The 576,716-nt window shown below is 42.1% G+C and overlaps 2 protein-coding genes across 2 annotated transcripts; both read left to right on the top strand.

Annotated features, from left to right (window-relative positions):
- Positions 1 to 149,569: 149,569 nt before the first annotated feature.
- Positions 149,570 to 150,755, top strand: LOC142456850 (prothymosin alpha). The gene has a single exon (XM_075558163.1). The coding sequence runs from the start codon at positions 149,745 to 149,747 to the stop codon at positions 150,069 to 150,071; it is 327 nt and encodes a 108-aa protein (XP_075414278.1). The 5' UTR covers positions 149,570 to 149,744; the 3' UTR covers positions 150,072 to 150,755.
- Positions 150,756 to 310,382: 159,627 nt separating this feature from the next.
- HECW1 (HECT, C2 and WW domain containing E3 ubiquitin protein ligase 1) lies at positions 310,383 to 556,444 on the top strand. Its single transcript, XM_075557535.1, has 27 exons — positions 310,383 to 310,701; positions 322,847 to 322,954; positions 357,272 to 357,366; positions 382,996 to 383,071; positions 390,027 to 390,196; positions 427,125 to 427,267; positions 432,191 to 432,291; positions 434,125 to 435,444; positions 440,555 to 440,656; positions 444,284 to 444,434; positions 453,508 to 453,653; positions 455,974 to 456,095; positions 458,573 to 458,758; positions 464,365 to 464,499; positions 478,693 to 478,798; positions 479,907 to 480,003; positions 484,332 to 484,415; positions 484,777 to 484,886; positions 488,334 to 488,454; positions 489,154 to 489,267; positions 490,344 to 490,496; positions 540,053 to 540,151; positions 541,132 to 541,261; positions 544,889 to 545,035; positions 546,913 to 547,027; positions 550,204 to 550,402; positions 555,351 to 556,444. Exons 1-27 carry the CDS (start codon positions 310,413 to 310,415, stop codon positions 555,460 to 555,462), a joined length of 4,731 nt encoding a protein of 1,576 aa, XP_075413650.1. The 5' UTR covers positions 310,383 to 310,412; the 3' UTR covers positions 555,463 to 556,444.
- Positions 556,445 to 576,716: the final 20,272 nt, after the last annotated feature.

Genomic DNA, 576,716 nt, shown 5'->3' with positions numbered 1-576,716 from the left:
ACTCTGCTTTTATTATGCTTGCTGAACTGTTCTACTCTGTTATTAGAATCTAAGCTTCTTGTGTGTTTTCTTGTTAATCGTTTTTACCCCCTTAGCACAAACATTGATCCTCATAATAATACTGGTGATAATAACAAGTGATTAGTTAAATGTATAAATGACAGAGATCTGGATGGAAGAACATTCAGTGGGGAAACAGCCTGACATCACACTGTTTTTATAAAGTAGATTTAGGTATAACATTTTCATTATGGTTATAAATGGGACTTGTTTTAATAGAAAAATTATGAGCTGATAACTAATAAAATGCATTTGCTAATTCTGGACTCAGAAAAAGAATGTGAAATTAGCAGGAAGGCATTAAGTAAAGAATATCACAAATAAGCTTCTTAGCAGTCTCTCAGAGAGTCATTTTTCTAAAATGGTTTGTATGTTACCACTCCCATTGAGGACTTCACTCATAACAGGAAAGCCTTTAGTCCTGCCTACAACCTTTCCAATCTTGCATGGCAGTATAGTTAACTTGTAAAGCTAGACAAAATATTCTTGCATAATTTACTAATTCTGTATAACCCCAGGGTAATCTAGAAGGAGGTGGCAAAATCCCTATGTAACCTTCAGTGAGCCTCGACTGATGTTTTCCCTGTATCAATGCCAAGTGTTCATCTATCACTAGTGGGTAGAGTCTCTGAAGATTGATTCCTTCTCAGGGAAAAAAGAGCCTTTGAACAATTTAAAGTATACACAATTGCGTTAATGCTGTATTTATGCATAGGACAGCTTCTTTATGTGATGTTTAACTATTTGGGGGATGAAGGTTTTTGTTTGTTTTTGTTGTTGTTAGTTTGATTGTTCCAATACGATTAGGATCATGTTATGATTGAAGAGTTTGCAAATTGCAATTGAATTGAGTTTGACTTACCCCAGTGTGTCAGAATTGAACTGTCCGCAGGTTTGGATGACTAATTTTTCAGAAGTAGATCTCTGGTCTCTGGTTAGAGTTGGAACTTTAGCAGCCATGTGGGATATATTATGAAATCACCATTTGGAATTAATCTACATTATTTTTACTTCCAAAGAGGCAGTTAAAATCAAGTTAGTTTCCTCAATCTGTTTCCACCTTGGCTCACCCCTTAAGTTTGGCTGAACAGGACTAAAATGGACAAAGACTAGAGCAGGGGTGCTCAATCTGTCGATCATGATCGCAATGTAGTGTGGGTAGATCGCATGGCATTTAAAAAATAGCTGTAAGCCTGTCATCAATCCCTTCACTTAATTGATATACAGCACAGTCAATCAGATGCAATCTCAGGTGTCAAACGCATGTGCAAACAACTGTTCTAAGTGCAGCAAAACTGACAAGCGAAGTTATCACCAATTTTTGACCTTGTTTTTTCCCTCTAAACTTAATGAAGGGTATTAAAATGAGTGGGAGAGCCGGACCAAGTAAGAAGACAAAAACCTATCACTTTCCTATGGAATGGGAGATTTTGACACTACAAGCTGACATTCAGCTGAAGTCCGGAGCGCATGCACAGTTCTGGAACTTACTGGCAGAGGGAAAGTACCCACACATGAGAGAATGTGCTACCTCCTTGACTGCATTATTTGCTCTACTTGTTTATGTGAGTCAGCCTTTTCCCACATAAGATCATTAAGTGCAAGTACCGTTCCACCATGACTGGTGACCATTTGGAAGTGTGCTTGAGGCTGGCTGTCAGCAGCTACTGTTTGAACTATGCATCCCTGGCTCATTCCATTCCGTGCAAGTCATCAGAGTCAACTCAGGTCATGACAAAACATGAGCACAGTTAATTGTGTTGTGTTGTGCAATATGGACTCGTGGTTATGCAAGATTCATAAGCATACATTGTACATATAAAGAATTCTCAATGCATTTATGAATAAGTAAATAAAAATAAATGTATGTTTTGCATTTTTGTAGTTGGTAGTTCATTTTGACTTGATTATTTTATAAGTAGCTCGCATGCTGAAAAAGTGTGAGCCCCCCTGTACTAGAGACTGCCTGCTACCCACCCACTGCTAGTAACCCAGGCATACAAAGCTGTATGCAGGAGTGGATGTGCATGCAGAACGCTGAGAGAAGACTGAGAGCCCACAGGCAAAATGAGGAAAAAGGGGACCAGTAGGAGGCATTGGGAGCTGCAGGATGTCTGGAGGGGTGATTTCAACAGCCTCATCCGAATTCCAGACTTCCTGTCATTGAGTAGATGCCGATTCATAGTGCACAGCTGACCTAGTGGATAGGTGCTTCTGAGGACAGATGGGGAGTGTGGCTATGATCAGAAGATAAGGAAGGAGAACAAGAACTAAGGACAGGACCGAGGACAACTGCCGCTGTGAGTTTCCAAGGCAGTCACTCTTTATGGGAGCAGAAAGGCCCGTCTTGATCCTGGAGTGGCTGGTGGTTTCAAACTGCTGACCTTGAGGATCATAGCCCAATGCACAACCACTGTAGCAATGTACCACCAGACCTACCTTTCAACAGCCTAAGATAGCAGGCATCAGATCCCTAGCCTGATGTTAAACTCAAAAGTCAGCAAACCCAAGATTCTTTTTGCTGACCCACTGCGTGGCTACTTCTTTGACCATGCCTGTGGAAGACCCAGAGCATGATCAAGTTTATGATTGGACCTGAGAAATAGGATCAGACCCCTATTGGTCTGTTTATAACCCGGAGACACAGACAGGCCAAGTACCCTACATCTGATAAAAGCCGATAGACATGGTTTATTCAGCAGCAGCTCAGTCAAGTCCCCACCTGCTGCATCAGGTGCTTTTCTTTCTTTTCCAACTAAACTTGGCTTTGTGGTTGCGTTCTGGTGCTCTGAGTCCCTTCTTCAGTTTGCAAGGCCCAGAGTCCTTGTTCACACGGGAGGGACTGCCACAGAGCCAGATGCTCCTGCCATTACTTACATCATGCTCTCCTGCATTTTACTTATAAAATATTTGCCTCAGAACAGTATTTTAATCAGCTAATCAAGCTGGATTGATTGGATAAAATAGAACTTTAACCAATTACCTAATAGTCAATGACTTACTCAATTACAGACTGTAGAGATACAGTTCATAAAGAATATTTCCTGCTTTCAAGAAGCTTATAATGTCATTTCTACCAATCTAAAGGAAAACAAATCCTCGGTCATCTTCTGGTTTCAGGTCAGGTAGTCTTGTTTTGGATAATTTAACAATATAAGACATAGTAAGTATAAGTTGATTGTAGAATGTGGAAGAAGGTAAGAAGCTCAGTTCCGGGGTGCTGATGTTCAAATGAGGGTGCTGGGAATATTCAAGTGATAATATCCTGGAAACACTTGGAAATTCCAAATTGGAGATCACATGTATATATGCACATGCATGGCTCTTCAAGAACTCAATGCACACCTGTCTAGCTGATTCTTACTCATAGCAACCCTCTAGGGCAGAGTAGAGCTGCTCCTTTGCGTTTCTGAGACTTTAGACCTTTACTGACAAGACAGCCTCAGCTTTTCCCCAGCAGAGTGGCTGGCAGATTTTAACCACTGCCCTTGTGGTTAGCCAGTCAATGCATAGCCTACTATGCCACGAAGACTCCTTAAGCTAGATAGAATTAATCAAACAAGAAAGTGAATGAGATCATTAAGCAGCTGAGTATAACCAACACTTCAAACTCCCAGCCCTTGAGTGCAGTCAAACTCATAGTGACCCCATGAGACAGAGTAGAACTTGCCCTTGGACTTTTCTAGACTCTTTGTCCACACTCCTGGGAATCATAGTCCAGCCAATTTAACACAGAAAACTAACCATCACACGGTCTTTAGATAGCCTCATCGTTCCTCCCCATAGCAGGGGGTGATTTCAAACTGCTGACCTCGTGGATGCCTTTGAATATAGATGTCGAGTGTGGCTATTGTCTGAAGTTAAGGAAGGGGAACAACAACTGGAATGTGACAGAAGTTAGAAACAGAGTAGTTCCTCTTTGAAAAACATGAGTTTGAATTCTGTGGGCCCACTTGTACATCGATTTTTCTTCCTGTGGCTATTTCAGTGAATTCGAATACCACTTAAAATGTGACAGATTAATTATCTTCAGGATATTGGAGTTCACAAGTATAAACTCAATTTCTATTAAGGATATTCATTTGCAGGTTGTTTTCCAAGCCTTTAAAATACATTGAAAAAGAAGTAAATTAATAAAAAGCTCTGGGTCTTAGTCATGAAGAACCTGAAACAAGAACAAATGAAAGACTTTAATTCAAATCTATTTCAATCAAGGAAAATAGACATTGATGATGGCAACATATGTACAAATATGATTGATATAGCTGATGTATGGAATGTTATAAGAGGTGTAAGAGTCCCCAATATAAAGATTTAAAACAAAAAATTTTTAAATATTATAAAGTATACAACCTTGCAAGGATGCTTAGCATGGCCATTCAGCATATGATGGAAAGAGATAAAATGATGATTAATTTTAGTGTCAATTTGGCTAGACTCTGATTTTCAGTAGTTTAGACAAAAACTGGACTATGCAGTGTTTCTAATATAATCAATCAATCCATTCAAAGGGAGGTTTCTTAGGGTGTTGCTTATCCTAGGTTATCAATAGATATTTGGAAAACCTTGTTCTCTTTCTCCCTCCACTTGGTACTCTTTTGGTCACCTGACCTGTGGATCTTAGGATGCAAGCCTGCTACCTACACTATGGAATTTGGACTGGCCAGGCCCCGCAATCTTAGGAGCCAGCAGAAGTCACCAGATTGTCACCTAAACTTCAGATTTTGACTTGCTAACCCTCACAATTGAGTTAGTCATTTGCTTTATGCAAATGTCTCTGCCTCCTTGGTTCTATTTCTTTAGAAAATCCAGACCAAGACAGATAGCATTTTATTTTACTGTCTATAAGCTACTAACGATCTTCATGAACCTACTACTTTCCCTTTAAACCTTTTTGCTGTTAGTTGCCATTGGGTCCTCTCTGGCTCATGGTAACTATGGCAATGAAGAATTTGTGTCAACGTGACTGGGTCAATAGTCTCTGTGGTTTAGCCATTCAGATACAGTAATTCCCTCAGGATGAGACCTCCTCAGGGTGTGGCTTACTTCCCATTTGTGTGGACTCTGTGGCAAATCTTGCTCACTTTTTACTGTGTAAACTTCCTGTATCTGACTTATCTGATTTATTGTTCTCTGGACTTGAGCCATTGGCCTATTTCATTGGCAGCTGATACTGGGAGTCATCAGCCTCCTGCCATCTTACTTGAGGACTTTGAATTCGTTCACCTCTGCAGCCAGAAGCCTGCTGTCTGTCCTAGGGTACATAAGCCCCTGTAGCTACGTGGGTCAGGAAAAGCCTCCAGTCTGACATCTGACCCCCTGATTTGGAACCTGCTTGCCATTACAACTGTGTGGGCCATACTCTTGCTATAAACCTCCTTATATTCATATATAAGCTTCATTGGTTTTGTTTCTCTAAAGGACCCAGTCTTAGATACCAGCTTTCTGTATAACAGGACAAAATATTGCCCAATCCTGAGTGTGCTTGGTCTCATTTTTTCTACTACTATATTGGACCATATATCATAGTGATCCAAGAATTTTCATTGGCTAGTTTTTGGAATCAGATCACTAGGTCTTTCTTCCCAGTCTGTGTTAGTCTGGAAACTTCCCTGAAACCTTTCCATCATGGGCAACCATTCTGGAATTTGAGATACCAGTAACATAGCTTCCAGCACCATAGTAACATACAAGCTACCTTAGACTGACAGGGGGTGGTGGTGGTGGGGGCGACGGTGAATTCCTTTAGCAGCTCATTTTTGAACGATGTAAATCAGTAACACTTTTTTACCTTCTTCTCTAGATCCAAAGAAATCAGGCCACTATCAGGGTTGATATTTTCTGGGGCACAGTAGCATAATGTTGGTTAAGTCAGAAAAATTAAGTCCCAGAGAGTGTGGAAAGTCATATCGCAAAGACTATGGAAATGTAGAGAATCTGGCTCAATGCCACTGCATTTAGATACATCATGGAGTCAAAGTTCACTGTACTGGCTTCTGTTCTATACAATTATGTGCTCATCCCTTGCAGATAATATATTCAATATGCACATCTACATATTTGATGTGACTACTTTTAAAGTCCCATAAGTTTAATTCACTCATCTCAGAATACAAAATGTCATGAGGATTTTACTTGCTGGAATTAGCCTAAGGACATTATAATTTCACAGTTTGTATTTATCACTCTCAAAAGAATAAGCAAAACTGCAAAAACAATTATTTAAAATATTCGGCCTAACAAAGAAATATTTCTGTGAAGGAGGACAGATTGATTCATACCCAATACAAGTACTATACCATGTGTGTTTTTAAATATGCATAGTAATCTTCAGGAAGAGTGTGACTTTTAGGATAAAAAAGACACGGGAGGAACCTTATATTTTTAAGAACACATTATATGCTAAATGCTTCAGCAGATGTGCCACAGATACCATTTCCATCTTATTCTATTTGTGGGGACTTTTAAGCATATTTTCAGTTGGGAGAAATGTCATTTTTTTGTCACCTAGGAACTCATACAAGGAATTGGGGATGACTCGAAGGGCAGAGTGGCATTGACAAAGGTGCTTTTAGCCAAGGCCCATTTGGCGCCAGCAGAGCATCAATGCATTTCAGAAGCACCATGGGCCAAGCTTAGCAGTCATCTCTCAGAGCGAGTCTGTTTCAGGAGGAAGTATAATAACAAGCACCTACTGGCTGAATCACAGTTAGGTCAGAAGAACCACAAGTGGAACCCGCCTTAAAGCGAATACAGAAAGTAAGCAATGGACGATGTAGAAAGGGTGACATGAGCATGTCTAGCGGTTTACCAGGGTTAGCAAACATGCACACTCTAATCTGTTGTAATGAGAGAGATTTTGCCCCCAATCATGTCATCACTTGCTTCATTGAAGTTTAAAATGTTTGCTCAAACAAGTCATTAGCCTGTGCTTGCAGAAGTTCGAAGGTGTTTACTTGAGAGGTTTAGATCAGAGTAGTGGCTGGAGAAGAGCCCAAAGGGGCTTCCGGGGAGCTGGCGTGGCATTCAGTTTCTGGTAATGTATCAAATGGAACAACTCCAATACATGTACTTTTTGGTATGTATACTACGACTCAACTTAACATTTCTAAATGCGTGACAATTAAGATGAAGTATCTATCTAGTTAGCTTGGATTTCCCTAATTACTTCTGATATTGAGCATAGGTTTTGATCTTAATATAGCATGGTACAATTCTGATTTTGCTAATTGAAGAAATAACTCAGAAAAAAATCCGGATGCACACTCATAATATAACACCACATGAAAACAGAACACAATTCTGCTTTAACATGAGAAAAAAATCATCAGAATTGTGGGGAAAAATCATACTAGCGTGAGATTTATTTTTTACAACAATCAGTGTCAATGGCGTCTATCAATGAACTGAAGAAAAGGTAACAAAAGTACTACAACATATACATAATTTAAAAATAAACCATATGTACAATCTTCCTGTGGAAATTTAAGAGCATCATTTAGTTAACTAGTGATCTAATTTAAAAAGTCAGAGTACACTGGGCTTCTACTCAAGTACTCCCTCAATGCATGCATACTTTCTTCTATTAAATTGGCATTCTATGATGTTCACCTTCCTGACACAACTGCTGAAGACAAAGCGGGTGAACAAGTAAATGTGGTGAAGAGAGCTGATGGTGCCCAGCTATCAAAAGACATACCGTCTGGGGTCTTAAAGGCTTGAAGATAAACAAGCGGCCATCTAGCTCAGAAGCAACAAAGCCCACATGGAAGAATACACCAGCCTGTGTGATCATGTGGTTCTGAAGGGATCAGTTATCAGGCATCAAAGAACAAAAAAATCATATAATCGGGTGCACACCTCCATGATATGATCACTGAGGACAAATGGGTGCACAAGCAAATGTGGTGAAGAAAGCTGATGGTGCCTGGCTACAAAAGAGATAGTATCTGGGGTCTTAAAGGCTTGAAGGTAAACAAGCGGCCATCTAGCTCAGAAGCAACAAAGCCCATGTGAAAGAAGCACACCAGCCTGTGCGATCACGAAGTGACGAAGGGATCAGGTATCATCAGAACAAAAAGATCTTACCATAGTGAATGAGGGGGGGGGAGTGCTGAGTGGAGACCCAAAGCCCATTTGTCGGCCACTGGAGATCCCCTTGCAGAGGGGTGTATGGGAGGAGATGGGTCAATCAGGGTGCAATGTATCACCGATGAAGAATACAGCTTTCATCCGGTTCCTAAATGCTTCCCCCCAACTATCATGGTCTGAATTCTACCTTGCAAGTCTGGATGGAGCAGAGGATGTACACTAGTGCAGATAGGAGTTGGAGGCACAGGGAATCCAGGACGGATGATACCTTTAGGACCAGGGGTGTGAGGGGTGAGACTGGGAGGGTAGAGGGTGAGTGGGTTGGAAAGAGGGAACTGATTACAAGGATCTATATGGGACCTCCTCCCTGGGGGATGGACAACAGAAAAGGGGGTGAAGGGAGACGTTGGACAGAGCAAGATATGACAAAACAATAATTTATAAATTATCAAGGGCTCATGAGGGAGGGGGAGCAGGGAGAGTGGGGGAAGGAGGACCTGATGCAGAGGGCTTAAGTGGAGAGCAAATGCTTTGAAAATGATGAGGGCAAAGAATGTACAGATGTGCTCTACACAATTGATGTATGTATGGATTGTGATAAGAGTTGTATGAGGCCCTAATAAAATGTTAAAAAAAATTTTTAATCCACCTAAAATAATAAAATGTCAGAATAATGGGTTATAAATAAATTGTAGCTTAATATTCATACCTAAAGTTAAAACTAAGATATATATATATTAAAATTTCTTTTAGAGTAAAAGTTATATAGAGAACATAAAATATAAGGAATACATAATATTAGCAGAGGAACAAAAGACATATACAAGAAATACTACAAAATTCTGTAAGAAACCAAAAGCGACTTACACAAATGGAACAAGCTATTGTGCTTTGGGGTAGGTGGACTAAGCATAGTGAAAATGTCAATATTACTAAAAATACTTTGCTAATTCAATGCAATTCTATTTCAAATACCCCCACAATTCTTTAAAGAAATGGAAAAATGAATCACCCATGCCACATGGAAAGGAAAGAAACCCAGGATAAATAAAACAAAATTAAAAAATAAAAACAAAATAGGATGTCTTTTACTCACAGATTTTAAAACCTATTATATAGTCATGGTAATCAACATAGTCTGTTACTAGTAGATATGAAGGCCAATGGATTAGAATTGAGAATCCAGAAATACAATCAAGTACCTACAGACACCTAATTTTTTATTAAGGACTAAAAAAAACAGATTTAAAAGTGAAGATATAGCCTTTTTAATAAATGGTTCTGGAAAAAGTGGATCATCATCTGCAAAAGAATGAAACAGGACCCATACTTCACACCACATTAAAAAAAACTAACTCAAAATAGATCAAAGACCTAAGAGTAAACCCCAGAACTATCGAGACCATCAACGGAAATATAGGGCCATAATATAAGGTATAAGCACTCAACCCAACATAACGAAAAATACCCACCTTAAGAAGACAAAATAAAAGACTGGGATCTCCTAAAAATATGACGTGTGTGCACACCAAAAGACTTCATCTAAAGAGCTAAAAGAGGCTCCACAAGCTGGGAAAACCCGCTTAGTAATTATACATCAGATAAAGGGCTAAATTCAAAAATCTATGGAAAATTACAACATCATAATAAAAACCAATCTAATAAAAAATGGGCACAAGACATGAATAGGCATTTTACCAAAGAGGACATTTAGGTGGTCAAAACACACAAGATAAAAAGTTCGTGTTCTTTTTTTTAAAAAACATTTTATTAGGGGCTCATACAACTCTTATCACAATCTATACATACACATACATCATCAATTGTATAAAGCACATCTGTACATTCTTTGCCCTAATCATTTTCTTTTTTTTCTTTTTTTACATTTTATTAGGGGCTCATACAACTCTTATCACAATCCACACATATACATACATCAATTGTATAAAGCACATCCGTACATTCTTTGCCCTAATCACTCTCAAAGCATTTGCTCTCCACTCAAGCCCTCTGCATCAGGTCCTCTTTTTTTCCCCTCCCTCGCCACTCCCCCCTCCCTCATGAGCCCTTGATAATCCACAGATTGTTATTTTGTCATATCTTGCCCTATCCGGAGTCTCCTTTCCCCACCTTCTCTGTCGTCCATCTCCCAGGGAGGAGGTCACATGTGGATCCTTGTAATCACTTCCCCCTTTCCAACCCACTCCCCCTCCACTCTCCCAGCATCGCCCCTCACACCCCTGGTCCTGAAGGTATCGTCCACCCTGGATTCCCTGTGCCTCCAGCTCCCATATGTACCAGTGTACAACCTCTGCCCTATCTAGTCCTGCAAGGTAGAATTTGGATCATGGTCGTTGGGGGGAGGAAGCATTTAAGAACTGGGGAAAAGCTGTGTTCTTCATTGCTACTACATCGCACCCTGACTGACCCATCTCCTCTCCTAAACCCCTCTATGAGGGGATCTCCAGTGGTAGACATTTGGGCCTTGGGTCTCCACTCTGCACTTCCCCCTTCATTCACTCTGGTATATATATTCTTTTTTTTTTTTTGCAGGATGCCTTATACCTGGTCCCTTTGGCATCTCGTGATCGCACCGGCTGGTGTGCTTCTGCCATGTGGGCTTTATTGCTTCTGAGCTAGATGGCCGCTTGTTCACCTTCAAGCCTTTAAGACCCCAGACACTATCTCTTTTGATAGCCGGGCACCATCAGCTTTCTTCGCCACATTTGCTTATGCACCCATTTGTCTTCGGTGATCGTATCATGGAAGTGTGCAGCCAATGATATGATTTTTTGCAATAATAGAAATACAAATGAAAAACAATGAGATACCACCTCACATCGACTCTTGTAGCAACATTTGAAAAACCAAAACAGAAAATAATAAATGCTGGCGAGGATGGAACACTCATACATTGATGGTGCAATTGTAGAACTGAACAACCACTATGGAAATCAGCATGGCACTTCTTGAAGCAAATGCCAATACAATTACCATTTGATCCTAGAATACCTCTACCAGGTATGTACCCTAATAAAATAATGAATACTTGAACAGACGTATGCACACCTGTACTTATTGTAGGAATTTCCACAATAGGAAAAAGATGGAAACAACCAAAAACTCCGATTGTGGAGGGATGCATAAACAAACTCTTGTACATTCTTACATTGGAATATTATCCATCAATAAAACCAATGATGACTCTCTTAAACACAGCGAATCATGGACAAAACTAGAGAACAGTATGCTTACCAATGTTAATTAAGCCTATAATGACAAATACTTAATGACACTATTGTTATGAAGAAAAACAAAGTAAGAGAAGAGTGGCTTTCACACCAAAAGATAAGACTGTAAAGATTAGCAGGAGGCAGGGATGGGAGTGGGAGTGGAGAGGGGAGGAACAGGAGACTAGGGACTGGAGAGGGAGGAGGGATGGAAGGGGAAAAAAAGAGAAACACAGTTCTGGAGGGGGTGGTGGTGGTGGTGGTGGTGGCACAGTAATGGAATACTATTACTGATTCGATTTGATAAAATAGGCAGTGAAATTATACAGAACGAAAATATAAATCATACAGAATGTTTCCCCAGAAATAGGTAACTAAGTAAATAAACTTAAAATTTGGAGAGAGAAGGGAGAAGGCTCACAACCGTAAAAACTTCCCACATTCCTTCCCCTTGGATCCAAACATTAGTCTTAGTGGGTCAAAAGGGAGGGCAGGTCAAACTGAAGTGAACTTGGATTCTTTAGTGACATACTAGTTCATTTCAAATATATCAAAAAGGAGAAAGAATGCAAAACAGAAGATTGAAAGTGAAATAAAATGAAGATGTGAGTAAAACATTGGAGCAAAATTAAGATTACAGAATTAAGTTGACATAGCATTATAATAAAAATATAATTTTGTCAAATTAACTTATTAAAATTAAAGTGAAGCCCATAGATGGAAACTGTGTGGCTTTTGAAAGATTTTAAAATGGTGATCAAAGTATTCTTTTTCCGGCACAAAAAACATACATTTCTCCCTTCTATTGTCATCTTAGTCTGAAAAAAAAAGTTAGTTCTCTTTAACACCATTTTTAGAAAAAAATCTATACTAATTCTGTACAGAACAAATTGACCGTGAATGAACATGTCATATTATGGATAAGGAAAAACGTCGTAGCTTAAAGGAAGCATGTTTCTGGGTTAGTGCTAGGCTGGATTTTCTCAAGCACTGGATTTTCAAAACCAGTGAACTTATATATGTATATATACAGGGCGATTTATCTCAAGGAAATGTCCAAGATCGGTGGGTCAGACGACAGACTGCTGGCTCACAGGCAGCGGAAATTAATGGCTTCTAGGAACTGGCGGATACAACCCTATGAACCGCAGTGGAACGTTGTCAGATACTGACATCCTCAGGGATCGCAGCAGAACAGTTTCAGAAGATGAGCCTCTCAGGCCAGAAGAAACTCCAAATACGACCGAAGAAGAGCTTCCATCTCAAAATAGGGTCTACCAAAATGATGTCATGGAGTAAACGCTTTGGGATGTTCATTTGCTGACGGGCTAGAACTCAAAATGAGAAGAAACAGATGAAAACATGTATTAATAATTGGAACTGGCAATGGATGAAATATGAATTTAGGAAAATCGGAAGTCGTGAAAATGACGTGGACCACCTAAGTGTCGATACCTTAGGTGTTGTGGTGGTTGTTAGGTGCCATCGGACCCACAGTGACGTAAGCATAACAGAAGGAAACACTGCCTGGTCCTGAGCCATCTGCACAGTTGTTCCTATGCCGAGCCCATTGGTGCAGCCTCGCTGTCAGTCTCCAGGGCTTTTGTCTGTTTCTCTCTTTCCGCAAGTACGGTGCTCGTCTCCAGGGACTGGGCTCTCCTGATGGCATGTCCAAAGCATGGAAGAGGAAGTCTTGCCAGCCTTGCCTCTAAAGAGCACTGTGGCCCAACTTTTTCCAAGACAGATCCATTTGTCCTTTTAGCACTCATGACACTATCAATGATCTCTCCAGCACCACATTTCAAATGCATTGATTCTTCTTCTTCTTCTTCTTCGGTCTTTCATTTTCAATGTCCAACTTCCACATGCTTCTGAGACAATGACCACTTCCCTGGCTTGGGTCAGGTACATCTTAGTCCTCTAAGCAACATCCTGGCTTTTAGGTACCCTTAAAGAGATCTTGTGCGACAGATTTATCTAATGCAACGCATCTTTTGATATCTAAACTGGTGCCTCCATGAGCACTGCTTGTGGATTCAAACAAGACAAACTCCTTGACAACTTCAACCTTGTCTCCATTTTCATGATGCTACCTATTGGTCCAGGTGTGAGGATGTTGGTCTTCTTTACATTGAGTGGTAAAGCTTACTGATGGCTGCTATCCTTAATCTTCATCCGCCAGTGCTGTAAGTCCGCCTCACTTTCGGAAAGCAAGGTTGTGTTATCAGCACATCATAGGTTGTTAATAAGTCTTCTTCCAATCCTGATGCCACATTCTTCTTTATATAATCCAGCCTCTCTGGTTATTTTCTCAGCATACAGATTAAATAAATATGGTGAGAGGACACACACACACATTTGTTTTTATTACTATTACTATATAAGCATTTTCAAAGTTGGGGAGTGAAAGATATCTTGTTTTGTTTTTATTTTTATTTATTTATTTATTGTATTTATTTTTATTGATTCTGGGTTTCTTTCACTTCCATATAAAGTTGGTGATTCATTTTCCCACTTCTTTGAAGAATTATGGTGGGATTTGGATCGGAATTGCATTGAATTTGTGAAGTATTTTTGGAGCACAATAGCTTATTCCATTTGTATAAGTATGTTTTGTTTTCTTGTAAGAGTGTTGTGTAGTTTTATATTTGTAAGTCCTTTGTTCCTCTGATAATGTTATGTATCATTTATATCTTATTTTCTCCAGAGTAATTTTACTCAAAAGGTTTTTTTTAAGTATAAAAATCTTGAGGGTGGGGTGGGAGGGGCAATAGAAAAAAAAATCTAAGAGGACATTGAATAAGGAAGACTAAAGAACAACATCCTTCATAGGCCTCACCAGAAGAACTCTATGTGGGAACCCCACTAAGTTAAAATGGGTCTATGTCAAACTCACCTGTAGCCCTTGGACTTAACACCAAAACTACGTGACGTGAGAAGAAGCAAACATCTGCTATACAAAATGAATAGAAGTGATGGTTGACAGACAACCATGTACTTACTATCTCAATATCTGCCTTGCTCTATTAAGATATATATTAACCCAATAGGCCTGGTTCTGCAACTGTCAATGACTTTTAGTGAAAACTTCCCCAATCCCCATTGTTTGGGTAAATAGTGTCCACTTGCTTAAGAATCTGTACAAGTTCGTCATTCATGTATTGTGGCTGATTACCAACCTACACTTGTACAATCTCGCTGTGTTTTCAATTCTTTACATTTGGCCAGATTGTTGACACAATCAATAGAGTGACCTTATGCTCCGGGAGATGGGTGATAATGTTCTGTAACATCAAATGACAGCGATGTCTCTAAAGTGAACCAGAGACAAATATAAACCATAGCTATATGAATGGCATTTGGCCTCACACTTAATTTTAACCCCAATCTAAGAATCTGTTTTGGAAGAAAGCCCAGCCAAGATGCTCCTTCGAAGCAAGGAAGGTAAGACTGTCTCACTTATTTTGGACATGCAATCAGGAGAGACCAGTTCCTAGAGAAGGAGATCATACTTGGGAAAGCAGAAGGGCCACACACAAAAGGAAGGTCCTCAACAAGCTAGATCGTCTCAGTGGCTTCAGCAACAAAAACAAGAACCATTCTGAGGATGGTGCAAGACCTGGCAGTGTTTGGTTGTGCAGAGGGCTACTGTGAGTTGAAACGGACTTGATAGCACTTCAAACACAAACACAAACAAAAGAATCCTCTCAAGTACGCCCTCAATGCAAGAACACTTTGTTCTATTAAACTGGCATTCCATGATGCTCACCTTACCAACACGGTCGCTGAAGGCTAATGGGTGCATAAGCAAATGTGGTGAAGAAAGCTGATGGAGCCCAGCTAACAAAAGATACAGTGTCCAGGGTCTTAAAGACTTGAAGGTAAACAAGTGGCCATCAACTCAGAAGCAACAAAACCCACATGGAAGAAGCACACCAGCCTGCATGATCACAAGATGCCAAAGGGATCAGTTATCAGGCATCAAAGAACAAAAATATCATATTATTGTGAAAGAGGGGGAGTGCATTTTGGGGACTCAAGACCCATCTGTAAGTAACTAGACATCCCCTTACAGGGGAGGAAACGAGCCAGTCAGGGTGCTGTGTAGCAACAATGAAACATACAACTTTCCTCTAGTTCCTAAATGCTTCATCGCCCCTGCCCTCCACTATCATGATCCCAATTCTACCTTAAAAATCTGGCTAGACCAGAGGATGTACATTGGTAGTGATAGGAAATGGAAACACAGGGAATCCAGAACAGATGATCTGTTCAGGACCAGTGATACGGGGAGGGTGGGGTGGAAAAAAGGGAAATGGACAACAGAAAAGTGGGTGAAGGGAGATTTCAGACAGTGTACGATATGACAAAATAATAATAATTTATAAATTATCAAGGGTTCATGAGGGATGTGGGACCAGGGAGGGAGGGGGAAAATGAGGAGCTGATACCAAGGGTTCAAGCAGAAAGCAAATGTTTTCAGAATGGTGATGGCAACTAATGCACAAATGTGCTTGACACAATGGATGGATGGATGGATGGATGGATTGTGACAAGAGTTGTACGAGCCCCCAATAAAATGATTAAAAAATAAAAACCACAACAAAAACAAAAGAATCATCTTGAAATGTGAAAACCTGCTGGTGCATGTGAAAAACTGGGTGTAAGATGAAGAGCCAGACGCGGGATCCATATTCAGCAAAAAGCGAGAGTGCTTTGCCAGAGTGTATACATTTATTGGAAGCAGGTCACGCCCTTGAGGAAACACCTTTTCAGATGATTGGTTGCTTGCAACAGATCTCATTTGATGGGGATTACATTATATATGATCTCATCATAGGAGATGACGTCATCATAATTCCCAAACCACTGAGGAAGGTTCAGCCAAATGCACACACGACTTCAACCATCACAGCTAACTCTATTTTGAATACATATATTTCATTGCATTCCTCCTTCAAAATCCACTAAAAGTAAATGAAACTCATGTACATTTACGAAGAACACGTACGCTCATTAGCATATTGCGACAATGGAGGAAGAAAAGAGTAAGGTAACACTGGAGAGTGGAGGGACACAAAGCAGATACAAGATCATTGCAGAGAGAACTGAAGCTGGTATTTTCCACTGGCGTCAAGCTGGTAGAGCATGTACTTTGTTGTCATCGGTACTGGATTTTCTGACATGTGAAACTGCTCTTAATGGAAAAATGGAAAAATACAGGTTTCCATTTTTGCTACAACAATTTTGCCACACGATTAGTGAATCTCTGTAAAGGAACAAACAAACAAATATTTCATTATGTCTTCTATTATAGCACTGATATATTAAAATGTGTATTTTATTTTTATGTTATAGTTAGGGAGTTATAATGGTTTTCTGTTTTTATATTTTCCATTATTCATGTAGATGGATTATTTCAACATGAATTTCATTCTGAGATGTATCAAAGGGAGCACTATAAAATGTTTATTTTAAAAAGCAGCCCTGGCTCTGATAGGGTGGAGACTGAATGCCTTCCAGGAAACTTTCAAACTGTCTATTCCTTTACAGAGTTCTTAATGTACAAGAGCTCTGCTTATTTTCCTAGATCCATCTGTCTGGTCCTTCCTCGCGTTCATGCTACACACCAGGCAGAGATCACACATGCCATGCACATGTGTGTGACAGTGCCTTCCTACTCAGGTTTGTCACAGGTTGGAGTGAATACACCTAGATGGAAGATAGGTCAAGAAACAATAGCTTCACATGTGGATATTTTTTGTTTAATTAAGTTGTCTACCTTTGGGCATATCTTTGTACACCATGGGCCCCCCAAATGAACTCTCGCATACCAACATTTGTGAAGAGGGTGTAGAACTAGGCAAAGTTGTGTTATGTTGTGCATGATTGTTGTGCAGGGTGGAATCAAGTCAGTCAACAAATGACAAGAACAATACATATTAATATACAATATGCAAATATATGTATATAGATATAAAGCAATAGGACTATAGAGATAACTTATATGGGTAGAAACTTTCTGAAAAGGAACACAAGAAATTATGATTCTTCTGGGAATCATAGAGTTGAGGGTATGTCAGACATTTTTTTCCTCATAATGTTCCTCCCTTTTACATTTTTTAAAACCATATATTGGTACCACTTTTAATATACAAAGTAACTAGCTTAGAAAAGCAAATTATGTCATTCACAATGAGCCCAATGCTCATGAGAATTTTTTAAAGCATCCTTACGTGTTTATCTGATATTAAAAGTGGGTGATATAACCAGAATTTATTTCTTTATATCTCAATGTTCAGATTCCCTTCTTCTGCCTAGGTGTTTTCTATGCATTGAGGTTTGAAAATATAATGTCCTATTTCATTCTTTGAAATGCTCCCAATCTTTTGTATCAGTAAGGAAAGACTGATAATATACTAATATATATGACTTTGAATGGATCGGCCCAGATTTAATGATGGCCATAAGAATTTTTGTCAATGTTTATAATTTTCTCCTAACAAAAATAGTAAGTGCATATTAAGAAAATTAATAAATTTTAGAGAAACAAGAGTGTTGTATACTACAAATAGAAAATGTAATTTTCAAATTGAACTGTTTACCTCTGCAATTATCCTATGGCTCAATTAATGTTTGCTTTCTCTGAAGAGGAAAAGAAAGAAACGTCTGAATGGCTTAATATCATTATTCTGCACTCACATGCAATTAGAATTTAATGCATAATAACCCATTTTAAAATTGCTGCACCCTGTTCATTAAGTCTCTATAGGGTTTCTGAAAGGCAGCGTGAATGATCCATTGCTTTAATTACACTGCCTTAGGCTACTGAGAGGGGCAAGTGAGCCCGTGGCAGGGAGGGGGGGAATGGAGGAGTGAAGGGAGCAGATCTAGTAGTGGGTAAGAAATGTTGAAAGAAAATAAGGCAGAAGCAGCTAAATAAATTCTCCCGGGAAGAGAAATTTTACTATCCTTTTCTTTTCCCAGGGGGACTTGGCTTTTAGAGTAAAATGAATTCCATAGCAACTGACTGACGCCTGGGATTCATTTAGCTTCATTAGATGACATGTCGGCTTTTCTAGAAACACTTCCCATGAACAACTGTCATTTGAATTCTTTGATTTGTCTGCTCTCTGTGAAAAAGTGGGCGTTACTGAGGACTACAGAAGGTTAATAAAGAACCCAGTATTGGAAACCACATGTCAGAGGTTGGATGAGTTCAAACCACCCTCTTTCTGTTTTGTAGTCAAGCCCTTGAATGTTTGGACCATCCAAGGGCTTGACTACTAAACAGAAAGAGGGTGATTTGAACTCCTCCAGAGGTGTCTTGGAAGAAAGGCCTGGTGATTTGCTTCCACAAGGTCTGCCTTGAAAGCTCTGTGGCATAGTTCCACTCTGACACACACGGGATCACCATGAGTCCGAATCAATTCAATAGCAGCTGTTCTGCTTGCTTGTGTCATTGTCATTTTTGATTTTTCAGTTCAAAACCGAGTACCTGGTAAGAAGAGGGGGGCAGAGGAGCATTCTGGGGAAATCAAATTTAGAGCATTTGGGGGCCACTGGAGGAAGTGTCCCAACCCTATTGACTGTCAACTCAGTCGTCTGTGTTGTTTCCTTGGCATGAACTAGACACGAGGTTTGCAGGCTTAGGAGGTGCATAACAGCTGTAAATTGTAACACTATAGAAAGACCAGGAGTTGTGAGAAGGCTTATAAATACTGTTACGGGATTTGGGACTCCCAGGAGAGTCTCCATCTCTGATTGAAGGGATTAAAACCCCATATGTAATGTACAGGCAAAAGGAGAGAACGTTTCCATCAAGATGTCTTGGAGAAATGATGCAAAACCAGCAGTGGAAAGAATCTAAATTTCCCTTAGGCCCAGCTGATGGGCAAGCCTCAACCAGGATTGGGGGCAAATGTGTCAAAATGTGTTCTTCGTAATGACAGTTGGTGAGGCGGACAGTGAGTTTGCAGGATTAAAGCAGGAGCAGAGAGATTAGGAGAAGGTGTGTAGAGTCAGCCTTTCATCCCTCTGAATGAAAGAATACATGACGCCCCGGCGGAGTCGAAAACAACACGAGAGTCCAGAGAGTCATGTAACGTCAGGTCTCCCAAATTTAGGAATGCCTCTGGCTTCACACAGGAGCCCCGGGATAGGACTGTAGTTTCCAGCACAAGGTAATGGAAACTCCTTTTTTTAACTGATGAAATATTCCTATTCCTGGCAGTGGCATGGGGTAACTGCTTGTTTCTTGAAGTGTCCTCTACGGCCATTAATGGAATTTCTAGCAAAAAGGTTAAACACAAAATCAACAATAGGAGCCCTGACCATTTTGCTGTCACTTAAGGTCGAGAAGATGCAAATACTTAATTGTGGTGGGTGGAAGTGGGGCTGGGGTAGGGATGGCTAAAATTTTGATGTGGAAATGTTCTGGTCCGAGGCCATGATGAGTAAAGCACTGTGGGAGACTTCTCATGAAAGGAGTTCTCAGGCAGGAAACACTTGCGAGCTTAGCTGGGGTCAGTGCTGTGGAAAGAAGGCTGGAGAACGTACACGTAGTGGGTGTAGCTCTAGAGAAAGAAGAAAAAGACATTTCCCAAGATGCTGAGAGAATATTGTCTTGATAGCAGGTCAACTTTCTGCAGTTTAATCTCTTCTACGAAAGAAGACACAGGTGGAAATGGACTTAGGGATTTCAGGGACAGCCTGAATGTGTGGGAGTGTAATCCCAAGTTTCTCAGAGCCTTGGAGCATAGTGTTAGCAACCTGGGAGACTGGCATCACACTGGAATTATAGAAATAAGCTAAAGTTTCTAAGCTTCTTCCTTTCCCCCCTTTCCTCTCAAACTTCCTCTTCTCTGCCACTTCCCCAAATATTCCGTGGGAAGAAATTTAAATGGAAATTGAGATAACAGTGAAGTCAGTGGGGTTGAATAAGAAAATTAAGAGTGCACAAATAGATAAAGTTAAAAAATGCAAATCCACGGCTATGGAGTTGATTTCAAATCATAGTATACATTTAGTTGGTGAATATTTACAAGGGCAGAAAAACTCATCTTCTTCCTTTGGTGGGTTTAAACTACTGATCTATAAATGGATGGGGGAATAATAGAAGGTATTCTTTAGACTTCATGTTGAAGAGGCTCTTAATATTAAAGATTTTTGTTTTGTTTTATATTTCACTTGGAAGATGAAGAATCATGTATCTAAATGTGTTCTGTTGAAATTTCAGATTTACAAATATTTTTAAAAATCATGAGAGACTCATGTGTTAGTTTGGATACATTAGAGAAACAAATTTACAGAAACTCATGTATAAAAGAGAGGTTTATATAAAGGGTAAGTGCACACCAAGAAAACATCCCAACCCAGTGCTCCCCAAGGCCACAAGTCCAACACTAGCCCATATATCCGACACTCATCTACAAAGTCCTCCTCTATCTCACAAAACACACACAATGACACCGACTGCAGGAAGAAAGCCAAGTCAGTGAGTGTATAAGCATCTCAGTGATGGCAGGGGTCTCCACACGGCTGCTCCAGCCCCAAGGGCTGCACTGGGGTAGGTCCATGTGGCTTCTCCTTGGGGATGTCTTGCAGGAAGTGAGCCTTGTTAGCTGAAGCAGGGAACTGGCTAAGGCAGCTGCACCCTGGTCCGATCATCAGAAAACAAGAGACCCGAGAACTAGAAAGGTGAGGCTCACAGAATCATTTATCTCTCTGCCCTTCAATTAATCCCACATGTGTTTATCGGCCACATTGGCACAATAAACTTTAACTAACTCATAGAGTAAAACCAGGTCAAGTAGAAGGTTTTGTATGTCTTCCCCTCTTGAATACAAGGAGCCCTAAGGACCCATAACAAGTTGCAAAGAGCTCTGGTGGGAAAGATGCAGTCCAAGAATTCTAAGCCAAGCCAGTTTCTCATCAAGGAAACAAGCATATTCTGAGATTCACAAGGATTCAGAGAGTGGATCACACAGATTATGTTAAAACACCTAAGGAAGGAAAGGAGGTAAAACTAGTAATAACAGAATGATTTTGTTTTAAATAATTGCTGTTTGTTTGGCTATGATTTTAAATTAAACAGCAAAGTAGTTTTGAAGGAGAAGTTACATAGTGGAAAAATCTAATTATAAGGCCCTGTTTTTTTTAAAAAACTAATATAATTCTAACAAAATCTAGGATTTAGAGAAAATTTTAAAAAAGAAGAGACTTGAAATATTATAATTCCGCATCTACTGTGAGGCATTAAGACTTTATTGTTAGAACTGGCAGCCAAGCCCAAAAAAAAATGCTCCTTCATAGACTATAAGTATACAGTATTTTCTAAACCAATAGATATATAATAAAGAGAAAATATTCAAAAGCAGGAATCCTAAGGCATAAAACAATATGGAAGCATAAAACACAAAAGCATTAAGATCATGCAAATGATTCACATGCTAACTTTAAATCATAGTAGGTCTAAAATTCGGTAAGAAATAATTCAGTTTAAGCTTGTTTTCATGAAGCATGTAAAATAGTGTTTTCCCGCTGTGGGCAGTGTCACCCTCTGAAGGAGTATGGAAAGATACAGAGGTGTTGCAAAAGCAGATTCCTACACTTTATCCAAGGTTGTGAGCTATCTTACAAAAGTTTTTCTTTGTTAGGGGGATGCTGAGTAATTTTTTCCTGAGATGAGACGGGCAGGCCAAATAAGTCTGGGAACCTTTGATAAAACAAATGGAAGAAAAACAATAGTTTTAAGTGATAGGCAAAGATATACCAGATCATCCCTAAAAATAGTGATGAAACCACGAAACACCTCATGTCATGGAGGGATCTGGAAAGCATTATGTTGAGTGAAGTTAGTCAATCACAAAAAGACAAGTGCTGTCTGAGTCCATGGCAGTAGGGACAAGCAACAGGACAGACATAAGCCCAGGCTTACAAGTCATCCAGCCTGCTGGACAGGCAGCCAGACAGTCTGATTCTGAACCCAAGTGCTGCCAATGAACCATCCTCTCTAGGTGGGGTTTCTTGAAAGTCACTTTGACAGAGGGCACCGCATGGGGATCAAATGTCAAAGTAGGGGCAGGGAATGTTGACCACTTAGTGGCTGCCATACAAAGTTATTAAGTGCTTCCCCCCAGAAAGGGAGGCATTCCTACCAGAAGGATGAGGGATAGTGATGGGAAAGTCAAGTCAGGAGAGGGGAAAGGGATCAGATAAGTCTGGGAGAAGACAAGTGTGTATGCCTGTGGTTAGAAGAAAAGGGAGGACCAGCTTCCAAGTGGGGAAAAAGCAAGAATAACATTTTAAGGAACTTAAGGGGTGAGTATGCCCAATAATATGCACTTAATTAGCCTCATTGGCATATGTTTCTGTACCTACCCTGGAGACCCAGGCCAAGAGCCCATAGAACATTGGGACATTGAATCCTGGCTCTTCAAGGTGTGCAACACCCTCTAAAACCATACCAGAGGGATCCGATGTGGAAACTACACTAGGTCAACTATACACTACCTCAAGCACACTTGTAACCTGAGGATATAAGGCTGAAAATTCATGGGGTTTGAAGAAGCAGAAAGCAGGTAGAGTTCAGAAACCTCAGTAGACAGACATACACTGATTTAGTACATCAATGCACTACTTGCTCTATTAAAATATATTATACTGGCAGACCTGTGATTGACATTGTGCTAGTTTGGGTTGGCTAGTGTGTTAATCTGGATTGGCTAGAGAAACAAGTTGATAGACACTCATCTATGTGTAAGAGAGAACTTTATATCAAAGAGCAATTGTACATTAAGAAAACATCCCAACTTTGTCCAGGTCAAGTCCATAAATCTGATATTAGCCCCTATATGTCCATTACCAGTGTATACATTTTCCTTCAGACTCACGCAACACATGCAATGATGCAGCATGCAGGAAGAAAGATCATAGGCCAGTGAGTAGAAAGTCTTGTGGATCCAGTGGGGGTGGAAGCTTCTCAATGTTGGTGTGGGTCTCCACGTGGCTCCTCCAGCTCCAAGGCTCTGGCTCTATGAGCAGTGCAGCTCCATGTGGCTCGTCAGTAAGAGTGTCCTGCAGGGAGTGAGTGTGTCCTGCCTCCAGTGAGCTATTTATCTCCACTGCACCTCCAAATGAGATCCTCAAGCTGGGACCTCATTGACAGGCCAGACTCCACCCATTCCTCAAATTGACAGATTAGGTAAACTGCCACAGACCTTGTCAGTGAATGTTACTTTAAATTTTGTCTGACAACTAACTCCCATTGTTTGTGTAAATGGTATCCAGTCACATAAGAATTTATTCTGTACAAGTAATTGTGTACAAAGTAGTGTACACAAGTGTTCAAGAATTCTATACTGAGCTCTGTGGGACAGAGTTCTCAAATCATAGTCCACAGGTGCATCCATGGATCTGTGTGTTCTCTGGCTTTGCATATGAATTCCATTGTACTTCACACATATCTTAACAGTGTAACTATAGCATCGTCGGAACCAGCTAGATTACAACTTTAAAGTATCCTTTGTGGCCTCCCTCTTGGACCCTTTCATTTTCTCTAGCTACATACTAGACAAAAGGTGTCTCGGTATTTCAATCCCTGGCTTTTTTCACTATACTCCCACCCCCTCCATTTATATCTGCAGCTCAGGTCCCTCCCCTCAACCCAGACTCCTGTATCCATATCTCACGTGGACTCTACTCTATCTCTCACCACTTGATCCTGCTCTGCCTGCAGCTTCCCTGTCTCATTTGAAAGAAGCCCTCTCTTGCAAAGTGGTATAATGTAAACTGTAAGTCAGATTACATAATACCACTGCACCGACTAATTATTTTACTCTGAGTAGGAATTGAAATACCACATTCTCCCAGATTTTGCATATTTGCTCCATCATTTCTTCTTTGACCATATCTCCTATTGAGTCACTGCCATTGAGTTGACACCATATCATAGCGACCCTATAGAACAGGGTAGGACTGCCTTTTGGGGGTTGTGAGACTGTAGATCTTTGCAGGAGCTGAACATTTCATCTTCGTCCTGCAGACATGTTGAGGTGTGTTTAAACTGCTGCCCTTGTTCTTAGCAGCCCAGTGGCCCAGTGGGTAGCCTCAACTCATGACCCACTACATCGCCTGGGTCTCTTCATCTCCTAGTAGTCTCTCCTTAACTCACTGCTGTGTAGCCATACAGACTGTGGGTCCTTCCTTCAGCGTCCTTCAGCATGTCAGCCAAGGCTCTCAAAATGCCAGAGGACCCACACTAGGTCAGCAAGTGGCCACAGCAGGACGTTACATGGCACACGCCACAGCACATCCCCTATCTTACTAGGTACTGACCGCAACAGCCCATTAAGAGCAACTGCCAGAATTATGGGGAAGACTGTGTTTTTTCTATTTCCACTTGTTTAGGTAATTGCGTAGACACCCATTACCATAGATTCAATAGCATCACACGGTGGCATTACGTTTAGAGGGAGAGGCAGCTTTACAATAGACACACAGGGATTGCTTAATGGCAGAAGTTTGGTTGCATATAAGCCCTGTTTATCCTAAATGGAAAAGACCTTGGTGTTATGCCTGTCAAACTTATGCCACAGGTATTGTGTACGATGGATGTTATGCTGGATAAAATGCGGAAACCACACAGAACTAAAACTGGGGTTAGACCGTCTCTTTATCAAACCCAACTTGACTTCATTTCACTGAACCAACATCAATGATGATTTTACAATAATGTTAATTTTAAAATCCTACTTTACTTTCATGGCTGCATTAAAGGAAAAATAATAGTCATTTGAACTTAGTTTCATGTTTCATGTGACCATTGGGCCCCAACAGGCTCTCCATTTGTCATCGATAAAGATTTGGGACATATTCCATTGGGAAAGAGATAAAGAATCGGTTTTACCAGGAAAGAAAAACTAAAAGACCAGCTCAATAGAAGAGGGCAGGAGTTGCCATATGCCTATCATTCCACAGAGGGCCAGGTCCAGGATCGTCTCCTGGACGCGTGTGGGACCCATGTAATTTTTGAAGATGCCTCCCCTGTAGATCTTCCTCTTACAGAACCTGAGGGATAATTAGACAGCTTGGTGCCAGCTATCTGGAGGCGGTGTCAGCTCTTGCAGGTGTGGTCTGGAAAAGGTAGCTAGCTGCCTGGCACCTTGGTGCCCACGGGGTGACCTAGGTCCAGTGTATGCTATCAGATGAAGAAATTTCCAGGTCTCATGGGAGACAGGGAGACCTCTGGACTCATTGTCCTGGCATAATGATTGTGCTCACGGTATTACAATATGTCATATTTTGAGTAGCAACATCATAAAACGAAGGAGTTTTGATGGTGCTATGGGTTAGTAATTGCTAATTGGTTGTTCTAACCCACCAGTCCCCCCTTGGGGGAGAGATAATATGTATACTCTCATACACATGTGTATCATTTCAGAAAACTGATTACTATCAGTTTTGATAGAGTAATATCGGTTGGAATCAACTCAGTGACAGTAGGTAATATAAAAATAATTTAAGCCAATAACAAGTGTGTATTAATTTTTTTAATGAGTCCTGTACAATACTTCACCAGCTGCTCCTTTGGAGAAAGATGAGGCTTTCTATTCCCGTAAAGAGTTGCAGGCTAGGAAATCCAGTGATAGGTCCAATCTGTCCTATGTGATCACCATGAATTAGAATGGACTTGATGATTGTGGGGTTTTCCCCCCTACAATACTTAAGGAGCCCCAGTGGCACTCTTGTTTAGACATTTGATTATGTACAGCAGGGTCAGTGATTGAGGCTCTATATTCCCCTAAGGACATACAACCTCAGGGCCCTATGTAGGTTCCTGCATGTTGGAATTGATTTGGTGGCAGTGGTGTTGGGTGGATCCAATACTTGAGGGGCCGTGGAGACTCAGTGGGAGAAATTTTGAAGTCCTAGTTCAATCGCTAACTAATCTACTCCCAATGCAGCCATCACCTGTTTATTAGGAACAGTTGGCATGTTACTATGATGATTCACAGGTTTCAGGGTAACTTCCAGACTAATAGAGACTAGAAAGAAAAGCTTGATGATTTACTTCTGAAAATCGGGGCTTGAATACTCTGTGGATCATGCTGGCTGGGTCTGCAACTGGGCAGCACTTCACTATGTTGTCCCTGGGTTGCTGGGAGCTTAGAGCCAACTCCATCGCAGCTAACAACAGCATGCAGTACTCAGGTTGTGAAAATACTGCTTGATAACATGCAGCCACCAGTTATGTTAAGACACCTGTCCATGTCCTCATCCTGAATAAACCTTCCACTCAAAAGGAGCTGTATTTTAGGGAACTTGCTTGGATGAGCTAACAGCCAGGCCTTGACTCCTTGCTCCATCATGACGGTGTTCTGTCCCTTAGAGAACTCTTCTGAATCATTAAGCTTTTTCAAAGAACAAACGAACACTAATGCAGAGAGTCAGGAATTGTCTGGATCATCAGACGGAGTTGGCCACCTTTAACTCTTAGTTTTAAACATGGCACATCCAATGGTGGATTTAGAAAAGAATGGCTAGTTTTTCCCCTGGCCGTAAGACATTGTGATCAGCTCCGCTAATGGTGAGGCGTTTATGTATTTACAATTCACTGGTCATGTAAGTTAAAGCTTTGAAAACAGAGAGTCTCTAAATGGCACTTTAAAAACAGCCTTTATAAATGATGTTGGTGTAACTGACAGATGAAAATATTAAAGGGCCGTTTGCTCTCTGCGGCTTACCAGTTAAACATAGTGAGTGGCTATTCCAGTTTTCAGTAGGTAGGACTCTTTTAAAATGGGCATGGCCACCATCCTTGGGTTCCAGAAACTGGTGCAACTATTGCATTTCCTGCAGAAACAATTATTATCTCCATGGGGAATTTTCCACTTTTGTGTTCATTATTCTGACCCGGCCACATCCGGGACCAGTTTCTGTAATTAGCGTTCATTTGAAGATAATATAGCACTCCCATGAAGTTTTGCCACCGACGATTCTTCTTCTTTATTTTAACTCGTTTTATTGGGGGCTCGTACAACTCTTACCACAATCCACACATCCATCCATGTGTCAAGCACATTTGTATATATGTTGCCATTATCATTTTCAAAGCATTTTCTTTCTACTTGTGCCCTTGGTATCAGCTCCTCATTCTTCCCCTCCCTCCCCCTCCATTCCTCCCTCTCTCACAAACCCTTGATAATTTATAAATTATTATTTTTCATATCTTGCACTGTCTGATGTCTCCCTTTACCCCCTTATCTATCGTCCACCCCCATGGGAGGGGCTTTTAGATAGGTCATTGCGATCAATTTCCCTTTTGTTCCCCACCTTCCCCTTCCCCTCCTGGTATGGCTACTCTCAATATTGGTCCCAAGGAGTTTGTCCTATATTCCCTGTGTTTCCAGCTCTTATTTGTACCCATGGACATGTTCTCATCTAGCCAGATTTGTAAGGTAGAATTAGGGTCATGATAGAAGTATTAAAGAACCAGAGGAAAACTCTATGTTTAGGACACTGATGATTTTTTTATGGAGACTTTGCATATGAGAAAAGAAGTCTCAATAGAAGAAGACTTCTAAGGATTTCCTTGCACTATTCCTTTATTTGTGTAGGTGCTTCAGAATAACATACATGACTGAAAATACCAATGAGCTAGCAGATACTCTCCTTTTAGCTGAGAATTAGTGCCCATTGATCAAGGTGGAGCATGCTTTATTTGTAAAACCCTTTGGCAGTTTACCAAGTACTTCCTGCTGTAATTTGATCTGTTCCTCCCCAAACAAACTGGGGATAATTTATTGTTATTTCTACTGAAACAACGAAGTTAATCAAGACCTAGAAATGTTTAAACCTAGCCAGGCAATAAGAGACAAACGAGGAGTCAACATCTTCTGACCATGGGACTGGAGTTCTTTTCAACACGTCAGGCTGTGTTATGACACATGTACAGACTGAGGGGTGGGGCACGCACTTCTTTTCTGCAGCCCCTCTGCAGACACGAGCCATGGAGGGTGGGCGGCTTCCACAGAGGAGAGCCGAAAGGATCTCTTCAGCTACACACACTTGCAATAAGCTCACAAACAAGCCAAGTGCCCCTCCTCTGGAAAATGCTTCCAAGTGAAAAATAAGGCCATCATTTTTAAATACCCTGAAGGTGTACGGTGCTTGTGATTCTATTTTTTAAATTATTTCCCCTGCTCCTAATTCTACCCTAAGGTGTATGGTGCTATGATTCTATTTTTTTAAATTATTTATCCCCTGCTCCTAATTTACTATAGGGCTATTCAATGCTTCACTGAAGGAGTTCTGGTAAAAGAAAAGATTAATTTACCAAGCCAAAAGTAAATCACATGCAAATTAATATTAAATTGTATCAACACAGTCTTTTGATAAATGATAGTTTTGTGGCCATACCTGCCTCTGCCAGGAGGGGAAAGATTAAAAAAGCACAAAGATTTATATATCACCACCCCCGACACACACACACACACATACACAGTGACAAACAACAGAAACGTGGGTGAAGGGAGAGAGCAGACAGTGTAAGATATGAAAATCATAATAATTTATGGTAATTTATCAAGGGTTCTTGAGGGTGGGGCAAGGTGGAAGGAATGAGGAGCTGATACCAATGGCTCAAATAGAAAGAAAATATTTTGAAAAGGATGATGGCAACATATTTACAAATATGATTGACACACGGATATATGGATTGTTATAGGTGCTATAGGGACGCCAATAAAATGTTTAAAAAGAAAAGAAAAAGCAAAAGAAACATTCTTTAAATTCAATGGTTCCCCACACAGGTATAAGGCATCATGCAAAAAAAAAGATATAAGTGTGTATGTATGTGTATATGTGTGCATATGTATATATGTATATATATACCATATTAAATGAAGGGGGAAGTGCAGAGTGGAGACCCAAGGCCCAAGTGTCGGCCAGTGGAGATCCCCTCATAGAGGGGTTTAGGAGAGGAGATGGGTTAATTAGGGTGCGAGGTAGTATTGATGAAGAACACAGCTTTCCCCCAGATCCTGGATGCTTCCTCCCCCCAACTACCATGATCCGAATTCTACCTTGCAGGGCTGGATAGGGCAGAGGCTGCACACTGGTACATATGAGGGCTGGAGACACAGGGAATATAGGGTGGATGATACCTTCAAGACCAAGGGTGTGAGGGGCGATGCTGGGAGAGTGGAGGGTGAGTGGGTTGGAAAGGGGGAACTGATTACAAGGATCCACATGTGACCTCTTCCCTGGGAGAGGGACAGCAGAGAAGGGGGGAGGGGAGACTCCAGATAGGGCAAGATATGACAAAATAACAATGTATAAATTACCAAGGGCACATGAGAAATGGGGGAGAGGGGAGGGAGGGGAAAAAAAAAGAGGACCTGATGCAAAGGGCTTAAGTGAAGAGCAAATGCTTTGAGAATGATTGGGGCAGGGAATGTATGGATGTGCTTTATACAATTGATGTATGCATATGTATGGATTGTGATAAGAGTTCTATGAGTCCCTAATAAAATGTAAAAAAAGAAAAGAGGAGAAAAAAATGATTAGGGCAAAGAATGTACAGATGTGCTTTATACAATTGATGTATGTATATGTATGGACTGTGATAAGAGTTGTATGAGCCCCTAATAAATTGTTTAAAAAAACAAACAAAAAAAATCAATAAGGTATTAACAATGAACAATGATACCTTAAGAGTACTATTCCCTGAGCTCAATCAGGAACCAAGATAAAATGTAAAGAGTTAAAATCCTTCAAAACTGGATTCCTCATCATCATCCGTATCCCAATTCAGAGCTTCAGCTGGTGTGAGGTCATCATAGACACTGTCCTCACTGAGATCGCCATCATAACCATCACTGCTGTCATTTTCATACAAAGCGCAGTCTTCACTGCCATCCATAGCATTACTAATACTACATTTCTGGAAGACATGTCACACCATGGCTTCTGGAATGTCTTCTCATGCATCTCGAACCCACTTTGCTATTAACTCGATGTCAGGCTTCATGAGATTTCCTCCTTTTGTTAGTCGGTCTTGACCAGATGACATCCATTCATGCCACATCCTTCACACATGGTCTTTAAAAGGCTTATTCAAAGATACATCCAGAGGTTGCAGTACAGATGTAAGCCCACCTGGAATAACAGCTAAAGTAACTTTATTAGATTTTGCCAGTTGTTTTTTTTTTTTATTTTATGTCAACCGATAGGTGGGATCTGAACACATCCCAAACAAGCAACAATGGCTTTTTCTTTAATGCTGCTCCTGGTCATCGGTTCCAAATTTCTTCCAGTCATTTTTTAGTTCCATTTTCATCCATCCAGCCTTTAACATGTGCACGCACAGTAATTCTTGGTGGGAAATTGATCTTTTTTAGGCAAGGTCTTTCTTTTAAAAATAATGACAGGACGCAGCTTAGTTCCATTAGCCAAACATGATAGAACAACTGTAAAGTGTGTTTTTTTTTTTAATTTCCTGTGGTTTTGAGAAAAATGTTTTATTCTCCAGAGGGGAGAGACGGAGCACAGCCATAGACACATCCTTACCAGTTCAGGTGCTGGCGTAAGTGAATCACTGCAAATTGGAGCCGCCCACATTATAGTCTGGCTCTGATTGGTTACATGTGAGTAAACAAACATTCAAAGCCCTGAGTGTCAGCGGGGATTTGAATGAACAGCGGAGGAACTGCAATCACCCGCGCGATAATGGGATAATGGACGCTCGGCCCTTTACCTGGCATGGGGGTGGGGCAGCAAGATGTTACACCTCGCTGGGGTACCACTGACCCGTGTATAAGCCGGACCCCAGTTTCTCAGCACATTTGTGTGTGTGTGTGTGTGCGCGCGCGCGCGCTGAAAAACTCGGCTTATACACGAGTATATACGGTAGGTTAAGTGAGGCATTTGCCCAGGGTGTAAATTTAAAGGGATGCCAAAAGACTCAGTAATAAAGAAAAACTATATATGTATATATATTTTTAAATAATTTTATTTGGGGCTCATACAACTCTTACACAATCCATACATCCATCCGTTGTGTCAAGCACATTTGTAGATTTGTTGCAATAATCATTTGAAAACCTTTTCTTTTTACTTGAGCCCTTGGAATCAGCTCATTCTCCCCCCCCCACCCCCACCCTGCTCCTTCCTCCTCTCTCCCTCCCTCCCTCCCACATGAACTCTTGATATATTTTTTTATGTCTTACACTGACTGATGTATCCCTTCACCCACTTTTCTGCTGTCCATCCCCCAGGGAGGGGGTTATATGTCGATCATTGTGATCAGTTCCTACTTTCTCCCCTGACCTTTCCCTTACCTTCCTGGTATCACTACTCTCTTTATTGATCCTGAGAGATTTGTCTGTCCTGGATTCTCCGTGTTTCTAGCTCTTCTCTGTACCAGTGTATGTTCTTTAGACTTTTGGGGTTTGCAAGGTAGGATTGGGATCATGATAGTAGGAGCGGGGGGAGGAAGAATTAAAGAACTAGAGGAAAGTTGTATGTTTCATTGGTGATATACTACAACCTGACTGGTCCATCTTCTCTCCATGAAACTTCTGTAAGGGGATGTCCAGTTGCCTTTAGATGGGCTTTGGGTCTCCACTCCGCAACCCCCCTTATTCACAATGATATGATTTTTTTGTTCTAGAGTTATGATGTCTGATACCTGATCCTATCAACACCTTGTGATCACATAGGCTGGTGTGCTTCTTTCTTGTGGGTTTTGTTGCTTCTCAGTTAGATGGCCGCTTGTTTATTTTCAAGCCTTTAAGACCCCAGATGCTATATCTTTTGATAGCCAGGCACCTTCAGCTTTCTTCACCACTTTTGCTTATGTACACATTTATCTTCAGCAATCCTGTCGGGACGGTAAGCATCATGGAATGCCAAGTTAGTAGAACAAAGTGTTCTTGCATTGAAGGAGTACTTGAGTAGAGGCCCAATATCCATCTGCTACCTTAATAATAATCCTATAAATATATGCACATAGATTTCCCCATCCTCATATGTAAATATATTTCCCCAGCCTCATGTATAAATATATTTACATATGCACATGCCTGTTTTTAGAGTTCTATAAGTGCCCTTTGCCTCCTGGTTCTTTCCTCTGTTTCCTTTCCTCTTGTCTCATTATCATGTTTAGTCTTCATTTGGGTTTCAGTAATTCCTCTGGATTACATTACACTTGATCAAACCCTACCAGGAAGACTACACCCTCCTTGTCATCAATTTTAAATCAGTTGTTGTTCCCTTGTCCCTGAATTTGTTAACACCACTTCCTTTTCCCCACCTCCCCCTCTCCTAAGTCCCCCCAGAACCATCCTGTCCTGTTGTTTTCTCCTCCAGATTGTTTATTCTACCTTTCTTATCTAGATAGACCTGCAGAGGTAATAATATGCACAAAAATCAAGACAGAGCAAAAGAAAATAATAAAAGAAAGAACAACAAAAACAACAGCCTAAAGAAAAGCCTATAAATAATTCAAGATCTGCTTCTTGTCAACCTTTAGGAGTGTTTTTCTGTTTTAAAGTCTATTTTTGGTATTTCCTGGGGACTTTATTGCTCTGCTCACCCTACTGTTCTTTTTCATGCCCTTAGTGTTTCTCCTTGGTGTGGTGGGGTCAGATTGGGCACAATTCCTACCCCGTGTCTCCAGTGTTGTCCCCTGGAGTGCTCTGGGTCATTGAAGGACTTCATGTCTCATAGAGGGGCCAGCCCTATGGTCCTCTCTGTCCATTGGCTGCTCTAAGCAGGAATATTGTCCTCAGGGCTTAGTGGGTCAGGATGTGCTCTACTCTCTCTTCCTCCCTCTTCATTTGCTTCTGTGTGGTCTGATCAGACATGTCCCTTTCCCTGAACTGTAGCTTCAGTGCTGTCCTCTGAAGTGAATTCTTCTGCGGGAATGGGGCTGTCCATGTAGTTGAGATGGGGGGAGGGGTGACCCCTCAAACCTCTCTATTGGTTCTCTGCTTCATGCCGATATGTTGCATTCACAACTTAGAGCACTGGGTTGAAGCCTGGTCCCTCTTTTCCTGTGGAAATATAAACACCACCCTCCCCTTGAGTGAGTTAGTGCCCTGTTCTCCTGCTACCCATGTCTTTCCCCCTACTCCCCTCCCCCATTTTTTTAAGTTGGCTACCATATGTGTCCCTGGATTTTATCTGGCCTCTGCCATACTACCCGGATCTCACCCCAGAAATGTATGTATACAGTAGCTTTTCCCCCTATGACCCTTTTGCATTTTTAGTTTACCTCAGCAGACTCATATTGTACTTGTCCTTTTGTGCTTGGTTTGCTTTGTTTAGCATAATTTCCTCCAGTTCTTCCCATGCTGCAATGTGCTTCATCACTGCTTTTTAGGGATGTGTAGAACTCAATTGTATGTATGTACCACAGTTTTTTGATCCATTTGTCTGTTGTTGAAAATTTCAGTTGTTTTCAACTCCTTGGCATTGTGAACTGTGCCACGATAAACATTGAAGCACAGATATCTGGTCATGGTTTGTTTCTTGCCTTTTCTGGGTATATGCCCAGTAGGCGGATTGCTGGGTCCATATGATAGCTTGATTTTCGTCTGTTTTAGATATTGCCAAATTGATTTCCATAGTGGCTGTACATACCTACAGGCTCACCAGCAGTGGATGAAAGTTCCTATCTCACCACAGCCCCTCCAACACTTGTTACTTTCTGATTTTTTAAAGGGGTATCTTTGAGGGTGTTGGGTGGTATCTCATAGTTGTTTTAATTTTCATTTCTCTTAGGACTAAGGATGGGGAACATTTTCTCATATGTTTATTGGCCATTCAGATATCTGCCCTTGTGAAAATTCTGTTCAGGTCCTTTGTCCACCTCCTTAGTGGGCAATTAGTTTTTTTTTTTCTTTTTGGAAGCTAGCAGAGTATTGTAGATTTTAGTAGTAAGGCCGTTGTCTGGTGTGTCATTGCTATAGATGTTTTCCCAGTCTGTGGGCTCTCTTATTATTCTCTTGGTGAATTCTTTCAATGTATACAGGTGCTTTGTCTTCAGTATATCCCACTTGTCAAAATGTGACTCATCTATATTTGTATCCTTCCCTATTCTGATAGCCTATATATTCCCTGCACCAAATCTCTCAGGTTTGTCCTAATTCCCTCATTGATGGTCCTAATAGATTGGGGTTTTACCTCGAGGTCTCTGATCCACCTTGTGTTTATTCTTGTGCATGGAGTGAGATAAGGGTCTTGCATTATTTTTCTTCAGGTAGATACCCATTTTTTTTCCAGCACCACTTGTTGAAGAGGGCATCTACTTCCAATTGATTTGGGGAGGGGTGGACGTTATCAAAGATCAGTTGTCTGAATGCAGATAATTTTATTTCTGGGTTGTCAGTTCTTTTCCATTGGTCTGAGTATCTCTCATTATACCAATACCATGCGGTTTGGACCACTGTGGCTGTATAATAGGTTCTAAAGACAGGTAGAGCAAGCCTTCCCACTTTTTCCTTCCTTTTGAAGAGTTCTCTGGGCTTCTTCCCTATGAAGAAGTTGGTAATCATATGAAGTTGGTAATCAGTTTTTCCAGTTATTTGATGGAAGATGATGATAATTGTATTGGGCTAAAATTAAACCTATTTGCGCCTTGGGCAGAACTGACATCTTTACTATATTGAGTCTTCCAATCCACGAGCATGGACTATTCTCCCATTTGTTGAGGTCACTCTGGGTTTCTTTTAATAATGTTCTGTAGTTTTCCTCATACAAATCTTTTGGGAAAACAATTTTTTAAGTAAAAAAATCCATGATGAATAAGTATACAAAGTATGCAAAGTTAAAAATAAGTGGAAGGTGAATTATGAGAATGATGAGTGCAACAAATGTATAGGGTGCTTTGCTCAATTGATGTATGTACGGATTGTGATAAGAGCTGTGTGAGCCCCAATAAAAAGATTTATTAATTAAAAAAATAAACAAACTTTTAAACCTGAGGAAAAAAATATCAAAAATAATATACTGTGATCAAATGGTATTCATGCCAGGTACAGAAAAATTGTTTGGTAGAGCAAATGCTTTGAAAGTGATTAGGGCAAAGAATGTACAGATGTGCTTTATACAATTGATGTATGTGTATGTATGGATTGTGATAAGAGTTGTATGAGCCCCTAATAAAATGTAAAAAATAAAAAAATAAAAATAAATATAAAATCAAATACTACTGATTGTTCCTTTGGCTGCATGCTTTAATGTGGCTCAGCTGAGCACTCTTATTGATTCTTCACTTTTTGATATTCACATTGAGTCTTTAAGTCACTGCTTTGAAATACCTTTTATCTTGATTTTGGAAACAAATTTGTCCTTTAAAATTTGTATCCCATGTCAATGCCTCAGTTTCCCCATCCTAGTCCTGATCCTGGCTTTCAACATTCATAGCATGTTTAAACTTTGCAGTCTTTTTCAGTGAACTAGATTAAGCCTTGAGCTACTAACCACAAAGTTATTGGTTCAAACTCATCAGACACTTCTTAAGAGAGAGGAGACTATCTGCTTGTGTGAAGATTTATAGTCTTGGAAATCCTAAGGAACAGTTCTACTCTGTCCTGTAAGGTCACTTGAGTCTGAATTGATTCAGTAGTAGTGGATTTGTAAACCTCATGGCAATGTTGCCATCTTTTCTGATATTTACCAAGCCCCCACTGCAAAGGAGACTGTCCTACTACAGAAAGCCAAAGGAGCCAAATGAGTTGCAGGAATATACGCAGCAAATGACATCCATAGGACTCCCTATAATTCAAGGAATGGATCATTCACACAAACTAGATGCATCTCACTGCTTCCAGTATTTCTATGAATTTTTCGATGAAAATGAAAACAAATTTAGAACGAAGCACCCCAACAACTGCTGTATCTCTCTATAGGCAACAAAATAGACTGAAAAATATAGTGCATCAAAAATTCTAATGCTTTTACATGAGAACGATGCAACTCAAAACCATAATGAGATATTATTTCAGCCCAGCCTTAATAGCAAGGTTAACCATGTGGAAATAGAGCTTGCTTCCATGGAGGAAGCAGTCACAATATTTTTATCAACTGATCAGAACATAACCTTGTTTTATGTATGTTTCCGTGGAAAGACACCGTCTTTAGTAAATGTTAGTTCATTTAACATTGATTTCATAGCAGCAGCACAATTACTCAACAAGCTTATTTAACGCACATTTTTTTTTCTCTGTAAGGCACATTACAGCTTCTTGCACTTGGAACACAAGAGAGCGCCTCAGCATTATGTTTGGGGACAGTCTTAAATGGCAGAATCACCAAGCAAAAACACAAAATGGTAAGAGTAGGGCACAAAATAAATTTCAAAGGAGACCCTGTGTGGTGAAACGGGGCATTTCCACCTCAGCGGGGACATTTCCCCTTCTCTGAACTTGTCCGAAGGTGACCTTGAAATTCCTGTGAATATTTGTTTTGGTGCTATATATATATTGTCAATTCCCTTGAAACAACTCAATGCCATCAAGTCTATTCTGACTTGTTAGACGGGGTTGAGTTGACCCTGTGGATTTCCAAAGCTGTAAATCAACATGGAGTAGAAAGTCTCATCTTTCTCTTAGGGAGTGGTCGGTGGTTTCAAACTGCTTACTTGTGGGTTTGCAGCCCAATGTGTAACAGACAACACCATGAGTAGAAATGTTCAAAATCTGTAAATAATGAGGCAAGGGGACAGCTAAGCTGATATATTTGTGATCTTCTTTTTTTTTTACAAAGTTTGAAGTGGATAAAAAACCACATCTGATGCAACAATAAAAATTGTTTCTACTATTAGAAATTGTCTACTATTAATTGTTTCTACTAAATGTTTCACTACTTGAATGTAGATGAATAACATGTCAACCATGTTTCTAAACAAGATATAACCTTACTTCATCTCAGTTGCAATATTAACATGTCTTAAGTGTGTGGCAGGAATTCACCCTGGATTTTTCAGAAGAGCATAAAAATCAAGTCTTTGTTAATACCAATTAAATGGTAGCCTTGGAAACCATGTTGGAGCCAGTATTTTTCTGGTGACCATCTTTTGTTTTTTCTGAAAATTCTAGGGTGCTCACCAAAGTGCATTTACCTTATGGTTTTTAATAAAGTGCTTTCTCACTTTCCTACAAGCTAGACAAAGTTAATTAGCTTGGTTATAAGAAGCTGTTCCCTGTCCTCTTTCCCCTCCAAGCACTAATTAATATTAATGAATAAAGGGATAAAATTACTAAGCACTCCTGTAATTGTACAAGTGCATCATTTCCCTAGGACGATCCTGAAATTCAGAGAAAAAGGACGAAATATAGACTTTCAAGTATAATACAGCCAGGAGACCTTGGTATAGATTTCTTTTAAACCTGCAATAGCAGGGCTCTCCTCATATTTAGAGAGAGATTTAAGAGGATTATAGTACAGGAATTGATTGATTTACTAATGGATACGTCCTCCTTTTCCCTTCCTTCTTAGTGCTTTGGTCCCCACCCCTCCCACCCCTCTTCTCTCTCTGGCAAAGGGAATCAAAGCGATTCAATATTTTGCCCCAGAATTGTTTTAACTCTTTCAGATGCAAAATTCCTACCCTTCCAGAAACCAAAAAGATAAAAAGAGAGCACGACATTTTTCTTTCTTTCTTTTTCTTCAAGCTCCTGACGGAAGATGCCAAAGAATGAGAAAATTGAAAGTTGCTCTGGAAACCAAGAAATGATGTTAAGATTTTTCTAAAGCAAAGCCCACCCTCCTTTGGCTGCTCCTTCAGGAAGCAGGAGGTTGTCTTCTGCAGATGTCTCCAGCCCAGTGTGAGCTGGGAAGGTCTTTTCAGCATATTAATTAGGATGCTCAACCAGAGACAGTGAAAATCCAGTGTCTGAGGAATTACGTCACTCCATTTTATAACCACCTTGGCTTCCTACTTCTGATATTGCAGGATGTCTTAGTTATTAAGTGCCACTACAACAGAGACATCACTAAAGGATGCCTTTAAGAAAGTTTTATTTTGGCATAGTTGAAAGCCTAGAAGTCTGAATTCAGAGCACCAATATGGTAGAAAGCTTTCTCTTTCTGTTGTCTCTAGAAAAGTATCCTTGTCACGTTAGCTTCTGCTTTCGGGTTCTTTGGCTGTTTCTATGTGTCTAGAAGGACAGGGCTTTCTGCTTCTATAAAGATTTACAGTCTTGGAAAACCACAGGGAAGTTATATATACACTGTCCTATTGCGTGAGTCGGAATCCAGTCACTGGCAGTAAGTTCGATGGTTTATCGGCAACATCGTTTGACCAGATCTCTGCTCTCCTTTTATTGGATAATGGATTTTATTTCATCTCAAAAGAAAAACCCTACATTAATTCTGTCTCGTTGACATACAATGATGATCCTTTCCCAATCAGGATTGCTAGTATTTACAATACACATTTCATTACTTAAGTTTCTTCCCATTTTTTCCATTGATAATTGATGTAGTACTATGGTTTTTACTTGTCTTTAATCCATCTTGAGGTTTTGGGCAGGCTTTTTTTGGTTTTGTTTTGTTTTTAAATTCAATTGCACGTCCCCTTTCATTCTATTGCACGTGGAGATACAATTTTTTCCAGCACTATTTATTGAAAAGACTCTCTCTCTGTCTTCTCCTTTCAATGTGTTAAAGTCACTTAACAAAAGTCTTTAAGTACTTGGCTTTATTTTTGAGATCTCCATGCTAATGCATTGGTCTACCTATCTTTTATACCAAGAAGGTATCTAAGACTAAGTTAAATAAGAGTGGTGATCAGGGGCACTGGTTCTAGTCTGGTTCCAGTTCAGAGGGGGGGGTTCTTTTGGTGTCTCCCCATCGAGTGAAATGTTGCCCATTGATTTTACATACATGGCCTCTATAATGCTGAGGAATTTCCCTTCTATTTCTATTCCATTGAGTGTTTTTTTTTTTATCAAGAATAAATGTTGAATTTTATCAAATGCCTTTCCTGCATCAATTGATTTAATTATGTTTCTTTTATTTTGCTTTATTATATGGTGGATATGGTGGATTACATTGATAATTTTTTTCTAATATCAAACCAACTCTACACTCCTGTTATGGATTCCAGTTAATCATGACATAGTTTTAATGTTTTCCTTAATTCTTTTGGCTATAATTTTGTTGAGATTTTTTTATATCTATATTCAGAAGGGACAGTGATCTGTAATTTTGTATTTGGGCGAGGTCTGCCAGGTCTTTGCCAGGCTTACACTTGCTCCATGAAATGAGTTTGGTAGTATGTTCTTCTACTTCATTTTAAATCATTTTATTTGGGGCTCTTAAAACTCTTGTTACAATCCGTACACCAATTCTGGCTGACATATTCATACATATATTCCATCTCTCTTTTCTAGACATTTTCTTTCCATTAAGCCATTGGGATCAGCTCCGCGTTCCTTTTCTCATGGTGCCACTGAGTGAATCAGAAATGAGTTATTAGGAACAAAGCACTTGAAATACCTATCACCACTCCTCTTTCATTGTCCTACCTTCCCTCCCCCCGCCCCCATTTCCTAGGTACTGGCAACCTCTGATCTCAATTCTTTCCTGTAAATTTGCGTGTGCCAAAATTGTCATTTAATATTTATTTTTAATTCAGAATTAAACATATTGACAAAAGAAAAGAGGCAAGAAACAAAGCAGTGGCTATAAGACAACTTGATTTATGAGGAATTTTTCATCAATGGAAAAAGGATGGGTTTTCCAATGATTCAAAGATAACTGGTTTATTCACATGGAGAAAATGAAATCAAACTTCTTTCTCATAACACATACAAAAAGTAATGGGTGAATAGCTTACGTGTAGCACCAAAAACCAAACTCGCTGCCACTGAGTTAATGCTGACTCATAGCTACCCCCACTGAAAATATCAATATCCTGAGAGGCCAGGAAAGGCTCATGAGCTTTCATCTTGCTTCCATCAATTCAGTGCTGACTCATAGAGGCCCCCTGTGGGCATACAAGAATGTAACTGTTTATGGGAGGAGAAAGCCCGGTCTTTCTCCTGCAGAATTGCTGGTGTTCTCAAACTGCCAACCATGGGGATATCAGCCCAAACAGAACCACTACGCTACCAGGGTTTAAGTATAAAAAAGATTTTTATACTTAAAAAGATTTTCAGAAATCTTTCAGAAATACAGGACATTATTTCTGACTTAAAGAACAAAATAATTGCTTCAACAAAGCACCCCGACCATTGTAGCTGTTGTGTGCCCTGAGTCAATTCCAACACCTCGTGCCTACAGGACAGAATAGAATTGTCCAACAGGCTTTCCTAGGACCGAGTCTCTCTCCCCTATAGATGCTGGGATCATCATCAACCCACAGACCTTTCCCATTTGCAGCCAGGTTAACCTTGCACCACCAGGGATCCTTCTCAAACCACGAGCATATCATAAAGTATATAATAAACCTATAGAAACTAAAACAAAATGCAGACATTATAGCAAAAAGCAGATAAACCAGAATCTGAGAGAATACTTGTAGCATATTTTACTGATGAAAGATGAAAATGCATAAAGAATCCTTGTGATTCATTTAGAAAAAAAAAGATAGCTAACCCAACAGGAAATGAGCAAAGCAAAAATAGGCATTTGTAGAAAAGAAGACAAAAAATGTAGAAAGGTAAATTTTAGATATATATTACAATTTATTTGAAGCCCCCTCTCCACCAAACTGTGTAACGAGGAGATCAGGTGGTTTAGGGGCTTACATGTTAGGCTGCTAAAGACAAGGTCAGCAACTCAAAATCAGCAGCCACTTGGTGGAAAAAAGGTTTTCTTTTCCTGTAAAGATTACACTTTTGGAAATTACAGGAACATTTCTGCCCTGTCCTATAGGGACAGCATGAGTCAGAATCGACATGGTGGCACTGGGTTTGGTTCTTTGGCTTTTCATGGTATATAAGAGGGTAAAATCCAAACCATATTCATTGCCATTGAGTTATTCTGACTTATAACGACTCTGTTTGACTGGATATAACTACTCCTATGGGATTCTGAGGGTGTAACTCTTTGTTGGAGCAGGGAAGTCTCATCTTTCTCCTGATAGGATGGATAGGTAGATGGGAAAAAAAATCAGCTCTCAGGGAAATACAAAGCAAAAGAATACATTTTATGAAATAGATAAAACCTCACAAACGTTACTGGGTCAACTACTAGCATGGAAAACAAGCAAATAACTGATATGTTGCTGATGGGAACACTAAATAGTTTCCTGCTGTCCAGAAATTCCACTCTCATAGCTGTGAAAAAATGCTTGACTCCCGAGTATGCACTCCTGAAATCATTTTCAGATATGTTCATAACAGCATTATTTGATACTAAGCTACATTAGAAACAACCCAAATATACACTGACAAGTGTATAAACAAATGCATGATAGCATATTTATATAGAATACCATATAGTAGTAAAAATACAACAACATAGAACAAAATGAATACATCTTAGGAACAATGAATCAAACCAAAACCAAACCCAGAGTGCCATTTAGGCAATTTCAACTCACAGTGACCTTATATTGGATTTTTGTGACTGCAAATCTTTATGAGAGCAGACAGCCTCATCTTTCTCCTATGGAACGGCTGGTGGGTTTGAATTGGCAGCCTTGCAGTAGGCTGCCCAAAGACTAACCCATAGTTCCAACAGGACTAATTTAGAAACAATTGTTCACCTTACTATTGAGTAAATAAAAACAAAATTACAGAGAGTTCTATTATACCACTGTTAAGATAAGTAATGATGAACAACATACTGCTTAGTGAGCTATGCATATGTGGAAACTATAAACATCTCAGGGTAGTGACAACTTCTAGTGAAGGATATAGAAGGTGAACTAAGAGAAGGTTGTGATAGGTAGGTTTATTGTGCCAATTTGGCCAATGAACCCATCTGGGATTAATTGAAAGGCAGAGAGATAAATGGCTTGGTGAACCTTGCCTTTCTTGTCTCTTGCTCTTTGATGATCGGATCAGTGTGCAGCTGCCTTAGTTGGTTCCCTGTCTCAAATTGTGAGCTACACTGCCCGTGGGACACTCAACCCATGGACTGTGTCACTGTCGCGCGCTCAGTCTCGCCAGCAAGAAGGACGCGCCACAACAGGATTCTTCCACGGGCGTTTAATGCGGGTTTGATTTGCAGATGCGGAAAAAGACCCCGAAGCCCCAAACTACTGCTGCTTATATGCACTCTATGGGGATGTGCTGTGCATTGATTGGTGCGTTCGCCAGAACCCTTATTAGCATACTCCAGGGTGGAGTTATGACTACGTCATCTAAGCAGTGTGCATGCTCTAAGTGGTTGTTTGCCACTTAACTGGGCCACCGCCCTGACTGCCCGGCGCCATCTTGTAATGGCGGCGAGAGCTGCGGCTTCCCACATGTCACTGTAGTTTGAAGTTGCTTCAAGACATACTTCACCATGTTACTGGACTAGACATTGCTTGATCTGGGGACTATCAGACCCTGTCATCTGGCTGACTGTTGCTGACCTACCTGCCTTGATGTTTGCTGCCTGTGGCCGGATAGGTTGAATTGCTCTACAGGTCTCAGCTCTCTGCTTCCTTGACTTGCACCTGGCTGCCCTCAGGACTTGAAGGACTGCCAGTGTATTAGGTGTCTCACAGAAGTGAGTTGCACTGAGCCATCTGCACTGCTCTACAGACTAATTAGCTGTTTATTTCTTGTGTTGTATATATCTATCTATATAAATATATATAAAATCATAAGTATCCTGGTTTTGTTTCTCTAGAGAACCCTGTCTAACATAAACGTCTGTGCCATCCCATGTCAGGTTGTGGAGTTGAGTGTTGAGATTCATAGGGTTTTCATTGGCTGGTTTTCAGTAGTAGGTTCCCAGGCTTTCTGTTATGCTTACAGCTTAATGTAACATAGGTTCAAAAGAAAGTCAGTGAGATTTTGTATCAAGAAAATAACTGCTTTAAAAAAATTCATTAACTGATATGTCCAAAATACCTTGGGAAAAGATAAAGGTGCTGGATGATTGGAAATAAAATTCAAATGTGCATTGCATCAGGATGAATAACTTGGTTAATGTACCTCTGATAGGATGAGTGCTCACCAGTGCAAACAAATCAGTAGAAATGACTTCCTTTTTAAAATCTCCTATTATCCGCTCTGGAGACCTTCACAGGACCACGGGAGAAGTCACCTTCATTTGAAAGAGCATTAAATTCTTTGTATAAAAACTATGACAAAGATTGTCCTCTGAATTCTCTTCTTGAAGATATTGATGCTTCAGGGCCATCATTGGCATTTCTTCTAAGAGAACAGCATTTCTTTAAATAAGATTCTTTTTTCCATGAAATTTACTTGTTGACCCAAATCTGTCAAAACCTTCTTTAATATTCTTCTTAAATGTCTATGAAAAATACCGGCATACAAAGTCATTTTCAAGTCATGATTATTATATGGATCAATGACTGTAACAGATTAAGCTTGAAGTTCATATAGACTACTCATCTTTGAAGTTTTTCTTTTTTAAACATGTTTTCTTACTTGTTCTGTAGCAAAAGATTAAAAAAACCATAACCTGACAAAAAATGTAACATAGAATGCAATTAAGATGAATATTAGCATACTTGATAGACATGAACCCCAAAATACCAAACACACTGTAGTCAAGTTGATTCAGACTCAGTGATCCTATAAGACAGAATAGAATTGGTCCATACAGTTTTTAATGAATTAATTTTGCTTTTCACTGGGAGCTCTTACAGTTAGATCAAGCATAATTTTACAGTTTGCTATCACCATCAGTTTCAAAATATTTTCTTTCTTCTTGAACTCCCTGATAACAGCTCCCCTTTATCTCCCCCCCCTACCCCCCAGAAACCCTTATTATTATATTATATTATGTTATGTTATGATATGTTATATTATATATTATTATTATTTTGCTGTTTCTCACACCATCCAATATTCCCCTCAAGTGGTGTTATACAGTCATCATTGCTCGCAGCTCCCCCTTCCTCCTCCCCCACCCGACAGTTATATAATCCCCTGTCAACTTGAGCGAAATGGAATCTACCTTGTCAATTAGGTCACAGCCTGATCCCTCCTTGTGGGTGTGGCTTTATCCTGAGGATTCTGGGAACTCCTGTCTTCTTCCCTGGAGGCAAGACACACACTCTCCCTGCTTTACATTCCTTTTGACAAGCCACGTGGAGCCAGGCTGAGGGCAACCAGTGCCCTGGAGCTGGAGAAGCTGTGTGGAGACCTGCACAAGGGCTATGCTTCCACCACCACTGGATCCACCACTGGCCGGTGATCTTCTTGTATTTGGCATCATTGCATGTGCTGCATGAGTCTAAAGATGAATTTACGGACTAGTACCTGATCTGCACTGGACTGGGATGTTTTCTCAACATACAATTGCTCTTTAATATAAAGCTCTCATAAACATATGATTACCACTGGATTTGTTTCTCTAGTCAACTCGGACTAACAACCCCCCTACACCTTCCTGTTCTCCTTAGGCTTTTTTAGAGGCTGTGACTTTTATGGAAGCAGGGTGTATCATTTGTATATTAAAGAACAGCTGGTGTGTTTGAACTACTGACCTTTCAGTTTGTAGCCCAAATGCTTAGCATGCTGTGACACCAGAACTAACACATTTTACCTCCAAGCCTACTCAGTGTCTGAGTGAAACCATCCGGCACCCAAGTTTTCTGGCTTCTGTTCCTTTTGTCCTTAGTGATTACTCATTGGACTGCTAGCCACAAGGTTAATAGTTCGAAACCACCAGCTGCTCCAAGGAAGAAAAACAAGGTTTTCTACTCCTATAAAGAGTTAACAGTCTCAGAAATCCCTAGCGGGCAGTTCTCCCCTGTTTCATAGGGTCTCTATGAGTTGGGATAGACTTGGCAGTGAGTTGTGTATTTCTGGAGTTATTTTTAATATCATGTGTGTTAGTCCAGGTAGACAAGAGGACCAAATTCATAGACTGTGTATATAAGAAGGAACTTTACATACAAGAGCAGTTGAATATTAAGAAAACATCTCAGCCCAGTCCAGACAAGTCCATAGGTTCAATATTAGCCCATATGTCTGATACCAATCTGTAAAGTCCTCCAGACTCACGAAACACTTGCAGTGCCGCTGAATGCAGGAAGACCACAGACCAGTGGGTGGGAAGTCTTGCGCATCCAGTGGCATTGTGAGCATCTCAGCACTGGCAGGGGTCTCCACGGGGCTCTTCCAGCTCAGGACACTAGTGTAGCTCCATGAATCTTGTCAGCTGCACTGTCTCCCAGGGAGTGAGCCTGTTCCTGTCTCCAGGGAGCTGTTTATCTCCTTAGTGGCTCCAAATGAGACATAAAGCTACCACCTGTTTGAAAGGATAAACTCCACCCCTTCACTCTAAAATCTTCCCAAATTCACCACAGATTATATAACAGCCATATCATGTTGATCTTGTGTACTGATATTGTATTTGCAACTTTCCTTAGAGCCTCTTCCAAAGATTTCAAGGGTAAATAAATAAAATAACAGATAAAATACCACACTCACACTCACACACTCACACACACACACTCTCACACTCACACACTCACTCACACACACACTCACGCACTCACACACACACACACACACTCACACATTTTTAAAATCTGAAACTAAAACTAACTAAAAGTTGGCTGGGTCATTTGCCTAATAAAAGGGGACCCTCTAATAACTCATGGGCAGAGCCTCAGTTAATCCAAGGTGGGCTTCAGGATCCAGAATGCCGGATCAGCAAGTCCACGTAAACGGATGCGAAAGCTCCCTCAGAGCGTTGGTGTGCCTGACACACGCGTGGTTGTCAACTTCTATACCCAGGAACATAGGTATCTTCTTAAAGGATTTTGTCTGGAGGAACGCCATGCTACGGTCAGCAGTCAACCAGCCCACCACAAGGAGTGGTGCCTGGCACACTAGCTAAGGGGCAAAATTACGGACTGGAGCCAGAACAAATCTGAATTCAGATTCTCATTGCAGTGTCAGGTAGTTATTTGGCTTCTATCAAACTATTGGGCCTACTGGAGCTTCACCTTTTTTGTGCAACAAGAATGATGACAATTTACTTTGAATGCTTGCAATCTGCCAGGTTAAAATAAACCCCTCATTCAATCCTGAAAACAAGCTTCAGTTTAAGGAGTACAATGAAGCTTGGAGCTAAAATAATTTGCTCAGAGTAATATGGAGAATAAGAGAGGAGAATGGGACTCAGATCTATGTACCTTCAAGCATTACTGTGAAAATTAATTGGCTCTCATACTTATAGAAAGAAGCCCTGGTAATATAGTGGGTTATATGTTGGGCTGCTCAGTGCAAGGTCAACAGTTCAAAACCACCAACTTCTTTGTGGGAGAAAGATGAGGCTTTCTACTTCAGTAAAGAATTACAGTCTTGGAAACCCACAGGGACAATTTTACTGTGTTCTATATAGTTTTTATGTGTAGGAATGGACACGATGGCAATGAGATGTTATTATTATGATTTTTTAAAGCTTTTTAAAAGAGCATCTGGGTGGATAGCACAAATGGTTAAAACCCTCCACTAACAACGGAAAGTTTGGCTGTTTGAACCCATCCAAGGGTTCTAGAAAGAAAGGCCCGGTGATCTGCTTCTCAAGGTCACAACCTTGAAACCTTACGGAATGCAGTTAGAGTTTACAACACATGAGGTCACCGTGAGTCAGGAGCAACTCACAAAGCTGTCTCTGTTGTTGTGACTGTGTAATGATTACGGAGTGCTTAGACAGAGCTTGACCCGTCGCAAGTTCTCAGTGAAGACGTCTTGCGATCGTTCAACTATGTATCCACTTCCTGCTTGGCCTCATCCACTCCTGAACCTCAGCATAGAATATGGATGCCTCCACATCTGACCTTCAGCCAAGATGTTGGAACCCAGTAGACAGCCATCCTTGCCCATTTAAACAGCTGGTGAATATGTTGAACCCACCATATCTTTGAGAAACTGCAAAAATTGGCTCAAACCCTACCCACAAATTGGTAGACTCAATACTGAAGTCATGTCGGTTAGCCCATGTCTGAAACTGACCCATAGGACATTTAAAAATGTACTGCAGAGGCCTGTAACATTCTGGCACGTAGGAATATGCTCTCTCTTGTTGAACTTGGCATCTGAGAGATGGTGGATGATAGGCCACATGGAAGTGAATCCAGGGGCCCCAGCAGACTGACTAGTTATCCTCTAAAACCACAAAAGAGCCCTGGTTGAGATCAGTTGATGACGCCGAGTGCAGAAGACAGCCCCTGTGAGCCCAGCACAAACTACCATTCCACAGATTGTAGGCAAATAAACAGTTAAAGAGACCAGGCTTAATGAGCAGACTGATGTCACCTCCTGTCTGGAAGGGAACTCACACCTGTGGCTCCATTGTCCGCGAACAATAGAGAGTTTCATAAGAACCTGAAGACGAGCAAGCATGCACACCTTAAAATAATTGGCCATTTAAGCTCAAAAAGGCAGTGTTTACACAAGGTTGAAGTTCTGACTGGCTTCAAAAGAAGGAACATTGGAAACAGGAAACAAGGCAGGAAGTGGATTAAGTGATTTACATTGATAGGGTTGCAGTGAATTAGATGAAACCAACTGTGTGTGAGCTGCTGACCGTAACCCTGAGGATCTGCACTGTAAAGCTTCCCCCAGCCCACAGTAAAAGAAAGAAGGGGAATGTACGTACTAGACAACAAGCTATGGCCTTAAAATAGCCTAGAGTTTCATGTGCTGGCACTAATGGTTGAGTCCTGGGCCAACACACAGTCCACTCTAAATCTTTGAAACAAGCCTACAAAGTATGGATGACTGCTCCGACTTTATTTATTTGAGAATTAACAGGTCAAAGAAACCTCTCTCAGGTTTTCTCTTAAGTTTAATCTCAATGACTACACAGCAAAACCCAAAACCAAACTCACTGCCATCGAGTCAATGCTGACTTATTTCAACCCTAGAGAACAGGGGAGAATTGCCTCTTTGTGTTTCTAAGATTCTCTTTAAAAAAAAAAATTTTTTTTATTGGGGCCTCATACAATTCTTAACACAATCCATCCATCCATTGTGTCAAGCACATTTGTGTATTTGTTGCTACTGTCATTCTCGATTCTAACTCTTTAAGAGAGTAGAAAGCCCCATCATTCTCCCCTGGAGAGCCTGGTGATTTCAAACTGCTCACCTTGTGTCCTCAGCCCAGTGAGTCACCGTTACACCCCCAGAGCTCTTTTCTCTCACACAGAATGTGAGAATAAACATCTCTTCTTATTTTCTAAATCAAATTTAATTGCAACGCTGAAAGACAATTTGGATTTTGAGTTTACCTGGGCTTCGTGACTGACCTAAGATCATGCAAAATTCCCAATATATTCCATAAAGAGCCTATGGTTTAATTCACACTGGGAACCAGAAGATATGATGCTACTGCCCCAAGGCTCCTTGTGATCTTTAGAGAGTTGCTCAGCACCAAAGAGTCTTCCCTGAGCCTGGAAACCCTGGTGCCCCACATGATTTGCCTGCTCGGGATCCTGATCCACTCCTTTCTGAGGCTGGAGCAATCCTCCCCTCTCTAGTTCCAAGTATTCCGAGGTGCAGAGTCTCCTCTAGTCCCTCTGTCCTCTCAGTGATGCTCTCCAAAGTCATCCTCTTGTGACCTGAGTAAAAGCATCGTTGCTATCTAGTTGGTTCTAACTCATGGCAATCCCTAGTGTTTCAACAGAAATGCACTCCATTAGGGTTGTCAGTGTCTGACTTTCTGGAGGTAGATAGCCAGGCCTTTCTTCCGAGGTCCTTCTGAATGGGCTCAAACCTCCAATTTTTTAGATAGGAGCCAAGTGTGTCTAACCATGCACCCTCGATCTAAATCAACCCCCTGTTGTTATTGAGCATATTCCTCTTCAGAGTAGAACTGCCTCATAGGGTTTCTAAGCTGAAGCCTGTCTTTCACGTAGCAGCTTGTGGACTTGAACCACCAATCTTTCAGTTAGCAGTAACCACTGCAACCCTAAGGGTCCTTCCCAACCTGGATACTATTCTTCAACTCTCACATGCATTCAGGAAATCACAGCTCCCAGAAGAAAAACACCATGCGAACAGAAGCCATATGGTCACAGGTTCCACACAGCTTAGTGTAGTCACTGCAAATTTAAAATGGTTTTTGATAGCACTGTGTGCTCAGGAAGTGACAGTTGTTTATTAAAAATTGTTTAATAGCATCGTTGCTTAAAATTTCATGGAAAGAGAGCTTATTGGGGAAAAACCAAAGCACCTTAACCTGATCAAGGCTACACGAAGTTGGCTCCCAGGTGTTGCCTATAACCAAGTTCCTGACTGTGTATCATAGGTGGTGGTCTACCAGTGAGCATCACAGAACCTCAGTATAGTCAGGGGCAAACTTTACGGTATCTTTCAGTTGTGATTTCTGCTTCAAAATTAATGAGCTTTCAGATGAGAGGTTTTGCTCACTCTCTAGCCATGTGATTTGTATGCATATGATAGTTACATATAAAATTGTAAAAGTGCTTATTTCTTATGTGAAAAATTGGGCCACAACACTTGTGCAGAGTGAAAGGGTTATAAAAGCAAGTTAAACAACAAGTACTACTTATCCTGGTTACTCCAGGGTGACTTCTAACCTTCATGTGGTGAGAGAAGTTGATAAGGGAATGTCTAATGAGAGCATATATTATACTCACTCACTCACTCACTGCCATTGAGTCAATGCTGACTCCTAACAACCCTCTGTGGGTTTCTGAGATTATAACTGTTTGGGGAGTAGAAAGCCCAGTGTATCGCCTAAGGAACTGCTGGTGGTTTTGAACTGCTGACCATGAGCCCCACAACCCAATGCTTAACCAGTATACTACCATGGCTCCTATATCTTTTACTGGGGTTTAAAAAAATTGTTTTCTTTTTTTACTTCTGAGTCCCAATAGCAAATGGAAGACAAACATGTACAAGGTCAGACAAGCTGAGAACTTCTTAAAAAATGAGATTGGCAAAGGAGATGAACTCAAGGAAACCCAGGAGACAGAAGAACAAAAGCACACCTGATGGCAGAGAATGCAAAATAAATATTAGCCCCACAGTGTAAATGGTAGCAGGAACAAACCTAGGTAAGAGCCTCCAAGTGCAAGACAAAGGGACCAAAATATGAAAGTGATAAAGTCTTTAAGTTGTGAAGGAAACCAACACCTGTCGATTCTCTTGTGCAGAAGACAAGGGCAATTGAAACAAACAGCAAACACAAAAGACTACCTTGAAGGCCTTTCATCAACTGACAAAAGACCAACTTATACAGATTGAAAGGCTTCAGTGGGCTAAGCAAGTCAATGCATAGAGATTTATAACTAAGAATTTCCTCACCAAAAATACTGAATGACAAAATATCTTATAAAACAATAGAATAAAAAAGTGTTCAAATATGTCAAGAAACTTTTAAAGATGTACTATAGCTAACTGGAAGGAACCCTGGTGGTGTCGTGGTTACAGGCTTGGGAACACATCCTGTCCTGGTCTCTGGGTCAACCTTGACTTGATGGCTGAGTTTGGTTTTGATTTTGGAGTCAACTAGAGAGAGGGAACAGAATTATGAACTTGGGAAGAAAAAGTTATGTTTCTTAAGAAATTAGAGAGAAGAACCACAGGCACAAATAAACTGGTAAGATAGGAGACTACACACTGTCTTACAAGAAGCAGCCATCAAGTGAGACATCAACTAAGGCCGCATGTTTGATTAGAGGATGTAAATAATATAATTCAAATCTGAAGGAGGGAATGATATGAGCTTAAATTGTGAATACCTAGTTTTCAGAAGACTATGCATGACAGTGGAAGCCCAAAATCCATTTGCAGGGTTGAGATTGTTAAAGCTTATTGTGCCAACCTGGCCGATAAACACAGGTGGGGTCAATTGAATGGTGGTGAGATAAATGACTCGGTGAGCCTCACCTTTTGAGTTCTCAGGTCTCTTGCTTTGTGATGGTCGGACCAGGGTGCAGCTGCCTTAGCCAGTTCCCTGCTTCAGCAGGCAAGGCTAATTTCCTGCAAGACATCCCTGAGGAGAAACCGCACGGACCAATCCCGATGCAACCCTGGGTGCTGGAGCAGCCGTGTGGAGACCCCTACCAGAGTTGAGATGCTTAAACACTCACTGATTCAGCTTTCCTTCTGCAGTCAACATCATTGCATGTGTTTTGTGGGATAGAGGAGGACTTTGTGGATCGGTGTCAGACATATGGGTTAATGTTGGACTTGTGGGCTTGGGCAGCACTGGGTTGGGATGTTTTCTTTATGTGCACTTACCCTTTATATAACACTCTCTCTTAGACATATGAGTGTCTGTGGATTTGTTTCTCTAATGTACCCACACATGGATTAAGCTTCTGATGAATTCCCTCTGATCATAGTTGAAGGCTGTGACTAGCCTAGCTCTTTGAGAGCATTGTAAAGTTCACTACGGCAAGTATACTCAGGAGCAATGCAATACCTTATCATTGGAGCTCCCCTTTGACCCATTTTAAAGTTGGTTCATATAAAAAATATGAATCCAAATACATGTGGAGTAAGCCTCTGGTGAGTCCCTCTGGCCAAGGACCAGGGATGCAAAGCCTGGCTCTTGTGCAGAGGGCAATGGAACACAGACAGTTGCAGAACCTGTTAGGTGAAACTCCAACACCTTATTATTTGATCTCCCTTTTGACCCATTTTTAATTTGTTCTAGTTTTTAGTATTCCTGCTTTCATTTTGCTTGTGGTTTTTCTCTGATTTATTTTGTTCTTTTTATTTTTTAAGCTTTGTGTGTATGTGTGTGCATGCATGGTGTGTGTGTGTATGTTTTTCTGTGTATGAAATTCAAGGTAGGTAAATCTAAAAAAACAGTAACTGGATTAATAGCTTTGGGGGGTGAGGGTAAGGAAGGGAGGTTGGAGGGAAATGGGGGAACTGATGAGTACAAGAAAGAAAATGTTCTAGAAGTGACTCTAGTGATGGCAGAGTGTATAACTCTTTTGAACATGACAGAACTATTGAAGTGCATAATATGTGAATTATATGTCAATAAAACTATTTTTTCAAAAGACAGGCCTACACAACTGTGGTCATTCTGAACACAAAACTGAGTGCAAAGATCAAATGTTATCCTTATAATATGAATATATGTGGAGTAAAACCTGTTACTGTATTAGCAATAGCATATATCAGGACTGAAAACCACATTTTATACATGGGGACTTCAAAGAGTTCATAGAAGCATTTCATTAAGCTTCAATTCTATTTTATCCCACAAAGTTTCTAAAACCACCTTGTATTATTTTAATTATATTATGTTGTACTGCATTGTATTTGATACATCATATCAACATGCATCACTATGTTATTAACATATTACTTTATATGATATTACAGTAATAAAATAACATTGTTATACTACGGTATATATCACATCATATCACTATGTAATATTAAAATGTGAAATTATATGATATTACAGTAACAAAATAACAACTTTGTAAGCAGGAAAAATACAGAAAGTTAATAGGGTCTTCATTTTAAATTGTATTATTAGCTGCCTGTCACCCAGCCAGCCCCGGTCCATGGCAGCCCCACATAGAATGGCATAGATCACTGCTCAGTCTTGTGCCACATTCATAATGAGTTGTGGACTGGGCCTTTGCTCCCCAAAGACTTTTCGGTAGCTCATTTTTCAGAAGCAGATCCCTGGCCTTTCTTTGTAATCCATTTTAGTGAAGAAGCTTTGCTGATTCTTGGCATCATGTTCAGCATCATGGCAACACACAAGCGTCCACTAACATTCAGGGGATGCCTGTGCACGAAGTGTATTGGACTGAGTTCTACCACCAAACCACCAGTGTTGGATGGATAAAATGATACCATTTTGCTCTTCATTCAAACAAGATAGTGTGTTAGTCTAAGTAGACTAGAGAAACAAATTCATGAAGACACGCATGTTTGCAAGGGAGAGGTTTATATACAAGAGCAATTGAACATCGAGAAAACATCCCAGCCCAGTCCAGATCAACTCCATAAGTCTGACATTAGCCCGTATGTCCGATACCAATCTATAAAGTCCTCTTCAGACTCAGGAAACACATGCAGTGACGCCGAATACAGAAGATCACAGGCACGTGGGTAGAAAGTCTTTGGATCCAGTGGCATTGGAAATATCTCAGCGCTGGCAGAGGTCGCTGCATGGCTTCTCCAGCACCCAGGGCTGTATCAGGGGGAGTCCATGTGTCTTGTCAGTTGCTATGTCTCCCAGGCTGTGAGCTGTGAGAGAGAGTCTCTCCTGCCTCCAAGAAGGAAATCCCAGATTTCCCAGAATTCTCAGAAGGCCATGCCCACACAGAAGCTTCATTGGCTATGATTTGATTGACAGGCTAGACTCCACCCCTACATTCTTAATCCTCAAATTGACAAATGATTATATAACTACCACAGATAGAAACACAGATTAAATCATGTTTTTGAAACTTGAAGCTAAATGTACTAACCTGAGTAAGTAACTAGTTGTACCAAACAAAATACAGTTTTATCCCTTACTCCTCCGGCGCCATGTAGATGCTCTGTTTGGCCGGCTTACATCCAGGTGCAGTTTCAGCATATGGGCTTCTTCTAGCATGTGGTTCCACCCTGCTTGGATTTTCTCACTTCCATTCAGGCCGAGGGGAGAGCAAGCGTGAAAATGATGGAGATTGTGTGAGTTATTTCATGGGCTGTTACAGGTTACAACTTAATGCAGGGTGGTGGGGGCAGGGGCTAGGGAACATAGCTAAGCTCTGAATAGAAAAAGGTCAATAGAAGAAACTATTGGTAAGCATGGACAGTCTTTGCAACGGTAATGTATATGGCTTACAGATAAGTTGTTTGCTTTTGTTGTTAAATGACAGGAAGTCCAGTCTAACTCATACCAACCTTGTGCACAACACTGTCAAGGCCTGCACCATTCTTACAATGTTATATTTGTTTGTTTTGGTTGTGCTTGTACTTTTACTTGAAAACCCCATAATTCAAATTCATCAATTATTCTTCCATCTTCCATATTTATTATGAAGAATTCACATGCACATGAGGTGATTTAAAGTACCACGTCTCAGGTCGAGTGTACCTGAGGCCTCTAAGTGACCACTCATCTATCGGTTTGTCACACTGTGGTGGTTTGCATGTTACTGTGATGCTGGAAGTTATGTTACTGCTATTTCAAATAGCAGTCACCTAAGGCTGACTAAGCCAAGCCAGGCACAGCAAGTCACCTAAGGTGAACAAGTTTTATCAGCGTCTCCAAATAAGAAGAGATGAAAAAGAAGGAACAGGTTGTCCAGTTCAGAGGAATTAGCCACGGAAAACCTCATGAATGGCAAGGAAACATTATTAGCAAGAGTACCTGAAGAGGAGCCCCCTAGGTAGGAAGGTATTCAAAACAGGACGTGAGAAGAGCTACCTCCTCAAAGTAGACTTCACCTCAATGATGTGATGGATGTGGATCTACAAATCCTACACTAAACTCCCTGCCACCAAATGAGTTCCAAGTCAGCATGATCCTTTCTAAGGTTTCTGAGACTAAATTTTTACAGGAGCAAAGAGCCTCATCTTTCTCCCATGGAGTGGCTTGTGGATTTGAACCACTGACTTTGCTGTTAGCAGCCCAACATCTAACCCATAGTGGCACTAAGGATCCTCATAGATATACGAGGAGGCATCAGAAAGTTTATGGAAAACTTCAATTATCTTTCAAGTTTATTTTCTCCATGAACTTTTGGAAGTCATCTTATAGATCCATATATATATATATATATATATATATATATATATATATATATATATATGATAAAGATAAAGGTAAGGAAAGTAAGCATGATCTATATACTTAATAAAGAAAATGAATAGTCTTTTGACATAATCTGTCATCATATAAAAATGTCTAATAGCATCAATATTCAGACACGTGAGTGAGGTCTTCTAGTAGATTTAAGAATTGATTTCAATTGCATTAGTTATCATAGATGATACCACATAGAGCAAAAGAATTACCCAACTGAACTCAACCCTGGTTGCCAACATGCAAAATCATGAACAAAGAAATGATAATACTTCTAAGTCACAGTTTTAGGGAAGTTTATTATGCAGCATTATATAATTGATAAAACTAATTATAAAGAAAGTGAATTTTAATACTCATTTCTGGAGGAACTTCTTTTTCCAATGATGATGGAGTACCAGGGATCAGCTCTGCTCTCCCATTTTGCACGTGTGCCAAGCCAGACAAGACATGTTAGGAAGAGAGAAAAGGAGGCTTTCAAACAGTGTGCACTAGGCGATCCAAGACCCTGTGGGAAACAAACAAGGTGAACCTCATGGTTGCCCAAGCTTATTGTTGAGTGAGTGTTTCCAGCCTGTTGGAAAGGGAAACCCAAACCAAAGTCTGGCAGAGGGTCCCTGAGTTGAAGAGCTGGATGGACAATCCAGCAAGGCTTTGGTGGCTAGAATTGACAGCGTGAGGAGAGTACTATTCAGAGAGGAGAGTTGGACCAAGGAAGGGCTCAGAGACTCCAGAGGATTGCCCTCATGTCTTCAGTTGAGCACTAATTAGTATATCTAATTTTTGAAAGCAAAAGGGGGTTTGAATCACTATGTTACTATTAATTGAGGAAGACATCAAGTAGGCAGATATTAGGTCAGAAGTATAACTTGTTATAATCCAAGATGAAATGATTTCAATGGAGAAACATGGCTGGTATTTGAATTTTCCCAGACCTAGAACACTTACTTCCTATTGCTTTTGGAAGGCGAGAAAGGTTATAGACAAAGAAAGCAGTGTATGTCTCTTATTAACCAGGGTGCCAAGTGGACCCTTTTCCTTTTGTAAAAGTGAAAATTCAAAAAGAGCCATGCACGTTAGTGTGCCAAACTTAGAAATAAATGCATATTCAGCATGAACTTTTTGAAATACAAGGAAACCTGACCAAACTATAACAATAGTGGTAGGATTTTCTCAATGCAAAAGGCGATTGGAGTTGGGCCCGGAATTATTTACTGTTCAAGGAAACATTGACCAGAGGATCAGCGCTTGGGAAGGTCTCCTGAGTCCAAGGCCAGGACCCGGTGCTGCCATTGGTCCTCTCCCCCTGAGGTGTAAGAGTGCTGGCCGTGGCAGATGACTACACCCAAAGCCAGATGTGTGGAGGTGATTTGGCTCTTGGTGGAGGTTTGCAGAGATCCCTGGGCATTGCTCTGAGTCAACTTCACCTGCGGTAGCAAATAACCTCTCCCACCCCTCACGTGGGCGGCTGTTTTGGTTCCGTCCTTTTATCTGAATGAACTTGGATTCCTTGCTTTAAGTATTGCATCCGTCATGCCATTGTGCATTAATAACGTTTCTATAAAACTGAGAAATTTTATGAAATAAGATATCTGTGTATTTGTATGTCAAGAAACGGATGGAAAAGTAGATAAAAGCATATGAAAAGCTGCTTTTCCACATCCCTAATATGTACTCAACTATAAAAAAAACAACTGTTATTGGTGTAAGATATGAAAATTAAAGTAATTTATAATTTATCAAGGAGTCATGAGGGCGGAAGGGGGAAGGGAGGGAAAAAAGTGGAGCTGATACCAAGGGCTCAAATGGAAAGCAAATGTTTAGAAAATAATGATGGCAACATATGTACAAATATGCTTGATACAATTGATGCATGGACTGTTATAAGAGCTGAGGCCCCCCAAAAATGATCTTAAAACAAACAAACAAACAAACAAATCCAACAACTGTTAAATCTTGGTTCTTGGTAGATGGATCGATTGGTCATAGAACTACCTTTCAGTGTTTCAACAGGATGGCAAATTTTAAAATGGAAAAGTTGAGGAGGAACACTACACTTTATTAGGAAATAACAATTAATCCAAGCTTCGGGCTGGTCAATGGGAGAGAGTTAAAACAAAACGGAGCTGGATTTGATCATTGTAAACTACGCAGTGCGAATATACTCTTGATTCGATCATTGTAAACTATCTGGTGTGAATATACTCTTGATTCGATCATTGTAAACTATGTGGTCGAGTATACTCTTGATTCGACCATTGTAAATGGTTTGGTGTGAGTACACTCTGATGGCACTGGGGGGTAGGCATTACTACAAACTGCAGAACCCGCCATTCAAACCCAGCAGCTATTCCACAGGAAAAAAGTTATCAGATTCGTTAGACTTTCCGTCTTCAGGAAAATCACATAGGGTCGCTATGAGTCAGAATCCACTCAATGCAATGGTTTGATTTGGATTTTGTTAATATAGGGATTCATTATACTATTCTCTATATTTCTGTGAATGTTTGAAAAAATTCATCATAAAACATTAAGAGGGAAAAACAACCTTAGATAATGAATGTAGTAGGATTCCATTATTAAAAAAAAACCATACAAATATATAGAGAAAACATATATGTTTACTGTGTCTATAGGGGCAAGGGAATAGAGACATACAGCATGCTATTGACAGTGGTGTGGCACAAAGGCTTCCTTATGCAACATTGCGTCTCTGAGTTTGTTGGGGGGAAAGATCACTGGCAGGACATTTCTTGAGTTGATCAACATCTCCTGAGGCATCTGGGAACCACTTGATGGCTTGCTGGGCTCAGTACAAGCCCTGAATTGTTAGACTTTTCAGGAGTGGTTGGGCTTGGATCAGGCTACAGATGGTTGGAATTCAAACCTGTTGAGAAGATCCTGCCTTGGAATCCATAAGAGATGGCCCATATAAATGGCTGAAACTGAAGCTACCTGGTTGAAGAGAACTTGGAGCAGAGTGCATCCGTTATGGCAAGAGTTGTACACAGATTAACGAGCTGTTACCCTCAGTGGCAAGAAGTCCAGAGACAGTGGGCATAATCTTGGCTGAGAGGTAGAATCTTTGGCAATCAGAAGCCCAAAAGGTGCCAGTGAGAGAGAGGCTAGACTCACTTGCAGATTGTTGGGGATGTGGGGTTAAAACAGCCCACAGAGCTGAAAGGCAATGGCATGGGGTGAAAGCAGCCCAGAGTTGGTGGCCTGGGATCAGCCTGGAGCTCAGAAGCTAGCTACCTCAAGTGCAGGGCAGCCCATAGAAGAGTTCTGCTGCAAGCACTGACATGGTGCTGAGCTAGACCTTAGGTCAGTCTAGAGTTGTCTCCAGGCTGCTGGTTGCGAGCTGGTGCAGCCAGTAATGGAAGCAGAGATGGCCATGGAAAGTCTCAGAGAGAGAGAAGCTGTGCAGCTCCAGCAAACCACAGCGCACCTGCCAGTACCTAAAGCGGCACTAGGAAAGCAGCACGTGAACTGTGTTGCATCTGCTGACACCTGAGAAACGGTTTCTGCCCAATTCACTGAAGACGCTTTGGGGAAGAAGTCCAAGTTGCATTGAAGGCATTAGAACAGTACAAAGTTCCAAGAAGTGACCAAATACCAATGGAAATGTCTCCAGTTGATGAAGCACTGTAGGCACCCACCTGTCTGGGACAAGATGTTTAGTGGACAGCTACCTGGGCAACACACTGAAAGAGATCCATATGTATATTCAGCCCAAAGAATGGTGACCCAAACAGTGCAGAACTAATTGAGCGATACCATTAATATCACACGCAAGTCAAATTTTGCTGAAGCTACGTAAAACATCATTTCACCAGTACATCAAAGGGAGCTGCCAGAAATGCAGGCTGGCTTCAGGGAAGTCATGGCATAAGGGATGTCATTGCTGACATCCGGTGGATCTTGGCCGAAAGAAGGGAACACCTGAAAAAATGCTTACTTGTGTTTTATTGACTATGCAAAAGCATTTGGTTGTGTAGATAGCGATGGCTAGTATCAACACGAAGGGGAGTTCCAGAACACCTCATGTATTCATGCAAAACCTGTGCATGGACCAAAAGGCAGTCATTTGAGCAGAACAGGGACATAGTGTGTGGTTTAACACCAGGAAAGGTATTTTCAGGGTTGTTTACCTTGTTTATTCAATCTGTATGTTGAGAAAATGATCCAAGAAGCTAGCCTATATAAAGAAGAATGTGGCATCCGGATTGGAGGTAGACATATTAACAACTTGCAATCTGCAGAAGATACAATCTTGTTTACTGAAAACCAGGAGGACGTGAAGCACTTGCTGTTGAAGGTCAAGGGCTGGAGCTTTTAGTGTGGATTATAATGCGATGTTAAGAAAACCAAAATACTCACAGGAGACCATCAGATAACAACTTGAAGAATGGAGAAAGGATTGAAGTTGTTAAGGATTTCATCTTGCTGGGATTCACAATCCGTGCTAATGGAAGCAGCCGGCAAGAAGTAAAACAATGTGTTGCATTGGCAAATTTTGCTGTACAAGAACTCTTTAAAGTGTTGCATGTAAGAACTGTAAGTGGTCTGCTACCATTCGTTGCTGACATTCATGAATCACTTTAGTATATGAACTTGGATTTAAGTATTTTCGACATCAAATTTCTTCATCTTTTAACCTGCCTAGAACCTTTTCCCTATACTGTGAACAGTTTGATTCTTGTAATAAATTTGAAGCTTCTTGTTTGTAATACTCTCCTGTTTCAGTCAGAAAGGGAGACTCAAAGATTTCCTGATAAAACTTTAAGGGGTATTTTTTCTTATACTGTTCAACATGAACAAAGGACTTACTAACCCCATGGATTACTTTCTGTTTTGGGTCCTCTCCACTACGATCATTCTTGATTTCTCGGAGCAACATTCGGATAAGAATGGCCTGAAGTGGTTCAACCATCAGTTTCCTCCACATATCCAATGCTAGCTCTCCTATTTCCATAAGTGGTTCATTCATATCTGCACTACCGTACCCATATTGAAGGTCTGCTTCTGTCAATTTATTCTTTTTAATAAACTGGGTGTTGAGATACCTTCTATACTCTAATTTGCTAGTTTCCAGATTCTTCTTCATAAACCAAGAAAGTCTATATAAGCAGTCCATATAGTCTGCACCTTTGCTATATTCTTCCCAATACCTATGATACATAACAAGTACTTGTTCTTCAGACTCCAAAACCCTCTTATGCAAATGACGTACATGATTTTCCCAAAAAATTTTCGTTTCTGTATAAAGTCTTTCTCCAAGGGGTTCAGGGTAAGCCACATATAGCGCATAGATATCTGAGAAGTGATCATTCCACGTTGCTCTTTTGACATATTCCAACATGACAACAGCTTAGATTGTCGTTAAAAGTTTGTTCCATGTTTCATCAAAATCTACAACTCTTGGCTTCAAAGACATTGTGCAAGTTTAGTGTTGAAATCTTTAAGGAGCACTCTGGCTGTACTTCTTCCAAAACAGATCGGTTTGTCCTTTTAGCAGTCCATGGTACTTTCAATATTCTTCTCCAGCACATTTCAAATGGTCTATTCTTCTTTGGTCTTCCTTATTCAGTGTCCAACTTTCACAAGCATAAGAGGCAACTGCCACCTGCGTGGAAACACCGCATGGCCCCGAGTTCGCTGCCGTCGCCAACTCAAGTTTTAATGTACTTATTTTACCCTTTGACATTTTCTAAGACATTCACTCTTGATGAGACCCAAGCATACATAGATCAATAACCATAGGAAAAATTGGAAACCATGGCCAAAGAATTACTATCTCAGAATCTAATAGGCCAGAATTACTCTCCCCAAATCTAATAGGCCAGCATGTTCTGTTGGAGATTTAGACCACAGCCTTCAGGAACAGATGATGCTTCTGTTTACACGAACTGCTAAAGAACCTGTCAGCTCGGAAATCTTCCCAACACATTCTGTACTGCCGTCTAAACCTGGAGAGAGCAAGAAACAACTCATCCCTCCTGACTGCGATATAGAAGCAAACATGAACACGTTGAAACTAAATCTACGTTAAAAGATTTATATGCTATGGCCAAACATAATTGTCTCTTTAAACATTAGAGACTCTGTTAGTTGATTCTCTTACCTTAATTGGCTAAAAGAGAAGCTTGTTCAATAATTTCAATTAGAGTTGAGAGCCATTTTTGTTTGTGCTTGGGTGGTTTTAGTTCGCTAGTATTGCTATAACACAAATACCCTCAGGTGGGTGGTTTAAGGGACAGGAGTTTATTTTATCCCAGTTGAGGAGGATAAAATTCACATCAAAATGTGACTTCAGGAGGAATTATTCTTCTCAATTTCTGCTTTTCTTAGCTGAAATCCTTGGTGTTCTCAGGCTTCTAGAATCATTGGCCTTTGTAGTTATTGTTGGATGGTGTCTGCCTCCCCTTATGTCTACAGGCATGTCTCTGTATATATCCAGGGCTTTATGTAACTCAGAACTTTTATTTAGATCTTACCTGATTCTGGTATGACCCAACTGTTGGAATACATCACATCTGATTGTATTATGTAAAGCAATTGCACTGATTTTGATCAACTTGCATGCACAGGAGGAGGGATGGGTGGAGGGATGAGAATTCCAATACATTTTTGGGGAGCACAGTCAATTCCTAACAGTGAGTATCCATAATTCAATGCTAGGAAAGTTGGTACTTTGGTGGCATTAGTGCGAGGTAGAAGATGAAAATAAAATGTAATTATTCCTCCAGCCTCTCCTGAATTCAGAAGGACACTCTACATGGCTTAGGAATGGTCAGCCGGGCATGCCACCACTTTATTTGAATAAAAAACCATTGTCTATGGAATGAAGTAGGGAGAGTGGACGCGGTTGGATCCAGGCTCCAGGGTGGTAGGACTGTATACCAGGAAGACACAGGGCTAGCTGACGATCTCACTTGACTGGTTGTCTGGAATCATTTTGGTACAAGAGCTCTTTAGTCATTCTGGCTGATACATCACCATTACTGATTACATTTCACAAGCCTAGTTAACCTTTCCCGTGCTTCCCAGGATTCAGTCTATAAACTCCTCTTCTATTTAAATCAGCAAGATTTTTTGAAAATTTAGAACTCTGACCCTTAAATCATGGAGTCTAAAAAAGTTATATATATATATAAACTTTTAGGAAACAAATGGTTTACTTAATACAACAAATAACTATCCATCAATATTATACTTAATTATGAAATACTAAAAATGGTCCTATCAAAATTAGGACAATGACTAGGCCTGCTTATCACTGTACTTCTTGATGTGCTTGCAAAATGTTAACCAATCCAGTGGAAAACACATAAGAGGCACTTTAACTATGGAAAAGGAAGTGGAAATTTATATTATTTACCAAAATTGGAAATATTAACAAATTTAACTAACAATATATCAAACAGATAAACTAATTCAGTTACCCACTTAAAAATTAAATGTGAAAAATCCAATGAATTTTTCTTGCAAATCAACAGCAGCTCGTTAGACAATACAATGGAGAAAAAAAATACCCAGAAGCCTCAAACCAACAATAGTCCTTGAAACCTCATTAAAACCACATAATCGTTCAGTTTATTCAGTAAAGGGTGCGTGCCGTGAGCATTTGGGGTTGTAAAATATCTATGCAAATGAGATCAAATTGGCAACAGCAACTTGAAAGATTAGGCAGGAATTTAGGAATTCTGTGATTGGAGGAGGAACAACTTGGGAAAGAGGGGTGAGAACGGTTACACAACTCACAGAATGTCATCAAGGTCGCTGAGTGGTTCATACAGAAACTGCTGAATTGCATTCTCAACAACACAACCAAATTATTAAAAAAATAAGAAGAATGTTTCCTAGATCTAATCCCAGGAAATAAGCCTATTCGTTATTCAAATTTCCTATGCAATGGTTTTCAATTCCCCTATTTATAAAACAAAGACAAGCTCCTGGCTCTCAAGTCCATTCAGCTTCCAGGGACCCTGCTAGATAGAGTAGAGTTGTTCCATGGGACACCACACAAGAAACAGAGAGGTAGACTGTCACAACTTCCTCCTGTGCATTCTGCTTGCTGATCTGAGCCAGCAATCACCCAGGCTCTCTCCCTCATCCTGTGAAACCAAAGCCCAACTCACTTCTATTGAATTGATTTGACCACTCATGGTGAACCTACATAAGACTTCTCAACTTTTAAATCTTTAGAGGCGCAGATAGCTTCTCTTTTTGCCCAGGAGCTGCAGGGGATGTCTTTGCAATTAGCAGCCAACTTGCCAATGCCACCAGGATTCCTGCTCCCAAGTCATCACTCCTAAACTCACTGCAGTTGAATGGATTCTGACTCGTAGCAACCCTATGGATGAGTAGAACTGCCCCTTTCGGTTTCTGGACTTTAAATCTTTACTGAATAGACAGCCTCATCTTTCTTCTGCAGAGTGGGTGGTGGGTTTGAACTGCTGACTGAGTAGTTAGCAGCTCAAGGTGTAGTCCACTATGCTACCAGGGCTCCTTCCTCCCTAGTCATTGGTAAGAAAAAAAATTAAAACTACAATACAATATTTCTACACACCTACATGAAGAGCTAATATTAGAAACACTGACGATACCAAGTTTTAGTGAGGAGGCTGAGCACCTGAAATTCTCATACTGTGGGAATGAAAATCTATACAACTATTGTGAATCCTTTTCAGCAATGTCTACTATTAAATGAATGCTGACTTACAGTGACCCTATCTACTACATGATCCAGTGATTTCATTCTCATGTGCATATCTCAATAGAAATATAGAAACACACACCAGAAAACAGACCAGCAAGACTGTTTAAAGAGGGAATATTTGTAATATTTCAAAATCTGGAAAATGCCCAAATGTCCACAAAGAGTAGAGTAGATAAATAAATTGTGGTACATTCATACAATGAAATACTGTACAACAATAAAATAAATGCTAAGGCAATACCATAAATAAATCTCACACACAACATATGTGAATCTAACAAATACTTTCAGTGAAAGTAGGCACACAACAAAATAATGCATAAAGAATGCATATTATGTAAATATATGTATATATGTCTCCATATAGCTATATATGCACACATATTTATATCTTTCTCTATATAGATACCTGTAGGAAGAAGTCTGGCCAGAAGCTCCTTAGAAGCCAGGATAGTGAGATGAGAGTTTTTCTCCCGTGCTTTGAACATGCTATCAGGAGAGAGCAGCCCTGGAAAAGGCCATCATGAATGTGAAGCAGAGGGGCGTTACATAAGAGAAAGACTCTTGACAAGATGGATTGACATGGTGGCTTCAGTCATGGGTTCAAGCCTAACAATGGAGCAGACGGTATGGGACTGGGCAGTGTTTCCTTCTGTTGTACATGGGCTGGAATTGATGGCACCAAAAACAACAATGTGAACATGCATCAGGACTTCCTGGAAGATGGCGACAGAGTAACACATACCAGAGGGACTCCACACAATTCATCCCAGAAGAGTTGCTTAGAGGGAAATTCAACACTGCTGGACTGCAGGAGTAGCATCATAAAGATAAGTAGACACAGACCCACGAGGTTTTGAGGGGCTGGGGGCTTTTGTTTTACCTCAGTGGAGGCCGGCTGGGGCTTGACCTTGGCCCCGCCACTGGCTCTGCCTGAGCCTGGACCATTTGGAGTCCGTAGGGTTGGTCTCAACACAGGTTGGTATCAACACAGCCACAGTTTGCTACCGCCTACCTTTGGGCAGGGACTGGACCTTTGCAGCTCCATGGGCAGGGATTGGGGTTCACCTACATTGTTGCTCTTGTTTCCATCTCTTCTCTCTGTGCCCACCCCCACCCCCTCCATCTTGGAGGGCTGTTCAGGGGCTTTTTCTCAACACAGCCACAACTTGCCACTGCACCCTTGGGGCAGGGACTAAACCCTAGCAGCTCCACTGGCGGGCATCAGCTACTATTTGTTTCCATCTCTACACTATATCTCTTCTCCCCTGCCCCACCCAGCCCCCACAGGCTCAGCAGGTTTGCTTTCTATTTTTTTTCCCTCTTCTTTGTCTCTTTCTTGGTCTCTCACACACTACTGCTAACCTCCAGACCACTCTCCTTAGTCTAGGACATTTACGCCTGTGCCACACCCAGCTAGGTGAGTCCACTGTGTCCTACTGAACTCCATCAGGGGATACTCTGGTCAACTTCTTAAAGGGGAATCTCTGCCTGTGTGTCTGGGGTCCTAAGGTAGCTGGGCCAACACTCCTCAATGTTCCAAGCTGCTGCGGGAACCTCTGCCCAACCTCTGCAACACCAAAGCAGGCAACCCACAAGCTTTTTGAGTCACTCTCCTGAGACGGAAGCCACAGGAGGATAAAGTGGTAGGTTACTTCCATAGCAAAATAAACTGTAGGTAGTTCAAAGAAGCATTCCTACAAGTCTCCCAGAGAGAGCCAGTGCTCTTCAACTCCCTGGAAAATGGAGCCTGAATCATTTAAAACAATGCAACACAAACAGCCATCAGCCCCAACGACCTCAATGAAAAAATGGGAGAAACAAAAGGAAATGGCAGAAGATGTCCTGAACATAATAGCATGCATAGAAGAATCACACATTGAGCTGCCACAGAAAATAATGTTCAGAATGCTACTTGAAGTCATACAGGATATGAGAGAAACAATACAGAAAAAGGATGAAATTATAGAGGAGATAAAAGTCATAAATCAAAATGGAATACAGGAGCTTAGGGAGGAGAAAACAAAAACCAGTAGCAGAAACATGGACCCCGAGAATTGACTGAAGGAAGCACAGAACTGCATCAATGACTTGGAGGACAGCTTAGCACAGACTTAAACAAACGTGAATAAAAATCTAATAAGATCATCAGAGAAGCTGAAGAAAACTTAAGAGCTATGTCTGATGCTATGAAGCAGAACAACATTAGGATTACTGGCTTACCGGAGGAAGACACCACAAAGAAGTCAACAGCAACAATAGTGAGAGAATTCTTGGAGGAAAACTTCCCCAGCTTAATGAATGAAAACCAGGCAACCATTCAGGAGGCTGAAAGAACACCAGCTAGATTGATTCCCAAGAAGAAGTCATAATAGTTAAATTATCCAACTTTGAGGAAAAAGGAGAAAATCATGAGATCAGCTAGGGAAAAAGAAGCAATCACATATAAAAGTTACCAAATAAGAATATGCTCAGACCTATCAGCAGAAACTATGAAGAAGAGGAGTGGAGTGACATATTCAAAAAATTGAAGAAAAACAATGCAAACCCAAGAATACTCTACCCAGCCAAACTATCGATCAAGATAGATAGAGAAGTAAAAGTCTTCCCTGACAAGGAAAAACTCAGAATATGTTAGAAGAAACCCAGCCGTACAAAAGATCCTTGCTGACCCAGTATGGGCAGAAGAACAACACTAACCAAACATAAATAAGAGACAACCACATAGAACAACCTCACCCAGAGGGCAAAAAAGAGAAAACAGACTTCAAGATAGCATTGACTTAAAGATGGAAAGAATTCAAAGTCTGCTGAGGTAAGTTTTAATTTTTAAAAAAATGCAAAAGGGGCATAGGGAAAAAGCTACAGTACACAAACATTCCTGGGGTGAGAACCAGGTAATATGACAGGGACCAGACCAAATACAGGGATACACATGGTAGACAATTAAAAAGGAGGTGGGGAAAGGAAAAAATAATAATAATTAAAAAGAAATGAGTAGCAGGGGCAAAGGCACTAACCCAACCAAGGGGAAGGTATTGTTTATATCTCCACAGGGAAAAAGGGACCAGACTTCAACCCAGTGCTCCAAGATATGAATACAACATGCTGGGGTGCAGTAGGGAATCAGTGGAGATGTCTGGGGGGCCGGCCCCAACCCCAACTGTTAAGTGGACACCTGCCCTTCCCCTCAGAAGAATTTATTTCAAAGGATGGCACTGAATCTGCAGCTCTGGGAGAGGGAAATATCTGATCAGAGCACATGGGAGCAGATGAAAGGGGAGGACGAGAGAGTGGAGCACATCCTGTCCCACCAGGCTGTGAGGATTATGTTCCCAATTAGAGCAGCCAGTCCACATAGAGGACCACTATAAGACATGACGCCCCTCACTGACCATAACCCTATAGGGAACAACACCAGAGACACAGTGTGGGGATTGCACCCGATCTGATCCTGCCACACCAAGGCAAAACATTAAGGGGTGCAACAGAACAGCAAGGGAATGGAGCAGCGAGATCCCCAGGGAATGCTGAAGGTGGACTTTGGGGCCAGGGTGTGGTGCCACAACAAACTGGACTGCAAAACACTCCTAAAGGCCAACAAAAAATCCTTGAACTAACAATAAGCTTCTCTTTCTTGTTTTTTTTGTCATTGGTTTATTATTGTTTTGTAGTATATTGTTGCTTGGTTTTGCTCTGTCTTGTTTTTGTGCATATTATCTCTGCAGGTCTGTCTAAATAAGATAGGCTGGATGAACAATGGGAGGAGTAAACAGTGGGACTGACTGACAGTTCCGGGGGGACATTGGAGACAGGGAGGTGGGGAGAAAGGTAGTGGTGTTAACAAACCCAGGGACAAGGGAACAACAAGTGATTCAAATCGGTGGTAAGGAGGATGTGGGAGGCCTGGTTGGGCATGATCAAGGGTAATGTAACCAAGAGGAATTCCTGAAACCCTGGTGGGGACTGAGCATGATAGTGGGACAGGAGGAAAGTCAAAGGAAATAGAGGAAAGAGCTGGGAGGCAGAGGGCATTTATAGAGGCCTAGAAAAAACATGTACATATGCAAATATATTTATACATGAGGATGGGGAAATAGATCTATGTGCATATGTTTATAGGTTTAGTATTAAGGTAGCAGAAGGACATTGGACCTCCACTCAAGTACTCCCTCAATGCAAGAATACTTTCTTCTATTAAATTGGCATTCCATGATGTTCACCTTCCTGACACAACCACTGAAGACAAAGAGGGTGAACAATTTAATGTGGTGAAGAAAGCTGCCTGGCTATCAAAAGATATAGCATCTGGGGTCTTAAAGGCTTGAAGGTAAACAAGTGGCCATCTGGCTCAGATGCAACAAAGCCTACATGGAAGAAGCACACCAGCCTGTGTGACCACGAGGTGCTGAAGGGATCAGTTATCAGGCATCAAAGAACAAATAAAACATATCATTGTGTGCTCACCTCCCTGATACAACTGCTGAAGACAAATGGGTACATAAGCAAAAGTGGCGAAGAAAGCTGATGATGCCCGGCTATCAAAAGATATAATGGCTGGGGTCTCAAAGGCTTGAAGGTAAACAAGTGGCCCTCTAGCTCAGAAGCAACAAAGCCCACATGGAAGAAGCACACCAGCTTGTGCGATCACATGGTGTTGAAGGGATCAGGTATCAGGCATCATCAGAACAAAAATTTTTGCCATATTGAATGAGGGGGTGAGTGCGGAGTGGAGACCCAAACCCCACTTGTAGGCCACTAACCATCCCCTTACAGAAGGTTCTTGGAGAGGAGACAAGCCAGTCAGGGTGCGATGTAGCAACGATGAAAAATACAACTTTCCTCTAGCTCCTAAATGCCTCCCCCCATCACCCCCAACTATCATCATCCAAATCCTACCTTGCAAGTCTGGCTAGATCAGAGGATGGACACTGGTATAGATGGGAACTGGAAACACAGGGAATCCAGGGCGGATGATCCCCTCAGGACCAGTGCTGTGAGCGACAATACTGGGAGTGCATAGTGAGGCTGGACTGGAAAGAGGGAACCAATTTTAAGGATCTACATGTGACCTCCTCTGTGGGGGACAGACAACAGAAAAGTGGGTGAAGGGAGATGTTGGACAGGGCCAGATCTGACAAAATAATAATTTATAAATTATCAAGGGTTCATGAGGGAGGGGAGAATAGGAAGGGAGAGGAAAACATGAGGACCTGATGCCAGGGTCTTAAGTGGAGAGCAAATGTTTTGAGAATGATAAGGGTAATGAATGTACAAATATGCTTTACATAATTGATGTACGTGTGGACTGCGATAAGAGTTGTATGAGCCCCTAATAAAATGATTTAAAAAGAAAACAACATGCATCAGTCACATTGGAAGAGTTGTTGGGGTGACTGCCAATGCTCTATTTCTTGAGTTAGGTGGTAACTTCACTTTGTAATAACTTATTGAGTTTCACATTTATAATTTCTACACACTATGTGCTATTTTTAATAGAAAACATTAATTAGAAAGAGTAGAGAGTGATTTGTCAGCAGAGTAAGTTATAACATTTAATTAAGTTTCAGATGAAAAGGTTAGACCTAATATCTCCAAATCCTAATGAATTAAATAGCCTTAAGACGGCATATTCACTAGTTACATGCATCATAAAGTGGGTGGTATCTACATTAAGGTCCCTGAGCTCACAGGTGAGGAAACCATATACCTGCATTGGGGGGAGGTAAAAGGGGGGCTGGGTGTCACGGCAGGAAGAGTGAGCAAAGGATAATTTCTGATTCTATAGGGAGATGGAATCAACCCTGGGTTCTCTTTAAGGCAGCATAGCTGTTAAATGGAGAATCTGTAGGAATGATTTATAAAGCAGGACAATGTACTTGGACTTTATCTCTAGCTTACCAAAGTGGGGCTTTCCTACCGTGGAATACCAGCCCCCTGTAATAAGTTAGGGAATATAGTCCTCATCATAGTCTCCTCTGTGTTAGTTTCCCACACCCATGTAGCACATATAGTTTGTGTTGGTAGCCTACAACTAGATTCTGACTCGTAGAGACCCATGTGACAGAGAAGAATGGTCCCATAGAAATATCTTGGGACCCAGCGTTTACTATTTATGAAAGTAAGTCACCAGATCTTTCTCCCTCAGAGCTGCTGGGCTGGTTCAAAGTGCCAACCTTTTAGTTAGCTGTGAAAGGCTTAGTTCTTTGTGGCAGCCGGACTCCATGCACACACGCAAGCTCACATGCATATATGTGCATGTGTTTGTGTGTAAAATAATTCTTGTTCTGTTTTTCTAAAGAACTTTGCTAAACCAGGCAACAATAAATAGTCTACCTTTTAAACAAAGTTAGGAATGGAGAAATAGAAACATAGACTATTACTTGAGGCATATCACTTGGTGTAGCCATTTAACTAAAGCAAATTAGTGTATGTCACTTAGATCCATAGAAACAGAGGAATATGACTTTACTGATAGGAATCTTTCAATGCATTGTGACAATGGTGCTACCTCCTTGCTAGGTTTCCTAGGAGAGAGAATGTATTCTTGAGTCAGCCATAGCAACAGCATGGTCACAAATGTGCTTTGTGGCTAAGAGGAGGCTATGGGATCTGGGAGGTGGTGTGGCAGAGCTAGAAGGGATGTAGCTGTAGATCTTTCCCCCAAACATTTGACCCTATATAGCCCTCCCTTTTCATACATTTAGTAGAAGGGGGAGCTTTCTACTCCTGTAAAGAACTGCAGTTTCAGAAACCCTGAGGGGCAGTTCTACTCAGCCCTTGGAGACACTGAGTCAGAATTTTTCTTCTTTTTAAAAAAAACTTTTTAAATTCTCTAAGTTTTTATAGCCTGATAGTATTTATTTATTTATTTATTATTTTTAATCATTTTATTAGGGGCTCATACAACTCCTTTTACAATCTGTACATACAACATTGTGTCCCGCACATTCGTACATATGTTGCCATCATCATTCTCAAAACACCTGCTTTCCACTTGAGCCTTTGGTGATGCTCCTCATTTTCCCCCTCCCTCCCCACTCCCCCTCTCCCTGAACCCTTAATAATTTATAAATAATTATTTTATGATATCTTACACCATCCAACGTCTTCGTGTGTGTGTGTGAATGTGTTAAGAAAGCATGAGATTCCGTCTATTTTGTTCAACTTTTGCCACAGGTATTAAATTAAATGTGGAGTAATAGTCTGATTGAGGGGGGAGGAAAGAGGATTGAGGGGGTATTTTATAGTGAGTACTATTTTCATCCCGCTCCAGAGGAGTTTAAAATAACCTCTCTCCAGTCCCTAGTTGATCTGCACTGACATTACTGCTGCTCTACTTTATATTTCCTGACAACTAGGCGATTCTAGGTCCAGTGTATGATAAGATGAAAATAAAAATGGTTAATTTGTGTGAAGCAGGCGCTGCTCGAAGTGAGTTCCATGTGTTTATTCTTTAATCTGATTGCATTTATGAAGGGGACATGGTCATGTTCACTTATAAATGAGGTAAACGGAGACCAAGAGGGTGAAACGCATTCCCGTGGATACATGAGTCATTCTTGCTGGGTATAATTAGAAAAGGAAGAACTAGGTTTGAGGGCTAAGTAGGCGATGCATTCTGTGAGAAATTTTTACCTTGGGATCAGTAAACCAGAGGAAAAAGAAAACTTGGTTTTAGTGGAGTATTATGTCATATTTGTGTTTAAAAAGTGTTGCTGTTTATTTGGGGGGCTGCATGTCTAGAATTCCTTGAGACATGCCCCCCTCAAAAGAATCCAAAGTGTCAGAGCAAAACAAATGTTCTTATTTCTAGCCTCTGTACAACAGCAAACCCAAACCCCTGCCATGGAGTTGATTCCCACACTACAATGCAACTCTGAGCCAAGGAGTCTTCAGGGGAGCAAATAGCTCTATGTCTTTCCTGCAGAGTGAGTGGCGGCTTTGAACTGCCACACTGTGGCTAACAGGCCAATGCCCAATCCACGGTGCCACCAGGGATCCTTAGAACCTCTAATATTGATGATCAAGGCCACTGGAGTTGAATAGCAGCAGGCTTCTGTTCAGCTGAAGGGCTTGTGTGGGCAAGTATGGCAGTAGGAGTGAGGGAAACGTGGACTAGCTCTCCATCAGGTTAGGAGAAAAATCTTTTGGTGTATAAGGGAATCTGGGTGGGAACATGAAAAGTTTGTAATATCATTTCCTTTTCCCACAATTTAGCCCAAACATCAGAAATACTCTTGTGGGTAGGACAACTCCCCTCGCTCCCCATCTCCATTGGACTATGAAGAACAGTGACCTCAATATAGGTCAATACAGTGCATTACAAAAACAAGTGGGAGGAGAGATAATGAAGAGTACCAGCCAAAACCTAACTCCACGGCTATCAAGCTGGTTGTGACTCATAGTGATCCTCTAGGCAAAACAGAACTGCTCCTTTGGGGTTCCAAAGCTATAAATCTTTATGGTGTGGAAACCTCATCTTTCACCCACAGAGCAGCTGGTGAGTTTGAACTGCACACCTTGCTGTTAGCCATCCAAAGTTCACCCAACACTATCACCAGGGTGTCTTTGCCTTTGTGGACTAGGTTATGCCAACATGTAACCCACTGCGCCACCAGGGCTCCCTGTGCATAGCAGAATTCTGGGGCAGGTTTTGGACTTCCTCACGGGGTGCAATCAGTGTTTGAGCCAACAACGAAGGCATCAAAACCAGAATGTAGGGAGATCCCAGTTGACATCTGTGTTACAAAGACATGGAACTTTTTGGTGTAGAGCCCATCACTGAAAAGGCATGCCTCACTGGATGTAAAAAAGCAAAACAAATGCACAACTTTATCTTTGTAACTGTACAAGGAAACCCTGGCTGGGATTTTTTTAGTTCCTTTGGATTGGAGTTCTTTAACCCTGAAAACCACAGATGTAGGTCGGCTGGCTATCCATGTTGTGAATGTGTCTATGACAGGGTTGTAGGAAACCCTCGTGTCTTTCAACTGCAGTGCAGACACTACTGAAAATAATGTCCACGACTGGAAGAGAACATTCAACTGGAATGGAGACAGAATGCACAGTCACGTTGGTCTCCTGGGTCAAAGTTAGAGCAACACAACAAGCAAACAGTGGATTCTGATATTTAAGGAGGCCCTCTTTGGTTTGATGCTCCTGAGTGTCTTGAGTCAGCAGGAGCAACTGTCCTTTGCTAGAGGAGAGAAGCTTCCCTTGCCTGGGGGCTTTGCTGGAGGAAGTTTGTTTTCAAGGTTTGCTCTTCTCTCCTCTCATCGTTTCCTATGATCAAATTAGGGTCAAGTTTTAGCACAAGAACTGGTAGTTACAGTTCATGGTGCAGGAGGAAATAGGTGTCAGCTGAATGACGCTCAGGACTTGGCTAAGATGTACAGGAAGATCTGAGGTGATGCCGTTACTACCACTTGAACCAAACCAAATTCACTGCCTTCAAGTTGATTCTAATTCATAATGACCCTTTCAGACAAGGTAGAACTGCCCTGGTGGGTTTCCAAGACTATCAATCTTTTCAGGGGTGAAAGCCTCATCATTGTCTAACGGAGTGCTTGGTGGTGTCAACCTGGTAACCCCATATCATAACTCATAACTCGCTACACCATTCGGGTTCCTAGCTAACACCTAGGATTTAAAAATTCCTTGTTCACTGGAAGGAAATGTGAGGACATGCAAGATGTTTTAATCTATTAATAAATTTCAGTATCTGGATTATAATATATAAAGTGTCATCCATACTCTGGGGGGTTCCTTAGTGATCCTGTGTGCAGTTGTCTGCTATAAAAGTTTTGCAGCTGATGAAGGTGAACAAGTGGCCATCTAGCTCAGAAGCAAAAAAGCCCACATGGAAGAAGCACACCAGCCAGTGCAATCACGAGGTGCCAAAGGGACCAGGTATAAGGCATCATGCAAAAAAAAAAGATATATGTTGAGAGCTCAGATGGCATAGTGGTTCTGAATTGGGCTATGAGTCAAAAAAAGATATATGTATGTGTGTGTGTATATATATATATATATATATATATATATATATATATATATATATATATATATATATATATACCATATTGAATGAAGGGGGAAGGGCAGAGTGGAGACCCAAGGCCCAAGTGTCGGCCAATGGAGATCCCCTCATAGAGGGGTTTAGGAGAGGAGATGGGTCAGTCAGGGTGCGAGGTAGTACCGATGAAGAACACAGCTTTCTCCCAGATCCTGGTTGCTTCCTCCCCACAACTACCATGATCCGAATTCAACCTTGCAGGACTGGATAGGGCAGAGGTTGTACACTGGTGCATATGGGGGCTGGAGGCACAGGGAATCCAGGGTGGATGATACCTTCAGGACCAACGGTGTGAGGGGTGATGCTGGGAGAGTGGAGGGAGAGTGGGTTGGAAAGGGGGAACTGATTACAAGGATCCACATATGACCTCCTCCCTGGGAGATGGACGGCAGAGAAGGTGGGTGGGGGATAGGGAGACTCTGGATAGGGCAAGATATGACAAAATAAAATGTATAAATTACCAAGGGCACATAAGGGAGCGGGGAGTGGGAAAGGAGGGGACAAAAAAAAGAGGACCTGATGCAAAGGGCTTAAGTGGAGAGCAAATGCTTTGAGAATCATTGGGGCAGGGAATGTACGGATGTGCTTTATACAATTGATGTATGTATATGTATGGATTGTGATAAGAGTTGTATGAGCCCCTAATAAAATGTAAAAAAAGAAAAGGGAAAAAAAGAAAATGATTAGGGCAAAGAATGTACAGATGTGCTTTATACAATGGATGTATGTATGTGTATGGATTGTGATAAGAGTTGTATGAGCCCCTAATAAAATGTTAAAAAAAGTTTTGCAGCTGGTTATGTAAAATAAATCATTTGCTTGATGATTAAATCAGTTGATATGTGTCTACTAACTGGACTTTTCTAACATGATTGTAACTAAATGTACAATACATTGCTCAGTCTGACATTGACTACTTGGAATATACTGACATCTCTTTAAAAATTGAAATAATTTACCTGCTTATTAGTTTTTTAAACATTGGTTCAATGCTGTTCTACACATCTCATTTGATTTTAAGACTTTTTGACAAAAATATTTCTAACAAAATTATTCACTGCATTTTTTCCTCAATTTATTAATTTTCTTGTTAAATTATGTGTGCTAATAAGGTTAAATTATCTCTGGTTAAATTATATCTGCTAGAAATGGGGCATTAATCCACCCAAGGGGAGGGTATGGTTTATATCTCCACAGGGAAAGTGGGACCAGACTTCAACCCAGTGTCGCAAGGTGTGAATGCAATATCCCGGCGTGGAGGAGGGAACCGGTGGAGAGGTCTGGGAGGCTGGACCCAGCACCATAAATTAAGTGGATTCCTGCCCCTCCCCCGAAAAGAATTTGTTCCAAAGGACGACATTGACTCTGCAGCTATGGGAGATGGACATATTTGATCAGAGCACACGGGAGCAGATGAAGGGGCAGGAGGAGAGAGTGGAGCACAGCCTGGCCCACCAGGCCGTGATGATGATGTTCCTGAGTAGAGCAGCCAGTCCACAGAGAGAACAACATGGCTGGCCCTACTATGAGACATGATGCCCCTCAGTGACTAAGGGCGATACAGGGGACAGCACCGGAGACACAGTGTGGGAATTGCACCTGACCTGATCCCACCACACCGAGGCAAATCACTGGGGGAGTGCAGCGGAACAGCAAGGGAATGGAGTGGCAAGGTCCTCAGGGAATGCTGAAAGTGGACTTTGGGGCCAGGGCGTGGTGCCCCAACAGACTGGACTGGAAAACGCTCCTAAGGGCCAGCAAAGATCCCTGAACTAACTACAAGCTTTTCTCTTGTGAACTGTTTTGTTCTGTTCTTTGTCAGTGGTTTGTTTTGGTTGTTTTGTTGTCTGGTTGTATACTGTTGCTTTGTGTTCCTCTGTCTAGTTTTCGTGCATGTTAGTGAATCCACAGGTCTGTCTGAATAGGACAGGCTGGATGAACTATCTGGATGAAAAACAAAGGGACCGACAGTTCCGGGGGGACTTGGGGTGGGGGGGTGGGGGGGGTAAGGAAGTGGTGTTAACAAACCCAGGGACAAGGGAAAAACATGGGACCCCAAATGGTAGAGAAGGGGGAGTGGCAGGCCTGGTGGGAAATGATCAAGGGTAAGGTTGCTTAGAGAAGAGGTATACTCTAGCCCAGGTGGCAATGAAGCATGGTAGTAGGGCAGGAGGAAGGTCAAGGGAGATGGAGGAAAGAGCTAGGAGTCAAAGGGCATTCATGGAGGTCTAGACAAAGACATGTACATGCAAATATATATAGGAGGTTGGGGAAATAGATCTTTGTGTCTATATTTATAGGTCAAGTATTAAGGTGGCGGAAGGACCTTGGGCCTCTACTCAAACACTCCCTCTATGCATGAATACCTTCTTTTATTAAATTGGAACTCTATGATGCTCACTCTCCCGACACAACGGCTGGAGCCAAAATGGGTGAACAAGTAAATGTGGTGAAGAAAGCTGATGGTGCCCGGCTATCAAAAGAGATAGTGACTGGGGTCTTAAAGGCTTGAAGATAAACAAGCGGCCATCTAGCTCAGAAGCAACAAAGTCCACATGGAAGAACACACCAGCCTGTGTGATCGAGTGGTCCCAAAGGGATCAGTTACCAGGCATCAAAGAACAAAAAATCATATCATTGACTGCACACCTCCATGATAGGATCGCTGAAGACAAATGGGTGCACAAGCAAATGTGGTGAAGAAAGCTGATGGTGCCCGGCTATCAAAAGAGATAGTGTCTGGGGTCTTAAAGGCTTGAAGGTGAACAAGCGGCCATCTAGCTCAGAAGCAAATAAGCCCACATGGAAGAAGCACACCGGCCAGTGCGATCACGAGGTGCCCAAGGGACCAGATATAAGGCATCATGCAAAAAAAAAAAGATATAAGTGTGTGTATGTATGTGTATATATGTGTATATGTATATATGTATGTGTATATATATATTATATTAAATGAAGGGGGAAGTGCAGAGTGGAGACCCAAGGCCCAAGTGTCGGCCAATGGAGATCCCCTCATAGAGGGGCTTAGGAGAGGAGATGGGTTAATTAGGGTGTGAGGTAATTAGGGTGAGAGAAGAACACAGCTTTCCCCCAGATCCTGGATGCTTCCTCCCCCCAACTACCATGATCTGAATTCTACCTTGCAGGGCTGGATAGGACAGAGGCTGTACACTGGTACATATGAGGGTTGGAGGTACAGGGAATCCAGGGTGGATGATACATTCAGGACCAAGGGTGTGAGGGACGATGCTGGGAGAGTGGAGGGTGAGTGGGTTGGAAAGGGGGAACTGATTACAAGGATCCACATGTGACCTCTTCCCTGGGAGAGGGACAGCAGAGAAGGGGGGAAGGGAGACCCCGGATAGGGCAAGATATGACAAAATAACGAGGTATAAATTACCAAGGGCATATGAGGGAGGGGGGAAAGGGGAGGGAGGGGGAAAAAAAAAAGAGGACCTGATGCAAGGGGCTTAAGTGGAGAGCAAATGCCTTGAGAATGATTGGGGCAGGGAATGTATGGATGTGCTTTATACAATTGATGTATGTATATGTATGGATTGTGGTAAGAGTTGTTTGAGTCCCTAATAAAATGTAAAAGAAGAAAAGAGAAAAAAAATGATTAGGGCAAAGACTGTACAGATGTGCTTTATACAATTGATGTATGTATATGTATGAACTGTGAAAAGAATTGTATCAGCCCCAATAAATTGTTAAAATAAAAAAAATTATATCTGCTAATAAGATTGACATGCCTTTTTAGTGTATTTATTTGCTTTTTCTATTTTTACCTACTTTTCATTTTAAATCTTTATATTGCCCTGTTTAACCTTATAACATATGCTTATATAACTTATATGTGTGATTTAGTTTATTGTATTTTGTTTTTAAATCTAGTTTGAATGACTTTAATAGAAGAATCCAATCCCTCTACATTAATTGGTTTTATGAAATGGATTTGTTTACTTTGGAATAATCTGTCTAGGAGTTCTGGTGATACTGTGGATTAAGTATCGAACTGCTTACCGCCATGCCCACAATTCAAAATCACCAGCCAATCCATGGAAGACAGATGAAACTGTCTACATACGTAAAATTTCAGTCTCAGAAACCCCCAAAAGCAGTTCTATTCTGTCCAATGAATATGAGTTGGAATCCACTCAAAGATAGGGGATTAAAACATCTCTCCTGGAAGAAGCACAGTCTGAGTACTTCTTGGAAGTGAGGAGAGTGAGATTCTATCTCATTCACTTTAGACATGCTGTCAGTTCGGAACAGCTCATGGAAAAGCACGCCATACTTTACGTAGGACAGTGAGAGAGAGGAGTCCCCTCTACAAGATGGAGTGATCCAGTGGGTGCAGGAGTGGTCTCAGCCATAGCAGTAGTTGTAAAGCGGGAGCAGGACTGGGCAATGTTTCTTTCTGTTATACATAGGATCACTATGAGTCAGAAATGATCAATGGATATGTTGCTGTTCAAACCCAGGCTCCTGTGAACTTGGCCTTGTTCTAAAATACGGTCTTTCAAGATTTTAGCAGTTACATTAACTTGTTGCCATTCTAGAGTCAGGTGGATCCTAATTCTATACAAGTGATGTCCTGAAAAACAGAGAGATCGAGGAGAAAATGGCCAGTTACACCACAGCTGCAAGTCAAAGAAGACCGACAGTTACCCAAAGCCAGGCACAACCGGAAAAGGTCATCCCGTAGCGCCTTTGGAGAGAATTTGAGTATGCCAGCACACAGAATTTGTACTCACAGAACTCCAGAACTGAGACAGTACTCTTTTCTTCTTAAGGGTTACCCAATTTATGCTACTCTGTTCCAGGAACCCAAGGTAACTAATACAGTGAGTTAACTTTCATGAACCCCAAATAGCATAAGCCTGCTGGTGTGGAGTAGATTCTGACTCACAGTGCCCCTATAGGACAGAGTGGAACTGTTCCACAGGGTTTCTAAGGCTGTAATTATTTACAAGGGCAAGCTGTCTTTTTGTTAAACATACTTTGCCACTAATTCCCCAAATAGTATGCTTAACCTCGATTCTATCATTGTTGTATTATTTCCCCCACTTTGGCATGATCATCTAAACGGAATGTACTTGCTTCTACCTTTTAGACTGAAAAACTTATTGAAAACTTGTAAATTCTATTCAAATCATTGAAGCCCAGTAAGTTCTACAACTGAAATTTTGTTTGAAATTCTACTACTAAAGTAGTTGAAAATCCTGTCTTAGATTTTATCATTTGTCAAAATATTTATCAATTAGGTTCTTATAATTTTTAAATTATCAAAATGAGAACAAGTAGTGTGATGTATCAACCAATACCTTTCACCCCACTATCAAATTTTTAGCCTTACCAACTTAATTTCTAATCACCCAATTTGAAATGTATGAAATATGAATCTAGGACGATTTGAAGTTGCAAAAATGAAATGGAACACATGAAACTCAATATTCTAGGCATTAGTGAGCTGAAATGGACTGGTAGCCATTCTAAACCAGAGACTTGCTATGCCAGAAATGACAGAGAGAAGAGGAATGGTATTGCATTCACTTTTAAAATGTACATTTCAAGATCTATCTTGAAGTACAATGCTGTCTGTGACAGGATAACATCTATAATGAGATTCAATTAATACAACTATTATTCAACTGAAAGCACCACTGAATGCAGTGATGCAGAAAGTGAAGAATTATACCAATGTCTTTAGCCTGAAATTGAACAAACATGAAATCAAGATGCATTGACAATTATTGAAAATTGGAATGCAAAAGGAGGAAACAGAGGTAAGAACAGTAGTTGAAAATATGGAGTTGGTGATAGAAACAAAGCTAAAGATCACATGATAGAATTTTGCAAGATCAACAGCTTGTTCCTAACAAACACATTTTTTCCAAAACACAAAAGGCAACTGTACACATAGACTTCTCCAGATGGAATACACAGAAATAAAATTGACCACATCTGTTGGAAGACATGATTGAGAAGTTCAATGTCAGCAGCTAAAACCAGGCCCGAGGCTATCTGGTGAATACACCATCAATTGCTCATGTGTAAATTCAAGATAAAGCTGAAGAAAATTAAAATAAGTCCACCAGAGTCAAAATATTACTTTGAGTCTATCCCACCTAAATTTTTGAGAACATCCCAAGCACAGATTTGGTGCAATGAACATTAATGATAAAAGACCCAATGACCTATGGGAAGATATAAAGACCAATTAAAATGTCATTAAAAAGACAAGAAAGCAAGTAAAGATCAAAGTAGATATCAAAAGAGACTTTGAAACTTGATCTCCCCGCCCCTTTTTTCTTTTTATTGGGGAAATGATCTTAACTGTAGAGTCACTAAAGGAAATGGGAAAAAATTGATGAGGTCAAAGAGCTGAATAGAAAATTTCAAAGGGCAGCTTGAGAAGCGAAAGTCAAATATTAAATATGCAAAGACGTAGGTTTAAGAAACCAAAAAGGAATAATGTGCATAGGATATATTAAATTTAAAGCACTTAATAAAAAATTCATGACTTGAGATGCAATCTTGATATTCAAAGGGCACCATATGGAATGATTCAGGAAGCATCAATGATGATGGAAAGAATGCATGGAGTCACTGTGCCAAAAAGACATGGTGGACATTCTACCATCATAAGAGGTAGTATCTGAGCAAGAGCCCATGGTATTGAACGAAGAAGTCTAATCTGTACCGAAAATATTAGCCAAAAAATAAGCTTCCAGGAATTGACAGGATATCATTCAAAATATTTCAACCAGCTGATGAAGCACTGGAAACATCTTTATTCATCTATGTTGAGAAATTTGGAATTTGGCCAACTGACTTGAAGAGACCACTATTCCAAAGAAAGTTGACCCAATAGAAATGTGGCCATTATAGAATATCATCTTTAATATCACACGTAAATAAAATTTTGCTGAAGATCAGCCAACAACCATTGACGCTACATTGATGGGGAGCTGCCACAGATTGAGGCCAGAAAAAGAAGAAAATGTGGAACAAGGGATATTACTGACATAGACAGATCTTGGCTGAAAGCAGAGCATACCAGAAGTATGTTTCCTTGTGTTTACTATGGGAGGCATTTTACTGTGTGAATTAACAATCAATACGCATGGAGTCAGCAGCCCAAAGATCAAAGGACAAATTGCATTAGGTAAATGTGCTGCTTAAGATTTCTTTAAAGTGTTAAGGGAAAGGTTACTACTTTGAGGACTAGGCTGAACCTGACCAAATCTCCTCTTATGCACATGAAAGTTGGATATTGAATAAGGAAGACCAAAGAAGAATGGATATATTTGAATTACCGTGTACTTGGAGAATGTTGAAAGTGCCATGACCTGCCAAAAAAGAAAACGCATCTGTGTTGGAAGAAGTACCTCCAGAAAGAAACAAAGGCCTGTACACACAAAAAAAGAGAAAGAAACACTACAGAACACTATTACAGGCAACCAAAAAATCTTACACAAATGTTCATGGATAGGAAGACTTAATTTTGTGGAAAATGTCAATCGTAGCTAAAGCAATCCATAAAAACAACGCAATTCCGATCCAAATTGCAACTTCATTCTTTAAAGAAATGGATAAACGAATCTCCACTTTCATATGAAGAGGGAAGAAGCCCAGGATAAGCAAATAACTTCTCAAAAAGAACAAAGCGGGAGGTTTTGCACTATCAAACCTCAATACCTACTACACTGTCACAATACTCAAAACAGCCTTGTACTGGTACAATGACAGATATGTAGACCAATGGAACAGGATAAGAACTCAGAAGTAAAAGCTACCTACAGGCATAGGGCTAAAAACATTAAATGGGAATGGGACACCTTATTCAGCAAATGGTGCTGGGACAATTGGATCTCCATCTGCATACGACCAAAACAAGAGTCATACCACACCGCATGCACAGAAATGAATTCAAGATGGATTAGAGATCTAAATGTAACACCCAAAGTTATAAGGATCATCCATGAGAAAATTGGGAGAAACTTAAGAGCTCTGTTGTAGGGCATACATAGACTACTAAATATAACAGGAAGCACATGCAGTGAAAGATAAAAATAGATGGCTGGTGTCTATTAAAAATAAAACATGTATGCAAATTAAGACTTTATTAAATGACCAAGATGAGGGCCCACAGATTGGGAAAATATCTTTAACACTGACAAAAAGGGAAAGGGATGAATTACTCAAATCTATACAATTCTGTACCATCTCAACAAGAAAAAAACAACAATTAAATGGCAGGCAAAGGACATGAACAGACAATTCACAAAGGACACTCAAATGGCTAACAAAAGCATGAAGAAATGCTTATAATTACTAGGAGATGTAAATAATAATTTTAAAAGATGAGCTATCATCTTACATCCACAATGATATCCCAATAAAACAAACAAACAAAAACCAGTGAATAACAAATAATGGAGAGGTATGGAGACACTGGAACTCTATACCCCTGCAGGGCTTGTAAATATGTACAACAATTCTGGAACACTACATGTACATGGCACTACCTATCAACTGGCAAAAGAATACCAAATGCCCTAGCAATAACTCAGCTGGGCATATACCCTAAAAAAGTGAGAGACAGAACATGAACAGACATTTGCTCTCCCATTGCAGCATAGTTCCCAATAGCAAGAATCTGGAAACAGCCCAAATGTCCATCAGTAGAAGAATGGATAAAGGGACTGGTATATGCACACAATGGAATATTATGCATCCCTTAAAAACAGCCATTAAACCCTGAAATACCTCATGACCTGGATGGGTCTGGAAACTCTTATGCTGAGTGAAATTAGCCAATCATTGAGTTAGTTTATTGTGCCAACCTGGCTGATAAACACATGTGGGGTTAATTGAAGGGCAAAGGGATAATTGGCTCAGTGAGCCTCACCTTCTGAGTTCCCAGGTCTCTTGCTTTGCGATGGTCGGAACAGGGTGCAGCTGCCTTAGCCAGTTCCCTGCTTCAGCTGGAAAGGCTCACATCCTGCAGGACATCCCCGAGGAGAAACCACATGGACCTACCCCGATGCAGCCCTGGGTGCTGGAGCAGCTGCATGGAGACCCTGCCAGCGCTAAGATATTTACCCATTCACTGATTCAGTTTTCCTCCTGCAGTCGGTGTCATAGCATGTGCTTTGTGAGAAGGAGGCGGACTTTGTGGTTTGGTGTTGGACATATGGGTTAATATTGGACTTGTGGGGTTGGGCAGTACTGGGTTGAGGTGGTTTACTTGATGTGCACTTAACTTTAATATAAAACGCTTTCTTATACATATGAGTTTCTGTGGATTTGTTTCTCTTAAGTACCCTGACTAACAATCATGAAAGGACAAATATTGTATGAGTCCACGACTATAAGAATAAACACCAAGAAGAAGGGAGGCTTCTACACATAGTCCATGTAATCTTTTAATCCAGTCTCCCAAGCCATGAAGTAGAAAGCCTGCTACCTGCCCATGAATAAGTCTTACTATCATCTCCTTTATAGATACATCTTAAAAACCACTTCAACAGAGAACTCATCTCAGCTGGGGTTCATTTCCCAAAATAAAGGGAGAGGGAGATCATTCAGTGGCTTCAATAGAACATTGTGCTAAAGTCACCCTAAATCGATAGACACTCCTACTACAGTGATAAGTGAACCTTACTGCAACTCAAGTCATGACAAGAGGAGGGGAGCATGTATGTCTCAGAGAAGGTGATTATCATGTTGTTGGTGGGTAAATGAGCTAAAGCAATCTTTCACAGGGAAACAATGCTTAACAATACCTATTGACAATCAAAGGGGACAATATGCCCTAAGTTGCTGCTGTTGTTAGGTACCATCAAGTTGGTTCTGATCCACAGCAACCTTATGCCCGGCAGAATAAAACACTGTCTGGTCCTGCATCATCTTCACAATTGTTCCTATTCTTGAGCCCATTGTTGCAGCCATGGTGTCAACCCATCTCCTTGAGGGTGGTCTTCCCCTTCACTGTGCCTTTACTTTCACCAAACATGATGTCCCTCTCCAGGGACTGATATCTCCTGACATGTCCAAAGTAAATAAGAGAAAGTCTTACCATCCTTGCCTCTAAGGAGCATGCTGGCTCTACTTCTGCCAAGACAGATTTATTGGTCCTTTTAGCGGTCCATGGTATGTTCATTATTCTTCTACACCACAATTCAAATATGTCAATTCTTCTTCAGTCTTCTTTATTCAATGCCCACCTTTCACATGCATGTGAGGCAATGGAAAATACCATGGTTGGGTCAGGTGCACCTTAGTCCTCAAAGTAGCATCCCTGCTTTTCAATTACTTGAAGAGATATTGTACAGCAAATGTACCTGATGTAATTCCTTTTTTTTAATCTCTCGACTGCTGCTTCTATGAGCATTGATTGTGGATCCAGAACCATATATATATTAATGAATTTTGGGTTCCATATTTAATTCTAGCCCCAATCTAAGAACAATTAGTTCTTAGATGACTCTATTTGATACTAGCCCTCCTGAAGAAATCACTGATGATATGGGTGCTATAACAAAGTTTGGTAAAGAAAGCAGATAGTGCTCAGTTATCAGTAAGAATTGTGTCTCAGGTCTTAAAGGCTTGTCTTAAAACAAGAAGCCAAGTTATTAAGCCCACATGGAGGAAGCACACTAGTTTCTAGGATCCAAGGATTTTAAATAATAAAAATCCAAATCCAAGGGAGTGAATGATATCAGGGCTTAAATTCTTAACACCTACTTTCCAGAAGGCTGTGGATGACAGTGGAAGCTGGCAATCCATTTTCAGGGTCCCTACATGGATTAAGTCTGTGGTGAAGCACTTCTGACTATGTAGGACAGTGATGTGATAACTTTGCTACCAGAGAGCATTGTAAAGTCAATTATGACAAATTTAGTTTGCTCAACATGTAATATGTTACTGTTCAATTTTCCTTTTGACCCATTTAAAATTTTTTTAGGTTTTAATATTTTTTGTTTTCTTTTCTATTGAGATTTTTCTCTTTGGCTTTGTCATTATTATTGGTTTGTTTGTGTTATGTATGATTTTCTGTATATGAAATCCAGGATAGGAAAATCTACAGAGATAGTAATTAGATTAATAATTACCCAAGGTATGGCAGAGGAGGTTTGGGGAAAGTGGGGAAATATTCTGAAATTGATTGTGGTGATGATTACATGTGAGATGCAGTCTCACATCCAGATGGGCACTAAAGGACGATTGTGGAATGGAATGGAAGTCATTGAGACAGACAAAAGTTTTGGGGTGCTCACCTCCTGGATGTCTTCAGGAACCAGGCCTGAGCAGAGAGAGAGGGATTGTATCCTCACATAACCTTATACACTCTCAGGGGATGCAAGCCCTGCTAATTACATACTTAACAAAGTGGGCTCTACCCTAACCCTACAGGTCCCTGGATTCATTGGAGGAGTACCTTAACACCAGTGCTGGGGCAGGTGCGACTGTCCCCTGAGCAGTGAGTGCAATAGCTACATGTCTGCTCCTATAAATAAAGCTGCCAGTCAGATAGCAACAGTCATGTGCTTGTAAGAGGTAACTATAAGGCAGCATTATTATGGGAGGATGTAGTGGGGATTAATATTTATTATGAGAATGTGATTGGTACTCATCTCTAAATCACAAGTGTGAAGGCTTCCCTCCACCCAGAATCCTGACCTCCCAGGCTTTTAAAAAATATGAGAATAAAGAATTGGTCCACATACACTCTCTTCCCATTCCTGTTTTCCACAATTGTGTGATTCTTTTTAATATGACTAAATCATTAAAATGTGTGGTAAGTGACGTGATGTACATGCCAATAAACTTATTTAAAATATAAATACAATTTAATTTTAAAAAGATCATAGAACTCTTCCCCAAAGGTTTGGAAGTACACCCTCCCTCATAGATTTGAGGACTTTTCTATTTCTTGTTCTTTCTGGTTTTTTTTTTTTTTTTTTGCTTTGCTTTCTATTTCAGGAAGGTTCCTGAGTGGCATATTTCTGCATTCTTCTATAAATTCAGCATTTTCCATAGCTTTTACATGTGAATAACTTGGTGAGACAGAGAATTTTTGTTTATGAAATACATTTGCACTTCCATGTGAAGTTTTGTTGGGTTTTAGAATATGATGCTGCAGAAGAGAAATCTGAGCTCTGAATCCAAGCAGGCTTAGTTTCTTTGTTCTTACCTATATTTTTGGTCTACGTGTTTTTATAAGTTTGCCTTAACGCCACCTTTGATAGTCACAATTTTAAATTTAGCATATATTTTAGGTATACGGTTTCTATTCATGAATTATTTTGTTTTTCTTTCCTTTTCTTGTTTTTTCTCTACACACACCGCAAGTATTTAGATGTAGAGAACTCAGGACTACTTCATTTAAGGAAAGTTTGCTTCTATAAAGTTTTTCATTGGCGGGAGTTCAAGCATTCCCTCATCCTTACCTCAGAAAAATGTACAATTTTAGGGCTGATGCTTCTTTACCAGAACTTTATGTGTAGTTTTAACTCATTCTCTTATCTTGTGATCATTTCCCTCTAGAACGTATCGTTCTTTCACATTTTCCTTCCTATCAGTCATCTGAGCTCTCAATGTCTTCCCCTTCCTTGCCATCTCCAATACTGATTTTCAACCTGCACTTGAATATGAAATGTTCTTGCATGTTTATTGTCTTTCACTCTCCTCTCTGCAGGTTTACCATTTTTACCTCTTTGTATTTCTTTTGTCAACTTTATAAAGTTAACTACAAAGGCGCTTCTAATTTCAAAAACACTTTCTCTGTGAAAAGCCATTTCATAAATACGCTCCTTTTCTTACTTTCTCAGGGCAATGTCCTCTCTTGCTTTAATTAAGCTTTATTTTAAGAGCACCCATTATTCTTCATGGTTTACTTATTTAGTGAGTCCTCAAAAGACCAGAATCTTATCCAGACTCAGCTGGCATCTGGTGAGAGGAATTCTCACAGCCTTTTAATTGGTGACTTGAGCAGCTTCCCAGTCTTGGCTATAGACCTGAGTCAGACCTGATATTGTTTGATTTGGGTCAAATGAACCCACCCCCATTTCTTTCCCACTGCTGCGCAGGTAGCTGGATCTTCAGGATTGTGGTTAAGTGCAAACTTCCTCTGACAGCTTTGCTGCTTCAATCACATTAGAGGTTCTCTTTGCAGCCCTTCAGGCAGCGCAGCTCATTTCTGGGTACTTAGACTTCAGTGTCCACTGCTTCCATTGCACATCCTGGCTCCCCTTTAGTTCATCGCTCCTTCATCACGGATGACTAAGCTTTCCAGAGAGCAATGCATCTCTGCCCAGCCCTTCTGTTCTCTGTCAACTCTATTCTGTGAGATCTAGAGCTGAATGGATACAGAAAGTAATTTCCTTGCAAGACCTGATAGCTCTGAAGAAAGATGCAGCACAATAGAATAATGAGCCCTGGCAATATAGGTTAGTGCCCCAGAGTGGCTGTTGTGTGTTTTGGCTTGATTCTGACATTTAGTAACCCTTTGTGACTGAGTAGAACTGCCCCCAAATTCTTCTAAGACCACCATCTTTATGGGAGCAGATTGCTAAGTCATTTTTTCTATGAAGCAGTTGGTGGGCTGCAGACTTACCTGCAGAAAATGAGGGGGAGGAGAATGCTCCAAGTTCTATCCTACCTTATTTACTCGACTGCAGTGGGTGGGGACTTAGACAGTTCTTCACCTAAAATTAATGACTCATACATTCACATATGTTTCTTGGTGCTTTATTCACAATAGCAAATACGTGGAAATAACTAAAGCACCTCCCACCAAGGGATGAATGAATTAACAAATTGTTGTACAGACAAATGATGGAATACTATGTAGCCATAAAGAACAATGTGAAACATACTCACAACATGGGCAGACCTGGGGGGCATAATGCTAAGTGAGAAAAGTCAAGCATGAAAGGTCAAATATAGTATGAGCCCCTTTTTATAAGAATATATATAGGTTTATAGAGACTAATGTTCATTAATTGCTACCAGGGAGATCAGGGAAGGGGAGGAGATATTAAGATTGTGTCAAAACTTCCCAGCCATAGAATCAATGCTGACTCACAGCGATGCCCCTGTGTGTTTCTGAGACTGTAACTGTTTACAGAATTGTAAGTCCAGTGTTCCTCCCACTGACAAAGATGTAGAGACTGGTTATTTTGGGGGATGGGAAAAGGTGACGCTGAAGTGAAAACAAGTGTTTGATCATATACAAGTATGAGTGGGTATAGGTATATTGGTATACAGCAGACCGAGATGTATTAATAAAAGAGACCAGGTTGATGTGTCTATAGTCAACCCAATTCTGACGCATAGCAACCCTCCAGGATAGAGTCGAACTGTTTCTTCTGATTTCTGAGACTGTCAATTTTTACAGGGGCAGAGAGCTGCTTCATTCTCCCGAGGAGCTGCTGGTGGATTTGAATCACCAACGGTGTAGTTACCAGCCCATGCCTGACTCACAGTGCCACCAGGGTACCTTATATGTATTTGCAAAAGCCTGACCGCATCCGAGTCCATGCCAGCTCACAGAGGTTCTACATAGCATTTCCAAGGCTGTAAATCTTATGGGAATGGATAGTCTCATCGTGGTCCTGTACCAGCAAGTAGATTTGAACTGCCAGTGTTACAGTTAGCAGTCCGACGCTTACGTGACAACACCATCTGGGCGATAGGGAAGCATGCAAATACAAATGCGTGGATGCCGGCACATCTAGTCACTGAACACACAAATACGATAGTCTTCGGGCACAGCTGGATACCTTTCAAGATTAGTTTTCTGGGTTTGAAGCTTTCAGCCATGGACTCCTGAGACAGCTCAATCAATAGTTCACAAAAATCAGGATATGCATCCTAATAAAGTTAGCAATATGTAAAGTCTTAAAAGCTTGGCAGTGACGCCTGAGACACAACTACCGCCTCTACTTGGCAGGAGGCAACGATGAGAAGGCAACCAGCACCGCAGAGAAAACAGCAGTCTGCGCCAGGCACAACCTGGCCGACCCGGGTCTAACCTGAGAAGAACCCAGTGGTGTCCCGCTCCCATCCCAGCTTGTTCCGACCAGAGTTACCTTAGAATGGGACAACAATGTGGAGAAGCACACAAATTTATTTTTTAAACCAGTGAAATGGGAATATTAGAAATCAGAGGATTCACTGAGAGTTTCCACCAGAAGCATTCTTTAAATCTAGGATGGAGCCTACACTGAGACCACATTTTAGTGAAATAGCAGAGAGGTACACATAATGAATGTCATTACCAGGAAGATCAGTGTTCTACTTAAAAACCATCATAGAGACCAAAAGGTGAAAAATCACTCAAAAACAAATATAATACGGGAAACCAGAGTGCTGAAAATGGAACAAACAACACAATTGAAGAGAATGTTGACCTATTACTAATAAGGTAACTAGCGTCACTTAGCAATTTGTATAAAAGTTATCGAATTGGAATTTAACTTCTTATGAACATTCACCCCAAACTCATATATAAAGAAAAAAAACCGAACCAATGCCGGGGAGACTAATTGCATGGCTTGCCGTGTTGCCATAAACTCACCAAATTATACATGCACAACAGAAAGGTCACCAAAGAGATCGACACATAAGTAACAAAACCCAAATCAAACTCTCTGCCATTGAATCAATTCCTGCCCATAGAGACTCTACAAGACAGAACAGAGCCGTCCCTGTGGGTTTCTGAGGCTGCCCATGTTTACAGGAGCAGAAAGACTTGTCTTTCGCCCTTAGAGCAGCTGATGATTTCGAACTGCTAACCTCATGGTTAGCAACCCACTACACCATTCTGGTAAAAAGCTGAGTTTTATTACTTGCTGGCTCAGAGTGCACTGGTGAGTTACATAGGACAAATCTGATGCACAAGATTTCTTTGAAGTGTTGAAGTAGCAAGGACAACACTTCGAGGACTAGGATGCTCCTGACTCAAGCCACATTATTTTCAATCACCTCAGATGCATGTGAATGTTAGATATTGAATACGAAAGACTAAAGATGCATTTGAAGGCTGACTCACAGCAACGGATAGCACAGAGGCCTGCCCGAGGAACAAACAAACCTGTTTGGGGAGAAGTACAACCAGAATGCTCCTTGATGAGACTTTGTCTCAGACTTTGGACATATTATCAGGGGAAATTAGTCCCGCAGAAGGACATTGTGTGTGGTAACGTGGAAGTTTCGAGAATGATACTGGGTACTTTAGAGAAACAACTCCACAGAAACTCATATGTAAAAGAGAGAGTTTTATATAAAGGTTAAGTGCACACCAAGAAAACAACCCAACCCAGAGCTACCCAAGCCCACAAGTCCAATAATAACCCATAAGTCCAACACCCATCCACAAAGTCCTCCTCCATCTCATAAAGCATGTGCAATGATGCTGACTGCAGGAGGAAAGCGGAATCAGTAAACATGCAAGCATCTCAGTGCCGACGGGCATCTCCACACGGCTGCTCCAGCACCCAGGGCTGCGTCTGGGTAGGTCCATGTGACTTCTCAGGGATGTCTTGCAGGAAGTGAGCTTTGCCAGCTGAAGCAGGGAACTGGCTAAGGCAGCTGCACCCTGGTCAGACCATCAGAGAACAAGAGACCTGGGAACTCGAATGGTGAGGCTCACTGAGTCATTTATCTTTGAGCCCTCCAATTAACCCCACATGTGTTTATCAGCCAGGTGGGCACAATAAGCCTTATCTACCTCACTCAGGGAGATGGATTCAAAAAGGGGCTGCAACAAAGGCTCCCACATAGGAAGGACCGTGAGCCCGGTGAGAGGCGGGGCTACGTTTTGTTTTGCTGTACAGGGCTCGCTCTAAATCCAAGTCAACAGGATGGCACCTAGCACAGCAATGGCACGCACTCAGATTGCGGGGAAGCTGCTGAACCTTTGTGAGCCTCGTCGATTTATCAGTCAAAGGAGCCCAGTAATAAATACATACCGGTGTGAGTACCAAACTCACTGCCATGGAGTTCATTCTCACTCCGATTGGCACTGCATGGGGTTTCGGAGATCGTAAATTTTTATGGGAGAAAACAGCCTCATCTTTGCAAGTAGGCATGTAAATGGCTATTGTCTGGTATATTGTGAACATCCCATAAGTGCTAGTCAATATTTCATTATAATGATCATCACTATCTTAATCATCTTCAGTATTTTAGGCAAGACCGTGTTTGTAAACTTTAATCTGATACCAGGACAAATAGTAAATGTTTCTATGCTTTTAATTTGCATACTTATATTCAGAAATGGATATGTACAGCTCTCTATATTTAATATTCTGTAATCATGTTCATACCGTAAAATATTCGTTGCAAAACACTAGTTAATGACAAAATTACATTGTGTGTACCACACTTTAGTGAACCACGCCTCTGTTATTTCTATTCGTTGCTTCTTTTCAAAATGTTGTAATCTATATTCTTTCCAATGAATCTGAGTCTAATTATATTGAGACTTTTGTTGTGATAAGTCCCTAGAATTGGAAATGCTGATGAGCAGATTGATTGCAAAAATGGCCAAATCCTTCCTCCCTCTCCTTATACATACTCTTTCCAGTGTGACTTTGTAGTTCTTATAATAATTCTCTCTCTCTCTCTTTCTCTCTCTCTCTCTCTGTCTCTCAGTGACATGGAGTCGATTCTGACTCATGGTGACCCAATAGAACAGAATAGAACTGTCCCTGCAGGTTTCTGAGACTCAACCCTTTACTGGACTAGAAAGCCTCATCTTTCTCCCATGGAGCACCTGGTGGTCTTAAACTGCTGACTGTTAGCAGCCCGGTTTGTAACCATTACTCTACCACACGTCGAATCTTTTTTTTTTTTTTTGCAGGGAGGGAGGAAGGGTGCGTGGGTGTGTGTGGGTGTGGGTGTGGGTGTGGGTGGGTCGAATCTTTTTCCTCATCCCTTGAATCTGACTTGATCTTGCTTTGACTGATCAGCTGTGGTGGCAGTGATGGTGCAGTGCCAGTTCTGAGCCTAGTCCTCCACTGGCCCTGTGTGCTGTTTTTTCTCCGGGTTTCCCCTTCCTGCCTGAAGAACCAGCCTGACCACTTGGAACAAAGCCAAGTTATCCCAGATGAGGCTGTGTTAGGTCAGCCAACTCCCAGGAAATCTGCCAGCTGCCCACATGGGTGTGCCCTGATGAAAACAGGCTAACCTGGCCCAAATCAGAATTTATAGCTAATTTATAGACTCATGAGAAATACTACATGGTTAATATTTGAATAAGCCAAGTTTGGAATGACTGGTTCTGCAGTAATAACTAACGAATGCATCTATATTTAAACACACGAGCTGTTTAAAATTCTTGCAACATAATAAATTTAACTGATTTACTTTTTCACCATTAGGAAGACAAGTTCCACTCTCACTGTAAATAAGTAGTAATTTTTAACCTGTATTTTGTTGAGCAAGTTAATTGGTGAAAATAGTCTCTATTAATTTTTATCATTTATCTTAAGGTTGACATTATGTGCAGCAGAACATACATCAACAATTAATACATGTACATACAGTTCAGTAACATTAATTATCTTCTTCACATTGTGCATCATCCTCGCTCTATTTCTGAGTTGTTCATCCACCATTAACATAAATTAATGTCCCATGGACTTTCTTATCTAATCTTTTGAGTTGCCATTGCCAAGTTAAACCTGTGTTGTCTTAGACGGCAAGACCAGTGAAGTGTGTATATGCATGTATGTGTATTTATCTCAAGGAAATGACTCATGTGTTTATAAAAGCTAGCAAGTCCAGGACCATGTGTCAGACATCATGTTGGAGTTGTCTCCTGACTCACATAACTGCAGGGGATGATGGACCCAAGATCTTCAGGGTGCTAGCTTAAGTCCTAAGAACAAGAGATTAGGACAAGTCAGATATAGGCCCTCATAAAAGAAAAATGTCAGAAAGCTTTGCCAGAATGTCCATATGTAAGTATACTGGATTCACACTACACCGCTGAGAAAATTCCCTTTCAACTGGTTGGCTGCTAACAACATCTCTCATAATGGGGGTCATTCCATTGTAAGAGCATGGGGGTGGGGGAGTGCTTCTAGGATTCCAGTTCCTTATGCATGAGTTTACTACCAAAAATATGTGCTTAAGTATGCTTTGCAATAAGAGTACGGCTACACACAATTTCTCCCAGCAATACATTTGCCTTCATTGTGTTATAGTGCTTTCAACTAAAAGTGTGAATCAAATAATATCTTCAAAGGGAATCGACTGGCTACGGCAGAGCGGTCAGCTCAGAAGGTTATGGCGACTGATTTTGGAGATCCCAAAGGTGACATCTTGACAGGTTTTTCTCAAAGAGATGATCACATCATAACTGCCAGACCAGTGAGAACCACAGTCCAGCCAAGTGGGTACACACCTTAATAACTCATAGCGACAGATGTTAAAAGAGCACAATGCTCAACACCGGCACTCTTCACTAGTTAAGCGAAACTAGTTTAACTAGTTCCTTGGTTTTAAGAAGACATCAGGGAATATTTTTGGAATCAAGTTTGGAGATGAGCTCGCCGCAATAGTTTCAGGGATTCATCCAAACTTTCTAATTATAGGAAGTCTGACATCCATGAAAATTTAAAATTGTCCTCTGCACTTTCATTTGGGTCAGAATTCTATAGACATTTTCAACAAAATGCTCAGTAGCTTTATAAAAGTTAAACACATGTTCAATAATAGGCTTTATCAAAAGAGAAAAAGAAACAACATACCTGCGTAGATCTATACATCTGGGAAAATCTCTGGTAATGGCATAATTTCTGAGTCTATATAGAAAAATTCTACAACTTAGCTACTAAATGACAAACAACTCAGTGAAGAACTGAAGACCTGAAGAGACACATCTCCAGAAAGTATGTTCAAATGGCCAACAGACACAGGAAGGAATCCTGTTAGAGAGCTGGAAATCAAATCAACAATGAAAGGCCATTGCGTTCCCACTAGGAAGACCAAGATAACAAGAAAATGTAGAGGAGTCTCGTCTGGCATTTTGTTGGTGGGAATGCAAAATGGTATAGCCATTTGTACAACAATCTGGCAGTTTCTCAGAAAGCTAGAGCTAAGGCTGCCCCATCACCCAACTCTTCCACTCCTCGGTATATGTCCTCGGAGTCTAATTAAAGTGATACAACCGACATACACACACGTATGTTCATGCACTGTTAGGAACAGCAAAAAAGATGGAAACCACCTAAGGCCTATTCACTAACAGATAAGCACAATGTGTTGTAAGCATACCATGAAATACTACTCAAGGATAAGCAGAAATGAGTTCCCTAAATATCTTGGAACAGATGAACCTGAAGGAATTATGATCAGTGAAATAAGGCAATCACCAAATAACAAAGTTCTCACTTTTTTTGGAAATGACAGGAACAAGAAAATAGACAGAAACGGATGTTCTGGAATGGTTACAAGGCACTAGGGGTGGAGGAAAAGAGGAATGGACTATCGAGATCATTGTTTCTCAAAGTGGGTGATGCTGCCCCTGAAATGCCCTGACCACTTCAAGGGCGGGGCTGAAATGCCCTGACCACTTCAAGGGCGGGGCTGAAAAGCAATACCTACACTTTCTGCTGGACCATAAGAGGTTCCTAATTGCCAGGGGTCTCTGAGTAATTTTTTTTCTGTAAAGGAAATAGGTAGTAGGACAAATAAGTTTGGAAACCTATGTTCTAGGTCAGGGGTCAGCAAACTTTTGAGATGGAAGAACCAATCCTGACCCTCACCAATTTAAAAATTATCTGTGAGCCATTAATATATTTTTATTAATATCTATGGAGGAAATCTCCATGATCTGAATAATAATCTTTAAAAAGTTTCCATTTTACTTCAGAGCCCATGCATCATGTACATACTGAAGGAGCAGCCGATGGCTCTTAAGCTCCAATTTACCGAGCCCTGCTGTGCATCATCCACACTTGGTAATTCCGGCAATGGGAAAAGCACTACGGCATGAGGATAACGTGTACAGAGCTTGGAAAAATTAAATGATGTCACCTAACGGTCCACAAAAAAGGACAGATCGGTGATTGTGATGGCACATTTAATTTTGAAACAACAGCAATGCAACCAATTTATGTGTGAGCCATCTATGTGTAGGGGTATATGTACGTGTTAATATGTACGTGAATCTATGTGACTAGATGCACACATTTATATATATAATAAAGCTCATAGGGACTCATTAATGAGTACTTCTTAAATATTACTTCACAGCTTTCAGGAATTGATTTCTGGGTTTGAAGGACTCAGATTACAGTCCTATGGAAAATTTTGGTCAATTGAAGTCATTAAAAGCAATAAAGTTATGTTTTTACACCTTGTTTGATGAAGAGTGTCTGAGTTCTGAAAAGTTTTTGAGCAACAATCTGAGCTAAATTACTGGTATTTACAATTCTGGAGCACAGGAAAAAGAAGGAAATCAAAGACTAAGCAGAAAGGAGCCTACAGGTTATATTTGTCTCCACAAATCATGGGCATATCCACCTGAGAACAGAAGATTGGCTGACCTTTGACTGCCACTACCACCATTCTAATCAGGTTAATTAAAGATGGATACTGTCAAGTGGGAGAAAAATATGGACTAGAATCTCCAATTCCTAGCCCCCTCCCCTACTACCCCCAAAGAACTACCAGATCAAGACAGGTTGAGTTTGGAAATTTCCTTGAGACTATTGCTTTGAAATACTCTCACAGACTTGAATCAAAACTAATCCCCGAGTTCACATTGTTGAAAACAAACAAACAAACAAACAAACAAACCTTTTAGTAACTGGACACCATAATTCACATGTCATTGTTCAGCTTCACATGCATATAAAGTGATTAAAAGTCTCAGGTACACCTTAGTTCTCAAACAGATTTTAAAACAATCTTATGCAGCAATTTTGCCCAATGCAATGCATATTTCCTTTAGTTTTCTGACTGCTACTTATATGCTTGCTTGTGGATCCAAGCAAAATGAAATCCTTGACTACTTCAATCTTCTCTCCACTTATCATAATGTTGTGTATTGTAATCCAAACGGAACGCCGGGGTCTGCGACCTTCAACAGTACGTGCATTGAAGTCTTCTTGATTTTCAGCAAGGAAGGTTATCCTCTACTTATTCCAGGTTGTTCATGAGTCTTCTGCCATCTTGATGTCATTCTTCATGTAACGCAGCTTCTCTCATCAGCTGAGGATTAAGTAGTAGATGCTTTTCAAGGACATTCTTTCTCTGGTAAAAACAAAATGTGAAACTTGGTGCACTTATATTTTCATATATTTTGTTTTAATCCTTGAGGGAAAACTCAAACACACCTCTCGACTGTCACATGAATGATTTTATGAGAGAAGGCAACTGGTCCCAAACCTCTCATGATAGATGCAGCTGAGAGAGATGGATGAACTAAATTGGTCTGCGTTGCTGAAAATTATGTGAGGAGCATCCTGGCAATCAGTGGAGCTCAAGAATGATCCCTTATTCTGATTTGGTGGCATTACGCTAGTTTGGATCTATAGATGCTGGTTTATGGCAGCAGTTTTATTTCCTTTATGTCTCTGGTTGGAAACATTCCTAGAGCTGGTTACTGTTGCTGGGTATTGCTGCAATCTGCAGAGGCCATTCCAGGAGGGTTTTCTTCGGAGAGGAGTTGATGTTAATTCAAGTGTAGAAGCTCCTAGAGAAACCTGTGTCTGGCTTTATGCTTTGATTTGACAAGTGGTCAGCTTTGGGCTTATCTGATAGAGAGAGCTGACTGATGTCTGGCAAGGGGAAGGTGTTCATCAGGAGAGTGGAGGACTGGGGTAAGACCAGGGAAGGCCAGTTGATACCTGTGCCTCCTCTCAGCTGCTTTCCCCAGGTTTGTACTTGCAGAAGGTTGTGTGAGAGAGAGAGAGAGAGTTCAAGTCGGTGAAGGGAGACCCTCCTGGAAGCATGAATCCAGCAGGGTGGAGGGGAGGAGAGCAGAAGACTTGGTTTTTCAGGTCCTGGAGCAGGACAGAAGTAAGGAATTCTGGAGACCAAACCTTTGTTTATTTTAAAGAAGGGCTGTCCTTGCAATAGGGCAAAGAGGATAACTTTTTAGATGTGAACGATCTCTTCTATAGAGGATGCTGGGCAGGTGGGTAGGCAGAAAGATGTAACGTTGTAAAGAATGTAGACTCTGGAAATCATGTGCTCAAAACGATCGCATCTTATGAGAGACATACAAATGCACCTGGATTTATACACGTGGAGCAACCAGCACAGTTACTAACAGCCGGGCCACCACCAGGTCACACCTCTTGGGGTCTCTTTTTACCTGGATGGGCTGGAAAAGGAGGGATTTAGACTCAGCATCGTTCTGGAGGGAGCACGTGGACACTCCAGGCAGTTTAGTATAAAGCCCGGTTTGAAAACCAGACTTGTCTAACAATAGGTTTGCAGAGGCTGTGTGCATCTCTTCCAAATGCGCTTATGGTGTTCATTTTGTGCCTGTGAGGCGCAAAGACCGGACAGCGCTAGTGTCCGGAGTGTTGCTAACTGTAGGGAGGTACCTGGGGAAAGAATGCATGACGCGGGCCCAGAACACCTGTCTTAGGAGGCTTGATGCCTCCTTTCTAAGTACATTGTTTCTACACACACAAAAGAGCTTGTGGGCCCGGCTGGTGCTGGATGTGCCCACTGCCGGTTTTGGGGTGTTGGAAGGACCGTGCCAGCGGCAATGAGAATCAATATATACGCACGTACGGTGTGGGCGGCGGGGAGGGGGGCGCGATGCTGCGCGCGGAGGCTGCGGGGCGGGGCAGTGTTAATGAGAGGAAACCGGCTCGTGGTTGGTTCAGGAGTCTGGTACCCAGAGAGGAGCAAGCAGGGAGGGAGGGGGTGCGGGCGGGAGGATAAAGCAAGGAAGTGCGCCGGGTTAGCGCGCATCAGGCGCGGTGGTGAGAGCCGGAATACCGTGCGTCTCGGACCGTGGGGGGGGGGGGGCCCTCTTCGTGTGCTCACTCACCGCCCCCCTTCCCCTCCCCACCTCCACCAGCAGGCACGGCCGCGGGGCAGGGACGGTGGCTGCAGCTAGCTTCGGGGCCCCAGCAGCCGGAGCGCGGCGCAGGCGGGCGAGTGTCCAGGTACCCCAGGCGGGGCTGCGACGCCCCGAGTGCGCTGCAGGGCACGTGCGCCCCCCGGCTCGGAGCTGCGTGCGGATGGGAGCATGATCTGTGCCCAGGCTGGGGCTGCCAAGGTAAGTGGGCGCCTAGCGGGAACTCTCTCTCTGCTGCCCCCAGCCCCCGCCCTCCTCTGGGCGGTTTCTTTCCTCGCTCCGAGGCCCCGGCGGCGCTCGCCATCCGCGGGCCTGGGATCCACCCTCTTCCCCACCCTCTGGCTTCTCCCGCGAGGTTCAATTGTCAACCTGGGCCAAGCCGCCGCCCCGGGGGGTGGGGTGGGGTGGGGGACGGGTATCCCCAGCTGGCGACCCAGCCGAGGGTCCCGCCGGCGCACCAGGCCCTCCCGAGGGGCAGGCAGAGAAACAAAGAAGCCCCCAAGCGGGTTGGAGGCGCCTCCCCCACCCCCTGCGCCCTCCCAGCGGCGAGGAGGTGTCAGGAGAGGAGGAGTTGCGATCTACGTAATCCCCCTTCCCAGCCCACACCCACCCCTTGGGCAGCCAAGCTCCGGCGGGGGCTTGGCCTCGGGCTGACTGTTGGACCCTTGTGTCCCCTGTCGTTCTGCGGGGAGCGGAGCGAGTGCCCAGGAGTGCGGGAGGGGGTAGAGGTGGAGGGGGGTCCGACCGCGGTCCCCAGGGCGGTGGTGGAGGGAGGCGCTGCGTGCGTTCTCCCGGCCCGCTGCACCGCTCCCCGGGCCCTGCCACCTGAGTTTCAGCGGGAGCAGCCAGTCGTGTCGCCTATCTTGTCGCCTACTGTATTACGACCTGGACACGGAGAGCCGCTTTGGGAGATGGGGTTGGGGGGGACCCTCTGATTCCTGACCGGAGGTGCGCTTCCTCCTACCGCTCGATTCCCGGGCCATGACAATGCAGCCAAACTCGGAGGATCCATCAGCGTGTCCCCCCACGCCCCGCGCAGAAGCTCCCCTGTAATGACTAGCTGTTTTGACGTCCTGGCCACTTGGCTGATTTGCAGAGAGTGGATCTGTCTGTCTTTCTGCACCGTGAAGCGGGGCATCATAACTTCTTGCCTGGAGAATTCCAGCGCGTGGGGGGAAACTGGCAGGGACACAGGCTGCAGAGCAGCCTGGCTTCCCGTGGTGACGGGCACAGCTCGCCCCAGTCTGCAATGGGCAGGCACCAGGGAGCGAGTGGGGATTTTCCTAGTTGCTGAAGGTATTTGACGTTGCAGTAGTTGTGTGCTCACTTCTCTCGGGTTGGGCTCTGCAATGGTGCAATTCCCCTCTTGGGTCCCCCCCTCCCCTTCCTCTCTCTCCGTTGAAACGATCACAGTGCTGTGTTCAGCAGAAAGGGATACAGGAAGAACAGCATAGTTCAGTGCTTAAGGGAGCATCTCATCCCATCCTTTCCTGGGATTTAAACGCCAGTTAGCAGGGCCGATGCCCCAGCGGAACGGCCAGCATTTACAGACTCAGGCCGCGTGGTGGTCCAAGGCGTCTCGAAGCAGGTGGCCGGATTTGCGTTACTGATCAGCAGACTCGATCCGGCTGTGGCTTTTACGGTAATTCATTCTAGATTGGGGATTCATTTTGAAAATGAGTATTTCCCACTAAGAAGGGATTAGAGGCACAGGGTGACTTGGCTGACTGGTGCCTGTCTGGGAGAGAAGCGAGTGTGGTGGAAACCCTGTTGCGGTTCCTTCTGTGGGCTATTGCTCTGGACGGTGGCGTTGACAAAATGTAGCACTGTTTGAATTCCTAGTCCTTCAGGCACATTGGATTTTACCGTTTTTCATTTATTAAATCTGATTCTAGCGAATTCTGGAATCCCCGTTTAGTGCCATTTGCTGCTTTGTGGAGTGGCAGTTCTGTTTTCGTCTGGGGCAGCGATTTCATGCGGGAAAATCGCCCAAGTTTGTTCCGATCGCCACGTTACTGACTTGGTAGCAAGGCGATCTATCTTCAGCTGGAACCGCCTATCGATGCATCAGATGGAGAGAATGCAGCTGCCTTGACTTGTGTCTGTGGCATCATTTGGCTCCATTCCTTTTACGTTTCTGGTTTTTAAAGATGAGTGTTTTACAAGATCACTTTCAGCCTTACTTCCTATGAGACTTGCATTGCATATGACTATTCATAAAGAGACGATTGATAGGCCAGGTATGATCATGGGGGATGCCTGTAAAGTGACTCAGCTGGATTACTGCATTTCTTTGGTTCCTTCTAATGCCAACATTCCGTGGTAGCTGGACAAGGAGGTAGAAAAGTTACTCAGCTTAAGCCAGGCAAAAAATTATTACAAAACATACAGCGCACAGGTTCTATTTATAGAATCGATTGTTTTATTTTTACATTTTGCGATAGTTTTCTATCACAGCATTTCCTCCATAAGTGATATTAGTCAACTCAAACAAGTCATTTTTTAATGTGTGTCAACTCCAGCAAAAAGACTTGGTGGTGCTGGAGGTGGGGTGTTTGGAGACAATGAGTCATATTGAATTAATTGCACAAGATATTTCATCCTGATTTGTGGAGTGAGTTATCTCTGATAACTCTGACTTTGGGAATAATTGAGAATAATAGCATAGTTAATTCTAATGACTGAGTCTTTTTGGTTTGCTTGTTTGTTTTCAATGAAAGACTCTAGGTAGCTGCTCTTCCTATGCAGTTTTTGGCAACAGCATCAGACTTATTTTCCCTGATATAATGTGGTATTGCTTATAAACTATACTAGCATTGTTATTAGTTATAAAAATGAGTGAGTCACGGATTGTTCTAAACAGGGAAACAATATGTAGGAATGTGCTTACAGTAATTCTTACAATTAGGGATAGTTCAAGTAGTTGGCTATCGATTTCCTGAAAAATGCTCACATTTTTTCCCTCCATGCTATAATGATTTTTTTTAAGTCACAATCAAAATAACATCCTGGAATAGCGGTACCTGCCAGGCATAATTAATCACTCTTGCTCCTGTTCGCCCATAGCCATTTTGTTCATACTGCTAAGGTAGCACTTATCATACTGCAGTTACATTAGCTGACAATATGCCACCGCCTCCTTGTTTGACATATGGCACATCTTCTTAAGGACAAGGGCACTGTTAGATTCACCTGCCGTATCTCCAGTACGTGGTACCTTGCCTGGTACATGGTATATTCTCAGGAATATTTACTGAGTGGATGCCAGATCAGAAATCTATACCCTTAGTTGTGTAGGAAAGAGGTAGGTCAGATGGGGAGATCTTAGATCTATAAGTCAGATGGGGAAATCAGAGAGGTTATGTAAGACTTTCCTTGACATGGGAGCCAGGACACTAATCCAGGCCTTTCTCCATGGCACTTCAGAGATGGACTTCACTTCATCCTTGACCAGGAAAAGATGTCGACAACAATCTCAAATCCTGCAAGGTTGCTTCTTCTTACTTGAATGATGTGGATTGGCTATTCTGATAAAACGTGTCTGATTCCTGCTCAGTTTTGTCTTGGTGTGGCCCTAGAAGGAAGCTTGCTCAGCTGCTGAAATGGTTCCTTTAACGTGTACGTCTGCCATGTTTCTTCGTCTCCGTTCCATGATTCCATGCTTGCTACAAGGCTGGGCCTTTCTTAGGGGAAGTAACACTGAGTGCCCCAATATTTATTCAGTGTTCATTTGACCACCATACCCAAACCAAATTCATGGCCATGGAGTGAATTCTAACTCCTAGAGACTCTGCAGGACAGGGCAGAACTGCCCCTGTGAGTTTCCAAGACTGTAACGCCTTTTATTTATTTATAAATGTATGCTTATGGGGGGTTGTTAAGGAAGTTAACAGGCCACAATCACAGTGGTAGTTCTACTCAGCCCTGCCAGCAGTCACAGCTCTCAGCCTCTCAGTCATAGAGTTCCTTGGCCTCTGGCCTGCTCAAGCAAGTGCTGCAAAGTTCCTCTACCTGATAGATGACCAAAGGACACCCCATTTTGTAAGTCAGCTTCCTGCCCAAAGGCACGCCACTTAACTGGTTCTGTGGGCCAGAAAGCCTGCTGTTCTGCCTTAGGGCTCACGCCTCAGAGTCTGGGTTCTGCTCCCTCTGTTTTATGCCATAGTATTAACCCTGCTCCCCTCTCCCTCTGTTGTATGCCATCGTCTTAGCCCTGCTCCTCTCCCCTCCATTCTATGCCATAGTCTGAGCCCTGCTCCTCTGCCATCTTTCCACACAGGGATCTCAGCTACATTTCGGGCTTGGTTCTTTCTTCTTGGTGGTTGTGGGATTCTTTCTTTCTGATTCTGAAAGGACTCACTTTCGCTGCAGTAGAATGGCAAAACTGACCAATGTCCTCATTTAGATTTCTCTGTATCTTCTCTCAGGGGCCCTGGTGGCAGAGTGGCTACACATAGGCTGGTAACCAAAAGATGAGTGATTAAAACCCATCCGCTTCTCCAAGGGAGGAAAAAAAGGGGCTTTTTGCTCCTTTATAAAGTTATAGTCTTGAGAAACTACACTTCTACTCTGCCTTCCGGGCTACCATGAGTTGGAATGGACGTTTTTTTAATTTTAAAAATCTTGTTTCAGTATGAAAACTCTTTTCAGTGGTAGAAAGCCTCATCTCTCTCCAATGGAGTGACTGGTGGTTTTGAACTGCTGACCTTATGGTTAGCAGCCCAATATGTAACCCACTACACCACCAGGGATTTTATGAACTACCATAAACCTCTAGAATGACCCAGAAGTAAGAAAGCCGTCATTCCTGGGCTAGTCTGCTTGTGTAACTAAGAGGCAGGACTTACAGATAAGAGGCCTCTGCTTTTCTCCTGTTCACCCTTTCCTGCCCCATTTTCAAACAAAGGACCAGAGCTCCTTAAGAAAGCCTAATATTCTCATGTCCTTTTTATAATGCGACCCTGTGGAGCTTTGAAATTCCTGGGCTTTTAGGGAAACCTGTGTGGAGCACTCGGTGTGGCTCTTAATTTAGCTCTCATAATAGTTTCTTCTCCTTCACAAGTAGTTGCTGAACCAGGTAATTCCAGAGACCCTGCAAACACCTTGAGTCTGTTTTTTGTTGGTTCATTCCGTTGAGCCATTAGGAGAGCAAAGACGTAATGATAATTTAGTATTGTAGTAAATAGAGTCGAAGTACGTAAATAAGCTCCCACAGCCTTTTGTTGACATTAGTGACTATAAATACCTAGCGGGATTCTTTCTTATTTATAAAACCAGACTTCGTGTGTCAAAGGAAGAGGCTTGAAGAAAAAGTGCGTGACCACCAACTCCAGGGCAAGACGTTTCCACTTTAATAGGCAAGCCTTCAATTCCTATAGGAAGGCGTTCATTCCTCCTCAACCGCTGAGGGTGCTTCCCAGCGGACTAACTCCGGCTGGCGGGCCAAAGTGATTTCTGAGACTCATCCCACAATTCCCCTTCCGATGTCTCCCTGGCTCCTCAGGCTGCTTTTCTTTCTTTGAGTTCCTTAATGCCACGGACATCTCCCCACCCAAACGGAACCAAATCCATTGCTACTGAATGGATTTCACCTAACGATGGGCAGGCAGTAGAACTGCTCCTGCTAAATGTAGGCATCAGAGCTTCACAACCTATTTGCTTCCACCCTCTGTATCTTCCAAGGTGTACAGGTTGACGGAGTCTTCTGGTAGATAGGTATATTTTTTTTCAAGGAGAGCAGGTGACACTGTGGATTAGCCATTGGGCTGCTTACCTCAAGGTTGGCAGTTCAAATTCCGAAAGCAAACCAAACTGTGAAGAGATGAGATTGTCGGCTCCCGTAAAGACTTGAATTAGTGAAGACTTACAGTTTCCGAAGCCGTGAGTGGGAGTCAACTCGATGGAAATGTGTGTGTGTGTGTGTGTGCGCGTGCGTTTATTTGAGTTTATTTTTAACAGGTATTCTCACACATTGAAACCTAAATGTCTTTGTGCCGTAAAGCCTCCTGAACTACGTTAGAAAACAAGGAGTCTATAAAACAGACAAACACAACTGGTATCCAGTGGAGCCGACTGTGCCGCACTCCAGGGCGCCGGTGTGCTCACACGGAACTGCACTTGGTCAGCTTCCCATGGCTAATCATTTGGAAGTAGATCACTGGCCTGTCTTTCCAAACTCTTTGGGTGGACTTGAATTGTTAACCTTTTGGCTAGTAGCGCACCATGCTAACCATTTGCACTACCCAGGAACCCAAAGGCACCGTAGAGGTAATTTACATATTCCCTACCCCAAGGTTGGAGCTGAGGATTTTGTTTAGCGGTTATCATGGTTTGTGACACGGGCACAAAGGAAGCATTCACAAAGACCACTGAGCTCCCAGGCCACTGGAACCTGCCTGGATTCCCAAAGCAGTAAGTGGTGCGCGCTGCTCACGTTATTAGTACAGAGCCCACCTTTGTGATTTATTGGCCCCCATCCTGATGTACTCAGAGGCCTAGAAAATAAATAATAATGTACAGACACCCTCTCCTGGTGTTATTAAGCATCTGTTGCATTGTAATAGGTGAGGCGTGTTCAGTGGATGGAACTTAGCGGGAATGTGCAGGGTGAGGGTGGTGGGGAAGCAAAACCATCTGTGCCCACGATGACGAATGCTATCACGGAGTCTTAATTCGGGGTCCCTTTGATATATTTAGTGGAGCAGATTTTTCCTTTCACACTTTCTAGATATATTTGTATTGCACAGATGTCTGGGGAATATCATATGTGTGAAGAAAAAACCACACACACACGCACGCGCACACACATACACACAACCCAAAATTCACATTGACGGCCAAGGATTGTAATTCAATCACTTTGTCCTTAAATTGACACCCATTTAGCCTGCCCAGGTGTCCCATGTTCTTGTTTTCTGTGTTTAATTCAGAGCAGTTTGATAAAAACAAAACAAAAACCCCTCAGTCCTACCCCTTCCTGAAATTTAGGGATTCTGTTTAAGAGGGAAACAAGAAGGCCGGACAATCTAGCATGAAACGTGTCAGACCATTGCCCTGTGTGGTCAATTCCAGAGCTAATGAAACCTTTGAGCATTTTGTCATCTTCCTTCTTGAAATACACTGACCATCTGAAAAAACGGGAGGGCATAATCAATAGATAAGATGCAACATTGTTGTTTTAAAAATAGAAATCTTTTTAGTTATTTTTATTGTTAAGCATAATTTTTTTTTGGCTGTCAAAACTTAAAGCTGCTTAATTAGCAGTCTGCCCTCAATTTTGAGCTCTAGATGGTTTGGTGGAAATTTTCTTCCTTGTCAGAAGCAAAGGGGGGAAATGGTTTTGAGAGCTGTTTGTTGTATTTCTTCATGATCCCTCTCCTTAGCCTTCTTCTGCCTCTCCACACCCATCAGGAAACACACAACTGGGCCTGCCCATGAAAAGCCTGTGATGTTAAGGAAATAATTAGCGCTCAAATATCTTACATCATGTCACACTTTACAAAAAACCTTCCTTGAACTCCACATTCCCCTACAATTGATTTCCTGTTTACTCTCATAGAATCCTCCTCCTCCCCTAAATGAAGTCCCCACCCATTTGCTCTCAGATCAATCGTTGCCACTGGGACTCTTGATGCTTGTGAGCAAAGCTGGGGTTTTCATGGCTGTGACCTTTTGCTGAGGGACCTGGGCGAGTTTGAATGAGCAGTCTGGCATTTGGTAGCAGCATGCTCAAACTCTGTACGCATAGCCTTTCTTCCCTTGCTCTCCCACAGCCTCTCACTCGGACAAGTTCTGGTGCTCTATTTGATTTCTACAGAACTATGTGTTCCAGATAGATGTAAATCGTGAATCAAAATAAACCAATGCCCCGGGACGTACAGTGTCCTAGTTCATTTGAAGCTACCCCTGCCTGATCGATTCTCTGCCTTTCGAGAACCCCCAGCCAGGCTCTGGTCCCGTCCCTCTTCCTTGCTCTTCTCATCAAGATAGCCAATGGTTCATACCAAGTGCTGTAACAGAAATACCACACTGGCATGTTCATTCCTCAGGGGGAGGAGGCCAGATGTCCAAAATGAGGGGAGTGTCTAGGGGGGAGACTTCCTTTCTGTGTTAGCTCCGGGGGAAGATTCAGATATCTTCACTTTCTATTATTTGCTTCTTGGTAATTTTTATGGCATCTCTTCCCATCCCTGTTTGCTCACTTGCTTGGTTAATCTCTTTTATATCTCAGAAGAGATTGACTCACTACTTACCCTACACTAATACTGTCTCCTTAAAATAACAAGGACAGCCAGCTCATTTCCCATAGAGGTGAGCAGATTTATTAGACACTTTGAGGAGAGATAGAATTTTATCCACAGCATTCCACCTTTTGTCCCCTCCCCCCAATTCATGGCCTATCCACAACCAAAACATATCCATCTCATCACTCAAAAAGTCTTAAATTAGCTCCGAGTCTCAATATCATCTTTTTGAATCATTGAACCCAAACACGGGTGAGACTTCGGGCATATTCCATCCTGGGACAAATTTTTCTTCATTATGGACCTATGAAATCGATAATACAAATGAAATGTTTCCAGAGTAAATGGTAGACTAAGATCAAGGTAGATATTTCTAATACAAATGGGAAAAAGAGGAAGGGATGAAAGATCAACAGACACCAAGCCAGCCCTATACCCAGCAGGACAAATTACATTAGCTCTCAAGGTTTGAAAAAAATCCTCTTTTCTCTGAGACCACCTGGGCAAGGGCCCTGCCTTCCAGATTCTGGGTACTGGTCAAGCTCTCTGGCTTCTGAATGGTGGCCTCAGCCCTGGACAGAAGCCCTGGTTTGCAAGACCACTGGGAAGGCAACTCAGCTTTATGTGACTCCATTCTCCTAAGTCTTTTTGAATATTGACCCCCCTTTGCATGGAGAGCCCTGTTATTCTGCTCTTTGAGTGTGGAAGCCTCACCTATGGGCTTTGGGCGCTGGCTCCACCCTGTGAGTATACCTGAAGGACAATTCACATTCAAGAACAAAGCCTATAAAGATCTTACCCTCTGGAACCCAGGAGGCTGCAGTTCCAAGGTGGTGGCTCCACTCACCGAGATTGGGAGACCCGGGCGCCGTCCTTGGAAATCTAGTTCTCCCTACTTCTCATGCTCCTGCCAACAGTTCTGCCATCTCCACACTTCCTCAGGGATGGTCCATTTCTTTATTTAGAGGACAACAGATGTGTGTTCTGCGTGTAGCATTATAAGAAGCCGGCAGCCTTCTTTTCTATCCTTTCCTCCTATCTCTGTATCCTTCAGTCTAGTCTGATGAGTTTTCTGCTGTGGTAGTTGGTTAGATCCATCCGTTACCGGATTGATGTCTTAACAAAAGATGACATCACCAAGTCCTTGGTGAGAGTGTTAGGGTACATGTGCTTAGTTTGTGCAATAGATATTTCCAACCATTCAAGTTCTGCTGTTATTTTGTTATTCCGGCTATTGAATTCATGCCCAGAGGGATGAATCTAATAGTCACTCCAAATAAGGATAAAGAGACTCGCATCCAATGGAGCATCCTACAGAACCAAGGCTTTCAGGATGCTCCAATGATCCCAGTTTACAAGTGATAGCTATACTAAGCTCTTCTAAAAACACTGATTATGCATTTCATGCAGGTTGGACTGCTAAATGCAAGGTTAGAGTTCAAACCCACCAGCTGCTTCTCAGGGGAAAAAAAGATGAGTCTATCTACTTCTATGAAGATTCACAGCCTTGGGAATCCTCCTTGGAGTTGCTGTGATTCAGAATTGATCCACAGCCAGTGGGGTTGGTTTGGTTTGGGGGTTCAAGCATGTGTGTTCTAATTCTTAAAATACAAGATGGGCTACAAAGAGTCACAAGGCACAGGAACTACATAAAACATATTGTGTACATAAAGGATTGTTATAATCCATTATCTTGATATCTACTTTCTAATGGACAGCTCATTTTCAATCTTAGACAATGATTGAGAAAGCTGAAGGGGTCAAGTTGATTCTTAGCAGTATTCAAATATCAATTGATATTTAAAAACCCATATTTGACCCCTCCGAGACAATCTAAACATACAGTGATAAATGTATAACATTTGACTATACTTAAACATGATTGATTCCACTCAAAATGCTGCAGTCTTGCCCACAACTTATAATTTTGCATAGTCCTTTAAAAATTGTGAATTGGTTGAAGATTTACAGAGCAGGTCATCAGTTTCACATTGGCTGATTCATACACATTGTGTTTCATTTCATCCACTGCAGTCTTCACCATGTCCCATCGCTACTGACTTCCTGCTTGGGCTTCCTGTTTCCATTTGCTCTTCTTTCCTGACCTTTTGGAATTTGGTTCTTGGGGCAGTTGCTGCCCTTTTGATCTCAAATGGTTGATGATTCTAAGGTGTGCAAAGCGCCCTAGTGTTATTTGTTCTTTATAAACTGTGGGGTACCAGACCGTTCAATCGAATGGGTCCAAGGGGTGGTTGTGTAATTGTGGCGTAAAATTAAAGAGACATCAGACAAGATGAAGCATACAAGTGCTCACCTTTGCGGTCATGACTTCATGAGCCAGGTGTGAGCAGAGAAAGGTATAACGTAATCTCGCGAGCTTATATAATGTCGGCCACACAGGCTGCAGTAAGCACATACGTACCAGGAAGGGGTTGTACAATAGGCATACACATAACTGTAGGGTGACAAGCTAGGGGTATACACACAATAGGAAGGGGAAGCATTAGGGACCTACATGTGACAGGAGGGCACAAATGTAACAAGATGGGTGGGCTCTAGAATCAAGATGGCAGCCTAACCTTGGTCCTCTGAGTTGGCTTGACCTTAGGTGTCTTTGGGCTCTCCCCCAGGGGAACAATCTGTCACCCTTATCAGAAGGGAGTGACTGCTACTTAGGGTGGGACAGACAATCGGGTCTGAAGCCTTAGATGGCAGAAAACCTTCAAGCACTTGACCTCCAAGTGTATAGTCAGGGTCCATGTGTTTGTGAATGGCACCTTAGATTTGGCATTATTATGGGGGACCTTTGTGGGGAGCAACTTTGACTTGGGAGCATGTGAGTGGGATGCATCTCTAACCCTCCAACATGAAGGTTTCCTCCACAGGAGCCTTGGCCTCCCAGACTCCTTAAAGTATTGAGACTGTTGAGAGTTTGTCCCCAGACACTCTCTTCTCCGTATTGTTCTCCACAATGACCCAAATCTATTGTTTGACTGAAAATTGCCTAGGGGCAGGGGTGAGTTTATTACATTTTAAAGCATATCTCTTCCCTCTTGAATTTTACTGTAGTGGCAAGGAGAAGCCATGCAGTCTCGTTAAGATCTTTCTTAGAAATTTCTTCAATCAAGTATTCAGGTCTATCACTTAGTAGTTTTACTTTAAAAAAAACATTTTATTGGGGGCTCTTACTGCTCCTGTTAAAATCCATACATCAATTGTATCTGCCACTTTAGTATATATATTCTATCATTCTTTTGTAGACATTTACTTTCCACTGAGCCCTTGGGATCAGCTCCTCTTTTGTTCCCTCCCTCCTCCCCCCTCCCCCAACCCTCGTGGCCCCTTGATAGCTTATAGATTGTTCATTATTTTCAAATCTCACACCGCAGCCATCTCCCTTCCCCTCTGGTTTCTGTTGCTCTTCCCCCTGACTGGGGGTGTATGTGGTTATGTGCCATTCATTGTGATCGGTGACCCCACCCTCTCCACCTCTCCCCACCTTCCCCCTACCCTTTTGGTATCTCTATTCCCATTCCTGTTCCTGGGTTCCATGTGTTGTGATTTTTATCTCTTGCCTATACCTATGTACATGCTCCCGTCTAGTCTAGATTGGGAAGTGGCACTGGGGACATAGAAGTAGTTTTACTTTTTACTGGGTGTTTGGAATAGGGCTTCAAAGCAAGTTCGACTGGTGGGGCCATGCCAACAGAGCAAAACCAGAAGAGACTCAGATTTGTCAAATGTGGGTGCACTACAATGACAACTGAAATTTGGGTTGAAGTTCTAAAGTGGGAGACTTGGAAGAGGCGTCATGAGCCCTTTCAGGAGCCTGATGGTGAACACTGGTTTATGCCAGGATTATGGAGACTGACACACATTCAACCTGGCATGATTAGCCTCCATCTTCAATTCAGGCGTCGCTGCTTAAGATTCTACTGGTCAAGAGATTTGGTTGCTAAGCAGCAAGCAAGGCTCCCTTGCTTTCTGAAAAGGATGTTAACTTTCTAGCAGGGTCTGGCTCTGTAATTTTTCCTATTCTGGCTATTATCCTAATATATTCACATTTTACAAATTTGAGTTCATTCCAGTTTTGCCTCGTCAGTCACGACTGAACTAGGAATAACGGATTTAAAGTCCTGATTTGAATGCAATTCTTCCAAGTTCTTTCCCATTGCATTGAAGCATTACTTTTCCTCCAATGTCCAATCACGTTGGTTTGATAATTTCCTTTAAAAGTCTCACCTGAAACACCTTTGACATCCTCACTTCTAGCAACATTCTGTTCATGATAGAAGCTGTCCTTACAACTCTCAATTCTTTCTGAATTCACATCAGAAGCATCTTTGACTGCCAGAAGTTCACCAACAGCCTTTTCAAGGCAACCTAGGGCCTTGTGATGCAGCATCTCGAAACTCCCCCTGTCTCTTCACATTACCCATCCCAAGACTATTTCCACATGGTGTGTATTTGGCAGAGCAGCAACGCATGGTCCAGTTCCAAAATGAGTCTTGGTTATCTGGTGCTGCTATAACGGAAATACCCCAAGTGGACTGTTAACAAAACAGAGACTTATTTTCTCAGCGGTGAGGAGGGTCATAATGTGAAATCAGGGTGCCAGCTCTAGGGGAAGGCCCTCCATATGTGTGTGTGTGTGTGTGTGTGTGCGTGTGTCAGCTCTGGAGGAAAGAGCTCATCCTTATCTCTTCAGTTTCTATTCTGATTCCTTGGTGAGCTCCCTGTGGCCAGCCATCTATCTCCTCCAATCTCAACTTGCTGTATTGACTTTTTTCATCTCTTTTATATCTCCAAAGAGCCAGATACTGCCTGATTAGCATCACAAAGGCAACTCATTTCCATGCGGGATTATAACCACAGGAATAGAGATTAAGGTTTAAAACACACTCTTGTTTGGTGGGTTTCAGGTATGTGTGGGGAACAATTCAATTCACAACACCTGCACAGAGGTCAATGCATGCTCTCCATCCTACTGATCTCTCAGCTACTGATGCATCTCTTACTCTCGCTTCCAGGATAGCAAATGTCCTGATTTCCCTCCTGCTTCCATGGATGTGTTTTATCACACTCTTTTGATAGTCCTTGGACTTGATCTTGCCTGAATGCTACTGGATTTTGGCTCCCAAATGATAGAATTTGTGGTTCACAGAACTCTTCTGAGTTGTAGTTCTCTCCGCAACTTCAATAATATTTTTGAGCTGATGAGCCCAGATTTATTTCACTAGTCCCGATCCACTCCTCAGAACTCCACACTTGTGTGTACATCGCTCAGCATCTCCCTTTGAATGCTGCCCAATCTTTTTATACTTAATGTGTTTTAAACAGAGCTCCCAATTTCCTCCCCAGACCTGCTCCTTCTCCAGTGTGGTCTATCTTCTCTGAAAGGGGCAACTCTGCCTTCCAGTTGGACAGGCAACATCCTGGAGACTTCCTCACTTCTCTGTCTCAGCCAAATCCAGCCTCCAGCAAAATAATCTTTCCTCCTTTCATCCCTCTACCCAGGATTCCACCCTGGTCTAAGTTACCAACATTGCCACACCGCTGTCCTTGCCTCCCACCTGGTGTTCCAGAATCCTTGACTACCTGTCGTCTATGCAATAGCCCAAATACTCACAAAATTGATTATTTAAACAAATATTAACTAAACATCTTTTTCATTTTTTGGTGTCAGGTGCTGTTTTGCGTGCTGGGACATAGCACAAAGCACTCGCAAGTCCTTGTCCTCCTAGACTGCAGACTGGATTATTTCTTTGCGTGGAGCCGCAAGCCTCCGATGGCTCCAATGCACTGAGAACAAAATCTGAGCTCCTTTACTGACCGACATGGCTCTGTGTGACCGCTGCTCAGCCACCTGGTACTTCATTCTCCCCTACTCACGAGCTGATGGTTTCTGAACAGCCTGGCCTGCTCTAGAATGTGCCAGGCACACTCATCTTGGGTACAGTTCCCATGACCTTCAGTGATCACCCTTCACAAACCTGTGTCCTTACTCCTTCAGTTAATGAAAATACACACCTTCTGGAAGACCCTGTCCCTGCTCACTCACTTACAAAGTGATAACTTCCATCTGTCGGCTTTGATTTTCTTCACACTACTTGTCCTCACGTGAATTATTACATATTTTCTTGCTTATGTGTTTCTTATCCTTGTTCCTTCCTAACTTGTCGAGGTCACTGGAGCAGGGACTTGTTTTCTCACTGAGTTCCTAGAACAGGGCCCGGAACATGATAGACACTGCGCTCGGTTGGCTGAATGGCTGATGTAACAACCAAGTTCTTCACTGGCGTTGTGTTTCAAATTTGTATCTCCGTCCTCCTTACACCAGATAAAATCCTTTAGAATCTGAATATTACGTTTGGATGGTCTTTTAAGGACCCTCTTAGAGGTTCCTCTTTTTCTTTTTTATATCATCTGCCCCCATGGATGGGGACAGGAGTCTTCATCATTGTCTAGGCATTTCATTGACATGACTGTCCGTGCTCATATGAATCCTGGCTTGCCTTCTCTAGCAATTGAAATAGGGGTTGGCTCAAGTTTGTCTTTGCTTGCCCCTCAGTACCCAGACCCTAGCAGCCTGTCACTCAATGGTTGTTAAACGTGGGTCTCTAATTTACAATTATTATGGTTATTATTAAGACAATGAAACCTCTCTTGAACCTCTGGTCTGTGCCTACCTTGGGTCACTCTTGAATGGAGGCACTCTTCCTCTGTTCAAAGCCTTCAGGACCTGTGGGCGCACTGAGGACCCTGCTCTCTAGTGTGGCCACCAGACTGAAACCAGTGTATGACCCCATGAAGCTTTCCAAAAAAATGTGGTAAATACGCAAGGATATGTAAGAAAAAGTATGAATTTTAACATTTTATATATATGTATAATTCACTGATATTAATTAATTTATTCAATCATCAATGTTATCTCTCTCTTTTTGTTCATCACCCTTAACAGAAATTCTACTTCCCTAAGCAGTGACCATCTACTTTCTCCTCCCTCCTGCCCACCCTTGTTAAACTCAGTAACATGGAGCCCATTCTGACTCATAGCAACCCTATAGGATGAATAGAGCTGCCCCTCGAGGTTTCCGAGTCTCTAACTACGGACACAGAAAGTTTCACCTGACCTGCGCTCACACCATCTACAGTAACTAACTGCAGATGGACCAAAGACCCAAGAACTAGAAACTCATAGAAGAGAGCATAGGATAAAGCTTCGGCAGTGGTCTCTGCCTGGTTGCAAACAGAATCCGCTGGAATCATTGTTGAGAGGTTGCCTTGTAAGACAGACTTGGTCATCTTCCTTGGAAACCCTGTGGAGCAATTCTGCTGTGCCCACATGAGGCCACCACAAGTTAGAATCCACTAAATAGCAACTCACAAAGCAACAACAATGAAAACCATGCTTTGGGCTTAGTTTTCTATACTAAATTCTTATACTGGACCTAAAAAGCACAACAAAAAAAATGTATCCCTTAAAAAAATCTGCCCAGAGACTTATTTCACCCCTATTTCTTCGACTGTGCTGTTTTAGGCCGGGTAGACTAGAGAAACAAATCCAGTGATGTGTGTAACAAGAGCTTTGTAATAAGAACTAATTTTTTATCAGGAAAACATCCCAGCCCAGCCCAACTCAGGTCCATAAGTCCAGTACTAGTCCATAAGTCCCTCTTTAGACTCACACAGTCACACGTGATGGTGTAGAATGCAGGAAGAACACAGGCCGGGGTTTGTGCAAAATTGTGTGGATTCAATGGCAGTGACTCTGGCAGCAAGCAGGGTCAGACAGCAGGAAGGTGAAGGCTGGCGGTGGGGGGAAGGTTCCCAGAGCCTCCTTATGTTCTGAGAAGGCCATGCCCACAAGGAGGCACCATCAGGCTGTGACCTAATTGACAGGTTGAATACCCTCCCTACACTGTTATCTCTCTTCAAGTTGGCATAAAATTATGTAACTTCCACATATGCCCTGTGATTTCTAATCATTGTGTTTATTTCTACCTCATGCTGTTTTCTGTTCATAGGTTTCATACCCCTTTACACATTCTACCCATTTTTAAGATTCAGCTTAAATCTCAGGAGCAGAAGCCATCAGACAGTTTCCCGGTATGACCCAATGAGCCAGCCTGTGAGAGTTATCGTAGTGTATCATAAACTCACTGCCGCTGTGTTGATTCTGAATCATAGTGACTCTATATTACTTTAATTATATCCTCCCTATTATTTACATATAACTTAATAGTGCCCTCACTCAGTATAATTTAATGGGAAATTCATTATTAACTTAATTCTGACATTGTTTAACATCCCTTTTGAATACTGAACATATCAAATTAAAAGACAATGTCATGTTGATCTTGTTGTTAGCTGCCACCCAGTCAATTCTGACTCATAAAGATCCTGTGTACAACATAATTAAACACTGCTTGATTCTATAAGATCTTCACACCTGTTATTATGTGTGACCCACTGTGTAGCCACTGTGTCACTGTGTCTCATGGAGGATTTTCCTCTCCCCCACCCCCATCCCAAGCATGATGTCCTTCTTCAGGGCCTGGTCTTTTCTGAACAACATGGCCGTAGTACATTGCTTCTAGGATGGGTTATAAACCAAATTTGCGTATACCAGTGGACATACTGGTGACTCAGAAGTAGAATTCTCCTCTGCCCTGTAGTGACCTGAATTCAATTCCTTTCCCACACCCTCATCTGCAGCCTTTACCCATCTGTCAGTGAAGACTTTGATGTTGCTATGATGCCTAAGGTAGAAGAGGAAGAAAGGCCTGGGCATCTGACTCTGGAAACTGCCTTTGAAACAACACTCTGACCGCCATGGATGGGGACCCAATAGTGTTTCCTTCCACCCTGCACAGGGTCTCCATGCGTAGGAGCTAACTTTGTGGCAGCTGATAGCAATATGCAAACACGAAGTTGGGCAAAGAATTTCACTAGCTTTGTGAATGAAGTCCATAGTTGGAAAGTGTCTTGAATTTCTCATCTCCTTACTGTATAAAAAAGGCAAAATGGAGGAATGAAGAAGATGGGCAACTTTCTTGTAGCACACACTTAAGGGGGGAATCAATTTCTAGAAAGCAAGTTCTGTCTCCTTGCTCCAGAATTCCTCACACTAAAAGAACCAACCTCACTGCCTTGAGTTAATTCGGCCTCTTAGAAGCCCATAGGGAAGAGTAAACTGCTCCTTAGGGGTTACAAGACTGGGGGTCCTTACAGGAGAAGGAAACCCCAGGTTTCTCACATGGAGCAGCAGGTAAGTTTGACAGGCAGACTGTAGGCTGAGTAGCCCAATGCTGAGCCCCCTGGGCCACCAAAGAGCCTGCTCTCCAGCCCATCCCTCCCCCAAATAGCATCTGATCTGCATGAGCCTTGTCTGACCACCTAGGTGATGCTTGCACATGTGTTGTTTTTAGACATCTCCTGGAATAACCTTTTCTCTAGAAGAGATCTAATTTTCAGATTTTTGAAAGGAAGCAGCAAGGTGGAAATGTCAACATTTCAGAGGAATCAGAGACCCAGCAATATGAGGCAACATTTCTGTATTATCCAACAGGTTTTCCCTGTTCAGTGTGGTTGATTCTGTTTGGAGACAAAAGGTAGAGTGTCAGTAAAATTGCGATGGATTGTCACAAGAACCACAACCCTGGGCTCAGACTCCCCAACAATCGTGGCCATGGCACCGCCTGGGAACATTTCTTCTCGTTAGAGACCCTGTTTGTGTTAGTCTAGGTACATTAGAGAAACAAATCCACAGAAACTCGTATATAAGAGAGAGTTTTAGATAAAGGTTAAGTACACATCAAGGAAACATCCCAACCCAGTGCTGCCCAAACCCATAAGTCCAACATTAAACCATATGTCCGATCCCAATCCACAAAGTCCTCCTCCATTTCACAAAACACAGGCAATGACACTGACTGCAGGAGGAAAGCCGAATCAGTGAATGTGTAAGCATCTAAGTGCTGGCAGGGGTCTCCACGCGCGGCTGCTCCAGCACCCAGGGCTACATCCATGTGGCATCTCCTCAGGAATGTCTTGCAGGAAGTGAGACTTGCCAACTGAAGTAGGGAACTGGCTAAGGCAGCTGCACTCTGGTCAGACCTTCAGAAAGCAAGAGACCCGAGAACTAAAAAGGCAAGGCTCACCGAGCCATTTATCCCTCCGCCCTTCAATTAACCCCACATGTGTTTATCAGGCAGGTTGGCACAATAAACTAAGTACCTCACTATTGCTTTCAGTTGAAGCCAAGTGGATGGCAACCAACAGCTACAGCTTCAGTCTTCAGCAAGCGGTACCTTCAGATTTTCCAGGTTACTTTCTGAGAAGCTACATACAGTTGAGCCAATAAACAGAATATCACCCTGGTCAGAGACTTAGAAATCAAGAGTGCTATTCGTAGATTAAGCTTGACTTTGCCCACATGGAATGAACCCGTCATTGGGTGTAGCCCTATAGAGACAAAGCAGATCCCCTTTATCTGAGATCCCACTGCTGTGGGCACTGGTACCTTCAGGGCTTGATGCTCTGCCGGAAGTTTTCTTTGTTTATATGACCCAGGCATTCTTCTGGAGCAGGAAGCACTTTCAATCTAAAGACTCCCCTTGGAATTCTGTGAACAGCTGTGCCTAGGGACGTTTTATAGCACTTTAAACACATCTGAAATCCAAATGTCTTCCCCGCCCACCTGCATAGGACCCTCGGACTACCAGGCTTAGGCAGAGCAAACAGCTGTTTTGCTTCATGGTGGATGAGGCCGTGTGGTCTGCAGTTCGTAGGCCACTCTTTGGAAACTGTCCCAAGCCAACTCCTGAGACTGGTGTGGTGGAGTCCTGGCACTACAGCCCTTTAAACCCATCACCATCCTGTCAGTTTGTCATACCGTGGTGGCTTGCGTGTTGCTGGGACGCCGGCAGCTGTGCCACCAGCATTTCAAATACTTGTAGAGCCACCCAGTGTGAACAGGTTTCAGCAGAGCTTCCCAATTAAGACAAAAGCCCAATTGATCTATTTCTGAAAATTAGCCAGTGAAAACCTCATGGATCACAACAGACTATTGCCTAATGCAGTGTTTCTCAGCTTTCCTAATGATGTGACCCTTTAATACAGTTCCTCATGTTGTGGCGATCCCTCCCCACCATACAATTATTCACATTGCTACCTCATCACTGTAATTTTGCTACTGTTATGAATCGGGTGACCCCTGTGAAAGGGTCATTCAACCCCCAAAGGGGTCGCGACCCACAGGTTGAAAATCGCTGGCCTAATGTAATGCTCAAAACGAGTCCCCTAGGTCAAAGGCATTATACAGTGGCAGCAGCAATGAACTCAAACATAGAGATCATGAGTAGAGCAGAGGACCAGGCACCGTTTAATTGTTTTGTGCATGGGGTTGCCATGATTGGAAGATAACCAAGAGTAACAAGAGGCCCTTCGCATGGGGATGGGGCAGGGAGGCCAGACAACATACATAGTACTCTTCTCCAAAGGTCTGTGTCCCACTCGGATGGAGTTGTCTTGGCTCACACGAGGCCAGGATTTTCCCAAACACCCCCCAACCCCAACCCAAATTTTCATTTGGATGAATTCTATCAACTCTATAGAGAAATGTAAGGGATATAGCAAGAGAGAGAAAATGATAATAAAGCCTAATTGTATCTCTAGGTGCGAGATGACAGGGAGGGGAGAGTGAGAAGAGGTGGCATGGTTACCTGGGCGCTCCCTTTTTCAACCGTTCATTTGTCTCCACCAAGCCCCCACACCTTGACCCACCCACCCCACCCCCCAAAAAACATGGTTGATGCACTATTTTTTTAAAGTCATAAAATCGGAGGCTTATAAAACTCATCACAATCCATATATGCATCCATTGTGTCAAGCACATTTGTACATCTGTTGTCGTCATTCTTCTCAAAACATTTGCTTTCTGCTTGAGCCCTTGCTAGCAGCTCCTCTTTTTCCCCTCCCTCCCTATTTACCCCTCCCTCAAGAACCCTTGATAATTTAGAAATTATTATTTTGTCATATGCTACACTGTCCGACGTTTCCCTTCACCCACTTTTCTGTTGTCCATCCCCCAGGGAGGAGGTTATATGTAGATCCTTATAATCGGTTCCCTCTTTCCACCCTACCCTCCTTCCACCATCCCAGTATCGCCACTGTTAGCGCTGGTCCTGAAGGGATCATCCGTCCTGGATTCCTTGTGTTTCCAGTTCCTATCTGTACCAGTGTACATCCTCTGGTCTAGCCAGACTTGCAAGGTAGAATTGGGATCATGATAGTGAGGGGAGAGGAAACATTTAGGAACTAGAGGAAAGTTGGATGTTTCATCGTTGCTACACTGCACCCTGACTGGCTCCTCTACTCCCCATGACCCTTCTTTCTGTAAGGGGATGTCCAGTTACCTACAGATGGGTCTTGGTTTCCCAATCTGTACTCCCCCTCATTCACAATGATTTGATGTTTTGTTCTTTGATGCCTGATACCTGATCCCTTCGACACCTCATGAGATGCGCTCTTTATCTAGAAGCATTAAACTTTGTGGCCGGGATTTTTTGTAGTTGTTCAAGCACTTGTCTCTGCCATTCCATTTCAGATGTGGCCGAGGGTACCCAGCATTGCTTCATGCATTTAGCACAACTGGGGATGAATCTCAAGTGGCTTTTGAGGGATCCAGGGATTTCGTTTGCCACGTCTATTTTTTAAAGTGCTATTAGCAGCTGGAACTCATGACCTGAGGCATTTTTTCAGGCGATGAGCTCAGTGAGGTTTGAAAATCAGTGGAGCCATTTATAAATTCATTAAGTTCTGGATGGGTAAGGAACTTCAGTGATTGGCCGGCTGAACCCTTTCCTTGTCCAAATGAGGGAACCTTTTCAGAGAGCGGCCAACTCCAAGGTCACAGACCTTGACATTTGTTCAGTCTAGCCACTGGTACCTCTGTGCAGACTCATGCTGTGCAGCGCTCCTTTCTAGCTGATGTTAGGGCAGAGAGGAAACTCACAGGCTTATAGGGTTCAGGCAATTCACAAATGAGCAAGGTGTGCAAGGTGTCAGTGAAAGTCAAGTCAAGTCTGTCAGGAATGCATACTGGTCCCTTTGTAGCTTCGAGCCAGGTCTTGACATTTGTCAATGCAACCCACTGTCGTTCTTCCAATTTCTAAAAAGAAAACCAGAAGGCTCGGTTTATTTTCCAGAGAACTGGTGCGATTTTAAGTTATTGTTTTGCTTATCCCGTTTAATAGTTTAATAAGTTTACTACGCCAAACTTGGCACCATGGGCCAAAGTAGGCATGAGTGAAAACCTCCAGTGGTAACTTCCACTGTAGACTGCAAACAAAAGCCCAACTGGGCTTCTAGAAGTCCATGGGTGGAAGCTAAAGACCATGAGCATGGGTTTCGAGAACTAAGAATTTGAACCCTAACAGCATTGTGTGCACTTAGACTCAAGAACTGGAACCAGGGGGAGGGGTGGAAGCATTGAGTCAGTAATAAGGCATCTTCTCTCTTGCTCAGAATGATTCATGAAGTGTGAAGCGTTTGCTTAGAAGGGTGTCATCCGAGCAGGGGCTGTTTGTTGGCCCTTTGCTCAGAATACGGGGGACATCATTCAGCCTTGCCCAGCCTGGGCAGTGAACCCGTAGTGACTTCCACAATCAACTCCAGGGACCTGGTGTTCCCACCTGGCTTGGCAGCAGCGCAGAGAGTCTGCATCTTCCTCAACGTTTCATATGACATGCCCCACAGTTTTCAGAACAAAATTGATGGAGCTAAAAGGCAGGAGAATGGAGTTTGCTTTCACATGTTCTTGTTTGACTTGCCCCCCCCTCCCCCCCCCCCCACCGCCTGCCTGATCCTCTTTTCACTCTGTGAGACTGTTCTTTCCCTATTATTTTCTTCTTCCAACTCCATAAAGCACCGTGAAAGGTTCCATGAGCCTTCTTGACCTGTCCCTCCACCCACTAGGGAAATGCCTTTCCCCCCTCATTTTTGCTGTAATACCAAAATTATAATATTCTATGTGTTGATACAAAAAATTCCATTATAAATATTTGATGTGTATGATGTGCATATGATTATCTACAGCAAAGGGCTGCAAACTAGGGCTAGCTGGCTCCCCTGATGGGTGCTGGAATGACAAGGGGCGCTGCAGAGGCTGCACTTTATCCTGGATCAGGGACGATGGGACAAATGTTTTTAATGGCCAGAGAGGCATGTCGCTTTTTTTTTTTTCTCAAAAGAGTTCTGAAGGACAAATAAGTTTGAGATCCTGTGACCTAGATGGAAAATCAATAACTTCACATTCTGATATTTCTCTTCAGTCAGGGTGGCTATGATTTTGTGGCAATCCTTCTCGATGGGCCTCTATTGTTTGAGGTGTCCACAGACACGTAGAAGGGTTACTTTTCAGAAAAGGTGTACCACTTGCCACTTGATTCCAAATGATACATGACAGTTCCAATCTCCAACTTGGCAAGACTCCAACTACTTGGATTTAAACGCTTTTACTTTCGCCCTTGCTAACCAAGTCTTCTGTAGGTGAATGTGAAGTTTAGTACAAGAAGAGGAAAATGGCAATCTCCAGGGCACGGCTGGTGGGACCTTGACCTTGTTTCTGATATAGGTGACTATTCAGGGGATGCTCCATCCTGAGGATGGGGGAGTGGAGGCAGTCCGTGGTGGTTTAGTTTTAGGATCCTTGCTTTCTATGCTGGAGACACAGGTTCAATTCTCAGCCAGTGCACCTCATAAATAACCATCACCTGTCTCTCAGGGAGAGTTTGGATGTTGCTAGGGTAGTGAACAGGTATCAGAAGAGTTTGCAGCCCCAAACTGACTAGGAAGAAAGGCCTGGCTATTTATTTATGAAAATTATCTGGTGAAGCCCTGTGCTCCTCATGGGGAGGGTGCAGTGCCAGACAGCGTTTGCTCCTCCTGTGTCTTGAGGGTCGTGGGCTCACTCTAAATGAAGGGAATTGCTGTCTCCGGGGGTCCCGCTGCACACGTGCAGACGCAAGCCTAACCACTGTCATCTTCTCACACTGCTCACGACAGGGTAGCATTTGCATCGCGGCTTCTGCAAATTCTCTGAATTTATATTTTTCTCCCACTACTCCCCCACACACAACATGCACACACACACACATTCTAGTGTGATCTTCACTTATCAGTTTCTAGGAAGTCTTTTATATACAAGGGGGTTCAAAAAGTTTGTTAAAATGGAATTAAAGATAATATAATTTCTCCATGAACGTTTTGAAACCCTTCTTAAGAAGAAGGTAGTAACTCTTTGTCATCTTTGCTTTAATTGTAAGATGCCTTTTAAGCTAATGTATGATTGATCGATCACCTCTCATTACATGATCTTCAGATGTCACCATCCAAAGGCACATTGTTGTTTTCACCAAATAACTTTCCTTTTTTATTTTGCTTGTTATTTCTTTCCTCTGTTTCTTCTTCCAGGTGATTACCGTGTCTGGTAGATTTTCATTAATCCAGTGTGATGAAATCAATTAATCGTTATTCTTTCGGATGCTCAACGTACCCGGCTTCGGCCAGTGAGAGTCTCCGATGTGATCTCTAACACAAGACAGTCCGTGGTCACGTTTCTTTTCCGTTTCCTTCTCTTTCTGTCACTGTTCTTGAGTGCGGGGCCTCGTACCGCGCTGGAGGCCCGAGTAGTGGGCAGTGATGTTGAAAGCAGTTCTTCTGATGATTCTTCCCTCAATTAAACTGGATTTAAATTTTCTCTATGAAATGATGTTAGCTACTTATTTCAAGGTGTGTTTTTAAATAAGAAGTGGGATTACATTTGTAGTTCAGTCCACGTTTTGTGTGCAAACACTTGGGGGCAATGTATTAGGTTAACTGAAGTTTTTTCTCCTTTGACACCAGTGAAATGCACATAATACACTTCCTGGTATTAAACTACTCCTAGAGTCTTCAGATATACCCCACCTTAACGTTGCTTATATTTTGAGCACACACGCACCTATATACATATGAAGGGGCTTCAAAAAGTTCATGCAAAATTCCATTATCTTTTAATTCCATTTTAAAGCAAACCTTTTGAAGCCTCCTTGTGTACATATAATGTAGTATATTCTATATTGAATATTTAATATATAGACATAATTTAACATTGAATCTCTCTGTATAGTACACACACTTATACACATATCTGTATGTAGTATGTATAAAGGAATGAGATGCTATGAATTTCATACTAAGCTTATACCAAAGTGGTAAAATGAATTGGGGAATCATTTGTTTGGAAAATATGATCTGATGTCATGATTATCACTCCCTGGAGTTCAGAAAATCTTTATCTTGAAAATATCCTTGGACGTCGTGCTTCTTCTCAAGTTCAACTGAGAAATGAATTCATTGATCTCATGATATTGATCTATTTGAGAGTTTCTGTTTCTACTTGAGGTAAATGATATTTTCCTAAAATTTTTTCTAATTTCCAAATCAAATGATTATGGCCCATTATTCTTTTATAAATTTATTTACCCTCCCAATTTGTCATCTTACTTCGTGTTTTCCTTAAATTGTTGCATCTCATTCTTCCTCTTTTGTCGCCTCCTTTACTCCTTCCCCTCTCCCTTTAAAACAGGCCAAGTCACTTCTTTGCCTTTTGGCCAAGATCAAGTGTAACATAGGGATTGATTGGAATTTTATTTATTTTGTTTTTGTCATTTTCAATCCATCTACTGCTGATGTTTATTTTATTTAGGATTTAAATTCTAATATCTAATGCCTCCATACAAAATGAAACTTACTGCCATTGAGTCAATGCTGACGCATAGCAATGCCCATGGGTTTCAAGATTATAATGGTTCATAGGAGTAGAAAGTCCAGCCTTTCTCCTTCAGATTGACTCGTGGGTTTGAACTGCTGACCATGCTAATTGTAGCACAATGCATAACCACTACACCACCAAGGATATATATATATATTTAATATATATATATTTAATCATGCATGAATCCATTTTACTCTTATTTTTATTCTATTTTGTTTTAAAGCATATTTGATAATTAATTTCAAGCCAACTAATATTTTCTGTGGAGCCCAAGAATTCTCAGCTCAGGGCCATACACTCTCACGGGGTGATGGAAGACACTAGCAGCACCATCTTTGGAAATACTATTGGCTAAAGACAACCTCTAATAGCTCTACCATTAATCAAGTTACAGTCCTTCATCGACCAATTTTCTAATATTCCTTTCACTTCTATTTTGGGAAACATAAATCTTTAAGTAAGCTTTTAAATGACATAATTACAATATATAGTTTCTTTTTTCTTACTTTCATAAACAGTGTTTTGACCAAGACTATGATTTTTGTGACATACTTTTCCCTTTTGAGAATCATGGAGATGATAGCACAGCCTATGTTTAAATTATTTGTCCTTCTTTGTCCTGCCCGCTTGGCACTATGGGTTAGCCGGTTGGGGCTGTTAGCTGTATGGTTGTCACTTCTAGCCTAAGAGCTCCTCTAACAGAGAAAGAGGAGGCTTTGTGCTCCTGTAAAGATTGAAATTCCTGGTAGACTGCTGAGACACTTCTCCTGTATCAGATAGGGTCCCTGTGAGGCCAAATGACTTGATGGCAGTGGGTAGGTTAGATACATCTAGGATTTTAAAAAGTGAAATTAGAACATTTCACTAGGCTATCCTGGCATCAGGATTTTGTTGCTATTTTTGTTGAAAGTTAGCAAAAACATGATTAACTTTTCTGATTTACAAGCTCAGCACAGAAAGCGGTCACTTACAGATTTCTGTTCTTGCATTTATCTTAGGAATTTTGTTATAGACTGCCAACTGTTGGCCACTATCTCTTCTCTCTCTCTCTCTTATCACATTAGAAGAACCCCAAGTTCATTTGGTGTTGGTCCTCACTTAAAAGCTACATTCCCCATCTCCCTTGCAGGCAGGGACAGTCATATACTTATCTGAGGTTGGGGAGATTTATTTGGAAGATGCTTAGTGAGGCCTCTGGGGAGGCTCATTTAGGGGACCTGACTCACTACATCTGCCCCTTGCTCTTCCTGCACAGTCTGTCTGGAACCTGGTCACCGTGGCCAGAGTGTCAGCAGTCATCACGTAAACTGGGGGAAAGAGCCACACACAAAGAGGATGGAGAAAAAGTTAACCGATGTCTGGATTCCTAGTGGCATAGAGCAACTGCTGTCTGTTGTGGGTTTATCTATCTGTGGACTTCTCTCTCATCACTCAAAAGGAAAATAAGCTTCTCTCTTGATCAACCCACCAAGTAGTGGCTTGCTTGGTTTGGGTTACTCATAAACAAAATGCCTCCCTGGTAAAACATGTGCATCTTTCCAAACAGTATAAGTGTGTTCACAATGGTCATTTTTTTCTTCCATAATGACTTCCTTCAATCATTAGAGAACCTTTCATTTCTTTTCTACCTTTCTAACGAGATATTCTGTGTTAATAAAGGCTTTATTTCTATTATCACCATGACATTTTTCTTGATTTCTTCAGCGTGAATCATATATTTTCTTTTTAAAATTTTTACTGAGGTTCATCAAATTTATTGTGATTGGCAGTTAAAAAAATTAAAATCAATTCTCACCTCTGTGCTCATGATTCCCAAATGTAGGCTAGGATTTTCATGGCTTAAGTCTGATGCTGAGGCCACCATCGAATATGTGCTGCACTGTTAACCAGAAGTTTGGTGATTCCTCAGTAGAAAGATGGGCTCTTTGCTCCCATAAAAATGTGTAGCCTCAGGACCCTGAAGAGAGTTGTTATCAATTAGAATTGACTCAGTGTCAGTGGGTTTCAGTCTGGTCTGCTCTATTTGATCATGAATTTTGATATTTTCAATGTTGGGAAAAAAGACACCATAGTGTCTGAGGTACAGATTTCTATCATCCCTTGATGGTTAAATATTCAGCGACTAGCTGAAAGGTTGTCAGTTTGAACCCACCCAGAGGCATCTCAGAAAACCAGTCCAGCCATCTGCTTCAGAAAGTGACCACCCTGATAGCTCTACGGAGCAGCTCCTATGGAATTGTCATGAGTCACGCGTCCACAATGACTCAAAAGCTAACAAACAACACCCAAACCCAACTTTTTATCACTAAAACTTAATGGATACCAACTGAAATATATCACTTCTCCAGGTGAAGACATTGTAATTCTCCTCGACCTTAAAACGTTTAGCTAAGCAACTAGACCCATGTCCAAGTTAACATACTGGTGTGTCCAATTTTGAATCCTCCGAAGTTATTCGAGATTGTTACTTCCTACCCTTGCTGTTTTCCTTGCTGCTACTTGACCAGTTAGTCGTTTTATGTCACAGCCACCAGAGAAGCACCCAGCTCATTTCCTTCAGGCTCCCTTCCTCTTCCTCTCAACATGCGCATTCATCTTAGCCCGATCGGTTAAGGAGCACGTCAACCATGAGTTGCTTCTTTGCATGAGAACTGATGTTCTTCCTCACTTTCTATGATGTCCGGATGAGACTTTCTTTTAACAGGCAAGAACTCCTAAAGTTATACCCCACATTTATCCATTTTCTTAATGTAAATACAGCTGAACTTTAGCCTACTAATGAGTTCACCGTGAATTGTGATGTTTTCCATCTTGGCACATAGGGGTACAAAATTGTGCTTAAGGAACAGGTTTCAGCTGCTCTTTTCTACTGGACAGCTTTGGCCAAGTTATTTAACTTTTCTGAAACGTCGGTCTCTGGTCTGAAAAATTCACTTGCTATGGGTCAGTTTGCATATCAGATGAGAAAAATGCATGTAAACTCATCCCAGGGCCAGGATCGTACGTTTCTAAAATGGATGTTTCTGATACTAGCTTGATTGCATTTTCAGTGTCTTTGCTTCTCTTAATTATTAAATTTATGCTTTTATAATATTCTTGATGATCTGATTATTTCCTTTGCCTATTCCCCCACCCCACCCATTCTGTCCCCCGTTACGTGTAGAACCTTACTGCAGAACCCATGCTGCTCCTCTGTGAGAAGCCCATGATAGCTTTTACATCTGTCATTTCTGGGAGAAGCCCCATGATAACTTTTATATCGGTTGTTCCCGCCTTTCCTCATCTTTTGTTTTTTGAAAGGAATTTTTAAGTAGTGTGCTTTGCCGACAGTCTCCGATTTGTAGAAAACAGTGGTGATTCAGTAGACGGTGCTCAAATTCCTCTGACTCTTGGGAGAACCCACCAGTGTGGTCACTCTCCATTGCCAGCTCTTTCTGTGGTACTGAGCACGCTGACCACTTGCATGGCCTGCCCAGCTCTATGGGATGATATGGTCCATCACTACATCCTGACAAGACATGTGCACCGTTACTGTTTCAATGTTGACCTTATACTATTGAGGGGTCATGAGAACATCCCTCACTCTGTCTACTTAATAGGGAGTCCCACACCCCAGTAAGTGACTTGGTCTTAGCATAGTAGTCTGCCTGTCCTGAAATTGCCCAGGTGGAAGTGTCCCTTGTCCAGAGTGTCAGGTCAAAGTGCTCTGCTTTCACTGCCCTTAGCTTTGGAGTTGAACTACCTGCGACAAATGGCTGAGTTTTTGGAGCCATTGGTTTCCCTAAAGTGTGCCTTTCTTGTCTTATCTCCAAGATCATTGGCAAACGCATTTTAATATTGTTTGTTTGTGAGAAACTTGGGGTTTGAAAATAAATGTCTCTGTATGCAAAGAACTTCTCTAATGAGGGAGGACAATCTTGGGTGACAGGAGAGCACTGGTCTCCTGGATTTTGTCAACCCCAGAAGGACCTTGGCCAAATTCCCTAAATCAGACCCAAGAGTTCTTTTCTCTAGGTTATGTCCGGCTTTTCACCATATAGATGCTATTTGCCTCAATGTTGGACTCCTCCTGCAAATGTACACATGACATTCTCTGAGTGGAGTCATTCATTCATTCATTCGTTTATTATCCCTGTGTTTCACTTTTTTTAGAATAGAAAAAATTCTAAGAGGTCCGTCACTGGGATTCATCAGTATTGGGGTTCAGTTGAGGAGTGGGATGATTACTTTTGATTTTCGAAGTGTGCGCAGGATACTGTGCATTGGAATCACTTCAAGATGCTAATTCTGGGCTTTCAGAGCAAGGCTTCATAAGCAGTTCCCTGGTTACTGTGGATATTGCCTGAATTTAGCATTTTAAAATATGCTCCTGGGATAATATTGGGGGCACTAAAGTGCTCTTTTAGAGCAGCCTTGTCACCCAAAGAGAGAATTCTTAGAAATTTATGCAGGAGTAGAGTCTCGTAGCCCTTAAAGACAGCACTAGAGAGCAGCCTGGGAACTCACTGTCTTGTGTCTGGATGACAGACGGCGCCAACTCTGTCTCACTCTATCTGGTACACTCTACATAAATAGTCACCTTTTTTTTGGCTCAGGAGCGACCCCAAGTGGGGACCCAATCTCCAGTATCCCTTCACCCTTGCCTGGCTTCTCTGCCCATCATATGTGGCTTCCACATATTTTGCTTCACCCCTGGAATCCTACAGCACAGGTTATGGATGGTCTACCAAGCATAAGGAGTCTGGCTAGTGCAAACAGGCTCCATTGCTAACTGAGGGACTGAAGGTTCCATAGAGGGGTGCCATTGAAGAAAGGCCTGCCAAACTGCTTCAGGAAAATAATCAGCCATTTCACTTGAAAGTCCTCTGCAGCCCCGTTCTACTCTCACACACATGGGCTGCCGGGAGTCAGAGTCCACTGGATGGGAAGTGGCATCGAAGGGAAGTATTGGTCTCTTTAAAACCAGTTCTCAACCCCCACCTTTTGTCATCCTACACCGTATAAGGCGCTTTGTTTTTTCTGTAACCCATAACCCCACCTGTCAGAGGAGTGAGTTAAGACAGAGCAGAGCTTGTCAATCAAGTCTAGGAACTCAAGGTTCACTCAAGGTGCTGAGTGGGTTGATGCAAAGTTACTTATGCTTTGGACATAACACTGTGGCATTTCCCCCACCAGGAAGTGGGACATCACTTCTAGAAATTAGCTCTCACACACCAGTTGGAAGCTGTCAGAATAGATGTAAGAGCCCAGGATCCTGTGGGGGTGGATGGGGCAACCCCACACAGCTGTTGCCTAAAGTAACTGAAGAACGTTTGGGAAAATCTCTATGACTGTCAACTGCTTGCTCCCCTTGTAGGACTTCAGAGCCATCCCAAGTGCATTCTTCTTCCTTATTTGATTATTACTTTTTGATTGGAAAGAGGCATTGATTGGGTTAGGTATTTGGGGACAATTCAGAAGTCTATAGGGAAGAGGTCCTCAACCTTCCTAATGCTGCCACAACCCTTTAATACAGTTCCTCATGTAGTGGTGACCCCCCCCCCCATAAAATTATTTTCGTTGCTACTTCTTAACTGTAATTTTGCTACTGTTATAAATCATCATATAAATATCTAATATGCAGGATGTATTTTCATTGTTATAAATTGAACATAATTAAAGCATAGTGATTAATCACAAAACAATGTGTAATTATGTATTATGAAACATTTATTACTAACTACAAATAAATGAAATTTTGTCTTGAAGCATGGTGTAGCATGGGTAACAGTCTTCACACTGGGTACTCATATGTGGGCGGATCCACATGTGGGTGGACCCAGATAGAGGAGTGGTGTCTTGGTTCCTAAGACCATCAGAAATATGTGCTTTCTGATGGTGTTAGGTGACCCCTATGAAAAGGTCATTTGACCCCCAAAGGGGTCGTGATCCGCAGATTGAGAACTGCCTCGATAGGGGGAACTGCATAGTTTTCTTATCACCCTATAGAGCACATGTTGCAATCTTTCCTGCGTAAATCTTGACCTTGGCAGGAGGGTCACCTCCTCCAAGGTCTACCTTCTTGCCTCATTAGGAGCAGAATGAATTGCCTGATGGGCCATTTTTTTTAACACCCGAGAGGAAGGCTTATGGCATGAGCTAATCCGGGCAAGTGAAGCTCCTGTGTTACACTACAACTTCTCTCTTCGTAGTCTCCCCATCCAATGGCCGCCTGCACCTTCTCCCTTACAAGCCCTGCCATGTGCTATGGGGGGAGCAGGCTGTTGGTCACAAATGCTGTCATGTGGAATGAACATCACCCAGAAACCACAGAAGACTAGCCTGGATTCCACATGAAGCATCGAAGAGAAAGACCGTCTTGTCTCGGCCTCTGCCTTATCTCAGTATGCTTGCTATCATTTTCGCTGACACCTCAGAAAGCTCTGTGATGCTTTCCTTTCTTCCCAGTCCCGACTTGTTTGGTCTGAAACCCCAAGGGGAGAGAGGAGACCCCATGTCAGTGCTGAAACTGAGATAGGCTTTGCCTGGGGGCGCTTGTTACCTGCCTAGCGGTGCCCTGGTTGGGCATGGATGCCTTCACAAACATGCACGCGCTCCCTTGAGGATCTTGCTGTCTTGTATGGGTACGAGGCATGGGAGTGCAATTGACTGAGTGACAGAGGTCTCTTGCGCAGACTGTTCAGTGCCAGTAAGAACTATTTGTTATGCGTCACAGGCTCTGGTCTGACACATGCATGACTTCTCTCCCCTCTCCTGTTCTCTTCTCCGTGCACTTGGTTTGCTCCAGCTCCTACGTGTGGTTGGTTCATGTACTTGGGTCTCCTTTCATAATGGAGGAGAGCACCGGCACGCACAGCAGTGGCAGGCAGGTTGCTGGTACAGAGTAAGTGTTTGTGAATGCTTACAAATAGAAAACAATGATTAGCAAATAAGAAAAACAAGACGTGGATTTAGTAAGTCTTCCCCCTGTTCTCTGGTCCTGATCGCCAAGAGGAAACACGAGGAACTGCACTTTTCTTGGGGTCTGACACAGTGGTGTTGATCCTCGTGGGGTTGAGACTTACGAAGACATTTTCCCATTTCCCTGGGTTCCTTTTATTAGAGGAGGCACAAGGGGCCTGCATAAGTTTGTGGGGGAAATGGGATTCCGCGATAATAGATGTTTTTACCCATGAACTATTTGAGGCCACTCATATTAGAAACAAGTTCTGGCCCTTAGTTTTATGACAGTGTTTTCAGTGTTCAAAAAGCCAATGCGATTACATTTGTGTAGTAAAGTCGATCAATATTTTACTCTTTCCCTGCCTCTGCTCTCATAGTGTCTTCTTTTCCCTAAAGATAAACGAGGGGCTGGTTACATAAATGGAGAGAGAAATAATCTGTATATATGTCCTTTTAATTTACTCTTTGGTTTATATTATGATATTTGAATCTTTCATATATCTGAGTTATATTCTAGTGCATGATTGTAAAATAGACATTGTATTTTTTTTTACAATCAGATTACTAGTTTTCTCAACAAGATTTATTTGGTACTTTGTAAGCAGTTTTTCTTGGACCTCTGGATTTTAAGATACGGTTGACTGCATTATGGGTAAGCTCTATGAGTTCACGCTACTGCCGACTACTATTCAGAGAGTGTATGTCGTGATCACAATGACACTCACTCTGCTCCTCATTACTCTTGTATCTTTCTGGGTAATTTCTGGGGAGGGCGGGTTTTTGTTGTTGTTGTTTTGCTGTAGAAGGTTACATAGCATACTCCTACACTTAATTGAAAAGTCTGTCTGCACTAATTTATTAACACAGGAGATATCTTCAAACTCTCTGATGCCCGCATGTTATCCCTTGGTTGTGGGAAGAAGAATCCCACTAACACTGCGTTAATGTATTACCTGTAGAGCAGAACGGAACAAAGCAACACAGAACAAAGGAGTGGATTGGATCTGATAGTTTTAGTCCTTTATTAAACAGCTCTCGCTGTATCGCATTTGGATTTTACACATCCTTTGTGATCCAGCTCTCCACGGCTGTATTCTGGCGTCACTGTGGGTGAAGCTTTTGGCTGCTAACCCCCAAGGCATCTCTGAAACCCATCAACGGCTCACTCTGTGGGAGACAAATGAGGCGGTCTACTTGAGTCAAATTGTGCAGCCTCAAACCTCAATCGAGCAGCTCTGCTTTATCATAGAAGCTGTCTTTGTGTCAAAGTTGACTTGACGGCAATGGCCTTGATAATTTGTTATGGTAGTAATTTACCAAGCCGCTCCTCTGTGGCACCAAGCAGGCTCAACCCAAGCCACCCCCACTGAGGGCAGCCCTGCAAGCCACTTGTGCCACCAGGAGCCTTATGAACAGATGTAGGGGCGATAGTTCCAAAGGGCACTCTGCAGGAGGCAGAGGCAATTCCGTCCATGCCAGAAGGTCTTGTGTTTTTAAAACTAGAAGTTTCTTGAGAGGAGACATGGAGGATGTAGACTGGGCAAGCCTTCCTTGGTAGGGACACTCTGCTCACTGACAAACAGGAACATGTCCAGAGAATTTCCGTCGTGCGTGTCCTCGGGCAGTCCACTTCCCACTTCCTGGGGCTTCCAATGCCCTTACCATAGAACGCTAAATCCAGAGCACGTGGTAATATTAAATGTACAGGTCGTAGGGATCATCAAACTGGGACACAAGAAGGAGGTCATTTGGAACATTGGGGGCTTTGTTTTAAGACTGTTCAAAGGCTACATGACGTGCTAGAGCTGGAGAAACTTGCTGCTGGCCAGCAGTGTAGACAACACAGGCTTAGAGCTCTTAACTTTTTTGTCAAAGACCATTAAAATCGTCTGCCATTCAAGGAAACCTTTACCGGGCTTTCAAAGCCCAAGCCCAAGAAGGAATCAGGCAGCACCCCACCCAGGCAATCGTGTTAATATTCCTGTTCTGATCTTTCCAATACCAATACCGATTTAAGCAGGCAACAATGTATTTTCTTTAAACAACACTCCAGACTAAGAAATCGCTCATGAGAGCACATCATTGAGCTTTACCGTATTTCCACCTATTGAAATAACTAAGAAACACGAATCTGTTTGGATTTGAGCACATCCCTTTGCCATAGAAGCATGAGGTGGCCTTTCCTGAGCTGCTGCCGAGGGGCTGAACGGAAGGACTTGGGAAACACGATCGAAGCGCTTTGAGAAGTCGAACCTGACAAGTCAGTTCTGCTTGTAATGGCTTCGATAGCCAGAGCATACTGCCACCGACCTGTGGACTTTTTGCTTTTGGATCAAGGGTGAGCAAAGAGTTTTGAATGAAATGAATAGTTTCTGGCTGTTGTTTTTTTTAAAAAAATTTATTGAGGGCTCTTACAATTCTTATTACAATCCAAACATCGAATTTATCAGGAATATTTGTACATTTGTTGCCATCATTCCTTTCTAGACAATTACTTCCTATTGAGTCCTTGGTATCAGCTCCTCTTTCCCCCCTCCCTCTCTGCTCCAACCCTCTTGAAGCCTTTATAGATTGGCCCCTTACTGGAGAAAACTGCAACAGAGGACAATACTGGGGACACACAGCAGGGAGGAAGTGTGGTCTGAACTCCCTGCCATGGGGCAAACCAAGAAGGGAACATAACAGATCAGCAAGGGGAACAAAGTCAAACCACAAAGCCCCTAAGAGTCCCCCCTCCAAATAGACTTCAAGCTAGGAGAGGCAACTCCCAGAATTCCCCAGGACCAGTGGGGAGATAGCCATAAGTGTCAGTGGACAGACCTGAAATTTTGTATTTTATGTGTGTGTGTTTTTTCCCTTTTCTTTTTTTCCCAATCATTTGTTTTCTATTTGTTTGGTAAATACCATTATTGGTATGCCTACTTACATAGGACAGGAATGGGAAGCAAGCTTGAGGAAAAAGCAATAGAATCAATGGTCCCGGTGGGGACTTGGAGGTGAATTTCTGGCTGCTTGAATCAGGCCACACACTTTCTTTTCATAAAGTGGTGATGCTAGATGTTCTGAGTCCAGGGCTCCCCTCCAGAGATGGCTTTTAAGGGAGATGGTTGAGGATATGTATGATTAATTTCACGATCTTGTTTAATTTTCTTCCCTACTAGACTGTACACATTGTATTGGAGGAGGACTTCATATTTGGAAAAGTAGAGGGCTGGCAAGGGCTAGGAAGGCTCTCAGGGAAATGGGTTGGCACACTAGCCACAGTCATGAACTTGAACATGTTAGTGGTTGTGAGAATGATGTAGAACTGGGTGATATTTCATTTTGCTGTTGGCAAGGTGACCAGGGAGCCCTGGTGGCATAGTGGTTATGCATTGGACTGCTCTCTGAAAAGTCAGAAGTTTGTAAAGAAAGATGGGGCTTTCTACTCCTTAAAAAAGTCATAGTCTCAGAAACTCACAGGGCTTTTCTACCCTGTGCTACAGAGTCACTGTGAGTCAGAATGGACTCAATGCAGTGAGTTAGATGGTCACCAGGATTTGGAGTTGACTCAATAGCAATTACCTATCTATTATTTGTCCATCTATCTGCTATCTATCTCACTACGTACCTACCTTAGGTGAACAGTTTTACATATTTAAATTCAGGTCTGAGTTCAAAGCCTTAACCCTGGAATGGGTTAAGCAAGTAAGTAGTGTATAATACAGAGAGGAATACTACACTAGTTACCAAGGTCTCCTCCAAGTATGACTTCAATGCATTTTTTTAAAATTATTTTTTTAATAAAAGGGGAAAGTAGGACAAATGAGTTTGGGAACCTATAGTCTAGATCATGTTGGGGCAGTTCTTTAAAGAAGAAATCCAATAGATAAATATAGAGGAAATTCAAGAAGCAGAAACATCACCAATCAAACAACCCAGTAGTAATTGTTTCAGGCAAGATCTGCTGTTGTTATTGTTAGGCGCTGCTGCTGAGGTTCTGACTCACAGACACCCTTTGTACATACGAATGAAGCGCTGCCTGGTCCTGCGCCATCCTCACAATCGTCAAGTTTGAGCCCCTTGTTGCGGTCACTGCACCAATCCATTTGTAGAGGGATTTCCTCTTTTTCGTGGCCCTGCTACTTTACCAAGTATGATGTCTTACCCCATGGATTGGTCTCTCCTGGCAACATGTTCAAAGGACATGCGGCAAAGTATCGCCATCTTTGTGTCTAAGGAGCATTCTGCTTTACTTCTGCCAAGATAGATTAATTTGTCCCTTTGACAGTCCATGGTACTTTCAATAGTCTTCCCTAACACCGTCATTCAAATGCATCACTTTTTCTTCAGTCTTCCTTATTAAGTAGAAGGTGAGAGTTTTAGGAGACACAATGTATTTGCACAATATGAACATATCCTTAAATTCGCTATAAAGGAAAAGGTAATAAATTGGCAGAAGACATCATCTTAAACAAGTAGAGCAAGTTAGCATTAACAGAAGTAGGACATTGGACACCATTACCTCTCGATGACTGAGAAAGAAAGATCACTGGAGTGTATTCTTGCCAAAATGTTAATTGTGAGAAAATAGAAAACAAGCTCAAAAGGAGTAACGTGATACAAAATATCTAACTCGTACTCTCTGAAAATGTCAGTATCATGAAGGGTAAGGAAAAGCTCAGGGACTTTCAGAGATTGGAGACAAAATTCCAGAAACCAATCTTGCTGCCCTCCAGTCAATGCTGACTCCTAGTGGCACCCAGCGAGTATCTAGGACTGTACCTGCTTATAAGAGTAGAAAGCCCAGTCTTTCTTCCACAGATCTGCTGGTGGTTTTGAACTTCCAACCATGTGGATCATAGCCCAATGAATAGCCACTACACCACCAGGGCTCAGATTGTAGACAAGGGAACATTCAAATAAAATTTGGGATCATGAATGGAATCCTAGTATACAAAAAGACAATAGAAACATTTTCAAAGAAAGTCGATACTCTAATCACATTGTATCAACACCAATTTTTTTTAGGTTTGACAAATGTATCATGCATAGAAAACTGGGAAATGATAAGGAAGATGCATTTGAATTAGGGTGTTGCCAAGGAATATTGTAAATTCCATGGAACACCAGAAGAATAACAAATATATCTTAGAAGTACAATCAGAATACTCCTCAGAAGCTAAGATGGTGTATTAGTCTGGGTACATTTGAGAAAGAAATCCACAGAAACTCATGTGTATAAGAGAGAGTTTAATATAAAGGTTAAGAGCACATCAAGAAAACATCCCAACCCAGTGCTGCCGAAGCCCACAAGTCCAACATGAGCCCATATGTCCGACACCAATTCACCAAGTTCTCCCCCATCTTATAAAACATACACAATGATGTCAACTAGAGGAGGAAAGCCGAGTCAGTGAATGTGTAAGCATCTCAGTGCTGGCAGGTGTCTCCACATGGCTGCTCCAGCACCCAGGGCTACATCAGGGTAGGTCCATGTGGCTTCTCCTCAGGGATGTCTTGCAGGAAGTCAGCCTTGCCAGCTGAAGCAGGGAACTGGCTAAGGCAGCTGCACTTGTCCTATCAGAAAGCAAGAGACCAGAGAACTGGAAAGGTGAGCCTCACTGAGCCATTTATCCCTCCACCCTTCAATTAGCCCCACATGTGTTTATCAGCCAGGTTGGCACAATTGATTTTAACAATCTCAGATGGTGAGACATTGTCTCACGCAAGTTGGGCATGTTATCAGGAGGAACCCATGCCTAGAGAAGAACATCATGCTTGGTAAAGTAGAGGGTGAGAGAAGTAGGTGAAGATTCCCAACCAGATTGCTTGAGCCGGTCATTCCAGCAATGGGTTCAAACACAGGCACAGTTATAGGGGTGGCACTGTGCTTTGTTCTGGTCTAAGCAGGGTCACCATCGATTGGAAATGATTGGACAGCAGTGTAAGATGTTAGCAAGGAAGACAGTTGGTGATTAATAAACAGGAACTGTCTGTATTTTTACAATGTTCTTAAAAGTCTAACATGGTTTAAAAATAAAAAGTTTAAAAAGGAGTATAAATATTTTTTAGGTATAATCTTCAAAACCTTTTCCATATATATAAATAAATAAATAAATAATAAATAAATAAAGAAAATAAAACAGTATATATATATATATATATATATATATATATATATATATATATATACACACTGTTGTATATTTTCTTCTTTAGATTTTACCACTTCACTGTGATGGTCTTAGATATCGTTATAGTATTACTGACTTTAGAGTTTTTACTGTCCATCATCATGCTGCTGCCTACCATGAATTGCTTTTTTAATGCAAGCCAAGCACTGTGCCAAATGTTTTAAGGCCTTATCTGATGATTCTGCCCAATAATTCCATATTCATTGATACTTTACAGATAAGGAAATATTTAGATGTATGAAGTAGCTTGCTTAAATTCATAATAGCAAATTGTGAAGGCAGACTTGAACTCAAAGTTGTCTGACTGCAAGGCAAACATTTAGTAACACTCCATAATGCTGCTTGATAATTTTGACAATGGATTTCAGATAGGGTTGCTGTGTTGGTTTTTTTAATATAGAAGGATACCATTACTGAAGTGACATTTTAAGGATGAAATCACATTGACACACACACACAAAATCAGTGCTAATCTATCAATGCATTATTTCTGGGGAAAAGAGATAAGGAAATACAATACTCATTAAAACCCCTCAAAAGGCAAGACCAGCAAAATGGAAAGGTCCTGTGTGCATAACATTATTAATGACATTTGAATACAGCCATCTCCTTGTTACATCAAAGTGCTTTGGAAATATGTACTTTGGGCATTTTCATGCAATTATGAACAAAATTATAATAATAATAGTCTAGAACAAAAATTCAATCAGGGTTCTGAACTGGCATGGCAGATGGCCCTGACGTTTTGAATATGTATCTCACCCCTCAGCACAGGCAATAATCCAATTTCATGCAAAAGACTCCCGAAAGGCCTCACCAGGCCTCATCGGGGTCTCTGACCCCAGGGCTTTGGCTGGTGACGTTTCCCATTCCAGTCAGTAATCCAGATCACCGAGACTTCAACACCCAGGCCTGTTGTCCTTTTGCTTCTTTGCCTGTGACTGACCTAGTTGAAACACACCATAAATCCTAATTTCAACTGACACTGGAAAGAAAAAAAAAGTACAGTGGAAAAACTGTATTCCATTGCAACTCACATATCACCAAAGAATTGTGATATCTGAGACATTTTATTTCTTGCTCTCTGCAGTGCGTCCTGTTCTTGTTTCATGGATGACCTCTCTCTTACCTGGATGGAGTATTCCCTTTTTCTTTTGGTAGGTTGTTCAATTTCTTCTGCTCCTTGAAATTTCTGCATCTTTCCAATTCTTTTCTTTTTCTTTTTTGTCAGCAAACTAACTAGTCTGCAGGCAATGGGAACTTCTTGCAAGTTTTTGGAATAGCATTTTTTCTTCTTCAAGCATTTTTGGTATATTACAGAAACTGAAAAGAGCAAAGAGCAAAGAACACAAAAGGCCTCCAAATTATCTTCACGATTTTGTGTTTACAGTTTGACATGTCTCTCTACAGCTTATGTCCATATCTAAACAATCAAGCATACAATTTTAGGTGGCTAAGATCACACAGTATGGACTCATGAGGTTTTTTTTCATGCGTCATGATTATTTACCAATGCAAAGTCCCAAAGCCACGAGTATTTTGACAAGCAAGAATACAAGATGCTATCAGGAAAAGAAACAAACAAAAATCCCTCTGGTGAGGGAACAATTCATAAAAGACAAAAATGGTAACAGGCCTCCAGATAAGGGTGTTGGAAGAGTTACAATTAAAATATTGCACCTCTTCCTGCTCAATTTCAAATGAAGCACAAAGCAAGAGGGTAATATAATGCTATATAAAAAATAATGTAATGTAATATAAATATAGTGCCTCTAAGAGGATTAGCAGATTTGTAACTCTTAAAATATCACCAAAGTGTTTGCACTGAATTGAATGTATTCCTGTAGTGCAGCCAAGAGACACTCACATACATCAGTGGTTACCACGAAAACCCAAATACAGTCACACCTGCTCACAGCCTTCCTCTGGCGAGCCGTGCTGCCCTTCTGCCACCAACTTAACCAACCCTGATGTATACTGCTCAGAGGGAGTGTAATGCTTTTAAAAATTTTTTCTTTTAAATTAAAAGTCATGCTTCTTCTAAATTTAAATAGGAAAGAAATGTAAAATTTTCTATCACCGTGTTGGTCTATTTTGGTCTCTCTATTTCCTGTGAGGCGAGCTCTTCAGGGGGTGGTGATCTTGGCTGTCTGGTCACGAACGACAGGAAGGTTTGGTGCACCGCCACGGTGCCGTTTCTGTCATCGGCTGTGAGAAATAGTTTAGCAAGTTAAAACTAACCCAGTCGTATTTGAGAATCGCCAGGGGTCAAACGAGACTGAAATTGCTCCGCTGGGTGTAGAAGGAGAAGGAAACGGAAATTGCCACCAACTCTGAGCCCATCAGAGACCAATTTTCATCAGTGAAAGCCAGCCAGGAGGATGTAATCGCCATTTCACGAGGCACCATGGTGTGTTAAGTCGGAAGTTAATGAGCTTGACAGGCGTTTTTGAGTGGATACTGTGCTAACGTTATCTGAAAGATGGGTCTGAGATGCTTGGACAGAGGCGCAATTTCAATGCTGGTCGTAGGAACTACTTTCTGTAGATACCCTCTGGTCATGCCTGTGATGTTTGTCATTTGCTCCACGGAAGAAGCTGTTTCAGACTCCTTTCTGTAGGTTGGCACTTTACCCCAACGAGTTGTGGAAATTAAACGAGGCTGGAGCAGGAGGTCTCCCCATCAGCAGTTCACCTCTCTTCATCTCTCCACCTGGTTTCTTGTAATCCACACTTTCTGGAGTTCTAAAATTTTCTCTGAAAACAGGCTTTGTTGGTGTGGGAAGAGAATGTGAAAGCCCACTTTTCCTATACACCCCTCGACCCCCTTCTAGTGCTTTCTGGGATTCTATGCTGTGCATTGACGTGTTTCCTATGAACTTGACTTCCTTTGAGCTAATTACTGGGACTTGCCTTTTAATCACGTTTCCCCACACTGTCCATTGTTTAAAATACATGGTTGTCTCTCATCCAATGTCATTAGCTCTCATCATTTTCCTTGTCCTGTGGATTTTACGGCTCTTAATTTTATTTTATCCAGGTTTTATTGTGAACTGAGTGAAGGTTTCCATAGCACATGATCAGTTTTACATTCAGCAATTCGTACATGTTTTGTTTCATGTCACTGATTGCAATCCCCACAATGTAACATCAGCTATGGCACCTCTTTGTGCCTCCTGTTGCTATTCCCCATTCAGTCCCATGTTTATCACCTCTATCCCTGGGCAGATACTGCTCTTTTAACATCTAACTTGTATGGTTTCAAAATTGTTGTATCAGCAGTTTAGGGGCCCAGCAGACATACAGACACATATTTATTCTCTCTCTCTTTATATCCACTAAGTTCCCTAAACACCAACACCCAAACACCTCAATGTTATCAAGTCAATTCTGACATGTAGACATTCTTTAAGATAGAGTAGAACTCTGTCCCTTAAGGTTTCCAAGGTTGCACGTCTTGATAGTAGGAAACAAACAAACAAATAAACAACAATAAAACCTCTTCATTTTCTTCCTGCTGAGCTGCGGGTGGGTTTAAACTGCTGACCTTTGTGGTTAGCAGTCTGACATATAACCCATTATGTTACTGGGACTCCTTATCAAGGTTCTAGGTGGTGGAAATGGTTTGTGTTGATGAGTGCCCTCAAGATTAGTGATCTGAGTCCACCCAGCAATTTTACACGAGGGAGTCCTGGTGGTTGGATACTATAAAGCAGCGGTTCTCAACCTGTGGGTCACTGCCCCTTTGGGGGTCGAATGACCCTTTCACAGAGGTCGCCTGATTCAGCACTTCAGCAAAATTACAGTTATGAAGTAGCAACAAAAATAATTGTATCGTCGGGGGTCACCACAACATGAGGAACTGTATTAAAGGGTCGCAGCATTAGGAAGGTTGAGGACTACAGTGCAAAGAAGCCCCGTGGATCAGTTCTCTGCAAGAGATGGGTTGATACATGAGTTGGAATCAACTTGGCAATGATGCATTTGAGGTTTTCTTTATTTTAAAAATTATATATGTATACTTATTGAATTTTGGGTTTAGAATTTCACATAAACATCCCCACCCTACACCCTACTTGAAACAATAAAAACAGAATATTCCATTGGGATTTTGTCTAGATTTGTATTGTCTGTGCATTGTTTTGAGGGAAAAAAGAGAGCCTTATTTTTAGTATCCAATTGTCCCATCTGGGAACATAGATGGCTCCTCATTTCAATTAAGCGTTAACTCGGTGTTTTGTGTAGTATTTCCCATTTATCTCTGTATGGGCCATGCAACTAATCAAAGGCAGTGTGTGACAGAGGCTTGAAAGAGGATTTTTTTTCCAGTGAAAATATGCATAGCAAAGAAAACATCATTTTGAGAAGCATTCTGCATGTGCAATTCAGTGCATCATTTATAGTCTTCAGGTTGTGTGACCATTTGAAATATCTTTTTCACATCATTTTACCACCATTAATATCAATCTACTGCCCCTAAGCTTCTTAGTCAACCTTTGAGATGCTGCTGTCAATTTGATCCTGTAGAGATAAACCTTTGAGAGAGCACATTGTTCAAAGCAGACCTATTTTTAGTAAGTAAGATGAGCTATTGTTTGGTATCTAACAATTTCCTTAATTAAACACCCACTTGAGAGAATTATTGGAGTCCGTGAGTGGTACAAGTAAGTAACATAAAGGCTGGAATTTGAAATCCAACAAGAAGTGCCTTGAAAGAAAGACCTGGTGATCCATTTCCAAAAATTAGCCTCGGAGAACCCCTGGTGTACACTGGATCACCACGAGCCAGAGTCCGTTCCAGGACCACTAGTTTGATTTCTTGGTTTGGTGGAGTTATTGAGAGAATGTAAAAGAGTCCATGGACACAATGCAGTATCGGTAACATAAATAATAGTACTTATTTGCAATTCTGTGGCTGTCAGATGACTTCTAGACACACACCTCTACATTTTGCTTAAGGGGAGGCATCCTGGTGGTGCAGTGGGTTGCTAACCACAAGGTCACAGTTGGGACACACCAGCAACGTTCGTGGGAAACATGGCGTGCTTCTGTGAAGATGCATACCCTTGGGAGCTACATGGGACAGTTCCACCCTGTCCTATGGGGTCACTTTGAGTCAGAAGGGGCTTGATGGCAGTGAATTTGGTTTGGTTTCTTTGACTTGTTAAGGAAGTGTTTGCATTCAATATTTCAATTGCTCTTTGGTAGTTTAGAAAAGCCATTTCTGTTTGGAGGCATATCTTACAACAGAGCCAGTACTCAAATATCACGTCAATTCTAATAGTTTTGGCTTTTAAGAAATCAGTTTTCAGGTCTGCAAGTAATGAATGATTGCCTCCTGATTTCTTTAAGGGTCTATGATTCCAGTTTTTATTTCCTCTGTGGTCAAATACTAATTTAAGGGAATTATCCACTTTTTCAAGTTCTTATGTTTCTTCATCTAAAATTTTATTGATCATTTCTAATATTTCTACATTGTGATCCAGTGATGTCATTTATCAAGTATTGCTCATACATTTGAGCATGTTCCATTTACAAAGAAGATATGCTTTCTGCTTTGGGGGTAAACCTTTAACAATTTTCTAAAGATATTTTTCACTTATGTATTCTTATTTATTCACTTGACCTATCAAAGACAGAATTAATTCTGGTAAATTCTCCCCAGAACTTTTCATTTTATTTCCATTATTTTTCCCGATGGTGACACAGTGGGTTACTGGTTGGCCTGCTCATGGCAAGGTTGGCAGTTCAGATCTACCAGCTTCTGCAGAGGAGAAAGATGAGGCATTAAAGCCACAGAAACTCACAGGGGCAGTTCTAACCTGTCCTACAGGATCCCTATGAGTCACAATGGGCTCTAGGACAGTGAGTTTGGTTTCTGGATGTTTCTTGATTTAAAGAAGTTTCCCCTATTCTCTCTTGAATTATTTCCTCAGTGTGGTGTTCAGGGGTCTCGCCTGTATTCAAGATTGCCCTTCTCTACATCTTCGTAAAGGATGCTAGTCGTACTGTGGGCTAGGTCTTGGGCTATTGACTGCCTATTAACTGCCTACTCCAATCCACCTGATGTTTCTTGAGAGAAACATGAGGCTTTCTGTTCTCATAAAGAGTTACAGTATTAGAAACCCAGAGGTGTCATTCTGACCTGTCTCATAGGGTCATCAGGAGTTGGAATCAAGTTGATGGTAGTGAGCTCTACTCCTATAATGATTTACTCTTAGAAACCCACAGCAGCAGTTCTGCTCTGTCCTAGAGGGCTGCTATTAGTTGGAATCTAGTAGATGACATTGAGAGAGATGGAAATTTTAGGAGTTCTCTGCTTTCCCTTCTAAATGATATACCATATATACTCGTGTATAAGCCACGTTTTTCAGTACAAAAATGTGCTGAAAAAATGGGGTTCAGCTTATACACGGGTCAGTGGTACCCCATCAAGGTGTAACATCTCCCTTCCCCCACCTCCCATCCCCCCAGGTAACAGGACGAGCGCCCATTATCTGGTGAGTGATTGCCCTTTCTCCGCTGTTCATTCAAAGCCCCGCTGACACTGCAGGGCTTTGAATGTTTGTTTACTCACATCTAACCAATCAGAGCCATCCTATGACATGGACGGCTCCAATTCGCAGAAGCACCCATAGTGATTCACTTTTGCTGGCAGCTGAACCAGTAAGGATGTGTCTGTGGCTGTGTTCTGTCTCTCCCCTCTGGTCCCTGTGTTAATTAATATCCTGCATCCCCCGCCCTCACGGACTCCCCCCCTCCTCCCAGCTAACATGTCATGGGGGTAGGAGGGGGAAGTGGGGTGGGGGCATTACCATGAAAGTTCTTTTTCAAAGTCTTGATTTGTTATCCTATTAGAAATGGATAATCTTGAACCAAAACAAAAACGCCTGTCATAGGATGCTGGTTTCAAAATGAAGGTTGTGTTAAGAGCAGAAGGGAGCAATAACAGTATTGCAAGTAGGGAATTCTGTGTTGACGAAAAGCAAGTGAGGGAGTGGAAGAAAATGAAGGCTGATTTGGAGCAGATTCTAAAAACTAAAAAAGCTGGGGGTTTAACATCTTTTTATGAGGCTCTAGAGAGTGAATTGCATAAATGGGTTATGGAGTGTCATGAAAATAGTTACTGAGCAATACACATGGGAATCCGCATACATGCACTACAAATGGCTAAGGATGACAAATATAAAGCACCAGGCATTGAAAAATTTGCTGCATCAGCAGGATGGTGTACCCGCTTCATGAATAGGTTTGGCCTACTATGTTTGAGACAAAGAACAAAGATTTCCCAGAAATTGCCATAAGACCATGAAGAAAAAATGATGTCATTCCAGCCATTTATTTTAAAACAAAGAAGGATTTATAATTATGACCTGGCAGATATTGGGAATATGAATGAAACTGCCATGACTTTTGATCTTCCAAGCAACAGAACTGTGGCAAATTTGGGAGAAAAAAAATTCTATCATGTTTGGCTAATGGAACTAAGCTGCGTTCTGTCATTATTTTTAAAAGAAAGACCTTGCTTAAAAAGATCAATTTCCCACCAAGAATTACTGCGCGTGCACATGTTAAAGGCTGGATGGATGAAAATGGAACTAAAAATTGACTGGAAGAATTTTGGAACCGATGGCCAGGAGCAGCATTAAAGAAAAAGCCATTGTTACTTGTTTGGGATGTGTTCAGATCCCACCATTGGATGACATGAAAAAAAAAAAAACCTGGAAAAATCTAATAAAGTTACTTTAGCTGTTATTCCAGGTGGGCTTACATCTGTACTGCAGCCTCTGGATGTATCTTTGAATAAGCCTTTTAAAGACCATGTGCGAAGGATGTGGCATGAATGGATGTCATCTGGTCAAGCCTGACTAACAAAAGGAGGAAATCTCATGAAACCTGTCATAGAGTTAATAGCAAAGTGGGTTTGAGATGCATGGGAAGACATTCCAGAAGACAAGGTGTGACGTTCCTTCCAGAAATGTATTATTAGTAATGCTATGGTTGGCAGTGAAGACTGCGCTTTGTATGAAAATGACAGCAGTGATGGTGATGACGGCGATCTCAGTGAGGACAGCGTCTATGATGACCTCACACCAACTGAAGCTCTGCATTGGGATACGGATGATGATGAAGAATCCAGTTTTGAAGGATTTTAACTCTTTACATTTTAGCTTGGTTGCTGATTGAGCTCAGGGAATAGTATTCTTAAGGTATCATTGTTGATACCTTATTGTTTTTCTTGAATCTATTTTCCACTTACTGAGCTGGTTTACTAATGTTAAATGACTTTTTGTCCTTTTATTTATGTTTTTATTTAAAAGAAATATTTAAATCCATTACCCCACTGATGTCTCAATTTTTAGTAATTTTATTTTCATTTGTTTTGATTATTGAAACTCACCAATAGCTTCTGAATTTTCCACCCTAGGCTTATACTCGAGTCAATCAGTTTTTCTGGTTTCCCAGGTGATAATTAGGTACCTCAGCTTATACTCAGGATGGCTTATACTCGAGTATATATGGTGACCTGTACAAAAAAGACATGTAGCCTTAGAGCTAGAAAATTACTAACACCCTTGAGTCTACCTGGGTGCCTCAGGCTCCTACAGCCACCACAGAGTAAATACCCTCCTAAATTTAGTATAGGAAAGGGTATAAGTTTAGATACGGTATACTTTTGTATAGAAAGGGGTATAGATTTCAATATTGGTTGTGGCTGGCAGTGCTTAATGAGTCTGTCTCTTGCTTGCAAACCCTGCAGTGTATCTGGACAAAGAAGCCTTGAGTGCTGGCAGGCTTGTAGTGGAACCTTCAAAAGAACAAGCCCGCCGCTCTGCTCTCCCATGGGAGACAGTATACAGGAAAGTGCTTAGAAAGGATGACAATGCACAATGTAAATGATATTACAAAGATGCTGTCCACTGCCATCAATTTTCACAAATCTCTCCAGTGTCCTCTTGGAAACAAAATGGTTATACAGAAACCGTAAAGAGCCCTAGGGTACAGTGACTAAGCTCTTGGCTGCTAACTGAAAGCTTGCAGGTTCAAACCGGCCAGTGGATCCCCTGGTGAGAATTGTGACAGTCTGCTTTTGTCAAGATCTGTAGCCTCAGAAACTCTATGTTGTCCATTCTACCCCGTCTTCTAGGTTAAGGATGGATGGAAACAGGTGTAGGGCTGGTTTGTATACCAGCAGGACTGGGACCCAAGGTGACTGAAAGTAGGAGGAACAATGGAGATTTGGGGCTGGGGGCAGGCAGTGTTCAGAATCCTTGGAATGCCTTTCTTATTTGTTCTGGATAAAGCACAATACACATGGCAATGCATGTGGAAATGTGTGGGGGAGCTGGTAAAGAGGAAAGGGACAGACCTGCATGATGAGAAAGTGGAGTTCTTTACAAGTGACCATGTAGCGTTTTTTTAAGCAGGCCTTGGGGACAGTGGGTTAAGCTGTTGGACTACTGACCCAAGGCTTGGCAGTTTACACTTACCAGCTGCTCTGAAGGAGGAGAGGAGATACTCTGTTTCCCCAAAGATTTTGTCTTAGCCTACTTGATCCTACAGTGTTTCTATAAATTTGAATCGAGTCACTGGCAGTGAATTTGGTTTTAGTTAGTGTTTGTTGAAATTCTATTTATGTAATTAATGTTGGCATCACAAATATGCAAAGATCAATTGAGAATGATGATATTTGATGGATTTAGTCTGTGTTAGTGGTTCAGTGATAAAATTCTTACCTTCCATGGAGGAGACTTGGGTTCAATTCCTGGCAAGTGTATCTCCCCTGGATCCATCAGTGGAGGCCTGCATATTGCTACTCTGCTGAACAGGTTCCCCCTCAGGGGAGGCTGCCAGGTCAACAGACTATGAAGGAATATCTGGTAATCAACTTCTGAAAATCTGCCAGAGAAACACTGCCTTGCCGCTTATGAGGATAGTGTAGGTCTGACCAGCATTTTATTCCCTTCGTGCCTGGGAGGACCATGAGCTGGGGGAGATTGGACAGCAGCTAGCAAAAACAAATCCTAGCTGCACTCCCATGTTCATATGCGCCAAGACACCCATTGACTATTTTCCCTCTGTAATGATAATATCTCTAATCTATTGAAAGTTGGCAGACATTTATAACGGAACACAATGGACACCCAGGTGATGAAGTGGCCGGGGTAGAAACCCATGACATTCAATTGCTTTCTGCAGTGAAACACTTCTTGCCAACTCCAGGAGCCCAGTGCCATCTCACAGGTGTACGGGTTGGTGAATTCATGAATGGGCACGGAAGATTTATGCTCCACAAGGTCTTTCATTCATGGATGAGGCCACTGGAGCTGGCAGTGCACCACATTTACTTGTCTCTTTGTTGTCTAAGTGGTTAAGATAATTAATCCAGAATGAATCCTATGACAGCTATAGAGGAAGAAAATTAGCAGCTTCCATTAAGTGTCTAAGAATATTTAATTGGGGAAACTAAATTATCCCAATTCTGAGCTCTGATGGAAAGGATAGGTAATTTAAAAATATTTTTCAATGGCTTTTAAACAAAACTATAAAAGTAAGACCCAGTAAAGGAAAATTAGTACACATGAGACTACCAAATGAAAAAAGTACTCAGTGCAATAATAATATTTTCTTCAATTTTTTTCTTAAGCATGAAGATATTTTTATCTAGTAAATCTTTTGTGGTTTAAAGTGTTTTTAAAATTGAAATATATTTCAGTAACTTTACATAGACGTTTAGAGAATAGAGTTTACAAATGGTTTTGACTTTAGCCAGATAAAGGCATACAGATAATCTGGAAGAATGTATAAATGTTTATTTGTGTGTGTGTGCATGTGTGTGCATGCGCGCGCGCGTGTGTGTGTGCATGTGTGTGTGTGTGTGCAGGTGGCTGGAGCAGAGTGGGACTTGCTTTTACAGTTAGTTTAATTGCTCCTTTATACTGAAGAACTATTTAGATAACTCTTTAACATGAACTACTTCATAATGAGATTTTGCCACATATTCAGGAATTCTTGTAAAGTCAAAATATCTAATTTACAAACTGTTTTCAAATAAATGAAAATCTATGAATTTGAATGTAATGATTGTGAAGGTTTTTAAATTTAAGAAAATTATCTTAAACTTTAAAAATACTTAATTAAACCAACGTTTATTGATACTTCTAAAGGGCAATGCTGTTTGTAATTCTTATGTTGCAGCCAGTAGTTTTAAGAACACAAATATGTCCTAGATTACCCAAGAGAAAATCTCTAGATTTGCTGGATGAAATTGGGTGAGAACCTGGGCCTTTCTTAAATGTTAATTGATTTTGCCATGACTGACTGTAATTCGTATCTGAGGTTGGTTTAAGGTCTTGGGTAAAGGATTTGCGTACTTGCAAGCAGTCATATAAGTATTGGACTGTGAATGTTAACGTTGGCAGTTCAAAACCGCTAACCGCTCTGTGGGAAAAGGTAAGGCTGTCTACTCTCATACAAATATATAACTTAACTTAATGTAGGGTTGCTATAAGGTGGCTTTAAAAGGAGACCTGGTGGTGTAGTGGTTACCCATTGGGCTGCTAACCATGAGGTTAGCAGTTTGAAACCACCAGCTGCTCCATGGAGGAAAGATAAGACTTTCTACTCCTGTAAAGTTTTACAGTCTTAGAAACCCACAGGCGCAGTTAGGTACCATTCTATAGGGTCACCATGGGTCAGAATTGATTCCATAGCAATGAGGTTCTTTGTTTGTTCAATAAAACATTCAAGGATGTAGGTTGGTTTTTTAAGAAGTTTAAAGGAACTTTAGAGCCCAGATCTTTCACGTTTGCTTCAGAAAGGCCTTGCAATCAACTAGCAATAATAATATCACCCCCGGGCTAATGATGGAATTTTCAAATCTTCAGTAATCTTGAAAGATTTCATAGTAGAGAATGAAGCTTTTTATAGCTGCTAGGAAATACTCAGAAAATTCCTTAGCAGCAACTTTATTCCTCTGGATATATTATTTAAGACTTGAGTGGTGAAAAAAAGTTTTAAATTTCAATATTTGACAATTTACATTTTCTCTGAATTTTGGTTGTAGTTCGGCACTGTCAGGTGGGTTCTGGTTCAGAGTGACCGTGTGAACACTGTCTACTCCTGAGCCTTCCTCGCCGATGTTGTTCCATGTGAGCCTTTGGTGCAGCCCTTGTGCCCATCCATCTTCTGAAAGGTCTTTCTCTTTTGATGCTACTTTCTATTTGATCAAATATAATGGTCTTTTCCCAGGGACTGCTCTCTTCTGGTAACATGCCCAAAATATGCGAGACGAGGTCTTACCATCATTGCGCAGAAGGAGCATTCTGGCCATACTTTTTTTTGAGGTAGATGTGCTTCCTCTTTTGGCAGTCCAAGTACTTTCACTATTTTTGCCAACACCATGGAGCATCAGGAGTGGAGGAAGGCTTATCAACAACCTGTGATAGGCAGATGACACCATCTTGCTTGCTGAAAGCCAGGAGGGACTTCTCTGGGTTTCCTGCTTAAATAGTCGTTGCAACTGTGTGACATTAAAGTAGCAGTTCTCTATTCTGGGTACCAAACTTCTGAGTGAAATTTGCAGTGACTCACTCTGACACCAGGTATATTTTTATAAAGGTAATATTGGTATATACTTCTCAAAATTAAATTTGCTCATGGCTACACAAAGAGAACACAGATTTGGCCTTAGACATCTGTGGTTCAAGTTTTTAATTCCTACACCAAGTAGCTCTCTTGAGCTAGTGATTTATCTATCTGTGCTCCAGAGCCTTCATCCTATCAACTCAATGGAAGGAAGGAATAAAGTCCCTCTCTCTTAAGCATTGTTTGAGAAAGTCTGTCAGAATTTTGTATGTGTGGTGCTTTCTTTTTTTGTTATAATAATTCAATACATGTTTACTAAATAGTATCAGTCATTCCATTTTCTTTTTCTATAATCCTGTGGCTTCTAAAACAATATTTTCAATGTAAAGGCAATGGTCATTGACCAATATGCATGGTTAATATCCATAAACAGTACAAAATTAAGGTTGTGGTAAAACATCGATGTTTCCTAATTTTCTTTGAGAATCTTCTATTCTTAATTTTGTTTAAGTGAATGCCTTAGTGTTTTCGTATATGTATCGTTTTCTTACATTTTTTTCTTCCTTATATTTTATTACTGTTTTTTTGGGTAGAAATTTTAGTAGAGATGAGCGTAAGGAACAAGTAATAAAAGCTCATCTGGCCCACTGGCTGCTCTGAAAAGCCATCTTTGCATTGTTCCCGGGTTCCGCTCGCCGCAGCCACCTCCGCCGCGCGCCTCCTCCTCCGCCGCCGCCGCCGCGGACTCGGGCAGCTCCCTCGCCAGAGTCCCCGAACTCGCGCTCTTTGTCGTCCGCCGTTCCGGATCACCAGCGTGCCCCACCATGTCAGACGCGGCCGTGGACACCAGCTCCGAGATCACCACCAAGGACTTAAAGGAGAAGAAGGAGGTTGTGGAGGAGGCGGAGAATGGGAGAGAGGCCCCCGCTAACGGCAACGCTAATGAGGAAAATGGGGAACAGGAGGCTGACAACGAGGTAGATGAAGAAGAGGAAGAAGGTGGGGAAGAGGAGGATGAAGAGGAGGAAGGTGATGGTGAAGAAGAGGATGAGGATGAGGAGGCTGAGGCAGCTACAGGCAAACGGGCAGCTGAAGATGATGAGGATGACGATGTGGATACCAAGAAGCAGAAGACTGACGAGGACGACTAGACAGCAAAAGGAAAAGTTCAACTTACAACAACAAAACAAAAACACAAAGGCCACCGTGACCTATTCACCCTCCACTTCCTGTCTCAGAATCTAAACGTGGTCACCTTCGAGTAAGAGTCCCGCCCCACCCACCTCGGGCTGCACCACTGCAGACACGCGCTCACCACCACCCCACCAAAACGACACCGTGAATTTGCAACAGGGGAGGCAAAAATAACCAAAACTTCCCGGGCCCTGCTTTTTTTTTCTTAAAAGTACTTTAAAAAGGAAAATTTGTTTGTATTTTTTATTTACATTTTATATTTTTGTACATATTGTTAGGGGTCAGACATTTTTAATAATCTCGGATGACCAAGCCAGCCTTTGGAGCGTTCTCTATCCTACGTCTGACTCTACTTGTGGTGTGACCATGTTCATTATCTCAAAGGAGAAAAAAAACCTTGTAAAAAAAGCAAAAACAACAACAAAAAATACAATCTTATTCCGAGCATTCCAGTAACTGTTTTTGTGTATGTACTTAGCTGTACTATAAGTAGTTGGTTTGTATGAGATGGTTAAAAAGGCCAAAGATAAAAGGTTTCTTCTTTTTTTTCTTTTTTTTTTTGTCTATGAAGTTGCTGTTTATTTTTTTTTTGGCCTGTTTGACGTATGTGTGAAGCAATGTTGTCCAACAATAAACCGGAATTTTATTTTGCTGAGTTCTAAAAAAAAAAAAAAAAAAAGCTCATCTGTTATCTCCATATCTCGAATGAGTTACTTTAGCATTTAGTATATGTCCTATAGGCGTGTCTGGGTGGCAACATGCATGGCTGCTAACTTAAAGGTTGGAAGTTCAAGTCCACGAAGAAGTCTACCTACAAAAGCTATGTGATCTACTTCTGAAATGCTGACCCCTCTTTCTTTTAGTTCTGTCTTTACATACAGACGTTTACTCAAACAAAAACAAACACACTGCCACTGAGTTGATTTCAACTCAGTCTTTCAAATAAATTCCTAAAAGTAGAACCTGGGTCTAGGTGTTTGCAAATTTTATAAATGTTTGATCTTTATTGCAAAGTTGTCTATCAGAAAGTTTTATAACTATAACTCTGTGAACCTCTGTGAACCTCTGTGATAGTGGGTATTCTCTGTGTCTTTGAAAATACAGAACAGTGCTCGATCCTTTGTTTCTATTTTGCTAATTGATAAATGAGAAAATTAAGCTTTTTAAAACTGAGTTATTCTGATAATTGGTGATATTAAACTGTTTTACATATATTTGTTCATCTGCGTTTATTAATTTCAGGGTTGTATGAGCTTTCATTTTTTAAAGGATCTAATTTTTTATTACATTTGGTTTTTTTAATCATACTTAACTTCTGCTGGTTGTAAATTATTTACTAGCTTTGTTTTTTAAGACACTTTTGTTAAAAATACTGACTTTTGTCTTTTATGCATGCTGTTTCTGTTTTCTTACAGTATGAGGTTTGCCTTTAAAAGTTTTTTTTTTTTAACCAGCACCCACACCTGCACATACTTCATTCTCAAGTCAGGGCTTTCAATCTTTTAGCTTATGTTGTCAGGATTGGTCTCATGGCTAGAAAAACACCACCTTCTTCACACCAAAATGATGCACCTATTCAACTAGATTTTCTATTACACATTTTCATGTTTTTTAATATATTGAAATGTTTAAAGCTTATTTCAATGAAGTAGCAGTATGATTTTTGCCTGCCACAAAATCATTTGTTGAGTAATTTATCCACTCACAATTGCTTTTGCAATTATACTTTGTTCTATTGATGTATCAGTTTCTCTTAGGACAATTAACTGTTGTAGTAAAATGCTTTTTATACCCACCCACTCCCTGAATTTCTTTGGCAATTAAAATTATTTACTACATCTATATAAAGTGTTGTTATTTTGCTGAATCCCTTCATAAAGCCTAATAAAATTATATCAAATTTTACCTTAAGGACAATCCCTTTATTGCTGAATTCCAATGTTACAACCATTTATAGTAAATTTTTTATCTCATGTAACCTTACTTTATTTATCTTATTTAACGTTTAGACCCTATTTCCCCTTTGTTTCTATAACATTTCTCCATCTCAGTGGGGAGCTTTCTTGAGTGCTCAGGTAGATGCATTCCCTGGGTCCCGTGGTCAGGTGGTCAGGACTCAGACTGGGCTCTTGTGCTCAGGTTCAAAGGCAGAGTTGTGTTTGGGCACTGCTTGGGGAAGAGTTACCATACACTTTGATTCTGTAGTTACTTTCTCAAAAGGGTTCTAATTGTGTTTCTCTTGGTTTCGACAATACTGTTTTTGATGATGATTTGTTTTTGTTTTAAATCTTATTGACATAACTGTTTTTCATTAAGTTGCCAGAGGCAGTCATGGGTATTCACCTTGGTCCTGTGGGTGAGCAGAGCTGGTAGAGAGAACTTTAGAACAGGCATCTGTGATTGTGCTGAGGGCCAGCATGGGGCCCGAAGATGTGAGGGGTCAGCAAGCTTTCTGTGTGAACCACTAGCACATTCATCCCTCAGCCAAACACTGCCCTGTTGGAAATTCCTCCACACCCAACGCTTTCTATCCAAATGCAAATGATATATATATAATATATTACATATAATTTTGTTTTATAATGATATAATATATTATATTATATAGAATCTATATATTCACATGTATAATCCTTGATATATATTCCATCTTTATTTTATCTATTGACTGCATGTTTTTATTTATTTATTTTTAATAGTCTATTGGGAGCTCTTATAGATAGCATGACATTCCACCATTAAATCACATCAAGCAATATTATACAATTGCCACCACAATAAGTTTCAAAACATTTTTTCTTGAACTCTTTGATAACAACTCCCCTTTGTCCCTTCCCTTCCCCACCATATGCCCCCTAGAACCTTTACTTGTTTATTTATTTGCTATAATAGTTTTTTTGAGGTTTTTTGGCCACATCTTATACAATCCAATATATCCATTCACATACAATTCTGTTGTTGGATCCCAGCAAGTGGGGTTATACAGTCATCAATGCTATCAGCTCCTTATTCACCCCTCCTCTGACCACCTCTCTTCCTGTACCCTTGGGAACCATTACTTCTGTTACTGTTTCTGAAGGGTCAACTATCTTGACTTTCATGTACTCAACAATTTTAAATATATAGATGAACATACACAAATCTAACATGATTAATGAGGTAAAGAAAATAAAAGTCATAATAGTAAGGGGAGGAAATATTAAAAAAAAAACTAGAGGATACTTATGTGGTTCATCATCGCTACACCGTACCCTGGATTTATCATCCTTTCTGTGTGGCTCTTATGTGAAGGACTGGCCAATTACCTTACAAGTCTCCACTGCTCCTTCACATCAATTTGGTTGCTTGTTTTTGAATTTCTGATACCTCTTCCCATTGACACCTCCTGATCACACAGTCTGTTGTGCTTTTTCCATGTGGGGTTTTTTTTGCTTCCCTGCTAGATGGCACTTTTAAAACTATAAGTCCCTAAGACCCCAGACACTATATCTTTTAATAACTGGGCACCATCAGCTTTTTCACCATTTTTGCTTATGCGCCCATTTTGTCTTCAGTGATCATGTCAGGAAGGTGATTATTATACAATGTCATATTATTAGAACAAACTGTTTTTATACTGAAGTAAGATTTAAGTAGAGGCCCAAAGTCCATCTGCTTCCTTGTTGCATTTGCCGATGTATATACATAAATAAACACACACGTATATATTTTTCTTCTTTCCTCTTTTTCTTTCTTTTTTATTTCCTTTTACCCCCTACTATTATGTTTCCCCATCACTCACCTCTGAGTAATTGCTCTCAGATACAACCCCATTGATACCTCCTCATCATCAATTTTAGATCACTTACTGTTCCCCTATACCTGTCATTGTCGGCTTCTCACTCACCCCACCCCCCACCCTGTCCCATGCCCCCAGGAACCATCGGATCAGTTGCTGTCTCTATAAGATTGCCTATCTTGTTTAGATAAACACACACACTAAAAATCAAACCAAACAAAAACACAAAAAACATACAGATCGTAGCAAGAGTAACGGTGATCCTGACATAGAGCAGATGAATGTCTCTTTGGTAAACAGAGAGAAGGGCATGTTATAAACCGCCAGTCCTGTCCCCCTTTCTGCCAGAGCTTCGTATCCCGGGTCTCGCTTACCTCGCAACTCATACACCCTTTTAGCCTTCAGTATTCAGGTCTGAAAGGCAAGCATCCTAAACGTCTTCATTGCTATTGCTGCAGTCAGCGATGGAGCAGTCTAGTGCCCCTAGCCCCCACCCCAGTTACGCCTTTAGACAGTCAGCGTGGCCCCCTTGAGAGTAATTATTGGCTGTATCTTTGACTATTTTGTTCATCTGTGCCCTTCACTAGGATGGAAGCATTATTTCAAATTATTATTTTTAATCTCTCTCTGTTTTGTGTGTGCTTGAGTGTATCCTCCAGCATCTAGCACACCTCTCACTGCCATCTCTCTTACTGAACATCTCTACTCCAATTCAAAGAGACTCTCTAGCAAACCTCAAGCAAGCCTGGCACATATTACATACCAGGAATCTTAGCTACTTAGAGTCTTCATTATCTAAAAATTATTATTAATTTCGGAGGCTAGAAGTCTGGATTTAGGGTCCTTGTGGTAGGGGAAGGCTCTCGCTTGAAAGACCCTTGACTCAGCTTCTGTAACCAGTGCTCCTCCGTTCCTTGGTCATCTTCCCACACATGGCACTCACGTCTCCCTGTATGCCCTGCCTTGCCTTTGTGTCTATGCTGCTCCTAATCCCTTAGCAGTAATTAGATGTAATACACAGCCTACATTGTTATGCTCTTATTGATGTTGATGTAACAAAGAAAACCTTTTTCCCAAATGGAACAGCATCTACAAATTGGGATTCCCAACACATTTGGGGGGGGGGGGGGAATGCATTCAATTCCTAACATGTGGATCCAGTAAATGGTCTTCTAAATGACTGAAAAGTCTCTAGCCTTCTTCTCCTGGAGGTGCCTCACTTCCTACACACACACACACACACACACACACACACACACACACACACACACGCACACACACACACCCCTTGTCTCTCTCACACATTCATGCTGGCTGAGACTTAATCATATTTCAAGACTCACAAGTTCTTTGTGGGAATCATCTCCTAGAGGCTGGCTTTCCCTTCCCATCAATGTGTGAGCAGCACTGTCCTTAACCATCCCTCACTCCTTTCCCTCACTCTCTAATTCGTGGCCTCTTACATCTCCAGATCCACTTGCACTTACAGGTGTTATGCAGGTGTAGTCAGTTTTTGTTAAATGAACTAATATGAGAATTTTGTACAGTTCCAGGAGGAGAACCAGCCCCAGTGGGTGTGTGTGATGCAAGGGGATATAGTTTATCTTACTCTAGCTTAAAGGATATTCCAAATACAGCTTTCGAGTAATGTAAGAAATCTTAAACTCCCCATTCCTGGAAACTCTCAAACAGAAGCAGAGTAACAATTGTCAGAGGGTGTGAGGAGGTGATTACTGCTTTCATTATCTTGAAAGGTGAACTAAATGACTCCCAAGGTCCCAGTGTTGCTAAGGCTCTGTGAAGCAGTCATTCCTGGCTAATTAAGCTTGTATTGTTCATTTTTCTCTTCATTTTTTTGGTTTCTCCTAATTCCTTTGACCACTTCTCTACACAGTTTGTTTTCTTGTGGGCATTCCCTGTGTGCATGTGGCCCCTCCTAAATTTTGGCAGCAGCTCTAATCCATGTCCTTTTAATTCACTAGGAAATGTTGGCGCTTTTTATCTGCTTGCTTCTTTATCTGCTCGTTTGTCTTTATTGAATATGCAAATGTGATGGAAACATCTGTCACTTGCTCTGCCATCTCTTTTTTCTCATTAACGATGGAAGGGTAAAAAAAATGACTTCTTGTTATTAAACACTACACGCAATTGGACATCCACTTCAATGAACATGAATGTTTATCAATTAGTACCTTTACCTACTTGTTGAATCACTCTTTGCTCTATTTCATTTTGTCAACAAGTCAATGGAGAAATGCAAAGGAATATTATAAACTTAGTTGTGGTGTATTCATTTTCCAAGGCTGGAGAAATGAATGACCATAACGTTGGTGCCCCGCACAACAAAAATGTATTGCTTGCAGTTCTGGAGACCACACGTAGGAAATCAAGGTGCTGACAGAGCCCAGTTCTCTCTAAAGGCTTGAAGGGATGGTCTATTCCAGGCATTCCTTGACCTGTGGCCACATCACTGCATTCTCTACCTTGTGGGCCCCATGCTTCTTCCACTCTTTATGTTTCTCCTCTGTGTCTTTTTTTAAGGACAATTATCCTTGGACTTGGGGTTGACCTGGACAATCTACAATGACTTACTTGTTTAGAGACTTAGCTTTCCTAAATCTACAAAGATCCTTTTTCTAAATAAGGTCGCATCCAGAGGCTCCAACGGTTAGGATGTGGACATATCTTTTGAGATGTGTAACCAGACATCTTACTATTGTCTGTTAGCCAAGAACTATTATATGGAGGGAAAAATTTACCGAGTAAGCTCTCATTTGGATACCCTGGTAGTGCTATTTTTTACTGTCAGTGATCTTTACCAAGAAAGCCCTGATGTTACTATAATAATATTAACAATCATGCTATTAATAGTAGCACTTATCCTTTATGGAACAATTGCTGCTTGCCAGGCATTGTTCAAAGATTATAAGCATCTTCTTATCTAATTATCTCAAGATAACTATGTAGAGACAATTACTATAATTATTCTCCTTATGTTGTTGTTACTAGTTGCCACTGAGTCAGTTTAACTCACAGCCACCCTGCGTACAACAGCCAGAGACACTGCCCAGTCCTGCTCCACACTCACAATTGCGCTTATGTTTGAGCCCACTGCTGCAGCCCCTGTGGCAGTCCATCTTGCCAAGGGGCTTCCTCCTTTTGGCTGCCCCTCTACTAAGTACGATGCCTCTTTCCGGGGACTGGTCTCTACTGAGACTATGTCCAAAGTACATGAGATGAAATCTCCCCAGCGTTGCCTCCAAGGAACATTCTGGCTGTACCTCTTTCAAGGCAGATTTGTGCTTTGGGAAGTTTACTGTACTTTGAATCTCCTTCGCAAGTAGCACAATTCACATGCATCAATTCTTCTTCAGTCTTCCTTTTTCAATGTCAAACTTTCACACGCATAAGAGATGACTGAAAATACCATGGCTTGGGTCAGGCACACTTTAGTCCTCTTGGAGATCGTTTCCCCAGCTTCGACTAGCTGAGTTCCCACCAATGGCTTCAGTTTTGATTCCTGTCACTTAGGTCGAATGTCTTGCTGACCACAACATAGTACTGTCAGGAACCTCCACATTGTAGCCTAACCTTTGGGATGGTGTTTTGGATTCAGTGGAAGGAGTTGGATAAACAGGGTTGAAGATATTGCAGGGAGGCAAACTGTTGAATATAGATGTGGAGCAAGAGACAATTGCCCAGTCTTTGCAAGAGTGCGTTATTTAGCTTGACTAAGTGTAAGAAGCCCTGATGACGCAGAGGTTAAGTGCTTGGCTGCTAACTGAAAGGCCAGTAGTTCAAACCCACCAGCCGCTCTTTGGAAGACACGAAAGCCTGCTTTAATAAAAATTTACAGCGTTTTATGGATGACTGTGAAAGCCCCAAATCCATTCACAGAGTCCCTACACAGATTAACCCACCATTGAACTCCCTCGGACTTTTGACCAGGGATGCGAGTAGTCTTGCCCTGAGACAGAGCACATTAGAAAGTAGATTATTGCAGATGCAATTAGGTTAAAATGTACCATCATTTGTTTTCCCTTTTGGCCCATTTTCAATTTGTTCTCATTTCAATTAGCTTCCGCTTTCTCTTGGATTAAGGTTTGTCTGTGTTTTATTTTGCTGTCATTGTTGATTCTTTACATGTTATCCAGGGTAGGGAAATCCATAGCAATAGTAACTAGATTAATAGCTCCTTAGAGTTATGGCAGAGGAGGCTGAAGGCTAATAGGGAGTTAATAATAATGAGTAGAGGAATGTAGAAAATCTTCTATAGCTGATTGTGGTAGTGACTGCACAACTCTTTTAAATATATCTAAACCATTTCATTGTAGGGTCTCTGGATTATATGTCAATAAAACTGCCTTAGAAAGATTTGAAGCCTGGAAACCCCTTGAAGCAGGTCTACTTAGTGTTATAGCAACTTGACTTGACCTTGGAGAGGATCAGAGAAACAATGACTTGACCTTGGAGAGGATCAGAGAAACAATGTGGAGGAAAGAAAAGCCTTGGATGGGCAGGCTGAGCAGCCACATTGCTGCTCATGGAGCAATAGCAGTGGTTGAGAACTTCTATGCAGAGAAGAGAATGAGACTGGAGAGTGGAGAACGTAAAAGAGAGCCCAGGTGCTGGTGGTGGATGTGGGTACCAAAGGGAGAAGGGAGAGGGGGGCAGGGAGGACTGAAAGGGAGGTAGATTACCAGGAAGGACCTTTCCTTCTGAGCCATCCTGGGCATGGCTTACAGACGGTTGAGCAGTGGGGAAGCCTGGAGATAGAGGGCTCCTTCACTTCCATTCATGATTTATCGTTTATTATTGATGCCTCAATTACTTTCAACAATTAAATAAGCCAATAAAAGGGATGCCAGTGATAACAGTGCCACATGCTTCCATTTTGAACATGTTCCGGGTGGCAGAGGCCAAGGGAGTTTCAAGCCTCTGTCTGGAAATCAGTGCGGCATTCTCCTGGTGGGAGACAGCAGAGAGGGCCAGCCTAGTGCCCTCGAGATTACTCTGCACAGTTTGATGTCATGATTGCCACGAGATGGCAAAGCAACCTGTGTCCTTACTCCCTCGGCCACCTGAGCTGGAAGGGCCAATGACGTCAGCAGGTGGCGTTGGCACCCAAAGTGAGTGCTTAGAAAAAGCGATGAACTTTTCCTGCGGTGGAGAAGGAGGGAGAAGAAAACTAGTGGATGAGGTACGACCCCAGAAAGACCGGAGGAGGACGGAGCCTGTAGAGTCCGGCTGGATTTGGACGTCAGGGCCTGGCGTGGGCGTGGAGGTGAGGCAGGAGCAGAATTGCGAATGGAGCGCCGAGTGTGGAGCAGCATTCACCTTCTGCATCATTTAGAAGAATTGTCTGCACTTCATTACAGGAAGAAGGTCAGAAGGATGATATCCCGCTTAAAGACAGAAGGAAGACTCTGGGGTTTCTGGAGGCTCCCTTCTCGATGTGTGTCAGGGAGCAGGCCCTTGTCTGTATATTTACCTGCTTGAAAACATCCCTCCCCACCCCCCCCCCTTTTTTTGAGAAATATTGTCGATTCATCTGAACAGAATGAAGTTCATGCTCAATGTTGACGGCTTCGAAGTCTCAAAGGAATTTAAAATGGAGCGCAATAATGAAAAGAAATGTTCAGTTTATCCCAGCAAAGAGTTCAAGTGGGGCTTGACATGCGTTGCTTAACTCGGTGCTGCTTCGTTGTTGGCGTAGGTGCCCTCAGGTAGGTTGGCACGCACAGCAGCACGATGTGCCACAGCGAAATCCTGCCTGGCCGGGGGCGTCCACACCATCCTTGCTGCCCTGGGGAGCCCTTTGCTGCAGCCACTGTATCAGTCCAGCTTGAGGTATTTCCCATTTTCAATGGACTGCCCGCTTTACCAGGCATGATGGCCTTCTATACACACCCTCCTGAGAGCATGCCCCAAATATGGAAGATGACGTCTCCCCCTCCTCCTGTCTGGATTGGATGGAATCTTCTTCATGCACACCGTCAATCAGAGGCACGATTCCTCAGCCTGCCTTCTTTGTTGTCCGGTTTATGCCTTGGGTTAAGCACAACGTGGTCCTCAAAATGACACCTTTTATTATTATTTTCTAATCTCTTTAATGAGATATTTCGGAGCACATTTGCCTGATGCCATGCAGGCACACCTCATTCGATTACACTTCACTTTGTTATGCTTCATAGAAAGTGCATTTTCGACAATGAGCAGGTCTGGGGCAACACAGACTAGAAAGTCTATTGGCACCCATTGTTTCTAGCAGTGTGTGCTTACTCGTGTCCTTTGTTATATTTGGTAATTCACACAATATTTTAATTTTTTATAATGTTATATTGCACACTTAATAGATAAGTCATGTAAACTTAATTTTACATGCACAGGGAAATAAAAATATTTTGGGTGACTTGCTTCATTGAAACCACCTAGAATTAAGCCTGCAATATCTCTGAGGTATGCTTGTATGTCATTTGATTTCTAGACCACTGAGACCATGGGCATTGATTGTCCAAAACAACATGCCGAATCCATCAAGTGGGTTTCTGAGACTTCAAATCTTTATGGAAGTAGACAGCCTCTTTGATTGTAGAGCCAAGTAAAATGAAATTCTTGACAGCTTCAATATTTTCTCTCTGTTTATCATGATGTGACTATGGGTTCAGTTGTGGGGATTTCTGTTTTCTTCAGGTTGAGTGTAATCCACCTTAAAGGCTGCATTCTTTGATCTTATCAGTCAGTGCTTCAAGTTCTGTTTGCGTTCAGCAAGTCACTCATGTCTCTTGTTCTTTACCTGTGTTTTTCAAAGCTCTATGTATTCACAGTTGGAGATTTTCAAGACATATTGGTAGTCATCTAAATACAATTTCTGGTTTGGGTAAATTCTGTTTGAATCGAGCTCACTGGGCAGTGCAAATGGTAGGCAGTCCCCCACTAACTGAAACGTTGGCACTCCAAACCCACCTGGTGGTGTTGCAAAAAGCCAGGGGGGTCCACGTCCATGAATACCTCTCTCAAGATCTGATCCAGAGCCTCAAGGGCTCTATGGGCTAGGTGTCGAACTCCTAATAGAAACGTCAGGGTTTGCCCCACCAGCCACACTGAGGGACAAAGATGGAGCTGCCTGGTCCCGTCAGGATTTGCCGTCTGAGAAACTCTGTATAAGGGGTCACTGGGAATCAGAGTTGATTTGTGGGCAGTGGGTCCAGTTTGGCGTGGAGCTCAGCTCTGCTCTGTTACACGCCGAGTTTCCCTGGGTGCAGCATGGACTTGATGGCATGTAAAATATAAATAAAGCCTCTTCTGATAGCCAGGCCGCTGTCACTCATCAAAGATTACTAAGAACCACTCCATCAAGTAGCCTTCAAAATAAGAAGCATATTCTGTGAATTTTATATCATTTGGGGAATATTTCAGTTTTGCTTGTCTGGGTGCATTTGAAAAGGACATAGCTTTCCTACATTGAGTGTTTTCATTTTCTTTGGGCTTTTTATCCATGACAGGCTATGAGATCAGACTAATTATCTACTACTTTTTAGTAATGACTTTACCCTACCTGCCCTTCATACCAAAACCTAACACTCAGGAAATAAAAGGGAGAGACTGTATTTTCATTAGAAATTAAGAACTCACTTCACGTTCCTTTCCAGGCGCTCATGCCAGAAGGAATGAAGACCTGCTATGTGTCGACACTCTGTGCCCCCCAAGATGAAACAGGAGATTCCCTTCCAGGTCCTTGCCCATTCGGGGGTTACAAGTGACCGTTTGTTTCAAATGCAGTTAGTCACTGATCACAAAGTTGGATCGAATCTGGTGAAGGCAAGCGACAAAGAAATAGACAACTTTAATGCGATAAGTATCTTAGTTATCCAGTGCTGGTATAAGAGAACTACTGCAAGTGAGTGGCTTTCTGGCTTTAACAAGCAGACATTTATTCCATCTTAGCTTAGGAGGACTTCAACGGGATAGCTTTCAGCCTCGCCCTTAGAATCTAAGGGAAGGTTTTCTCTTTCTGTTGGCTCTGGTCCTGGTCTCCTTTGAACTTCTGTGGATTTGGCATTCCTGCGAGATCTCCATTTGCCTTGGCATCAGTCTTCCCCGGATCTAGAAGTTTAACAGCACAGAACTCGGAAGGGTGTGCTCTGACTCTTCTTTCTTGGTGATCCTGAGGTCCCTTTAATATTTGCTTCCTGGTTTAATATCTCTTACATCTCAAAAGAGATTGACTTAAAATACAATCTTGTAAATCACATCCTGCAGCATTAACATAAATGCCTCTAATCTTGTCTTATTAATGCTGTAGGGATAAGAATCTACAACACATAGGATAATCACATCAGATCACAAAAGGAGAGTGTAATTATATAATACTGGAATTCCTGGTCACAACCAATCAACACATATTTTGGGGGTAAGATAAGTATTAAGCTAGAAGCCTTCCCAGAATATAACAGTATGGAACCTTGGTGGCACCATGGTTACCCATTGGGCTGTTGACCACAAGGTCAGCAGTTTGAAATCACCAGCAGCTCCACAGGATAAAGAGGAAGTTTTCTATTTCCCTCAAGAGTTACAGTCTCAGAAACCCAGAGACATTCTACCCTGCCTCCTAGGGTCACGAGGAGCCAGCATTGAGTGCCTGGAAGTGAGTTGGTTTGAGTTTGAGCATAAATAACTGACTACCATTGAAGCACTCAGCTGCCGACCCCAAGATCAGCAAATTGAACCTGCTAGCAGCTCTGAGAAGATACGTGTAATCTGCTCCTGTAAAGAATCCTCATTTAAAAAGGACATAAAATAAAATGCAAGAAGGCAAAGCAAAACAAACTCATTGTCATCGGGTCCATTCCAACTCTTAGACTCACCCTATAGGACACAGGAGAACTACCCATGTGAGTGTCTGAAACTGTACATCTTTATGGGAACAGAAAGCCTCATCTTTCCCCTGAGGAGTGGCCGGCGGTCTTGAACTGCTTACCTTATGGTTATCAGTCCAGCACATAACCCAGTACACCACCAGGGCTCCTTGTGAAACAATATAGCCCAGGAAGTTTTGTCAGATGGTCTTAGTCATAGAGTCAGAATCAGATGCTGCCTGATTTGACTGGGTGGCATCTTACAATGACTGTATCTAAAGAGAGTCCTAAGTCTGCTTATGTTGGGATACACTTAATTGCAATAACAACAATATCTAGAGGGATAATAGTTCACACTTAGTTGCTAATCCAAAAGTTGGGAGTTTTATTCCACCCAGAGACACCTAGAAGAAAGGCTTGGTGATCTATTTATGAAAAAGAAAAATCAGCCATTGAAAACTGTACGGTGTCCAGTTCTTCTGTGGTACACATGGGACTACCTGGAATTGAGTAAAATGTGTTGTTGTTATGAAGTGCTTTTGAGTCAGTTTGAACTCATCACCACCTGACATTATTGACTCCTTACGCTGTGTGAAGGGTGCGACTGTTGTGCACCGAGTCCATTTTCACCTCATTGTGGCCCCACGTCGTGTAGAACGGACGCATTAGGAAGCAGATTGTCGGATTATCTCCTGGGAAGAATCTTAAAGAAGAGTACGATAAAATAATCCAACTCAGGTTTCAGGCAGCCTGATGGAGGAAGGGTCACAGGAGGACAGGGCCAGAGGGTGAGCTGGGAGGGGTCTACGTAATATAGAAGGAAATGTGGGGGATAAGAAGTGGGCAAAGACATGAAGGTGATGAGGGAGAGAGGGTAGACCCAAGCATGGGCAGGTAGAAACAAAAGAACTTGGTGAGACATCCACTCTGAGGGCGTAAGGGAAGCCAGGGGAGGCATTGTCTGGTTCTGGGGAGCAGCGTCCGAGGAAGGGAAGTTCATGCTTTGACTCAGTTGGTGAGTCTTCTTGCGGGAGATGTCTGGGAAATGGTTGGGGGTTGGCATGCTGCTTTCTCAAGCTACTCTTGGGTTCTCTGCGTGGTCAGAGCCTTTAGAAGAGTCGTTGTGAGGCTTTGTTCTGAGAGAGAATGGATATTAGAATTGGAGGGAGGCTTTAGATGTCATCAACTTGGGTCGATGTTCTTAAATAACAGAAGCAATATCTTGAAGGGAAATCTTGGCAAATTTGGCTTTGATATTGTACACTTCTGATCGAAAGAGGACAACAGAAGCAAAAATAAAAGACAAACAAGGAGCTGGGAGAAAATATTGACTTGTAATGCAGATAATTGCTGAACAATTTATGTGCTAATCAATAAGGATCCACACGCATTTACATGCTGATACAAATGAGCAAAGGAAATGAACAGGCAATTCTCAAAGAGGATATAAAAATAGTCAATTCGCCACTGAAAAGGAGTCAAGTTCACAGGTAATTACAAATATGTAAGTTACGACAACAGCCAGATATTATTCTCAACAGATCTTGGTAAGAGAAAACACTTAAGGAGGGCAGAAAATTTGTCTGCTTTTTTCCCAATAGAAAAATGTTCACTGATCTGTTAATAAATTAAAATAGGACTGAGGGAAGGAGTGATTTAGACAGACTGTATCTTCTAAAGACTTGACCAGAGCAATGTGTTCATGTATTACTTTTATTTTTAAATTAAAAAGGAAATTGTGTGGTCACCATAACTTCACATTACTGGGTACCTGCAAGGGGCTTTGCAGGTTCTAGATGCTCTTCCCACCATAGCAGGAAGAGAGATTCAGGTCTCCTGTTACTGATTATATCATCCTTCCAGAACATTTTAAAGATTGGCGATCTGCTATTTTCAAGTAAAGGAAATATCCATTTTGAAGTGAAATACCAGTGTGGAAGCTGGGTTTACAAAAAAGGACAATATTGACCTTGGGGGTGGGGGGGTGGTCAACTATTTCTTGGTTGTGAGTAAAGAAAATTATTCAATAAGCAAGATAAACCCTGGCTTGCTTGTTTTTCCTTACTAATCCCTAGTGAACACTTTTGTATGAGTTTCAACACATCTTAGGGAGCCTTTGTGGCAACAATGGTTAGCCATCGGTCTACTAACCTCAAGGTTGGCAGTGTAAATCCACCAGCTACTCATTGGGAGAAAGAGGAGACTGTGCGCTTGGAAAGATTCACCATCTTTGAAGTCCTGAAAATCAGTTCTACTCAGTCTGATGAAGATTGTTATGAGTCAGAATCTTTTTTATGGCAGTGGGTTTGGTTTGGGGCCATCACATTTTTTGTGGGGGTTTGGATAAACACATATAAACTAGTTAAGCCCCAAATAGAGCTGGTCATTGGAAGACTAGCCAGTGAGATTCGCAGCCCCTGAGTCAACTCTGAAGGCGTTGTCCCTATAGCCTACCTGCCATAAGGTTTATATTTCATGTCACATATAGGGGTGAATATTCCACATGTCACCACACTATTTTGATTTGATCTGTTCCTGGTCACTACTTCTCCTCCTTCTGCATCTGAGCAGTCTCCCTTACACCACATTCTCCACCAGCCTAGGGAAGAAGGAAGAAGAGAGCCGTCAGAGTGGCTGAACAACAAAGGTAGTGACCACGAGCTTCCTTTGGAGAGGTCTTGTCAACAGCGATCTGAAGCTCACTGCCATCGAGTTGATTCCTCACTGTAGCCACCCTATAGGACAGGGTAGAGCTGCCCCTCTGGGTTTTTGAGGCTATAACTCTTTATAAGAATAGAAAGCCTCATCTTTCTCCTTTGGAGCTGCTTCTGTTTTTGAACAACTGACCTGGTGGTTAGCAGCCCAGGGCCTAACCCACTATGCCACCAGCACTGTTGGATGTATCTGTCCAAAAAGGAAGGTAAGCCTGTGGAAGTGTATCAATGCAGAGATCATCCAGGCTTGGCAGATGGGCTGGGAAGCAAGAGGGAGGATAGGCAGGGCCTAGTAAGTAAATGCCAGCAGTTCAGAGCGAGATGAAAGTGGTCCAGCTTACCAGTGGGCTGTGGAGATGCTTGCATAGCAGGGACTCAAACAAGCTGGTCACATAAGAGGCATAGAGAAGGACAGCTGCAGGGAAAGTGTCCTTTGAGCACAATAAGGGGAGAAATTATGTGCATGCAGAGGGTGAGTGAGTGAGGAGATAACATTAATCAAGCAGCTATCTTTTAAATTAGAGAAAGTGATACACACACACACACACACACACTATGTTGGCTAGGTTCTTGTGATATGAAGAACTCCATTTGGTCCTTGTCTTTGGTCCTGTGAGATAACCTCCAACAGACGCATTGCCTTCCAGTGGATTGTGACTTATGACAGCCCTACAGGACACGCTTTCCAAGGCTGTCCATGTGTACAGAGCAGACGGCTACATTGCTGTGTGAAGCAACTGATGAATTTAAACCACCACCCCTTTAGAACTTAACCAAGTACTTAAGCGCCGGGTCAGCAGGAACCCTTCCAAAATAGCTGGGCAACACTTTCACCTGTGCAAACAAGTGGGGCCTACAGGACACACCTGGCAGCCCACCCCAGGAAGGGAGAGAGCATGGCTTCAATCTGGTGCAGTCAGTGGCTGACACTGTCGTGGCTGTGCCATGAGCAGCGGTGTGTTGACCAATAGTTAGGCAAGTCTGGGCACACTGGACTTCTTGACCAGTCGTCAGTGAACAATGTTACATCAGCTCACCACATCAAACATTCTGCTTCTAGACATGGCTGGCACCTGTCTATCAACCCCGTAGCACCTTCCTCCAGAATCAAAGCTTCTGTTGACATGTACAGTCCCTAACAGGGGTGGAGTGCTCAGTAACAGTAGTCAGTAGGCCTGGGCTAGCGTGTGCTTCCTGACTCTGTTAGGCTGGGTTGGCCAGAGAAGTAAAACCAGTGATGCTCATGGGTGTAGAAGAAGGAGCTTCATAACAACAAGTAATCCTTTATCAAAAGAAGGCACCCCAGTCTACCTCATGTCCACAAGTTCAATGCAAGCCAGGGCCCTCTCTGGAGTCAAGTAGCTGCAGGCCGGCGGTGCAGAGAAGTGATGTGGCACACAGGGAATCACAGAGCTATGGTGCAGAGTAGTGGGACTCCACAGTCGGTGCAAACATGGCAGGGTGCCTAACAAGGGATAGGCAGCCCATATGGGGCCTCCCTTGGAGGCAGAGTCCCAGCAAGGAAAGTGAAGGGGCAGAAAGAAAGCATGGAAGGAAGGGATGGAGGGAGATAAGGAGGCAGGGATGAAGGAAGGAAAGTTCCCAATTTATTCTTTTAAGAAAGCCAAACCCCAAGGAGGCAGCACACTGTGACTGGTTTGCAGGTTGGGCTTCACCCCCTACAGTGTCATAAAAATTCAAGTTGACATAATATCTAACTCCACACTTACTAATCTGTTACCGAGTAATCCAGGCCTGGCAATGAGGCCCCAGTCATGGCTATGTGGTGAGGTCAAGAGAAGGCATTGAACACTTCATGTAGTGGGGATTTCCTAGCTTAGTGAGAGCCTGTGCCTTTGGAAGGGCGAGACATGGCTGAAGATGGTGGAGGTCTTGCGCCATGCCCCCTCACAGACCTTGATTTTAGCCTGTCTGGTTGTTGTAAGTGGGTAACTTGGGGTGCAGCTTGAGTCTGTGAGTCTTTCCAGAGAATTGACAAACTCACAGTGTGGCCCGTCACATCAGGGTTTCAGAGCACTGTGTGCTGCAGGGGCAGCCACTTTGGAAAGAAGGGGCCAGCAGATCAGAAGTTCAGGGAACTGGGACATGTCCCCAGGTGGCCAGCGATGCCAAGCCCTGGCCCTGATGGCCATCTGTGAGAAAAAGTGCCATTTGGAGTTGTTGCCTATGAAGCTAGAGATGTGGGAGGAGGAGAACTGGGTCCATTTCCAGGTAAGAACTGGACTCATGTTGCTTCTTTTCACATAGTTTACAATGAAGGTGAAATTTGTCCACTTCACTCCATGTTTAAACACAGTTAACAGGGGGCACATTTGCGGTTGGCTAGGTGGGAACATAAAAAACCCTCATGCATTCGATTTATTCTTTCCTCCAATTTTAATATGAAAAGTGCATAATTTGACTTAAAATTTAAATGCCAGATTTTCTTCTGTGGATGGAAGAGCATGAGTGTCATCAAAGAGTTCTGAACCTCTTCCGAGGGTGGGAAATGTAGTTCCCTACATGCTGAGCTTCTCTGTGTGTTGAAACACAAAGGCACACTGAGATGTTTACATTACAGTGGTGGCTTTTATAAAATTTCATTTTCACAGTCATATATTTCATCCCATGAATTGGATAATTTTTTAGCTCTTGCTCTAAGTTTTCATGAATACTTAAAAGTGTTCTCCATACATCTATTATGTGCTGGGCAGGGCACTTATGAGTACCATGTGGCCAATCTACCAGGTAAAGACAGTCTCATGAAATAAGGAGTCTTAGTACTCTAGGCTATAACACATGTAGAAGGAACAATGGAAAGCAAAATCAGGGAGTTACCATTTAGATTCTAGACAAATCTACAAGCCTGAACTTTTGAAGAATTATCTGTGAATGATAAAGTACCAGCCTTGAAAGTGCTTAATATGGAACCATCCCCAAATGCTTGGGCACCATTATCCCTGTAGTCTGCTATATTGTAGGGAATCACTTTCAGTGGGATGATACTTCTAGATAATAAAAATAAAATGCTCTTTTGCTTATTTCATCTGACAGCTTTTGAGATTAGCTTAGTGTTGCTTTAGCATTAAATTCAGAGAAGCCTTCAAGAAGATGCAAGATTCTTGCAGGCACGGTGTTATTTCTATAGTAAACAAAAAATGAGAGAGAAAACAAAAACTACACTTCTAAGCGTTTTACCCATTAGGCATTAGGGAATGCTAGGATTTATTTTTAGAAGAGACACACACACACATGCACATGCTCTGGGCTCACCCAAAACGCAGAGAAATATAAATTATTAGGGAATGCTAGAATTTATTTTTAGAAGACACACACAGGCTCTGGGCTCATCCAAATGCAGAGAAATATAAATTATATTTTGGTTTACCAATTTAACTCCTATTACATGCATTCTAATGTAATGGGCTCCTACTTATTGTGACTTCTTAAAAATATATTATAAGTTGGGGAGAAGAAACCATCAAGCGTGATACAGATAATTAGGGCTCAGCCCTTCCTACCCTATTTCCTTTCCCAAAACTCAGAATCCTCTTAACTGGCACAGATCCCTGTAGGGAGGAAATGTGACAATTAGATGCCTGCCCTAATTTTAAGAAGCTCACAGGAATACACTGTGTTGGGAAATATGTTTATGTTCTGAATAGTGTGATAAGTAATCCTTGGATGCAGCATGACAGGATCTACAGCAGCGGTTCTCAACTAGTGTGTCGTGACCCCTTTGGGGGTCGAATGACCCTTTCACAGGGGTTGCCTAAGACCATCGGAAAATACATTAACTGACACACCGCCTCCTCTATCCTTCTCCAAGCAGGTCCGCCCACATGCAGAACCGCCCTTATATGAGTACCCAGCATGATGACATCACACCAACCCCATCACATACACCCCACACAAATACAGGTATATGTGACAGCTTTGGCACCATAATGTATTTATGCAGACCAGTCACACATGTGTAGAGAGCAGCTCCTGTGTAGAGAACAGCTCCTGTGTTGAAAGCAGATCCTGTGTTGAAAGTAACTACTATGTTAAAAGCAGCTACTGTGTTGAAAGCAGAAGTATTGGAGGTAAAATGACACTTCATTAATTATAATTACTGGGTAAATGTAAAATGTACTGTAAAATCATCAATTACTACAAAAAATTGTATAGCTGTACCACCGGAACTTCATCTGGATGCTGATCGGTCTTTCTATGTTCAGCTGTGGTTGATGTCAATACTGCCCCCTTGTGATAGTAACAGGTATGTAAAAAATAACAGAGAATGGTAAATCATAGGAAATGTTAATGATCTGTATTGACTAAACTACGCCACGTATCATCTTTTGTATTATTAAAGCTATTGTCGTATGTTATTTTCATTAGCAAATCATCCCTTGACAATGGATCATGTAGAGAGAAATGTCAAGAAAAGAACATAGTGAGGGTATTTTTTTTTTAATTTTAACAATTTATTAGGGGCTCATACAATTCTTATCACAGTTCATACATATACATACATCAATTGTATAAAGCACATCTGTACAATCTTTGCCCTAATCATTTTTTTCTCCTCTTTTCTTTTTTTACATTTTATTAGGGACTCATACAACTCTTATCACCACCCATACATATACATACATCAATTTTATAAAGCACATCCATACATTCCCTGCCCCAATCATTCTCAAGGCATTTGCTCTCCACTTAAGCCCCTTGCATCAGGTCCTCTTTTTATTTTATTTTTTTTATTTTAACAATTTATTGGGGCTGATACAATTCTTTTCACAGTTCATACATATACATACATCAATTGTATAAAGCACATCTGTACAGTCTTTGCCCTAATCATTTTTTTCTCTTTTCTTCTTTTACATTTTATTAGGGACTCAAACAACTCTTACCACAATCCATACATATACATACATCAATTGTATAAAGCACATCCACACATTCCCCGCCCCAATCACTCTCAAAGCATTCGCCCTCCACTTAAGCCCCTTGCATCAGGTCCTCTTTTTTTCCCCCCCTCCCTCCCCATTCCCCCCTCCCTCATATGCCCTTGGTAATTTATACATCGTTATTTTGTCATATCTTGCCCTATCCGGAGTCTCCCTTCCCCCCTTCTCTGCTGTCCCTCTCCCAGGGAAGAGGTCACATGTGGATCCCTGTAATCAGTTCCCCCTTTCCAACCCACTCACCCTCCACTCTCCCAGCATCGTCCCTCACACTCTTGGTCCTGAAGGTATCATCCACCCCGGATTCCCTGTACCTCCAACCCTCATATGTACCAGTGTACAGCCTCTGTCCCATCCAGCCCACATCAGGTCCTCTTGTGAGGGTATTTTACAGTATGGTTTTACCTCAATAATTACAGCAGGAATTGAGAAACTGCAATGTGTTATTTGTTGTGAAGTTCTATCAGGTGGATCTATGAAGCTGAACAAACTAAAACACCATTTTGATAGCAAGCATCATACGTTTCCCGGCAAGGATACCAAATATTTTAGAAGCAAAGCTGATGGACTCAAGAAAGCCAGACTTGACACTGTTGACAAGTACCACAAACAAAACATAGCAGCCATTGAAGCTTCATATTTGGTGACACTCAGAATCGCCAGAGCTACGAAATCTCACACCATTGCTGAGGATTTATTGTTGCTAGCAGCCAAAGAAATTGTTCCAGTTATGATTGGAGACAAATTTGTTATCAAATTGAGTGCGATTTCTGTATTTAACGACACTGTGTGGAGAAGAATAGATGACATTCTTGATCAGGTAATCCAGCATATTAAATCTGCTTCACTTCCAATATTTAGCATCCAGCTTGATGAATCTACAGACTTTGCAAAGTGTCCACAGTTACTGGTTTGCATGAGGTTTATTAATGATGGCGACTGTAAAGATGAGTTTCTTCTTTAAAAACCTATTGAAATGACAACCACTGTACATGATGTATTTGACACAGTTGTTTCTTTTCTGAAAGAGTATAAGATCTCTTGGGAAAAGGTTTGTGGTGTTTGCACAGATAGTGCTCCAGCTATGCTAGGATGTTGATCTGGATTTCAACATTTGGTACTGAATGAGTCACCAAACGTCATCGGAATCACTGTATGATCATTGGCAAATATTAGCAATGAAGACCCTGCCACGAGAGTTACAAGAAATAATGAAAAGCGTCATAAGTCCTATCAATTTTGTAAAGGCGAGCACTTTCAACAGTACTGCTTTCACAACTATACAATGAGTTGGACGCGCCAAATAATGCTCTGCTATTTCATACTGAAGTGAGATAGTTGTCAAGAGGAAAAGTTTTAAAACGTGATTTTGAGGTTCATGATGAACTCAAAACATTTTTTAATCAGAAATCAAGACCACAGTTTGAAGCACTTTTAAGAGATAAAAGTAAACTGCAGAAAATAGCTTACTTGGTTGCCATCTTGCCATCTTGAATGAGTTAAATTTATCACTGAAAGACCAAATGCAACATGCCTTGATTCGTCTGAAAAGATCCAATCATTCCAAATGAAACTTCAGCTTTGGCAAAAAGAAAAATTGGATGAAAATAAAATTTACATGTTGCCTACCTTATCTGCTTTCTTTGAGGAACATGACACTGAACCAGACAAAAGGATTACGATGATAATTTCTGTGAAGGAACACTTGCATATGCTTGCAGATGAAATTTCATCATATTTTACAAATCTACCTGGCACCCCATTTGCACTTGCCAGAAGCCCATTCACAGTCAAAGTTGAAGATCCTAAGGCAGCACAAGAGGAGTTCATTGAATGTATTAACAGTGATGCAGTGAGAACTAATTTCTCTACATGCCAGTTACAAAATTCTGGATCAGTGTTTGCAGTCATGTCCTGTTCTGCCTGAGACCGTGCTGTGCCATCTTCTTTCATTTCCAACGACCTATCTTTGTGAAACAGGGCTTTTCCATTTGTTGGTTATCAAGTCTAAATACAGAAGTAGACTTGTGGGAGATTATCTTTGTTGTGCTCTTGCAAAAACTGCCCGAAGAATTTATGATCTGGTGAGAAAGAAGCTATCTCCACCTTTGCACTGACATTGGCTTTTTATGCATACTGTCGCAAAATGTAGCAATGTAGTTTACTGTTGTTATATTAAGACTGTTACTTTACCCATGCTACACCATACTTCAAGACAAAATTTCATTTATTTGTAATTACAAATAAATATTTCACAATACATAATTACATGTGTTTTGTGATTAATCACTAAATTCTAATTGTTCAGTTTTTAACAATGAAAATGCATCCTACATATCAGAGATTTACATTGTGATTCATAACAGTAGCAAAATAACAGTTATGAATTAGCAACGAAAATAATTTTATGGTTGGGGATCACCACCACAAGAGGACCTGTACTAAAGGGTCGCAGCATGAGGAAGGTTGAGAGCCACTGGTCTGCATTAATCCAGGAGTACAGTAGAGAGGACTTCTTTCAACTCAGGGAGGTACAGATGAATAGCAGGAGGACCTAACTAGGTAATTTATATCTTTCTCTGGATTACTTGATTTTCCTCTGTCTCTTTCTTAACCATGCTTTTAAGTACCTGTTGTTTATGAGTCTAAACCCTAGTTACCTCCCAAAGCAGAGTTTCCACATGGATTCACAGAAGCCTCAGGTTCTGGGAGGGAGCCAGACATCCCACCTGTGCTAGCGACCTGCTGTTGCTATGGGTACTTCCACAAGTAGGTAGCTGTGGCAAACAGAAGCCGGTGTTGTCGTTGCTTAGGAGCTTAGACGTCTGCATTCACGGTGTTCACTTCAGGGAAGGTTTTCTGTCTGTGTCAGGTCTGGAGCAAGGTCCTTGTCTTTTCTGAGTTTCCCCTTCTAAGTGATCTGCATGAGGGCTGTCTTCCTTTTCTCCACTTCTAACTTGCAGTTCATATTTTTGATATCTCCAAAGCGAATGACTCAGAATACATGTGATACTAACTTTGCCTCATTAACATAAAACAACCCATTCATTTATTGGGATGATAACCACAGGTGCCAAAACTCTTAAACAAACAAACAAAAATCCCCGAAACCCAGACTTACTGACATTGAGTTGATTGTGACTCATAGCAACCCTATAGGACAGGGTAGATCGGCCACTGTGAGTTTCGGAGACTATTAACTATTTGTAGGAGTAGAAAGCCTCATCTCTCTCCCCTGCAGTAGCTGGTGGTTTCAAACTACAGCCCCAGGTGTACCCACCAGGACTCCACCATCACAGGCACAGGAGTTAGGATTTGCCACATTCAGGGGTGGGGGGTGTTACAGTTCAAGCTATAGCACCTCCCCTTTCAACTAGAGGCATTTCGATTCTCTGTTGTATATATTCCAGTTCTACATAAGTGATCATCTGACTAGAGTTCTTTGGGGTTGGAGTGAGGACAAAGCTGACAAACTGGTTTTCTGGTAAGTAACAATGAGATAGTTATCACGAGAATGTTCCATGACCCCTGAGCCACCTGGGAGCTGGTTTTCAAGCTTTGAGCCAAGGAGCCATAGAGTGGAGGCACCATTTCTAGGAGGAAAGACCATACATTTAGAAACTATTCCCACAGGGTAAGGTAGGTTGGTGGTTAAAGACTGAAGAAGGCTAGGGTTCCAGGATTATAGAAATATAAGGGGTCTGATATGCAATTGGGTTAAGCATTGGGCTGTTAATAAAAAGGTTATTGATTTGAACCTACCGAGAGCTCCACAGGAGGAAAATGAGGCGATCAGAGAAAGAGAGAGAGAGAGAGAGAGAGAGAGAGAGAGAGAGAGAGAGAGAGAGAGAGAGAGAGAGAGAGAGAGAGGGAGAGAGAACCACAGAAAAAAGTAAAGGCTGCTTTTCTATGGCTGAGCAAGGCAGGACAATTTTGCTAATTTGTGTGTGAGCAGGAAGAGTGGACTCCAGGGCCAGTCATTTACAACATTAAAAAGGATCCTTTCTCCCTTTTGAGTTGGATTCGTCTTGATGGCAGGCATCAGTGACAGGTGCTTCGGTGACACAGCACTCAAGCACTTGGCCACTAACCAAAAGGCTGGCGGTTGCAGCTCATTGAGCAGCTCCGTGTGTCTCCCCATCTTCGCTTTCAGATCCATGGAAGAAAGACCTGGTGATCCTCTCCCACCAAAGCCACCGCCCGGACAACCTGAGAGCATGCTTCCCCTTGGTCACCTGTGATCCCTTTGTATCAGACCCAACTGTGCTCCACGCATGAGAAATTCCCTTGGCGTCCTCTGTCCGTTTGCTGTTCCAGTGGCTGTCCCTCCCTAACCAGGTGTTAGGAAAGAAATCTGATGAGATGAAATTCCCTGGGGGTACACTCACTACCTCCTGGAGAAGCCTATTATTATCTTTTTTAAAAATCCCAGAAAAGTAGGACTTCAGGTTATCTTGGGAAGGCACCATGCACATCCTCTTACAAAAGACATGGGTTTACCTCCCGGTACCTGACAAAAGCCCAGTATCATCAGAACAGCATGCTGCCGGCGGAGGACCTGTGGGCATCCTTTATGGAGGATGCTGGGTCCTTATCACACTGAATTCCCAGGCCTTATACAGTCAGAGCAATGCACCTCTCCCAGTCCACTTTCCACATGCTCCTCTGAGGCTCTTTTTTGGCTTTTGCAACACTTCACTCTAGACTTGTGTCTTTGTTCTGCTCAGTGTTTCTGATTATCACCCAAATTTCTTCCCTGCTTAGGCAATCTTCCCCAACTGCCAGCCTAGACCAAGAAAGAATTCTCATCCGAGCCCTGGCCTCTTTGGAACTAGAATAAGCTCGGAGGAACTACCCCACTATGATACTGAACCCTGCAAATGTCATTCATTTCTCTCTTTCCCACCCACTCCTCATAATGTATTTTTTGTTTGTTTATGAAACATTTTCAGCTCACAATAACACAAACACCTCTAGAGAACCTTGTTCCTGATTAAATTGTAGGATGTACAAAATTTGTATTTCAACGGACTCGCTGACATAGTGGGATCATGATCATAACATGTGATTCTATGTGCTTTCCATGGAGAGTCAACAGAAAGGAATGGTTTCAAATAATTGCTATGTTGCTCTGTCCTTAACACAACACCAGTGGAATGATACCCATCCTCATTTACCTAGTGACTACCTTGTTGTTGTTTCACCTTTCTCAAAATGGATAATATTTGATGAGCGTAGATTTAAACGTATATCAAGCGGATGGGGCCTATGAATAAAACAAGCTCATCTCCTAACCTGTACCTTAGAGCAGTTGGAGTTCCCTACAGCTTAATCCATCCCACTGGTCTCCTGGTCACTTCCCCAATGTTTCATTATAAAGACTTTCAAGCATATAACTTAGAATAACTTTATTATGAACACATGTTTTTAAAGAGAATGCCTTTGGAATTTTTTGACAAGAGAACTTCTGTCCATGGATGGTCAAGTCCCTTTTGCCAGCTGGCAGGCACACCTTATTTGAACACTCTCAGATCTGCTACTTTTTCAATATCTATGTCTCCAAGTTTACTTTCCCTTGCTCACCACAGACATGTTCTCTTATGCTCCCAGTTCCCAAATGGACTGCTCACATTGTGAGGCCCCTTTTAGGTAACGCCTTCTCCGTGGCCTATGTGGTATATTCTTAGCATAATGTTTACTGATTCTGCAAGACCCTGAAGCAGGGAAAATGGATGACCGGCTGGAGTAGATGCCATCTGCGGACAATGCGTGGTCAGGATGGGTGTTTACTGATAAATGGCCAGGAATCATTTACACCCTGAGATTGAACTTTGAAGTCCACTACTTGAAGCAATATTCCTAGGGAGCCCCCCTAACTTTTGTTGAGCTATTGGTCTCAGAAAGAACTATCCCATGGAGCTGTAGCAAGAGGCCGTGAACAGTTTTACTTTTGTAATTGAGGGTCACGCCCAGTGTGTCCCTTTTGATACTTTGAATGGAGGTTTTCACTCTGCGGGTCAGGAACTCCCTAGGTCAGAATTTCTGGAAGGATAAGACCACCTGTCCTACATTCATGGCAGTGCCTGTTGACATTTACGCTCCTGGCCCTCCTCTCTAAACCTTCTGGAGTACCATTTCAGAGGCTGGGCCTTGATAGTCCTCATGTTAAATAAATTCTTCTGATTATGTTCCTTTGAATATTGTTAGGGATTAAATTGTTAGCTTCCAAATTGTCACCTTGTAGCTCTCTCAGGTAGCCATTGGGCTGAAAACCACAAGGTGTGTCACTTAAACTGAACAACCTTTCTGAGGCAGAACATGAGGCCATCTACTACTATAAGGTTTTCAAGCGGTGGCAACCCCATGGGTCCCTGTGAGTTGGAATTGCCTCTATAACGATGGGTTTTTAAAAAGTATGCTGCAATCCTAACCCCTGTGCCTGTCACTGTGACCCTGTTTTGGAATAAGCTTTTAAAGTTCATGTCCATTTTTAATTATTCATACCAGAGCAGGGTGAGTCTGACACCTAACCACTCTGAGTTGTTCAAAGGGCAGAGGAGACCCAGAGAAAGACTTGGGGAGGAGAGGACACTAAGGAATGCCAGGGGATGTTAAAAACCAGGAGAGAGCCTCACAGAAACAATCAGCATAGCCAACACCCTGATTTGGATTTTGAGAAAATACTTTTTTTTTCTTTCTTTAAAGTCACCTGCTTTGGGTGGCCCAAAGCAGGTGACCAACTCCCAAACCGCACTCATTGTCATCCAGTTGATTCTGAACCTAAGAAACCCTCTAGGAGAGAGTAGAACTGCCCCATTTGGGCTGCTGAGACTTTGTGTGTTTCAGCAGGCAGCCTTATCGTTCTCCTGCAGAGTGGCTGGTGGTTTCCAATCGCTGACCTTGTGGTCAGCAGCTCATGGGTCACCAGGGCTCCTTGGTAAACCAAGACCCACACTAAAGTTTAAGCACCCCTTGTCTACAGATTCAGCGTCGGAAATTTCCTGAAATCATGCGTAAAGGTTATTGTGCGTGTGCATATGTACGCTTTTCTGAGAAGGACTGACATTTTCATCTCTTCCTCAAAAGATGCTGTCCCAGTAAAGATATCCGGAAGGCAGACTATAGAAAACCACGCCCCATGGTCCTGGAAGGATTAATACAGTTCCTTTACGGTCTGGGGTTAGTCAGCCTCTTGACTTCTTTGGGGCCTGGTGCCGGTGAGGCTGAGTGGCTGGGAGAATGTCTGTGGCACTAGATCTTACTGATCTGCTACCAGACAGACTGCACAGTTATTTGATCAATACCTAATCTGTCCAAGTCACTGCCTCATTCAAAAATCTCATGTACACCCCTGTACCTAACAAGGAAGACCTGCTGTCTTCGCTGGAATAGTCTGGTCTGGTGTAGCTGCTAACCTGGCTTCTCAGTTTTTCTCAGTGCCCTGCTTTGGTCATTCTGTTGGGGGCATTTTATTCACTTGGCTTTGTGGTTATAGAAGGGAGTCCTTTCAGTGTGGTGAAAAGTTAATGTGCTCGCTGCTAACCGAAAGGGTGGATGTTTGAGACTACCCAGAGTTGCCGTGGAAGAAAGGCCTGGTTATCTAGTTCTGAAAATTCAGCCATGGGAAGGTCTATGGACGAATGTCTAGTATAACACATTTGGGACTTTCATGAGTTGGTGTCAACCCCATGGCAAGTTTTATATTATTTATGTTTTAATTGTTCATGTAAAAAGTTATGATCAAACAAATCAGTTCCACCCCTGGCAGCTGTGTGGCTTGTGTACAAGTCTCTAAATCACTCAGAACCTGGATTTCTCCTTTAATAATATGAGAATAACAGCCCCCACTGCTGTGAGCCTTGGGAGACTAACGTAAGCTAGTGCCTGAGGAGTTCAGCATGCCCAGAGAGCACAGGAACGCACTCAACCCTCTTCCCACCACCATTGTTTTTGTTTGTTTAAGCCAAGCCCAATCCCAAACCCAAACCCAAACGCAGACCCACTGCCATCAGTCAGACTCATAGCAACCGTACACATCCCAGCACATATAATACATCACACACTAGGTCAACGCCCTGACTTTGTTGTGTAAGCTAGATTCATCTCAGCTCCCTCACAAAACTTCTCAATGACCGTTGGCAGAAGTCTGCCCAGCGGGGAGAGCCTCAGGCTTATTATTACCTGCAGGCCTTCGGGTATGTGTCTGAAAAGGGTGAGGAGAGGGGCCCAGTCATGCTTGCTTTCCGGAGTACAGCCCTGACCCCTCCTCCCATCCATGCCAATCAGAAGGGGACTGAGGAGGGGGGTGGCGTTTTCAGTTGCTGTCCTGTTGGCTTTGACCCAAGGTAACCCCAGAGAGGACAAAGACATGCTGCTTGAGCTTGCACTATGGTCGTGCCCATTCTCCTGCCCGCGTCCTTCATTGTAGTCGCCATTGAGGGGCTTGTCTTCTAGCACCACTCAGTGTTCTGCTGTGAACTGCTTTCGGAAGCCAGTGGTCGGACTGCTTTCCTAGTTTGGGTTCGTCTGGGAGCTTGCTAGCTCGCATCCACCAGGAGGGGCCCTGCCGGGATTTGGAATGCCGGTGGCATAACTTCCAGAATCATGGCAGCTATATAAAATACACTTCCTTCTACTATATCTAATACAAACTGACACATGGTATTGAAGGCGACGAAGAGGAAGAAGGAGATAAAGGGACAACAAGACATAAGTACTCAGAAGTGTAATCAAAGACAAAAATGTACATCTCTCTCCTGGCTTTCTTTTGGTTTCGAACACTCTTGTTCATGAATGCAGACATTTTTTGCTGCCATCCCCTCCCCACGTCGAGCAGTACCAGTTCTATCCAGGCTCTCCTTGGAGTCGTTCCTGTCGCGTCAGAACATCCCTGCAGGAGGAGCTCGCTCGGTTCTGGATGTTGGTCTCATGATCCTTGCATCTTCCTTTAGCTTGAACAACTCTCCATCGTGTCACTTTTTTATGGAACTGTTTTATCTCCCCTGCCATCGGTGGGCAGGATGTGTCATCTGCTCATCTGTGTGTGCTTGACCCAAACACGTCTTACACCTCAAGGGTGCCCAGGGCTTGGTTTCTCCGCTGATCGTGCCAGAGAAGCACATGGACGTGCATGTCTTCCACGATGTCCAGAGACTGCTGGACTGAACAAGCCAGTGTGGAACCTGGAGATAGCCATCAAATAATTTTATAGCTTCTCTCAAGGTTTTGCATCATAAAATAATAATACATTTTAAAAATTTTTAAATTAATCAAGAGATTTCCATTTCATGACGGCCTCAGGTATAGCAGAGTGAGATTGTGCTCCACAGGGCTTTCAGTGATTCGTTATTTGAAATAAATGGTCAGGCCCTTCTTCTTAGGTGCTGTCTGGTGCACTCAAACCCCCAGCCTTCGGGTAGGAGCTGGATCGATGAACTTTTTGTATATTATTTTTATTAAGGAACATCTGGTGACATTGAAAACCTAATTGCAAAAGTAGCATTTTCAGAACTCTTCCTAAAAATATCATTCATATAGATGATAATTTCTGACTTAAATGATCTCATACCTGAAAATAATATTATTTGGAGGATAAAGCCTCATAGAAAATGAACCACTCTCTTGGAAGTACCAAATCCTTCACAAATATCACCCAAAATAGAAGACAGCATTTTCTTCATAATAATTTATTCCTTCATTTCCTGCAGTGAGAAGCCATCAAAATTACTAACACAAAAAGGAGACTGAGATTCTTGTTTTTCACAAGAAAAAAAATAATGGAAAAAACCATCCTAGATGTTGGAGAGAGTAGCTGACAGTCCCATCCAGGGCTCCAGGGTGGAGTGGACGGTATCATCGAGAGAGCATCAAAGATAAAGCTGGGATCTATTGCACGGAGGTCAAAGGGACTGCGGGATAGTGTGCTGACTCCCACATCCTAGAGCTCTGAGTGCAGTGATGATGCCAGCCTATGTGTGAGCTATTCTGTGGCCCGGGAGAATTCATCACTAAGGGCCTAGGTGTGGTAATAACGTGGAATAATATATATGCGTATATATGTGTGTGTATGAAAGTTTTATTGGGATATAATTCACATATTATAAGACTTAGCCATGTTTAATCATATTAAGAAGAGTTTTACACTCATTACCACAATCGATTTTAGAGTATTTTCTTCTTATACCCATTATTGTTAGCACCCCATTTCCTTTCAACTTCCTCTGCCATGCCCCTAGGTAATTATTAATCCAGTTACCGTTTCTATAAATTTACCTATCCTAGATTTCATAGGAAGAAAATCTTACAAAGCAAAAATAAGACAAATAAACAATAATAACAAACCCCAGTAACCATGACAAAACATCAAAAACGAAACAAAACCCCAGGATATATTAAAAGCTGAAACAATTTTAAAGTGGTTAAAAGGGAGATCAAATGATGAGGCAATTTAAACTAACCACATCATTCATAATCAGCTTTACAGTGCTCTCTGTTTGAAAGTGAGACTATATACAGCACTGGAGTATGGTGAGAGGGGATTAACTGGATGCTTAATCCATGTGGGGACGCCGCAAATAGATCTGGGGCTTTCACACTCACCCATGAAGCAGCAGTTCAAAACCATCAGCAGCTCTGAGGGGTGAAAACTGTGCTTTGTACTCCTGTGAACCCACAGGGGGGTTGCTATGAGTCAGCATGGACTCAACAGTAGTGAGTTTGGTTTTGATTTTCAGACGGTCATGCACAGCCTGCTGCAAAACTGGTGCTCAGAATTTAAACTCAGATACTCTTCCCTCCTTTGGATTTGGGTTTTATAAATTACATTCCTAGGATCACACAGACTGGTGTGCTGCTTCCATGTGGACTTAGCTGTCAAATAATTTAGGTAGCTGCTTGTTTTAAAACAAGTCTTTAAGACCCCAGGTACTGTTCTCTCAGATAGCTGGGCACCATCTTATGTTTTCACCATATTTTGCTATAGCACCCATATTTTCAGTGATCTCTTATCAGGAGGTGAGTGCTGAGCAGGGTCATGTCTAAGAACTAAGTGTTCTTCTATTGGGGCTAGAATTACGTGTAGGGCCCAAATCTATTTGTATATCCATGGTTTATATATCCTTGGTACTCCTTAGAGACATCGATCGTTATCATTGTATGATAGCGAGCATTATAAATTAGTCCCCTGGGGCATAAGGTAGTTCTTTGACAGTGTCATTAATTTAGCCAACGATGTAGAATTTAAAACACAGTTGAGAAAAGGAAATTATACAAGTGTGTTAGACAGGATTCTCTAGAGAAACAAAACCAGGACACGTGATTTTATACATATACGATTAGATGATATGGATATAGATATATACAGCAGGAAAGAGCATAACAGCTAATTAGTCCTCACCACAGTACAGCGGGCTCAATCCAACGCACTTCCATGGAACAGTTAATATACTGGACGTCCTTCAGCTCACGAGGGCTGCTGGGTCTAAGGTCAAGGAAGCAGAGAGATGAGTCTTCCAGAAGGCATTGCAGGCAGCCCGACCACAGGCAGCAAACAGCAGGGTGGGTCACCAACAGTCAGCAGCTTAGGAGCTTAGCAAAGCAGGGCTGGATGGGATATCAAACTCAAACAATGCAGGATGACTTGAGCCTCAAGCTCAAGTGAAGTATACACCAGCAGCGTGGTGAAGCAGGTCTTGAAGGAACCTCAAGCTCTAGCAACACTATCCATGGGTTGGCTGTCCCACAGGTAGCATAGCTCACAAGTTGAGGCAGAGAACTAGCAAAAACAGTTTGCACGCTGGTCCAGTTACCAGAGAGCAAAAGAGAGGGGCAGGGCTTGCTGAGCCATTTATCTCTTTGTCTTCCAATCAAACTTTGACCATATTAATCCCACAGGTTCCTACTGGCCAGGTTGGCACAATAAACCTACCGATCACAACAAGTATATGCTGGCTTTTTAAATTGCAATATGTGAAATACTGACTTGTAGAGATTAAACTCTTGTGACTGGACATTATTTATACAAACAATAGGGCCAAGCTTTCATAATACTGATTCACAAAGTCAGAATGGTGGCCATCAGAGCAATACATGTCATAAGAAAGCAAGGAAAATATCAAATCTTTTGTTGTGCATGTGTTTTTATTTTTAGTAAGTCCCAGCCATCTATTTTGCCTTCTACTGTGTGTGCTACCTTTATGATATTTGGTCATCCGTGTATGCCCTCTTTGTATCCTTTAAGTTTGACCGCATTTTCTCATTGATGATCCTTATAGCTCTGGGGTTTACATTTAGGTCTATTCTTCATCTTGAATTCATTTTTTTTTAGCATAGGATGAGATATGGGTTCATTTCATTCTTCTGCAGATGGAGATCCAATTTTACCAGCATCATTCGTTGAAGAAATTTGTTGAATTTTCCATTTAATATTTTTTGGTTCTTTATTGAAAGTCAGTTGTCTATAGGTGGATGCTTTAAAAATTTTTTTTTATTTTTAGCTTTTCTATCCTGCTCCATTAATCTATGTAGCTACCATTGTACCAATGCCAGGATATATTGAATATTGTGGTTGTGTGTTTAGTAGAGTTTGAGGTCAGGTAGTACTAGGACTCCTAATCTGCTCTTCTTTTTGAGAAGTCCTTTGTTTATCCTGAGCCTCCTCCCTCTCCATATGAAGTTAGTAATTTTTTTTTTACCATTTCCTTAAAGAATAAAGTTAGGATTTGGTTGGCAATTATAGATTGCTTTAAGTAGCATTGACATTTTCACAAGATTAAATCTTCCTATCCGTGAACCCAGTATATTTTCCATTTGTGTAAGTCCTTTTAGTTTTTTTGTAATAATGCTTTATCACTACCTGTCTTTGTATAGGTCTTTTGTATTTTGGTTAGGTTTACTCCTAAATATTTCATCTTTTGTGTGCCTTTTGTAAATGGTATTATTTTACTGATGCAAATTTTGGAGCTCTCTTCACTGGTATGTAAAAATTCTGCTTGTTAATCTTGTATCCAGCTACTTTACCAAATCCCGAATTATTTCTAACATTTTTTGTGTGTGTGGCATCCTTGGAGTTCTCTCTCTATAAAATAATATTGTCTTCAAATAGCAAGAGTTTCATTTTTTTCTGTCTATTGTATCCTCTTAAATTATTTTAGAGCTAATGGCTTTGACTAAGAGGTCAGCACAATGTTTAAAACAGGTGGTAGTAAGGAGCATCCTTGTCTGGATCCTGTTTCCCTCATTCATTGTGATTTTGGCTGTTAGATTTTGCCCATAAACTTTGTTATATTGAGGAATTACCCTTGTATGCCTATTTTTTTGAGTACCTTTATCAGAAATGCCTACTGGATATTGTTAAATGCTTTTTGGGCATCTATTGATATCCATGTGGTTGTTACGCTTTGTCGAGTTATGTGGGGGTGTACATTGATATTTTGTCGAATGTTGAATCATCCTTGCATCTCTGGTATGAATCTCACTTGATCATGATGAAGTATTATTTTTTCATATGTTGTTGGATTCTATTGGTCAGGATTTCATCGAGAATTTTTGTGAGGGATATTGGTTTGCAAGCTTCTGTCTCTGTGGGGTCTTTGCCTGGTTTTAGTATCAGGCCTACAGTCATTTTGCAAAGTGTGTTTGGTAGTTTGCTGATCCTTTCTACATTCTGGAATAATTTGTGTAGACTTGGTGATGCTCTTCCCTGAATACTTGGTACATTCCCCTGTGATGCCATCTCGTCCTAAAGTTTTCTTGATTAGATGTTTTTTGATGACCTTATCCATTTAGTCTTTTGTTATGAGTATATTCAGGTTTTGTACATCCACCTGCATTAATTTGAGTAGATGGCATATTTCTAGGTATTTTTCAATTTCTTCTAGGTTGCCAATTTTTTGCAGTACAGTCTATCATCGATATGTCTTATTATTTTTTATTTTACTTAGCTCTATTGCAATGTTATCTTTCTCATCTCTAATTCTAGGTCCCATCAGGAAGCTCATTGGAGACCCTATTGCTGCCCATTTTTTGGCCACTCTAGTGAGTTTTATTTACTACTTTCAGGTGATAGTGCTACTGCTTGTCCCCAGGTCACACATTAAATAGCAAAATATGAGTCCGTTACAAAAGCTTTTTTTAAAAAATCATTAAATCTAGCCAGATATTGATTTTAGGTTCCTATGACAGTGCTTTATGTTCTCTGAGATCTTTCTCTGATTTAGAAAAGCTAGACCTGGGCTCATGGAAGTGCATTAGAGAGATGGGCCTGGGGAAAGAGATACTGGGAACTCCACTCAGGGGAAACATTTTAATGAAAGGGCCTTGAAACTATATCAAAATATTCATATTTGGGGTTAAAAGTAAAACTTTAAGTCTTTTACATATCATTTAAAATAACACCCTAATTAAAAAGAAAGAGAGAACAAAATCACCTTTTTCATTTAATTGATCATTCATCCCACAGAAGAGGGCTTCCAACAGGTTACTAGTGGAAATTAATAATACTATGTCAGAAATTAGGCAAACCTTAAGTAAACCAATCATAAAACATCCATCAGGGGTACTTCATGGGTCAATTCTTGGGGGTTCATTTTATAGTGAATCAATGAACAGACCTACAATGTATTTAGACCTCGGATCTTTTGTATATTGTTTGGAATTTTAAATATAGGAATCATTATTAAAGTGATAGATATTTGATGCTGCAGAAATCATCTTGGGAGAGACGATTCAAAGCAAATCATACTTGTGACTTCTGACATTCGCTTCACACATTTCTGGGCATGGATAGGAAAACATATTTTACCATCATGGTAGGAAAATAAAGGGACAATAAATGGTCTCTTCATTGTACTATTAAAGCTTGAGGGATTCCAGTGGAATGACCACAAAATACATTGCTAAAGGGAGACAGAGATTGAGAAGCATTTCTCATTAAGTATTCAGTTGTTCATTGATGTCATTAATATATTTAAAACAAGAGTAATTTGAATCTCATCTCCTCATATTCTCTTCAAGGGTCAAAAAGCTTGTTCTATGGGACAAGTCTTGGAGAATGCCCCTTCTAGCTCCCATTGTGAGTGAGTCTGCCTAGCTAGTCTTTATAAACAAGTTCGTCTGCAAATAGACCCTGTGTGTTTTAAATTCCTCTGCTGCCTTATTCATTCATTCAGTGACGTTGAATCCACCATGAGTCAGAATCAACTTGATGGCAGTGGGTTTTCAGTTTGAAGACAAGCTGATAGAAGGGTATCGGTTTGCATGTTACTATGGTGCTAGAAGCTGTACTGCTGGTCTTCCAAATACCAGTAGGGTCACCCATTGTGGACAGGTACATTGAGTTTCCAGACTAAGACAAACTAGAAGGAAAGGCCTGGTAATCTACTTCTGAAAATTAGCCAACGAAACCTATGGATTACAAAATTCTTTTATCTGATACAATACTTGAAGATGAGCACCCCCCCCCCATGTAACAAAGCACTCTAAATACACAGTGGTCATAACATATCAATAATCGTGACAATGGCACAGGACGGGGTGACATTTTCATCTGTTGTACATGGAGCTGCTATGTGCTGAAACTGACTCAATAACGATTAAGAACAAGATAACAAGTTTGAAAAACATTATACTACATGAACTATACATTCCTTCCTGATGTGTGGTTTTTGGCTCTTAATAGGTCCCCTGTCCTAGTTCATTATCACATATATTGACTTTGAATCTGTCTTAAGTACTATTCTGAGAAAGACTAGAAAGAACATTTCTGTCCTTCCAAAGGTTATATAGAGAATACCTGGTGTAAGCTATCCCAGACGTCATGAAACAGAAAATCTCAGACAAACATAGAGACAGACTAACAAGGGGAAACAAATGGGGTGTGTTAATACACTGGTGTAAGCACATAGGAGGACTACACTACTTGCATCCCAGAATAGTGGTGGCAACATATATGGTATCATTGCAGTAGCAACTTTCCATGGATGGTGTCATTAAGAGGACAGAGCTAGGAGATCCACAGTTGGGAGGTGTCTGGGGTCAATGGTACATATTCACTCTATCAGAAAGACATGGGACAAATATAGTTAGCCAGTTTTAGTAGTTTGCCAATTATCTGCTAGTCAGCTTTGGTTTTTATTGTACATGGGGCCAGAATGACAAGATGCAGGGTGTCACAGTGAAAGCTCAGCACAACCTGGGCGTGACCCAGACATCAGTCTGTAGACAGCATGTTTGTAATTTGGCATATTCCTCTCTCTCTAACTCTCCATAATGCTTATGTTTCTGTCATCAGATGTTTCCATTTCTGTCTATTTTTAGCATTAAACCAATGGCTGTGGGGTCAGGTCTAACACGTCAGGACAGTGAGTGTGTCAGAGTCCAGTGCTGCTCCAGAGTCACCTGCAAGTGGGTTTCAAGTGGCTGAAAGGATTTTCAGTGGCTGATTGTCAAGCCGAAAGGTGCCTCTGGTTAGCAGTCAAGCACATTCATGATTTTCACAACCTACATATTACATTTCAGCATTCTATGTAACTAACTTACTATCAATATTTAGCACATCTCTGTTCATGCCTCATAGCCACTTGCTTACTCAGCTGCACTTAGCACATACTATAACTTTCTTCGATGGCCCAGCAGCCACTTGCTAGCTTTCTATCTATGCCTTGCACTACTTATGTTTCTCCATTCATTTATTGGGTTGTCCTGCCTGCGATAGAAGAAAGGAATATTGTCAAATAACACAGCAGGCTCATGTTTATGCAATGTGATAGGAGGAAGGGTGGAGAAGCACAGAGTGAAAAATGTGTTTTGATGACTTCAGCACCGATGCTTTCCAAAATGGATCATTACTGAAAATTCTTTTTGAAGAAGTTCCTTAGGGAATTATGCTAGTTGTAGATTATGCGTGCTTATCTTAGGAAACTGGAAAATATAGAAAAAGCTAAAGAAGAAAACACAGGTCCTTAACTGGACTTTGTGGAACTCAAGTCAGCATTTTGATATACGTCTCAAAAATCTTATTTCATGGATATTGTACCTCTAATGGTTGATATTATACATGTATTTCTGTATCTTAACCTTTTATCTATCATATAACATCTGCATCATACTATCTTACTATAAACTGCAAATATTCTCTTTCTAGTACAGATCATGGTTTTCCCCCCCAGCATTTGTAATTTGCCAGCCATGGTGCCAAGAGTCAAAATTGACTTGATGGCAATGAGTTTGGTTTGGATGAAGAGTCTTTATTATGGAAAAATTCAATTATCATTTCATCCCATTATTCCACAAACGTTCGAAGCTGCCTCATACATCCTTTTCCCTCTAGACATGCTGACTATTTGGAATATATATATATGCTGTCAGATCTTTTAAAAAATTAATCATTTTATTGGGAGCTCTTACAGATAACATGACATTCCATAGCTTAATCACATCAAGCAGTATTGTACAATTGCTATCACAGTCAGTTTCAAAACCTTTTCTTTCTTCTTGAACTCCTTGACATTGGTTCCCCTTTATCCCCTCCCTTCACCACCCTACCTTCCAGGAACACTCATTTTTCCCCTATAATAATTTTTCTCATATTTCACATGATCCAGTATATCCATTCACATACAATTCTGTTGTTCAAGCCTATTGAGTGGAGTTATACAGTCATCAATGCTGTCAGCTTCCTATTTCCCGCTCACCCACCTTCCCATACCTTCAGGGAACCATTGCTCCTTGTACTGTTTCTGAAGGGTATCTATCTTAGCATTCATGTCCTGAATTATTTTTAATACACAAATGAACATATGCAAATCTAATATGATAATGAGGTAAAACAAATAAAAACAACAATAGTAAGGGGAGGAAACATTAAAGAACTAGAGAAGAGTTTTGTGGCTCATCAGTGTTATACCGCACCCTGGATTTATCATCCCTTCTGAGGCCTTCTGAGAGGGACTGTCCAATTATCTTACAGGTGGGTTTGGGTTTCCACTACATCCACACCTCTTCACATCAATTTGGTTGCTTGATTTTGAACTTCTGATACCACTTCCCATCAACACCTCATGATCACACAGGCTGGTGTGCTTCTTCCAGGTGGACTTTGTTGTTTCCCTGCTTGATGGCCACTTGTTTAACAATAAGTTTTTAAGTCCCCAGATGCTATATCTTTTAATAGCCGGGCACTTTCAGCTTTCCTCACCCCATTTACTTACGCACCCATTTTATGTTTGGCGATCCTGTCACGTCTTATTGATGTCAGATGATGATGGAATTGGCAGGTGAAAGAATCAGCATGTTATGAAAACTCTAGAGCCAGATATTTACAAATTACTTCCCAAGAGCATTGTTCTAGTTTATAAACCCATGTCAGAGAGTCTAAATCTGGAAATGTCAATTAAGGATGCAATGTACTTTTTTACTTAACAGTGCCAGTTACTGGGCAATCAGTTCCCAGACTCGTGGGAATCCCATGCATGTCAGAGTAGAACTTTTCTCCCGAATATTTCAGGGTTTTGTTTTTTTTCTGGGGGGGGGGGGTGTTGGTTGTTGTTGGAATTAGATCACCAGTCCTTTTCCAAAGATGCCTTGGAGTAGATTTGAACCGCCAACCATTTGGTTAGTAGTTGAGCACGTTAATTCTTTGTGTCACCCAGGCACTCTACTTTTTAGTATGTATTTTTATTATGTGACAAATGTTAAACTCAAGTGGATTTTTTCCTCTCTGTCCTTAAGATGCAATGGTAATTTGGAATTCTTCTTTAATTTAGTTGCAACACATAAAAAGTGCAAATTTTAGCTTTTGAAACTACCGAGTGCCTCACTGTTTCCATAAAATCTTGCCCAATTCAGAGGTGAAGTGACAACATTCGTTTCTTAACTCGGCATTTAAAATTTTTTGTATGATAAGAAGCTCTGTGGGCACACCCTGGCAAATGCTTCAGGGGGATATGTTCTTAGCCTCTGTTACCTTCCCTGAACCAAAAATGTGGGCCAGAATAACAAGCACAGCACTCTGCAACCTCAGGACAGCAGGCTGAAGGAGAAAGTTTTCTTTAAACTCCTTTCAAAGAGTAAACAAGCTTTTTTTATTTTTATGAGAAAGACATTTTCCAGAGGCGTGTAACAGTCACTGATTTCTACCCACTCACTTCAATATAGTTCATTTACTTTCTAGAGAAAGTGTCACTTAGACCTTAGGAACTTCTTATGAGCAATAGAGAGTGATCATTTTGCTAATTCCACTTATTTCCCAGGGAACATAAGATTATTAGTAGCATGGTGATTGCTACAAGGATATCATGCCATTAGGAGGATGTAACTTGAGTCTCTCAAGCCATGTAACTGTAGGCTGTGCTTTATGTGAACAGGGTACACAGCTCCCGATGCATCGGGCTACTTCCCACCACATGTTATAAAGAAGTTCTCAACTCAGCATGTGCATAAAGTGCACATAGAAAGTCGCCTCCCATGGCCACAAGTGAGTAAGCCTGGCTCTTTTAGGCATTGGATGGACCCCATACAGTCCTTGTGACTGGTGTGCCTGGTGACTTGAACTTGGGAAAGCACCTGGGCTGCTCGAGTCCTTTCCCTCTCTTCTTTGCCTGTGACTTAGTGTCCTGGAGCTACAATGACAGACTAGCTCAAGATGGGTGATTTTAATGAACAGAATGTATTGCCACCTAGTGCTGGAAGGTAAAAGTCAGAGGCCAGGTGCTTGTCTGGGCCATGTTCTCTGTCTGCTCTTGGGAAAGCCCCTTCGAGCTCTTCAAGGTCTAGGAGCGCAGATGTGCCTTCATGGTGACTGCAGACATAGCTTCACACGATACCTTCCCTTTCCCACTCTGCTGCCATGTCGGTTCTCCCCTTGGTGAGACACAGCTCAGAGGGGTTGGTACGCACTCTCCTCCCATGAGCCTTGCTACCTGGTCATCATCTCTGAAGAAAGACTGTACATATTTTCAAACAAGATCACGTTCCAAGGCACAGAGGTGAGGAATTCAGTAGTTTTGAGGGAAACGCAAGTCACTTCATAACAGCACGCTTCAGGTGCTGCTGCTTCTGAGGGCAAAGCCCAGGAGACTCATCAGTTATGTTTCCCACAGCAGTGCCTTCAGCTCTGCATGTAGTCCACGGTCCTCCTAATGACAAATGGCTGCCGGTGTCCCTTTCCTTCCAGTACTAGTAGGAGAGACTCTTTTGTTGGTGTCCTAATTAGGCAATTTATGGGATTTAACTTTTGTAGTTTGAAAAAGAAGAAGAAGAAAGAAATTATTCTTTCATGATTATTTTTACTTGAAAAACTGGACAGCAGCTCTTTTCCTGATCTTACCTCAAGCGCTCAAAGCTCTCTGGCCGTTTGTAAGACAATTCGTTTATCAGAATATGCAAGCTTTGGATACTACGTTGTAATGGTTTGTTCTGCACGGAGTGCAGCAACTCTGGATGATCGAGGTCAGTATGTGGGTCCAACGTCAGATGTTGGCTGTGTCCAATGGCCAAGGGTTTGCCGCTGGCACTGAGCGAGTGCTTACAGGTGCGTGCGTCTGCAGCCTCAGGGACCTGCGTCCCGCAGCGCTCTTCCGCAGAGGTGGGCTGTGCATCCTTTGGGAAAGCACGGCAAGCACTACTTGCCGAGGGGCTGGAAGGGGTCTTGAGCCCAAGAATGAGTTCGACTTAGCTGAGAGACTCTAAGATGTTTTTTCACTGCCTTCTTTCACAGTACAGCGCTGCTGGAGAGAATCGCCCCCAAGTTTGTTTTTTTATTATTATTATTCACTTTTCATGAGAGATTACATTTCTTTATTTTCTATATCTCACTGCAGAGGTTTTATAACACATGTGAAGAAAAATATGCGATATTTTACTTTAATGTCTGTTAGTAAGTGGGGCAATGTATACAGCAGCTCTTCCTCCTTTATAAGAAGATTTGTGTATTTTTCCCTTTCACTTGAGCAAGTTTCTCTTCAGTGAGTGAGTGCGTTTGTTGATTTTATAAAAGCAATCGGCGAGTGTACGATATCATCTAATTAGAAGATAGGAGTTCATTGGTGGCGCACATAATTAGGCATTCAGCAATTAATGGATAGGTTGGTGGTTTAAATTCACCCAGAGGCCCCGGAGAAACAAGCCTCACAACTGATTTCCAAATAGTTACACTCTCTAACCCACTGCCATCGTGTCAACACTGACGTGTCAGACAGAGTAGAAATGCCTCTGTGGGTTTCCAAGGCTGGAACTTTTTATCAGGGTAGAGAGCCTCATTTTTCACTCACAGAGTGGCTGGTGATTTAGAACTACTGACCTTGCAGCTAGCAGCCTAATGTGTAGCCCATTAGATGACCATAGCCAAAGGCTAGCTGTTCAAAACCTTGTGGGGCACAATTCTGCTCTGAAACACCTAAGGTAGTGAGGTAGTTAGTTTATTGTGCCAACCTGGCCGATAAACGCATGTGGGGTTAATTGAAGGGCGGTGGGATAAATAGTTTGGTGAGCCTCACCTTTAAAGTTCTCGGGTCTCTTTCTTTCTGGTGGTCGAACCAGGGTGTGGCCACCTTAGCCAGTTTCCTGCTTCAGCCGATAAGGCTCACTTCTTACAAGACATCCCCGAGGAGAAGCCAAAAGACATCCCTGAGGAGAAGCCACATGGATCTACCCCGATGCAGCCCTGGGTGCTGGAGCACCCATGTGGAGAGCCTTACCAGTGCTGAGATGCTTACATGCTCACTGATTAGCTCTCCTCCTGCAGTCGGCATCATTGTGTCTGTTTTGTGAGATGGAGGAGGACTTTGTTTATTGGTGTTGGACATATGGGTTAATGGGTTAATGTTGGACTTCTGGGCTTGGGCAGCACTGGGTTGGGATGTTTTCTTGATGTCCATTTACCCTTTATATAAAACTCTCTCTTATACATGGGTTTCTGTGCATTTGTTTCTCTAAAGTACCCAGACTAACACAGTAGCCTTAAGTCCTAATTTATTTGACAGTGTTGAGTTAGAAGACTGATTCACTCCTGTTAAACCCATTTATATAATCCCATGAACTAAAATTCTAAATAAATGGATCCATTCACTAGAAGACAAAAAGTACCCTTTCCCTGGTCCCAATGCCCTTTTCTTTATAAGGAGATATCATCACAAGTGGGACTTTCGGGGAACTATCTCTCATTCTAAGAAAACTAAGAAAGAACAAAAAGGAATAGAGGGGGTTAAAAAAAGAGAAAGAAAATCATTCTTAATTGAACCGCCTGGCCACACCACTGTAATATGCACTCATTAAGATGTGTAAAAGTGAGGAGGGAGCAGAACTACCCCTAGTCTCTAACCGCCCCTCCCTTTCTATACAGTGATTTTATGTCAAGCAGAGAAAGGCCCAGCTTCCTCAGGACTCTGGACCTTCTCTCCAGCAGGTGTGCACGCCTCACCTGTAAACAGCGACCCTGAAGAGAGTTGAAGGAAGTTAGAGCACAGATCCACCCCTACCTCCTCTACGTTCCCATCTCCAGTTTCTCCAGCTCTGAGCAATGACTCACTTCTCTGGGCTTCGGGATCTAAATAAAGAAGGCACTGCTGAGTGGGGACAAAGTGGGTGGTGTACATTATAGAAAGAATCAATAGGACTTTCTGGTCAACGGGAGGCGATGGGGTGCGGGCAGGTGCTTCCTGCTGCTAAAGCAGCGGGAGAACCCTCTCACCCAGGGCAGTCCCTTGAAAGTCAGGCTACAGAATTTGAGAGTCCCAATGCAAAATGGGGTACCTTGTTCAAAACTATGAAGAACTGTGGGACAGTCACAGCAGAATATTCAAGCAAACGTGGGGTCCTTCTAAGTGTGGAGCTCTGTGACCCTGCACAAGTCCTGTGCCCGTAAAGCTGGCCCTGACCCTTCTCTGCCCTTTGAGCAGCATTGCCTGGTCAGCTTGAGAAAGGAAGGCCACATCTAGGGCTCTTCCCCTCGCCATCCTGACCCTCGAAGAAGCCATATCTACTTACACATCTATGTTCACACACATACATGCACATCCACGCACATCTGCACTCACACACAGAAGCCTGTACACTCGCATTTTCACACTCGCGTACGGACATTCACATGCACACTCACATAGACATGCACTCCTATACATAGTCACATTTCTCCTAACACTTTGGTGGTCATTTTGTTCCTGGAGCCTAATTTCCTGGTGATAAAATGAAAACCATGCCAATTTAGCATTCTTGCTGAAAAAATTAAACCGATTCCTATCTCCGAAAAATCGAACAGTGTGTTTAGTGCCTTGTACTTATTCAATATAGAACAGAATTAATTTACCTCAGGGTTCTCTCAAATCTCATTACATCCATTCTCTCTTTTCTCCGCTCGCTTCTGGGCAAAATGAACTACCTCTCGGCGAGGGAACATCTTTTGTGCTTGCTTCCCTCAGACACTCAAGGTGTTTTATCATCGTAATAGCCTAGATTCTCCCGAGAAGCAAAAGCCGTGACACTTCTATGCATGTGAGAGAGATTTATATCAATACACGACTCAGACAGTCACAGAAGTGAGTAAGTCGAGTCTGGTTCAAGTCTGGCAGGGCGCAGTGGGGCAGGTGTGCGTTAGATACAAGTTGAAGTCTTCTGACTATTGTAGCCACAGGATCTGAAAAACAGGAAGCAGAAAGATGAAGAAGAAAGACCACAGACTGGTGGATGCCAAGCTGAATGAATCCAAGATTGGCCAAGGTCAGCAGTTAACTGCTGGTGCAGGGACCAAATCCAGCAGTGGAAGTGAGCTGGCTTCTGCCCACCGTCCGTCTATAGTAAACATGGGCCACACCCTGGAGGGAATCGCCCTCAGTGAACTTCCCTCAGGACGATGGCCGGATTAATTGCTTGGCTGCTTCCCAGAAGATCCTATCGTGGGGCTGACGACACTGTAGTGGATAAGATCCTGGGAGAATCCTGGCCCACCTAAGTTGACATAGCACCTGTCACAATCCTGACAGGGTTTGTCTGTCCATCTCACTCTCTCCCCAGGGCTCCGATGTTTCTTTGTACCACACGCTGCATCTTGCTCTCTCTCTAGTCTCGATAGCATTGGGCTTCATTCTCTTGTGTGCAGCCTCCTTAATAGAATGTTCTTTGTAAATATAAATAATTACAAAGTACCTAATTTCTTATATATTTAAATATTGACATTTGACTAGCATTTTATCGACAGTAAAATGCTGACATTATTTTAATATGTATCCAGTGGGAGCTAACTATATATTACTTTGATAGGTACCACCGTGCATTTATAAAATCCATTTAAAACTTTCTTTAATTGTCGAGCATTTGCATTGTTCTTTTTCCCCTGAAGCTCATATTTCCATTTACTGCCTACTGGATTTTATCCTAATGATCCTTATTTTTATACTGAGCAGTCTTATTAAACATTATGTCAATCTTTCCTGCAACAGAAATAGATAATATACATGAGAATTAATAGTCTTGAGTGCTTGTGAACATAAAATTCTTTTACATACTAAAAATATCTGAAAGGATACATTGCTATAATTATGACTAGTACAAAACTGATAAAAACATACATGCTATAAAATTTTATTAGAAATGTATCTCTTACTAAGTAGAAGTGATGTATTTGAATTGTGATGTGGATGAAAAACATTGATGCCCCATGGAATGTCAAAAGAACAAACTAATCTGAAGGGAATACAGCCAGAATTCTCCGTAGAGGCAAGGATGTTGAGACTTTGTCTCAATTACTTTGGATTTCCTATCAAGAAAGCCTAGTTTCTAGAGAAAAACATCAAGATTGTAAAGTGGCGGGGCAGTGAACAAGCAGACCCTTCATGAGATGGATTGACACAGTTGCTTCCACAATGGCTCAAACAGCAACCGTGAGGATGGCACAGCACAGGTGAGGTAGTGCTTAGTTCTCTTGTGCACAGGATCCCTACGAATGGGAACCAACTCTACAGAACCTAACAACAAAAACATCTGGCCAGGAGCCCTGCTGGTGCTGTGTGTTAGATATTGATTTGCTAATCACAAGATTGTTCCAACCCACCAGCCATTCTGCAGGAGACACAAGAGGCTGCTTGCTCTCATTCAGTTCTGCTGTCACAGAAGCCTCTAGCTTAGCTGTCAGTTGGGATCAACTCAAACACCATGCTCAAACTCCCTCACTGCCATGGCGTTGATTCTGACTAGTGATGCCACAGGACAGAGTAGCCCTGTCTTTACAGGAGCAGAGAGCATCATCCTTCTCCCACCGAGCAATGCCAATGCTTTCGCGCTTGACAGTTTAATTCCACTGACCTTTATTTTTGAGAGAATTAGAAGTTGCATGACTTTTAAAAGGATTTGGTTGCCCCAATTGTTAAAGTCATCTTTCCTTTGGTTTCTAAGATGCATATTACAAAAGTGTATTGTAGTTATATATACTCTTTTACTTAGAGATGCCTTCTATAATTCAATCAATATAGTTAGAAAAGTTGGATGAGATTGAATATTAAGTTGAATAAGATTGAATTATAGAAAAGTTGGATAGATTGAATTATTGTTAATTTGTTACTTCTTTTTCAGTGCTACTATATTTTAATCTTACACATTTTAAAATGTTTTTTTTGGCAAGAACTAAACAGTTTTAATGTCCAGTTAATTTATGTCATTTAATAGGTAAAACAACCACCTTTTAACCAAGTTTGCAAAACAAGTCCCCTTTGGCACCCCAAGCAGCCAGAATACATTTATTCTTTGTCAGAAAAGCCTATCTTAGTTTCTTCATATTCATATGTGCTGCTGAGACAATCAACTCACTTAAGAGTTCTCATTGCAAGTTAATTATTTACACAGGACATGAGCTCTGCCACACGACGCTTACCTGATGAAATAAGGCTTAGCTGCCACCAGTCTTTCTTATTAGGCTCCTTCCCCTGCCTTCTTAGAGTCTCCCCCAGGAGCCACACATCAGTTGGGAAATGGGAAAAAAAACAAGGTCTTAGACAATTATTGCCTCTTATCTAAGACATTCAAGAGTGTGTGTGACTGCTAAATGCAGCAGCATGGCCCCAAATGCTTACTGCCCACCCGAGTTTCTGTGCGGTGGTCTTAAAAAAACGCACTTAGAAGGCATGAAAGTCGCGGAACCCTACTAACCTACTTTGAATGAAGGAAGCGCCACAAGGGAGGTTTTCAAGTGGGCCCTTCCTTGCTCTGGTCTCCGGCAGGAGAGTGTGGAAGAGTCAGATGTGGAAGAGATATGCCTTTTCTCTTGGTTTTGGAAAGGGGAAGAAAGGCAGTTCTAAGGGGTATGAGCATATTGTGGAATGAAGAAGAGCCCTTAATAGTCTTATCCTGGGATGGTGCTCAGATCTACCCACATTGGCCTCGCATTCTTTTTCATCAAAGTCGCCCTTTACAGCCCTCAAAAGTAATTACATGGTTTAGATAGATGAGCATCCAGCGGGAATGGAAATCACAAGACGAAAGTTTAGGAGGAATTTGGAAGTTAGAAGTACAGGTTTCTGAACTTTCTAGCAGAGGGATGGGTGAGGTCAAGGACATCCTTGAGCCTCTAAAGTCCAGGTGTGAGGAAAGGGAACCTTGTGAACCTCTGTTGTGAAGTGTGCTATGATGGCATGTTGGCATCGCTGAAACGGGCACAGGAAGCTGAACTGAGAAGCCACACTGTCTATGATGCCAGGGGGTCTTTCTGTGGCTCTATTATGTTGTTTGGACAATGCTTGTAATGGCCAGTATTAATTGATGTTCATATTTCCGAAACTAAATAAGTGCTTCACAATGTGTCATTGGATAAAGTTACTCTTTGCTTCACAACAGCAGTTGCCAAGTCTCTTTCCTGCACAAAGTCCTCCTGTAAATTCAGTCATAGTTCTTAATTCCATGCTAGGAGACCTTGGCTGTATGGACTCCTGTCGCGAATGGCCTCATGGCAAGAGAACTATCATGCTATGCTGAATTCTCGTTAATAACTGAACAGAGAAGTTAGTGAAGAGTTCAGCAAGGTTATTACTTAAAGCAGAAAAAAAATCCCCACAAATGTCTAGATTCACAGGGAACTCATTTGTGGTGCATTGGAAATAGCTAACCTATGACCCTTGGGTAAGATTAAGGTTCATATAAGTTTCAGAGAAATTTATTAAAGGAAACTCCTAAAGAGGTTATCTTTGATGATGATGATGATAATTAGCTCATCTTAAACTCCAGATACAGTTCTAAGCAATACTCAGTTCATTCTCACAGCACGATGACGCAGAACTTAGTGCTGTTAATTTCTCCATGTTGTAGATGGGGAGACCGGGCTACAGAGTGGTGAGTAACTTGCCAAAGTCTACCAAGCTTGCCAGTGGCAGGGTCCGTATTTTAACACTCCACCTGTCATTCTGGAGCAAGTACATACAGACATAGAAGATTTACTACATACATTGATTACAATCTATATCCTATGGGATCACTCTCTCACCTTTTATAAATTGTGTGTACCTCTGTGGGCGTTTTAGGATTCTTTATGCCCTAAAAACACTATAGCAATTATAGCAATCATTACAGAATTCAAAGGAAAAATATCTTTCCTTCTTTACCTTCCTTTCCAGGTTAATTTGTTTCACAGATACAATTATACAAATTTAATAGACATGATTTTGATCTTTGTTTTTCTACTTATTATTGTATTTCAAACAGTTTTATTTTGTTACATCTTCTTTGCAGTTGCCTGGTGATCCAATAAGTTGACGAGACAGCTCTCACGTTTGCTGTCTTTTGTGATAATACAAATAGCAAGGCTTCGTCACACATTATTTATTTCCCTTCTTCTTGGTTTTTTTATTATTCAATATGGACAAATCTCCGGGACTAGTATTACTTGATGACTGATGAGAATACTGTTGTTACTTGTCAAAGCAAAGTTGTATTCCTCTTTGAAGGTGGTTGTATATAGTTACCATGAATATCTGTTCCTTTACAATCTCACAAATTTTAGTATGCTTGAATGTAAAAATCCTTTTGCAGATTATTGTCCCATTATTTTGTGTTTTTACTTTTAATTAGCATTTAACAAGCCTCGCAACTATGTAATATCTTTTATGTGTTTTGCGTAAGTATGTTTTGCTGGAAAAATGCAAAATTGAATTATAAATGAACTCTCTTTGTCTTACCCAAAGGATTTGTTTTGATGTTGCAAAGCAGATGACAGATCATTTGACAAGAGTGCTGATTGTGGCTGTTTATCTCAGGGCATGAATAATTCCCGAGGAGCTTGGCAGAGTCTAGTAAGAGACCTTGCACCGCCGCACCACGATAAGGGAGTGTTCTGTCTTCTTCCATCCTGGCCATCAGAGCAGCTAATTCTATCATTCCATCATTGCCTAGGTTCGTATTTACCGTAAGGAAATCTCAAAGGAATACTTGGAGAGAAAGACCATTTTGCATGAATACTGTGTAATTTGAATGAACTGCAACAAAAGGCACAGCAGTCACTCCATGTATGAATTTACAATAAATTCCCCCCCTCCAGTCATGTTCTTTGTGGACTGGTTTTTCCAGGACTCTTTCTTTCTTTCTTTCTTTTTTTTTTTTTTTTTTTCAAATTGAGATTTAAAGAAAGCAACTCAATATCAGAATGCAAATTGAATTAAGAAATCCTAAACGTATTTATTCCTTCAATAAACCTATTGGGCGCTTTCACTCTACTGGTGAGTAATCATCCAGGACAGACATATTCCTGCTGTGAGAGCCAATTAAACAAGGCTCAGTGTTCATGTACAGCCCTGAGGATGGTGTGCAATTATGCACCCTGTAGGGGGTGCTGTTCACTTTCTTGTTTCTTGAACGACTGGCCCTGAGCTGTGGCATGCATAACCTGCACCCACAAGAGGAGTCCTGTGACCACAGTTGCCCCAGCTGGTAGAAAATTCCCAGTTGCGTCTCTTCACTTCTGTCTTGGTCAGGAGGTCAGGTCTCTTATGGGTCAACCCACACAAGATGTATGAACATTTCACTCCTGGTTGAAGAAGGTTCATAGTTGTCCAGTGTTGTTGGATGGCTTATGGTCCCGAATGTTGAGTGGGGTCGGAGGGAGGCCCATATACTGAGGCCATTTCAACCCAATTTCCTTCTGTTTTTCTGTCTTCTCTTCCTCTAAAGAAAAGTCTTCAGTCTTTATTCATTGCCCCTGCCCAACAACTACATTACTCTGTCCTACAGCTCCTCTTTTTTTTTGTTGAGGGGATTAAAAATCTCTATTAGTAAACACTTGAATCTGTCTAGCACCTAAGGCTTTTCTTCTTCTTCTTCTTCTTCTTCTTCTTCTTCTTCTTCTTCTTCTTCTTCTTCTTCTTCTTCTTCTTCTTCTTCTTCTTCTTCTCTTTCCAATGGACTGAGGAGGAATGCCCATCCTTGGAATAAGAGAGAAAATTAGAAAGCATAAGACGCACATACAGACCCCTAGAAGGTCACCATCACGGATAAGCAAGTTTTCCCAGAGTTCTGAGGGTGAAGGAAGCTCTGGAAGCATAGGCCAGGACAACTCAGTCTGAGGTGGCATCTAAGGAGTCTCCAGAAGGCATCTACAACTCTGCGAATCAAGGAGTAAGGAAATGAAGGAGAGTAGGATGTTGGGGGATGGGAGGCACTGGTGAGTAGGAAAGTGAAGGATCTCTAATGGCTGTTTCACCTTGACAATGAGCTTGAACTTTATTTCAAGGCCAAAAGAGTTTTTAAGTTGGGACAAATCATGATCAGATGACTGTTTTAGGAATCTCTCTCACCACTGTGTGGCCAGAGGATGGGGTGAGGTTGGCCTGTTGGCAGAGATGGTACAGCCAGAACTAGAGAGAGTTATTAGAAGACTATTGTAATACACGAGTGATAAAATGGATGCCTGTTCCAAGGTCGTGCCATGGACATAGTGAGAAGTCGGTGGATTCAAGAAGTCCTGAGGAAGCAAACGCAGTAAGTCTGGGTCATGAAGTAAAGGCAAGTGTGCAGATTGGAAAACTGTTGGTCCAGTGATGAGATTCTAACCTCCCCTGTGGAAGACTGGGGTTCAATTCTGGCCAGTGTCTCTCTTGCACAGCCACATGGGTCTGTCATTGGAGTCAATACAGTTGTTGCAGTTTCAGTGGAGCTCTTAGCTGAAGGTGGGCAAGTGAGTCTTCTCCTGAGAAACCAGTCCATGAAAACCCTGTGTGGCACACTGGTCGGATCCACAGCCATTCATGGGGAGAACCCAGGATTGAGCCGTCTGTCCTTCTGTTGTACGTGGGGTCATTATGAGCTGGGGGTCCTGATAGTAACTAAGAATAACAACAGGTGCAGGCAAGGTGGTTTAGAAAATACTACTTAAGTCTCTGTACTCAGTTACTACCAGCAAGATGATGCTAATTACCGAGAATCAGGCATCTGGTGGTCGTGAAAGGTTTGCAGAGAGGCACTGAGTTTGATTTGAATTTGATCAAATTTGGGATGCTTTGTGAAAACACACAGAAATATGTGGATGTGGGGATTTAAGTGATTCATTTTAATAATTAAGCAATCATCTACTGTGTGCCAGGCACAGAGCTATGTACTTGACTCAAGAGTCTGGAGGGGAAAATATTGGACCCCTGTGGAATTAGATGGACTCACCTTGATGACGGATTTAGAGGTCATAAAGGACAGTGGCAAAGTCATCTTGTTGAAAGACTAGCAGTGAAGGACCAGGAAGGAAAAGTCAAGAGAGAAAGAGGAAATTAGGAAGATGAAGGATCGTGGGCGAAGTTCTAGGTAAAGAGTGCTTGAAGGAAAAGGCAGTCAGACAAGGCTTGCTTCCTCCAGGAAACCAAAGAAAGGTAAAAGGTAAAGAACTAGCCGTCTGCTCTGTGGAACCGATTTCTAAAGCATGGGCACACACAGCGAATCATACGTCAAACACTACTGACAACCTCCAATTAACAAGCCTTAACACTTAATTACTCTAGTAAATAATATTTTAATTGTGCTTTCAGTTAAGGTTTAAATCCTCATTTAACATTTTCTGCACAAATTATTCAGCGACAGTAATTTCATTCTTCACAATGTGTAGCAGTCTCCTAAATTGTGTTTGGGTTGTTCCATTTCAAGGACTCTCTTTTCCCTGCCCCCTTAGAGTGTTCTTTTTTCTTCTTTTTAATCATTTTACTGGGGGCTCGTACAACTCTCAACACAATCCATACATCCATCCATTGTGTCTAACACATTTGTACATTTGTTGCCATCATCATTCTCAAAACATTTGCTTTCTACTTGAGCCCTTGGTATAAGTTCCTCATTTCCCGCCTCCCTTCCACTGCCCCCTCCCTTATGAACCCTTGATAATTGATAAATTATTATTATTTTGTCACATCTTACACTGCCCTATATCTTATCTTTGCTTTAGAGCAACTACTGACCATGTGGTCACATATAGATGGTGTCATTTTATTATCTGTGTTGCAGATATCATTCATAAAATAAATAGAATGGTAGGTAATTTAATTTGCCTTCCTCTCTCTCAAACAGGACAAAATATATAAGGTAATAATTTCTCCTTTGATAATTGAGTATAATCTGCTAACCTGTATTGTAATTATTTGATATGATTGTTTGGACTTATTTCTACCACCTCGTGTTTTGATTTGTGCTTTTAACATCTTTATTTCCGTTTCTTCCTTCTTTTTCCTGATGGATCAATCATTATTCTTTTTGGTGCTCATTCTCAGTCCCCTATTGGTGTGGCGGCAGCATGTTCTATTTTAATCCTTGGATGGTTAACTTTAAATGAGTAAGCAATCTAGTTAACATCACAAAGAGTAGTATAGCTAATTAATCTCGGTGCTGCCCTCGAACCAGCAGAAAGACCTTAGGGCATGTGCTTCTGTTTCTCCACTGACCGTCCTGCCACGGCTTTGTTTTCTTCCAGTTATAAACTCCCAAGTTTGGTCATTTATCATTGTGTTTCTTGTCAGTTCATGTGTAAAATATTTACCAGGGCTTTTTTTCTTTCTTTTCCCTTCCTTCGTACAAGTCCTTACATTTAACTCTTTTCATCTGCGTTCAATATCCTAGGTACAGAGAGAATCTTTAGGCTGTTTAAATTGGTACAATCATCCAATCTCTTTTGCTTCTTGGATTTTACTTTTACTCTTCTTCAGAACCGTTATATTCTTATTCCAAATGCAAAATATTGCCTTTTATACCAGTCCAATGTCATTTCTGCACCCATGGAAGTATTCCTAGCCCATCACCCAGTATTTGTTGAGACCATAGAGAAGAGCCTGTGGAACTAGGGTGACTTAGGCAGTAGTATGCTAGAGACATGAGTTGGCATCTTACAGAGTTGGTCAGGAGGTTGAGTCCAAGAGCAGAGCAGTTGAAGAACTAGGGGAAGATGTAAACCATGGGCACATTGTCTAACAGTTTCCAATCTGTCAATATCTCAGATTCTCCTTGGTCCAGGGCAGGCGTCCTCAAACTATGGCCTGCGGGCCACATGTGGCCCGCAAAGGACATTTATCTGGCCCACCGGGTGTTGTTGCCCCATTTGCTTTTTTACTTCAAGATAGGATCTATGCAGTGTGCATAGAAATTTGTTCATAGTTTTTTTTTAAAACTAGTCTGGCCCTCCAACAGGTCTTAGGGACAGTGAACTGGCCCCCTGTTTAAAAAGTTTGAAGACCCCTGCTCCAGGGTCTTGCCATCAGGGAGATAGATGTACATGGCCCAGTTTTGGATGCTACTGCTCAGTGTCCAGAGGACAAGAAGGGTGCAGAAGGGGAGGCTGAGTAGAACCACGTGCAGTAGTCTTACTGAGACAAGGCAGGCCAATCAGACACTCTGGCTATTCATCCCTGGCATGGGATTTACTTCCCTGTGTGACACCCCCACATTCATCCTGACTGACCAGTCCTTCCTGGGGCACAGTGCTGGCTTCCACAACAGTAGTATTCCGAAAAATGTTATCTTTCATAGTTATACATGTTTTTTTCTTTAGTGCTGCATTCTGGTTTTTTTTTCTTCTCATTTTTAAAAAACATTTTATTAGGGGCTCATTCTTTCTTCTAATGAAGTAATTTTCTGAGCTCTTCTCTTCAACCTGTCTCGATTTATTTCTCTACTTCAAGCACCACCTATATCATCTGTAGGATTTCTTTTGCAAATGAACTTGCTCTTTTTAACCCTTGGGGCCGTGTTATTATCTCATGATTCTATTTTTTTGGTCACTTTAAATAATATTCTTTGAGTAACATTCTTAATTTAAAGACTCTCTTGTGTTGCTTTATTCTTTTTGAACGTGAGGTTTAACCAAGGATCCCTGGTATTTCAAACCAAAAGTTAGTAGGTCAAACCAACAGGAGCGAGATGGAGCAGCCTGCTTCTGCCAAGATTACGGTCTTGGAGACCTTATGGGGAAGCTCCACACTGTCCTACCCAATCTCTATGACTCAGAATTCCCTTGATGACGATGAGGTCATAGAGTCTAACGGATTTGTTTACTTGTTGGCTCTCTAATGATAGTATTCTCCCATTGCGAGTACCTCGGTGTGGGCCATGAGCATAGCCCTGTGGGATGGTTCATATTTGCCTCTTCTGTGCCTTGTGGGATTCACTAGTTAGGGTAATATGCTATGTTGTTTTAAAATTTGGAGCCAAGTTGTATGGCTGTTTACCCATGAAGTACTTTGAGTTATGACTTTATTTCTGAATATGGTTTAGGCATGGAAAACATTTCACTTAGTTTCTACCACTCGTGGCCTAATTGGAGCCACCATTTCCCTGGGCTGGTGAGTAGGCTTTGCTTTCTGTGGCAGTTACGTAAATCTTGTGTTAACTTGAGGGTATTGGGCTTTTTTACTTGATCTGAAGTGGGCTGGGACGTTTTCTCATATAACATTGCTTTTTGATACAAAGCTCTCTTTTACACTCACATGAGTCTCTGGATTTGTTTCACTAGTCAACCTGGACTAGCACACTTTCCATGTAAGTGAAAGGCCAGTCCCACAAGGTTTCTAGCTTCTAACATGAGAATTGGTCTGAATCTCCCTGAAAGAGCAGGAAAAAAAAAAACTCCCAGAAGTTTGGACTGTGTCTACCTCTGAAATGTCTGTACCTGGATTTTGCTTTACTTTTGAGCAAAGTTGATCTAATTTTTAGTTTTCATTCCTGGCACCTCTTTTGGTATTGAATATAGATACATACATACAATGGGGCTCAAAAAAGTCCATGGGAAAATGGACTTAGAGGATAATCGATTTCTTTTCAAGAACTTTTGAAGCTCCCTCATTTATGAGTGTATGTGCATCCAAAATAGTCTCTTTCACACAGTATATTTGGTGCAGGGTGGGGGCAGAGTGGGAAATGGGGTGTCCTTTCATGGTTTGTGATATTGTCTTAGGCCCCTGATTGTCTTCTGAAACCATCACAACACTTATGCAGTGACAGATGAACCAACCAGCCAGGTAAGGATGAACTTACAGCATCAAAAATCAGCACCAGGCATCAAAAGCAGACTCACAGATGCCACATGGATGAGGCACAAGGAAAAGCAAATGCCACAGGGGAAGGAAACTCGCAGACATGGATGGAATTGGTACCAGCTCCCTTGTGTGAGAATGTGCCAGCAAGACATAAAGTCCATGCAGGGGCCTGAGGATGCTTATTCACATGTTTGTTTAAGCTAGGAGGCCCTGCCCACGTCAGCACCTCCACTAATGTCCGTTTCCTATATTCTTTCCCTTATAATCGAAACTATCTCAGTAGGTCTTGGGAATATATGATTTCTTTCTAATCAATAAAGATGGCCCATGTGCTGTCAAGTCTAGTTCTGGCTACATAGACTCAATATTCAACCTCAGGGAATAGGTATGGGGAAATGACAGATTCCTATTCGTGCATATATAAAAACAGTTACATCAGAGGTAGTTAACACACATGCATATAAGACAGTGCTCCAAAAGGTTTGTGGAAAATGGAATGAAAACACTAAGGAATTTTTCCATGAATTTTTCGGAGCTCCTTCTTCTGTAACTTAAATGTCCCCTTCAAAGGTGTGACTAAATAGCGGGGATCACCACAGATCGTCAGTATTTAGAACCCTTGCATGACTGAATCTGGCCCTGTGCTGATGGCAGACATCAGAAGACCACGGAGCCTTCCTAACCCAATTCCCATGATGACTCCATGGTGATACTTGGTTTTGACATCTCCATGGTGACACATGGCTGTCATCACACGGGGCCACTACTCATTGATGCTCTGGCCATTCCTGCGGACTTCAACGTTGATTCAGTCTTCAAGGACGAGTGTCCTTGGTCAGAGACTATGAGCCGGTGGCACATTCCAGACACAAGAGTTTCCTTGCTACTTCCTGAGTTATTCATTCTGGTTCCTGTCTTTCGGCAGAAAAACTTGATTTTATTTTTACCCCTTTCCCATCGATGGAGACTGCTCCTGCAGCCTCTGTAAAGCAAGTAGCACATTTGCAAGGGGACGGTCTGACTTTTGCCTGTCTCTTGCAGGCAAATTATAATTCACAAGAGGAAACTACGCACTTCTTCACACACGTTTTCCCACAGGGTGGGGGTGGAGAACGTGGGTGTTGAGTTGGAGAGTAAGTGACACAGGATCAGATGCGTGTGGAACCAGGGTACAAATGTCTCTCTAGAAATATGATGAGAAGGGAGAAGATGCAGAGGTCATTGGAATGAAAAGGATATGGGGTAAGTATGAGCATACCTGAATGAAGAGGGCAAGAAATGTAAAAGAAAATAAGAGGTTGGAGTCCCAAGAGGGAAAAAGGATAATTAATGGAGCAATGCCGTGGAGAAGAGACGTGGCACTGGTGTCCTGCCACAAGGTTATCTGCCGTGCACTTCCCAATGGTGTCTCTATGAAGTTGATATATTGAAGCCATCCTTTCACTCCAGGAAAGGCAGCAGGGCTACAAATGTCGGGGTCTGCCTCACAAGCCTGGGCTGCTCAGATATGAGAGGGGTTTGGAGTCAGTGGCACTCGATTTACTTATTTATTTTATTTTATTTATTTATTTAATTTAATTTTTCTAGGAGGTTCTGGCCTGGTTGGAGTCAGGGACCTTCAGAGGCTAAGTGAAGAGTGTGTCTCCTCCCTCAGGGGAGGGGTTCAAGAAGCTTCCCTAAATCCCTGGGTGGAGCTGGCTCTTTAACTGGAGAGCGGGATTTCACAGAAGTCGTTGTGCCCCAGTGTCTCTTGTGATTGTGAAGAAGGACTGTGAGGAGCTGTGTGCTGGAGTCCCGTATTCATATCGCGAAGGGGACAGACTAGGTCACCGTTCAGAGATGAAGGCACTGGGCTAGCTTTATAGAACGTGATAGGGCAGGATGTAGGCCGAGGAGGCGAACAGAGGGCTGGAGAAGCATCAAATGAAAGTGTTTGTGTGTGTGTGTGTGTGTGTGTGTGTGTGTGAGACACAGAAAGACAGGTCGCCCAAACAACAGGATGAAAATTTAACCTTTACAATTTTATGAAAAAAACCAACTTGCATTTGGTTTCTTCTCACAGTTCTCCCATTTTAAGACCCATCACAAATGCTGCCTCTCTCTTCTGTGAATGAATTAATTTAGCAAGTTTGTATCAGTGGTGGCTTTGGGCTGGGCACTAGGGCAGATGAGACGGTCTCTGTCGTTATCGGATTGATTCACCATCCTGTGGCACAGGGCTCCTCAAACCCAGGTGCACGCTTTCCAGGGGTGAAAGAAGACTTTCTGAAGAGGATTTATGCATGGATGTTTGAGAAAATCTCTTGATTTCTATTTACTCTTTTCAGAACTTTAGTTACGAAAATAAACTTGTGTTCCCAATTATGCTATTCCCATATCACAAAAGAGGAGCATTCCCCGCCCCACACCCCCCTTGTTTCAAATCTTCCCTTGGTGCTTTCTGGGCACACCAGGAAACTCCCAGTGAGTCAAACAAAGAAGAAGCCTTTCAACAAGAGCAGAAACAAATCATGATGGGGCTGCACTCTATCCCTGACTTATTCCATGAAGAATGCATGTGTTGTTGGAAAGGAGATTTGTACTTGCATATTTGGGATGTTCTGTAGGCCGAGTGGAGTAATGAGCATTTTCATCTTAAAGAATTGGCCTCTTCCTTTCCCTGCAAACAATCGGAGGGACTCTTAAGGAGGACGTCCTGGAAAGCAAAGGAAAGAGCACACCCACAGGAATACCCAATGCCCCAGCAGCTTATTTCCTCTCCCCTCGCACTTTCATGTAAGCAATTCTTCCCAGGGACACATGGTGCTCACTCTTGCGATGCAAAAGGGTTGCCAGAAGCATCAGTTCCTTCTAAGAGACCAGACAGTGTATGTTCTTGCGAAGTCTTGTAAATGCGATTTCATTGTCTCTTAGAACTACTAGCATTTTCGAGTTTCAAGACATGTCAGATAAAATGAATGAAGAATTGCTGTACTCAATTTCATTCTGCTTAGGAATGCCTTATTAAATAAGCAACATAAAACCTAGTTTACTAAATCACATAAAGTATTTATTCTATTTACAGTTGTTATTCATCTCATAAAAAGCAAATATGAAGCAAAATTTTATACTAGGTCCTAACTGCTTCTTTTAATCAACATATTGTCTTTTAAATTATATAGAGAAAGATTATAATTATATCATACAAATTATTAGCATTATTTCTGATCTTTGTACATGAACTTCATTCAAACCAAACCAAATAATAGCCACCCAAACCAAATAATAGCCACACAAATACAGAAGGACTTCCAAGACTATTATCTCTTTTTAAATAACTGATAGTTTTAGCTGCAGTCTGCATTGCATGCAACAAAAGAAGTAATGAGAATGGCTTATTTTCTTGCTTCTATAGCCTACTTTGAAAAGGACCAATGTATTAGATCTCCATCATTTTAATCTTGCTTGAATGTTTTTAGTTATCTGGCTTACAAATTGTACCTCTGTGCTTTGAGACATATTTGTACTAGTCTTTGACATGTACTTTAACACATTTATTTGAATAAAAATATCAGAGTGTTTAACAAAAAATATTCAGCTAGTTGTTTAAGGGGGAAAAACAGTGGCTTCACTATTCTTGTATTTTACAGAAAAGAATGAAATTTATATTTCCAAGACTATGACAAAATATATTTAAAGCAGGAAGTAATCAAATATCATTTTATCAAAATGATTGTATTGGTTAAGTGTAATAAATGAACAACAGGTTCGTTTTCTCAACTCTGCAAGAATGAATTGAGTTCATCTTTCTACCTGTATGTGAAAGACCAGGCAGTGTTTCTTTTTTTTTGTATATAGAGTTGCTCAGTCAGAATTGACTTGGCTGCACCTAACAACAATATGTGAAAGAATAGCAGGTATAATTCCTGTTTGTTGTGTATTGAATGTGTCCCCTCAAAATATGTCACATTGGTTAGGCCATGATTGCAAATCTTTTGTAGTCATCCTCCATTTTGTGACTTGATGTAATTATCTTATGTGTTGTAAATGCTAACCTCTGTAATGCTAATGAGGCAGAATGAGAGCAAATTGTATTAATGAGACAGGATGAAATCTATGGGATTAGGTGTTATCCTGAGTCAATATATTTTGAGCTACAAGAAATTAAACAAGCCAAAAGATCAGAAGGACTTCAATACCACTAGAATGAAGAGCTAACAGATGAACTCATCCTTCGAACCCAGGGTCCCTGCCTGAGAACTTCCTAAACCTGCTAACGTCCTAGATAAAATTGATATCAAGACACATGGAGATCTCCAAGGACCACTAGGCTCACAGAGTTTGAAAAAGACCAGGACCTTCTCTCAGAACCAAAAGAGAGAAAGCCTTCCCCTAGAGCTGATGCAATGATTTGGGCTTCTAACCTCCTGTGATGCAGTGCGTTGCTTCATATGAAAACCTAGGCATGGTTTTTGTAACACTCATCAAATGACTGGGTAGGACTATACAAATGTAAGTTACTTGTGGCTCACCAAGGTGGTTAGATAGCTTACTAAGATCATCAATAAGGTACATGACATTTTTTTCCCAAAAAGCATTTTACTGGGAGTTAAACAGATAGCATATCATTCCATAGTTCAATCACATCAAGCATATTGTACAAACGCTGACACAGTCAATTCCAAAACATTCTCTCCCTTCTTTAGCTCTTTGGCATCAACTCCCTTTATGCACCCCACCATCGAACCTCTGCACAACTGTATTCTACTTGCTGGCCCTACCGGTTCATTAGTCCTTTATGTACCCCACTATCGAACCTCTGCACAACCGTATTCTACTTGCTGGCCCTACCGGTTCATTAGTCCTTTATGTACCCCACCATCGAACCCCTGCACAACCGTATTCTACTTGCTGGCCCTACCGGTTCATTAGTCCTTTATGTACCCCACCATCGAACCTCTGCATGACCAGTATTCTACTTGCTGGCCCTACCGGTTCATTAGTCCATTATGCACCCCACCATCGAACCTCTGCACAACCAGTATTCTACTTGCTGGCCCTACCGGTTCATTAGTCCTGGGCTTTAAATATTTAAAAGCAGAGAAACATATACCAAAAATTCAAGAGGGTCACCGTCAGTGACAAAGCACATCTAAGATAAACCCCAATATGAAGAAATAAAAACAATCAAACAAAAAATACAGAAAATTTTGAAAACCAAATCAGGCCTGTGGCAGTTACATAATCTGTCAACTTGAGCAAAGAGGTGTAGTCTTACCTGTCAATCAGGCCATAGCTAATAATGCCTCTGTGTGGGCATGTCTTTCTCCTGAGGATTCTGGGAACTCTGGTCTTCCTCCCTGGACGCGGGCCACACTCTGTCTGTTAAACATTGCTGTTGACAAGCCAGAAGGAGCTACGCTAAAGGCAGCCAGAGTCTTGGAGCTGGAGGAGCCATGTGGAGACCCACACCAGCACTGAGATGTTTCCACTACCTCTGGATCCACAAGACTTTCCACCCACTGGCCTGCGATCTTCCTGCACTCAGCATCATTGCATGTGTTGTGTGAGTCTGCAGAGGAATTTATAGACTGGTATTAGACATGTGGGCTAATATCAGACTTATGGACTTGACCTGGACAGGGCCGGGGTGTTTTCTTAATATACAATTACTCTTTGATGTAAAGTTCTGTCTTACACATATATGAGTGTCTCTGGATTGGTTTCTCTAGTCAACCCGGACTAACACAAGGCCTAAAATGCATCAGAGGGGGATCAACTGACAAGGTTTTAACCATTCAAGTTAGGTTTATCATTTTGGTCTTTTATAGTCCAGTCCACTCTATTTGGTAACAAGTTTCTTCCCATTTCCATTATGGATAAAGGAACTCACCAGGGGCTTATTACCTATGTAGCTCCCACAGATAGATCAGGCTTCCCCTTTCATTCATAGCCTTCCACTAGCCAGATGCTCAGAATTTAGACTTCTGGTACGTTGGCTTTTGACTACATGATTTACAATGCTTTGATCACCGATGTTGATGTGCTTCTTTCACGTGGCCTTAGTTGGCATCTTATTTGGAAACAAGGCTTTAAGATCCCAGACACTATTCTATCTGATAGCTGGGCACCAGGTAATTTCTTCCCCACACTTTGCTACAGCACCCATAGCTTCCATGTTCCCTTCCTGAGGGCAAGTATCCAGCAGGTTACATGGCATTTTGGGGGATGTAGAACCACAGGAATATGAATTATAAAACCCTGATGCAATGATTGATCACTTTTACCAGTGCTAGATATAGGACGGGGGACACCCCCCCCCCGTAAATTTTTTTCAAAGCTATGTATTAATTATTTTTTACAAAGTACCTTATAACCATCAATGTGCTCTCTATTACACATAATGCATTTGTCAAACCTGCGATTCAATTCTTGGAAACATCTTTCAAACTCGACTGTTTGGATGGTACCTCCCTCATTTTTTTTTCTTCATCTCTTCTGGGTGGTGTCTCTAAATCAATTCTCTGTCCTTTCATGTTCCTCTTCATTTGTGGAAACAGAAGGAAGTCACAGGGAGTGAGGTCAGGTAAGTGGGGCACCTGGGGCAAGAGAGGAAGCCTGGTTGTTGCTCAAAACTGGCATGATGGCTGTGTGAATAGGTGCACTGTCATGGTGGCAAAACCAGTCCCCCATTTGCTACAAAGGCCCTTTTTTGTCACACACAGTTATGCAATCTTTTCAGAATCTCTAAATAGAATGCTTAATTAACAGTCTGACTTGGTGGAACAAACTCCAAATGCACTATTAGTCATCTGTTCAGGAAGTTGATGGATGTCCAGAATGAGGTTTGTCATCAGTTGACATCTCACCTCTTTTGAGCTGATACCCAGGGCCCAGGTAGAAAATAAATGTTTTGAGAATGATGATGGCAACAAATGTACAAATGTGACTGACAGAATGGATGTATGTGTGCATTGTGATAAGAGTTGTACAAGCCCCCAATAAAATGATATTTAAAAAAAAAGAAATATTCAAAAGGAGTTTCTGTTAATTCTCAAAAAAAAAAAAAAGCCACTCATATGATTGAGGTTTTCCCATAGCATCACAACAGTTTCTGTGGCAGTTTTCCAGAACAAGAAATATTTCACAGTCACATGCTGTTCTCTTAAATTGGCCTTCACAAAAAAATGAGGTTAAAGCAAAACAACTTTGATGAAAAAATGCCCTGTGACCAGAGAGAACCTTCCTAGGCAACGCCGCTGGGTGCACTAACAATGCAGAGCGAGTTGCTGGATGCTCACCTAGCAGGAAAACTGTGTACTAAGGAGGCTCCAATCTGCACTGAGCAATTCCGATTTTAGGGGCACCCCTTCTATAATGAACTGTCCCAGTGGGAGGAGCTATCTCACTACCATCAAGAAAGAAGAACCAGATGTGGTGTATGTCCTTTGGATCTGAGACCCTGAGCTGAACCTTTTTGATTCAAGAGATGGATAGCTGTGATGCTGGATATGGTGAGGGACGAAGAGACCTTAGTGGCAAGCACAGAGGCACCAGGACCAGAAGAACAGCCAGAGAGGACTCACGGAGTGAGAATTATTAGTGTCTTTGGGTGGGAAGCTTGCTGGTGATGGGCGGTGTCTCTAAACACTTATTGGTGGTGTTTAAAAATGCTTTGTGACACCTGTAAGGTGAGGGCTAGGCCTGGGAGTTCCTGCAGGCATTGCTGAGAGAATTCTGGTTTGATAAAAAAAACTGGATACAAAGTGTTTCTGATCCTGAAGTGTAATCCATTACTTCCCTAATAAACCTTGGAGATTATGCCCTGCATTTGGATTTCTAGCCTTCTGTATTTTTTGTGCTTTCTAATGGCCACTGTAATGAATTCTCAAATCCCGCAGAAATACAGAGTATGCTGTGGATGTGAAGGGGTGGTTGGTGTCAGAATTAGTGAGAGCATCAACCTTGGGCTGCTGTTCATGGTGTTTCTTTCTTCCCAGAGTGAAAGTAGAGGAGAACAAATGCTTCTCTCACACTATGATTTTGACAGTCATAGCAGAAGTGGGATACAGCACAATTGCTCTATATTTATGGAAATATGGGGATTTGTAAGCTCAGCTCTTTTTATCTCCAGAGGAGTACAGTGAATGTTATTACCTGCTATGGATGAAAGAAACGTAAGAGAGATTATGCTGCAGCAGAGGGGCAAGGGGCACTTCTGGAGGCGCTTGGGAGGAAATCCAGGCCAGATAAGCAAAACGATTGACAGTGAGCCAAGGTCTACTGGCTCTGCTCAGCCCTAAGCCCAAAGCCATGTACATCAAAACGAAAAGAATCTCAAGGTGTGGAGAAGAAAATATCAAACATATTTTTAAAAGAGTTGTTTGTGTGTTAATCTGAATATACTATGAGTATTGAATGAGTCTCCTACCTAGTGTTATAAAATCTACACAGATGATAGAAATGAATATTTGATAGTACAGATTACAGAAAGTATGTAAATAATGTATTGGATTGAAATGTGTTACCCCAAAATATATGTCAACTAGGCTGGGTCATGATTCTCAGTGATTGTGATCTGAAGTGATCAACCAATAAAAGGAATAAAAGTGATCCGATGAAAGCTGTGTTAGTTCGGGTAGACTAGAGAAACAAATCCACGGAGACACTCATATATGTTTAAGAGAGAACTTTATATCAAAGAGCAATTGTACATTAAGAAAACATCACAGCTAATTCAGATGAAGTCCATAAGTTCAACGTTACCCCATATGTCAATACTAGTCCATGAATTCTTTAGACTCTCGCAGCCATGTAATGACACTGCATGCAGGAAGATCACAGGCCAGTGGGTGGAAAGTCTTGTGGATCCAGTGGTGGTAGAAGCATCTCAGGGCTGGTGTGGGTCTCCAGGTGGCTCCTCCAGCTCTAGGGCTCTGGCTCTATCAGTGTGTCCTCGATGTGGCTCGTCAATAGGAATGTCTCACAGGGAGTGGAAGCAGAGAGAGTGGGTCTGGTCTCTAGTGAACTGTTTATCTTCATAGCACCTCCAAACGAGGCCATCAAGCTGTGAGCTGATTGACAGGATAAACTCCACCCCTTCACTCTTAATAGTAGGGCCAGCGCTCTGAAATTGGACTTTTAGCCTCTTAAACTGTGAGAGGACATGTTTGTTAAAGCCATCTACCTGTGGTGATTTCTGTCCTGTCAGTACTTGATTGGAGAGTTAGGACTTACCCACTAGACGCACGGGCTTTTGTTTAGAAGACAGTAACCTTGTGTAACATCTGAGGTGTTAAAGTTAAAAGATCTCAAGCCCATTTACATATAATCTCATCTCTGGGGGATAGGCAACAGAAAGGTGGGTGAAGGGAGACGCTGCGCAGTGTAAGATAAGATAAAATAATAATTTATAAATGATTAAGTGTTCATGAGGGAGGGAGGAGCGGGCAGGGAGTGGGAGAGAAAAAAGGAAAATGAGGAACTGATTCCAGGCACCCAAGCGGAAAGCGAATGTTGAGAATGATGAGGGCAATGAATGTACAGATGTGCTTTACACAATTGATGTATGTATGGATTGTGATAAGAGTTGTGTGACCCCAAAGAAAATGATTTTTTTTTAAAATCCCAAGCTCCATGAGGACCTTCAGATTCAGGAAGTTTATATTGGAAATTGTACTTTGGTACTTCAACTATGAGATTAAAGTTCCATTTCTTAAAGCCATTCTCTTTTGGTATTTCTGCAATAACAGCACTAGGACATTCAAACATTTAATAAATCTTTGTAAAACCTATTTTTAAAAGGACAGGCATGGTAGAGTGTTGGGTAAAAAGATGGGGATTCATAGGGAGATGAATTGACACAGTGACTGGGATGGTGGTATGTTAGGCAGGGTTGATGAGAGAAACAAATCCACGGACACTCATATATGTGTAAAGAGAGCTTTATAGATAGACGTAGTTATATATCAGAACAACATCCCAGCCCAGTCCAGATCAAGTCCAAATGTCCAATTATAGTCCATAAGTCTGATACTAGTCCATAAATCCCGCTTCAGGCTCACACAGTCACAAGCCATGATGCAAAAATGCAGGAAGGGCACAGGCAGGTGGGTGAAAAGTTTTGTGGATCCAAAGGTGTGGACACACCTCCAGGACCAGCGCAGTTTTTCAGGAGGCATCAAAAGGAAAGTGATGGCAGAGAGCGTGTGTCCTGCCTCCAGGGAGAAAGAGGAAGAAGCCGGCCTTGGAGATCCATTGCCCCTGTCACCCTCCAATCAAATTGCCACTGGATTGACAGGCTAAACTCTGCCTACATGTTCCTGCAGGAGCTATATTGGCACAAAAACCCAACCACTTCACTTTAATATGTTCAAGTTGCCTCAACATTATGTAACTACCACAAAGGCGGTCATGAGGATGGCACAGGACCAGGCAGGGTATCCTTCTGTTGTGCAAAGGCAGAAGCTAGCAACAATCATAGGAAGAGATTTAAACATTATGTTTACATTCACTTAAACATTCCTGTCATAGAGAAGTGTGATATGTTAACTAATAAAAGAGTTTGTAGCATAAAATATATGAGATTTATAGGGAACTGAAATGGGAATTGAGCACAGCAAGAAAAAAAATCTGTTAGTCATGTCAGATCTGCATCTTATTTAGACTCTATTGCATGCATTTAAGAGTGATACAATCATTTATTTTAAAGTGTCAAATTTACACTATACCAGAATTGATGTCCCTTGCTGTGATTTCAGTTCATGATGAAAATGTTCAACTTCAACCTACCAATGTACAAATGATGTCATATTTTTTCAAGAATTCTCATAGTGTTTATAGTATCAAAAGTGTGTCTAGAGAATTGTAGTAGATCACACAGAAATAAACAATGATCACTGATTCCATAACTGCTGTAACAAATATTGAGTATGCGGGGCCAACTGGCTTAGGACTAGAAGGAGTCTCAGACAGGTGGGTAAATAAAACACTTCCCAAGGACACTGTTAGCTGAGCCGAGTGAAGCAGGGAAGTGGCCAGCTAAGCAGAAGAGCCACCAGCCTGTGTAAAAAGTGATGAGACAAAAAGAGAGTCACCCATTTAGAAGGTCTTGAAGTGTCTTATATCATTTTAATGATGCTATACTTCATACTAAAGACAGCGGGGAATCATCATTGCCCTTACACTGGTAGGAGGCATAGCTGATTTCCATGTTAGCAAGGTCAGCCTGCCAGCACTGGCCTGGAGGCTGGGTAGGATGGGACACTTGTTAGGTGGGTCTTTTGGAGACCCACTAGAGGTCACGGAAGGCATTGCCATGACATTCTGTTGCTTTGTGCATAGGATTGATGTGCTGGTGACTATCAATAGGACCTTGCAGAAGTTTCCAGGGTGCTGCTCTCTAGGTACTGTCAAGGAGGAAACGGTCTCCTTCTAGACGCTAGGCTTCCATGGTGACATAGTGTAATCTTGAAGAGTCCTGGGACGAGGCCTCACAGAGAACGTTGCTCAGGGTCTAGTCATCGTAGAAAGGGAGTTCCTGTTGTACCGTTTCCATAATTTCTTATTTGGAGCTCATGATGGAGTTCTTGTGTCATTCTTATATTACGTACCCTGACTTGTTTCCCTCTCCTAACTAGACTAGGCACATTTCCTTGATGTCAACTTAATACCAATTATGCTGCCCATGGAGCATGAAACTGATAATGAAACTGATGGGGTTGTTATTATCCAGTAAAGGGAAACAAAACTCTGCAAGAGTTTGAAACTCGCCAGCCTTTATTTTTGTGCTTAGACAATTTGGACTTGGATTCTATTCCTGAGCCCAGTACTGTCAATTATAATTGAATGTCAGTTTGATATGAAAAATACATTTTTGGCTTCAACTAAATGAAGTCCCTTGGAGAATGCAGATAAGTAATAAGAAATGTGAGTCTCCCTACTTAAAATGCATTAGTTCTGCTGAATAGGTTAGGTGTTAGATTGTACTTGGATGTCTTTATCAAATTAATGAGATACATGACAATTTCTTTTAGTTTGCAGATGATCTAGGTGTCTGAGAAAGGAAATTACAAAGGAAAGTCAGAAAGTATTGCTAAAAAATCCCAGGAACCTTGAGGGAAAAATATCAAAATATGAAGCTACTGTTTCTCAACATTTCCTCCTCCCAGGTCTATGCACTTGTAAGATGATGTTTCTCTCTCTCTAACCCTTCACGAAAGCATTGTACAATCTGATTTACACATCAAAATATCAGTCCAGGCATCCCTGAAGGACTTGAAGTGGTGTTTCTTTATAAATTTGTTTTCTTTTTTTAGTTCAGGGAATATAAAGGAAGCTGAAAAGGTAAGATCAGGGATGCAGGGAGGATAAGATAGTTTCATAAGAAAATTCTCATTCGATAGCCCTTGTTACCTTCGCAGAATGCGCAGGTATATTGTTGAGATGGAAAATAATTCCCCAGTACAATTTTTCCTAGATTTTTTAAACTCCTGCAGTTTTCCATTGTCTTAAGACTTCTTCACAATAAGCCAGTTTTATCATCCTGAGTCCTTTCAGAAAATCCATCAGGATTAGCGCTTTGGAATTCTCAAAAACAGTTGTCAGGAGTTGTTGGGGCAGATCTCTTTGCCTTGAATTAAGCTGACCCAGCAGAACTTCTTAGAAGCCACGGTTTGGACAGCACCCCATTTTCTGAGGGCACCCTAAGGAGACCAAGAACAGTTTGCCGCTGAAATAACTTGTCTGCTTTCATTCCCGGGTTACAGACACATGTTTAGGCACATTTTGTTTTGCAATAAATCCAGACATGTAACACCTGGACCATTCCGAGCTGCCCTTTCTTGACTTACCCTCGTCTATCTTACGCCATCCAGAGGCCCTTGGTTGCCTGGAAGAGAAATCTATTCAAGTTAATATGGGTGATCATGAAATAGAGGAGATAGTGTAAAATTTTACAAAGAAGGAGCCTCCCCCTGCCCCACCTACCCCCACAAAAACCCACTGCCATTGAATCAATTCCACCTCATGGTGGTCCTGAAGGGCAGAGTGGAGCTGCCCCATTGGCTGCCAAGGCTGTCAATATGAAAATTGATTGCATCGTCTTTTTACCCACAGAGTGGCTGGAGGGTTTGAAGTACCAGTATTTCAGTAAGCAGACAAGTGCTTAACTACTGTAGCATCAGGATTCCCTTCGAGGAAGGGGCTTGCTATAAAATCACATCTCAGAGATATCACTTGGAGCATTACAAGGGGCTTAAGTATCACTCCATTCCTCTTTCTGGATGGAATTATTTTGGTTGTCCATGTCCTTGTGGGACTGTTACCCTGAAGTTTGCCATGACTTCAGTGAACCATTGCTCACCACTCCAACCTCTTAGAAGCATCAACAGAGGAACTCTGTCTGGTCACTTGACTAGCCAATGAATTGACTACTTGAACCATGATGTTCATTCCTGGAAGTCAACTTTGACCAGGATGTGGCATAGTCTAGTAGAGACATGGACACCTGATGAGACTGAAGCAAGAGGAATTCTTCAGAAGTAATCTGGCCTGATGGGAGAGGCAGTCAGATTTGTCTGAGGTTTAGATGGGGAGAGGCCAGTAGTTGTTCAAAGACAAATAAAGATGATATTTATAAAGATACTAAGGATAAAAGGAAATAATATTGAAATTTGTAAATTGAAATATTTGACTTACCTCAGCACCAATTTACAAAGGTGTGATTGAAATGGGACCCTAGTTGTGTTGGGAGCCACGTGTCTTCTGCTATGATCTGTAGGTTTTTCATTTGCTACTTGTCAGAAGTAAGTTGGGAAGCCTCTCCAGCCTGTCTGTCTTAGGCTGGAGGACATGTTGAAACTCATCCATTATTTGAAATACCGGTGGCATAGCTTTCAGCATCATAGCAACCCCCAAGCCCACAGTGCGACTGACAGATGAATGCTGGACCTAAGGCTTAAAGGATGATTTGTGCTCCCCTTCAGAGGAGAGCTGAGTAGGTGGGACAATTGAGTCTGTGTCATAAAGGATTTTGAAGTTTAAAAACTGAACTACAATGGATAGCTCATAGTGTATTTTTAACATAAAAAATCGATATCACAATGTTGGGTTATTCAATGTAAGGTATATTTAGATTCCTGATTCTATTTGCAGTCCCAGGCAGGAATATGATCTGAGAGCAGAGGGAAAGGAGTCTAAAATCTTGGCTCTTCTGTTTCACGTCTTGGCACTAGGTCACCTTGAGAACCCTATGTTTAACCTTTACAAGGCTCTGGTTATTTTCCCCCAAAGATAAGATGTTTCATGGATTTGAAAATGCCCAGTGGTGAGAGTGGCGATACCTGGAGGGTGGAGGGAAGGTGAGGGAGAAAGGGGAAACTAATTACAAAGATCTACATATAACCTCCTCCCTGGGGGATGGACAACGGGGAGATGCTGGACAGTGTAAGATATGACAAAATGATAATTTATGAATTATGAAGGGTTCATGAGGGAGAGGGAAATGGGGAGGGAGGGGGAAAAGTAAGGAGCTGATATTAAGGGCTCAAATAGAAAGCAAATGTTTTGAGAATGATGATGGCAACAAAGGTACAAATGTGCTTGACACAATGGATGTATGTATGGATTGTGATAAGAGTTGTACGAGCCCCCAATAAAATGATTTAAATAAAGAAAAGAAAGAAAGAAAATGCCCAGTGACAAACAATGTGTCAGAGTATCATTTACTCTTGAGGCCATCTGTTTTGGTGGGGAAGAAGAAGAAATGGCTAATGTTGTATGGTTGGGCTCAGGGAATAAACCTGGCTACAGGATGCTTGTGACCAGCAGTGTAAATCAGAGTGTCCCTGGAGCCAAAGTAACTCTGGCCTTGATGAGCATGTAACTAAGCAAGAGCGTTTTCCTGATGGGCTATTGAACTCACTGTGATCGTTTGGATGGATGATCCTTGATGAGTAGAGTCCTGGTGTATAAACAGTGCCTCATTTTAAGAGGTTCATGAATTTGGTGCGTGAGAGGTGTATAGAAAAAAGGGCTGAGAGGTGCATAGAAAAAAGTCCTTCTGAGGGTGGAAATAAATCCAGCCTCAGTCACTTGGACAAGCAGCTAGTGGAGTGCTAGTGAGGCAGTGAGGGAGATCCTTAATCATAGTAGCACATGTGTTAACACAGATACCAGGCTTGGTCCCAGAAAGCCCAGCTACTAGCTTCAGAACAACAAGACAGAAACATATGTCCTCCCGCCCCCACTGCAGTGCCCCCAAGCCTCCAAGAGAAACCCATTTAAAAAAATCATTTTAATGGGGGCTCGTACAACTCTTATCACAATCCATATATCCATCCATCGTATCAAGCACATTTGTACATTTGTTGCCATCATAATTCTCAAAACGCGAGAAACCAACTCTTACACGCTCTCCGTTATGGTCTGAGATTGAGCAAGAGTGGGCCAGACATGCACAGCCTTCACACTGCTTCTTCTGAGGATGGCTGCTGCCACGCGGGGATGTCATTAGAAATGTGTACTGGCACCTCATCAGAGAATTAGGGAGATTCTGTGGGAGTTGGGGGTTTATGTATTTTTACATAAGGGTGATGTTTGTTGGTCAGAGAAGGTACTTGGATTGAAGACTGGTTGTCATTCTCACACCCGGGTAAGGAACCCTAATGGCATCACAGGTTCAGCACAGGGACATATGGTGTCATTGAAAAGTTGGCAATTCAAACTCACCAGCTGCTCCCCCAGAGCAAGATAAGGCATTCTGCTTCCTTAAAGATTCACAACCTCAGAAACCCCGTGGGCAGTTTTACTCTGTCCTGAGTTTTGGTTAACTGCTAGAAGACCATAAACAAACACTCTGTTAACTTCTGCCCACCTTGAAACCTTTAATGCTGAGTCTCATGTATATTAAGTGCTCAATACATGTTTGCTACATTGAATATCTGGAAACCATCTTTTAAGTGGTGAAAGCCTTTCATCCTCATAGGCAGTAATGCCTAATGAAATTTGTGGAGAAGCTTCCTTAGATAGATTTTTGTCACTCCTAGTATAGTTCACGGATCAGAAATAGCTGTCTTCTGTGAAATCCATAGATGGGACAAATGACCCCGGCCTGCTTCTACTGCTCTATAGCAGGATTTTAGCAAGGTCCCAGGGCAATTAACATGTACATTCAAGTTCAAGAAGCCTGCTGTAGATTAGGATGCAGTGGAATTTTCATCCGCACATCAATTATGTCAGACTTTTCACAAGGGCAGCCCAGGTCCTGGTGATTTGAAAAGATTTCTAGTCACAGCTGAAACTGTTGGGGTAGAACACAGAAAACCAGGAGTAAAACTGTTATGCCGTCACTGCAGAGCTGATTCTGACTCCTAGCCACCTTATAGGGCAGATTAGAACTGCCCCACAGGGTCTTCAAGACTGTAATCTTTACAGAAGCCCACCACCACATCTTTCCCCTACGGAGGGAGCGGTTCGTGGGCTGCCACTGCCAGGCCCATAACCGGTGCCCCGCCGGAGGTCCTGAGGGATAGAACAGTTCTGGTGAATGCAGGTAATCCGTTTCTCTCAAGAAGTTAGATGCCAAACAGCCTTGGACAAAATAACCTTTCATTTCCCATAAAGCCTGACTCGATTTGTAGAATATCTCATGTCCTGAAGGCAGGTTGTATAGGAGAGATTATGTCGAGGCACTATTTAATCGAGAATAGATGTCTTTGAAAATGCTTACTTTGAAGAAGATGACCATATACCTTGAGGACCAGCACACGACATCTGCAGCTCCTTTTTCTGCGTCGAGTGGTTTGGTGGTGGTTTCTTCTGCTGCTCTTTTTGAAGTGACACCACACCAGGAGACAAGGTCAGAGGGAGACACAAAAAATGATAGCCTGTAAAATTGTTGTGCAGTGTTTCAGAAGAACTTTATAGTTTTTCATAAAAATATTCCTCTAAATTACAGCAACAACATCAAAAAAGTGACACATTTTCACAAAACCCAGTGTACGTTTAAATGTATCTGGAAGACTGAAAATCTATACTCTGGCTTTTTCGAGTCTTCTCCTGTGCTGGGGTCACACCTGCCATGAGCATTCAATGACAAGGATGCTTGGAAGCACCTGGTTTTCTCAGCAAACCCAACACGGAGAAGACACTATTGATTTCAGTGCTGCTAGTGTGCTTGTATCGTCACAGATTTTGTCAAATTTTCCGGTGTTTAGTTACAAGGCTTACAATATTGTGGTGGGTGGTGTTTGTGAGCCTCCATCCACCACTCCTTTGAGAAGGCAATCCCTAAAGATAAAGAGGGAGGTAACAGCCAAAGGATTCCTTCAGGTACTAATAACGTGGTGCCTAGTGGTTGCAGTTCAGCATGGACAAATACTACAGATGCATTTGGTAATAGTCCCACCATCTAAGAAATGTTACGTCTTAGCCGCTTACAGCTAGGTGTATCACAGATGAGTCTATGATTAAAATTGATGAGATCTTCTCTAAGGATTCTGGTGTAGGAGGTGCTTCCTGGGGAAGGTGACACTGTGCGTTAGTTTGCTGGGTGGCACCAGTCCTAGTGATGCCATTGTGTCCCGGTTGTTAGTTTTTGCTCTTCACATCGGTGTCTCAGGCCTTTGACCCCCTCTCTTGTCTCCATCTACCGCCCAGGTGATCTCATCCGCTCCTAGGACTGATGGCTCCACGGATGCTCTGATGACGCTCAGAGTTTTATTTCCATCTCCCATCTCTCTTCTGAAGACCAGATTTGTTTTTTTCTATTTCCATTTGAATATCTAATATACATTTCAAACATACACTACCAAAGTCTGAGCCAATGGTCTTTGCTTTAAACCAGCTCCTCACCCTGGCCCCATCACCAGCAACGGCAAATCAGTCCAGTTGACTCAGGTCAGAAGCCGTGTTCCTCTTTGTCTCACCGGCCACATCCACTGCAACACACGGCTAGAACCCAGCAACTTCTTTCCTCCATCTTGAGCCCAACCGCCCACATGTCTTACCAGGATTCTTGCAGATGCCCCTAACGAGTGCCCCTGCCTCTTCCCTTGCCCACCTGCCCTTTGTTCACAGAACAGCACCCCCAGAGAAAATCTATGTGTCCGAGCGTGCGACTTCTCTATTCAGAGCTCTTTAATGACCAGCTAGCTCTTCGAAGTACAACCACTCTTCCTATCATGACGTACAAAATGCCACCCATGTATCCTCCCATCTCCTGTCTTCAACTGAATCTCTGACCCTGCCCCGATGTCTCTCTGCCCCAGCCACTTTGACCACCTTATTGCTTGCCCTCAAGCGTGCCAGCCCTTCTCCCACCCCAGGACTTTTCTCAGCCTTTCCTTTACCCAGACAGTTCTTCACCAAGGTAGCCACCTGCTTCCCTCCCTCCCCTTCTTCATATGGGCAGAAATGCCACCTCCAAGCCTCTGAAGGCTCTGTGAAAACTCCACCCTCTCCCAACATCTCACCCCACTGTGGGATGCATGTCCACGCTTCCTTCTGCTCACTGCACCGATGACTTTCTCTGATGCTACGTAACATGGTATGTTGGTGTGGGCACATTCAGAGAAACAAATCCACAGAAACTTATGCAGAAGAGAGAGTTTGATGTAAAGGTTAAGTGCGCATCAAGAAAACATCCCAACCCAGTGCTGCCCAAGCCCACAAGTCCAACATTAACCCATATGTCCAATATCAGTCCACAAAGTCCTCCTCCATCTCACAAACATATGCAATGATGCCGACTGCAGGAGGAAGCAGAGTCAGTGAATGTGTAAGCATGTTAGTGCTGGCAATGGTCTCCACACAGCTTCTCCAGCACCCAGGGCTGCATCGGGGTAGGTCCATGTGGCTTCTCTTCAGGGATGTCTTGCAGGAAGTCAGCCTTGAAAGCTGAAGCAGGGAATTGCTAAGGCAGCTGCACCCTGGTGCGACCATCACAAAGCAAAAGACCGGAGAACTATAAAGGAGAGGCTCACCGAGCCATTTATCCCTCTGCCCTTCAATTAACCCCACATGTCTTTATATCGGCCAGGTTGGCACCATAAACTAACTCACATGGTTATTTATTTCTGTTTAATATCTGTCTTCTCACCCAAGGATGCAAACTCTATGGTGCTAAATGCAGGGTGGTTTTTGTCTGCCGGCCTCACCGCAGTACTACCAACCTCTAGAGTAAGTACTCCCTCACATGTAAAATGAATGAGTGGGTGTATTGCTGCTCCGAAGAGGACTGAACTCTGTTGAATGTAGAACAGCATGTGTTTTATCACCGACTGCTTACTAAGTCCCACGACAGCTGGGGGAGATGGGAAGACATGACCGCTGACACCCAGCCTATCTGGAGGGTCTGGTGTGCAAACAAGCACAGTGCAGTGTGATTGTTGTTGTTCGAGTTGCCTTCGACATGCTCTGGAAGCTCAGAGGGAAGCTTAACACCTGGCTCAGCCGAGGCTGCAAGATTGGCACTTCAGTAGAGAGCGAGAGCGGGAGTCCTTGGCTAAGAATGGGAAGCATTTTAGGCAAAGAAAACACGATGTACAAAGGGATGCTGGTAAGAGGTGTCTTTGGAATCACTAGGCAGTAGGGTGGGGTATGGGCATGCGGGAGGGAGGGTAAAGGGATCCATCTGAAAAGACAAGTGTGGAGCCGATGACCGTGGAGGGTGAGGCTCCCATGCTAGCAGGGTTGGGCTGCATTCTGTAGGCATGGGGAAACCAGCACGTGTTTTCATCACCAAAGTGCCGCAATCGAATTGATGGCCCATTCAAATCATACCTGGGAGACAGTGGGAGGAGCATGCAGAGCAGTTCAATGTTAACTGCTGGGCCCTGGTGGTACAGCGAGTGTGTGCTGGGCTGCGATCCACATGGTCGGCAGTTCAAAGCCATCGGCCACTCTGGTAAACAGTTACAGTCTTGGAAACGCCCAGGGGGTTGTTTCGAGTCAGCAAGGACTCAGGGGCAGTGAGTTTCTAATCAAGAGGCTAGCAGGAACTGTGGAACTGTTAAAGGTTGATTGGTTTGTTTTTGAAAGGAACTCTGCTAGTGTGGTGGGTTTGCGTCGAACTGCTACCTGCCAAGTCGGAAGTCCGATACCACCAGCGGCTCTGTGAAAACAAGAGGAGGCTTTCCATTCTTTTAAAGAGCTACGGTCCCAGAAAGCAACAGGGGCAGTTCTACCCTGTCCTACAAGGACACTAGGAGCCAGACCTGGCTTGATTACAGTGAGTTTAAGTCATAAGATAAATATAAGTTAAACCCACAGTCATTTACCATTTCACACCAACAGTTTAGAAACAAAGATGGAATCAATAGCAAGGACTATGAAAAAGAGCAAACTGCAGGAAAGGTGGAGGGAGTTGGCGTCGACTTGGCGGCAGTGGATATGAAGGTTTCTTAGGGTCCCATTTGACATCATGGAGGGCGTGTGTGCTTTCTGTACCTGCAAATCCACATCTGTACATGCATAGGGAAACCATATCTGATGTAGGTGAGAAAATAAACCAAAAAAGTAAGTAACCTGCTAAATGTTCATCAGTAAGAAGGTGGATAAGAAAAAAACAAATAAAAAGGAATACACATCAAGGAAATATTACCCACCCCCCAAAAATCCAAACTCACCAACATAGAGCCAGTTCCAACTCTGACCCTCTGCGACAGGGTAGAGCTGGTCCCGTGACTCTGCATGGAAGCCCAAGCCGGGTCTTTCTCCTGCAGATCAGCTGGTGGTGTCGAACTGCTGACCTTTCAGAGTGTAGCCCAACATATAACTACTGTGCTCCCAGGACTCCTTAGGAAACATTACAGAGTGGTTAGTCTGGAAATCTAGTACAATGAACAAATGTCAGTAAATATCCCAAATATAAAATTATTATTTCTAACTTGTGAGGATTTCTTTAAAGAAATAGAGTAAAATCATTGCTACTCTTAAAAAAATTAAGGAAAAGCCATGAGTACTAATCAAGAATGCTGTCAGTTTTCTGAATTTAATATGACTTCACATAGATTATAAGGTCTATTAACTCTTTATACCCCTGATTTGAATGACTACTTTTAGATACACACATGAAAAGTCAAAATGCCACTAGATAGCATGCTTTATTTAGTAAGCTAAATAATAACAATAAGCATGTTTTCTATGCACTTAAAGGTAAATTGGGGTTAAAATAGAAAGAGTTTTGAAGACAAATTTGAAAGACCTAGCTTGGGCTCTGGTTCTGTTCTTATGTCTGCAATGTGCTCATGAGGAGCCCTGGCAATGTAGTGGTCACACTTTGGACTGTGAGTCTCGAGGTTGGCAGTTTGAAACCACAGGAGAAAACCTGGGCTCTCTACTCCCATAAGCAGTTACAGTCTCACAAACCCACAGAGAGTGGAGAGTCACTATGCGTCAGCATTGCAATAGCAGACCTGGTAGCACAGTGGTTGAAGTGCTTGGTTGCTGTATTAGTCTGGATACTTTAGAGAAACAAATCCACAGAAACTCATGTATAAGAGGTTTATATATAGGTTAAGTGCACATCAAGAAAACATCTCAACCCAGTGTTGCCCAAGCCCACAAGTCCAACATTAACCCATATGTCCAACACCAGTCCACAAAGTCCTCCTCCATCTCACAAAGCAGACATAACACAAAGCAGACATAACAATGCTGACTGCAGGAGGAAAGCCAAGTTAGTGAATGTGCAAGCATCTCAGCGCTAGCAGGGGTCTCCACACAGCTGCTCCAGCACCCAGGGCTGCATCGGGGTAGGTCCATGCGGCTTCTTCTTGGGGTTGTCTTGCAGGAAGTGATCCTTGCCAGCTGAAGCAGGGAATTGCTAAGGTAGCTGCACCCTGGTGTGACCCTCATAAACCAAGAGACCTGAGAACTCCAAAGGTGAGGCTCACAGAGCCATTTATCCCTGTGGCCTTCAATTAATCCCACATGTGTTTATTGGCCAGGTTGGCATAATAAACTAATTCAGTTTCTAACCCAAAGCTCAGCAGATTGAACTCAGCAGGAAGAGAAAAATGTGTCAGCCTGTTCTGGTAAAGATTATAGCCTGGGAAAATCTATGAGGCAGTTCTACTTTGTGCTGTAGGGTAACTGAGAGTCAGAATCAACTCAACGGCAGGGAGTTGCCTAGCCCTCTGCTCTGTCACCTAACCTCCCTGAGACTTCTACTGTTAGTTGTTTGCTTTAAAGTGGGGGAGACCTGCTTTGATGGCCTGGTGATGTGATAGCGAGACTCAAATGAGAAGATATTGGGGAAAGGGACTCTCTCAAGGGAATGTGACCTGAGAGCCTATTGCTGCTACCACCCCACACCCCACCTCCGCATGCTTGACACTTTTTCATCTTACTAAAGCAGTCCATCTCAAAGTCACATCATCACTCAACTGTGCAGTCTGAGAAGACAATGATACAGCCTCTGTGCTTTTCTAGGCTTACACCGAGATGGATAGTGTCTGTGTGTACTGGGATCCTCTGAGAAGCAGAGACTGAGACGGGATGGAAGGTGGGAAAGACCACGAGGAGAAGAGATGCCAGCGAAGGGAAGTGGAGAAGGACCCCGAGGGGGCTTGCCGCGATGGGGGTCTGGGTCAAAGGAAGAAGAGAGAGAAGGAAGCAAAATCAGGTGGAAACACCTTGGGCTGCGGGGTAACGATAAGCAAGGGAGCCTTCAGAAGAGCCTGGCGTCTCCGGGAACGGGTGACTTCCGGCTCCCTGACCTCACACGGGCATTCTGTGGGGGCCATAACCTCGGTGTGCGAGGTCCGGTTCCAGAGCTCAGTATTGGCCACTTCTTTGGTAGCTGGAAGTCCACCATTGCATTTTCACCAACACCACGATGCCGAAAAAGCGTATCTGCCATGCTCTGCGTCCCTAAGCACAAAGATGTTTTAGAAAAGTATTCATAGGGAATATGATTTGGGAATGAATATCTATTTCAAACAAAAGGCCAATGTCCTGCCATGTCTTAAAAACATGCCATCACTAGCAAAAACAATTTAAAAAACTGGCCACCATATTCTTGATAATTTAACATAAGCCTTGAAGTTGTAACTAATGTAAGTACTATTTTAAAAGAATTACACAGCTGAGAATAAAATGATCCCATGTTTTAGGGATATGACTGTAAAGCGCAAGAGAAATTGTTATTTCAGATAATAACACAGTTCACCAAGTTAGCAATACTTAAGACATGAAAACCACAAAGCAATTAAACCTATCTTTGCAGGAAAGAAGAAAATGTTAACTACTGGGAATCGTCTGATTCCTCCATCACCAGGCCTTGATGACAAGTCGTTTTGTGTTTTTCCCCAGGTCTTTGCACATGATTAAATACTGAATTGACTTGCCACAGCGTATGCCATTTCACTTTACTCTGTGTGTTAAAATCCTGCCATTGTTCAGCCTTAAAAATTCTTTAAAATATTGGATTCTGGTTGGGGGAAATATAGCAGTGATCTCTTAAGTCTATACATTAGAGATCCTTCACGCAATATGACAATCCCAAACACTACTGGTTCTATTCGTCAGAACCCCTTCCTGCCCTTACAAACAGTGAGAATGCCAAGATGCTAACTTCTCTTGACAAGTCATTCACCTAACCCCTCTCTCCCAGGTTGACCTGCCCCCATCACTCCAAGCCCTCTCTGGCTCCTTCTCCATTTCCCCTCACTTGTTTTTCTCCTAGAAAGGCATGTAAGTACGTATACTTGTAAGTGTAACTGTCTCTAGAAGACCCAGTTTAAGGATGTGAAACTCCAATATCATAAAGGGACCTAGCTATATGTCAGCTACAAACTTGAAAATGACACACGATAATAGAGTCAAAGCAGAGATCTAGCCTTTGGATGGTGCTAAGACTTATTTCCATTTGTTTTCCTTGCTTTGAGATGAAAATTTAATAAATATACAAGTCTTTAAATATAGTATTTATCAGATACCCAGCACAGTAACCACAGTAATGCTCAACGTTCTCCCCTCTAATAGAATCTAATCATTGGGGGACAGAACCCTGAGAAGAGGCCGCAGTAAGTGTTCTGACATGACACACTAGCAGAAAGCCGATGCAAGACCTGGCAGGAACTAACTATAATGCATCTGCAAAAGAGCTTGGTGTTCCACTGAAAGGGAGAAACCAGACAATATTGGAAGAACAACTTGAAGATTGAGATAATGTGAATGAGTGAGACCTGGAGGAGAGGGAAACTGTCCCTCAGCTCAGTACTACCGTCTGAGTCTCTACTGGTGCTCGGCCCTGTTTCTCCACTCATGACATTTAAGCCCCTTCCCACAAGGTAGGCCAGTTGACAGAGATGCCGAGTGCTGGCTGGCATGGAAGAACCAGGATATAACCCCCTTCCCCTGAGTAGTGGGGTTCTTTTCAGGAAGCAGAAGTGAAGGTTGGGAATGTCATTGTAACTTGTAGTCTGCCTCTAGTAAAGCTGTGAGATGGTCACACATTTTCAATGGCTTCCACACAATGGTTTATTCTCCTTCTCATTACATGGCTTTGTGCCATAAAGTTTCAGTCTCAGAAACCCACAGGGGTCGCTATGAGTCAGCGTTGACTCGATGGCAGTGAGTTTGTTTTTTGTTTGTTTGTTTATAGACGGTCAGCTGTAGCTGACCTTTACTTTCTGGATTGGGTTCAGAGTAGCTACATGTGTGTCTTCTTTCTGAGCTGTACTTTAAGGGCACAGCCACACTCTAGAACTGTTCTCTATGGGAGGGTATGGGGAAGGGCTAGAGACCCAAGAGGTACCATCAATGCACACTACCTCTCGAAGCTTCCTTGAGGTGCATAAAACAATTTGGCCTTTTGCTCTGAGTTCATGAGAGCAAGATTGCATAAGGGCTGATGTCCATAAGGACTTAAACTTCATGAGTCACGATGTACCTAATAATGGCCACGGGATAAGGCGGATGGAGCAAAGGCTCTCCTGGGGCACTATAATGACATAGTCTCAAGAGCCATGATATTCTATGGCCAAGTTGTGATGGAAACAGCTTTTGAAGAAGGCGCTTTTGGGGCCCCCAGGTTAGGGAGAGTGAACATCTGTCCCTGGAGAGTAAGTGCTTTTCTAGGGCATGGAAGTTTTGTGTGGAGATCTTTTGTTGTGCTGTTGGGTGTCACTCAGCCCGGTTGGATCCATAGCCACCCTCTGCACAGAATGAAACCCTGCCTGGTTACAGTGCTCTGACCCTACACTTTCAGCTTTCTGATCAGTTCAAATTCTTACTGCTCCACGTAGCCCTTTCTCTTAGCTCCAGCCTGATTTGGTATGAATGGGCCTCAGCAGAAGGAGGTTGTTAGAGATAGAGAGCCTCTGTCCGGGCAGATTCTTACTCAGACATAGTGGCGATCACCATGTAATTCATCAGACAATCTTACACGGCCAACTTCAAAGGCATCATGGTGGAGTATGTACAGAAAACATGGGTGACTGATGTGCAATGGACAGAATGGTGTGCTTCTCTGAACAAGAGGAAAGGAATGGTGGATGGAGCATTCAAATGGATTCTTCCACAGCAACTCCAGGCCTGCCCTGTGAATCATGAAGCCTAACTTTTCTTCCTTTGTGAAGTTTTTATATCTGATTTTATTTCTTTTTTTAATAATGACCATTTCTGGATCAGAAAACAGCCTTCACACTGTTTCCCATGCTGAGTTGCCCAGAGGACAAGGGACGACAGCCAGATGTACGCTGCATATTCAGGGGGGTGTGTCACAGGAGAGAACCCCTGGAATTATGAATGCCAGAGCTCATGTAGTCTCTGCTGGCACATCTGATCCTCTTTCCCTCTGGAGAGGAGAGAGATCTTTGCTTTGAAATATCAAAAATTCTCTCTTTGGAAAACAGGCAAAGGGCTCTAGGTTTATACCACCTGAATGTAGGCAGATGTCTCTGGAGAAGATAAGACGTCGTAGCTCTCTGGGGTTCTCTACCATTGGGCCCTCATCAATCATCCTTTTACCCAAGTGTCAGAAAACTCGAAGCCAGAAGGAACATGAACATAGCAATGCAGCATTTCCCCCAACACTTGTGCTATTAAAGCTCGGATTTTTGTGTCATCTTTTAACATGCCTGTTTTTAGTGAGCTGTAGAAATTGATTCCCCTCTGATACACAGTTCTTGATAGGGAACTTTTCTCCTTTGACTGATATCGGGACTAGATTAAAATCTAACGCTTCTTTTCCTCTCTCCAAGCTGTTCGGTGTGATTTCCCAGAACCTCTATTTCTGTGCTCAGGATTATAGCTGAAACTCTTTTATGTCTGTGCACGATCAGTGTGGAAGCAATGAAGTTACTACAAACAACCACAATTTGGACATAACGATGTTTCTTGCCTCATGGGCTCCCGACCCCTGCCGACCTATTAACATAATGCATTTGCATTCAGGTCCCAGAACTTTCTAGATGCTATTGTAGAAAAGATCAGAGTTGACTACACACAGTCCCAGCGATCTGGGTCATTGTGTGCCTAGGGGTTTTAATAGCGTTAATGTTTTGTGTTCCGGGAAAATGTCTATTGTGTGTTTAATTTTCAATATCTTAGTAACTCTTTTATGTGTCTGTAGAGTCTGGCATTGCTCTTAAAATATTAACCAGTGGGGAAATATGCCGCTGAACAAAGCTGGTGGTGATGGCCAGTTACCAAGTGGATAGAGAAGAAACAAAACAAACTCAAAGCCACCAAACCTACGGCATAGAATCAGTTGTGACTCATAACGACCCTATGTACGATTGCTGAGACTAAATGTTTATGGGGCAGAAAGCATCATCTGTTTTCCCTATAGAGAGGCTGAATTTGATAGATTCATTGTGATACATTTTCTGGATGGTTCTCCGTCTCCCTATAATTTTATGAATGCCTCTAAAATGATGCAGAAGTGATATTATTGGGGAGCATCAGAAGAGTGGTTGATCTATATGACTACATAATGAATAACCCAGGGTATAAAGTATAGTTGAGGCCCCGATGATCAGATCCATGTTGGCAGATCAGAGTCCTAGTCCAGAACTATCTGCACTTGGAGGCAGAGCCTATTTCCATTAAGGACAGCGGGTGGGCGATAACACTCTCCTACCACCCATTTGTTCCTCTCTTCCCATGCCTGCCTACCTGGTGTCTCCAACTCCCTCAAATGCAGCAAAGCTGGATTTGTAGAGATACAATGAGTAGAAGAAGAAATATGATCCCCATCACAGAAAAGGCAGTGTGTTAGTCTGAGTAGACCAGGGAAACAAATTCATAGGCACATATGTGTATAGGAAAGAGGTTTATGTACAAGAGCAACTGAATACTGAGAAAACATCCCAGCCTAGTCCAGATCAAGTCCATAAGTCTGATATTTACCCATATGTCTAATATCAACATATAAAGTCCTCTTCAGATGCACGAAACACATGCAATGGGGCTGAATGCAGGAAGATCACAGGCCAGTAGGTGAGAAGTCTTGTGGATCCAGTGTCATTGTAAGCATCTCAGTGCTGGCAGGGGTCTCCATGTGGCTCTTTCAGCTGAAACTCTGCCTCAGGTTAGTTTCGTGTGGTTTTTCCACCCTGAGGGCATGGGCTATATCAGTGTAGCGCCATGTGTCTTGTCAGTAGAGCATCTCTCAGGAAGTGAGGAAGGAGAGAGAGAGAGAGAGAGAGAGAGAGAGAGAGAGAGAGAGAGAGAGAGAGAGAGAGAGAGAGAGACAGAGAGACAGAGAGAGAGCGAGCAAGTAAGACTCCCACTTCCAGGTCCAGGAAGGAAATACTGGAGTTCCCAGAATCCTCAGGAGAAGGTTATGCCCACACAGAGGTCTAATTGGCTGTATCCTGATTGACAGCCTAGACTATACCCCTACACTCATGATCCTCAAATTGACACCAGATTATGTAACTACCACAGGCAGATTCCAAGGGAGACCTGGCAATAGGTTGCAGTTTCTGGAATGGGCAAGAGAAGTTGCTTCATTTACCCAGGGATAAGCTTCATAACAGGTAGTCATAGAACCTAGCAAGAAGTAGCAACCATCTTTCCTTAATTTGGAAGTTGGAACTGTCAGTGGCCATAAACTAATCTCTGCCTTATTGCATCTCCTCACACAACAGAACGGGTGCTGCTGCCTGCTCCTGCACCATCTTCATGCCCATAGGCATGCTTCAGCCACTGTGTACTGCTGGTGCCTGGCAACACAAAGGGCTCAGCTCTTGAGGGCTATATCAGACTGCAAGCTGATCCATAGGATGTTCTTTGACTAGGTTTGTGCCTTTCTTCATAGTCTGTTTTAGTGTGAAAGTTCTGCTGCAGTCTGTCCACTATGTGTGACCCAGCTGCTGTTGGCAATACTGGTGGCATAGCATCCTAGCAATAGGCAAGTCGCCACACATGAGACGTTACCAGATGGATGATGGTGGTTGTGATAAATATTGTGATACACAGTTTATTAGTGATTGCTAAAAAAGGGGAAGGTTAGCTACAGAGTTTGTAAACAAAATGCAATATGGCTTTGCTTGTGTCAGCCCTCTTGTTTTTTGTTTTTATTCCATGACCAAATTATCACTACCTGGTGCTGTTGGGATGAGACCCCAATTAGTATAATTGTTAAGTGTTGGGCTGCAATCAGAATGGTAGGCAGTTCAAAACCACCAGCAGCAGCTCCATGGGAGAAAGGTTGCGCTTTCTACTCCCATAAACAGTTACAGTCTCAGAAACCCACAGGAGGTCACATAGTGAGCTATGACTCAATGGCATTGAGTTTGATTTGTTTGGGGCTGTTGGGCAAGGGTTGGGCTGCTAACTGCAAGGTTGGCAGTTCAACCCCACCAACCTCTTCTTCGGACAAAATCTTCCATAAAGGTTGACAGTCCCTGAAGTCCGATTATCAGGTCACTATGAGTTGGAATCAGAATGGACTCGATGGCCATGAGTGTGGTTTGGTTTTTCTGTGCTTCCTGGCATATCCACTGTCTTCAGATGTGACGTGGATTCTGTCACCTGCACACCTACAGTCCAGACCCAACTGTGAGGCCAGGGCACCACACCCCAATGTTGTCAAACTAGATGATCCCTCAGAGATAGTGACAGGAGTAAGGGTTCCCTGAGGGTATGGGCAATGTGGTAGTAACATAATCTGATGTCAATTTGGGACTTGAGAGGATTAAGAATGAAGGGGTGGAGCCTAGGCTGCCAATTAGGAGACAGCCAATGAGGCCTCTGTGTGAGCATGGTCTTCTCCTGAGGATTCTGGGAACTCCAGTATTTCCTCCCTGGGAGTCTGTCTGTCTGTCTGTCTGTCTCTATCTCTCTCTCTTTCTCTCTTTCCTCACCCCAATGAGAAGATACAGAGCCATGATCAATTGGGGGAGCCACTTTTAGAGTCAGGCAGAACCGTATCTTGGGCTTTCCAGGGCCTTCCCCTCAGGACCCAGCAGGAACACCCTTCTTACTATCTAGGGGTAAACACGGTGAGTTTCTATTGAGCCTCTTCAACTCTCAGCAGCCCCAGGTGTGTAAAAGTAGAACAGTGCTTCATAGAGTTGCCAATGGCTGAGCTTTCTAAAGGAGGTCATGAGGTCTTTCTCCCAAGGCACCTCTGGTGAACCTTTGGTAACAGTCTGGGGGATTAGCTGCTTGCACCACCTGGGGACTCCTATTTGGGGCAAATCTAAAAGAATACCCCCTTTCCCCTTAGCGTGGCGATGGGGAGGAGATGCTGCCTCCATTAGAGGAGTGAGGAGCCATGTGGTGCAGGGGTTAAGTATTTGGTAACTAGTACAAAGGATGCCAGCCCATTGGAAGGAGACTGATGTGGCAGTCTATTCCTGCAAAGATTTCCAACATTGGAAACCACTCTGTCCTTCGGATCATCATGAGTTGGGATGGACTTGACTATAATGGGCTAGAGGGAGTGTTGATGGAGATGTGCTACCCTGACTGTTGATGAAGATGTGACAGAGAACACAGAGAATAAAAGATTCTAAAAGACAGGAGAAGGGAAGAGGAGACCGTGATTTCTTAAGCATATGGAATATAAAGGGCTTCCCTTGCCCCAAAGACTTATTATGGCCAACTCATGACAATCTTAGAGTATATTTTGCATTCATAAGAGAAAAAAAAGAATACATGGACTGAAAGTAGCAAGCTCATTATATGACTATATGAGGCTGCTTCATGGGAGAAAGATGGTTTTCTACTCCCATAAAGAGCTACAGTGTCTGAAACCCACAGGGGTAGGCCTACCCTGCCCTTTAAGGTTGGAATCAACTTGATGACAGTGAGTGTTAGATGAAGCACCATAGTGATTTTAAAAACTTTTTAAAATCAAAACACGAATTTGAAAAGTGAAGAAGTAGCACAGATTCTGGATATGATAATGTGTAAAATCAGACCATGTTCTTTTGTTAGTTTGGTTTAATTCTACGAACAACATCCATGGGATGCTTTCTTATTCTAGAATAGAGCCATATGTGTGTTTTCTTGTGTTCTACTGAAGAATAATTGTTGCATTTGAATGGTGGTGTTGATCAAGGACATTGAAAGAATGTGGACTGTCAAAAGAACATCTAAAGCTCTCTCGGGAGAATTACAGCCAGGATGCTCCTTGGAAGCAAAAATCACAAAGCTTCCTCTAACGTACTTTGGACATGTCAGGAGAGACTAGTCTCTGGAGAAGGACATCGTGCTTGGCAGAGGGTCATGAAAAAGAAGTAGAATCTCAATGAGATGGGTTAACACAGTGGCTTCAACCCTAGGCTCAAACATGGAAACAATCATGGACACGGCACAGGACCAGGCAGTGTTTTGATCTGCTGTCCTTAGGAGAGTAGTCTATGTCGGTGGGGACGGACCAAGCAACAGCCCTGGCATCCTGGATGCGGCGATCCTTTGTGTGGCTTTTGGTGACCTCCTGTGCCCAGCAAGATGATTGACTCCTGAATCCCATTGTTTAACTGTCAGTGTTGCCTTTTATGCTGCTTTGATTACTAACTGCAGTTGTAACACAAAAAACACATGTGAGTGGCTTTAAAGGGGATAATTGTATTGTCTTGCAGCTTGGGAGGCTAGAAGTTCAATTTAGAGCAGAGGCTCAAAGAGCCAGTAGCTGTAGGCCTCCCTTTATATACTTTAGCTTATAGATGGATCTTCTCTGCTTTTTTCCCATTCCCTGTCTCTCTCTCTCTCTCTCTCTCTCTCTCTCTCTCTCTCTCTCTCTCTCTCTCTCTCTCTCTGTCTCTACTCCATTTTTAGGAAATACTACGTGGAAGACAGTTAGGTTTAGGGCTTACCCTACCATGATATGGCCTCATTAACATGGGGAAGGAACCCTCTCTTTCCAAACCAGATCAAATCAGACTTCAGGGATTAGGATTTCAACCTATGTTTTGGGGGGCACAATTTTATCCATAATTAATGCATTGTGATAACTGCAAAACCCCCAATGGCATTTTCATATATCCCTCAAGTTCTAGAGGATAATAAAGAATAGCCAATATATATATATAATTTTACTGTGAATTAGTGGAGTTTTGCATTTCAGATCTTCAATTTTGTATTCAACGGTTTAAACTAATAATCAAACATACCCCTGTCTCCTACCCCATGAAGGACGTACTTGTGCTACCCAATATGATATAGCATTGTTCCTGGGCACTGTAAGGGAGAGTTCCAGGATCCCAGCAGACATACAAATCTTTGGATGCTCAAGGTCCTTATATAAAATGGCACAGTATTTACATATGATCTATGACATCAACCTGTATACTTTAAGTCGGCTTTAGATTACTTATAATCTGTAATACAATGTGAATACTATATATTTAGCACTTTGTGCTCCACTTCAGTCTTTTATCGCTTGATTGGGCCACTTTACTTGTTATGTTCCCCTCCCCCCAATATTTTCAATCCCGTTGTTGTTTGAATCCTCAAATATGAAACCCACTGTGTTAGGCCAGTTGACTATAGAAACAAATGGAGAGGCACTTATATATGTATGAGAGAGAGTTTTATATTAAGAAGTAATTATTTGTCAAGGAACATCCCAGCCCAGTCCAACTCAAGTCCCTAAGTCCAGTCCTAGTCCATAAGTCCCTCTTCAGACTCACACAGTCATAAGCAATGATGCAACATGCAGGACGACCACAGGTTGGTGGTGCAGAGTCGTCTGGATCCAATGGCAGTGCTGCATGTATCACAGGGCTCTGGAGGCCATCAGGGTCAGCCAGCAGGAAGGTGAAGGCAGAGGGAAATGGGGAGGTTCCCAGGTCCCTCCTTATAAGAAGCTGACACCCACAAGGAGGCACCATCAGGCTGTGACTGATTGACAGGCTGAATACTACCCTTACACTTTTATATATCTTCAGGTTGACATGAAATTATATAACTACCACACCCTTGGCTATAGCTAATTCACTATTATAACTATATGGCATATAATTATATAATATGTATGTTTTAGCCTTTGTACACACACATGCGTGCACTGTATGTGACAGCATAAGAATGGAAAGTACAGTAGGAGGGATTCAAAATCCTGAAACCGACATGAATATACATAAAATATTAATATTTTCTAACACAGTATATTATTACTTAACACAAATAGCGTTTGGAAAACTATTTTGTGGGTGGAGACAAACTAATCCTTCAGAAGGAGTAAATAGTAAAGATGAAGAAAATATGAGAGGGATTCAAAGATGGGCGGGGAATGGGATGAAAAGACAATATCATTTTTTCAGGTGCTTTTTGAAGCCACTTCACAGGCAAAAGAAGACCGCAAAGGAGCAGCGACAATTCGTCAGCTGGGAAGCAAGGGGCCCAGAGGCTCTGGGCGGATTGTCGGAGTTTTGTGAATAGTATCTGAGAGGGCTGTGTGGTCGTCGCGATAAGTCCCCGAGCCCAGTACAGAGTTTGGAGCAACAGGGTTCACAGCACAGCCTTAGAAGTGTTTTGCCTGAAATAAAATGGAACTTGCTGAACAGGAACTGTCTAGAGCCCTCTTCCCTCTCAAATTCACTGGTAGAGTGGCATGTTGCATACTCAGGATAGCAACCAAATCGGGTTCTTTTTTTTTTCTTAATGAATTATTTTATTGGGGGCTTTTAAAGCTCTTAAAACAACCCATACATCAGTTGTATCAAGCACATTTGTACATATGTTGCCATCATCACTTTCTTTCCCCCCCCATTATTTATGTATTTATAAATCATTTTATTGGGGGCTCGTACAACTCATATCACAACTCACACATCCATCCATTGTGTCAAGCACATTTGTACATTTGCTGCCATCATCATTCTCAAAACATTTGCTTTCTCCTTGAGCTCTTGATATCAGCTCCTCATTTTCCCCTTCCTCCCCGCTCCCCTCTGTCCCGTGAACCCTTGATAGCTCTTGGGTTCTTTTTGGACTGGGCCCTCCTTTTTGTATGCAATGCAGATTAGTGTTATGACCATAGGCTCTAAAGCAGGCGCCGGGACCTGAATCTTGGCTTTGCCACTAAGTATCTGTGTGACATTGAGCAAATTACTCAACCTCTCTATGCCTTTGTTTCCTTGTCTGTAGAATGTAGATAATAATTATTGCCACATAGGGTTGTTTTGAAAGCCAAATGAATTAATGTAGCTAAAGCACGTAGAATAGAGATTGGCACTTGGGCAGTTGTACATCTCTGTCTCATGGCAACCTTAAATACAATAGAGCTAGAGGCCGCCAACCTCAAAGTGTCAACTTATTCAAAACATTATTGCAGCTACTATGTCTATTCATCTAACCAAGTCAGACAAAAATCCTCGCTGGCCCTTTATTTCACCACACATGATGTCCTCGTCCAGCAATGGACCCCTCCTAATGACATGTAGTGACGGTGAGTTGAACAGTGGTCTCCTGCCATTCATAAGCTTTTCAGTGGTTCACTTTCAGAAGTAGATCTTCAGGTCTTATTTCCTAGTCTATGTCGGAAAGCACCACTAAGGCCTATCCGCTGTAGGTAACCTTGTTAGTATTTGAAATACCAGCACCATAGCTTCCATCATCACAGCAAGCCACTCTGGCATAACGCTGACAACCTACTCCACAAACGAGCCTCTTGCCCAAAGGCACCCAGCTTTACCCGTTCTATGGGACAGGGAGCCCACAAATCTGTCTTTTGTTCTGGCTCTTCTGCCGCCACTCCTCTGGTGTCACGCTTTCTGTCTCCTTAGGGTCCAGAGGATGTGATCCACTCCCAGCTCTTCTTTCTTGATGGTAGTTCGATTACCTCCCTCCCCACAGCCCTTTCCTCTTTTGGAGATGACTCATTTTAGATTCACTAGGATGACAACATGGACCAAGCCTGTGTTAGAGCTCCATGTTTATCCAATCATAATTAGCCCTATTATCAATCACTCACAACTGAAATGTATAACCCTACCGGCATCTTCTCTCACCCAGTCATTTGGTGAGAGTGGCAGAGACTATGGTTAGATGAACCATACATATTAAGAAATTCACTGTACCACAGGGGTTTTAAAAGTTCATGGAAAAGTGGAATGACAAGATAATAGCATTAAAAATCATTTATTGGGGGCTCATACAACTCTTTTCAATCCATCCATCCATCCATTGTATTGAGCACATTTGTACATATGTTGCCATCATCATTCTCAAAACATTTTCTTTCTACTTGAGTCCTTGGTATCAGCTCTTCATTTCTCCTCGTCCCTCTCCCCCTACCCTCCCTCATGAATCCTTGATGATTTATAAATTATTATTTTTTCATGTCTTACACTTACCAATGTCTCCCTTCACCCATTTTTCTGTTGTCCATCCCCAGGGGAGGGTTATATGTGATCGGTTCCCCCTTTCTCACCCCACTTTTCCCTTATCGACAACCTTTCTGAATCCCCTTAGGTTTGAGCTGTCATCACCATATGCTTGGTGCCTAAATGAATGCGAGGCCCCTTGTAGATGGTGGAATGACTGAGTCTTTTTGATAGGGGGTGCTTCTCTAACTCTGCACGACTGCAAGAAGAACAAGCCCCTCCTTCAAAGAGAACTGATCACAGCTTTTGATAATTGAGGCAGAGATGCAGACCACAAGCCCTTTATTGATTTACTTAATCTTGTTTTTTCTACTTGGAGCATGAAAATAGACCGAATAGGTCAAGGACTATATGCACATGTCCATGATAGGAGAGTCCAATGAGCTACTAACACCAGCAGAAGTGAGGCCCTACTTGCTGAGGACAGAATTAAGCCCATATATTTTGCATAACTCTGTCCCATCATGTTGCTTATTATACAAGGAAAATGCTTTGATAGTCTGTCACTGAAATCTGTTTTTAATGAAAACATCATGGGATCAGCTATTATTTCTAGAAGACAGCTTTGTTGTGCAGTTATTCAAGTGTGGAGCTCTATTATGAGGCTTTCCCCATCACAGATGTATTGTAGATAGAACATAAAGGTTTGGGGGGGGGGTGGATGACAAACAGTCCTGAGTGGAGCAGCAATAAATCACAGAATTCATTCAGAGGCATGGGAAGAAGACCCAGCATCAGGAGGTGGAAGCCGACCAGACCTGGCCTCACCATTCCGCCCTGTCCTCACGATTGCTCCAGGACCTTGTGTTACTCCTTCCTCTTTCTGAGCCTCCTTCCTAAGGGCTATTCATCCCATGAATCATCACAGTCTTTCCCTTATATAGTGTCAGCTGGTCTGACAGCAAACCAATGGAATAGGAGAAAATCAAAGCCACAGAAAACCCTTTTTTTTAAAAAAAACCCATTTTATTAGGGGCTCATACAACTCTTATCACAATCCATACATACATATATTGTAAAAAGCACATTTGTACATTTGTTACCCTCATCATTCTCAAAACCCTTGCTCTCCACGTAAGCCCCTGGCATCAGTTCCTCATTTTGCCCCCTCCCTCATAAACCCTAGATAATTTATAAATTATTATTTTGACATATCTTACCCTGTCTGAAGTCTCCCTTCACCCACTTTTCTGTTGTCCATCCCCCAGGGAATAGGTTATATGTAGATCCTTGTAATTGGTTCTCCCTTTCTACTCCACCCTCCCGGTATCACCACTCTCACCACTGGTCCTGAAGGGATCATCTGTCTTGGATTCCCTGTGTTTCCAGTTCCTATCTGTACCAGTGTACATCCTCTGATCTACAGTTATAAGGTAGAATTGGGATCATGATAACGGATGGGGGCAGGGGGAGGAAACATTTAGGAACTAGAGGAAAGTTGTATGTTTCATTGTTGCTACACTGCACCCTGACTGGGTTGTCTCCTCCCCGCAACCCTTCTGTAAGGGGATGTCCAGTTGTCTACAGATGTATCTTGGGTCCCCACTCTGCACTCCCCCTCATTCGCAATGATATGATTTCTTGTTCTTTGATGCCTGATATGTCATCCCTTCGACACCTCGTGATCACACAGGCTGGTGTGATTCTTCCATGTGGGCTTTGTTGCTTCTGAGCTAGATGGCTGCTTGTTTGCCTTCAAGTCTTTAAGACCCTAGATACTATATATTTTGATAGCCGGGCTCCATCAGCTTTCTTTACATTTGCTTGTGTACCCACTTTGTCTTCAGCAATCATGTCAGGAAGGTGAGCATCAAGGAATGCCAGTTTAATAGGACAAAGTATTCTTGCATTAAGGGAATGCTTGAGTGGAGGCACAATGTCCATCTGCTACCTTAATACTAAACCTATAAATATATGCACATAGATAAATTTCCCCATCCTCATATATAAATATATTTACATATGTGCATGCCTTTATTTAGACCTCTATAAATGCCCTTTGCCTCCTAGCTCTTTGCTCTATTTCCTTTTACTCACAGAAAACCCTTTTTAAAGCACATGATAAGACAGCATATTGTCTAAAGGTCAATGTTGTGGCTTCTGTTACTTGTTTTTCTCATCCTACTTCTTTTTGGACTAGGATCAGGATCAGTACTGACCCAGGAATAATATCTTATCTGGTTTGTATGCTTTTATGATTTTTTAAAACTTGCAACCTCTACCAAGATGTCCTAACATCAGGCCATGGAGACACAATTAATTACCCACTTTCACATGAAAATTGTAATGAGCTGTATTGGAGCGTTCAGGAACAGAACATTGGAAGGAAGGTTGTGTCCCTGAACAGTGCACATGGTTACCACACTCCACTTCTAACTGAAAGGTTGGTGGTTTGAGTCTACCGAAAGGCACCTCAGAAGAAAGGCCTGGAAACCTACTTATCAAAAAATCAGCCATTAATGCACACTTCTTTCTACTCTGATACACACGGGGTTGTCATGAGTCAGAAATAGCCTGATGGCATCTGCATAGGGAAGAGGGTGGGGTTTAGAAAGCCAGAGGCACACAGCCAGGAGCCACCAAGAAGTCGTCTCGCTCAGGGCCATTCCCTGTGATGCTCCCTCTGTGCTCTTGTGTGTTAGGCAGGTCCTTGTGCAGGAGTCTTCTGGGTCTTCCTTTCTCACTTGACTACCTGGCTGGCTAGTGGGCTCCAACTGTATTTCCCCCAAGGTTATACCAACTTGAGCCAAATAGAAGTAGTTGCATATAACCTGCTTGTGTCTTTAACGAAAGAACACTCTAGCCCCTAATGATGTGCAAAGCAACATCAGTCATTTCTTGTTGGATTTTCCCCTCCTTTGTTCTTTGCACTCACTCACTGTTAGGGGGCATATTGCACATGCTGGAGATGCGGAATAATTGTAGGTATATGAAGCTGAAATAAGGCTGGAAGAAGAGGGTAGGAATATAGGTGTGGTTACTTGAGTGAAGACTATTCGCTGGGTCTCCCACTTCACTCCTTAATGCCCTTGGGCCCCTGTTCACTCCTGATGGGAAAGAGTTTCTCCCACACCTTCCATGGTCAGGCGGTGAAGATTTCAGGGCCCAGACTACTTGGAATCCCGGCTCAATTGCTTCATAAACTCTCCACTTCTGCTCTGACTCTTCTTTCTGAAGGCACCTCTTCTTTCTAGCATCATATTTTACAGTTAAGCAATTGGTAACTGTAAACATGAAAAAGTAACACCCTACCGTTTTGTCAACATGGAAGAAGAGATCCGGCACCCACATATTAAGTGCTACAGAAATAATTTCTCATTTGAATAGTCTTTTTTCCTCTTCTATTTATCTACTTGCTTGTGTGAGTGTAATTTTGTGAGTGTGTGTGTGTGCACATGTTTAATCGGATCAGCATTTGGTTTAGAATTGGTGCAGCAAAGGGCTCCTTTTATATAATGTCCAAACTGTGAGCTCTTCAAGGACTGGCTAATCCTGGATGATTTATTTCTCCATTCATCAGATTTGTATGTGTTGCAATCAGTTTCCTCAAGGCAGTTCAGACTCAATGGTGACTTAAATGTACATTTAATAGAACAAAACCTTGCGTGTTCCTGTTGCATTCTCACAATCCTTGGTGTGTATGAGCCCATCGTGGCAGTGATTGTGTTAACTCACTTTATTAAGGGTTTTCCCTCCCCCCACGAGCCCCCCGATGATCCTCTACCAAACAGGGGGTACTCAAACTAAGAGATCCAAAGTCTCTCCATTTTCACTTTTAAGCAACTTTCAAACTGGACGAGCTCCAAGCAGAACAAATTCTTGTTAGACACACCTCTTGTACTACTCACCATGCTAAGCTCTGAGATACTATGTTGGAGAAAACAGGGTCCCACCTGTTTTCTGAGCTCACCTTGAAAGACAGACATTAAGCACATCATTTAATAAGAATTCATTTGATTGATTTTAAAAGCTGAAAAACTACAGTGTTCCAGGGTCTCTGTCCTGGCCGGGAGGGGTGGGAATATACTGGGAAGGCTGAAGGCGGAAGGAAGCCAGAGCCCAGGCTCACGGAGGCGAGCGTGAGGATCAGGGGAATGCTCTCCATGGAATGGAGAAGTGAGTGACTTCAGAGAGCGGTGAATTCCTCCCATGGAGGAGGGAATGATGAGGAGAAGGGGTATAATGATAGCCTTGGGGAAGAGGCCAGCGAGGGGGCAAAATCCTCCAGAAAACCCCACTGCCATAGAGTCCATCTGGACTTACAGTGAGTGATCTGAGCGGAGTAGAATTGCTCCGTTAGATTTCCAAGACTTTCAGTCTTTACCAAAGCAGACAGCCTTGCCTTTCTCCTGCAGGGGGACTGGTGGGTTCGAACCTGTGGTTAGCAACTCAATGTGTCTTCTACAAGGTCCCCAGGCTCCATAGAAGCAGGTAAGACTAGATTATTTCAGATTCTGCATACACGTGTGCATGTTTGAAGAATTCAGTCTCAAATCAGATTTTTTAAATGCAGGGAGATTTTAGCCAAAAAGAAAGACGAGGCCACTAAAAAAAGGCAGCCGCGGTTGGATCTTCCTTTTTCCAAAGGTGTCCTGCCCATTGTAGAGAAGGTATTCGCTGGGGCAGAGGTGGCGATGAGGGAGCAGTTAGGGTTGACTGAGTGAGGTGGAATTTGGGTGGAAGGGAGGAGACGGTGGCTTGGACCCAGTGGAAGTAGTTGAAACGCTCAGGACGGGTGGCTTCCAGCACCACTTGGAGGTCGGATTATAAAAATGTTGTGATCGAGGATGAAGATGAAGCGGATGAGGTAAATAAGAAAGAGATGGTGCGCTGGATCCCCCAGTCCCTGATCCAGTGATCTTCATGGGTAGAGTTAAGGACATCGGGTATCAGAATTAAGATCCCAAGTTCCTTAGGGATGCTGTTTGAGGTAGCAGTGATGGATTTGGAATTCAGACTAAAGATCTGAATAGAACTTTGGCTGGGAATTGCCAATGTTCATTTAGTAATGGAGGACATAGGTCCTTAGTGCCAATATATGAAGAACTAAGGACAGCCTCGTGGTGTAGGGGTTACACATTGGGCTGTGATCTGCATAGTCAGCAGATCGAAACCACCAGCAACTCCAAGGGAGAGAGACTGGACTTTCTACTCCTATAAGCAGTTACAGTGTTGGATACCCACAGGGGGTCACTATGAGTCAGCATTGACTACTTGGCAGAGTTTGGTTTTGATTTGGAAGGACAACCTATTCCAACATGAGAATGTTGGGTGGGGAAGAATCTGCAAATGAAAGAAAAGTGGGATCCCTAAGGCATAGGTGAGAAAGCTGTCACCATGGGGGCAGGAGGAGAAGGTGGTGAAAGAAGTTTTTATAAGGGAGCACTGCCTAGCATCTGCTGTGAGGAGTCCCACAGCTCTCCGTGAGGTATTCCACACAGAGCAGGATCTTAGTGGGCATGAAATTCTCTCTCTCTCTCTCTCTCTCTCTCTCTCTCTCTCTCTCTCTCTCTCTCTCTCTCTCTCTCTCTCTCTCTCTGTTTCCTATGCAAATATGCGTGAACCAATGATGAGAGCACAAGCTATACACTCAGAATGCAAGCTTGCTACTTGTTTCTTATACAAACTCATTTGTCAGCAAAGCTTTGTGTTTCCCTGGGGCTTGGGAGTGCTGACGTCATATATTGCTCTCTTCTGGAACACGACCATATCGATCACTTTCATGGGGCCTTTACCTTCAGAGGTTATAAGATCGGAATAATGGCCCAGGGCTCAAGAAGTTCATGATCCTATGATTACCAGCATCTTCCATGGTGCAGCCTGTCTTGGTTCAACTTCTTTGGTCCTGATGTTGGATGAGGGTCTATAAACTGGGCCTGGTGGGGAGGGGAGGCACGGGGCAAGGATGCCAAATGGATTGCTACACAGGGCGATAGACACCACACTGGACAGAACTGTCTGAGCCCTGGACTGTCTGGCAGAGCCATGGTGGTAGTTCAACAGTTGAGTTGCTGCTTTGATTGATTTTCGGTTGAGGGGAGGTCTTATGAAAGGAGTGAATCTAAGAATGCTTTTAGGTAGGGTTTCTCAGCGCACCAAGAAAACAGAACTTCCTGTTCTCCACGTGCCAGCTTCCGGAAGAAGAAGCAAACTAATCATTCTTTAGACCCGTGGTCCGAACTACCTGAAGTCTATATTTTACTATGCAAATCAAATTCGCTGTGGTATAGAAGACTACTGTGTGCTAGATTTTGTCCATTTACCGAAACCAGTCTGATTTTGTCTTTCCTTTCCTTTCTTTCTGTTTACAAATTAACTGGCCAAGGAAGGTCCCTCGGTGGGGGTGGGTTGGGGGGACAATGTTTCTGTGTGGGGAATGTCACTGATTGTTCTTGCTTGGGATGCACGCTGAGTTAACCTCGTTGGACTTTTCCCCAGGAATTGATGCGTGTACACGCGGTGGGTCATTATGCTGCTGCACCTGTGTAGTGTGAAGGTCAGTGTTTTTCTGATTCTAAGACACCATCCATGTCATGCCATTATAAATCACTCCACTCATAATGGAATGTGCCTCCTCCCAGAGCCCGCAACAGTTGCCCCAACCTGGCAATAACCTCAAGGGCAGCCCTGGCATCTTAGATCCATCCACTGCCCCTCCCCCCTCCACTTGCATCCTCCCCGGAATCGGACTGCGCTCCATTGTGAGATGATGTTCTTTGCATGTCACGTCTCTTGTGTGATGTGAATGTACAGTTGTCACATGTGAATTTATACCTGGAAACAGCAAGCTGATGGTTTTTCTAAAACTATTGCCCAGAGCTCCACTGGACCGTGGGTGCGTCCACTGCAGATAACGTGGGCACACAGACAACGGTGGCACCTCTCCCCCTGGCTCCCCCTGATGGCACTCTGCCTAGGCACTTGGAGGGCTTGTCAGTGGATGAGAGCTGGTTTCTGCAGTGGCGCTGGCATTCCCTGGGGGGTGGCCTACTCTCAGGCTTTCCAATATTTCAGTTTTACAATATTTGCTGGCAACCTTGTTCATAATAATCGCCGCCAACGTTTACTGACATCGGCTACGTATCATGACCGGAGCAGAATTGCTATCGTGTGAATTTCGCTCTCCTCTGTAGCCATCTACGAGGTACGTGCCATCGTGGTTTTCCTTGTATCTACCAGAAAAGTGAGGCCAGAGGACAGCTCCGTCAGTGAGAACCAGACCGAGCCAAACCTTCGAGTGAGCTCAGACTCATGCAATCCTCTGTTGGGTTTTACAAATTGTATGTCTTTGTGGGAACAGTTGACCTTTCAGGGAGCAGTCCAGTGCCTCCCCCACAGCCCCACCAGGGCTTCTTGGATAAGGAGGAGCAGGGCTTGAAAGAACATGGAGCCAGAGTCCCGATGCCCTGGGTTCTAGAACTGCTGGGTACCACTCACTTGGCTCTCTTTTTCTTTTTTTCTTTTCATTTAATGAAAGCTCACACTTGAACAGCACTGTGCATGCTTGCTAAACATGTCCACATACCCACTCAGCAAATGATTGAAACAGCCCTGCAATAAGAAGACAGCAGGCCAGAGAGGTTAAGTGAGTGTCCTGGTGTCCCATCAGCTGGTAGGTGAGAGAGGCAACACTCCAACCCAGGTCTCTTCCATGAGGCATCTCTTCCCGCTCACGCAGAGGGTGTACGGCTACATTAGCACGTTCTGAACAAGGCTCTTAGGGAATGAGGCAATAGGTGTTGTATTCAGAAAACTGTTAAACTAGCCCTTCATCACGTGCTATCAAATGTCCAGGGGTAGTGATTGTACAATAACCTTAGACCTTCCCTTCATCAGGAGAATCTCCAGTTTGTCCATGGCTTCTCCCACCCATGTAATAGTTGTCCATCCTCAGTCCTGAGCAGGTACTTTTGTTCCCCAAGTTGACGCACTCCACCCTCTAGTCCTCCTCATTTGGGAAAGGAGGGATCCAGGGGGGAGGGGGCAGAGAGTCAACAAGCTTGACTACCAATTAAAAGTTTGGTCCTTGAAGGCCATGCCAAGGGCCTCAGCAAAACGAGCTTGGATAGCTCCTTCGGAGATGTCAGTCAGGAGAAATCCATGAAGCACAGTCCTAGTCTGATTCCCATGGGCTTGCCATGAGTTGGACTCGGAGAAAACTGGTTCCCTTTCACTAGGAGAAAGTTGCCTTTTCAAAACACACCCCTCTGGTTTGTTTCCATTTCTCTTGGCATTGTTTTGTTTTGTTTTCTTCTTCTTCTATGGAGATTGAGTGGGAAGTCTTTTCAAATTATCAAGTCGTTCCCTTTGGGTGTTTCCCCGCCGCCCCCCCCACCCCCCCGACTAGTGCCCTTGGGAAGTTAGGGCTCCCCTGCTCTGGAGAATCTCAGCTCATACCATCTTCAGAAATTAACCGTGCCTTGAAATAAGTCTCCTTGTACCAAAAAGCAAAGCTAAATGCACACACAAGTCCCCACAGTCACTGTTGTTGAGTTGATTCCCACTTATGACTGTACTTAGCAGTATACAGCTTTGTCTTTCGCCAGAGGAGGGGCTGGTGGGTTTGAGCCAGTGGTGGGATTCAGCCGGTTCGCACTGGTTCGGCAGAGCCAATAGCTACCGTTTAGTGGAGGTCAGTGAACCACTTGCAATCAGGGTTCTCTCTAAACTGGTGGTCGGGCAGCCACCCCATGTGGAAATCTCAAATCTACGCACCTTGATCTTTTTTAATGTTCATCTGCAATGTTCTGATATCGTGTTGAAATAAAAAATGACCTTTCAGAGTATCTTTTTTAAAACTTAAATTGGTCATCAGAGCAGTGGACGGGTTGTTAGGTTATTTGGATCCCCTTACTGACTGGAACTGCAGACCTTCAGGTTAGTAACCAAACCCACAGCCCTGCCCGGGATCCCTACAGATCCCTACAGAAGATCTCTCTCAGTCTCCCAGGATGCACACGGCTTCCAGGACATTTCTGCAAATGAGTTCTTCCAACGCATAGGCGAATTGCAGACCACAGCTTATGAAACAGGAGATTCCCACCGCCTTCGGTACAAGCACACCTGGATCTTGAAGAGACAGATGATAGCAAGCGTTTCTGTAGTTTGAGAGGTGAATGTATATCTTCTAAGAAAGTGCGCCCTGTTCTCTAATGTGTTTTCTTCAGGACTAGCTGAACTTAGGAGAGTATCTGGAGATGAAAAATGCCATTGTTTCCTTGTACACTTGTACATTGTACACTTTCTGGCTTCTGGAATGTTCCTCCCAAAGAGGCTCAACAAGGGGAGATTTTCTGCTGAAACCAATGGCTCTCCCCCGGCAGCCACCCCCTCCCTCCTTGTGTGCCTTTGCATGCGGAGCCTGGGCATGTGTATGCTGCCAGTCTCTGGCGTGACTCTTAGGCGCACCCTTGGGTGAGAACTGCTGGCTAAGTCTCTGGGTGCCTGTGACTAAGGGGAATTGAGAAGAAGTCTATGTCCAGGTCTGCAGGCTACAAAAGTAAGGGAGGTGTAACTCAAAGGTAGGTTTTCCAAAGTCCTTTTGGGGGTGCATAAAAACAGCACCAATGCGTCTCTGCATCCGCTGAGTCCTCTGGGAGTGCAAAAGGAAGTCATGGCACTAACAAGGAGGAAGTAGCATTGTGCAGACGGTGAGAGTGTGATCATCAGCCCAGGGAGGCTCCCTGCCTGCCCCGCAGGACTCAGGGTAGGTGAGACTGGCGGGGTTCTGTCGTCCCGCCTTGCCTCCTCAGTGCCTCAGATTCCCTAAGACCCTGGGATTTCACTTCCACAGCTGACGCAGGTCTGATGAAGTTGACGGAAGTGGGAGGGGTGGCTATCCACTGGCCACCCTCCTCTGGTGGGTAGTGAGTTCGGAGCAGCACATCCCCACATCTTCCACAGTGTCCAGAGCACTCTGGTCCATTCTCCTGGGCCTTTTGTACCTTGGGCTGAAGCCCCTTGAGCAGGGGGTCCTACCAGGGTGCACACCTTTGTGGGGGCTCACTGTCTTCCAGGGGGAAAGGGAAGGAAAGACTTCTGATTGCCCTCTGGAGGAAGGAGCTCTTTGCATTGGATACACAATCTGTCCTTTTATTTCAAACTAAGGGCATTTACAAAGGACCTGGGCAATGCGTTCCATTTCCCTCCCCCCTCTGGAAGGGAAATGTTTTTCTAGTCCATTTTGGACTTATCTCTAGAAACGGGAACAGAGAGAAAACGGCTCATTTGATTTCTTTCTGCATCAGGCCGTGCATTAAGTGGCCGTATTTGGAAGAATAAGACATTAATATTTGAGGGATCTTAAATTTTGCTGATGAAGAAAGCGAGTCCCGGAAAGGTTGGGTTTCTTCCAAAATCACCCAAAGTGCGGTGTTTTCTGTTCACACATTTGTCCCCTTTGCTTACGATTGCACACACTCTACCCACGCAGACTGTCTCTTGTCAGGGCGTCGTGCCCTTTGCTCTAAAACTGCCTGTCAGGAACAAAATGTTTGGCCTCCTGCCTTTTGTGTTTTTGTTTAAATCTTCAAAACAGAAAAGGTTCCAATGTTTCCTACAGCTGCATCGCCCCCTCCACCCCCCTGGATAGTGACCAGAAGGCAGTAGGAAATAGAGATAGGGCCTGTGGCTGTGTGAAGCCCAGGGTCAGCTTCTCTCATCATATCCGGTATTATTCTGTCTTGTCTTTTTTACTGAGAGTCATCCAGTCATAAAATGACAAAGTCCTCAGAAGCCTTTAATTCGGCCCTACTACGTGCCATTCCAACACAGCATGCGTTATGCTTATTTCCACAAGAAGAGACCTCTGGTGCGAGTGGCTTTCACTCAATGATTAACCTACAGGTTGATAGTTCAAACCCACCCATTGAGGAGAAGGATGTTATGGGGCACATAATGACTACACCCAGGAAACCCCCTGGAGCCTTTTCCTCTGCACCCCGAGGTTGCCATGAGACAGGAGCCAATCTGGTGACAGCTAACACCAACCATGACAGGGAGCTCAGCCGAATGAATGACAGCTGCCCCGTTCATTGTCTTCTCGCTGCCCACCCAACCCCCTCCTCCAAATCCTCCTGTGTTCTTGCTCTTCTTCTTCTTTTGAGTTTTTAAATCTTTAGGGACTGTGTTATAACAGCTACTGGAGACAGGTGGTCGTTCCCTCCTGCCTGTGAAGCCCACTCTTGTTGGGAACCCTGACAGCATCTCTCCAGCTCATTTCCATGCAGTGTCTGTGACTCAGCTTCAGTGGACCCTGGAGGGATGAAGGTGAAGCGCACCACTGTCCTTGGTGTGCAGGATTATAGTCTTGGCAGGTTGTAACTACGTTAAGGAGACCAGTGACCATGGGGGAACCTAGGATGCATTTGAGCTGAGAAGGGTCTCTTCCTCCCAGGGCTTTTTGCCCTGGGTTCAGTAGGTGATGAGTGGGGCCCAGGCCCCCTCCCCTTTCCCTCCAGAACACCCGTCACCCGGAGAGTCTTGGCTGTGGCCCCATAGCTTGTGGTAGCTCTGCCACCAATATCTTCCACTAGGAAGCCGTAATCTCAGCAGAGACATCAACACATCTTGCTGACTTGCTCAGAGGCCATTCCAGTAATTGTTGTGGAGCGTCATCCTGACGCAGCAAACCCCAGAGGACAGCCCCAAGCAGGCTGCAACCCTTTCTGTTCCCCGTGCCCAGCAGGACCAGCCCCAAGAAGCACGAATCCGGGCCATGGCTATTGAAAGGTGTCCATGTCTGGTCTTTTGAAGATGCTCTTTGTTTTGAATATATCTAATCTGTCATGTTATTTTAAAGTAAGTGTTTTTATAGATGGTCTGCCCTGACCTCTAAACATAGCCATATTTTTTCCACTTAGAGGGAAATTTATTTCTAGTCTCTTTGTAGACTTAATCTTAGAGAGGGAGATGGCGAGAGGAAGGAGATGTCAAGGATTGGCTTAAACCAGGCCATGTACCTTGCATAACTATTTTTTAATAGAAATTTTCCCTTCTTTATTGTGACTGAACCTTAGATAAAAGAAAACATTTTGTTAAACTATTGACAGATTCGCCAAAATGATTATTTTTAAAAAATCATTTTATTCGGGACTCATAGAACTCTTATCACAATCCATATACACATCAATTATGTAAAGCACATTTGTACATTCATTGCCCTCATCATTCTCAAAACATTTGCTCTCCACATAAGCCCTGATATCAGCTCCTCGTTTTCCCCCCTCCATGCCCACTCCCCCCTCCCTTATGAACCCTTGATAATTTATAAATTATTATTTTGTCATATCTTATACTGTCCAACATCTCCCTTCACCCATATTTCTGTTGTCCATCCCTCAGGGAGGAGGTTATATGTAGATCCTTGTAATTGGTTCCCCCTTTCCACCCCACCCTCCTTCCACCCTCCTGATATTGCCACTCTCACCACTGGTCCTGAAGGGATCATCCATCCTGGATTCCCTGTGTTTCCAGTTCCTATCTGTACCAGTGTACATCCTCTGTTCTAGTCAGATTTTTAAGGTAGAATTGAGATCATGATAGGGGGGCGGGGAGGAAGCATTTAGGAACTAAAAGAAAGTTGTATGTTTCCTCGTTGCTACAGTGCACCCTGATTGGCTCGTCTGCTGCTTGCAACCTTCTGTAAGGGAATGTCCAGTTGCCTACAGATGTGTTTTGGGTCCCCATTCTGCACTCCCCTCATTGCAATGATATTGCAGCACTCTTTTTATATAGCATGTGCCCAATGAAACAAAACGCATGTGTAGCTGACAGCCCTGAGCTTTTTGTTCTCTTGAAGTTCTGTAGACTATGTGCTTTTGTTCAAAGCAAGGCCAGCTTTATATGCAGCCACAGAAACTTCCCTCCGCAGTGTTGGATTTACAGCTCAACATTTTCTTTTTTAGCAAGAACTGCATGTTTCCCCTGGAGCCCATTTGCAGGGTGCAGAGTTCTTTGAGAACACAGCCGCGTTGCTGTATGCTTCGCTGCAGCTTCAGTCTAGCACGCTATGTCACAGACAGGGCTACCTGGGTCAGTTTGCTGGGCTCTGCTTCCTTCATGAAAGTCCTGCTTTATACGATTTCAAACAATAAGTCCATATTTTACTGATCCTTTCAAATTTTTGTTTTTGAAAACAGAAACAAACTCCAAAGCATGCAGAGATAGTAGAAGTAGGATTTGGAATTTTCTATTCCCTTTAGAATTCTTAGACGTTTTCCTGGGTACCTCGGGTGCCAAACAGCCTTGTGAACTAAGAAGATTTAGACGTCAGCCCCTAAAATAAGGAACTTTATTATAAAAGCTCAGCCAGGCTGAAATGTTTTTGGTGGAAATATAGACACAGTCATTGATTTATTCACAGTGAGTACATATTCATTGGGAACTCACCATCTCGTGTGCAGGTGTTGGGGATGTAGCAATGGGCAAAAGAGACTGGTCCCTTCCTTTAAGAAGTTTCCATTCTAACTGTGGGGAGGAATGATCAGAAATTGAACAACACAAACATATGTCAGGCACTGGGCAGGGCTGGGAAGGAAGAGTGGGGGAAGGTGAGGTGAGAACGTGGGACTACAGGAGCAGTGGCTCTGGGTACAAGAACTAGAAAGACACGCATCTCTGTGACTTTGCATAGAAATACAGCCAAGAGGTCACTCTCCAGACACCTGTGGAAGAGGTTATTTTATCTGGGCTTCCTGGGTTTTTCAGTGTTGTTTTAAATTTTGATTTTGTGGATGAGTAAAAAACAGATCAGCTTATCGAAAAACCTGGAACCCTACCTTTTCTTGAGATTAAAAAACAAACCAAAAAAATGCTTAACAAAATTTGACCCACATTCTGCTTTGCGTTAGTTGGAAGGAGTTAATAAAGGGCCCTCGGTAGATCAGTCTAGCCTCCGACTTCATTTTTCCACAGCCTTCACCTAGCTCACTTCCCTGCTGGTGTGTGGAAGGCACTCTTGTCTGGTTCTTTCCCAGCAGTGATCCCTTCAGCATCAGAGACCTTTCTTGGTTGGCTCTCTGGACGGGAAGTCTAGACTCATTCTCCTCTTTCCCTCCTTGATGTTGTTTCGACTGCTCGATGGTGGTAAGTGGTTATTCAGGTACCAAGTTCTCCCACCCCACCCCTAGGCACAGAAGCCACCTAGTCAGAGAATGGGGTCTGTCCTCTCAAATTCCAGATTCTGTTTACGAAGCTCGTAGAACTGGGCAGCCACGTGGTCTCACTCACATCTTATTTATCTTTCCCCACCATGGTCACAGTCTGAAGTAACTCAGATGCTCTGGGCATTGTGAGTTCACTACACTCCTCCTTTCCTAAGATGAATTCCTTGATTATGTTATCTTCCATCCTTTCTGTAACCCAACTCTTGGCTCTTCCATAGATGAACCTTTCCTCCTAATGGAATTGACCAGAGCACCTGTCCTTTTACCCCAGTTGCTGTTTACTTCATTTCCAGGAAGCTTTTCAGGGTACAATTCTTCACCCTACAGGAAGGAGTGTGACCACAGAAACTGCAAGTGGCAAGGCCAACTGAGTTGGTCCCGCTGCCCATGGGGCACATCCCAGTGGGGCTCAAGTCACAAGACAGTCAACATCCACATCCAAGGGTGTCCTCACCCTTGTCTTAGCTGGTTCAACCAATGTTGACTGAAAACTCATGGATTTGGCTTAACCTACAGAACATTGCTACATGTGTCCAGTAGTCAGTGTTCAAATGTACTTTTTACTTAACTAATGCCCTTTCCCTGATTCATCTGACAGACCTTTGCTGAGCAGTGCCCTTGGACATAGTGCCTGTGTATTTCCTTATTACAGAAGCATATCTCACAGTATCTCCTACAACCTCTGCCCCCATCAATAGTTCTCCTCAGAGAGGCACAGTTGGATCCTGGCACACATTTTCTCCTCACTTACTAGACTTTCATTTCTGAGAGTATCTCTTTAATGCTACAAATTGCCTAGACTCAAGGATTAGCAGTTCCAGCAACACCTGCGGTGCTGTTGGCTGCTAGTTAATTGGTCCCTAACTCCTGGCAACCCATGCACGATGAAACAAAACACTGCCTAAGCCTGCACCATCGCCATGATTGGTTGAGGATCGGCCCATGGTGCTCCGTAGGGTTTTTGTGGGCTGATGGTCAAGGGCAGCTTGGCAGGCTTCTCTTCCACATCTATCGTAGACTGGAAGCTCTGTGGAAACGTGTTCAACATCATAGCAGCCCACAAGGATCCACTGACAGATGGGTGGTGGCTATGCCTGAGTGCATAGACGGGGAATTGAACCTGAGTCTCCTGCATGAAAGATGAGAATTCCACCCCTGAGCCACCAATATCTTATCTAGGATCATCTGAGGGCTCAGAAATGCAGACTCTTAGTCCCCCTGAGAACTGTGAAATCAATATCTGTCTGTCAACAAGACTTCCAGCAAATCTGCGTAGATATTTACGTTAGTAGGGCACTGGCTTTTATTACCCCCAATCTTTGTTTAAGTCAAGCTTCCATCAGTGGCACTGGTGATCTCACAATTATATATTTTAAATTTCCATAAAATGTGAATGCCCACTGATCATAGATGTGTTTCTTGTTCCAACAGTCAAACACAGACTCATACATTTTGTGGTTTTAATCTTTGAGGGCTTGGATATTCAGCTGTAGGTAAGTGCTACCATAGCACTAGCAATCGACTGCAGTATACAATAGCCTAGAAAGCCAAGCCATTCATCATAAACATCCAAAGGATCTGTGTCAGACTAGGTTATCTAGAGAAACAAAACAGGGACACTCATTTATGTATAAGTAGAACTTTCTATCAAGATATTAACTTAATATCCAGAAAGTATCCCCGCCCAGGTCAGGGGTCTGACGCTAGCTGCAGGTCAATGACTCAGAAGGGTGGAATGGGATGCAGGAAGATGACAGGTTGGTGGGTGTAGAGTCACATGGATCCAAGGTCAGTGGAATCATGACAGGGCATTGACATTTCTCAGGGTTGAGGAGATCACACAGGGTCTCCCCTGGAGGCAGACTGAGTTCCAGTGAAGTCCCTGTAAGCAGGAAGGCAAAGGGTGAGAAAAGCAGTACTCAGTGTTTCTCATTCTTAGTAAAATGCCACATCCCCAAGGAAGAGTCATCAGGCTTGATTGACAAGTTGGATACCGCCCCTATTGCCACATACATATACCAAGTTGACATAAAATCTAATTGCCACAGGATTGTTTGGGAGAAAGTAATCTTGCAGGGTAGTTTAGCCATATTTGCACAATGTGGAAAGGAACCTTGATGACTCAGCTGTTTAAACATTAGGTTGATAGCCACAAGGTCATCAGTTCAAATCCATCTGTCACTCTAAGGGAGAAAGATGAGGCTGTCTGCTGCCATAGACATTTACAGTCTCAGAAACCCTAAACAAGCAGTTCTACTCTACCGAGAATCAACTAGATGGCAGTAGGAGAGATGTTCAATTAAGCCGATTGCTATCACCAGTCAGGTGAGATAGAAACATATTTTTTTTAGAAACATAATTTTAAGAGATGCTATGGAGAGTCTGAGAGACAAACTGGGTTCTAATCCATTTTGCTTCTGGCTCTATGGCTTTGGGTGAAGTTATTTAGCCCAGTGGTTTGCAAATCTGACAGCTCATTTGAATTATTTGTAGAGTTGGGACGAAATTGCAGCTACCTGGGACCTACTATTAAAGCACCTGATTCCTTAGCTCTCTGATGAGGACCAGATACCTGCACTTTGAACAACTTATGGGGTCATTCTGTTGTACACAACCCAGTTTGGGAGCCACTGATTATCTCACTGAGTGCCCACACCCTGTTTCTAGAATGAAGATAATAATAGAACAACCTCAGTGGTTTTTTGAGAAAAGTGGAGGCTAGAATGTGGGAAAAGAACCTGACTCACTTTACAAAGTTATTGAAGGTGGTCATGATTGTGATGGTGAGGATGATGAGGGTAATGGCAATGAAGATCATGTATGTATACACTCACTGGATACACCTCCTTTCATCCTCAAAAATGGCTTTATTTTATAAATAGGACTGTGTAGAGCCCAGGAATATAAGCTGTCAGAATGAACCAGCTTATTTCATGGTAACTGGAGGCTCTGCAGGAAGTTTGATTCTCCTCTTTTGATAACCCGTATGTGTGCTCAACACATTCCAGAGTTCCCAGTGCTTTTACGTATGTTGTCCCGCTTGACACCTCCTCCACCACGGTCTCAGGAGGGACACAGACATGACCGTATAGACTTCTTATAACAGGAAACACAAGCAAGGGCTCAGGCTGAAATGGAATTCAGGTCTCTGGACTCTAAGTGTGTGCTCACTGGTATCTTTCTGCCAAAGGTTGAGAGTAAAGGCATTTTGAAGACAGATCTCCTTGCTTGACTGTGATTGAGTCCCTCTGGCTGGATTAACAGTCATTTAGAAAGCATCTTTGTTTCCCAGGTTAGGTTCCAATTAAACTTTGATTTCCAGCCTTTCTCAAATCTGAGGAAATCAAGCAAAGAGGATCCTTTTTCTTATTTTCCAATGAAGACACAATAGCCATTGAGGGGAAAATAATAAAACATATTTAAGTTGAGTATACTCTTTGCACACTTAAATAAAAATAATATGATTGAGGTAATTATATAGAGACAAATATGTCATGGGTCACCAACCCTGTGTCACCAACCCTTAGATTGTAAGTGTTCATGAATCCCCCCAGGTGCTTGCTTAGGGGAGGTGCCACCAAGTTGATCCCACTCCAGCAACCTTTCTGGACAACAGGGGACCCTGCCTGGTCTCGCAGCATCCTCTCAACTGCCGTTGTGTTTACAAGACCATTGTTGCCAACCCTTCTCCTTGACTGCCTCCCTCTTTTTGCTGACCCGCTCCCTCACCAAGCACGACGATCTTTTCCAGTGAGAGCCGATCTGGATCACCTGTCTAAAGTGTGTGAGAGGAAATCTCCCCGGAAGGAGCTTTCTGGCTAGACTTCCTCAGAAATAGATTTATTCATGCTTCTGCCCCTACAGGGTACTTTCCACATGTATCCATTCTTCTCCATCCTTTCTGAGTTTTATGAAATCCTGCTGACTGGCACCTTTCTACTTCCTAAGCCCTCTTCACAACAGACAAGCAACTCCTACTGGCATGTTATACGAAGTTAGCTGGATGAACTACGAAACACATCTCAAGCATGAAATTGGCACGCAACTCAAGGGGTCTTCTGCAGAAGCCGTTGGCCTCATCTGTCATTGGGTTGCTGAAGTGGGGAGCTGAGCCCTCTGTCCTCACTGGGACATAGTTGACACTGTTTTCCAGGAGAAAGGAATTTTCCCTTGGCTCCAACTCAGTTGAATTATCACCTCTCCTTCCTGTGCAGATGGACCCTCTTTACTTTCTTAAACCACTCAATAAAATGATCCTAAAAAAACAAAACACACAGAACCATCTATGTTATCATCTAAAGTTATCCCCACCAGGTAACTTAAAACCCTAAATTATTTTGGTGTCATTATGGGTGGGGGGCTAGGGGTAGGGGCAGGGAGAGGAAGGGATATTTAATGACTCCTTCCCATGATTACCATATGGCTCTTTCCTCGTTATATTACCTATTGATGACAATGGTCCCTCCTTCATTCCTCATGGGACCATCCAATGGTCTCTTGTATACTCAGTTCTTTAACCTGTTCCCCCTTTCTTTATTGCATCTATGCAGAAAATGTATGAATTAAGAAGTAGAAACAATTCATAGCCAATGAATAAAATAAATGAAAAATTAGAACTCTAATTTTATCTCATTTAAGACTTGGTCCATCAGTCACCCCCATGAGAAAGAGGACGCGTTCTACTCCTGTAAAGAGTTGCAGTCTCAGAAGCCCACGGGGGCAGCTCTATACTCTCCTATTGGGTGGCCATGAGTCAGAGTCAATTCAATGGCAGTGAAAAAAAGAAACACTCAACAGATATGTCCACAGTAATCCATTTGATAATTGATTCATCATCTGGAATTCTGCTTCCAAGCAAAATAATTAAAAACAATTGTGGACTCAAGTCCTGTGCGTTAGGACTCTCTAGGTGGTGTAAGTGGTGAAGTTCTTGTCTACTAAAAAATGGTTGGTAGTTCAGGTTCACTCAGAGTACCTCAGGAGAAAGGCCTGGCAATGTATTTCTTCGCACACAAAAAAGTCATAGTGGTTAAAAGCCCCATGAAGCTGTTATAGATGGTCTAGGTGGAGCTGCCATGAGTTGGAATCTATTGGTACCTGTAATAGTAAAGGCGAGTTTATCATGAGTCAGATGACAAGTTAATTGATTTCATTCAAATCCAAGTGCATGTTTTGACTGCTGCATTACTGTATTTTGAAAACCATAGTTATGGTTTCATAAAGCAAGATGAACTCAGCCAGTGCATTTCAGAAATCAATGTGCATTCAACAAGTCTGTGCTAGTTAATACGTTGTAAGCATTTGTTGTTGCCTGCCACTGTGGGCGAGACACTACGCCTGGTTCAGGGGATGAAAGAGTGAGCAAAACCATTTCTGATTCCTGATTGCCTAGTGCAGACAGTTCAACAGACCACTGGGCAAGGAAAGTCCTTCAAAGCATAAGAATCACAACTCTTTGAACTGAGAAGGACGAGAAATGTAGCCAGACTGTGCTTGGGGGAGGTGTCCTGAAGAAAGGACTGATTAACGTGGACATTAAAATAGGAGTGGCATTGCTCCTTTACCCAATTGGAAGTGACGTTAACTCCAAGAAAATATAGCCTCGTTAGTGAGTATTATGGCATATGAAAAATTAAACAAGCTAACAGTTTGACCTTGTTATTTCTAGAAGTTCCTAATCCTTAAGAGTAAAGTGTACTGCTGTCTACTATTCATATCAGCTTCTATTATTAGGTCAATTTAGACTCTTTACTTTAGCCAACTGCTTTTAGTGTAACAGAATTATGGCCCATCCTGGGCGCTTTTAAATCTTTTTAGAATATCCAAGGAAAAGAACAATGACGGACTTTGTCTTTTCGCTGCACTACTCTGAATAGTAAGTGTGAAAAGTTAGGCTGCCTTTCCCAAAGCTGCCTTTAGCATGAGACGTCCTACGGAGCAGGGTGAAAGGAAGAATTACAGTCCAGACCAAGGGAGAACATCGTAGAGTGAAAACAAGAGAGTGCCGAAGTGGTTTCTGTTGATTAGTACTACTTTATGAAATACTAGATTCATTAATAAGTAACAATTTAGCCTAATGCGCACCAAGGGAGTGATTAGTTAGGTTGAAAGCAGCTGTGCCTGGAGCCGAGCCTTCTTCTCTTTATTGCTCTTATCTGCCTATGGCTCCTCTTCCTCTCCTGTCTGCTCCTCCAAAGAAAGCACGGCAGCAAGGAAGAAGGGATGTAGATAAAGTACTGAACATCACTTGTTTCATTCAAGTTATTCATTCAAGGTTTAATTCTCCCTGTGACCTAAACAGTTAGTGTAATTATAGGAAACCAAAAGGAAAAACATGTTTACTCTCTTCTCATTCCAGGATTAACAGTTATTGTTATGATGACGATGGCTAGATATTTTCTAAATATTTTCATAATTTTCAATAAGCTTGGAAATAGTTGCTAATATTATAAGGTTAGATATTAGTACTTAAGAAAAAGGACTGTGTGGTAATGTGGTAGCATGCCAGTGTTGAAGCCAAAGGGCATACAAATACCAGATATCTGGAACTAATTATAGACTGAATTAAACCAACATAGTCTGATTTATTCTTAATAAGTCTCTCAGTGTATTTAATTGTGGTAAAGGTATATTTAGAGATACAAATCTGATAAAAAATAACTTGTAATATTCTAACTCATGTTTTATTGGGTAAAATGTGGACATTTCTTATTTAAACAATAAAACAGAATTCTGTCTTAAACAGAAAAAAGTTGGTATTCTTAGTAAGGTAGGCAGGGCCCCCCAAAAAAGAGGCCTGGGACTGAAGTTCCAACTGTCATGAAGAGTGAGCAGCAAACCTGTAGTGGAGATGAGGCAGAAAACCACAAGAGGTCACAGCCTCATAGACCAACTACACCTGCGGGAGTTCTAAAATTTGCACTATTAAATGTGATGCTATTTATATTTGTGAATTATAAAGGGATGGTGTTGAGGGTCAATGAGTGCTAAGAATTTTAACAGTGTGCAAACATGATTAAGTTCTGACCTAAAATTTCTTAGTTGATATCCATGTTGGACATGTCATAGACAAGGAGACAGTCATCAAAAAAGAAGAAAATTTTCAATGAGATGGATCGATACAGTGACTATAACACTGAGCTCTAATATGAGTTCTAATATAGCAACATCTATTAATGATGGCTCAGGCCTGAGAAGTGTTTTTTTTCTGTTATACATAAGGGTTTATGGACTGGAACTGATGTGACAGCATCTGACCACAACATATCCATATGTTACTGCTGCGGGGGCAAGTTATTGACCTCTCCAAGCATCAATTTATTTACATGTAGATATAAACAATAATAATGACAATCATTGCAAGGGATATTTGTTTAATGTGAATTAAACAAAGTTAAGTGAGTTAAACTCACTTAACATGAGTTAAACTCTCGGCACAATGCCTGACACATAGCAGGTTGTCATTAAATACCCAGTACATATTAAATGTACATATTAAATGTTCATAAATAGTCCCTTTCCTGTGAGACAGACTTTTCCTCTTTTTTAATGACAAAATTGAACCTGGAGATATTAATAACATGCTATGATCTCATATATTAAAAAGTAGTGGCACTAGCCATCAAGCCAAGTTTACTTTAACTCTACTCCCCAAGCTCTCCCTATGGAAGCATTCCAATATTGAAGTCAAGGGCCAAAGAAATGCCAGATTCTGGAACTAATTGTAGACTTTATTTACATGTATAATTTAATCAGGAATACCTAAAAATCCGACTAAGCTAGCACCTAGGACAAGCTCAGCTCATTTGGATTATTGGCACAAGAAAGATAGAATAATGCCACTTGAAGAGGAATTAAGTAGCCCTAAAAGTGGCACATTTACTTGCTAAACTATCCATTCTTGTAGGGTTGTCATTGACCTTGATGACATGTATCAGACAAATTTCTTGATCTAGGCTGAAGGTGGAGAACAGCTGCTGTGGAACAACACTCTACTTTCAGCCTCACTGCCATCAAGTTGATTTCAACTCATAATGATTCCAGAGGTAGGATAAAACGACTTTTGTGGGCTTCTAAGGCTGTAAATATTTATAGGAGCAAGAAAGCCTCATCTTTCTCCCTGGTGGCTGGTGGGTTTCAACTCTTGACCTTGAAGTTAGCAGGCCGAGGAGTTTTCTTCCTGGGATTCATGAATTCTAATATTCAAAGTGTACTAGGAGATTCAGCCCAGTCCTAGACAAAGTCAACTCTTGGTAATATAAAAGCATCATTTCTTTTTGTTAGCATTCTGGCATGAGAAATGGCTACATACTTGAGGAAAACAAAATTAAAAAATGATATACTTTACCCTGCGCTCTTCACTATAACAAAAATCCAATATAAAAATTTTTTAATTATGAAACATTTGAAGAAGAAAATGTGATGGCCAATCAATAGAAAAATAACAGTAGAAACGAGTCAGCTGGTGACACAGACATTGGAACTAACAGGTATTTCAAAAGATTTATTGTAAATATGTTGGAGGATTTTCAGAAGAAGATAGTGAGATCATGAACAGATAAAGAATCCCATCAGAGAAATTGAAATCCTTAAAAAGAGGCAAATGGGAACTCTAGTATAAATATAAAACATTTTAAATTCTGAAATAAATAGAAAAAAACATTGGATTGTGTTTAATAGAACAGAAACTGTGGAAAAAAATTAAAACCCACTTAATAGAAATTGTTCAAACTGAAGCACAAACTTTGGGCAAATGTTCAATAAACCCAACACTACAGATGATCAGGGGCTGGCTAAATGGTCTAACATATGTGTAATTGTAGTTTTGGAATTAATGAGTAAGAAAATGTGGCAGAAAACATATTAAAACAAATAATGGCTGAGGTTTTTCATATTTGGTAAGAAACTATAACTCTTTAAACCCAACCGAACTCACTGCCATTGAGTTGATATCAATTCATAGTGACTCTCTAGGACATGGTAGAAGGGCCTCTGTGAGTTTCTGAAACTATAACTCTTTAAGTAGAAACCTGTGTCTTTCCCCAAAGAAGTGGCTGGTGATTTAGAACTGACGATCATGCAGTTAGCAGCCCAAGGCATAAAGATGACTAACTTATTTATTGTGAGCAATCGAAGTCAGAAAATAATGGAAAGCAATCTCAGGATGAGAAAGGTTGCATAGCAAAAGACCTCTCAGGGTATGGCCAAAGGTCTCAAGAAGGGAAATAAAAGCTTCTTTATGCCACTTTTCGGGAGCTCTTGTGGGTCATGGTCATAAAAAGGGAGCGGGAGGCTTTCTTACAGAAGCCCAGTCTGATCAGAGGTCGGCAAGATGCCATGTTAAGCGAGCACAGAGAGGGTATGGACACAGTCCCTGTCACATGGAAAAACGGAAAGGTTTAATCTAAGTGGAACACAAAGGTCGAAGAAAGTGTCGTGGCCAGACCAAGCAGTATAGGTTATAGTATGGATTTGCGTTAAAATGTTAAGAGAAGTGGGAAGCTTTTCAAGAATTTTTAACAGCAGGGAATGTTTGAAAAGAATTGTGTTATGAAGACTGAAGGAAGACACAAACAGAAGCACTGTTAAAGTCCTCTTTAATATAGAGGAAAGCTGGCTAGGAAGAGACCAGGAGATCACAAAGTGGTTTCCGGGAGAAATGATGGTGATTTGGCTTAGTAAGTTAGCCGTGAACATGGGGAGAGGTGCCCAGGTCTCACATATACTTTGTGATATATTCGAGATGGGGGTGAGGCAGATAGAGGTATCAAAATTATTTTGCAAGTTTCTTCTAGTAACTGGGTGGATGGAGACCTTGTTTCCTAATGCAGGAAACCCTGAAGAAGAACTAGAATTAGTTTCCTGCGCCTCGCAAACACTTGCACTGAACCTCCTGGGCACAAAGCTCTGTCTGAGAAATATACAAAACGAACTCCTTTTCAACCGCGAGATCCATTCATACTGTCTTTATTTCACCTCTCATAGGTGAGGAAAGTGGGGCATGGAAAGCTTAGGTCACTTGTCAACAGTAGCAGTAGGTCTTGAACCCATGCTGTCCAGGGCAAGGCAGTGTGCTGTTGACCACTATACTAAATCCCCTGTGGGTAAATGTAAAGATAATGGGTCAGAGGAGACTATGATATCCAAGTAGACACTGGGTCCTAGGGGTCAGCAGAGGGATTTGGGCTAGGAATGAATATTGGAAAAATTATTGGCATAGAGAATGTGTGGATAGGGAGCCATGGATGTGGCTGCACTTGCCCTTTTTCCTGGAAAAGCAACTTTATGTTTGGAATACCAACTCTGCTATGACTTGGGGTACACTATATGTATTGTTCTAGAAAATGGGGCATACTGTGTCCTAGGAACATTTGGGGGTGTCTCTTTGACATCAAATTTGTTCTTTCATTTCCTGTTTCCCCCCTGTCTACTACCCCTATCTTCATGTGATCATTGGATGCTCTTCCCCACATGTAGTGCTTGTGGATAAGATCCTTTGTGGTCCAACTGTTCCTACAGGTGCTTCAGAACTAGGCGGTTCTAGGACACATGTAGCACAAGATATAGGATACACCCTAATCCCATGATACCTTGAGTCAAAAATAAGCAATAATCATACCAGCAGGAAGACAAGCCCCAAAGTGTTGTATTTCATGTTGATATTGTGATATTCAGCAGGTGGTTGCTGATGGAATTAACCGGAGATACTGGAATTTTGCTTATACCAGTTATAGCTTTATTGTGCCACTGAGAGACAGAAAACTTTTTTTTCATAACCAATGAGTAGCTGACAGAGTTTAGTTTTTATCAGTATGAGTTGCTAATTCCTGGCTTAATCAAATCGGCCAGATGAGTCCACAAGCCTAAAAGGAGGTAAATATTGTTATGTACACAAACCTGAAATAATCATGATCAGGATGGTGTGGTAGGGAGCGTGGGATTATACCGATGTGTATATATAGATTTGACAAGGTATCTGTACATGTATGTTTACCTTTGATACATATATATCCATGAATGTAGTTTTTCACCAGGACCACCCACCTTGATGAAATGAGCCACAGTGTCTGAGGTCCCGGGTCCATGGCCTCAGGGGACAGACACCGAGGTCAATTGACATAACGTAGACAGCACGATAAGGTTGTACCGTCTAGTTTGATGAGTAGCAACTGGGATCTTACAGCCCAAAATCCATTTGCAGGGTCAACACATGGATTAAGCTTCCGATGAATCCCCTCTGATCATAGTTTAGGGATGTGACTAAGCCCATTAGCATACAGAGACCACTGTGAAGCTGATTATGGTAAGCGTGGTTAAGTCAATGGAATATCTTATCATTTTATTTCTCTTTTGACCCATTTTAAACCTCTTTCAGGTGTAAAAAAAGGGGGGGGGAGAAATGCACCTAGATTAAGCCTCTGGTGAATCCCCTCTGACCATGGCCCAGGCATGTGAATAGCCTTGCTAACATGCAGAATGGATTATAAAATGGATTGTTGCAGATGCAGTTACTTTAAGATTTAGCACTCTATAATTCATCTACATCTGTTCTAGTTTATAATGTTTTCTGTTTTCTTTTGAATTGAGGTTTGGATCTGTTTCACTTTATTATAGTTCTTAGTTTTGTTTTGTTTGTTTGTTTGTCTTTTAATGCTTTTCTGTATGTGAAATCCAGGATAGGTAAATCTATAAAGACAGTAACTGGATTAATGGCTCCTTGGGGTATGGCAGAGGAGGTTGGTGGAAAATGGGGAGCTAATTATGATGAATACAAGAATGAGGGAAATGCTCTCAGACTGATTGTGGTGATGATTGTACAGCTCTTCTTGATGTGACTGAACCATTGAATCGCATGTTATGCGAAATATATGCCAATAAAACTGTTGTGGGTGGGGGGCGGGCTGTGACAGACATGTAAGGTGCAACTATTTGTTTCTCTGCATCTGGAGGCAAAATGAGTGGAAAATTTGATGACAAGTGGAAGCAATCAGTCTAAGGAGCAAAGAGCACCAACGCATCATCATTTGCTATGACCCTGAGACCGGAACAACGAGATGATGCCTAGCTACCACTACTAACTGCTTTGAAATGGACCTTATTAGAAGGTCCTGGAGAATAGGAGAAAAATGTGGAACAAAAATCAAAATAATTTTAAAAGACCAGGCTTCCTGTTCAGACAGACTAGTAGAATCCTCAAGGCTGTGGCTCTTAGTCACTGTTCAGGTTTGACAATGAACTCACCTCGGTGACTCAAATTTCAACCAAGCAAGAGACAGGCATAAAGATCTAGTTCAAGGAGGTACACACACCTTAGGATAACCAACCATTGGGACAAAAGGACAGCACTTACCCAAAGGCAAAGTTCAGAAGGAATTGGGAAGAAGGAGTAGTGGACACAGGGAATGGAGTAAATAGGATGTTACATTGTGAGGATTTCAGTCAATGACATGAAACACAGTGTGTGAATTATTGTATAGAAAATGATTTCTTCTGTACATCTTCACCAACCCACAAAAAAAGTAAAAAAGAAAAAGTAAATGTGAAACCTGAATTTTAAAAGGTATAAGTAAAACATCAGTGGAAGTAAAATATTATTTATTCTGTTTGTTTTAAGATCATTTTATTGGGGGTTCTTACAGTTTTTGTAACAATCAGTACATCACTTGTATCAAGCATATGTGTACATATGTTACCATCATAATTTTCTAAACATTCATTTTCTATTTGAGCCCTTGGCAAAAGCTCTTCTTTTTTAACCTCCTATCCCCACACTCCCACTCTCATGAACCTTGATAAATGATAAATTATATCTTACACCATCCGCTGTCTCATTTCACCCACATTTTTTGTGGTTTGTTCCCCTCAGTGGGGTGTGTGTGTGTATTATGTGTCAATCATTGTGATAGGCTCCTCCTTCATCCCCCTTATCCCTCACTTTCCCTCTACCCACCTGGCACTGCTACTCCCATTTCTGTTCCTAAGGGGTTTATATGACCTGGGTTCTTTGTGTCATGAACTCCAGAGTAACCAGATCTGAAATATAGGAATAGTGCAGGGTGAGGAAGCCTCAAAGAACCAGAAGAATATTGTGTGTTTCATCAGTGCTATACTGCACCCTGGTTGACTCATCCCTTCCTTTTGACCTACTGTAAGTGGATGTCCTGTTTTCTACAGTTGAGTTTTGATTCTCTACTCCCATCCCCCCTCTCCTCATTCTCAACAATATGTTATTTTGTTTGGGGTCTTCTGATGTATGTTACCTGATCCCGTTGACACCTCATGATCCAAAGGCTGATGTGCTTCTTCCCTGTGGGTTTTGTTGCTTCTCTGCTAGATAGCCGCTGTTTAACTTCAACCCTTTAAGAGCCCAGATGCTATATCTTTTGGTAGCTGGGCACATTATGTCTTCAGCAATCGTGTCCACAGGGTATCACAGAATGCCAGGTTGTTAAAACAAAGTGTTCTTGTGTGAGGGAGAGCTTGAGCAGAGGCCCCAGTTCTACTTCCTCAATGCATTGCCATATAAATATATGTATATAGGCCAATACCTCTATTTTTATTAATTAATATAGTTATATAAATGCACACCTATGTTTATACCTCTACCCATAGCTTTATTTCTTAGATCTTTCCTCTGTTTCCTTTTATCTTCCTCCTGACCCACTATCACTCTCACCCTTCTTCTAACTCTTAGTCATTCCTCTCAGCTAGATTGCTGTTGCTCCAGCACCACTGGGATCTCCATGTTCTTCTCATTGTTAATTTTAGTTCCCTACTTGTTTCCCTGCCTCCTCCTTCACCCAAGTCCCTCTGAACCGTAGGTCTTGTTGCTTCTCTTTAGGCTTACTTCCGTTACCTATCTTATATAGGTAGGCAAAGCAAAAGTAACGGAGACAAAAATCAAAACAAAATAAAGCAAAACAAAAAAGCCAAAAACTGAAAAAGCATAAAAAACAAGTCTTTCTGCTGACCTTTATGACCAGCTCCCCACTGGTCCTTGGGGGTTCTGGGAACTGCCCCTCCTAGCCAGAAGTATAATTTTTGGGCTTCTTTAGGGCTTTGTGGTTTTGCTATTGTGGCTGATCTGTTACGTTCCATTCTTGGTTTGCCCCACTGTGGGAGGGGGCGGATCAGACTGAACTCACTCCCTGCCATGTGACCCCAATATTGTCCTCTGTTGTGGATGCCCCAGCTAGGGGACATCATGTCTTGAGCAATTGTAGGCTCTACAGTCCTCTCTGTGCCTTAGCAGCTCTGAAAAGGGACATTGTCCTCAGGGCTGGTGTGCCAGTATGGGGTCTAGTCCCCCACTCTCTCTTTTTCCTTCTTGATTTGCTTCCATGTGGGCACAACAGGCCGGTCCCTCTCCCCAACATGTAGGTTTAGTGTTGTCCTCTGTAGCACATACTTCTTGGGGAGGGGGTTCTGATTGGGGCCCTCTCTGTTCATGAATTGCTGCATGTGGTGCATTGTATTATTATTTCTTAATGCAACAATATCTTGACAACTTTTCTAACTAATATTCAGAACAGAACAGTAGAACACTTCAGTTATAAAACTACCTTTATCATGAGTTACTTATTATTGTTATTTAGGATTCTTTTCTATTTTTTAACTCTCAAAATACATTTTTAATTATTAAAAATTCTGTATGCCTACAGAAATTAATATATATTTGAAGCTATAAAAAAGTCAGAAAGATCACAGTAGCTATTGCTCAGAAATTAATGTCCATGTGTCAGATTCATTATATTATCTGATTTAAGACTCCCAGCAACCTTCCGCTATCAATGATACTATTTCTCAGAAGCTGAGCCTCAGACATATCATGGAGATGTCATAGGAGATGCTGGGGTGAGTCAAGCTTCAGATTCAGCCTTTATGAGTTCACATCTTATGTTCTTTTCCCTTAATAAGGAGTTCAAATAAATCTCTAATTGCTTCATTACCAGCGACCCTCTGACCAGAACTCATCTATGAATAATATGACATGCTTTCTCCCTCCAAGGAATCCATACTTCAGTAAGGAGGATAAAAAACATTCTTAAAGGGAAACAAACTACTGGAAATAACTTTAGAGTTTAAATGTCACTTCCTCCTTTGTTTCCTCTGAATAGTTACTATATTACTAGAACAAGAGACTATATAAATAAATTACTATAGAACTGAAAAAACTCAAACTATTGTAATTGTATATCTTTCACCTTCTGCCTAATTCCCAGGCCCATAACCTCTGCCATACATCTGCATGTACAAACATGTACATAATATCTTTTTTTAAACTTTATTGGGGCCTCATACAACTCTTACCACAATCCATATATCCATCCATTGTGTATCAAGCACATTTGTACACTTGTTGCCATCATCATTCTCAAAACACTTGCTTTCTACTTGAGCCCTTTGTCTTAGTTCCTCATTCCCCCCCCTCCCTGCTCCCTCCTCTGTCATGAACCCTTGATAATTTATAAATTATTATTATTTTGTCATGTCTTACACTGTCTGATGTCTCCCTTCACCCACTTTTCTGTTGTCTATCCCCCAGGGAGGAGGTTATATGTAGATTCTGGTAATTGGTTCCCCTTTCTTTTTTTAAAAATAGTTTTATTAGAGACTCATACAACTCTTATCACAATCCATACATACATCAATAGTGTAAAGCACACTTGTACATTCATTGCCGTCATCATTCTCAAAACATTTGCTTTCCACCTAAGCCCCTGGAATCAGGTCCTCTATTTTCCCCTCCCTCCCTGCTCCCTCCTCTGTCATGAACCCCTGATAATTTACAAATTATCATTCTGTCATATCTTGCTCAGTCCGACATCTCCCTTCACCCACTTTTCTGTTGTCCGTCCCCAAGGGAGGGGGTTATATGTAGATCCTTGTAATCGGTTCCCCCTTTCCAAACAATTAGACCTTGGTAAGAGAGAGAGTGACAAACCACTTATGGATGAGCACTGACGTTATATGTTTGTTGAGAACAATCAGTATGCAAAAGTAATATTTAAAAGAAAAGATATCACAAGGGCAAGAATGCTTATTAATGAATGGTAAACTTTTGAAAAATATTTTATATGGAGAAACAGGAGGCTTTCTACTCCCATAAAAAATGCAGTATTGGAAACCCACAGGGACATTTCTACCCTGCCTGATAGGCTCGCTGTGAGTTGGAATCAATTCAGTGATGCTGAGTTTGGTTTGGATTGGGTTTGATTCTTGATATTACTTTTTAAATGAAAGCAGGGAGCATACAATTCGAATTGACACATTCTAAAGTTAGAACCATTGTTAGTGAGTTTTGTTAGAAAGGAAAAAATAATTTTATTGAACCATCCAAAAATCTCTGAGAGATCTCTCTATCCAGGACATGTAGGTGTGGATTTTCTTTATGCAACCAGTACAAACAGGAATTGTGGGATGTTTGAATACCCTCTGCAAGCATGGCATTGTAGGGTAAGCCATTCATATTCTACACTACTCTGAGCTCTGCTGCCAGCAATGTCAACCTGAGGGAAACACTAGAGGAAAGAGAAGAGAGAGGAAGAAGGAATACCGAAACAAGGATGGGGAGAGAAAGTATCTGTGGAATTTTTATTCCTTCGAGCATTTAAGAAAATTTAAGTTCATGTTTCTCTATCCTTACATTTTTTCATTAGCTACCGTTTACAAAGCACACATGAATGATAAAACACATCTCTCCCTTCATTGCTCTCTTATCTTTGCTTTTCATAAGTAGGAAATCTGCCATCCAAAAGAAATCATTATTTTGGGCAGGAAATGTATGTTTCCTTCTGAATTTTGTGGGTTTTTAGCCAAAATGATTTAGAAGTCTTCTTTTTTTATCTTTTCTTCTGATTTATCACAAAATCTTGAGCACATAGAAACAAAAGTAGATGCTTTATATAGTAGAGAAAATTAGAAAATAAATGAAAAAAAACAGGTCAGAGTTTAATAGGTTATACTCTGGTAGCAGCAACAACAACAAAAATGTTGCTGTCCAGCCCACTCCAATTTACAGTCATCCTCTGAGTGCTGAAGCAGACAGTGCGCCATAGTTTCAATAGCTGAGTTTTCATAAATAGATCATCAGACCTTGTTTCCCAGCAGCTCTGGGGTGGAATTGAGCCTCCACGTTTAAAATAGCAGCCAAGTGTGTTACCTGTTTGTAGCATTCCAAACAGCTAGAAACAGGCAACTCCAAAATCTCAGTGGGTTTCAGCTGGGATTCTTCTTTTTTTTCCTTATAGTGAGTTGGTAGTGCGGCTTTGCTCATTGTAATCCTTCTAGTCTTAAGTGACTGACCATCTCCAATCTTGCCAGTGGACATCTTGGTGGACGTGAGCATTCAGAACGGCATCGTATTGCCTTGCTTACAACTCTTTGGTGGGAATTGGTTCTTTGACCCCTCTGAAGAACAAGGAGGACAGAAAGTGCCCTCCTACCACATGTCTGGATAGTAAAAACTATAAACAATTGAAGCACACACGTTTTATCCAAGATAGGAAATGTAAAAAGGAGGAAACATAACAGACACTATAAGCATAAGTTTTTGTTTTTCATGAAACATGTAACTGGTAATATGTTATCATTTTTACAAATAAAAACCCAAAACAAAACACCAAACATGTCAATTTCATCAAGACATCCTGAATTATTTTAGAAAATACTTACAAAATAAGCATCAATTCCCTTAGGATAGAAAAATTCTCAAATCAAACCCAATATAAACTTTAGGCATATTTTATTTAAAAGAGACATATGTTGTCTCTTTTACAAAAAGTTAAAAGTAAAAAAGCTGGATATAAAAGCAAAAAATAAAAACAAAAGCAAACTCAGCAAATAAATATCAAATCAGGAAACATCTTACGGGTAAAACTGCCTAATGAGACAAAGGTGATCAGTTATATTGATAAGTTACAAATGGCCATGAACTGTTATGGTCCTAATTATGTAAAAGAGGCAAAGCAAAAACGCTAAAAGTGGACAGCATTGTGAATTTATTCCGAGTGTTAATTATTTATTTGATACATAAAATAATTGATTATGTTGCACATAAATGATATGATACATCATATTGTAAATTGCACAGGGAGCAGCACACATCCTCTCTGCAAGCATTCACAGACCATCCGCACAGTTAGCGATATACTACTTGGTCATGAGCAGCAAATCATCTTAATAAATTACAGAAAGGAGACTCCATTGAGGTTCCAATTTCTGTTCACAGTTCAATTTGACACCAACATTGAACATAATTCCACGTATTTTCAAATTGGAATGTAACTTAGTTATTGGCCAAAGAAGAAATAATTGTGAAATAAGAGCACTGATTCTTACATAAGGAAAGTTACAAATGTGGTTCAAACTGTATAAAAGATAATTGCATTCATGCGTTTTTATTGTTTAAATTTAAATAATAGTTCCATCAAGTGCACTTCACACACAGCCACCATCCTACTTTCCATGAAGCCTTATTTGCTTCTATGATGCTAACCAGGTTTCAGGAGAGTTTTCAGACTAAGATTAGGTATAAAGGCCTGGCAATTGACTCCCAAAAATAGGCCAATGAAAATCCTAGCACAAATGAGATCGATCTCCCTTAGGTATACGCGATCCAGCAACAGTGTGTCCGTGCAATGATCAGATTCCTCCTCACTGTGCAACCTCCTACTAGCTTCAGTGGCAGCAACTGCCAGAGCTTAGGGTTCCTGTGGATCTGGGGTTGGAAGGCTAGATTAGTGAGATCTTCCTCCTCTCCCTGCACGCCCTTAGCATTAACTGCTCAGTCAGAAATGCCCATGTAATGCCTTTTCAAGATAAGGTTAACACATGTCTTCTGAGTGAGCATGTTTCTAGGTTCAGAAAGTTAAAACATCTATATGTACATATTCATAACTGGGACAACTAATAACAATAACCATACATGGTATAACTGGAGCGAGCCCCACTTCTATTGGCCATAGAGTGCTCACAGCCTGATCTTGTGGTTGCAGAGTTTGAACTTGCTTGTGAAGGCTTTCCTGACAAGCACACAGTATTTGATCTAATGAGCCCACTCTGGTCTCGGTCATGTCTTCTTGGAGGCTTCCAGCCCGAGCGCCTTCCTATGGCATCCCATCATTTCCTTACAAGGGAACTTCAGAAAGTCCTTCGAGAATTTGTATTATCACTTAATTCTACTTTCCCACAGAAAAATTTGAAGCCCCCTCATGAACATCGTTTTAAGTAGGACACTAGGAAGAAACACACAGGAAAATCAAACTTGAAACCTATTTGAGTCAAGGACCCAATTTCAATATAGGAGTGAAGGGCGCTTGAGAGGAAACTTGGGGAGCGCAGAGTTACACCTTCCACCCAGCAGAGAAGTCCTGGCTTGGGCTGCAATCATCCGAAGAATTGACTTGCACAGTGGGTGCACCCCCAAGGTGCCTTCTTCAAGTTGAGAGGGCACATGGGAACACAGGCCCCTCCACAGGATGGTGTATGTTCTCAAGACACAGCAGCCGCTTTCCACCGTGATAACACTTCAAAGACCATGGGAGAAGAGAGAAAACTTCTGCATGCCAGCCTGAGAAGTCACACACCGTGACTCTGCCTTATTCAGTTAGCCATGAAGACCAGCTCTGACTCAATGTAAGGAAATCACTGCCATTAAGTTGATGCTGACTCACAGTGGCCCTGTAGAACAGGGTAGAACTACCCCATAGGGCTTGCAAATCTTCAGTAACTACAGAATCAGAGTGTCTTTCCCCATGAACTGGCTGGTGGATCTGAACCACCTACCTTTTAGTTAACAACTGAATGCTTAACCACTATACCACAAAGGCTCCTGCTTCAGTGTGAGAGGGGGCTACCTAAGGGTGTGAGCAGCAGAAGGGGGGCCTCAGTGAGGGCAGTCCTGGAGGATAGCCAAGTGTCTACCACCAAAACAAGCTTAGGTCTTAGAAGCTTGTCAAACTGGGGAAACTGTATTGATTCAGCCAAAATATTAGGAGTTAAGAATTAAGTTTAGAATCGAAAGGATTTAAGTAATGTAGCATAACAGGAAATATTTACCTAAACCAATGATATTCTGTTGGGAAATATAAAGAAAAAATCATTACTTAAAAATATGTAGAGGTAGGTTCAAAACTAAGGTTTGAATATTGTCTGATTAAATATATACAATTTCTTTATGGAACATTGAGGTAGTTAGTTATTGTGCCCACCTGGCTGACAAAAACATGTGGGGTTAATTGAAGGGCAGAGGGATACATGGCGTGGTAAGCCTTGTCTTTTGAGTTCTTGGGTCTCTTGCCTTGTGATGGTCGGACCAGGGTGCAGCTGCATCAGCCAGTTCCCTGCTTCAGCTGGCAAGGCTTATGATGCAGCCCTCGTGCTGGAGCAGCTGTGTGAGAACCCTGCCAGCACTGAGATGTTTACACGTTCACTGATCCGGCTTTCCTCCTGCAGTCAGCATTATTGCGTGTGAGATGGAGGACTTTGTGGATTGGTGTTGGATATATGGGTTAATGTTAGACTTGTGGGCTTGGATAGTATTGGGTTGGAAATTTTTCTTGATGCACACTTAACGAAAACTCTCTCTTAAACAAGAGGTTCTCTGGATTTGTTTCTCTAAAGTACCCAGACTAACACAGACATCAAAGATTGCAATAAATTAAGAGACATATCATGATGAATTCACTACTTTTATGTAAGTTAAGTTCTTGCCATTTAATGTGTATGTTGACAATAAAACAAAATTTCACAGTGATGGATTTATATAAATATAATTCATGCATATATTGATTGTGTGCTTCATTAAATGAATACTGAGATTATCTAAAGAATAAGCAGAAAAGAATAAGAGACTTTGGAGGAAGGGATATAGATGCATATAAAATAAGGTAATTAAAATAGCACAACATTAGTACATTTGTATAAGAAAGATAAGTGGATCTATGAAAATAGATCAGAAATGTACCCTGATATAAATTTTGTAAAGAAAAATTACAGAGTAAAAATAAGTAACGAGTAACGCCTAGATCCCACCACCGCCATCAGTTTGATTCGAACTCAGAGCAGTCCTACGTAGGCTTTAAGAGGTGGTTACTCTTTTATGCCAGTGGATAGTCTCATCTTTCTCTCTTGGAACAACTAGTAGGTTTGAACCCCCAACCTTACAGTTAGCAGTCCTGTCCTTACCAGATAGCGCCACCTGGGCTCCTTTGAGTAAAGGATATATTATAGGATAAATGATCCTGATCCAGCCATTACTGTTGTGGTTGGGTGAATTCGAGTTGGATCTAGCTCATAGCAACCTATCAAAATGGAACAAGGCACTGCCTTGCATCATCATCTAGATGGGAGTTCTTCTTTTTTGTCAACCATGTTTGATGATACCTTTAGGCAACTAACTTGAAAAACATCCCTAAACTTAAGATGTGTTTTTCCCTTTAGCCATTCCTGACAGATTTTAGTTAAGTACAAAAAGAATTAAAAGCCATTGAATAAGGAGGCCTGAAGAAGAATCGATGCAGCTGAATCCTGGTGCTGGAAAAGAATATTGAAAGTGCCATGGACTGCCAACTGAACTAATTTGGAAGGAAAAGTCTTGGAAGAACTACAGCCAGAATGCCCCTGGGGGCAAGGATGGCAAGACATCCTGGTATCAGCAGTGACTGGCCCCTGGAAAGGGGTCTTTGACAAGTGCCTGCAATAATGGACTTGAAAAAAATAACAATTGTAAGGATTGCTCAGGACCAGGAAGTGTTTTGTTCTGCTGTGCACCGCTCACAAGGAATCACACCCTACTCGATGCCCCTAGCAAGAACAAGACAAAAAGTTTTTTAAAAATTATATACTTACTTATATATATCCATGTATTTATATACATACACACACATATAATCAATGAACACAATATTATCTCGAAAGAGGTTGTAAACATAAAACAATAAAATAATAAAAACACAAAAGAATTCCACATATTTGACAATATAAAATATTACATTTTCTGTAAGTCAAAAGGGAATATAATAAATAAAGGGACATTTGGAAAATGCTCTCCTATTTACAGGGAAAATGGATATCCTTATTTTAGTATATAAAATCAGCAGCCAAAAATGCTTTTATGATTTTTAAAAAAGCATTAAGATCCTGTTAGCAAAACAGAAACTACATAAGTCATCTCTTCATTTATTCATTCATTATTTATTATTTGAACATTTATGATATGAGGGCCTGGTGCTATTGTGGGGTCAACCCTGGATTGCTAGCATCAAGGTCGGTGGTTGCTCAGACGTGCCAGTTTTTCCCGGGAGAAAGAGGAGGCTGCGTTCTCCCGTAAGGACTTACGACCCCCGAAAACTTCCACAGCATTGGTGTGAGTCCGGCTCCACTCAATGGCAGGGATTTCGGTTCATGACGTGCTGGTCACTGTGAGAGGATTGAATCACACCGACAAAGACATATGAAAGATGGTTGAATCCATGACTTAATGTCAATTTCACAGGGAAAAACAAAACAAAACAAAGCACATCCATGACAAATACCTCTGAGGACTTTTCCGTTCCGTTTGATATCAGCTGCATTATGCAGCTCTTCTTCTTCTTCTTCTTCTTCTTCTTCTTCTTCTTCTTCTTCTTCTTCTTCTTCTTCTTCTGCTTCTGCTTCTGCTTCTGCTTCTGCTTCTGCTTCTTCTGCTTCTTCTGCTTCTTCTGCTTCTTCTGCTTCTTCTGCTTCTTCTTCTTCTTCTTCTTCTTCTTCTTCTTCTTCTTCTTCTTCTTCTTCTTCTGCTTCTGCTTCTGCTTCTGCTTCTGCTTCTGCTTCTGCTTCTGCTTCTGCTTCTGCTTCTGCTTCTGCTTCTTCTTCTACTTCTACTTCTTCTTCTTTTAAATTAGCTCATTTTATTGAGGGCTCATACAACTCTTCTCACAAACCACACCTACATCTCTGACCCTAACTGTCTACAGCTCATTTAGATCTCAGAAGAAGCTAAAAATGATTTGGTCCTTCAGACTGTAGGCCCCAGCTTCAAGTTGGGGAGAGGAGATGATTAGTTTTCTAGTACTCCTTCAGGAGGCCGCCGTCCACAAGCTCAGAGTCCCCACTTGGCTCCTTCCCATCTGACTGCTGGCTCTCACGATTCCTTTGGGTTTTATAAGTCACTGTGGTGACTCACAGAGCTGCCACAAAGTGCTTTCCTTACACTATAGATTCATTACAGTGAAGAAGACTGATCAGGAGCAGTAGAGAGAAGTGCAGAGTGTGAGGTCAGGAAAGGTTCCCACCTGGAAGTATCTGTGTCCCAAAGGGCTGACTATGCTCCATGGTCACTGACGTCTTCCACCAACTAGGGAATCTAGGGAGTTTCCAGTCTCAGGGACTGTGTCGCCTTCATTCTGCAGGCATGATCGGTGGAATCATGCTCTGTTCTGTCTCCAAGCTCAGCCAGTACCAGGCGGTATTCCAAGTGGATTTTGTGACCTGGCCACGCCCCAACTCAACTGGATAAATCTTCAAGTGTTATCTGAATTTTCATATAGCAAATGTACTTCAGTTACACAGGAAGTTCCAAACATTTAGTTAGCTATCAGGAACAAAGGGCAAAGACAGAAAGTTAATTTTTTAGCACCTCAAAAACCTACAATTTTGCCCTTCAAATTTTAAATGATTAATCTATGCTCATACAATCCCATTGCATGGAATAGGCACCAAGACCATCCTCTGACGCAATGCAGAGGGGTCGATAAGTCAGTCCAGTACCCACTCTCTGGCACAATGTGTGACAAGAGGATGGTAAATCAAAGCATGCTGCTATTGAAGCTCATATATGCATGGCTTTACTTTAAACAAAATATGCTTACGTATGTTTCTGCTATTCATGAAGCGCTTCAGACAAGTTCTCTCTCACTACTGTACTCGATTTCTCTCCTTACGTTTCCTTCACACAAACACACACAAAAAGTCCAATCAAAACAGTGCCTTGTGAGGGAATCTGCTGGGCCAGTACCCACCAGGATAGAGGAAATGTCACAAAATAATACACTCATTTTGATTACTTTGTATAATGTTTCTATCATTTTGTAGCAATACTATTTGGCTTACCCTTGTACCGATCATTATTTTTCATGAGTTACTGAGACAAAACAACAACAAAAATTCTCATACATTTATCAAAATAGTAAGTTATATGTAATAAAAATAATTATATTTATAAAAAGAAGTTATAAAACTTTTGAAAGTTATAAAAATGTTTATTTTCAGAATTTACAATAGTGAAATGTTAGAAAGATCTGTAACCCAGCAAAACTTAATAAAATTTTATTCACTAACATTTTAATGTCAGATGATATGTCGACCTATAAAATAAATCTAAAATATTTAATAGCAAAAATTGCTTATGACACAATTTTAAATAAACAAAGCCTAACCTTAGACAACACAATATTTGTTGGCTGAAAAGCACATAAGCATGCACAGAAAACAGATGGGAAGGGCATTCCTAAAAGTGCTTGTCCGTGGATGGCGGGGCCTGTGGTGGCTTTTCTTTACGCTATGTTGTTGGTAGGTCCCCTCTGGTTGGCTACACTCATAGTGACGGTGGACAACCAAAGGAAACAGCATCCTCACAATCATTGCGATGCTTGAGTCCATCATTGCAGTCAGTGTTTCCATCCATCTCCTTAAAGGTCTTCCTCGAGCAACCTCACAAAGCATGCTATCCTTCACCGAATGGTTTCTCCTGACACCAAGTCCAAAGTACAGGGAGATGATGTCTTACCATCCTCGCTTCTAAGGAGCATCCTGGCTGTACTTTACTGAAGACAGATTTGTTCATTCTTCTGGAAATGTTTGGTATAGCTCATATTCTTGAGAAACACCATAATTCAATGGCACCAAGTCGTCTTCTGTCTTTTTCATTGTCTAGCTTTTGCATATATATATATATAAAATGCCATGACCTGGGGCAGGTACACTTATTCCTCAAAGTAATCTCTTTGCTTCTGAACACGTTAAATAAGTCTTCTGAAACAGTGTGCTCAATGCAATATGTGCTATGATTTTTGACTGCCTCTCCCGTGAACATTAGTTGTGGATCCATGTAAGATGAATTCTTTGGCAACTTCGATCTTTGCTCCATTTGTTGTGATGTTGCTAATTAGATCATGTGTGGAGATTTTTTGTTTCCTTTATGTTGAGGTGTAATTGAACAGTCTTTGATTTTTATCAGTAAATATGTCAATTCTCTTCCAATTCACCAGGCAATGTTGTTAATTAGCCTTACTCCATTCCTAACGAGTGTTCTTCGATACATACACCCATTTCTCGGATTATTCATTCAGTATACAGATAAAGTGACTATAGTAAAGGGATACAACCCTGATAAACACCTTTTCTATTTTAAACTACAAAGTATCCCCTTATTACAGTTGAACAATTGCCTCTTGATCTGTACATGGTTTCCATATGTGCACCACTAAGTGTTCTAGAATTTAATTCTTCACAATCGTATCTGCATATTTTTATCATCCATATCGTAGAAGGCCTTTGCAAAGTCAGTAAGACACAGGAAGACATTTCTGTAATCCCTTGCTTGCACCCCAGCTCCATCTGACAGCAACGATCTCTCCCATTCACTGTCCTATTTGAATCTTGATTGGGTTTCTTTCAGTTCCCTGTCAATATATCGCTACAATATATTGCTGCAGTCGTTCTTCACTTTAAAAAAATTTTGATATTGCAACTCAGAGACTTAACTCTTTGTTTACTTCTTTCTGAGCGTGTCCTTTCCATTTGGATTTCTAACCCCAGATCCTCACACACTTCGTTATAATACTTCACTTTAGCTTCTCCCGTTGCCTGTTAGGAAACTCTGGTAATGCAGTAGTTTCGTGTTGGGCTGCTAACCAGCAGGTCAGCTGCTTGAAATGACCAGCAGCTCCAAAGAAGAAAGAGGAGGCTTTCGACTCCTGAAAAGAGCTGAGAGTCTCTGAAGCCCACAGAGGCAGTCCTAGCCTGCCCTCCAGGGGTTGCTGTCAATCAGAAATGACTCCGTGGCAGTGAGCTGGATGTTTTGGTTTGAGTTGCCTTTCAGAATCTTCTTTTGAAATCCTCTATTCAGCTCATTTACTTCATCATGGTCTTCCTTTTACTTTACTCAATGTTCTAGAGCAAATTTCAGAATCCCTTCTGATCTCTATTTTGGTCTTTCTGTCTGTATTTTAGAAGATCTTTTTCTTTCTTGATATAGGATATCCTTGATATTATCCCACAACTCCTCCGATCTTCAGTCCCTGGTGTTCAGTGCTTCAAATCTAGATTCAGGTGGGATATAATTAGGGCCACACTTGGGAAGAGTTCTTCGGCTTCACTTCAAACTTACACAAGATGCATCTCACAATGGATGTGGGCCTTGTTCCGATCGATGATACTGAGCTTCTCCATTGTCTCTTTCCACAAATGTAGTTATTTAGATTCTTGTGTATCCATCTAGGTCTGTGTGCATTGCCACCACTTATGCTGTTGGAACAAAGCTCTTTGCAATGAATAAGTCTTAGCCTCCAAAATTTTATCATGCGATCTCCATAGTCATTTCTATCACCAAGGCCATGTTTTCCAACTATTCATGCTACTTTTTGTTTTCAATTTTACATTCCAATCACAAGTGATAATAAATCCACCTCATTTGCATTCACCGATGATCCTACTTCTAGTGCTGTTACATTGTTGGTGGTGTCCTCAAGCCAGTTGCCACTCCGAGTGACCCTTTGTACACCAGAACATAACGCTGTCTGGTCCTGTGCCATCCTTACAATTGTCGTTCTGCTGAGCCTCTCTGACTTTCCCTCCCAGCCACTGTGCCAATTCATCCAAGTGTATGGTTTGGGCTTCGATCAGTAGCTAGGATTGTTCTTCTCAAAGTCCCTGAGTGGCTCAGTGTCTTCTCCATCACTTCCCTAAAGCTGGCAGCAGCAACTCAACCAGCAGTGGTGAAAAGCCGGGTGACCTGCTTTCATAAAGCGACGGGCATCTTCTGGAGAAATCCCACTTGGCAACACATGGGGTGCCCGGAGGTGGAATGGACTTGATGGAAACAGAGTTGGGATCCACTGGATGGGAATGGGTTTGGATCATGAAAAACACTGAATATGGAAGAAGTTGTATGACATTTGAAAAGGTGAAGGTAGGAGTGATGTAACCGTAGGAAGCATCAGGTGGATATGGAGGTGCCTGGCAGTTTAGCTGTTATTCACCCTATCGATTGATGGTTTACACCCCAAGGGATCCAGGCTCACCAACCAAATCACACACACCTGCAAACAAAGGGAAAAAAATAAATCGTTTCCTTTTCCATAGGAGGGAGATCAAAAAATGTGGAACGGTTTTGTTGTCTTTCCATTCCATTTCCCCATGAACATCTTGAGGACCCCTTGAATCTAACCCATTACTGCTGGGTTGGAGGAGTACTGGTCCAAAGTGTTTCCAGCGCCATCAGTCTTCAGAGAAGTACACTGCAACGTCTTTTCCCCAGGGAATGGCTTTTGAGAACAGTCCACTGCTCAACCCACTGAACTACCAGGACTCTGTATGTGGCCTTACGTGTATTGAACCAAATGCTTACGAGCTGTTGGCTAGTAACCTTCTAATTGATCCACAGAACTTTTATGTTTTCTCCTAGTGATTTCTGATGCCATGTGATATCAGCTCTTATTGAATTCCTTCGCTAGTTTTTGTTATTAGAATTGTTTCACAAGTTGAGATCTATTCAATAAGGTTACAGGGAGGAAGCGAAGGTAGGGGTTATAGTGTAATACTTAAAGAATTGATTGTGTAGAAAACTATTGTCCAAGGGCTCAGATCTAGTACCTGTTGATGGAGGCCCAGTGGAAAGAAGTGACAACTTTATTTATTTTCTCATTTGGAGAGAAGGCACCAGAAACCGTGGGAAATCACATCACATAAAAACCATGTAGTGGACAATTTGTTTTAGATCAATCTCACGGACAGGTTTATAGGCTCTCCTGTTTTTAGAGTTACCTATAGGCCAGAGACATTGATTTCCACATCAAGTCTCATAAATGTCCTGTGTGCACAGCTCTCCAGTGAATTTCTGCTTCTGTCCCAGGCAAGTCATTGGAGACCTCTGGTCTCCATAGCTCCCATTTGTCATTGATCCTCAAAAGAATTTTTTAAAAGTGTTACACATAGTGGTTTGGAGGATTTAAGAATAAATCAAAGTACATTTTTTTCAAGTTATAAAGTACTCTTCAGAATTAAATGTCTACAGAATTTCACAGTAAGATTTTTTTTAATTCTGAAATACAGATTTCCCTTTTCTATATTACTATATTCATCTTTACATCATTACCAATGACTATTAACCATGATAACATTGCATGATATTATTTATTCTTGTATGGTTAAACACCTTAAGCCAAATGCAATATTCTCTGCTCTCTGGAGGATTCTGTTTCAAAAAAAACTTCAAGAACAAGTGATGAATGTCTTATAGGATATGGAAAATTAGCTCAGGGGCACTCCTGGGGCATGTCTGGATTTGGCACCTCTTTTAGTTTTGCTTTCTTAATGTGAAAGCCAGGCCCTGGTGGCACTCTAGTTAGGCAATAGGCTGCTAACCACAAATGTGGCTGTTTAAAACCCCCATTCGCTTCAAGGGAGAAAGATGAGGCTCTCTGTTCCCATAGGGATTTACATTCTTAGAAACCTTACATGCCATGAGTCAGAATCAATCCATGGCAGTAGGCAATATGAAGCCAACCACCCTGAATCAGTCACACAGAATGTAACCCCCACACCATTCCCTTTGGAACAGGAAGTGCATAAAACCGAAGAACAAATGACTTTCAGCCCAGTTGGCTGGGTTATATCTACCACTCAGAAAACACGAGTTGACTCTTCTCTATGCCAGCCAAAAACCTCATCCAGGTGTTTTTGGCTTTTCAGAGCTCAGGGCAGGCTGCTCCTTCTCCGCCTCCTTGAAGTCCTGTTCCCTCTTCTTCCTCTTCCACATAATATCAGAACAGATGGGCCAACAGTTAACCTGCTCAGATGCTAACCGAAATACCGCTTAAGGTCATGGATCCTGAAATGACCTCTCTCATGCATCTTAGTGAGTCACTCCCAAACACATACAAACATGGGTTGTTTATCTAAAATCTTCCGATTGCCTCATTTCGCTCTCCATCTGTCACTCCCTGTCCTTCATCTTCTACAGCAGCAGGTCTCCAAGGGGAATGTGAATATTCTCCTATTCTCCCTTACACCTTCTCTGATCACCTTCCCCGACCCCACATTTTACTGTAGCGGTGCTGTCAAATTCGCTCTTGAGCGACCTCTATTTTGGAAAACTCCTTGGTCAATTGTCAGTTCTCACCTTACTGCTCTTGAGAAACTCAATGCTGGAAGAAAAAAGTGCAAAAAGGTAGCCATTTTCATCTCATTCATTCCAGGGGCCTGGCCTTACTCCAGGGTGGACCGTGGAGGTGTAGTTACAAGAACAACTGAAGCCACCAGTTGCCCAGGCTCACAGGGTCAGAGCAGAGCAGAAGCAGCAAATTGCAATCCATGCTTTGTAACCCCACATTCCCACGTGTTTTAGTGCTTCAGATGGAAAGCAAGTCTCCTGTTGTGGTGGTGTGCTTTTGTTAGTTTTTCAAAACCCCATACCACTTTATTTTAGTGCATTATGTAATCTGTAAGCCCTCAGGGGTACATTCTAATGTCCATTATTGTGGAGCGCTCTCTGTGCCAGATGGCTGGTATGCCCTGCTTTCTCACGGGTGTGTGTGCTCCGTTTGCGAAGGAAGCGGGTTGCAGCGGCGTCCTTGATCATGATTTCCAATGCTCTGGGAATCTCCACCCCCCCCACACACACACATACAAACACACACATACACACACCCCAAGATAGAAACATACAGGCACAGAGGGGACTACAGCAGGGAAAACCTTCACACTAATGGCAAAGGCCCTACAACTGGTGCTGCTCTGGCAAAGTGGAGGAAGGGAAGATGTTTCTGAGAAAGTACTTCCCTGGCAAAGAGACTCAAAATGACAGCCCAGTACAACTGCAGAAAAGTACTGGAGGAGAGCTGCCTGCTCAGGTTGCTATAAAGCTGCCTCTTTGCACCTCACAGAACCGTCCTTCTATAAGGCCAACGAATTAGTTAATTTATTGTGCCAACCTGGTCAATAAACACATGTGGGGTTAATTGAAGGGCAGAGAGATAATTGGCTCCATGAGCCTCGCCTTTCTAGTTCTCGGGTCTCTTGCTTTCTGATGGTTGGATCAGGGTGCAGCTGCCTTAGCCAGTTCCCTGCTTCAGCTGGCAAGGCTCACTTCCTGCAAAACATCCCTGAGGAGAAGCCGCATGGACCTACCCCGATGCAGCCCTGGTTGCTGGAGCAGCTGAGTGGAGACCCCTGCCAGCGCTGAGATGCTTACACGTTCACTGATTCGGCTTTCTTCCTGCAGTCGGCATCATAGTGTGTGTTTTGTGAGTTGGAGGAGGACTTTGTGGATTGGTGTCGGACATATGGGTTAATGCTGGACTTGTGGGCTTGGGCAGCACTGGGTTGGGATGTTTTATTGATGCACACTTGTCCTTCATATCAAACTCTCTCTTATACATGAGTTTCTGTGGATTTGTTTCTCTAAAGTACGCAGACTAACACAGCCCAATACTGGCAATCATTCACCATGCTGACACTGTGGCTCTTCAGGCCCTTCCCACTCTCAACTAAGGTTGTCGCAGTCTTTCTTGGAAGTGCTGTGGTCTATTTTACAGAAGCCACTGAAGTTTGGGCAGAGTAAGGAGGACACAGCAGGGCCCAGAGGCAGCATGGCAGACTACGCTGGTCAGATTCCAAAGGCCGTTGACTCATCTGCTACCTCGTTCTGAGATTCCCAATTCTGGCAGCATGGTGGATGTCAGAGATCCCGCAGGGCCAGGGGGCTGGACCAGCTACGTTGGAGAGAGGCCTTCAAGAGAGTGAGAGCAGGACCAGTGGACAGGGAGGGAGGAGAGGGCCAGAGAGAAGTGGTGTGGGTGGAGGAGGGGCTCCAGCGAAGGAAGAGAGCATCTGGGTTGCACGTGGGCCCCGCCTCACTGTTAAAGACTCTCTAACTGATTTGTGCTGCAGCCAATTATCCCCCCATCTCATAACTGTAAGCAGGCGTCCCTACATCACATTCACAGAGGAGAAGCAAACAATCACAATCCCTTTTACACCAGACAAGCAGAACGAGATGCAATAAACTCTTTTTAAGTATTAGTGACTTTGGTGACATGGACTGGGTTTTGTTTGTTTGTTAAGAGAACATATATCTATACACAACTGCTGTTCTCGACAGAGTTTTCACCAGCACGTGTTCATGCCAGCTTAATTGTCCTGAATTGCTTGCTTTAATTGATCATTTTATTTGCTAAATATTAATTGTGCTCCTATCTCAAGAAATGAACTGCCAGTCAAATGGACGCCAACTCAGAACGACCCTGTGGGACAGAGTAGACCTGTCCCACGGGGATGCTGAGGCTGTAAGTCATTTTAAATGGAGCTTGTCTCCTCGTTCTTTTACAAAGCGGCTATTGGGTGATAACCACGGGGCTGTGGGTTAGCAGTCCAATACTGAAGCCAGTGGGCCACAACCATACACCTCCTGCCCGGTCCTGGGCATAAAGCCCTCTGCCATTGAGTTGACGCTGACTGTAGGGGCCATATGTGTGTCAGGGTAGAACTGTGCTCCGCAGGAGTTTTCTCTCTCTTTTTTAGGTGTCAGCAAGCTAACTCTAGTCTACTGGCAAGGGGGACTTTGTGCAATTAAAAAATGTTTTCTTTCTCTTCAAGCTTTGTAGAGCATTGTAACAAACTGCAAACCAAAGGGAAAAGAGCTAAGAACGCAAGAGGCATCCAAAATCATCTTGATGATTTGACAGTTAGTCTGACACGTCTTTCTACATCCTTCCCACATTTTGGTTAGTAGCCGAACATTTACTCAATTGTATAACCGAGATCCCAGACACTCTGCTAGACACTATAAAAGGTCATCTCATGGGGCTCACAGTTTCCTAGCGTGATTAACCACAAGCATAAAATAAGTTTGAGTGAGACTGAACAGGGCTGAGACAGAGCTCAATGGAACTCGGGGGAGTGGCCTCACAATGTACATATACGTATACCAGTGTACTTATACACTCTAAATGATACATGTGTACACACACGTAACCTCAGACATAAGTTCGAGCATCAGGGTCATGCCATTCTTGACTTACACGTTTCGGATAAATGTGTGATGCTCTTACTCAGTTTTCACATTTTGTGGTACTTGAACAAGCCAGTTTCTACCCTTCAGGTTAAAACTAGCAGGGCTTTCATTAAGTACCCTTGGGCAATATAGCTATCAACATCTAAAAATGTATCATTTACCAAAACAATCTAAATTTCAGCAAATTATCTTGAGAAGCTAATAAGACAAGGAGCTCAGATTTTTAATTGCAGATGTTCACACGGCATTACTTATCATGGAGAAAAATGGTAACTTTCCAAAAGTGTTATTGTGATGATTATTATAAACATTCATGGTTATTTGGGTGACTCTTATCATGTTTTTAATAATATGGAGGGAAGATTATGCTCTAGTGTTTATGCATATAAAGCTGCATGCAAAAAATGTGTGGTCTCAATTCTCTTACAGGATGCATAATTAAGGAAGATTCAAAAATCCCTCAAATATTCTGGTAGCCCCTCAGTGGCTACCAGAATATTTTTTTTTCTGTGTGTTGTGATTGTGTGATTTTTCTCATTTTTAGCATAAAAGCTTACTGCTTACAATTCAATTCTGACTCATAGTGATCCTATAGTACAGAGCAGAACTGTGCCTGTGGGTTTCGGAGACTGTAACTCTTTACAGCCTCTTCTGTCTCCTCTTTCTCCCGCAGAGCGGCTGGTGGTTTAGAACTGCTGGCCTTGCTGTTAATAACCCAAGCATTATTTTTGCACTTAAAGGTTCTCCTCTGTACTGTGGGTGGTAGCATCATTCCTTTTTGGATCCAGGAAAGGCAGCAACAGTGTCCTCCCCAGAGACGAGAGCCAGAAGTCCTGGTTTCTTAGAAGACACGCACACTCAAGAACGTTCAACTCTGGAGTCAGCAGCGCCGACTCCACTCTGGCCATTTCGGAGCAGCTCACACAGCAAGAAGAGTGCTAGGATGGGTGGGGTGCAGCCTTCTTCTCTGTCACCAGTGTGCTGATGTCTCTGGAGTCCTTACCCGTGTCACTTTCACTTGTTCCCAATTCAGGTTGATGCCCCCGTTGAAAAGGAGGCCAATCGTGACCTAACAGCAACAATAAATCTGCTGAATTCTTTTAGAGCTCAGCTGTCCCTAAGTTCTCGCTGACATCTTTCACAACAGGCCGGAGGTTCAGCCTACACGGTGGCCTCCGGATCTCTGCTCCCTGTGTCCTTTGCTGAGCCCATCTTCCTTCTCGCTTGCCCATGTCTCACCCAAGTCTTCACGGCATTTGCACACCATTATTGTTGAAATATCTCAGAGGCCCCCTCCTCCCTCCTCACAGCTTTTTGTGATAGCCACCCATTGAAGATCACATTGGCACCTTTTCCGTTTCACTTGCTGACCAGAGTTAGCCCCAAAAGGTCCTTCTTAAAGTGCACCTGCCTGAGCCCATCCTGAATTCGAGTCACCAGAGTTGAGGGCCATTTGTTCTGTTTACAATCTTTTCATCTCACACATTCAGCTTTTTCTGTCTCTGTTGTATTTGAGAACAGAGTCCTGTCCAGAGTGACAAGTAATCCAGAGCTTTGCAAAGAGCAGATAGGCAATAGGTATTTATTAAACAGCATTGAATTAGATACCATCAAAGCAAGGGCATCACCTCCTCCGTGTGTCCCACATCCAGACAGCCAGGATGACTTTTATTTGCTTGCTTCTCTCACTTTCCAGTCAGCAGATGGGGGTGTGCTAATTACTGAGACTGCTTCCCCCTGCCCCCCAGCCCCACCCTTTTCAGATGTAGGCAGATACTACATGGGACATGCACCTCCTGTTGACATACATGGGCCAAGTTGTCCATTCAGATTTCCACCTCTGAAGAAGGTTTTCACTGTATGAAATTGCCTCTCTATTGGGCTTTGACTCTGAGGATCTTTCTTTGTTGTTGCTGCTGTCAACTCTCATGAAGTCAGCTCCTGACTCATGGCAACCTGTGTAGAACTGTGCCCAGTCTGATGACAGCTCCCCGGCGAGTGGCCAGTTGGACTGTTGTGACCCGCAGGGATTTCATTGGCTGGCGTAGATCACCCCGGGGCTTGGCGTAGATCCTTGCTGGCCTTAGGCTGGAAACACCTCTGAAACCAGTTGAGAATCACAGTAACGCTCAAGCCTCCATTGTCAGGCATGTGCTAGCTGTGCATGAGATGCATTGGCTGAGAATTGAACCGGGGTCTCCTGCATTCAGATACCAACCAACCAACCAACCAAACTAACCCCACTGCCAGAGAGTCTGTGTTCACTCATACTAACCCTACAAAGGGTTTCCAAGGCTGTAATCATTACAGGAGCAGACAGCTTCATTTCTGTCCCGCAGGGCAGTGGGTTGATTTGAACTGCAGACATTGCAATGAGCAGTTCTGCCTCCAGGGTCTCCTTCATGGAAAGTGAGAATTCCACCACTGAAACACGACTGGCCTCTTCAGTACAGTAATAGTGCATCAGTTCGAGCACATAATATGGCAGAGGCACTAGAAAACAGTGATGTCATTATTCTTCAAAAAATATCTTAAATTGAGTAGCGTTTAAAATGGGTATTTTGGTATTTTGTATTTTTGTTGGGCATACACCATTACCCCATTAGGACAATATGCTCCCTGTATTCGCCCTGCATTTGTATTTCCTCTTAGTTCCACTCACATTGGCAGTTGGGCATGTAAGACTCCATTGAGTCTCTTGGCTGTTACTAGTTTCTTACACACATGTGTCTGGACTCTCCAGAGCAGATGTCCTAACTTATTCTACGTGTCATTTTCCAGAGAGCCCTGCAGTGTGTGGCAAGTGCCTTTGTTGACTGAATGCATAAATAAATGAAGATGGCTGGGAAAGGCACCCGTAGCAGATGCTTCAAGCCATTTTGACATGCGGCACTAACTAGCTCCCAGTCATATTAATAGAGTATCATGAAATGCCAGCCACCCACTGTGGATCCTAATTGAGGCGCTTTGTCTTGTGATGACTGGTTAGGGTCACACTGGTCCTTCACAAAGAACAAAGCTACTATCTTGGAATATGCACGCATTTAAGACTCATTAGCATGTACCTGTGGCTCTCACTTCCTCAGAACTTACATATCCTCCTGAACAGCCTTTCAAAAACACCAGTTACTTTCATTTTCCTTTTAATACCTCGATGCATTGGGCTTTGAGACACAGCCTAATGGGTGGTTTGAATGGCAACTCAGGTGCCTCCTTGCCATGAGAGTCTCTGTGGATCCCACTTTCCCAGACGTGCACGCTGCCTGCTTCACCCAGGTCCCCTCAACCCTTTCATAGGTGTAGTGTGGGAAACGAAGAATACAAATCTTAGTCTCGGCTGTTTTCGGCACTTGTACAAGGTAACATGAAAATTAGAGATATCCGCATACTTAATTCAAGCCTAACATGAAAAAGTATCCTCTGACGTATCCAGATTCCTGAGGTGTCTGAGTTTCCCTTTGGCAGGGTGTAGGTGGCTTGTCTCATTTCTAATTGAAATGGCAGTGAGGGCCCTTGAATGTATTACCCATGACTTAGAGGCATAGACTTCTGAGTGAAAAATGTCTCGGGGAGAGGATAATCATCTCGTCTGCCTTCTGATGATTGCTACAGTGAGTTAAGGAGCTGGCACCAATTAAGCGGTATTCTCATTTAATTTAAAGTAACCCAATATTACAGTTCTCTGTAAAGATTTCCTGTCGTGGGGAATTAGTAGGGGAAACCCAGGGCCTTGTGAATTCACGGTGGCAGGTTCTGCTTTTCTGTAACATTGGCAAGTGTGGGCGATGTCCCAGGCACTCAAGTGCAAGAGACAGACTTGTGTGAAAGCACTCCTTTTTCACTCTTCTGTAAGAAGTGCAAAGTCCCGCAGCCGACTTTTGCTTTTGTCCATGAGTTAACATGATTCAAATGATCGTCCTTTCCCTAGATATTGGCAAAAGCCAAATGAGTAGTTGGCAGGAAAAATATTGAAAGAGACTTTCTACTTAACACATTAAAGAATCTGGGCACTAAGCTTCTACTTCTAAGGTGATGAAAAAAATCATGACGTGAATAGGGATAGCAGAGACGCAACATGATGGGTGTAATTAACTTGTGCGTGTAGATGTTGACAGTGAACTGGCAATTATCTGTGATATATACATATATATATTTAACAAAATAGGGAAAATAAGATATTGAAGGAAAAAGAATTTCAGCAGTATCACGTAAGACATATTTAAAGGGGCTAAGTACATCTTTCCTATTGAAATCAAGCAAAATTTTGACTAGCATTATTCTAGTCCAACTGAACTCACTGCCTTTGAGTCAATGCTGATGCCTAGTGACCCCTAGGACATAGATCTGCCCCTGTGAGTTTCTGAGACTGTCACTCTTTACAGATGGAGAAAGCTTTCTTTCCCCCTTGGAGTCGCTGGTGGTTTCGAACTTCAGACCTTGTGGTTAGCAGCCCAATGCATAAGAACCACACCACCATATCTCTCACTGATTGCTGTGCATTAGTAATAAAGTAGAGAGACAAAGTGTATTGACAGCAGAAGTCTGGACACTCGCTCCCAGTCTGGTGTAGGGATAATCTTAGTGAGTTTTCCCCTAGTGATTTCAGAGGTGGATAGCAATTATTATTGCTTTCAAAATAGAATCCCATCATCTTTTACCATTTTTATGGTGAATAATTAATAGAGTCACATGGAGGCACTCACTGAGGTCACCTGAATTGCTTGTTTTGACCACTAAATGGATGTGGTTGGAATTTTCCATTGTTGGACTCTTGTCCATTAGGCCATAGTTCCTTTTGAAAAGAATGCTTTGTCTTTGCTCTTGTGTAAATATCTTTCACTTGTGTAAATATTAAAAGCTTGATGGAGATGCTGATGGGATGATTTTTTTCCTCCTAATCATTTCAACTGTCCAAAGAATTTAATCTGAAATCAGTAAAGATAGGTTAATATTATATTTAAAATAGGACAGTCCTTTCTTATTTTCTTCTTCCAATGGAAATCACTTGTTTAAAAGCATCTCTGCTAACCCTCATTATTACAACCAGAGACAGTACGGCCGGCCTGCTGTGGCTAAGAGAATCAGCTATACATAGAACTGAGTAGCATGGACAATGACTATCACGCGTGTGGGTACAGTCACAAGAGGAAGGAACTCCCTACTTGCAACTCCTTTTGGTCTATGAGTTGGCTTTTTCACCTTCACACTTTGTCCCTACTTACTTCTCGAGAAATGAAATCAAGATAGGATTCTAGGAAAGAGATGGAAGGAGACCAAAGTATTTATGTTGACAGCTGATATGGACATTTTACACTTTACAATGGTTTCCAAAATGGTCTCAGGTTGTTGTGGTCAGGTGCTATCAAGTCAGTACCAACTCACAGAGACCTTATGCACAACAGAATGAAGAACTGCCTAGACCTGCGATCCCATTGTTGTTATAGTGGAACCCATTATGCCAGCTGTTGTGTCGATCCATCTTGCTAAGGGTCTTCTTTTTGGATGTTTTTCTACTTTACCAAGCATGATCCTTTTCCAGAGACTGATTTCTCCTGCTGACACGTCCAAAGCCTTGCTATATCCACTTCTAAGGAACATTCTGACTCTACTTCTTTCAAGACAGATTTGTTTGTTCCTTTGGCAATCCATGGTATTTTCAATATTCTTCGCCAGCACCATAAGCCCATGCATCAATTTGTCTTTGGTCTTCCTCATCTGATGTCAGCTTTCACATGTACAGGAGGCAATTGAAAATATCACGGGTTGGGGTCATCACACCTTAATCCTCAGAATGGCGTCCTTGCTCTTCAGTGCGTCAGAGGCCTTTTCCAGCAGATTTACGGCAGTACATCGCTTGCTTTCTGGACTGCAACTTCCGTGAATGTTGATTGCAGATCCAAGCAAAATGAAACCCTTGACAATTTTAAGCTTTTCTTCATTTAGCATGATGTCATCTTGAATTTTGTGAGGATTTTTGTTTTCTTTACGTTTCATTGTAATCCATACGAATAACTGCAGTCGTTGATCTTCATCAGCAGATGCTTCAAGCCATTCTTATTTTTGAGCAAGATTGTGCCATCTGAATCTCCCAGGTGGTTATTAAGTCTTTCTCCAACCCTGATGCCACATGTTTCCTTATATAGTCCAATTCCGGTGATTATTGGCTCAGCATACAGATTGGATAAGCATGATGACAGGATACAACCCTAATTCACACCATTCTTGATTTAAGCCAGGCAGTATCCTCTTGTTATGTACTCTTGGCCCATGTACTGATTCCATAAGAGTATAATGAGTGTTCTGGAATTTATATTCTTCTCGGTGCTATCCCAGGTTTGCTATGATGTACATAATCGAATGCCTTTGCATAGCCAAAAAAAAAAAGTAAAGATCTTTCTTTTCAACTCTGTTTTCAACCAAGAGCCTTCTGATATCAACAATGAAATCCCTCCGTCTACAATCTGTTTTGACTCCAATGTGAGTTTTTGGCAACCCTGTTGATGCATGGCTGCAACCATTTTTGAATTACTGTCAGCAAAAACTTGACTTGCTTGCTAAACAATGATATTATTCAATAATGTCCTCATTCTATTGGATCACCTTTATGTAGAAGGGGTGCAAATTGAGATCTCTTCTAGCCCATGGGCCAGGTAGCTGTCTTACAAATTTCTTGGCAGAGTGCTCCCAGGACTACATCTGCTTGTTGAAACATTTCCATTAATATTCCTTTCAGTTCCCGGAGCTGTTTTTTCCTAGTGGCTGCAGTGCAGCTGGGACTGCTTTCCCCGGTATCATCAGACTTTGATCACATGCTACCTCTTACAATGGTCGAATATTGGCCAGTTCTTTTTGGTACAACGACCCTGCATATCCCTTCCATCTTTACCCACACTTCCTGCATCATTCGGTATTTTGTTCAGAGAACCTTTCAGTGTTGCAACTTAAGGGCTTAAATCTTCTTCTGTTCTTTTCAGCTTGAAATATGCTGGCTGTATTTCTTCATCCATTTTGGCCATCTCACGCCAAACATATTTCATTATGATATGTTACTTGGTGTTCTTGAGCTGCCATTTGAAAAATTCTGTTTAGATAGTTTTCTTCATCATTTCTTCAAGTTTCAGAATCTCTTATGGCACCCACTTCGGTCTTTTTTGTCTTTTCTATCTTTTAAGTGACCTTATACTTTCTTCATGTATGTTGTTCTTGATGTCATCAATCAGGTGTTCTGTTATTAGTGTGTAATGAGTCAAAAATACTCTTTAGATCATCGAGAAATTTGGTGTGATAAACTCAAGGACTTATTTTGGCTCTCAAGGATTTGTTTTACTTTTCTTTAACTTCAACTTGAATTTACCTATGAGCAATTGATCATCTGTTTCAGAGAGCCCCAACCTTCTTTTGGCTGGTGATATTTGTCCTCTCTCATCTCTTCCCAAAGATATGGTCCACTTGATTCCTGCGTATTCCATCTGGCAAAATCCACATGTGTAGTTGCCATTTACATTGTTGACAATAAGTATTTGCAATGAAGAAATGATTGTTTTTTGCAAAATTAAATCATGCGATCCCAGCTTCCTTTCTATCACCAAAGGCATATTTTCAACGACTGTGTCTGGTTCATGACTCCCCGCCACATCGCTGAATGAAGGCGGCAGTCATGAGAGTCATATGGTGATATCGGCAGTACCACGTGTGAATTTGCCTAAGTTCTCTAGAGAAGAAAAACCAGAGCACTTATGAAAACGCATGTGGAGAAGTTTATAGTGTGAAAGGGAATTGTAACAGGAAAGCAGCCCCCATAGCTGCAGAGAGAGAGAGATCATTCCGGCCCACAGTCATGGGTCAGTTAATGTGCCGAAGGTATTTCCAATGCGCATGGTTACTAGGCCCCAGTGCCAAAGAGACAGGAGGCAGGCAGGGAGGTGTGGTGAAGCATAGTTGAGGTCAGTAGTGCAATGTGGTGAAACAAGTCACTCTAAGGTCTCGTAGCCAGGCAGCCAGTCCACGCAGTTTTCTGTGGCAATTTGAAGTGGCTTGTAAGCAGTGCAGGGTAGTGATGACAGGGGGCTGAGACTGTGCATCGATCCAGGCAGGAAAGAAAGAGAAAAAGAGTAGGCTAGGCCACCACTGTATCTTCTCATATCTAGGCCACACCTCCAAGCAGATGTCGCCAGATTGCAACCTGATTGACAGACTAGACTCCACCCATATCTGTTATAGCTACCATGTTGGCAGAAAGAAAACAAAACAAAACCAAACCCTACCTAACCACCAAAGTCTACTCCTTTGTCAACCTGGAAACTTGTACACAACTTTAGCCTCCAAACAAAAGCAAGGGTAAAATGATACTTGCACCTAACATCGTACAGTTAACACATGTAACAACGAAAATTTACTAACCTATGTGCATCTAGCGTATTATAAATGAACAAGAGACAAATATTTGATATATCCATATAAAGAGCAAATACTGACAATTATAGACCTCATCTTTACAGTTGATTACGTGGCCATAACAGACCTTTAGAACTATATTTCTCCACTACCCATTCTACATGCCCATTGCCCTCAGCCAGCACCTCAGTTGGTCGTGACTGGGGTGACCTAACCTAATGGGGGTGACACAGACCTTATTTCTGAGGGCAACTGGGCCATTAGTAGTCATGTTGGAGTCAGGTTGCTGTAATTTATCATTTACTCTAGTAATAGGGCATGCTACTACTAAAAGAGGGCCTAAAGAATCTCCTGGATTCCAGACTTATACGTATTTACCTCTATTATATAACACCAGTCTAATTTCTCCTTGTTAATCAAGATCAATCACACTACTCAATATAGTGACATCCTTCTACACCTGTTGATCCGGAGGCATGAAGAGTCCAAAATGGCCAGGGGCCATTCTTAAGTACTAGTTTAAAGGAGTCAGTGCTCTGTCCCCTGGGAGTATTTCTCTCTTTGAAACTAGGCCGTCCAGACCCAAAGAGCAGAGGGGTGCTGGTCAGGAAGCTGGTGATGTAATTCAGCTACTCAAATCATAAGACTGTGGGTTTGATTTTCTACAATATCAATTCTGTTACTAGAAGAGAGAAGGCTTTCCTTGTTAGCACAAGGAGATGTTTGGGGGTCTTTTATGCTTCTGAGGTTGGAGAGCACCTCTTTACTTCACCACATTTTCTATTTTAAGGAGTAGCGGCCAACCAGATTCCCTATACTTTCCATCTTGATAAAATTGCTGACAAATAGCAAGCACACGATCATCCAGAGCCTCACCTCTCAGCAACACTTCACCTATTGGTGGTGATATTTTGGATATTAATTTAGCTACCTCAAACCACGGATTGACAATACCTTTTTAACTAATAGTGACAGGTTTATCCATATTCGTTGGGGGTTGAGACAGCATTCTCAGTACCTTTTGGTCTAATCATATTGCAGAACAGAATTTAAAAGCTCATATTTATTATTTATTTCTCTAGAACCACTCCTCTTACCAGCTATGTGAGGCTGTGTACTCTAGAAAAGCAAAACCAGGATGCTTATGAGTGTCTATTAGCAGAGAAGTTGATATTGTGAAAAGGAATTACCATCAGCATGCAATAGTAGTACAGAGAGCATTCAGCCCAACTCATTTTAGTGGACTAGCTAATGTTCTAAAGGTCTTTCGGAATCACGCAGCTAACAGGCCTAAGGACCAAAGAAGCAGTAGGTGGGAGGATGAGGCACAGCTTGGGAAAGCTTAGTAGAAGCCAGCAGTGCAGTGTAGTTAAGCAAGTCACAGTGGAACCTCATGCAATGACTATGTGAGGCAGCCAGCTGACACTGGGTGATATGTGACACAAGGGGCCCAGGTAATGCATCATTGTGATTCCCGGTGGCTGACAGGCAGTGCAGCGTGGCAATGGGAGGCGGCTGGCTCTAGCAATACACAGGTTTGGGCAAGAATGGAAGAGGGGAAAGGGACAGCCAGGCCTATCCCTCATCTTATGTCTAGGTCACACTTCCAAGGAGACACCACCAGACTGCCATCTGAATGTTAGGGCCGACTCCACTCATATCCTCTTACAGGTGTTGCGTTGGCACAAAGGACCTGACCGGTTTGCCTCACCTTGGAATCAGGACTGCAGGTGGAGCTGTGGGTTGAGACAGGCTGAGCCGTCCGATGTCGGGAGCGTCTCTCTGAATGCATGATTTCATTCTCAAAAGAGCTGTAGCATGGCCTTGTCAAGCAGCCAGTCCCTGGCTCTTTGCTCTCCCCCCATTCCTGCTGCACGTTTAGAGTGCATGGATGGTATTGCTTACCAGATGACCATTCTCCTGTGACTATTCCTCAAAGTGGGAAGACCGCTCCCTCTTTGCCCATCCTGACACTCTGGCAGGCAGCTGAGAGGAACTCTCTCTCCTACGCAGGAAGCACACCATGTGGCCTCATAAATCTGTGCGTTTCACATGGAGGTCCTTCCTTCTGCTTAGATGGAATTTCCTTCTGGCCTTGCCCAGATGCTAACCTTCTAATACTTTCTTCCCAATACAATAGAATGGTCCCCATCTAGGAAGCTGCTCCCTGCATCTCCCTCCCCCATGGGGGCCTTTTCCAACCACTCATTGTGCTGTTCAGACATGTGTTGGTGTTGATTGCTTATATGTTTCACTCCTGACCAAGACTCTTGATGGGTTGGGGGATCTATTTAATTCATTTATGTCTATTATCAATGCTGGCAGTCCCTGGGTTAAGACCTTAAGCTTATGGGCAACTTCTAAGCAAAAACGCCACTATAATCAAGTTGATTCCAACCTATAGATGCTCTAGGAAACTTTCCAAAGCTACAGATCTTTACAGGAGCAAATAGACACATCCGCTTCCTTTGGAGCATCCAGCTGAGTTAGAACCAGCAACCTTGTGGTTATGCCCTCATTTTGAAATGATTGAACCAAACCTTACTTGAAACAAGCGCTTCATTACCTTTTTCTTCATTTGTTGCTCATGCAGCATTTAAGGCTTGGAGTCTTCACTAACCAGAAAAACTCCTGCTAACCAGTTGATAAATACCCTAGAGGGCAGAGTAGACTGACCCTGGGCAGCAGGGATGGGGTGGGTGGGTGTTCAGACAGTAACTCTTTACAGGAGCAGAAAGTTTCCTCTTCTTTCTATCCTTGCACAAAAAGTAAGGCTAAATAAAAACCATGTATCCTGTTTCCAACTTACCTAAAATGGACTTTGACCCAAGGACGGCATGTGTTTAGGACAATGTCCAGCGCATTCGAAAGACTCAATAAACATTTGCTGGTTGAAAAGACAAAAGGAAGAAGAAAGAGTTTACTCAAAAATCCAACCAAATTATTTCAGATCCAACCTCCTCGAGGTTTAACAATGACAAAGAAAACCTTCACACAGCACCTTGAATTTCCATCACAAACAACACGACTTGGCACTTTCTCGTGAATATGTCTACAGCTTAGCCCCACTTGAAGTGCTATGACATTGGGCCATGATGTCTGTCACGCAAGTTGAACATGAGTATGAGTGGAACAGGCTAACACACCGTCTCAAGTTCTCAAGGACCCCTTTCCTTCTAGGTCCCCAGCCCCCGTCCATTGTTCCAGCCATATAAACCACCCAGACTTGGGCACCTCTAGGTTGAACATCTCTCAAGATAAACCTCAAGGAAGCCAGATATTCACCAGGATTTTTCAGCTTTGACAAAAGCAGTAAACGTGTATACCCAACCTTGGAAGCCCAAGCCTTCCACCCACTTCTTTTAAATCTAATAAGAAGGAGGCCCAAAGGCTGCCCTGTGTTACCATCATGGACCATAGGGCAGACACGGGGGGAGGATGCTCCACTCTCTTGTGCCTGTTGTTTGGTTTCTCCTTTCCCCGAGTGACAAAACGTTGCGTGTTCCTAAACTGATGTTTGACTGTCATTGTAACAAGACCCTTTTCTTTTAAATCATGACATCCCCTGTGGATAGTCTATGGCTTGGCTTGATTTGCCGATAAGAATTTTCTCTGCATAATGTTCCCTTTCAGTCAGCAATGGGTGGGATTTTATTTCTTCTCCAAAGACAAGGAGCCCTAGCAACACAGTTCATACAATTCGAGATATTTTCTGCACAGTGGCCGGCACAAAAGAAAACCGTCTTTACAGATGGCTTTGAAGCGAAAACACAAGTTTGAGAGCAGGGTTTTGGGAATGGATGGAGGTCCTGGACTAAGAACTTAGTAGAGATGGTGTGGCAGCAACAATGCAAGCTTCCACGTACTTCCTCAGAAGAACCGTGGTCGTTTGACAAGAGGGCGACTGTAGGGGATCAGGGCCACCTCGAAACTCATCCTCCCGTCTTTGTCACATGACCACCCTCCTGCACGCATCTCCCAGCTGACTTAACAAATCAAACGCAGGGGATCGTATCTCTGGAGGCTTTATTTCATCTCGCCCTCAGCACTTCCTTTATATTTGGCAGATGAGATGGAGGCTTCTCTTGTTAGTCTAACGAAATGCTTCCCTTCACAATGAGGAATCAGAGGACATGTGTGAGCAATGGGATTGTGGATTTGTGTGTGTGTGTTAAATATATATATATATATATATATATATATATATATATATATATATATATATATATACAAAACATTGTCTCTTTAATGGTTTTTAAGGGTCTAATTCAACGATGAGAATTCCATTCATCATGTTGATCAGCCATCACTTCTCAAACAGAGACGCAGACCCCCACAGCAGTACACCCACCAGCCTCTCCAGCACCTGGTAGCTACTAATCAACATGTCTCGATGTGTTTGCTCATTCTAAATAGTTAACCTTACTGGGATGATATGCTATCTTCCGACCAGTGGTAGATCAGGGGCCCGAGGAAGGCAGGGGTTACTTGTCGAGGGGCTAACCTCATAAATCATCCGTTTGAAACCACCAGCCATATTCCGTGGGAGAAAAAGGAGACTTCCCACATCAGTAAAGAATTACGGTCTAGGAAACCCACAGGCTCAGCTCTCCCCTGTCCTTTACGGTCACTATGAGTCATAATTGACTCACTGGTAGGAGTGTCAAATTATGTACCCCTGTACCTCATACTCCATCCATACCACCATCCATATGTGAACAGAGGCTTGTATGTCGCTATGGTACTGACCAGGTTTCAGCAGAATTTCTCAACTAAGACAGATCTTCACCTGTAGGTCGCAGCCCCTTTGGGGGTCAAACAACCCTTTCACAGGGATCACCCGAATCATAACAGTAGCAAAATTACACTTATGAAGTAGCAAAACAAAAATGATTTTATGGTTGGGGGGGGGGGGTCACCACAACATGACCTGTATTAAAGGGTCACAGCATTTGGAAGGCTGAGAACCGCTGGACTAGGTTGAAAGGCCTAGGTATTTCCATGTGATAGACCTATCAGACCTCAGTTCTCATTACAAGAGACCATTGTACGTCCACGCCACATTTTGTGGAGCCGTTCATCTGCTGAGGAGTACTAAACCTATAAATATAGGCACATAGATCTATTTCCCCATCCTCATATATAAATATATTTGTATATGTACATGTCTTTATCTAGACCTCTATAAATGCTCTTTGCCTCTCAGCTCTTTCCTCTATTTCCCTTGACTTTCCCCTGTCCCACTATCATGCTCAATTTGAGGTCTTTAATTTAGGTCACTCGTCGTTTGACCTAACCGTTTAAACCATGTTAGTCCAACTGCTATGAGGAGTGTTCTCATCTATTGGCCCCTGTGACTGAAGCTGCCCTGAGCTTTGCTGCACACCTACTGTATGAAGCTTTGCTTTCCATTTTCTTGAGCGCATGGCTTGGAGTGAATTGTCTGGGTTACAAGGTTATTCTACACTGAATGAATTACCCATAGCACCTGAATTGCCCACAACACCTGCACCCTTTTATCACTCCACCAGCAATCCATGAGGGTCCCCATTTTGTGACATTCCTAACAAATGGCACTTTCCACTTTGTAAAAGGATAGCAGCCGCCCCAGTGGATGAGAGGTGGGATCTCAATGTGGATTCAATTCACATTTCCTTAGTGCTTTATCGCTAGCCATTCATTTGTAGTAGTTAAAGAAATGTCTTTTCAAGGAACTTGCCCATTTATTAATTGGTTTTCCTTTTTGTTGTAAAATGTAGGTGATCATACTATGTTCTGGATACAAAAACTTTGCCAGATATATGATTCCCCAAGAATGCCCCCTCCCCCGTTTGTCTATTTTGTTGGTAAAATGTTTTAATGGACACAAAACCTTTCTTTGAAAAAGCACAATTTAGCTATTTTGTTTCATGCTAGTGTATGCAGTGCTAGCAATCTTGGAGTCATATCTAAAAATCTATTGTCAAAATGGGGCTAACGTTTTTCACCTCTATTTTCTTTTAAGGGTTTTATGATTTGAGGTCTTTATTTTGTTTTGTTTATTTATTTTTGTTTGTTTGTTTTTAATTATTTTATTAGGGGCTCATACAACTCTTATCACAATCCATGCATACATCAATTGTGTAAAGCACATTTGTACATTCATTTCCCTCATCATTCTCAAAACATTTGCTCTCCACTTAAGCCCCTGACATCAGGTCCTCATTTTTTCTCTTCCCTCCTCACTCCCCACTCCCTCATGTACCCTTGATAATTTATAAATTATTATTTTGTCATATCTTGCCCTGTCCGAAGTCTCCCTTCACCCACATTTCTGTTTTCCATCCCCCAGGGAGGAGGTCACATGTAGATCCTTGTAATCTGTTCCCCCTTTCCAACCCACTCTCCCTCTACCCTCCCAGTATCGCCACTCACACCACTGGTGCTGAAGGGATCATCCTCCCTGGATTCCCTGTGTTTCTGGGTCCTATCTGCACCAGTGTACATCCTCTGGTCTAGCCAGACTTGCAAGATAGAATTGGGATCATGATAGTTCGGCGTGGGGGAGAAGCATTTAGGAACTAGAGGAAAGTTGTATTTTTCATCGTTGCTACATCATACCCTGTCTGGCTCATCTCCTCCCCTAGAATCCTCTGCAAGGGGATCTCCAGTGGCCTACAAATGGGCTTTGGGTCTCCACTCTGCACTCCCCACTCCCCGCCTCATTCACTATGGTAAGATTTTTTGTTCTGATGATGCCTGATACCTGATCCCTTCAACACCTCGTGATCACACAAGCTGGTGTGCTTCTTTCACGTAGGCTTTGTTACTTCTGAGCTAGGTGGCTGCTTGTTTACCTTCAATCCTTTAAGACCCCAGATGCTATATCTTTTCATAGCAGGGCACAATCAGCTTTCTTCGCCACATTTGCTTATGCACCTTTTGTCTTCAGTGATTGTATCATGGAGGTGAGCACACAATGATATGATTTTTTTATTCTTTGATGGCTGATAACTGATTCCTTCGGCACCTCGGGCTTGCACAGGCTGGTGTGTTCTTCCATGTGAGCTTTGTTGCTTCTGTGCCAGATGGCCACTTATTTACATTCAAGCCTTTAAGACCCCAGACACTATATCTTTTGATTGCCGGGCACCATCAGCTTTCTTCACCACATTTGCTTATTCACCCACTTTGTCTTCAGCAGTTGTGTCCAGAAGGTGAGCATCATAGAATGCCAATTAAATAGAAGAAAGTATTCTTGCATTGAGGGAGTACTTGAGTGGAGGCCCAATGTCCTTCTGCTACCTTAATACTAAACCTATAAATATAGGCACATAGATCTATTTCCCCATCCTCATATATAAATATATTTGTATATGTACATGTCTTTATCTAGACCTCTATAAATGCTCTTTGCCTCTCAGCTCTTTCCTCTATTTCCCTTGACTTTCCCCTGTCCCACTATCATGCTCAATTTGAGGTCTTTAATTTAGGTCACTCGTCGTTTGACCTAACCGTTTAAACCATGTTAGTCCAACTGCTATGATCTTACTTTTTACCAAAGATGGTTACAAACAATATTACACTGTATTTATGATGAAAATAATCTCTTAAGATATTGTTCTTCCTTCCCCAAAGTCGAAGATGTAGCATTTTATTAAGAATATGGATGGAGAGAAACATTTCAATGTTCTGGTCAGGAGATTTAGGCTTTTCTTTGATCTTGTTGGCCAAAGAAGCTCAGTGTTTCTGAATCTCAGGGAATCCGACTCTGTTTGTCCATGTTACAACTTGTCCGGAGAGTGTAAGAGGGGTTACAAGTGCCCCACGGTAACATGTCCTAGCAACTGAACCAAAAGGTTTTCTGTGCTGTGATCTTTCCTGCAGCGGATCGCCAGGCTCTCTTCCCTGGAGCCACCGGGCGGGTTCCGACCCCCCACCTTACAGTTCAACTTCGCAGTTCTCAGCTGAGTGCTGCATTGTGCGCCCCTCGATATCCTTAGGAGGACTCCGGGGCTCTCTCCACCTCGGAAGTGATCTGCCTGTTAGCTTTACGTCGCCAATGCTCCACGTGGGACACAAAGAGAGGGAGTCCAGGTTAGCTCAGGGAGTGGGCACGACAGCTCTGTAACAACAGCATCATGGAGTAGAGAGGCTCTAGTCACCATCGCACACTGACATATGTGTGACCTTGAGAATGTTTATTAACCTTAATGAGCCAGCTCTCTCACCAGTGTGAGAGTAGCGATACTTGGTCGAGTGTAACTGAAGTCATGTATAAGGTTCCTTATAAAGAGTAGATTTCTCAGATGCTTTTTTCATATTCTTTCCTACTGCAATTTCTTGATTCTTGTCTGTTTTATATTTCCCCATTCCACGGTACATTTCTTTTGTTAGACATTTTCTGAAACCCTTTGTGGAAAGAGACACACTGCATGTAAATTTCTTTAAAGGTCCATTACCCCCCCCACCCCCACCCTCGTCTCCCCCCCTCTCCCCAACCCGGCGGCACAACCAGCTGAATGCAGTCAACAAACGCTTCAGGCTTCTCTTTGCTCAAACCACAATCTGCTCGTGGCCCCACAAGCTATTATGCTCCTTGCTCTGACTAAATAATACCAGCTTCTGTAACCGCACCTCGTGTGCTTTAATGACGTTTCCTTCGGGGCCCATATTTTTCACTTAGAATTTTTGATTCCTTAGTTCAGAGGCAATTTTTAAGAACCACGTTCTCTATTACAGATATGCCTCTGCTGCTTTCTTAGCATCTCTGGGGTGGCACGCACTCATTGCTTTACGTTTCAGAACAGAAAAGCTGTTCGTGGCTTTGCCAGACAGAAACAGACACAGCAGGATCTTTTGTCTCTCTGTTCCTAAGAAGGAAACAAAGACAAAACACGCAGAGTGACAGGCTCCTTCTCTAAAGGTGATGGTCATGCTGCCCTCAACAAAAGACAGCTTTGTGTTGGCAAGAATGTATCTTAAACCATATTAAACATGCAAGGTTTATCCCAAGATTTGAAAAATAAATCTAGAACGTATCACTTAATTAGCAAAACTTTTCAACAACTGTGATGCTATTTAAGCTGGAAAGCAAAAGAAACAAAAAAAATCATGCTCCTACAAACTGGGGCGGGGGTGGTGGTGGAGACTAACAGATGAACTGGTCCTTGCTGTGGAGCGGGGTTGTTTGCACAATGAGATTCAATTGTTTACAGAGATTCCCTCATTGGACCCTCTTTCTCAAGAGCCATTAAAATCTATATTTAACAGAGCCCGGGACTATGAACCCTTGATCACAATCAATAATTGGAAAAATACAGTGTTACAGAAATAGTTGCTGTTTTTCTTGTGCACTCCCTATGGTTACTGTTAAGCTGCACCTGAGTTGACTGCAACTCATGAATGACCTCATGCAGAGCAGAACAAAAAGCTGCCCAGACCTGGCCTAGTCTGGACTGGATCATTGTGGTCAGTTTTCATTGACTTACTTCTGTAAGTAGATAGCCAGGGCTTTCTTCCTACTCCATCTTAGTCTGAAAACTCTGCCTTAAACTGTTCCTCATCATAGCAGCATGCAACCCATGCAGGCAGAAGGGTAGTGGCTACACAGGAGGGGCACTGGTGAGGTATCAAAGCCAGCTCTCCCATATGAGAGGCAAGAATTCTACCACTAAACCACTAATAGTAGAGAAGATAAAAGACACTTGGGTTGCTTGGTGGGCTAGAAAGAGGAATGGGCGTGATTAGGTGATTTGTGTTGACTTTCTAAGGCTTGGCACTACATAGAATCAGAATCAATAGGAAAACATTCATAAGGATCAGCAGACAGACCTGGAATTATTCATATGCTTTTTAAAAATGTCTGTCTTTATAAGATAGTCAGGATAAACTATACCAAGCAGAAAAACAATATGAACAATGGTTCCGGTGACAGGGGGAGTACAGGGAGGAGGAGGAGGTGGGGGAAAGGAGGGGGAAGCCAACAAACCCAAGGACAAGGGAATAACAAGAGATCTAAAATCGATGGTGAGGAGGGCATAGAATGCCTGGTGGGGTTCAATCAAGTGCAATGTAGCTGAAAGTACAAAATGAAGGTCGAACATGATAGTGGGCCAAGAGGAAAGTAAAAGGAAATATAGGAAAGATCTAGAAGGCAAGTTCCATTTACAGAGGTAAACATAGGCATGTACATATGCAAATATATTGTCGTAGTCTGGGTAGACTAGAGAAACAAACCATGGACACATATATGTGTGTAAGAAAAAGATTTATATACAAGAGCAATTAAACATTGAGAAAACATCCCAGTGCAGGTCAAGTCCATAAGTCTGATATTAGCACATATTTTCAATATCAATCTGTATAGTCCTCTTCAGACTCACCGAATGCAGAAGATCACAGGCCAGTGGGTAAAGTCTTTGGAGTCATTGGAAGTATCTCGATTTCAGATCTCTTGTTATTCCCTTGTCCTTGGGTTTGCTGGCTTCCCCCTCCTTTCCCCCACCTCTTCCTCCTCCCTGTACTCCCCCTGGCTTCCAAGGTCTGGTTGCATCCATGTGGCTTGTCTTTTCAATGTCTCCCAGGGAGTAACAGAGCAACAGAGATATCTTCCACCCCCAAGGAGGAAGTACCAGATTACCCAGAATTCTCAGGAGAAGGCCATGCCCACACAGAAGTGTCATTGGCTATCTCCAGATTGACAGCCAAGACTCCACCCCTACACTTTTAATCCTTAAATTGACCCCAGATTAGGTGACTGCCACATATATTAATATTTAATGATAGGGATATAGGTCTGTGTACTTATATTTATAGGTTGAGTATTAAGGTAGCAGATGGACTCATGTCCTCCCTCAATGCAAGAACATTTTGTTCTAAAAACCACCTGGCATTATATGCTGCTCACCTTCCTGACACCATGGCTGAAGACATAAACGGTGCATAAACTAATAGGGTGAAGAGAGCTGATGGTGCCCAGCTATTAAAAGATATAGTATTTGGGGTCTTAAAGGCTTGTAGTTAAACAAGTGGCCATCTAACAGGGAAGCAACAAAGCCCACTTGGAAGAAGCACACCAACCCGTGTGATTATGAGATGTCAACTGGATCAGGTATCAGGCATCAGAAAAACCCAAAACAAACAATAATTTCAATGCAAACAATGGGGATTGGACTGGAGAACCAAAGCCCATCTGTAGATAATTGGACATTCCCTCATAGAAGGGTCACAAGGAAGGGACAAGCCAGCCAGAGTGCAGTGTAGCACCAACAAAACACACAACATTCCTCTAATTCAGCGGTTCTCAATCTGTGGATCGCGACCCTGTTGGGAGTTGAACAACCCTATTATAGTTGGGAGGTCACCACAACATGAGTAACTGCATTAAAGGTCGTGGCATTAGGAAGGTTGAGAACCACTGCTCTAGTTCCTCCCTCCCCCCACTATCATGACCCCCAATTCTATCTTACAAATCCATGTACACTGGTACAGATAAGATTTCTCCACACACACAATCCAGGATAGTTAAACCCCTCAGGGCCAATAATGAGAGTAATGATACCATGAGTGTAGGGGAAGGTGCGAAGAGGGAGAAAGGGGGAGCCAATTGGCATGATCGACATACTACCCCCTCCCCCCCAACCCTCAGGGGGACAAACAATGGAAACATGGGTGAAGGGAGATAGCAGACATTGTAAAATATGAAAATAAAAAATAATTTATAAAATATCAAGGGTTCACAAGGGTGGGAAGATTGGGGAGGGAGGGGAGAAAAGAGGAGTTGATATACCAAGGGCTTAAGTAGAAAGAAAATGCTTTGGAAATAATGATGGCAACCTATGTACAAATGTGCTTGACACAATTGATGTATGGATTGTTATAAAAGCTGAAAGAGCCCCCAATAAAATGATTTACTAAAAAATTAAAATAAGAAATAAAAAGAAAACATCAATCAATCAATAAACAGAAAGAAAAGAAAAATAATGTAGAAAGTCCTACTATCTCTTTGCATATAGGAAAGAGATAAGAGGTCTCCTGCCAGGCGGGTTTGCCTGAGCAGTTGGAAGAATTTCAGCCTTCTGAAAGAGGGAATTTGCTGTCTAGGGACAAAGTGGTCTTTTACTCAGGACAATATGGAAACAGAAGAGAGGTTCCTCCCCCTCTCCCACTTCAGATGTCAAGGGAGAGGGATTGAGTTGCTTCTTCCAGTCCAGTGATTCTATAGTGTAAGCAAGGTACACTAGTGAATGCCTGAAAGAACCAAAACAAACCACAGGCCATGAAGAACTCAGCTGTTGAACAGCCCTCTGTGTGTGTGTGTGTGTGTGTGTGTGTGTGTCTTGTGAAGCATCGGCAGTGAGTCCTTTAATGATACGCTTGTTCAGGACAAGATGGGGTGCGTTTTCACAAACCGCTTTCTGACCTATCTTTTACCTTCTCTTTTTATGGTTTGCTCTCTGTGTTATGAAATGATTCTATTTTTCTGTATTGTATCTATTTGTATAACCCCACCTTAAACCCTTTCAGGAATAAAGAAAATTCTATTAATTAAAGCTTGAAGGTCTTTGATATGCCGAGAACTGTGAAAAATACAGAGGGTAGATATAAAAAGGAGAAAATGGGGCCTTTGGCCTTCGGGTTCTAAGGGTTTGCGTAGATATGTCTTCTAGAAGTGCTCCAATATGAAACTCTGCAGGGGGATGGGTTTCCGATGGGATGAAACAGCTGCATAACCGGGTCTTGGGTGTGGGGAATGAGAGGTTCTAGCAGAGTTGGTGCTTTAGTACATGTATCAGTGGGGAGGAAGGTACCAAGATCCGGAGGTGGGAAAAAGTGGGGTCTTTAGGAAACAGCTCTGAAGCTAGACTGCACTTCGCATTCCAGGCCAACGGCTCTTTTCCAACCTAGTAAATTACCAGCCTACGTCCTCCTTGGCTGTTTCTCTCAGTGCATTTGTTCTCGCCACGTGGATGGTGATGGCTGGTGTAATTTGACAGTTTACCGTAGCAGAATTTCTCTCTTCAACAAAAGAGAAACATGCTGTAATCTTTGTGAAGCTCTGATTAAAACCACATGGATAAAAGTCTGTCTCTTAGCCTTCTTGCCACTAAAGCAAAAAAAAAAAATCCTACTGAAGGCAAAAGCGTATGAATTCAGGGAGATTCCCCTCTACCTGAAAATTGGCATATAGGGATGCTTGACAGACAAGCACTTCAGGTCGTGGAACACTTTCCACTTGGATTTTGTAAGGAATTCCCATGGTAAATGACTAGAGCAATGTGTAGGTTTGTTTTAAAATGAGATGCATGGGTGTGGGCACTAGGGAGGCCATGAGGAGACATTTGGTCAGGGAATGATCCTGGCTGTCTCACAGGTATCTGTTCCAGTGTGGCGTTTCCACTAAGCACTAATAGTCATTGGGATTTTAACTTATTTAAAGAACACTTCCTAAGACCTTGACTTGCATTCTCTCCATGAGAAACCCATTTCACAGAGATGGAAACTTAAGTTCAGAAAGATTAAATCAATCATCCAGGAATACACAGCTAAGAAATTGGTAAGTGCTGCCCTGGCCTGAACCCTGCTTTGGCCTAATTCCTAAAGCAAGAACATATAATTATCTGCATAATTATTTTTCCATTTAATTTCATATAGACTTGAATCCTCATACGACTACTGTCTGGTGGTGTTGGGCCACATCAAGTGAACAGTGAAAGAGAAGTGGGTTTGTCTTCTAGAGCAGCCTTTTCTTGTTTTGAAGTTTGGTAAAGATTGTGTCACACAGCCCCTGTCATAGCCATCTAGCACTCACACTCACTGCCATTGAGCCAATGATGGCTCATAGTGACCTCACAGGGCAGGGTAGCAACTGCTATTGGTTTCTGAGCCTGGAACTCAATGGAAATAGAAAGTTCACTTTCCTCCTAAGGAGCGACTGGTGATTGCACACTGCTGATCTTGCCGTTAACAGCAAATATTTTCTCACACGTCTGTAGGCTAAATGTTCACATTAGAGTCTCAGCACTGTTGAGTCCTACTTTGCAGATAATTCCAAAGGATCGTTGGTTCTGTCACGTGTACACAATCCTCACGAGGTATCTGTCTTTCTCTCATGTGTATGCCTCTGTGTCTAATTAGCTCCTTCTTAGAATCCAGAAGTGATTAGATTTAGAAGCCACCGTATTTGGTCATAATATAATTCGCATTAACTTTCTTTCCAGAGTCAATACCCGCAGGTACATGGACTAGAATTCTAACCTACAACTCAATCCATTTTAGCTCCCCCCACATACTTAGTTCCTTGAGATCCTCCCTCGCCCACCCGCCATCACTGCCAGAGGGGCAGGCACTCCCTGGGCCTAGAGAAGAGAACTGGTTTCCAGGCAACCCACGGACTGTCTATTCTCATACTGTTGTAGTGACACAGATTCCCCCCCCCAAAAAAAAATAGCACATACGGCACCAATAGTGTGATGCGATGCTTTTTGACGTGTGGCTTTTCTGTGCATAGTGATGCCATGGTTCCCGCCGGCAGAGCTAGAAGAGTCCCTATCGCGGGACACACATAATGAACGACAGTACCTGCCACATGATCAGGAAGGACCGAGACTCAGAATGCCAGCACCACGCTTTATCAACATAACAGACTCTTTATCCGTGCCGTGGTCGTGGCAGATAGAACACGTCACGCCTAAGTTATGGCTAAATAGGCTGACCTAATTTGACCAGTAGGCGGCTGCTGTGGTCTGGTCCACCTGGCTGCTGAACAGAAAGTCAATGGCTTACATTGCTTGGGGTCTATGTCCCTGGGATCTTAATTGTATAACTAAATACTTTTTTGGCTTTAATTTTCTCTTCTGGAAAATCAGTGTTCTTCATTATAGAACAGTGTGTATAGTTTTAGGCAGGAAGCCTAAAATGTACATTGAAAACCCCAATTTTAGTATACCCCTCTAACGCCGGGCACGACATTTTTGTAACATTTAATTAAATGTATATATTAATATATATTGATAACTATGAAAGTAAAGAGTAAAAACAAAAAAAATTCCTGAAATGAAAAATTCAGGGATGGTAGGGATGCTGTGATGATGACAAAATCATCTTTCTTGTGTGAAAACAAGTCCCCGTAAGCTCTTGCTCCCAGGCTTTATAGGTAATCACCACCTAAAGCAATTCACTTGCTCCTCTGCATCCGCTCAGCTTGTTCTCAGTGTGCCATGTGGTAAACGTGCATCTTTTCCTCATAAAGTGTCGTGTTTGCTGCAATACTATTGACTCTAAGGGAGCAATCGTCCTTTGAGATTGAGTTTTTATTGAGCATTGTAGTGCTCACGAAAGATTACTAGGATGTTGGAATGGTTAGTAGAGGTTTCAGATTACCTGGAGACATTCTGTACGTGGAAGGGTTCTCAATAGAGGGGAATGGCCCTTCACCAGCAGGGACCACCTCTCATTCTGGGGTGTGCGTACAAACTTGAATACCGCAGGGTGGACTAAACTATTCAGCGCGAATCACTGCCATTTACCCTCAAGGAGGATCCAAATGTATCCAGTTGAATACATTTGGGGGAAACTCAAGTGATGGCACTTTGTTGGGGGTGACTCACGTCTCCAGAGATATTCTACATTTAATTCAGCCCTTCTAATTTCAGGGAGGCTAGAGGGCGTGGCGAAAGGCAGAGACCACTGAAAATATGAAAGTAGATGACCCCTTGGTGATACCATATTTCTGTTCTTATCTGCCCTGTGAGAACCCACCCTTTAGATTTTGTAATGAGAAAGAGGTTCATTGCCGTGTTTCAAATCTGCTTGGAAAGGAAGCTCACTAATGGCTGTTTTTTTTTTCTAGCAAACGTTTCATGTTTGCTATCTCCTGATCTGCTGTTCGTCTGCTTGCCTCCCCAGAATCTCTACCAGAATAGGTTTTTGGGCCTGGCTGCCATGGCGTCTCCATCTAGGAATTCACAGAGCCGGCGCCGGTGCAAGGAGCCACTCCGCTACAGCTACAACCCTGACCAATTCCACAACATGGACATCAGGAATGGCCCCCACGACCCTGTCACCATCCCACGCTCCACCAGTGACACTGACCTGGTCACCTCAGACAGCCGCTCTACCCTCATGGTCAGCAGCTCCTACTACTCCATAGGGCACTCCCAGGATCTGGTGATCCACTGGGACATAAAGGAGGAGGTGGATGCTGGAGACTGGATTGGCATGTACCTCATTGGTAAGTAGAGTGTTGCCGGCCTGGACCACTATTTGACTCTGACTAGTGAACTGTGTGTGGCATTAGACTTCAACAACTACATTATGCAATTTTCATCTGTCACTTTTAGATATTGTATTATTTAGGACTTTTTAGCAAATCAAAACCAATAAACCATATGGAGAGATGTATTTTAGGGAACTGATTCATGCAATCGCAAGGGCTAGAAAGTTCCAAATCCATAGAATAAGCAGTCTTCCCAAGTCCTTCCTATGGTTACTGCTTCTATTCACCCTTCTTGCCTATCCATGCTTTCCTTCTGAGCTTTATCCCTAGGCAAAGGCTACCTTTTGGGGTGTCATACGGTTGTTTGCCCCCTGATACTGCTGCTCACAGTGTAGACCTGTGTATAGTTGGGCTGGAAGTTGAGCCATGGGGATACATTTTCTTCAAGGTTAAAAGGTGGCTGAGGCCCTATCAGACCTGTGAGCCTGGTGGGTTTTCTTATGATTTTGAATTTTGTTACACATTTTTCTTCCACTTTATCTAGTACCTACTATTATCCCTTTCAGAAGAGTTGGTTGTGGTAGCCTGACATCATCACATTCTTCTTATCTCAGGGTTGGGGAGACTGACATTCAAGTGGCCCATTAGTCTATTGAACTAATTGTTTCATGTGTTTTCAATTTTCATAACTCTACCTTGCTCCAGGCAATGAGAGACTAATATTTGCTCCTGAGATGGCCACTCACAAACTTTTACCACCTCAGTCACAACTCTTAGAAGTAAGATGCAGAACACTGTCTTTGTGGATTGTGTTATGCCGATTGATGGCCCCAAGTTCCCTGGCCAATTGTGCCTAAGAAGTTTGCATACTCTTGCTCCCTGTTTGCTCTGTTTCATACATGTATATATAGTTACCAAACCTAAAAAAAATCCCTGCCATTGAGCTTATTCTCACTCATTGTGCTCTGCATAATAGTGCAGAACTAACTACTCCGGAGGGTAGTTACAAGGATAGTCATGAGTCTCATGAGAGCAAACAACCATTCTTTGTTATGTATTGCGGTAGTTTATTGTGCCAACCTGGCCAATTAACATGTGGGGTTAATTGAAGGGCAGAGAAATAAATGGCTCAGTGAGCCTAGCCTTTCTAGTTCTCGGGTCTCTTGCTTTCTGATAGGACCAGGGTGCAGCTGCCTTAGCCGGTTCCCTGCTTCAGCTGGCAAGGCTCACTTCCTGCAACACATCACCAAGGAGAAGCCATATGGTCCTACCCTGATGCAGCCCTGGGTGTTGGAGCAGCTGCGTGGAGACCCCTGCCAGCTCTGAGATGCTTACACGTTCACTGATTAGGCTTGCCTCCTGCAGTCGCCATCATTGCGTACATTTTGTGAGATGGAGGACTTTGGATTGGTGTTGGACATACGGGCTAATGTTGGACTTGGGAGCTTGGGCAGCGCTAGGTTGGGATGTTTTCTTGATGTGCACTTAACCTTTATATAAAACTCTCTCTTATCCATGAGTTTCTGTGGATTTGTTTCACTGAAATTCCCAGACTAACACATACAGTATCAGATATTGTTGTTAGGTGCCTTCAAGTCAGTTCTGACCACAGCAGCACAAGAGAACAAAACACTACCCGGTCCCGTGCCATCCTTATAATTGGTCCTATGTTTGAGCCCATTGTCACGGCCACCATGTCAATCCATGTCCTTGAGGGCCTCTCTCTTTGTGACGCTGCTCTTCATTACCAAGCACCATGTCATTCTGCAGGGACTGCTCTCTCCTGGCAGCATGCCCAGGTACGGGAAACGAAATCTTGCCATTTTTGTCCCAGGGGCCTTCTGGCCATACTTCTCCCAAGAGAGATGTTGGGTTTTTGAAGACCATGTGACTTTCAATATTCTTCACAAGCACCATCATTGCAATACACTTCTTTGGTCTTTCTTATTCAGTGTCCAACTTTCCCATGCATATGAGGCAATTGAAAAATACCATGACTTGGGTCAGGCTCACCTTGGTCCTCAAAGCAAAATCCTTGCTTTTCAACAATGAAAAAGTCTTGTGCAGCAGATCTACCCAATGCAGGGCATCATTTTCTCTCTTGACTGCTTCTTCCCTGAGCATTGCTTGTGGATCCGAGCAAGACAAAATCCTTGGCAACTTCAATGTTTTCTCTGTTTATCATGATGTCACCTGTTGGTCCAGTGTGAGGATTTGGGTCTTCTTGACATTGAGTCGTAATCCATCCTGAAGGTTGCAATCCTTGATCTTCATCAGCAAGGGCTACAGGTCCTGCTCACTTTCAGCAACAAGCTTGTGGCAGGTGCACATTGCAGGGTGTTAACAAACCTTCCTCCAATTCTGATTCTGCATTCATCTTCAGATAATCAAATTACTCTTGTGATTTTTTTAGTAGAGTATGGTTGTATAGTGTTCCATTTTTGTTTTATACCACAGTTGGTTTATCCAGTCACCAAATGATAGGCACTTAGGTGGCTTCTCTCTCTTTGAGGTCATGAACAATGCTGCAGCAGAGGTTATACTAATACATGCTCATGTCCTGGCCATTCTTTCCCTAGGATGTGCCTAAGAGGAAGGTTGCTGAATTAAATTATATTTCTATTTGCAACTTTTTTTTTAACAAAAGTACCTTATTGTTTTTCACAGCAATTTCACCATTTTCATTCCCACCAGCAGTAGATGAGTTCTCTCCATACCTTCACTGGCATTTGCTGTTTTCTATCATTGTGAGCTTTCCGATTGCTGCTGGGGTGAGATGATCTTCTCTCACTATTCTGCATCTCTCTAATGACTAGTGATTCTGAGCAATTTTCTTATGTGGGTTAGCTACCTGAATGTATTCTTTGGTGAAGTGCCTGTTTTGTCCTCTGGCCATTTGTTCGTTTGTTAATTAGATGTTGTTTGTGTTTTTGTGGTTGATGTGAAATTATGTCTAAATTTTGGGAATTGGGCCCTTGTTGAACATAGCATTGCTAAATCTCCCCGACCCCGGCCCTGCCCCCGGCCACGGTCTGTTGATTCTTTTTTTCATTCTTTTGAAGGTCTTTTTTTGGTGCTATTTTTAATTTCTTCTTTTTTAATCATTTAATGGGGGTTCTTACAGCTCTTATTATAATCCATTCAACTCTTTTCATGCATATAAATATTTAATTTTAGATGATCACAGCCATATCTTCTGCTGCTTGTGTGTTTTAGCTTATGTTTCAGAGTTATATAGGCCATCTACATGGGCCCACACGTCTGTTTGTATTATTCCTTTGATTAACACGATAGTTTGTTTCACATTTAGCTATTTTGATCTATCTTGAATTTGTCTTTTCCTTGGTTTTCTTTTGAATTGGGTAGATTGCAGATCAACTCCATTTTCATTCAACAATCCACGCACATTTTGTTTCATGTCATTGATTGCAATGCTCACACGCTGCCATCACATCCAGCCCTTCCTCTCTCTGTGTCCCATCTTCAGTCCTCCTTTTCTAACTCTTAACCTTGACCTTCAGTAAATGATTGTTGGTGTTTCCTTATTCCAAGGTGTGGATGCCCCTCTGGTGTTATCATTTCCCTTATAGACCTGTCTGTCGTTGACTGGAATGTCAGCAGCAGGCATTCTGCAAATCTAACAGCAGTTCCAGACTTGCTGTTTTCCTTAGGGCCACAGTATCAGGGAATCTCCTGTATGTATCGTTTAGGATTTTACGTTTTGTTTCACACTCCTCTCCAGATCTATCCAGAATCATTTAAGGGAATCTTTTTCTGAGCAGTTGATTGTGGCAGCCCAGCAGCAGCTGTTTTTCTGCTTTCATGGTGTTGAGTGTTTATTCCCGTGATTCATTAGTTAATTGGACCAATTGTTTCCAGGCAACTTCCATTCTAATTCTTCACTATTCTTTGCTGTGGTTGGGGAGAGACTAATAGTTACACCTTAGATGACTGTTCATCACATTTGAAAGCCCCAGTCCCTGTTCACTGACAAATGATGCAGAACATTATCTTTGTGGACTGTGTTACCCCAATGGACCTGAGACCCCCGTACTACTTATCTCTTCAAGGTGTTTTGTTTCCAACTTTTTACAGCAACGCCATACATTTTCCATAGTAGTTCATCATTTTACAGTCTCACCAGCAAGCGCAAAAGGGTTCTACTGTCTCCACACCTTCGCCAGCATTTATTATTTTCCTTGTTTTCAACATCACTATAAAACCCCTGATGGTGTGGTGGCTGTGTGTTGGGCTGCTAGCTGCAAGGTCAGCAGTTCCAAACCACCAGCCAGTCCTCAGGAGAGAGACAGAGTGGTCTACTTGCTTAAAGAGTTACAGTCTTAGAAACCTACAGGGTCACCATGAGTGAGCATTGACTCAATGGGACTGAGTTTGCTTTGTTTGTTTGTACGCATGCTGATATGAAGGTGCAAGCTCCTTCTTCTTTTAATATGCATCTGTCCAATGACTGGCGAGCTCAAGTGTTTCTTCATATGTTGGCTGCTTGCCTGAATGCCTTCTTTGGTGAATTGTCTGTTCATGTCCTCTATCCATTTACTAAGTCGATAATTTGTGGGTTTTTGTCGCTATGTTGAAAGTTTTTTTTCCTCAGTTTTAAGGATCAGTTTCTTATCCAGTATGTCATTACCAAATATATTTTCCCACTATGTGCATTCTCTTTTGACCCATTTGTTAAAAGCTTTTGATGCCTAGACATGCCCAGTTTTTAGGAGGTCCCTGCCATCTAGTATTCCCTCTCTATTTCTGTGCTTTCAGATATGCTTAGGGTGTTCTGTAGTATAGCCCATGCATTTGTACCGCCTTTAAAATGTGTAGTCCTTATAGTTTGGGGGTTTTACATTTACTCAATACTTTGATTCATCTTGGTTTCATTTTTGTATGTAGTGTGAGATTGGAGTCCTGTTGCATTTTTCTGCAAATGAATATCCTGTTTTGCCAACACCGTTTATTAAGGAGACTATCTCTTTGACCCATTGTCAGAAATCAGCTGTCCACAGGTGCATGCATTTACATTTGTGTTCTCAATCCCGTCCTGTTGCTCTTTGTTGTTGTTCCAGTACTCATCTGCTTTGGCAACTGTATTGACATAGTTTGGGGCATTAGGAAGTTTGAGATCTCCTGTTTTATTCCTCTTTTGTGGTGCTTTGCTTATCTATGGTCCCTTTGCTTTCCACAGAAAGATGATGATTAGATCTCCGTCTCTTTAAAGAATGAAGTTGGAATCTGATTGGGAATTGTTTTTACTTCTGGATTAAATGTTGTTTTTTTTACACAGATTTTTTTTTGGCTTTGATTTGTTTTAATATTGCTGGGCAGGTAGTTTGTGCATGCTGCTTTAGATGAGAATTTGGCTGTGCTGGGCCACTCTCCCTGTCTCTGGGTAGGTGGGGCCATTGGGAGTTTGTATGGGGGTCTCTGCTTGCCGGTTGTGAAGAGGAACAAAGGCAGCAGGAGTAGCATGTGTCCTGTGGTACAAGAGTAAGTGCCAGGATTCACCTGTTGTGTCCATTAGTAGTGGTAGGTCTGGTGGGTATGGCTTAATAGTGGGTAAACAATGTCCTCCTTTTGTCAAATGGGGCAGAATTAAAAAGGTAAAAAAGAGGATGTAGCGAAAACTCATTAAAATAAAGGTAAAAGAAGATGGGCAAATAAATAGACAGAAGAAGTGAATACAAGAAAAGGAAACATAAAATGTATATCTAAAATGATGTTGTAGAAACATTGGCTGCCATGTTATCCAAGGGAATGTGTGCCCATGGGTAGGGCAGGAGCAAGGTGCATGGTCTGCACATCAAGACACCTGTGACAGTATAAGCCATAGGCACAAGGGAACTCAAGTCTCATAGTCCCTTAAAATGAGACCTCAACCCAGAGAGACAAATCTAGTGACACTTGTATATGTGTAAGAAAGAGCTTTATATTAAGAAGTAATTGTATATCAAGAGAACATCACAACCCAGTCCAACTCAAGTCCCTAACTCTGATACTAGTCCATAAGTCCCTCTTGAGATTCAGGAAACTACATACCATGATGTAGAATGCAAGGACATCACAGGCTGGTGGTTGCCCTCTTTTGAATTTAATGGCAGTAGACACATCTCCTGGGCTCTGGCAGCCATCAAGGTCACCAAGCCAGCGGTGAAGGCAAAGAGAGTGAGAGATCATCCTCCCTAGAGCCATTTATCTCAGTTGGACCTCCAAAGGTGGTCATCAAGCTATGGCCTGGCTGACAGGCTAACTCCACCCGTGTCTTCTAACAGGTGCCATGTTGGCACAAAAAACCTGTCACAGTAGGTTTGGGAACCAGTGAGGTGGGTTGCTATTGAAGGTGGGTGGTAACCCACACTAATCAGGTAGGTGTGAGGCAACACAGGTGGCATTTCTAGCCAGTATCTTGGTGGCAGCTGAAGCGAGCCTCACCTCTGATCAATAGGAAGGTACAACGGGGGAAAATGGACAAAGTGCTTCTCATTTGCAAAACAGTCATGTAAGCCAGGGGCATGGCTAAGATGGCATTGTTGAATATCCACTTCCAACCCAAACTCATATTAAGGCAAGGAAGAGGGAGGTTGCTGGAGGTGAGCATCTCCAATCATCACCTCCCAGGTCTTGCTCATCCATGACCCTTAAACCCAAACAACCAGGGCTCTCTCCTAGAGAATTGTTTTGTCCCCCTTCACTGGCTTCCTCCTTACTTGGTGGTCCCCTGTGCCACCGGATGCCTGCCTGCTTCCTGGCACTTTCCCTCCCAGCATCAGCTCACATGTTCGTCCCCTTGTTCCACTCAGGATCCATGCACACAGTCTCTATCCCAATGAGGATCCCATGAAGTTGGCTTCTCAGTGGCCCCATGTGGTATTCTTTGCATCTCAACAGCTGCAGCATGGGGCCCTCATTCTATATCTGTTCTCCATCATGGATTTTTCCTGTGTCCCTTACTGATCAGTGTTTAATCTAATTCTTTGTCTACTTGTTTGATTTGCAATGTTCTAGAATGCTCAGCTGTATGCATTCCCTTTGGTTTTACGGGTCTCTGTTGTAAGGCAGAGTGTGTCACCGCCACATGGGAGAGTCCTCATTGTCTTGTCAGGTAGCTTAATTTTACGGGGGGCACCATATAATTCTAGGCTTCTTTCTGTTTCAGTAGATGTGTGCTCTATTGTTCAATGGGTATAATGCAGAAGAGCTTCTTAACAAACCAACAGGGAATAGGGAAGCATTTTGTAAATGGACAGAAACTTTGGGTTTGTTCAAAACTAAGTCCATAAAGTCAGACTGTTTAGAAATCAGTATTCTCAATGAAGGGATTTATGATTATTAATTCAGTAATGCCTCTTTGAGTTTGACAATATCTAGTTATTTATTGGTCCCTGAATAGCATAACTGGTTAACCCATTTGTCTGTCAACTGAAAGGTCCAAAGCTTAGGTACACCAAGAGTCACCTTGGAAGAAAACACTGGCTCTATACTTCCACACACACAGAAAAAATCAACCAGTTTAAACTCTGTGATTTTCTACTCTGGCACACATTGGAATCAGCTCAATGGCAACTGGTGTAATTATTCAAGAATGTCCATGGTTTACTCAAACTAAGGGAGCAGAATTTTATAATTGGTTTAGGATACATAATTTGAAAGCTAGTACCATACCACTAACCAACAGAATGTTTAACTAACAAGAAAATATACAGATATTTTGCTTGTTAATTTTACATTTTAATATTAAAATATCATTGGATAACTTAAAACACCCATAAGGAATATTATTGTTGTGTTTTAATAACCATTTCTTTGACTCAATTGGAAACAGGTCTTATTAAAACTGCTTAAGTTAAAAATAAATAGGGCATTGTATTTATGGAAATCTAAAGAAGAGCTCTGGTAGTACAAAGGTTAAGCACCTGACTGCTAACCCAAATGTTGGCAGTTCAAACCCACCAGACACTTCTCCAAACACAAAAATATAGTTGCATAAGTAGACATAAGATGTAAATAAGATGCAAAACTTACTTTCTCATTAATTTAGATTTTAATAAATTATACGTATTGCTATGTCGTGCTGGACCATGATCTTCCTAGACCATACTAGAATTTTCTCAAGAATAAATTCAAAAATAATGAAAACAAGATACATTCATGTAATAGAAGGACAGCATAGAGAGAGAATACATCATAGTAAAATCGAAACTTAATTTTCTAAAATAGCATCTTTGAAACACCACCATATATTGGTGCCTATGGATATAAGCAACCTTCTGTATCTTCTGGGCTGCTCAAGCTGGATGCATTATAGTTTATAACAAATTGATTATTTCCTCTGTGGCTTAGATCTACTTGCATGATCAAAAAGTTAACTAGAGTTAACTGTTTCTCTGTATCTGTGTTACTCCCCACCCCGCTGTGTGTGTGTGTTTGTGTGTGTGTGTGTGTGTGCAAGCACAGATGTGTTTTACTGTTGAGTCATCTCCAACTCATGGTGGCCCCGGTGTACATTGCCTGTTCTTGTACCAACTTTATAATCAGTGTTATGTTTGAACCCTTTGTTGCAGCTACTATTTCAATCCATCGCGTTGAGCTTTCCTGTATTTGCTGACTCTATTTTGCAAAACGTGATGTCATTTTTAGAGACTGGTCTCTCCTGTTAGCATTACTGGCTATAGTTCTTTCAAGACAGTTTTCTTTAATTTTCTGGCAGTCCATGGTACTTTCAATATTCTTTTCCAGCGCTATAATCCAAGGCATCAATTCTTTTGTGGCCTTCGTTACCCATTGTCCTGCTTCTCCACGTGTGTGTGCACCCCTGGCTTGAGGCAGGTAGATCTTGGGGCTCTCGGTGATAATCTGGCTTGTTATTACTTTGAAAGGTCACTTGTGCAGCAGATTTGCTCATTGCAATGTCATTTGATTTCGTGATGCCTGCTTGCCTGAGCACTGATTATAAATCCAAGCAAAATGAAATCCTTGACAGCTTCAAGCATTTTACCATTAAAAATGATGTTGTTTATTGGTTCAGTTATGGGGATTTTCTTTTCTTTTTATATTAAGGTGTAATCCATATGGAAGGTTCTAGTCTTCAGTCTTCATTGGGTTTGAGCAAGCAAGGTTGTGTCAAGTGCCAATCACAGGTGGTTAATGAGGCTTCCTCCAGATCCTGGGGCCACGTTCTTCCTGACATAGTTCAGGCACATGTGCTTATTCCAGACTAAAGCACATGAAGTCTAAGAAGAAACGCCCAGTAATTTGCTTCTGAAAAACCAGTGAGCACCCCCCCACCCCGCCGTGGATAGTAACAGTCCATTTCAATCTGCAAAATGCTCATTGGGTTGGTGCAGCATCAGGCCATGTTGTCTTCCGCTGTGTGTGAAGTTGTCACACATCAGGGGACAAACAGACAATAAAGAGGTGAGGAACTCCCTAGGAACATACAGCAAGTCTCGTTCCCCAGTGTTTCCCTAGGGCTTATCCCCCTATTTAGAATGGAATAAAGTGCTCAATACACATTTATCTGTGCATGAATGAGCATCCTGTTTCCCAGGGCAATTGTGTATGAGCACTTGGCCGTGAATATTAAAGGGAATATTCTGGTAACTGGAGTAGATGCATTCAGGTAAACACCACCCCTAGAGAATTGCTGTAGTGAGGCAAATTTCTCTCTGGGCATGAAGCTGGTTATGTTAGTACTCAACACCCAGAGGGCTAGAAAAACAGTATACTTTCCTGCAGTATTGAGGCAATTACTGTAAAAGACATATTATGCAATCATCTTCGTAACCCAAACAGTGCTTTGTGCACACACTGTGAATTTAAAGACAAGCAAATTTTGCAAACAAGTAAATTTCCAATGACTACAAACCGTTATTACTGTTAATGAGGCAGTGATGGTCTTGCTTTACCCAATCGTCTCGCCAACGTTAGAGCCACCAGGAACATACAATCCACACAGCAGCCACAGCACATTTCCCAGTGGTCTCATTTAACCCTCTGCTGTGAGGTCAGCGCCTCTGGGGTCCCAACATTGCAGATGAGAAATCAGAGAGACACACTTGGTCAGTGGTACAAAAGGACCTTGGAAACCCCGCTCTTTTGACTCCTCCTCGCCTCTTGTTTCTACAGTTCATCCCGACTCGGGATGCGAACCTGAAGCTATCTGAGTGGTGGCAAAGGACAGCTTTCACCTCCTCCCTCCCTCAACCAGAGCTGTGCCTACCTGCTCTCCAGAACCCTGTAGAAACAGTCATCCCTTAGCCCCTGAGGCAGATTTTGATGCTCAAAGTTAAGCTTCCCCACAGCTTCTGACTTATCCAGTTCAGATGGGTACTTTCTGGTGAAGTAGAAAATGCAGTGTTCATGTAGTGGATTGAATTGAGATGGCAAAGTCCTGCCTCCTCTATCTGTGAGCGGAACTCTTTGGAAATAGAGGCTCTAAAGATGTTATCAGTGAGAGTAGCATGACATCATGCTCCAATAGGGCAAGCCTTAGTCCAGCCTGCGTGTTGCTCTCTAAGAGAGAAAGACAGGTATACCAGGAGGCAGAGAAGGGCTCTGGTCCGCAGCTGCAAGCCAAGTCACACCTGGCACTTACAGGAGTTAAAACATAGACATGAAATGGAGACTTCAAGGGAACCAACAGGGCAAGCACCCTGGTCTCCAAGTTCCAGGATCCAGAAATACAAGACAATAAAATTCTTATCTTCATGATGGTTTGTTATGGAAAGCCCAGAAAACTCTTGCAGGTCCCACTGCTTATGGAGTTCCAATTCTTGACTCTGCACTGCAAGGACAGTGTCTGGGACCGAGAAGGTGGCTGCCACCAGGTCTCCGTGGATACGGTTCCAGGCCTCAGCTCTTTGAAGAACCCCGATGGGCTGAAAGGAAATGAACAGTGAAAGACTAGGAGACGGAGGAGCACATATCAACCACCAAGCTCTCTTGACCGATTTCTATGGACTCAAGGCCCTTAAATAAGAAGTTTGACTCCCTGCCCCACCTTCAACTCTCACTCTTGTTCCCTGCCAGGTGCTTCCTCTCATCCCTCTGGACCTTTCTGGCACACTGTTGGCCTCTCCCTTGTTAGTTGTCGGAGCATCTCTTCTTTGCCTTTCTAGCCTTGATTACAATTTTGAATGATAGGTTCATTCCTTGGTTTACTGCATCAGATCTGTCTCCTCAGTAGTTTGTAAGCTAGTTCAGAAGAGACCATATGGATTTTACCCAAATAATGTCCTGTATCTCCCCCAAGCATCTAGCAGAGAAAAGGATGCTTTTAAACAAATGAATTTGTGAGTGCATGCAGGCAGGGGTGAATAAATGAATGAGTCACATACATAGGACGATGGTGAAACAGAATATTAAGGGTGAAAAAGAGAACATCTCAGATAGGGTCCATGAGAATTGTCTTCAGATTTAAACGTGACTGATTATTTTTTCTTGATGCTTTATATTCAATTCTGAATAAAACCAAAACCACTGGCCACTGAGTCTATCTCCACGCATAGCAACCCCGTATGTAACTTTCAAGACTGCAAAGCTTTATGGGAGTAGACATTCTCATCTGTTTTCTCAGGAGCAGCTGGTGGATTTGAACCACAGACATTGCAGTGAAGCAGCCCAGTGCTTAGTTCCTTTCAGTTCTTAAGACGGTCTGCTAGTGGATGGTTTAGGAGAAAGATTATACTGCTGAGATTTTACATATGTAAAAACTGACACCAATGGTTGGAATTTAGCTACTAACCTAAAAGGTTGACAATTTAAACCCAGCCTTCCATCCTGCAGAAGAAAGTCCTGGCCATCTTCCATTAAGATTACGAAGCAGTAACAAATGGGGATGTCATGAATTGAAATTGACTCAACGGGAACAGGCTTGCTCTTCGGTTTGGAAAATCCATTCACAAGTGAAATGAGTGGCTACAGACGTAACCATTTCTCAGCCTCTGGAGGAGCTCAAGCTGATCACTGTAGGATCTGTTGCCAAGGGGATTATGGGGCGGAGATGAGAGTCTCAGACTAAATGGGCATCGTTACTCCAGATGCTTGTTTTCTATTGTCAAGCTGGAAGTGTCATGATCATTTGCTCCTTTAAAAAAAACAGGCTGCCGACTGATAAGTTTTTCTCCTCTACTTTCTTCCTTCGGGGATGTAGATGAAGTTTTGTCCGAAAACTTCCTGGATTATAAGAACCGTGGAGTCAATGGTTCTCATCGGGGCCAGATCATCTGGAAGATCGATGCCAGCTCATACTTTGTGGAACGTGAGTACTTCTTGGTTTTCAGCAGGTGTGGGAGAAGTGGAATTCAATTGCACACTTCCTTGTTTGCTTGCACTATTTCCACTTATTAGAAATTGTATCGTGTAAAAGAGAGATAGGAATTTAATGAGAAGCTTAGAATTCTTTCAGCAATAATTAGCTAATGAGATCTAGAACAATTGGCTAGCAGCCATTGAAGCTCGCCTGGAGAGCTACTCCTTAAATGCCATGAAATGTTTGGTTCATGCTCATAACCCTCTAGCCTAGCACCCTTGGGCTCCTTGCCTTTGATTTTCCCTCGCTGGCATGTCGATGTGGTCGCTCCCTTTGCCACAGTCTCTCCTCTGTGCTGCCTTCCAGAATTGGTTTGTCTTAATCCTGCCCTTTTGGGGCCAGTCCTTCCTGTCCCTGCATGTTGTTAATATTCCACACATTTCCCTGGTCTTTGGCTCTCGCTGCAGCTCCTCTGAATGGGGACTATACATTGATACCATTATGTATCTTACACGATGATTTCTTTCTGCCTTCAAAATAAAACTATTTCCAGAAGGAGGCAGGGATTTTTCCACAGGTTTCTATATTGGTGCATTGCTCATTGCATGGGGAAATATCTATGAGCCTCAATCTTGCCAGCTGAAGGAATGCCCAGAATGCTGTTGTATAGTTCCTTTTCCTCCGCGGGGCACTAGAGAGTGCTTTTATAGGCAAATCTCATGAACTACCTTCTTATTCTTTGCATGTGTTTGTTCCATATAGCACTTCAGAAAGGCAATAGGATAGTCTATTTTTTTTTCAATTGCCTACTTCTCACAGGGTGGTCTGAGAGTCTGAAGTTAAGAAGTTATCTGACTTGTGGCCCAAGAAAAAATGTGTCCCCGAGCTTGCTTTGCTGCCAAGTCTCTTCATTTTCACACGTTCACTTAATACATATTTATAAAGCCCTTTATATGCAAGGACTATCAATTTAGAAGATGAAAGGCCCGGTGCTTGCCCTCCAGAAACGTATGGTGGCCATTCCCAGTAATGGCCCAGATTCCCCTTTTCACATTGGCTAACACAGAATGAGAAGACATTCAGGAGATTGTATATCTATGCTTAGCTTTGAATCATGGTCAGATACCGGGGCTAAATGAATGGAAACAGAACATTGTCGTAGATATGGTGGGCAGGTGAGCCCCTTGGGTCAGAAGGCACTAGAAATGTGACTCGGGAGTTGTCTCAGAGTACAGTGGACCGTGGATACATGAATGGAGTCAAGCCGGTGGGAGTGGAATTTGGGGGAATCTTCATTCACTAACAGAACACTTATACAAAAAATATAATTATCAAAACTTGGAATGTAACAATTAGGGATTTAGATACATTAGAAGTGGTCAAAAATGAAATGGAACACATAAAAAGCCATGCCATAGGCACTGGCGAGCTGAAATGAACTGGTATTTGCCATTTTGAATCAGGATCATATGCTCTGTCATGCCAGGAGTGACACAATCTAAAGGAAGGGCAGTGCATTCATTGTCAAAAAGGACATTTCAAGATCTAGTTTTAAGAACAATTCAATCTATGATAGGATTATATTTCTCTACCTTCAAGGAAAACCAATCAGTACAAGTATTATTAAAATTTATGCACCAACCACAAAGTCTAATTATTAAGAAGTTGAAGAAGTCTACCAATGTCTTCCATCTGAAATTGCTCAAATATGCAATCAAGAGGCATTGATAATTATTGGCGATGGGGATGTAAAAGTTGGAAACCAAGAGGAAGCAGCAGTAATTTCAAACTATGGTCTGATGACAGGCTTTTGCAAAACTGTTTGTTCTTAGCAAATACCTTTTTTCAATGACACAAAAGACTACTATGTGCATGGACTTTTCCAGATGGAATGCTCAGAAATTAAATTGACTATTTCTGTGGGAAGAGACGATGGGAAACTCAATATTAGCAGCTAAAACAAGGCCAGGGGCTGACTGTCTAAAAGACCATCAATTGCCCCTATATAAGTTCAGGCAGAAGCTGAAGAAATTAAAACAATCCACCAGAGCAAAAATTTGGCTGCAGTTTTATCCCATCTGAATTGTGAGAACAGATTTGAGATATTGAACAGCTCTGCTGAGCTCTAGGAGAACATCAAGAACATCACACCTGAAGAAAGTAAAGGGCCATTGAAAAGACAAGAAAGAAAGAAAGAAAAGATTAAAGTGGATGTCAAAAGAGACTCTGAAGCTTGCTATTGATTGTCACGTAGCTAAGGCAAATAGGAGAAATGAAGAAGTAAAAAAATACTGAGCAGAAAATTTCAAAGAACAGCTTGAGAAAACACAGTGAAAGCCCCAGAGTCAGAAAACCCAAAGGGAAGAACACGCTCAGTAGATCTTAAAACTGAAAGAGCTAAAGAAAAAAATTTAACCCATGAGTTACAACCTTGAAAGATTTTAAGGGAAAAATATTGAATTTTGCAAGAAGCCTCAAAAGAAGATGGAAAGAATACACAGAATCACGGCACCAAAAAGAACAAGTCGACATCCCCCTGTTTCAGGAGGCGGAATATGAGCAAGAACCAACAGTGCTGAAGGAAGAAGTTCAAGCTGCACTGAAAGCATCAGCCAAAAATAGGCTCCAGCAATTTATGGAATACAAATTGAAATGTTTCAACAAGCTAATGAAGCCTGGAAGCACTTATTTATCTGTTCCAGGAAGTTTGGAAGACTGAGTCAGCAAGTTGGTCAGCTGATGGAAGAGATCCATATTTGTACTTAGTCCAAAGAAAGGTAATCCACCAGTGCTTGAATTATAGAATGATAACATTTATATCACATACAAGTAAAATTTTGCTTAAGATCATAGATCAGCAGTTGCAGCAATACATTGACAGGGAGCTGCCAGAAGTTCAGACTGGATTCAGAAGAGGAGGCGAACAAGGGGATCGTTAATGAGATCAGAGATACTAGAAAGATGTTTACTCTTGACTTTTGTTTTGACTATGCTGAAGCATTCCACTGTGTGTAACATTAAAAAAAACCCTCTAAATAGTCTTGGGAAGAATGGGAATTACAGAATACTTTATTTTGCTCATGCAGAACTTAAACATGTATCATGAAGCAGTTGTGTGAACACAGCAAGTAAATACTGCCTGGTTTAAAATCAGAAAGGTGTGCATCAGAGCTGTGTCCTCTCTCTGTACTTATTCAATCTGTATGCTGAGCAAATCATCAGAGAAGCTGGGTGATATGAAGAAGAATGTGGCATGAGGATTGGAGGAAGACTTATTAACAGCCTGCAATATGCAGATGACATGACATGCTTGCTGAAAGTGAGGAGGACTTGAGGCACTTGCTGATGAATATCAAGGATAGAAGCCTTCAATATGGATTTAAACTCAATGTAAAGAAGAACAAAGTCCTCACAATTAGACCAATAGGCAACATCAGGATAAATGAAGAAAAGATTGAAGCTGTCAACGATTATCTGTGGAAGCACCAGTAAAAGATCAAACAACATATCAGGTAAATCTGCTGCACAAGACCGCTTATTAGAAAGCAGAGCTGTTACACTGAAGACTTAGGTGCGCCTGACCCAAGCCTTGGTATTTTTGATTGCCTCATATGCGTGTGAAAGAGGGACAATGAAAAAGGTAGACCATAGAAGAATTGATGCATTTGGATGGTGGTGCTGGAGATGAATCGTGAAAGTATCATGGACTGCCAAATGGACAAGCAAATCTGTCTTGGAAGAAGTACAGACAGAGTGCTCCTAAGAGGCAAGAGACTTCCTCTTGGACGTGTCAGGAGAGACCAGTCCTTGGAGAAGGACATCACCCCTGAGAAATTACAGGGACAACAAAGAAGAGGAAGGCCCATCAATGAGATGGATGGACATGGTCGCTGCAACAATGGGCTCAAGTATAGGAACAATGGTGAGGGCTGTGTGGGACTGGGCAGTGTTTCATTCTCTTGTAAAAACTGTCCGAGCCTGCTCCATGCTACCTAACAACAATATAGACATATAGAAGGGTGAAGTGACTAGAACTTTAATTTGAGTTCTGAAAAAGAAAGGAAGAAAAAAACTCCCAGTGAGTGGATTCTGATTCACAGTGACCCTATAGGACAGGGTAGAACTGCCCCCATGAGTTTCTGAGACTGTATCCATTTATGAAGGTAGAAAGCCCCATCTTAATCCCTTAATTCAAGTTAGGGATATTGCAATTCTCAACAAGAGATTTCTGTTTTTTTTTTCTTAATACATATGTCACGGACTCTAGCTTAGCCCTCTCTAATCCACCCTGCACAGTGATACTAGACAAAATGCCTTAAATTCCATTCTTTTACCACTTGCTCCAAAGTTTCATGCTTCACCCCTTTTCCTGTTAAATCAATGAAGCCTCTCTGCCCATGTCCACCCCCAACATAAGCTCACCCACATCCTTCAACCATACTTGCCCTTCAACCCTAGCAGGCACACTTTGCTGGACTGATATTTATCTCTTTCTCTGTCTCCCAGGTAGTATCCAAAACGGGGTGGGGGGTGTAGGGAGGAACGCTGACCTTTGGGTTAGCATTGGTGCCCTTCAATTCTTGGCCACGAAACCCAAAACCCACTTTCATAGAGTTGATTCCTACCCTAAACAGACTCTCTAGACCCCCAAGACTATAGATCTTTATGGAAGCAGAACACCTCATCTTGCTCCCTCTGTGCCACTAGGGTTCCCCACACAGCATCAGCTCACCTAAGGAATGAGGGTTTTATTTGGAGATAGCCTTGGCTCCTGCTCAAAGTACTAATAGAAACCACACCCCAGACTCACTGTCATTGAGTCAATGCCAATGCCTAGCAACGCTATAGCACTGGGTACAACTGCCCCTGTGAGTTTTAGAGACCTCAGCGCTTTATAGGAGTAGAAATCGCTTTCACACAAGGAGCAGCTGGAAGTATTGAACTGCTTCCCTTGTGGTTAGCAGCCCACTGCATTTCCACTATACCACCGGGCCACCTTCTCTACCACCAGGGCACCATGTGCCGTTCCAAATCCCAGTAAGAACAATCCAGCTACAAACTTGTATTCTCAAAGATTATGAGACATACTAGTGGGCTCTCGGTCCTGATCTATAATGAGTCTTTGCTCCCTGGTAAAGTTTCGCTCTCTTACACAGAAGGCCACTGTGAATCAGATCCAGCTTGCCAGCTCTGCATAGTAATATAACAATTTAGAAAGGCAGCGACCATAATCTATAAAGCCATGCCCCCTCCTCATTCTCATAGTTAAAATTTCCTGCTTCTGGACCCATACCATATGAGCCAGTGTAAAAAAAAGGTAAATTTGTGCTGTGCATTAACTCAGTAATAGCATCTTTCTTTTTTGAGTTAGTTTTCAAAATTTCTGTGTGTTTTATGCGTAGCCCATATAAAAATAATTTCATGTAATTATCATAATAGTGACAATGCACTTTAAATATTAATAAAATGATATTACGGTTGTAAAATCTAAACGCTTGGTAAAATATTTAAAATATTGTCATAAACAAATGAAAGTTGGTTATGTCACAGTGTCTGTTTAAAAAAACAAGGACAGGGGATTCTCTGCAGGCTTCATCTTTGTGTGGAGCCTGCACATTCGGGGCTTGCCTTGTCGGGCCCTGGTGGTGGAGTGGTCTTGATGGGCTATTGATGCCCACATAGTCGGCAGTTCCAAACCATCTCCACAGGAGAAAAACTGGGCTTTCTACTCCCATGAGCAGTTGCTGTCTTGGAAACCCAAAGCGGTTGCTATGAGCCGGCATTGACTCCGCAGTAGTGAGGTTAGAGTTTCGGTTTTGTTGTCCTCCACAGCCTCCTGCAAACCAGGTGCTCAGACAGAGAGCACTGTAGCGTCGACTTTACTTTCAAGGTAGGTTAAAATGCAATATCTCATTTTATCTCCTTTGACCCATTTAAAAGTTATTTCATTTAACAACAACACCCAAAAATGAAGGGGAAATGCACACAGATTAAGCCTCAGCTTCATCCCCTTGGTCTACAGACCAGGGATGTGAACAGCCTGGCTATTGTGCAAAATGCATTGCAAATGGATTATGGCAGATATAGACCAGTTGCAATTTAACACCTTATCACATGGTCTCCTTTTTGACTCATTTTCAAGTTGTTATATTTTTTTATATTTTCTACTTAATTTTGATTAAGGTGTATCTCTGTTTTACATTGTTATTGTTAGTTTTTTGTTTTATTTTATTTTTTGGTTTTCTGTTTATAAAATTCAGACTAGGTAAATCTGGAGACAATAACTAGATTAATGGTTTCTTAGGGTTAGGTCAGTGGAGTCTGGGGAAAGGAAAAACTGGTAATAATTAGTATAATAAGTAGAAAGAAAATGTTCTAAAATTGGTTGAGGTGATAATTATGCAACTCTTCTTAATATGATTGAACTGCTTCATTGTACCACGTGGGGATTCTGTAACAAGAAAACTGTTTTAAAAAAAACAAAATAAATAAATTGCCTATAAAACTTTCTTCAAAATAACTGAAAAGTTGAATAGTCTAGATGTATGAAATTTTAGAAACATATTCTAGTGAGAACTTTTAGAAGATCCTGTTGAACTGCCAATGTCTCGGTGCTTTGAGAAGTGATGTTATGTACAAGGGTGCTTCCAAAGTCTGTGGGGAAAAGGGGAACTAAAATGTAATGGGGTTTTCAAAGCACCCACATATTACCTAGATGAGGGGTGCCAAAGAAAACAACCAAAATGTGAAAATGTGCTGGGTGAGGGGAGCTTTCCCACTGGGCAATCACAGAGCAACTTGAGCTGAGTTAGTGCACCCAATGGCGTCTCTTGGGAAGGTTCTTTGTTCAAAGTGAATTTTTTTTGTAAAAGCAGGTTTGCGAGGACCTTGTTTTTTGTGATGGCTGATTTAAGAGAATGGTGTGCGGCTGTGAAATTTTGTTTCCTGCTCAGGAAATATGTTGCAGAACTGTTGTGATGGTGAACACAGCTTTCAAGGACATGGGAAAAACTCAAATATATGAGTAGTTTTCTCATCTCAAAGAAGGTGAAATGCTGATTAATGACAAACCTCATTCTGAATGTCCATCAACTTCTCTAACAGATGAAAATATCGACTCATAGTGCATTTGGAGTCTGTTCCCTTAGGTCAGACTGTTAATCAAGCTTTCTATTCAGAGGTTCTGAAAAGATAGCTTAACAGTGTGTTACAAAAAAAGCCTGATTTATGGCAGACAGGGGACTGGTTTGGCCACCACAGCAATGCACCTGCTCATGCAGCCATCTCGGTGTGCCAGTTTTGGACAAAACACAGCCTGCCTGTCTTGCCCCATGCACCTTACTCATATGACCTCGATCCGAGAGACTTCTTTTTGTTTCAGCAAATGCAGAGGGACATGAAAGTTCAGCAATTTGACAACTTAGAAGAGATGAAGGAAAAAACAAGGGAGGTGCTGTCAGCCATCCAAACAGATGAGTTTGAAAAATGTTTCCAAGAATGGAATCACAGATTTGACAAATGCTTCAAGTGTAATGGAGACTACTTTGAAGGTGATTGGGTTGTTTTGTAAAATAAATTAAATGCTTAACTTTGAAAAAAAATTCCAGTTTTAGAGGATACCCCCTCGTCTTATTATGAACAAAGGTAATGTAATTTCCCAAATAGTAATCATTTTTCAAGAGAAAATTCTTCTGGCAGTCTCTGCCATATTCAATATTCTTTGTCAACATCATAATTCAAATGCATCGATTCTTCTAAGGTATTACTTTTTTGTCATACAGCTTTCCCCTGCACATATAGTTGTAATGTTAGTCGCTATCAAGTTAATTCAAGTGCATCGATTCTTCTGTGGTCATCCTTATTTATTGCCCCAGAGTTCCATGTATATGTTAGTCTGGGTGGACTAGAGAAAAAAATCACAGAGACACTCATATGTATATAAGAGAGAACTTTATGTCAAAGAGAAATTGTACATTAAGAAGGCATCCCAGCCCAGTCCAGTGCAAGTTCATAAGTCCAATATTAGCCCATATGTCTGATATAAGTCTATAAATTCCTCTACAGATTTATGCAACATATACAATGATGCTGAATGCAGGAAGATCACAAGCCAGTGGGTGGAAAGTCTTGTGGATCCAGGGGCAGTGGACAAACCTCAACGCTGGCAGGGGTCTCCATGTGGCTTCTTCAACTGCAAGGCTCTAGCATAGCTCCATGTGTCTGGGCAGAAGGGATATCTCCCAGAGAGAGAATCTGTCTCTGGTCTCCAATGAGCTTTTTATCTCCTTAGTGCCTCCAAATGAGGTCATCAAGCTGCGACTGATTGACAGGCTAAGCTCCACCCCTTCACTCTTAAGTCTCAATTTGGCAACAGATTATGTAAATGCCACGATGCGTATAGATTGATTGAGAAAACCGTGACTTGCATCAGGTTTACCTCTGTCTTCAACGTGAAATCTTTGGTCTTTAGTCCTTTAAACAGACCTTGTGCAACAGAATTGCCCAATGTGACATATAGTTTGATTCCCTGTTGCTTCCATGAGCATTGATTACGGGTCAAAGTAAAACGAAGTCCTTGACAAATTCAGCCTTTTCTTCCTGTATTATAATGTTGTCTATTAGTAGACTCTTGCTTTTCTTGACATGGAGTTGCAACCACACTGAAGGCTACAGTCTTTGATTTCCGTCAGCAAATGCTTTAGGTCTTCCTCGTTTTCACAAGCCGGGTTGTGTCATGTGCATATTGCAGGTTGTTAGTAAGAGTTCCTCTAATCCTGGGCTGTGTTGGCTCTTTATGCTGAAATGTAATCCATTCCGAAGGCTGTAGTTCTCAGCAAAAAGTGCTTCAGATCTTCATCATTTTCTGCAACCAAGGTTGTGTCATGTGCAATTTATAGATTAATGTCTTCCTCTAATCCTGATGCCCCATCCTTTCTCTTGTAGTACATTTCTTTGAATTATTTGCTAACCATACAGATTGTACAAGTATAGTGAAAAGATGAAATCCTTATACATACCTTTAATGGATTTTAATCATACAGGATCCTCTTATTTTGTTCAAATTGCTTTCTGGTCTATGTGTGCATTCCACATAAGCACAATGAAGTGTTCTTGAATTCCCATTCTTCCCAATGTTAGAATTCACACAGTTGAATACCTTTGCATAGTCAATAAAACAGATAAACATCTTTCTCGTATTCTCTGCTTCCAGCTGATATCAGCAATGATATTCCTCCTTCCGTATCCTTTCCTGAATCTGGCTTGACTCTCTGGCAGTTTCCTATTTATATATTGCTACAACCATTTTAAAAATTATCTTCAGCAAAACTTTACTTTCATGTCAGATTACTTATACAATTCAGTAATCTCTGCCTTCTAGTATATGACCCTTCTTTGAAGTGGGCACAAATACAGCACTCTTCCAGTCAGCTGGTCAGGTAGCTGTCCTCAAATGCTCTTGGCATAAACCAGTGAGCACTTCCAGTGCTTCATTAAGTTGTTGAAGATGGCAGTTGGCATTTCACTGAAATCTGGAGTCTTGTTTCCTACCAGTGCCTTCAATGCAGCTTGGATATCTTCCTTCGATACCATTAGTTCTCAATTACATACTTTCATATGTTTGAAATAGTTGAACATCAGCTAATAAATTTTGATGTAGTGATTTAAAAAAAATTTTTTTGCTGGTACTTTTTTTTTAAACAATTTATTGGGGCTCATACAACTCTTATCACAGTTCATACATATACATACATCAATTGTATAAAGCACATCTGTACAGTCTTTGCCCCAATCATTTTTTTCTCCTCTTTTCTTTTTTTACATTTTATTAGGGACTCATACAACTCTTATCACAATCCATACATATACATACATCAATTGTATAAAGCACATCCATACGTTAGTGATTTTTATGTATTTCTTGAATCTTCTATTTATGCTTCCAGTTTTGGTTAATATTTTGGCCAAAGAATTCTTTAAAATTGCTTTGTAAACTTTCATGATTTTAGAAAAATGGTTTAACTTAATTAAATTTTGAAAGTATCACCAAGTTAGGAGCATTTATATACTTTTTTCCCCTGTAGTCTTCAAGATATTGCATGCATGATAAACTACAAAAGAAAAAGCCTGAATCACTTGCTTTCCTCAAGCATAATTTTCCCCAAGAGAGAACCTGGCTATTTATAAGGCTGTAGCCATAGTTCCTGTAAGATGATCTCTATGAAGATGCAACCTAATAGTGACACAAGAAAAAACTAGTGAAATTTAATTTGGTCTCATCTGGTATAGTCTTTCAATGTTGTGTTGTTAGAGTAACTCAATTATTACTTTGTCATATGTGTGGCTGGCCGATTACAAACCCTCAGGTGAAGTTATCATAGCCCTTGTTGATGTGTACTCTGAGCAAAAGTCCATAATCAAGCCTTGAATGGACCAGAAAGAAGTCCAGATCATTTTTGAAGGGATGCCATTTTTGTTTTGGGCCCAGATCTGTTGTGTGTAGCCTCTTGTTCATCTCATAATAGCCAGAATAATGTAGCTCTGTTTGTTGTTCTCATGTGCTATTAAGTGGACTCCCACGCAGTTAGCCTGTTTACAACAGAGTGAAATGTTGCTGGTCCTCTGCCCTATCCGTAATTGCTGATAAGCTTGAGTCTGTTACTGTAGCCGCTGTGCACTTTAGTGCCTTCCAATTTATGGGGCTCATCTGCTATCACGGTGTTAGGCAGTCTGGCATTGTTTAGCACTTTAAGAGACTGTTGTGATACATAGGAATTTCAATGCTTACTTGGGGAAGTACAACATCAAGTGTCTCTTCCTCTCCTTAGTGTGAAAGCTCTGATGGAGCCTGTCCCACCGCGAGTGAATCTGCTGGTGTTTGAAATGCAGGCGGTAGACCTTTGAGCATCACAACGTGTGGTCTACTCCACCTCCAGGTTTTCAGTGTCGCTGACTGTGCTTGTGGTGGCCTCACTGTCTGCAAGGGAAGGGTGTCATCCAGGTGGTCAACGAGGGACACGAGTGGCCAGTTTTGGAGTGTTAGCTTGGGTCCTTACACACAGCAACATGCAACCACAACAACAAGCTGACAGATGTGTAGTGTGTCTAAATGACTATTAATTGTATCCTAAAGGAGCCTCTTTGCTTCATCTCATCATTATAGACTTATCAAGGTCTCGGTAACTGCACTCTCAACGCTCACTGGGTAAAACATAAAATCTGGATTTGTTTTTACCTGCGGTGCCTTGCCTTGTTCTTCTACTGCCAGTCAATACCATCTGTCACAGATCCTGCAGTCTCCCACGTGGGTGTCTCAGAATCACTCTCTCCTGACCTTGGCCCACTTTCCATTTTCTGTGGGAATGTAACCTCAGTTCACATTTATATTACTGCCACCTTTGGTTTCATTAAGGATCCCTGCTGGCACTGGGATAAGAGTTGGACTTCTAATGACATAGTTGGCTGTTCAAACCCACCAGTCAACTTTAAGGGAGAAACATTGTTTACTATATGCTCCTGTAAATATTTAAAGGATTAGAAACCCTATGCATGCTTGCTGTGGGCAGTGGATTTCATCTATTTTGTTATTCTGTTACCTACTGCATGTGTCAGAAGACTATCCTTCAGATGCAGTTTCAGTTCATCATCTCTGAAACTTTTTCCATCTCATCATCCAAATTAAAAGCACAGACACACACCAGTTACCAGTTGTTGTGCAGTCCCCTTTGACTCGATAAATCCTTGTTGTGCTACAATGTAACTGTGCTTCTTAGAGAATTTAATGGATGATTTTTTTAAAGAAGATAACCAGGCCTTTCTTTTGAGGTGCCTCTAGCAAGAAATTACATCTAATAGAACAATCTATGCAACTAATCCTGCTCTAAATTATTAACAACACCCCCCTTGAACATGGTAAAAAGATTTTTCTCCTCTATGAGAATCAGCACAAAACTGGTTCTTATCATGACCCTACTAGATCCTTGCCATCAGAAAGAGATCGTTGAAGATAGGAATGTTATAGAAAAGTGTGCAGACAAACTCAGATGGTGTCCAACCATCAGAATGAATAACATCTGGGGTCCTAACGACTTGGTTTAAAACAAGTGAGGTGTCAGCTAAGTCCACAAGGAAAGAGCACATCATGCTGTGTGATCTAAGGATTATAAAGAATAAAATCCAAGACTGGAGGAGGCAAATTGTTTAGAGCTTAAATTATGTGTGCCTACTCTGCAGAAGGCTATGGATGACAGCGATAGCCCCAAATCCATTTTCAGTGTCCCCTTGTGGATGAAGCCTCTGGTGAATACCTTTGACCATTAACCAGACAGAATGTATTGGAAAGTGGGCTACTGCAGGTGCAGTCAGGTTAAAATTGAACACTTCATCATTTGTTCTCCCTTTCAACCCATTTAAAATTTTTTCTAGCTTCTAATATTTTCTGCTTTCTTTTCGATTGAAGGTTTTTTTTCTCTTTTATTGTGTTATTGTTTTGGGTGGGGTTGGTTACTTCTGTTTTTGTATGTTTTTTTCTGTATATGAAATACAGAAATAAATCTGTAGAGCCAGCAACTTGATAAATAGATCCTCAGAGTTACGGCAGGGGAAGTGGGGGGGGGGTGTAAATGGGGAGCTAATCCTAATGAGCACAAGAAGGAAGCAATGTTCTAAAGTTGACTGTAGCAATGGCTGCACAACAGTTTTTAATGTAAATAAGCCACTGAGTTTCAGGATATGTGAACTGATTGTCAGTAAAACTGTTTAAAAACCAAACAAACTGACACTTATGATGTGGAGATTAAAAAGATCCCAAATGTCCAACTTTTTTCAAACTGCTGTACTATTCCCATATCTCTAATATCCTCCTCCCTCCAGTACTTTCTCGCCCGTCTTTGGGTTCTGAAATGCATTGAAACAATATCACAGAACTCACAAAACTTCCAGGAAATGTCTCCTTTGCTTGTGGAGGACGGCACATCCTAAGCCATGGGTAAGGCATCAGGTTAGATGCTAACCATCAGAGGCTTCTTCTGATTCACCTATTTGGGGATTGATGAACCCAAATCAGTAAATCAGGCTGTTGGCTATAAAGCTGCAGAAGTTGGCAATCGGGTAAGTAAAGAAGCTACTGGGTCATGTCCCAAGAACCGCAGATGGGATGATAAAGAACTATATGCGGGATCCAGAGAAAGAGAGAATATTGACAGAGCATTTACATCTATTGGATGCAGACCATGCCTTCAAGGAAATCCTTTGCCTGAGCAAAGTGGTGCATAGAGGTAACTTTAGTAAGGATGATAATGGTCATGACTTGAGTGTGGGTGTTGACTTAAATAAGACAGTCGTTCGAGACACCCACAATAATCCTACATTAAGAAAACAGAAGACACAGACATCGAGGCTAGGATTTACATGCATCATAATATAGAGAGAAATTACTTGGGTCACAAAATGGAGGTAAATCATATCATTTCATAACTGCCAAACCATCAATATCATGGTCCAACCCAGTTCATGCATACCATATATACTCGACTATAAGCCGACCCGAATATCAACCAAGGCTCCGAGTTTTACCACAAAAACTGCATTAAAATGTGCTGGAAAAACTCGACTTGCCCACGAGTCTATATGGTGATCTCAACCATCAACAGGTTCCACACACCTCATTGCAGAATTCCACACAATCACTCTTTGGGAATCACAAAGACTATATAGCTAGAGGGGCAAATTAAACATTGCATTTCACCACACCTGGTGAGGAACATTTTACCAATGTTGGGGAGACAAAATTTTCCATTTCAAGCGGTACCAACCAAAGGAGAGACTGCCGTGCGATCTGGGTTTGCTATCCTGGTGTGGCCTTGTGAGCGTGAAGATTCGATTTCTTCCTCTGTAAAATGAAGATAATGAACCATCTCCCACAAGGTGACCCCATTAGGATGAAAGGAGAAAGCACATGAGTGGTGCTCAGCCATGGTCTGGTACAATAAACACTCAGCCCGCTTTCAGCTGGCTGCCAGAATCGGGCAGCTTTGAGTTAGGAGATGTCCTAATGAAGCACTCTGGGAGGCCGTAAGGCAGGTGTCGCCATTCAGCCCTGCATCTCTGCTCTGGTGTCTTGGTGACCTCTGTGGATGGAGTGGCTTTATCTTAGGAGTTTTCTGTGGGGCTATTTTTGCAGCTCCAGTGGGAGACTGAGGACACTGATGGAGAAGTAACCTGGGAGCCTTCCTGCCTGCTTTCATGAGCATTTCTGGCACATGGCTTCTCTTCTTCAGCAACGCGGAAGGGGCAAGGACAAGCTATGCCAGAGCCAGAAAGCCATGCGGACCCGTAATTAGACTCAGCGGCTTCCGCAATTAAACAGACCAATGGTTGGAGTAGCAAGGCTGTTAGAGCATTTTATTTCAATGTGAGCCTACTTCCACCAAGACCATTCAGCCTTGGAGATCAGGATGGCAAAAGATTGCACTAAGTCATCTGACTTGTTATTTCCAAGGAGATGGCTCCATTTGTATCACGGTGACCATTTGGCTCATGGGCTGTAAGCCCTATCCTGACACACTAAGCAGGAACGGCAACGCTGCTTTACATGTTTTAGGGACAAGTATGGCTCCAAACAAATACGTTCAGGACAGTAAATATTTATAACTGTGTGATGTTAATTTTATTCCATAATGCCATGGAAGCTCCTCCCCCAACCCAAACTTGAATCCACCTTGCTGCTATCCTAGAGTGACAACCTGATGAATTGCATTGTACAGTATTTACAAAGTAATTTTGATATTTATTTTGGTCTCGCTTGTATTTCTTGAAATTTGATAAAAGTCTAACTATTTACATCAATGGCTTCTTAAATTCATTTCCCTCTTTCATTTGTGTTCTTTCACCCACCCCCTCCCCCTGTTTCTCTGATGTTCCTCTCAACCCAAATTTCTTCATGAGCCTACTTCTGGTTGGACCTCATGCTTATGCTAGTTTTCTTCCTTTCTTTATTGCCTCCAACTTTTTTTTGAAAAGCCCAAAAGTAGTAATCTTGGTAGAAAGAAGTCACTAAAGTGATCAAAGCCAAGTGTCAAAGTCATTGTCATTGAGTTGGTTCCGACTGGTAAATACCTTATAACACAGAGTAGAATTGCCCCGGCGGGTTCCGGGGACTGTAACTCTTTATCAGAGTAGAAAGGCTCAGCTTTATCTCATGAAGCAGCTGGTAGTTTTGAAATGCTGACCTTGCAGTCAAAAATCAAGTGCATAACCACTACGCCACCAGGGGTCCCTATAAAAGTGGTAGGAAAAGGAATTGTTCCAGGATATCCCTCCCTCTTTGCAGACCAAGAAAGGGATTGGAAATAGCCCTGCAGTAATAATTTCATTTTGTGGTATGCATCTCTGTGCTAATGAACTATGGAATATAAAAGTGATTACATTGGGATGGGGTTGTTAGGAGGGAGGCTCAATGAAAAAGCAAGAGCAAGGAACACGCTGCAATGGAGCAAACAGGAGTAATCAGAGCCATGGAGAACAGGCACATCACATCAGCAACTGTGGGGAAGGAAGGAAGCAGAGGGATGTGGTAGATTAGAATTCAGGCCAAAGCTGAGAAGTATATGAAAGATCAAGTTGCTCAAATTTTATATAGTGTGCTATAAAATAATAATAATAACCCCTTCTTAGTCAATTAGTTAATTTTAGGATGACATGAAAAAAATGGGTTAAGGAACTATCCTTCACAGCAGTGTAAGGGGAGCCTGCCTTTGAAAGTGGTTTGTCATAGACCAAAAAGGCGAAGAGAAGATTGGGACTGCCTGGTTTGGGTTATAGACTGGCCACACTGTTGGCCACCTGGGCTGCCATTGGCTAATCTAAGAGAGCAGCAGTTTTAACTGAACCAGACGAATGTCTTGGTGTGGTATGTGCCAGTGGGAGAGCAGAGGTCCAGTGGGGGAAAAGACGTAATTGAACCTCACTCAGATTTCTCCTGAGTTCATGCCTACAAGAAAAGCCAAACAATTGTGTGCAATTTCTTCTAACCATGTCAATTATTCCACTACATCTGCCTGGATTAATCCATGGCGATCTCGGTATCCTCAGTCTTCAATCCATGGAGATCACAGGTTAATTAACAGGCTATCCATGCAGTGTTTATGTTGTTAGGTGCGCTTGAGTTCGTTCTGACTCATAGCAACCCTGTGACAACAGAACAAAACACTGTTCTTGTGACATCCTCATACTTGTTCTTATGTTGAGCTCATCAACGCAGCCTCTGTGTCGATCCATCTTGTCAAGGGTCTTCATCTTTGTCTCTGCCCTTCTCTACCAATGTGATGGTCTTGGCTGAGGACTGCCCTCTCCTGACAACATGTCTCCTGACAACAAGTACTTCTTCTGAGACAGGCTGGTTTGTTCTTTGGCATGCTGAGATAGTTTCAACATTCTTCGGCAGCACCAGAATGCAGTGACTGTGTATAAGTACAGAAAACAGCTACAAAAATACAGCCAATTAATTCAATTCAGATTTGCAGTAAGACAGAAAGAGGGAACTGGTTTCTAATCAGATATATCTCAGATTATCCCAATCAAATTAAGACTTTTAATATATTTATTAATATAAATTAAAACCTCTGGAATAATTGTGAGTTGGAATGCCACTGACAGAACCTACACAGAGACGCATGCCCATATGAACTCCCATGAGTTCGAGTCTCCAGGGACAACCATCTACGAGATGGCAACGTCTCTGTTCTTTGAGGTCCTCACGTTACAGAAGGGGCAGTGATGCTCGGAAAAGGAGCAGCAAATGCCCCTTTGATTCATGGAGTTAAGGTGGGGCACCATGAACAAGAGGGACTTTTATGCTGATCAGAGCACCAGGCATTCGGAACCATGATTTTATTGCAGAGTTGGGTGACTGTGAGACCTTTCTCAGCAGCAGATGAGCTTTATAACCCCTGTCCAAGCAGGGCAGAGGCCAAAGACTGATGGTTGATGGGCTGACAACCAGAGAAAGACCTAGCTGTATGGATGGCTGAGAAAAGGTACTGCAGACCTTGACATTTAACCCTTAACACCTAATAACCTGTTAGCTCCCCCAATAGACCCCATAATCATGACCATGGTCTGGCATTCCATGTGGCCATTACAGCAGGTTATCCCATCTAGCAGAGAAGCAGAGTCCTATGGCAAGGATGGTTGATGTCAGAATAGAATACAGTAAGTTGGAGGTGGGGACATGTATGGCCTCTGCTCATGTGAATCATCCTTGGGCAGATGTGGACTTGGAGTCTTCTTCTCCCTTGTGCAGATGTGAAGAGGGCAGATGTGTTAGTCCGGGTTGACTAGAGAAACAGATTCAGAAGCATTCATATGTTTGTAAGAGAGAACTTTATATCAAAAAGCAAATGTACATTAAGAAAACATCCCAGTCCAGTCCAAGCCCATAAATCCAATATTAGCTCTTATATCTGATACCAATCTATAAAGTCCTCTTCAGACTCATGAAACACATGCAATGACACGGAATGCTGGAGGATCACAGGCCAGTGGGTCAAAAGTCTTGTAGATCCACTGGCAGTGTAAGTATCTCAGCCCTAGTAGGGGTCTCCACGTGGCTCCTCTGACTCCAGAGCTCTGGCTGTATCAGCGTAGCTCTATCAGACTTGTCACCAGTAGTGTCTCTCAGGGAGTGTCTATGAATTTGTTTCTCTAGTCAACCTGGACTAACACATTATGGTACCTTGGGAGTGAGGTACTATAGAAACAAATCATGACGATGGAGAGTGGATGCTTGTTCGACTCTGCCTCATGGTAGTGTTTCTTCTTTGGCTAGCCAGAGGTCAGATATGGCCATGCAATTTACTGGGTTATTTTCTGGACAGAATATGGGAAGTTAAAATTTTTATTCTTTTGTTTGGTTGTTGTCTTTGGTTATCCCTGTTTGAAATGATGAAAATGAATGTGATTAATGTATATTTTTACCTCAGGGGACAAAAATCACCCCTTGAATTTCTCAAAGTTGCTTAGTGAAAATGGCTTACAGAAAGCCCGGCTCTGTCTTGATCCCATCAGAGGCCTAATCCCATATTTTGTATCAATGGAATTGTTTAGATAAGGATTTAGATAAGCTAAATAAGGAATGAACTTAACTGTTTTCAGAATTGAATTTAATATCTGAGTCTACTTTGTTTATACTGATTTCCTCTGTTTATTATTTTTGCTATAATGCTTGATAGAAATTATTATTGCAAAGTATGAGAATATAGAGCCCGTATGTCCATTTGCCTTGGGCCATTAAAATTTTAATCTTTAAATAGGTTTAGGACATGCCTGCAAAGAAGGCTCTGGAAAGATAAGCCCCATCCAGTGTCTTGAGTGCTCAGGATAATGGAAGGTGAAGAGACTTGCTGTGGGAGAAAGGCCAGCCCCCCACAACTAATCGCGGGTTTGACAGGTGCAATTGTACGGTTAAAATAAATAAAGATTATAATAAAGTCATAGAGAGCATGAGAGATAGAGGAGAAATTGAAATAATAGAGCCAGACACATTTCATAGTAGCATGCTCACCTCAGCCCTGCTTAGGGGTCCCCATGGAGATGGGAGACCAGAGGACAAGAGAGAGGGGGAGGGGAAGGAGGACAAGTGGAAAGGGAATGGGGAGCGAGGACAGGGGAGAGGAAGGGAAGAGCAAAGGAGATCTTTATTGCTAACCCAGGCTTATATATCTTTGGGGGGTGTGCACCCCACCTACAGGGACCAGACTGATGGTCACAATTCTTTAGGGAGAAGTAACCCATTGTCTTTAACAGACAGTAGTCTGGTCACTGACTGCCTTCAGGGAGCATGTTTATAAGCAAATAGCCTCTATTGTTTGGCATATCTTTGGGGGAGACTAAGCTGGAGAAAACTCTCTTTATAATCCTCCAACTTGCCTAGGGGCCTGTTGACTGAAGAAAAAGGAACTCTTTGGCTTTTGAATATTTAAAATAATGTTTTTTTGTCAGAAGCTGGAAAAAATCAGGAGCCCTGAAGAAACTCTCAGTTCTAGCACTGAATTGTTAAGGGAAGACTGTGGACAGGCTGAAATGCTTGCTAGGTGACCACCTGGATCCACTTGTTGAGTGGAAGTGGGAGAAATGCAGCAATAAAGAGACGGGTTGAGTCTGGCCCCTGATACCTGTGGACCTGGTTTACAGGAACTAGAGAAGATGAAAGGGGATTGAATGGTCTGAAGTTCATGACCTAGCTCAAGGGAGCTAGGGTTGTTGAGAATTTGTGATGGGGCCCATGGTCTAAAGGCAAGGCAGCCAATGGGCACCCTGGTGAGGTTAAGTGAGGCAGCCCACATTGAGTTGACCAGAACCCTATCTATCAGATGAAGAGAAGATTTTTGAGCCTGTGAATTGGTACATATTGCTGCTTACTTTATGGATGACCTGTCCTGATTTGACTTTGTTTATGGATTTGATCTTGCCTGGGCTAGGATGTTTTCTCATTATTCAGTTGCTTTTGTATATAAACCTTTATATATATATATCCATGAATTTGTTTCCCTAGTCTACTATCAGGCATAGTCTTGATGCCATTTCTAAAGTAAGTGCGTGTGTTGATGGACGTGGGTGAGGGAAAAGATGGAAGAGGATGTACAGAGAGGGGAAAATGGCTTAGACTGACTAATCATAAAGAAAAGAAGAAGAAGGGGGCATTGGAAGAACTCAGAGGTGAATTTCTCTCATTTAAACAGAGGGAAATTAGAAGCCTTCAAAAATAGATTCTCTCTAGCCCACACAAAGCTACCTCATCTACAAAATGAATCTCTTTTACTCAGAATCACAGAGACATGGAACCTTAAACCTCAGGCAGGGGTACCAAGGCCCCCCAAGGCTCTGCCTGAAGAGAGGGCTTCAACCACACAGGGGGAGGGAGTATTGTGACTGCTTTCATCTCTCTGGGTTCGATATAGATGAAATCTTTCTTATAAGCCTGTGTGACAAATGGTGGATAAGAGAGGCCAAATCTGGCAGAAAAGTATGTAGGGCAGACCAGGAAAATCGCCCTAACTAGGGCACTGTGTCTGGCCTTGCAGCCAGGTGGGCGAAGCAGCATCCAGAGGACATAGCAAGTTCAGGGGGAAGTTAAATGGCACTCATTACAGAACCCAATTAGTCCACATTCGGCAGATGGGAGTACAGGTGGCTGCAATCATCACAGGCGGGTAGGGTTTGGGCTTCACAAGAGGATCCAGGCATGGTGACAGGACCTCAACCACTGCACTGTGATTGGGGGCAGGGTGGTCTCCTGAGTATGGGAATAATAAAAGTAAGAGCAGCAGCTAGGTTTTTCTGGATCATCCAGGTACCATGGGGGCACCTAGCATGGTGCATTCAATTCCATCTTCCCGGAAACTCTGGGTGGTAGGTATTACTATGGTGGCAAGGAACCTGTTGCACAAGAAGGCAATGAGTCCGTTCCAGTTTTCACGTGACAGATAGTAGAATGTAGGCAGTCTACTTCAGGGCCTGCTGTTTTGGCCACTATGACATAGGCTCCAAAGGCTCACACTACTAGGGTAGAGGTGCAGAGAAAAATGCTTGTCCACTGAGGGTCAGAGAGTACTGTGTTACATTATTCTATAGAACTTTAAAATAGCAGTCAGTGCTGGGGACGCGGTCTCCAGTGTACTTGTTCTTGTGGTTACGTGTTGTCAAGTTGATTCAACTCATTTGCCCCTATAGACAATGACACACTACCCAGCCCTATGCCATCCTCATAAAGGTTGCCATATGTAAGCCCACTGTTGCCATCCCTGTGGCAATCCATCTCTGTGGAGGTCTTTCTCTTTGTCACTGACCTTCTATTATACCAAACACGGTGCACTTCTCCAACAATAAGTACCTCCTGATAACATGTCCCAACTATGTTACACCAAGTCTCATCATGCTTGCTTGTAAGGAGAATTCTGGCTGTACTTCTTCCGGGACAGACGTGTTAAGCCAGGTTGTCTACAGAAACAACTCTAATGACACATATATGGATAAGAATGAGCTTTAGAACAACAAGTGATCGTATATCAAAAGAAGGCCAGCCCAGTCCAATTGCAGTTCATAAGTTTGTTTCAAGCCAGGGCCTTCTGCAGAAAAGTGGGGCAGGAAATAGAAAAATGACAGGTCAGGAGGTGCAGAGTGCATGTTTCAAGGTCAGTTGAACCATGAAAGGGCACCAACAGCCCTCGGGGTCTGGTGGCTCTCATGGGGCCACCCCCAGAAGTAGGCAGAATTCCAGAAGTCAGGAAGATGTATAAAAGAGAGAGAGAGAGGTTCCTAGTTTCCCTACTTATAAGAAGGCCACACCTCCAACATCAGGTTGTGTGACCTGACTGACAGGTTGGATGCCACGTCTACACTTTACTACATCGAGTTGACATTAAATCTAACTGCCTCAGCAGATTTGTCTGTTCTCTGGGAATCTATGGCATATGCAATATTCTTCACCCACACAATAATTTAAAGGCATTAGTTTATTTATACCTGCCTTAGGTGTATTTGTACAAATACTATAGGACGACACTAGCTCCATGAAGCTGGCAACCCAGGGCTCACACGAGTCCTTCTTGTCCTCAGATGGACAACTCCACTTCCTGGGTGCCTGGATATTTTGGAGAGCTTGAGCCGGTGTCTGGGCACCTCTGAGAGCTTGACCTAGAGCCTGGGCATCTTTGGGAAGTTGAGCTGTAGTTGAAGCCTTGACTGGAGCGTCAGCCTTGCTTTGTGCCTGGGCCTTGGCCTTGGATTAGTAAGCATCTGCCACCTGGGCAATATGTACCCAAACCTGATTGCCAAGCTTCGGATGGGCCATGTAGGCCAATTGACTGGGCTTCTTGCTAATGACAGTTGAGATCTTAGCCTCAACCTCACTGGGCTTCACAAAAGCCTTGATAGCCTCAGCAGGAGCATGGCCTTGGCCTTGTTGGCCTGCATTTTCTGCAGGCCCTTCTTTTTGTGCTTCTTGGCAAAGCACATGTTCCTAAGGAACTTGGGGTCCAGCCCTGTAAGAGATTCATGTTGTTGTGATTGGGGTTTCTTGATGCCATTTCCGTGCCATTTGAGGGATGGTTCTGTGTGTTGTGATTCTGGAACTTGGCCATGTCTGTGCCCAGAAGGCCAGAGACTGGCAGAGCAAGCATCAGTTCTCTAGATTTCCTCATTCATTGTTCAGCTTTCATATGCGTATGAAGGCAATTGAAATGTGATGGCTTGGATTAGACTCACCTCAGTCCTCAAAGTGATATCTTGACTCTTAAATACCTTTAAAGAGGTTTTTGTTTTGCTTTTGTTGTTGCTCTAATGGATAAGGTAAATTTTATTATAGGATTTAATTGCATTTCTTTCTTTTTTTTTTCAAATCATTTTATTTGGGAATCCTACAACTCATCACAATCCATACATACATCCTCTGGGTTAAGCACATTTGTGCATTTGTTGCCATCATCATTGTCAAAGCATTTGCTTTTAACTTGAGCCCTTGATATCAGCTCCTTATTTTTTCCCCTCTCTCTGCCCCTCCTTCCTCATGAACCCTTGATAATTCATAAATTATTATTATTTTGTCATGTCTTTCACTGCCCAACATCTCCCTTCACCCTCTTTTCTGTTGTTTGTCACCCAGGGAGAGGGTTATATGTAGATCCTTGGAATCAGTTCCCCCTTTCTACCCTACCTTCCCTCCATCCTCCTGGTATCCCTACTCTCACCACTGATCTTGAGGAGTTCATCTGTCCTGGATTCCTTGTGTTTCCAGTTCCTATCGGTACCAGTGTACATCCTCTGGTCTAGCTGGATTTGTAAGGTAGAATTGGGATCATGATAGTGGGTGTGTGGGAGGGGGGGTTGAGAAGCATTTAAGAACTGGAGGAAAGTTGTGTGTTTCATCATTGCTACCCTGTACCTTGACTGGCTCACCTCCTTCCTGCGACCCTTGTGTCAGGGGATGTCCAGTTGCCTACAGATGGGTTTTGGGTCCCCACTTCTCACTCCCCCTCATTCACAAAGATAAGATTTTTTGTTCTTTGATGCCTAATGCCTGATCTCATCGATACCTCATGAACACACAGGCTGGTGTGCTTTATCCATGTGGGCTCTGTTGATTCTCACCTAGATTGCCGCTATTTACCTTCAAGCCTTTAAGGCCCCAGACGTTATATCTTTTGATAACTAGCCACCTTCAGCTTTTTTCACTACATTTGCTTATGTACACATTTGTCTTCAACACTGTCGGGAAGGTGAGCATCATGGAATGCCAGTTTCATAAAACAAAGTGTTCTTGCATTGAGGGAATACTTGATTGAAGGCCCAATGTCCATCTGCTCCCTTAACACTAAACCGATAAATATATGCTCATAGATGTATTTCCTCATCATCATATATAACTTTATTTACATATGTACATGCCTATACTTAGACCTCTATAAATACCCTTTGCCTCCTAGTTCTTTCCTCTATTTCCTTCGACTTTCCTCTTGTCCCACTATCATGCTCAGCCTTCATTTGAGTTTCAGTAATTCCTCTTGGTTACATTGCGTTTGATCAAGCCTCTTATACCTCCTCACCACTGATTTTGGATCACTGATGGAAAAAGATTGTCCCAGTGCAATATGCCATATGAGTATATGATTGCTGCTTCCAGTCGTGATGGAAATGGATCCGGGTAAACTGAAATCCTTGGCAACTTCAATCTTTTATCCATTTATCAGAATGCTGCTTTTTGTTTTCTTCATTTTGAGTTGAAATCCATTGTAAAGGTTGCAGTCTCTGATATTTATCAGTAAGTACCTCAAGTCCTCTCAAAGCAAAAGAGATCGTGTCATCTACATATCACTGATTAATGAATCCTCCTCCAATATTAACATGTTCTTCCTCATAGAGTTCAATTTCTGGGATTGCTTGCTCAGAATAAGTATGAAGAAAGAATATAACTCTGATGCATACCTTTTCTGATTTTACTTCATGAAATATCCCCTTTTTCTCAAATAACCTCCTTTGTTCTATGTACAGGTTCTGCAGGGGTCCAGTGAAATGTTCTGCAATCCCTTTCTTCTCAATATCACCCAAGTGTGTTTGGCAGAAACATTGTTTGAACAGTGGAATGGGAATCCAGACATGGCTGAGTTGTGTCACCTTGATCCAAGAATGTGATTTCTAATAGACTAAATAATAAATTCTACCCAAAGAAAGGTCCAGGATCAAGTTGAGATGATTACTGCCTTTCTGCCATCCAATACCACTCTAAGGAACATGCAATATACCTCGACTGAGAAGTTATAGTGAAAGTCAAACTGAAAATCAGAAGCTCCCAAAGATTTCAATGATTTTCTCACACATAAATGTAGAATTCTCCCCATCTCCAAGTAGTTGTTATACGCATACAAATCCCATTTGTGGATGCCTGTATTAAAATAAGTGTATTCACTCTAGAAAACTGGAGGAAAGAATTGAAACAAACACCATGCATAATGTCAATACCTAGATAGCATTTTAGCTGGGTTTCTTATTGTTACTAGGATTCTTCTTTTTATAGCAACCCCCATTGAGTGGGAGTTTAATACAGATTTATTGAACTAATTAATGAATAAGTTATGCTAGTGCTCAAACCCTGGGGCAGAAAGCAGGAGACTTATGCTCAAGGATAACAACCATTATATCTGTATCCATCCCTTAATTGCCTAGTAATCCTACAGAGTTGAGTGCCTTTTGGAGGGGGCCCAGTGGTCTCTGGATCTGTCACATGGCAAGGCAGATGTCACAGGCAAATGAAGTCAACTCACCTACCTCTTTGGAATAAAGAGTTGACAGAGAGAGACCACTTTTTAAAGTGTTTATCTGTTCACTAGAATAGTATCCACTATGGAGTCTGACTAATCACTTTAGCCATTCCTCCTTAATTTGGTATGAAAGTGGACTCTAATTTATACTTCTCTCTTTGGACCCACTGGGAGTTTCATGGTGATGCACACCGTAACAGTTATTGGTAAGCCCAGAGAACCCTGACCAAAGAAGGGGAATCCTGCCTGCTTACCAGGTGTGCCTTTCCAACAACTCCAGTGAATATTAATCTGGAACGAGTTCAGATAAAACTGCCCAATTTTCTGAAATTCATCAAAATAGCTATTTGACTCATGGGTGTTTTCAAATCATGCCACCTACCTTGTACATACCAACTTTGGACAACTGGGTAGAAGTTCCACACCCAAACCCCAATCGACTAATGTCAAGTCGATTCTGACTCACAGTGACCTAAGACTGAAAATCTTTCTGGGAGCAGACAATGTCATCTTTCTCTGCCAAGCCACTGTGGGTTAGATTGGAAGACCTTTAGTTAGCCCACGCATAGAGCCATTAAATAATATATATATAAGATCCCTTATACTTAAAATTTGTAATTTATCCCTCTTTTTCTTTTACTGCCTTATCTCTAGCTCATCTCTCAATTTCTATGTTTATAGCTCTCTACTCAGTATGTATCCCTGGAAAGAACAGAGGCTTATTTTACTTTCATCTTCTCTAGCAAAGAACATAAATCTCTAGTAAAAATTAAAACTTGATGGTTGAACTGACCCTTTTCTCAAAAAGCTAAAGATAAGTGTCATTAAGAATAAGAACATTTTCTAGAGTAGAATAATAAATTATGTCATCTTTTAAAAAATAGTAGAAGAAAAAGGCAAAAATGATATGGAAACATGGAAAAGACATAACAACCAAAATAATGTACTATTAAACTTCACCTTTCTACTAGACTAACCATGATATTATTGTTGGGTGCTGTGGAGTCAGCTCCCACTGAGAGCACCTGTGCACACCAGAATGAAATACGCTGGGTCTTATGGTGGTGCTGGTAGAGCTGCCCAGTCATTTATGACTCATAGCGATCCCAGGTACAACAGAGCAGTGACTGCTGGATCATGGAGCGCCTTCACGATTATTTTTATGTTTTTGTCAATCCATTTCTTCAAAGGTCTTCCTCTTTATTGATCCCTTCTACTTTACCAAGCATGAGGTCCTTTTCCAGGGAATGACCTCTGCTGGTAGCCTGTGCAAAGCATTTGAGATGAAGCCTTGCCCTCTTTGTTTCTATGGCATATTCTGCATCTCTGCCAAGATAGGTTTACCTATTCTTTTGGCAATCCATGATACTTAAAATATTGTTTGCCGGCACTGTGGTTTAAATGCATTGATTCTTCTTCAGTCTTCTTTATTCAATGCTCAGCTTTCACACGCATATCTAAAGATTGAAAATACCATGGTTTGTGTCCGGGACACTTTAATCCTCAACGTGACAGCCTTGCTCTTCAACCAGATCTTGTGACACAGATTTACTCAATGAAATGGGTCCTTTGATTTCTAACTGCTATTTCCTTGAGCACTGACTGTGGATACAATTCAGGTGAAACCCTTGACAGCTTCAATCTGTTCTCCATTTATCATGATGTTGCCTCTAATGGTCCAGCTTTAAAGATTATAGTTTCCTTTACATTGGGTTGTAATCCATACGGAAGGAGTCCATACTAAGGTCCTTGATCTGCAGAAGTGCTTCCAGGCCTTCTCCCTTTCATCAAGCAAGCTCGCATCTGCACATCACGAGTTCTGATAAGCCTTCCTCCAAACATGACGCTGCATTCTTGCTCGGATCGTCCAGCTTCTCTGAGTATTTTCTCAACATACTGATTGAATAAGTATGGTGACTAGGTACAACCCTGATGCACAAGTTTCTGGATTTTAAACCAGGGAATATTCCCTTATTCTATTTGAATGATTTGCCTCTTGGTCCATTTCTGAGTTCCAAATGAGCACAACGAAGTGTTCTGGAATTCCCACTCTTCTTAATGCTACCCACAGATCGTTAGGTACCCTGAAAGCTCACCATGTTTCCTTTTGTTTTAGTCAAAAGTAGTCGTACTCCCCAAAGTGGCTCATTTTTAAAATATTTGTAAATATGTGGTCATTTTTAGGAAAAGAAAACAGAAAAATGGATCACCATGTAGGATAAACCAACAGGGCCTAATATATCATATCATTAATATAGACAAATAAATATTCCTGAAGTTACTGTTTCAGCTATTTCCACCGTCTGGAGCTAAGCATTCTTCAGTCTCAGAATTTAATATATATTATCAATATATTACTTATACATATTTATGACATTTTACTTTTCATTATTACTTCAAGAAACTGTACTGGTTAACCCACTCCCAGTGATTAAAGCTTCTTGAATAAAATAGCATTTCCTAGATTTTAAGAATGCATTTGATGTCTGTGTCATATATATTTTATAAATAAAACAGTAGGTTTAACCATCATTTTTTTTACTATAAAGTGCTATTGTTGTTAGGTCCCATAGAATCGGTTCTGGTTCATATGACCCTATGTAAGTATAACAAAACACTGCCTCATTGTGCACCCTGAGAATGCTATCACATAGTCAGTTTGGTTTTGTTGAACTAATAGCTGATTTCAAAATAGAAGGCATTTTTCAACATGCTGATCTGTATAGGTCTTAGAAAGGTGATATGTATCTGCTGAAGTTATCAACTCTTATTGCATTTAGGCTCATAAGATTTAGAAATTTCTGTATGACAGTTATTTTAACACATCCCCATGGGTAGTTAATAACTTGCTCTGAAGTTTAGATTTATGCTACTACCAGCATGTGCAAAATCTGAGACAGGAGAAATTTTATTCTTAAGAAATAATTTTACTGAAGTTGCAGGATTACCTATGTTGGATATTACTTCCTTTTAATATACTGAAGTGGTCATTCCTTTCTCAGCTGTGCTGTTTCTGTTGAGAAATTGTCCATCTAATTGCTATTTCTTTTATCCATTGGCTGCTGAGATATTTCTATTTTCAAAATACCAAATTTTGTTTTGTTTTATCCTGTTTAGATTATTAAAGTTTTAGAATTTATAGCTAGATGTTTTTGTCAGTTTGTGAGAGTGATAACTTTAGCATTATTTTTGTTCTCTCTCCTTTGGATTTCAGTTATACCTATTTTAGACTGTCACCAAGTAGTGCATATATTTCTTACTCTCTTCTGTATTTTTCATCGTTTCTCACTGTGTTCTTCATTTTGAATTAAAAAAAATTTTCTTATATGAAAGGGTTTCAAATTTTCATGGGAAAATGGGATTGAAAAATGGAATTTTTCCACAAATTGTTGGCATTCCTTCCTATGTTACAGTTTCCTTGTCCGGACGCTTTTGTTTAATCTGCCACTAAGCACATTCATTAAGCTCCGCGTGTCATGCAACATCATCTCTTAGATCCAGAATTTCTCTTAGAATATTTTTATAGACTGCATTCTTAGCTGAAAATTTCAATCTTGCATTTTATTTAATTAAACATATTAAGGACATATTCCGTCAAGTCTGAGGAGCCCTGTGGCCTAGTGGGTATGTGTAGGCTTCAGTCTGCAAGGTTATATTTCAAAACCACCCGATGCTCCTCAGGAGATGGGGTTTTCTACTAACATAACAGCTACGGTCTCAGAAACTCACAGGAACTGAGTTCTACCCTGTCCTATTGGGTCGCTCTGAGTAGGCATCTACTCGACAGCAGTGAGTTTTTTGGTTTTCAGTAAAGTCTGTATCTGACAACATCTATATATTGGAAGACCTGTGGATCTCCTTACCCTGCTTGCTTTTCTTTTGTTCTGTTTTACATTGCCTTGTTTCTATATATGCCTTCTCAAACTTATTTAAAAACTGGCATTGGCAATGAAAACATGTACAAATAAAACTGGGCATTTGGAATGAAAACCTGTACAAATAATTTGAGGCTGATGGTGATGCTATGAGAAGCCTATGCCTAGCAGTCAGACTTGCCTCAATCAACTTTCAATACTTGGACGATTTGATAGATCATAATCTGAAAGAGGTAACCTATTATCTCACTCAGTTCAGCCAGTCAGGGCCCTAACTTGAAGCAGAGGGATTTAGTAGGACCCTATTCTTTGGCTGGCTCTGGACTCCACTTTTTATCTTGTGAGTCCTGCAAGCTTATTAAAAATTCTTGTCAGCTTCCTAGTCTCTCAGATGCTGCTCCTGAAATCAACAAAGGCACCCTTAGGGATGTAGGAACGCCAATCCTGGGCTCGCCTCTGAGTTTTGTTCGTGTAGATCTTGACCTCATTATATCTCACTGCCTTACTAGGTCTTGGATACCTTCAGGCTAGGATTGAAGACAGTGGGGGGTAAAAAGCTTTGTTCTTTGAGTTTCAGTTTTAAAGTGAACAATTTTTATTTTATTATTATTTCAATCATTTTATTGGGGGCTTGTACAATGCTTATCACAATCTATGCATGCATCCATTGTTTCAAGCACATTTGCACATTTGTTGCCATCATCATTCTCAAAACATCTGCTTTCCACTTGAGCCCCTGGCACTAGTTCCTCATTTTCCCCCTCCCTCCCCGTTCCCCACTCCCTCATGAACCCTTGATAATTTACAAGTCGTTATTATTTTGTCATATATTGCACTGTTCGACGTCTCCCTTCACCTACTTTTCTGTTGTCCGATTTCTAGAGAGGAGATTATATGTAGATCCTTGTAATAGGTTCCTCCTTTTTACCCCACCTTTGCTCCACCCGCCTGGTATTGCCACTCTCACCACTGGTCTTGAGGGGTTCATCTGTTCTGGATTCCCTGTGTTTCCAGTTTCTATCTGTACCAGTGTACATCCTCCTGTCCAGCTGGATTTGTAAGGTAGAATTGGGATCACAATAGTTGGGGAGAGGAAGCATTTAGGAACTAGAGGAAAGTTGTATGTTCCATCGTTGCTACATTGCACCCTGACCAGCTTGTACCCTCCCTCAGACCCTTCTGTCAGGGTATGTCCAGTTGCCCAAAGATGGCCTTTGGATCCCCACTCTGCACTCCCCCCCCCCATTCACAATGATGTGATTTTTGTTCCTTGATGCCTGATACCTGATCCCTTCAATGCCTTGGATCACACAGGCTAGTGTACTTCTTCCATGGAGCTTTGATGCGTCTGAGCTAAATGGTCGCTTGTTTACCTTCAAGTCTTTAAGACCCCAGACGCTATAGCTTTTGATAGCCAGACACGATCAACTTTCTTCACCACACTTGCTTATGCCACCATTTGTCCTCAGCGATAGTATCTGGAAGGGGATTGGGAGCATACTTATAATGAAAATGTTTTCACTTTGTTTGAAATTCAAATCTGAGTTATACTAGAAATCTTATGGCATATTTCTTTCTATGTTTTTCTACATATTTAGTTGCTCTCTGAATTGCCTAATGCACATTACTGAAAATGTAACTTCTCTTTTGCTATCCAGGTACCAAATTTGAATTAATAGCAATTTTTGAAGGGCTAATCACTAAATAAAAATTTGATATGTTTGTTTAAAGTAGAAGTGTTGGCAGGGTATAAATAAATTAACTTGAGTTTTGACTTCATGTTTCATAGCTATAAACTAAAACTGAAGAGTACCACTTAGTGAGGGCTTACTGTATGCCATGTATTGACCTACTAGCCTAAAGGTTGGGAGCTTGAATCCCCTCAGCCATGGAAGAAAGTGTCATGGAAGAAAGGCCTAGAAATCTACTTCTGTAAATATTACAATAAAGAAAACCCTGTGGAACAGTCCTGCTTTGGCACTCCATGATAACCAATTTGGTGTTCTGGTTTTATATTTCATAAATGGACCCCCAGGTGGTACAGTTACTGTGTTTAGCTGCTAAGCAAAAGGCTATAGGTTTTAGTTCACCCACAGATACATCCCAAGAAAGGCCTTGCACTCTACTCTGTAAACCCTTCTCCGCTGACACACAGAGTGGGGATAGTTGGAGTAAACTTAATAGCAACAGTTTTGTTGTTGTTGTCGATACGTCAACTTTACATGAAGCCAACTATAAAATTGGCAATGGTATCGTCATTCTATTGTTTAAAAGACTAAGACTTAAGACATGTACATACTTCATATCACAAATGACAAGTGAATCAAGAACCATGTGGAGGTGGTGCAGCACCAGGGAGAGTTTCTTTCTGTTGTACAAAGAATCTATGGGTCAGAACCAGCTAAACGGCATGTGGTACCAAGAAGCCCAGCGAAGCTGCAGCCGTGTTATGCTTTGGGCTGCGAGTTGCAAGGCCAGCAGTTTGAAACTTCTAGGTGCTCTGTGGGAGAAAGATAAGACTTTCCTTTCCCATTGAGAGTTACAATCTCTGAAACCCACGGAGATAGCTCTACCCTGTCCTATAGGCACACTATGCGTCAGAATTGACTTTAAGGCAGTGAGTTTGGCAAGGAGCCCTGGTGGTGTAGTGGATTACATGTTGGGCTGTTAATCACAAGGTCTGCAGTTCAAAACTGCCATCCACTCCAAAGGAGAAAGATGTGGCACTCTTCTTTGGCATCTACTCCATGGTGTTTGCGTTATGATTTAGCCAAATGAAACCAGTAGTTCATTAGTCATTCTTCAACGTCTACTGCATACCATTAAAGAAATAAAGATAAATAGCACTCAGTTGTTATGAGGAAAAATTATTGTGTGGCATAATGAAATAAACTTTTAAACAGCAAAATAATATGGACTTTTTTTAGATAAAATACACTTTTAAAGCTACTTAGGGGACACTGAACTAATAAGATTAGTGGGAAAATTTGGATATGGGTAATGGTGGCAGTAGAATTATATGACAAAAATAACTAGTGTTATTGAATTTTACATGTAAAGTATGTTGAGTCAACCATTATATGTTATTGTATGTGTCATAACAGCTGTGGTTGAGTTCCTTCCATGCCTGATTCTCAATTAAGAACGTTCTACTAGTTTAATATCATGAATTCGAAGAGGAAATTGTTTTGAATCACAGGAGGTATTGACAAATAAAAGGGGATCCATTAATAATCATGTTAAAACACTTGTTTTAAAATTCAAAAACAACCTTTGCTAGAAATTTTTCAAAAGATAACCATGTGTTGATAATTTCAGTGAATTTTTGGCTCAAAATAGGTACTCATCCACTCATCTAGCAATAAAATTCAGTACAGGATTGTGTAAAGATTCCCTGACCTTGGCTCCAAAGCATGGAGAGAATGTTCTTCTTTCATTGGCTCCTGCTCGGGATCTGTGTAGTGTAAAAGGTCCCGTATGACGGCTGCAGGCACCTCTTGATAGACTGACTCACTCACGTACTGAACATTGATTTTGTGGTTGTGAGTTGTATAACTCACTTCTGGCGTTCCTGGGTTGTTCAACTCGTTAATCAGTTGATGACTAACTAAAAGGTTGATGACTCAAACCCACAAAGTGCACATCAGGGTACAAGGGTCTGGTGATGTGCTTCTTCAAGGTCCCCAAGTCACGACCTTGAAGATTCACTGCAGCAGTTTCACTCTGCAGACGTCGGGACACCTTGACTCAGAGTCAACTTAAGTCCACGCTTCACTGCCTTAGTCTGAGTACTCTCTGGGTTTCTATTCTGCAAGAAACCTAACTCTCTAGCTGAGAAAATATGGAAACTGGATCCATAGACCTCACAAGAGGACAACAGTGATTGCCTTAGAGAATATGGAACTAGGTTACATAATTGTCTAGCAAGTGCTTGAAAAAGGCATTCAGCAAAATCACTTTAGGGAAAGAATGCTCAGATAGGAAACTGACAGAAAGCTTCAACATAGCTAAAGAAAGAGCATGCTCACAAAAGGAGCTGAGTCAGCATCTATGGGCTCTGACCACCCAGCTATCCTCCAGATAATGGGTAGTCTTTATTATAATTCAACAAATAAAAGGTAAATGAGGTAAATGCCAGAATAGAGTAGAAGAAACACCCATCATCAGTTTCATCTTCGTTATCATGACCATCGCTGACATTTATTGAGCACTAAATGGAAGTAGTGTGTGTGCAAGTTGACTTGGCTAGCCAACATCTCCTGAAGTAGTTCTTATGGTTAGTCCTGTGATACAGAAAAGGAATTGGGAGCACAGGGAAGTTAGTGACTTGCTCATCATTTCCCGGCTTGCCAAAGATGGAGCAGAGGTTCAAACCCAGGCAGCGAGGGTTCTAAAGTAGTGCCTTTTCTGCTTACAATCTATAGAGCTTCGAAGGAAAAGTTTGAGATGCAAAATATTTGTGTTCCGAGATTCTACCATCAGTATTGGCAAGAGTTCACAAATGTGTTTAACATCCATGAATTTTAATCACTCAAAATTTTAATTCAAATAATAGAGATATTAAATCCCAACCAAATCTACATCCATCAAGTTGATTCCAACTCTGTATAGGTTTTCTGAAACTGTATAGACTTATGGGAGCAGACAGTCTCCTTTTTCTCCTCAGGAGCAGCTGGTGGGTTTGAACTATAACCTTGTAGTTAGTAGCACCTATAGATATATTAATCCAGAGAAATTAAAGAAAGCAGAAAATTGTACTATAAACAGACTAGTGGTTGACATGAAGTCATCTAAATTCTTAGACCTGAATGTTTACAAGCACAAGCCTCTAATGGGATAGGGTAGATGTTGAGGGATATAGATACCAGATTTAACCTGGATCCCAAAATTCTAAGATTATAATGAGATAGTTTATTGTGCCAGCCTGGCCAATAAACACATATGGGATTAATTGAAGGGCAGGGAGATAAATGGCTCAGTGAGCCTCGCCTTTTTTGTCTCTCGCTCTTTGATCATCGGACCAGTGTGCAGCTGCCTTGCTTGTTCTGTGCCTCAATTTGCAAGCTACAGTACCTGTGGGACACCTAACCTGTGGACTGTGTCGCTGTAATTTGAGGTCCCTTTAAGACCTGCCTCACTACACAATTGGAATTTACATCTCTTGAGCTGGGGACTGACTGTTGGTGACCTGCCTTGCTCTTTGCTGCCTGTGCAGGGATAGCCTGAATCTCTCTACAGAGGTCTACCTGGTGGCCCTCAAGACATGAAGGACTGCCAGTGTCTCACAGCTCTCTCACAGGAGTGAGTTGCCCTGAGCCATTTGTACTGCTTTATAATTTACCTGTTCATTTATTGTATTGTATATCTATCTATCTGTATATAATTTAACTATTCATTTCTTATGTTATCTATCTATCTTTATAAAAATATATATAGAATTATTAGCAATCTGGTTTTGTCTCTCTAGAGAACCCTGTCTAACACAATAACTTTTTATCTTGACAAACTTTTAGAAAGAACTCAATCTTATCTATTTGAGATCACATGTTGACTATAATTTCCATGGATACCTGGGTTAGCTGATGAGTAGAATTAGGTTGTAGTTCCTAGAGGCTTCTCAATTCATTATTTTTGTCTTTCAGCTGAAACTAAGATCTGCTTCAAATATTACCATGGAGTGAGCGGAGCCCTGAGAGCCACCACCCCGTGTGTGACAGTTAAAAACTCAGCAGCTCCTGTAAGTCTCATTTTCTCCTCTTTGACAGACAACTCTGGGCTTCTTTATTTTCTCTTCTGTTCTTACGCTTGTGTGCATGTGTATGCATGTGTATATGATATATGTAAATGTGTGCGTGCATTTGCATGCACACACGCACATATGGCTAGACAGCTATAGATGATTAATAGATGGACCACGAATGTGAAGAGGAATGAAATGTGAAGACAGCCAGATTCATGCACACTCTGGGTTTCAAAAATGCTGACGTTCAATGTTCTCTACAGTTAGGTGTTCTTAAGAGGGACGTACTTAATGTCAGTAAATAGCAAGTCTTTCTTTGGAACACATTCTTAAGAATTGCATGGTTCTCAATATTAATGATTTCCTGTTTAATTTCTTTTTAAAATGATAAACTTATAAATAAATTTACAGAGCCTCACCGTTTTAGCCTCACAGAGCCTAAAATTGTTGGCCTAGAAAAGGACTAGGATTTCTGGTATCTGTATATTTATAAATGAGAAAATGGAGCCAAGAGAATTTCAGGAATGTATCATACCTGAGGCTACACAGTTAACTGGTTGCAGATTCAGAATTTACACTGTGCCTTTTGCTTCCTACTGTAATGCTTTGTTTAGTTCCTGCTAATAGATACCACTTTTCCAAAATTACAGTCCAGCTTTTATCTTTGCTGTGTTTTCATTTTTGTTTTTAACCTTAGTTCCTAAGACATCTGATTCAGTAAAGCAAAATTTAATTAGAAACCGTTCCTTCGCACATGAAATTAAAAATAACTAAGTGGAGAGGCTGAAGGAAAACCGTGGAGTATTTTTTTCATACAAAACACTTCAAACCAAGGCAACTCCCATCTCTTTCCGACACTCTAGCAGGAGTTCTCAACCCTCCTCACGCCGTGACCCTTTCATACAGTTCCTCATGTGGTGGTGACCCCCAACTGTAAAATTATTGCTACTCCAGAACTGTCATTTTGCTACTGTTATGAATCGGGCGACCCCTGGAAAAGGGTCGTTTGACCCCCAAAGGGGTCATGGTGCATAGGTTGAGAACCGCGGCTCGGTAGTATTTCCAAAGTGGTGAATCTTCACGGGAACAGACAGCGCCATCATCTTCCAGAGGAGTGGCTGTGGATTAGCTGCTGTGGGCAGCCCAACTCCATGACTCTGTCATGCTAGTTTCCATTTAAAATTCTAAAAAGGTTTTGCTTTGTTTTGCTAAGCAAAAGGAAAATATTGGAAATGTAATATGAATGATTCAGAAAGTTCTATGGGATCTAAAAAGAGACCATCCAGCTATTTTGCAATACATTCACCGGTGTCCTAAAGATTAGTTCTTTGTGTCCATGAGACAAACTGCAAGATGAGCAGTCCGGGGCCAGAAGCTTTCCTGTGTGCATCCTGAGAAGTCCAAGAGCACCGATACCAGTCCGGGAAAGACAGGTCTCAGCAAACCCTGCAGGAGAGGCAGGGAGAGGAAAAGGAGAGGCCCTACGTGGACAGGCGTTTCCATGCTTTCCACACCAAGCATGACGTGCCTGGATAAGGTGAATAGTTAACAAACTGTGCTGTAAACCAAAAAATTGGAGGTATGAGTCCATCCAGAAGCATCTCCAAAGAAAGCCTAATGATCTACTTAAAATCAACAAACAAGCCAACAAACAAAAATAGGCTTTGAAATCCTTATGGACCCCAGCTGTCCTCTGACACACATGAGGTTGCTATGACTTCGAGGTGATGCCATGGCAACTGGCTAACACACTACCATCAGATCAGACCATGATGTCTTTCCCTTTACTGGGTAGGACAGGGATTTAAGTGTAGGGAGGAGGGTTATCTTCAGGGGGCCTGGCCCCATCGTCCAGCCCCACCTGGATAGACAGTCCTCAAAAGCCGGTACTTAGACAAAGCCAAATAGATTCCAGTAGATCCTGGCCAGAGGTTAAGGCTGAAGCATCAACTCCTCCAAGACATTGACTCAACTTAGGGCTCCAAGAACCCAGAGGCAGCTGGACAAAGCAGGAAAGCAGGGGAAGGAAGAGGCCTGGAAGTGATGTGGAGCTGGGTTAGGACCAGGAGAACGAAGGCAGGTGGTTGCTCCTCAGACTCCTGCATCCCTTGGTGAGGGAGGGAGGACCTTGTCCCTGAATGAGAAACTGGCCTTGCCTCAGATCTGGAGCTGGGGGCGGGTGCCTCTGTTCAATAATGACACTGCAAGTGAGCATCAGCCAGATGTGGAATTCAGACAAATTATCTTCAGGTGAACACTTCACTTGGAGAATTCCACAGAGCATTTGGTGCCCCTGACCTCAACCCAGGTCTACCTTCTTCTCACATCAATGTAATGCCTCATCTCCCCTCAAAGTAATGCACAATGAATGATGCAAAGAAAGCAAGACAACAACTACCAGAAAACTGCTCCAAGGACATGCAAACAAACACTCCAATGTGGGGCCGATTCTTAGCAAACACGCTTCTCGGGGGCTTCCATCCCTAAAAACAAGGGCTTCCATCTCAGCGGAAACTCCCTAATGAGGTGCTTTCCTATAATTTGGCATAAAGGTTAAAGAGACGCCATTCATTCCAACCTTGACTTTGTCTTTTTTATCCCATGTGTCCTCTGTTGCTCATACTTAAAATTCTTGCATCTTGAAATATTTTGACACACAGCTATTGCTAGTTAGTATCCCCATAATGATTTCCTCACATAAATCGTTAGATACTTGGACTGACGGGGTAATGTACATGCCACAGACAGCCTTTTCTGCAGCATAATGCAATAGGCTTTGTTTTGACAGGGACAGACAGAGTAATTCTCCCCTGCCACATAAGGGATGAGCTCTGTGAGTCCAGGGCAGAAGGGAGCATACATTTTCCCGTATGACAATTTGATACCATTAAAATGATTCGTGGCCCTAATTTCTCTATGAAAGAGCCCTGGTGGTGTAGTGGACTAGGAGCTAGACTGCTGACTGTGAAGTCAAAAGTTCAAAACTACTAACTGTTTCTCAGGAGAAAGTTGAGGGCATTCTATTCCCGTAAAGAATTACAGTCTTGGAAACCCACAGGGGCAGTTCTACTCTGTTCTTCTGGGTCACTATGAATCAGAAGGGACTCCATACAGTGAGTTTAGTTCTTGGTTTATTGCTCCATAGATGGCAGGTGGTGGTGGTGGTGGTGGAGGGAGTTCAGTTGATAGCATTCTTGCCTTTCGAGTGCAATGATACCTGATTTCAATTCCAGGCCAATGCACTTCATGTTTTGCCACTGTCGGTGTGTTAGTCTGGGAACTGTAAAGAAACAAAGCCACAGAAACTCATGTATGAGAGAGAGTTTTATATAAAGGTTAAGTGTGCATCAAGAAAACATCCCAACCCAGGGCTGCACAAGTCCAACATTAACCCATTCACCCATATGTCCAACACCAATCCACAAAGTCCTCCTCCATCTCACAAAACAGATGCAATGATGCCAACTGCAGGAGGAAAGCTACATCAGTGACTGTATAAGCATCTCAGCGCTTGCAGGGCCCTTTGCATGGGTGCTCCAGCACCCAGGGTTGCATTGCTGTAGGTCCATGTGGCTTCTCCTCAGGGATGTCTTGCAGGAAGTGAGCCTTGCCAACTGAAGCAGGGAACTGGGTAAGGCAGCTGCACCCTGGTCCGACTATCAGAAAGCAATAGAACCAAAAACTAGAAAGGCAAGGCTCACTGAGCCATTTATTTCTCCGCCCTTCAATTAACCCCACACGTGTTTATCGGCCAGGTTGACACAATAAACTAACTACTTCAGTCAGTTTCTGCAGGTTTTCAAACATCAGCCAGTGAAAACCCTATAGATAACCATGGTATGTTTCCCAACGAATCAGAAGGGCGGTACAGGACCGGCAGCACTTTCTCCCATTCCACATGAAATGTTGTCATGATTCAGGGGCAAACCTAGTGACAGACAATAACACGGCTTTACTGCATGATTCCCCTTTTCAAGTTGTTCCCTTGCATTAATACCGTTGATTCACAGAGTCTACGTGTGAGACAAGCAGGATGACTATGGTGGTTAAGTTGCCACCTGCTAGGTGACCATGTAACTAAACCCAAGTCTTTCACCTTATCATTTTGTTACCCAGGTCTATAGCATGGTCTGCCATCTGATCTGGGAAGTTGGAATCAAGTTAATGGCAGTGAGAGTAAGTGCTTCCAAGGGGGATAGCTAGCCAGTTTCTGAAAAGAAATGTGTCAGCAAGCTCTGGAGATGTACTGTCAATGGAGGATTATCTATGCTGCACTTGTCTCTTAAAAAACGTGGCCACGATCTCATGCGCTAAATTCACTATGAGTTACTTTGTGAACAGACACTAAAACTGTGGTTCTTTTTTAAAAAAGAAAGAAACAGATATAAAGTGAACCTTTGATTTGACCAATAGTGTAGAGCGCTGAGCAGCAAAAAGTTCAATAGGCCCTAATTCTTTTTTTTATTCCTTCATGTCCCCTTTACCTTCTTTCTTTGTGCTCCTGACCACTCTTGACCGTGTTATGAAAAGGGGTTGTCACTTGTTCTTATCCGTCTATCATACTTTTCTCTTGCCTAGTCTTATTTGCATATAAGAAACCATGGTTGGTATCTGTCTTTGGAAACGAAGATCTTGTTTGATAAAGTCGAGGGGCCATGAAAAAGAGGAAGGCCCTGCACAAGATGCATGTTTCACACAGCGCTGCAGCGATGGCCTTGAACGTAAAAGCCACGGTGAGGCTAGCGCAGGACCGGGCAGTGTTGCGTTCTGTTTTACATTACGAGCCATGATGAGTCCAAGCTGACTCGATAGCCCTTAGGAAGAACAACACAGGTTACAGAGACAAACAACATACAAGACCTTGTAGCTGAGAAGCGACATAGCTAAGCGGTAAATTCTAATGGTATCTAAAAGGCCTTGCACTCGAGAATGAAGACAGAGTGCAGAGAAAGGGGTGACTAGCTGGCTCAGTATGACAATGGCGTGAAGCACGACGGCTAGCTCCCGGTCTGTGGTTGTCATTGTTGTGGCTAGTAGGTGCCAGTGGGTCAGTTCCGACTCATAGCTACTCCCTGTGCAACAGAACAAAACACTGCCCGGTCCTGTGTCACCCGCCCACTTGTTGCGCTTCAGCTCCTGGTTGCAGCCACTGCGTCAGTCAAGTCATGGAGGACCGTCTTTGATTTTACTTCCCGCCTGTCTACCAAGCATGATGTCCTTCTCCAGGGACTGGTCTCTCCTGATCATATGTCCAAAGCATGTGAGAGGAAGTCCCGCCATCCTGGCCTCTAAGGAGCATTCTGTACTTCTACTGGTACTTTCAGTCTTCTTTGCCGACACCATAGTTCACATGCATCCATTTTTCTTTGATCTTCTTTATTCAGTGCCCAACTTTCACTTGCATGAGGTGATGGAAAATGCCATGGCTTGGGTCAGGTGTTATCTGAGTCCTCAAAGTAGCTCTCTGGCTTTTCAACACTTTGAAGAAATCTTGTGCAGCGGATTGTCAGTAGATCATTCTAAACCACTCTTTTCAAGTCCCGTTTCCTTTAGAAATGACATTAGAGAAAACATAGACTCACTTATAGAACTTGGAGCTCTTTGCAGGTTTCTACAAGCCACGTGCTTAGACTTGGGTGAGGAATGTCTGTGGGATCCTAAGGTTATACGGATACGTTTGGTCGGGTTCCTGGGGGAATACATCGACATTGTTCTGTAGATTCTGGAAAAGAGTCACGATGACCGAACGTTTGCGGACCACTGTCATAGAAAACACCATTGTCATTCTTCCCTGACATAGATTCCTAATTGAATAAGCTCTGGACACTTGGAAGTCTTTTTGAGGAGAAGATACACTATTTTGTGGTCAGCACTATGTAAAGCAAATCACTTTTTTCAAAGCCACTGATGTTATTTGTTGTTGTTGAGAAGATACATAGCAAAACTCGACACCAATTCAAGTGTCCCCACATCCATTTTAGTGGCGTCGATCACATTCTTCAAGCTGTGAAATCACTGTCCCTCCTTTCCTGCAGCGCCCCATTGCTCCTCCGCCCTCAGCATGAAATCACTGCCCCCCCAAAAGCATAATACTCCAGTATTTACGAAAAAATGAAAAACAACAAAACTCATTTCCATTCAGTTGATTCTAATTCATAACCACCCTATAGGATAGGGTAGCCCTTCCCCCACAGAGTTTCCAATGCTATAAATCTTTATAAAACCAGATTGTCACATCTTTAACGTGAGGAGCACCTGATGGATTGAAATCTCCAACCTTTTGGTTAGCAGCCTTAACCACTGCTTAAACCTTTGGTTTAAGGTAAGGAATGTTATAAATGAAAGGAAATTGGCAGTAAATCCCGAGGTGAAAGATGCAGAACTATCAGTGGGATGGATTTGGGCGTGAATCTGACCAATGTACCACCTATAAGACAGTATGAAGCTTCCGTGAAACCCCGGGATAAAGTCACTATTTAGGCCTCACCACGGTGATATGGAAACATTGACCTCTCAGGGGGTAAAAGCAATGAACTGGGCACAGAGCAGACTTAAAATAAAGAAAAGAAAATATTGATTCCCATAAGACAACTTTCAGATGAATTCACACGGAAAACCTTCTAAATTATTGACTTACAGACAGCCTGGTACTGTTTAAACGTCCCAGATCAAAAGAAAAAAGCTTCCAAAATACTGTTCTTAGCCATCCTAACACCAAAATCAGAACTATCAGAGTTAACTATGAAAAGCAAAAATGTAGAATGGCCTTATTTATGAATGTGAATATAAAACCGTTAAATTTAATATATCCAAAGAGATTTCAAAAGTACATGAAGATAACTTTAATACATAAGGTTTATACCCAGATTATAAAATTGGGTAAACTATATTTTAAGAAGACTGCTTAATGTTCCCCATAGACACACAAAAAATGATATCTGGACAACTCTATATTTATTCGCTTAGCCTGAACTACTTTTTAAACCCAAAACCATCTGTGTATGAGCATTTATATCTCAAGCCAAATGCCAGCATCATGCTCTCTGGTGAGATAGAACTTATTTCATTGACACGGAAAACAAGACGGGAAGTTCACGGTACCATGATTATTTGAGCTTGTTCTGGAAGCACAAGCAATGGCACTAGGCAAACAAAAGAAGCAAGATTCAGGCTGAAACTGAGAAGATGAAAGCACCATCCCTCGCAGATAACCTATATTTCAACAAAACCTAAATAACTGAATAAAATGACTTGAAGTAATACATTAGCTCAAAATGCATGATTGACTCTACTATAGTCAAAGAAAATATGATGGAAAAAAAACACTTAATAGAAAACACCAATATAAAGAAAACTTGAAAACACTATCAAAGTTATAGAGTACTTCAGTATATGCAGACGCAAACTACTTCAGAAGCTTTGAATTTAAATCACATAATCTCTCCCTAAATTGATTTATAGATTCAATAGAACTGAAATTAAATATAAACAAGATGCCTTTGAAAGGTAGAGTGACTAGGTTCATCAGAATAAATGAGAAAAAATTAAGGATATTTGTGGTCCATGAAAATAATGAAGGAAGATTAAGCTCACAGTAATTAAAACAGATTATAGAGTTAAACTAATTAAAATAATTAGACAAGAAATTTAAAGTACATCAGAAAATCAGAGTCTAAAAAGAAACCCAAAAGCTTCAGAACCTGAAAATGAGCGGATTGAAGAGGACATTCGAAGACATTTGGCAGTTTGCTTCAATCTGTGGGGGTGAGCAGTTTATACATCAAACAGATGAATATACACATAGTTATGCAGCTGGTTTTTAAAGTTCCTTGAGTTTTGTTGGAACCTGTTTATGTATATCACTCAAGTATACAATATATGGCTATGTTCACTATATTTTCAGATTTTAAAAAATTGTTAACAAAAGCCAAAATTAAGACTTGTTTCTCTATTTGAAATCATTATATTTTTCTTTCTAGAAACTTCATTCCTAGTAATTTCTAAATTTTTCTTTTTCTCTCTCTTTTTAAGAAGATTTATTTGTTCATTTGCTTACTTATTGTAAATTAGGTGGAGGTTTATATTTTAGATCATCAACTTGTTTAAAACACCAATCAATCCCCCAATAGGTCACCACTCCCCCAATACTCAATTTCTCCTTTACATCTTATGGAGCACCATCTCCACTTCACCCAAGTCAACACCCACCTACTCTCTACTTATTGCTTAATTTTCCCTCCCTTGCCCTTCCCTTGACCCACTAGCAAACTTCAAAGTCTGATCCCTTTGTATGAAAGTTCTTCTTTTAGTTATTTTGTTGTTGTTTGTTTGTTTGTTTTTATTCATATTTTTCCTTAAACAGTGGTCTCATACAGTATTTTTCCTTTAGTTATTGGCTAACTTCACTAGTTATTACGAGCAGTGCTGCAGTGAACATGGGTTCCCATATGTCTGTGGGTGCTTTGTCTCTTACTTCTCTAAGGTATATACCCAGCAGAGAGTTTGCTGGGTCATTCGGAATTTCTGTTCCCAGTTCTTGGAGGTAGCACCAGATTGCTTTCCACCACTAATGTATGAGGATGCCAATCTTCCCACAGTCTCTCCAGGATTTGTTCTTTTCTGTTGGGTTGGTTGTTTTAAGTTAGTTGGTGGTGGTGGTGTATGGTGGTATCTCATCGTGAACTTGTCTTTTACTTTGGACTTTCAAGGAGAGCAGAGGCCTAACTTTGCTTTCTGTGAGCATAGTGATGTGTGGCTGACAAGGGAGGAAAGACTTGTCAGAAGCAACTTTATTCAAAAATAAGAACAGAGAACTTGACTTTTCGGTGCGCTGACACAATCCTGTGCTTGTGGTTGAGTTCTCCCAGATAGCTGGCCTTGAGAAACATGCTGCTCTTTCCTCCCAGCGATTCATAATTGAATGTCTTTACACTTTGAACAGAAAAGAAAACCTAGACAGCATACCTTCTAGTTGTAGAACTTGGACTAATTTGTGTGTGTGTGTCTATGCAGGCACCTTGTTGAACTCTTAGGGAAGAAAGTTGAGAGCACACTGACATCAAGCAGATAGATTCAAATCCCTTCTCTCATACTTGTGAGCCTATGCGTCTGCATAAAGTAAAGGCACCTTTTCAGGACAAAAGGACACCCCGTCTCAGCAGTTAGGTAGTTGGCTTTTGCCTTATTGCTGGGTAACTATTTCACAAAGTGGGTGGTTGGACCTTCTGGGAGCACCGGAACTATCCTGGGGGCCGCAAAGACAGATACCTACACTTTATCCTGGGATGTGGGCTACAGGAAGAAGGCTTTTACTTGCCAGGGGTGCACTCAACAGCTTTTGATTTCCACTGAGAAACAGGGTTACGTTTGGGAACCTATGCTGTGTGCGCTTGTAACTTTCCCTAAAGATTGCAGCCCAAAAGACCCAGGAGGAAGTTCCAGTCCATCACATGGGATTGTCACTATGACTCTGGTTTGATTTGGTGACACTGGTTTGGGTTTGGTGTTTGGTTCTGGACACCTGGCTGAGCTTTCATTTGTCTGAATTTCCTGGTGCTACCCTAACGCTAACCCACAAACGGGTGATGGCAAAAATGGAAGTTTGTTTTATCATAATTCATGAAACAATCACGGCCCTACAGGAATGTTCTTTGCTGTCCTTTTTTTAGCTCCTAGAAGCTGGCAATCCTCAGAGATCTGGGGTTGTACGTGAATCATCTTTGCGTGTCTGCAAGTTATCCTGCCGTTTTGTTACTCGGGGAGTGATTCGCTTTAGAATTCACCCTACTCTGTTATGACAGCATCAGCCTAGCAAAAGAAAGCCTTTGTTTTCAACGAAGATTGTATTTTCTGACACAGGGTTTAGATCAATATTTATTCTGGAAAGGGGTGGACATGAGTACCATACCACCATTCTGAAACGCTTTGGGGAGCAATGCATTGGAAGAATGGAATAAAGAAATGAATAATACAATTGTGTCATAATTTTATGTAAACTGAAATTGAACTGATAAATTTTCTCTCATTTAGTATATATTTGTTTCCACATATTAAAGAAAATACCCTGGTGATTCTGGTTCCCCAACAGAAGTCAGGGAATGACAAATAGGGAGATCATTAATACAACTGGGCGTGTGGGTTTGCGAGGCTGTCCATCTTAATGGAAGTAGAAAAGCCTCGTCTTTCTCCCTCAGAGAAACTGCTGGGTGTGAACCGATCTTGTGCTTAGCAGCCCAATTTGTAACCCACAAGGGCACCAGGAAACCTCTGGGATACTTATGAGCCCCGATAGAAATAGTTGGACAATATACTGAAAGTTTGGAGTGTAGAAATAGTAAACGACAGCCTAGTTAAATAAAGCAACAACACCTCACTGTCATTAAGTCAATACTGACTCATAGCAACACCCTAAGACAGAGTAGAGCTGCCTTGTGAGTCCCCAAGAATGTGTGTCTTTATGCAAGAAGAAGTTTCATCTTTCCAATCAAGGGCTTAGTTCGCACATTCAAAATACCTTCTCTAAAGGAATTCATTGCTACTTCAAAGGCCCATAGAATGATACCTGGAAATGAATGCATGGATAGATGGTGGCCAAGCAGTTGTTCAAAATTATGACTGAATTGTGTATTTTATTTTAACAGGTATTTATAAGGTAGGGCTCCACCCAGACAATCAATTGTTTTAAAGCACAGTGAGCCGCTTATTTAGAGATCTTCTTGTTAAAGATTACAACGTAGGCATCCTGCAAGGAGGATTTTGTTCCCCATGAATTGTTGCTAGTTGCCATTGAGTCGGCACCAACTCCTAAATGTTTGAGTTGGTTTACTTTATCTTAAGCATAACCGAAAGGAGTCCAGTGGTGCATCGGGCTGCTAACTACAAGGCCGCTGGTTCAAATCCAGCAGAAAAGATGAGGAAAAGATGAGGCTGTTTTCATAAGTATTTCTACTCTAGGAAACCTCAAGGATCAGTTTCATTCTGACCTATAAGGTCAAGGTCACTATGAGGGAGGATCCACTAGATGACAATGGACTTGATTGGGTTTGGTGTGGTAAGCATGACAGAACACACTGTTGCTGGTCCTGTAGCATCCGCGTCATCTTTGGTTTATTTGAGCCCCTTGGTGAGTTTATTGTGTCACTATGTAATCATTGAAGGGTCCCCTCGCTTTCACTGGCCCTCTCCTTCACCAAACATGATGACCTTCTTGAACAATACCTCCTCTCCGGACCAAAATACGTGAGCCAAAGTCTCACTAGACTCACTTCTACGGTTGTACTTCCTCCAAGAATGGCAATGCATGGTGCATTCAGTAACCTCTGCTAGCATCACATGTTTAGTGTGTCATTTCTTCTGTCTACCTAGTTCACTGTACCACCTTTGTATACATGTGAGGTGATTGAAAATATCATGGCTTGGTTCAGGCACATTGAGTTATCAAAGTAACAACTGTGCTTTTTAAGAATTAAAAAATAATAATTTAAAGAGTTATTTTGCAGTAGACTGGCTCGATGCATGATGCCCTTTAATTTCTTACTGTTCCTTCAATGGGTATTGCTTATTGGTCTAAGTAAAATGAAATATTTAACAACTAAAATTTTTTCACTATGTATCATTGGTCCACAAAGTCCCTGAAAATATGGACAGTGGCAATGTCAGGTTCTTGGGTGCTAAGCAGTGGTTAATGAAAGATCCAAAATTATCCTGGCTTGTGTGAAAGAAAGGGATCTATCACATTGTAAAAAGCAAGGCACTAATCACCTCATGCCTGGAGGGAACATTGCTGAGGTTGTTGAAGGGAGCATCTGAAGCGGTAGCTAACAGGGCTTAACAGCAAGCCCTGCTCTTGGACCTTACTAGACTGTTCCTAGACTTTTTGCAGGAGTTAAGTATCCTTGAATTATGTCACGGGACAAAAGACATTGCATCGGTGAGAGAGACACTCTTTTGATCTAGATCTTAAATGTATTTCTCCAGGAAACTGCATCTTAACAATTTTAAAGCAAGCCAATGAGGGGGAAATGGTTTTGTGAAAACAAATAGATGTGTCGGCTTCTTTCCAAAACCAACTTTTTCATTTAATGAGGAAGAAATACTGATTATACTTTTACCGCTATACTCAAATAAATGGACCATTTCCATCCTTTAGATTGTTTGTTGATACTGCTAATCTATTTAGTCCGTGCAAGTGGATGACTGGACAGAAGTCTGTAAAAATACCATAACTATTATTTCCCTTGGGTGGATATTAGTAGAATAGCAATTGCCATCATCTCTGATTTAATGCACCTAAAGGTTTTGTAGCAAATTCGTATAACAGCTGTTTTTAACAGTAAAATGAAAGCAGGCTTTCTTTCTTCCATTGCATGTCCTTAGATGCGAAGAGCTAACTCTTGTCGCTCCTTATGCCGTAGATGGGCTTAACCAGCAATAAAAGACAAAGCCCTCATCTGGAAGACCAATGATTCTCAGAAATGTCAACAACAAAAAAAGATTTTGAATTTCAAGGAGAACGAAAAGAAAGAAAAATCAAAATAAGTCTAAGACCACAAACTTTTCCTCTACAGTCACCTAGTTTGATTGGTCTACACAATACAAATTAATTAATTTATTAATTTTAAATTCCCAACAAAGATAGAAAGGTACCCTAGTGGCACTCTCAGGTTAAGTGTTGGACTACTAATCACAAGGTTGGCAGATCAAACTCATCAGCTTCTACTTGGGAGAAAGATGAGGCTAACTGTTACGATAAAATTTACAGCCTTAGAGGTGGGGCAGCATGGGGAGGGAGGGAGAGGAAAAAAATCGGTGCTGATAGCAAGAGCCCAAATAGAAAGTAAAGGTTTAGAAAATGATGATGGCAATGTATGCTTGATGCAACATAGACTTGATAAAACTGATGTATGGAATGTTATAAGAGCTGTAAGATCCCCCAATAAAATGTTTTTTTTTAATTTACAGCCTCAAAACTGTACACAGGTTAGAAACAGTATTGTGAATCAGAACAACTCAATGACAGTGTATTCTTTTGTTCATATTTTTAACCATGGCAGGAAAAACCTCCCTTTCCTATCCTGTGTCTGCATATAAACCCACATACCAGTACGCACGAGGACTTCAGCAATTGAATAACTGTATTCAAAATAGCAGATTTGGTTTATTTTAAAATAATAAGAGTAATATATTTTTCACGAGTCTGTAAACCCCTTTCCAAGTGTTTTAAATTTAAAGCAATGAGTTCAATGGTTAATTATGAGCTTTCAAGATATTGACCTTTCAGAGTATCCCAAAAGTCTGAAAGCACAATTATGTAGGTGTCCTGCTTTCATCCAAAAGGACTGGCAGGCCACTTATGGACCTGAGAGCATGTGTTGTTAACCAGTGACGAGGCAGGTCCTTGAGTCCGTGTGAACTGGCCAAGCATGAGGGCAGGCACTCACGTTACAGAGGCTGATGGAGCGCTGAGATCTATGACCAACTTACCTCCAGGCAACCGTCGCTACATGAGTACCAATACCAGTTAGCCACTTCATGGTTTCCAGGGAAATGAAACTGGCCACATTTGCCCAGGGGGGATACCATTCTTGTCGGTTCTAACATAGGAAGATATTGCTTTCATGAAAAAGAATGACAGGCTGCAAAAGAGCCCTGACTCGTATAGGAAATCAGTGGACGAAGGTCATATTCATTTTCTATCATTGAATAACAAATCACCCCACAATTTAGCTTAAAGCAACATCTTTGAGCTTGAAATTCTGTGGGTCAGAAGTCTGGCACAGCGTGGCTGTGTCATTAAGTAAGCCCCACACGAGCCCAGTTGATGTCAACTCATGGCGACCCAAAACCAGGTTCCCAAGGGTAGAAATCTGTGTAAGGCCAGCTAGCCTCACTTGCTTCTGCAGTTCAGTCAGCGGCGGGCGGGGCGGGGTGGGTGTGGGTCTTGCTCTCCCAGCCTTAAGGTACCTGACACTTGGCACCACTTGGTTAGCTTAGGCATGCTCGTGTATGCTCCTTTGCTTAAAGTCAACTTGGATTGTGCAGGACCCTCCCATCAGGGGAATGTCAGAACTATCTTAGAATACTGTCTGCCACGAAGTCTACGTGAGGCTTCTCGGTCCTCCCGGTGTTTGGGGGCTGTCAGATGGAGAAAGAATGAGACAAGCTGAGCCTTCCCTTTCCATCTCTTTTTCTAACAACCTTCCTGGTTAGAAACCCATGGCTAAAGAGGTGCACCCCCTCAAAAAGTAGCACCACCCAGGTTTGCCAACTCAATACCCCACGAGCTGCCACCTTCTTGCCCCTAGGCTAGCCTGATCCGAAATTAATCAGGCAAGTATTCCTAATACCATAAATATTTTCATTACTTTCTAGTAAAACCCTTCCAGAAGGTCTACCTCCTACAAATATCTCCATCTGCTGTAGTCAGACCTATTTATCCAACAGATCAGGCTGTCATGATCTGTGATTCCGCTCTTGATGCTCCCTGGCTCTAAGATAAGGGAAGAGCATTCATCTTCTCTGCCGTTAAGGTCTACTGACTGGTACAGAAGCGATGTAAGCCTGCTGTGCTGCGCCTTTAATTTTCTCTTTAGTTCATTAAGGCGGGGCTTTGCTTTCAAAATGATTTCAAGAACAGCTTGCTGTCCATGTGCTGGAAAGAGGATAGAAAGGTTTGGACAAGATTAGAAGCATATTAAAATAAACCAGATGAGTTTGGCAAACTGGATACTGCATTTATTTCCCTGGGATGTGTTCTTCTAATAAAGCAGGGCTATAAGGCGCTCTGGTGCCGTAGTGGTTAAGCATTGGGCTGCTAACCACAAGGTTTGCTGTTCAAAACCCGCAGCTACTCTTTTGGAGATAGGACTTTCTACTCCCCTAAAGAATTACAGTCTCAGAAACTCACTGGGGCATTTGTTCCTTGTCCTATACTGTTGCTGAGTCCTCATTGACTCCATGACAGTGTGTGATACAGCAAATAATCTAGCCACACAGAACTCTGAGGTAGCTTCTAGAATAGCTTTCAGTCATATCTGTTTCTCACAGCCCTTTTTTCTTATACAAGACATGATCGCTCATATGTTTGATGGCTCTCAATATTGTGCCCTCACCTCCATTACTAACTCTCCCACTCCTCACCCCCTCAAAGGATCTCTGCACCTGGCATTGAATGGGACCAGCTTGTAAATGTTGACTCACCTTGCTTTCCCTCCCACCTTGTTCTGAGTCTGGGAGGATTGAGGCAATTCTCCAGGGCACCTGTAGGGAGAGCTCCTCCGCAAAACCAGTACAGGGCGGTTGGAGAACTCTGCGTCCCCTCGACCTTGAAGGAAAAAGGGAATTTCCCCTAGCTTTTGCTCCCTAGCTAGAGTCTCCCTAGCTTCTGCTTATATAGTTTCCACCAGTCCGCGGCACAGGGTCCTCATGTGATTTGGGTGAAAGTTTAGTTTTCCATGCAATAATTCATACACATGTCGATGTGCGATCTCGGTTGCGATCCCCACAAGGTCATGTCTTCCCACTTTCTCCTCGTACTTATCATTCTCATTGGTCCTTCCTTCTTATTCCTTCCCATCTCCCGAGCTTCCCCAGGACAAATTCTGCTCGTTTTATCTGTATGGTTGATGGTTCCAAGGATGCATGATTGCTCTTTATGGGTGTTGCACATTATAGGTTCATCATTTGGTGGAAAATTGAGCCCTGAGGACCAATTGGTTCCACCAGTCTCTATAGACCCATAAGCCTTTTCTTTCTTTTTTCTTTCTTTCTCTCTCTCTCTATTTCTTTTATGAATTGACTTTATTTTTATTCCCCCTTTTAAGACCACTCCCCCCAGAATCTACTATCATTATCCCTTTCAGAATGGTCAGCAACAAGAGTCAGACACCATTCAGTTCTGGTTTCATGGATGCTGTGGTTTATATGATCCATTGGTCCTTTATACTAATTGTTCCTGTTGGCCTTTAAATTTCTTCATTCTTCTGAGCCCCAGACAGGAGGGCCAATAGTTGCACCTTAGTCAGATGTTCTCAAGCTTTTGAAATCTCTGTCTTCATCAAAATAGGATGCAAAATGTTGTCAGTGTGCACTGTGTTATGCCAGTTGACTTTGGTGTTTCCCAAATGGTCTTAAAACCCCAGGCCCAGAATCTCACTCTTTCTAGTTATTTGGTTATGGCTAAGAATGTTTCCTTTCTTATATGTGATCCACTATATTCATGTATCTATATACAGCTTATAAATATATATGTAGACACATCCACAGTCTAACCTACATATATCCATGGGTGTAATTCCATTCATTTCCCCACTCTTTTGAATGTGAGGGTCTATCTGTGCGTCCACTCATAGATTATTGTGGTTATTGTTAGTGCAGGATTGGGCAGGTAACAGTATTTAACTTTGTTGCCTTTAGGTGAAGCTTATACTTCCTCCAGTGTCTTCATTTGCCTTACATAGGGCTTGAGGTGAATTCTTGGAATTTGTTAAAATTTGTTATGTTCCCACTTGTGGAACTGTCTGGTCTATACAAGAAACCATGCTAAAGAGGAAAGGTGAAAAATCATCCGGGAAAATCTGGGGAGTATTTGATTACTTCCAGCTAACACTCTCATTAGCACTGTGCTTTCGAAGCATTCGCATCCTCCTTTCCTCTTTAGTAAGCCAAATGTCCAGCCTGTCAACACAGCTGTCCTTTTGTCCAGAATGGATCGACACCTAGTACTCATACCTGAAATCCCTATAGCCAAAGCAGAGTAAAGACAACCAACCCTAACTTACACATTGCCACCAGCTTACACTGTACAAACTGTAGGATAAATGTCCCTTTCCCCATGATAATTCACTAAAGAGCCTTGAATTTGGGGGCGTCCAAGGCCATCCTGAAGACAGGGTTTGTGGACACACTCTGGAGGCTGCCTGCTTATAGCAGCACCAGGAAGGACCGGGGATTCGTCTGAATACTCACTGCAATCTGTAGAAGAAGGGCAAGAAGACCGAACAGCTCAGTTGGTTCTGCAGAAGTGGCTCCATGTGTTAGCGAAGTCTCTGGGATTCCCGCACTCTGTGTTGAGTTGAGAGCTCGCCTTATCACTTATCAGCTGGTTGGGTTTGGGAAAGCCGCTGAGCTGACCTGCGCGCTGCTTCCACGTCTGTGATCGGGAGGGACAGAGCAGAGCCTCTCACAGCTAAGGCGGGTGTGCAGAACCGGCACGACGCTCACGCATCACCAGCGCATGTGACTTGTCTCCTTTCCCCTTTTGTCAAGGCCTCTCGGGCTCCAACACAGGGGCCTTGAGATTGACCAAGTTGCCTTGGGAATGCAATTAACTGGAAATTTAACTTTCATTTTCTTAGGCCCTCAAAGATGGCTTTGCCCTTTCGGTTTACAGGCTTTCTTTTGGAGGACTCACCGTGAGCCCCCTTAGTATATTGCTGTCCTATTTGGAGACTCCGGGAAGGAAAATGGAATCGAAAGTGTTCTGCCAACCTGTGGAAGGCATGTTTATTTGTTTAACTTCTGCTTCCTTTCCGATCTCAGAGATCGGGAGTTAGAGAAGGAACTTGGGCCTTCGGTTGATTTATTGTTTGTGTAATTTTAAGTGGCTTTGAGGCATATCAAGTACTGCAAATAGTGAACACACTGGCCCACAAAACCAAATGGTTGGAGCTTTGAATCCACCCAGAGATGACTGAGAAGGCCTGCTGATATTTTTCTAAAAATGACCCACTGAAATAAAAAACAGAGTCCTGGTCATGTAGTGGGCAACCCACTGGCTTGCTAACCATAAGATCAGCAGTTCAAACTATCAGCCTTTCTAAGGATGAAAGATGAGGCTATCTACTCTCCTAAAGTTTACACTCTCCGAACCCACAGGAACAGTTCTACACTGTACTATAGGGTTGTATTAGAATCAACTCAAAGGCAGAGACATTTATGAGTTTTGAAAACATTATAGAACTCAGTGTAATTCTGTTTCCTTGCTGTTATAACAGAAGTACCGCAGTTGCTCACGATTTAAGAAATCAGAAGTCCAAATTCCGGGGGTCAGCTCTGGGGTAGGGGTGTCTTTAGGTGTTCAGCTATAGAGGAAGGTCTTTGCCTCCTTACTCTTTCCGTGAGCCTGACCTCCCTTGGGGCTCTCCATGTGCCTTGGCAGCGATTCTTCCCGAGTCTCGGAGCTCTCCAGCGCATGGACCCCGCATCCCGACACATGCTCCTCTCTTGGCACTTCTTTCTTTTGTGGTAGAAGGTCCCTCTGCTCTCTGCTCGTTGAATTCATTTTATATCTCAAAAGAAAATGGCTGAAGATGCAGCCTAATGTTGTATATAAAATCTGACTTCCTTGACATTGTAGAAGTAAAGGCCTATAATAGATAGGCTCATTCAATCAGATTACAAAATGGAAGATAATCACATAATTATACTAAGAATCATGGCCCAAATGAATTGACACACTTTTTGTTGCATGTGTGTGTGGGGGGGGGCGATGGGAGTTGTAGGAGTTGGAATTGGCTCCATGACAACTGTTTTCTGTGTGTTTTCCCTATTGGAGGCCAAGATAAAAGACCAAGAGGCAAACCTCGGATCACTGACCGAAAGTGGACCTTATAATTCACAGCTTCCAGTTACTGTTGCTGTCAGTGTTCTTATTGACAACAGACTGCTACTTAGATCCCCATCCTCAATTAAGGAGCCCCTCAGTTTTCATTTATAAGAAAGTCAGGGTGAATGTATAAATGCTAGGGGAAGTCAGGAGTTTTGATCTCTCGCATCTCCGCTAATGTAATTGCTTTGTAACTAAACATGGATCCTGTCAGCATTCTTAGGGGGATGTCCGTGTAGAGTTATGTGGGGACAATTGTGGGTTGGTCAATGGAGCTATCACAGCACACTTGAGCACTACATAGGAACACACCTGTTTGAGCTGTCTTCTGTGCCTATAGGAGCTTTTCCAGTTTTGTGCCCCCAGGGGAAACTCAGGTCAAGGTCACATGGGGCAGCATTTCAGAGTGGTCTTTTTCAGTGGAGGAGCCCTGGGGGTGTCGTGATTCCACCTTGACCTGCCATCTCAAAGGTCACAGGTCAAAAGGACCAGCCGCTCTGCAGGAGAGAGGGCTTCCAACCCCCCTCACTGGAAACTCCCAGGAGCAGTTCTGCCCTGTCCTGGAGGGTCACTACGAGTTGGCATCAGCTCAATGGCAGGGAGGGAGGGAGAGAGGAAATCTCTTGTTCTGATTTTGAAATATATGTACTTTTGCGTTCATCTTGAAATCTTTCTGTTTGTTTTCAAAATCCAAATAATTTTTCCTGAAATGTTGAGTGCAATTTATACTCCAGGCCAAGTATTCTCCACTCTGAGTATACCACTGCTTAGCCAACCTACGTCTGGTGCTGGTCAAGAATATTAGGGAAACCCCCCCCAAAAAAGAACATTGAATATATGATGGATGGCCAGAACGATGGACAAATCAATCTGAGAAGAAATGCAATGAAAACATTTCTTAGAGCAAGGTGATAAGACCTTACTACACTTTTAATGAGGACACAGCATTAGGAAAGACTATTCACTAAAAAAAAAGTGGGGGCTGCCCTGTTTGGTGAATCAGAGATTCAGGAAAAGTGAGGAGACCTCGAATGAGCAGACCCAGTAGCAACAGCTGTTTGTTCTGTAAAGCATAAGGTTACCATGAGTCAGGGCCACTCCAGAACCACACCAACCACTGGGTGCAAAGCATCAATATCCTGGGAGAATAGGAGATGGAGCGTGGAGGAGGTCAACACACGACTATGCCCATGTGGTTGGAGATACCGCTTTGCGTGTTTTCAGCACACAGCCTTGTCTCTGCTGATACTGCACAAGGAAGAACGGGATGCAAATAATGTGATAGAGATCAACGAAGCCCCGACTCTTGATACATCAGCCACAAAACTTCCCAAACTCTAATGGTTTTTTAAAAAGGCTGATGTTCTGCCCATGTTTGGATGGATCGCATCTTTGGAATATGCAACAATGGGTTGAATTTACACTTACAACTTTTCAAAAGGCAGTTGTAATTTAAGAGAAATGGGAATGACCTGTAGAGGGGGAATGCCGGATAATGCCAAAGCTCCAATACAGCTTTAAAAGCCTTCTCAATCACCTCCCGCATCGTACATACTTCCTGAACAGATTTTACCACACCTCTGTGAGGACATTTGCCAAGTAGACTTGTGGGAACTTTTGTGTGCAAAACATAAGGGATAAAACTGCCAGAGCTGTGTCTGACTGAGGGCACTGAGATGCGGGGCTGATGAAGGCTCCGGCATCCGATGTGCTACAGAGAGAAGGGCCCACGTCTAACACGAAAAGGCAAGCAATTCTGCTAATATGCCCGAGGACCCCAGCTGGTCCCGGATGAGCCTCTCTAAGCTGCACCTGATTGCCATTTTCACCAAGAAGAAACCTGGGGCTCTGTAGAAAATTCCTGACCAACATGGCAAGAACACAGAATGGGATTTGCAAGTTTTGTAGGATCCAGAACTTCTGGAGCTATGGGGGTTGCAGGTTGGTGCTGTTGCTCATAACGACCCTACACACTGCCGATGCAATACTGCCCAGCCGAGCCTCATGTGCACTAGGGCTGTGATGTTTGAGCCCCTGTTGTAGCCACTATGTCACTCCATCTCTTGCAGAGTCTCCCTTTCTTTGGAGGACTCAGTGCTCTACCAAGAATGGTCTCGCCTGATAATAAGCCCGAGGTACAAGAGACAGAAATCTCCCCATCCTCTCTTGTAAGGAGTATTCTGGTTGTACTCCTTTCAAGGCAGCTGTTTGCTCTGGGAGTCCACTGTACTTTCAATATTTTTTGAGAGGATCATCATTCAAAGGCATCAAATTTTCTTTGTTCTTATTTTATTCATTGTCCAATTTTTGCATGCATAGGAGGCAAATGAAATCACTATGGCTTACAGCAGGTCTGATTTAGATCTTTAGCACCATTTTTGCTCTTCAACATTTTCAACAGGTCTTATGCAGTAGATCTGCCCAATGTGATCTGTTTTGGAGTTTGTTTTGTTTTTTTAAATTCTTGACTGCTACTTCCATGAATGTTAATTGTGGATCCAAGCAAAATGAAATCCTTGACAACTTTGATCCTTTCTCCATTTATCATGATGCTTTCTATTGCTCCAATAGTGAAGATTTGGGCTTTCTTTACATTAAGTAGTAATCTGTATGGAATGCTGCCATCTTTGATTTTCATCCACAAGTATGTCAAGTCTTCTTGGCTTTTAGCAAGCAAGGATTGTCAATGGCATATTGAAGGTTGTTAATAAGTCTTCCTCCAAATCTAGTGTCACATTCGTTTTCATATAATTTATCTTCTCTGGTGATTTGCTCACAATGCAGATTGAATTAGTGTGAAAGGATAAAAGTACACAACCCTGGCACATACCTTTCCTAATTTTAAACCAGGCAGTAAGTATTTCCTTGTGCTCTTTGAATGACTGCGTCTTGGTCCATGTACAATTCTGTAGGAACACTAAAAAGTATCCTGGAATTCCTTTTCTTCATAATGTTATCCATAGTTTGTTATGATCTACGCAGTCAATGTGTTCACATGATCAGTGAAGCACAGATAAATATATTTCTGGTCTTCTCTACTTGCACCCAGGGTCCATCCGACATCAGCGATGATATCCATGGTGCCAACCTTATTGTGAATCCAGCTGAATTTCTGGCAGCTCCCTGAACTCAATGTATTGCTGCAACCATTGGTTAACTATCTTCAGTAAAGTCTTATTCTCCTGTGATATTAATGATATTTTTAAAAATTCTCAGCATTCTTTTGGGTCACCTTTCTTTATAAATATAGATCTCTTTTGGTGTAGATGAAAGAATTGTTTAAGAGCTTCATAAGCTTGTTGAGACATTTTGAGGTATTCCATCAGTTTCTGTAGCCTTGGCTTATACTGATGTCTTCTATCTAGCTTTGACTTCTTCCTTCAGTACCATTGGTTCCTTCCCACATGCTACCTCCTGAAAATAGTTGAGTGTTGACTAGTTCTTTTTAGTACAGTGACTGTGTACTCTTTCCTCCTTCTTTGGATGCTTTCTTCAGAGTGCAATATTTTGGCCATAGAATTCTTGAATACTACAACTCTAGACTTGAATTTTTTTCTTTAGTTATTTCAGCTTGAGATATGCTGAGTGGGTTCTTCCTTGTTGACTTTCTAACTTATAGGTTTTTGCATATTTCATTGTAATATTTTACTTTGTTTTCATGAGCTGCCCTTTGAAAATACCTGTGCAGCTCTTTTATTTTATCATTTCTTCTATTTGCTTAAGAATAAATTTCAGAGAGCAAGTTTCAGAGCTTTTGCTGTCACTTACTTTGATCTTTTCTGTCTTTCTTGTCTTTTTAGTAGACATTTTCTTTCTTCGTGTATGATACTCATGCGATCTCCATCTTTTTTTTTCTATTATCAAGGTCACATTTTCGATCTAATTGTTCCTTCCTCTCTGCTTCCAAATTTTGTGTTCCAGTCACCGGTAATAACCAATGCATCTTGATTGCATTCATGATCAATTTCTGATTGAAGAGTTGCTAGAACTTATCTAATTCTTCACCATTGACTGTGTTGGTGCTTAAATTTGAATAGTTGTATCAGCTGGTGTTGGTTATAGACATGTGGGTATTATTTGATCATAGACAGCATTGTATTACAAAAGAGATCTTCAGATTTCCTTTTTGTCAGTGCATATGGCACCATTCCTCTTAAATCCGCTGTTCTTTATATTTGATTGCATCCTAAACCATTTGATTGTTCTGAAGTACCTAATACCAGTCTATTCAGCTTACTCTCTCTCACTGCCATCGAGCAATGCCAACTCATAGTAACTCTCTAGGACAGGGTAGAATTGCCCCTGTGAGTTTCCAAGACTGTAACTCTTTACGGGAGTAGAACGTCCCATCTCTCTCCTGTGGAGCAGCTGGTGGCTTCAAACTGCTGACCTTGCAGATCTCAGGTCAACACTTAACCACTACTCCACCAGGGTTCCTTATGTCTAGGATATTGAGCTTTCTGGTTTCCATTTCAATTTTTTTAAACCTTCCACCCTCCATTTCAATTTTTAGATCTTCCATTTTCTTAGATTCTAATTTTGTATATTTTCATGGTCCTATTATTAATGGGTGTGTGCGGCTCTTTCTTCTCACTTTAAGTTGTATCCCATCAGCCAGTGAAGGTCCTGAGATTTTGTTCTAGCCCCATGCTATTAGAGTCAGCTCATGTTTGAGGGGCAGCGCTTCCTCGATTGTATTTTGAGTGTGTTCCGACCCGAACAGCTCATGTGCTGGCACTCTCTCTGACGACGTTCCGCTTCATGCCTAGCCCTGCTTCATCGTCTGTTCTTAGTTTGGAAGCTCCACTGAAACCTGTCCACCTGGGGTAGCCCTGCTGGCATAGGAAATACTGGTGACCCAGCTCCGGGCATCACTGCAGCCTGAACACCGCCACCGTTCTACACAGTAACAATGGTGGGTGGAGGCCGAGTAGACATGGAAGCTATTGCCTTGTGATAATCATTAAAATTTAAGCCAAAATATAGCTGAAAGGCCTCTTAAAATAAAATCATAGTTTAGTTCAAGTAGTAAAGCTTATCTGCCTTGCACATCATGGTCTTTAAAGAGCTACCTATATGAAATCAAAGGGACAACAGCAATTCAGGAGACTAGCTAGGAGACTTCGTGGGCAGTGAACTTATTGTAGAGGGGTAGGGCAATTCAGAAAAGCAGGGGGAGGAAGCTTGTACAACTTAAAGCATAGACTAAGTGTCATGGAATTCAACATGTAGACACAATTGGATTGGTTCATTTTCTGCAATGTATCATCGTGAAAACAACAATCAATTGTGTGAAATAAATGATCAGAAGCCTGTAGGATCTGTCTGTGAGTGCAGCAGGTTCCTTTCTGTCTTTGGAACATGCCCCTGCAGCTCATCTCAAATATTCAATCAAGGTGTAAGGAAGCTTGTTTCAGTTTCTGGAAAATATTCCCCGTGGTGATGCTAGCTTACATGACGTTGTTCATAAACTAGTGCATCGCTTATGCTTAAGCAGAATTGAAAGGCACTTTAAACAATGTATGAGATATTGGCAGTTCTGTGGCTTAATTCTCACCTGCCTGGGTTCACTTCCTAGCCGATGCGCTTCATGTGCAGCTAATGGCTGTCTGGTATTGGAGGTTTGCATGTTGCCGTGATGCTGCCTTGGTTTAAGCAGAGCATCTAGACGAATGCAGGTCAGGAAGAAGGACTTGGTGATATACTCACTAACATTAGCCAATGAAAGCCCTATCGGTCACAGCTGTTTGATGTGGATCTGATCTGCCCCCAAGGAGGGGATTGGCACAGAACCAGGCAGCCCTGTGTTCCCTTGTGCATGGAATAACATCAGTCACAGCCCTCACAAGGCTAAGACTGCGGAGCAGGAGAGAGAGAACAAGCCCAGTGCACTTTACAAACTCAGAGACGTTGATCCAGAGGCGACCGTGTTTTCGTCTTCTTTTTCCCTTCTTTAGTATAGATTTTCTTTTAAAAGGTACACATAGGCTGGGGAATTGATTCCTAGTCAATTCTTAAAGAATTTTCTTCCGCAAATATTTTATGCAACCCATGCAAAGGTAACTAGGAAGAGTTATTTGCTTTCAAATAAATACTCCGAATCAAGTCTAGGTAAAATCTTCTTAGACTGGAGAAGTCCCTGCAGAGTGCAAATGGTTAACAGCTGAGCTGCTAACCAGACGGTGGAGATTTAAATCCAACGGGACGTGCCTCAGAAGCAAAACCTGGTGGTCTGCCTCCAAAGAGCCAGTCAATGAATATGCTATTGAAAACTGTTCTACTCTGGGCACATGGAGCTGCCCAGTGTCAGATTCAACCTGCCACAGCTAGTCCTTAAAGGAGAGTGGAAACAGGATCATTACCTATTCTGGTTACTTAATTTGCTAACATATATGTTGAGCAATAATTGAAAATAAAATGCTTTAGCCTGCTGCTTTGTAAATATATGCTAGAATATCGAGAAACCATGTAACTATTGTGTTTTGAAGTTTCCCCAAATGGGAATAAAGCAAGAGAAACCTCCGAGTAAGCTTGTTAATACCATGCTCAGGATGCTCCCTAATACGAAGTTTCCTGGAAATCCTGACGCAATCATACAGATCAGAAGCAGGGGGATACAACAGCTTAACAATATGCTTTGCAAAAAGGAAACACATTATAATTACAACAGTAAACATCATTCTAAGGCCTAAGATTCTGCTTTAATAAGTACTTGCTTTAGGCAAATTGATTGAGAAATGCATTGTTTCTATTAGTAGTGACAAAGGGCCAATGATAATACAGCAAGTTTGTTTGGTAATTTCATGTACCCCCATCCCCACCAGCAAATTCTCTATTACTGAGAAAGACACAAGATTACTAGAGGCTTACTTTAATCAATAGTTGCCTGATGAAATCGCATCTCTGCTGCCTTTGTTGACCATAGCCACAGAAAGAACTGTGATTAAGTGTATCTCTATCACTATGGGAGCCTCAATGCCAGCACGTGTTTTTCTCATCTCCCCTGTACCTTCTGCTCATAGGTTTTTAAAAGCATTGGCGCCGATGAGACTGTACAAGAGCAAGGAAACCGGAGGTTGATCAGCTTCTCTCTCTCAGGTATGTTTTGCTCACTTGGAGATCTTGAAGAGGAGTATCAACCAGGAGCCATGAAGAAGGCTCTGGAAACTGTTCGCCTGGGATCATCTTTAACACTTAAACCAAAAGTATCTCCTGAAGCCTTCTTTAAACCAAACAATAAGTACAAATATGCTTGATACAATTAATGTATGGGTTGTTATAAGACCTGTAAAAGTACCCAAGAAAAATTATCTTAAAAAATAGCTTAACTTGTTTTGTAAAGAGTTTCTACCCTAAACCATGGGCTTCTAAAAATAATTCTGTGAGCTCAACTTGACAACAGCAATTGGAAAGGTTAGATTGATCTATAGTAAAGGTATGAGCCAGCATCAAACAGTCATCGATCGAGTTTGTCGAAACCAGGGTGAGATATAGTCAAGTAATCCAAATGGTCTACCCATAATCCCTTTTGTGATGTATGTTAAATTCTAGGCATTATGTTCATGGTTATAAACATATGTTGGAGGGAGTTTTCAGTGACAGTATTAAGGAGGGATGGATTCTAAGTCACTACCTTTGGGAGTGTGATCTGCTGAAAACCGAAAACCATATCACCTCTAAGAGTGCTATCTCAGAAGCAGCGGGAGAAAGAATTCCCTGGACCATGAAGGAAGAAGAGCCACCAGTGGAGCATGTTCAAGGTCACTGTTTGAAACAGTGAAGGGCAAGTCCAAAGACACCAGAGGCTGTGGCGCAGAGACCATAGAACTGAGCAAAAGTGCGAGGCTGGGACCAGGAGCCAAGGCAAGGAAACCATGCCTGTGACACAGAGCCACAGGAAGGCGTCCTGGCCCATGAGAGCAGAGGCCAAGGGGCCACATGCTTGAGAAGCCGACAACAAAAAAGAGAGGCTTAGCTGCTGGTATAGGAGATCTGTTGTGGACCAAGGACTGTTTACTGATCTTGACTGGTTGTACCTGTTAGTGTCCCTAAGAAACCCCCATCATTGAATTTTGTCTGTGAGTTCAGTGTGACCATTGCAGTGAATTACGGATCTCAGCACAAAAGTAGTGTCATGAGAGAAACAATTAGTGTCAGAATAGGATAAAAGAGGAGGGAGGGTCGAGGCATGTCTGACCCCTGCCTGGTGGCAATTGGTTGTGAGTTTGTGTGGAGTTGTGTTCTCCCTTGTGAAGCCACAGGAGGTCAGCGATAGCCCTGGTCCACGTATGGACCAGGTCACAGCACAATCAAAACGGTGTGCTTGCTCTTGTCTTGGGGAATTTTGTGCCTGGGCCCAAGAGTGCTGGAGCTCCTAGTAGCAACTCAACACCCAGATGTGACACACTAGAGAGGGCAGAGGGTCAGAATAGGGCTGTGCTCAGGACTGCCAAAGCCGAAGCATGTGGTAGTCCCATGACAGAGGGAGACCATTTTCCATGTGTGCCTTTACCATGCCAGTTCCTTGTGAAGCCAGTGACGAGAGAGAGAGTGCAGGTTCAGGCTCACACTGCCTCAATCTTGCAGGCTCCATCTCATCTGAACCATGGATTTGAGATCCTTCTGTGCCCATGTCTCTTGCCCAGGCAGCAGTATCTGCATCGGTGCAAGATTTAAATGGCCCAAGAGTGTCAACCTACTAGCTCAGACATGAGACAGAACACACAGGACTGCCGGGCACCAGCCTCCGTCACTTGAGTGGCCTTGCTGGCCCATGGCACACAAACCTGCTCACCTACTGGGTTAGAACCAGCCACCCTGGCAAGGTTTGTCTCTAGGGCAGAAATGCGGTTTCTCCTGCACTGGAGACAGTGGGTGGCAGTGCAGGGGAGGAATCCTGCTGCAGAGGGGCTGCTTTAAGGACTTGAGAGTAGTCTGATGAGGATGCCCTGCTGGAAACCAAACATCTTCATGAACAGGCACCAAGATGAAGACAGACCATCCAATCTACTTGACAAAAAACATTGAGACTGATGTCAGCAACATGCAGAAAATATTGGCACATTATGTTTATGAAAATTATGTATGGGAGGCTGCACAGTATGCACAGGTATATGCACATAAAATATGGAACATTGGGCCCCCCTGGACAATCAAGATAATCTCCCCCAAACAATATGATTTATTTAATTACTGCTACAAAATCCTGTTTGCCATATAAGGTAGTGTATTCACAAGTCTGAGGGATTAGGATATGGGCACATTTGGAAAGCCATGAGTCTATCTACTGTAGTCCAGGAAAGACTTAAAATCTACAAAATACAATCAAGGAATTAAGAGTGGAAATTGAAAGTAGAGACAAAGTAAACCAACTTGAGACATCTCAAGTTCATCTCCTAGAATGTGGACATGAAGGCAAATCACAAAACGAGTAAGGATGGAAGATACAATGGACAACACATACAAAGTCAACGTGGACAAATGATATTTTTGAAGAAAAAAATCATAATTGAACAAAAATAATAGAAGAACACTTTTCTAAACTGAAGATCATTGTGAGTTTTCAAACTAAAGAAGAACATCAGGTACTAAGGGAGGGGGGAGGATGGTTGTGAAACAGCCAATACTTTGATAAAGCCTTAAAAAGTAAAACAAAAACTTTTAAGTAGAACCACCACAGACATATGCCGTATATACTTGAGTATAAGCCGATCCGAATATCAGTTGAGGCACCTAATTTTACCATAAAACTGCCTTAAGATGTGCTGGAAAACTCAGGTTATACTCGAGTACATACGATCAGCTGAAAACCACGCTACTGACAAAAGAATAAACCTCATGCTAAGATCAGACTGGGTCTTTTGGTTGTTGTTATTTGGTTTTGTTTTTTGGTAGGAAGTGCCAAAACAATGAAATAAAGTCTGCAAAATTTGAGGGTAGCATGCTTAAGCCTAAGATTTCTATGCCAACTTGAGAGTCATCTATGTGGAAAGGCGACAGAAACACATTTTCAACATTCTCATCTTGAAAAAATTGTGACCTGAAAGGTTGACTCCTCCAAAGTTAGAAAATTATAAATATTGGTATGCAGACTCGCAGATTAATTAAACCTTTGATTGTAATAGTTTTGCAACATTTTTAGTCCATGAAGCATATTCTTTAATAAGTGTCCAATTGAACTTGAATTGTGTAAACCTTTATAAAGAAAAATTTTTAAGGTTAAAAAAATTTACAAATTAAAATTTTAAAAGGACAATTATGAAAAGTGAACAAAGAAAACGATCCTTGAATCTTATCTGAAAGCCGTATATAGACATGTCCTCCAACCTACAGAGAAAGCAATTCAAGATGTTCAAGAATTGGAGACACTGTGATGTAAAGGAACTAGTTCTTATTTATCAAGAAATTACCACATATATTACAGAATTGCCTTCCCTGGAAAGCTTCAAGAATAGGAGAGACATATCAAAGCAAGATTGCTTATGCTAATGCTTCACTTCTCATATTTGTATTTATTGAGGGTAGTACCATTTCTGAGGAAGTACTCTCCATTTAACTTTTAGTGATTTACATTTTAAAAATATAACCTTTAAGAAAAATAGAAATATTGATAAAGATTAAGGTACAAACATATTTTAGATAGCATAGCACTGAAAATTAAAGAACAGTTCAATAAATGACAACAGAGCCATTTTAAAAACCAGTCCCCCCAAAATAAATAAATAAGTAAATAAAACACAGTCCCTTTTTCTTCTATGTTTAAAAACATTTTAATAAGTGTGCATTATGCCTATATCATCAGAACAAAAATTATTGCCAGCAAAAATGATGGAAAATAAGTATTTTCCCATCAATGTATCACTTATTTTTGGAAAAGCACAAAACTCGTGGTTTCTTATAGATTTTGATCCCATATTAAAGAAACAAATTCTCATATTAAAGAAATTGAGACCTGAGAAAGTTTGAATGACTTATTCAAGGTCACCGAGTCACAGAGTCACTATATGGACTCCCGGATTCATTAAACCTTTCATGGCAGCAGTTTTCAGGCATTCTTTTAACTCCATGATTCAAAGATTTTTTAAGTACCCAAATAAATCTTGAATATAAACCCTTAAAATATGAATATGTAAGCCTCTAAAAGGGCACAACAGAAGACTCAGGTAAAATGCAGAAATGCGTGTTTTTGAGTAGGAAACCACACACGTTCAATAGGAAGAACATATTCTGGAGTGCAGAGTCTCGGGATTAGAACAACGCTCTTTCTCTCCAGACCACTCTATCAATTCAAAGAATTTCCCATCCAAATTCTAAATTTTGAGAAGGGGTGTTAGAGAGTTAATAAGATTTATCAGGAGTGATAGAGCAAAATGTTACTTTTCTTTGTTGGAAAAAGATATGAAGAGTGATTTGATTTTCTAGGTGTTAAACATCTGACGAAGATGTGTTGATGTGGACACAGACACCTTTAATGGATTAGAAGAAGGTGTAGGGAATAACCATTTCTAATTGAGAAGTCAACTATATATTTTTTTATTAAAAGGCAAGGTATCATTGTTTATAAGTTCAAATTTTGGAACCAAAGACATAAACTCAAACCTCACCTTTGACAATGGCCAACTCTGAAGATCTGAGCAGGATTACTTAACTGTAAACCTCCATTTTCTCTTCCTCGGAATAAAGATGTAATTTCTACTTGATAGAATCTGTGGTGAGGATTAAACCAGATATTTCAAAGTGCTGACAATGGCTCCCAGACCTTAGTAGCTAGCCAATAATTGGCAAGTAGAGGTGGCAGAGTGTTCATATCAGTTTACAATGAATGCATTGTATCGGCCTAGCACACTCTGAATTGGGGTCCTCAAGACAACCCCAAGTTGCATGATTAGGAGAGCTCACAGGATCCAGCCGACCGTTGTGCTCACAGCTATGTTGCACAGTAAAAGGATACTAAGCACAATACGCACAGGGTACAGGTGTGTTGGACAAAGTCTGGAGGAAACCATACATGTTTCCAAGGGTCCTCTCCCAAATGGAGTCACACAGGACACACTTAATTTTTCCAGTAACAATTTGTGACAACACACATGAAAAGTTGTCTGCTAGTGAAACTTCCTACAGGCTCAGTGCCCCAGGTTTACTGAGGGTTAGTCAGGCATTGAACTGTGCATGGAAAGGTTGGAAGTTCAAACTCACCAGCCACTCCTCAGGGGTAAAGATGAGGCTCTCTGTTCCAATAGAGATTTGCAGTCTCAGCAACTCCATATAGGGTTGTTTCGAGTTGGAATCAATTTGATGGCAGTGGGTTTGGGTTTGGGGCTTAGTCATATGGTCACCTGTGCCTTGCATATAGCAAAATCCCTATGGCCCAAAAAGAAAGCAGACATTCAGCACAAACCACATGGTGCACACAGTTTGGGCAGTTCTTGAGATAGGCAAAACCGTCCTGAAAACTGTGTTCCCAGCCACTCACTAACGGTGACCCTTATCAGCAGGTCTTTCTATGGATAGTATTCTCAAATGGCTGTCAACTCTTCTGCACACACAACTGTGGGTGTAACTTCAGTGTTGTAACGTTCTATAATGATTGTTGGACTTTGTACACTCGTCTACCCATTGTATCAATCTCTTGTCATATAGAAGGGAAAGAATCATTGCAGTATGAAGATGGTCCTGAACCAAGCCAAAATAAGCTTTACATATACTCACATAAAAATGAATGCTTCATCAGTGAACAAGTTACTTAAACGCCTCATGCTTTATACAGTGGTGGAGCAAGCAAGGTAGCATTGCTTATGTCTTTCACTTATGCATGATGATAGTTTGGGGAAGAGACTTAAATAGAAGCACTTTAAAGTCTATTCCTTGATGTCATATGTTTCCAATAAACATAAAAGAAATTCAAATGATCCCAGACTACAAATACCCGTCTACCATACACTGTCTTATTCTCTTTCATTCACAGCATAGAGACTGGGCATGATCAGGTGACTGAAATAAAAGGAACAGCTGAGCTTTAGCAGTCTTGTCCTCTCAGACAGCTTGGCTCCTCCAGCTCTCCTCACTGACACGCCCTTAGTGCTTGGAGTCCATGGGTGCTGGCTTTTCTTTCCCCACTGCCCTGACTTTTTGCTCTATTTACCTTCTTCTTTTCCCTATATTTTCCCCAATTTTTTTCTCTCCTGCTCAATTAAGATCATAGTCATTGTGCAACTATAGTCCCCGCATTACTTATGGCTCTACTTCCCAAAGGGATTCTGCGCACCATCCCAATGAAATTTCAGTTGCATTCTCTCTCTGGATCCACTCACCTTTCCTGAGGTGACCCTTAGCGTCTCGCATCCCATCTTCATTGAAACTTTGGAGAAACACTGGAAGCCCTTTCACAAATAGTACAGTCACACCAGCACCGGCAGGATTGGCTTCTCATCAAAGCACAATCTGAGATATGCCAGGGCTTGCTCCCCCAGGAAAAGGATATCATGCCTGGCAAAATAGAGCATCTGCGAAAAAGAGTGAGCCTCTTAATGAGGTGGTTGGCGCAGTCACTGCAGCACTGGGAGCACACACAACAATGGTGAGACTGGCACAGGACTGGGCAGTGGTCTGCTCTGTTGTACAAAAGGTCACTAGAGTCGGAACCGACTCAACAGCACCTCACAACAATAACAACCGTACACACTCCGCGTAGTTCTTCTGCAGAGAATGGGTCTGTGTTCGTAATGCTGTGGAAAACAGTCCCTGAAGAGGAACATGGTGCTTGTGAAGTGGAGGGACAGCAAACAAGAGAGAGGCCTTCAGTGAGATGGACTGACCCAGTGGGTGCTACAATACGCTCACAGACAGCACCCATTGTGAGGATGGGAACAGACGAGGCGTGTTTCGTTCTGTTGTGCATCGGGTGGCTGGATCAGACCGCACATGATAGCACCTCGGAGACGATGAGGAACAGGTCCATCGATTAAAGGATTTTCCATGTTGTCAGTAGGCTTTTCTTGTGGAAAATTCAATTGATCTTTAGTCTAGCTAAAATGCTTTTTTTTTTCTCTTTCAGATTTCCAGGCCATGGGGCTGAAGAAAGGGATGTTTTTCAACCCCGACCCTTATCTGAAAATTTCCATCCAGCCCGGGAAGCACAGTATCTTCCCTGCCCTTCCGCACCATGGACAGGAGAGGAGATCCAAGATCATAGGCAACACGGTGAACCCCATCTGGCAGGCAGAGGTGAGCAGCAGGGCCTTATAAAGTAGCACGGGTAACAGAGTAGAGGAACCTTGGAGAAAACCTGTGTGGTTATGAACCAGCACATGGGCTGGTCCCTCATGGCATTGGGTCCCAAACACATCTGCCAATCCATGTTTCTCTTGGTGTCAGAGGGAGCCTTGCTCTGAGTTTCAACTTGTAGGGATCTGTCCCACAGAGAGCTACCAGGAAATGGTTCAGCACAGCTGCACGCTGTAGCCCTAATAGTAGACTCTTCATATGGCTCAGAGGAAGGCAATGGTGGGTCAGTGATAGAATTCTGGCCTCCCATGAGTCAAGAGCAGGGATATGCAGAAGACTTGAGCTGGATTCCTGGCCAGTGAACCCCACTCACAATTTCTATTCATCCATCAGCGAAGCCTTACATGATGGTATCATGTGAAATCAGCTTCAGCAGACCATCTGGACTGATAGACTAGGAAGAAAGGCCTGGAAATCGACTTCTAAAAGAATCCAACAAAAACCCTGAGTATGGATCCCAATGATCCAATCCACAGCCAATCGTGGAGGATAGAGGAGGCTCAGACTGCTTAATTTGTCATTCATAGGCTCTCCACTGAGCGGCAGCTAACAACGCCGCCCGATTCGGAACCTACACCTTCAAGCACTTTGGTTGGTTTTTCTGTCACTCTGTGGGAGAAGAAAGAAAGGTGTTTTGAGCTGAACATTTCCGGTTCTCCACAGCTCTTCTCACAGCATGTGGTCATTAAGCAAGAGAGCCACAAGTTCTAGGCCAGTTACACCAACAAAGCCTTGGGCTATCCCTGAGTGCGCATATACTATTTAAATTTAAAAGATTTGTCCACCCCCTCTTCATGGTTTTCCCAGTGTCAGAAAGTTTGCTAGATCATGGAATCGTTTGCGTTTTTTTGTCTAATAAAGCCCCTTCTTCATTCCTAAAGGCGTCTCCTTTGCCTACCAGGGACTCAAAGATCCTCCCACAAAACCATGATCAGGTTCGACCTCACAGTGACTCAGCTTTCATTTAGGGGTCATCGCAGAAGTGTCTCCGGGTCCTGTTTGGCTGCCTAGCTCATAGGCTTCCCCTTGACCATGTAAACCTACATGGTATGTTTGCAGGGCTGGGCGGGCCGCGTGGGCCAAGAGAGGGAAGATCGTACCGGTGAGGGGGTTGAAAGTAAAGCTCTTCAGCCACACTAACTTTGGTTCTTATTCCAGCCCAGCAAGTTACTAGCTGTGAAAGTTTGAGTATCAGATTGTCCTCCTTATCCAGCTGTTAATGAAGAAAATCTGCAGCTCCTACTCCGGCCAAATACTTTATTATTCAGGATAAATAATCCGGAGGCAGTACTTTCAAGCATCCTTGACAAAATAAAATGTAATTAGATATGCAGGGCAACCACCTGTCTCACTGTCTCTTAAATCATGCCACCTCCTTCCTTGGTTTAATTCAACCTCCCCGGCTTTCCAGATTAATTCTATTAGTACTTCTATTATTACGTCCAAGTGGACCTAAGAGAAACTGACTTACATTTAAATTTTCTGCTCACTTTCATTAACAGCAGGTTCCACAGCACCGTGGATGCTCCTAGCATGGAATAATGAGGCAGAAATGATCTGTTTCTTCCATCCGGGCTAGTCTCACCAATTATTTCCAGACTCCTCTCTGTGTTCTGAGGATAATACAAGATTCTACAGAAATGTATAGAGTCTGAAAAAGCTTCCTTCTTCGGAACAATTTTAGAGCAACTTGTTATAAGACATTTAGTCACCAAGGCTATGTCTCAGAGAAAAGTTATGACATCCAGCACATTCTATACGCGCCCCCCCCCCATTAAGTTCTAAAATTATTTCTGAATCTTTAGCTCAGGCTTCCTTGCTCATGCAGAGCCCTAGCAAGTCCTTACTGGAGCTCCACCCTCCACCTGCTCCTTTCTCCCCAACGCATTTGATGGTCCGGGGTCTAAAGAAGACTCCTTGAATCGCTGCCTCATAGCACTCTCAGACTGAGCGTAACGAATCCCTCCAGCTTTCACAACGAGTAACTGGGTGCACAGGGGTGTGAACCAAGGTCTGTGTGACTGAAACATACTAACTTACTCCCAACCTCTAATTCTGCCCTCCAGTGCCTACTGCAGGACTCCTGTGCAGAGCATCCCGGGCCTCCTGGGATCCTGGTATTGTCAACCACCATCGGAGCTGGCTGTGCCTTTGGCTCTAAGCATGGCGAGCCTGTCAGCTGGCCATTTCTTTACAGAAGTCAGAGAGAAGCAGTCCTGGCCCTGCTGAGTACTGCCACCAGGGACCCAGGATCTTGCCTCAAACCCAGCCGTTATGCGAGAGGAAAGCAGAAAGACCAAAGGGGATTTCTTCTAGCAGGGTTTTCCTTTTTCAGTCTAGAAGAAAAACCATTCCTAGCAAATGCCCTATTTCCTGTCTCATGATTCTCCTGTCTAGGAACAGTGGGAGCTTCCCTGTCCTTCCTCTATAAAACGGGAAGGCAGTGGACACCGTCGCTGAAATGGCTGTTAAAGAAGCCGGTTTACAGGGTCCGCTGTGACCTTCAACTTCACTTCCTATCACTTCCAAGCTCAACCCTTCTCTTCTGACTGCTCCCAGCCGCTGCTCTCCCCAGATGCCCTTGTGCGTTCACATGTGCTTTTCCCAAAAACCCACTAGCAACTCCTAGACATCCATCCAATCTCAGCTAAAATAAGCACTACCTGACATGCAGCGGTTGTTATTACTAGATGCCACTATCCGTGACCCTACACACACACACACACACACACACACACACACACACACACACACACACGAAACACTGCCCAGGCCTGTGCCATCCCTACAGTTGTTGTTGTTTGAGCCCATGTTGCAGCCACTATTCAGTCCATTTTAATGAGGCCCTTCCTCCTTGTCTCTGCCCCTTCACTTAACCAAGCATGCTGTCGCTCCCAGTAATGAGTCCAAAGTATGTGAGAGGAAGTCTCTCCATCCTTGCTGCTTCTTTATTTTAGTGATAATTTTTTTAATCATTTCATTAGGGGCTCATACCACTCTTATCACAATCCATGCATACATCAATTGTTCAAAGCACATTTGCACATTCATTGCCCTCATCATTCTCAAAACATTTGCTCTCCACCCTAGCCTCTGGCATCAGCTCCTCATTTTTCCCCTCCCTCCCTGCTCCGACCTCCCTCGCAGCCATTGATAATTTATAAATTATTATTTTGTCATTCTTGCACTGATAATTTTTTTAATCTAATCATTTTATTGGGGTTTGTACAATTCTTATCACAATCCATACATAAATCCATTGTGTCAAGCATATTTATATATTTGTTGCCATCATCATTCTCAAAACATTTGCTTTCTGCTTGAGCCCTTGGTATCAACTCCTCATTTTTCCCCTCCTTCCCTATTCCCCCCTCCCTCATGAACCCTTAATAATTTATAAATTATTATTTTTTCATATCATATACTGCTCGATGTCTCCCTTCACCCACTTTTCTGTTGTCCACCCCCCTGGGGTAAGGTTATATGTAGATCCTTGTAATCAGTTCCTCCTTTCCACCCCACCGTCCCTTCACCCTCCCGGTAGCACCACTCTCACTACTGGTCCTGGAGGGATCATCCACCCTGGGTACCCTGTGTTTCCAGTTCCTATCTGTACCAGTGTACATCCTCTGGTCTAGCCAGATTTGTAAGATAGAATTGGGATCATGATAGTGGGGGGGTGGGGTGAGGAGAAGCATTTAAGTACTAGAGGAAAGTTGTATATTTCATCTTTGCTACACTGCACCCTGACTGTCTCATCTCTTCCCCATGACCCTTCTGCAAGGGATGTCCAGTTGCCTACAGATGGTTCTAGTGTCCCCAATCTGCACCCCCCTCAAGAGCATTCTGGCTATATGTCTTCCTGGACAGATTTGTTGCTTCTTTTGGCAGTCGATGATGCTTTCAATATTCTTCACCAGCATCCAAGGTCAATGTCTTGATTTTTCTTAGGTCTTCCTTTCACATGCATATGAGGCCATTGCAAATACCATGGCTTGGGTCAGGTGTACCTTAGTCCTCATGAAGAGCACTCCCTAATTCCCTGGGCTCCACAGTATGGACTTCCATCTTCCTTTCTCCAGCTTCTCTTTTGTTTGTGCATCTGTTTTTATTATGAGATTTTGAGATCTTCAAGGGAAGGAATCACATCCAATTCATCTTGATAGCTCAGTTCCTGGAACCTGCTAATTATAAGAAGCACTTACATTGCGTTCACTTTGCGACAGCATTCTAAATGCTTTACATAATTAATGCACTTAATCCTCACAGCACCCCTATACAATTAGTGCTATGAGTATCCTCACTTAAAGGGGAAACTAAGGCACAGGGAAGTTTCCCACAAGATCATCCAGCTAGCTGGTAAAGAGCAAGAGCAGCAGTTGAACCAGGTGATCTGTCTTCAAAGTCTGTTCTCCTACTTCTCATGGTGGGCACGCAATGACTATGTATTGCATGAGAAACTCTAGGAGAGACTGAAACACCAGTGATTTACATGGAAAACATCTGGGTGGGACAAAGGCTCAACGTTTTCTGTCATTCCACTGCAGACAAGGATTAAATCAAGACATAGAGTCATAATCTTCAGACCTTGGGGCGTTTTCAGTGGTTTCAAAACACCTGGAAACAGTATGATTAATTTCATTTATCATTGCCTATGAATATATTCTGGGAAAAAATATCCAGTGATTTATCAGATACTCAGAGTTATCATGAGAAGGCCCACTTCAGAGGGGGGGAAATTTAAAATCTAATGTGGAGTAATAAGGGCAAAGACTATTGTTGGGACATTTCAGTTGTTTTTTCTGGCTAATCATATAAACCCTTACCTCTGGAAGGTTAAGTCTGACAGGTACATGAGAAAGCGAAGTGAAGTTCACTTGGTTTTTCATGGTTGAGTCTCAATTCACTTAAAATGTTAATTGAATGTCTACTGTGCAATAGAAATAGCTGCTACTTGCAGGACACAAAGATCATGGGAACAATGGCAACAATACAACAAAATAAATAGTCTAATCAAGGTAGGAACCAAGTGTCCCTGGACTACAAAAGAGAGACCCCTTCAACCATCACAGACCATGGGTGAGTAGACGTGGGTCTGGACAGGTACAGAGACGTTTCTCAGGGAACAACACGAAGTATCAAGCATTTCACACAGCGCAGGGTCCTGCTGGAGGTGTGACGTGACTGGAGCTTGTGAGTGTATGAACAAGTGGTTAGGCTGGGCCGTGCCAGTCACACATGTGCCACTGTAGTTCCCTTAGTCTACAGTTAGGGAATGCCCAGCCCTCGGGCCATGTAAGCACAGCAAAATCATAAATACCAGCTAACGTTTCACAACTCTGCAAGGAGAGGTTCTAGCCATTACATTAGGTATGAGTTAATAAAATGTTGGACCGAATAATCGCAGGCTAATTTTGAAGTTGACCATTTTGTATGGCCCACAAATTATGTCATAAATATTCCGGGGCCCTTGGCAGGGAAACGGCTCCTTCCCCATGCCTTCTGAGAGGTAACTTGCCTACTGGGTTTCTGCACTTTACTGAGTGACAGGAAGATGTGCTGCTTCTTGGGATTCCCACAATGCTTACATTTCTCAGCCAGAAGCGAAGTGAGAACCACACTGCCCTACTTTCCATACTTAATGACTCAATAAAAGGAAAGCTCAATGAGAAATCATTTGAATATGCCTGCACTTAATAGCAAGAATAGCCCTCAATGGAAAGTTGAAGTGCTAGATTTATGTTTGTAATTAATGTAGCGTTAAAACCTTGTGTGATGCTTGCAAATGTATGCAAGCTCAAACCTGAAACAAATTTTTTAACTGATTTCAACAAGCTAAAGCTTAAAAAGATGAATGTTCCTATCTCAATTCTAAAATATGAAAGGGAAATTGAGAAGAATGCATCATAAGTATAATGCAAACTAAAATGAGAGAAAGACTTCCACACTGATTGATCAGTCTTGTCTTCTTCATTATGACTGTAATTAGAAACTGTTTCCACCCAGGGAGCACTCTCCTTGATATTCAGGTCTGTTTACTTTCCTGGGTAGATCTAATGAGCACTTAGGAGATTATAGTTACACAGAGAAAGAAGTTAAACAGAAACAGCCGCAATTAAAGCCTTACATTATATATTCAGAGAGATATGTAGAGAGTACACATAGACATCAAAAACAAAAACGAATGCACCAAACCAGTTGCCACTGATTCAGTAGTGACTCCATGGCAACATCACACGTATTAGAGCAAAAGTACACTCTCATGAAGTTCTCGTGGCTGCGGCATTTATGAGAAGATTGCCAGGCTTTTCTTCCAAGACATCTGTGAGTGAATTCAAAGCGTCAAGCTTTGGGTGAATGACCAAATACTTTAACCATTTGTGCCACGCAGCATCTCTCTAAATAACACATGGAATTCCAAAATTCTTAGAATGGTAAGTGGGTGGAACAAATATTAAAATCTAGCTAGTCAGCACCTCAGTTCCCCATCTCCCACCTCCAGCTCTGTTGGATTCATTCTCACCCATAAGCAAGCCATCGGTCTGCTGCAACCTGGTCTCAAGGGTCACAAAAGGCTGTGACTTTTCCATGGGTGAATCTGGTTGTAACCCAGTCTTTGCTGGTAAAAAAAAGATGAAGCAGGTCTTACCTCATGCAGCTTATGTCCTACTCTGAGAAAATGAGATGGGAGCAAAATAAATAAATTAACAAAATAATTTTAATGGGTGATAATCGCTTGTCAAGGATTGAACGGTGCCCTCTCCAAAGTACATGCTGGAATGCTAATCCCAACATCTAAGGAGGCAGTCCTATCTGGGAATAGGCTTTTCTTGGCTTTCTTAACGAGGCCATGTTGGACAAACCAAAGAAACAAACTCACTGACATCAGGAGGATTCTGACTCATAATGATCCTATATAGGATTTTGGAGACTGTACATTTGTTTTAAATCTTTTTATTGGATGCTCATATAGGTCTTATCACAATCCGTACATCCATACATCAGACAGCTCTTATCACAATCCATCCATCCATTGTGTGCAGCACATTTGTTGTCATTATTATTTTCAAAACATTTTCTTTCTACTTGAGCCCTTGGTATCAGCTCCTCATTTTTCTCTCCCCCACCTTCTCTCCATCATGACCCCTTGATCATTATAATTGTTTTCATGTCTTACACTGACCGTTGTCTCCCTTCACCCACTTTTCTGTTGTCTGTCCCCCTGGGAAGGGATTATATGTAGATCATTGTGATCAGTTTCCCCTTTCTCCCCACACCTTACCCTTACCCTTCTGTTATTGCTACTCTCATTATTGGTCCTGAGGGGTTCCCTGTGTTTCCAGCTCTTCTCTGTACCTGGATTCCTTGTGTTTCCAGCTCTTATCTGTACCCATGTACATGCTCTGGTCTAGCCGGATTTGTAAGGTAGAATTGGGTCATATTAGTGGATGGGAGGAAGCATTAAAGAACTAGAGGAAAGTTGTATATTTCATCAATGTTACACTACACCCTGACTGGCTTATCTCTTCCTTGTGACCCTTCTGTAAGGGGGTGTCCAATTGCCTACAGATGGGCTTTGAGTTTCCACTCTGAACCCCACCTCAATCACATTGATTTGATTTTTTCTTCTGGGGCTTTGATGCCTGATACCTGATACCATGGACACCTCATGGTCACACAGGCTGTTGTGCTTCTTCCATGTGGATTTTGTTGCATCTCAACTAGATGGGTGTTTGTTTATCTCCAATCCTTTAAGACCCCAGGCACTATATCTTTTGAAAGCCAAGCACCATCAGCTTCCTTCACCACATTTGCTTTTGCACCCATTTTGTCTTCAGCGATCATGTGGGGAAGCTAAGCATCACAGAATGCTTTCTCTACCTTAATACTGAACACACACACACACACATATATATAGATCAATTTCCCTATTGTTATATATAAATATATTTACATATGTACATGCCTGCATTTAGACCTCTATAAGTGCCCTTTGCCTCCTAGTTCTTTCCTCTATTTCCTTTTACTTTCCTTTTTTCCCACTATCATGTTTGGCCTTTATTTGGGTTTCAATAATTCCTCTCAGTTACATTTCCCTTGATCAACTCCCACCAGGCACCCAATGCCCTCCTCTCCATCAATTTTAGATCACTTGTTGTTCCATTGTCCCTGGGTTTGTTAACACCCACTTCCTTCCCCCTCCCCTCATCCTGTGTCCCCCAAGAACATCGGTCCCATTGTTTTCTCCCCCAGATTGTTTATCCCGCCTATCTTATCTAGACAGACATGTAGAGACAATAATACTCTCAAAAAGAAGACAGAGCAAAATAAAACAACAAAAGAAAACAAAACAACACAAAACACACCAAAAACAACAACAACAACAAAAAGAAAAGCCAGATCTGTTTGTTGACCTTTAGGAGTGTTTTCTGGTTGAGTCTGATGGGATTCCATGCCCTGGCCCTAAGTCTATTTTTGGTACTCCCCCAGGAACTTCATTGCTTTGATCCCCTTCTTGCTCTGTTGCACACCCTTCGTGTTTCGTTCAAGTGTGGTGTGGTCAGATGGGGCACAATTCCCACACTGTGCCTCCAATGATGTTCCTTGAAGCACTATGGGTCTGTGAGGGATGTAGTGTCTTGTGGTGGGGCCAGCTTTATGGTTCTCTCTGTGCATTGGCTACTCTGAGCAGGAATATCATCCTTGGGGCTGGGTGGGGGAGGATGTGTTCCACTCTCTCTCTTTCCCTCTTAGTTTGATCCTGTGTGCTCTGATGAGACGCACCCCTCTCCCTGAGCTGTGGCTTCAGTGATGTCCTCTGAAGTGAATTCCACATACTGATAGTTGCGATTCATGCTGGCCCTGCAGACCTCTATTGGTTCCCTGCTTCATGGCGATATGCTGCATTTACGTCTTGGCACACTGTATTGAAGTCTGATCCATCTCTCCCTCTCCTGTTGAGATATAAACAATACCCTCCCCTTGGGTGGGTTAGTACCCTGTTCCCCAGCTACCTGTGTATTTTTTTCTTTATTTCTTTCTTTTCCCCTCCTTTTTAGTTGGCTGCCATATGCATCCCTGGATTGGGTCTGACCCCTAGCCTACTACCTGGACCTCACCCCAGGAATACATGTCTGCAATAGCTTTTTCTCTATCCCCTTTTGAATTTTTAAGCTTACCTCAGCAGACTCATGTTGTACTTGTCCTTTTGTTCTTGGCTTACTCCACTTAGCATAATTTCCTCCAGTTCTTCCCATGAAGTGATGTACTTCATGCATTCATCACTGCTTTTTAGGGATGCGCAGTACTCCATTTTATGTATGTACCACAGTTATTTAATCCATCCGTCCCTTGATGGAAATTTTGGTTGTTTTCAACTCCTTGCAATTTTGACCTGTGCCACAATAAACATTGGAGCACAGATGTCTGGCCATGGTTTGTTTCTTGCCTCTTCTGGGTAGGTGCCCAATAGGGGGATGGCTAGGTCATATGGTAGCTCGGAGACATTTTTTTAGGACCAGATAACCCCATCATTCTCCCATGGGGCAACTGTGGATTTGAACTGCTAACCTTGTAGCTACTAGGCCAACACCTAACCCACAGGACCACTAGGGCTCTTTAAGTATAGGGTCTATCTTACACAAAATCACTTTTGAGATATCAAAAGGGGAGACAAGGCACAGAGAATCAAGCATAGAAAGGAAAAGCTAGATGGCACTTGGAGCTCACCAGGGGACTATGGGGGCTGGAGAAGCTGAGACAAGCACCTTCCTCCAGAGCCAAGAGAGGAGAAACTTTCCCTGGAGCCTGTGCTCTGAGTTCAGCCTCCTAATTCAACCCCCTAGACTTTCCAAAAACAGGTCTTTGTTCTTTCAAACAAAGAACATGTGCTTGCTCATTTGTGGGATTTCTATTAAAACAGCATTAAGAAAGTGAGTAAGGGAAATGTGACATCATAATGATCATTTACCCCCTATTCTATTAATATTAAAAATCTTATTGATTGATTTTCCAATGTTGATTTAAACTTAACGGACTAGTCATGAGTACTGAAAGGATAATTTAAATTCGCTACAGTTTATTGCAACGCTGATTTAGTATTTCATTTCTGGGATAAATTCCACTTTGTTATATACATTATTCTTTTTATATGTGTGTGCATGTGACTTACTATATTTTATTATGGGTTTCCTCATGCATATTCACAAAGGACATTAGTGTGTCATTTTCTTTTATCATCTATTAGTCTGCCATTGGTATCAGCACAATACTAGCATTCTAAAATGAATTGGAAAGTGTTTCAACCTCTTACACCCATAATTTATGGAGATTTTGCATATAATTTGTATTATTTCATTTTTAAATGGTTGGTAGAATTCATCAGTAAAGACATCTAGACTAGAGTTTTATTTTTGAGTAGATTTTTTTAATATAAATTATTTTTAAAATAATATTTTATTGTGTTTCTAATGAAGTTGCACAACAAATTAAGTATGCATTTGATCATTTTTACTTAAGTTGTTCAGCAAGATTAGTTACATTTTTCATAATGTGTCAACATTCTCATTAACTGCATTGTGTTTATCCCATATCCAGTACTCTAGTTTCCCTGCCCCCGGTGACTTCGCATCTATGCTTTAGAGTAATTGTTGACTTTATTATATTATATAGATATTTTCTTAACAAAATCTGTAATCACAGGTAACATCGTGTATGTGGTGCCTATCTATTATTTTTCTAAAAGGTGTCCCAAGGGGATAGTCTCAGTTCAAATTTTAAAAGTATTTTAGGCCATTAGTCTCAGAGTGCCCTGTCTTAGCTGGTGTGTAAGTCTGGACTTTTTAAGAATTTGCGTTCTGTTCTATATTTTCTTTTGTTCTATTCAGGTCTAACTAGTTTGAGCCTGATCAGAATGGCCAGTAGCTAGAGCTGAATGAAGGTCGAACATGAAAGTAGGACAGGAGGAAAGTAAACGGAAATAAAGGAAAGAACTAGGAGGTAAAAGACATTCATAGAGGTGTAAATGTAGGCAGGTATATTGTAAATATATTACTATATAAGGATAGGGAAATAGGTCTTTTACATATATTTATATGCTAAGTATCAAGATAGCAGATGGACATTGGGCCTCTAGTCAATGGCCCCTCAATGTAATAATACTTTGTTCTAATCACCTGACATTCTGTGATGGTCACCTTCCCAACATGATCATCGAAGTCAAAATGGGAGCATAAGCAAATGTGGTGAAGAAAGCTGATGGTGCCAGGCTATTTCACGATATAGCATTTTGGGTCTTAAAGGCTTGAAGGTAAACAAGCAGCCATCTAGCAGGAGAGAAACAAAGCCCATGTGGAAGAAGCACACCAACCCGTGTGATAACACGCTGTCGGCAGGATCAGGTAGCAGGGATCAGAAGTCCCAAAACAAGCAATCATATCAATGCAAATGAGGGGCATCAGTATGGAGACCCATAGCCCATCTGTAGACAATTGGACATCACAGAAGGGTTACTAGGAAGGGACGAGCCAGCCAGGGTGCAGTATAGTACCAACAAAACACATAACATTCCTCTAGTTCTTTAATGCTTCCTCCCTTCCACCCACTATCATGACCCCAGTTCTACCTAACAAATCTGGTGAGACCAGAGCATATATACTAGTACAGATAAGAGCTCTCAACACACAGAATCCAGTACAGAAAACCCCTCAGGAACAATAATGAGAGTAGCAATACCTTGAGGGTAGGAGGAAAGTGGATGGAAAAGGGGGAGAAAGGGAGAACCAATCACAATGAACAACAGAAACATGGGTGAAGGAAGAGATATGTAAGATATCAAAATAATAATAATTTATAATTCATCAAGGGGTCATAGGGTGGGAGGGTGGGGGAGGGGAAAAAGAAGAACTGATAACAAGGTCTCAAGTAGAAAGAAAAGGTTTTGAAAATGATTATGGCAATATATGTACAAATGTGCTTGATATAATGGATGTATGGATTGTTATAAGAGCTGTAAGAGCCCCAATAAAATGATTTATTAAAAAATTAGTGGTTAGTAGCAGTAGCTGGGCACCACCTGGTCCTTCTGTTCTCAGGTAAGATGAAACTGCGGCATATATCGACTATTAGCCCTTTAGACTGGTTTTCTCTCTGAGATTTTGGATTCCTTTTATTCGTCTTTTATTCCTAACAAGTAGAGTCCAATGGCTGTATCATAAATGGCTGCTCACAGCCATTAAAATCCTAGATGCTACTTACCTCACTAAGGTAAAAAGTACAAAATTTGTAGTGTCAATTGACGAAGTTGTCCCATGAGATTAAGGACCTAAGCTTCATAAGCCAAAAAGCCATTATTTCAGGGTTTTGGCTTACATTTGAGAAGTATCTGAAACTGTGTCCTCTATGACTATGCTATGAGTGTATTGAGTTTGAAAGGAGCCTGTGTGGCATTGTAGGGTAACTAGAGGACTCCTAGCCATAAAGAAAGCAGTTCAAACCCAGCAGCTGGTCTCTGGGAGAAAGGTGAAGCTCTCTGGTCCTATAACCACTAGTCAAGCCATAGAAGCCCTAATTGGGGTTGTTATGAGTCCGGATCAAGTGGATGGCAGTGATCTTTGCTTGGGCTTCAGGTTCTAGATGCCAGATTGTACCAAAGTGGCTGCAGTCATCTCAACGATATCATGAGTAAATTAGAATGAAGCTTTTGATTAAGGAAATTACCAAGCGTAGAGTGATGCGATAGAGCAAGCAGGCCTAGTTAGGCTAAAACCCCATCCTGTGGAGATAAATTGGTTGTGCCTGAATCAAGAATACAAATAAAACTGTGAAATGATTATTATGGCAGTCAGCCTTAAGGAGGTTTTTGTTGTTTGTTTAAATCATTTTATTGGGGGCTCATATAACTCTTATCACAATCCTTGCATCCATCCATTGTGTCAAACACATTTGTGCATTTGTTGCCATCATTATTTCCAAAATATTTTCTTTCTATTTGAACCCTTGGTATCAGCTCCTCATTTTCCCCTCCCTCCCTTATGAACCCTCGATAACTTATAAATTATTATTATTTTTTCATGTGTTACATTGTCCAATGTCTCCCTTCACCCATTTTCTGTTGTCGGTCGCCCTGGGAGGGGGTTATGTGTAGATCATTGTGATTGGTTCCCCATTTTTCCCTGCACCTTTCCCTTCCCCTCCGGGTATTGCTACTCTCATTGTTGGTCCTGTGGGGTCCTGGATTTCCTGTGTTTCCAGCTCTTATCTGTGCCAGTATACATCCTCTGGTCTAGCCGAAATTGTTAGGTCGAATTAGGTTCATGAAAGTAGGTGGGAGGAAGCATTAAAGAACTAGAGGAAAGTTGTATGTTTCATTGGTGCTATACTGTACCCTGTCTGGCTCATCTCCTTCTCAAGACCCTTCTATAAGGGGATGTCCAGTTGCCTACAGAGGTGCTTTGTGTCTCCATTCTGAACTCCCCCTCATTCACAATGGTATGCTTTTTTGTTCTTTGATGCCTGATACCCCATCCTATTGACACCTTGTGATCATACAAGCTGGTGTGATTCATCCATGTGGGCTTTGTTGCTTCTGAGATAGATGTCCACTTGTTTATCTTCAATTCTTTAAGACCCCAGACACTTTTTCTTTTGATAGCCGGGCACCATCAGCTTTCTTCACCACATTTGCTTATGCACCCACTTTGTCTTCAGCGATTGTGTCAGAAGGGGAGCATCATGGAATGCCAGTTTAATAGAACAAAGTGTTCTTGCAGCGAGGGAGTACTTCCCAAAGTCCATCTGCTACCTTAATACTAACCCTATAAATATTTGTACATAGATTTGTTTCCCCATCATCATATATAAATACAGAGGTCTGAGGGGCAAGCCCCAGCCCAATTACATGGACATCCCTCCTCCTTCCCGTAGAAGAATTCACTTCAAAGGACAGCCATGAAGCTACAGCTCAGGGAGAGGGACATGTCTAATCAGAGCACACAGGAGCAAATAAAGGGGGAGGAAGAGAGAGTGGTAAACATCCTGACCCATCAAGCCCTGAGGACGATATTCCTGCTCAGAGCAGCCACAGCTCAGAGAGGACTATACGGCTATGATGTCCCTCACTGACCCATAGCACTATGGGACAACACTGGACACAGTGCAGGAATTGTGCCGATCTGACTCCACCACATCAATGTGAAACACAAAGGGCACACAATAGAACAGCAAAGGAGAGCAATGAAGTCCCTAGGGAATACCAAAAACAGACATCAGGGCCAGGGAATGGCACCCCATCAGACTTGACCAGAAAACACTCCTAAAGGTCAACAAACAGACCTTGAACTATTTATAGGCTTTTCTTTTTTTTTTTTTGGTCATTGTTGTTTTGTGCTTTTTTTGTTGTTGTTGCTTTGTTTTGCTCTGTCTTGGTTTTTTTGTGCATATTATTATCTCTGCAGATCTACCTAGATAAGATAGGTGGTATAAACAATCTGGAGGAGAAAACAAGGAGACCAACAGTTCTGGGAGGACATGGGAGAGGGGGAGGTGGGGGAAAGGAAGTGAGTGTTGACAAACCCAAAGACAAGGGAACAACAAGTGATCTAAAATTGATTGTGAGGAGGGTGTAAGCGGCCTGGTAGGGCTTGATCAAAGGCAATGTAACTGATAGGAATTACTGAAACCCAAATGAAGGCTGAACATGATAGTGGGACAAGAGGAAAGGAAAAAGAAGCAGAAGAAAGAACTAGGAGACAAAGGGCATTTAGAGAGGTCTTAAGGAGTTTTAAATGAACTCTGATTGGTTTAAAATAGATTGTCTAACCTTAATCTGATTGACTAGGAATGAAGAAACAATTTAATCAGGAATTCAATTGCACTATTGACTTGGACAAGACAGACACCATTGTAAAGCTACAAATATTACTTATGGAAGCAAAGCCTTATCTAGAAGTACAAAGTTCATATCAATGGTGGCAGTATGAGTAGGTTTAGCACCAAAGCCAACTGTACCATCCCACCCCAAGATAATAGTTGGAAAAAGATGCGTGGAATACCCTGATGTAAACAACCATCATCTGAACACCAATTCAATCCCTTTACTGGAGAATCCAGCTTTATTAAAGGAACGCTTGTATGAAACACCAACGTAAAAATATGTACAAATGTGCTCTATACAATTGATGTATAGATTGTTGCAAGAGCTCTAAGTTAGCAATAAAATGACTAATTAAATTTTTTCAAATGTTAGTACTTTAGCATTAAAAAGAAAAAATAGGGGCATGAATCTAGTAGATGTGTGGGTAGGAACCCAGGGATATTCTTGTTCCTGAGTTGTGATCTGATGCTCATCCGTCAAACCTGAGATTCAGAAGCATACAGATGTCCACTGACAAAATCATTACTGATATGTAGCTGTTAGTATCATTTTACAGCATGGAGCAAGTGAGCTATAAGTGGGACTTTGTTTTGTTTTGTTTTACTTTTTATTGTGATTTGGGTAAAAATTTCCAGAGACCTCATCAGCTTTTCATTCAACAACTCAAACATATTTTATTTCAACTGAGCCATCCATGACAGTACTCTCCGTGTAACATCCTGTATCCACTTCCTTCTGAGGCTTCCTGTTTCCGGTCTTCCTTTTTCCTAATCCTCTGAACTTTGTCCTTGGGGAAAGGCTATCTTTTTTTTTCTTAAATAGTTTTTATTCTTTGTTTGTTTTCTGTCTTTTGTGAATTTTTATTTATTTTTGTTTTTTAAAAATTTATTGAGCTCTAAATAAGATATTATACAATTAGAGTCAGTCAGATCAAGAATGGTCAAGCTTTCATCACACAATCAATGTTGGAGCCTTTTCTTTTTTCTTAGACCCATTGATGCTGACTCCCTATTATATCCACCCTCTCTCCACCTTCCCCAGGCAATCATCAACCCAACTACTGTTTTGTAATTCCACCTATCCCAGCTTTCCTATACAGGTAAATATTCAAAACAAGGGCAAACAACAAAAAAGGATCCAGAAACTATGACCATATGAAACAGGTAAAGACCTCAATCTAAGGAAAAACAAAGAATATTAAAATTTTAGAATGAATTCACATTGGGTCCAAAGGAAAATCAAATTATAAAGTGTTACATTCCAGCCTAAGTAAAGCTTCTAAAATCCACTCTCCTCATTTATGTGCCCTGGGGATTCACCAGAGACTCGATCCCTGTAAGTGTCCTGCAAATTGGTTTGGGGCGACCCTAGCATCTGTTCTAACATCAGGACATAGTCTTGGGATTTCCATCAGTCTCTGTTCAGTTATTCTGGTCTTTATTATGATTTTTAGTTTTGTTTCATATTTTCCTTTCACTCTATTCAGGAGCTTTTAAAGTGATGATTTTGGGGGACATGGCAGCAATGCCAGCCACCATCTAGTCCTGGCCTCAGATTCATGGAAAGTGATGCTCACGGCATCCATTGGTCCATTTGGTTCCATGTATCTCTCAATTTTCATCCTTCTCTTTCTCTCCGTACAAAAGAAACCAATAGTTGAACTGGAGATAGCCATTCACAAGCTTCTAGGAATCCGTTTGCCTACTCACTACAGTGGGATGTAGAACATAATTTTGGTGGATGATGTTATTCCAACTAGCTTTTGTGTTTTCCAGGATTATGGCCTAGATTTCCCAGGTCTACTGACTCATTCCATCGGGGTATTTGATTGTGTGTAAGAAATGTTCATAACTTTGCACCCTGTATTTTATAAAGCGGCTTTAAAACCCAAAGCATGAGCCAGGATACGCTCTTTGGTAGTCACTCCTAATCTTCCTTGGGGAAGAGTGTGGAGGATAAAGAATTGGCTTGCCATGGGTTCAGCAGAGTGCTGGAGCTGGCCCACGTAAACCAACCATAGGCATCTCTTCCCAGTTCCACACTTAATTGAATATGGTGTTTTAATCCAGGTAGACTAGAGAAATCCATAGACATTCATATGTGTATAAGAAAAAGCTTTATATATAAGAGCAATTAAATATTGAGAAAACATCTCAGCCAGTCCAGATCAAGTCCATAATCCTGATAGTAGCCCATATGTCCAATACCCATCTATGAATTCCTCTTCAGACTCATGAAGCACATGCAAAGACGCTGGATGCAGGAAGATCACAGCCTAGTAGGTGGAAAGTCTTGTGGATCTGGTTGCAGTAGAAGCATCTCAGTGCTGTCAGGGGTCTCCACATGGCTCCCCCAGCTCCCAGGGCTCTGGCTGCGCCAGTTTAGCTCCACCAGGCTCATCATCAGCAATGTCTCGCAGGGAGTGAGCATGTGTCCCACCTCCAGTGAGCTTTTAAACTCCTTAGCGTCTCCAAATGAGGTAATCAAGCTGCAACCTGATTGACAGGCTAAACTCCACCCCTCACTCTTAAGCGTCAAATTGTAACAGATTATGTAACTACCACATCAGGCATGATGGGAAATTGGCAAATACCATCAATCGGTCTTTTCCCAAAGCCTATTACTAAACATTTACTACCTCAAATTTCATGAGGTCTGACACTGCTAGTGCATCTTCATTGATTGGCATTTGTTAAGCTAAAGGGCTTCACCAGAAGTTACATCCCACAGGGCTGACACCAATAATCAAAGGTAGAATTAGACTGAGGGGAGGGGAGAACATATCAACAACAGAGTATTTCCAAGCATGCACACTCAAGAAAAGCAGAAACCAAATACGAATAAACCAAAGAGAAGTTTCTAGGAGTCAGGAGAGAAAACCATCAAAAATGGTGGAACAACCCAAGAATTTCAGAGATAGCAGCAGTCATCCTTGGAAATATAGATGTAAACTGGCCAAATATAAATATTTTAATTAAAAATATAAATGGGCAGAAGGACTGAAAATTAGAAATGGATACTCTTTATGTTTTCTTACCTTGCTCATTTAGCAGAGATCCACAAATCCCCCTTCAGCCAGGCACTTCCCTCCTGTGGATCGCATTCCTTTGGGGAAGGAAGGGGAAGGAAGAGGGTGTGTTTACTAACAGGTCTCCAGGAGTTGTAAATGGCTATAGCCCAAGTGACAAATCTCATGTCATAGAAGATTTTAATCCATTTCCCTTTCTCAGCTTTTTCCAGTGCTTCGAGTTGTTTTTTGTTGTTGTTTGTTTTTGTTTAAGAAATATGAACAAAAGTATAAGTATTTTAAATAATTAAAGTATTTTTAATATTAAAAATATCCAGAAAATCGATAGAGTTCTTGTCATATTATCGATTATTTAATTTGAAATTTTGTAATAACAAAATTTCTGTGTTTAGGTAATTGATATTTCACAGATTATAAAATGATTACTACAGCAATACTATGATTAATTAGCTAATCTGCCATATTTCAAGCCATTTTGTTTTGTTATTCTAAACACACAATTAGAGCAGTGAAGATGTTAGGTCTTATAAAAACGTAAAGTAACTATTTAGGCCACTAGAACTGCATTTGGCTTTGGGTAAGAAATTCTTCCATTTAAGCAATGATGAGGTTGGCAGCAGAGGTGAGGAGCAGACTGTAGAGCAGGGATGGGGAACTATTTTTTCTGCCAAGAGTCATTTGGATATGTATTATATCATTTGCTGGTCATATAGGTCAAACATTTCATTATCATACAGGTCAAACATTTCATTATCTCACCACCAGTATGATGGCTGGAACAGCTTCTCTTTGGTGAGGGGTGTGACGTTAGTTGGTATGGATGATTTCACGAGCCATATAGGGCCCATGGGCTGGATATGAGCTCCACCCCTGATCTTGAGTCATAAAAGTTGTTTGGAGGCTTGTTGAGTGATGGAATCAGACCTCCTGAAGGTAAGAAAATGCGAGTCGACCCAGGTGTGCAGATGGAGAACCACACTGATGGGGATGACAACCTACCTACGAAGCAAAAGCAGAAGGTCAAATTCAAGCAGTGCTTTCTTTCTTCACTTCCAGAGTGAAGAATAGCAATAGAATAGAAAATAGAAGACATAGGAATAGAAGGGTTAATAAAGTTGCTTATAATCACTAAACAAATGATAATATTCTTGATTTCCAGTTGATTAATCTAACCCCAAATTGGGGCAGAGGTGGAATTCCTGTCCTCCAAGGATTCTTATAGCTTATTTGGAAACCATGAAGGCCAGTTTTCTTGATCTGTGCACAGGAAAAAACGTAACCATTGTGAAAGTTTACTATGATTTTTGAGTTTTCTTTCATAATTTTCAAGAGCAGGCTTTACTGGTTCAAAGCCATCAAAGCCCCTGTGGTGATAAAGGCTCACATCCCAGGATGGATTGTACCTGGCACCTCCTTCCTGGGATAGAGTCATGTTCCACATGGCTTAGTGGGGGCAACTCTTCTCCTATGCCTGGGCTAGAAGGCCATGCTTTCTTAGTAGAACACCCTGGTATGTTCTAGGGCAATTCAATTATGGCTTTCCTAATGGAGTTGTTTGTCTTTCTATTGTACCCTTGACTTTAGGCAGTATGACTTCTGTGTGTCCTCTTTAAACCCAGTGAATACTGCCACCCAAGTTGACAGCCCTGTGACATGCAAGGTTCTTTGGAAGAATAGCTACAATTCACACGCTCCATTTACTCCTTTCCAGTTCCTTCTCCTTTTGTTTAGGACATGCTACGCTGGGTCTATTCAACTTTAATTCATAATCAATTATGATATTGACTAAATGGTACCAGGCAGCCTCTTATTTCATCTTCACCCTATGTCAGGTTTACAGAGAAGACAAGATTTGATGCCCATTCTATCTGTGTATCATGGCTGATTTCACAAAGCAACTGAGACGGTTTTGCTTCCCATAATTAGTAATCTGATGTCAGCTTCTAGTTGAAATTCTTGCCATTCTCCTAAATAACCTGAACCAAATTAATCTGATTTCTCACCTGACCTCTTTGGGCATAAATCAATCCCTGTACTTCTGCTCTTTCAGACTGAAGTCCTATTTTTAAATACTCTTCACTTAGCTCCTAAGTTAAAATGCTTTCCACATTGAACAGGTGTCTGAAATATCTCAATGATTTTCTTCTTTTTGTTTATACTATCACACTCACACTAATATCCTGTCTAGCTACTCAAAAGAAAAACAAACTTGTGGCAATCTTGTTGATTCAGACGGATAGGGATTTTTTGGACAGAGTAGAATGTCCACTGTGGGTTTCTAAGACTATAAATATTTACTGGAGTTGAAAGTCTCATCATTCTCCCATGGCAAGCTGGTGATTTCGAACGGCTGACCTTGTGGTTATCAGCCCAACATGTAAACCACTATGTCACAAATAACGGGTCCCCTTATTTACTCTTCCTCAACCAGCAACGACTTTTGTCTCTGTGGCATCATCTTTTCCCAAGACCTGCAACAGCCACGATTATGTTAGGATCCAACTAGATGCGCATTGATACCCTAATTTCCTTGACTTCCTCAATCTTGTTGTCTGTGAGTTCTATTGATCACCCGTCATCCATTCCAGTACTGAATGGATTACTATCACTCCTCCCAATGCTATCATCCTATTCTTGCTTCTCCGTGCTATCTTATATTTCTGTCAACTTTATAAGGCAACACTTCAGCAATGGATGAGTCCCAATATCCATCCACTCAGCATGGCTACATAACTCATACAATCTGGCTGATTGGTGGAATATTGAAATCACTGTCTCCAGACACAGCAGCTGCCTCACCCTTGTTCAGACCAGCCAACCCACTTTCGCCCCTGTGAACCAGGTCATGGGTGTCAGTGTCCAGACTCAACCCGTATATTGGTGTGTTTCTTCCAATTCCATTCAACACATGAATCCAGGTAGTCACCTAGCAAACGTTTCAGGCTGCCTGCAGGCTCTCATTAGTCCTAGAGAGGAGAATTTCTTCATGGCTCCAGATTTTTCCAGCTTTGGGAGCAAACTTCCAGTTCAAAGTTCAAAAAGGCAAAATGTTCCCTTTTTTCCCCGCCTTCTGTCTACCATCAGCTCTTTCAGCAATTATTTTCAAATGAAAATTTCCTAAGCACTCAAGGCCCTTGGTGGAGCTTATCTTTTTAAAGCCACCTTTGCAGGTGTGTCCTATACCCATTTAAAGATCCAAGATCCGATTTAATGTCTGAAGGCAGTGGGATTACAAACTCTCTAGTCATACTTCCCAATAATCATTTCTATCACACATTATATCAATTACAATAAGTAGAAGAAATCAATATAATCCTGGGATAGTCAGATAGTAAACACAATTCTTTAAACCTGTTAATTCAATACTTTCTTATCTAAACTATTCCATTCATGTGCAATATTGCCTTAGGTCTCAGTGCATCAAGCCAGGGTCAGGTCTTCTGTCAACTCTTCATTTTCACCATTTCAAACAGGAATAGCCAAAGACAAGAACCAAAGAAAGGTATCAAAACTTTTAACTTCCTATGTTCTTTCCATAAAATAACCCAATAAACCACAAGCCCATATCTGTCCTTTGGTTAGCCAACGAAGAAAAACTAAAATAAGGCAGAAGTCATATAATCCTCCACTCTCCATCTTCATTTGTTTCTCTAGGACCCTACTCCCAAGGTAGCATAGCATGTTAGGCCAGGTTGACTAGAGAAACAAAATCCAGAGACACTCATATGTGTAAAAGAGAGCTTTATATCAAGACATAAACGTGCATCAATCAAACATCCCAGCCCAGTCCAGATCAAGTCCATAACTCCAATACTAGTCCATAAGTCCAATATGAGTCCATAGTCCTTGTTCACACCCACACAGCCACATGCCATGATGGAGAGTGTAGGAAGATCACAGGCCAGTGGGTACAAAGTTGTGTGTATCCAATGACAATGGCCACATCGCAGGGCTTGCCGGTCTCAGTGTGGCTCATCAAAAGGAAGGTGAAGGCAGAGAGAGAAGGGGAGGTTCCCAGGACCCTCCTTAAAAGAAGGTCATGCCCCCAAGGAGGCACCATCAGGCTGTGACCTGAGAGACAAGCTAGACGCCACCCCTATACTTTTATATCTTCAAGTGGACACAAAATTATGTAACTACCACAGCCTTCCCTCTATCCTTTCTTTCTGCCCAGCTTCATCCCTACCCAGCTGCTTTCATCCTCTTCCCATTTAGAACAGCTCATCTCTCTCCCATCTTCAAATCTGAAGAGCAATAAAGCTCTCTACAATGCCTCATTTCTTTCTCTCATACTGAAGCACATAAGAAAGTCGTTTCCTTTACTTTCTTACTTTTGTAGGGTTTTTTTCATTTTCTCAGCTATCTTAACCACCTCTGTGAAAAGGCTTTCAACAAGGTCACTCATGGATTTTGTGGCTAAATCAGGCCCGCAAGCTTTCAGATTTGGTTGGTTCTGACACTCTGAAACACTTTAGTTCCTTATTGAAATGGTGCTTTGCCTTCTTATTTAGCTTGGAATCGCTCTGTCTTGGATATCCTATAGCGTCAATCATCTCCAAGAGGTCCATCTTATCCAGCTGTCCTGAAAAGCTATCTAAACCCAAAGTTCTTTCGTTGACTACCCTCTCTCCTCACTCGGTTCCTTGTTGTGCTGGGTGAATTTATCTTCTCGAAAGGAGCCCCCACCCACACATCCATATGCTGCCTGCCTTTGACATCTCTGTTCTAAGCCCATCCCAGATTCTTAGCAGCTTTCTCAGTATCTCCCTCTTTGAGTTAACTATTGACATTTCACAGTGAACATGTTGGTGGGAGGAGAGATCTTAGCTCAAAGCAGAAAATGCCAGAAATATGTTTACTCATGTTCTATTGACTATGCAAAAGCATTGAACTGTGTGCACCATAAAAAAGAAAAGAAAAAAACCAACTGTGGATAGCCTAGAGAAGGGGGATTCTAGAACACTGCATTGCCCTCATGGAACCTGTACATGGATCAAAAGGCAGCTGTGTGACAACAAGGGATTACTGCAGAGTTTAAAACCAGGGAAGCTGTGCATCAGGATTTATCCTCTCAACATACTTATTCAACCTCTATGCTGAGCAAACAATCAGAGAGGCTGAACTCTATGAAGAAAGCAACCTCTGGATTGGAGCAAGGAGCTATGCAGATCACACTGCCTGACTTTCTACAAGTGAGTACTTGAAGCAATGGTTGCTGATGAAGGTCAAGGATTGCTGCCTTCAATGTGGATTACAACTTAATGCAATAAAAAATAAGTTCTCAGACTGCACTAATATGTTACATCATGATAAATGGGGGGAGGGGTTGTCAAGAATTTTTGCTTCTTTGGATCTACCATAAATTCTCATGTGAACAGCAATTCAGAGCTCAAATGACATATTTCAATGGGTAAATTTGCTGATAAAACCTCCTTAGAGTGTTGAAAGGCAAGGATGCTACTTTGAGGACAAAGGTGCACTTGTTCAATTATTGTGCGGTATAGAATATTGAAAGTACCACGGGTTGCCAAAAGAACAAACTGATGTGTCTTGGAAGAAGGATAGGCAGAATGCTCCCTAGAAGCATGCATCCCTAGAATAAGAGGTGTTAAGACTTTGTCTCACCTGCTGTGCACATCCTATCCAGAGAGACCAGCCCCTGGAGAAGACCATCATGCTTGGTAAAGTAAGGGGGCAGCAAAAAAAAAGGAAGGCCCTCAAGAAAATGAATTGCATAAAATGACCCCCTCATCTTACATCTGGATTGGTGACCTCATCTGGAACACTCCATGACTCTCACTGACATCTAATAAGCCCACCAATCCTCAGGTTCTACCTCCTTAATACCTCTAAAATCTGCTACACTTTCCTCACTGCATGCCTGCCCTCTACATTTCTCTCACCTGTCTTCCTGAATTCTGGCCAGGAGACTGTTCATAATATGGACCCTATTCATTTATTAGGCTTCATTCCATACCTTGGCCTACACTCTGCTACACACGTACCATCTACAAATTCCAAAGGAAATCATCTCTCCTATGAAGTGTAGGTCCTTGCACACAGTGTGTTCTCTGCTACTGGGAACACTCCTTCTCTCTCCCTCTCCCACTCACCCCTCCTCGTTCTCATTGTCCATCAGGAAGAGCCTGTGGTGCCCTGTATTTTAGAACTCACCAAGTTGTCATTGTCTACCTCACCGGGAGCTCTTAAAGAAGGGAATCTGAGCCTCAGCTGTCCAGCACGTAAAGACAGTGCCTGGGTCACGAGCATACAACTGCCAGTCAGCGTTCACCAGGTGTAAATGCCTTACCCTTTCTTCCGCATCCTGTGCCACTTAATTGACCTTCGTGTTCCTAGTCTCTACCAACACTGCCCATTCTTTAAGGCTGCCAGCTTACAGAATTCCCAATTCAACATTCCCTGGAGTTAGCCATCTTGTTTTTATTTTGGCAAGTTCAGTTTATCGAGGTCCTGTCCAATGTATGGAAGTTCTTGGGTCTTTTTAAAAACAAAATTCCATATTTTAAATAAAACAACTTTGTTCTTTCGTTGTGAGTTGCTATCAAGTTGCCTCCAATGTATGGTGGCTCGTGTTATAGCAAAATGAAATGTTGTCTGGGCCTGAACCACCTTCCCAATCCTCAGTTTGTTGAGCCCATTTTTCCGGGGGTTATGGCAATCGTTCTCCTCGAAGGATCCCTCACCTCTGCTTCACCAAACACAGTGTCTTTTTTTTCCCCAGCAAGAAGTCTTTTCTGATGATGTTTCCAAAGTAAATGAATCAAAGGCTCAAATAACATTCTGAAATCCAAGTGTGTTTCATTGGCTAATTTTTGGAAACAGATCACCGTGTCTTTGCTAGGAGTCTTTCTTAGTCCGGAAACTCCACTTAAGCTCCAGAAATAGGCCTTCCTATTTCTCGACATGGCCTATTGAATAACAATGCAAGTCAAAACAGAAAACATCCCCGCACACTCTACCACCAACCCCAGCCTCTCTCTGGAAAGATGAAGAGAGTAGAGCTATTCTCAATAGAGAGCAATTTTGCCTTCCAGGGATGTTTGGCAATCTCTAGAAACATTTTTGGTTGTCATAATTGGGGGCAGATATTATGGGTAGTGAATGGGTAGAAGGAAAATGCTATACACTGTCATTATCTTAAAATGCCAAGACAAAGAATACGGAAGAAAAATAACTATTACACTGGAGTCTATGTAAGGAATATATTATAGATATTTTGACTATTTAGGTCACTATGGAAGATTCAGATTTTTTCAGAGAAAGATTTTCCTAACAATGGGAAGTTTTGGTGTTAAAATGGACGACTGAGTGATTTTCTCTGACAATGAAAACAAACATACCTTTCAGAAATACAGCCAAGCTAGAAAGCAGCAGGCCTGAGCTTGAGACCAGAACCAATGAAGTGGAGCTGCTCTGTCAAGGTGTTCAGTGATCTGGGGTGCTGTTTGAAAGGATACAGTTGCCTAGGCATAAAAAAGTTGCAAGCAAGACAGACAGCTCAGTGGGGGACCTGGTTCAGCTAAACCCAGGAGGGCATTGGAGATGTTTCAGCACCAAACCTGGATTCATCCTGGGTTCCTGGCGAGATTCTCCTCCCTCGTTAGACATCATTCTCAGCACTTGACCTCTTCACGCTGTGCACTTGACAAATTCATGCAACACCAAAGCTCTGCATGCTCCTGGCCCATTGAAATCACCCAGAAAGCTTTATACACAATCAGAGTCAGGGATTCTAATTTAATTAATCAAGGATGGAATTTAGACCAGGGTATTTTTGTTAAAGCCCCCAGATTATTCTAATGAAAACTTCAGCTAAGAAATACTGGACTAGAGCCAGAATCCTAACAACCTGTGCTTAAATAAAAGCAAGATTATTTTTAACCAAAAGGATGCTTGACACAGTGCGAGTCACTGCATGTTGTGGCCTCAGCATCACCCTTGTACAGACAGCTTCCTGTTGTTACTGCTGCCCACTTGTAAGGTAGCTGACACTTACCATATATACTCGAATATAAGCTGACTCAAGTAAAAGCCGAGGCACCTAACTATTACCTGGGAAACCAGAAAAACTGATTGACTGGAGTTTAAGCCTATGGTGGAAAATGCAGAAGCTATTGGTGAGTTTCAATAATCAAAAGAAATGAAAATAAAATTACTAAAAATAGAGGCAACAGTAGGGTAATTTATTTAAATATGTATTTTAAATAAAAAACATAAATAAAAGGACAAGTCATTTAACATTAGTAAACCAGCACAGTAAGTGGAAAATAGGTTCAACAATGATACCTTAAGAGTACTATTCCCTGAGCTCAATCAGCAACCAAGCTAAAATGTAGAGTTACAATCCTTCAAAACTGGATTCCTCATCATCATCTGTATCCCAATGCAGAGCTTCAGCTGGTGTGAGGTCATCATAGACACTGTCCTCACTGAGATCACCGTCATCACCATCACTGCTGTCATTTTCATACAAAGCACAGTCTTCACTGCCACCCATAGCATTACTAATACTACATTTCTGGAAGGTATGTCACACCAGTTCTTCTTGAATGTCTTCCCATGCATCTCAAACCCACTTTGCTATTATTAACTCTATGTCAGGCTTCATGAGATTTCCTCCTTTTGTTAGTCAGACATGACCAGATGACATCCATTCGTGCCACATCCTTTGCACACAGTCTTTAAAAGGCTTATTCAAAGATACATCCAGAGGCTGCAGTACAGATGTAAGCCCACCTGGGATAACGGCTAAAGTAACTTTACTAGATTTTGCCAATTTTTTTATGTCATCCGATAGGTGGGCTCTGAACATATCCCAAACAAGTAATGATGGCTTTTTCTTTAAGGCTGCTCCTGGTCATCGGTTCCAAATTTCTTCCAGCCATTCTTTCGTTCCGTCTTCATCCATCCAGCCTTTAACATGTGCATGCACAGTAATTCTTGGTGGGAAATTGATTTTTTTAGGCAAGGTATTTCTTCTAAAAATAATGACAGCACGCAGCTTAGTTCCATTAGCCAAACATGATAGAACAACTGTAAAGTGGGTTTTTTTACATTTCCTGTGGTTTTGAGAAAAATATTTTTTTCTCCTAAATTTGCCACAGTTCTGTCGCTTGGAAGATCAAAAGTCATGGCAGTTTCATCCATATTCCCAATATCTGCCAGGTCATAATTATAGATCCTTCTTTGTTTTATAATAAATTACTGGAATGACATAATTTTTTCTTCAAGGTCTTGTGGCATTTTCTGGGAAATCTTTGTTCTTTGTCTCAAACATAGTAAGCCAAACCTATTCATGAAGCAGGTACATCATGCTAATGATGCAGCAAATTTTTCGATGTCTGGTGCTTTATATTTGTCATCCTTAGCCAGTTGTAAAGCAAGTATGCAGATTCCCATGCGTATTAGGCAGTAACCATTTTGACAACACTCCATAACCCATTTTTGCAGTTCACTCTCTAGAGCCCCATAAAAAGACGTTAAACCACAACAAGCTTTTTTAGCTTTTGGAATCTGTTCCAAGTTAGCCTTCATTTTCTGCCACTCCCTCACTTGCATTTCATCAACACAGAATCCCCTACTTGCAATACTGTTATTGCTCTTTTCTGCTCTTGACACAACCTTCATTTTGAAACCAGCCTCATATGACCGGTGTTTTTGTTTTGGTTCAAGAGTATCCATTTCTAATAGGATAAAAGAAACAAGACTTTGAAAAAGAACTTTCATGGTAATGCCGTCCCCCCCTGCCAGTGATGTGTTAGCTGGGAGGAGGTGGGGAGTCCGTGCCATTGGGGTGGGGGAGAGGGGGGCCGGGGAATGCAGGATGTGAATTAACACAGAGACCAGAGGGGAGAAACGGAGCACAGCCACAGACACATCCTTACTAGTTCAGCTGCCAGTGTAAGTGAATCAGTACCAGTACGGGTACTTCTGTGAATTGGAGCCTTCAATGTCATAGTACGGCTCTGATTGGTTAGATGTGAGTAAACAAACATTCAAAGCCCTGCATGTCAGCAGGTCTGTCAATGAATAGCGGAGAAACTGCAATCAGCTGTGAGATAGTCCCATTACCTAGGGGAATGGGGGGGGGCAGGGAGATGTTACACCTTGCTGGGGTACCACTGACCCGTGTATAAGCCAAACCCCAGTTTTACTGAAAAACTTGGATTATACAAGAGTATATATGGTAGTTCCTCATGTGCAGCCAAGAAAGGGAACTGAGAATTCAATGAACTGTTGGGAGAGGTGGGGGGTTGAGAATTCAATGAACTGTTGGGGGGGAGGGGCTTGATCTGTGGAACTTTATTTTCTGATTCCTGAGACAGCAACAACTCCTTTGTCTAAGAGTGTTTCCTGTTTTGTGCTGTGATATACTTAGTTTTGTGTCATGATATACTTATTTTTTGGTCGGTTTAAGCCTGTGTTGTGATTACTCTGAGATACTCTGAGTTAAAAGACTATAATGCGGATGGAAAATATTCAGACTTCAGACCTCAAAGAATGTTCACATTTGATGCTTCTATTTGCAACAAGCCATTCCTTTCAGCAGTGTACAAGGACACAAGTCAATACAATTCCTAAGCAGCTTAGGGAAACAACACATCCAGAGGGATCTCTTTTTAAAAATCTTCTACAGGTATGATTCTCTGGTTTCCCTTTTGATTCTAGCCAGACCATTTCCCTGGGCACAAAGACAGGGTGGACATTAGTGATAGGAAAATTATGTTTTCTGTCTGTGATCAATGGATGGACTCCCGATAAAGTAGTGGGTGAAGTATTGAACACAAAGTCCGCAGTTCAAAACCATCCAGATGCTCTGAGGGAGCAAGAGGAGACTTTCTACTCCTGTAAAGATTCATGCTCAGAAACCCACAGGGAAATTCCACTCTGTACTCTGCATTGGCATCGACTCGATGGCAGTAAGTTTGGGTTTTTTGTTTGTTTTATGAGCTGTAATTAAATATTTGAAACAGGTCTTATGGTTGACTATAAACAGCTGCAGAGAATTTTCTATTATTAACCACCCTTGAACCAAACCCATGGCCATTAGGTTCATTCTGACTCATAGCACCCCTAGCTCCATAAGGGTTTTAAGGCTGAAAATCTCTATGGGAGCAAATAGCTTCATCTTCCCCCAAGAAGCAACTGGTGGGTATGAACCACCAACTTTGTGGGTTAACAGTTAAATGCTCACACAATTATGCCATCAGAATTCCTTTTGGTCATTAATGACTTGCTGACATTGGTGGAATGAATTTGAAGAAGGCAGCGTTTGAGGGAATAGTTAGAGACTCCAAAGGAGAAAGATGGAGATAGCAAAGAATGGGGCAGGCAAGGTCTGGGCACAATAAGAGTCGAAGTGGGGTGTGCACTTTACTCTGCTATGGCAGGGTCCCCTCTTTCTGCCATCGAAGGTACTGGGGTCAGAAGAGTCTGTTAATAACTGAGGATGGGAGAAAGCAAAGCGGTGTTACTATCGCTAGCTACCAACTCGTGGTGAACCCATGCAAAACAGAACCAAACGCTGTACAGCCCTGTGCCAATCCCATGACCAGGTGACAACTGGTCCATTATGATCCAGAGGGTCTTCATTGGCTCATTTGGGAAGCAGTTTACCACACCACTTTTCCTAACCTGCCTTAGCCTGGAAGCTTTGTGGAAACCTGTTGCACATCCCTTCGGCATGCTAGCGTCCACGAACAGAGAGGTGGAGATTGTGTATGAGACACAATGGTAGGGAATTAAGCCCCAGACTCCATCATGGAAGGCAAGAACTTTACTACTGAGTCACTACTGCTTCATAAAATCTCCCTCACCCCAAATGTTCTCCAGAGGCTTCAAAGAAAAGCCAGGTCAGCAGAGGCTTCACCGCAAAGTCTACTGCCTTATGCCTAGATTCAGGAATAACTTGGCCTAACTGAGTATTTCGTGGACTCCAGTAATTGGGAGGGAGAGGTCGAAGCCTGTGATTAAGGGGCAGATATATGAAGAGGGATCCCGAAGGCAGTTCTTATGGAACAATGAGAGTTGTTACTGAATTTCAGAGCACAGGAGTTGCTATTGAACTCAGGAATTGCTACTGAATTCAGAGCACATTTTGAGGAACTGCAGTGTCCCATGTAGGCTTTTTTAACTATATTCTCATTAAAAAATTATTAACTTTTCCATTGCAAAGATAATATATGCTCTTTATAATAATTGGAAAACAAATAGAAGGAAAATGAAGAGATGATCTCACTTGTTAAAACAACTATTAAAATATGCTGTAATTCTTTCTGACATTTCCATTTTTTCCTATGCATATGATTCCTATTATTGTGATTGTCGATATAGCATTGTAAAGGCAGGATTTTCTATGCTAGTGAACTTAAATGCATGATGAATACATTTATTATATACATGTATTGTAACTTAGTACAATTTAGAAAGTATAAACAATCCAATTCAGAAAGTATAAACAATCCTATCACACAAGTGTAAGTCAAAAAATTATTCCTGTTAGGGTTCCAATTCACACCTGCACCGGTTTATTCCAAACCAAACATGTTTAAATTGTTTAAAACTGTTTAAAGTGTCCCTGTAATCAGTGGATGCCTGCAGACAAATTGTCTAAATAATACACTTGTCCTTAATATGCCTTGAAAAGGGTGGGGGGCTGGTTAGAAACACTCAAAACTGTGGCTTCAGAGGCTATGGAGACTGTTTTTGGGGGGATTCCCAAGGGGTAATAATTATTTTAATTTAATTTTTTAAGATCATTTTATTCCAGGCTCTTAAAGCTCTTGTACCAATCCATACGTCATTTGTATCAAGCATATTTGTACATATGTTGCCATCATCATTTTCTAAACATTTACTTTCTTTTTCAGCCCTTGGTATCAGCTCCAATTTTTACCTTCCCAAGGGGTAATCTTAATGGATTTTCTCAACGGAAGCAAGATGACCACAGGCGCTTATTTATAAAGATTTCTTTTAAAGCTGAAAACTGTACTGGTGAGAAAAGGCCAAAAGAGCCGTGTTTTTGGAACCAGCACAGGGAGGTTATAAAGGTCATTAATGCTGTTTGTAAACGTTTCCACTCTCCACTCCCAGACACACTGTGGGGCCGTACTCCCTGTGGCTAATCGGGAGCCCGTATCTGTTTCTGACTGAAGAGCTGGACTTGCAGAGCGATTGTTTTTTGAGGACACCCCCCCCCCCATGGCAAGAATGCGTCTAAGCTTGGAAGGTAGCAAAGTCTGTTGTATGCGGATGTCACTGAGGAACCCTCCCCCGTCCACCCTTCATCCCTGATCTTGCCCCTCCAGACTTCCTTTGATTTCCCCCAAGCCTAGTGGACATTGAAAAGGGATACAATTTGAGTCCCTTGGAGATGCCCAGACTACCATCTTGACATGGTATAAACCAAAGAGCACAGAAATCTTCCGGGATGGATCATAGAGACACAACTACTGCTTCAGAAGTATAGAGACCTAGAGGTCAAGAAACAATGCTTTGCATGTTGATCACTGTCTTTAAGAAAGCTTTCTGATTTTTCAGGCACAGTTTTGACCTCCCATCTTACACATATATATTGTGCCTAACTCACTGTTGGACGGTTAGGTTAGGGGATCTATAAAAACGCCGTCTAAAATGGAATTAGAGGATCCCTTGAGGCATCATGGGGTATGAGTTCGTCCGCTAACCAAAAGGTCAGCTTCAGAACCACTAGCCACTCCAGGAGACAAAGATGAGGATTTCTACACCCAAGAAGAACTATAATCTCAGAAACCCCCAGGGGCAGTTCCTCCCTGTCCTCTCTCTCAATCAGAATTGACTTGATGGCAGTGAATGAGTAAGTAAGAATGGAATTACTGGACCAACGTCAGACGCTTTGAGGAGCTGAGACAATTAGAGGGCTGGATTCTCACTCAATAGACCTTCTTATAACCTCTTCCTAGATTTGATCCTCAAACATGCCATGTCCTTAAATTCGGTTTATCCAGAACTGATGGTTCTTAGAAATTGAATAACCGCCACCAGTTATGGTCAAGTTGATCCTGACGCATGGTGACTCCATGTGGGACAAAATAAAGCAAAACCACATAAGGTTTCCAGCGGATGGTTTTTCAAAGTCAATCTGCAGGTCTTTCCATTCTGAGGCTCTTCTGGGTGAACTTAAACTTCCAACATTTCAGTTAGCAGGTGAGTGCATTAACCACTTTCACTGTTCAGGCATTTCCTAGAAATTGCATACGAGTTAAATGAATTTATCATGAAAATTGGAACCAGCACATGGAGGCCATGAAGGTCACTCATGCTGTTTGCAAATGTTTCTGCTCTCCACCTCTCAGACACACTGGGGGTTCACACTTGCTGTGGTTAAGCAGCACTGAGGTCTGGTTCTGACTGAGGAGTTCTACTTGGCACAGAGGGTTTCTTTACGGAAACCCCAGAGCTCTCCACCTCTGTCACTCTGGTAGCTGCTCTCTTAGCCTGGCTCCCGGAGGAACGATGGTCAGAGTTCTCTGCCAGCCTGCAGTGGAAGGCGAACAAGAAATAAATCATATCTGATTATGTCACTGAGACTTGGTTGTCGTTCTAGCATGCTGTCACCCATGCTTCTTAGTACAAAGGAGACCCTAATAGCAGCGTCCCAAACATATTTTATCTCTACAACATAAATAGAAGTCAGTGACATTAAAAGGTTGCTGTTAAGAATTCATCAGAATAAAAGAAAATAGTGATATATTTCAACTCTTCCACAGCTTGTTATCAAAGTGGACACCTTCACCCTCAGGGAAGACTTCCTAGAGGCATTGTACCATCCCGTGCTCCACTCCAACAAAATTCCCTGCCATCAAGTCAATTGTGACTCCTTCAGAATAGGGTAGAATTGCTTCTGTGCATTTCTGAGACTCTAACACTTTATAGGAATAGAGAGCCTCATCTTTCTCCCTCAGAGCAACTGATGGTTTCAAACTGCTGACCTTTCGGCTAGCAGCCCGACTCAGAATCCACCATACCTCTAGGGGTCTCTATTCCACGTCAGCTCATTAAAACTGCCTCGCACACAGTCTGTGCCAAACACTTCACTATTTGCCTCCCTGTGCCTCTTTTCCTACACATTCAGCATTGAGTGAGCTAGCATCTGAGGCTCGTTACCCATTGGCCATCAAGTCAACTCCAACACATGGCAAATTTTGTGTGTTAGAGTCGAATTGTGCTCTACAAGGTTTCAATGACTCATCTTTGGAAATGCATCACCAAGCCTTTCTTTCTTTTTTTTATATTGTTTTATTAGGAGCTCATACAACTCTTATCACAATCCATACATACATCAATTGTGTAAAGCACATTTGTACATTCATTGCCCTCATCATTCTCAAAACATTTGCTCTCCACCAAAGACCCTGGCATCAGCTCCTCATTTCCCCTTCCTCCCTCCTCCCCCCTCCCTCATGAACCCTGATAATTTATAAATTATTATTTTGTCATATTTTGCCCTGTCCGACATCTCCTTTCACCCTCTTTTTTGGTGTCCGTGTCCCAAGGAGGAGGTTATATGTAGCTCCTTGTAATTCGTTCCCACTTTCTAACACCCCTACCTCCACCCTCCCAGTATCATCACTCTCACCACTGGTCTTGAAGGGATCATCTGTCCTGGATTCCCTGTGTTTCCAGTTGCTGTCTCCTAGCTAGCTCTTTCCTCTATTTCCTTTGACTTTCCTCTTGTCCCACTATCATGCTCAGTCTTCATTTGGGTTTCAGTAATTCCTCTTGGCCACATTACCCTTGATCACGACCTACCAGGCCTCCTACACCCTCCTCACCCCCAATCTGGATTACCTGTTGTTCCCATGTCCCTGGGCTTATCAACACCACTACCTTTTCCCCTACCTCCCCCTCTCCCATGTCCCCCCGGAACCCAGTCCAGTCGTTCTCCCCACCAGACCGTCGGTCTAGCCCATCTTATTTAGGCAGACCCACCAAGGCAACAACATGCACAAAAACAAGACAGAACAAAGCCAAGCAGCAATGTACAACAAAACAGCAACAACAAACCAATGACAAAGCAAATTAAAATAAAACACAATGAGAGAAAAAGCACGTAGTTAGTTCAAGGACTATTTGTTGGCCTTTAGGGGTGTTTACTAGTCCAGTCCATTGGGGCACCAAGCCCTGACCCCAAAGTCCACCTTCGGCACTCCCTGGAGACCTCACTGCTCCGTTCCCTTGATACTCTGTTGCCACCCCCTCCCACGCCTACCCCCCAGTGTTCTGCCTCTGCTTGGCTGGATCAGATCGGGTGCAACTCCCACACTGTGTCTCCAGTGCTGTCCCCAAAGGGCTATGGGTCAGTGAAGGACATCACATCTCATAGTGGGGCCGGCCATGTGGCCCTCTCTGTGGACTGGCTGCTCTAATTGGGAACATTGTCCACAAGGACCAAGCCTTTCTTCAAAGCTATCTCTGGGTAGACTAGAAACCCAACCTTCATTAACAGTTGAGTACATTAAGCCTTTGAACTATCTCAGTAATCCTGCTGTCCTTCAATGCTCACAGATTTCCTTTAATTGCGCTTGCATTTTTATTTAAGTCATCTAGTATGCTCTATTGCATATTTGCAGTTTGGAATGAAATAAAATATATACGAACTGCTTTCTCCCCTTTCATTCAAGCCGACTCCCTAGATGTCACTGAAGCAGGCCCCTGTAGGCAGTCTTTGTGAAGTTCAAAGAACAAATGGAATTCACTACCCAAATTATTTTATGACTTGCTTTTATATTTAGTTTCTCCCTTATCTCTTTTTTTGTGTCAGGACGTATGAATATGCCCATTTCTTTTGATGACTGCTGAGCTCTCCGTCTCATCGGTTTATCATACTTCATTAACCAGTGTTCTATTTGTAGACCATTTTGTTCATTTCCAACCTTTTGATATTGTTAACATTGCCTCAGTGGACATCCTCATAAAAATATACCTTTTGTGTACTTGTGCAAGTTAATTTGGAAAGAAAAATCCTAGAAGGTGAGTCCTGGAGCAAAGAGTGTGTACAGTTTAAGTGAAGATAAATAATACCAAATCTCTTGTCAATTTACATTCCTGCCAACCAGGGCAGATTACTCAACCATTTACTTAATCTGTGGTAGTAAACAATTTCATGTGGGTTCAACGATGTGGTGGAAGGCATGGGAAAGCGTTCAGGCTAGTAAGGTATATGAGAAGCTCACGTAAGCCTGTGTCCAACTTGCTTCCTGGATGCTCCATCCGTGTTAGGAACTATATTTTGAAAAGAGACTTTGATTTTGTAGGAAGGTCCTCCAGGATGCAGAGAGAGCCAGATGCCAACCATACCTAGAAGCTGAATTTTTGGTGTGGTGGGGGAAAAGAGAAGAAATGGTTCACGCCAGATGAATAAGTAAATACAAGTGAATGTGTGCTTCCTTAGCTTTGGGGGTAATCTGACAGGGCCCCCCATGCAATGGGCTTGGGGGCGGGGGGTTAGTTACCAACGTGTTTTAAGTCTCTGCCATTTGAATCATGGAAAAGATATTGAGCTGTCAACTTACAATAATTTCTTTAACTGTAAGTTTGTGTGTGTCGTTTTTTAATTTATTGCTGTTTGTGGTTCATTTTTAACAGCTTTATTGACATATATTTCACAGATAACACAATTAAATAGTGGAGTCTCATCAAGAAGAGTTGTGTGGTTATCACCCCAATCCATTTCAGAGCATTTCCTTTGCTCTTGTGCTCACTGTTATGGGCTCCCTATTTCTCCCCAGCCTTCTCTAACATACCCTCAAGGTACCATTAATCCAATTATGGTCTCTCCATTTATCTAGCAAGATTTCTCATAAAGAACAACATTAAAAACCAATACAACAAAAACTCAATCAAAAAGAAAGCAGAAAATATTAAAAATCAGAACACATTTAAAATAGATCATAAGGGAGATCAAATGATAAGGTGTTAAATTTTAACCTAACTGAATCTGCAAAAATCCGCTTTCCAATGTATTCTGTAGGATAGGGAGACTATTCCTGTCCCTGGACCTTGGTCAGAGAGGATTCACCAGAGGCTTAATCCACATGTATTTCTCTTCACTTTTTTTTTCTTTAAATGTATTAACACCATTGGTCAAGTATGGCTGAAGATCTGGGTGTCATCTTTTCTCCGTCAGATCGTGTCTTCATTTTCTAGAAGTGAAATGCTGCAAGTGGCTTAGGGCTCCCTTTTTAGGGGGAGCCTCTCCCTGTCATCTCTGGGAGAAGGGCTTTGTCTCCCTTCAATATCTGTGGCCTCGGCATCTGTGGATACCTCCATTGTGTCTTGCCTTCAATCTTTTCTTGGGTCTAGGATGTTCTCAGCATAAGGACACAGTGTGCAGAGGAAGAACTCCACTCCTGGCTCTTCTGTGGAGGTAAAATAACAAGGGATATAGGCCACACCCATTATATGGGATCAGGGCTGTATGAATGGTAATGTAAGTAATGATGATAAGCCACACCCTAATTCTGCCCTATGAACACAAAAAAATGATCTAATTCTCTTTAATATAACCTAATCCTGTCTCGTTAAGTACAGGCAGAGCTTGAGTTATAAAAAATTACAAAATGTAGGATAATCACACAAATACTAGGAATCATGGACTAGCCAAATAGACATACCTGGTGGGGCGGACACATTTTGATCCATGACAGATATATTGACTGTTTGGGGCTTTTTTTGCTTGAGTCTGAGGGAATGATCTATATCTAAGTATAAGGAAGCACCACACGGTTGCTGGCCATTTTATTTACCTACATCATTTCTAACACCATGATATCCATTAAACTGGGGTATTTCCCAATGTTATCATCCTAGGCAAAGGCACTGGGAGGCCGCTAGACTTTTAACCTCTCAAACAACTCAGTCTAATTGATGTCTTTTTCTTTCTTTTTTTCCCCCTTTCCTAACTGCAGCAATTCAGCTTTGTGTCCTTGCCCACTGATGTGCTGGAAATTGAGGTGAAGGACAAGTTTGCCAAGAGTCGCCCGATCATCAAGCGCTTTTTGGGAAAGTTGTCGATGCCAGTTCAGAGACTCCTGGAGAGACACGCCATAGGGTAAATCCTTGACGGAGACCTCACATCATTCCTATTCAGCTAGCAGGCCAGGCCCAAGGGAAGCCTGTAGAGTCTCCTAGAGACTCACACGCGCATAGTGTCGTGTTATGTCCCTGAGGTCTAGCGCTGCCTTGGTCCAGCACTCGGTTGCTTCTTGAAGAGCTGGCAGCTGGAGTCCATCAGCAGGTCTGTGGGAGAAAGATGGTGCCATCTGCTTCCACGAAAGACAATAGCTTTGTAAGTCCTGCGGTTCTGCTCTGCCCACTAGGACTTGTATGCATCAGAATCAACCGGATGAGAAAGGACTTATCTCCGGACTCCTTTCCGTGTCTTAATTAATTGCTTGAGCCGTAGCACTCTTGCTTTTCCTGTTGTTTATAAATCACTTGGTTCCAGAGCCCTAGTCATGTGATGGGTTAGATGTTGCCCTGCTACGTGCAAGGTTGGTGGTTCAAGATGACCAGCTGCTCCTCGAGAGAGAGAGAGAGCTAAAGGTGCCTGCACCCATTTGGGAATCCTATACTGGGTAGCTGGGAGTCATAGTCAACTAAATGACTGTCGGTTGTGTTTTGGTATTTACACATCAGAGTAAACAAAGCTAAGATACAAAAAGAGATGCTTATCATCCAAATGGCTAACAAACACGTGAAAGAAAAATGTTCATGATCATTAGTTACCTAAAGGATGCAAATCATAACAACTTTGAAATATCACCTTGCACTGACGATGACAGCCCCCAATTTAAAACAGACAACCCACGGCTGGAAAGGATGCAGAGAAACCGGAGCTCTCATAAAGTGCTGGTAGGCTTATAAATATGTGCAACCACTTTTAAAAGTGATATGGCATTACCTCAAACAACTGGAAGTAGGAGTCATTGCGTACAATCAAGTTATATTCTTTGCTGGGTGTGTACCTCAAATAAGTAAGAGGCACAACATAAACAGATATATGTACTCCCATGCTAATCGCAGCCCTGCTGACATAACAAGAAATTGGAAACAACTCAAAAGCTGCTAGAGTGGTAACATTCAAAAGTAATAGTAACATACGAAAGTAGAATGAGTAGACGGTGCATACAAACACTAACATACTATATGACCTTAAAGAATAACGATGAAGCTATGAAGCACCTCTGAACATGACTGAACCTACAGGATATCATGTTGAGTGAAATTAGTCAATCACTAAAGGACAAATATTGTATGAGTCCTCTCTGACCGTGGACAGGAAAAAAAGAGAGGGAGCATAAAATAAAGGTAAATGGTAGAGTGGTGTTAACTTGGGTGAAGGAGAAGACAAAGTACTGGAGGGAGGTGGATAAAAGAGGTCACAGGGCAAGCTGTTGGGTAGTTTTCAGTAGTTACAAGCAATAGAGGAAAATCCAAATATATACAGAATGCTGCAACAGCAGTGACCTACACGTAGATGCTTAGATGGATGTGCAACTGACAGGTATATGAAGGAAAATGGGGGTATACCTATGAAAACATATTTGATAGAGGATAGTTGTACATGTGTACTTCTCTTTGCTACCAATATACCCTTCAATGTGGTGGAACATATTGAGGCAAAATTATGAATACCTATTAGACGAAGCAAAACTCCTGGAGGGAGTAAGTTGCAATGCCTGGGGACCAGGACCGGAGACTCAGGAGACAACACGATTTATTGGCATGACACGGTTCTGTGCCCTCCTTGGGTGTGTAGCAACTAGCACCTTCAGTGCTCATGAGCAACTCTCTGAGGTGCAGCCACTGGTCTTTCTCCATCCACAGGACAGCAGAGGGATGGAAATCAAGAGACATGGAAATCATTAGTCCAGTGGAATAAGGAGCCACACAAAGATCAGTCACCACCACCCTGAGACCAGGAGAACTAGATGATGCCCAGAGACTGCCACCACGTTCTCTGAGAAGGATAACATGACACTGGTCAGGATAGAGAGAGAGAAACATTCAGAACAACGCTCAAAACCCTAAAAGAGGCCAGGCTTACTTGTCAGCTAGAGACGGGTGAGACCCCTGGAACTGTGGCTCTTTACCCTTCAGGTCTGCACCGGAACTCACCCCTATGGTGAATAATCAACCATTTAAGAGTGCGTCTACTCCAGGGCAACGTGAGCCTAGCAAAGAAGGGAGAAAGAAAACAGGAAACACAAGCAGGAAGCGGGATAAGTGATGATCCGCACACACTATATATATGTATATATATGAATTGTTAAAGAGAAAAGTAAGCATCTGCTCTGTTTACCCTCATCCAGTTCACAAGTATTTATTTTAAAATAAGTGAAAGAAACTTTTCAGGTGGTATTTTCAGGATAGGTAGAAATTAAAGCTTCTTTTCTATAAGAATGTTATTTCATTCATATGCTTGTGTTGTATGTAGAATTTAATCGTTTGTGATATTCCATAACAAGATGAAATGCTAGGTATGATAGTGTTTTAAATCACACTAGCATTTATAGAGCATAGTAGATAATATGAAAATTCAAAAGCATGAATTCTCATGGCATGACAGCTCTGAGGTTGCTCACAGAAGTCAATTGTACATGATAATATGTTTATGTGTTTTATATCTTGCACATTCATGCCTACTCATGATTTTTATTAAAGTGATCTTTGATCGGATCAAATTCTTATGTAGAATATGAATCTCCTCGGGTAACAACAGCTATGTTTGAAGATGAGTGCATGCAATGAAACGATGGATTCAGACAGATGAGTAAGGAAGCACCAGTCAGGGACTGTACATTTGAAGAGGGAGTTACTCTTGGATTGGGAGAGAGACAGATGCCAGCCACCCTAGAAGCAGAATTTTATTGTACGGTGGCAACATGTGAAATTGTTCACTACGGATTAGGAAGGAAGCACAAATAAGCTGGTGCTTACTTTGCTTTTTGAGTCATCCAACATTGTCCCACTGCAGCATCTCTGTGACCCAAGCAAAGCACTATCAACCAGTCACCCAACATCCATTGCTTTGGAAACGTGTTGGTCCAGTTACGGTGGTTGCCTCCAGACTTCAGATAATTTCTCCTTTCATTTGTAGACAAGCATGCATTCTAATTTCCAATGTTCCCTCAATTTCTTTCATCACAGCCCATTCTTTAATAATAGCCCATGACCCTGACTATTAAAGACCGCTACCCACTACCATTTCAACTTCATGTTGCAAATGTCACCAGTGACCTGAACCAATATTTAGTGATCCTACACATCTCCCTCGCTGGATATAAGCTAATTAAAGGCAGAGACCATGAATTATGTCCTTTTACTAACTGTAGCAAAGTTAAGAAAAACTAGGAAAACATTTGCAAAGCATTAAAAAATCTAAATTTGATCTCAGCATTGGGTTGTCTTTGGGCTCCTCTGGTTTCAGTTAGGTATGGGTTCAGACTCCCTTTCTTAATAGTAGACCTACATCATAATACGGCTCTTTCTACACAAACAATACATTGTCTTTCATTCTGATTTTGCTGGATATAATGCTCTATTTAATAGACTTTTGAGTCGTTAAATGATGGCTTATCAATGAAAATTGATCCAGAATATTATGAGGATATAGGTGAGGGAGCCTCAGAAACTTGATGTAAAATTTTCATTATCTTTCCCATGAGCTTTATGCATCATGTCTGTGTTTTCTAGAGAGACAGATTTAAACACTCCCAACCCGCAATTTGTCTTTTTACTGGAATGTCACAAGTGCATAAATGTACCAGATGCAGAACCATCTGGATGCTAACTGGTTTGGGGATTATGTCTTATTATTACTGGGTACACTGAATTTGTTCATTCCTTAATATTCCAAGGCAGTCTCTACTTCTATTTAGGCCAAGGTAGGGGCAATTTATTCTGCTGAAGTCATGGTGTAGCAGCAAAGATTCTGGTTGATTCTTCCTGGATGGCTTTCTTTTTAATATATACATTTTTAAACATTTTATTGTAAATTGGTTAAAAATTTACAGTGCAGACCAGTTTTCCAGTCAACAGTTCATACACATTTTGTTTTATGACTCTTTTTACAATCCCTACAATGCAACATCATACATCGCACTGCCTTTATGACCTAATTGGGCAAAGGGAATGCTACCACAGCCCAGAGTGGAGTTTCTGACCCTGGAATTGATGTAAACGAATGTTAGCAGGTCAGTGGGTCGAGCTCAGGAGGCATGCTTTGCTCTCTCCTCTCTGTAGCACTACACAGTCTCTCCAGAAACCAGGATGGCATCCTGTCCTGGCCATTGTACAACGAACACATATTGCTGATGCTGTCTATTATGATTAGGGACCATTTGGAAAATAAATGCCCTCAAGGAATTAGCAAGTTTTTGTTTGTTTGTTTGTTTGTTTGTTTGTTTGTTTTGCTTTAGGACTCAGGTCAACAACCTTTTAAAATAAGGATGCAGATATCTCAGGCTTTTGCTAGCCATGTGGCCCTTGTCTCAACTACTCACCTCTGCCACTGGACCATAAGAACAGCCACGGATAGTACAGAAACTGGTCGGCATGGCTGTGTTCCAATGACACTTGATAGATTGACATTATAATTTTAATATCTTATAATTCTCACATGTCACAAAATGTTACTCTTCTTTTGCTTTTTTGTTCTTCTTTCGAGGATTTAAAAATATAAATCTCTTAAACCAGATTTAGTCCACAGGCTGTAGGTTGCTGATCTCTGCTTTAGAAGATACGATCAGGTTTTCCTTGAAGGTTTTCCTTGCTGCTCAGCAGATATGCATCCCGTGTTTAACTTTGGAGGATCTCACATGTACCTGAGCTGATTATCCCCACCTGTGAGCTTGTCTTCCCTGGGCTTGTCTTCCACCCCCACTAAGAAGCACCCATTAGCAAAGAGTGTACTGTCTGGTCTTCAGGAGATGTATTGACCAGATCTTTCATGGCATTTATTTCCTCCTAGGGATAGGGTGGTCAGCTACACACTTGGGCGCAGGCTTCCAACAGACCATGTGAGTGGACAGCTGCAATTCCGATTTGAGATCACTTCCTCCATCCACCCAGGTATTTTCAGCATGCACTTAACGTTTTGTCCTATGCTAGTGGCATCTAGGGTTCCTCTCTCAGAAATATAATCACCATGATTCTCTCCAGAAATAACCTAGGTTTGTGGTTCCCCATCTTCTCCATTTGAGGCCCAGAAGCCAGTGTTCTGTTCTGGAAGCCAGACTGCTGTCCCCTTGATGGAGAGACTCCCCTTCATTCTGATGACCAGAAGGCAGAGGGTTAGATGGTAGGGTGGGCATTGACAATGAGGCCACTGTGGCTATGGAACCCAACCTAGTGTATCTTGTTCGACTTCTGCTCGTCATAGGACCTGGCCCATAGGAGGTATTCAGCATCTATGTAATCATTACATGCATATATTTAATCAGGACATGACAGAATGAATGGGTGAGAAACCTCTCTTCCTATTGATTAACCCAAATGATGAAGCAGATCATATTGCTGAAAAACGAATTATGCAAGGGATTGTTCCGATACCAGGTTGGGGGGTAGGGATTAAAAAGTACAAACTGGACAGACAACTTCACAATCACCCATTGTGAAGTAATGATCCGTCAAAATATATTTCTAACTAAGAATGATGAGATACCTCAAGATTCCACTTTGGCTCCTCTTCCACAACCTCTACACAAATAGCACATGATGCTGAAAAATGGTAGGTCCTCTGGGGCCATATTGATGAATTGCTGCTGGAGTTAATGAAGCTACAGTGAAATCCGAGCCTGGTGTATGCCACGACCCATCCAGTAAACTCCAGCTGCACTTTTCTTTGCTCATTATACAACTCGGAGTGTAAGAAATGGGGTTTCCTTTCAAGTTTAGCCTTTTCCTACATTCTGCAAATAAAATAAAATCCCTCTCTCTGCAATGAAACAATAAGGATGGCTAGATGGTTCCCAGGACGATTGTTGTTGTTGTTATTGTTTCTTTTAGGTCTCTGTTGGCATAGTTGTTAAATTTGGGCTGATAACACAAGGTCAGCAGTCCGGAGCCACCAGTAGTTCCCCAGGGAAAAGATGAGGCTCTCTGCTCCTGTCAAGGGTCACAGTCTCTGAAACCCAAAGGGGCAAATCTACCCTGTTCTAAAGGGTTTTAGGAGTCCAATTTGAGTGATGGCAGGGAGAGACATTTTTGAGTGAATTGCACCAGTGCATGTGAGATGGGGAAGTTCACCTTTGGCAGGATCCAATAGGGCACCTGGGGGAAGCAGAGTCTAAAAGTGGTGAACTATTTCTGGTCCAACCAGAAGTTGTCTCTTTTTCTATTATGGTAACTCCAAAGTTGGAGGGCTCACCACCTGTGTTATTGAATGACAGGCTGCCCCTGTCCATCATGTAGCGCTTTTCTTCTCTCTGGTTGCCTGAGAATCTGGCTTCCCCCACCTGCAGACACCAGCCATAAGAAATACTCTGAGCTTGTCTAATTAGCCTTGTCGGGAATGATCAAGGACTTATAAGTTACCCTTTCCCATCTCTGGAAAGCAGTCTATGAAACAAATATTTGTCAAGTCCTACTACAGGCCAAGCTCTAAGCGAGTTGCTATGTTTTAGACGTTGTGGCAATAAATTAACTCCCTTGAATCATAACTCTGAGATATATCTAGGACTGCAAATTTTCCTTTAAACTAAGATAACTAATTCTTACAGACTTTTTTCTCTTTTTTCATCGTGGTCTGGGCTAATGACAAACTCTCATCAAGCCCTACATCCGGTACCGTAAGGTCGAATTCAACCACTTAAGTACGGCTTACATTTTCAGAAGCCCCTCCTAACAGCACAATGGCCTTTCTGGAATGACGTGCCTCGTCTTGTTTCTTTTTCTTGCCAGCAGATGATGAAGAGATGTCCCTGAGCACCGAGCCTGAGCCAGCGGAAATTCAGAACAGCCTCGGGAACAACCTAGTGGCGAGCAGCTGCCCAGAGCCGCCCTGTGCCGCCCCAGGCCCCTCGGACAGCGGGAAGCCAGAGCCGCCGAGTGAGGAGAGATGCGCCCTGGACGGGCCAGGAGAGGAGAGCCTGGAGCTGGCCAAGCCCCTGGAGGAGGAAGCCGCAGGCACCGAAGCAGAGGAAGACGGTGCGGAGCCTGAAAGGCCTGGAGAGCTTCTGGCCTCCGGGCCAGAGGACCCGCCGCCCGTTCGGGATGCAGAAGAACCAGGGGCCAGGCTGGACCTGGGGGCCGAGGCACCACCCGAGCGGCCTCTGGAGGAGGGTGAGGCGGGAGGCAGCCCGGAGCAGCCCGAGGCCCAGGAGGAGGCCCCGGCTGAGAGCCTGGAGGGCAAGGAGGAGGAGGCGGCGGCAGCAGAGGAGGAGGAGGAGGAGGAGGCGGATAAGGGTCCAGAGGCGCCCGGGGAGGAGGCGGACGGGGAGATGGCTGCCCCGGAGCAGGGCGAGGGCAGCCCGCCGCTGCGCGCCGCGGCGCAGAGGAAGAGCCGGCCCTGCTCGCTGCCCGTGTCCGAGCTGGAGACGGTCCTGGCGTCGGCGTGCGGCGAGCCCGAGACCCCGCGCACGCACTACCTGCGCATCCACACGCTCCTGCACAGCCTGCCCGCCGCGCAGGCCCGGGGCGCCGCCGGGGACCAGCCCGCCCGGCGGGACTCGCCCGAGGGGGCCCCGGGGGCGCCGGCCCTGGACGAGGCTGGCGAGGGCTCCGAGCGGGGGCCGGCCGGCCTGACGCCCCCCAGCCCTGCGGGGACGCGGTCCCCCAGCCTGGCCAACGGCCCGGGGCCCGGCACCGGGGAGGCGCACCCGAGCACGGGCAGCGAGGGCGACTGGAGCCCGCGGCCCGGCGGGGAGCACAGCTGCGAGGGCTGTGACGCGTCCTGCTACAGCTCGTCGTGCTACAGCTCGTCGTGCTACAGCAGCTCCTGCTACAACCCCTCGTGCCACAGCCCCTCGTGCCACAGCCCCTCGTGCCACCACGGCGGCCACCGCCTCGCCAGCCACGCCCGCTTCTCGTCGGTGGACAGCGCCAAGGTCTCCGAGAGCACCGTGTTCTCTTCGCAGGAGGACGACGACGAGGAGAACAGCGCCTTCGAGTCCGTGCCGGACTCGGTGCAGAGCCCCGAGCTGGACCCTGACGCCCCCAACGGCCCGGGCCAGTGGCCCGACGGGCTGGAGTCCCCCGTGGCAGGGCCAAGCCACCGCAGAGAAGGTTAGCCCTTAGAGCCGCCCAGGGGGACCCCGCGGGTCCCACCTGCAAGAGGAAAGCACCGCAGAGGGGGTGGGGCGGGGTGACTCAGGGCCAGCGTGGATGCCTGTCTCGTACACACACGTGTGCATGTGTCTCTATGTGTTTATGTAACGTTGACTGTAGCTAGCTGGCGCCCCGTCACACCCCTGATCGGCCTCAAGAATTACAACGAGCTGAATGGGAAGGTGTCCGTGTCTGTGTGTTTTTCCGGTGGTTTTAACTAATCCGCAGAGCCCGTTAGGGTACCTTGCTACCCTAACTAGTCTTGACAGTGTCTGACCTCCTCTCAGGAATAGCCCGGGTTGGTCGGCCAACTGTCCCTATTGGGTTTGTGGTTGATTTTTTTGTTTTGTGTGATGGAAGAAAAGAATGTCGCCGGTTCCTAAATCACTTTCCTTCAAAAGTGCCAGCTTCAATTTAAGATGCGTTCTGTATTTTACCCAGCCTTTCTTCTTAAGCGTGCGTGTGGATTCCTACATTCAATTGATTTGTATTTAGCCAGACCTGGGAACCATTTTCCAGTCAAGTGACAGTGACAGAAGGGGGCAGGGAGAGGGAGGTAAGAAAAGCCACATCATTTTATGAACAAGTCCAATCATTTCCAAGAAGAAAATAGCCCCTCTAGTGATTTGCTATCCCCCTGTATAAATGTACATCCAAACAAAATGGCATGGCATTATCTTTAGATTGTAAGCTCACCGAGGGCCAGAAGTATGTTGGGCGGGAGGGGTTTTTTTTTTTTTTAATGTTTTAATTCTCAGCACTTACATGCCTGGCACCTACACAGTTTTGAACTGGAACTAAGGTGAACATTTAAAAAAGGATTTAAAAATACTTAACCATGACCAACATGACATTTTAGACGTAGGAGAAAAGATAGCAATGGGGGTTATGGATAGAGACCCACGAAGAGTAGAAATGGATGGAAAAGTCCCTTGGTCTAAGCATGTTTTGAGTACCTTCAGCACGTCCAGGAAAACACGGCTAAATCAAGCATCTGTTCTTGCTCGAACCAAAGGCTGGTTGTTTTTTGTGGGGTCTTGTGGTTTTCACTTTGTCGCTTGTGGGCACTGAAGAACGGGCAGCAGGCCTGCTTTGCAGCTTGCTAGCCTGTGGTTAAGTCTTGGGCAGTAGCCACCAGGCTGTTGGCACAAGCCCACGGACACTCTGCAGGAGGAAGATGAAGCTTTCTGCCACTGGAAAGCTCTTTGGTCTCCGAAGCCCACTCTGGGATTGCTAGGAGGTGGAATCGACTGAATGGAGATGGATTTTTGTTTTGTTTTCCATGGGCATGTGGGTAGAGCCCACACGTGATTAATTGAACATATATAAAAGTGTATTTGACAAAACTGGAGATGGTCTGGGCCCTTGCAGAGTTGGCAGTTCAGTAGAGAGTCGCAGGAATGAGATTGAGGCTCCTAGTGGCAGTCGGTATGCAGATGTCTAAGTCCCTGCATTCTGTAGGCTGCAAACACGGAGATGGTTAACGCACGCCTACATGCTTGACTCTGGTGGTTAACAATGGGAAACCAGAAAAATTCCGGCAGACCGCCCTGCTCATTTAGACCAGACACCTGTGGGCCTCGGACCTCACAGGTACTTTTTTTAACCTGCCGCAGTGATGGGTTGCTGAGCTCATAGGGAATGAATGTGCTGAGGATTCCTCCTTCACTTAGCACCAGGATTTCTAATGGCACTGACTCCAAAGAAACAGGGCTTCGACATAACCAGCCTGATAGATGCTGCTGTGGGTGTCTTCTTCTTCTGAAATCTATGCCACTGCACCCCTACCCCCTGGTTACTTATTGTGAATCTGCAGATTGGGAGCTTTTTCCTGGTATAAACTGGGTTAGGTTAACAAAGGTAGACTCCTTGTATGCACCCCCACATAGAAATATGTCACCAGCGACTTATGCAAGAAGCCATCGTTTGCTCCCCTTCCCTGTCTGCAGCCCTCCTCTGTTTAATCTCAAATTAAAATAGTTTGTTTGTTATTTTATCCTAAAAGTCTAATGAGAACCATATAACGACGTTATGGTTATGAGATCAGTCCCCCCATTCCCTACCAATGATACCTTAGCTCAGTTCCCTGATGCCTTTTGTGCCTCGGTTTCCTCATGTATAAAATAATTAGTACTGGAGAGCTTACCTCACAAGTTACTGGAAGGGTTAAATGAGATAATATCAACGAAGCATTCTGCCTCTCGCCTCCTGAGCACCCACGCTCTGTTAGCTGACGCACCTTTGTTTTACTGGATTTTTCCAAGCAGATAAGCACTAAGGCTGACTTTTAAAGAAATCACCCAAAGCAATCATTTGAATTCAAATTTTTCTGCACTGCGCTGTTCAAGGGAAAACAACTGATATTATTAAGTGTCAGTCACTTTGCTTTAAGACGGTCTAGCTGACCTGTCCTTCTTTCTCAGAAATTTGGTCTATTCTTTATAAGCAGAACAGAATTAAAAAGACCCTCCCGTATGTTGAGCCTGAGGAATAAGTTTCCTTCTCAAATGTTCTTGCTGTGGGAACACCTGCTTTGTGTCTGTGGCAGGGGTGCTTTTGTGGGACAATGTCTTTTCACTGAACCTGCTTGCTTGCATGCTCCATCCATTCAGGTGGCTGAGGTGTGTCGGTCACATCATTGCATTGGCTTGAGTTTCCAAAGCAGGTGGGGTCTGCTCTATTAAGCCCAAGCAAATGACAATATTGTTTCCATTAACTTGAAGGAGTAATTTGTCTGATTGATTGAATTTATTACCACGAGGTAAGTTTGGTCTTTAAAAAAATAATGATAATAAATGCCAGCTGGTGACATAACACCCGCACCATGTTTTGTTTGGCTTTGCTTTCGTTTCTAATACTAAATGCTTTTCAAAACAAACACGAGAGGGTTCTCCTAAGCACAGGTGGGAAGCAGAAGCCTGTCTACAATGAGCTGAGGGTTGGTGTGACAGGTCGCTTCCTTAATTTTTATACGGGTCTCAGCAAATCCCAAGGATTTGAGGGAACACCTAAGCATTCCCACAAGAAGTTATAATATTTCACATTTAACATTCCTCGTTGGTCAGCATTAAGAAATAAACTGCTGAATTTAACCCATCAAACTCTCTTCCTTATTAATTTATTTTTATTTCTCATCGCTTTCATGGCTCTAGAATCTGACTCTGAGACAGAGTAAGAAGAAATTATCATCTTTTCCCTATATAGATATTCTAGGAAAAAGTCTTAATTTGGGATCCTACAGAGATAGAAACCACTGTTTTGTGCAGTTCCTTTCATTTTTGACCCAAAGGAAATTGCACTATGTTCTCATAGCACTCATAGAAATATAGGGGAGAGAGAAGGCCTTCTTATCGGCCAGTGACCAGTAGGGGTATTGCAAGGAAACAGGGACCATGGGAGGCTAGGAGGAAACCCACCATCTGTCTGGAGTCTCGTAGGCAGCCTGGACCTGTAAGTACTCCAAAGCACTGCTCTCGGATTATGTGACCCAAAGACCTAGCTAGGGTTTGGCCTTCAAGTCAGATAGCTCCCTTAGACACACACAAACACAGTATTTTCTTCCCAGGGCCAAGGGACACCATAAAATAAGAACACCCTTTTATTTATTTTTTTTTGAGGAGTATAGAGTTTATTTGAGCAGTTATTTTTTACGCATACAGGGAGGTAACTTTGTCTCTCCAGAATCAAACAGCTCCATGCAGACTAGTTACAATGAGGTTCTCAAAGAGAACAGGGAACAGTTAAGAAGTAGCCATTGGCTGTTCTCAGCCTGATGGATTGAGGTCATGTCTCTTTTCCTGAAAACAGCTCACCTCAGGTTACCAGGTGGTTTCTGCAGCCCCCCTTCATTTGAAATTGCCTGATTTACAATTTTTATGCACGATCAACTTTAAATGGCTTCTGTGACGTTTTTTTTAAACAATTTATTAGGGGCTCATACAACTCTTATCACAGTCCATACATATACATACATCAATTGTATAAAGCACATCTGTACAGTCTTTTCCCTAATCATTTTTTTCTCCTCTTTTCTTTTTTTACATTTTATTAGGGACTCATAGAACTCGTATCACAATCAAGAGGATCTGATGCAAAGGGCTTAAGTGGAGAGCAAATGCTTTGAGAATGATTGGGGCAGGGAATGTACGGATGTGCTTTATACAATTGATGTATGCACATGTAAGAACACCCTTTTAGAACACAGTTCGAGTTCAATGGAAATCCGGCATGGGGCTGACAATGTGTCCTTCGCTTATATGAGTAGCCAGGAGAGTGGACTGGACAACAGTGTAATAACAGGAGGCATGTCTTCTGTGAATATAATGTCCGTTTTGAAAATGTCCCTATGTCTATGTTTCTTCCTCCTCCTCTTCCATTTCTGTGTTTCCAGCTTTCCTCCTCGGTCTGCTTTCTTTGTCTCTTGTCCTTTCTTTTTGGCCTTTCTGATTGATTCCTCCTCAAAATAATCTGGGGCAGTCACTGTGTCCGATAACACCTGGGCTTCCCACCCTAACCCCTAGCCTCCACGTTACAGGTTTTTGATAGCCTTAGCATACCAGCTCCTAACTCCAACTCGGAAAGGCACCAATCAGAAGTTTCATTACAAATGAAAATCTGCAAGCCCTCTTGGCAGCCCTCTGGTGAAACTTAACTGAATCAGGAGCTGTAATTTAGCACTGTACAACCACACGGTGGTAAACTCTCCTACAGGACCTTGTCAGTGTTGCTAGGCGTGACTGTTTCACGGAGCCATGTCAGGCTCTGCTAGTTTTCTCCTGTGGAGCTTGCAGGCACCACTTTCCCATTAAGAAAACCCAGGTAGTTACAAAACCTGATACTGATCTGCATATTGGTGTCTGGGTGGTCGTGAAGCATTTACATTTTCTCTCTGGAATTTTTTCCCCTTTAAATAATCCTCTCTCTTGTGAGTGATCATGACTATAACATAAATAGATGGCCCACTCTTGGAGAGTTGTTTCTTGTAGTCTGTTTTGCAGTCATACTTTTTTTTTAATGACATTGCCACCGCAATAAATGAATCTAAATGTCTTGACTATCTTGTCCATAGGTGAATGTCCTATGCTCCATAATTCCCAGCCAGTCAGACAACTTCCTTCCTTGAGGCCTGAACATCATCACTACCCAACAATCGATGAGCCTCTTCCACCAAGTAAGCTTTAGTTTGTAACATCTGTGTCTTAACTCTTCCTATCGAGTCTCAACAGGTCAGTATGAATTTGTTGACAAGCATCGCAACTCTTCCCCAACTCCACGCCTTGCACTGTTATCTAAAACCAATCTGGTGCCTACTATGCATAGTGTCTTCTGATGAATGGTTTCCATACATGGTCTTGAAGAGATAACCCAATGTCTTCAATGTCTCTCAACTTCAGAAACAGAGAGCATTTATCTGCAAGACTGACTAACCCTTACAAACTATGACCCTCGAGTCCCAGATTTTACTATTTTATGTTTAAAGGTCCGTGCTTTAAGATAGAATGATCCCATTGCTCTCCACTGGATCTGTTATGTACCAACCATTTCCATATAACAGAATGACTTTAACCCATCAGAACTCATGAACTTGCCTGTTTATCTTACTAGAACTTGAATCCATGGGGAACTGCCCACGGGTCTCTTCTGCAGTTCTTAAAGGGTGCCAAGTGACATCTCCTCTTTAGGATTAGAATTCAGTATTATTGTTGCCCCCGTGACTGCAGTGTGCAGTAAATAGAGAACTAGTCATCTAAACTTAGAAAAATCATTTACTCTCTCAGGAACTCAGTATTCCCATTTGTAAAGTAAAACTGTATTTCACCTCTTCTGCTAAACGTTGCGACTGGACTAAGCAATCTGAAAATTTTCTTCCAGCATTGACCTTCTCTTTCTCCATTATAATAAATGTGTAAGGAGGACCTTATACTACAGACATGCATTCACTTAAGAGCACGTGCACTTATGAATTCGAGAACACCCCTGCTGTAGTTTACACTTACTTTCCAAGCAAAAGTGGCCTTTAACATTTGAGAGTTTTACGGTTGGAATCTTTCTAGGATGCAGGAAACCAATGGGTCTCTGCATTCGTTTCCTGTACTTCTGGTAAACAGTCAGAGTTTTCAGAAGAAGAGACATTTATTTCTTGGTAATAGGGCATTTTGGGGATAAAACCCCCTTTTCCATATGTGACTGTAATGTATGAAAGAACGATGACCCTCTTTAATGCAAGAGCTAAGTAGAAAGGACACTTTTTCTTCATCAGGGCCACCCCCCGTTCTTGAAAAAGTGTCGTTTTCAGATGTCTACTTAGACAGAGCTATGGCATCGCAATGTCAAATCTATTGGTAAATGATAAAATCAGAAGTTCTAGTTTGGATTTTTTCTTCCTTTTGGCTTGTAAAATGGATGAAGGTAAATTTTTTCCAAAGCAACCCAGAAAACAGGCGCACAATCTCAAATTATTGTAAGCGATGACTTTCTGAATATTTATAAGGATATGTGAGTTACTATGCATTCCAAATACTTGACACATAGATGAAAGAGTCTTTCTCGCTGAATATTCTATCATTTTCCTTCAGTGATTTGGAAATAGTGAAACCTGTGGAGAAAAATTACTGTCGTTGCTCCTCCACTCTCTAAGTTTTTCTGTCCCCCACCCCCAACCCCTGATAATTTATCAAGTTCAAGCTTTGATTTTGAAGGTGTTCTTGCTTTTTTGGTCAGCTCCTGGAGGGAAGGACATGTCTTATTCAGATCTGCAACCTCAGGGCCTGGCATAGTCCCCAGTTCATAGTAAATGTGAAACAGAGCTTGTTTAGTTCAACTGAACAGAATGATATTCTTCAAAGATTAGCATTCATTCTTTGTTTGATAACAGTTGTGTTGCATGCAAAATAAAAGAATCGTCCAATTGCTTTTGCTAAAATCCATTTAGGAACCTTTGAAATGTCTAATTTATCAGGTCAAAATTGATTACATAGAAGTCCCTACTGGTATCAATGTTTAACTTGCCCAGCTACTAACTGAGAGATTGGAGGTCTGAGTACATCCAGATATGCCACAGCTGGAGTCTTCGTCAGTCAAAGAAGACTCAGCAAAAGCCGTTTCTTAATGATGCACTTTTAAAAAGACATTTTATCAGTGAGCTAGCATTTAGAACTAGAAGCTGACAGGAGGACTAGCTAAAAACGTGAGGTCAATGTCAGATAAGCCATGCTATTATGTTCACAAATGGGAAGATCTACACACACACACATACACGTAGAGCAAAGACTTTATGTGTTGATTGCTTTGGTTAAAGAGAAAGAAAGAGGCGAGAGGGTTGCTATGTCATTACCTGGATGATCGTTTTCAACAGAATTTAAAAATCTCTGGCCTGCACCCGAGAGCTACCGTTTCTCTCACATCAAAGGCTGAATGGTCGCCTTCCTTCTGCTTTATCTTCTTTGGTCGAATGTATTTTATTTTTCAGCACAGCCACATCCCGATGCTGTTATTTCCACCACATTTTCATACGTAGACGCTAAAAGCGTGACCCTTTCTGGACAGTAAGCCTTGCTCTTTCCTACTGTAAGCTCAGAAACATAAGCATTACTTCCAGTGCTGTCCATTCGGAAGGCTTTTCCATGCATAGTACTCAGCACCCTGCGTGCATCATGTAGTGCATCATCTACGCTTCTGCCTTTTATTGGTAATTGTGTCCCTTTAATTTGGGAAGCTAAGGAACTTATCTTTATCTTGGGCTCCCTCTACTGTTTGGGATGATTATTGTCAGCAACGAGGTATTTTTTTTTTTACCAGTTTGACATTTATTAACAATCCCTATTTGATTTGTTTTCTTTGGGTCAAGGGCTACTTGGCAGTAGCAGCTAGGTGAATCTTTCAGAATATCTCCTGTGAGGTCACAGTTGATCAAAAAGACAGTTTCTCTCCCTCAATATCAAATCCTTCCATCGAGAGAAAGGGAAATAAATTAGGGTTGCTAAGAACTAAACGGAAGTCATCTAGAGATGCTCACCAAGAGCCCTGGGGCACAACGGCTAAGCCCCCAGCCGCCCACTGAACGGTCTGTCGACCCAGAGGCATCTCAGGAAAAAGACCTGAGGCTCTGTTCCCTGCATATATAGCCTAACGATCCCCATAGGGTTGGCCCTGTCCTGTGAGGTTGCCACTGGTCAAAAGGCCGCAGGATGGCCCCTAACAGCAACGATGGTGTTCAGACAGCATGTCAGAAAGCTGGGTTTCAATCCTGAGTACTGTCAGTCCCGCCCTAGAGCCTACTCCCCCTCAATTAGACGCAGCCAACGGAGTCTCCTGCTGCACAAGGAGCCCTTCCGCGGAGTTCAGCGGCCATGCTAGCCGCCAATAAAATGGGCGGCTACAGTGTAAGTTTTTTAAGAAAGAACAAAGCAACTCATCATCAGACTTTCTCTTAAGAAATTATAACAATTCTAATGTAGGTCCTATTCAAGGAGCCGCCATGCTTGTTTGAAATGACCCACTAGGTCACCTGCATTCAGTAAGCTCTTTTTAAGGTGACTGGTTTCAAACCCATGCTTCAGAAGGCATGACGGGTAATTTGGCTGGTATCCAAAGGCATTCCAACAACTAACCAAAAGGCACTCCTTGGGGACTGGCTGCCCAGCCATGGTTCTGGCTGCAGCAGGCCCCTTCTTCCCTCCCTCAGGATCAGAGGGAGCCATAGGTGAGTTCTTCCTGTGGAAGACCTGGAATGATGTCTATTAAACATAGGTCCATAGTTTGTCCTTGATTTTTTACCCCCCTTTTTATTCCGAACCAGACTGGGAAGCTCGAATTGACAGCCATGGGCGGGTCTTTTATGTGGACCACGTGAACCGCACGACTACCTGGCAGCGTCCTACAGCGGCAGCCACGCCGGACGGGATGCGGAGATCAGGGTCCATCCAGCAGATGGAGCAACTCAACAGGCGGTTGGTGATCCGTGTGCAATTAGTTCTATGAACCACAGTGAGAAGGGAGTGAAAATAAAGAAATGTCCTCTTACAGTCCCGTGTCCAGATGGTAGAAAGAGACTTGAAAGGAGCTACCTCCAAAAAACCCTGTCCATTGAAATGCTTGGATTGGTCAAGTTAGACTTTGCTAGCTGGAGGCAAGCTTGGCGTAAAAGGCCACTGAAGGGTGAGAAGCCCTCTCTCCTTGACAGCCCGGCCAGGCTCACAAGCAGGAGTCCCTAACCGAGGGCTCACCAGGCTCCGGGGCATTCACTGATGGGGCCAGTGCTCCATCTGCTCCCCAGAGACTGTGTGCGCAGTTATATATGGATGCACATTTTTTCCTGAAGACCAGTCCATTTCCATCCTCAGATTATCCTTAGAGCTCACAGCTCGAACAGTTAAGGATATTGAAGGAGTACATTCTATACGAATACTAAAAGCTGCTTGGAGAAAAAATGATCACAAATCTACCATCTACCCTGACCCCAAAATTCTTATATGCTATAGAAACAATCATTTTCTAAATATTTCATTTTAGAAAAAGAAATGTTGAACAAAATATTCTCAGAAAATTGGTTTGTCTCAGCCCTAGAACCTCGATAATGAACTTGTAGAGTTGTTTTGTGTTTTTAACCTGCAAGTGAACCCAAAAATCATCTCCCAGGCTTTAAGCTTGCAGCAAACCTCACCTCCTACATCTTGCTTCTTGAAGGCCAAGTTGATGAGTTTAAGATTCTTTCCATCGTCAGGAATGTAGACTGCAGGCTTAGCTTCCACTGTAATTGCATCCACATGCCACCTTGTCTGATTGTCAAGTACTAGAAAGCCAGAGGATGCGTTGAGAGGGATTAGAAAGAATAGAAAACTGAAGGTTTGTGTGATAGCACATGTCCCATGGAACTTAACTGGCTCAACCAGGGAGAAGCTAAATGGACAACTTAAATCCTACTAAAAACACATCAACAAAAATAAGAGTGCAGGTGAAAATCACCAAGGCATTCTTGCATTGCTTGAACATTTAAAAATGTTCCCTTGCATTTTTTTCCTAAGTAAATACTCAACTGCTAACCAGAAATCCAGCAGTTCCAACCCATTCACTGACCCCACAAGAGAAAAGATCGGTTGATTCTCTCTCATAAAGATCCCCACCTAAACACCAACCTCTGTGGTAATTGCACCAATCCCAACTCATAGGGACCCGAAAGCACGGCATAGAACTGCCCGTTGGGTCTCTTTACAGGAGCCAAGAGCCGCATCTTTCCCCTGAAGTGGCTACTGGGTTTGAGCCACTGACCTTGTAATTAACAGCCCAACACGTAACCTCTGCCCTACCAGACCTCCTTCCTATGAAGATCACGGGCTTGAAAACACTACAGGGCTGTTCTACATTGTCCTGTATGGTCACTGGGAGTTGGTACACAACAACAATCCAATGCTTAATTAACAAGAACTGTACAAGATTGTCATTGGCAATGCGGTGCTCTATAATCATTCCTACAAAAACAAAATTTATTAGATGAAGAACTTGTGATAACAGATTGTTAAATGTAAACACACCCAGAATCCATGGGAATCCTTTCATGGTGACTGAGACAAACCTCTTTAACTAATAATGGAGAGGATACCAGCAGATTCACTTCATATAGACACCAGGTTGAGATTCCATAGACGAGCTCTCTTTTGCCAGAGCATATCATCTGGTAGAAGACTAAGAAATAGGGAAGAAGATCGTCAGGCTACATTTGTGAGAGGTGCTGTTTGAAATCAGACATATAATGTTTGAAATTCATAATTTGTATGTGTGTGTGAGATAGTGTGTGCATGTATGTGTATAAATACACATGTAAAATCATAGGAAACACTGTGACCTAGGACAAAAAAAATCATCCATGAAAATTCATGGTCTATCACCTACACACTGGTGGTAGAATATAAAAATGGTTGTATGATACAAAAAAATGAGGCCAATTTCATCATGAGCCAGACCTCTAATGAGGTCTTTAATATGTAAATTCGTGTGCCCTCCAGTGGAGCTGGACATGCTGGGAGAGACTGCTAGGCTTTGCTGACTAGGACGCTGCATTTGCAGTGACCGTCTGGACAGATAAACAGAAAAGGAGTTTAACAGTTTGAGAAAGTGCTTATTTCTTGTGAAGAATCCTTCTAATGCAAGTCAGACGACCCCCAGATAGGTATTCAAGATTTTGATAGTTATCTTTGCTTATGACTTGGAAGATTTTGAAGTTTTGCAATGATTTGGCTTGATCGTCGCAGCCATGTTATTGCTGTGGCTGGGTGCCTCTGAGTCCCTTCTGACTCACAAGGACCATACACAGCAGAACGGGATCTTGCCCGGTCCTGCGCCATCCTCACAATTGTCAGGCTTGAGCCCGTGTTGCAGCCGCTGTGTCAAACTGTCTCCCAGAGGGGCTTCCTTTGTTCCCTTGCCCCCCTGCTTTATGCAGCATGATGTCCTTGTCCAGGAACGGGTTTCTCCTGACCATCTGCCCAAATATGTAAGAGTAAGTCTCGCCCCCTTGCCTCCAAGGAACATTCTGGCTGTACTTCTTCCAAGACAGATTTGTTTGTTCTTCTGGCTGGCATCCAGGGTACTTTCAATATTCTTCCCCAGCACCACAATTCAAATGCATAGATTCTTCTGTGACTTTCTTTATATAATGTCCAACTTTCACCTGCATATGAGGCAATTGAAAATATTAAGGGTTGGGTCTGGGGCACCTTCGTCATTAAAGTAACACCCTTGGTTTTCAATACTTTAAAGAGGTCTTGCGCAGATTTACCCAATGCCATGTGTGTGTCCTTTCATTTTTTCCTGCTGTTTCCATGAGACTGATTGTGAATCCAGGCAAAATGATTTTCTTGATTGCTTCATAATAAGTGGAGAAAAGATTGACGCTATCTAATAGACCGGTTGTGAGATTTTTATTTTCTTTACATTGAGTTGTCATCCAAACTGAAGCCTGTGGTTCTTGCTCTTCAGCCGCAAAGGCTTCAAGCCCGCCTCACTTTCAGCAAGCAAGGCTGCGTCATCTGCATATCAAAGACTGTTATAAGCCTTCCTCCAATCCCAAGGCAATGTTCTTCTTCATAGAGGCCGGCTTCTCTGATGATTTGCTCAGCATACAGATGGCATACGTTTGGTGAGAAGGCAATCCCGGTGTTACAGTCGCACAACTCCCTCTTAGATCCGTGTACCAGTTTTGCGTGATCACAATGAACTGTTTTGGAATTCCCATTTTTCACAGGGTAGGTGCCCTCAAATCTTTTACCATTTGTGGTAACCCTCTCTCTGTACATGGGAAGAAAACACCATCTAGTCTTGTGCCATCTTCACTTCGTTACTAGGTTTGTGTCTGTTGTTGCAACCACCGTGTCAACCCTTCTCATTGAGGATCTTTCTCCTTTTACACTGAGGCTATGCTTGATCTAAGGAGCCCTAGTGGCACAGAGGTTTAATACTGGCCTAGTAACCACAAGGTCAGCAGTTTGAATCCACCAACCCTTCTTTGTGAGACAAATGAAGGTTTTTGTTCCCATAAAGATTTACAGCGTCAGCAACCTGAAGGTGCAGTACTACGCTGTCCTGTAGGTCCTCTGTGAGCCAGAATTGACTCGGTAGCAGTGAGTATTCTATCCTTCTCCCTGGACTGGGAACATTGCCAATGTAGATGAGACAAAGTCTCGCCTTCCTTGAGTCTAAGGAGTATCCTGGCTGGTCTTTCGATCTTCTGGTTGTCCATGGTATACTTAATGTTCTTCACCAAAACCATATCTTAAATGGACTCATTCTTCTTTGGTCTTCCTTATTCATTGCCCAGTCTTCACGGATATAAGGTCATTTCAAATCCCATGGCTTGGGTTAGGCACACCTTAGTCTTCAAAGTAAGAGCTTTGCTTTTGAAGATTTATAGAGGTATTTTGCAGCAAATATACCCAATGCAATTCTTGATGTTTGACTGCTGCTTCTATGAGCATTGATTGTGAATCTAAGTAAAATTAAATCTTTAACAACTTCAGTCTTCCTCCATTTATCATAATGTTGCTTATTAGCTCATTTGTGCGGATGTTGGTTTTCTTTACATTGATTTTTAATCTACACTGGAAACTGTAGTCTCTGATTTTCATCACTTGGCGCTTCCAATCCACCTCGCTTTCAGCAAACCAGGTGTGTCATCTGCACGCTACAGGTTAGTAACAAGTCTTTTCCATCTCTGATGCTGCATTCTTCTTCAGGTACTTCTCAGATTGTTTGCTTACCATACAGATTGAGAAAGTATAGTGACAGGATACAACCCCGATGCCCACTTTTCCTGATTTAAACCATTCCGTGTTTGTTCCCTTGCTTGTTTGAATGAGTACCCCTTGATCTATGGACAGGTTTCAAAGGCACACAATTAAATGGAATGCTAATTCTTTGCAATGGATCCATTGGTTGCCATGATCCACAAAGCCAAACGCCACTGCTTAGTTAATAAAACACAAGTAAACATCTTTCTGGTATTCTTTGCTTTCAGTCAAGATCCATCTGATGTCTGAAATGACACCTCTTGCCCCACGTCCCCTAATGAAGATGGCTTGAATTTATGGTAATTCCTTGTCAATATACTGCTGCGAACATTTTTTAAATTACCTCCAGCACAATTTTATTTGCATAGGATATTGATGATATTGTTTGGTAGTTTGTATCCAGTGGTTCACCTACCTTTGGAATGGACATGGATAGAAATTTCTTCCCATCAGTTAGCCAGATAGCTATCTTCCAAATTTTGGGGGGTACGTGAGGGAGTTAGACTAACAGGGTCAATTTTAGAGGGGTTTTGTGGGTTGTTTTGTTTTTTAATAAGTCATTTTATTGTGGGCTCTGATAAAAACCCAAACATCATGTATCAAGCACATAGGGTGCCATCAGCATTTTCAAAACATTTCTTTCTACTTGTGCCCTTGCTATCAGCTCATCTTTTTCCCCTTCATTCCCCACACTCCCACTCTCGTGACACTTGATCATTTATAAATTATTTGTACTTTCATATTTTAAACTATCCTCTGTCTCCTTCACCCACATTTCTGTTGTTTGTCCCCCTGGGGTTGGGGGGGGGGTAGGGGGTTATACACCAATCATTTTTATCAGTCCCCCTTTTTCCCCCTTTTCTTCCCACCCTCACCCTACCCTCATGGTATTGCTGTTCTCATCATTGTTCCTGAGGGTTTTTTCTGTATGGGATTCCATGTGTTGAGAGTTCTTATCTGTACAAGTATACATGCTCTAGTCTTACCGGATTTGTTAGGTAGAAATGGGGTCATAATAGTGAGGGCGCCACTAAAGAACTAGAGGAATGTTGTGTGTTCTTTTGATGCTATGCTGCACCGGGTTGGTTTGTTGTGACCCTTCTGTGAGGGGATGTCCAATTGTCTGCACATGGGCTTTGGATCGCCATTCCATACCCCCTCGTTCGCATCAAAATGGTGGTTTGTTTGTTTTGCCTGATACCTGACCCATCGGTACCTCATGATCACATAGATTAGTGTGCTTCTTCCATGTGGGCTTTGTTGCTTCTCTGCTAGATGGCCACTTGTTTAACTTCAGGTCTTTAAGACATAAGACACTATATCTTGTAATAGCTGGGCAGCATCAGCTTTCTTTTCCACATTTGCTTATGCACCCATTTTGTCTTCAGTGATTGTGTCAGAAAGGTGAGCATCACAGAATGCCAGGTTATTAGAACAGTGTTCCTGCATTAAGGGAGGTCTTGAGTAGAGGCCCAATGTCCATCTGCTATCTTAATACTTAATCTATAAATATATATACATAAACTCATATCCCTATTGTTATAGATTAATATATTTACGTATGTACATTCCTATGTTTAGACCTCTATAATTGCCTTTTGCCTCCTATTTCTTTCCTCCAGTTCCTTTTACTTTCCTCCTGTCACACTATCATGTTCAACCTTCATTCGGCTCTCTGTATTTCCTCTCAGCCACATTGCACTTGATCAAGCCCCACCAGTCATTCTATACCATCATCGCCATTGACTTTAGATCTCTTGTTGTTCCCTTGGCTCCCCGTTCCCTTTTGCCCACCTCCTCTCTCCCCTGGCCCCCTGGTTGTTTTCTCCCTAGGATTGTTTATCCTGCCTATCTTAAATAGATAGACATGAAACAATAAAAATTAGCCTATGAATAGTTTCAGGCCTGTCTGCTTACCCTTACGAATGTCTCCCAATTGGGTCTAATGCATCCCAGCCCTGCCCCCGAGTCTGAAGTCTATGTTCAGAACTCCTTGGGGAGTTTGTTGCTTTGCTTCCCTTATTCCTCTGTTGCACTCCCTTTGTGTGATACCCTGGTGTGGGCTGGTCAGATGGGGCACAATCCACCCACTGTGTCTCCGGTGCTGGTGCTGCCCCCTGGAGCACTATGGGTCAGTAAGGTGACATCAAGGGGACGTCATGTCTCATGGTGAGGTCAACTCTAAGGTTCTCTTTGTGCATTGGCTGCTCTGAGCAGGAATGTAGTCCTTGAAGCTTGGTGGGCCAGGATATGCTGTTCTCGTTCTCTCTCTCTCTCTCTCTCTCTCTCTCTCTCTCTCTCTCTCTCTCTCTCTCTCTCTCCCCCTCCAGGGTCAATTCTTAATAGCCTACCATTAACACAAGATAATTACAATAAGCATGGTCTCAAAACCCTGCAGAATAATAGTTTTAACTTGCATGAAGGAATATTTTTTAATGGAAGTGAATGGTTAAGAGCAAAACATTTGTCTGCATAAGAAGCCCACAGACAAGCGCAAAGTGAGACCCAGCAGGGCACAAGTGAGGGTGGAGGGCAGCAGTGACCGTGTTAAAACCCAGTCACTCCTGAACACAGAACACTGTCAAGCTTTTATGCTTGTGCAATGAGTTCCTATTACAGAGTAGTTCCTCCTGCAAACCGGACACTTGGTATCTGTCACCTCATTATTCAGACTTAACAAGGAACAGCACATGCTCTGAGAACTAACCTGCCCGCCCACCCCAACCCCACCCCTGCCATCAACTTTCCACACTGTCACCGTTTCTTTCGCTCTCCTTCTGTGAGAGTCTGGTATTCAGTTGTTTTAGTTCCCAGGGATACTGTAACAAACTCTCCAAGCAAGATAGGGGAGAGGGGCTTAAAAGAACAAAAACATTTCATTTTACACCCCTGAAGTCTACAATGCAAATCAGAGTATTCATTGTGTTGATTTCATCTGAGGACTCAAAGTGGCTTCATGGATCTCCTCCAGGGGGCTGCCAACAATCCTCCCTGTTCCTTACTAGGTAGCTGACTCTGCCTTCATTATGACATGACCGTTCTCCATTTGACTATATTTGTATTTGCTCTCATCTTTTATAAGATACTTCTCCAATGGGATTAGGACCCATCCCACACCCTCTATAACATCCTCTATTATAAATCATAACTTCTTACATAATATTATAATATCTTTGCCAATTCTCCCTCCCCCCAAGCCCAAGGCTTAGTATTATGCCAGAAGCTTAAATAGGACTCAGTACAAAATTGTTTCCAAAATTAACTCTGATGGTGTCAGAATGACCAGAATGCATTAAAAGTGTTTTCACAAATATTTATCTAGTAAGCGGAAAATGTAATAGATATTGGTATTATCAGTGATCGGTTGAAGTTAGATTTTTTAAATGAATTTGTTTCATCTTGACTGTGCATTCGAAGGTCAATGTCACATTCTCTTCTTCTCTTCAATCGGAAAGACCAACAATGGGCTTGTTGTTGCTGTTGAAGTTGTCAGTTGCCCTCAAGCTGTCAGCCCAGACTCAGCACTGCCTTGCGGGTCACAGAAGGAAATGCAGCCTGGTGCTGTGCCTTCTTCACACTGAGGGGCAGGTGTTAGTCCACTGCGGTCCCTGCTGTGGCAACACACCTCCTGGAAGGTCTTCTTCACTTTCCCTGACCTTCTACTCTACCAAGCGTGCTATTCCTTCAGAGTAATTGGTCTTTCTGGTGATGTGTTCACATAAGAGGCCCTAAGTCTCTCTACCCTTGTTTCTCAAGAGTATTTGGGGTTGCATTTCTTCTAAGGTTGATTTGTCTGTTTTGTTTTGTTCCTGGAAGTCTATGGCATATTCAGCCTTCTTTGGCCACACTACAATTCAAATGCACTTTTTCTTCTTCTGTCTTTTTTCTTCATGATCCAGCTTGTTCATCCATATGAGGCCATGGAAAAGACCACGTCAGCCCTCGGCCATCAAAGTCACGTCTTTACTCACTGGAACTTTAAAGCAGCCTTTGCTTGCGGCAGGTTTCCCCAGTGCAAACTGTCATTTGATTTCTCAATGCTGATTATTGATCCAAGTAGAAAGAAGCCATTGACAATTTCCATGTTTCCTTCTTTTATCACGCTGCTCTCTTTAAGGGCTAGCAAACATTTAATGAATACCTGACTGGGAGACTGGCTGGTTGACTAACTGAATAAACCCCTGGAGAAGAAAAGTACCTGAGTCTGCTTCAGAGTCATTTATCTGCCAGCGTGCTCTTGGCATGTGATATGTCCACAACCTCTGTCCAACCATATCAATTGCCTGACAAATGAAAATAAGTAGTAGAATTATTATTCTAATTTGAAGTCTTATAATATTAGTGTAGAGGTAATTCAATATCTTAGTTGCTACAATTTAATAGATTTCTCACACCATTGTCTTAGACTTATCCCCATTTCACTTAATCCAGGCCAGACTCTTTTGTATGATTAATTACTTTTTTTATTTTTAAAAGACCACCATATGCTGATTGCTCTAAAAATGAAGTGTACCAAAAAGAAATTGCCATACTTAAACCCACCCAAGTTCACAAAACAAAGAAGTCACCTTCCTTGCTAAATGCTTTACCTACCTGTAGGAATTTTAAACATTTTTTCCCTGATATTCAAGACAATTCTCAATTCTTTACAGATTTCTTGAACTATCTGATTCAGAGCCTAAACCCCAAAGTAGTGAACAAGTCATAGTTAACTCTTGTCTTTACATTTTCTGATTCATAGGTATCAAAATATCCAACGAACCATCGCCACAGAGAGGCCTGAGGAAGATTCTGGAAGCCAAAGTTGTGAGCAAGTCCCAGCAGGAGGAGGTGGAGGTGGAGGCGGTGGAAGTGACTCCGAGGCTGAATCTTCTCAGTCAACCTTGGGTACTGGAGGAAGGAAGGGTCCCCAGAAACCCAAGATAGCACCCCAGATGGATGAATGAAATCACGAATACCCCTCATTCTGCTTCATATGCTAGGCCCGCAGTCTAAAGTAAAGAGAGCAATGGAACGGACATAGGACCAAAGAGAGAGGCAAGACCCCACCAGGGATAAGCACAAAGAGCAGTGTTTCCCATCAGAGTTAGGACGTTGCCACCATGGTTTTGGGAGTCTGAAGACAGACCCATGAATGAATTCAGGGGACTTGGGCTCAGTTTACCCCAGTACTTAGCATCAAGGCAACTTTTTCTGTGACTTCATAATTTCTTGCTAAGTATATATATATATATATATATTTGGCGTGTCTTACAGATTTTCAACTTTTAAATAAAAGACATGCAAAAAAGTCAATGACTGCTTTCACAGGCACTACATGACCACACTAGGAACAATTGCTTGTTTGTTTTTAGAATAAGATATAAGCTCTGTGGAGGGAGAACAATGAGCCCTGGTGGCACTTTGAATTAGGCACCAGATGGCAAAGTTGGTCATGCAAACCCAGCAGTTGGTCCCACGAGGAAAGAGAGGCGACCTGCATCTGCAGAGGCTGACGGTGGCAGAAACCTTGTCCAGGGTCACTCGGGTTGGAGTCCCCTCTATGGAAGGTGTTTGGGCTGGGCTTTGAAGAAACAACCTGGGAGGGAAGCAGGCTTGCCAAGACTGGTGGCTGTCCATACCATCTGAGGCCAATTCTTGGTCAAACACAGTGTGCTTGCACCAGGGGCTGGCTTGCACCCTCCTGCCTCTGCCTGAGTGGAAGTCAGATGAGGATATTCCAGTGACAGAGGACACTTGCTTCCTCATTTTTTTGCCAGTATTGATATAAAATGATCACTGTGACATCGCAGTCATTCATGTTATTTGTAAATTTACGTAACTGGCATCAGACTTCAAAGCACAAAGACAGAATCTAAGCAAAAAGGCACTGTGATTTTCTTCTTAGCAGACCTCAGTTATCTGTGATAATGCAGCATATTGGACTTGCCCGTGTAATTTTTCAAGCATACATGCACATTACTACCAACAATCTCTGACTTCTGCTCTATTTCAGTAGGACCAACTAACTACCTAAACTTACTAGTTTAGGTTTTACTCTTAGTCTTTTCTTTGTTCTACTTTGAGAGAGCTGCAAAGGAGCTAAAAGGAGTTCTTGTGAAAATGAAATTAAAATATAATGAAATTATGGAATTTCCTCATAAATCTCAAAGCCCTTTCATACGTCAAGCAATGAAAAATATGAGGAACAAGGAACAAAAAAATACATTTCTGGGTCTACTACTGGACCAATTTGTTTTACTGCTTCAAAAGCCACCTGGAACTTAGTTGGTTAAAAATAAGCATCATTTTTTATATATATCAAGGAATCCTTGGGTGATGCCAATGATTAATCTCAGGATACTAAACAAAAGGTTGGTAGTTTGAATTCACTCAGAGATAACTACGAAGAAAAGCCTGCCAATCCACTTCCAAATATTATAATTATTAGAACCCATGGTTCTGACACACCATAGTTGAAGTCAACTCTACATCAAATGGCTTGGTGTGGGGTTTATTTACCACATCATCCTGCAATTTTGCTACTTGAGCTGAGCTCAACTGGGCAATTCCTGTGGACTCTGCCACCTCACACATTTGTCTTGGATCAGCTATGGGATGGGCTGTGGGCTGACCTACCCCTACTCATACAGCCTGTCGGCTTCCAGCAAGCCCATGCTTTCTCCTGCTGGTGGCAGGTCCCAAGGAGCGGGTGAAAAAGCACAAACACCCACAACCTAGGCCAGGACCTGACTGGAGATGACTTGTGCCACATTCCATTCATTAGAGCAAGGCACAGGTCAGCCAATTCAAAGTCGCCTGCAAATAGGTTTGGATAAATAGAGGGGAAGAATGGTAACCACTTGCGCAAAAAAAAAAAAGAAAAGAAATTTTTCCTCGGTATGAGTAGTTAACATTAGCAAGACCAGAGGAAAATGCTCTTAGGATCAAGGAGTTGTTCGTAGGTGCTGTCACGTTGATTCCAACTCATGGCGACACTGTAGAAACACCGCCGGGTCCTGGCGGTCACTGTTATGCTGAAGCCTAACTAAAGTTGCGCCCAGACACACTTCAGGAGCAAGGTTACACAGCACCGGTCCCTTTGCAACCACGCTCAGTTCTGACCATGTGTGTGAAGGCATGTGTGCGGCCCATGTGGGGAGAGCGAGCCTGCGTTTGAAAAGACTGTGTTCTAATGCAGTCTGTCTCGCTGCCTTGCTTTCTCCAGACCTGAGGAGAGAAGGCCCCCTTTCTCCCGTGAATTCACAAAAAATCACCTTGCTGCTGCAGTCCCCAGCTGTCAAGTTCATCACCAACCCCGAGTTCTTCACCGTCCTGCATGCCAATTACGTGAGTGTTGCCAACCCGAGGGGGCCTGGCCTGCTCGCCTGCTGACCCAAAGATGCTCTTTGAAAAGTCGTGTGGTAGACCAGAGAGGGAGCATCTAACCTGGGCCAAAAGAGGGAAAGAAAAGGCAGCTTGGTCTACGCATTACCCTACCTAGGACTTCCCTAAAAAACAAAAAATTACAAGGCTGGATTTGGGGACCCTCTTCCCTCACCCAAATTTTGTTACGCGCTAATGAGTTAATGTCAGTGAAAGGTTTTGGAGACAAATATGTGTCTTCTTATTGAAAAGTATTCATGGAACAAGATTCATACGTTGTCATATTCCTTTCAGTCTGACCCACTTCGCAAAATAACTTTCACCCTGGGATTTGAGAAATTAATTTCTCCTAGAAAAATAGCCACATTTTCTCTTCAAGTAAATAATTTCTCAACAATCATGATTAAGTTACATATTATTTGATGTCATGCATCATTTTGGGGGTTCTGGGTCGGGTTTTGTTTCATTTCATTCTTTGGCAGTTTCCGAGAAAGCAGTAGCATGGTCTGGTGGCACCCACTCATTCTCCCTTCGACAAACATTTTCTGCAGTTCGAGCACAGGCCTAGATGCCAGGCCCATAAACACAGATCAGTGTAGGAGCCTCTCATTCTGCGGAGCAACAAATGAACAGAGCAGTCCAACTTGGTAGGGCAGAGCCTGAGTGAACTGATGTAGGAACGAAATTTGGGGGCAATGTAAAGACTTAACACCCAGGGGAAGGAAACAAAGGCAGATACAGGAAGGGAGAGAAATCTGTAGGATTCTGTAAGGTTGAGCCTGAGTGGAGATGAAGTTCCAGGTGGAGGAATGGCCATATTTTAAGCTGTGAGGGGTCCTGTGTGGCTGGCGGATGGATGATGGTCACGCTGGATGGAGGGAGGACTGGCGAAGTAAGGAGCAAGGTCATAAAGAGGAGTCTGGATACACTTCCATAGGTAACAAGGAACCAGCAAGAACGTGAGGCATTGCCCTTGCAGGGTCAGGTTTATTATAGAAAGAACGTTTTCTGGCAGACGTGTGAAAGAGAAAGAAGGACTACAGGCTGGTCGACCATGAAAATAAGAAAGGCGATCGAGGCAGATCTAAGGAAGAGGCTCGGAGGGAGGAGTGGAATGGCTCCATTGACGAGGGATTGCTGAGGTGGAATCCAGTGTTTGTGACCGGGGTAGATGACTCAGTTAGCAAGGCAAGTACAGGCCGAAGGGTGCTTACTTACTAAAGTGTAGTGATGTTATTCACTTCAGATAACTAAAAAAAAAAAACACCAATAGGCCTGTGCTGACTTTGCTTACTAGGCTTTGCTTACTAGGTGCTCCATCCGAGTCTGAGACGGATTTGAAGAGAAAGCTTGGTTCTATAGGAAAGGCTGTGGGGCTGGGAGACAGATCAACGCCAGCCACTCCTAGAAAGACCATGTTTGAGGTGTTTCAAACAAAGAAAACAAAAGTGGAAAATCCCACTACAGTTTCGAAAGGAGGCACAAATAACCACTTTCCTGCCTTGCCCGGTGGTAACCCAGCCCTGTTTGAGAGCACTGTGATGCGGGGCTCCAGAAAGATACAGGCGTTTCTGCTCTGGGTGCCTGTGTCAGGTTGAGACTCCATCAACCAATTCCACTAGTCTGATAGGGCATGAGAAGGTTAGAAGGTGGGGGAAGAAGAAGAGGTGAGCTTGAAGCAAGTTATTTGAGAAACCTCTAGATAGCCTGTGGTAAGACCTAGCACTCTGCCTTCCAACTACACATTGATCCATTTATACGTCTCAAAGGGGTGGTCAAAAGAACGTGACAATAACCCAAGCCTGGGTACCCAGGTGGGACCAGGGCCATCAAAAGCAATTGGACCAATCCTCTCTAACTAATGTAATCTATGATTTTAATACATACAAGTGCACATATTGCGTGCACACACACTTGCACATACCATGGTACACACATACTTGAATACCATACCAATGTCGTTTGGCAAAAGGAGAATGGAAACTCCTGAAACTTCCTCGATTTCATCTTATCATCCCCCAACTACTCGACGACACACAGGTTCTTTAATAAGGTGTCAAGTAGGTGCCAGATCTCTGAAATCCAGCCTTCAGTCCCTGGGGCCCCTTATCTTGTTTTAGGCAGAGCAGGGCCCAAGCGCAGGCATCTGCAGTGGTTTCACGGAAGGAACTGTGGAGAAGAGAATGGCAGGATCTTCTGAGAGGTAGGGCCTGAAGTGAGCCAGGTCCCCAGTGTCAGGCTACAGAGGAGCCAGGCAGAGTGGAACTGCAACCCCCACCCCCCACCTGTCCCAACGTGTGTCTACAGTATGTATTTATTGTTAAGCAGGTTTTCCATGATAAATTACTGTGTGCCGATCATATTAAGTCGCTGAACCTGTACTTGATCTGTGTTTCTCTTAACTCCCCCTGCGGACCCCGACCTGCATGGAACTGTCTCAGAGTGCCTACCGAGTATTCACCAGCAGCACCTGCTTAAAGCACATGATCCTGAAAGTCCGGAGGGACGCCCGCAACTTTGAACGTTATCAGCACAACCGAGACTTGGTGAATTTCATCAACATGTTTGCAGACACCCGGCTAGAATTGCCCCGGGGCTGGGAAATCAAAACAGACCAACAGGGAAAGGTGAGTGGAACTGTGGGTGGGTCACTAGAAAGAACCAAGGGAGCTACACCAAGGTCTCTAAGCCGAGTCTGATTCATGGTGCCTCCATGCCGTACGAAGTAGAACTGCTCCGTAGGTTGGTCGCCAAGAGCATATTGGTGGTGTTGGTTGAGTCTGCTCCAACGCACAGTGACCCTGGGTACAGCAGAATGAAACGCTACCCAGTCCTGCGCCATCCTCGCACTTGTTATCTTTAAGCTCATGAAAACCATAATGCAAACAAAAACTCATTACCAAGAGTTAATGACAACTCATATTGATCTTATAAGACCAGGTAGAGCTGCCCCTGTGTGTTTCTGAGCCTGTACCTGTTAACTTCTGCAGAGTGCCTACTGGGTTCGAACTGCTGTCCTTGTGGGTTGCAACTCAAAGCATAACTATTCTGCCACAGGGCTCCTAATCCTGAACCTAGAGAGTTGTTAATTGTTAACATCATGTTGCTCAACCTTTATGGCTGCTAACCAAAAGACTAGAGGTTAGAATCCAACGAGAGGGACCTAGAAAGGCATGGAAGATTACTTCTGGAAAATCCACCTTCACACACACACCAAGTCACCACAAGTCAGAATGGACCCGTTGGCAATTGATTCTTGAACACATGACTTCTTTTAAACAATAAGAAGAAGCCACAAAAGGAAAGAGCTGAGATGAAGGAAAAAATAAAAAATGACACACACACACACACACGAACACAGCTACTGAGGTTGTTTATGTGCAACCAAAAACCTCCTGAAATTTAGGTCCTTTAGAAATTTAGAGTTATGGTTTCTTGGAATATCCTAGTCAATTGGCCTAATAACATGTTAAATGTTAAATAACATGTTCTAGCCCATGAGGCGATGCCTGGGGACGTAAAAGCTTACAAACACCAATCAGTGTCTATTCGCCTGGAACAAAGGTCAGGTAGAGGAGGAAGGTATGAAGTGTGCTAATTGCCTCCACAAACAACTGCTACCTTGGCCTTGACACAGGAACAATTATTTGGTGCCCAACTACCATTACTGAATATTTTGATCAAGGATTCCATAGAATAATCTTGATCAAAAGGAGGGAAATCTAGAACTGAAGTTCAAATTTTCATGAACTCCAGATATTCTGGAATCACACTATTTAAAGGAACCTTGGAAATGATTTCCCAGTTATAATCTTTAGACTTTATACCAAAAATACCCCCTAAAGTTTTCTTTGACAATAACAATAATTTAGTGTAACTGGTAAAATCTGTCTGCCTTGAGCATTAGGTTCTTTTAGGAATTTCTATAGAGCTCCAGGGATGAAGGAGCTCTGCTGGGACTGTGTGGTAAGCACTGGGCTCCTGATCACAGGTTAGCAGTGCAAACCCACCAGCCACTCCATGGAAGCAAGATGAGGCTGTCTGCTCCTATAAAGATTGACAGACTCAGAAATGCTATGTTGGGTTCCTGAGTCAATGGCCATGAGTTATATATGAGATCAATTGGCAGTACCAATTGGAAAGATTTGACAAGAATCGTAGGGCAGTAAAATATTATTGCAAAGGAAGAAAGTAGTTTTAAAGGAAAACAGTAAAGCATAAAAATGTGGAATGGTTGTAAGATTGCAATGAAAGCAAAATGTAACGGCAAAAGGATAAAACCGAATAGATGAAAATGAATGGCGCCTATAGTTAAATCACAATATTGGAGATGAGTATGGAACTGGCACACAAAGTAGGGGAAGGGGACCACATTTCAGTCAAGGAAGAAAGCAAAAAGACTTGAAAGAAACCAAGAACGAGAGAGAGAAAATTCATTTCTTTGTGTTATGGCATATTTATATATATCTATGAATATATAATGGCATATATGATCAAAGATTACAGCCTTCGATATGGATTACAACTTAATATAAGGAATCCCCACATCTTCACAACTGGACCAGTAGGTAATATCATGATAAACAGAGAAAAGATTGAGGTTGTCAAGGGTTTTATTTTGCTTGGATCCACAATCAATGTTCATGGAAGCAGCTGTCAAGCGATTGAACAACTTGGTTCACAAGACCCCTTTAGAGTGCTGAAAACTGTGAGGTTACTCTGAGTACTACAGTGTGCCTGATCCAAGCCATGGTATTTTCAGTTGCCTCATATGAAACTTGGTCATTGACCAAAAAAAGAATCAATATGCTTGAGTTGTGGTACCAGCAAAGAATGGTGCAAATACCACGGACTGCCAAAGGGACAAATAAATCTGTCTTGGAAGAAGTTCAGCCAGAGTGCCCCTTACAGGAAAGGAGGGCAAGACTTTGTCTTACATACTTTGGGTGTGGTGTCAGGAGAGACCAGTTCTTGGAGAAGGACATCATGTTTGGTAAGTAGAGGGACAGTGAAAAAGAGGAAGATTCTCATTGAGATAGAGTGACACCTTGACAGGAACAATGGGCTCAAGCTTTGGAATAATTGTATTGATGGTTCAGGAGTGAGCAGGTCCCTTCTGTTGTACATCGGGTCACTGTGGGTCACTATGGATCAGAATCATCTCAATTGTACCTAACAATAATAAACCCTATGGGGACACAGTGATCAATACTTCTTAAACGCAACCCAATACCTCACAAGATTAGCCTGGGTTTAGAGACTCAGGACCATAGTCCCCTGGGACACTTTGGTTATATGGCATAATATAGTTTATAAAATTTGTGTTCCGCATCCTGATTTAGAGTGGTACAGTGTCTAGAGTCTTAAAGGATTGAGAGCAAACACTTAAGATCCAAATATTGAGCTATCCTCTTCTATACTCTCCTCCAGAAGAAAGATAAGAAATAAGAAAACTACAGACTCAAAGAATTCATCAATCCACTGGGCCAGTAGTCCACAAAAATTTCATGGGAAAAACCCTCCCCCGCAATCTTTTACACAGCTTACACTTCCTCTGGAAGCAAGCCATTTGCCCAGGGAATTTCATTCCAATTGATTATATCAGGTTGTGATCTAAGAACACTGTTGTACCCACACTGATCTTACAGCTGATGGGTTGCTCATAGAAGATCCTATTAGGGGGTTGATGACATTGCATCAGATCACATAATAGGAGATGATCAGATCTTAACTGTCAAGCCACGGAGAGTACTGGCCCAGGCAAATTGACACAAATCCTATCATAATTGGCTTGAGATTCTCCTTCAACCTTGAGTCAAATATAGTTAGCTTTTGGGTAAATAAGAGAATGTCTTATAAAATAAAGAGTATAACTTTCAGTACTATGCCTTAAAAAATCATCTATGAAACTAGTAAATGGCCAACAAGTACCACTTCACTACCTGGGCTCCCTGACTGACTTTTAGCTGTTCCTAAAGATGAAATAGAAACTGATAAGCACAGTGCCAATCATTGAATACTAAGTATAGATATTAATTTAACTAGTTAGATTAATACTAATTAAACATTAAAAATAAGACTGCTGACTTAAAACAAGTTATCAGGTAGGCAGAGTAGATGTACATATCAAATTATAGTAAAAATTAATTGAAATAAACTTACACATCCTAAAACCTGAGGGTAAAAATAAATAAAATTAAAACTGAGGGTAAAAAATCATATCAATATTAAGGCATGGCACGGTGGAAGTTAGCTATGAAAGGATAAAAATTAGACGTGTTTCAGAACTTTTTAGTCATATTCATAAACTAAAGAAGCCCATAGAGCAACAACTATGGGATGTTGAGAAGAAAAAGTTTTAGACAAATAAGGCTGTATCCATGTGAACATGTGTCCTTCATTTGGGAGAATGTTAGGGGAAAGGGTTTTTTCATTTACAAGATGTCAGAGCCTATCGACTCTTCTGCTTCTCCTAAAAACATACACACACACACACACACACACACACACCTGTTCCCAGATGGATCCTAATTGAGACCAAAGCAAAATTACATTCTGGGGAAACCATAGTAAAGCAGGTCTAGAGGTGCGTGTTTAAATCAATTAAATGCGCAAATATAAACAATTGCTATTCAAATGTTTTAAAGTGCATTTTTAAACCCTAAGTAAAATATGGACATTTTGTCTAATAAAAATGGAATAATTGTATGATAATAGGAAGAGTCCACCCAGTCTAGACTACAAAAGACATGAAAGTAGAAAGAGGGAACACAGCGGATATGAACCTGGTGCTAAATTCTTAGCTGAGTAGTGTTGTGAGCCAGAAGGTCTGAAGGGAGTGAAATTAGATCATTTGAAAAATAAAGGCTGGCTAAAAATCTTTGACAAGCTTAAAAGGCCGTCATTTGCAAAATACTTTTCCAAGTTCTTAAAAAAGACCAAATTACACAAAAATATAGTTTTAGAACAAAATGGCAAAAAAATACAGAGTAACAAAGAACACAGAAATGATAACAAGATAACAATAGAAAAGCCAAATATAACAGTTATGGCAGTGGGTAGAAACAGTATAAGCTTACACATCAGAAGGAAAACACTTAGATTTGGTGGCAAACAGAGCCAGCTTTTGTAAATAAGAAAAAAATACCTTCGGTATGATTCAGAAAGTTTAAAAATAAGATGGTAAATAATGAGAAAATAACAGAAAAAATCAAAAAGTGTGTTAATAGTATACAATGAACTAAACAGAACACAAAACTCAATGCCATCAGGTTAACTCTGACTACTAGGACAGGGTAGAACGGCCCCTGTGGGTTTCCACGACTGGAAATAATTGGGAAAATAGAAAGCCTCGTCTTTCTCCTGCCGAGTGGCTGGTAGTTTCAAACTGCTGCCTGTAAGGTTAACAGCCCAACATGTAACCACTACACCACCAGGAGAATTCAAATTCAGAGGCATGAAATGGAATTAAAGAAAAATTTACATTAACCTATGCCACAATTAAATGAAGCTGTGATAATCATATGCTTTATCAACTAAATAACAGGGTATCGTTTCATATATTTTTAAATCGAACAAATATGAAAGGGAATCGAAGAAGTGCAATAATAGTTTACAAAATAAAACACCACCACCGTCTAATCAATTTCACCTCATAGTGACTGTAAGTATTTAAGGATGCAGAACGTCTCCTCTTTCTCCCGAGGAGCAGCTGGTAGATTTGAACCACCAACCTTACAATTAGCAGTTCAATGTTTACCCGACAAGGCCACCAGAGCTACTTTTGCAGTCAAAGTATGTGGATATATATCTAGTCACTAATTTGACAAAATAAGCCAGCAAGCCTGACTAGACAAGAGGATGTACACTGGTACAAATGAGACGCTGTGAATCAGAATCAACTTGATAGCAGTGAGTTTTCTGAGTTTGAGAATATTGCTATACTCTATCAAAGGCTCTATTGCTCTTATGTCTCGTGTGAAATGAAGTATAATTACTACTTCATCCACTGCCTGGGCAGTATAGAGAATTGGTCACTGACTAGTACTGCCCTGCTCCCGTGCTAAGAACACAGAAGGACGGGCCCCAGTCACCCATCTGCCCAGATGCGGTTGGAGTGGATAAGGGAAGAGAGGTGGGAGAGGGAGGAGAAGTGATGGCTGAGCCCATCGCCCGCCCTCGGGGTCTTGCGTTCTGTTGACGACGTTCTCATGCGGTGTGCCTTTCTCTGCAGTCCTTTTTTGTAGACCACAACAGTAGAGCAACCACTTTCATTGACCCCCGAATCCCGCTTCAGAATGGCCGGCTTCCCAACCACCTGACCCATCGGCAGCACCTCCAGAGGCTCCGAAGTTACAGTGCTGGAGAGGTAATGCCACTCCGCAAGCCTACTTACTTGAAGGGAAATCCCACCACTTCCTCTCCTCCTGCGCCAGGCCATTTGCTAATGCCTATTGCATACTGGTGCTGCTTTGTGTAGAAGGAATGACCACCTGGGGCATACCCATTCACCTCCCTTCACCTGTCTTCTTTCTTCCCCTTTCCACAACACCTTCATCACTACTAAGAAAGGATGCTCTCTAGTTTAAAGGAAGCTGAAAATGCCTCTTGCAATTAGCTGCCAGGCACTATTTGCTAAAGCCTAATGGGCACCTGTACATTCTTACTGTAAATTCCTATAAGACCACGGTCCTTTAATATAGCTCCTCATGTTGTGATGACCCCCAATCATAAAATTATTCTCATTGCTACTTCATCACTGTAATTTTGCCACTGTTATGAATCAGGCAACCCCTGTGAAAGGGCCGTTCGATCTCCAAAGGGGTCACGAACCACAGCTTGAGAACCACTGTGATAGACCGTGTGTGACTGACTTCAAGCATCTACCTTTGCCTGAGATCCCAGAGGCTTCAAACTTGGGCGAAATCGAGAGGGCTACCTGAAAACTGCTCACCTCCTCCTCCGCGCTCTTCCTGGCACTGAATGGTCTTTTTCGTCTTTTTTGTAACTGCTTCTTGTGAATTGGGTACAGGTTTGCAGAGCAGTTTTATATCCAAAAATTAATACCCGTTTTTCACTCATTCATTGCCATCCCTTCGGTGTACCATCACTTAGTCCTCCTCCTCCTCCGTTCCTAACCCTTCTGGACTTAGTCCGTGGGTAAGCGCTGCCCGCTTGACCTTAGACAAGTGATTGCTATAGTGTGTGCACTTCACTCATGTTCTTGCTCCCCTTAGATAGTACCTTTCTATTGTTTGGCTGAACTTGAGCCACAAGGGTAAGTTCCGTTCCAGACGTGAAGGGTAATGAAGGACCATAGCCTGGGGGGTGCCACCAGTCACTATCCAATCAGTAAGACTGGCCTCTTTTATGATATTTTGAACTTTTTTCCACATTTTTCTCCCACTCTATCTAGGACCTGCAAAGACTTCATATGTTCTTCACTACCCACGGTGATCTTCTGCGGGTGTCTAAAGGACTGCCGTCTTTCTTAGTGTCATTTTCACTGTCTTGTGGAATTCTTGCCTCTACTTCCCAACCTTCTTTTCATGGAAGCCATCAGCATTTTAGGAGATATGGGGCCTGAGAACATTTTTTTAAATCAGCTTGTAGAATTGGGTTACAATGAGGTAGAATATTACAAAGCTGAGTAAGGTGAAATAGGAATATTTGCAGATATAACGCCACACCTTAGTGGACATTGCCGGAGAAATGTTGACAGTGGCAGTACCTCTGATAGCAACCTCCTCCAGACAGCAAACTTCAGTCTCAGGGAAGAACCGGTCATTGATGTATCTGTACCAATTAAAAAGAAAATTTAGCATTGGGAATTATTTCTTAACTACTCTTTCAGGAGTAGTGTTCTTTACAATCTGAGAAATAAGACTGTTCCCAGCCCAGGGCACCCATGGTTTGATTCCAGTGGAATAAAATGATTTTTTTTCTTTCAGTTGTTATCTTATGCATTACTGTTTTAGGCTTTTTTCTACATGTACAGAAAGTGATATGTGTAACCTAACACTCTTTAGGTGTAAGGACTGTCTAGCTATCAGCCATCCAGCTACCATGTCATCAATGACCAAAAACAACATCCCAACTTCTCAGCTCAACCTGCATAGTCCCTTCTCTGATATATTCATAAGCCACAAAGAATATTGTCTTAGGACATAGGTAGAAAAATTCAAGAAGTAATCAATTTCAAAAATGGCATTTAGGCTTAATTAAAATATCTAAGATCTTTAAAATTATTAAGGTAGTTTTAGCATTAACACAGCATGCTTAATCACAGGTGGGCAAAGAAGCTCGAAGCTCCAGTTCAATTTTCTCTCAATAAAATGAAGATATTGATTACCAAAAGTAAGAGGAGCCTCCCTAAATATATATATATTTCTTACAATTTTTACAAATTAGCCTAAAAATCTGAATATCAAACCCCCTTCTAATTGGAAGAACTAGAATGAGACCACAGATAATACTTGCATTACTTATTCCAAAATATTTGGTTGATAGTGTAAAGTAGTCCAGATTCAATGACAATATAATCTGCAATAGCCAGAACCTGGATAAGACAGAAACCTGTCAGAGAAGGAAAGCTCAAATCTTTCCCTCTAATAGAGAGCAGTAGAAAAGTGGTAAGCTGCATCTTGTCAAAGGCAGAAAATTGGTGAAACTCTCCCATCAAGTTCCAGCTTTCCAGGTGCCATTGTGTAGTGAGCGACAACATTATGGATAAATGCTATGGTCTATGGTCTTCCACCAACAACACATTGATTCTAACACATGATAATGAAAAGCACGCATTCATTTGTGCCAGTCATCCGGGTGGCTCTTTCCTGATACTCCCAAACTCGTCCACTTGACAAGGGACTGAGTTCTTCAGGTTTTCAAGCCCCACCCCCATTTGACTGCCCATCCCCTCTTTACTGTCAGCTCAAATAAGCCAAAGCTTTCACCGGGGCGACAAGGAGAACAACGCAGAAAGAGCTGGAAGGCAGCAGAGAGGTGAGCTTAGGGAGCACATCAGAAAACAAAGACCAGCTTCTAAGAAAATAAATATTTCTACTGCTTAGAACACATGACCTCAGGAATGAGGGTGACAAGAGGGAGTTCGGTGTAAAAATACAGGAGAGGCGTCATGGGAATGCTGGTTGTGTTTGCTGTGGCGAGAGTTCGCACAACAAACATTGATTAAGTGCATGGCCTGCTACGAGCGCCGTGGAATGAGAAAAGCAGACATGCTCTCTCGGGCCAGAAGTACACAAAGTTAAGGAACAAGAGAAACCCGATTGTGATTGAGTGCCCAGAGAGGAGTGCGTCCTCGTGCTGCAGGAGTGTCCTAAAGAGACAATGGAACGCTCGCTCTACACAGCAAGTTCCTGAGCTAGATGCAAATAGGTGGGGTGTGATAGGTGTGAAGAAGGTAGGACAATCCTCAATGCACAGACTATGCCAGGGGTCAGAGGTAGGCGTTAGAAAGGTCGTAGAGAAACAAGGTTCAATATGACCAGAATAGTAGGTCTCCATTCACTCTGCCCTGGTTTTGGGAAAGCCTTGAATGGCACATGGAAGAGCAGGGCCTTTTGTGGACATCTTGAGGAATTGGAGAGAAGTGACTTGATGATCGTTGGTTTTTAAATTGTCTTTTGTTCATTTTCTCACGCCAGCGGAAGACTATTTCTGTCTGGAGGGGTGGGTTCAGGGCTCGTTGTCAAGGGCTCGATATTTACTCAGGTCATATAGGCATCTGTGCCCTAACTCCCAGTCCAGTAAAAACCCATGTTTTTAAGAAGAGACTGAAGGCTTTTAATAAAGAGAGGCTGGAGAACAAAAGGTTCTTTCGGGAGTCCTTGTCACAACCCAGTTTTAGCTGAGAAGCCCCTAAACTGGGGTAAGGACGGGACACCAAGTGAAAGCAGAGGTCATTCCGGAGGAAGAAGAGGCAGGACATCAGCCAGTGGAAAGCCAAGCGTCCTCTGCAGTTAAGTCAGCTGGCAGGCAGCCACTCGGGCCTTACACCAGGGAATGGAAACGTTGCGGTGGAGTGGATGCCAAGTCATGGTACTGGAATGGAACTGGATTCAGCAGGGTCCGTTTTTGTTTTTGCAAGTACATTGTCATGCCTTTTTCAGAGGTGCACCCAAACCTCCACCATATTAAAACTTGCAGTTCATTGCATGTCCGTGGGTGACGCTGCTCGGGGACTGTTTCCACAGAGGAGCTGTGGTTTGTGTGCCTTTGTGTTGCTCCCTCTGGAGGGCACTGTTTGCTCACCTGCAAACGAAGACAAGGGGACGAAGTGACCATAAAGCTGGCTCAGTTCTGTGAGTCTCGGAATCTAGAGGGTTGGATTCTAAGCTTCCGGTATTTGCAACTAAAATAATCATAGTTTCTTAAACAACGTGAAGGTGAGATGAGTAAGAAAGCCGGGGGGCGGGGGGAAGACAAGTCCATGCAGATAAATTAATGATGTGTAATAACACTGCACGATACCCAATTAGAAATGAGGGCTATACCGATGGAAATAGGAATCACAGGAATCATCAGAGGGTTATTTCTATAATCCATTATTTTTCAGTGTTTTACATCCAGGCAATGGGGAATTATCTACAGAAGTTCCTTAGGCCGCAGCATTGAGGGGAACTTTCTTAACACCTTCATGAGCCATGCTCTTATGTGTTGCTTTGCTCAACTGTTGGTTTCTTTTCATTAATTCCACTCAAGAGCAGAATCAAGTAAGTCCCTGAAAAAGTAACAGTTCCTATATTCAGGATTGTAAATGGTGAATTTTTTCCCCTCAAAAATTCAGAAAACACATGTTTTGAATTAGCCTTTATCTTGCCTGGAAAATGCCCAGGCATATTCTTGAAAGTTCTTAAGCCTATTGGAGTGTGTGCATCGAGTGGCCCTTATATGATATTTGGATCTTCATTGTATCGCTGCGATGCTTCTGGTTGCAGTATTTTGGTACCAATAAAGCACACCTTGTTGCTGTTGTTGGTTTCCAAGACGTCGGCTCCCATTGACGGGGCTCTTTTCTAAAGATCAGAATGAAGCTGTCCCAGTCTTGTGCCATCTACATGATTGTTGGGATGTTTGGGGTAGACTGTGCAAATCCATTTCACTGAGAGTGCTCCCAATTGCACTGGCGCTCTCTCTACTCTCCTGAGCCTTTGTCTAGCAGTGGATTTTTCCTGACAACATCTCCAAAGTAAGCGAGTAAACAAAATCTGATCTCTCTTGCTTCAAAGGAAGGTTCAGGTTTTATTTCTTCTAAGACTGATTTTTTAGTTCTTCTGGCAATCCAAAATAGTTTCAATTCTCTTTGCCAAAACCACAATTTGTAGGCACCGATCTATCCTATAAGGCAGTTTGCAAGAATGGCATGGGGGTGATCGCTGACCTTCTCGTCTGACTTCACAGGGAAAAGGAGAGTCAAGTTAAACATCAGCCCAAGGCCAATTCCTATGAGCAGTAGGGCAGACAGGCTGCCACCCTCAACTTTTTCACCAAGTCTACACCAATCATTCTTCCTCTAGCTTTGATACTGCATCTCAGTGGCCACATACAACTTACAGACAATCTTCATGATTATGGCCTCTATTTGGAATATTTTAATTTTTTACTTCTAATCCATGATAGAAAATTCTGAAGACCTAGAAGTTTTTCAGTCAGAAATACCTCATCTCAGCAATGGGTGCAAGGTATGCCTTTCCCAGGGCCTTGGCCTCTGCCCTGCTCAGGCTATGTTACAAAGTCATTTGAGCACTCACAATAAATCCCCAAAGGGCACGCCACTCTGCCAGAAGCATCCGCCCAAAGGTGCTCAGCTCTAGTTCTGGGGGTCAGCAAATTTAGCTACACAAAATAAGTGCCCAAAATACCCTATTCACAAGCAACTCTTCTGCTCAGAGGCACTCAGTTTTACTCACTCTGAGAGTCAGGAAGCCCGCCACTCTGTCTTGTGCTCTGGCTCTTGGTTCTGTTGCTGCCTGTCCTCTGCTGCCCCTCTAGGATCACAGCTCTCTGTCTCCTGGATCGAGCGGACTCAACATACCTGCATTATGGGGTCTACAGTACACTCTCCACTCTCAGCTCCTCTTTCTCCATGATCATAAGGTGCCCCATTCCTGCTTTAGGGGTAACTCATTTTATACCCAGAAGGACGGCAAAACTGATGAGAGTCCAAGTTTTTACCATCACAATTAACTATGTTATAAACCACTAAAAACTTAACCATAAAAAAATTGGTAAAAACCCGAATCATACCATCTCTCAGCATCTTCCCCACCTTCTCTTCCTCAGTCTCATCACAAAAGTGGAATTCACCCAGTTTGAATGGCTCTCCGTGGACGCTGGGTAAGAGTCACGTAGACTAGAGTTAGAGGAGCTGTGTGGAGCAACGCTGCCCCACAGGACTAACAATTCTCTTACTCATAAATAAATGGATAGCGTACAGCAGGCAACGCACACTGCGTCCTTGACCCTATCGGGAAGGAATTCACTGCAGGTTAACACATGGGCCTTATTTACACTGTAATTCGCAACATAAGTGAATATTAACTAATAAGATAGGATAAACATGCATCATTTTTATTTCTTTTACCACTTTATCTTGGTCAGGCTAGAAAATAATTAATCATAGAAAATTTGGGGAAGGAAAAGTACACACACACATTTAAAATTCTTAATGATGATTGCTACAGAAAAGGGCGAGAGTTTGGGGAAGGGAATCTTGCTTTTCACTTGAAAGGCAGAAGCCAGCCATTCTGTGCAGTCAGGTTTTTCGAGGGCAAAAGCAATTTCATTGGTTCTGATGACCTGAAAGAATTTCATTCAGGAATGTTTGCTAGCTTCGGCTGAGTTCTCTAGAGAAGAAATGCCAGTGAAACTGTTTGGGTATTCATACAGCCACCGCCATCGAGTTGATTCCAGCTCAAAGACACCACCTATAGCATTCCCAGACGCTGGAAATCTTTACAAGAGCAGATAGGCTCCTTTTTCTCATGTAGAACAGCTGGTGGTTTTGAACCACCCACCTTGCAGTTAGCAGTCAAGCATACACTTGACAGTGTCCCCAGAGCTCCTTATGTATTCATATAGAGAGATTTATATTAAGGACATGGCTCACACAGTTGTAGAGGTGGGAAACTTGATGTGTCAGATGAAAGGATAGAGACTTCTCTTGACTCACATAGGTGCGGGGTTTGATGACCCAAGACTGGCAGGTCATATGGCATGCATGCTACAGACAATGTCCAGGATTGGCAGGCAATATGGCAGGCTGCTAGCTCAAGCCCAAAAGACCAGGGGTCAAAGGACAAGCCAAATGCAGGACCCAGGTCCAACAAAAAGCAAGCAAGCTTCTCCAAGCTTTTCCATGTCCACTTACATTGACAGCAGACCACGTCCCTAAGTTATTGGCTTCTGATAGATGTCATCATGGAAGTAATTACCTTGTTAGATATCATGAAAGATTATTACATCTTTGGTCAGCTAAATTGACAAAAAGCTTTATTTTAGAAGAGTCATTTCTATATTGCTTCTCACACATGATTAAAGGTTTAGTTGGAAGTTTATAAAGGTCTGACACCATGAAAATAATGCTTTAATTATTAGTAATATGTAATTGATGAGAAAGAAATTAAAATAATAATCCCTAACATACAAGAAGCTAAAGATAGGATCATGTTGTTGTGGTTCCGTGTCATATTTTACCAGTACATGACTCTGTAGATAGTTTCCATGCCAATAAAACTTTTCTATATTTTATAATAGAGTTACTATAACTTAACTTGTCTCCTTTTTTTATACATTATATTTTTTGGTCAAATATGTTGAACAGCTCAAATATACATCTCTCTTTTTTTGTTTCCTTAAGATAATTCTGAAAATCATATAATTTTAGTATAACCTAAAAAAGAATCTAAAGATGTTATATATAAATCAATTAATTGGGCTTTTCCTCTGGACATGCCGGTTTGTTTACCAACAGGTCTCCAGGGTACCTGGAGAAAGCAATAGCTGATTATTAACTAAATTGTTATCTAGAACTTATCATTTTTAATCACTCCTTTTTAGAAAATTACACCAGTTTACATTTCCAAATTGCTATGCAAAAGAGACACATATGTGCCAGTTACTAAAATCTATTTTCTGAGCATATATTTTGTTTTGTCTAGAGATCAAAATTTTGTAAAATTTTCATATTGAACATTTTAATGAACACTGTCAACATTAAAAGTAAAAAAGGAACCCCGAGAATGATTCCTAATGCAAACTCAAACAAACAAAACCTTAACTCACTGCCGGCGACATGATACCAACTAATAGTGACCTTACAGGGCAGGGGAGAACACACCCTGTGAATTTACCCAGACTGGAACTCTTGAGGGAGCAAAGAGTCCCAGCTATCTCCCAAACTGCGGCTCATGGTTTTGAACTGCTGACCACCAGAGCTTCTCTACTGCAAATGAAGCTCTACCAATTGAAGGAGGATAGACTGAATGTCTTGAGAGAGACAGCCCACTAGGAGAAAATATACATATGTGTCCATGAACACACACACATCTGAGAAATTCTGTAATTAAAAAAGGATCATGCAAACGCCAAGGAATCCAATGAGTCATTGTAATTTTGGTTTTAAAGGAAATTTCATTATTTGGGACATTTCAATGTTAGAAAAGCAATGTGAGGCACTTGGGTAAGGCAGTTTGCTCTTGGGCACTGAATGAAGATGGGCAATGTGAACCCACTGAACATATCCACAAAACATAGGCCTAGTGATCTTCCATAAGATTACGGGCATTGAAAGTCTAATAGAAAGCCATTATACCCGGTAACCCATGGGGTCTCCATGAGCTAGAATGGACTAGTCATGAATCATTTTGTTTTTTATTTAAAAATAATGCCTTCAGTAAAATCCACATCAATCACTCAATTATTCAGACATCCATCTCAGAATGGATCATTTGTATTACTTCAAGTCTAAAAACATATGAGAACTATCAACCAAAAAAACGCCCAAACCCTTTGCCCTGGGTCAATTCCAACTCATAGCAAGCCTACAGAACAGAGTAGAACTGGACTATCAGGTTTCTCAGGCTGTATATATTTTTTGTTTATTTGTTTGTTTTTAATTTTTTAATAGTTTTATTGACAGATAACTCACAAACCATAAAATTCAGTGATTTAAACATATATAAAAAGAGTTTTATAATCATCACCACAATCAATTTTTAAGTATTTTCTTAATTTTTTAGCTACTATGATTAGTTTCCCATTAGCCCCCAACCTCTCCTGACTTAATTAAATCTAGTTACTGTTTCTATAGATTTACCTGTCCTGGATTGTATATAAATAAAATCATACCAACAACAACAACAATGGTAACAGACTAAAACACAGACAAATCTCAATCTCAAAGAAAGCAGAAGATAACAGAAACTAAAACAAAACATGAGTCAAAGGGGAAAACAAATAATAATATACTAAATTTTAACGCAACTTCATCTGCTGTCCACTTTCCAATTCACTTTTATCTGACCCCAAACTCCCAAACCAAACACTGCTATTGAGTCAGTTCCAACTCATAGTGGCCCTATAGGACAGGGTAGAACTGCCCCTGTGAGTTTCCAAGACTAAATGTTTACTGGGGTAGGAAGTCCTTTCTCCCGTCGAGCAGCTGGTCATTTCAAACTGCTAACCAACATGGAACCCCTATGCCACTTGGGCTCCTGATGATAAACATTGTTAAGGACAGTGGTCAAGGGTCCTTGAGAATTCAATAAAGGCTTAATCTGAATGGGGACTCTGCAAATGGACTTTGGGCTTTCGCTGTCATCCACAGCCTTCTGCAAACCAGGTGAAAAGAACTTAAGCCCTATTACAATTCCCTCTTTTTTTCTTGGATTTTATTATTTACAATCCTTGAGTCACACGTGTGGGTGTGCTCCTTCTTTCCGTATGGACTCGGCTGACATCTCCCTTAGTTGGCTATTGTTTAAGGCAAGCCTTTAACCAATACACATGGATGGGGCCTCCAATGAAGGCCCTCTGGCCGTGGGCCAGGAGTATGAATAATGTTGCTAGTATGCAGAGTGCAGTGGAAAGTGAATGGTTGCAGAACCAGTTAGATTACAATCAAACACCTTATCATTGGAACTCCCTTTGACTCATGTAAATTTGCTCTGTTTTTTCATATTTCCTGTTTGCTTTTTCCATTGAGGCTTTTCTAGTTTATTTTGTTATTGTTGTTGGTTTGTTTGGGGTATTTTTAGCTGTGTGTGTGTGTGTGTGTGTGTGTGTGTGTGTGTGTTCTAGCCTATGACATCCAGGAGGGATAAATCTACAGAGATAGTAACAACATTAATGGCTTATTGGGGGTGGGGGAAGAAGTTGGAAGGAAATGGGGAACTGGCAGCAATGAGTACAAGAAGGAAGAAAATGTGCAGAAAGTGATTGTACAACTCTTTTTGAGATGATCTATTGAAATGCGTGATATATGAATTATATGTCAATAAAACTATTTTTTAAATACAAGAGTTTAAGACCTCAAACACTATTCTCTTCGACCAGGCACCGTGTGGTTTTCTTCTCCATACTTTGCTTTAGCACCCGTCTCTTCAGCAATCACTTCATGAGGGCAAGTATTAGCAGGACCACAGCGTAAGAACTAATTGTCCCTAGATTCGAGCTTACGATTAAGTGTGAGCTCAAAGTCTATTTGTTTATCTGTCACTTATATCCCTGGTCTATTTTAGAGGCATCATGGTAAGCTTGCTGAGAAATTAGTTAAGTAAACTCCCAGAGACAATTGGTAATTCTAACAAGAGAATCATATATCTAGCCAACAGTATAGGATTTAATGTACTATCGAGAAAAGGAAAATAGACATCTTGTGGAAAACTCTTTAGACTAAAACACATGGGATGACCACTTATACAGGTTAAAAACTTAAGTAACGGAACACTCTAAGAAATCAGTGTTAGACATAGGCAGGTTTTTTTATAATGCTGATTGATTCACTGAAGCAAAACTGTGTGTGGGACTAAGACATGTCACAAAAATCAAAGAAAGTGCATAGTAATCTTAAGTTATCAATTATTGAGCAAGCTCAAAAACAAGAGATTCGAACCCAAGTTTACTATCTTCCAAAATTATGACTTCTGCTTCTTCTCACACTAGGGTGTGTCTCCTTTACCTACAAAGGAGTTCCATTTCTAGTCTGAAACAGGTGTGTTTTAGGGAAAGTACAGTTCCCTAGGTGGGATTTCCAAATCAAATCATCCTGGTGTCTTCTGTGAAGGATTCCATATACCTCAAGAATCTAAAATCTAAACTCTAGGTAGCCTACAGCCTGGGTTACAAATCTTTCTGAAAGCAGCCTGCCTCGTCCTCCCACAGAGTAGCTTGTGGTTTTGGACCACCAATTTGTCGTTAGCAGCCCAGTGATCAACCCACTGCAAAGCCAGGGAACCTTTAGAACATAAAGTCTTGTCTAACTTTCAAATTTCAGCATCTCCTCAAGCCCGGTCTAAAATTGTCTCCATCCTTGTGCGCTGCGGGGCACCTAGGTGGAGAGAATGCATCTATGTAACCCTGTCTTCCTCCACACCCTGGTCTGCAGACCATCTAGTGCCCACTGTTCAGTTACCCTTTACCCCAACAGAGGTTTCTGTAGCTGAGGGCCCCTACAGGCCCTCTGTCTAACTAGGTTGTTTTCCTCTACCTCACTCATAGTTGGCCCAAGCTAATTTGTCAGTGAATTGCCTCTGTTTTAGCGTACGTCACCTTCATCGAATTTCTAAAACCTTTACATCTGGCTTCGTTTTGCCAGAGAACCCATATCCTCAGTGTAGCCCCCATCGTTCCCTAGCGTGCTTCTGCACCACTGCAGACGTGTCATCTGGAGAAAGATTGGCGACTTTCTTTCTTTTTCCAAGGCCTCTGCACCTGCGGCATCCACCAGCCACCAGGCACCTTGGTCCAGATGGAGACAGTGAACGTGGCTGAGCTCAGTGCAGGGCCAAGTCCTCCAGTTCTATTGTCAGCTCTTTCTTCTACCCTCTTCTCTCTCTGTAACTCATCTCGTTGATACTCTTCAGTTGAGTGGTCTTTGAGAATCTTTTTCTTCGCAGCTCCAAAAATCTTTTAAACCCACCTGAAAGCCAACTGACATCGTTCCCCAGGGCCCATTCAGGTACTGTGTCTCCCTGTGTTGTTTCCTTCTACCTCACTCATAGTTTTCCCCAAGCTAATTCTGGGACTCAGAATACTCTGCATTTGTTTTCATGTATAAACCAAATAAGAATAATAAAGTCCATTTAGGCTCCTAGTAACCCTTTGCCGAGTTCTTGAGGTTATACATTTTTATAAGAGGAGGACAGCCCTCTCTCCCAAGAGCACTAGCAGGTCTGACCTACGACTGTTCAACGTGTATTCAATGGCGCCCCCCAGAGAGCTTGCGTTTACAAAAAAAGTGTGTGGGGGGGATATATATGGATGCAACAAACCTTTCTTTCATCCCTCAGCAGAGGAAATAGTTCATTGCTGCTTTATAGAGATCAGGTTTTATGTCTTTTTATTTGGCTGTCCCAGCTGGACATGGCTACGTGCTCATGATGTCAAAATGAGAAGTGCTGTCGCCCTGGCAAAGAGGCGATCTCCTTTTCCTCCTGGTGAGCGCTGGACAAGGAGTCCTAGGAGAGACCGAGGTTGGAGTTGGGTCCCTTCTGCTTCCAAAAGAGAGGCTCAAAGACTGCCACATGCAGATAGTGAGTTGGCAGCACATCTCTCCAAGTAGAGGTTGTCATTCTTGTCTGTGTAGAGTCTGGAAGTATTATCCAAAGGAAGCTAGTGATTACCATGTCTTTAATTAGGAAGCCCTAAGTCCTGCGTCCTACTTGTCATCAGCAATTCCACATAGGGCCTTGTCTTTAAAGTCACAACTTGGGGTTGACGTGACCTGTCCGAGCTCTCCAGCATAGATTCTCCCTGCAGCTCCTGAATTCTGTGTGAGGGAATTTCATACTACCTTTCAGAGGGGTTTCTTCCTTTGCAGATGTAGATGGTTGACCTTTTTATAGATGTCTTACAAAGTTCTTCAAATTTTTTAAAGAATGTTAAGGGCTATTTCAACATGCATTGCCGAATTTCACAGAATGAATTATATTCCCCACTCGACCTTGTTTAGGGAATATGCCATCATTTGGAAAGCAACGGTGCCTAGGTTTGAATATTTTAATCTTCCTGGGTTTAAGGAGCAAGTTACGGATTGAGTCAAGGTAGAAAACTCATTGGCATACGCTAGAATTTAGGGGATTTATTCAGATTAACAATAGAATAAAATTTGCCTAAATTTATACATCATGAATATCCCTCTTAAGCAAAGCAAAGTATTAATCCCATTGCATTTGATCAAAGTGCCCAGCTGAAACCAGGATGTTGAGTTCTGACCAGTAAGATGACAAGAACAGACTTGTGGTTTACAGTCAAGCATTACTTCAAACCTTGATTCTATGCCTCTGAGAGCAGAAACCTTTGCAACAATTAACTCCGCTTCTTTGACCCTCAGTTTCCCTCTTTCTAAATTGGGTTCATAAGACTCGCTTTGTAGAACAGTTTGGAGGGCACGAGGCACCAGGTGAAGAAGCACAAGTACAGAGGATGGAGTCACAGGAGTCTCAACAAAGAATTAAATTGCCTTAAAATATCAAGTCCATTCTACATTCACTATTGAAGTTCAAAGGCACCTCTTTTGAGGGAGGCGGTTAATAGGCCTATTTCACTAATATTTTTTGTGCCTTTTTAGAAATCATTTTATTGGGGGCTCGTACAATTCTTATCACTATCCATACATACATCCATTGTGTCAAGCACATATGTACATTTGTTGCCATCATCATTCTCAAAACATTTGCCTTCCACTTGAGCCCTTAATAACAGCTGCTCATTTTCCCCCTCCTTCCCCACTCCCCCACCTCATGAACCCTTCATCATTCATAAATTATTATTATTTTGTCATATGTTACACTGTCCGACGTCTCCCCTGCCCTCTTCTCTACTGTCCATCCCCCAGGGAGGAAGCTATATGTAGATTCTTGTAATCGGTTTCCCCTTTCTACACCACATTCCCTCCACCCTCCAGGCATCGCCACTCTCACCACTGGTCCTAGAGGAGTCATGTGCCCTGGATCCCATGTGTTTCCAGTTGCTATCAGTTCCAATGTACATTTCACTAGTAATTTACCTAGAATTTCTACTTCAGCCTAGTTCCAACTTTTGTCCTTCAAATGTTATACATTTGGTGCACATTAATGGCATTTAGTACAATCACTTTCCTACAAACTGTAACATAGCGCATAAGCCACTCCACTTAGTCTAGTCTCCATGGCCTAACCGTTGGCTTCCTTGATCACCATCGTCTTTCAGATTATAACTTTTTAACTTTTCCACATAGGGGATATCAGTGTCTTCTCCCCCTGATGTTGAAAAATATTGGTACCAAAAGATCATATGAACTTGCTGACAGATCTCCAATGCTTCACTTCTCTTTTGAAATCAGGCCTCAGAAGTCTCTAGAAACAGAGGAGCCTCTCTACTGGCCAGGCCAGGACACAGCCTCGTAGCTGCTATTCGAAGCCAACACCAACACGAGTCGTTGCCACTGGGTATGTATCATGCTTCTGTGCACCTCTGGCTAGCCTTGTTTGTCTTGCCCTGGATCTTTTAACTTTCAACTTTCTTTTTTATGGTACTGTCTTGTCTCCTTACCCTTTGCTTTCAACCTCCTCTTTATCCCTTTTCTCTTTCCCCTTCCTGAACACACTGTCTTGCTCTTTTCCCTTTTTTCTGATTTCTACATTCTCTTCCCAACCTGACTCCCCCTTGACTTTATTCCCAGGCATAGATTTGTTAACTCGATTCAGAAGAGCATAATTCAAATGAGGTGATGCATGTCGTCGTGGTCAGATATGCAGTTTGACTTATATTTCTCTTTTCCATAGATAAATGGAAAAACTTTTCTCATAGTCTTCACCCCTTACCCTAGCCACCCCTCCTTCCAAAATACATGCCACGGGTATCCAGGGAAATGAGGGGGAAGAGTTATAAAATGGATTCTGGTATTTCCATTATCCTGCTGGGAAATTAACTCATGGCCATCCATGCTTGTCACTGGTCAGAAAAAAAATATTTCTTTGAACTCATAAAGAATTGTGGCACAATGATCAAGAAAACGTAGAACAAAAACACGACTCCCTGGAGAGCCATTTTATTATCGACCATATGTCCACACCGGGATGAGTTCACCCCCAGGTACATTCCTAGGTATTAAGGATGATGGGCTTGCCGCTGAATCACTTTCAGTCTGATCTTTTTTAAAATAGTAATGTGATTATGTGATAAGAAAAAGAAAACTCAGCACTAGAACTGAAGGTGATGACACAACTCATTTTAAGGCGATTTAATCATTGGGGGAAAATAGAAAATGTTCTGAAATCGATTGTGGTATTGATTGTACAATTCTTGATATGACTGAACTGTTGAATTGGGTGAGAAGTGGATTAAGCATCAATAAAACTGTTAAATAAAAACCCCGAAATAAAAAAAAAAAGGAAAACTCTCAACCACTTACATTTTTTAAAATGAGTATACTACCTGCCTTTAAAACTGCGACATGAATCTTGATAACAAGTCAAGTAACTATTTTCTAATCGTCAGAGAAATTATCTCTGGATGGAAGACTCAACCACAACTCTGCATATTTGTCTGTTTCAGCATATAATGACAAGATTGTGGCATTTCTGCGCCAGCCAAACATTTTTGAGATGCTGCAAGAGCGTCAGCCAAGTCTGGCCAGAAACCATGCACTCAGGTAGGGGCGCATTCTTTATCCCTGTAATCCTAAGCCTCTCCAGCTATTAATCCTGGTACAAAAGTGTCTCTGTGGAAGAAGAGCTAAAGCTGATGATGCACTTTATTTATCCATTTCGATTCTAAGTGGAATTTTCAACTGGAAGTACCCCAAGGTTCTCAGGTTCTGTAAACTGGCACGATCAGGAAGTCATACTGTCAGGTTAAAAATCAATTGCCATTGAGTCTGAATCATGGCATCTCCATGTTGTTCAGAACAGCACTGTGCTCCACGGGGTTTTCAATGGCTGAATCTTCAGTAGGAGATTGCCAGACTCAATCACCAGACCTTCCCTCCTCTGGGGGCACTAGAACCACCGATCTTTCAGTTAGCTACAAGCAAGTTGACATTTTTGCACCACCCAGACACACCCATGGTCATATTGCATATTATTTTTATGCTGCTGATATGATTTGCATAAATTGTAGGCAGCATAAATAGGAAGAAAAATATTTTTCATAGAAAAAAATTATGCAAAAAATATGCTTTTTACATTCCTGAAATGCAATTGCTGAGTATGTTGTTAGATAACCGTGCGAAAACGTAAACCAACCAGCAAGAAGAAAGGGTCGTATTGAGTGATCTTTATTGAGTATCTGTGATACCCTGGATCACTCTGCATGAGAAATAACAACCCAACATGATGAAAAGAGAAGATACCTTTGAATTTAAATCCTGGTTTCTCAACAAGAGTCTCAAAGATTTCGCTCCCTCCACTTATCACCCAAACTTCCCAAACTAGATCCCACGGTCTCTTGAGTTTGAATTCTTGCTCCACTACTTATGATCCAGATCAACGCATGCTCTTCAAGCTGTATGTTCAGTCCCCAGTATCACTGCAATGGGCCATGATATGGCCATGACTCACAGGTTTAAATGGGACGTGTGCCCAAAGATGGGGCAATGGCTGCCTCTGATCCCCTTTGCTGCCCTCCTTGGGTTCTCACTGACATCTCCACATTGACTTTCTCAACGAACCGCTAATGCCTTAAACAGTGTCTTGGCCATTAAAATCCTTGCTAACCTCTCCAGGAGGGATTGCTTACTGTCTTCCCCCTCCACAACCATTTCACCGACACCTCTTTGCTGTGTGGTCTTATTCTGAATAAATTGAAACCACCATCCCCCAACTTCCCTTTGTCCCAACACCACCCTCTTCCTTCACACGTTTAGCTCCCTATCTTTTCTCTCTTCCACTCTTTCCTGCGATGGTCCAGGTTTCGGTCTTCCTCGTTTCTCTTCTGGGCATTAGGAGGAAATGGTAGAAGCGACTCTATCTTCGCTGTGTCCCAATCACAGTTGCCTTCTTAAACCATAGCTCAAATTATGCCACTTCTGCCCCAAACCCCCTTGATTCCAAATGGATTGAAATAAAATCCATATTTTTAAACACAATTTCCGAAGTTGCCAAAGCCTTGTCCTAACCTGACACTCCATCCTGTTTCTAGTATTTTTTTTTTAACTCTTCAACGTCTTCTACCTCCTCCAAGGTGATTTTACTCTGTGCCTTCACGTTAACTAAAATGACTCCTCTCCTAAGGACATCTCCTTTTGTTTTAAAAGTGCTCCCTCCTTGGCAGAGACTGGGCGAGTCAGGCTGGCTCAGTGATCCTTCTACCTTCCTGTAATAGCAGGCTTCCCTTCACCTCCAGGCTTGCAGTCCCTGGTGACAGAAACCAAGTACTTGCTTTAGCTGAAAGGTAGAGAGGCACCCACAGGCACTTGGAAGAAAGGTCTGGTGAGCTACTTCTGAAAGACCAGCCATCGAAAACCCTATTTCAAACAGGTCTGTCTCGACATACATGGAGTCTCCATGAATCAAAGTCAATTTGATAGAGACTGGAGTCATCGCAGGTAGTATCCCCTTTTCTCTGGCTCCCTACACCTCTGCATGCTCTTCACAGCAGGAACTATATTTTCCATTTCTTTGTACTCTTTGCCCTCAAACTTGGCTCTTAATTTTGAACATACTCCCCACAATCCATTGTCATCAAGTGAATTCCTACCCATAGTGACCCAATAAACAAGAGTGGAACTAACTGCCGATAGGCTTCCATTGTGGTAAATATTTGTACATACGCAGATTGCCAAGTCGTCCTCCCACCGTAAGGGTGGTAGGTTCCAACCACTGACCCTTCTGTTAGCAGCCAAACGCATCGGCACTGCACCGCTAGCACTTCTCCATTGTCGCGTCCACGGATGTTTGATCCGTAGTTAAAAAGTCCCTGTCCAGGTTTCCTTGTTGAGCCACCGAAGAAGCAATGGTGATGGCGACTCAGTGATGTGGATCCTTCATTCTCGCAACTGTTTGACTCCCATTACCTAAACATTTGGGGGATTTCCATGGGTCTTCATGGGAGTGACTTTAGCTATAGAGTTTCTGACACATTACTGCTTGTGACTTGTTTATTTTTCTAAATGTTACTGACTTCACCACTAAGTTATGCATGCACTGCTTACTTTTTGAAGAAATGTGAACTTATCACAGGCACCAGAGTTCCACTTAAATCACTTGGAAAGGACTAGACCAAAGCATGTGCATAGGTACAGATAAGAGCTCATGGTACATGGAATCCAGGAACCGGAAAGGGAGTAGTGATACCAGAAGGGTAGGGGACGGGGAAAGACAGTACTTCTCGTAGAGAATACATGAGAAGGAATGAGTCTTAGCTATGCTGTGTATAATATTTGAATCATGTCAAGAGGGAAAAAATAGTTAAGTTGCTTCAAATGAAAGTCATTTGTCCCTAAACTTACTTGAAATAATTCCCCAGGTTGGAATGAGGAGTTGTGGAAAGGTTCCCAAGTTGGAATGGGAGCTTGTGGGCAGTGTCAGAATATGCCGTGTAAAAGTTAACTGATAGCCGGGCGCATCCTGATCTGGACAACTGAGTCTCATCTCTTCCGGAGGTCCTCCTTGTGCCCGCATGGCTTTAAAGTTCTCCACCAGCCTTAGGCTGTCTCACTTTCCTAACACGGCGTCCAACCCAGTGTCCACACACAGCACAGTTCTCTAGGTGCCCTGTCCTGTGCAGGCCCACTCCTGACTGCCTTAGACAACCCAGGACCTAACACCTTGGCTTCTACTTGTGCGGAGGAGTCCAAGTGGCATTTTGGGTTAAACAGTGAGCTGCTGACCTCAAGGTTGGTGCTTCAAATCCACCAGCCACTCTCAGGACTAATGCTGAAGCTATCTGCTCCCATAGAGAGAGATAGTCTCCGGAGCCCCAGGAAACAGTTCTGCTCTGTTCTATTGGGTCACTGCGATTTAGAAATAACTTGAAGGTGGTTTGTTTGTTTGCTTTTTGGGGAGGGGGGCACTGTTTATACTTGTGTGAGTGTAAATAGAGGTCATTGTTTGCAGAGCATCATGTGAACTTGCATGAGAGCTTAGAATACTGGGAGACATTAGGCATCAGGACATTGCTTACACCACCATACTGAAAGAGAACAAAGGATTTTTAAAAAGGGATGCTTCTTTAGTTTCTTAGGGTTTTCTGGAGAAATAGAATCCGTTGGTTATATATAAACGCTGTTTTAATTTGACATCTGTAATTCCCGTTATAATTGAAACGATTCCGACTGGCCGCCCTCTGTGAGAGTTGAGTTTCCCCGGGAGTTTTCAAGACTGCAATCTTTACAGGAACCGATTGCCAGGTATTTCTCCTGCAGAACCTCTGGGTGGGTTCGAAACACCAAGCTTTAAGTTAACTGTTGTATCGCCTGGACTCCTACAGAGAGAAAGATTTTAAGAATTAATTTATTGAAATTGGGGCTGGGGGCAGGGGGCTGGTAATTCCAAGATTATAAGTCGGGCAAAACCCGAAAAATTCTGTGAGGAAGGGAGAGAAATTCTGTTAGAATGGATATCTAGAATCTGGATATCTAGAAACTGTTAGTGTTACTCATCGAAACCTTGAACTGATTGCATAAGGCCCATCCACATTCAGGATGGTAATGTGATCTGCTTAATGCACCTGGAGCTCTGGTTGTCACAGTGGGCTGCCAGTCACAAGGAGGGCCACAAATGAAGCTGTTGGCTCCCATAAAGGTTTGCAGTCTGAGAAACCAGCGGGCAGTTTTACCCTGTACCATAGGGTTACTGTAAGTCGGAATTGGCTCGATGACAGTGAATTTGATTTTTTTGATGCCAATAAGTCTGGTCACATACACACACTTCATAACAGCAGGCAGGCTAGTTGACCAAACACCTAGCCCAGTTGACATAAACTCACACGTAGCTGATTTGTTCATATGCGAGTCTCATTTTCTTTTCCACATTATTCCAGGGAGAAAATCCATTATATTCGGACTGAGGGTAATCATGGGCTGGAAAAGTTGTCCTGTGATGCAGATCTAGTGATTTTACTGAGGTAAGGGGCTAAGCCAGAGCCGTTTGCGAAACAGCATCAGGAAAGCATCTCCGGTGGGCGGTTCTCCTGCAGCACAGCCCCAGCCACAGGGCTGGGAGGGAAGCGCCTGCATGGGGTTAACGCTGACGTAGACTTCCCACGCTTGCTTCCCACACGTGTTGCATTGAAAACTGAGTTCTCGATAACTCCACATAGTACTTGACAGAATCTTTTGCCTAGGGGTTGTCAATGATTTCAGCACACTGAGAATCCGCTTCTTTTCAAATCTGATGTTTTTGGCTGCTTTGTTACTGCTGTTGCCTTCCTGCCTAAACACTTCCTGCTGGCCAAAGAACTAACTTAATTTTTGTTTCTTTTGCAGTCTCTTTGAAGAAGAGATTATGTCCTATGTCCCCCTGCAGGCTGCCTTCCACCCTGGGTACAGTTTCTCTCCCCGCTGTTCACCCTGTTCCTCACCTCAGAACTCCCCAGGTAACCTGCGCAGTTGGCATAAATGTTCTGAATGATGCAAACGCTTAATGACCAAGGTCATTACCTTCGGTCAGATCTGTCTCTCCAAAGTGGATGCAGATATTGGAGAGTTGCCCTCTTGGCTAGCTGGTGTCATTACAATGTGATAAACTGTAATTCCCCTATAACTCAAGCTAAAAAGAGGTTAGTCCGAAAACTCTACGAACTCCTACGCAAGGGAGAAGGACACTCCCACTCCACCTCATTGCCACAGGGAGCATGTACATGGACCTCCACCCTCCATCCTTCTGTATCCTATTCTGCCATCAATCCTTCCTCCCATCGTGCAAAGCTGTTCTTCTAGGTCTGATAATCCACACACACCTCACAGCCAATACTCACAACGAAAGCAGTTCATTAGGGAAGTTAGGCTTTCTACTCCTGAAAAGAGTTGATGAGGCAGATTTTTTTCCAGTCATATTTTGAGTGCCTTTTAAGTTAAGAAGCATACCCTTTTTTTTTTTTACATCAAACAATGTTCTGCTGGTATCCATAAGGCTTTCCGTGAGTAATCTCTTGGAAGTAGACGACATATTCCTTCTTCTGAGTCTGTTCTTAGTCTGGAAAATTCAGTGAAGCCTAGTCACCATGGATGACCTGCTGGTGTTAAAATACCAATGTAATGCTGCTACCACCACACGAGTGATTTTCTCAGCAGCTTAGCAACACACAGACCTCTGGTGGTAGATGCGGAGGTGGGGGGGTGGGGGGGCAGGGGGATGCCTGCCTGGACATTAGGTGCCTTAGCTTGGAATCACGACCTCGTCTCCGTGTGGAAGGTGGAAGGACAGTCTGTCACTCTCACACTACTCTGCAGATCATTCATTGTAAAGGTGTATTTCCACTCCTCTGTGAAGAAAATCTAAAGAAACTCAATCACATTTTTCTGGGAAGCTTACTTCCCCCTCTACTAATATTTCCAACTGGATGCTTCCATCAAGCTTCCGACACCCGGTGTCCCTCCCTCTGTCACAGCTAACGGCCTCCTTTCTTGCTTGGCTGAAATCATTGAAGTGTCTGCTTTTTATTTTTTAATCACCTTATTGGGGACTCATACAACTCTTTTCATAATCCATACATACATCAATTGTCTAAACCACATTTGTACATTCATTACCCTCATCATTCTCAAAACATTTGCTCTCCACATAAGCCTCTGGCATCAGCTCATCATTTTTTCCACCTCCCTTCCTGCTCCCCTCTCCCTCATGAACCCTTGCTAATTTATAAATTATTATTAGGTTGTCATATCTTATACTGTCCAATGTCTCCCTTAACCCACTTTTCTGTTGTCTGTCCCCCACGGAGGAGGTTATATGTAATCATTTCCCCTTTTCCAATCCACCTACCCTCCACCATCCCGGTATCGCCATTCTCACCACTGGTCCTGAAGGGGTCATCTGTCCTGGTTTCCCTGTGTTTCTAGTTCCTATCTGTACCTAGTGTATATCCTCTGGTCTAGCCAATTCCTATCTGTGCCTAGTGTACATCCTCTAGTCTAGCCGGATTTGTAAGGTAGAATTGGGATCACACTAGTGGAGGGGAGGAAGCACTTAAGAACTAGAGGGAAGTTGTATGTTTTATCGTTGCTACACTGCACTGTGACTGGCTCATCTCCTCCCCATGACCCTTCTGTAAAGGGGTGTTCAGTTGCCTACAGATGGGCTTTCGGTCCCCACTTCGCACTTCCCCTCATTCACAATGATATGATTTTTGTTCTTTGATGCCTGATAGTTGATCCCTTCTGCTGAGTCCTGCCTTTTAAGTGCCTGCTATCAAACCTACAAGCTTATCAAACTTCAACCCATTTCCTTCACCGCTTTAGAATAGAGGGGATGACTACCCTCAGGTCCCTATGATCTTCTGTCACCAACCAAAAAATGAGTCCTCGTGGCTTCTCCTGATCTTTCAGCAGCATGTGATACTATGAACTCTCTCCCCCTTACGTGACTGCGTCAGTTCCCTTCTATAGTGTCACTCTAGCATCTTCTCTGTTTTCCTGGCATGATTGTAGGCTCCTCCTCCTCCTCTGTGTCCCATCCCCAAGACTCAGTGCTAGGCTTTCTTCTTTTCTCTCTCAAACGGTTTCTCCCCTTTCTAACAACCAAAGACACTGCCATACCGGAGCTAACTCATGACCTTCCTGGGCAAATTTGTTCTTCCGAGCTTCACATCTTGCGGTCACAAAAATCTATCTAGTTATAAAAATCAGAAACCTATCTTTTCCTCACTATCTCTAGCCAATCCATTGCCTCTCAAATATAGCTCCCAGCTGTCCCTGTCCACTTTGCCTCACCAGTACCAACTGATACCCTGCTAATCCCCTTTGAACTCCCGCGGTGCCCCATGGCCCTCTTAAGTTTGCTCTTTCTGCCGCAGAAAAATTAGTGGTATAACTCAAGTTGCATCCTATCAGTCCCTGTATAATGTCTTCCTATTGCTCTTCAGATGAAGCAATTTTTAACAATTTTCAGTGCACCTTATCCTGCCTGCTACCCATATCTCACGCCTGGTTTTGTACCAAGTTGCCCCTCGTGCATTGTGCTGCAGACAAAATTAGAACACCACTTCCCACACTGCACGTGTTGATTCTCAAGCTGGCTTGCTCTTGGTCCTGCACATCTCTTCTCTTAGATTAACTGGAAGCCTTCAGTGTAACTCTCACCTACCCATTCCTCAGATCTTCCTCAGGGAAGCTTTCCCACACTTGGCCATGATCTGTAATCTCAAAGACCTGATTCCTTTCCTTCATGGGTACCAATTATCCCAGCTTGTAATTATAGTTATTTTTTGTCACAATAAGCTAACTGATAAACTCGTAGTTTATCGGTACTTGTCTCCCTAGATTGTGAGTTTAGTGCCTGGAATATAGTGGGTCACTATTATATTCTAAATTTTATTATGATTACTTATGATCATTTTAAATTTTATGATGCAAGGTAATACAATAGACACCCTTAATGCTCTGGGACCTATGGAACAGGGGTGCTTACTTCAGTATTAATGTCAACGTAATTATAGAAATTTGATTACACATATATTATAGCTCCGGCTGTCATATTATAGTTACATTCCACTTTTTAATAGTTTTAGGAAATTGCCAGAGAAGCTCAGTCTCGTTTGATTTGAGGTAATTGTTTTAGATTATCTAAGCATGATGAAATCCAGAAAAAAGCTCACCAAGGCGTTATTAAGATAAATACAGCTTTCAGTAATTGGAGTGGAATATATAAATGTTGGTTCCCATCAAAATCATTTTGGTCTTTATTATATGATTTCTATGTATTATAAAATTAACCGAAAGAGTGATGGAAAACTATGAAGCTGCAGAAATGTCCCACTTGTCAGTTCTTCCTTCTCCTGTTCCTCCAATTGAAAAAACAATGTCGCTATGGTTTCTCTCTGCAGGCTTGCAGAGAGCCAGTGCAAGAGCACCTTCCCCATACCGGAGAGACTTTGAAGCCAAGCTCCGAAATTTCTACCGGAAGCTGGAAGCCAAAGGATTTGGGCAGGGTCCAGGGAAAATTAAGTGAGTGCCCCCGGGTCTGGCACAAAATTCAGGTGGTAGCACCTTCTGCCTTGTCATCTGTACCTTTGTAGCCATCTTTTGGAGACTAGCTAGCCTCCCGTGGTAGCTGCTGTGCTCACAGAAAAGTGGAAGGCAATTAGGAAGTGGGAAAGAATTGGAAGAAAGGAAGTTAAGAAATTAATTTAATTTGGGGAAAGGAAGAGAACAAGCAAGGAAAGTGCAGTAGGTTTCAGGCATCGCATATATAAAATCAGCGGTAGAGCTCAGAAAATAAAGAAGTGTAATCCAAATTTTATATTTGCCTTCACTTATTCCTGGGGTAAAAAGTAACTCATTTATCAAATGCGTGCACAATGTAACTTTAGTAGGGTCCAAAAAAATTGTTCACGGTTTTCCTTCTGAGTTTGTTGGTCTTACCGGTAAGTAGGTGTAAAACCTGAATTTGGGAATCCTGCTGAAGAGAGGTCACTATGAGTTCATCAAAAAGAATTTTTAATGAAACCCAAGACGATGAAAGTTGTCCGATTAGAAACGTATAGGTGTTTACTTTGCCGCCCCAAGGCCTAAAATGGTTGTGAAAAGAAGTTCCTGGCATTCCTCGTTCACACAGAATGTCAGCAGTGAGCCACAGAATCTCAGCCAAGAGCAGCACCTCTGGGCCCTTCCCTATGGTGACCGGGTGGCTTCCTCTCCTTCTAGGCTCATTATTCGTCGGGACCACTTGTTGGAGGGAACCTTCAATCAAGTGATGGCCTATTCCCGGAAAGAGCTCCAGCGGAACAAGCTTTACGTCACCTTTGTTGGAGAGGAGGGGTGAGGTGCCTTCTCTGTCATGGAGACACGTAGGTGAGGGCAGGCCAGGCCAGGGGCTGAGGATCGTGGCTGGTCATCTTCAAAAATGACCTGCGTGGTAGCTCCGAGCTTGTTTGCTCCAGGTGATGCTGGCCATGTCTCCCTGGCAGGATTCTCTCGCCAGGTGTTTTCAAGATTTGTTAGGTTTCACGGGTGGGAAATACCTCAGTTCTTGGCTTTGCAAGAGAAAGAATTCATGCCGGAGCTTGGTTTGTGATCCAAGTGGGATTTTATAAAGGATAGAAGGAGTTTCAGGTTTTATAGTCACAGAACAGGGGGAACCTCATGGGACTGTGCACCCACACATGGTGGCCGAGGCCAGAGAGAGAGAGAGAGAGAGAGAGAGAGAGAGAGAGAGAGAGAGAGAGAGAGAGAGAGAGAGAGAGAGATCGCAGCAGTGGAGCAGGAAGCAGAGAAGCAGCCAACGGGGAAAGGGCTGGTGGTCTCCAGGGCCTCAATTTGCAGCATGCCCCTTAGACATCCCTGCTTCTCACTACCTGACAGATTCACGTTTCAAAATCTTCCAAAAACTAAAATTATAAACATGTGCTAGAGATTGACACCACATATCCAGAGTCAGCCAAAAGCTCAGTCCAAAGTCACAGGGTATTAATTTTTTCACACACAAAAATAACTTTTAGAGGAAACTAAAACCTTTTATTCAATTTTAGAACTTTCATAGAAAAATATTGCAACTGTGGAAAACAAGCTTTCCTGGCAGGATAGAGCTGAATAAACTTGGAAGCTTTTCCAGTTCACACACAGACAGACACACACACACACACACACACACACACACAAATACACATATGCATCCAGTCACAGGAAATTCCTTTACGCTACCCCACATACTCAACTTCCTCTTTTGGATGGGGCCACTGTGTGTTTTATTCCATAAAGGTGATGTGGTTGAAAAAAGAGCTAAGAGACCAGTGTGAGGCGGTTGAAAAAAGGGTTCGGAACCGCGATGGTGGGAAGAGCCCCTGCACAGATATCTGCAAGCCCGTGCTGAGCCCCGTCCTGTGCTTCCTTTGCAGACTGGACTACAGCGGTCCCTCGCGAGAGTTCTTCTTCCTGCTCTCCCAGGAGCTCTTCAACCCTTATTACGGGCTCTTCGAGTACTCCGCAAACGACACGTACACCGTGCAGATCAGCCCCATGTCGGCCTTTGTGGAGAGCCACCTCGAATGGTAAGACATCTGATTTTGCTTTCTGATGCTTGAAAGATACCATTCTCTCGGAGTCAGAAGTCATGAGCATTTCTCGGGGGCTTACCATGTCCAAAGCAGTGGCCAGCCTATCAAGAGCCCTATGAGGAGCATCAGGCAGGAAGATCTGTTCATCTTCACTTAGAATACTAAAGAAATGACCACAGGCTCCGAGAACATATCAAAGGCAAACTTCTGTGAGAGCAATTGGCCGTGGAGAGGACAATGAGGTTAGTAGATAGATATGCTGTACATGAATTATGCTACTAAAATCATAAGAGTCCCCAATGGAGGATTTGGGGAGCACTTGGGGCTTTGAAATACTTTGACCTTGGACTAATGACTCGATCTTGAACTTGAATTGGAGTTAAGGCACATGGGAGGAGAAGGGACACCAACATCAGTTTCTGAAACATAAGATTGTTGGGTCAGATAATCTCTCAAGCGAATATAATGAGTTGAATTATGTGTTTCCCCCCTCCCCTTAAATATGAGTTGTAAATCCTATTCTCTATGCCTATGATTAACATCCCATTTGGAGATGAGTTGTCTTTCTTATATTCATGAGAGAATTAAGAATATATTTTGAGTCAATCTCTTAAAAACTATAAAGGTGGGAGGATGAGAGGGACACATGCCAAGACACTTGAAGGTCACCCGGGAGCCACAGCTCAAAGCCAGAGCCTTCCTCTGGGGACAACAGAGAGAAAGCCTTACCCTGGAGCTGGCACCTGCGTGCGGACTGCTGACCTAACCTGTGAGAAGATCACACTCCATTTGTTGAAGTCACGCACTTGGGCTTTTCCTGTTACAGCAGTGCTGGATAACTAACACAGACCTTCCTTCTGACTGGAAAATCCTCTCTCTCTGTTTCTACTACTTCTTACCCCTCTATTGGGTACAGATTGGTGGGCAATACCTCATATGTATGTACTAGAACTCTCCAGTCAGCTGCTCAGAACATCCAGGATGCAACGACTTTGGGGTTTCACCACCACACCCTTGGTTGGAAAGTCACCCCTGCTCTCAGCACAGAAGCTCCTGCTTTGAGTCCCAGACACTGTCACTGTGGATTCCTCTCTGAAATTATTCATTAGCATGTGTTGCTTGTGAGTCAAGCTTCTGGGTGGTACCTGGGATCTGGTGGACTTTGCGAACAAGTCCTTGTAATGTGGTTTTACATTAGCCTTGTGTGACGTTTGTAGGTATTGTGTCTGCCCTCTATCTGCAAACACACTTGACTCTGGACTTCTTCAGCTTGGACAGGAGTGTGTCTATATCAAGCTTTGGATATAAATGCTGAAACAGAAGTTAGCCCGTATCTTTCCTCTCCCTCTGACCTGCCATTAAGTTGAAAACAGAGGCCGTGACGCAGCACTGCCGGCAGTGGGGAGCTGGAGAAGCAAAGTGCCGTAGAGGGAGGAGTTTGTGAACCTGACATCTGAATGGCAGCGGGGTGACTCAGGTCACATTCAAGCAGGCTCTCCATCCCAAAGTAGAGAGACCTATCGCCCTTAGCACAAGGATATGGATCGTCAGATCCACAGTTCAAATGCATCAAATCTTCCTTATTCTTCCTTTATGATTGTTCATCTTCTCCTATATATGCAATTATATTTAATAACACACAAATAATCTCATGAGGCTCAAGGTAGGGGCAGAGAGAGAAGTCAGTGACTATTATAAAGAGAGGGAGAAATGACATGTCAAGGAGCAAACATACAGGTAAGAATATAAAAACATGAGAGGCAGAGTTGACTTATGGGCACAGAGCGTAGCCTCCAGGATACTGGTGGGAAGTGAGACCGGAGATTTGGGTTTTTTCAATTAACCCTTGCCAGTGTGAAGAGAAACAAGTTTTCTGAGTGAGACTGGAAGCAGGGAGACCATTCTTAAGGCTTGCTATGTTGAGGAGAGAGAGAAAACGAGTCACCACCAAGGTTGAGTCAGTGTCTCGGAGAAGAAAGCATTTATGACTGGGACATTTTAAAGGGAGAAGCCGTTGACCTAGTTATCTCACTGATGGAATGTTAAGGTGAGTCACAAGTAGAATGTAGAATAAACCTAAGGTTTCTAATCATACACTGGGGTGATATGAAGTAGAGCCTGTGTAGAAGAAAGGTGAGAAACTCATTCTTTGACCCATAGAGTTCGCAGCTTCTGTGATACTGCATTAGCACATTTACATGCAACTGGGGTGATATAGACCTGGCTAGTGGAAGGGTCTTGGGATAGAAATTGAGATTTGAGAGACTCCAGCACAGACATGTAAGTCACGTGATGGGAGGAGAGGGGATAGTGAGGAGAGTTTAGGCACACCGAGGTGCACGGGACCACATGGATCCAGGAGGTACTGAAGGGCCCGACTACAGAAGTGTAGGCTGACAGAATGAGCCAATGTAGGTGGGAGCAGGATAGCTCCCAAGGAAGAATCAGCGGGCCTGAGGTGGTGTGAAGGAGATAGGATCATAAAATGAAGTCTGGGTGTGAAGTACACAACAAAAGATTGGGAGAGTGAAGTTTAGGCCTCCAGGAAAGGAGTGTTGAGGAGCTAAGTGCCGCAGGAGCTGCCCTTTGGAAGGTGGGTCAGTCGGGCAGAGGGAATTGCCCCGTGATATCAATAGAATTCAGCCACCTGGAGGAAACTTGGAAGAGAAGCATTTTTTGGACGCAGACACAAAATAAGGCACAGGCAAACCTAGGAGAAAGGCAAAGAAGCTCCTCTGTACCTCCTGCTTGAGCATGGCCTCACGGCGCTTTGCATCACTGATCAGGCCTCACCAGCTGCCCCACACCCACCGCTCACCCTAGCTAAGCTGCTGCTCACCCATTCTGGTGCGAAGGTGCTGAAGAGACTGCCTACGTGTGTCAGCAAGACTGTACTGCCTTGGGAAAGGAATGTAAGTGCTACAGGGCTATGGTGAGATTTAGCAAAATCTTCTAGGTGAATCCTTTATCAAGATCAAGAGCTTGAAGCTGCCTATCCTTGAGACACTAGTAAACTGCCATCTTCCTGGAGGACTTCACCCTCTTGTCAGTGTTTTGAGTTTGATCCCCTGAAGCACTTGCTCTGGATGAGGATGCTGGCCTATATACCTTCATCACATCGCAGGTCATTCTGAACCAATGGGCAGTCTAAGCAGCGCTATTTTCAATGAGCTTCCTTTCAGTGTCAACAGTGAATGGGAATTGCTGTTCGGCAGGCGAATGGGCCTCTCTTATTTGAACCCTGCCACCGAACAGTTCTGTTTCCCAGAGTCCTCCAAAACCAAACCAAACCCACTGTCACCGAGTCAATGCTGACTCATAGCGGCCTATGGGACAGGGTAGAACTGCTCCTGTGGGTTTCGGAGGCTGTAACCCTTTACAGGAGTAGAAAGTCCAATCTTTCTCCCATAGAGTGGCTAGTGGTTTTCAAACTACTAGCAGCCCAACTTGTGACCATTAGGCCAGCAAGACTCCTTTCCAGCACTTGGAAAAACCCAGGATGCTGAACAAGCACAGCCCTCCAGAGGATGCCCATCAAGAGTTAACCCTGCTCCGCACTGGTACCTTTGCTGGGAATCAAGACTTCAGCATTCCTAAGAGGAGTTGGCAGTTGCAGCCATGGCCAAGTGAACTTGAAGCTTCCCGTTTAATCTTCCTTTATTTGAACCACAAGTCCTTGTTGGGCTTAACCAGTGGGGACGGTGGTGGTTCAATGGTAGAGTGCTCTGCATGCATGTGAAACACCTGGATGTGATTCCTGACCGATGCACTTAACTTACAGCTACCATTCCCTGTCAGTGGTGGACTGCACGTTGCTAGGATGTTAAAACCGGTTGCTATAAAGGGTTTACCCTGGTGGCAGAGTGGATTCTGTGTTGGGCTGCACAGGGTCAGAAGTTCCAAACTATGAGCTAACTACAGGAGAAAAAAAGAGACTCCATACCTGTAAAGATTTACAGCCTCAGAAATCCGGAGGGACAATGCTAGACTTCTATAGAGTTGCTATGAGTCAGAATCAACTCGACGGCTGTGAGCTTGCTCTTTCGGTTTTGTGAAGTTGAACAAGTTTCAGTGGACTTTCCAGTCTAAGATGGACCAGGAAGCTCCACAGAAACTTGGCAATGGCCTTTGAAATACCAGTCAATGAAAACTGCATGGATCACAATGGTCTGACATGCAACCAATCTTGGGGATAGCACAGGCTTGGACCACTTTTCCTTTTGTTGTCCATGAAGTCACCGTGTCTCAGATCCCATTTGATGAGTGCTAATAACAACCAAACAACAAGCCTGACATACTCCTCGTGTTCAGTTCTCTACTATGTGCCCTCTTGGTGCCTTGAGCCCATTGATTTATTTTTTTACAAAGAACACTCACAGGTTTGGGATTTTCAGTGCCCGTATGTATATTTAATGAGGAGTTCTGGTAGCATAGTGGTTATGAACCGGACTGCAATCTGCACGGTCACCAGTTTGAAGCCACCAGCTACTCTGCAAGATAGAGAGGTGGCATTCTGCTCTGTATAATGTGACAGCCTCAGAACCTACAGGGACAGTTCTACCCTGTCATAGGGTCATGTTGGCTTAGAGAGTCAGCCTCGACTACATGACAATGAGCTTGGTTTGGGGGTTTATGTGTTTTACAAAAGGGCTGGCCAGGTGGATCAAACATTGACATGCTAGTCATAAGGTTGGTCAATAGTTTGAAAACTGCTTATCAGGAGAAAGATGAGGCTTTCTGTTCCCATTAAGATTTACAGCCTCAGAAACCCAAAGGGGAAGTTCTATTTTTTGTTTTCCTATAGGACCACTCCTAGTCAGAATTAACGCAATGACAATGAGTTTGGCTTTTGGATATGCTTGTCCAGCTCTGTGCTAGGGAGGGCTCCTGCCTGGGTGGCATCTACTGGGTTCACTACACAACATGCCAGCAACAAGCATGTGGCCTGCCTGTCTAGAGGCCACGTTCCCATTGCTCCTGCAACCAACGAAGGGGATGGCCCAAAGCAGCCAGAGGCAGTGATATCGCTGGGAAAGAGCAGACAGCCCTGTGTGACGCCCCAAGGTGTTGGTCTGAAACTTTTCTGTACAGTGTTTCAGCAGAAATTCATGATTCTCATAAAAATCTCCCCGCCGTTAGTTGGATGGCACAGGCAGTGTGTCACTCGGGTCTCTGTGAGGGGAGCTGACTCGGTGGTTCCCAACAAAAGCGACAACTACAGAAATATATTTAATCTGCGTGGCGATCCTTCCGATGTGCTCTGCTCGGCACTGTCCTTACCCACTTTCAAGGGCACCAGGAATCACCTGGCTTCATCAGCACACTGCAAGCCCACGGGGTTGCTTTTCATGCTGGTGTTTCTATAGTCCCCAGTTTGGGGTCTTGTAACTACGATATTGTGATCATTCGTATTTGGGAACGGATGTCAAGAACTTGATAAAGAATGAAATAGTAATTAAAAGAAATAAGTGAGCAAAACGAAAGATTTCCACTCAATTGCTAATCATGTTATGATTCAATGTGGAAAGATTTTATGAAATGCTTTTGTAGTGGTTATGGAACCTAAGAAGTATTACAATAGCGCAATCTGACATGTTATTTACCACATACTATTCTATGATTAAAATTGATCATAGACATTATTCAAAATTAGTGGGAAAGAGCCAACACTGTCACTCTGAAGACTGAGGTGTGCCTGGCCCATGCCATGATATTCCAACAGCCTCCTATTCATGAAAAGCTGAGCGGTGAATACGGACGATGGCAGAGAATTGGTGCATTTGAATGATGATGGTGTTAAAGAACACAGACTATGCCATGGACGGCCACCCAAATAAACAAATCTGTCTTGGGAGAAATACAGCCATAATGTTCCTCAGAATGGAAGCTGGCAAGACTTCGCCGCATGTCTTTTAGACATGCTATCAAAATGAACCAGATACTCAAGGAAACGGCCTGGCACAGTGATGGAAACAACGTACTCACCCATAGCTGGCGATTGTGAAGACGCTGTAGGACGGAGTAGCATTCATGCTGTCGCACAGGGGAGGTAGGAGTACGAAGTGATTCCATAGCACCTCACACCAACAAGAAGGATGCTGTGCGGCCTGGCTAGGAAGGAGACCCATGAGGGGTGGAGGGTAACACCAGGCATTACCTAACTGGGGGGCCACAACTCTTGTGACACCTTTGGGTAAAATCAACAGTTCTCGCTGCTGATCTCACTGTAAGAGGGTACCATTTAAAACTGGCAAGGATGGTCGCAGATCCTGTGGGATGAACCCTCCTTTCTTCCTCAGACCACAGGACACTGTCTCATGCCATTCACCAGGGCGGCTGGGATCATGGTGATCATTTGTCACCCAAAGAGCATTCATTTAAAAAAATAAATAAATAAAGGAACCAAAGGATTGAAGTGTTATCATGGCCCCAACCTTTACTCTGCACAGCTGGACATTCCAGAGCAGTGGGGATCCTTTGACCAAAGGACAAGCCAGGACAGGATGTAATCTGGGAGGAGGAGAGAGATGTGTTCACACACGCCCACTCTGACCTCTTCCCCTCACACTGGAAACCAGTGGACCAGAAGTAAGCGCAGAGCAGGCAGTCGGCTGCAACGTCTCAACCAATACACCTGATTGAAGACATTGCTCGGGTGTGGCTGGAGAAGGCCTCTGTGCTCTAGTCAATGTGATCATTTACTCTGGTGCTGCTTCTCAGTCCCAGACTCTTCCCGGTTCTGTCGGACTCCCGGGGAGGAGATACGCTGTCAGAGCCCGGGGACTGGTGCGTCTCATTTTACACTAGCACAATGCCTACCACTTAAAGTTTCAAGTCAGACTTATTGAGAGTTAGGTGCAGGCAGGCATGTGTAGTGTGCTGCCCAGTAGACAGTAGATGGGGGCCGTTAAGATAAATTGAGTGGGCATTCCTTCCATCTGAACTAGCTGGCTCAAAGGTCAGACTTCTCTCTCCTGTTTCATTTCCCCCTGGTGCTCTACAGCCCTGGTGACGTCAGTAATAGATGCTCGAGCCCCTGACGTTTTGCATGCTCCAGGGTTGCTTGGGACGATGGAGAAGGCGGCTTGTTACTGGAGACTGTACACTGCTCATTCTGCCATGACCACATGTCCAATGTTCCCCTGGGGCTTTCTGAGGAACCTCAGACTCTGTGCGCTCCCCCAAGCTCCTCCTTTGTTGTCCCTACTTGAGACTCTCTTTCTCTTCTCTCTTTCTTTCTTTAAAATCATTTTATTGGGGGCTCTTACAGCTCATATCACAATCCATACATCCATTGTGTCAAGCACATTTGTACATTTGTTGCCATCATCCTTTTTAAAACATTTGCTTTCCACTTGAGCCCTTGGTATCAGCTCCTCATTTTTCCCCTCCTTTCCTCATGAACCCTTGATAAATTATATATTATTATTATTTTCATATCTTACTCTGACCACTGTCTCCCTTCACCCATGTTTCTGTTGTTCGTCCCCCTGGCAGGGGGGTGGGTGGTGGTGGTGGTTATACATTGATCATTGTGATCGTTTCTCCCTCTCTCCCCCCTACCCTCATGGTATTGCTACTCTAATTATTGTTCCTGAGCAGTTGATCTGTCCTGGATTCCCTGTGTTGAGAGCTCTTATCTGTACCCATGTATGTGCTGGTCTAGCCGGATTGGTTAGGTAGAGTTGGGGTCATGATAGTGGGGGGGTTTGTACATTAAAGAACTGGAAAATGATGGACTGTATTTTCACTGTAGCAATGGCTGAAAATCAAAAACTCTACTCCACATGGCATAGCAAATTTACCTACTGCTCTACTTGCCTACAATTCTAGAATGTCCCAAGTGTTGAGACATATTAATATGATAAATGTAGTGAAGATTCTTTATCACATGTTTAGTAAACTGAAAAAAAAAATCAATTTTCTTGTCTTCAGCCTCAAGGGATTTTCTAAAGTTGCTAGTGATTCCACTTTGTGAGATGAGAAATATCCCTGGTCTGACTCTTCAATAAATTACTTTTATGTTCACGGAGGACACATTCTGTTAACATAGCACGTGTTTCTTTAGCGTGACTTTGTCAAAGTTGTCGGTGGTAACAGAAAAATAACATCTCAACCAGTTGCTGTGGAAGCAGTTGCAGCCTCAGGATGACTTCACATGTGTCACAGTAGGATGACTCCACTGGGTTTCCAAAGCTGTGACGTTTCAGAAGCATAGCTCCACGCCTTCCTTCCAAAGCACTCCTGTGTGGGTTCAGGTTAAGCATGTAATGATTTGTGTCACCCAGCAATAGATACAGTAACAGTCACACCAGATAAAAGAGGGAAAGGTTAGAAAAATCTGTGCGTTCTGGAGCCCTTTCAGACGTCGCTCAAAAGGAAATGTTCTCATGAAGGCTTGCAGCTTCCCCACAAACCCAGAAATCAGGAATGGAGACATCAAGGGGATGAGCACTCACAACACTATTCATCCTCTGCTCTGCCATGGGTCAGCCCAGCCATAAATCAGACAGCATGCACCTCTTTCCAATATGGAAATCCATGGGCTCAGTTTCCATAGCAGCGGAGAAAATAGGTAGAAAATTATATCTGAACTTTTCATCTACCCACTAGAAAGATTGCCATTTCATAAACTGTATCTATTAACTGCCTTGACTACAGAAATATTAAAGTCCTCTAATTTTATGCTAATTTTATAAAGTACTCAAGTTTTATCATTTCATTATGATGATTCCACCTTCATTTGCATAGTGGTCAGATACTCAAATATCAGTACACTTTGCTATCAAGTTGACCCCATGTGTGTCAAAATGCAACTGTGCTTCATTAGGTTTTCATTGCCTCTTTTGTTCTACAGTGGATTACAGGCCTTTCGTGTGAGGCATTTCTGACAGCCAAGTATAGTAATCATTTCCACAGTGTCACTCCATTTATCTTTTTTGTCTTTGTTGTATGCGTATTTTCTGTTCCTCGGTAGATTTTAGCCTCACTGTGAGGACACACACTCTGTTAAGATAAAAGGAAAGGATTCATTGAAGGCTCAAAAGCAATTTGAACCAGAGACGTATTGGATCTCACACAGTGAAATAAAGTGCTCCCAAATCGAGGCATAATAGAGATATGCTTCATAGGTAAATCAAAAAATAAGAATACAGCATTTGTACTGGAAGTGGCAATAACCGGGAATCCAAAACTTGAACATTTCAAAATGGGTGTTGGACAGAGATTGGTTGAAGACCCATATGGGGGCTACTTGGGTTGGTTAGTCTAAATACATGGCTAAGAGTGTAGGGTTTACAAGAGGATCACGAGGCAATTGTAGTAAATTAATTAATTAAACTGTAAATCAATCTTAAAATGTTCCTTTTGGGCTGCAGAAGGAGTTTCTGATAAGGTTCTCATATCAATTCTTCCTTAAGGACATTATTCCCCATATCTGTAGATTTGTCACTGAGGAAAATATGTCTCCCCTATTATGTAATTAAGTTTGTCTAAGGGTTTAACCAGTACAAAGGAAATAAGGAAAAACTAAGGTGGGGTTGGGGTTCTTAACTGAGCCAGTCATTCCTATACATGTCAAGTGACTCATTTTTAGTAATCTCACACATTCCCTCCTTTTGATTAAATACTATTATATGGCTGCTTTCTTCCATTCAGGGCATTACTTTGATGACACATGATTACTTAGATGCCTAATTACCGAGATAAGCCATTAAGACTGTGGTAGTAGAGCCTCACCGTGTGTTTCTCCATGTTCTGACTGTGCTTTTACATTTCCGTGTTGTTAAATGGGAGAGCTATAGGGAGTAAGGTGACATTATAGTAATAGCTTGATTACTCAAAAGAAAGTACAAATCCATTTGGGAAATGGGTCCCTGTATGTACATAAATATCTTCCTATGCGTTAAATTGGCCTTGTGTATATGTAAAGAATGGCATGGGGGAGGCACCTGGCCCCTTCTGACGTCCAAGGGAAATAGAGACTCCTTGTCATCATTATTAGTTGGCCAAAGCCAATTCCGGTGACGCGGAGGTCAAACATGCTGACAGTAAGTGACCCTCCCACAGCACTCTCCAGCTTCTGTGCTAGGTGGGACCGTTCATTTCGTTAACTACACAGAACTCACACATCATCCTCACAATTTATGAGGTTTTATGGGGAAGTTAACAGGCTACAGTTCAGAATCAGAAACATTCTTTAATCAGGATAGCCTCATTTTATGTATGCCTGTAGACAGTTCTCTCTCTCTGACCTTGCCCCCTCTTGTTCTCTGCCCTGGTCAGGCAATGTTACAAAGCTCTTTTAGCGTTGCTTATAAAAGGTTCAAAAGGACCCTCACCCCACCATACCCCTTAACCTGAAGGTACTTAGCTCTCGCTCTCTAGATCAGCAAACTTAGCTTCCCCAATAAAATGTCTGGAAGCACACTCCTCAACAAGTGGATTTCCTGCCCATTGGCACTCAGTTTTAATCACTCCATGGCCCAGGAAGCCAAGAAAGTTCTGTATCATGTTCTGGCTTTTAGTAGCGGTTGCTGGTCCTCTGCAGCTCCTCGGGTATCACATCTTTCTGTCCCTAATTTGAGGAGGTTCATGTGCAGGAGTCTCAGAGTCCAAGGAAGATGCTGCACTCGTGGCTCTTCTTTCCTGATGGTGGGAAGATCGACTCAACCTTCCTGGCTGTGAGATATCTCATTTTAAACTCAGGGATGACAAACTAACCAGCTCCCTCATCAGAGTTCCAAGATATTGCAGTCACAATGAGTACTTTTAATAATCACTTACAACGGAGTAACACAATCCCATCAGCATCTTCTCCAACCTTCTCTAGTTACAAAGACTATGGATAGAAAATCAATATTAAATAATTCACTGCACCGCAGCATCATCACTTACATGACGGAACATTAAAAAGGTGTTGCTACTAGAGGTCCAGTTTAAAGTCACAGCTTTATTACAACAACATGTGTTTAAGCCTGCCTCTGGATGGCTGAAGGCGAGCCCTCTCAGTAATGTACTTGTCTTAGTCTCATCCTCGTGCCAGCTAAATTCAAGGTGTAAGAGCCGCTCAATGGCTATGGAGACTGCTATTTTGGACTTCAAGGGGGTAATCGTAATAGATTTTCTCAAAGGGTCCAGGATAATCATAGGCACTTATTGAGAAGAAGTTTTAACTACATTGGCAGGGGCACAAACGGCTAGGAAAGTTACGCCCAGAAATATCTTTTCATCATGACAATGCACCTGCTCATTCTTGGAGGGTAACAACGGCTGTCCTATGAGAGTATTCTTGGGAAACCTGCCCCATCCACCAAACAGCGCTGGTCTTGACCCTTCAGGATTCTTTTTGTCCACAAGCTCAAAGAAACTCGAGTTGCATCCCTTGAGTATGCCAGAATGTAAAGGGGGCAGCATCGAATTCTTTAGGGGAAAGTGTAGCAAGAGGAAACACCCCTTCGGAAGTGTATATAACTAGTCCAGTGCTTCCCAACGTGAGCTTATCCAACCCCCGGGACACACTGAAAGGACACAAGGCAGCTGCAAGAGCAGATACCTACATTTTATCCTGAATTGTGGGCTCAGGTAAAATGGTCTTTAATTTCCAAGGGGGTGCTGCATAATTTTTTTAACCGAAAGGATAGCAGAGCAAAAATAATGGAGCATATGTCAAGAAATAATCTTTCTTGACATAATAATATTTCTTCACATTTTTTATCTCATGAGTTTGTATTCTTTTGTAGCAGTACTTTTTGACGTACCCTTGTACATGCCCTGCAATATTTTGTTCTTCCAATAATTATTGACACAACAATTGATATCATTAACACAGTTAACAATAAAGGTCTGCTCCTAGATCCAAATCCTTTAGGAAATACAGATATATAAACCTTTTAGCAGAAAGAATTCACTTTGACTAATTCCTAGAAATATTCCTAGAATTAAATTTATATAAGCTTATTTGCCATTAGACTAACCAAAATAAAGATTTGGGTGAAGAAATATTATAATTTAATTTTTATTGACAAAATAAAAATAATAATAAAACTATGCTATCGAGTAAATTCTGACTCACAGCAGCATGACAGGTCAGAATGGAATTGCCTCTCTGGGTTTCCAAGGCTGTAAATCTTTGAAAGAACTGAACGCCTCATCTTTCTTTAATCCAAGGAGTGGCTGATGACTTTCATATGGTAACTTTGTGGTTAGCAACCCAACCCACACACCTCTACACCACCACGACCCCAGTAATACCGTGCAGTTTTTCTGTATTCTGTTTGTGTAACCTGAGCTTCTGCGGGAGACCTGGGGATGCGGTGGCATAAGTCTGGACTGTTAACCACACATTGGTTATATTTCACATCTGCCAGCCAATGGGCAGGATAAAGGTTAGGATTGGTTTGTTTGTTTGTTTATTATTGCTCCTCATTACGGTCTCCAAAATTCCATGAAGCGGCTCCTCTCTGTTTTATATGTATCCTGGGAGTCAAAAAGGACTGATGGCAGCGGATTTTATTTTTTGCATGCTCTATAGAATCCTCTAGAGGAACAATTTAGAACATTCTGCCTTCTTCTTAAGGCCTTCTTGTGCCCATCAAAATAGCCGATTCGTCTCTTTTGGTTTTGATGTACTTTTCAAATAGTTCAATTTGTATCAGTTTCTCAGAAGAGCTACTATGAACCCAGATGCCAGAAGCGATTTTATTTAGATAAGAAGAGAATCAAGATTTTAAGATAACTTCATGAAAACCAGTAATTGCCAGCCATGACCTCCATCCATCCTGAAATAATACAGAAACTTAGACACAAATTGAGGCAAAAAATAAACATTTTATGAGATCAGCTCAAAACCCAGACTTATACAACAACAGCAACAAAAAGCAAGTAGAAAACTTAGTCAGTTAACATAACTACAGCAATTCTTGGCTTAAGATAAACTCAATTAAGTGGAAAATGCATGTTCTAGATACAATTAACTGATTTATCAGAGCCTCAGATTGCAGGATCATAAACCTTTCCACAAGCCCAAAGATCAATGGAAAATTCCTCGAGGAGGGAGAAACATAGGAATTTACTGTCTTAAAGTAAAAGGGGAAAAAAATAACACATGGAAACTTACATTTCTTAAAGTGACTGATATTTCAAATTACTCACAGTATATTCAGCTTACAGTGTTTTTAAACACAAACTCGTAACCATAATCCCAATAGAGGAAAAGATAAATCTAGGCTCATTTATCAAGAATAGTAACAATAATAATAAAAAATAACAGTAACAATAAGTTAAAATTTTGGTTTCCCAGCATCAAGTAAAAATCTGAGAAGAGAGTCTGGTAAATATATATATGTGTGTGTATATATATATATATATATATTTTTTTTTTTGCTGGTTCAAATCCCAGAAATTTATTTAAAAAATACTATACAAAACCAGGTTTCATTCTTCTAAAACTTTCAGAGAGGAAACATTTTCATGATGTTATTAATTCTGAGCACAACCAAGGGATGAAAATAATATGAGGTGGTCTTTGCCTTTGTACTAGGACAGATTTTTTGTCTTACTTTTATTGGGGGCTCTTACCTCCCTTATCACAATTCATACATTCCTCTACTGTGTCAAGCACATTTGCATATATGCCGCCATCATCATTTTCAAAGCATTCTCTTCCCACTGGAGTTCCTACTCTCAGCTCCCCATTTCTTCCCCCTCTCTCCCCCACCCGCCCTCCCTCATGAAACCTTGATAAGTTATAGATTATTTTTTCCATATCTTACATCATCCTCTATTGCCCCTCACCCACTTTTCCATTATCCGTCCCTCTGGGAGGGGATTCTAGATTGATCCTTGTGATCGGTTCCCCCTTTCTCCCCCCCCCCCCAATCCTCCTGATATCTCTACTCTCTTTGTTGGCCCTGAGGGGATTATCTATCCTGGATTCCCTGTGTTGTGGGCTCTTGTCTGTAGCAGTGTGCATGCTCTGGTGTAATCTGATTTGTAAGGTAAAATTGAGGTCATGATAGCGGGGGGGGGGGTAAGGAAGCACCAAAGAGCTAGAGGAAAGTTGTATGTTTCATCAGTGCTATACTGCACCTTGACTGACTCGTCTCTTCCCTGTGACCCCTCCGTGAGGGGATGTCCAATTGTCTGAAGATGGGCATTGGGTCTCCACTCCCTGTCCTCCCCCCTCCCTGCCACCATTCACCTTGGGTATGATTTTATTCTGGGTTTTAGATGCCTGATCCCTTCGACACCTCATAAGCACACAGGCTGGTGTGCTTCCTCCACGTGGGCTTCTGAGCTAGATGGCTGCTTATTTATCTTCATGCCTTTAAGACTTCAGCCTATATCTTTTTAAAAAGGCATTTCAGAAATAAGTTTCTCCATTGCTTTTAATAACAGAAAGGGAGTTTAGATAAAGTGTTTTCAGGGGATAAATGATGTAGAAAAGGGTACAAAGGATTAGCAGTCACAATGGACCAAATGAGGTAGGGGCTGAATTTTGACACTGAAATTCCTTATTTTGTTTAAATAATTTGAATATACTTAGTAACATCTTGCTTTTTGATTTCTTGTTGTCTGTTTAAAAGTGTCCACATCCACTGTACTTGCTTGGTTTAGGGCCCTTGCTAAGGACTGCGCAGAAAACTACTGGGTTATTTCTTTCAAAAGGCTTCCAGATGGAAACTAAGTTCCAAAACTGTCCTTAGTAAGCATACCAACATTCTAGAAATAGGCAAGTATAGGGCCTAAGATATTTGTTCATATGAATAGTTTTGTGTGCCCCAAGGTAGTCCTGCCAAATCTTTAGAATTGTCATGCCCTGTCTTAATGAAATGGTGGTTTTCATGGGCTAGAAAATTTGAATGTACATCAAAGAAAAATAAGGGTGTCCTAACTTAATGTGCAGAGGCTTGCAGCCTCCAAAATCATTGGAGTCTTGTGGTAACAGCCACACTAAACTGGAAATGCTGGAAACGAAAGAAGACAATGCCAACAATAAATTTCAAAGAATGGAATGCAAAGACAAAGAGTTCAAGTCCAGAGGCCCTTTGCCCAGAATGGCTTTGAAGAACCTGTGGAGATGAGTGAGTTCCAAAGTACTCATGATTAATTCCCAAAGCTCCTGATTCTTCATGTCCTGTAGGTTGCCAATGAAAACGCACCTTTGAATTCCATTCCTGACATCAAAAATATGAACAAGTAGGATCATAAATTCTGTTAAGGAATAACAAGAGATCTATTGAACCTTTATAAACAATCTGAACCAGAAAGTAGTCGAATTTCACAAAGTTGAAATCAGGCACTTTTAAATGATGGGCAGCAGAAGCCTCTTTATGAGATAAAATCAAGGACAAAAGGCACAAGATCGGGGGAACTAGAGCTGGGACAACTTGACGTGGGGGCTTTACACAGGTTGATAGGATACAAGAAAGCAGGATATTTTGGTTGGTTAATTTAAATAATTAAAATGGGTGTGGTTTATAAAGCCATCACAAGATCATCATATTAATTTCATTTCGGTTACTGAGATTTATAAAAATGTTATTCCCAGAGTCTCCTCTAAGAACGTTCTGCCTTGTCTCTAAATCAACTACACACACACACACACACACACACACACACACACTTTGTCATGTACTGAAGTCTAAGAGTTTGGCAATTACAAGGGAAATAAGTAAAAGGTAGGAAGGCTCAGAACTAGTCTGGTCATTCTGATATAAACCAAGTGCTTAATTTTAGAATTCTCACATAATAGACATGTTAATTATAAAGCATCTATTAAGAATTTGTTAAATGAGATTCCAGAGGTGGTATAAATGGTTAATACACTCAGCTACTAGATATGTGAGTCCAACCAGAGTGCTTCAGAAGAAAGACTTAGTGAATTTCTTCAAAATAATAATAATAATAACCATTGAAAATTCTCTGGAGCACTGTGCTACTCTTGCACACATGGGGTCAATAGGGGTTGACATTAACTCAAAGGCAACTGTTTTTCTTAAAGACACCAGGCCTAGTTCCAGATACTTCTGCTTACTAATCTATAACCCAGAGACTGAATTATCCCACTTTTATACATGAGAAGAATGAAAAGCAGATATAATTATGGTCATAGAGATAGTCAAAAACCAAGCCAGGATTGGAACCCAGGCAGCATGGCTTGAGCATCCAGCTCTAAACTTCATCCAATGACAAAGTCAACTGCAAAAATATAAAAAGATATAAACAGATAAATTACAGTACAATGTGATAAAAGCTTTATTTTCTCTATTATCTCTCACATTGTATAGCAACTGGCACAAGGATTCTTGGAGCATAAGTTAGAATCAGCTGTGAGAGGAGGGTAGAAAATGTGTGAAATGCCCAGCATTCAGAGCAGGTTGTAGCTATGAACAAACCGAAGTCATCTCCAAGTGACTGCAAAATAGAGGAGATGTAGGCACTCTACACGTGCCCAAGGCTATAAAGTAGAGGGTAAAGAGGCTGCTGGAAAGGGATGCTGAAGTGAGACAGGGAAGGGCATTTGAAGACATTCCAAGAAGTTTCTATTTGGTCCTGTGTATTATTGATGATAAGGATACAGTCACAATTTTAGGATCAGGGAATGTCTTGATGGGATCAGCAGTTTAGGAAGGCAGCTCGGCCTGGTGAATTGGAGTGGGTAATGGGATGCAATTAAGAGACTACTGAAATAGTCCTTGGATGAGATAATAAAGAATTTAACTTAGGTAGAAACAGTGAAAGTGGAAAGCTATTTCAGAAGGAGAATAAGTAAATGAATAAAATTTACTGATGGACTATAGATGGTGGATCAGGGGAGTTAAGCATAAGAAAAAGCAAGTAGCTTAAAATATTTAAGGAAACACTTGAAATTACATAAAAAATACTTATCAACTCTATATCAATATACTGTCCTCCTTTTTTAATCACCTTTATCTTAAATGACATTTCTTTATAATCTAAGGTGCCTTAATGGTAAAACGATTAAGCATTCAGCTGCTAATCAAAAGGTGTTTAAAGCCACCTGAAACATGTGACAGTCTACCTCCTTAAAGATTTGGGAATTCTCTGGGGAGTTCTACTCTGTCTTAAAGGGTAACTATAAGTTCGAATGAATTTGGCTTTTTTTAAAAGTCATTTTATTGTGGGCTCTTACAGCTCTTATAACATTCCATGCAATTGTATCAAGCATATTTGTACATATGTTGCCATCATCATTTCCAAAACATTTTCTACTTCAGCCCTTGGTATGAGTTCCTCTTTATTCCCCTCTGTTCCCCCATGCTCCCCCCATGGTGGACTATTGATCTATTATGTATTGTTATTATTTCGTATCTTACACTATCCGTTGTCTCCCCTCACCAACATTTGGCTTTTTAACCTAATGAGCAAGACTGAAGTGGCCAAAGGCCCAGGTGCTGTGTAATATTTTTCAAGTAAACTTTTTAAAAATTTGCTAAAACTTTGTACTATTGGAAATTTCCATTGGTTTCCAAGGGATTTATAAGAAAATACATGGAGTTTAAATGATAAACAATGCATATAATTTTACATGATTATGCTTATTGTTAAGAAGGATTCACATTTCAGTTCAAATATCCCTTTCTCTTTGGCATAAAAGTGAGGCCAAAAGAAAGGTAAAAAGGAAAGAAATAAGTAGCAATTCTCAGTTAAAACTACTTGGTTATAGAGTTTCAATCTCATTTCAATTTTTAGGTCAGAGTATTTACAATTCAAAAAAGTAGGATTTGTGTCTGTGTGTCATTGAAATCCTTACCGATGTCCTCTCTGTGATCACTGAAACCTATTTTTGTCTCAATCATTCTAAATACTGCTTTGCCAGAGCAAATCTAAGGTGTATTAAAATAAGAGTTCTTGTCTTTTTTCTATGGAGAACAGCAATGTTAGACATGCATTGTTTCCATTATCACGCATCATTTTAGTAAGTTACTATAATACAAAATACTTTTTACATAAATACCAATGTGCAAAGATGCCAGCTTCCAATCTGATATCGTTTAATCCGTTTCTGTGATCCCCTATTGAAAACCGTGGGAAACAGGGATCTGACTCCTGTGGGGTCATGGTCAGTCAGCATCAGCTCTCCGCCAACTGGTTTGGATTGATTTACGCAGCTACCGCAAGGTGCAGGTACTCATTTTGTTTCACTGATTATGATCAATCTAGCCTGACCAGTGTCAGGACCAGACATTTTAGGGTCTCCCAGAGTGGCTCTTGTTCCTTTGCTAACCGCAGAGGAGCTCTCTTTGACCTCCTTCTCCGTCTGACCCTGCGCCAACCTCTCTCCCTTTGCCAGCAGACACGACTTGGGTGGTAAGCCTCCTGTGCTTTCAGGTCTTATCGAGGGGGGTGAGAGGAGGAGGGAGCCTACTTAGAGTATGTTTAGAGTTTGGCCCAGTGGGTATTAAGTGTAATTATGGAACCTAAAAAATCCTGGATAACACACTTTAAATATCCCTGGCTGTGTCTGCAGTCTTGAGTTAGAGGACAGAAACCACAGTATTATGAGATTCCACAGCCTGTCTGATGGCCCTCCAAGGGCCAAGGGCCTCAAGTGACAAGAGCTCAGTGATAATGAGTACTCTTGATAGGAATGACAGATTCCAGACACTGCTCCACCTTTCCCTGCCCAACGGCAGTACCTAGGTGACTTCCAGGACACCTGCAAGAGAAGCAGAGCTTTGTTGGTGTCCTCTCTGGCTGAGTCTGAGTGGTCTTTCTAACAGTGCCCTCGTGAAGCTGGCGGGGGGGTGGGGTGGGGACAGAGATTAGTGTAGAAGTCATTATAAAAGGCGTACAACCAGTTGTGACTGCCCATGCTGTCCTTTGATAAACCCAGTCTTCTTCAGCCCTTGAGTGAAGTTGCCGTGATAGGCTGTGCTGTCTGATTGACTTCGTGCTGCTGTAACGCAGGTACCACAAGCAAGTGGCTGTAAAGCACCAAAATTTTACTTTACGTTTCACAGTTCTAGATGCTGGAAGTCCAAATCAGGGTCTCTGGTATCCTAATTCTACCTTGTAGGCGGGCCCAAGTCTTCCTTAGCCATGCTTGGCCTGGAGATGGCTTTCCCATAGCAGCTCTTTACCGCTGTGTGTATTGGTTGAGTCTGGATTTTTCCCCCAACTCACAAGTGAGTAGATTTAGGATTAGCTTTACACTAGTGTGAGCACAATACAAAGGAAAACCCAAATGCGTTCACACCCACGGGTACTACCTACACCCATTGCCTTGGAGTTCGTTTCCACTAATAGAGAGCCTGGTAGGACAGAATAGAATTGCACTGTCGGATTTACAAGGCTGTATCTCTTTACATAAGCAGACAGGTACAAAAGGTGGGAGATCAACACAGGTTTTTAGGGGAACACAATTTTACCTTTAATAGGAACTCTTTCTGAACACTTTCCTTTTGAGATGAGAGGTGTTTGCACTTGGGGCGATGTTGATGGTGTGGTTTGGGTGCCATCGAGCTGGTTCTGACTCAGTGGCCCTGTGCACTACAGAAAGAACGCTCCCCATCTCTCACCGTCCTTGTATTCATTGATACGTACACATGAGGTCATTGTGGCAGCCACAGTGACTGTCCAGCTCATTGTGGGATCTCCTCTTTTCCACTGACCCTCTGCTTTACCAAGCCAATGTCCTTATCCGGAGCCTGGGTCCTCCTGACACCTGTCTAAAGTAAATGGGACATATCTTCTCTTTTCTTGTTTCTAGGGAGCATTCTGGCTGTCATTCTTGCAAGACAGATTTGTCTGTTCTTCCGGCAGCTTATGGTGCATTTAAAATTCTTCACGAACAGCAATTAAGGCATTGACTCTTCCTCCTTTCCTATCTGTTGTCCAGCCTTTGCATACATACGAAGCAATTGAGAATAGCAGGGCTTCAGAGAGGCACAATTCAAGCCCCAAAGTGATGCCGTTGCTTTTTAAGATTTTTAAGGGGCCTTTGGCAGCAGAATTGGCCAATGCAATACATCATTTGATAGATTGACTGTTGCTTCTCTGGACAATGATTAGGGATGAAAGTGACAGCTGCCATCTTTCCTCTCTTTATCCTAATGCTGCTTCTGGTCCACTGTGAGAGTTTGTGTTTTTTCTACATTGAGGTATAATCTTCTGAAGGCTATATTATTTCATCTTCCTCAGTAAGCAGTTCAAATCCTCTTCACTTTCAGCAAGCAAGGTTATACCATCTGCGTTTCCACAGGCTGTGAATCAACTTTCTGCTTTTCCATATAGTCCAGTCTCTCAGATTATGTGTCCAGCGTACCAAATCAATAAGCACTGTGTAAAGATGCCACCCCGACAAACACCTCTCCTGATTTTAGACTGCGCAGCATCCCCTTACTCTGTTCAAACCACACTGTCTGGTCTGACAACCGTAATAAAATGTGGTAATAGCGAATGCTTTTTAAGGAGGCTCAGTGGTTACCTGAGTGGCTGCTGGCCCAAAGATGAGAGGTTCCGGTCTACCAGCTGCTCCATATGCAAAAGGTGTGGCAGTCTGCTGCCAGAACCATCACAGCCCTGGAAACCATATGGGGACGCTCTCTGTACTGCTAATAAGAATCAACACTGGGTTTGATTTTTGTACTGTTGTCTTTATGGCCTTTAAGCTTGTTAACATTCATGATTTTTATCTGAAAAAGTCTTAACTAAAATATTCTTGATGGTAGTACACTAATTAATTTTTAAGAAAACCTCCTATTTCTACAATATAGTAAATTTATAAATTTTCCCAAGGTGTGGTTGTGGGATAAATTATTAAAAGCAGAAAAGGAAATGTTTTTATCTCACAACACTAATTCAAGGCCCAACTGAACCATCTCTGATTACCCTCTGGAATACCTTTAAATGAACAGTGACTTTCTTCATAAGGGTTATTAACTATTTGTCTAAAAGGAATATTGCAGCTTCTAATTGCTTTCTCATGAAAGTTGTGATATTTAGTATAAAGGGTATAAGATCATGAGACAAAGGGTGTGAAAAGGATGAAAGAAGTTAAATATTGTGGACTTCGTGGATGAGACGAGACCAGGTGCGTGGATCGTGGTGAACAGCATGCAACATCAGAGCTGTTCCAAGGCCTTCACTTAAACAGAAAGATCTCTATGATCTGAAGCTATTCAAAGAAGGGCTAAAACTCAATCTCTGTTGTCATGTATACATAAAAAATCATGGAATCAAGTTCAGAATAATTACTGGATTTATAAAGGAATTTAGGGGAAAGACTGGATAGAAGGGAAATATACAAAAACAAATAGAAATATTACTTTCCTCTATTGTAACAGAAAGGGTGCCCAGAGAAGTAAATTGTGTTCACAATGGTGGCAAAAATGATGACTATTCTAAATAAATCATGCATGAAGGGCAAAGGATCTATATGAATAAAACTATAAAACTTATTGAAAATATAAAAAGAACTCAATGTCCTAAAAATGTCATTTATATCCAAAAATAATATATGAATTTCACGTATTCACTATCATGTTACCCTACTCTGTCTTACAAAGAATAAATGGTTGTAAATGACCATGTTGTTGCTGTTGTTTCAAAGAATATTGAGATGATAAGGTTGGAGAAGGAGGCTTTCTCACCAGATATCAGAACACATTATAGAAACATGTAATCATTTCAGAAATGGTATTTTGATGGTATTTATGGAGGAGAAACGCCAGAGACCGAGCTGAGTATTGTAATTTAATTTATGACAAAAGTGGCAGTTCAATTTATTTGGGAAAGTGTGAGGTATTTGACAATGTTTGCATATGCAACCAGAAGATATTTGCATTTGATTCCTCCCTAATTCAAAAGCATGCATACAAAATCTAACAACTTTTCTTCAAGAACATCTAGATGAATTATATTCTAGAATTGAAAAAAATTGACAAGCTCAAATAAGTTTGAGTGGTGGAGAACTTCTCCCTCTAGACTGGACACGGGTGTCTATGAGGGTAAGTCGAGCAATATTGCTACAGTTCATATAAGCCATTATTAAACAAAATATCTAACTGCGGAGCTTTGGTTTCTCAATGTGTCCTCCTTCTAGGTCAATAGGTGCTACCTGGGGTCACAGGAACAATCCAGGGTGATGCCAAGGCATATACCTAACTTTACGCTGGCTTGCGGGCTAGCGTACCATAGTTTCTCATTGCCAGGGGAATACTGAGTTAAAAAAATTTTTTGTTGTTGTTCTGAAAAGGGGTCAGTAGACCAAATAAGTTTAAGAACCTTTGATCTAGGTCTATACATTTCCAAAAGTACTGTTTCCTTCTCGCTAAACCTTCCAAAGAATTCTACACTCCTCCAGTTGCGCCATGTCCAACAATAGCGTTAGGAAAGTAAAGAGAATCAAGTCAGGTTTCTTTACAACGTTCTTTGGGAACAAAGAGATGTCTGAAGGGATCAGATCGGGGCTGTGGGGTAAAGGAGTAAGACTTTCCATAATGCCATTATCACAGGATAGCAAGGCTATCCTTCAAGAAGGAGAAATCGCATTGTCCTGATGGAAAGAAAAGAATCCTCTGCCCCACTTTCTTCCTAATAAACCCCTGTGATTGCCTACATTCTTCATGAAAATCTATGAGGTTATCCACTTAGAATCCTAAAACAGTCACTAAAACCTTCTGCGCCAACAGCTCTGCCTTTACTTTAACTGGCCTCCTCTCTGAGGTCATTGTTTTTGTTGTGCTTTTGGACTTAGGGGTGGAGGTAGAAGAAGAGTTTCAAGGATATAATCTTTTAAAAAATTAATCCATTTTTATAAGAATTAGGTGAGGGGATTCCATTGCAAACTATCAGCTGCAAATTCAACAGTTGAGCTGTTCATCAACCACCCCACCAGATCCCGCCACTTCGATCCCACTGCTCCTCCTGTGATTCCTCTTCTCCCTCTCATGACCGTCTGTCCTCCTTTACACCCAGGTCTTCTGTACTGTCAGCCTTCTGTCGATTGCCTCATCTTCCCACTTCCATCCTCCTTCCCTTGGAAAGCTCCAATGTCTCTTCCCTTTGCTTTGCAAGTCATGTTTTAGTTTTTATCCTTAGATAATGGCCTCACACAATATTTTGTTCTTTCATGTTTGACTGACTTCATTCAGCATAATGTTCTCCAGCCTGTCCAGGTCATAAGGTGCTGCATCGTTTCATCATTGTTGGTTGGTTTTTTGTTTGTTTTTTTTTTAGCAATATAGTAGTCATTGTGTGTATATGCCAGTTTCTTTATCCATTCTTCTGATGGGCTTTTGTGCTGTTTCCAAGTTCTTGCTATTGTGAACAGTCTGTGATGAACATAGAAGTATGTATGTTGGTTTGCACCATGTCTCTTAGTCTTTAGGGTGTATATCTAGCATAGATATTGCTGAATTGTATGGAATTTCTTTTCCCAGTTGATTAAGGTAACACCATATGGATTTCCAGAGTAGTTGTGCATATTTAGACTCACCAGCAATGTGTGAGAGTTCCAATTACTGTGTACCCTCTCCTGCATCTGTTGTTTACTGATTTTGTTTGCTTGTTTGTTTTTTAATCGGGCTGTTACTGTCCTTGTGACAGTATATCTCATGATTTTTTTGATTTTCATCTCCCAGATGACTCATGATCATTAGCATTTTTCTCATGTGTTTGTTAGCCATTTGAATGTCATTTCTGGTTACCTGATTATTCATATTCTTTGCCTACTTTAAATTGGATTATTAATTTTTTCCTTATTAAAATATTGATTTTTCCCCCAGAGTGCAGGTCCTCCTTTTGCTCTTTTGGTGAAGTCTTTTCATGCTTTGTTTTCAGTAGGTCGCAGGCATCTATTTTATGTTCTACTGTGCATCCTTCCTCAATTATGGTTGATGGTATAGCTATGCCCTGCACACGGTCCCTTACATTTGTCCTTATTTTCATATTGATGATCATTACAGCTCTGGGATTTACATTTAGGTCTTTGATTCATCTTGAGTTTATTTTTGTGCATGGAGTGAAATATAAGTCCCCCTTCATTATTCTGCAGATGGAGATTCAATTTTGCCTGCTCCATTTGAAGAGACCTTTCCTTTATGTACCTGTTATTGTACCAGTACCAGAGTTTTTGACTACTGTAACTATATAATTGGTTTTGAAATTGAGTAATAAGAGGCCTCCTGCTTAGTTTTTCTTAAGAAGTTATTTGCTCATGCTGGGTCTCTTCCTTTTCTATAGAGAGCTGGAATCAGTTTTTCTTTTCCATTTCTTTAAAGAATGAAATTGGGCTCTGGATCAGAATCGCATTGTTTCTATAGACTGTGTTGAGTAATGTTGACACTTTTGGAATGTTCAGCAGAAGTTACTGCCTTCGATTGGAGCTTTTGTGAAGCCGCTCTGATGAGACCAAGACCAGCAGCCATCCACTGATCACAAAGAGTATCTAAACGCACTTTGTTTGCAACAAATGTATCCGTGTATGAACTCTGAAACCCAACTAGCAATTGACTTTGACCTACCCTCATATAAAGGAGGAAAAGTCTATTGTAATATATAAAAATGAAAATGTTTAAATAAAAAATAGAATAGACAAAATAAAAAGACAAACTTCAAGTTCTGAAAAATAATCTTTGCATTTCAGGAAAATGAGGGATCAAAATCTTTAACATACAAATTGAAAAAAAGAAAGGAAAAAACCTTAGAAGAATAGGCAAGGGATTTGAAAGGGGCATTCAATAAAGAATAAATGTACATATTCAACAAGTCCAGGGAAAGAGTTTGAACTTTATCAGTGTTGCCAGAAATGCAAATTCAGTGATAATGACACATTTCTTTATTCCTATCAAAATGGAAAAAACTGGTGAGAAAGAACACAGGTAAAAGGGTACTCTAATACATTACTGGTAGAAGCATTCATTCAAAAAACTTTTACCTTTGGAATCATGGCTCCAACCTATGAAAATAAAAGCAGTAGAATGTAAGGACTTTCTAAATCGGTCTGCTCTTGTAAAGGTTTATAGTCTCCAAATCCTAACAGATTACTATGAGTTGCAATCTACTCAATGGTCGTGGGTTGTATTGTTATTATAAGAGATCTTATAAATAGAAACACCGTACCATCTTTGCTGGGCATATACCCCAAAGGAGTTAGAGACAGAGCACCAATAGACTTACGCTCTCCCACGTTCATCCCAAGAGAGTTCACACTAACAAGGAGCTGGAAAAAGCCGAAATCCCCACCTGTAGAGTTAGGAATCAAACCCAGCCAGTTTGACTCTAAAGCCCTGACCTCAACAGCTGTCCTAAACTGCCGAATAAGACAGCATCGTGTGTAAAGGCACAAATCTAAAAGCAGCACAAATGCCCACTGGCAAAGAAATCATTAACTCCATTGACCAGATCTATATTGCACAATAGGATGAGGCCTAAAATGCCATGCTAATGTGTCGCCACGTGATGGAGGGGTTTCCTCGAGGCCCACTGCTGAATGAATGAAGAAGGAGGAAAGCATGATTGGTAGCATTCTAACACTGAAAAAGTCTAACCCCAAACCTGAATGATATAAACACACGTATTTTTTCAAATTTACACAGCAACAACCAATGCCTAAGTTAAAGAAATCAATGACTTTTACCAACTTCTATAGTCTGAAATGGATTAAGCATGCAATCAGGATACATTGATTAAAATGCAAACGTTGGAAATGAAGACGAAAGATGGTTATTTAGACATTATGCCCTTGGTGATTGAAATAACATTGAAGATTGCATGATGGATTTTGTGAGACCAATAACTTATTCATTAAGGTTATTTTTCTTCAATGACATGAAGAGCAACTATTACATAGATCTCCCTGGATGGAATACACAAGAATAAAAGCAACTATATCTGTAGCAAGAGAAAACAGAAGCCCAATCTCACTAATCAGACAAGACCAGGGCCTTCTACAGAATAGATCATAAATTGCTCAGGAGCAGGTACAAGTTAACGCTGTGGAAAATTAAAACAAGTTCATAAAATGCAGTTTTGATTATATTCCACCTGAATTCAGACACAATCACAATAATAGATTTGACACAAGGAATATTAATGACCAAAGATCCAACAAGTTGTTAGATGTCATTAAGAACATCATACACGAAGGAAGTAAAAGATCATTGAGAAGTTCAAATGATGTCAGAAGAAACTCCGAAACGTACTTTTGAATATAGAATAGCTAACGTGAATGAAAAGAAAAAGGATAAAGCGAAGGCTGGAACAAAAGTATTTCAAAGAGTGGCTCAAGCAGACAAATTAAAGTATTATGATAAAATAGACAAAGACCTGGAGTGAGAAAAGCAAAAGTGAAGAATCTGCTCCTCATTTCTCAGGCTGTAAGAACTGAAGTCGACTCTCAAGTTGGCTGATTGACTGGAAGAGAGCCCAAAGAAAGGTGATCCAACCAAAGTCAGTCAAAGCCAAGTTCACTGCTGTCAAGTCAAAACCAATGCATAGTGACCATAGATTGAATAGAACTGCCCCTTAGGGTTCCAAGTCCTGTACATTTCCACAGGAACAGAAAACCCCATCTTTCTCCTTCATTGCAGCTCGAGAGTCAAATGCCAATCTTGGGGTTAACAGTCCAATGTATAATCCAATGGAATGCAGAAATTATCGAGCTAGCAGTTATATCGCAGGCAAGAAAAATGTTGCTTAAGTAAATTCAAAAACAGTTGCAGCAGTGCATCGACAGAGGTGTCGGAAATATGAGCCAGATCCAGACGAGGATGTGGAACAAGTGATATCATGGTTCATCTATGAACAAATTTCGGAGAACATTACGAATGACGAATTCCAGAACACTTACTTAATGGTAGTCATGCTGCCTCTGTACATAAACCAAGGAGACAGTCTTTCAAAGAGAACACGGGAACACTGCATGGTTTCCATTCAAGAAAGATTGATGTATGGGTTGTATCCTTTCCGAGGACTTGTTCAATCGGTAGGATAAGCAAATAGTTTAAGAAGATGAGCTATATGAAGAAGAATGCAGTGTCAGGATTACAGACTCAATAACGACTCGTTAACTTATTAGCACTGTGCAGGATGACCCAACCTTCCTTGCTGAAAGTAAAAAGAACTTGAAAAGAAATTTGGGGTTTGGGTTTAAGAAGTATGTGTCGGGGGGCGGGGGGAATCAATAAAAAACAAAACGTGTGCCATCGAGATGATTGTGGCTCAGAGTTACCCTTTATAGGATAAAGTAAAACTGCCCCTGTGGGTTTCTGAGGTACACTGAGCTTTTCTTTGTGGTAATCTATACCTTTTGAATATAGAATTTGTGAATGACTGCACCACATGGTGAATGTAATTAATGTCACTGAATTGAACACTTCAAAATGGTAGCAAGAGCTTTTGTGTGTGTGTGTGTGTGTGTGTGTGTGTGTGTGTGTGTGTGTGTGTGAGTGTGTGAGACTGGGTTCACTTGAGTTACAAATTCAGTGACACTCGCATAGCTATAAGAAACAGATTTATATCACAGAGTAATTGGGTATCAAGAAAACATCCCAGCCCAAATCAAGACCATAAATCTGATATCTGCCCATAAGTCTGATATGAGTCCATAAATCCCTCTTCAGACTCATACAGCCACACACAATGATGCAGAATGCAACAAGATCAAAGGCCGGTGGGTGCAAAGTCTTGTGGATCCAGTGGCAGTGGAAGCATCTCAGTGCTGGCACGTGGCTCCACGTGGCTCCTCCAGCTCTGCGAGCGCGGCTCTTCAACAGGAAGGTGAAGCGGAGAGAGGACCTCTGCCCAGGTCTCACAGCAAGTCTCTGTGTGGCTGTCAACAGGAAGAGAGAGAGAGAGAGGAAGTTCCCAGGATCCTCATGAGGCCATGCCCGCAAAGAGGCATCATCAGACTGTGACCTGATTGACAGGCTAGACTCCACCCCTACACTTCTTTATCAAGCTGACATGAAGTTATGTAACTACCACAGGGAGCTTAAAAAAATTCATGGAAATTTTTATTTAAAAGATAATGGAAATTTCCCACAAACTTTTAAAAAACCTTACCATAGTAAAATTCACACACACAAACAAAATTCTGTACACTCCATGAATTCTTTTCTAAGACTTCAGCTAAAGATTAATAAGTCCATCTTCTATTAAGTTCTTTAAAACAAAGGGTTTCACAGGCTCATAGCGGAAACTCTTTTTCCAATGGGATTCCCACTCAAACTCACTATGAGAACAGATGAAAAGGCACTGGTGTCCTCTGGGGACTTGGAATTGTTCCCCAGAGTCTTCTTTGTCTCCATTTCTGTTTTTGTGTAAAACTAAAAAATGCACTGCTCTTGACTCCTGTCTGTATCTCTGACTCCATCTCACTCTGCCTGCTTTGCATTTCAGGGTTGTGTTCTCTTTGAAACTGGATCGGGCAGTCGCTATTGTCTTTGCTTGCCCTCATCTGCTGCGCGCTTTCTGGCTGAGGTGGCACCCTCCTGGTCCTTAGGCAGGGTGCCACAAAGCAGAAAGGGAAGCTCCAGAGCCAGGCAAACCTGAGTTCACACACCTGCGGATGCTCTGTTGCTTCATGACCCTGTGTGCTCTACTGATAACCAAACAGCACCTGTTTCCTTCTGACCCATTCAGAGTCCTGGCAACTCCATGTGCTTCAGAGTAGATTGTGCTCCTTAGATAGTCTATCGTTGGTTGTTTTTTTAAATAGGTCACAGCACTTTCTTCTAATTCAAACCATCAACTTATTAGTATCCAAGTGCAGAGATATCCGTGTCACCCCTGGAGCTCCATGACCTATTAACAGGGAGATAATAGTGCCCGTCTTTTGTGGTAGCTGGAAAGAGGTAGAAAGAGCTGTCACCCAGTAGGCATTCAGCAAATGGCAGATGGCATTCGTTTCTTCACAGTATGTGCACTTAGTTTATAGAGGCATTTGCTAGATTGGGTCCTTCAGTCCAGGGTTTCTCAACCTTGGCACGACCACCATTCAGGACCTGATCCCTCTCAGTGGTGAAGGACTGCCTTGTGCATTGTAGAATGTTGACCAGCATGCCAGACTTCTGCCCACTTTGATTCCTTCAGCTGTGACAACCAAAAATGTCTCCATGCATTGCCAAGTATCTGGTAGGAGGCAGACTCACTCCCGGTTTTAGTCTACCCGCGTACAGCTGGGAAAGTGAGTGGGCTCCATTGATGAGCAAGGTCACCAAAATGTGTCCAGGTTCAGCAATATGTGTGTGAAACTATCCCTTCAGAAGGGCCGCAGTTCAAACTCACCAGCCTCTCTGAGGGAGAAAGATGAGGTTGTCTGCTCCCATTAAAATTTATAATTGCAGAAACCTTGTATCAGTCCACTATGAGTTTAATTGGCTAGAGGGCAGTGGGACTTCATGGGGGGTGGGTGGGGGAGGGAGACTATCGTTTTATAAGGAGCCCTAGTGCCATTGTGGCTAAGTGAAATTTGGACTAAAGGCCAGTGGTTTGAACCCATTAGCCTCGATCCACAGTCTGCTCCCCTAGACCCCAGCCTGGGAAACCCTATGGAGCAGCCGTATTGTGTCCCACAGTTCCCTTTTGTTAGGCCCAGAATACAATCTCTTACTTGCTTTATTAATGTCCTTCCTCTGAGTGTTACCTACTGGAAGCTTGAAGGTCAGACAATGGCGGTCTCAGCTGCTGTGTAGGAAACCAGATTTTGATACCAGCCAGAAGACAGCCATCACACGTCAGACTGTGAAAGCTTGTATGTTGCTATGATGCTAAATAGGTTTCAGTAGAGCTTCCAGACTAAGACGGGCTATGAAGAAAGACCTGGAGACCGAGTTTCAGCGAGCGAAAGCCCTACAGCTGAGATAACAGTTTGATCTGCACTGCGTCAGGGGCTGGTGCGGGACAGAACAGGGTTTAATTCTGTTGGACATGGTGTCACAAGACTCCAGGCTGACTTCATGGCAGCTAGCAACAAGCTGGTAGTTGCCTAAAAAACTCTACAGAAGGGAATAGCGTAGAAAGAACCACACCCCTTGGAGATTCCTGAGGGCTGGAAGTATTTCCTTGGATTTGCTCCAGGGTTTTTGATGCTGGTGAGGTAAGAGCAGTTGAATTATCTGCCCAGCAACAGGCCAGACTCTGCCTTTGATCTACATGAGTCAAATGGAAACCTCATTGCCACTGAGTGGACACCAACTCACCGAGAGGCCAGAGTAGAACTGCCATGGTCATGGCCCCAAGACTGTAATCTTTATGAAGGCAGATTGCTACAGAGTAACTGATGAGATTGAACTGCTGGTCTGAGCACCCCAGCAGGAGGAAACAATTACAGAGTCAAGCCCTGCTGGGGATGCCAGGACCTGAACCAAATCCACCATTGACTGTGGAGGGAGGGAGAGTAGCCTTGGGCAAGCCTGGGACAAAGCTCTGAACTCAGACCACAGGAATGTGCAGGGAGGAGTGGGAATGACAGCGATGCAGGGTGCGGCTGCGGGCGGCCTGCACTGTGCTCCCTGGAACTGGGAAAACCCAAACCGCAGCCCCCTCATAGTTATTTCCAGATCAGCTACAAGGGGCATATTCCTGTTGGTCCTGAGTTAACTTTTCAAATGGAGTTAGACTGACCTTAATTGATGCTAGATAACCCAGTAAATAACCTTGAAAATTGCTGTCTAGGAGGTGGCTGGGTGGAGGAGCTTAAAGAGTATAAGATTTTTTTGAGGACCTCTTGTAGGAAGTGAGGGAAAGACTTGAATTCTCAGAGAGGGCAGGAACAAGAGAGGGTGAAATAAGAGCCCGCAGGAGGCAGAAATGAACTGGCTCCATAGCGATGCGGGCCTCGCTGTGGAATAAGTGATAGCAACCTTATTCTGCGGGACTGGAGAAACAGAACAGGGGGAGCTTGCAGACAAGAACCCTTGGGTAGGACAAAGAGTTAAGCACTTACCTATTAACCAAAAGCTTGATGGTTCAAAGCCAACCAGAGATGCCTCAGAGGACAGTCCTGACTCTGCCTCCAAAATTCCTACAGAGAGGATCTACTTTGGAACACCTGGGGTCACCATGGGTCACCATATGCTCAAGAGCAGCTACAACACTGATGACAATGTGTGGGAGAGGCAGCACGCTGACGGCAAAAGCCAGTGTCGAGAAACATGAGAGCCTTCCCTTTGGGCAAAACAGAATCCTGTGTCTACTTTTGGGATGAAAGGCGAAGAGGAAGGGTCCGGAACAACAGAGGAAGAGTCGGCTACACAGACTAGTTCATTTTAAACTAGAGAAGAGCCGGTTGCCAGGGAGTTCATCTGGACTCATCGTAACCATGTGCACAGCAGAGTAGAAAGAAGCTCCGCAGAATCGTATGGAAGTAGATAACCAGAACTTTCTTCCAAGGCACCCCTGGGGAGATTCATACACGCACCTTTCAGTTGGCAGCCAAGTGTGTTAACTCTTTGTAGCACCCATGGGTCCATCAAAAACTCAAATTCAAACTGATTGCCATCATGTGAATCCTGGCTCATGCAACCCTGCAGAGCAGGGAAGAACCGCGCTTGCGGGTTTCTGAGACTGCAGCTCTCTACAGTAGCAAGAAGTCCCGCTTTCTCCTGAGAAGCAGCTGGTGGGTTTGAACGCAATGTGCATCCATGACACCAGCAAAGCTCCTCGAGGACAGAAAAGTTGCAAAATAAGTGCAACCATACCACACGAAACATAGAAACATGGTGTGGGAACATCATGAAGATTTTATGTATTTAAATGATTATTAGCTTGGGAAACAATTTTTTAATTAATCAACGTTAAGATAACCTCAGAGAGAGAAATATCTTTAAGATATATTTGTTTAACATAATAGAACATAGCAATTAAGTATTTTTCATCTTCAAAGAACTTATTAACATTAAGTGGTTCTTCCTTTTAATTCTCCTGTGAGGTAGGTAGGCAAATAGTAACAAGATTATCCCTTCTTTGTGTTTGGGAAGAGAGGCACAGAGAGGCTGTAACTTGTCCTTGAAGACCTCAAATTGAAAGGACAGTTGTGAGAAAAAGAATTCCAAGTTCCCACTACAGAAAGAGTAGGCTTGGGTTTCTGCCTATGGTGTCACAGTTACCTCTCCTGTATGGTTGTAACATGGGAAAGAAGTTACAAACAAGGTTTGTGTGCACAGACAGTAGTGGGACTTTGTATCCCCACAAGGATGGGCGATGCTATTTACTGCCCTCTGATTGTCCTTGGTGCGTTAGCACTTCAACTTGGAAGGATTTTAAAAAGGATCCGTTCATTTAACTTGAGTAGATTGTTTACATTCACGTCTTCAGATTGTTAACATACTAAATGACGTTAAAAAAGTATGCTTTAATTAACCAACTCACACTGTGTTTGGGGAATGCGTATGGTTTGGTTAAATAAATGGAAATCCATGCTGCCTGCCTATCTTGAAAGGTGCATTGAGAGAGGTCAGGACAAAAACAGAACAAGTCAAAGCAAGACACTGGGAGGAGCCCCAAAGTAAAGACCACAGAGGTGTAAATACTGTTAGAAACTTGCGATAACAGGAAGAACAATAATATTCAATTGGACACATAGACACAAGCTAAAAAATGGGAGAAATCCAATGGAATTACACTCACTAATATATGTAGGTTAGGAAACATTTATTAGTGTACTTTTTAATATATTTATTCTATAAACTGCCTTGATGGCGCCTAACAGCAACCAGAAAGGTGAAGAGTTTGAAAGTGACAGGCACTGGGGTAACTGAAGAGATGGGACCAACATGAACTGACCAGAAGGGACTTCGTAAATTGAGAATAGTTGAGAGAGCTGAAAAGAGAAGTGTTAAAAATAAGAGTTGGCAGAGGTGTTAAAAATAAGAGTTGGCAGAGACCGCAATAGGAGCCTGCTCATTCCTGATGCAATGGAGAGTAAGATCAAGGAATCTCCACCAGGCCACAGCATTTGGAGACGTGTAAATGTCATGTTCTGAACCATCACTGTGAATGACAATGGGTCCATTCTACTTTCAGCAGCAATCAGTGTCTGCGGATGCAGCGGTCAAGAAATCCAGTGACATTGCACATTGGGCAAATCTGCTGTTGCTGCCAAAAAAAAAAAAAAAAACAACCCTTACAGGGTTTTAAAAGCAAAGATGTCACTCTGATGACTAGAGTGGGTCAGACCCGAGCCATGATCCTTTTCGAAAGCTTCAACCCACGAGAAAGCTTGACAAAGAAAAAAGGAAGATCAAAGACGTTGTTCTTTCAAACTGTGGTTTGGGCAAAGAATGCTTACTATGTAATAGGCTGCCAAGATTGAACAAACCAATCTAGATGAAATGCAAGCAGACTGCCCCTTAGAAGCAATGATAGCAAGATGTTGCCTCACGTGCTTTGACACGCTCTGATGAACACACTAGACAAGAACCTCACGGGTGGTAGAAGGAGAGAAGTTCTCACTATAATGGGCTGACACAATGACCCAGACAATGGGCTCAGGCACCCTGTTAGCCCTGATGAGGCTCTCGTGAAGACGCTTGAAAAGTTTCATGGAAAAAAAAACTCATCATCTTTTAATTGCATTTTTCCATGAACTATTTGAAGCCCTTTCATACAAGTTCATCATGAAGTGAAGCCAACTCAACCTCCATTGACGAGAACTAGATTTCTCAACAAAGCATGTTACATAATCTGATGCTAGGTCATATGTCCGGCCGAGAACAGAGCAAACAGCAGCCTGGGATCTTTGGAGAGGAAAAGGCAGGAAAAACTTCCAGTTTGGGATGCTGGAGAGCAACCGGACTCCATGACCGGCTTCCTCCAGCTCTCTAGATTTCTAAGAACTTGCTCTTTATATTTGATTATCCAAAGAAAATTGTAATTGAGTAAAATTTTAGAACAATAAAACTACATAGAAGGAGCTCAAGCTTCAACATCTTGTGGATTTGTTCTATTGTTTGATCTTCACATCTGATATTTCCCCCTCCATTAATGCAATTAATTCAGAACCAATTATTTAAATTGCTACAAGTAACCCTGATATCTCAATTGTATCGGTATGTTCAGCACACGGGCTTAAAGTTACAGCCATTATTTTGTCAGTCATATGAAAATTTCGGAATGTCATTTTAGCTGAGACCTAGGTTGACAGGATTTTAAAAAGTTTAAAGAAATGAATGAATGGGTAACCTGACAGTGGTTTGGGTTACATAAATATGATTATGTTTTTGACATTACTCTGCGAGCCAGCAAAATACCATGTGTTGTTCTATGAGTCACAGGTAAGAGAGGGGTCACAGTATTAAAAAGGTCAGCAGGCACTGTGGGCCTGCGTGGAGCATAATGGTCTTGTCACTTCTCTATTCTCTGGTTTGTACACCTCAGAAAATGAGACTCCCCCAAGGCTTCACCTTCCTGGGTTACCCGTTAAATAAAGCTACCACAAATATCAGAGAATTTTCCAAATGAGCTGCTTTTGGGGGTCAAGTTTCTGTATAATTCATGACTCCAAATACCATGTCTCATTCTAAAGTTTGATAACTTCTCCTTTGACATGAAATTAAATGTATGCCTTTGTGCTCAGGTTATAAATGACACAATAATATGCTTAACAAAATGTGCCCCAGAGACCTGCCGTAGAGGGACAGCCTTTGAGTTGGGCCTGATTCACAGCCTCTGCGTCAGAGCTTCATGATGCAGGATTACAACTCACTCAGAAGTTGGGTGTCCAGGGAAGATTCTGTCAGGTTTCTACAGACAATTCGCCAATCTTCCCCAATGCACCCAGAGGCCTATATGTAGAACAGTCACTATCATGACCTGCAAGCCAAAGAGGAAAACGGAGCTGAAGAACATGTCAACGGTGTGTCTCAGCTCATAAAGCAAGACCACAAAGGACTCGCCCTGGAGAATTATGGCTCTGACTGCACGGAAACAGGCAGTTGCCATCGAGTCAGTGTTGATTTGTGGCACCCCATGTGGCCCCCTTTCCACATTAAACCAAGCTAGTTATAGTAATCTGTCAAAAACATTGTTGACACATAATCTTGATATTAACCAGAATGGCGTGTAAAAACTTGCAAATGACCCATTTTACCATAGCTGTCCTTCCATTTAGGGAGCCTTGGGGGCATCGTGCTTGTGCGTTTGCCTGCAATCCTCAAAGTCAGCATTTCAAAGCCACCAGCTGCTCTGTGGGAGAAATATGAGGCTTTCTACTGCTTTAAAGAATTTGTCTCCGAAACCCACTGGGGCAGTTCTACCCTGTTCCACAGGGTCACTGTGAGTCAGCGTTGACTCAATGGCAGTGAATTTGATTTGGGAAACCCTTCTATTTGAATTCAGTTTTAAAAATCAGATCAATGCTAGGTGTGCTATGGGTCAACTATCTGCAGTTATAAACAAACAACATAAAAAATAAAGATCAAATATGCCATCAAGTCAATTCCAACTCACAGACTTCCTGTAAGACAGAATGGAACTACCTCTTGGGGTTTCTGAGGCTATAGTTTTGCAGAAGCTGAAAGCCACGCATTTTTGCCTGTGGAACAGCTGGCTGGTTCGAACGGCTGGACTTTGGGATTAGAAGCTTACCAAGTAACCCACTTCACTCAAACTCCTGCCAGGGTGCTATTAATGGACTTGGCAGGCATGTAGACTAAACATTCATTTCGGTTGTTAATTAGTAATCAGAAGATAATATACTGTCATTATCATGCGCTTGCAGAGTCTCTTTCATGGCAGATAATAACTCCAAGTTTTCTCAGCTAATTTATAAGACTGCTTCCACACATAGAGAAGCTATGAGAAGGAAATGTAAGTCATCTGACGTCTGCAGATGATTTTCGGTATTTGTAGAGAAGAGAGTTCTGTATGTGGTGCCCCACAATCATTGAACTCAGGTCAAGAGAGTAGAAGGAACCTTTCTAACCCCAGTGGCATTGGCCTACATTCCTTTCTGCCACCTATTCCTAAAATTATCCTCCAAACCTCGTTGTAACCCAGAATGGCATCATTTTAGAAATGATAAAACCTAGAATTACCTAGTCAATTATTCTGTGTCCACCTTCCACAGACACTGACCTCCAAACATCTTCTCATCACATTCATTTACCCATTTACAGACGTCTTCATCTCCTCCTAGTCTGGCTCTGGCTCCCTGAACCCAGGCCTCCAGAACAACCCCCCCCAAACATGTCTCTTTCCCCTCCATTGCATAGGCATGGATCAATAATACAACCCACCTCATGTAGTCAGTGCCGAGATGCTTCTTGTGTTTCTATTATGGGAGAACATAAAATAATTCTGAGAAATAGTTTAAATCTCAATCATTACTTCTGACCTCAGTGGGTTTTCCAGCAAAGCCCACCAGGTTCTTTCCATGTACATCCTCCATTGTCCTGTCCCCAGAGTCCCTGCTTAGCAAAAACGACTTCACTTTGAGGAAATGACTTCTGATCCTACTTCAGTAGAAACCTTGAGGAGCCAACTCAGTTTATCACCCCAACCAAAAAATACCTGGAAGACTGATTCCAACTGACCAACTGATTCTCTAGAAGTGAATTATATCTGTGCCCACACCAAAGGAAAGCAGAAAACATTGGACAATTCCCTTAACATCACAAGCAAGTAAAACCCCCTGAAGACAAATCAAGAATGGTGACTGCAGCACCTTGTTAGGGCATTATTCAAAACACAAGCCGCATTGAGAAGAGGACATGGAACACGGGATATTACAAGGAATGTCAGATGGAACTTGATTGAAAGCAGAGAAAACCAGGAAGATGGATACGTGTGTTTTATTGACTATGCAAAGGAACTTAATTTTATAGATCATAACAGCTTGTGGAACACAATCCAAAGAATGGGGATTCTCGAACACTTAGGTGTAGTCCTACAGAACCCGTGCATAGACCAAGAGGCAGTCATTCAAAAAGAGCAAGGAAATACTGTATATTTTCAATTCAGGAAATATATTTCAAGATTGTATTCTTTCATTGTACGCATTTAATCTGTATGCTGAGCAAATCATCTGAGAAGTTGGGTTATGTAATAAGAATACATCCTCAGGGTTGGAGGAAGACTTATTAACATCCTGCAGTAAGCACATGACACTAACTTGCTTGCTGAGAGAAAGGGGGACTTGACGCACTTGCTGGTAGAGATCAATGACTGCCACCTTCAGTATGGTTTATAATTCAATGTACAGAAAGCCAGAATCCTCACAACTGAACTAATGGTCAATATCATAAGATAAAGGGAAAATAGTTAAGTTGTGAGGATTGAATTTTTCTTGGATCCTTCCAATGCCCATAGAAGCAACAGTCAAGAAATCTGCTGTGAAAGGCTTCTTTTAAAAAAACTTAAAAAGAAAAAGTGCCACATTGGACCCTAAGATTAGCCTGACATAAGCCATTTCCAATGGCTTTGTGTGCGTGTGAAGGCAGGCTGAAAATGACGAAGATTCTATGCATTTGAATTATGGTGTTGAAGAAGCACATTGAATACACTTTGGACTTGTAGAAGAATGTGCCAGTCTGTCTTGGAATGAGTAAAGCCAGAATGTCCCTTAGAACAGCGGGTGGCAAGACATTGTGTCATGTACTTTGGTCGTGATACCAGTAGAGACTTGTTCGTGAAGCAGAATATCACGTTTGGTGAAGTAAAGGGTCAATCAAAAGAGAGGAAGACTTTTAAGCAGATGGATTGACATAGTCACTGCAAACAACAGCAACAATGATAAGACCAGAGCTTGTTTGGGCCGTGTTTCATTCTCTTGTATCTGGGATGGCTATAAATTCTAACCTCACCGACCAACAAACGGCCGCAAACACTTGCCCGACCTTCACACTTTCCTATGCCTCCCCTTGACCCATCCATTCAAGACCAGACATCCTTCCATTCATGTTTTCACTGTGGCCCTGCCATTGTTACACTCTCTGTGTCTAATGGCTCTTTTCCCGCATTCACTCCTCTAATTTCTGAAATCTGACTTCCATGTTCCTGAAACTTCTTCTTCCATGAGCAGCATGGAAACCTCATCACTGATTATCGTTCCTTATCTTCATGGACATTGTCATATTGTCCGAATAGGTGACAGTGCTCCCTGGAAGAAGCTGGAACAATCAGGGACCTACAAAAACAGATTTAAAAGAATGTTCTCCTGGATTATGAGCCATACGATAAATGCTTTAATTACCAAGGAGGTGCTTTGTGATTTTTATTTTCTGAAAAGGCGGAGGTAGCCAAATAAATTTGCAAAGCTATGTATGGAACTCCTGATTGAAGCTCTACATCCTTAGATTATAAGGCAGCAATTTCCATGGTTTCCTTATACGTCTATTATATGTAAGTATAAACACATATTATTTTATTGCATAATAATGTGCATTATTATTATAAGGAAATTATATACGCACAAAGAAATTTTTCTACCTAGAAGTCAATATGATTAATATTTTTACATCATCTCAGGCTAAAGGCTGTAGAAATGGTGAATGGATGTTTGGGATGATAGATATATTTTAATACGGAATCAAGGTTTAATATTTTCTAAATATCCCCATCTCAGAATATGAATCCTAAATCTAGATTTTCAACGTTGGCTTCTCTGCTGAGCTTCAAATCTTTTATTCAGATACTTTTTCTGGATATCTCCACCTAGATTCTCATAGGCAAATTAGCCTGTGCTACGCTTCTTGACAGCCAGTTCTCTCTTCAGTTCCGCTCATCTGAAGCTCTGCATTCTGTCGATTCCAGTTCCAAACATTTCTTACAATCACCAAGACATATTAGACTACCAAACTAAGCATGTCCTTTCCTTCACTAGTTTCCCACCTGCAAAAATTGAAAGACATGATCTCATTTGGGAAACAAGCTCTCTAGGGCCTCTGGTTTTCTCATTCTCCGGCCTCTTCTCATCGTTTGCCCATGCTCATGTTTAATGACCTAGTACTCCTGCAGTGGAGTCCCTGTGTCGCAGACTGGTCACCATGACGTTGGAGACTTGAAGACACCCAAAGATTAGTCACTGCAAGCCCTGTGATCATAGCTCTCCTTGGATACGCATGCGGTTAATTACCAAGCGTCAGGGTCAACTCCATGGCAACTAGTATTGGTGACTGTGACTGACTTGTTATACACATTTCATCCTCCATTATGGATCTTTTCTCATACATTTTAATTTGTTTGAAGAGACCTTTCTTTGTTATTTTTATTGTGATGAAATACACATATGACAAAATATTTTTTATTGTCTTCACAATCATAAGTGTACAATTCAATGTTTCCAAGAATAGAATCACAGATTTGACAAATGTATTAAGTGTAATGGAGAGTACTTTGAAAGTGATATGGTTGCTTGTAAAAGAAATTTAAATACATAGCTTTAAAAAAAGAATTCCAGCTTGTTTGTTTTGATAGATAGATAGATGGATAGATAGATAGATAGATAGATAGATCCCCTACCCTGCCTCAAAGATTTGGCAAGCCATTCTGCTTCCCCTCTGATTAAAAACCCAAACCTGGCTTGTGAATGAGAGGGCTTTTATTTTCCTCCCAAGCTTCTTGTCTACATTTTTGCAAGTACCAAAATTACTTTTTTAAAAAGAGAATCTATTTAAAAATATGCTCTGAGATCATGACAAGTAACCGTGCAAAGCTTTCTTTGGGAGCTTGGGTGGGGAGAGAAGTAGGGAGGCAAAGAACCCCTAGGCTAGCCTCTGGGTATGAACTCTTGGCCGCATCTTTCCACGCAGTCATTGTGCCTTGGGAGAAACGCTCCTTGGTCTTTGGTGCAGCTTCCTGACTGAGACCTATGACAGATCATGTAAATTTGACAGATTGACCTTGCTGAACAGGCTTCAAATGTTGGGTGATGTTTCAGGAATTTTCAGTAGGTCTGGATGTTGTGCTCCACTGCAATTAAAAGCAAATGATAATTTTCAAGTTAATCTGTTTAAATAAATTGACTAGTCCTTACTCGTGCCAAGCACCATGGTCAATGAATCCAAACTCAAAAGGTAATCAGATAAACAAATGGTTATACACTTAAGGGGAGAATCACATGTTCTAGAAACGAATGAAACTCACCTTTTGATTCTCAGTAAAATGCACAAAGTCTGGATGGAACTAGGATTAATGTTTTCTAAGAATGTTGGTTCATTTCCAATATCTTGCCTTAATCATAGTTGTTTTCGTGGAGACCAGTAAAGTTCTCTCAGATCTGTGGTGAGGCATTCAGCACAGGTGAGTGCACTGGACGGGCAGCATATGCCCTCTTTGGAAAAGCTCCCGCATGCCCAGGGTCCCAGAGTTAATAGAGACAGTTGTGTGCCCGCTTTTGAAAGTTTTCCCATGGTCTCTACGCTTACATGGCACACTGAAGAGATCAAACCATAACCCCAAACTCACAGCCATCGAGTCAATTCTGACTCTTCGCACGCTTATAGGACAACGTAGAACTCCCCCTTTGTGTTTAAATGGCCATACATTTTGGGAACCAAAGCCTCATCTTTCTCCCGAGGAGCAGCTGGTGGGTTTGAACTGCCAACTTTGTGGTTAGCAGGCCAATGTATAATCCGGTATGACACCGGGGCTCCCACTAGAGACAGAATTTCCCCCAGTACCTCTGAACAGCTGGTCTAGATGACAGCTTCTTAGACTTCCAGCAGTAAGGGAAGGATGAAACAGCTTCCGCATATCCATACAATGACATGCTATATGGTTTATGGAAGGGATGGGATACGCTATGTTCTCAGATATGTGAGGTTCTCCTGACTATCTTTTGAAAAGATAAGAAGATGTGACAAAAGAACATGTGTGGCCTAATTCTGTGACATAAACATCTCTGCAGGCTCTCTATTTGATATTCAAGGGATCCCCTTGTGGTAACAGAGTCTGCCTTTGGCTGATAGAGTGGGTTTATTTATATTTGGACTTTCTATGTTGTTTGTATTTTTCTTTATGCCAAAAACCCAAACAAAGCACATCTTGTATTATTTTTAGAGGAGGGAATGGATGGGCTGCAGTACCAAGCAACAAGACCTTACAGCAAGCATACTGAAAACCACTGATAGGCAAAGAGCTCACATCAGAAACCAAGAGACATTGCTACCACTATCGTGCCAGTGATAGGGTCCCGGAGGCACCGTGGGTCATACACTGGCCTGTTAGCTGCAAGGCCAGCAGTCCCAAGCCACCAGTGGCTCCAGGAGAGAAAGGTGAAGGTTACAGTGACAGTCGTGGAAACCCGCTTGGGGAAGTTCTACTCTAACCTGGCAGTGAGTTCGTTCATTTGTTTCTTGCATTGTTTTTATGGTGCCAGGGACATTAAATTGAGCTGTCCCTATGCTTGCCCCTGAGTGAAAATGGAGCACGCCTTCTCACCAACATGTCTCGTATTTGACTGAGTCCCTACAGAAAGGATTTTCTTTTTCTGTTAATTGTGAACTTCTAGGTATGTTGCTATGTAGATGATCTGTTTGTACGTGGCACTGGAGATTCCAAATGGAGTCCTGGTGGCCCATTGAAGCGCTCCTTGGGCTGCTAACCTCAAGGGTCAGCAGTTCGAACCCACCAGCCACAGAGGAAAAGGACACTTTCAGATACTATAGGGATGCATCGCTTGGAAACCCACGGGAGCAGTTCACCTCTGTCCTGCAGGATCCCTAGGAGCTAGGATTGACTCAATGGCAGTGTGTTTGTTTTTGCTGTTGTTAGGTTTGTTGTTGTTGTTTGAGGTCCAAATGAGCTTCTATAGAAAGACATCACTTACAGGTAAATAAATAGAAAGAATAGTTTGCATATCTATTTAGAAGTCAGAAATAGGTCTTATGGTGATGACACATTCAGATCACTTGAGTACGGGGAGTGACTTTTTTGAGCTATGCCCAAACTGACTCACAGGGAGACATTTTCTCACTTCCTCCAGTGGAAGGTGATTGCCTTAGCTTATTCCTGACCCATCGGCGAGCTCTGTCCCTCAGGTGAACCAGAATGGAGGGATAGTTGAGAACACCCATCTATGGACTGGAAAGGGGGGTCCTGTGTGACTTCACGTGGCATAGTAGGCATGCAGGTCTGGACATTAGGTGCACAAAACTAGGCAGCATGACTTGTCTCCTCTTCTCCTCAGTGACCTCCATGCTATACACATTTGAAGCTGCTGGCTTACCTGGGAGTGAGGGCCCTTCTGGGAAGAGAAGTTAATGAATTCAGGCATGTGTAGCCATGCCTGGTCTGGTTGCAGGAGGCAAAGGTGCAGCTGAAAGAAAATTGCAAAGAAGGACGCTAAAGCTCAAAGAAGCAGAGAAGCGTTTGGTAAAGTACAGTGGGCAACACTTGTGGTCTAGATGAGACTGAGTATTGGCAGTTGTCCACAGGACCCACCACGATCTCACCATCCTCAGGCTTAAAAGATAGGTGGTAAACTTCTAAAGCACCCCCAACAAAATCTCAGAGCTCAGCAATTCTCCCCTAAGGTACTGCAAACAGAATAGAAAAATACAAAGGAACAAAATTAAAATGAGCACTGGCCACTTCAAGGAGCAAACCTTGAACCTGAGACAGAAGCAGCAGCACTAGAGGATAAGGCACAGCCACTATTTCTGAGAACAGAGACTAAGCAGAGATCAGTTGTGATTTCCAGAATAAACTCAAACTCACTGCCATCTGGCCGATTCTGACTCACAGTGACCCTACAGGACAGAATTGCACTGCTGCTCTGGATTTCTGACATTGTTCATCTTGACAGGAACAGAAAGCCTCGTCTTTCTCCCACCAAGCAGCTGGTGGTTTCAAACTGCTGACCTTGTAGTTAGCAGAACAACAGGTAATCAATCCACTGCGCTACCAGGGTTCTGACTTCCAGAATATTAGCCCAGAGAAAAAGAGGCAGCAGTGTCGTGCCTATGGGCAGGACTGGCTATCAAGATCAAAGAGGATCCCTCGGGCTGTCAGAAAGGAAGGGGTTGACTGAGGCCACGCAAGCATACACAGGGTTCTCAAACGGTAGGGCCTGGCACCAATTATTAACACTGCCCAGATAGCCAGTTGAGCCCCTAATTCAACACGTTGCGTCTGTGGCCAGGACTGCATATCCGGGTCATCTGAGGACTCTCCCTTTCACTTTTTGAGGAACCCAGCGCGCTGCTTCCCACAATGGCTCTGTCACTGTGTATTCCCACCAGCAATGGAGGGGGGTAACAACTGACGGCATCCTCACCAATACTTTCTGGGGCTTTGGTTCTTGATTTTTTACAGAAGCTTCCCTTGTGCATGTGAAGTGGCATCTCATCGGTTATCTCCTCACGATGCTTGAGGGCATGCTGTCTCAGATCCAGAAAGGAAAGAAGATTGTTTTCTTTCTACCTCATCATTCACACGCATTTTCAACCTGTGTGAACAGAGAATGTAATCATCTTTTTCAATAATAGCTGTTCGAGATAAGGAAAGAAAGAGCAGTTATTCGTGGGAGCCCTGTCTTTTTCCTCTGCGGAATCGTATGCCAGGGCCGTTCCAACGTATGCCTTTTAAGATCTTCTTTGGGTTGCATTATACAGTCACCGTATTCTACTTTATATAAAACACAGTCCAGATCGTAGTTCAGCATTCAACGCTCTAGCCGTGCATTGTGCCAAGAGCCGTGCTGTCTGTGCGTATGTAAAGTCAGACCGTGTTACCAGCGCGGCTGGCTTTCACAGTCCTGAGAGAAGATCGAGTGCCTACCAGTTGTCCATGTCAGCTTGTAAAACCAGGACAATTTTGTCTTTAGAAATTCCATGTTATGGTCTACCCCTGTGAGGCAAATAAACCATTCCTTTAAAAATACGCTTTTAATTGACATGTCTTACATTCCAATATATCCTTTCACATACAGTTCTACTGTTCAATCCCATTTGGTGGGGTTGGCCAATCATCAGTGCTATCAGCTCCCCTTCCTCTGTCTTGATTTCCATGTATCGAGTGATCTTAAATATACAAATGAGCATATGGAAAGTTAACATGAGGTAAAAAACATCAAGCCCTTAAAAATAAGGAGAGGAAATCTTAAAGAACTAGAGGACCGTTATGTGGGACATCAGTGCCACACCATACCGAGGATTTACCCTCTGTTCCACGTGTCCCAACTCAACCATTCTCTACTGGCAGTCTGCATTGCAGTCTCTTGTGCTAGAAATGAACCATCTCCTGCATCTCATTGGACCTCAGCTCCTGGTTGAGAGGCAAACAAGAGTGATCCAATTTGCAAACTGCTAAGTCAGACATCAGGCTTTGAAATTTACTCACCAGACCCTATACTTCTAGTAAGTATTGACTGATTCGGGGTAGGCATCCAACATCCAACCTGCGATGGGACAATTAGGGAACCTTGTTGGAACTATGATCCTCAGTCAGAATTAGTCAGGTTGGTATCTCTAGGTGCTTGAACTTCAGGATGTACAGCATGAGAATTCTTGGCAGTGAAAGAGAAAGAGCAGGTGCAGAGAGGAGCCAAGGGTAGCTAGATGTTGGATGGGGAGGGGTGTGAAGTAGAGGCATGGCCAAACGAGCAGGGAGTCAAGTGCCTCAGAATCTCATGTTCCTGAGATCCAACCACATTCTGACATGTGGATTCTATGAGACACAGCCATGTCCTTATAATGAAGACTCCACTTGGCTAATGTTAGTTTGAAGATGGATTTCTGATACCTAAACCAAAATATTTCTACTTAGTACAAAGAGGGATATGAAATAATAATAGCAATAATAGCTACTATCCAAAGAGAGAATATTATCTGCTAATTTTCTGGAAGAAGAATCTGAGTACATGGAGATTAAATACATGTAGACCAGTGGTTCTCAACCTTCCTCATGCTGCGACCCTCTAATCCAGCTCCTCATGTGGTAGTGACCCCCCCAGCCATAAAATTATTTTTGTTGCTACTTCATCACTGCAATTTTGCTACTGTTATGAATCAGGCGACCCCTGTCAACGGGTCATTTGATCCCCAAGTGGGTAGCGACCCACAGGTTGAGGACCGCTGATGTAGAACGTCACACACCAGGCAGCCTGATCCCAGATATACTGATCACCCGCTCTTCACTTTCTCAAAATGGGCAAAAAATGGATAGGCCTGGCCTAGTATCAGATACAAATGGGTCTGTATCCTGGTTCCAGCTCTAATCTTATTATTGAGCCTTGATTTCTTCATTGTGAAATGGACAGTCATAACTATGAGAAGTTTTGCAAGACCCGAGATTATGGGAATACCCCAATTTGCTCCTGAAAATCGGGCATTGACAACCCTCTGGAGAACAGGAGCCATGAATCAAAGTGGACTCTTTGGCAACTGGCATTTTATTGTCGTTTCCACAAATCTCTGCGGAGCAAGGGTGATGTGTCCAGGGGCTGCCGGTTATTAAGACGTCCAGGAAAGAAGAATAAGGCAGTGCGGGGAGTGTGACCTGACCTCCAGAATTCTCAATGATCTAGATTTTCTTAGGAGCCTACACAGCTACTTTGCTCTGAGCACCTTTACTGACATTCTGGTTGCTGCTAATCTCTTCTGAGTTAATATTCATATTATATTCATATGAAAAGAATTAAATGTTTTAACCAATTACTTTAAACATGCCATCCTAAAGTGCTGTTATTTATAACCATGCTTATTGTATAGAATCAAATAATCTACTCATTTTAACAATTTTTAGCAGCTATTTAATAGTGGAATTTTGTGAAGTGGAGTCTCAGAGTGGTACAGACAGCTAACATAAGGTGACCAGATTTTAACATTGATAAAGCAGGACACCATTGACTGGGTGGGGGGGTTGTTTTTGATTAAAAATTTGGTCTATATGGAGCAACAAAATTTTCATAGAATGCAAAAGTAGTATTGTAATATATTTTTTAATTTCAATATAAGTATAATTTACAAATATAATACATTAAAAATTATGTATAGTATTACTTTATCCTTTGGCATATTTCTCATTTGAGTGAATTTTTTAGTAGACTGCTGTCATTTAAAAGGTCATGAAATTTTCACAAGAATTTGTTATATTATATTTCACACATAAAATGGCTTTCAAAATCTCAACACTTAATTGTGATTTTTCTGATGTCCACACTTTATTTACGTAGAAAAAATGCGTACAGTCGCAGCATTAGTTCCTGGTAAAGACAGTGTGCATTCCACAATTTTTAGTGCATTATTGTATGGAACATGGTTTGTTTCAAAATGATGAAATATTTATAACCATTTGTTCTCTATTGTGATTTTTGCTGATTTAACCTTTTCCTTATCAATATATTTTTAATAATGATACCTCATTAAAAAGATCATTTTTGGAAATATTACTATATGGGAAATTTTGAGTTATATGATCGAATGATTTTTGCACATCATTCCAATTAAGTTTTGGTTTTAATGTAACCCAATGAAGATGTTCAATACCATTGTAATGTTCCATCCACTCTTCTAAATAATCTATGCAGTTACTATAGAACTTTTTACCGTGATTCATGATATCTGCACAATTGAGTGCACCTTGTTCTTCTAGCTGGAGTATACTATTACGGATAGTTAACAGAAGAAAATTATTTTCTAACCGCTCTTGACACTTAAATTTTAAATTATTAACTTCATTTGCTACTTCGATTACTGAAATTTTGTCACCTTCAATAAGTTTTATAGCATTTTGAAAAAGAGCTGCTTGATTGTGTACAAACTCTAGCCAAATATTTGAAGATTCTTTTTCAAAAAACTCTTCTAAAATTCTAGGACATTTATCCTGTGATAGAAAGTAGGATTTCAAAGGATCATATATTTTCAAAATTCTTTCGACTACTGGCAAAAGTGCTAACCAGCGTGTTTTACTGTATCCAAGTATTTTCTGAAATTCGACTTCTGCAGTTTCACAAAATTCTTAAAGCATTTCAATGCACACAGTGTATATATAGAAATAAGAATATATTTTAATAAGAATATTTTCCACATCTACAGGCAACAAATCAGCATCTGTTTGAATGGTGTTGTGTATTATGTGCACTGCACAACCAACACCAATAATGTTTTGATTAAGGTTTTTGTTTAATTTATGAAAAATATTATTTGTACCTCTTCTCACCTTTCCTCCAAAAATTGTGTTCGTGTTGTCTACACAATATGCAATCATTTTATGTTTTAAATTGTTTTTTTCCAAAATGTTAATTATGGAACTGAAAATTATTTCAGAAGTTTTGCTGGGCACAGAAACAAAATCTGAACTTCTAATTTTTATTCCAGTTTCTGAATCAAAACACCTAATAATGGTTGGAAATAACTTTATATCCTTATGATTAGATGTGTCAGAATATATGGATATAAAATTAATTTTTTTAGATTTTTGTTTAATTCTGAAAATGCATATGGAGAAAGCACATTACACAGAATCGCCTTGGATTTTGTTCTAGCACAGTCAATTTTTTTGTTGATTAGCTTTTTGACAACTTATGATGTACAGTCCATAGACCTGAAGGAATGTTGTGATTAATAGCATGAAAAGACAAAAGTCCTTCTGCTAATGCTAATTTATTTTCTTCATCTCCATGAGTTGTTTTCTGAAAAAATTCCTGTATTTTGGAGGAAGTTGCAGCAGGATTTAAATATCCTTTATGTTTCTGTGTCTCTAAGTGCTTTGAACTATCATTCTTCAAATATCATTCTGCAAATTATCTTCGTGCAAAATAGAAAATTCACCATTACACTTTTCACATTTTACCATATAATCGCTTTTGGTTTTTTTAATAAAAGGAAATTCACTTCTTAGATCATCATTGAATTTGCATTCTCTTTGCTTACTCATTATGTTAAAAATCTTAAAAAATAATTTAAAATTATATTATAAATTCTTCTATACATATTGCTTAAAAACACAGCACGTAGGTACATAATTACATGAACATAGTTTATTGTTAGTTTATAAATTAAATTAATTTGATTGCTATAAAATAACTACATATTTTTATTATTTTAATTTTAATCCTATCTTTCTAAATAATAACAATACTAACTTGTATTATTTTTTCTCTGAATTTGCCGTAGCGTAAGTCATAAATGTCACTTTCAAGGCTGGCACTAGACTTTTTGCCGCCACTATGAAATATAAATAATACGAGTACTGTCTGCTAAATTCAAGAAAATTTATGTATTTATGAAATAAATAGATAAAGTACTTACCTACATTATCTGAATAGCTGATTTGTTGACATCGCTTGTTTAACTAGCACTAGCACGCAGTATGATGTGTATCATCTGAGAGACAGAAAATGTTTTCGTCGTTGCCAATGCCAAAAAATGCCATTGTTCATTAAGTCCAAACAATGGTGGTCGAATTCTAACAACTGATCAACCATGTAAACTTTGATAAGCAGTTCTCAATAATCAGTTGTCAACAATTATTTGTTATTATTAAAGTTTAACATTATAAAATTAACAAAAATAATATAAAACTCATATCCTGGCGAAATAGCCACATGGCAGCCGAAAACCCTATATTCCCTTCCCATTCCCGCTGCTCCCTAGCTTGTTATGCATTCTTTCCAAAACTCGGGACTTTTTAAAACACCGCTGGACGTGGGACAAATTGTTAAAAATCAGGACTGTCCCGCCAAAAGCGGGACTTCTGGTCACCTTAGGGGCTAGACCAGGCAAACAAGAAGCTCATCTAGTGAGGGCACGGCCCATGACAAGATCAAGCAAAAATCACAGAAAATTAATTATCCAACAAAGAACCCTGGTGGTGTGGTGAAAGCACCCTGCGGCTAAGGGAAGGTTCGGAGGTTCAAGCCCATAAGCCGCTCCATGGGAGGGTGACGTGGTAGTCTACTTCCATAAAGATGACAACCTTGCGGGAGACACAGGGAGCTGACAGCATTGATGACTGGAGAACCCCACGCTGTGGGAACAAACAACAGAATTGTATGTGAATGGATATATTGGATTGAGTAAGATATGGCAAAGGAAGGAAGGAAAGTAGGAAGGAAGGAAGGAAGGAAGGAAAACTATTATAGGAAAAAAATAATAATATCCTGGGCGATAGGTTGGGGGAGGGAAGGGATAAAGGAGACCAAATTTTGAAACTGATGTAACCATTGTACAATACTGTTTTTTGTGATTGAACTATGGAATGTTATGCTATCTGCAAGAGCTCCCAATAAAATGATTTTTTTTTAAATTTTAAGATAACCTTTAAAACCCTATGTTGTCCTATAGGGTCTCTGTGAGTCAGAATCGACTCCATGGCAATGGCTGTACTTGGTAATTATCCAATATGATGGCACAGTGGTGACGCACTTGACTACTAAACAAATGGGCCTGTGGTCCAAACCTGCCAATGGCTTTGAGGGTGGAAAGATCTGGTACATGCAGGCAGAGTGGTGGAGGGCTGCGGGCCAAGCGCAGAGGCATAGCTGTGGACAAGAATGAGGCGGAGCAGTGGCCTTCCCTCTTGGCTTCATCCAATGGCAAATTCCAAAAGAAACGTGCCCAATGCAAGTAGAATTTGAAATGTTTAACAGTTTAACATCTTGCCTGCGTATCCACTTCTCTGCCTGGTCTGTGTTTCAGGTTCCGGTTTAGTGGCCGCATCCTGGGCCTGGCTCTGATCCATCAGTACCTGCTTGACGCGTTCTTCACGAGGCCCTTCTATAAGGCACTCCTGAGACTGTAAGTGTGTAGCAGATGCAGGGCTCACCCAACCCTGCCTGCCCGACAGCTGGCACGGTGCCTCGGCCATGGCTGGCCGTGTTTTCAGTTTTGCCCTCACCACAAAAGTCTTGTTAATTTGTTGTTCCGAATGTTTAGCTGCGCTATCAATGTTTTATTATCATAAAAGACATTGGGAACGTTTATGTAAGCACAGTAGTAGGAAACTACCAATCCTAATGTTCTGTGCATAACACGATTCTTTCAGATAGAATTAGAATAACATTACAAAGATTGCACTAAGCTAGTCGCTGGAATTGATCTATTTGTAACTTAGTTGTTTTAAAAATGCTACTTTAATCCAGGTCAGATGAACCCCTCAGGACCATGGTGAGAGTGGCAATACCGGGAAGGTGGAGGGAAGGTGGGGGAGAAAGGGGGAACCAATCACAGGGGTCTAAATGTCACCTCCTCCCTGAAGGAAGGACAACAGAAAAGTGGGTGAAGGGAGATGTCGGACAGTGTAAGATATTAGCAAAATAATAACAATTTGTAAATTATCAAGGGTATGTGAGGGAGGGGGAAAATGAGGAGCTGATAACAAGGACTCAAGTAGAAAGAAAATGTTTTGAGAATGATGATGGCAACAAAGGTACAAATGTTCTTGACATGATGGATGGATGGATGGATTGTGGTAAGAGTTGTATGAGCCCCAATGAAATGATTTTAAGTAAATAAATATAAATAAAAATGCTACTTTACTCCAATTTCCAGGGAAAGAATCCACAAGTCACTAATGATTTCAAGTTTATTATAAATTTTTGTATTTCTTTCCCAAAAGATGATTCAATCAATGTGTGGCATCAGTATTATTCAAAAGTATGGAACTGTTACACGTTTAAGATCTTTTAGCCAAGAGTGGCATAACCACATTTTGCAAAGACCTCTGGGAGGTCTTTTGTTCAGTAACTATCTTCCTTTCTCCATTAAAATTCACCCAGGCCTTGTGATTTGAGTGACCTGGAATATTTGGATGAGGAATTCCACCAGAGCTTGCAGTGGATGAAGGACAACAACATTACAGATATCCTCGATCTCACTTTCACTGTGAATGAAGAGGTTTTTGGGCAGGTTTGTGCAATGTGTCACTTGGAAAAGGGACTTTCTCTTTAAAATAGAAAAGGACTCTCATTTAAAATACCATTCAAAAACACAATTCTTTGACAACTACTGGCTTTAATGAAGTGGTCCATGTTCCGTCCATCTTTTTTGTTATTATGACATGGTTTTATGGCATGTAGGTTTCTGGAAATTGTCCAAAATGTAATAATGGATTGGAAAGCAGCTTGTAAGCTGTGTGATACAAAGATAAGGTATATATAACACTACATTCCTTCCTTCATTTAGCTTTCAAAAATCTACTCTTCCAAAATGCAGATCTCTTGATCCTATTTAGTAACCTAAAGCTTCCCATTTGCATTCCACCCACATTTATATAATATTCAATCTTTTGGTTGAATGGAGCCAGACAAGCCTGCAAGAGATCTGAAACATTCTGAAAGACTAGCTATGGAGCATTGGTTAAATAAATCATTTCACCACAATGGAATTGTTGCATAAAACAACTTTTAAAGATTGTAGAGACTCACCTCATCTAGTTCCATGTAACTTATAAAAATAAGCAATGTGCTAGAAATACAACAATAACAACAAAGAATAAGACAGGTTTCAATTCATAAGCAACAGCTGACAAGATAAATGTTTAATTGAAAAAATATAATGCAGAAAAGTGTATGTCATATGCTATTGTTTGGAAGAGGGGACAGATATCTGTCCTTCGGGGCAGGCGTAGATTCTCTCTGGAAAGAGGTTGAAGCGGAAAGTCCCCAGAGAGGAGGGTTATGTGGCCGGGAGATGGGTGTGAGAGAGACTTCTCACCTTATGACCTTGTAGAACACTTGTAATTTGTCCTGTGGATACATGTTACCCACGCAGAAAAGAGTAAATACAAATAGCTAAACTCAGAAAGTTAGTATGGAAATGCAAATGTAATGCTGTCTCCTACAGGAACCGAGCTACTCGGAAAAAAACTTCAAATGTCCCCAGTAATAAAATCAAGGAGGAGCGTGTTATTGTTTGCTCTTGAGTCAGTTCTGACTTGGCAATCTTATGTATGAAAGAAATGTTGTTGCCTGGTCCTCAAGCAGCTTACTGGTCTGTAGTGTGTTTCAGCTCATTGTCTTGGCTTTTGTGCCACTGGTCCTCCCTGATGGGTTCCCTTCTATGACACATGATGGCCTTTCCTAGCCACTGGTCTTTTCTCTTGATGTGTCCAAAGTAAGTGTGTCTCTCCATTCTTGCTCCTAAGGACCATTCAGCTTGTATTTCTCCAAAGAATGAGTTGTTTGTTCTTCAGGCAACTCACACTATATTCAATGTTCTTCACGAATACCACGATTCAAATTGATCAATTATTCTGTCTTTTTCCCACTTCATCTGGTTTTCACATACTTATGAGGTGACTGAAAAAAACATGACTTGAGACAAGTGTATCTTAGTCATCAAAATGGCATTCTTACTCGTTAAAAACTTTAAAGAGTTCTTTGCATTAGATTTTTCCACTATATGTAGTTTGATTTTTTTGGCTGATTCTTCTAGGGACATTTATTGTTGATTCAACTAGAATGAAATAACTGACAACTATTTTTTCTCCACTTATGATGTTGGGGTTTGTTGTGGTCCAGTTATGAGAGTTTTTATTTTCTTCATGTTCAGGCATAATCCATACTGAAAGTTATAATCTTCGACCTTATCAGTAAGTGCTTCAAGTTGTTTTTATTTACTTTTACCATCTACATATAGCAGGTTGTTAATAAGTCTTCCTTCAATACTGATCCCACACTTTTTATATAGCCCAGCTTCATAGATTGTTTAGCAAATGGGTTAAATAAGTTAGGTAAAATCATATAGCCCTACCATACATCTTTTCTAAATGTAAAAATCTCATTATTACTATCACATTGTTCTGTTCAAACAACTGCCTGTTGATCCATGTACAAGTTCTACAAGAACAAATCAAGTGTTCTGGAATTCCCATTTTTATAATGCTATCCTTAAGTCATTATGATTTTACACTGCATCTAGAAAAATTATATCTGTTTACTACTTAAACCATCTCTCTTCAAAAGGAGGTCATCAAAATGACTCAGGACTAGAAAACGGAGTCGAAGTCCTTCTTTGGGCAAATTATCAGATGGTGGAAAATAGACACAATCGCAAGCCTAATCAACTGAAGCTTTTCCTTCCAACAACTCTTTGACAATTTTCTGTATGCTTTTTGTTATTGTTTCTTCCTGTTCTGTAAATTCTGATTATGCATAAGTTATTCCTCTTGATGGTGCCCCACATACTTCTTAGGCTGTATTCTTCCCCCTTTTTCTTTTCCGTTGTTTTTTTCTGGCTCTTCAGTTAGCAGATTAGTATTGAAAGATTTGTCTTCAGTCTCACTAATTCTGTCTTCCATTGATTTAGTTCTTTGCCTTTTCAGTGCATTAGCTATTTCTGATATTTTAGTGTCAATATACTGGATTTCTATTTACTATTTCTCTATGGTTTTTGATTAGTCGTTTATTTTGTCAGTTTGTTCTTGAAGTGTTTTCCTGAATTTCTCAGACATTTTTCTATGTTTATCTCTTGCTCTCTCAGTATTTCTCTCAAGTCATTCAAAGTATCTAAATAGCATTCTTTTGAACTCTTAGCAGGTTTTTCATTTATAAGGTCTTCTGGCTCTGTATTTTGGTTGTTTGAGCTACTCTATCTTGTTTCTTTGTGTGAACTGAAATTGTCTTTTGTCTCCAAGACATTGTAATGTTGTTGTATTTATATTAAACTGATGATTGAATGTTGGTGTAATCTTAAGCACTCACCGCCTGCCTGCTAATAGGTGTGATGGAGAAAAGGAGAACCGTACAATTGAGGGCGGGTTGGACTGGTGTTAGTTGCTGTCTATCATTGATCAGGTAGTACTAGAAAGGATTCCTTCCCAGTGGTTACAGCTATTACAGGTATGGGCATGGCTGGGTTACATGGGTATGCATTTTCCATCTTCCACTCACAGGACAAGGAAATAAAAGGGCAGGGGAGGAAACGGGGGAAGGAAAAAACAACAGTTAAAAAAAGTAGTAAAGAAAAAAAAAGGCAAGTAGCCTCAACTAGAAACACCTCAACAAGAAAAAGTATTTAATGCCAAGGATAAAATTTTAAAAGAAAATAAAATCAAGGAAGGAGATGATAAAGAACACAATAAATAGCCCTGGACTGGAAAAAGAAAAAATAGAATAGTAAAGGGAAAAGAAGAAAAAAGAAAAGTAAAGGGAAAACCTGGGGGGTGCAGGGTGGGGGTGGGTGGGAGGGTGAATTGGTATTGAAGGAGAAAACCGGACACAGGGTGCCCAGTATGGGTTGGCACCCTCTGCTAGCCAAAGAGCTCAAGGAGGGAGGGGGAAGGTGAGGGGGCAGGAAAATCTGTTCTCTACAGAGGTCTTGCTGTCCTAGAAGATGTCTGCTATCAGGGCACCTGATCCAGAGAAAGTTCCTGCTGGCTCAGTGGGTGACTGGGGTCAGGGGACATATTCCTAGTAGAAGGTCATTTGGGTCCAGAAGGCAGATTGGGGCTGGATGGCTGGTTGTGACAGAGGTGTCCTAGGGAGGGAGATCAGCTGAGTGGAGGAGCCATCTTACTCTCTCTTTTCCTCCAAGGTAACGGAAAGGGAGTTGAAGTCTGGAGGAGCCAACACCCAGGTCACAGAGAAGAACAAGAAGGAGTACATTGAGAGGATGGTGAAGTGGCGGGTGGAGCGTGGTGTGGTGCAGCAGACTGAGGCTCTGGTGCGAGGCTTCTATGAGGTGAGGCTCGTAGAACACCCTGTGGAAGTCACCCTTCATCGCTGAGCTTCTGCCCCCAATGCTCTCTGTGAGGACCTAGCCCACTTTGTGACAAGAAAGGATAGGAGGGGCCAGGCAGACAAAGGGCTCTCTCCTGCCCATGAAAGTGGGCTAGATAGACAGGGAGCCATAGGGTCCTTGGGAAAACCCAGCTCTTGTTATTGATGCAAAATACTCTCACAAAACTGCTGGAGGGAGGTATCATCTGTAACAATGGTATTTTCTTTCATTAATGAAATAAAATAAAAGAGAGAAGGCTATGAACAGTACTGATCTCTCTTACTAGTTTTGAATTTTGTTATCGTGTTGTTTTGTGCCCTATCAGCCATTCTCAAGAAGACAGTGACAGAGGCTGGCCTTCCTCTACATAAAAAAACAATCTCTTGGAGAAGACAGATTGCAAATATTTTCTCAGGATTGGGAACTTGAAAGGTTTTCTTTACCTGCCATCTTGGAAAACGGTATTATTGGTCATTGACTTACACACCAGTGGTTTATTTCCAGAATGGTACCCACTGGAGATATTCAATTTGGCCTTGTAGATTTATCGACAAGATTTAAACCCAGACCTCCTACCAAAGAGGTCCTCCAGATCTTTAAAGGAAGGAAGGAAGAAGAGGGGGTAGAAGATAGACATTTTTAAAAATCATTTTACTGGGGGCTCATACAACTCTTATCACAATCCATCCATCCATCCATGTGTCAAGCACATCTGTACATGTGTTGCCATCGTCATTTTCAAAACATTTTCTTTCTATGTGAGCTCTTGGTATCAGCTCCTCATTTTTCACTCTCCCTCCAAGCCCCACCTCCTCACGAATCCTTGATAATTTATAAATTTTTTTTTCATGTCTTATACTGAACGATGTTTCCCTTCACCCACTTTTCTGTTGTCCACCCCCCTGGGAGGGTGTTATGCATAGATCATTGTGATCGGCCTTCCCTTTCTCCCCTTACCTTCCCCTTGCTTTCTGGTATCTTACTCACAATATTTGTCCTGAGGGGGTTATCTGTCCTGGATTCCCAGTGTTTCCAACTCTTATCTGTGCCTGTGTACATGCTCTGGTCTAGCAGGATTTATAACATAGAATTGGGGGTCATGATAGCGGTGGGGGGGGACTGACCACTTCACAGGGCTGGGGGTCGGGAGCGGGGGGAGGAAGCATTAAAGAACTAGAGAAAAGGTGTATGTTTTATCGATGGCTATACTGCACCCTGATTGGCTCGTCTCCTCCCTGTGACCCTTCTGTAAGGGATGTCCAGATGCCTACAGATGGGCTTTGGGTCTCCATCCTGCACTTCCCCTCATTCAAAATGATATGATATTTTGTTCTGGGTCTTTGATGCCTGACACCTGATCCTATGGACACTTCAGGATCACACAGGCTGGTGTGCCTCTTCAGTTCCCTATCCCAAGAAAGAAGTGACCATTTATCAAAGGAGAGAGCATATTTTGAGCAAAGTGACTTAATAGCTATTGAACTATTTGGTGATTTAATTTTGACCCTTTGCCTTTAGTGTGTGTAGTGTTGCTTGTCATCTAAAATGTGACTCCAGAATGTTGACTCAAGATTATTTATAACCTCACTTAGAGAGGGAGTATCAGAGGTAGGAAAATGCATGGGATTATTTACTGTTTGTAAGTCCTCAGTGGGCATGTTCTAAAATGTACTCATCAACATGATTACACTTTGAACAGAGTTGTTTGTGATGGTAAGTCTCCCAGCTTAACCCATGGAAATAATCACAGTGAACGCTAATAAACTTGCTGGCTCAAAGAATGCCTTTCAAAGGCAATCTGTTTGGACTTGTGGCCTGAAGCCTAATTTGTATTTCAGGTCGTAGACTCCAGGCTGGTCTCCGTGTTTGATGCCCGGGAACTGGAGCTGGTGATAGCTGGCACTGCGGAAATAGACCTCAATGACTGGAGGAACAACACTGAGTACCGGGGAGGTGAGCTTGCCAGGTTCTGAGGCTACCCCGTCACAGAGACAATTCCTCCCTCTCTCAAGACCACCATAAACTGGGCCGTATTTCACTTTATGTGCACAGTAGGTGCTTCTATGCTTTCCTCCACATCCAACCAGCAGCTTTCGGTAGCCCCTGTTGGTTGTCTCTAGTCCAACGCCATGTAGGCACATGGAGAGAACACTCCCGTCTACTGACTCACAATCCCACATATCCTGATTCATCTCAAATTGGGACCCTCTGCGCCTCGATCCTGGTCATGAAAAGTCATGTGAAGCTTTGGTAGGACCTCCGATCCTTGCAGCATGGTTGGAAAATTGCTTACTTAAGGTATATGCCAGAAGGCCTCAGGCTGGCCGGTAAGGCCCTCGGAGGCCCCAGAAGTTTCCTTTATGTTACTCACCATGTCCCCTCCTACGGTAATCAGCTTGCTGTTCCAGCATGGATCTTGCCACTCCTTGTTATTTATTTTCCTTCCCCCAAATGTCTTTCTCCTCTTCCTCCACTTGTACAAATCCTTCATCAACTAAACTCATGACTTGCTTCCTTTTTATATATATTTGCTACTCCCTTTCTTGAAAGCCCTTTTGCACTTAGCATCCATGGTGAATCGTTATACAATAAGTGGTTGACCCAAAATTGCTTTCCCTATGAGAAGACCCAAGATACTTTTCCCAACCTATTTCAGAGACACATACCCTAACTTCTGGAGAACCAGGTGTCTTTGTGCCATTGCATGCCATGTATTCCCAGGCTTTCCTGGGTCTTAGACTTTCCTGTGGTGTGTGGTTGCCAAACCAAAGACATCGGTGCACAGCAAGTAAGCACATAAGATGAAATTCTGTATTCCTGAAGAATTCACAAACTCTGTATCATGACTCAATGATTCATGGAGTCCCAATTAGTTCAATGAAAACAAGACTCTGGGGACATCCCTAAGAACATACATTCATTTTATATTGGATTATATTTTCAGTATGAATAACATTTCAATGTCTAAAAAAAGGGAAAAACTTTACAATTAGACCAATGAGACGCATTGTGATAAACAGAGAAAAGCTTGGAATTATCAAGAATATTATTTTGCTTGCTCAGCCATCAATGTCCATGGAAGCACCAGTCAAGAAATCAAGTGACATATTGCATTGAGAAAATCTCCTGCAAGTGACTTAATAACAAGCAAAGCTGTCTCTTTGATAATGAAGGTGTGCCTGACTCCATGATACGATTGCCAAGGACAAATGGGTGCATAAGTAAATGTGGCGAAGAAAGCTGATAGTTCCCGGCTAGCAAAAGAGATAGTGTCTGGGGTCTTAAAGGCTTGACAGTGAACAAGTGGCCATCTAGCTCAGAAGCAACAAAGCCCACATGGAAGAAGCACACCAGCCTGTGCAATCTTGAGGTGCCAAAGGGATCAGGTATAAGGCATCATCCAAAAAAAAATATCTTACCATAGTGAATGAAGGGGGAAATGCAGAGTGGAGACCCAAAGCCCATTTGTCAGCCACTGGAGATCCCCTCACAGAGGGGTCTAGGGGAGGAGATGAGTCAGTCAGGGTGCGATGTAGCACCGATGAAGAATACAGCTTCCCTCCAGTCTTTAAATGCGTCCTCTCCACCCCTCCCCCCACCCAACTATCATGAACTGAATTCCACCTTGCAAGTCTGGATAGAGCAGAGGATGTACACTGGTCCAGATAGGAGCTGGAGGTACAGGGAATCCAGGGCGGTTTGTACCTTCAGGACCAGAGGTGTGAGGGGCGATATTGGGAGGGTAGAGGGTGAGTTGGTTGGAAAGAGGGAACCGATTATAAGGATCTACATGTGGCCTCCTCCCTGGGGGAAGGACAACAGAAAAAGGGGTGAAGGGAGATGCTGGACAGGAAAAGATATGACAAAATAATAATCTATAAATTATCAAGGGCTCATGAGGGAGGGGACAGCGGGGAGGGAGGGGAAAAAAGAGGACCTGATGCAAAGGGCTTAAGTGGAGAGCAAATGCTTTGAAATGATTAGGGCAAAGAATGTACAGATGTGCTTTATATAATTGATGTATGTATATGTGTGGATTGTGATAAGAGTTGTATGAGCCCCTAATAAAATGTTAAAAAAAATGAAGGTGTGCCTGAGATAAGCCAAGATCTTTTCTGTCACCTCATAAGCACGCAGGTGCTAGACTAGGAAAACGAGAGGCTGAAGAATAGACACCTTGGAATTGCAGTGTTGGAGAAGCATATCGAATGGACCACTGACCGAAGGACAAGCAAATCTGTCTCAAATGAAGCACAGTCAGAATGCTCCTCAAAAGTGAAGGCGGCAAGACTTTGTCTAGCTTCCTTGGACAGGTTATCAGAGACATCAACCTCGGAAGAAGGACATCATAAATTATAGGGATCCATGAAATAGAGTAAGACCCTACGAGCAACAGATAGTCCTATTGGCTGCAACTATTGACTCAGACACACTGACTTCCTGAGAGGATGGCACAGGACCAACCAGCATCTTGTTCTGTTATTCTCATTATAGGGCAGCACCTAACAATGAAAAAAAAAACACAAAACAAATCCCTCAGATGCACTGCCATTGGGTCAATTCCCACTCGTAACAACCCAATGGGACAGGGTAAGACTGCCCCTGTGGATGTCTGCAACTGAACTCGACGGACTGGAACGCCAGCTCTCTGTCCTGCAGGGCAGCTGGCGCTTTCCAATCACTGACTTGTAGTTAGCAGCACGACGATATTCCAAATCTGATTTTGTTTTAAAATTTCACCAAGTTGCATGGAATATATCACACTTATCTAAAGGCTGTCATTGTTATCCCTGAATTATACCAATAGTGAACATGCTCAACTGCTGACCAAAACGTTGGAGGGTTGAGTCAGAGGCCTCAGAAGAAAGGCCTGGTGGCCCACTTCCCAAAAAGGCAGCCAACAAAAACCACATGTATCACCAAGATCCAAACCCATTGTGCACAAGTTTGCGGTCACCGTGACTTGTGGAATGTCACTAAAGCAACTGATGACAAAGACCGAGCCCACGTCAGCAGCTCAAAAGCAACGCTTCCGTTCTCATTGTACCTGCTGTGTATTTCATCACTCTCGACCCCTCTTCCCTTCCTTTGTTCACCTTCTCCATTCTCCATCCCTTTGCTCCACTTAGGTTATCATGATGGACATCTCGTGATCCGCTGGTTCTGGGCCGCGGTGGAACGGTTCAATAATGAGCAGAGACTTAGATTGCTCCAGTTTGTCACGGGAACATCCAGCGTGCCCTATGAAGGCTTCGCAGCCCTGCGAGGCAGCAACGGGCTTCGGAGGTTCTGCATAGAGAAATGGGGGAAAATCACATCCCTCCCCAGGTAGGGACCCCCTGCCAACCCTCTGGGAACCCACGGAACAGGGCTAAGTATACTTTTGCTATTTGGATTTGTGTGGTGTCCTTTGGGATGGAATTCTTCCGCATCACCCCAAATAATTGTATTAATGAAAGTTGTCATTGAAACTTCCTTTGGGAGTTGAAAGTGAAACGCATTCACCGTGACATTTTATGTATTTTGGTTTATATGTCAGTCCTGGAAAGCTTCACAATCTTACATATATAGAGTCCACCTTAAAGAAAATCATCTCACCAGGGGGAGGAGGAAATACATCAGTGCAAAGATACTAGAAGCCCAAAGAAACCTCTAGAGCACCTTACCTGTATAGCCAACCGCATAACACTCGATACTAAGTATCAATAGTCATTTCTTACTATATTTTAAAATGTGAGAGAATGAAATCACCTGTACTTCCGTACCTTACGGTGAATTCCTTAGAGTAAGCAACCAAGAAATTCTTGTGGACAAGGAGGTCATGGGGCTTCAGGAAATCCCACAGAAGTCTCCACACTGTTTTCATCCCCACACATTCTGGATCCTTCTATGCAATGTGAAATTGCTGCACATATTTTCCATTGAGTGGGCTGTTGGTTCTAGTGGTGACTCCATGCGTGCAGAAGAGAAACACCAATGCTCCGTGGTAGAGTGAAACTCTCCAGGCTTTAACATGCAAGTCATCAAGACTAATTTCCAACATGCCTCTGGGTGAATTAGAAATACCAACTTTTCAACAAATAGTAGAGCAGCTAACCTTTTGCTCCACCCAGGGGCGACAAGGCCTGGAGTATTAAGTATCAAAGAGATTCTTCCCTGTAGGTAATGTACCAGTAAGTATGGCTTCAATAAATAGAAGAAAAAATATTTTAATGATTTTTCTAATTATAAAAGATTTGGGTTCAATTTAGTACAATTCAGGTCACCCAAGTATCTTTACTAAATCTGTATTGCAGGAGGGTCTACTGAACTATAACTTACACCAGTTTTGCCAGCCTTCCCAGAATTCTACAATTATCCTAACATATGAACATGGAAGAGCCACAGTGGCCCAGGAAGCAGAATGCACACCTAGCCAGCCAATACCAGCTAGAGCTCTCTCTGTTTCTGCCTGGATTTACCTCTTAATCCACAGCGCCTTATTCAGAGGTCAATGCTTATGTACATAGGATCAGCCTACTGAATTATGTCTGGAAAGAGCATGAGAAAAGGGCAATCTTTTGTTTGTTTAATGATGGGAGATGGTAAAGAATTACAGTCTTCAAAAGGCACAGGGGCAGTTTTGCCCTGTTCCATAGTGCCATGATGAGTCAATATTGACTCAATGTCAGTGAGCTTGCTTTTTGGTTTGAGTTTAATAGCTTTGGGGAATGAGATTGCTTAAAAGAATTATTTTATTTCAATGCAGTTTAGGTTATTTGATGAGCATCTACCTCTATACATGCACATGGGCTGCAGTGGTTGTGTGGTGGAAATCCCAGGCAGCAAAAACAAAGCAATGCCATCGAATGGATTCTGACTCCTAGGAAACCCTATTGGACAGAATAGAACTGCCCCTTTGGGTTTCCAAGTCTGTACAATCTTCATAGGAGCAGAGGATCTCATCTTTCTCTCAAGAAGAGACTGATGGGTTCCAACCACTGACCTTAGACCAGTTAGTAACCCAGTGCCCAATCCTCTCCACACCTGCAGCTCCATGTGTGAGACTTGGGTGGATTATGCCATTAATGCTGCTTTCTGTCCATGAAGGCTAGCTTATTGCTGGCCCGAAGAAGAGGTTTCAGCAGAGCTTCCAGATCCAGATAAATTAGGAAGAAACGCCTGCAAATTTTCTTCCAAAAAAATCAGTCTATGGTGGAGAGCAAATGCTTTGAAAATGATGAGGGCAAAGAATGTACAAATGTGCTTTACACAATTGATGTATGTATGGATTATGATAAGAGTTTTATGAGCCCCTAATCAAATGTTTAAAAAGAAAAATATATCAGTCTATGAAAACCCTATGGGTCTCTGTGGTCCGATACCTCAGCAGATCGAGGGGATGGCACAGGACCAGGAAAATAGTTGTTCCATTATGCTTGGGGTTATCATGAATCAGCAGCTAATTCAATGGCAGCCAACCACAGCCACAGCGTATGTACCTTGAAAAGTGGCTGACATACAACAGCATACCTGCCCACAGGGCTTATAATGGAAGGGGCAACACGATCCTGCAACTACAAAACAAAGTGGAAACCAGACAAGCAAGTGCTATGAGGATGGTGCTCAGAGAGAGAAATCTTGAAGAAGTTGACCAGAGAAGATATCAGACACTCCCAAAGAGAAGCTGGCATTTCAGTGAGCAGAGGATGGCCAGGACTGGAGAGGAGGTGGTTCCAGGCTGAAGAAGCAGCCTTAGCAATTACCTGAGGGTAAAAATTACCAGTGTGTGTTCAGGCTGTAGTTTGTAGAAGATACCACCAATTTGCTTCCGACCCACAGTGGCACTGTGTACAACAGAATCCTGTGCCACCCTCACCATCATGCCTATGATCGAAACAAATGTGTTCAGAAAGGGGGAGGGGGAAATGAGCAAACAACACCATATACAGGGGAGCACCTAGGGTATTAAAAGCAACAATGAAGAGAATGTAGAGATCTCAGTGGTGTTGGAGCAACAACAATCTAGCTGAGAGAAATTGCTAAGAGGCAGAAGAAGGGCAAGAGTGATGGTGGGACAGGAGGAAGGGAAAAGGAAACAGAGAAAAGATCTAAGAAGTAAAGCCATGGGTAGAGGTATAAACATAGGTGTACACTTATGTAAACATATTCATTCATAAAAATAGAGGTATTGGCATCTATGCATATGGCAATACATTGAGGAAGTGGACTGACTTTGGGCCTCTGCTCAAGCCCTCCCTCTCGATGCAAGAACACTTTGTTCTAGCACCCTACCATTCTGTGATACTCACCCTCTGCACGATCACTGACGACAAAATGAGTGCATAAGCAAATGTGGTGAAGAAAGCTGATGGTGCCTGGCTTTAAAAAGATATAGTGTCTGGGGTCTTAAAGGCTTGAAGTTGAGCAAGTGGCCATCTAGCAGAGAAGAAACAAGCCCACATTTGCTCACCACCTGTGTGATCATGAGGTAGTGATGTAATCAGGTAACAAGCACCAGAAGACCCAAAACAAAAACAAAACCCATATTGTTGAGAACAAGTAGGGTCGGAGCAGAGCCAAAAACCCATCTGTAGACAATAGGACATCCCCTCACAGAAGGGTCACAAGGAAGGGAGAAGTCAGCCAGGGTGCAGTATAACTCTGATAAAAAATGCAATATTCCTCTGGTTCTTTGAGGCTTCCTCACCCCACCCCCACCCAATCCCCCACTATCATGATCCCAGTCCTGCTTTTCAGTTCTGGCTAGACCAGAGCATGTATGCTGCTACAGATCAGAGCTCATGACATACAGAATCCAGGTCAGATAAACCCCTCAGGAACAGAAATGGGAGTATAGGGATAATAGAAGGGTTAACTGATTTCAATGATCAACACATAACATCCTCCCCACCCCGACACAAACACGGATGAGCAACATTAACATGGGTGAAGTCAGACAGTGGTCAGTGTAAGATATGAAAACAATAATAATTAATAATTTATCAAAGGGTCACAGGGTAGGAAGTGGGGAGAGAAAAAAGGAGCTGATACCAAGGGCTCAAATAAAAAGTCAATGTTTAGAAAATGATGATGACAACATATATACAAATATGCTTGATGAAACTAATGTGTGAAATGCTATAAGAGCCAATAAAATGATTTAAAATTTTTTAAAAATAATTAAACTGAAAAAAAGTCAAGGGGGAAAAAGTATCCCAGGGATGCAGTTTAGAAGGCTCCTTTGCTGGTCCACAGAGAAAAAGCCCTGCTAAGGAACTTCTACTTTATTCTTTCAGATATGCAAATCATTGCTTTTGTCATTTGGGGTCACAATTGCCAAATTATATATTCGCTTTGGGTAGCTCTGAGCTCTCTAATCATACTGTTCACTCTGCTGAAAGGCAGACAATGTGTTCTTCCCATCAGGCCAACGCACACCTAAAAGTGCTGCTGCTTCCACACCTACAAGAAGGCTCCTTAGAAAAGCGGGGGGCCCACCGGGGGTCCGGAGAGTTTAAGGCGCTCGTGGCAAGATGCCTGTGAGAGGCCTCAAAGGTGACCCTCAAGTCATCTTCCCTAACCAGTCCCTTCTGCAGTTTCCAAATCAATGGTCTGTGTAAGGAATGGAGCCTTACCAAGTGATCAGTGACAAGAAGTCTTTAGGCTGAGTTCAGCAGCAAGTGGGGACAGAGAAGGCCCAGATACCAGCAGGAGCCCCGAGCAGAGAAGGTGGTTCAGGGCTTCCAAGAGCCTGTGAGTCATGAGTGTGCTACCCACACTCTGAGACCTTCCTCAGGCCTTCTCTCCAGAGAATGAACATCAACTGGCCTCCCAGATTAGAGTGCCAGATGGGGTCACAACAAAGACCGGGTCATCGCTTAAGCTAAATACATCCTCTGCACCAATCCAAGTCCTTGCCTTCTACAAAATGTGTGAGGATTAAGAAAAAGAACTGTAGTATCTTTCGTGAAGCAGATAGCCTCGTCTTTCTCCCATGGAGAATCTGGTAGGCTTGAACCGCTAACCTTGCACTTAGCCGTACAGAGCCAGTACTCCTTTCATTGTTGGTAGTATCTTTCTGAAGGAGTTTTCTTGACAAATGGAAGCCTGCCATTTCTAGTTATTCCACTTTCTCCAACTGGTCTATTAACACCCTATGGCTGTAGTTGTTCGCAGTGTTTTATGGTAATTCTACCCTCTTCTGATCCACAGCTTTGCATTAATCTATTGACAGACCCAAGCATAGTACATCCTCGAAACTAACCCCCTAACCAATATGTTCTCTTCCTTTCAGGGCACACACATGCTTCAACCGACTGGATCTGCCGCCATATCCTTCATACTCGATGTTATATGAGAAGCTGTTAACAGCTGTCGAAGAAACCAGCACCTTTGGACTTGAGTGAAGGATGTAAACCAGAGGGTCTGACGGTCTCTCCTGGTGACATCCGCTCTTCTGGGATGATTCTCCTTCCTTTCATGAATTCTGCTTTGATTTTGGTATCCCTTGATTTTTATTTTCCAACCAAATCAGGATTGACAAAAGCTGTGCATGAAGAACTGCCTTCTTCCAAGATCTGACCTCCAGGCTTCTTCCTCTGTCTTCAACGAACTGCTCGCCTGTACGCAATATTAAAGACCCCAAAGCAGCTGTCTCAAGGTCTGTGTGTATCTCCACATACCTCCATTACTAACAGTGAAATAGGAATGCAAGTTATGCTGTACTTGACCAAATGGTAATAACTGTTTACTTCCATTTATATCATTTAAAGGAACGTTTGAGCAGTAAGCATTCCAAGCTTTTCTATGCCCATGTCTTCTGAGCAGAATCACCATTTAAAAAATAATAATAATAATTCTAACCACCAACCACAGAATTTAGGAGCTGTGCAACTCTATTTTCTCCCTACTCTAGTCCCACATATACCATCTTTCCAAAGGACAGCAGTGGCAACCCTGAAATTTTTATGCATTCAACTCATGACTCATATTTGGCATCAGTCCCATCAGCTGGAATGAGCCTAGACACAAGGTGCAAATATGACTCTTTCCAGCAAACACCAACAGCAAGAAAGATGCCTCCTGCTGACAGGATGTGGTGTGCCCCAGTGGTTGCAGAGAGTGTGGACTCAAGGTGGATAGGAGGGGGAGCCACTCCGGTGGATACTCACATCACAAGGCTCACAAACGTGTGCACATACCCATGAAGGAAATCCGATTAGCGCAGAGGAGCTCTATAGAAGGCAAAAGAGTAAGCAGGCTAAAGGGAAGAAGGCACAGTGGTTCACATGCCTGACTCCTACATTGTTTTGTTTTGTTCTGTTTTAATCTAGGTACATTTTTTCTAGTACGGTTTTCCTTTCTTTCACAAAGGAAAAAAATTTTAAAATACAGGTAATCTCATGACTTTTGTTAAAGCCAGGTGTTACTTAATTCACCGGTAAATTTTTTTAACTTGAATATTGCTTTTGATGTGCACATGTCATGGTGTTTAATTCCTTTACCTGCAATTGTCCACAGGGACCACACTAAATAAAAAGCTGCAGAGAATGACGGTGCTTGTTAGGGATCAAGGGCAAGGGCAATCTTCTACTTCTCCCTCATCCGTCATAATCTCGCTGGAGAAGAAACCTAATGCCCAAAGGCACCTCGATTTGTGTCAAAATAAATATCCCATTTATTTTAGCATTTGGTAAAAAATAGCTCGGAAAAATCTAATGTTTTCAGAAAAACTGTTATCAGTTCCAAAGACAGCATAACCTCTTGGTTGTATTTGAAATCAACCCAATCATAATGGTCATTTGTGATTTTTCTAACCTGGTTGTCCATGTTGTTTGAAATATGTCTGAAATGAAAGTGTTTGTCTTCACTGGGAAAGAATTACTAAAGGACTCACAACTTAAAAAGCACGTGGCTCTTTTCAAGAGACAGACTACAGGTGGAATGTGAGAAATGTAAAGCAAGGTAAACTTCATATGGAGTCATGCCTGGACCATCAAGGCGATTCTGCTCATAGTGGCCCTGTCTAGGGTTTCTGAGGCTGCAAATCTGTACTGGAGCAAGCAGCTTCATCTCTCTTGCTCAAGACACGCGGTTAGTATTGTACTTGTTCATTTGTATTCCCTGCACTCCCAAGAAAAATATTCTTTCAGTAGGAATTATGCACAATATCCAACATCCCTTGCTACTGTGCTGTAATTTCTATATAGCTACAATTTCTATGTTACAGAAATACCACCTTCTATTGTAAAAATATTAATTGAAATGAGATGGAATTTTTAAGTTATATGGTATAGAATTTGAAGGAGCTATAAAATTCAAGGCACAGTTCAGCCTTTGGAAAAGAATATATTCCATTTGAGCTTTTATTAATTAAATCAAAACACAAAAATTATGTAAATTATTTGCCTTACCTTTAATCAAACTTTTGAAAAGTGTACAGGCATCATCTTTCATTTTTAGAAATTGGTGTAGGAGTATGTAAATGCTCATTAATTCAAGCATTCGACACTTTTTAGTATCTAAATTATTTGTTAGGCATTGGGAAGCGAGTTGTCTAAGCGTTGGAACCTTCTATCAGTGGACTTCACAATTGACACAAGCATCTAATTAATGAGCCCTATTCTGGATAAACATTGGATTGTACGCCTTAAGGTCAAACCACTCTGAGAAAATGGTGGGGAGATGAAGCTGTCCACTCCTCTAAAAATTTACAATCATAGAAACTCTTTATAAAGTTGCTATGAGTCGGAATTGACTCAGCAGTGTGTGTCAGGGGGAATTAATCCTATGTATAAAGGTAGCTGGGTGGTGCCAATAGTCGGTGCTTTGACTAACTGAAAGGTAGGCACTCAAACCCATTCAGAGATATTGTGGAAGAAAGGTCTATTGATATGTTTCCACATGCAGTTTCATCACAACCTTCTGCTTCCATTATTCTATCACATAAAGTCTCCATGAGTCAAAATCAACTTGAAACCAATTATTCTAGCTATATGGAGAAACAAGGTATCTAAGGAATATATATATATATATATATATAGAGAGAGAGAGATAATATATAGAATTATATATATAATAATACATATATACGTGTGTATAAGCCAAGTTTTCCAGCAAATTTTTTATGCAGTTTTGTGGTAAAATTAGGTACGTGGCTGATATTCGGGTCAGCTTATACTCGAGTATGTAGGTATACATATGTGCATATATGAGGGGTACCCAAAAAGAACTGGGGAAACTCCACTGGGCAGTGCTTTCATAGGATGCCGTTTTCCTGCTAGAAAAGCATCTAGAATCACTCTGAGTTAGTGCACCCAGTGGCATCTTCTAGGAAGGTTCTCTCTGATCACGGCAAATTTTTTCATAAAAGCAGTTTTGCTCAACCCTCATTTTTTTGTGAGGGCTGATTTAAGAGAACAGCATGCAACTGTGACATTTTGTTACCTGCTCAGGAAAAATCCACAAAAACTGTGGTGATATTGAACACAGCTTACAAGGACAGCGCTATGGGGGAAACTCATGTGTCTGAGTGGTTTTCTCATTTCAAAAAAGGTGAAATGTCGATTGATGACAAAACTCATTCTGGATTTCTGTCACCTTCCCAAATGGACAAAAATGTCAACAAAACTGGTGCACTTGTGCTGTAACACTGACGACAGACCATTGAAGAGATGGGGAAGTTGTCTGGACCATCTTGGAGCCTGGTGCAGCAAATTTTAATGGAAGAGTTGGGAATGTGAGGGGTCACCATGAAATTCATGCCTCTGGTTCTGACTGGCCAGGAAAATGAGCGTCCACTGGAAACATGTCGTGGTTTGCAAGAACAGCTTCAAAGAGGCCCAGACTTGTTTTCCAATATCACTACTTGTGATGAGACATGGTGTTAACTCTTATGACCCTGAAAGCAACATCAATCAAGCCAGTGGAAGACCCATCATCACCTTGCCCAAACGAAGTTCATCAAGTGAAGTCAAAGATCAAGATGATGGCCCTTTGTTTTTGTTTTTTTATGTGAAATGGATACTGCATTTGGAGTCCATTCCACAAGGTCAGACTGTTAATCAAGCTTTTTATTTAGAGGTTCTGAAAAGATAGCCTACAATGTGCAACCAAAAAAAAAAAGACCTGATTTTTGGGAGAAGGGGGACTGATTTTGCCACCATGACAATGCACTTCCTCACACAGGAGTCTCAGTGCTCCAGTTTTGAGCTAAAAAGAAGCATGCCTCTCTTGCCCCACATACCTTACTCATCTGACCTCACTCCTTGTGACTTCTTTTTGTTTCCATGAATGAAGAGGGACATGAAAGGACAATAATTTGGTGATGTAGATGAGGTGAAGGAAAAACAAGGGAACTGCTGTCAGCCATTCAAACAGATAAATTTGAAAAATGTTTTCAAGAATGAAATCACAGATTTGACCAATGTGTTAAGCATAATAAATTGAAGGTGCATAATACATTGAAGTATAATGAGTAATTTGAAGGTCATAGGTTGTTTTGTAAAAATTTATTTTCAAACTGCTTTGAAAAATTCCAGTTGGGGGGAATTACCTCTCATATAATGGCTTCTTTCAACTCACTTTTCCTTATCCCTTCTTTCAATAGTGTGACTCTAAATGTACCCCACAAAGCATAACAGAAAGGAGGAGTACAAAAGGGCTTCAAAAAGCTCCAGTAAAAATGAAGTTAAAAGATAATGGAATTTTACACAAACTTCTTTAAGCGCCCTCATATTCCATAAAGGGCAAAATTTCATTCAGAAATGTTAGTGTCAAAGTCAGCTGAAGAATCACAAACCCTGATTCGTGAGGCCCCAGTATTTCAATTTCATTACAGCCTTTCAAAGAATTTCTACAAGGGGGTAGGGGTAAGTTATCTCTATACACCCAGGAAGACCTCTGGTGGGGCTGCTAACCCCAAGGGCTGCAGTTTGTCCCCACTGGGCTTTCTCCCCCCACAAAGAGCTGCAGTGTCAGCAGCCCACAGGAGCAGTTCTCTGTGCGACAGGGTCACTGTGAGTTGGAATTGACAGGAGGGGAGTGTGTTCATCTCCACTAAAAATGATTTTTCTCCAACTGCATTAATGGACACTATTAATGGGATATACATATGAAATGAAGCAGCTATAGAACTAAATTATGCCCTCAATTTCATGATGTGGGAATGAAAATCACCCCAAAGCATATAACTTAATAGGTACAGCAGAATTTGTGACCACCTATAATTTTGTTTCTTTTAATTTTAAGCACGAATTTTCTCCACGGAAGCAAATTGCAAATTTAATCACATACATATGTCACAACGCATCTAAAACAAGATCTTTTAGTTTTAGTAAGAATATTTTACCCTTCGTTGGATACAAGCCCGAACAATAAATACAAAAAGAATTATGAGTTACCATTTTAAAAGACACTTTTAAAATCATGATAACTATTATAACCCTCATTTCATAGCGATGACAAACATTTTATCATTTAATTTTATGAGCGTCGTAAAAGTGGAAGTTGGCTCTGTGAGGCAGGAAGTGCTCAAAAGCTACTGAATCCTTTGCTAGTGCTTCCGACTCTAAGTCAATGGTGTTGGTAGTGGGGGGGGGGGGCTTACAACCATCACTAATGAAGCCCCCAAATGGTTTAGAAGATGGTGAGATAAAAATAAGAAGAAAGAGATCTAATAATTTGGGCAGGCTTTCAATATGCAAGATAGAAATGATGGTAACGCATGCCTGTCCAGCCTTTACCGATAAGTATGTTTGTGTGGTAAGTCCATGATTCCCAGGGGTTTGCTAGTGTTCCACCTGTTGCCTTGTCAGCTCCGATGTCAAACCATATGTCCAATATTTGAGTTCAGAAAATTTCTCAATTGCCACAAATATTTTCCCAGTCAAGATGAAACACTTTCAAATGAAAGTAGTTAGAACTTTACTTAACAAACGTGGTGCTTTATTATGATTAGTATTATGTACTTCCATGTTCATTATTAAAATTATTGCAATACTATATCATAAAAATCTGGGATGGATGTTCCAGCCATCATGAGGTAAAACAAGTGTTATTTTCCTGTTAGTGACATGTAATTCCTTTGTTTTAGTAGAAAAACAGGTGCCTAGAGGTAGTATATAGAATAATTATTGTTCCATTAGCCTACTTCCTGCAGCTTCCAATTTATTTAAGGAAATGTCTATAATAATTTTGTTACTAGTCGTCACTCTAGTCAGTCGCAGAAGAAGTCCACCTGGTTGGGCTGATTTTGCCAACATTGACAGGAGAAATGTCACGTGATACTCAGGCCATGCTTTCTGACATTACACTACCATCAAGGAATGTCAATAAACTCACTTTGGTATGGCATCGTGTGTGCTCTTTATTGCAACCGGAGTCTAGGGCAATTTCTATCAACATTGTCGTGCTGACGTCGGACCTAGTCTCTTGCTGGAACAAAAGCAATAACACCCACGGAAGGCTTCCAGCTCTGACGGTAAACAATCCTTGGAAGAATTGTTGTTCAAAGCAGCACAGTGTGTACCCATGAATCCATGAATAAAGGCATGGCTTTTGTAACAAGGTCCTGGTGTGTGCTTGGTAGAACTGCAGGCCAACCACAGGGCTACGTTTTGGGAACATTCTTTATGTCAAGTCAGGCCCACAGTCCCCCCTGTTGAAATGCTCCTACAATGGCTTTGGGCCATCGCCGAACGTCCAGGGTGAGCCCCGTGGGAGCTTGAGCAGTAGCCAATAATACTGTCTCCATTGGCATATATCATAACCCCCAGCAATGTAACTCCCATTATTTGACCCAACCCTCCAACAGACATATCAGGTGGCTCCGACTGGAAGGTCAGAAATGAATTTATTCCCAGAGAAAAATATTATCTCATTATTAGAAAGAGTGTGGGAGAGTTCAGAGAAGAAAGAGCAGGAGGAAATAACACAGTTTAGAAGACATCTTAATATTGTACTTTATATATATGCTGAGTTTACGTTACATTTATTCTAGTGTAAAATCAATTTTTCTCCCTACATTATCAAAGAAAATTAGCAAGGACCATAATTTAGAGAGAGGAGGAGATTATATCTATTATTTTTTTATTTAGTCATGAAATATTTCTGATAAAAATTAGATTTCAGATACCTTGGTTTTTTTTTATTAAACATTTTATTAGGGGCTAATACAACTCTTATCACAATCCATGCATTTATATACATCAATTGTATAAAGCACATCTGTACATTCTTTTCCCTAATCATTTTCTTTTCTTTTTTTACATTTTATTAGGGGCTCATACAACTCTTATCACAATCCACACATATACATACATCAATTGTATAAAGCACATCCATACGTTCTTTGCCCTAATCACTCTCAAAGCATTTGCTCTCCACTTAAGCCCTCTGCATCAGGTCCTCTTTTTTTTCCCCCTCCTTCCCTGCTCACCCCTCCCTCATGAGCCCTTGATAATCCACAGATTGTTATTTTGTCATATCTTGCCCTATCCGGAGTCTCCCTTCCCCCCCCCTTCTCTGCCATCCATCTCCCAGGGAGGAGGTCACATGTGGATCCTTGTAATCAGTTCCCCCTTTCCAACCCATTCACCCTCCACTCTCCCAGCCTCGCCCCTCACACCCCTGGTCCTGAAGGTATCGTCCACCCTGGATTCCCTGTGCCTCCAGCTCCCATATGCACTACTGTACAATCTCTGCCCTATACAGTCCTGCAAGGTAGAATTCGGATCATGGTAGTTGGGGGGAGGAAGCATCCAGGATCTGGGGGAAAGCTGTGTTCTTCATCAGTACTACATCACACCCTGACTGACCCATCTCCTCTCCTAAACCCCTCTGTGAGGGGATCTCCAGTGATCGACACTTGGGCCTCGGGTCTCCACTCTGCTTCCCCCTTCATTCACTATGGTATACACACACACACACACACACACACACACACATACATATATATACACACACACATATATATATATTTATCCTTTTTTTTTTTTGCATGATGCCTTATACCTGGTCCCTTTGGCACCTCGTGATCGCACTGGCTGGTGTGCTTCTTCCATGTGGGCTTTATTGCTTCTGAGCTAGATGGCCGCTTGTTCACCTTCAAGCCTTTAAGACCCCAGACACTATCTCTTTTGATAGCCAGATCCCTTGGTTTTTATGAACATACTTTTACAATACACTGTCCTAAGATGTATATATTTAATCATTTTATTGGGGGCTCATACAGCTCTTTTCAAAATACATTTGTACATACATTGTATCAAGCACCTTTGTACATTTGTTGCCATCATCATTTTCAAAACATTTTCTTTTCTACTTGACTAGATATTTTGAATACAAACTAGTACAAAAAATGTGCTATGTATAGCTTATGTTAAGGAAATACTTAAATATGTGTATAGAGTATTCTGGAGGGCTGTGTTTCTTCAAACACCTCTTATCAGTGCTGTCAGAACCATTTTTAATACAATCAATCATTTATAGAAAGCAAAAGATCCTGGAACTTCCTGGTGAGGAGATGTTCATAAAGGTCATTAGACAGACCTGAAATTATGTATGCTTTTTTTTTTCGGGGGTTGTTTGTTTTTATTTTTTTTATTCAGTCTTTTGTTTTCTTTCTGTTTTTGCCTCTGTTATTGTTTTGCCTACCAATATACTGTAGGCATGGAAAGCAAGCCCGAGGAGTAAACAACAGGACCAAAAGTTCCAGAGGGGCTTGACTGGAGGAGGAGGCCAGGGAAATGGGCAGTGAGCAAACAACGCCATAGACAGGGGAACAACTAGGGAATTAAAATCAACAATAAGAAATATGTAGAGATCCTGGTGGTGTTGGAGCAGCAGCAATCTAGCTGAGAGGAATTACTAAGAGACAGAAGAAGGGTGAGAGTGATGGTGGGGCAGGAGGATGGTAAAAGGAAACAGGTAATATCTAAGAAGCAAAGCTATGGATAGAGGTAGAAACATAGGTGTGCAGTTATGTAAGTATATTGATTCATAAAAATAGAGGTATTGGCCTGTGTACAGATATTTATATGGCAATATACTGAGGAAGTGAACTGATTTGGAGCCTTTGCTCAAATCCTCGCTCAATGTAAGGACAATTTGTTCTAACAACCTGACATTCTGTTCTAACAACCTATCAAGGGTGATGCTCACCCTCCCCACACTTAAGACAAAATGAGTGCATAAGCACATATGGTGGAAAAAGCTGATGGTGCCCAGCTATAAAAAGATATAGTGTCTGGGGTCTTAAAGAATTGAAGGTAAGCAAGCATTCATCTAGCAGAGAAGCAACAAGCACACTCAGACACATTAGCCTGTGGGAGCACGAAGTGTCAACAGAATCAGGTAACAGGCACCAGAAGACCCAAAACAAAAACAAAAAAATCCGTATTGTTGAAAATGAGTGGGGTCGGAGCAAAGACCAAAAATCTATCTGTAGACAATAGGACATCTCCTCACAAAAGGGTCACAAGGAAGGAATGAGTGAACCAGGGTGCAATACAGCACTGATGAAACACACAATATTCTCTGGTTCTTTGAGGCTTCTTCACCCCCCACCCACTATCATGACTCCAGTCCTGCCTTTATGTTCGGGCTAGACCTGAGCATGGACACTGGTACAGATAAGAGCTCTGGACACATGGAATCCAGGTCAGATACATCGCTCAGGATAAGAAATGGGAGTTGTGATACCAGAGAGGTGGAGAGAACGTGGGAGGAGGATGGGGACAAGGAGAAAGCAATTTCAATGATTGACACATAATTCACACACACACACACACACACACACACACACACACACACACACCAGGTCAACAGAAAGGTGGGTGAAGGGAGACAGCATTCAGTGTAAGATGTGAAAATAATGATAATTAATCATGTATTAAGGGGTCACCAGGGTGGGAGGGGGAGAAAAGAGGAGCTGATACCAAGGACTCAAATAGAAAGAAACTGTTCAGAAAATAATGACGGTAACATATGTACAAATATACTTGATACAATCAATGCACGGATTGTTATAAGAGCTGTAAGAGCCCTTTATTCTTCTCAGCCTAGTTAATTTTGGAGATAATTATCTGAGACTAAGAGAGGTGACTTGCTCAAGATCTCCAAGATTGTCACAAAATACCTCCTAGCAACAAAATATCCCTTGGAGTCCTTGACTCCTGGGCTGGGTTTACCTATTAGGAAACTTGTCATGAGCGTGACAGTGTGACAGGGAAAGTCTAGGGTGTGACATGGGCAACCCCAGACATCTGTAACCAGTGTGTGTTGACCAAAAGGTATGGGCCATTTATTACCATAAACCCTCCTTCCTACTACCTTTAAGAGCTGTCATCAGCCTCAACAGTAAAGGGGTAAAATAGTTGGCCTGTTTTTCATGTATTACCCCATGAAATAATTAATTGTACATCCTCATCTTAAGTAGAAAAGAAGCTGAGACACAGGGAAGGTAAAAACTTTCCCAACCAAAGTAGCATCATTAGTAAATGGCATAGGTTAGGAAGACGGCCTTCCATGGCCTCTGCTGCTCTGACAAAGACCACCCAGAGGCTGGGGCCCACCGTATTCCCTTACCCTGAGAACTGGTTGTTTACTAGTTCTCATTTTCCTCTATTGATCAGAGAACGTCCCTCTGTTCTAACCTTATATGCACATTCACAGTCCCTGGTCAACTCCAGTTCCAGTTCTCTATATGTTCCCAGAGGGAAGGGAATGGGATCCTTCAACTGCAGCACGAGAGAGGTGCATGCAGGCCACAGTCCTGCACTGACTGCAGGAAATGACCTGTTGGCCAGCACCACTATTGAAGTTGACCTGACTTGATCTCTCTGCGAGTAAAGCTTTGTTCCAGCCAATGGCTGTGTGTAAGTTGTACTTTTCTCGGCAACCTTAGGCCTTGGCTCAATAGTCAACATAACCCAGGCAGGCCTATAAGGAGTCTGACTCCAGGGCCCGTGCACTCAGCTCCTACCACACACTGCATTCATTCAGGTAACCCTGCCTGAACACTTACGGTATTTTCTGTCCTGTGCTCAGACAATAGTTCTTTTCCTCTGGGAGTCTGTGGTTGAACTATGGAAACAATCCATTCTTCTGCTTCATTTGACCTTGACCCAGGTTTGAAGGAGAGCAGTCCCTGCCTTCACCCTGCTCTCAAGTATGGTGCTATTTAGAAAAACAGTCAGTGAACAAAGTGCTGCAGAGAAAGGGAGCCAAAGCAATTGGTTTCACTGGAAAGGAGATGCACAGAAATGTCTTTCTACGAAGACAGAATTTAAGGGTGCATGAAATTGAGGAAAGTAATGTAGATTTATCAGCAAAAGGAAATGACACACCATTCTTCCTGAAAGAGCAAACAGAGAAGGGACGGACTAATTAAGTGAACAAATCAACCTAAGAAGTTAATAATGAAATAAATGAATCTTCCTAAAAAGAATTTCTATAACTCAAGCAATTGAAAAAAAAAGGCATCCTGCAATAAGATTTATTTTTTGAACTCTGGAAACACTGTGTGAATTAGTGTTAAAATTTGATCAGATTAGCCACTGGGAAATTTAGGTAAGCCCAAGAACTTGGATTTCTTTCATTTTATTCCAAAGAGTACATCTTTTTGGAGTTTCCTTTTTCCTTGATAATATTATATAATCTCTATTGCTTTTAAAGGTCATAAAAATTGGATCATGACTCATCTTGTTTAGACTTTTTGTCCATTCCTGATCTTTTAGTAAGAAAAATTAAAAGGCAACATCTAATATTTCTCCCCCATGACTGGTAGGTTACATTAGACCCCATTCTTCATCCTTCTCTGAACCTACACCCTCTGCCCAGTAACTATAGTCCCCACTCCACTCTTGTGTATAGGCATTCTGCTCCACTTACTTCGGCCAATGTAACGCAAGGAGAGACATGAAATGTACCAGGAGAGTTGAGTTTTACTTCTCTTGTTGCCTCACTACCACCAAGAGGAATATCTGTATAGAGAAAGAAGACGCTGAGAAATGTGAAGAACAGAGCAGAGATCAGGCTGGATCACCCAATAGCTGTGGATCACCAGGTGTTTGAACAAAATGAATGAGGGCAGTAGAGCCAGCTAGCCAACTTCCAGATGAAACCAGCGGCAAGAGGGATAAAATATTTGGGTTGAATAGTTCAGATCTGTCTGTTGACCTTCATTAATGTTTTCAGATAGAATCGATGAGATGTCAAGCCCTGCTCCCCAAGTCTATTTTGGGGATTCCTCGGGGACTTCTTCATTTTGCTCCACTTGCTGCTCTGTTGCACGCCCTTAAGGTTTTGCCCCAGTGAGGCAAATGATTGACATATAACCCATACCCACCCAACCCACCCCACCCCCACACACCTAGGGTGATGAACAACAGAAACATGGGTGAAGGGAGACAGCAGAAAGTGTAAGATATAAAAATAACAATAATTCATAAGCTATCAAGGGCTCATCAGGATGGAAGGGTGGGGAGCGAGGAACAAAGATTTTCTCCAAAAGAGAATCCATTAACTGGGGAGGAAACTGTGGCAATGACATATCCAATGAGGGCTTAGCTCTAAAATTTATCAAAGAAAACCTCGAGACCTCAACAATAAAAGGACAATCAAATTTTAACTTTAAAAGTAGAGTAAAAACACAGTTCACCAAAGAATGCATTCAAGCAGGTAACAAACCTGTAGTCAGATGCTCACAATCATTTGATATTATAGAGAGGCAAATCCAAACCACAATGAGACATCACCTTTCTGCAGCAAGAATAGAACTGATTTTTAAAAATTAAACAAAAGAGGGTGGCAAGATTATGGAGAGACTGAAACTCTTGTATGTTTCTGGTAGAACCATAAATTAGCACTACTATGAAAAATGGTGTGGTGTTTCTTAAAAACCTACACATAGGAGTCACATATGATCCAATGATCACACTCCATAATCTATTTACTAGAGAAATAAGAACTGTGACATGAACAGACATGTTCACATCTATGTTCATCACAGCACTATTGCAATAGAAAAATATGAAAAGCAATTAAATGCCCACAAATGTATAAGATGAGATAAACTATGGGCCACACACAAAGACAATGGAGCATTGGGTGATGTTAAAGGATCACAATGAATCTGTAAAACACCTCAAAACACGGATGAACCTGAAGGATATTACATTGAGTAAATGGGTAAATGACCAAAGGTCAAATATTGTGAGATTTAGAAAAAGTCACAAAAAGGTGGTTTTCACAGAGAAATAAACTCTCTGATTGTAATCGGTAGTGAGAGGGGACAGAAGGGTACATCATAAATAGAAGGTAGATGGATTAACTTGGGTAAGAGTGCCTCTATTATATAGAGTGAGAAAAATATGATAAAAGCAGAGGAATAGAGGAGTACAGGAGTAAAAGACAACAGAAATAAATACTACCATATACACACTCCCACAAAATAAAAACCTACAATCGAAGGCCTAGATGGGCACACAAGATGAACAGGTATGGTAAGGAGAATAGAGCTATATTCTTATGAGTCTGACAGAGGCTATGTCTACATGCACATTTTCCATGCTGCAAATATATATGTGCATATAGTAGGAATAATACAATAATACATAGAGCTACTACTGTACCAAGCAGAACTAGTCAAAATTCAACTATTCCAGGAGGTAGCATATGAGCAAGAATAAATGACATTGAAGGAAGAAATCCAAGTTGCACTGAGAACATTAGCAAAAAAAAGCTCCAGGAATTAATGGAAGACCAACTGAAATGTTTCAACAATCTGATAAAATACTGGAAGCACTCACTCATCTATGTCAGGATGTTTTCAAGACAACTACCCAGTCAACTGACTGGAAGAGATCCATATTTTTACCCAATTCAAAAAAGGATGACTCAACAGAATGCTCAAATTACAGAACAATATCATTGATATCACATGCAAGTAAAATTTTACTGAGGATTTTCCAATAACATATATAGTAATTCATTGACAGGGAACTGCCAGAAGTTCTGGCCAGATTCAGAAAAGGACATGGAACAAGCTTCCTTGCTGCTGTCAGGTGTAACTTGCCTGAAATCAGAGAACATCAGAGAGGTGTTTATTCATATTTTATTGATTATACTATGGCTTTTTACTATGTGGGATCATACAAAACTATGGATAGCCTAGAAAAGAGTGGGAATTCCCGAACCCTTCATTGTGTTCACGTGGAACTTACACATAGATCACGAACTAGGTGTGCCAGCAGAACAAGGGAATGTTGATGGCTTAAACTCAGAACAGACGTGTGTTAGTCTTCTATCCATTCACCACGCTTATTCAATCTAAGTGCTGAACAAGTGAGCAGAGAAGCTGGATTATATGAAGAAGAATATGGCATTCAAATAGAAGGAAGGCTTATTAACAATGTTTAATATGCAGATGACACAGTCTTGCTGCTGAAAGTGCAGAAGACTTGGCGTACTCATATAAAGATATAAAGTATAAAGATAAAGAATTGCAACCTTCAGTATGGATTACAACTCAATGTAAAGGAAACCCAAATTCTCGCTACTGGACCAATGGATAACATAATAATAAATAGAGAAAAGATAGAAGTTGTCAAAGATTTTGTCTTGGCTCCATAGTCAATGCTCATGGAAGCAATATTAAAGAAAGTAAAAGATGACTGGCATTGGGTAAACTTGCTGCACAAGACATTTTTAGAGTATTGAAAAGCAAGGATGTTACTTTGAGGACTAAAGTACACCTGAACTAAATCAGGGTATAATCAATTGCTTCATATGCATATGAAAGTTGGAAATTGAATAAGGAAGAAATAAAAAGAATCAAGGCATTTAAATTTCAGTGCTGGCAAAAAATATTGAAAGTAGCATTGATACAAAATAACAATCTGTGGATTATCAAGGGCTCATGAGGGCGGGGAGTGAGGGGGGAAAAAAAGAGGACCTGATGCAGAGGGCTTAAGTGGAGAGCAAATGCTTTGAGAGTGATTAGGGAAAAGAATGTACGGATGTGCTTCATACAATTGATGTAGGTATATATGTGGATTGTGATAAGAGTTGTATGAGCCCCTAATAAAATGTAAAAAAAGAAAAGAAAATGATTAGGGCAAAGAATGTACAGATATGCTTTATACAATTGATGTATGTAGATGCATGGATTATGATAAGAGTTGTATGAGCCCCTAATAAAAAGTTTTTAAAAAAAAGTAGCATTGACAATCAAAATGACAAACAAATTTGTCTTGGAAGAAGTCCACCCAGAATGCTCTTTAGAGGCAAGGAAGGCAAGATTTAACCTACATACTTTGGACATGTTTTGAGTAGAGACCAGTCCTTGGGGAAGGACATCTCGGTAACATATAGGAATAGCAAAAAAGAAGAAGCCCCTCAATGAGTTGCATTGACACAGTGGCAGCAACAATGGATCCCAGCATAGGAACAAGTGGGAGGAAGCACAGAATGGGGAAGTGTTTCATTCTGTTGTACATAGAATTGTTGTGAGTTGGAACCATCTTGATGACACCTAGCAGCCACAACCACAACAACATCATATAGTAGCACATGAAGCCCTAATAGCACAGTGGTTATATATTAGGCTACTAATCACAAGGTCAGAAGTTTGAAACTACCAGCTGGTCGATTTGAACTACCAACCTAGCAGTCATAGAACCTCTAGGGAATATATATATATATATATATATATATATATATATATATATATATATATATATATATATATATATATATATATATATATATATATATATATATATAACATTTTCACATATTTGTACTCACCGCAGGCATATTCATATATATAATAGAACAAATATGGGGCCCAGCTATGACAGTTTCTTAGACGTTACCAAACACCTCACAAGGCTAAGCTACTTAGTTTAAAGGGTAAGGACCATAGTCTAAGAGATATAAGACAATGAACACAACATCACAGTACCAGGCAGTGTTTTGTTCTGTTGTATATAGGGTTACTATGAATTAGAACCAACTCATCAACTCAAAGGCATCTAGCAGCAATAGCGCATAAAGATAATGTTCTACTTCCATATGAGGTGAGTAGCATCTGGGGTCTTAAAAACTTTCAAGTAGCCATCTAAGACACAACCAAAGAATCAAGAAAGCAATTACTTCAAAGGATTAGAGATCCACATGAACCACGGCATCCACTAACGTAAGACCATTCGACCTACATAGTGCCCGGCTACCAATCAGCCTGACCAAGAACACAGTAGACGGCCTTATTTAGGGTGGGAGAAAAGTATATATAGAATAAAAATCAAATTCACAAAAAAGACCAAAATCACTGCCCTGATATAGACCAGAGGAAACACTAATACTATAACCTTAAAATTCCCTTTTAGCTTGGAATAAAAGCTACTCTCAGTAATCACCTTTAGGCCAAACAATCCTCAGCAGGGAGATTGTAACACCTGTGAAGACTTTGCTTCTTAGAACTATCAACTATATGAGACCAGTGGGGCAACATCTACCCAAAAATCAAAGATGGGAAATAGGAAGGGTAAGAAAACTAAATGAATGAAGACAGGGGCCGTACGGAGAAAATGGGAAGAATGACGACACGCTGCAGGAGTCGCAGCCAATGCCGCAAAAGAGCCTGTCTATAAAGTACTGAATGAGAAGCTAATTTTCCATGTAAACATTCACGTAAAGCACAAAAAAGTGAGGAAATGTCCTATGGGTTCACTGAGGTTTGGCTTACGTGTATATATGCACGCGTCTAAATTGATTGCAATCAATGGATTTAAATTATATTTCTCTTTTAACTTGTTTTATGGAAAATTTTAAACCAAGATAAAAACAACTGAAACTGCTTAACAAAATAAATTGATTCAAGCAATATTTTAAAAGAAGACAACAGAGAAGCAGGACATGACTACAGCCAGAAAGGAGAGTCTATCAGAGTTCTTTTGTGCACCAGAAGACCCTACACAGTGAGTCTCTTAGACCCAAAGTAACGCTGAGGCCAACACACAGGTTGCTGTCTAAGGCAGGTCAGGCCCACAGATGTTGCCAGCAGACAAGGACCTTGCCTCAGACTCAACAGAGATGAGGGCTTTGTCCTATGACTGATGCCCTTAAATTGAATTCTAGCCACCTAATTTATAAGAAAATGAGTGTTGAATGGGAAACCCCACAATTAACGATGCTTCCTTAAACACACTTAAGAACTACAAAAAGATGCTGGACTCTTCTCTAGATGTCAATCCTCTAAACACATCCAGTGTGTAGACTTGCTGTGAGTTGAAACCAAATAGATGGCAGTCATTTTGGAGAGTTTGGGGTTCTCTCCTTTGGTTTTAACTTCAGAGTCAGTGCTTCAAACCCACCAGGCACTCCATCAGAAAACAGATCCGACTCTCTGTGCTCTTAAGGATCACAGTCTGGGAAACCCTGTGTAGGGTGGGTACCAGTCTGGGTTGACTTGACGGCAGCAGGTGGGTAGGGAGGTTCTGAGTATTCAGAAGTCCCTTGAAAGGATTATTTTTTTCTGGGTATTATATGTACTATAATTTTAACATACAGTAACTTGTTTTATATTTTATTCAGCATTAACTTTTGCTATTTTTAAAGATTTCACTTTTGAATATTAAGCCATTTACATAGTTCAAAAATCAAAATCATATAAAACAGAATTCTCTCCTTATCTTCTCTGGATTGTCTCCTTCTCTTGCTTTTGATAGCTTCCCACCTCACCCCAACCCCACAATGTTTCTGGGTTTCTTCCTGTAAAAACAATTATTTCTATCTAGCTATCTATCCTCTATCTATGTATATATTTACATACATCTAGCTAACATTCATATATCTTCTTTTTTGCCTTCTTTCTTACTTAAATAGTAACTCAGTATCCTCTTCTGTATTTTGCTCTCTTCATTTAGCATTTTATTGGGGGTTTGTACAACTCTTAACACAATCCATACACATCCATTGTGTCAAGCACCTTTGTACATTTGTTGCCATCATCATTCTCAAAACAAAATCTTTCTACTTGAGCCCTTGGAATCAGTTCCTATTTTTCCCCTCCCTCCCTCACGACCCCTTGATAATTTATAAATTACTATTATTTTTCATGCCTTACACCTTCACCCACTTTTCTGTTGTCCATCCCCCAGGGAGGGGGTTATATGTAGATCATTTTAATCTGTTCCTCCTCTCTCACCCACCTTTCCCTACCCTTCCTAGTATCTCAACTCTCATTATTGGTCCTGAAGGGTTTATCTCTCCTGGATTCCCCGTGTTTCCTACTCTGATCTGTACCAATGTACATCCTCTGGTCTAGCCGGATTTGTAAGGTAGAATTGGGATCATGATAGTGGATGGGAGGAAACATTTAAGAACTAGAGTAAAGTTGTATGTTTCATCAGTGCTATACTGCACCCTGACTGGCTCGTCTCCTCCCCGTAACTCTTCTGTAACTGGATGTCGAGTTTCCTACAGATGGGCTTTGGGTCTCTACTCCACACTCCCCCTCATTCACAATGATATAATTTTTTTGTCTTTCATGCCTGATACTTGATCCCTTTGCCACCTTGTGATCACACAAGCTGGTGTGCTTCTTCCATGTGGGCTTTGTTGCTTCTCAGCTAGATGGCCACTTGTTTTTCTTCAAGCCTTTAAGACCTCAGATGCTATATCTTTTGATAGCCAGGCACCATCAGCTCTCTTCACATTTGCTTACCGTATACATTCATGTATAAGCCGAGTTTTTCAGCACATTTCAAATGCAGTTTTTGTGCTAAAATTAGGTGCCTCGGCTGATATTCGGGTTGGTTTATACTCAAGTATATACGGTATGCACCCGCTTTGTCTTCAGTGATCATGTCGGGAAGGTGAGCATCATGGAATTCCAGTTTAATAAAACAAAGTGTTCTTGCATTGAGGGAGTACTTGAGTAAAGGTCCAATGTCCATCTGCTACCTTAATACTAAACCTATAAATATATGCACATAGATCTAGTTCCCCATCATCATACATAAATATATTTACATATGTACATGCCTATATTTAGACCTCTATAAATGTCCTTTGCCTCCTAGTTCCTTCCTCTATTTCCTTTTACTTTCCTCTTGTCCCACTATCATGGACAGCCTTCATTTGGGTTTCATTAATTCCTCTCGGTTACTTTACCCTTGATCAAGCCCTACCAGACCTTCTACACCCTCCAGACCAACAATTTTGGATTACTTGTTGTTCCCTTGTCCCTGGGTTTGTTAACACCCACTTCTTTCCCCCCACCTTTCCCTCTCCCATGTCCCTCCAGAACTGTTGGTCCCCTTGTTTTTGCCTCCAGATTGTTTATCCTGCCCACCTTATCTAGATAGACCTGCATAGATGATTATATGCACACAAAAACAGGACAAAGCAAAACAAACCAGCAAAAGAAAACAAAACAACAAAAATCACTACCACCAACAACAAAAGTCTGTAAATAATTCAAGGTTTGTTGACCTTTAGGAATGTTTTCTGGTCAAGTCTGATGGGGTGCCATGCCCTGGCCCCACCATCTATTTTTGGTGTTCCCTGGGGACTTCATTGCTGCTCCCCTTGCTGTTCTGTTGCACACCCTTAGTGTTTCGCCTCAGTGTGGTGGGGTCAGATTGGGTGCAATTCCCACACTGTCTCCAGTATTGTCCCCCATAGCACTATGGGTCAGTGAGGGATATACTGTCTCATAGTGCGGCCAGCCCTATAGCCTTCTATGTGCTTTGGCTGCTCTGAGCAGGAATATCATCCTCAAGGCTTGGTGGGCCAGGATGAGTTCCATTCTCTCTTCTCCCTTCATTTGATCCTGTGTGCTCTGATCAGACATGTCCCATAGCTTCAGTGCTGTCCTCTGAAGTGAATTCTACTGCAGGGAGGGCGGGGCTGTTGGGATTGGGACCAACCCCTCAGACCTCTTTATTGGATCCCTGCTTCAGCAACATGATTTTTTCATTCATTTGCTACTCTCATTCCTATCTCACCTTTTCACTGGGTCAAAACACTAGGCTTTTTATCCCTGAGGTTTTTAATCTTCTAAAACGGTAAGTCTATTTTCACCATAGAACACAATAAACATTATTACTGCAGTTGAAGTTTTGTTGTTGTTTTATTGTCTTACATGGTAGTTTGGAGTACAGGGAAGACTCTTTTTTCCTGTTTAATATACTGTATTCTAGCCCACAGGAAGATCTCTTATTTACATCTCCAGGATCAGATCTCAGCTTCTGGACACTTTTTCTTGCTTTGTCTATTCCTTGGTACGCAGTAGAGTTCTTCCTCTGTACTACTGGGTTTCTATGTTAAATTAGAATGTACAGACTCTAGTGTCAATTTTAATCTGCTTCTCTGGTTTGGATTTTCATGCCATCTCTTCTCATGTTTGAAAATGTCTTCTTATGAATCTGAAAAGGATAATAAAAGTTTTTACCTTTTACTAGTGCCGGTCATTCAATTTAAGAGAAAGTGAAATTCAGGGGTCTAATCTCAGGGGCTTCTTCACCACTGAAGGAGTGTTCTTTGCCCTCATAGACACAAATTAGAAAATTGTGTAAAAATACTTTGTGATTGTTCTGACTTGTCTAAAACCAAATCAAAACAAACAACAACAAAAACCAACAACCCACTGCTAACTGCAAGGTCAGAAACTGGGACTCCGCAGTCTCTGTTGGATAGAGGAGGCTTTCCACTCCTCTAAAGATTTGTCATCTTAGAAACCCACAGGGACAGTCCTACCCCATCCTGTAGGGCCACTCTGAAAAGGAGTTGACTCAAAATCAGAAAAATGTTTATTTATCTTTTATGGATTATGCAAAGGCAAGTTATTTGAGGCTACAGACCATAACCAACTATGCATAACATTGAGAATAATAGGGATTCAAGAACACTACATTGTACGCTTGTGGAACCTAGGCATGGGTCAAGATGCAATACTTTAAACAGAACAGAGAATACTGCCTGGTTTAAGGTCAGGAAGGTATGTATCAACATTGTTTCATTTCACCAGATTTATGCACTCTGAAATGGAACTTCAGTGGCTTAGTGTTTATGCATTGGGCTGCGATCTGCATGGTTGGCACTTGGAAACCACCAGCAGGAGAAAGATTGGCTCTGTACCCCCATAAAGAGTAACAGCATCGGAAACCCACAAGGGGTTGCTATGAGTCAGCATTGACTCGATGGCCATGTGACAAGCCATGGTATTCTCCATGGTCTCCTATGCGTATTAGTATTAAGAGATTTTTCTTTAGTTTCACAAATTTTGTCTTCTATTGATTCTGTTCTACTCCTTTGCCTTTTTAATATGTACCTATTTCCACAATAGATTTGTATTCTGGATATCTTTTTGCTGTTTTTGTATGATTTCAATTTTTTTCATTTTTCCTTTATTTTTTTCCAATTTGTTCTTATAATCTTTTCCTGAAATATTCATCTTTTCTCTGTGTTGTCCTTGTTTTTGTCAGCAGTTTTCTCAATCCTTCTCTTCATCCTTTGAAGATGCCTAAATATCTTTCTGTTGAATTCCTTATTATACGGTTCCAATGCCATTTCTCTCTCCAGGTTTCTGGGTCTTGATTTTGTTTGAGTCACTATTTTGTTTCTTCCTGTGAACTGAGATTTTCCATAATCT

This window comes from Tenrec ecaudatus, chromosome 9, assembly GCF_050624435.1.
Source record: "Tenrec ecaudatus isolate mTenEca1 chromosome 9, mTenEca1.hap1, whole genome shotgun sequence".
NCBI classification, from domain to species: Eukaryota; Metazoa; Chordata; class Mammalia; order Afrosoricida; family Tenrecidae; genus Tenrec; species Tenrec ecaudatus.
The sequence above is the reverse complement of the archived record's forward strand: the minus strand, read 5'-3'. Positions and strand labels throughout refer to the sequence as shown.

What these genes read in the sequence shown, in the direction of transcription:
- LOC142456850 (XM_075558163.1), top strand. Translation starts at nt 149,745, where the DNA reads ATGTCAGACGCGGCCGTGGACACCAGCTCCGAGATCACCACCAAGGAC.
- HECW1 (XM_075557535.1), top strand. Translation starts at nt 310,413, where the DNA reads ATGGCGTCTCCATCTAGGAATTCACAGAGCCGGCGCCGGTGCAAGGAG. An exon ending in GATCAGCTTCTCTCTCTCAG is followed by an intron (nt 383,072 to 390,026) that starts GTATGTTTTGCT and finishes TTTCTCTTTCAG; the next exon opens with ATTTCCAGGCCATGGGGCTG. An exon ending in ACCTTTGTTGGAGAGGAGGG is followed by an intron (nt 489,268 to 490,343) that starts GTGAGGTGCCTT and finishes CTTCCTTTGCAG; the next exon opens with ACTGGACTACAGCGGTCCCT.